Source organism: Ochotona curzoniae, unplaced genomic scaffold, assembly GCF_017591425.1.
Source record: "Ochotona curzoniae isolate NIBS_2020 unplaced genomic scaffold, NIBS_Ocur_1.0 scaffold_4506, whole genome shotgun sequence".
NCBI classification, from domain to species: domain Eukaryota; kingdom Metazoa; phylum Chordata; class Mammalia; order Lagomorpha; family Ochotonidae; genus Ochotona; species Ochotona curzoniae.
Window position 1 is genome coordinate 25,836,378 of NW_024467119.1, and position 455,553 is coordinate 26,291,930.

The following is a 455,553-nucleotide window of genomic DNA, read 5'->3' on the forward strand; positions in this document are numbered from 1 at the left end:
ATACTACATTCCGCCTCCTCCCACTGGGACCAGTGCTAAAGGAATAAGATTTAAAAAAAAAAAAAAAAAAAACACTTAAACATATAGAGTGATATGAAGAGAATGGAAAGGAACATATTCCAATTCTGTCTACCTGGTGCAATATCAGAATTAGAGAAAACCAAAACCAATTCCATCTTCTGAAAAGCGGGGTACAATGTTCCTGCTACTTCTCTCAGACTGACTGCCACAGCAGAGCTAAGCTCCACCAACACCCTACATCTCAACCCTCTCAGCAGTTCAGGCCCTGCTGAACACACAGCCCAGATATTCTGCTTGCTTATTTACCAGCACCCACACTCCTACATGCTCCACTGGTTGCATTACCACTGTTGGCATGATTACATAGCTGAACACTGACTGCTGCCCAGTCTGAACAAGCGCTGTCTCTCCCATATCCTGTCCCTGAGAACTACTTAACCATCAAGCAAAACGCACTGTAAGGTTACACTGCTAAGTTCTGAAGAAAGAACAAGAAATAGCAGGACAGCATGGGCTGTGAAGCTTTACAAGAAAAGCCTCTTGGAGAAGATGACATCTAAGAAAAGCCAAAGTGACCAAAAAATGCAAAGGCCCTGGGGTGGGAAGCTGTCCAGTCAGTCTGAAGAGCAGTGAAGCAGCCAACGCTGTTCTAACAGGTGAGTGCCAACAGCTGTGAGATGAGGTTGATCACGCAGGGCCTAGCAGGTGACCTGGGAGACCTTGCGGGGTGCTGGATAAAGAAGTGACATGAGCTTACGTGAGTTTTAAGAGAATTACTCTGGCTGCTGAAAACATTCTCAGGGAGAGAAATGAAGAAATAGTTCACTCCATATGACACTGTCCTACCAATTATAATTGGATTAAGAAGGAAAAAAATATATAAATTACAATTGTCTAGAGATTTCCCCCAAATAAACGTCAGTTAGCAAAGGCAGGACATATGGGCACCGACAGGAAACATTTTCTTGCTTAAATTCCCATAAGACACAAAATACAGAATGCTCTCCCAAGTCACAGCTTTTGGCAGTAATGGTTATGATAAGGGATGATAAAGCCAAACTTACATAGCAGCTTTTATTTTTCTCTTCAAAAAATAAAAGTTCAGTTTTCTACATTCATTTAGGTGAGATACACATCTATTTTCTTTCTTTCTTTTTTTTTTTTTTTTTAAGATTTATTTATTTTTAGTAGAAAGGCAGAGAGAAGGAGAGACAGAAAGATCTTCTGTCCGCTGGTTTACTCCCTGAGTGGCCGCAACGGCCGGAGCTGAGCCGATCCAAAGCCAGGAGCCAACAGCTTCTTCCAGGTCTCCAACACATGTGCATCTGTTTTCTTCTAAAGTGCTAAAATGCATAACCTGGAACTTTAGTTGAGAATTACACTGGGCAGCAGAAGATACCAACTGAAATACTCAACGTCTGAGAGCCCAAAAAGTCCCCGGTTTCTGTGACACAGGAAGCAGTCTGCTAGCAAACGACTGGGTTCGCAGTGAGGTGACCGAGCTCCTAACTCCATCTTCCGGTTCCTGATTCTTGAAGATAGTTCAGTAGAGTGCTGGTGCAAGTCTCACTGTGGGGCAGCACGACCCAAGAACGTCCTGTAAAAAATCTGCCTTCACATTTTCCAGAGAAGCTTTAGTTGCTAATTTTCTATCCTATCATCTATATTGTTTTTTGTAGCCTGTGTCTTCTTTTCTTTCTGCAAGTTCCCAAGAACAATCCCTAGGAAAAGGATCAGTCCTACTGTCCGGTTGGAGGTAAATTTATCCCAACAGTCCTCAGGTCTGTGGATGTCTAGAGTGTGAATCTGTAAGAGAGGAACACATTGCTGCTTCAGGTCCGGGCGTGGACTTTGGGACATCACAAAGGAGCAGAGTACTACAATGGGGGAAGAAGCATTTTGTTGTACAAGTTTGACCAAGGGGAAACCCCTGATATATACCAAACTGATCTCCAGCCTAGAAACATCTCCCACATCATGATATTCACTAGCAATCACCCAAGCTGTGTCCCTGGGCTCCTTCTCAGCCTATGTACACAGTTCTCTTAATGTGGATGGACCTAACACCCACTTCCCTGCACTCCCCACCCTGCAGCCAGGACTCTCCTCTTCAGAGCAAAGCTCCTTCACTGGCAACAAGTCACATTGGGGCAGAACAACCTTCGGTGTCTGGTGCCCTGGAAGAAACTTCATGCACCTGGCAATGTGACCCCTCCTAGCTCATGAGCAAAATACCTGCAAGCACTGCCGAATCGCTTTCCCTGCCACGTGTACAGAAAGGGAGCCAGGGATCTGGATCTGCTGCTTGTGCCCCAGACTAAACAAACTCCCTTATACACTGTGGGGACATCATGGCCCATCAGGAAAGTCTCCTCCTCCTAGTTTGCATTTCTCTCTGCTCAAGGAGTCATCATTTATTTATGTGGCTATGGACTTAAAATCATCCTGACTTCCTTTCTCTTCCAGTATCAGAAGGCTGTGTCCACTTTAAAATACTGCATTAAGGACCAGACGAAGGAACACAAATGAACTTTAAAGCATAAAGTGGGATCCCAATATTGCTTGTATTTGTGACTGGCCTTAATGTTTGTTTCCTCTGCTGTCTTGATATTAACAGGGGTGGACAACCGGAGCAGCAGGTAAGCCGCTGCTTGGGGTGCCTGCATCCCAAATCAGAGTGCTGGAGTCCCCACTCCAGCTCTGGGTCTAATCTGGGATTCCTGCTAATGACCACTGGCAGGCTGCAGGTGAAGGCTCAGGGGCCCAACCACCCATGTGGCAGATGCAGACAGGTCCTAGCTTTTGGCTGCTGCAGACATTTCGGAAGTAAACTAGTATAAGATCTTCCCCTTTCAAATACATTTTTTAAAAATATCAGCACCTATTCATTCTTCACACCATAGAACAAACTGATGATGACAGCTCTCATGGAGCTGGGTTCCCATCCAATGGGGATTCCAGGAACTTCTAAAGAGGAGCAAAGCCACCAGATCTTGGTTTTTCACCTTCATCCACAAGAAAATAGTGTAGGGGTATGTATCCTGTGGCCCACTCTAGAGAACAGATTTCCCATCCCTCCATGGCTAGGTATTGGCAGGTCCTTCCCATGTTGTGAAGTAATTCGTAATCACAACATAGATCAGATAAATGCAGAATCAGTGACATCTTTTGATGCCATTCAGCAAAAACAACAGTGACATAAAAGTAGGGTCCATTTGTCAGTAATTAATTTGATTCAAATTGGATCGTGTTCATTCATTTCACAAGTCAAAACCGAAGGCTTTTAATGGAGGCTGGTGTGGGCAAGAGGCAGGGTGAGGTGATTTCCTGAAAGAACTGAGTCCCATTGTCTAGGCAGGATTTGGACATTCCACGTCTTAGTTAGCCCTGTTCTCTGTGCCAGTGAGACCCAAGCTGAAGGATGTGTTGTCTGCTAGCCATCACTAGAAACCCAGACTTAAGATAAAAGCTTTACCAATCTGTTTACAGAGTAACTCAACCCACAAGCTGCAGACACTGAACATTTCCCCACACATGTTATCAGAAGCAAATCCATGCAAATTCCAGGGGAGAGCCCAAGTCTGGCTGTCAGAGAGGACAAAGTTGGGCAAAGGGAGGAGGCAATTCCAGGTGGCACAAGCCAAGCAGCTGTTAGTTTTAAGCAGTCCTCTGCCTAACTGGCACAGGGGCATTTTCCTGGAATCATTTTTGTAGGGTGTCCCCAGGAAAATAAGCGGAAAGCAAAAGGTCAAACCTGGTGTGCCAGATGGGCCCCTACGGCGACCACAGCGGCGTAGTAGGGAGCGGTCTGATGGCAGTTCACGCCGGCCAGGCTCAGCGCCCCCAGCATGGCGACTCCGAAGCCACTGAGCCACTGCTTGGTGTTCTCCCGGAAGCGCAGTGCCGTGGACTTCAGGCCAAGCAGAGCATCATCTCGTTTGTCCTAACACCGGAAAACAAGGTTTTTGAGATTTCATTCACGTGGCATAAAACCCACGGGCCGTGTGGAAGCAGCTGCCTGCTGGAGACAGCCAGCTGTGTAACCCTGAGACACAGGGTGGCGCACACCAAGGGGCTGAGCAGATTGCACCCTCCTGCTCTACACTGCACTACACCTGCCAGGACTTTCAATTCTGCTTCTTCTACCTTAGGATGAACACTCAACCCCAGCTCTGCCTTCGGCTCTTCTCTGTCTCACTTCTTGTCCCTTTTAGTTTCAATCTCGCTAAAATCACAGGCACAGACAAATACTCACAGTAAACCTAGCCTAATCCTAACCCCCACTTAACTCCACTTCTAGTCTGATTTAGCTCTTGCCTTGCCCATCACAGTCTCACTTTATACAGAGCTGGACCTTGATGATGCACTACTGCCCAGGCTCCTCCCACCACCTGACTTGTCAACATTTCCGAATCCCATTGTCATGAGTGGATGTGGACATTTGAGGCTGCACACTGAACACCCTACTGACTCCAGATGGACAGCTACCTGCCAGCCAGCCTATCTCTTGGGACTCAAATAAAAACAATGAGTGTGGGATTAGCATCTGTTTTTCCTCTCATATGGCAATCCTTGCATCTCTGCAAACTATCTCTGTTTATGTAAATCACAAAGTGTCAATGGATAATGGCATTTTGCTGAAGAAATTAAACTATGTGGAAGACAGTTATATTAACTCCTGGTTTCAAATCTCACTATGCAAAGGATAAGTATCTCTTCCAAACCAAGTCAAGTTTCACTTTGGCAATTGGATCAGTTACAGTACTGCTTCTCCCTGATACCACAGACATGATTTAAGTGGACAGGTTAGTGGAAGAAAGCAGGTTGTAACTCAGCTGGAAGACATGAGATGTATTCTATTAGCAAATGCTTGGGAATACTAACTGTATTTTGGAAAAAATATTGAGAAAAAATGTTACAATACGCCCCTAAGATTACACAACAAAGCATTACACAACAAAGTGATATTACACAAACGAAAGTGGCAGCTATAATGATGGACGTAGTGATGAGGGTAATCCGGCAATCCTTCACACCGCAGATGTTTATCAAATGGTCACCTTGTGCACTCTGAATACAGAAACACAACTTTTATTTTTGTCAATTATGCTGCCATAAAGTGTGTGTGTAGGGGGGAGGGCACTAATAAATATCAAAGGAAAATTAAGCCCATGACCCAAGAAAAGCAAAACATATCCTAAAATGAAATGTATCAGAAAACACAGTATCAAAAGCTATAAAAATGGTTCACCCTTCAATTACTAGTCCCACTCCCAAAAATGTCCTGGGGAAGTTCATATTCACAAAGTATGCCTAGAAGAGTATTGCTTATTCTTTATAACTGTGAGAACTCTACAATAGCTTACATGGCCAAAACAGACAAATGATGCAATTTTACAAATTATATCAAATCAGTGGATGGCATTATGTAGCCCTAAAATGGTGATGGCAAGGAACTATAAGTGTGGCGAGATGGTCATCACCTCCACCAAGTCAACAAGTGTATGCCACAGTGATGAGAGGCACATGGGAGGACAGAGACGTTCAGTAGATTCTGGAAACTGCCTGGGTCTGTCACCCTCCCACCATGTGACACCAACAGGTCTGTCACCCAACACCATGTGACACCAACACGTCATCACATCTCCAGCACTTCCTCACCTGAGCACGGAAGACAAAAACACACCTTCCTTGTGGGTTGTTTTGGAGACTAAATCAGTATTTTGTTAAGCAGTCCAAAGTGTATAGTAAGTTAGAAATCTGAGTTAAGAAAAAGGGGTCCTTTTCTTACCTGATGGGCATAAATAGTGTCATATATTAAGGTCCACATAACTCCGGAGAAGTACAGAGGCAGGCAGACGGAAGGATCACAGGAGCCCTGCACAGCAGACCAGCCGAGTAGTGCCCCCCAGTTAAAAGTCAGCCCTGAAGTTGGGAAACACAAGAAGGGAGACACTGCAGTGCGACTGAGAGTTCCACAGTGAAGACAGGAGTGCTGGAGTGTGTGAAGGGCCTGCGGTGTTTCAGACTGTTTCTTTAGCGGTTCCAGTCCAGGAAAGAGGGCAGGCTCAGGGAGACTAAGCCACAGCTCAGGCAGCAGGGCTCGCAGGGACAGCCACCAGCACAACACTGGCACCGTGCTGAGTGGCTGCAGGGCAGAATGTAGACCAATGCTCCCAGACCTCGGCTCACCTGTCTGAGCTCCGGCCTGGACATCATGTGCCAGCCAGGCTCAGCGTGCACCAATGCCTCTCCCAGCAATCCTGCTCTCTCCTTTCCTATTTCTACTCTACACCTTGCCATTGTGGTCCTTGGGTACTCATATTTTCCACTGGACAACGACCTCCTGTCATCTCCTTCCCTGTGTTCCTTAAAAGTGGTGGTTGTACATCTGGTATTTTTATTCCCCAAGAATAAAAGTTCAAAGTCAAAGTAGAGTTTCAATAAATATTTGACATAAATACAGCAGTTTCTCATTAGTTTGTAGCTAGGAAATGCTCATGCTTCTTTTCCAAAAATTCCCCAGGTCAGCTGAGGATATATAATCTTCCATCATTTTCCCAATTATGCAAAGAAAGAATATTCAATGAGGGTCTTAGAAGAAAAGCTAAGACTCCACCACAGGTTTCTCACAACAAAGGTTTGTCTATTTACTGGAAAAGTGGTTCAGGGAACTAGAATCAGTCCAGGAATATTCTAGGAACAGACCAGAATAGCTCAGGAGTAGGCAGGCTTGGCAATGGGCTGTGACGTACCCACCTACCCGTTTTCCTCTTTCGCACCTGCACTGCTTCTGGTGGTAAGATACATGCTGAATATCACCTCCACCAAGTGGTGGGATAAAGGGCAAGGACCACCCTTTAGTCATTTACAGCTCCTCATGGGGATGGATGCATGGGAGGCCCACAGTGCTTTGCTGTTGAGTAAGTGCTGCTGAAAGGTGTGCCACCACAGAGCACTCTGGAGGCCCTGTTATGGAGAAGGTGTCTCCTCCCTCAGAGCTGCCTCTGCCATCACACAATTTTAACTCCACTCTGAGACCATCCAGTGCTTCCTACATTACCCCCCAAATCTCCAGGATACCTGTCCCCTTTACCTGACACCTCAATTTTTTTTAACAAGTATGTCAGAAAGTACTGAAGTGTTATGACAATCTTAATAAAAATGCACAATTTCTCAGCTAATAAAAATGGCTCACTGCCCACCTTCAGAAAAGGAAAACACCTGTTCTTGGTTGGAAAACTCTCCTAACTAACTTGACGTCAGCACTTCATCCCTGCCACTGTAATCACACTCCATAAATAAATCTGAGAGTCTCAAAAGGAACACTGAAAAGTTACTTTCAGCTCACCCAAGGCTAACTGAGGCCAGTAGGTAATCCTTTTCATCAGTGGGTAGGTGACGACAAGAAGCAAGGATGCTGCTCCCAGAGCTATACTGCAAACAAGAAAAACCATGAAGATTTAGTCACCATCGGTGAGAAATCGTTCACTACTTTAAGACAGTAACATTTATACTCCTACAGCAATTTAAAAAAATTTATCAACAATGTTTGCTGTGTAAAATTTTCTTCCTAGATGCTCACTTTCTTTATCATGAAGCAGGATTAGAAAAATATTTTGAGTGTTACAGAAAATCAAAGTAACAGCTACCAGCACCACATACAGTACTTCCAGGTTTTAGGCAAATGCCGTGTATTTGCTAACTCACTGTAATCTTTGTAACAGCCCCGAGATGCAGGCAGTTTTATCCTTCTCTCTCTCTTTTTTAAAAATAGATGAGGAAACTGAAGCACCAAGAGATGAAGCAACTTGCCAACAGCCACAGAGTGGATCTGGAGCTGAGTTCCCAACTGAAGGCAATCTGGCTCCAGGATGCCGCCTGTTACTCCCCATCAGCTACAGCCTTCCTAAACTGGGCCAGCAGGAGGGTGTCTGCGGGACTAAGACACCCCAACAGAGAACTCAGAGAGCCCTCCCTACACGGACCCCACGGCGACTAGAAAAGGGAAGCACCTACAAAATGTGACAATCAGAGATATTCTTAAGGTGCCTCTAGGTTCACCTAACTCTAGCCTAGGCGAATGAACCTCCCAAAGGGTTTTCTGCAACTTACTGCTCGGTATCAGGACTAGGCAAGCAAGGACATCTCTAGAAAGTCATACTTATTTGCTGCAGTCCCATCTCTGTTTTCCTCTCCTCACTGAAACATTTTGGGCACACTTATCTGAAGCACAGAGGTTTAATTCTGTCTCAGAGGCACACAGATGAGTCCTCACACTTTTGTCTTTTGCCACTGGACCTGGGGACAGACAGTTTTTCTTGTAAAATGAATAGTCATTTTGACTTTCATCACCTTCAGAGACTACTGTCAACACACACACACACACACACACACACACACACACACACACACACACACACACACAGCCTTGTTCTTCCCCACATGCACATACCTAGGAGACCTCTGCAAGGGCTGTGCCCTGCAGGGAATGCACAAACACTGAAGGTGGCCCTGACTAAGTTAAATGTTAGTGTCTTAATTCCTGTGGCTGAAACCATTTGCCAAGCAGGTTTTACAAGGCATGCTGACTTTCTTACACTTGCTAACTTACAAATGCTCAGCAGTTAGCCATTGAATGATATTGTCATACAGAAATTAGATTTCAATATTTTGCTTTATTTCTACTTTCTCCATTTCGAGGGAGAAATTTTATATACAACACATTTACTATACCTGTAGTAATTTAGACATAGAAGAACACCCAGTGCCAAGCTCAGCTGTCCCCCGAGGAAAACAAAGGACTGGAAAGTTGAAATGTCTCCAGCGGCTATGGGGCGATTTGCTGTTCTTGTAACCTTAACACAGAAAGCAGACACCTTAGCCTCATGGAACAGCTTAATCTTGGTCTCAACATTCAATCAAGGCTGATCCATAGTAGGCATTAAGGCAGAAACACGAATAATGAATAAAATCAACATGTGAAGTACTGCCAAGAATCAAAACTGCATATTTAGAATAGCTTTGAAAAGAACAAAATTTCTACCTCTTAATTCTTTCTTGGAATTTCCCATTGCCCATCATCAAATAAATAAAACAAAACCTTCCTTATCTAGCTTTGTAACAGCTCCGCTTACCAAGCATGTGCTCAACTTTGAAAGTGCAATAATGGGAATTTCCGGAGGGAGGAAATTGCAGTGGTGTTGGGTAGGCACATGAATGCTCTGGGCATGGCCAAGCACTACCATCAGAAACCAGATGTGAGGAGAGAAGGAGGGAGGTTGGAAAGATTCCTTATGGGTGAATCTGTAATATTATATCAGTTGCACACAAATGCAAAGGGCAAATTACTGTAAGAATGAGGATTAAAGAGGCTGTGGATATGATTCTGCTAAATTCAACCACAAATAAGGAACTTAAGCAACACTATCAACACTGCAGGATCTGGGGTAAAAGCCTAGTATTTGAATCTCATTCTGCCACTTAGCGGCTGTGTGAATTTTGGCAAATTACTTAACCTCTCTTGGCTCTAGGTAGTTACCCATTGGAAGATAAACAAGAAGGAGAGGTACTAATAGCACTTATTAAAGGATTAAATGCATGGGCTGAGGCATGCAAGTCTGCAATGTTGGCATTAATTTAATATGTTTCTGTATGATCTATAAGAATTGTTGGTAAGCCATAACCTGTGGGTCAAATCCACAGACTACTGTTTGTTTTTATTTATTACAATATTCTTAATCTAATGCTTATCCCATATCACATGAACAAATTACCTGAATGAATATGTGGTAAGCATTGTAACTTGGCTAAGATTTTAAAATGCATCTTGTAAAAGAAATGAACCTGACACTCTGAAATTCAAGTTAGCAAAACTACTTCATCTGCTTTAAAACATTCATCTAGTGCCTTATTCTGTGTCAGTTAAAAAAAAAAAAAAGGCTCTTCTAATCAGAGAAAAGAGGCGAGGCATGAGAAAGATGCAAGACATTCAAGTACATATTTTTTATCCAAGGGAGGAAAAAAAATCACTGTCTCACTCCCCAAACGGCAGCCATGGCAAAGCTGAGCCAGTATGAAGCCAGGAGCCAGGAGACTTTTTCATGTATCCCACACAGGTGCAAAGGCCCAAGGATTTGAGCCATCCTCTGCTGCTTTCCCAGATCATAAGCAGGGAGCAGCTGGCGCATGAACTAGCACTCAGCATATGGGATGCTGACACCATAGGTGGAGGATTAGCGTACTGTGCCACTGCACCAGCCCTGGATATATTACTTTTTTTTTAATTGAAGTTTTCCCTTTTGAGGATAGTAACACGTTTATATGCAGCTCTAGCATTCCAGACCACAATGGGGTAGGCTTTGTAAGCAAATGAGAGAGAAGCTCCAAGGCTCCAAGCTTCAAGAAATGACAGGGAGAGGGTGACACTGAGTGCCCAGGGCACACTGCATATCCACTAAAAATCCCACTGTCCTAAGTACAGACACAATTATTAAGTGAGAAACAGAACTAATTTTCTGAATGTTGAAGGAAATGGAAATGCTAACTATCCTGTTTTGATAAGCACACAGTGAATACATGTGTTGTATTATCACGCCACATTCCACAAATATGTATGATTAAAACAATCAGTACTGCCTTTCCAATAAAAAATAAACAAATCCTAAAGAAAAAGAAGAAGGTGGCATGATGGCACAGTGGCTAAATCCTCCTCTTGCAGATGTTAAGATCCCATATAGGTGCTGGTTCATGTCACTCTTCCCATCCATTGCTTGTGGCCTGGGAAAGCAGTCAAGGATGGCCCAAAGCCTTGACCCTGCACCCACATGGGAGACCTAGAAAAGGTTCCTGGCTTCAGATCAGCTCAGCTCCTGCTGCTGAGACCACTTGTGGAGTGAACATCGTTGACTGCCACATGCCAGCCAACATAAAAGCTATGGCTTGGGGCCTGTCTGGTAAGGTTAGATCCCAGTACCTGAGTGTCAGAACAGGGGATTGGTCACATTAGGCAGGGTCATGACACTAACCAGCACACGAGAGAATCAGGTCTGGGGATAGATTCTGCAGGGCAATAGGTGGGCACAACCCTATGGAAATACAAGTCACACTGGTTAGCTTAAGAGTTGGGGTGGGGATGGTGTGAGCTAGGGGAAACCATGGAACCCATCAACACTCACAGGTGCTGGGACTGAAAACAGGCTGGACAGATCCAAGCTGCTGCACCCACACGTGCATCCTAAAACAGGGTGTGAAGCAGGCTGGACCGCAATGTCCTCCAGCTCATACAAAAGACAAGATGGAGTGGCAGGCTATGCCGGGCAAGGGCCTAACACCTGCTGGAGCATGTGAGATCTGGGGAGGGGAGTGGGCCAATGGGGGAACCTGGGAAACTCCCCTGTTGGGGTCATAGCTCCCACTGATGATTACGTGTTCCAGGCCTGGGTGTTGGGCAGCCTGGGCAGGGTAACTCCACCTGTTGGCTAATGTGTGGGGTAGTTTTAGAGGGGGCTGACCAGGCAGGGCCTAGCCAAACTTACTTCGCCAGCAAGAGCAGAAACCAGGCTGGAGCACAGGTCAAGCTCAGCTAGGCTGTCACACCTACCAGGTTGCATGAGCCTGGGATGGGAGCAGACAGAGCAGGACCAGGTTCCAGCACCTACCAGCAAGTAGTGGGACTTGGGGTAGGCTGGGTCAGGCCAGGCTACAGCATCCAAAGGCAAGGGTCATGACAGGTGAGGGACTAGGCCAAGCTGGGTCAGAACAACCACTGCCATGTGCAAGATCTATAGCTGGGAACAGACCTGGTTAGAGAGCTAAGGGGATGCCCTGGCTGGGTTGTGGTTCACACTGGTAAGCACGGGCTGGAATGGGAGCTGTGTTCTGATCTGGACATGGCTACAGTGTACCTTTGCACAAGTGTGGACTGGGGCTGAGTGCCCCACACTGGGCTAGACCCCAGCACTTGCTGGTGCTTGTGAGAACCAGGGTAGGCATAAGACGGACTAGGCTAGATTTTTACCCCTGCTGGGTTTGGATCAGGCTAGACTGGGCTATAACACCCAACAATAATAATTAGAATGGGTTGAAGGCCAGTTAGGAAAGGCCATTGTTCATGCTAGGTCAAGAGGTGGACTGAATAGGGCTGGCCCATGGACCCACCAATGTGTGTGAGATCTGGCATTGGGAGAGGTTCTGTTGGAGGAGCCTGGGAAACTTCTCTGTCAGGACACAGACCATGCAGGTAAGTGCAAGAACCATGATAGGGATCAGCCCAGACTAGGCCAGGGAACAGTACCCATCGTATACATATGGCATAGGTTGGGGGCAAACCAGGCTGAACCAGTTCATATCACCCACTGGGGAATCTGAGCAACAGAACAGAGTGTGAGTTGGGCCGGGTTTGGTCACAGCACACACCAGTACACATGAGGGCTTTGACTGGGTGTGGCTGGGCTGAGCTAGGCTGTAGCCCCCACCAACCTGAGCTGGAATTGTGGGTGGGCTGGGTCAGTCTAGGCCACAGCACCCACTAGCAAAAGCTGAGGTGAGGCAGGCCATGCCAGACTGAGCTACGGCACCCTACCAGCACATACAAAACCTGTGGCGGGCGGGGGGGTGGCAGAGCTGGTAGGGGGATGTGGAGTGCTCCCCTGCTGGATCACTACTCCCATTGGAGAACATGAGTTAAATGGGGGCAAACCAGACCCAGCAGAGCTACAACACCTGCTGGCCTCATATGAACTGGACCAGGAAAAACCAGGCTTGGTAGACTGTTCCTACTGATGCAATCATAACTCGGAGTGGGTGAGGGTTGGTTGGGCTCTGCTGCAGCATCAGCTAACAGATGCTGCCATGGGGGCTAATTCTGTCAAGTCGAACTGCAGAACCATTTAGAGAATGCATGATTTGGGAGTAGGAATGGGTCCAAGACTTCAAGGGTTCAGGACAGATTTTCCACTTTCACACCTGTAGGCTCTATGACCTTTGATATTGCACATTCTCACTTCACTTGGTAAAAGAAGTGCAGCCTTTGTACCCCTGTGGCCACTCCTGTGCTGTGAAAGGCAGGACACTGCATGAGCAACACCAGCTGTGCAACCAGCACCAACAACTCCTGCACTAGAATCCCATGAGGATATTCAGCCATCTTATTGCCTGGTATGAGATTAAAAAGTGATGCCCCCATGTATTCTGCAGAGCTGGGAAAAGGTTCTCTGTTCCTTTCCAGGACAAAATTACCTTTTTATCGTAGTCCTGGTCCCACATGTCATTTATGGTACAGCCTGCTCCACGCATCAGAACAGCTCCAGCGCCAAAGAGGGATAATAGGTACCAATCTGGAAAACAACCTGGTTCTGCTGCCAGACCAATGCTCCATGTGCACGGCAGATACAGCAACCAGGTGCCTGAGCAGAAACAGGGAGACCAAAGGAAAGCACAACTGAATTGGTTTACTGTTACCATTTGTCTCAACACCAGAACTCAAAAAAGTAGGCACCAGTATTAGCAGAGTCAAAAACACACGCTAAAACTGAACTATCTTCCTAACATGCAAAGGGATCAATAGTCCAATCACATACACAATAAAAGTTCACAGAAAAAATACCAATGACTCAATACATATGAAGAGACACACTTTGAGAAACACAGTTGAAAATAACACTGATACCGCAGTTTCTTAAGATTTTCCCATAAACTAGATCTGCTAAAAGCAAAGAGATTGGCAGATAAGAACTTAACAAGTAAGTCTACTTTGTAAGGAGTGACCTGAACAGTGACCCTGAGACCAACTCCACCATCCTGGAATCAGTGTCAGGGCTCTTGAATGTCTTGAATACCCGTTTATCCAGAATGATCACAAATCCCCTAGGTCTTGGCCCCCTCAAGGCCCATTTATCTAAGCAAGTTTAGGGACCTTCAGGTTTAAGCTGTGCACACCACCAATGCCTGAGGCATTTATCACTGGTGTCCACTTACAACTGCATCTGCCAATCCTTGACCTTGCATCCCCCATACCCACCTCAAGGCTATTAAGATGTCCCTACCCTTTGTTCTCGCTCTCCTCCTTGTGCTATCTCTCTCTACTTTGCTCTTCTGTCTCTCTCTCTCTCTGCTCCATTGCTACTTCCCCCACTGAAATAAAGACCATCTTGAGTGACTTACTGCGTCTGGCTTTTGGGTTTGTGGCAATAAAAGCAAACATAATTTCCAAAGAAAATTTTCCAACTCATGTTTGGAAATGGTGCTTATTAGAAAAATTCTGGGGTTTCTTTACCATCTAGAGATCAAAGAAAAAAGAGGTTCAGGGCCAAAGAAAGATTATCTTCAACATCAACAAAAGTCACAGACGACTGTGAATAAGCCTCATGAAGTGCAAACTTTATTCACTGCAAGTCTTTATCACAGATTCTGTCAGTTCTGTGCTAACTGGGAATATGCTGCTGACCAATGGACAGACGGAGCTGGCTTCTACCTTCCTGCAGCTTACAAGCAAGACATGCCATTAATGCAGCAATAACCAGGAAGGACCAACTCCCCAATAGGGTAGGCATGCAGTCCTACCAAGGTCTGTTAACTGGAAGAGGGTGAAAGTCATCAAGGCTTTCCAAGGAGGGCTAAGCACATGTCAGAAAAGCAAGAGGCCTGGGGCTTTCATTTTGAGAAATGACCAGTCCCACCCCCAAGTAAGGGTCCTGGACAGACTCCAAGTCAGTGAGTGCCACCTGAAGCCCAACAAGAAGAGTTGACATTGATTTACTGTACACTTAGGGCAGACCAGGCCACGTTCCAAACGCTCTAGGTTAGTGTGCACAAATTCATTAAGACCTGAATAGCATGCTTATAAAGCAGATACTATCAACAATTCTTTCTTATAGATAAAGAGGTTACTTAATACCTATTAGGCTTAACTACTTCCTTGACCCTGGAGCTACCAGTTCCAGCACACAGCGAGGCGATCCTGTCTTTCTAGGCTAGGAAACAAAGATCATGTCTGCATTCTTGTCCTGTGCAATTAGAACTGAAGGTTCCATTAAAAAAAAGAAAGAAATCCCAGTGAGAAAGAGGTGTAACCACAGTGTTTGGCTCAAGTCTGTAAAAGTACTGCTCTTATTTGCTAATAGCTACAGAGCTCCCACACAGATGCAGAGGTCTCCTACACAGCAGATGCTGAAGAACAACCCCAGGCAAAATGGCATGAGGAGAGAGAAGTTGATTCTGGTGCCAAAAATATCAAACATCAAATGCATACACGTAACCTAAGGTTTCTAATGTCTCAATTTCAATCGTAAAGGAGGGAAACCAACACCTATTCCCATTGTTCTGATGGTACTCTCAGTGAGGGCTACGATGATGACACAGCTCCTACTGTGCGCCAGAGGCTTTAATGGGACACTCTGAATTCACACCACAGTCCCATTTGACAAAGATGGAAACTGAAGTACAGAGGCACTAACTTGCCTAAGGCCACACGGCTATAAAGTGGCCAGGGTGGATAACTCTATCCAGGCCCTAAGTCCAGGGTAGCACTTCCTATACCTGAATCTCTATCTCCACCGACGTTCTTTCGCCCCTTCTGATTTCTCATAACATTTCTTTTTCTGACTTCCCTCAGACTGCTTCCTTATGCTTCTTCTAGGTAGAAAGATGAAAAACCATGTGTCTGGCCTCTTGGTAGTGCCTGGGTTCAACTTCCAGCTCTGGTTTCTGATTCCAGCTTCCTGCAAATGTCAAACTTGGGGAGACAGCAATGTTGACTCAAGTATCTGAGGTCACTGCCACCCACGTGGGAGAGCTAGCCTGACGTTCTAGCATCTAAGGAGTGAAAATGTACAATGAGAGCTTTCTTTTCCAAAAAAAAAAAAGCAAACGTATGATGCAGAGGTGGCATGGAGAAGAGAGCCAGGTCAGAGAAAGAAATGAGTATTGTAGAAAAGGAAGAACTCTGGGAAATGAACTAAAATGAGTGAGTTCAGAGAGGTGACAGGCAGAGAAAGAGTTGTGGCAATTGGGTTGTGATTCATTCACCAGCTAGATTACGGTTATGACAATTCAATTGCCCAGGGAGGTAGTCAAAGAATTAGGCTTGCAATTTTGTGGAAAGAGCGCCACCTGCTGCAGTTTCCTGGGTTCAAGGTCGCTGAATGAACCCTCTGAAACAAGCAATGCTTTCTCAAAGAAACCTCCTAACCTTAGTATGAAGGTAACAAGACATAAAGATGAGACAATGAATATAAAACTGTCCCCACAAAAGACTGAAATAAATATCAAATTTTGAATTCTACTGCTGTCAGTTGCTGAATGTGGTAGGGTCCCCAAAATATGTTGAAAGAATTCTAACACACTATTGTTCTCTGAAAAACCCTGCAGTCATCATCTTACACAGGCTGGTATTTTTAACCAACCAAATAGCTTCAGACACAACTTGCTCCAATACCTGCTTCTGAAGTGACACCGGCTAACACTGAGCAATTATTATCCATGGCAAGCATTATTCTAAACACTTCACATGAATGGATTTTCATGACCCCCTTACAAAGGCCTGCTTTAACAGTATTTCCGTTTTACACACCACAAACGAAGGACCAGAGAGGTAAAGTAATTTAACTAAGGGATCTCCTACGAGTGACTCCAGGAACTGACTGCAAGAACCTGCCGCCTTCTGTCGCATGGCGAGATGCCCCTGCAATTGTCGCGGGAAGCTGATGCTTGCTGGATGACTCTTCCCAAAAGGCAGTTCTGCGATGCAAACCCCAAGTATGGAAATTACAGGCGCTGAACCTGCTGCGCCCTCACCAGCCACATCCCTGCAGGTGACACACAAGACCTTGGGACTTAGCATCCCAGCACTCACCGATGGGCTTGTCCAACCGCATGAGGCGCAGGTACGGCTGCAGAGGGCGGGGCGCCAAGTTCACCACCGCCGAGGCCGACAGGCTGAGGGGGCGCCCACCGGCCTCGGGCCGGGCTGCCGGCTGCCGGTCTGTAGCGCGGGGCGCCAGGGCCAGTGGGCGGCCGCAGGAGAAGCCCCGCAGCCATCCCCGCGGCCCGGCCAGCACACCCCGCGCCAGCCCCGCGCCCCGCCAGCCCAGCATGGCGCTCCAGAGGGCGCGGCCCCCACCCGTCACCTTGCGGTGACGTCATCGCCCAGCGTCGCCTTGCGCGCGGGCATGCGCAGTGGCGTCAGTGGCGGGGGTGGGGCCAAACCTAGGTATGGGCAGAATTACTTGTCTAATAATCATTGTTGGCCGCGCTGGGCTCAGGCCCTTTGCCCTTGTAATGCCATCGAACTCCTTCCCCGAGGGAACCCCGGCAAGTCACCAGAACGCGTTTCAGTGTATGTATGTGTTCTGCGACATCTTAATGTCTTCCAAATACTTCCCCAGTTACCTGCCCGGCCGCGTCGGGTGTAAGCAGGCAGAGGGCGCCCTCGTCTGTCCCAAACCTCAAAAGGATGGAGGATCAGTTTGGGCTCAAATCCACCTACTTGACATTGACCGTATTCTACTTTTCCAAATGTTGCCTTCTCACTGTTTCTACAACCCTTGTCCCGGAGGTAGCAGGGGCGTGGAGTGCCAAATTCAGGAGGCTCTTCTATGCCTGGAAGCTATCTATTTCCATGGCCTGTTAGCTTGCCTTAAGTCTCCACCTGTTGGTCTAAAATGCAGGCGGCATTATGAAGCCTTCCACGTTAGAGACAAAGATAATAAAGCTATTTTTTTTAACAAGGCTTGAAGTATACTATATTCAAATGTAGTAATTATATGTTATAAATAAATCCTGTTGGAAGATGTTGGCATTTGTTTTTAGAATCAGTATCGCTCGCAGTTTTTATTTATTTACAGATAAGGACTGTCCATAAATTTGAACACAGACAGGAGCCCAACTGGCATACAAAAGGAGGTATCAACATTTATTGTGCTCATACTTGGGGCGGTTCTCCTTTTGTGCTGAGTAAGTCCATGCTTTCTTAGATAGGTGGCCACTGCCCATTCCAGTCCTAGACAGAGTCTTAGGATCCGGCATATAGTAGTGGTTTTGAGTCTGGCTGGATTTACTTTGTTCGGCACAGCGGCAAAGGGAGAACACTCGTGCATGGCGCATGTCTGGAGAAAACGACATGCCAGCTTCCATGACGCCTGCCTCAGTGGGGTCACACAGGACAGAAGTGAATTCCTCCAGCTACGAGGGCATAATTTCACTAGTAGGGCAGCTCATCAGTGACTCAGGGACCAGATTGGAGCTTTTTGTTTGTTTTGTCTTTGTTTTTATATTTTGAATCAGTTGTTGGCCACATAAACATTCTTTGTGTGGCATATACCACAGTTCCAGGTTCCCGGAAGGAAAGAAGGTGCTCACCATTCACCAAATTGTTTGTAAAAACAGTTTAGGTGGTACACTTAAATAGCAGATGTCAAATTTGCAACAGTTACTAAAGGACTCCACTATTGTAATAATATGGGAGGGGATGGGAGAGAAAGAGGGAGGAAGGGAAGGAGGAGGGAGGAATCCCTACAGTTACAAAACTGCATCATTAAAAATAGTAACTTTTTAAAAAATGAGACAAAAAAGAAAAACAGCTCAGACATGGGAATCTAATTTTATCAGTTCCAGGAATGGTAAGAACTCTATCAAAATGTAAGTACCTGAATGCCAGCCAAGCACCAATTTTGCAAGCAGACTTTCCAAGGACAGCAGCCTCAAGCTTGTTGTGTTCATTCTTTTATGGTAACATTGTACACAAACACAGTGTTACCTACAATGTAACACAGATGCAAAGCACAGTGCAAGTGTTACTGTCCTCCCTTACAGCATCCACTTTACAGATAAATCTTCCTGACCTTTGTCAACTTGAGGCTGTCATGGTCATAGGGGGGTGGTCCTTGACACCCCTCAAAATTAACTCACAATTGCAGAGTAGGACCTAGAAGCATAGCAATTTTAGTCTTAATAGGAACTCTAATGTAAATTGTGTAAATTCTGTTCTCCCATCCTTAAAGTACCAAAAAGATTGACAGATGAACTCGCCTCAATCTAAAGTAGTTCTTGTACTAGCACTCCACAGGTGAGACTAATCATCAGCTTGCTTATTGCAGTTGTTTCTGCAACTCAACTCTGTTAGAAGTTGTAAAGAAATGATCTTATTTTAAGGCCAGATCAACTGGAACTGAAGAATGAAAACTCAGAACCTGCCACTCTTCTGCTGGCAAAAGAGATAAACTTCAGGAGGTGGCTATCTAGCTGTTAAACACCTGCAGCCCAAGTTTGAGTGCATAGGTTTGGCTGCTGGCTTCCAACTCCAGATTTCTGCCAGTGCTGGCTCTGAGAGGCACCAGGGGAGGGCCTAAGTAGTTCAGTTCCTGCCAGTCATATAGAAGGCTTGAATTGGACCAATTCTCACCTTTGGTCCAGGGCCCAGTGTGTGTGTGTGTGTGTGTGTGTGTGTGTGAGAGAGAGAGAGAGAGAGAGAGAGAGAGGTTTAACGTAAGAAAATTCAGATAAAATGCTCCAGTAGATGACTGTCCAGCCTACATCTGGGGGTGAGTGGAGCTCTGAAAGGATCCAGTCCTTGATGACTCCAGACATCTAACAGGTTCTTGTTCAACTAGTTATCAAAATCATAGTATATTCCAGAATGGGACAGGAGTTCCTGCTACCCTGTGTATCTAGCAGCAGTAGGGAAACTTCTGGGGCTGCGCTGCCCTGGGGTGACATGGCTGTTGGGAATCTGGGTCTGATATGGCATTAACAAGTTCTTAGTTAAAGCTGAGGTGCGCTTAAACTCTCCTACCACTGTAAAAGAATTTCTCTCTCTCTCAAGATTTATTTATTTTTATTGGAAAGCCAGATGTACAGAGTGAAGGAGACACAGAAAGATCTTCCATCCACTGGCTCACTTCCCAAGTGGTCACAGTGGTCAGAGCTGAGCTGATCCAAAGTCAGGAACCAGGAGCTTCTTCTGGGTCTCCCATACGGGTGCAAGGTCCCAAGGTTTCGGGCCATCCTCTACTCCTTTCTCAGGCCACGAGCAGGGAGCTGAATGGGAAGTGGGCAGCTGGGACATGACCTGACACCCATATGGGTTCCCAGTGCATGCAAGACAAGAACTTTAGCTACTGGGTTACTGTGCCTGGCCAAAATGCTATCTTTAATAGTCAACTTTATATGCTTGCCTTCCCAGAATGCACCTGTTGGATCAAAGACCAACGCGCATGCTCACACCCTATCCTGGTTGTGTATTTGATGGAGGCTACCATCCCTTTCCTTATATGAAGAGGTAGAAGATGGGAAAGGACTCTCAACCATGAGACCTGCTTGTAAGTATTGCTCCTGAATCCTCTTCTCACTAGCATTACTCCTGTTTTCTCTCCTCCCATCATGGATGGTCTTAGATGGATCTATCCCAGTCTCCCACTCTTTAATGGACCTCATCCACTGTGGTATTGTTTTCAGGGATTTTCTCCCCACTCTTCTTCATGGGTAACTGGTCCACACATGTTGGGCAGGCCATACTGGCATGTGAGTGTGTGTTTATTCCTTCACTGTTAAGTAAATTCTCTTTCTTTTGTACATGATACTAGTCTTTGCTTAGTATTTCTCTGCAGGAGGCAAGAAATTGGATTAAGTATACATATATATTTATATATATAACAGTATATTGCCTTATATATTATCAAATTATGTTTGTATATAACATATTTAATATTTATATATGTGGGCAAGCGACAGAGATTTATCAGGTCTGCATGGGGGTTTAACCAGGAAGTAGCCTTGCTATAGGGACCTCAGTTTATGCAGCCATCCTCTTCTAGTTGTTCAGTGCTACATCCTTCTGGATTCTAGACTGCAGACAGACATTCCCTTGATCTTTGCAACTATGGTCATACATTCTTTCTGTAGCACATTGAGTCTTTAGATTGTCATCAAAGCAGAAAATAATCCACATCATGTGGTTCTGGAAAACTAATCAAGTTTCCACAGAATTTGGAAACCATTTCACCTTTTTTTAAAGTTTGTTGGTGCAGTGAGAATGTTGTCTGTTGTTCACTCTCTCTTTGATGAAAATAACTCAAGGAGACCTAGAGAAGACAGAAACTTCCAGAGTGGCCATCAGCTTTCTGCAGAAGCAACAGTCCCAAACCCAATGCCATGGTCATCACTGATCATGGGAGTCCCCTTATGTGGAGCTAGGTCTCTTCCTGCTTCCTTGGTAGTCACATTTTCTTCAGAGTGATTTTTAGACTTGTAATCAGAGTAGTTTCTGTATTTTGCTAGGGGAGAGAGAGAGCCCCAGGTCCTGGATGCCTCATGGGGCAGACATGAAGGTTGAGTCTCTGTTCGCTGCCTTGACTGTGCTCTCCATAACTGAAGCTGATGTGCCAGACAGTGGACTCCCCCTGCCACGTGCATTTGGAATGAGTCCTAGTTCTTTAACTGTAACAAGTTGCTTTTCTCTCATTGAAATATGAAAAGAATTTTATCTATTTTAAAGACATTATAATTTTATTTATGTAATTTTTGTGCTTACAGTTATTAACATGTCATTTTGATCACAAAACCCTTAAAGTCAGATATGGTAAATAACACACCACATGTTGGAGTCTTACATTGGATTCTTACATTGTTAAAGCACAGGGTGCATCAAGGAGAAAAAATTCTATTCTCAAGAGACACACAGGCCGGAGAAGAAAACATGGCCATTTCCCAGTGGTTCTCAGTTCTCTAACACCACCTGTGTGTCCTACAGTTCCACTTAATTCTGATGCTTAGAAGCCTGGTGTTATCATGGACCCCAGAAATAAGGGAATTGGCCTCAAAACACTGCCTCCATTTCAGGCACCAGCCACAGATGAGGTCACCTTGTGAAGGTCCTCACATGTGCCTTGCTGAGATTTGATAATTGCCTAGGAACTCACAAAAGTCTTAAACTTGGGAGTTTGGTTCATTATACAGGCTCCAAACCAATAACCAAGTGGACAAAGCTCTGAAGGGTCCCACACCCGAGGATTTCTGGCCATTGGAGCTTGAGTGTGCTATCCTCCTGATGCATGCACATGTTCACCTGCCCCCAGTGACTCCCTGGTAAGTTCATTATTCAGAAGAGTTTGGGAACATTATTGCATGGGCATGATTCATGAAATCATTGGCCACTGGTGATTAAACTCAAATTCTGAAAGTTCCAACCTTCTAGTCTCCTCAGTTTGCCAGCACTTCTCTTGAAATGATTTGAAAGCCTACTTTGAGTCACACCTCATGAGCCATTAGTTAACTCAGGGATGATAGCAAAGGACTCCTTATGAATAACAGCCTATCCTCCTATCATTTAGGAAATCCCAAAGATTTCTAGAGCACGGTTCAAAGACCAAATACATGTATTTTCTTGTTGTTGTTATACCACAAGTTCCCAAAGCAGGAAGACTATGGCACTATCTCCACACGGAGTAATATTTCAAGGAGAAATGAAATCTAGAAGTTTGAAGGTCTCTCTAAGGCATAATAGCTACTGACAAATGGGGGTTTTTTGGCCCTGAAGGGATGCTATTTAAGGACCCAGAACACCTTCCCACCAAGTGCAAGGGTTTTTCTCTTTTCTCTTTTTCATGGGGTGTAAGGGAGGCAACTGCCTCTTTCTCCTGTATAAAAAGAGGAAATCTACTTGCCTCCGTTCCTCATTGGTGATAAGATATTGATGTTTGTACAGGATTTGACTTTCGTTGCATTGCCCAGGAGGGGAAGCATGTTATCACTATAATATATGAATGGTAATGAGCTGTTTCTGATCTAAACACCCTGTGAAGATGAATATGAAAAGTCCAGCAGAGAGCAAAAGAGACCTGGCTCATTTTTGGACATACACACATTATTGAAATTGAAAGACAATGTGTTGAGGAACAAGACAAGAGGGTTGCGATTGATGCTCAGAAATGCCACCATGTGAGGACACAAAATATGAACAGAGGAACAGAGACTAAGGAAAGACAGAGAGGAGGGGCAGCCAGGGAAAATGGAAAGCCAGGGGAGATGATGTTATGGAATTTACAAGGTTAGTTCAAGAAGGGAATGTGGTCAACAAGAGAAACTGAAATGTGTCTACTGAAAACATCCTTGATTGAATCTTCACGAAGAGCTGCCTTGGTGATCTTTCTGAAAACCAGAGCTGATATATTTATTAAACTGAAAGGTAGGGAAGATAAGTATCCAAACGGTGACTTGATTGCATCACTAACCACATAGCATGTTCTGTGTTGCAAGGATTTAAATCTTTCTCATGACTGAGTGCAGCCTTTACAAAGTTTTCTTAGCTCCCTTTACCTGGAATGTTAGGAACCTACCCTGTCCTTATACAACATTCCAAAAGTGGTTGTTAGTGACTGCAAAATGGTTTCTTGCTTCAATGTGTCATGATTTTTTTTTTTAGCCATTCTCTTGGCTGACCATTTTCTGACATTTAGACAGTTTTCAATTTTCCTACTATATATAATTTTCCCCTCTATCCTTGTAGATAACTTTTTAGCCATACTATTTCCTTAGGGTAGATTCCTAAAATAACATCATATTTTTACATTCTTATTCGATTGTACAGCAGATTTTCATAAGAGTTGTAAATCACAGTGTCCTGACAGACAAGTTCAGAGATACATGAGAAAGCTGTAGTGGCAGATGCTTTTAAAAATCACTAAGGAGAAGTCAAGAGGTAAATCAGGTATTGGACAGAAGGGGTTCATGTGCTGGGAGGCGATATCGATTAAGCAGCCTTTCCAAGAGCTGCTCAAAGGAAAGCTTTCCTGGCATTCAAGGAGTACATGGGGAAGGCAGAGTTCCCTAAGGAAACTGCCTTCCTGGGAAGTGATTTGCCAGGGGTCTACAGCCAGGATGGTAATCTAGCTGGCTCTGATGTCCTGGAACATCCTCCGCCAGTCAACTGTTTCAGATTTTCTACTCTTGGACCCTCCTTTGGCCCAGATCCTACACTTATAAATTTAGCAGAGAATACAGATGCTGGGCATATGCAGAACCTCAGTGATTTAGTCTTTAAACCAAAGACAGGTTTGATTGATCACACAATTTTTTTAAAAAGTTGCAAAATGCAAATGGGTGCAATTACAGAACTGACAATCCCTGAGCACACAAGTTTTATGCCTGAACTTTAGGGTTCCCATTCTCACAGAAATGAAGTGAATTGCAAAACTAAAGTGTTTGAGGCAGTTTGATATATTGCAGAAAATAAATGCATTTGATCTAATGTCAATAGAAGGATAAGGTCAAAAGATTATCACTGACATGACAGACAAGAGTTTCCCCTAAGAACTGTAAGAAAATGTTAATATTATGGAATTTCATCTTCATTGGCTTTGGGTCCTGATTCCAGCTTCCCATCAGCTCAGACCCCCTCATGGGAGGAGACCTGGGTTAGTTTCCTGGCTTCCACCCCAATCCAGACCCGGCTGTTACAGGCATTTGGGAGAGAGAGCTAAGCCATAAATAGAGCTCTTTTTCTGTCTTCCACCCAAATAAATAAAAATTCTAAAATGTGCTTGTTTCTCGTAAGTTTACAGTCAAGTGGGATAGATATATGAATACAATTAAAAGGTACTATAAATGCCATAGGAAATGGGCTAAGTACTGGGGAAAGAGAAGAAAAATGATGAAAGCTCCCTAAATGACAGAAAAGGCACTGAAGCTGATGTTTGCACTCAGTGTGAGCAAATACGGATGGTCCCATGTAGGGGGGTGTTGGAGTGGCCCAGGTAGTGAGCAGGAGTAACAGGCAAAGAAGCATGGGCTCCCTGGTCCACGTGGAGTGGGAGAACACAGTGTATGGGGAGAGTGACAAGAGCCGAGATCAAAGAAATGGGTGGTTTCCGGGTTATAGAGGAACTTAAAAGACTATAAGCAATAGGGGGGTGGGGGGGCAGTTAGGAACTTTACACAAAGTTGAGTGAAATAGTAAGTGATTATTGTAATAACTTGTGACATTAAATCTTGAATTTAGGAAGTGGTGGAAGGGACAGTAAAAGGAAAACAGACTTGACAGCACATTGATGGACTTGACAGAGGAGGTAGGAAATAGATACTCTTCCTCCAGCTCAAACCTTGAAGTCTTGGGGCAGCTGAACACACAAGTAAAGGAGATACAAAGTGGCATAGGAAGACAAGGCTTCCTGTAGTTTCCACTTTTCTGAAAGGAATCAGGGACAGGCTTTTGGCCCCATGGTTAGGAGGCTGGTTAGGGTGCCATGCGCTATCCTGGAGTGCCTGGGTTCAAGGGCCACTACTGACTCCAGCCACCTGCTGGTGTGACCTCTAGAGAGCAGTGCTGACTCAGGTGCCCACGTGGGTCTCTAGCTCCAGGGGTTAGGCACAAGTGTGGGGACTAGAGTGGGCACAGTGGGAATACATCAGCAGATGGGAGCCCTGTCTGTCTGCCTTGTCTCATCTTATCTCACAAAGTTTAAGAATAATCATTTAGCATTAAGGGCATTAACATCATTTTATTTAAAATGTGAAAATATAACAAATGCATATAAAACTTAAGATTGAAACCTCCAATGTTTAAAGTCTAGCTTTATAAGTGTACATAAATTCCATTGATACAATATTCATAGGTGGCCTAAATATAAATATTATTAATCCTGAAAAAGGATTGCGCTGCAGGCGAATACAATACATTCTGTCACTGCCGGAAAGCACAGGAATCTCATGTTCAGTATTGTCTCTCTGGCACCCACTCTTCTCCCCAGGAGAATGACGTGGGGAAAATTATGGGAATCTCACTGCTGTTTGCACAGTGATTGCGGAAATGGCCGCATAATCTACTCATGATGACCAGCAGGATGTGAGGAGACATCTGCCGGGAGAATCTAAAAATGACTTTAAGTTGAAGGAGACACAGAAATAGCTGTTCAGCTTCTGCCCTGGGTTGCTGTCATGCCTGAATGGGTCTGTGAGACAGCTACACAGCCAGCCTGCTGCCAGCTTGGGAATTAAGCCAACACCAAACAGAGCAGAGCACCAAGAGGGAAAGGACCTTGTGCTTGGGGCCACCTAGCTGCTGGGCTCTCCTTACTTGGACACAAGATGATAAGCTTCCTTCTGACTTAATCCAATGAACCACGGCTTTCTGTTACTTGCAGCCAGTACTTCCCAACTGAGACAAGAACTAAAAGTGGAAGAAAGGTGATAGATGGCTCTTGTGTATTGGATGTTCTCTCTAAATTTCTCCCTCTGATAGATCAATCTTATCAGCAGTCATATTTTAACTTCGTTTCAAACCATCACACCTCATCATCTGTGCTGTCTCATGACTACTGCTGACACAGGCAGGACAGAGCAGAGGAGCAGTAGCTGTGCCTGGCTCTCTGTTTAGGGACAGATTGATAGTTTCAAGATAATGACTCTAAACTTTATCCTGTGGGACACCATAAATACGTCACATGAAGTGAAGAATCTGACATCTTCCAGTGAATTTTTTTTTTTAAATGAAAAACACCTAATCTTTTTTTTAAACTAATAAGAAATCCCTTTACTTACTTGCCTCCTGGCTGTATTGGGTGCACTTGTATATTTTTTATAACCTCAAATAAAAATAGCACATGCAAAGTGCTGAGTGTTATTAGCAGCAGTGTTCTACTTAGAGAGTGTTCTAGATTTAGGGAGCCTAAATCTAGCACTAAGAGTGTCCCAAGGACCCAGAAGCTCCCTCGGGTTGGTTTGTAATCCCTCTGCTCATCTTCCTCTAGCTTGAGTTTTGCTTGCTTTTATCGATGCATTTGACCACATTCAGTCTTAAGGTTGATGTATGCCTTTCATCATCAGATGCAAGCGGCAACCTTGGCATTTCTTATCACAAAAAACCCATATGAGAAAGGTGGCAAGCCCAGTGAACTTCCTGGGCGCAGAGGTTTTTCTATCAAAGTTGGGAAGGTTTGGTCATCCACCATCTTCAGAGTTTGTCCATTGAGTTGGATGGATCTGCAAAGAGGAAAGACAGGAGCAAGTTAGCCAAAACCTGTGAGCCCTGTGACTCCCTACAAAAGTCCAGAAATTAATTTTAGAATCATACTTTTCTTTGTGTGGCCTATATGATGTAACTAGTATTTCAACACCATGCCAGATACATATGGGACTTATGTAATCTTTAAACTATACTCATAGCATGCAGTGATTGGAACAGAAACCACGTGCCCCACAGCACCTGACATAGTCCCAGCCTTTTCAGGGAAAAAAACACAAGTCACCCATCAAAGGTGCCAGGATGGCAGGATTAAAAAGCAGAAGCATAGGCTAATTTCTGGAGCTGTGGTCATTTTATTGACACATAATAAAAAAAATTTTATAAAGTTGGAATTCTGGCGTAACATAACAGTTAAGCCACACCTGCAGTGCTGGTGCCTATTCAAATCTTAGCTGTTCCATTTCTGATCCAGCTTTCTGTTAATGAACCTGGGTAAGCAGCAGAGACCGACTCGCAGTCCTTGGATCCCTGGTGAAGCTCCTAGCTCCTGGTTCAAGCCTTGCCTAACCCTAGCTGTTGCAGCCATTTGGGGAGTGAACCAGCACATGGAAGATCTCTCCTCTCTCTTGGTAACTCTGCTTTTCCAATAAATCAAATAAAGTGTGAAGCAAATAAGATATATGTAGAATGTCACATGAATTTTTGTGGACATTAATCTAACACAAAATGGCAGTCAGTGGGGTTTTTTTTTTCATCTGTAGAAACACCCATAAATCTCTCCCATAGGAGGTATGTTAAGTTATTAAGATATTTTGGTAGAATGCATATTGATGGTGTGAGATAAATATAATTTTGTTTTGCAAAACCACAGAAAAATTTGTTTCCTGCATATTCAACAATTGGAACACAAATTCAAAAGGGAAAAGAAAATGTAAGATAATGTTACCATTTCTTTATATATATATTTGTAAATTTGAGAGACAGAGGGTGAGAGAGATGGAGACAGAGAGAGTGATCATCCACCAGTTCATTCCCCAAACGCTTGCAACAGCCAGGCCTGCACTGGTCGCGACCTGGGAGCTGGTCCTCAGATGTCTGGTGGGATCAATTGTCTAAGTCTTCCTTGCTGCCACCCAGGGTCTACTCTGACAGGATGCTGGAATCTGGAATGGATCTCGGATGTGAGGAGCAGGCATCCTAACCACTAGGTCAAATGCCCACTACTAAGTGTGATTCCTTACATGTATTTATTATCATTTCAGCCAAATCAATGCAAGCTAATGACAGTAAATCCAATATGGGCAAGAGTTCATGGAGAAAAGCTTTCATCCCACTGACAGTTATTTCCATAATTCTAAATAATACTTATATCTTTATGTTTTTCTCAAATGGTTTTTAAAAAGGTTTACATTTTTTATTGCTGAAAACATGGATGCTTAGTATCAGGGCTAAGTGTGTGATATATGACATTTGTATAATATCAGCAGAACACTTGTCCACAACAAGCACTATACAAATATTGTCTGTCATCATCATCATTGTTCAGATAAATTTAAGAAGCATAACCTGTTAAGTGACAATTTTTAGTATTTTGATGTATATCCATTCCTTCATCTCTTTTCTGTGCCTATACACAATTTTTTACTTAAACAAAATAGGTGTGCTACACATATATTTTGAAAAGACCTAATTTATTTATTTGAAGGTGGAGTGACAGAGGGAGAGAAAGAAATCTTCATCTGTTGGTTCATCTGCCCACATGGCCACAGTGGCCAGGGTTGGGCCAGGCAAAAGCCAGTATCTGAGAACTGAAGGTCTCCCATGTGGGCAATGGGTGCCCACGTGTTCTGGCCATCTTCCACCGTTTTCCCAGGCACATTAGCAGGGAAAGCTGGATCAGAAGTGGAGCAGCTAGAACTTAAACAAGTGCCCATATGTGATGTTGGGACTGCAAACAGTGGCTTAACCTGCCCTACCACAGTACTGCCCCCAATATATTTTCTTAAAATCTTATTCTTTATCCCTGAAAACAGCTTCACCATTCCTCACACTATTAAGCATACTCACTACATCATTTTAATGGTAGCACAGGATTTCATAATGTAAGTGTATTAGTTTATTGACCTAATCTTCTAATATATGGTATTTTGTGTCTGTGCAGCATTATTATATGCCTTTCATCCTTAAAGATCTCTTACAGCTGGTCCTCACTACATATCAGGAAGCAGAGAAACTGGTTTCCTTTAGCCTTGGTTAGCTGCTCAGCTTTTGGGTTCCGTAACATAAGACACAAAAATACCACACCCAGAAGCTAACAGGCCTGCATTGTTATTATACTCAGAACCACATATGTCAGCTCTTTTATCACACCAATTTCTAGATGGGGAAGGAGAGGAAATGCCATGGCCATCATTTGGAAACCACAAGCAAAAATAGGTCTTAAGAACATCTAGAAATGACAGTAGGAACAGTTTGTACCATGTGAAACTTAGAACCTTGCAAGAATACACTTAAATGTCCCACATATACTTTTGGAGAATATATTTGCAATCTTAGGAGATATGATCCTTGTAAATCATGGTGGGTGAGATGAGGAACACAGCAGGCTACTACACTATAACTTACATGATTTAATCAGCTATAAATCTAAAAATTGCTCTCAGCATACTGAGTACAAGCTGAAGGCATGCTAATTATTTTGTGCAGTCTTTATTAATATAAGCAAGTGTACAGACTATGTATTCATTGTAATTTTATAGGCTGATACATACACATATATGTATTTGTAGTAAAAACTTTTTCTTTGAGAGACAACAAAAGAGAAAAGAAGTCTGTCTGGTTCACTCCCCCAAGTAACACAATGGCTGGGGCTGGGCCATGAGGAAGCAGGAAGCCAGGAATTCAATCCAGGTCTCCCCCTGGGTGGCAGGGCCCCCATCACTTGAGCCTTCATCTGCTGCCTCCCAGAGCAGGCCTTGGCAGGAAGCTGGAATTGGGAGCTAGCCAGGACTTGAGGCTAGACACTGATATGTGATGTGGGTATTCCAACTGGCATACTAAACTCTAGACCAAATGCCCAACCCCATTTCCCACAAAATTTAAAGAGATGAAAATAAACAATATGTGGTTACCAAAGATAATTCAAAAGAGTAAAGCTTTTCCATAATCAAATTAATATTCCAATTATGAAGTATAAAATGAGAGATAAAACACAGCAGAAAGAGGCATCTTCAAGCATATTTAGGCTAGAGAGAAGACCATCCAAATGCCACTCAAATATGAAGGTTTTGCTGCAGAAAATGAGAGACTCTATTACTCCAGCCTAGTGGTTGCAAACTCAAGTGACCATTACAGTCAAGGAACTTGCAACTGTGTAGCCAGAAAAGCAGCTTCCTTATCAACAGTTAGATACAAATATACTAAAAATCACTCATTTCAAAAAGGTTAAGGGGCCTGGCAGCATGGCCTAGCGGCTAAAGTCCTCACCTTAAACGTGCCAGGATTCCATATGGGTGCCAGTTCTAATCCTGGCAGCTCCACTTCCCATCCAGCTCCCTGCTTGTGGCCTGGGAAAGCAGTCGAGGATGGCCCAAAGCCTTGGGACCCTGCACCCACGTGGGAGACCCAGAAGAGGTTCCTGGTTCCTGGCTTTGGATTGGCGCAGTACCGGCCGTTGCGCTCACTTGGGGAGTGAATCATCGGACGGAAGATCTTCCTTTCTACCTCCTCGTCTCTGTATATCTGACTTTGTAATAAAAATAAATAAATCTTAAAAAAAAAAACACAAGGTTAAGAAGCTAAGAGAAGGCCTGGCGTGGTGGCCTAGTGGCTAAAGTCCTTGCCTTGAACTTGCTGGGATCCCATATGGGCACTGGTTCTAATCCCGGCAGCTCCACTTCCCATCCAGTTTCCTGCTTGTGGCCTGGGAAGACAGTGGAGGACAGCCCAAAGCCTTGGGATCCTGCACCCGCATAGGAGACCCAGAAGAGCTCCTGGCTTCTGGCTCCTGGCTTCGGATTGGCACAGCACCAGCCGTTGTGGTCACTTGAGGAGTGAACCATTGGACGAAAGATCTTCCTCTCTGTCTCTGTCTTTCCTCCTCTTTGCAAATTAACAAAATCTTAAAAAACAAAAAGCTAAGAGAACAGTATTTGTTGCCCAAAGATGCATTATTTACAAGGGGAAAAAAGGAAAATGGTGAAGTACACCATAATGTTTATTAAAAACATACAACCCAGCAACAGTGTCTACAAAGGCTGGTATGGCAAGGTACCTGGGAAGTTTGAGAAACTTCCTTTTCCTATGGTTATGTTACAGTGAAATAAAGCAGAGAAGAGGGGAGTTTAGGAGTGGCGCCCAGTGTTAACAGCTCAGAGGCCAGGCCTGTGGAGCAAATGTGCTTACTGTGTTGTCATCTCAGATTCCCATGCTAATGGACCCTGAGAACATTATCGCTCAGTATTTGCAAAGAGGAGACAGTGAGGATTTGGCAGACTCTTCATTTATCATACTCCAGCGATGTGAGGATGGTAATCAGGCGCTTCCTCCGACACACACTGGACAGGACCCTTACAGTGTTTGTCTCACTCCCCAAGCCCCGGCCACTCTTTAGCTCTCTGCTGAATGAGGACTTTTATAATATTTCTTTAGTTGTTGTTTTTAAAACCAAAATACATTTGAATCAACCTCAAATAATCCACCTAGGAGTATATTTATAGTCATTCCCCCTTTATTCTAACTAATAAAAATTTAATGCTATAGGAGAATTACATTCAGCTCAAATGTTAGAGCATTTTATACCAAGACTAACATCAACACAAATCCCTTAATCACAATTATACCTAAGTATGTTTTTATACATATATTTCTTGAACATTAATAACTGTTAAAACTTGGTATGAAAAACTATACTATAGTAATAATATAGGAGAACTCAGTGAGGGGTTGGGGGAGACTTGAAATCCCAAGACCTATGGAACTGTATTATAAAATATAATAATAATTTAAAAAGTTTTAAAAAGCTCAAAATAACTGATTTTTGTTCTTTATTCCCTACTAAAACTCTATAATAAATAGAAGATCTGAAATGAAGAAGCATCACTCACTTGGAGAGTAATCCACCAGAGCCTGCTGGCTTTAGCAGGTATTTATCCACTTGCTTGTTGAAAAAATGAGACGGTAACTGCAAGCGCTTGGTGACGTTGTGGAGGTTTAATGCATATAGGGTCAGATCTCCCTCCTTATACCTTGGGCTAAAAGAAAACAGGTTAACTCAGGAAAAATCCTTGTCTGATTGAGGCCATTTAGAGTTGTATTGCAAACATCACAATACTTGCCAGGAGGCTCCCTAAAGACAATGGCCTTGTTAGTATCCTCCTCCAGTGTTTACATGAGAGCCCTCCCATGGCCCGAGTGTACTACTAACTACTATCATCATCATCATCATCATCATCATCATCCACTTCCCACTCCCATTGACCGAGGTGTTGCCTGCTTGGCAAGGCTGAGTGGCTCACAGATCAGCTCTACCCTATTTCCAAATATAAGTGAAACGTGATTTGTGTGGATTCATGTGAATTCAAATGGCAAACCATGTAAATAGTCCCTGGACTTACGAAAAAGACTGAAACAAACAAGAAAGGTAAAATCTACTGACACTTTCCAGATGCATCCAAACCATTCTCCTTCTGCTTCCTTGTGGGGTCTCATAGAAAAAGCAGGTGACTTTCAAAGCTAGAATTTATATTTTGCATCATTCTAACAGAAGACGAGCACATCTCTGGGATTTAGGAATATTTTTCCCTATGGACAGTCAGAGGAAGGAGCTGCAGAAGTCTCCATGACCTCTCAACTCAAACGCTGCAGCTTTGGAAAATGAGATTGTTATTGTTCTTCCCTGCTCCTTTTTCTCTTTGTTAAATGTGTAAGGCACAAAGGCAGACGACAAGTTCATAGAAAATGAAATTTTAAAAAAGATACTTTCCATGAACTTTTGGAAGTACCCATATACTCAGAGTTAATCAGTAATTCAAATTACTTTAGAGTCTTTATATTCATTCCCAGTTTAATGAATTAATTATTTATATTTAAATAGCTACCTTTTTATTTGTACTATTCTTATCCTTTTGGACTACAAATACCTATATTTAAGCAAAAAAAGAAGTATTAAAGTCTGGCACCATATCACTAATAATTTTTTTAAAAAGGAAACAGAAAGAACCATGACACACATTGGACGCACAGCATTGAGCGGCACAGTGCTCCAGTACGAAGCTGCAGCTGTCTCACTTAAGATTGTTTGACCTGGAAGGTTATGTCGCCTACTTACTGCTTGACATTTGTGCAGTGAAGGTAAACTCGAAGCTTGCTTCTGTCTGGCCCTTTCACACGTGCTGTGAACACAGTGGAGCCCACCAGCTTCTTATACAGAAGAGAAAGCCAGTAATCCTGGTCAAAAGAGAGGGACAAAAATTTACCTTTATTTAAAATTTATCTTTGGATCTTAGCTTATTTAAAAAGACCAGTGGTGAGCCAATAGTTTTGCTACAATGAATGTGACTGGTAACGTATGGACGGGTATCTAAATAGGATTCACTTTTTAAATTATAATCTAATTAATTTAGCTTTTGGTACATGTAACTACCAAGGATCTGAAGGCAATTGGTGCTTGTTGCTTTTATCACTGGAAGCCATGTTTTTGTAATTCAGAGAACCATTGCCATGAGCAGAATGTAATTCGGGGTCTGGTGCAGTAGCCTAATGACTAAAATCCTCTTCTCGCATGCATTGGAATCTTATATGGTGCCAGTTCATTTCATGGCTGCTCCACTTGCCTTCCAGCTCCCTGCCTGTGGCCTGGGAAAGCAATTGAGGTTGGCTAAAGCCTTAAAAGTCTGCACCTATGTGGGAGACCCAGAAGAGGCTCCTGGCTCCTGGTTTTAGATTGGCTCAGTTCCAGCCATTGCAACCTCTTGGAGAGTGAATCAGCAGATGGAAGATCTTTCTCTCTGTCTCTCCTCTCTGTAAATCTGACTTTCTAATAAAAATAAATAAATCTTTACAAAATGAAACTCATTGCTCAGGGAATTTAAATATTCTTAGTTGACTTTCATTCAAGAATTAAAACTAAGCTTAGAGTGGAACCTTAAAACACATGTACTCACAAAGACCAATTTTTGAAATAAAACTTCTATCTAGAGGATAATTTCCCTCCAGCCTCTGTAACAAAGTGATGTCAGAAGGAGAGACCACCAGACATGTGCTTCCTGATGCCAGCTGGCATTGCCTAGGAAGAACTCTTGTAAAAATGAAACAAAAACCTTGATGTTCAAGCTTCTAAGTATAACCTTCAGTTTATAGGAAACAGAGGGAGAGAAGGCCACGCCAAGTAATTGCACAAGAATACATTTAGCAAATGTAACGATATTGGAAACACTAAAGAAGAAATTACTTTCCTAAATTAATAAGTTGCAAGGGACATAAGCAGAAGGAGGGCAATTTAAAATTGAACAAACACATCAACCAGATGGGATGTATGTGCATTGTCTGGGTTCTGATTTGAATAAACAGACACTTAACAATGTTTTAGACAATAAAGAAGATGCAAAACACTGAGTCAATATTATGTTTCAAACAATTCTCCTATGAATTATTCTTAAATGCAATTTTATAAAATAATAACCAAGATCCTTCTTCTTCCAGCTACATCTATATTATCCCAATTTGTATACGAATATATCTTTCCGACAGATTTTTTGATACAAAGGTTGTATTTCCTGATTTAGCACCAAATGCAGTTGGCAGTAGAGTGAAAGTGAGACATTATTCATAAATATCTTGAAGATTATTAGCAAAGTAATCAATTATCTTAAAACAGATCAGTGCACAATACCGCCTGACTGAGTTGCACTAATGATGATTTCATGCACAAAGTTTTGAAGCCCCACAATCTGATTTATTTTGCAAAACATCCGTTAAACCAAGTTTATTATCTTAATGAATGAATCATAACATTTCAAATCATCCTTTTCCTAAAAAAAAAAAAAAAATGAATGCACACCAGACCCTAAATGGCCCACATTTAAAATGATATTTCTAACTCCTCTTAATTGCTTCTCTTGAGGCACAACAATGTTGGAAGAGATCATTTCCAGGATTTTTTCCAACTTGTCCCCTGGCATAGTGGCTCCTCACTGAGTGGACTATCCCAGGGGACTAACACCAGCCACTCCCCCACCCCCACCCCTGAAGTTCATCACGGAAAGAGGAAATAAACAGCCACTCACGGGCAGAGGTTCAAAGTTCCTGTCCACCAGGTGGTAGTTTCCAGCTCCAAAGAGCACTTGCCGCATCACCACGTCCATGCCCATGCGGGCTGACACACCCAGTTTATCCAGCCACCTGCGACAGGGCAAGAGCCGACAAAAATCCTTCCATTCCAATCACACAATACCTGGGGTTTTTCATCTCTGAGAGAGGGATTAACGGAAAGCAAGAAAATCAGTCTTAATTATAGAGAAGCCAGTCAAGGGCATGGTGAGTGCAAGCAGGTACAGAATCCTTGTCTTTAAGTCCTCCCCATTTGCAACCTGACAACAAAGTCTAGGACACTGCTGATCCCCCAGAGGAGTTCCTTGAGGGTAAGACACCTTCTCCAAGGACAGACATTCCTCACTCTGGAATGCTGGGTAAGGGCTGGGGAAAGTTGCAATCATTACCATTGTGAAATAAGCATAACCACACCTAACCTACTAACCACCTCCTTCCAGACTGACACTACCATGCATCCATAACTGTTAATGGCAAAGCAAACATCACCCTTCCATTCTGTTCCTCCTGCTCCCAGCACCATACAGGGTTTGTGCTTTAGTTGAAGTTTGTAAGTGCAAGGATAGGAGAGGAAGGAGAATCAAATTTTCCATGTGACGATGTAGAACTATAGATTCAGAGTCCTAACAGTTACTGAACCTAAGTCATCAAGTATGTGCTTTGAACACAGGTGAATCAATCTTTTCATCATCCGGAGGTAAATCTTTTGATTCACCGATAGTCCTTATACTGTGACCTCCTGCCATGCACTCTAAGCCTTGCGAGAATGGAAAACAAACCCTGAAAACTAAACCAAAAAGCACTAGCTATCTTCTTTTTTGGGGAAAGGGCATGTTAGCACAGACATCAGCCATCATTGAGGATTGGAGTCCCTCAAACAGTACATTCTTACAATGGCTCATGTGGGACACCTGTAGAAGATGCCATATAGCTTTCAACACTTTCTAGCCCCATCTGACTTCCGGGGCTGAGGGGCACATGCCATCAGTAGTCTGCTCTGGGGGATCCCACTGCTGTCTGGTTCCCGTGCTTAGCACAGTGTCACTCACATAAAGCCAGCTGCAAAGGTGTTGGACAACAAGGGCGCTCCACCCCCGTAGGCAGAGCTGGTTTCTCCCAACCAGATATTCTTGCCGGGTCTGGTCTCCTCCACCACCTGTGCAACACAGCAAAGTTTTCATGGTGATTGCAAACTGAGGTATTGCAGATGACCATGCATCCCCACACCCATCGCTACCACAGAGTTCCAGAACACATTGCAGCCATCTGTGTCTTGGGCCATTTTCTTTTATGGGACAACTGGGATGTGGAAGGAATATAAATAGAGCCATTTTTCAAAGTCTCCAGTAGTTAGCTGTACTAAAAGTATATTGGAGGGGACCTGGCACAATGGCTCAACTGGTTAATTCTCCACCTTCAAGCGTTGGGGTTACATATGGGTGCTGGTTCATGTCCCAGTTGCTCCACTATCCATCCAGCTCCTTGCTTGTGGTCTGCTGAAGGAGTAGAGGATGGCCCAAAGACTTGGAACTCTGCACTTGCATGGGAGACCTGGGTGAAGCTCCTGGCTCCTGGCTTCAGATTGGCTCAGCTCTGGTGATCATGGCTATTTGGGGAATGAACCAGCAGATGGAGTATCTTTCTCTCTATTTCTCCTTCTCTCTGTAAATCTGCCTTTCCAATAAATATAAATAATAATCTTTCAAGAAAGGATATTGGAAGTATCTTCAATTTCTTTTTAAAAAAACTGTGTCTTGTTGTTATTAAACAATATTATACTTATTTTATTTTATTATTTTGTGATACAATTCCATAGGTTCTGGGATTTCCATTCCTCTCTCCCCAAATCCTCTTTCCTCCACACTGATTTCCCCTATATTATTACAAAAGTACAGTCCTTCATAAACAGTCAAAAGTCCATCATGCTGCTATTTAAGTGTATGCTGACATTTTAGGCATGGATAATGGCAGAGAGTTCAGCATCCTATTATCAAGATATCTTTAACAGTTTTATTGGGAGTTCATCTTTGATTTGGAAAAAGAGATGCATGCATACTGCATTATATCTTCACATCTGATATTATAGTCTCTATTACAGTTACTGTTCAATTTTTAATCAACACACATGGGTAAGACCCCATGCCAGGGGGCCACCAAGTAGAACATGGTGCTTGTTCTCTGAAATTGGGAAACATGATATCTGTATACCTAAGGAATTTAGAAGTAGCTAGCATATAAAGTAAGGATGCTGGTATTATAATAAAAATACAAACACCATTCATTACCTGGAGTACTTTCTGCACAGAGGAAATAAAGGTGTCCAACACATCAGGGTTCAAGAAATCTTCTTTCGTAGCAATTCGTCCATTCACATAGTAGCTAAATTATTAAAAAAAGTTTTTTTTGCAGGGGAGAGCCCAACTTAATTCTTTGCTTTTGATTAATTCCTGGCCTTGTTCTTCCAATCCCTCCCATCCCCATGTAATAATAATAATAATAGTAACAACAACAACAATAATAATAATAAACAACTTAAAAGGTAGAAGTTCTACTAAGGAGAGACTAAGAGGGAAGGGGAAAAAGTGGAAGAGTCCACTCCATCCAAATAACTAGAAAACAATGACCCAGTCTGGAGATGACATGGACTCAAGTACGTGTATTGGTGGGTTACCTGTTCCTTGACAAGCAATTCATTTCAGCTATTTTTCCTGTTCCATGGGTTAATGGGCAACTTAATTTTATAGAAATTAGCACATCATCTAAAATAATTTAGAATTTTTGATGTTAAAAAAGAATATATATTCTTATAATATTACATAATGTGTTATTTTTAAAAGAATAATAATATAGTGCCATTTAAGACACTCTTTCTTACCTAACAAAAAATTTGGAAATCAAAGTTTTGATAACTTAGGTAATAAATAAAAGCAGTGTTACTTTCCTTGTATAAAGAATAGGATACATACTTACTGATGCCATGTAACTGAATCAATCACTGCTCCACCAACCTTTAGGAAACTAGAACAAAAATCCTATTATTATCATTCACTCATCATATGCAAAACAGCAGACAATATATGCATAAAAGTTTCATTCCCTAGAAACGACAGGTTACCTAGTTAGAATCAGAGGAACCTAAACATCCCAATTCTCACAGTAAACGGTAGGCTAGGTGTTGTTTGTCCCAGAATCCTTAGCCTTCTGAGTCAATATATGTTCTTTCAGTGACCCACGTAGTCAGACAGTAAACTGTTTAATGGCGTAGGGACTACTGAGGATTTGCCCTGAGAGAACATTCATTTTGAAGCAAAGCGGCTCTGTATCCCCGAGTTCTCACCTGCTCAGCATGTTCACCGTCTTTCCTCGGGGCTGACCCACATCGGGACCATAGAGCTTCGCATTTTTGAAAGTGGACTTCCCGAGAAGTTTATGTAGTTCTATAAAGTCTTTTCCCAACTGCAATCCATCAATGAAAATACCAGCCTTCTTCCGGAAACTATTAGGTTCTGAAAGACAGCCATTCTCAAATGAGTTACTTACCTGGAGATATTTTACTTAAAAGCAAACACAACAAAACATCTTCCAGATTACAAAAGCTTAGACTTCAAAGTCAAATATAAAGAGGATATTGTGGAGAAATGTTAATTATATGAGAGTATTCCACAAACTTTGTGGAAAATGTGATTAAAAGATGAGTTTATTTTAGTGCAAAAATTTTGAAATCCATACATAGTGTTTATAGAATATATATTCCCATGAAATCTTGGATTGTTTTCAGGGTATTAATTAAATCAGGGTATTAATTTTAAATTAAAGCATAATGGTTTGAAGCTAAACCAAGACATAAGTAAAAAGCATCTGTATCCAGTATTTAGTACTTCACTCTTAAAAAATTGAGGAAGACATTTAGTGCTCAGAACAGTGCTTCGTCTATCAGTATGTGCTGATCATATTACCAAACCTCATTTTCCATTCTATACCCAGTTTCCCTAGCTGATACATGGAAAGTCAGTCTAAATATTCTGTGAACAAATGAGGCCAGCCTGAACATTACCATTTTAGTTATAAGGTTCTTACAAGGAGTTCAAAAAAGCCAAAGAGCAGCTTGACTTGGGTGGAATGCTAGACAACTTGAACAATGTCGTGATAGTTGAGATGGGCAGGTTCAGAAACACAGACAGGAAGGGAAGAATAAAGCAAATGGCCTCCACACAGTTGGGCCCAGCACAGTTTGTTAAGCATGAAGGATCTAGGGATCCTGGGAGTTAGGAAGGCTGCTAGCTGCACTAGCTGCCCTCACCTCAAATGTCACATCAAGTGAGATAAGCAGTAAACTCTGGAATATAGACAGGAGTTTTTTGCTCTATCAAGTTCCAAAAAGTGGCACTTGTAAGAATATGCCCAGGCTATACTACTTCTGGCTATACTACTGATAATAAAAGGAACACCACAAATAGAAACAAACAAGAAACCAACAATGCCAATGGGGAATGTCTTTACAAATGAAATGTTCCAGGAGTGCTTACCATTGCCTAGTTCCCAAGAAATGTTGTAACTCTTGGAGGAACAGTAGTCCAAGAGCAGCTGAGCATTCGAGCTGTTCCACTGCAAATCTGCTGTCCTTAGTAAGGCATTCAGACCAAAAATCAAATTGAGTCCGGAGCAATTTGCAAAATCGTACAGCATATCCACCGAGCTCTCTGCAGGGCAAGCATTGCAATTTAATGGTTAAGGAACACAGCCTCCAGCGAACCTTCATAGCGAACCACTGTTTTGGTGGCTGCATCAAAGGAATCCCAGCCCCATGAAATGATTATAAATAAGCTTAACAAGAGAATTAGGTTGGCAATTTGGGGGAAAAAAAATCAGTTTGATGAGTCTGCTTTGACTGTGAGATGTGTATGGAAGGCACCAGAAACTCTAACCCAGCACCCAGGTTTTGTTCAAGTGACTTGGGTGAGTTGGGGAAACCACAGTTTGTGGCTCAGTGGCCAGCATGCAAAGCCAGGCAGCTATGAGTCAGCACAAACCCCACCCTCCATTGTCAAAATATTATGACTCACGAACTCAGTTACAAAATATTTTTTAGTAATTTTAATTACATCTAAAATAATTAAGATTTATGGGTGTGTTTGTGTAATATAATTTTTTTTATTTGTGAGACAGGAGAGCACCTGTGTACTGATTCCCCCTCTATACCTATAGTGGCTAGGACTGTACTGGGGACAGAAACCAGGAGCCAGGAACATGACATGTGTCTTATGTGGGTCGCATGAATCCCATTATGTCAGCCACCACTGATGTCTCCAAGGGTCTACGTTACCGGTTAACTGGAATCAGTAGTCAGAGCTGGGTACTGAATTCAGGCACTTGAGTGTGGAATTGGATGCTTCAACTGCTAAGCCATGCAGTTGCTCCTACATTTGAAACAATTTTTTGAAAAATTCCTACATATGGGGCCCGGCGCGGTGGCGCAAGTGGTTAAAGGTCCTCGCCTTGCACGCCCGGGATCCCATATGGGCGCCGGTTCTAATCCCGGCAGCCCCGCTTCCCTTCCAGCTCCCTGCCTGTGGCCTGGGAAAGCAGTCGAGGACGGCCCAACGCTTTGGGAACCTGCACCCGTGTGGGAGACCCGGAAGAGGCTCCTGGCTTCGGATCGGCATAGTATCGGCCCGTTGCGCTCACTTGGGGAGTGAATCATCGGACGGAAGATCTTCCTCTCTGTCTCTCCTCTCTGTATATCCGCCTTTCCAATGAAAAAATAATAAAAATAAATCTTTAAAGTTGAAGAGTCAGCAACAAAGATGCTAAATGCCACAGAGTTACTGAATGTCAAAACTAGAATTTAAAAAAAAAAAAAAAAAAAAAAAAAAAAAAAGAAAAATTCCTACATATGGCATATGTGCTTAAAGTGAAGAAGACTTTATATTTAAAAATTGGCCTGTTAGAGCATCAATAGGAAACAATACACTGAGGACTGTCTAGACCTCAAATGTCATTCAAGAATTCTTATTTGTTTCCCCGTTACATTTCAAGCATATTCTAATTATAACTCTCTGTATTGTATTTTGATTATCATTTGCTCCCCTAGACTGAACATTCACTTTGTTATTAGAAAGAGAGAAAGAGAAAAAGAAAGGAAAGAAATAAGGAAAAAGGAAGGAAGGAAGGAAGGAAGGAAGAGAGAAAGAGAAAGAGAAGAAAGAAGGAAAGGAAATTGACCAGCACTACAGGTGCTACAGTTTCCCAAACTATGTGCCAAGGCACACTGGAGAGAGCCATAGCAAATTCACCAGTACATTTGTCAGACTATGCCAACAAAAATATAAGACACTTAGTTCAATCGAGCTTTGGGTAAATGAGTAATTTTTAATTTAGTTAAGTATGTTCTATGTAACAGTTAAGAAACACTTAACACCATAAAATATTATTGTGTATTTGAAATTAAAATCTAACCAGGCACATGGAAGTAGTGTGGAATCTTTTGTTTTCAAGGGAGGCACACAATATCTATGGGGGCATGATGAGAACTATTACTATTACTGAACTGTTAAGACCTAGAATAACTTAATAGTCAAAACTCCTAAGTATTTCTTTTGGCCTAGGTACGCTGTGAAATAGTTACTTAGACACTAAGGTGCCATAAGACCACAGCAACTTGTGTGCTCTGCTTTTCTGAACATCACTGGTCTACAATCACGTTTTGAGGCTGGCAACAATACAATTTTTAAGAATTGTCTTTAAAGTAATTATTGGGGTTGGAACCATGGCATAACAGGTAAAGCTGCTGCTTGCCATGCCGGCATACCCATTCATGGGCTGGCTGCTCCACTTCTGATCTAACTGCCTGCTAAAGCACCTAGAAAAGCAATGGAAAAGGCACAAAAGCCTGGGCTGCTGCACCCAAGTGGGAGACTCGGATAATTCTGGCTCCTGGCTTCAGCCTGGCCCAGTTCTGGCTAATAGGTCATTTGGGCAGTGAAACAGCAGATATAAGATCTTTTTCTCCTTCTTTCTCTCTTACCCCTCTCTCTCTGTAAATATGCCTTTCAAATAGTAGAATAAATCTTTGTGTTTTTTTTTAAGTAATAACCATGGAGCAGATCTTTGTATGACTTCTAAAATTTTTATTTATTTGAAAGGGAATGAAAGCAAGAGGAGGAGGAGGAGGAGGAGAAGCAGCAGCAGCAGCAGCAGCAGCAGCCAGGAACTCAGAATTCAATTCATGTTTCCCGTGTGGGTTGAGGGGCCCCAGCATTTGGGCCATGTTTTGCTGATTTCCCAGGTATCTGTTATACTTTGTAGGTACCTCAGCTGGCAGCCTAACCCACTGTGCCACAACACCATCTCCTGATTTCTATTGTTTTAAAATATAAGTTTGTGGGTTGTAGTGGCAGGAGATGTGATGTAGAAGTTAAAGCTGTCACCAGGAATGTCAGCATCTGAAATGGACGCCAGTTCATGTCTCAGCTGCTCCACCTTTGATCCATATCCCTGGGTAAACTTATTTATTTACAGAGAGAGAGAGAGAGAGAGAGAGAGAGAGAGGAGGCGGGGAGTGAGAATCTTCCATTTGCTGGGTCACTCCCCAAATGGCACAAAAGCTCAGGCTGGGCCAGGCTCAAAGCCAGGAGCCAGGAATTACTTGAAGATTTCCCAAGTGGGTGGTGGGGTCCAGGCACTTGAGCCTTCACTGAAGCCCTTCCAGACACATTAGCAGGGAGCTGACTTGCAAGCAAACTTGCCTGATTTTTAATTGAAAGCCTTTCCATGGGTAGTATCACTAGGAACTGGCTGACCTCGCTGCCCTATTTCCTGGAGGGGCAGAGCAAGGCAGGGGCAACCACCGTGTCACCCACAGACTGGTGCTCTGGGACCACAATAGCCTGTGGACACTGCTGCAGCACCTGTTCTCATGCAGTCTGACCATCGTGAGCAATGCCTGCAGCATGCTCCAGAGCCTCCTGTCTGCGTGCAGCAGGTGGGACCAGGAGTTGCTGTGGGACCTGGGTGCCTGGGCATGCTGCGTAACCTGCTGTGCCCCAGGCACAAGATGACCACCATGAGCATTGCTGCCCTGTGCAACCTGCTGGCCTACTAGCCTGCCAAGTACCAGGCTGTCACCCCAGACCTATCCAATGGGCACATCTTAAGTTCAGGGGTCAAGACATTGGGTAAACTGGAATCCTAAGACCTGGGCTTTAGTCCCAATCTCCCCACTTAGAAACTCCAATGTGACAAGGAGTAATGGCTTCACCCACAGGGCCCTCTGCCGTGGTCTATAGTCCTGGAACATGCACCATCATGTGTCTACCCTATACAACCAAGATTGGAATCACACATCTGTAAAACAACTGTAAGCTATTAATTCAAAAATCTTGTGGGAAGATGGAATTTAAAGATAAGTCTGCTAGGGTGCCTAAACATTTTGAAACCTATTTTTTCATAACCCATTTCCCACAGACTCTTTGAAGATCCCTTGCCCACAGCACTGTGATTGCTCAGTGTGGGCAAGGAAAGATTGCAACATTTTCCAAAAGCCTAAAATGTTTGCATTTTAGAGTATCCAACTTGTATTTACTTTGCCTGCATTTCTTCATTCCCCAAAATGTGCCTGAAGTTTAGGTAGCTTTAAATTCTATTACACACTCCCTATAACATCATAAACAGTAACACCTGGAATAAATTTTGCATGTTCCTAAGACCAAATCCACTCTCCACAACACAAGAAAAGGGGCGGGCATTTAGGCCGGCCATTACAACACCTGTGTCCTGCATCAGAACACCTGAATCTGATTCCTGGCTCTTCCAACTCCCGCTTCCTGCCAGTGGAGTCACTGAGAAGCAGCAGATGATGGCTCAACTGAGTCCCTTCCATCCACGCACCGGACCTAGATTTCCTACTGTGTTGCTCCAGCCCCAGCCCAGCCTTGCTCATAACAGTGATGAGTTCTCCCCAACCCCCAAGTTTGGTCTATTTCTGTCTCTCTGCCTCAGAAAAATCATGTCACCTACTTCTTCTCTCAAATAGGAAAAAAATAAAAGTCACAACCAATATTCCACTGCTAATAACTCTCCAAACTTTGAATTCTGACTATAAGACTAGAAAGCCCTCTGGAGGAAGATCATCTAGACAACGCGTTAAAAAGGGACATATTAAAGAACAGTGGCTTGCAGTCCACCAGGTAAATTTAAAACGGTGTTCAGCTTCCAGCATGAGTGCAGGGCAGATGGAAGGAGAGCAGAGAAGTAGCTGAATCAGCATGATCAATTTAATAAGGGAGTTATCCTTTCTGTAGTTATACCCAGAGTCACATCCGTGGCACTGCTTCCTTCTCCTGCCCAAACAGGTTGACAGTGTGAATCTATATTCTGGCAACAAATGTTTTTGCTGTGTTCTACTTCAGTGGAACACATCACCCAAGGGGGCTTGCCTTAGCAAACTTACCTGTCTGTTTTAAGACACCTACTTTAAGGGTTCAGGCCACTAACTGGGCCAGTGACACACCCCGGTCATCACAAGCTTTTTCTATCTCTTCATTGGTAAGGTGCCCCCAAGTCATGACCACGGTCATGGTCAGACATGACCAAACTCAGCCACAGATTGAGAATTACACGTGGGAATGCCTCTCAGCTTCTGTGACATTTGTCATTACAGTGAGTGCTGTGATTCATCCAGAGAGTTCTACGTTTCCATGACATGCAGGTTTAAATGGACAGTTTCAGACCAGAAGCCAAATGTTTGCACATACAGGTTAACGTTTTTTTTAGTGGTTCTTACATAGTTAACCATTGCTAGTGGGCTGACTGGAGTTATAACAACCCAGTATGTATGAAGGTTCCCTGCTATGTGAAGGTCCAAGTCCCAAAAGCAGGAAGAAATGTTAAAAATGTACTGTCTCGGTAGCAGAAAGAACATGGGAGATAGCCAGCTGTTTTCAGAAGCTGAAGATAAACTGCTAGGGAGTTGAATGTGACCAAAACCAAAGGGACACCAGTGACTGCCTAGTTCCGTGGCAGTCTTCTCCTAGCAAGTGTGTATCCTCATGTCTTCTTACAGATGAGACCTGACTGCTGTGGGTCTCTTGCACTTCTGTCATCCCTTTGAAGGGATCTGAGATGGCTGTGCCCAGGCCAACAGTAAACCATGCTGACTAAAGTGTCCAAGCAGTTCAGAGGGCTGCATTAGCTATTAGCATGTGACCTATTTTCTGACTTCTCTTGTATCATGCTTTTCTATACCTTAATTATACATATATGCACATATACCTATATACACATCCATATACATTTATAAAGCTGTCTGATACACTGGAATCCAGGTCGTATGCAATAAGCTTTTACAAACATAACTCATTTATTTTAAATATTGTACTTTAGAAAAATGTTAACTCACATAAAGTTAACTTTAAGATGACTTACTTTCCTAAAGTCAAGAGATGACAGCATGTCATACTTAAATGTATATCATAGTTAAATGCATATCATAGTTAAAAATATTTATCATAGTTAAATAGGGTTGGTTGTTTCATTTGTTATAAAGTTCTGTAGGACAAAGTCATCACATATTGCTAAGACTGAAAGCCACTTCAATGAGTGGAAATAAGCTGGCTAGTTGAGCCGGTCATGCGTTAGCCACAGAAGAAAGGCAAAGTTGTTTGGCGGCCAGGACTGTCTGGGAAATCCCAAGGTCCCTCTGCCTAAAGACATAAACCACACCATCCTCAGGTTACATGCTGGAGTTTTAGATTTTTGAGCCTTTGTGGGTCTATATCTTTACATGACAATCATACATCTTTCTTGATCCCTAGTTCTCACCAAGTGATGAAAGTCATTACTAGTTCATGAATGGTTAATTTTTGTCCCTTTGCTCTGTAGACAAAGTCAGGCAGAAAGAAAAGAAGTTTTGAGGTTGAGATTTCCTGAGATTTCTTAATAGTATTTGAGTAGTGCAGAACTTCAAGTAACTGCTAATAATACTTACTATAGTCAAGCCCAGGTTCAACCTATCTACATACGTTTGGGGCTGGGACACCTACATGGTGCCTTTCGCTCCTTACTTGAATAGGTGATGTTCTTGAACTTCTTCTGATACTGTTCTGTAAGCAGCAGTTGCTCCTGGGAGGGCCATTCAAACTGTAATCTCTCCTCCACATCAGAAGGGATGGGTCCAAACTGGCAAACATCTGCAAGTAGAAGAGGTAACTTAGAGAATTTGTATTCACAGGAAGAAGGTTAACATCCTATACACATATCTAGTTAGTTGTTGACATGGCAAGGTGGGAGAAGTTTCTGGTTTTTACACATGAGATCAGAGAAATATATGAGGGTATTTTTTAAAATCCAAGGAAAACAGTATTGAGAAAAATCATTTGATTTTTGTCTCCCCAAAAGTTTAGAAATCCATGCATAGGAAAGATCTTCAAAATGTTGATGGGAAATATGCATTATTAAAAGCCCATGCTCAGATTTAAGAGTATTTTTGCATCCAAACAAATGTAACTTGAAAAAAAAAGATTTATTTATTTTTATTGGAAAGGTGGATATACAGAGCAAGAGAAACAGAGAGGAAGATCTTCCATCCGATGATTCACTCCCCAAGTGGCCGCAATGGCTGGAGCTGAGCCAATCCAAAGCCAGGAGCCGGGAGCTCTTCCGAGTCTCCCATGTGAATACAGGGTCCCAACGGTTTGGGCCATCCTCAACTGCTTTCCCAGGCCACAAGCAGGGAGCTGCATGGGAACCGGGGCCGCCAGGATTAGACCTGGTGCCCATATGGGATCCCAGTGCGTGCAAGGTGAGGACTTTAACCACTACACTATCATGCCAGGCCCTAAACGTAACTTTCAAATTCCATTTTTTCCACAAACTCTTGGAAGTACTCTCATATATTCCCTTGCACGAATCAAACTGGCAGTCCAGCCAACCACCACAAACACAGGCATCCAGAGAAACAGCGGGTATACATGGGACATACGTGGCATACGTGAAGGCTCCCCAGAAGCAGGAGATAATCTGAGAATGTTCATAAAGAAGTCACCTTCCTATACAAAGAAAGTTGTTCAGCGTGGGCTCTGTCTGTTGTGGGGTCAGCTCCTCTCATCATAATAAAGGAGAGAGAGGGAGTGTTGACTTCTGTCACTTTCCATGTGGTGGTGTAGAATCTTCTGGTGTCAGGATGTGCACCCTTGGGAACTTCCACCCCCATCCTGTCAGGCTGCCTGGCTTGCTTTATCACTTGACAGCAGGTCCCCTGGCACTGGCTGCCACAGCTGACTGACCAGCCACCAACTTCCTTTCTGGGAGGCCACACATTATGACTTACAGGCCTTGGTGCCCCATCCATCTCTTTACTTACAAAGGGATGTTCCAGAGGAACTTAGATAATCCCATTAACCTCCACCCCATCCTATAAGATAAAGAAAACTGATGAGCAAAGGACAGAAACCTTTCAAATACATGCAACCAGGGAGAAAAGGGCAAGTTCAAGCACTAACTCTTCCAGTTTATGACTTAAATAGAACCTTCTTGCCTGCCACCCCCTTCTTCTATTTTCTGTAATTACTACATACTGTCAAATTTTGCCAGTAACCGATGAACCATTCTAAAGACTTTCTAGAGGAAAAGATGTAGCGTATGAAATAATTTGCCATTATTTGCTTATATATGTGTTTATAGAATTCAATGGGACATACATTAGTTTTAGTCATTATTAAGATAATGATTTGACTCCTGTTTGATGCCTGATAGCACAAACACAAGAAAAATCCTCATGCCTCCCCTAGGGCAGCTTTCTGCAGGGTCAGAATCACCAACGTTCCATATCAGAATCACCTGCTGAAATGAGCATCTCAGCTGAGATCCCGGAAATCACAATGTTCAAACTCACTGCAAGTGATTACAGATATTTAGTAAAACCTGAGACCAATTGCCCAGGACACTGCATCTTATGATCCATTCTTCAGAATACATCTCCTTATGCCCTTGTTGTAATTCTCACCCAGATTCTATTCCATCTTGAAAACACTTCAGGTTCTGGCCACATCCTTAGCTAGAAACACACTGTTGGTGGGAGACATCGCTACCCACAGGCTCCCTCCCAGCAGCCCTGTTCTTCACCTGCAGCAGCTGCTGCTCTGTTGCCAACATAACTGGCTCTCAGCTATGCAAGGCACATCAAACATGAGAAGTTTCATGCTCATGAGACTTGCATGAGGAAGAAATCTGCCTACTGCTTCCACCTGTTTAGGTGCATACACAGCTTCACCTTTTACTCACTTTCAGACGTGAGCAATGACACTTTTCTCTAAGTATTCTCATGACCAACTCAAGTTCATGTACATCTACTGTTCATCTAGAAGAAGTTTTACCCTGGTTGACTTGAGATTGCCAGTATCTTCTCTCCTCAAAGGTTGGTTCCTTGTGGGGATCAAAAATGAGAAAGTCTGTCTTGGTACCACCAAACCTCAGATATGCAGGAGACAGGCCTCTGGCCAGGGTACGTAGCTTTGGAGAACTGTAAGGAAAGTACATGAGAAATGATTATTATTTTTTCCAAGACCATTCAGTCAATCATTTTTTCATTTTTTTACCTCCTTCTCTCTTGGTAATCCCCTATTTCTTCTTCTTCTTCTTCTAAATAAAGGCAGATTTTACAGAAAACAAAGTAGAGACAGAGAGAATGAAGTATTCCATCCATTGGTCTGCTCCCCAAATAGCCACCACAGCCAGAGCTGAGCTGATCTGAACTGAATCTAGGAGCCAGGAGTCCAGAGCTTCTTCACAGTATCCCACAAGGATGCAGGGGACCAAGGACTTGAGTCATTCTCCACTACTTTCCCATACCATCAGCAGAGAGCTACAAGTGTAGCAGCTGAGCTTGGAAGTGCAGCAACTGAGAGAGAACTGGTACCGAAATGGGATGCCAGCATGACAGGTGGAAGATTAGTGTGCAATGTCACTGCACCAGCCCCAGTGAGCCTATTTCTTAACTTCTAACTGTGCAGGTCTCGGAGGGAGACGTCACCCCACTATAAAAGGGGAGTCCCCTCCATTTGAATCTTTCTAGTTGAGTTGTCCTTCTAGGCACCTGCAGGCAACCTGAAGGTCCCATTCTAACCAGGGCTTTTGGTTTAACTTCACAAGTATGGCAATAATCAATACATCCAATTTTTTTTCAAAACCCTTTATGATGGGCAGAAGGAGTGGAAACCCACAGGAAGATGACTGTCTCATGTGTAAACAACTTGCCCCAAGTGATGGGGATGGTCCAAAGCTGAGGGGCTGTGAGGGCTTGGTGCGGGGTGGGTGAGATGAAAAGATGGAGCCAAATAGTTCTGAAACATGCAAGGGTCTCCTTCGCCTTTGGAGTGGGGGTAGGAGTGGTCAGAAGGGTTTTCCCGGGGAGATGATTTCACTGTTAGACAGCAAAAGGAATTCAGTTCACCTGTTAGAAAGAGTGGGGTGGGGCTGAAGAAAGTATCCCAGGTAACATGGAAAGCTTTGATAAAGACCAGATGTGGAAGACAGCATAAGACCTTGCAGAGCTGATGGCCACAGCAGGTTCCTGGTGATAAGGGTGTAGAGAAGCTGGGAGAGAACACAGTGGAGAAGCCAATGGGCCATCAGTCAGGCTGCCTGCAAGTCATGATGCCTGAGGAACCTCTCCATGGAGAGCCACAGATGATTTCAGCACCAGGCGTGACTTCACTGGACTTTCCTTTCAGGAAGCCAGCTCAAGCTGCATTATCAGTAACCAAATAGCAGGAAAAAGACTGTGGTCATGTTCGTGTGGACAGAAAGTAATGGATGGAGGTGAGATGACAATGGGAGTAGAGACAGATAAATTCATGACAAATTTTTAAAAACTTTTATTTTCATTTTATTTGAAAGCAGAGAGAGAGAGACAGAAAGGAGAGAGATCTACCATCTACTTCTTCACTCCTCAAATTATAGTATACCAGGCTAGGCCAGGCCAAAATCAGGAGTCTAGAACTCCACATGGGTCTTCCATCTGGGTTGCAGGGACCCACGTACTTGAGCCATCACCACTGCCTCCCAGGGCATACATCAGCAAGAAAGTGGATCAGAATCACAGAGGTTAGGATTCAAACCAGGCACTCAGATATAGGGTTCAGACATCCCAAGTGGCATTTTAGCTCCTGTGCTAAAAGGCTACCCCTTAAGACAAATTAAGAGCGAGAAATGGATTTGGGACTCACTTGGATGCTGAGGAAAGAATTTCTCCTGGAAAGCCCCTAGGAAGATGGTAACATCTTTCACCAAGATGAGCAACAAGTGATAGATCGGAGAGAAGGGAGGAGACTCAGTGCTGTAGAATTTGAAATGCCAGTTCAAATGCCCTAACTCGTCTCTGCTTGAGCTCAATTGGCCATGTGAATGTGAAACTCAGGGAGCTGTTTTGGCAGGGGATATGCACATTAAGGTCCTCAGGATAAAGGCCAGGCTGGTAACCTTGACCCACAGCCCTACAACCGGTCCAAGGCAGTTCTTCAGGGAAGAGTCTCTCCCCACTGACCTGGTTCCATGGCTTACAGCCAGCAGCAGTGATTCTGGCTCTTGCCTTTTGGATTGGTTTTAGTGATAAACGATGAAGCTGGATTTGTAAGCAATTACTAGTACAAGAGAAGCTGGCATTCTTTGGGAAGTGGAGGAAGAAAACGTTCTTGGAAAAGACTACTAACCCTAAGATGACCCAAGTGGGGGACGGGGTTGGTCAGCACGTGGCATGCTATTAGAGTGCTACGTGGGACACCCATGTCACATCCTATAGTACTTCTAATTCCAGCTTCCTGCTAATGCACATGATGAGAACCCACACGTAATGGCTCAGGTAGCTGAGTCATCCCTATAGGAGACACAGTTCCTGGCTCCCAGCTTGGGTCTGGCTTACCCCTTGCTGTTGTAGGTACCTGGAGTGGGCAGGGGGAGGTGTGGTCATAGTAGCAGAAAGGAGATGTGCATGTGTGTGTGTGCGCACTTGTCTGTTTCTCAAGTAAAATAAATAAATAAATAAACATACACATCTTGAAAAGAAAACAGGACCTGGGTCAGATGTTGGAGCACCAGGGCCTGGTCCCCAGGGTTATGGACAGGCCACGTTGGGTCACTCTCCAGCATATTGTCAAGATGTTGTTTCCTTCATAGCACTTGCCACTCTTTAGCATTAACTTCCTCTCATGTTTCCTTGATTTCCTGACTGCCCCAGCCCCAGAGCCTGATATCAGGCAGCCTGATTTATCTGTCTGGTTTATCAGTGTCTCCCCCAGGAAACCAGGACACATAGCTGGCCCTTACTGAATATTTCTTAAGAGATAGAACAAGGGAGGCAACATGATAAAAAGGACAAGTGCAGGCCAAACAGCATTTTCAAAACCAAATTAAGTCAGTGCCATGACTGCTGTCCCTTAAGGAGAATGCTGTATTTGAAACTTTTGGTATAAGCAATATCTTTGCAATGGAACATTTTGTTTTGTTATGTTTTGAGAACACAGTATTGATGCTCTCAGACAAAACCAGCTTTAATACAGCTGCAAAACAGGCCATAAAACAAAACTGATCAAAGGTATAGTATTTTGATCATAGCAGCAAAGAGTGGGGGGGGGGGGCGGGGCAGAGCGGGGAATCCACCACTGGAAAGAACAAAAGAATGCACAAAAGCAGTTGCAGTTATTCTGTTTTCTTAGCTGAAAACAAAAGAGACCTGCACGTGTCTTTATTTTACCTTTTGTGCAAAGCTAATTTCTTTATCTCTGATGCAAAAGCAGAAGTAGCTTATTAATATGCATTAAAACTCATACTTAAGTATTTTTTTCCATTTCCAGATTTGAGGGTTGAACTCCTGTAGACTCCAAAGAGGGAATATATTGATGAACTAAGCTGTGTTTGGGGTTTTAGCCAGAAGAAAAGTGGTGAGGGGGCTTGAGGATATTATTAAAAGGATTCTTGTGAGAAATCAAAAAGCCCCAATGAGATGGGAGAATAGAGAGGAGTGGCAGCAAACTAGCTCTGGAGATAAAGAGCAGAGAGGGAAAGGAATAGTGGTCCATGAATGGGAGGTTTAAATTTAAATTTCAGGCATCGAAAGGTTACAAGTGATGGAAATAATCAAATCCCAGTCCTGGCCATGACACTGCTGGTTAAAATAGACTCAGGCAGCCTTTGTGCCGACACACCTGCTCTTTGCTAAACGATGCTGTTTTTAGTGTTTGCCAATGGCCATGGTATAAATCTCCCCACAGTGTCTGTTTCCCAGGTACCAGCATTAGGTCACCACTCATAGAGCGGAGAAGAAATGCAGACATTTCCAAAAGGTGGTACAGACTGGATCCATGACAACTGAGGATGGATAAGGAAAAACTGTGGGGTGAAGAAATCAACAGAGAACATGTTCAGATGACTCAGAAGTCATCTAGGACAACGAGGGACCTGGAGGAGCACAAGAAGCTGTGGGTTCAGCGCTGGTCTCCAGTCAAGAGGGAGAAGAGGGAGGAAGAGAGTGAAACACCATGGCAGGAGTGCAAGCCAGGTGTGGAACTGGACAGCCTCACAGTGCAAGTCAGGACTGTCATCACAAAGACCACAGTGAGCATTTTTATTTAGGCTGTGAAGATCCTTCCCCTTAGTCTCAAAATAACCCAAAGCTGTGAGTGTCTTTCTTTTACTGAGTTTACTCATACAGAATCTGACAACAAGGAGGTAAAGTAATTGGCCCATGTAAACAGAGGCATTGGATCATAGCAGCTTGGAATGCAAATGAGTGGGTCACTTTTCTTGAAGCCTTGACTTTGATCACAGGGAATTCTATCAGCAACAAACACCTGGTGGTCCGTGTGGCTTTCCAACAGCAGTTAATTAACACCTGCATTTAACATTAGGAAATGCTCCTTGAAATAGGAAAACCAGCTCTGTTAATGAAGATGCGGGAGTCTGTCGAATGGCCAACAGAGATGGATGATGTTTGTTGAAGAACAATGAGCCAATTCCTGGAAAAACCAAACCCAGCTAGCTTAGCCTTATGGCTGATGTGGCTACTCAGTACTGTTTTTGCTTTGAAGGGGTCAGGGTTTCCTAAGTAGACCTGTGTGAATGAGCTATGTGTAAACTGAAACACACAGTAACACTGTATCATATGGTAGCTAGGGTCCTGTGGCTGGCTTGGAAGGGTGCTTAGTCCAAACTGAGGGCTGCCAGATTTCACACACTTGGTTCTAGAAAAATACGGAGTCCACACCAGATTTCACACACTTGGTTAGAGCAAAATATGCACCCATATTTTTATATCGGCCACATGTCATATGAACTTAGCTAGATAAAATTATTACAACTAATTTCAACCATCTTTTGTTCCATTTTAAATATGGCTACTAGAAAAATATTAAATTAAAGCCAAATAATTTTAGCCTTGCAATTAGGCAGCTGGCTAGGATGCCTGCAGCAGAGTACCCAGGTTTGATGCCCAGTTCAGGCTCCTGACTCCTGCTTCCTGTTAATGCAGAGCCTGGGAGGCAGTGGTGATGGCTGAAGCAACTGGGTCCCTGACACCTACATGAGAGATTCAGACTGAGTACTCAGCTTCAGCTTTGGTCCTGGTCATGTGGGCATCTGAGGAGTGAAATCAGTGGACGAGAGCTCCATTTTTCTAGCTCACTTTGCCTCTCAAAAATAATTGTCTGTATGCCTTGCATGCTATTTGCATCGGATGGTACTGACCTGTGCCAGCATCTCTTGTGTGTTCTGCAGAAAGAGGAAGTATTGGGATGGACTTGTTGGTTAATTACCCCTGGGAAGAGGACAGACACACTGTAAAGCTCTCTTTCCCACTTCCATGTTGTTCTAACATTGGCATGTAAGCTGTGTGCACTTTATGTTCTAGGGTTGCCAATGCGAGGGGAAAAAAAAAATTGCCCCTGCAGGCAGCCAGAACCATGCTGTCCGATCAAATTTGCTTAGTCTTCCTCTGAATTGTCTTACCCTGATTCACCTCCTCTCATGTCACTGCTTCTTTGTCTACCAAATCCTCCTGTTTCCTTCCTCCCTTGTATCAGTAGTCTGAGTCCACTTTCAAACTGCTTCTCCATGTGCTTTGTGGCTCCCTGTGGCCCATTTATTTAACCTCCCCAAACCTCAGTGTTTCCATTTCTGAACTAGAAATGCCAATAGTCCTCAATCCCATAGCATTGTAGCAAGGACTAAGTGAGTGAATGCTTGGAAGGTAATTAGAACAGGGTCTGGGAGATGACAAGAGCCAGCGAGCTGCTGCAGTCTAGCCTTCCAGAGGCCTTCAGCTGGCACCTGTGCAGCTCTGGCCATCCTTGTTCCACGCAGCTGCACTTGTGAGGGACTGCAATGAAACAGCACTGCCCATCGCACTCACCTCTGCTGGGGACACCTTATGGTTAGTGTCATTTTGGGAGATGTGGTCCTCTCCCCCCACCCCACCCTGGTGGGCACCCATGTGCTGCTTAGATGAGATGCTCATCCTCAGAACCCGAGTTAGAATCTGGGGAGATATGGATGGGCTCTGGACTCTTCTAGGTTGCAGCGGAGGATGGGGGTGGCATGCTGCTTCTGAGGGACAGAGTACAAGGAAGTATAGCCAAAACCACAGGAAGGCAGCCCTAGGCAGAAGCTCGGGTGGACAGGAGCAAAGGGGGCTTTGTGAACAAACCCCCCAGAAAGCAGTTGTATCTATTGCATGCTCTGTTCTCTTGGTTTCTTATGATCCTCCAAAAGGCGGGGGACAGCATTCTTGCTATGGAAATTTTAAAAATGTGCCGAAGAAGGGGTCAAATTAGCACCTTCACTAGAATACAGAGCAGACGTTTTACATACAGGGATGGACGGCTGTGCTAGATAATCGGGCTGAGCCTGACTGCAGTGCCCAGGCCTAGACCCCAAAGGTCCTATTGTAGGTTTTCCATTTTGGACCAGTTTTTCCCAGGAGTAATCTCTCTCCCACCCCACCTGTCCTTCCCTGGAGGAGATAAGGGGCCTCAGCTAGCTGCAGCAGAAAAAGAGGATATATGGGGCCCGGTGTGGTGGCCTAGCGGCTGAAGTCCTCCCCAGGATCCCATATGGGCGCCGGTTCTTATCCCAGCAGCTCCATTTCCCATTCAGCCTGTGGCCTGGGAAAGCAGTCCAGGATGGCCCAAAGTCCTGGGACCCTGTACCTGCATGGGAGACCCAGAAGAGCTCCTGGCTTCGGATTGGCGCAACACCAGCCATTGTGGTCACTTGGGGAGTGAATCATTGGATGGAAGATCTTCCTCTGTCTCTCCTCTCTGTATATCTGACTTGGCAATGAAAATATATAAATCTAAAAAAATAAGAAAGAAAAAGAGGATGTGGGTCTTCATATTTTAGTACCTCACACCTCATCTTCCCCATCTCATCTGCCACCACCCCAAGATAAACCTGGGGTCCTCATCCTCAGAACCCTGAGGTTCAGCATTCTGCTGCGTGTTCTTCCCATCCCACAAACATCTGCAGCCAGTATCAGCTTTAGTCCCAAGGATATAGACAAGAAGCAGGAGCTCTTCTTCCGACCAGTGAGGACCACAAGGGAAATCATAAGACAGATTGTGATCAAAGGGAATGTACCCAGGCAATGAGTGAATGAGGAGCAAATATCATTTCTTAGAAATTATTAATTATTTCCCACACTGTTTGAGTACTTAACATCTCATCAAATCCTCACTTGTAATCCCAAGTGGTGGGTTTTATTTCGTTATTGAGGTGAGAAGGCTTACTCTGCTGATGTTTCTCATGTTGAATCATCTACTTTTTAAATAATTTATTTCTATTTGAATGGCAGAAAGATAGAAAGCTACCATCTACTGGTTCCCTCCACCAAATGTTTGCAACAGCTGAAGCTGAGCCAGGCAGAAATCAGGAACCCATAATAGTCCAGGATCTCCCCCCTGCGGGCATCAAAGACTCAAGTACTTGTGCCATCACCTGTTGCCCTCCAGGGTGTGCATTCGCAGGAAGCTGGACTCAGAAGGAAAATCCTAAGGAACCCAGGCACTCTGGCCATGACAGACAGGCATCTCAAGCAGTCATAACCTCTGCTGATCCAGAGGCAAGTTTTCAAAATTTCATTCCCCAGATGGTTAGGGACAGCCAAGGACTCATTGTAGGAACAGTGAACACCAAGACCAAATCACAGCATTGCAGAGCTGGGAATCAAGACAAGGTGATGGGATGGCCAGCCTCTTCGCAAAGGCAGCTGAGAGCAGGCACTCTGAGGGGCAGCATTGTGGCTTGGACGGTGGCAGCCAAAAGGCAAGTTGCGATGGGACCACATCTGGAGGTTCCTTGTGGCTTCAATAAGTAGCCTCAGACTGTCCCTGCAGGTCCCCATCCTGAGATGGCACGGATCAGGTGCCATGAAGCTGCAAAAACTCCAAGGAGAAAACCCGTGCAGGCAGTAAGTCAAGGGGGCATCCTGTGTGCTCATTTTAGGGAAACAGCTCTTTATTAGGGCTCTGCAAGTCACTGCCAACACCTCCTGGGTCTCCTTGGTTTAATGAATATATATATATATATATTTTTTTTTTTTCTCTACTTGGTTGCTGGTTGTTTAAACTGTTCCTGGTAACTACAAGGTTGTAACCGGATCCACTGTCTTAATTGTCCTAGACTGCACACCAAGTACTCACAGACCTCGGTTATACTTGCACAAATTCTTGCAGAAACTGGGGTAGAGCAACGGTTTTGTCCCCCCTCCCCCAAATTTCCGTTTATGCTTTGTGTTTTGTGGGTGCTCGGCTCACACTTACTGAGTACAGAAAAGGCCGTTTCAGGTCCGGCTGGAGTGAGGGGGTGGCGGGGAGTTGAAAAGAAAGCGAGAGCGAAACAGCAAGGGAGAGCGAGAATAAAGTTACTTCAGAGCCCAAAACACAAGAAAGTGAGTGGCGAGTGGGCGTGGAGGACCGGGGTGGAGACGGGTCGCTAAAGCTGGCGCTTACCCGAGGAAGGTGAGGAACCGCGGCTCGGTGGCCAGGTTGGCGTCGATGGTGAAGGACAGGAATGCGGGACTCACTCGGTGCTGCGGGCGCTCGGTGGAGAAGACCAGCTCCACGGTGTCCTCCGCCTGCGAGAGCAGACACAGCGGCCCCAAGAGCAGCAGCAGCAGAGGCGGCAGCGGCAGGAGCATCTTGGGCTCACCTGGTGGCCGCCGAGTCCGGGCTGGATCCGGAGCAGTGCGGCGCACTTCCTCGCGCCGGGCGGCAGCTCCCGGCTCTCCCGTCCCGCCCGTCCCGCCCTGGCGCCCGCCTCCTCCCGGGTCCTCCCAGCCCGGCCCGCAACCCTCCCACTCTCCGCGCTTTGCTCCGCGCCCCGCCTCCGCCGCTCGCTCCCACTTCCTTGCACGTTTTGCCCCCTCGGTGGCTGCCACATCCACTAGGCGAAATCACTCACGCTCAATGCCTGGGCGTGGTGGTGGCCGGGATCCAAGGATCATTTCCTCCAGCAGGTACCTGTCCAGGAAGCCTAGGTGCACCTCTGGCCCTCCTCCCAAAGTGTTTATGCATATTTGCTTATCACTGGAGCACGCCCAGATCCTAACAAACTCCCTGAGTTCTTCCGCCTAGGGCGCAGAAAAACACAAAACAAAACAAAACAAAACAAACAAAAAAAACTCACCTGTGTCACTGTTATATTTCTTTCCCAGTAAACGTGTGACCTCCGTCTCGGCCAAACTGCAGCTAGCAAAATGTCAAAGGGACCATATTGTGTTTGACAAACTTGCAGTGTGAGGCGCTCCCAGTCTGTGCTATGTCTGTTGAGTCCCATTCAAGTGCGCCAATCTCCCTTTCCACGTGCTTCTCCCGAGGGGTGGATCAGCTTGCCGTTTCCTTGTATGCTCCGGTGCCTACATGCCCAGAGCAAGCGCCGCGCACCTGGTACTTACTGTGTGCTCTATTTTGCTCTGTCTGTATCTCTCATTTTCACAACCTGTCAGGTGCAGATTTTCCTCATTTTACCCACAAGGACAGAAACTCCGAGATTTGCGAAATTTGACCAAGCACCAACACTGACATATGAATGTTGTTACACAATCTCAGCTGACAGCAGTTTGTCCTCACTGAAATCTAGCTTCCTCAAGGAAGTTTTCTAGAAGTTTCCAGGCATGAAAAGTCCCCCAGGATGGTCTCCGAGAGCATTTTATTCGTTGGAACTCACCGCGTTGCTCAGTACGATGTAGCTCAGCTCACGGAGAGAGGGAGTTTGTCTAGTGAGCCCCACCAGCTTCCGTGCACACGTGGCCCCACAACTATTTGCTGAGCAAGAAACAAAGCTAATTTTATCACTTCCTTTACATCTTCAGTAAAGCAACAAACACTGTTTTGAAAGGTTTGTCCAATTTTTGTAGTTGTTTTGTTTTTGTTTGTTTGTTTTTTGAAGACAGAGCTTCCATCTGCTGGTTCACTTATTGCCCAAATGGCTGCAATGGTCAGAGTGGAGCCAATCTGAAGCCAGGAGCCAGGAGCTTCCTCCAGGTCTCCCAACTTAAGTGCAGGGGTCCAAGGACTTTGGTTCATAAGCAGGGAACTGGATCGGAAATGGAGCAGCTGGGACTGGAACTGATGCCTATTTAGGATGCTGACACTGCAGGGAGAGGATTAGCTTGCTATGTCACTGTGCTAGCCCTTATTCATTTTTAAATATTTATCGATCTATTTGAAAGGAGATGTATATAATATATAGATATTGATACAGACATGGAGAAAGATGAGAGATCTGCTATCTGCTGGTTCACTCTCCCAGATGGCTGCACGGCCATGACTGACCCAGGTAGAGATAGGCGCCAGAGCCAGGAACTCCATTTGGGACTCCACTTGTGTGATAGGAACACAAGCACTTGGACTACCATTCACTGCTCTCCCGTGTGCATTTCCAAGAAACTGGATCAGAAGCAGGGCAGCCAGGACTGGACTGGTATTCTGATATAGGATGCCAATCTCCCAGATAGAGGCTTAACCCATCACACCACACCCTAGCCATAGATTTGCCTATTCTTAAGCTCAATTAGCTAATCCTCCACCTACAAGCACCAGAATTCCATATCGGTGCTGGTTTGTGTCCTGGATGCTGTACTTTCCATTCAGCTCCCTGCCTGTGGCCTAGGAAAAGGAATGGAGGATGACCCAAAGCCTTGGGATCCTTCACCCATGTGGGAGAACTGGAAGAAACTCTTAGTTCCTAGCTTCAGATTGGCTTAGTTTCATCTGTTATGGCAATTTGGGAAGGGAATCAGCGGGTGCAAGATCTTTCTGCATCTCTGCTTCTCTCTGTAAATCTGCCATATCTATCTATACACACACACACTATATGGTGAACTTTACAAACTGAAATTGGTTCATTTTCTACATTTAGAGTATAGGAAGAAAAATTCATAGACAAGAGGAGAATTATCTTTATGTATTTGCACAGGTGTATATCTTCATATAGTCTATCAAGAGAGTATACAGTCTTTCTCTAACAGATGTAGAGACGAACAGTAGTTATACAAACTGGCCGCTGTCTGCTTGGGTTGTGTAGCAACATTGAGGGTTTTCTCCCTTTGCCATGACATCGATCCTACATTCCAACCCCATGTGTCTGCCTCCTGTTATTGTGGAGCCACAGTCACACTAACTTCTTTGGAATGTTTGGATGATATTTAAAAACTGTAAGTTTTCTGTGTTACGAAGCCTCGTGACACCCGGTGGTGTAGGCCAGTACAATCTCTGTGCAGGTTACTAATATTGAAACTGGCAAAACACAAATGAGGAAACAAGGACAAGGAAGCTGCTCACGGGATGAACAGCATGGTGAAGACTGACATCAATCAGGTCAAATCTGGCTCCTGGCTCTAACTTGGTTTAATCTAATGCCTGAGAGAAGAGGACAATGTGTGTACATACGAAGAAGGAATACATGGAAACAGGAATAGAAATAAAGTACCATTTCAGAGACACTTTGTAAGACACCTTTTTAAAAAGACTTTGTTTTTATTTGAAAGCCAGTGTTACAGAGAGGATAGAGAGATAGCTTCCATTTGCTAGTTTACTCCCCAAGTGGCTACAACAGCCATAGCTAGACTGATCTGAAGCCAGGAGCCTGGAGAGTTTTGATCTCGCATGTGGGAACATGGTCCCAGGGTCTTGGGCCATGCTCTGCTGCTTTCCCAGGCCACAAACAGGGAGCTGGATGGGAAGTAGAGCAGCTGGGACATGAACAAATGCACATATGGAATCCCAGTGTGTGGAAGGTGAGAATTTTAGCCACCGAGCCACTAGGTCAGGCCCTTCACAAAAACTTTATCAGAGTAGTTTTAGACTCAGATTTCAGATTCCAGGTGTGGGGTGTTTCCACAATATCACCCAGATTTAGTGACTCATAAATTATATGATAGAACTATTAAGAGACAAAAACATCAGATGAACTAGGGCAGTCCATGTGACTCACTAAATAATTATAATGCAGTAAGTTTCCATGTGGCCTTTGGATTAATTTTTCATAGCAACTTTGAGCTTTTAGGAATTCACACTAGGCTTAAACAGTCAACAACTTTAAGCACGTGGAAGCTCATGGGTTGGTTACAGAGTGTTTGCAGAAAATAAGGATCTTTTCATGTGTCTGTCTAGAAATTGAGATTTTTCTAGCATAGAAATCTCTTACTGAGGACAAACTTTTAGACATTGATGTTTGGGCCCAGTGCCGTGGCCTAGCGGCTAAAGTCCTTGCCTTGAACACACCAGGATCCCATATGGGCGCCAGTTCTAATCCCGGCAGCTCCACTTCCCATCCAGCTCCCTGCTTGTGGCCTGGGAAAGCAGTCCAGGATGACCCAAAGCCTTGGAACCCTGCACCCGCGTGGGAGACCTGGAAGAGGTTCCTGGTTCCTGGCTTCGGATCGGTGCAGAACTGGCTGCTGTGCTCACTTGGGCAATGAATCATCGGATGGAAGATCTTCCTCTCTATCTCTCCTCCTCTCTGTATATCTGACTTTGTAATAAAAATATATAAACCTTGGGCCCGGCGTGGTGGTGCAAGTGGTTAAGATCCTCGCCTTGCACGCCCAGGATCCCATATGGGCGCCGATTCTAGTCCCGGCAGCCCCACTTCCCTTCCAGCTCCCTGCCTGTGGCCTGGGAAAGCAGTCGAGGATGGCCCAAAACTTTGGGACCCTGCACCCGCATGGGAGACCTGGAAGATGCTCCTGGCTTCAGATTGGCATAGCATCGGCCGTTGCGCTCACTTGGGGAGTGAATCATCGGACGGAAGAGCTTCCTCTCTGTCTCTCCTCTCTGTATATCCTCCTTTCCAATAAAAAATAATAAAAAATAAATCTTTAAAAATAAATAAATAAATAAATAAACCTTAAAAAAAAGACATTGATGTTTAGCTCCAAATATATAAACAATCATGTGCTGTGTTGTTTTGGGTCATTAAATTTTGGCTTAATTGCTTGGTGATCAAACTAACTCCAAAACAAGGAGACGCTGAAAGTCTTTGCTAGGTGCTGAAAGGAAGGTAATATCCCTTGAGAGCATAGTCACCAGTTGTTCACATGTTTGTTGAAATCCTGCTGTGAGCCAAGCACTAAGCTAGGCAACAAGTAAGCAGTAAATATGAGTGGTTTCTGAACTCGAAAGTTTTACTGAGGAGAGGCTAATTGTCTTCAATCACAGAAAAGTAAAATTGCAAGTGTAGAAAGAATAGCCAAGATAATCTTGGAGTTTTACAAATGTATGACAAAGAATCTAAACTTGGGATGCAGGGAAGGAGGGCCCAGCTGAGAACTACAGAAAGGCAAGGGGAATTACTCAAGGCCAAGGGGGGGGGTGGCGTGTGCTAATGTCCTGGGGTATAAGGGAACACAGGGTCTTTGAATCAGACAGAGCTGCGGGGACAGTTGGGGACACAGGAACAAAGATGGCAGAGACTTGCAGTCTCCATGGAGCACTAGGAACCCATGAAAACAATATCAAGCCTCTGATGAGACATGTGATATGATCAGACTAATATATTTAGAAATTAAATTGTGAGTGTTTTGTTTCTTCCATGGCATAGATGCGTATGATTAAGATGTGAAAGCATATTCCTCTATAGATCTGGAGTTTCTAACTCTCTTTTACTAAGTTTATGCGCATGTGTGAGAGTTTGTCATAAGTCCATAGAGAATGAAATTAAAAGAAAAAATTTTATGGGGTGGAAAAAAATGAAATCTGTGGATACAAGTAGTCTACAAAAAGTCCATTTAAATACATATGAAAAAATCCCTGCATATGCTTCTCTCCATGAACTTTTTGAAGTATTCATACACATACTGTAGATAGTTGCAGCTATCTGTGTCTGCGGGGAGGTGGGCACCAGGAACTGGATAGCACGCTACAGCATGTCAGAGAAAGCAGGAAGTGTTCTGAGAATAAGAACTCTTAAGTGCCAGCAGCCACAAAATTATTAGACTTGAAGCTGGGGATTATTCAAAAGTCCCCGCAGATGAAGAGTTGACTGCTAAATTCCAAGTCATCTGTTTCTGGAATGATGACGGGCCATGACAATAGTGTTAATGCAAAAAACACAACAAAAACAAAACAAAACAAAAAAACAAGATGAACTGAGTGGGGTATTCCTTCTTGTCATTGTTATGAACATAGAAGGAAGAAGTCGAACAAGTACATTCCTGGAATAAGGAAGTGGTTGGGGTAGGAGGGTTGGGAGCAGGCAAGCTGTGCTGGTGTCATATGGAAGCTGGACTTCCTTCTACATTGCTAACTGCTGGCCATGTACCAGTTAGCTTCGGACTCTCTCAAAAAGTAAATGTTTTGAAGTGAGAAAATGCTGTTTCCTGTGTGGGAGCTCCAATTCTGGAGTTAACAAGGAAGGCCGCCTTGTGTAGGACACGTTCACTGTGGTGGAGCTGGGTGAGTGTGATGAATTACTGTAAGCCTCCAGATTCGGCCACAATGAATGGTGGTGTGATCCATGAACCGAATAAGCAGATGCTTCTTCAGCTTTTGTTGAACAGCTGGTTGAGACAATTATTTGAAAATTCTGGGTTTTTTTTTTTTTTTTTTTTTTGGAAAGGCAGATACATAGAGAGGAGGAGAGACAGAGAGGAAGATCTTCCATCTGCTGTTCACTCCCCAAGCAGCCGCAACGGCTGGAGCTGAGCCAATCTGAAGCCAGGAGCCTCTCCCGAGTTTCCCACATGGGTGCAGGGTCCCAACACCTTGGGCCATCCTCAACTGCTTTCCCAGGCCACAAGCAGGGAGCTGGATGGGAAGTGGAGCCGCTGGGATTAGAACCGGTGCCATATGGGATCTCGGTGTGTTCAAGGCAAGGACTTTAACCACAACACTATCACACCGGGCACTAATTGAAAATTCTATTAGGCTTCTCGTCATTTTATAAAATGAAGAGCAAGTGGGGAAATACTGCCAATAGGAACATGGGTCTCATTAACTTAAGTCATTTGTAATCTTTAGTTGTGCTCATAGACAGAAATCATTTTTAGAGACACTTATGAAAGTGTCGGCAGGTAAACTGATAAGAAGTTCAGGATGTGTTTCACAATAATCTTAGAGAGAGGAGAGACATTGGTGTGAGTGACACAGTTTCAGCAGGAGTGAACAGCTGTGGGGGTTGTATGATGGGTACGTGATGGTAACAGCCGATTTTATTTTCTCGGGATGGGCAGCAATGTTCACCATGCCACATGTTCTTCTGGAAGTTGACCTTTCCATCTGCCACCTAGAAAGGTGGAGACCTGTATCTTTTCCCCTTGCATATTTGGCAGATTACATTGCTTTAATCTACAAAGGACAACACAAAGGACACAATGTGACTTCTAAGTCCAGAAAAGGAAAGGTCATGCAACTCCAACTTGACTTTCTTGGTATTCTTGTTCTTCCAGGGCTCCTCTGGGAATCTGACTGCTGTAGGTGAAGACCCAGTCAGATGCAGAGGTCTTGTATCGAGGCTCCAATCCACAGTTCCCACCATGTCCAGCCCTTGTCTCACCCCAGCACAAGAGCCAGCTGTGCGACTGAAGAGACCTCCGAGCTAGTCTACTCCGGCTCATTCACACCACACTGTCCAGTGCAGTCTTCCCTGTTCGAACTCCAGATGCTGTTGAACAGAAACAAGCCAAACCCATTAGGCACTTTCCAAACACTTGCCCTTTGAACCCATATACTTATCGGCACTAGATGGACATCCAAAGGCTTATCTTGGCCACTCCAGGGAAAGTCTCAAACCTTGCCTTGGCTTGGATATCTAGACCAAAAATCTACCTATAGGCCCCATAAGGTTCAATTTATAATTCTTTAAATTTTATGTATTTTTTGCTTATTATTACTTAAAAATTTATTTGAAAGGCAGAGAAAAGTAAAGATATACATACAGAGAAATCTTCCATTTTCTGGTTCACTCCCCCAAATACCCACAATAGCTTAGACTGGACCAGGCTGAAACCAGGAATTAGAAACTTCTTGTGAGTGGCCCACGTGTATGGCACAGACTCAGACACTTGAGCCACCGTTGGCTGCCTTCTAGGATGTGCAATTGACAGGGTATTGCAATCAGGAGGGGAGGAGCCAAGACCAGGCACTCTGATATGAGATGTGGACATTAAGCTGCTATGCCAATGTCACCTATAATAATCAGCTTTTTTTTTAAATTATTTATTCTTATTGTAAAGTCAGATATATAGAGATGAGGAAAGATAGAGAGAAGATCTTCCGTCCCCAAGTGGCTGCAATGGCCAGAGCTGATCCTAAGCCAGGAGCCAGGAGCCTCCACCAGGACTCCCACGTAGCTGCAGGGTCCCAAGGCATTGGACCGTCCTCAACTGCTTTCCCAGGCCACAAGCAGGGAGCTGGATGGGAAGTGGAGCAGTCAGCATATGAATCAGCACACAGAGAGGATTCCAAGTGTGAAAGACGAGTAGTTTAGCCACTAGGCTACCTTGCTGGGACTCTAATCAGCTTTAAATTGCATACCATTTGAGTACTGTGATCAATTCTTTTCAAATTCCTTATAATCTCTTCTGAAACCATGGGCAGCCAAGCTTATTAGCACAGGGTGGGGAATGTGACAGTATAGAGGAAAGGAGAAAGTTGCACTTCCTTAAGCTTGCACTTAAGCCCACTGAGGTTATTTGAAGCGTGTGAGTTAGCATTGCATCATCATGCAGTTTCCCAACCGTGCATGCATCTCAACACACTGGAATCACAGTACTGAGGGGCTCTGAGAAAGCACATGCTTCACAGGGAATCTGTACACACATGGTGAAACAGGCATGACATTTCTTGTGTTATTTTTTTTTCTTTTTCTTTTTTTTTTATTGTTGCTTACATTGTATTATGTAGTACAGTTTTTTTTTTTATTGTTGCTTACATTGTATTATGTAGTACAGTTTTATAGGCGCTGGGGATTCCCCCCACCCCTCCCATACCCTTCCCCCCATGGTGGATTCCTCCACCTTGTTGCATAACCATAGTTCAAGCTCAGTTGAGATTCATTGCTTGCAAACACATGCCTAGCATAAAGTTCAGCGTCTTATTGTCCAGATAAGTTCAGTGGCCTCTTGGGGAGACCTTCTATGGTCTGAAGATAGGTCTAACAGAGTAAAGATCCAGTCAGTTAAAAGCCCCAACAAGGCCTCAGTATCAATATACAACATTATGGAATTAATTGACATAGTATTGGGTAAACAATATGTTAAAAATAATGCAAGTTCCCTTCTTCGAAACATCTGGGTTGAGACAGTATCAATGACAGGTTCAAAAAATAACAAACAACCAAACAAAAAATTACAGGTTAAATCAAGGCAAACATGTGGTATCTAATCTTTTGGGATTCGCTCATTTCCCTTAGCATTATAGTTTCCAGTTGTGCCCATTTAGCCACAAAGAACTGCATTTTGTTTTTTTTAATAGCTGAGTAGTATTCCATGGAGTAGATGAACCAAAGCTTTCTTATCCAATCTTCTGCTGATGGGCATTTCGGTTGCTTCCATGTTTTTGCAATTACTGATTGTGCTGCAATGAACATAGGGATGCATGTTGGTTTGTCGTAAAACAGGTGTTTTGGATATATTCCTAGGAGTGCTATTGCTGGGTCATATGGTATGCAGATTTTGAGTTGTTTGAGTGTTCTCCAGACTGATTTCCATAAAGGCTGTACCAATTTGCAGCTCCACCAGCAGTGGAGTAGGGTTCCCTTTTCCCCGCATCCTCGCCAGCAAGCGTCGTTGGTGTTCTTGTTTATGTGGGCCAATCTTACTGGTGTTAGGTGGTACCTCATCGATGTTTTAATTTGGATTTCCCTTATTGCTAGGGAGCTGGAACATTTTTTCATATGTTTGTTTGCCATTTGGACTTGTTCCTTTGTGAAATGTTTGCCCATTTCCCGTGCCCATTTCTTGAGTGGTTTGTTTGTTTTGGTTTTTTGGTTGTTTTGAAGTTCTTTGTATATCCTGGAAATTAGCCCCCTATCGCCTATATCGTGTGCAAAGATCTTCTCCCACTCTGTGGGTTGCTTTTTTACTTTGTTGATTGTTTCCCTTGCTGTACAGAAGCTTCTTAGTTTGATGAGGTCCCATTTGTTTATTCTGTTCTCAACTGCTATTGCTTTTGGTGTCCTTCTTAGAAAGTCGGGACCTACTCCTAGGTCTTGCAGGGTATTTCCTACATTTTCTTGCAAGAGTTTGAAGGTTTCTGGATGTAGGTTTAGGTCTTTTATCCATGTAGATTGGATCTTAGTGTATGGTGATAGATGTGGGTCTATCTTTTTGTTTCTACAGGCTATCAGCCAGTTGTCCCAACAACATTTACTAAAGAGGCCTTCCCACTTGCTTGAGCTGTCATTGGTCTTTTTGTCAAAGATTAATTGTAAGAAAGGAATCGCAGAGTGTGTGTTTGTTAAGTGTTTTACTTATGTACAACCCCAACATGTTTCTCTCATTTTTTAAATAAAGGATTTGAGCTTGACTGTGAGAACATAATGCCTTTTTTTTCTGTTTTTTTTCTTTATTTTTGATAATCTTTATATAGTTAATTAGGGTAAAAAGGTTCAAGGGCTACAGGAAAGTGGGTAAGATTATTATTTCCACATTGTTTCCTTCATGTATCTAAGATAAAGGGGAATTATAAGGGAGAAACCCCACCCAGTCTCCCACCCAACCCAAATCCCTGATGTGGAGCATGCTCCGAGGGTCTTGCTCTAGTGGTTTGGTAGTTCAACAGTTATGAATTGCTGCCAATCTCGCCACTCCAAGCACGATGAGGTCACTGAAGAATCCACTGATTGACATAGTCCATCATAGAGTCTCTGTGCAGTTTTTCACTGCCAACATAATAGTTGAGGTGGTTGATTGACTTGTTCTGTCTTCTCTCTTTTCATGGTTAGGGTTCTAAATCCAGCAGTTCGATTGGGGAGATCCCCAAAGAAACTTTGAGGTGTTCCCAGACCAGATTCTTGTGTGTACTTGCAAGTACAGGGCCTGGCAGTCCGTCGCCCCAATCAGCTGGTGGTTGCAATTGCTCGGTCGGTTCTGTTTCTGGCCCTGTCTTCCACTGGAACCAATGGGTGTTGCAGTCCAGCCTGGTTCTGCCCAGCACACACTCAGCTGTCACATAAACAAGTGGGAGCTGCAGCCTGGTTGAAGCGACCCACAATAACCCCCACCAGACCTGTCCCCTGCCCTGGTTCCTGTGCTTACCAGTATGTACAGCAGACTAGTCCGGTCTGTCCCACATCCCATTTAACTATTATACATGTCAATGGGCATTGAAGCCTAGTTTAACCTAACCAGCTCCACTCTTGAGCTCACACACATGCTGTTGGGTGCTTTTCTTTCTAGCCACCCCAGTCTCTGTCCTGGTTTTCATCCCCTCCAGTGGGAGTGGTAACCCAAGAGGGAGGAGCCCACTATTTCCCTTCTAGGCCTCTCCCACTCCTGAATTATGCACTCTCCAGGTGGTTATGTGGTTTAACTTGACAGAACTAGCCCCCTCCAGTGCCAGCTTCTGCCAGCTGATGCTGTAGCTAAGCCCAACCAACCCTCACCCACTCTAATTTTGGTTTGCACCAGTAGGAACAATCAGCCCAGCCTGGCTTTTCCCTGTTCTTAGCTCTCCCTAATCTGTTCTGCCCCCATCCCAGCTCATGCTCTCCAGTGGGAGTAGCTGTCCAGCAAGGGAACCCCTTATTCCCCTGCTGGCTCCGTCCACTCCCTCCCTGGTTCTCACGTGTGCTGGTTGGGTGCCATGGTCACATCCAGTACAGGTCACCTCACTGTGGCATTCCATAATGTGCACTGTTTTTTTGTCGCTACCAAACCTGGCTCAACTCACACTCTATTCTGGTGCTCGGATTTGCCAGTGGGTGATATGAACTGATTCAGCCTGGTCTGCCCCTGACCCATGCCAAATGTATGCCAGTGAGACACTTCCAATGGCCTGTTCTGGGCTCTTTCCTATCATGCTTCTTGTGCTTACAAGCAGGGACTGTGTCCTGCCAGTGGAGTTGCCCAGCTTCTCCATCAGAACCTCTCCCAATGTCCGATTTTGCATATACCAGTGGGTCCATAAGCCATCCCTACTCAGTTCACCTCCTGTCCTAGCAAGAACAGTGGTTTTTCCTGACTGGCCTTCAACCACATCTGGTCCTTGTTGGATATTTCAGTCCAGCCATGGCTTGTCCATACCCACATACAGCTCACACATGGCTCAGTAGGGGCTGAGACATAGCCTAGTCTGTCCCAGAGCACCAGATTCTCCAGAGCACCTGATGGTGTTAGACTCTAGCCTGGCCTGGTGCGTCCAGTCCCAGCCCACTCTTATGCCAAGGGAGATTACAGCCATATACAGATCAGAACGCAGCCCTCATTCCAGCACCTATGCTCCTCAGTGGGAATATCAACCCAGGTAGAGTGTCCCCTTAGCTCCCTAACCAGTCCTGTTCCTAGCCATTGATTGTGTGCATGCCAGTGGTTGCTCTGACTCTGCTTGGCTCAGCCCCTCACCTGTCCTGGCCCCTGCCCTAGAGGCTGTGGCTTAGCGTCCCTGGCTCACACAGACTAGTAGGTGCAAGAGCCTAGCTCAGCATGACCTGTACTCCATCCTGATTTCTAATTTTGCTTGTGGGCTAAGGTTAGCTCAGTTCTGCCTGGTCCACCCTGTTCCATTACCAACCCACACATTGGTCAACCATTGGAGCTACTTTGCCCAGCTTGTCCGACCCCCAGGTCTACACCATGTGTTCACCAGTGGGAACTATGACCCTCCAGGGGAGTTTCCCAAGTTCCTCCACTTAATCCACTCCCAGACCCAGTTCTCATACATGCCAGTGGATTTTAGGCTAGTGCCCGGCACAGTCTGGCCTTCCATTTGGCCTTGTATGAGCTGGTGAACATTGCAGCCAGCCCACCCCACACCCTAATCAGGATGCACATTCGGGTGCTGCTGCTCTGACCAGTCCATACTGTTATCAGTTCCTTTACCCAAGAGTAATGGCAGAATCCTTGGTCACACCTAGCTTAGTCCACCACCACCCCAACTTTTGAGCTAACCAGTGGGGCTAGTATTTCTATAGGGTTTGACCCACACATCCTCCACAGAATCTACCCCAGGATATGGTTCTCTTGTGTGCTAGTTAATGTCATGGCCCTGCCTAATGAGATCCATCTCCTGATCCATCATCATTTCAGATAATGGGATATGATCATGCTAGACAAACCCCGAGCCTTAGCTTTTGCATGGACTGGTATTTGGTGCTCAGCTTTGTTCAGTGATTACAAGTTCTACATAGGATTCATAGGTGGTTGGCATATCAGACTTTTCCATATAGATCATCTGGTCCCTCTCCTCAAACCTACCAGATCTCATTACCCTAGCTTAACTTCAAAGGAAAAGTTACTCTGTTGTTGGGAGTTTTTAGGATTGATTAACATTCCAGAAGTACAGTGGGCTTAACATGGAGCTACCTAAGCAGCAATTCAAAGCCCAAAACCCCAGAGCTGGCTGCTCAGGGACAGGTCACCATGTGTTCACAGTGGCTGGAATCGGGGCTCCGAGCATAGAGATGATCTCGGTCTGTCACCTACCAGCAGCCAACAGGCTGCTGGAAGTTTTAATCCCCATACCCCAAGTTCACCCCCTCCTCAATCCCATCCACCAGGCAATGATGCGGCAGGTGCAGCCCAGGCCTGCCTGGCTCTCCAGATTTCTCCCTTCAGTGTATTCACCATGAAGGGAGCAGCCTCTAGAGTTTGGGCAGGCCTAGGGACAGGTCACCGCGTGTACTCAGAGGCTGGAATTGGTGCTCCGAGCATGGAGACAATCCCGGCCTGGCACCCAGCAGCAGCCAACAGGCTGCTGGAAGTTTTAATCCCCAGATCCCAAGTTTGCCCCCTCGGCAATCCCATATACTGCACAATTGGAACAATCTGGTTCTTATTGTTTGGATTTTCAGCCCAGCCATGGCTTGTCCATACCCACAATGTCTTTTGCCCTGCTCCTACCCCAAAGCAATCACTGCTTTCATTTTATCCATCATAAATTAATTTAGGGGTGTCGCTGTCCTGCAGTAATGAACTTAGTGTACAGAGCCAATAATAACATGCGTGGACTCTGGCTGATGGTCTAAAGCCAAAGTTTATTAGGGGCATCAGACTTTATACACCAAGGGTCATATAGGATAAGGGAGGAGGTATTGAACTTATTGACAAAACCCATCAACTATTTCTATACTTTTGTTTGGAATGCCTTTTTTGTGTGTGTGTACTCCACCAAGTGTTCTCATTCACATATTGTCCCTCAACTGTTCTCATAAATGACCTACAATCAGTTATACTAAAGGTACCCATTTGGTAGTTCTTATACAAATGGATCCAATCAGTCACACAAAAGGCATCCATCCAGTTGTTTTCATATAAATATTATCCTATCAATTGTAATTCTGTGCTCGCTGACCTTCTAGGGTCACAATGTCCTTCTACATAGGGGTAGGCATTTAAATTAGTGGTTGGGGTGCCCACCAAAGCTTTATTTTTTAAAAAGATTTTTTTTTTTTATCGGAAAGGCAGGTACAGGGTTCCAAAGTTTTGGGCCATGCTCCAGTGCTTTCCAATGCCATAAGCAAGGAGCTGGTGGGAAGGTAGCAGCCAGGACATGAACTGGTATCTATGTGAGCTGCCAGCATTGAAGGCGGAGTCTTCACCCGACTATGCCATGTTGCCAGCCCCTAAAGTTTTTAACATTAGTTAGTTATGGCGTGCAGCCAGTGATAGCCAGCACCCATTGACAGTGGACAAATGAAATGTGGCTGTGTCCCCGGCCCTCTGTCCTGAATGTGGATCCTAAAACCAATGGAATGTTAATTCCATCCTCAGTCACTCCCCCCACCACTTAGGTATTCATTCCTTCCCACCTGTGAGGGCTCTCTCTCTCTCTCTTTCCGTCTTTCTCTCTCTTTCTTTTTCTCTCTTTCTGGTCAGGTGCTTCAGTTACTCTGGCACCTCAACTCTTGGCTGACCCAGGACAGGTAATCCCCTGAGCATGGTCCCTGTGTACTGCCTAGATGGGACAATGGATATAGTAATGTTGTCTCTGGTTTGTGTACTATCAGAAGTTCCAGGAGAGGTGAGGCCTAGCAGTAGTGGAATGTGGGCAGAGAAGCCAGGGAAAGGTGAATGTCTGCAGCTTTGTAAGTGTGTTCAGTTTATTCGTTGCATGTCTATTAGGATAGCTTATATTGTTGGGGAAGCTGGGACATGGGTCTTCAGCTTAATGGATGGACTTGAGGGTAATGACTGTTCCTCTTTGGATTATGTTTGATTGGATTATGATTGGTTGGATTGCCATATGGATTTTATTTTGCTATTTCTAGTGTGCTCTATTATCACCAAGCCTGGTTAATAAAGACTCCTTAATCAACCTTAGACATGTCTGGCGTGATCTCACTCGCACCCTATAACAAGTTCAGGCTGTAGTGAATGACAGAGTTCAACCATTCTTTTCTTTTTTTTTTTTTCCTCCTGAGAATGTGGTTTCTATGGTATTACTGACAGTGCAGTAGCTTAATCATCCATTTTATTGTTGGAGATTTGAGGTTTTAACTAATTTTGGCTTATTATAAATAAAGCTGCTAAGAACATTTGCATCTCAGTCCTTGTATGTACATATATTTACATATCTCTGATGTAAATGACCAGTATTGAAACTGTTGGGTCATAAGTTCATATGAAATTGCCAAAACTTTTCCTAAAAGTTTTCTACTATCATGAATAATGCATGAGTTCTGATGGCTGTGACGAGAGTACGCAATTTCCGGCCTGCAGGCTGTGATATCATTTGGCCTAGCCCTGCCAAAGCGATTACAGGTGGGACTTGAAATTCAGTGAATCAATAGCAGACTTATTATTTTTAAGTTAATAATTTTCTTTGGTTCATGAGTGATGTTATAAATATCCAAATGGTCCTTGGCAGAAAAAATGGTTCCCAAGTTTATTGCTTTTAATGTTAGAAATTTTAACTAATTCAGTGTGTGTATAATCACCTTCATGTGATTCAATTTTCTCTTGTCTGAGGACTAACAATGGTTTTGTACACCTCTTTACCTCTTGAATAGATTTCTTTATGATGATTTAAAGTTTTGTAATTGGACAACTCTTTATTCCATGTCAAGGTTGTGTGCCTTTCTAGCTAGTGAAAGCAAAAATAATGCAGAATTCCGTGAATTCAGGTATGAGAATATCTGAAGAGTCAGAGAAATGCAAAATGCATTGGTCTACTGGGACTCAGAATCCTAGTAGTTGATTTGGGAGTTAGCGCTTAAAGTAAATATAGGCTCAGGTGACCAGAAGTACGTGAAAACTTTTTGTGGGCCCCAGGCACTTGTGCCTTTGTAGGTAAAAGTACCCGAAAATGTATTTTATTAATACAATGGTTTCCAGGGGAATGTAATACAAGCTGGATTAGATACAATATACTTATTATTAAATCTTCTGATTTTTAAAAGAAATTGCAGTCAGAAATCATAGCACCTAAAAATATGGCTCTAGGCACTTTATCTCAAGTTCTAGGTAATCCCTGAAAATGACTGTGCTCACTTAAGCAGTCAATGCTATAGGAGTTATCAAAGGAACTAACTGAACCCAGATCAGGGTTGAGAAAAGCTGTCCTGGAGTTAGGCAGCCCAGTGCTAACGCCCTGGTTATTCTGTCACCTCTCAAGTATCTGGGACAGCAATTCCCACAGCAAGTGGAATAATGCAAAATCTTATTCATGGTGTGTGCGTTTCTCTCAATCTCAGAAAAGCCTTACAATTACAAATCAGCATCCATTTACTTTCCATTGCTGTAATGACATACCTAAGTCTGGGTAGTTCATAAAGAGAATGCATTTAGCTCTGCATCTGGAGGTCCCAGCACAGGCTGCCAGCTTCTGCTTAGTTGCTCAGAGAGGACCTCTAAGCAGATGGCATCCGAGTGGTGGGAGCACAATTGTGAGGAGTCACGTGGTCAGACAGGAAGCCAGAAAGTTGGGAGGGTGTTGTGGTCTTGTTCTTTTATGTCCATCCACCCCCTTGGGAACTCACTCCCTGTGAGAGACTGGTGTTAATGCCACCAGAGAACAGTTTACTCAAACCGCCTTCCCACTCGCCTAGTCACCTAGTCATCTTGCACTGAACCTCTCAAAATTCCTCCCATCTGGCAAGATGACCACCTTAGGGACCACCTTCGCAACCCATACCTTTGGAGTGACACACTCAAGCCACACCCAAATGTTTAGGAGAGTCACAACTACACCTGAGTACATTTGTGTAAAAGAAACCATGCATATCTGATATGGAAGCAATTAACAAAATTTGGCCTATTGAAGCAGAATGTTCATCTTATTTGCAGTTAAATGTATAATTGAGCAATTAATTAAATCATGAGTTTAGATTTAAAATTAGGTATTTAAATTATATTTTAAAGATTTATTTTGTTTTATTTGCAAGGTAGAGTTACAGTGAGAGAGGGAGATAATGAACTCTTCCTTCTGCTGCTTCCTGGGCATATAGAATCCTATTTTTATTCTCATTGATATCCTTCCTGCCTCCTTTGATAACTGTTCTCAGAGTAATGACGTCATATTGCTTGGGTAAGGGAATAAAGAAGGCCACTGAGTAAAATTAACCTTATCAAGGTGCTATGTAAGTTGCATAGTCACATGTAAAGAACATCAAGTATCACTTCTAAAAATTCCAGTCTATCTAAATGCAGCCATCATTAACAGTGATGCCAACTTCACACCAAAGTTACAAAGCTCCTGGGATAGTGGCAGCCACATACTGTGGCATGTTTGCCTGCTGTCTATACCTCCCATCCAGCCACAGAAGGCATTCTGGGATGCAATACAGTCAATGTTTCCTGTCCACTTCTGAGTGACTAAGAATGGGAATCTAATTTCAACTTAGTCGCTCTTTTCTGGGGGATTGAGATCTGGGGCCATGTTAGTGGAGCCAGCGCCAGGCCAGGTCACAGGGCTTCTGAAACTGTTCTGGAGGAAGAAGGAAGAAGAGAGGGCAGGGTGGGAACCAATCCACCAATAATCCATAGAGGCCAAGGGGTTCATCTGCAGAGGGGGAAAGCAGAGCAGACCTGCCCAGCCAAGTAAAAGTAGAGAAGGATCTAGAAGCAGGGCAGAGACACAAAGCTGCGGCCCCTGGCATCTGATCCCAGCTCTTGGGAATTGGGCTATTTGTGCTATTCTTGACCTGTGAACCAGCTCCACCTGTTCCCATGTAGCCTCTGGAATTCTCATGAGTTTCTCTCATTTGCAAACCATAGCAAAGAACAAAATTGCACAATTGGAGCCAGCTTTAAAATAATAATAATAATAAACAATTATTTAGAACAAAGATAATGCAATACTTAAAGCCAGAATTATGGCTAGCCATGGTCTGAAGATGGTTCATGCCTGTCCCAACTGCTATTGAGGTTAAATATCCATCATGAGGTACTAAAAACTGGGGCCCAGTGGGTCTTTAAGAGGTGATGAAGGCTCTGCACTCAGGAATGGGTTGATCAATTAAAAATATAGTTGGACTCATGGGCTAATAATAGGTTGTCTCTAAAGTGAGTCTGTTACGAAGCACAGTTTGGGCAGTGGGTGTTTAGTGTTGTTGTCTAGGTACCCTCAGCCCATTTTGGAGTACTGGGTTTTGTTATGGCATAGCTAGGCAGTTAGCTAAAGCTTAGGTAAGCTAGAATTCTTGCAACCCTGCAAACTAGTATTTATGTCTTTAACTGTCAGCCTGATACGCTCACCTTCCCAGGATGCACCTCTCTCATCCAAGAGTGGGACACGTGTTAGGATCCCACTCTGCTTGTATTAAGGTACCACCACAATTCATAGAAACAGGTGGAGAGTGGGAGAAGAGATATCTTTCTGTGCTTAGAGGTAGCACTCGTTTGCTGTCTTTTTCAGAGTAACCGACGCTGTGGCCATTCACGATGGGTATTTCTCTGGGGGAGGCATGAGCAACTTACTCTTATGTGTGAAATGACGTTTAGCCTCTTGCTTCTATCCATACACAGTCTTGGTCTCTGTTCAGAAATGCTAGCTCTGTATGAGGTAAGAATTTGAACTGGAAACATGATTCGCTTATTGCTCACATCCAGTTGAGTCCTGGTTCCTGTTTGCCCTCCAGTTTCCTGCTAAAGCTCATCCTGGGGGGACAGCAATGATGCCCACCCCCCCCCACCAAGTGCTTAACTTCCTGCCACCCATGTGGGAAACTTGGATTGAGTTCTGGGTTCCCAGCCAGCAAGTCCAGTGCTAGCTGATGCAGGCACTTGGGGGATCGGTAAGTGGAAGATGGATGTCTCTTCTCCCTGTCTCTGTGTGTCTTCGTCTCTCTGCACTTCAAATAAAATGAAAATCAAAAAATAAAGGTATTTTAAAAGCCAGTTTGGCTAGGTTTCTCACCAGCTTCCTGCTCTATCTCCATGCAATGCCCAATGCTACTTCTCAACCATCAGTAAGAAGACTCTCACTAGTTACAGGCTCTTGGCCTTGGACCAGAACTATGAGCCAAAACAAACCTCTTGTTTTTCATGGACTCGGTCTGTGCTGTTGTGCTGTCAGCATCAGGAAACAAACCAAAACATGATATAAATAGTTTTATTAGGTTCTATTATGTTAGGGTTTCCAGTTCCAGCTTCAAGCAACTAAGGTGCATCATTAAGTTCAACCTAAAATATCAAACTGCATGTGCCCACAAATAACTATCTTGTCACCTTTCCTTAATGGTCTCAGAAACTTTAATTTTCCAAGAACATTTGTGAATTTCGTAACATCCTCTACTCAAAAGCTCAGCTCAGGGCCTGGCACAGTAGCCTAATGGCTAAAGTCCTCACTTTGCATGTGCCAGGATCCCATATGGGTGCTGGTTCTAGTTCCAGCGGCTCCACTAACCATCCAGCTCCCTGCTTGTGGTCTGGGAAAACCTTGGGACCCTACGTCCATGTAGGAGACCCAGAAGAAGCTCCTGGCTTCGGATTGGCTCAGTTCTGGCCGTTGCAGCCACTTCAAGAGTGAATCAGGGGACGGAAGATCTTCCTCTTTCTCTCCTCCTCTCTATATCTGACTTTCCAATAAAAATGATTTAAAAATTAGAAAAAAAAGGTTTTTTTTAAGTTCAGCTTTAATGAACACTGTATTAGAGTGTGACAATCTGAGGCTATCGAATTATTAAGAATATTCTCTGGCCTTTACTAGGAATGTCTAACATGTGAAAAACACAGGTGGTCAGTAGCGCAGACTAGATGTTTGTGATTCTCTGCAAATTGTGTGTGGAAATCCTAACCCCGAAGAAGCCTGGTGGTAGGAGCTGGAGATGTGGGGATATGGCTAAATTACAGGGTAAAGCCCTCATGAGTGAGCTTTGAACTCCCCGAGAGCTCTCTTCCCTTCCACCAGGTGTGAACACAGCTGAAAGGCTCCATCGATGAACAAGACCTTCCCAGGTCCCGAACCTGCACGGCCATAGAACTTGTACTTAACAATCCCCAGAGTTGTGGGAGAGAACTGTTGCAGGTTTGTAAAGCTGCCCAGGGTGTGGCGCTCTGTTCGAGCAGCCTGAATGGACTAAGACCCTCTATAGATGCTAAATTCCTCTCCTGTTTTCCTGCAGCTGGAGCTCCATGGGGGAAGGGAGTGAACATGGGATCAGGCTTACTTTGCCAGGAGTCTAGACTGCACCTAGACTGAGTCTAGACTGAGAAACACCGAATAGGGGAACAGAAAGACCAGGGTTCCAGGCTGGGCTTTGCTAACACAGACATTGCTCTGCCAAATTCCTGTTTATTTTTACACCTGAAAGCAAGCCTCAAAGCAGCTTGGTAGGGAACTGGTGTGCACACGTCATTAGAGATTCAGTTGAGCGATACAGCTGACACACATTTTAAACATAGAGGACTTTTTTTTTTCATAAAGGTAATTAAGTGCTTGCAAAATGGTGAAAGGATCAGGAGGAGATGGCTGTAGCTTGGGCCTCTGGGGGTTCAGGGGCTGAAGCAGCAATGCTGATGTTTCAAGGCCACACGGTCATAACCTTGGCCCAGGACACTCAGCAAGCAGAAGCAGCTAAGCCCTCTTGTGGAAAAACCCATGGATCCAGGGCAGCCTTGGCAGAGGGAGGCAACAAAGTAGGCAAGGTGACTCTGGTTTCTCTTCTACCTTCAAAACCAGTAACTCTGATTATAATTATAGTAACACTTGAATGATACAATGTGTGAAACAAAGCAATTGATACATTTCACTCACTTTATCTTTTCAAAAATCCTACAAGTTGAAGCCAAAGCTTCCGCCTGCAGCTCTGCATCCCAAGTAGGTGCTGGTTAAAGTCCTGGCTGCTCCACTTCAACCCAGCTACCTGTTAATGCGCCTGGGAAAGCAGCAGAGGATGGGCCACGGGCCTGGGTTCATGAATGCATGTGGGAGACTCAGAAGCAGTTTCTGGTTTCTGGCTTGGACCTGCCCAGCGCAGGCTATTGCGATCATTTGGGAGAGTGAATAAGTGGGTGGAAGAGCCTTTCTTTCTTTCTTTCTTCCTTTCTTTCTTTCTTTCTTTCTTTCTTTCTTTCTTTCTTTCTTTCTTTCTTTCTTTCTTTCTTTCTTTCTTTCTTTCTTTCTTTCTTTCTTTCTTTCCTTCTCTCTCTTTCTCTCCCTCCCTCCCTTTCTCTGTAATTCTGCCTTTCAAAAACAAAGATGTTTTGGAAAAAAATTCTACAAGTAGATGCCCATTTCACAGACAAGGAAACTGAGGCAGAGCTATGCCACCCAGCAATAAGCAGCAGTGGAAAAGTGTTTGTCTACCTTCTTCGTATAATCAAACTTGATTATACAAACTTGTTTCTGGAACCCAGCCATCAGGAAGTCTGCAAAGCCAAGTACCATTCTTGGTTCTCTACAGTTTGTGAGGACTTAAGATAGCAACTGTGTAGCTGTTGGGTCTGTCCCTATGCAACAGCTACTGACCCAGGGTTTGCTACTGCAAAGGTGCATGGCCACCATCAATTGTCACCCCACGTGTCCAGTGGGTTTGTTATTTGTTCTCTAAGATCGCTCACCGCAAAACCCTATCAAGCCAATATAGCTAGGAGATTGTATCTGGCAGATGTCCCATCTGGATAAGCTGAAAAGAGTTGGCTGCATATGATTCTTTGATGATGAACACTTGGCAAATTGACTCATTTTTTTAGGCAATTTGTGAGAGGCTAGGAAAATCAGCACAGCTACTCTGATTAGCGATAGGAAATTCAGTAGATGCCCCCAGACCTCCTTCCTGCCTCAGGACCAGACACAAAGGTCACCTACTTTATAAAGATTTCCTCTCTGGCTTCCAAGCCTTCCATTCATTCATTACAAACTAATTGGTTATGTCTGTATTCCTTCCCTAGAGTATTATAACAAAGTCCCACAGCTTGGGTGCTTGGCTTCAACCATCCTGGAGGCTGGAAAGCCCCCAGCAAGGCCCGGGCCATGTCGATTTCTCCTGAGGCCTCTCTCCTGGGTTTGTGGATTGGCCACCTACTCCCTGCATGTTCACACAGCCATGGCTTTGTGGGTGCCCTAACCAACTCTCCTTCGTAGGGTACAGGCTTACCGCAGGATTTAAGTTCACCCTAAATGACTTTGTTTTAACCATCTCTCACATTCTGGGGTGTTGGAGATTAGGACATTAGCACAGGAATTGAAGGCTGCAGGGCACGGTTTAGCCCCTTCAGTGTGCTTTGCCCACTAAACCCTTGTGCGCTCAGCAGTTCTCGCACCGATTGACATGAGCTATTCTGACAACAATACACGAGTCCTTGAACTGTCACATTCACTATTGAAGGAGGGCAGAGCATGCCACCTCCAAAAAATGCTGCTCTAGCATACTGACTATTTTGAGTGAAAAGTGCTTGCAAAAACAGCAGATGCAAGAAAATCGCTCTGATCTTCCTTCTTTTTCTTAAAAGCAGGAGATGAAATTCCCATGTGAAAGAAGCCTTCCTAATTATACTAGAAGGAAAATGTCCCTCCGTCATCAAAGATGGACAATGGAGGCCAAAGCAAGTTGTGCACATCACCAGTGAATGTCCCTCACACAAGCCCTTTGATGTTCTCATTTCCATAATCTACTACTCATCTAAGGCAGTATAGGAAAATGCTTCTGAAAGTTCATGGAAAATGGAACTAAAAGACAAGCGTGTTTTAGTAAAAATGCCATCACTGTAAAACTATTTGGGTCAGATTGAAACCCAAATGACTGCCTCTTGCTGCAAGTCTTATCAAGTTTGATTTTATAATACTTAGCAGATATATTTAAGACAAATATCTATGACTGATTGCCACTACATCTTTTAAGTCTTTTTAAAATTTTTGTTTTTTAGTATTGTTTACGTAATGGAGAGGGATGCATGCCCATGTGGGTCTCTGATTAGGGTGGGGAGGGTCAGGTATGGAGGAGGGTAGATGGGATATAAGCCTCAATTGGTTTTTTTCTGTTGTGTCCTCAGGAAAGGAAGGGGGCTGACTCCTTACTGTTAAACCACATCAGCACCCAGATTTTAGGGACAGTCATTTGGTGATGCTTAAACACCCTAGTGTGGGGAAGAGTATTCTGACAGTATTACTTGAGTGGCTTTGATAGTTATGAGCAGTTGTTGGTTTCATTACTCCAAGATTGCGAAAATCTTTCCCAGGTCATTCAGCTGATAAAGTCCACCTTAGTGCACCCACAAACCCAAGAATAGATTGCAAAGCTTCACCAAGAGAGTTGTCCAACATTTTCTGCTTTCCATCCTCTGAAGAGGCAGTTGACATCTCCTGCTGGCCTAGCTGAGCTGGCCGTCATGTCCTTCATATGCATCTGGGCATGTTGTCCACTGCACAGGCATCAGCCACTGAAGAAGCCCAGCCCCGATACATGCACTCCAAGGCCAGACCACACATCCTGTGGTATTCCCTGTGGCCCGGGTCTGAGTCCAGTGATCTAGTTGGGGATTCCCCCAAGAAACATCACCTGGGGTAACCTCAACCTTAACGTGCACTAACCAATGCAGGGTCAGGTTCAGTTTGTTACCCATACCAGACAATGCACATACCATTGGATGCAGCTTGATCAGTTCTGTCTCAGCCCCATATCTCATGTGAACTGATAGCTGCTGCAGCCCAGCCCAGTCAGCCAGCCACAAAACTGATTCTCACACATACTAATAGGTGCCACGGCCTAGTCGGGGTGACCCCCAGCAGTCCCCACCAGGCTCACCCCAAGCCCCAGTTTTTGTGCAGACCAGTCTTTGCTGTGGCCTATTCCAGCCCACATCCCATCTTGCTCTTATGCATACCCTGCCCCACCCCTATCCCTGATTCTTGTGCTCACTACAATAGGTACTCCCTAGCGGGGGAGTGCCCATAATTCCCTTGCCAGGCATATTCCTAGCCCCAGATCTTGTGCCTACCAAGGGGTACTGCGGTCAAGCCTGTCATGACCTTGCACCCAGTCCCGGCACTTGCAAGCTGGTGCTGTGGTCTAGTTTGGCTGGCCCACACCCATTATGGCTCTTATGCACCCCAGCGGGTACAGCAGTCTGGCCTGCTCCTAGATCAGCCTACCCCTATTCCCAGCTCTAATGCTCACCAGCAGAAGCATCATCCTGGCATGGGAGTCCCCATAGTTTTCCTACAAGGTCCACTCCCAGCTCCAAGTTTTACGTGTCAGCGGTGCTGCATCCTAGTCTGAGATGACCCACCCCCAGTCTGGGCACTCAGCAGCAGCAGTTACAGCCTGGCTTAGTCCAGTCCACCCCCAGTCCCAGTTCACACAAATGTTGAATGCTGCAGCCTTGCCTTACCTGACCCATCCCCTGCCCCAGCTCTCACGCTCCCCAGAGGGAGCTACTGCCTAATAAGGCAGTTCTTCAAGTTCCCCTATCAGGGTTGGTCCTAGCCCCAGATTTTTCACATGCCAGCAGGGGCAGCAGCCCTGATTGGCACAATCTGTTCTCAGTGCTGGTCCTTGGACGCACTGGCAGGGGCTATAGCCCCGCCCCACCTGGCCTTCTCCCAGCCTCAGCCTGAGTCCCTGTGAGTGTCAGGGAGATTTCTGTTAGGTGAACTCCATGGTCCAGCCTGGCTCAACCTCATCACCACCCCAAGCTCTGTGTAAATCAGCAGGTGCTACAGTCCCAAAGAGGTGACCCACAACTCCTTTACAGAATCTGCCCCCAGATCCAATTGCCTTGAGTTCTAGTGGGTGCTGCAGCTCACACTGATGTAGCACACCCCTTGCTCCAGCACTTACAGGGAGGTACTGCCACCAGCTTTTCCAAGCACCATTAGACAGTAGGTGATGCTATTTAGCCCAGACCAGGTCTCCCCCCCATGGGAGGGTGCCTTGGTCTGACCCAGACATGGCCTCTGGTTTTCCCCCTCTAAACCACTCTAAAAGCTCCCTTGCTTACTTGTGATTACAATGGCCTGGTCTGTGGAAGATCCCAGAAATCATCCCTTTCCTGTCAAACATGCCCTCAGCCACCCAACTCCAAAAAGTCCCCAGACCTCTTCCCTGGGTAATCTGTAGCACCGCCACCTACAGACCAGAGTGGTGTGCCCTGGCCTGGAGTTCTCCACTTTCCCCACTTGGAAAAAAAAAATAATAAAGTAGAAAAAGAATAAGCAACTATGCTAGCACACTGGTATAGTTAACACAAATTTGGTATTAACCAGGCCTGGAATGCCTGCCAACTAATGTCTGGTTTTCTCCCAGCAGTGTAACATGTGCCTAGGTACAAGGCAATCTAGGCAGTTACCTAGAGCTGGGGAACGCTATCACCTTTTAAAGGATCATGATCATACGGTTGTAGCCTTAATACAAGTCTAAATGTGACACATTGAAAACACGAGAGGTGGAAGAGCAATGAGAAACATCACTTTGGAGTTGTCTAGGACTTCCTCTAAGCAGAAAGCATTCACTCATTAAGAGCTGCTTTGAGAACATTGAAGGGTCATTTAGAGCTGGCTTCATGGACCCTGGTTATAAACAAAGGAAGGGGGAAATCCATTATTGCATCAGAATTTCTATCATACATATATAAACATGAAAGTAAGATTAGGCCAATGCCCAGGGAGTTTTATTACCTTCAACTCTAACAAAATACGCTTAATAAATCACTTGCCTGACAATTGTGAGAAGTTAATATTACTATATGATTATAGAAACAAAGTTTTAGGCATCTTTCTTGCACCAGTACCTAGGTGGCCTCGGGGACCTGGGGACTTGTGATGGGGCCAGCAGAGTGCAGTGGATCTAGAAACTTCCAAAAGAAGAGTGGTAAAGAAACTGCTACATCTACTCCATGGAATATTATTCAGTTATTAAGAAAAATGAAATTATGCCATTTACAACTAGCTGGTCTCAACTAGAGACCATTTTACTCAGTGAAATGAGTCAATCACAAAAGAACAAATACCATATGTTCTCTCTAATATAAGGAAACCATCATAGAAAGCGTAACTCCAATAACCCGATCCATACTGTTTGTTTGTTTGTTTGTGGATGCATTCTATGTGTTTTGATGTATTTTATTTCAGTTTCATTTATTCCAAATACTTTCTTTTGTCTTGTCGAATTTATCACTGGTTTATGGATTACACGGTGGCATCATTTTTCCCAAGAGACTTTTGTGTTTCCTTTTTGTATTGGTTACTCAGTAGAGTATTTTTTTCCCATAGTGCTGTAATTTGTTGTTGTTGTTGCTACTGTTTTAATTCATACCAGTTGGTGACCTTGTTTCATGGCTTCTCATTTATGGAAATGTATATTGAGGTAGCACTGGGGTCTACCATATCCAAATGTGGGGGTACAAGGCAACATGCATTCCTGCTTCCAAACAAAAGATGGACTCTCAGTGAACCTGTTGGAAAAGTGTGGACAATGGGATGCCACACTGCCCGACACTGTCTGTATCAGCAATGTCGGGGCACACTCAAATAAGAGACTGATGAAATTATAACCCCTATGAAGGACTATACAATTGTAGCAACGTGGGGAAAACCCGTCAGGGGGTAGGAGCTGGGGGGGGATATCCCAAATAAAATAAAATTAAAATTAAAAAAAAAGAAATAAAGAAAATGAAAAAGAAACCTGGGACCTGCAACCCAACTAATCTGGCGAAGCTTGGCAATCAAATCATGTCTTTCACCTAGAAGTGGAAAACTTCGAATTCTGAGATTGGAGCTAGGCTATCCTCAGAACCTGTCCTCACTTACGATCGCCTGTGTCTAATAAATGCCAAATATTCCCAAGCTTTTTCTTGACGCAGAACACAGGGAAGAACAGTCCATCATGGCACCCGCATAGTTTTAAGTTACCTGGAAGGACACCCACAGACACAGGACTGAGTAGTAACCAAGGAGCGTGGCATTGCTCTCCTAGGCTGTTGATGACAAGAGCTGCTAAGAAGGCACTCACATTCAAGCCCTCAGTTCCACAGCATCGTGAGCCTGCAGCAATGAGGACTACAAGGGTGGCAGTTTCCCTGATGCAATCTATTAATGTCACGTGATAATAGGAATTTGCCCAAATGACATCCTCAAATAACAGATGGTGATTAATAAAGAACCTTTGTATGCCTTTAAGGAAGTGCTCAGCTCTGTATGTAAATGTGGAAGGACAGTGTGGTCAGCAAATGCAGGATTACAGTTGATTGCATAACATTTGTATGAGAACAACTGGATGGATGCCATTTGTGTGACTGATTGGATATCCTTTGCATGAGAACAACCGAATGGATACCTTTTGTATAACTGACTGGATGTCATTCGTATGAGAACAACTGAGTGGGTACCGTTTGTACAGCTAAATGGATATCATTCATATGAGAACAGCTGAGTGGACAGCATGTGAATGAGAACCTTGGTGGAATATACAAAACAAAGAATTCCAAACAAAAGTATAGAAACAATTGATGGGTTCTGTTGATAAACTCAATACCTCCTCCCTTATCCTATATGGCCCTCAAGCTATAAAGTCTGATGCCACTAATAAACTTCGGCTTTCAACCACCAGCTAGAGTTATTATCGGCTCCGGGCACCAAGTTCGTCGCTGCAGGATAGCAACTTGGGAGAATCGTTGTAAGAGCTGTGTGATCTAGTAACATAACTGCTTTCAAGGTCAACTGAAATTCACAGAGGTTGGAAAATTTATTTATGCCAGAACCTTCAGTATATTCAGTGAAGACCACTGAGTGCAGATCATTCAGTCCGGCATGGGATAGAGAAGAATATGTGATTGTCAAGTGGCAATTCAGTAACCTCGAGCAACCTCCATCAGCAAGCTTGATTACTGGTTCAGAGATAAAGTATATGAACCTTAGTTTATTTATACTCTTAAAATATGCCACCTGCTTCTCTAGAAATATCCCCTTAGATTTACCGCTCCCGCCAGGGTTCCCTAAGTCACACCCAGTATTAGCTCTACATCTACAGAGTATAACAAAAGGGAACAAGCAGTGATTTAAATTAAAAAAAAAAAAATCTGGGAACAAAGGTTGCTGTTATGGTGCAGCAAGTTAAGCCACTGTTTGTGATGCTGGCGCCCCATATGAGCACTGGTTCAAGTCTTGTCTGCTTCAGAGCCAGCTCCCTGTTAAATGAGCCTGGGAAAGCACCAGAGGATGGCTCAAGTGCTTGGGCTGCTGCCACCCTCCTGCGGGATCCAGACGGAGTTCCTGGCTCCTGAATTGCAACTACTGTGGTTCTTTGACCAGTGAACCAGTAGAAAGAGCATTCTCTCTCTCACTCTTCTTTCCCTGTAATTCTCCTTTTTAAATAAATAGATCTCTTTAAAAATTGATACTGCTTTGGAAAATTAATAAGAGCAAAAGAAGTGTGATTGAACTTTTAACTAATTTTCCAAGAACAGGTGGCTACACTTTCAAGGTTTTGGCCGATTTCTGAAAGGGAAAGCCCTTCTTGTAACTAGTTGCGTCCAGTCACCCCATATTTCTGTCCTGCAAGGACAAAGGAAAGATAGGAAAGAGACTTTTATGCAGATTTCTTAGCCAAACTGCATTTTCCTTTAAACTCTTGATCATGTGCGGAGAGAAAACATCCAACACACACAGGAACTGGTGGTTCTCTAGCAGATCTCCAGCGCCCTCTGCATATTGTGCACTACCCGCCAAGGACAGCAGAGGGCAACGAGGAAAAGAAAGCAACCCTGCACAGCCGGCCCAGGAGTACCAGATGGCCCTGAGAGCCAGGGTCTACAGCAGCAGAGAACTTCAGACCTCAGACCTACACAGAATAAGAATACCTCACTCTAACTCGAAAAAAAAAAAAAAAAAAAAAACTTCAAAAATGTAATAACAATGTATTGGAAAATAAAAAGTTGAGGGTCCGACGCAATAGCCTAGAGGCTAAATCCTCACCTTTGTGTGTGCCAGGAGCCCATATGGGTGCCAGTTCATGTCCCAACTATCCTACTCCCCACCCAGCTCCCTGCTAATGGTCTGGGAAAGCAGCCAAGGACAGCCCAAAGCCTTGGGACCTTGCACCTATATGGGAGACCTGGTAAAATTCCCTGGCTCCTGGTTTCGGAGAGGCTCAGCTCCAGCCATTGCGGCCACTTGAGTGAATTAGCAGATGGATCTCCCTCTTTATATCTCTGTCTCTCTGCATATCTGCCTTTCCAATAAAAATAAATATTTTTTAAAAAAAGAGCTGAGCCATCATTACTTATGCCATGCTTGCAGAAATGTGCCCATTCAAGAGAAGTCACTTCCCTTTCAGGATTATCTGCACAATTGTGATGGGCAATCTGTGCTCAGATGAATATAGACTCGTGGGCTGTTCTGTCAGTACTCACTAAACAATAGAGCATAGCAACCCCTTCCGTGGATTTCAGACAGTATTATGTCCTATATAGCAATCCAGAGATGATTTCAAGTACATGAAGGATCTGATTAGATTAAAGGCCAAAGCTACACCATTTCCCAGAAGGCATAGCGGCACCCGCAGGATGTAGTATCCATAGACTGAACTCAGAACACATCAAGTGTCTGTGTCTGAGTCTTTCTTCACTGCCGACTCCACGCACCCTTCCCGAGCTCCAAACTCAGCTGGAGCTGGACTCGGGCAAGTGTTAACATTTTTTTTTTTTTTACAATCTTCACTATAATTAGGGTAAAAATGTTTAAACCCTATAGGAAAATGGGTAAGACAATTAGCTCCATATTGTTTCCTTCATATATCTGAGGTAAAGGGGGATTGGATTATAAGGGAGAAACCCCATCCAGTCTCCCACCCACCCCAAATCCCTGATGTGGGGCATGCTCTGAGGGTCTTGCTTTAGTGGTTTTGATAGTTCAACAGTTACAAATTGCTACTAATCTTGCCTCTCCAAGCACGATGAGGTCATTGAAGAATCCACTGATTGACATAGTCCATCTTAGAGTCTCCATTTGCCCAGTTTTTCTCTGCCAACATATGGCTGAGGTGGTTGATTGACTTGTTCTGTCCTCTGTCTTTTCTTGGTTAAGGTTCTGAGTCCGGCAGTTCGATTGGGGAGATCCCCAAAGAAACTTTGTCTGAGGTGTTCCCAGACCAGATTCTTGTATGTACTGAAGATATTTTTTGAAATGAAATATCAAACCTATGCTTTTTTGCTTTTCCACTAGTCCTATCATCTCAAGAGCCAACTGGTAAAGTAAGTTTCACAGACTTTCATGGAATATTTCTTCCCAGGAGAAAGTCAGTTATGTCAAGTTTAGCATGAGTTGCAAAGCTCTGGAAATGAAACCCTTCATGGAAAGTGCAGCTCAACCCTGTGATGATGCAAAGCTGGGATGCAGGCTCAGTCACGCCTCAATGAATTACTCTTCAGTTCTGTGAAACTGTCCCTCTCTTCTGCTTCAACAGGAAAAATATCCACCGGAGCAGCAATTCTCTGTGTGAATAAGGTGTTTTTCAGTGTGGTAGTTTCCTAGGAAAATGTTTTGAAAACACTGTGCCCTGCACATGAAAAATCTTAGACTTGCTGATTTGAGGGGGGAAGGCAATGGTCAACAAACTTCCTACCCAGCTTTGACCAATGACCAATGAGGTTCTTTAACACACCAGATGATCTTCTAAGTAAGACAAAAATGGATTCCTTTCACTTCATTTTAATTGTCTTCAGAAATGCAAGTGAAAAGTGAAAGTGTGAAGCACACCTACACAAGTGCGCTAAATACGTTACAAGAGCAATATGCTGGGCAGACTGCTAAGCGTGACAGTGAGCACGGGGCATTTTCAAACAGCATCTCAGAGCCAGGTGTGCTGCGTGTGCCCAGCGGCGAGGTCCCAGTCATGAGCAACACTGAAGTTCACATTGGAGCCTGGTAGGTGAAGGGAAAGCTGGACCTGCTGAAAATAGAAGTAAGTATGCTGTATAAGGAGGCTTATGTAGCAGGGAATTCTTTTTTGCTTGCCTTTTGTATAGCTGTGCATTGGGGGATGGCTTACTGATCAGTTCTTCCAGCCACAGACAACTATTCAGGTTGGGCTTCTCTACCAGTGCCTCTTGGTACACATGGGGTGCTGTGTGAGGGTGCAGGGAAGGCGGGAGGAAAAGCACTGTTATACGTGAAACAGCGACACCAGGTGGAATACCTGGTGAGCTGCAGGGATCTGCAGCATCCACTGCACGAATTCCTTCTCCTGGCTCCTGACCTTATCCCAATCACAATTCAGGCGTTTTAGACTTCCTCATTCTTATTTCATCGTGTACATTTGCTTCTGATTTTATCTGTAGTGAAAGAGAAATACCCAAAGGGAACGTTCCTAATGCTTTTTTTGAGTGCCAGATTTCCACTGAGACTTCACTCTCAGAATTGACTTGTTTCCCATAGCTTGAGTCTGACTCTCTGCAATCAGAATGAAAGTTCTTATGTCATCTTTTCTTGAACTCTGGCACTACCTGAGAGTCACAGAGTGAAGGTCACTGTGTGTTTACTTGTTGTTGGAAACAACTTTCTAAAGATTCACTTATTTATTTTTATTGAAAAATCACATTTACAGAGAGAAGGAGACAGAATGATCTCCCATTCTCTGGTTCACTCACCAAGTACTGGCAATGACCAGAGCTGAGCTAAGCTGATCTGAAGCCAGGAGCCAGGAGCCAGGAGCTTCTTCCAGGTCTCCCACACGGGTGCAGGGTCCTGAGGCTCTGGGTCATCCTCTATTGCTTTCCCAGGCCATCAGCAGGAAACTGGGAAGTGGAGCAGCCGAGACGTGAATCACTGCCCATATTGAATCCCAGTGCATGCAAGGTGAGGATTTAGCTGCTAGACCATTGTGCCATCCCTTTGAGATGACTTTGGACATACCAGCTGAGTTGGTTGCAGAAATGAAATGTTTAGTCATTCCTGGACGCTAAGGTGTGGCCAGAACAACCTGTTCACTGGGCTTAAACAGTGATGACTTTCAAGACTCGAATCCCACTAATCCATCTGCTCAGAAAGGCAATTTTAAATGTCAGTCATGATTTACGAACAGTCCTCCAAGTGCCAAGGACACTACTGTGCACTTTGGAGAATTACCAAACAAACAGAAGAAACTCATTAAATTGCAGCTCCCCCAAGAATCAGATCCAGCACAAATAGATACCTGCAGATACAACAGGCAAGTTGAAAGGCAGCCTTACTCACCTGCCCTAACTTATGCTCCCTGCTCCTGGTAACATGTGTTACTCCTGTGTCAAGGTACTAGTAACAGATAGCATTGGGCATTTAGAAAAGAATTCTCACTATTTTGTTTTCTCTTTTGCCCTAAAAATGATAATGGTAGTGTCACAGTTCCTAATTAGTACAAGTTGAAACACAGCCATGACTGTAATGTTCTCAAATACCAGAAATAATGCTTGAATTTGCAGAATCATGCTTGAAGTAGTCAGGCCCTACCCCTTGCAATCATTATGCTTTTTGGGAACTTACTAATCAGGAGAGCATGTGAGGCATTCTGCGATTAGACTTTATGATTTCATGGACCCAAACTAGGTTTTTCCACTGAAGACAATTTGTAAAGCACTTATTGAGTGTCATCTATATACCTGACAGTGTTCTAAATGGTGAAGGTTTTTTGTTTTTTGTTTTGTTTTTTGTTTTTCAGTGAGTAAAGGAGTAGTCTGACAATGAGTTCATAGCAGGGGCTTTCATGGGTCAAGGGGAGGTTCCAGTTGGCATGCAAGTAAATAGAAACTATTATGGCATGCATGATGGGGGCTATAAGGACTTATTTTGCATCTCTGGACACTGTGTGGGGAAGTTTGGCAGCTGGACTTGTGCTAACATTTCTGAGGAGACGGACTGTGAAGGATGGTTCTGTTGTTGGGTATGAGTCAGAGAATGAAGGAATGAAATTAGAGTTAAATATTGACTCCTGGAATGCCAACATTCTGGGGCACTGACACTTTCCAACACAATTCCAAGGGGGAAGACAGCAAAACTCACTGTCAGTGCCCGGCCCATCTCTCTGCCACACTACTGTAGTTCAGTACCACAGTGTACTGCCAGCAGCAGGAACATTATCACTGGCATTTTGGGCAGGCTGGAGATGCCAGAGATTCAATGCTGCCTTCCCAGCCCTCCAGTTGCACCAATGATGGTTGGAAATGGGTGTGTAAATAGCCCAGCTCCTTCACTCAGCTCATTAAAATACAAAACAAACAAACAAACAAAAACTCTGAGATTTGACTCACAGAGTTCTACAGAATGTCAAATGCCAGTCACCTACTGTAGTTAACTAGTCTGCAAATGCCTTTAGCAGAGTTCCTTGCCCTGTTTCACTTTCTGATCCCCTCTTTGGGATGTCACCCAAATAGATTGCAACATTCAAGATTTGGTCTCAGGATTTGCTCTGGAGAAATCCAACCTTTGTAAACAGGTGCTCACTGACATCTTGGCTAAAAAACTCACCCAGCTGGTAAGTGTGAGAGTTTTCAAGTGATCTTGGACAGTTAGTGATGACAGTCTTTATCCATCCCCCTCTTCAACCAACCCAAGTTCTTTCCTTTGCTTGACCCAAATGAAATAAAGAACATTCATACGTGAATGTCAGCAGATAAATAGTCATGTATGAGGGCTTGCAACAGACTCCCACTGAGCAAAGTAGACTTTAAACTTGTTGCATATAACTGGTCATGTTCCATATCAGGTCACTGATGATTCCAGTGAGGATGCAATGAAGTAACTTATGGACCATTTTTGCCCTGGCCGTGGTGAGAACAGTGGTGCAAGACCAGTAGTCAATTCAAACACAATAGGAAAATATTCCTCAGTATTCAGATACTCAAAGAACTCCTTTGTCAGTGCTTGTCCAGCCTTCTTTTCACAAGCTAAAGATGTCCAACTCATGGTTTTACTTGCCTAAACAGAAGATGAGTGAAAGAATGAAGCATTTTTCTGCACATCACAAAAACTAAAGCACCTAAAATGTGGCTTCTCTTTTGAGCTCACTGCTCAAGTCCAATGTTTGCCCGCTAGGATGCAATAAGGGTACCAGCTTACCTGCAGGTCAGAAGGAAAGACAAAGCGCATTTTGTTCCCTCCTCACGGTAGCCACCATTTGCCTTTATGTATTACCTAAACATCAAGCATTTCAGGGAGTTAACAGCTAAAGCAACATTCAAGTAGTTAATGAGTGGAAGAATTAAACAAAAACAAAAACCAAAGAACCATCACAAACTGCAAATTAAGGGAACAGCAAAACCCCTGCTGGCTTAAAAATCCCATTGGACTTTGCCAAGACACTAATTAATATAATAAACAACACAATGATCTCTCGCTTAAAATTAAAGGAGCTGGCTGCCCACAGCTTGCTGCCCACTCTCTGAGCTAGCATCTGCTTAGAATGTCACGAATTGTCCTCTTGGGAGGTTAAAGGAAGACAATGAGAATTGCTTTGGCTCAGAGTCCAACACTTAACTATGTCCCCTTTGAAAAGAGAATTCTTTCCCTGTTTTTGATGCCAAGCACATACAATGTCAAATAAGTTGACCTAAATACAAAACATGACAGGGCATGCACATTTTGGGCATTCAATAAAGAGTTGTAATACCAGTTCTCTTTTATGTTAATTTTTGTTTATTTGAAAATCAGACACACATAGAGAGATATCTGGTTTACTCTCCAAATGTCCACAACAGGCACAGCTGGGCCAGGCCCACAGCAGGGGCCCAGAACTCAAGTTTGTTAACACTGGGTGCACAGTAACAGGAAGCTGGAACTGGAACTGGAGGCTGAGCCAGACCTCAAACACAGAAAATCCACCATGGGATTCAGGTGTCCCATGAAGCATCCAAACTCGCCCCAAACACTCAACTTCAAAATTATTCTTGATGTCTAAATTCAGAGGCCAAATATCTTGGTTTGCTTAATTCAATAATGACGTATTATGCCTAACGATGTGCTGGGCACATTGGGGGGAAAAAGCTTCTTTGAACAGTTTGTATTTTGGTCTTCAAGAATTAAAGCATAGATATATGAAGCCAAAATAAATAAGGAGAAATGGAGCTGGCACAGTGGCAGAACAGGCTAATCCTCCACCTTCAAGCCCCTGCATTCCATATGGGCATTGGTTCGGGCCCCAGCTGCCCCATTTCTGATTCAGTTCCCTGCTTGTGGCCTGGGAAAGCAGTAGAGGATGACCCAAAGCCTGGGGACCCTGCACCCACATGGAAAACCCGGAAGAAGAAGCTCTTGGTTCCTGGCTTTGGATCAGCTCAGCTTTGGCCATTGTGACCATTTGAGGAGTGAATCAAAAAAAATGAAGATTTTTCTCACCTTCTCGCTTTCTCTCTGTAAACCAGCCTCTCAAATTATGAGGAATAAATCATATCAAAAAATAAACATAAATAAGAACTGAATAACTGACGACAGTAAACACACTGGTGTTATTGTTTCCTGATGAATAATAAAAGATGCCATTAAAACATCTTCTATGTGCCAGGTACTAGAGTAGGTGGTTCACACACATCATGTATTTTTGTTCTCATGACAATGTTTCAAATTGGGCTGTTGCATCTCTAGTTTTACAGAAAAGAAAACAGGCTCCAAGAGGTGGTCCAGGGCAATGCCAAATAGTAAAGGACAAGAAAAAAAAAATCTGATGTCTGCCTTAAGAAAATATATACTCTTTCAAGGAGCCATCTCTTGCTTACAAATTTTAGCAAGCACATTTGTGCTTCTTCTCAACAGACTGAAATTCTAGAATTGCTGGACATTTTGTGAAGTCTTATGAGACAAAAAGTGGTCTAACAATTTGAAATATGAATCATTTAGGAAAATCTGCATTCTGTTCCTGCTACATGTGTAGAGAATGAAAGATAACCTTAGCAGTTTCTTCACAATGCCAGACCTTTAAATGTACATTTTTCCTTTGGGTCTAACATTTCCCCTAAGTGACCACAGGATATATAGAGGTATTTTTTTTTTAAAGATTTATTTTTATTATTTTTTATTGGAAAGGCAGATATACAGAGAGGAGAGACAGAGAGGAAGATCTTCCGTCCGATGATTCACTCCCCAAGTGAGCGCAACGGGTTGATACTATGCCGATCCGAAGCCAGGAGCCTCTTCCGGGTCTCCCACGCGGGTGCAGGGTCCCAAAGCTTTGGGCCGTCCTCGACTGCTTTCCCGGGCCACAGGCAGGGAGCTGGAAGGGAAGCGGGGCTGCCGGGATTAGAACCGGCGCCCATATGGGATCCCGGGCGTGCAAGGCGAGGACTTAACCACTTGCGCCACCGCGCCGGGCCCTATAGAGGTATTTTTAAATGAATAAAAGAAGGCAGTAAATACTTAAGCCAATGCTTTTAAATGATCATCTATTATATTCTTGATAACAAAAGTGAATGTAAAACAAGTTATAGTCTTAATTCCATTTCTTCTCTGCAGAGAAAGACAGCTGTCATAGAAGGTTAGAGAAATTTAAAAATATGCAACTTAAGGGAGGAGGTTTGTCCTAGAGGTTAGGCCACTGGTTAGGACACTTGTATGCTACATTAGAGTGTCTGGGTTCAAATCCCAACTTCAGCTCCTGATTTTAGCTTCCTGCTAATGCAGTCCCTAGAGGCAGAAGTGACAACTTGGGTACATGGATTCCTGCCACCCTCTTGGGACACCTGAATTGAGGTCCCAGGGCCTGGGTTTGATCTTCCCAGTTGTTGCCAACACTGGGGGGAAGTGAACCAGGGCATGGGAGCATGCTTGCTTTGCCTCCTTCTCTTTCTAAAATAAATAAAATTTTTAAAACACCAAACTTGAATGGGAATAGGACTTTTATATTAAAAATTCAGTCAACATGGAAATATTTAAAATAAATCCTAAATCCAAAGATCTCTTCCCACCTGGTGAACTGATTCTATTTTCCCACTTGGTGTTTTCCAGAAGCAATTACTCAAAGGTTTGTTTGTTGTAGAGTCAAAGACCCAAGGGAGGACAGGCTGAATTTTAAAACTCCCAGGGCTGGGGCCCGGCTCGGTGGCGCAAGTGGTTAAAGGTCCTCACCTTGCACGCCCGGGATCCCATATGGGTGCCGGTTCTAATCCCGGCAGCCCCGCTTCCCTTCCAGCTCCCTGCCTGTGGCCCGGGAAAGCAGCAGAGGACGGCCCAAAGCTTTGGGACCCTGCACCCGCGTGGGAGACCCGGAAGAGGCTCCTGGCTTCGGATGGGCATAGTATCGGCCCGTTGTGCTCACTTGGGGAGTGAATCATCGGACGGAAGATCTTCCTCTCTGTATATCCGCCTTTCCAATGAAAAAATAATACAAATAAATCTTAAAAAAAAAAAAAACAAAAAACTCCCAGGGCTGAACAATGCAACAAGTTTCTCAACCATCTTTAGTAAGTATCTCCTCATAGCCAATCTATTCATTTGCACTTTCCCGCACTCCCCTCTACCCCGTATTCTGGAAGAAAAGGACTTCCTTAAAACATACAATCATTCCTATTACACCTAAAATTTACAATAGTTCTTACTTCAAATGACAAATTTGTGTTACACCATTTGCGTCCTAATTTTCTTGTTGTTTCTTGTTCAATTCAGAAACCAAACAGGATCCGTATATCCCACAGGTGGTTGATAGGTCTCTGGTTTCTTTATACCTACCATTTGTCTCTCCCTCTTTCCTTTCAATTATTTATTGAAGAAATGAGAAGTAGACAGGGTCAGATACGCAACCAAGAGTCCTGTTTTGTAAGACTTCACAATAAAAACATAAGGACCTTGGGGTGTGAGCACCATGGGAAGGCAAGAGGAAAGTAAAATATTGTGATTGCAATTTTCTTTAGCCTCGTGCTTATTGCGGCAACTGTGTAAACCACAAGACAATAGTAGGAAAGAATGGAAGCACGCAGCCATCGCCGTCTGCAGCACACAGGCACTGCACTTAACCTTGTGTCCCTCTGCTACAATTCAACATGAAGCTATTCCTAGTCTCAGGATAGTCAGTATCTGTGCTAGAATTACAGCTTTCCTACTCAACAACCCTTCTGGGGACAAGAAACGGCTTTCTTTTCAGGATTCTAGATCAGGAACACGAGTATGCGTACAGTAAATTAATCCCAGCATGTCAGAAGCGCGTGCTCTGAAGAGCTCCCCTCTGCGCAGGGACAAAATGGACCCCGGCCAGACACAGTGGGAACTGAATCTCACTGTTACCAACAGCTTGCAACCCGAGCTCTCCGAGTCGGCTTCAGTTGGCAGCATTAAAAGAAACTTTGCCCTTGCTAAGCGTCAGAGCCAAGTGCCCCATCTCCTGTTTTCCCAGCTTCCCCTTCAAAATGAAGTGAATATTTCTCACTTCTGAGTGCTGGAAATAGAACTCAAAGCTTTAGTAAAACTCACCTTCTGAAGAAAAGTAATATGGGAGGTTGGGGGCTTGCACACTGTAATGAAAGTCCCACCTAGGGCCTTACTGAACTCAGGATAATCTATTACAAATGGTTTAATTCTCCTGTGGGTGCTTTTTCTTTGTTTCTTTTTCTTTTTCTTTTTAAGGTGTATTTATTTATGTCAAAGGCAGAAAAACAGAGGTGGAAGCACAAAAAGAGATCTTCCATCTGCTGGGACACTTCCCAAATGGCCACAGAAGCCAGGGCTGAGCCAGGCTGAAGTCAAGAACATGGAATTCCATCCTGGACCTCCAAGTAGGTGGCAGGGACCTAAATCCTTGGGTCAATTTGCTCTGCTTTCCTGGGCTTATCAGCAGGGAGCTGGATCAGAAGTGGAGCAGTCAGGACGTGAAGTTGTGCCTACTTTGAGATATCAATGTTGCAAGCAGCAACTTAACTCACTATGTCAGCACCTTTCCTGTTGAAAAAGATCAGAATTTGCAAAATCCCAGTAGAAACCTCAGGAACTTTTGTCACCAAGAATTCTTTTTGAGAAGTGATTTCCTGTTTCTCCTGCCTTTGGCTCTTGTCACCATGAGAAGTCAAATAATGTACTGGCTGAATGTTTTCCTCTTGGATCACTGGGGTTCAAATCCCAACTCTGTTCTTCCCTCACTTTTTGTTAATTTAGGAAAGTTCAGGAAAACTGAGTTCAGGTTTTCTTTTTAAAAAAAAATGAAGACAGAACTAGGACCATGCTATAGACTTATGAAGAGAACTAAATAAGTTAAAATCCATAATAGATTTTGAACACACCCTAGTGCACAGTTAGTGATATAAAAGGTTACATATTTTTATTGATTACTTCCACAGTATCAAAATGTTGGCCAAATTACAATTTTCTCATCTTAGTTTGGTTTGCAGCACATTCACAAATGTGTGTCATCATCACCATTATCTACTTCCACAACATTTTCAGTGTTGAAAACACATTATACACTCTTTCCTGCTCAATACCCACTCTTCTCTCCTTAGCTTCTGGCCCTTAGTAATCACAAATCTACGTTTAGTTTCTTTGTGTTTGCCTGCTCTAGATGTTCAATAAAAATAAATGGAAATTATAAAAAATGAGGCATTTCTGTCAGTCTTCTTCCACTAAGATTAATGTCTTCAAGTCTCATCTATGTTGTAGCATCTATCAACATGTTTTCATTTATTTATTTGTATTTATGTTAAGGACAAAGAGAAATCTGGAGGAGAGAGAGAGAGAAAGAGAGAGAGCAAGAGCTACTCAGGCCCGCAACAGCTGGAGTTAGGCCAGGCTCTGGCAGGAGCCTGGGTCTCCACCAGCATCTCACACTAGGTGGCTGGGATGCACACCTAAATCCACTGCATTAGTAAGCAGGTGAACTGGAAGAGGATGTGCGACTCAAAATCAGCCAGGTATGCCAAACAGAGGCTTAATCACTTTGCCACAACTCCCACCCATTATCCCCTACCCCCACCTTTTTTTTTTTTTTTTTTTAGTCATGATTGTTGGACAGAGTATTCTAGTCCACTACTTTAATGGCTAACCTGAAACATTATGAGGTTTAGTGTCAGCCCCTTTGGAGGAAAATCTTACTCCACCTGTGATGATCACCAGTAGCCCTTCATTTCACCACAAAAAAAGTTTTAGTCTATTGAGGCAGTAAAGTCAAGAGAAACTTATACATTACAGTCAGATACATGCTTTAAAATGGAAACACCCACTCAGTTGAAGCTGCTACCTTTGGTCCTGTTTTTAACCCTCTATTTGTGGTCTAGGGCATTATAAGAGTTTCGGCTCCCTCAAGTGAATAAACTTAGTACAGCATTACAAGCAATCAGGACCTGGATTCTGGGAGTAAGTGGTTTTCCAGCTGAAGGGGAAGAGAGGCTAGGTGCAACGTCTTCTCCAAAGGAGGAAAAGACCCAGCATCACTTGGCCACACCCACCGCAGGGTTTTGGCTTCAACTAAGGGCAAGGAGGCTGCTGCAAATCAAAATCTCCAATTTAAAAAAAATAACTGTAGGCAGAAGACAGAACAGCTTCAGACTGATGACTGAGGTGTCCTCCTCGGAGCTGGCTTCAGAGCGACTGCTGGAGCAAGGAGCCTTTCATGTGCTCCCAGTTGTTATATAGTGCATAGAGACTGGTAAGAGTGAGTCCTGCCACACCATCTCATGCTACCCCTCCAAGACCACCTGTGCATTTGTACACACGCCCGTCATGGTTCCGGCTGCTACCACGTTGAGGTCGTCTTCCGCCCTTCGTGTTTTCTCAATGCCAACACCAAATGCACTATAGGGCAAAGCCAGAGATCCCAGCGTATTAGCCCAAAGTGCTCCTTGCCTTGTCACCATGCTCAGGATCTGTACGTTTCTGGGCTTGGACCAGGCCATGTTCTGGGTTTCTTTCAATCCTAGCCGAAGACCGTTCACTGCCCCAAATGCAGCCCCTGTCATGCAACATCCTCCAATGGTGAAAAGGGTCAGCTCGAATCTGCCCCGGGTCTTACTAGCTCCAGTTGGTAAAATAAACCCGTCGGTATCCTGTAGAAGATACCGTGGATCCACATTTAAATAAGGAGACAGAGGGTTCATACCAGTTAGCGGGACGCTGGCCAAGTCTGTGCGAGTACCCCGGCTCCAAACAGCAGCCCAGGCCCCACTACCTGGCCCCGTACCCCCAGTGTCCTGTTGCCACTTCCTCCGTCGTCCTCCATGGCCATCCACTCCCCGCCGTGGTCTCCAGCAGTCCCTCGTGTTTGTGAACACAGAGGACGGCGCCGCGATCCCACGGCCTCCTTTCCACGCTGACCTTCCGGGCGCCGGCTCCTGCCAAGCCTACCCCCACCTTTTTAAAGTGATGTATTTTTATTGGAAGGGCAGATTTACAGAGACAGAGAGAAGGAGAGGCAGAGAGAAAGGTCTCTGTCTGCTGGTTCACTCCCCAAGTGGCTACAATGGCCGGAACTGAGTCAATCCACAGCCAGGAGCCAAGAGGTCCCAAGACTTCGGGCCATCCTCCATTGCTTTCCCAAGCCATAAGTAGGGAACAAGATGGGAAGCAGAGTAGCCATATGGGATCCCACCGCATGCAAGGTGAGGACCCTAGTCATTAGGCTACCACACCAAGCTCCACCTCCACCCCCCCCCACTCTTCTTTAATGAAGCTTCCATTTGTTGCTTTCTAGTCCTTATTTACCATGCATTTCTTTCTCTTTATATGCATCATAATTTCTTGCTGAAAATTGGAAATTTCCATCAATTTAATGTGGCATTTCTTGAAACCAGATGCTCCATTTCCCTTTACATTAGTTATGGCTTATTTAATTTATGTTACGTGTGACTTATCTGCACTGATTACATACAAGCTGAATGTATTCACATTATCTGTCACAGGCGGTCTTTTGAAATTTGTGCTTAGTTAGCCTATTTGACAGCTAATAATTCAACCAAAAATTAAAAAAAAAACACACAACACACACCACTTCAAATATATATATATAAAAGCCCCAGGCTTGTAGGGGCTTCTGAGAGCACATGGCAGCATGCCTTCAATGCCCGGTAGGTGATTTACAACTCTGCCTAAGCCTTTACCTTTTACCTATGCAGAGATTCAAGGTCAAAGGTGACCTTATGGGATCTTCTTGGTGTGTCCTGCTCAGAATACATCCTGCACCTTGTATGTGTCTGGTTTTCCAACTCCTGGGAATATATCAGACCTTTTACAAGCACCCTTATAGAAAGCTCACCCCGGCGCAGTAGCCTAACGGCTAAAGTCTTCGCCTTGCATTCACCAGGATCCCATATGGATACCGGTTCTAATCCCGGCAGCTCCACTTCCATCCTGCTCCCTGCTTGTGGCCTGGGAAAGCAGTTGAGGACGGCCCAAAGCCTTTGGACCCTGCACCCGCATGGCAGACCTGGAGGAGGCGCTTGGCTCCTGGCTTCAGACTGTCTCAGCTCTGGCTCTTGCAACCTCTTGGGGAGTGAATCAATGGAAGGAAGATTTGATTTTCCTCTGTCTTTCCTCATCTCTGTATATCTGCCTTTCCAAAAAAAATTTTTTTAAAGATTTATTCATTTTTATTACAAAGTCAGATATACAGAGAGGAGGAGAGATAGAGAGAAAGATCTTCCATCCGATGAGTCACTCCCCAAGTGAGCACAACTGCTGATGCTATGGCGATCCGAAGCCAGGATCCAGGAACTTCCTTCCAGGTCTCCCACACGGGTGCAGGGTCCCAAGGCCCTGGGATGTCCTCGACTGCTTTCCTAGGCCACAAGCAGGATGGGAAGTGGGGCCTGAACCGGGAGTAGAACCGGTACCCATATGGGATCCCGGTGCATTCAAGGCAAGGACTTTAGCCGCTAGGCCATGCAGCCAGGCCCAAAAAAAATCTTAAAAAAAAAAAAACTCACCCATTATCTCGCTTTCCTTTTAAATTTTCTCCCAACTCTTAACATCCACCAGGCAGATGTTAACAACAAACAAGTGCTCCGGGGTAAAATTGTTCCCGTGAGGGATCCTTGTCACTCCAGAAAGGATAAGCCCGTGTGCCTAGGTTTTCTAGGAAACTGCCAAACAAGGCAAATGCAGACAACTGTCAGGAGAAGCGGCTGTGTGGAAGTCCATGTCCATTCTGTCCAGCCCCACGAACTGCCTTCCCAGGCCACAGGCAGGGAGCTGGATGGGAAGTGGAGCTGCCGGAATTAGAACTGACACCCATATGGGATCCTGGCACGTTCAAGGTGAGGATTTTAGCCGCTAGGCCACGCCGCTGGGCCCACAACTAGCATTTTGAGAGAAGGTTCTAGAAGCATATTTTAAAAGATTGAATATTTAGAAATATCTTTTATTTTTTGAACAGTCATGATTTATATTTGCCTTACAAAGTAGCTTACTGGCTATTTCACATTAAGAGAGGAAATTGAAGAACAGAGCGAACGAGCAGTAACAGAACTTTGCCCCTGCAAAGTTTGTCTCTTCCCCCAAGCACCTGCCATGCTTTGACTAGGAGAGTGTCCTGAACTCATGTAGATGTTTAACATTTAAACCCAAGAGCCTGTGTGGCTGGCACCGGGCTGGTGGAAACTTTACCCCACGACGGTATCCAGGTAATGGACCAAGTGGGAACTCTTTAGGTCATCCCAGCATACACTTAAAGGCGGTTGTTGCACAAAGATTGAGCCTGAATCCGCTTTCTATTTTTATTATTATTATTATTTTAAGTATTTGTATGAGAGAAACTCCCATGCATTGGTTAACCATTTGAAGAAGGGTTAACCTTCTCCCCAAGCCCTGACTGCAGCCAATCCTATTGCCTCTCTAGGCTAAATCCTAAATACTACCAGGAGCTGAGATAGGTACGGAACTGAGGTCCCCCAAAATAGATAATGGGTGACTTAACCTGCTGTGGAAAATACCTGACCCCTAGCCATTTTCTGTGCTTCTCAGAGCACCACGTGATCATCCCTCTGGACACATTTTTGCCATTGTCATCCTTCAGCAATACCCTGTGAACCTGTTCCATAGTGACTGTGAATCTCCCAAACTGAGCACCAAAATAAACCCCCAGCTTCACAGGTAGCTCGTCCTGCACATAGTCACGGTGAGGAGGGGCTGTTCAATTCAGCGCTCCTTACTTCCCACTTGATAACTCAAAATACATACATATAACATATCAAATTCATAAACATCTACTGAGCACATACTATGTCTCCCAAGAGTTTTGAAGAAATGCAATGGCCTCTTTTAGGAAACTGTTTTTCTCCTCTAAGTGTAACCACTGACACTCTCAATGAAAGTTTCGTGCGTTTCATCAAATACCTAAGGAGCACCTACAACGAGGCAATGGGGCCAGGAATGAACACTCGTAAACATTTTCCACAAAAGGTCATCGGGTTTAAAAGGCTTTCCAAACGAAGTGTCCCAAGGCTGGGGACTTCCCCTCAGAGGGGACAGCAGTGATCAGGAGGACCTCCCGCTCCTACGACTATCCGGAGAGGCTGCGGATACAGGGCCCGAGCCCTCCCTAGGAGCCCTCCTCCACAGCATCCTTCAGCTGCGCTCCCCGGCATCCCGCGAAGCACCTGCCAGCCCTTCTCCTTTGAAGAGATACAGGGAGGAGGCATTCAAGGAGCCACCGGTGAGGCTGACAGAGTCGAAGGCACTAGCCCAGCTGGTGCACCCAGCTGTAACCGGGTGTAGCTGGGCTCGCGAAGGCACTAGCCCAGCTGGTGCACCCAGCTGTAACCGGGTGTAGCTGGGCTCGCTTTGAGCGAAAGCTTCTCACCGAGAAAGAGGACGTGGGAAGACGTCCACTTACCTGACTCCGCGCTCCTCCGCGGCTCCTAGGAGAGCTGCCAAAGCTCAGCTTGCAAAACTCTCTCCCAGCCGACCCCAGTGACCCCGCTGCGGCCCAGTACCAGGGCAGGAGGCAGGGGATGAGTGCGCAGGGCTCCGTGCACAGCTGTCTGTGGGGTGTAGTTTTCGTCCTCTACACTGGGGCTCGCTCCAGGACCGCCAGCGTCCTCCCTGGGGCCTTAGGGGGTAAAGCCAGCAGGATGTGGGCCGACGGGGACCTAAGGACTGGACTCCGTCAGCACTTCTGAACTGATTCATCGTTTCACTTCCTGGTCAAACAAAACTTAGTTTCTTTCTCTATACCCCAAATCCCCGGCTATGCCTTGCGAAACGTTCTTAGGGTTGAATCTTTAAGGCGAAGGGGGCTGGGTTTGCTGCAGCTGTTTCTGAGTGGCTTTCTCCATGTGTCCCACGCCGGATACAGAGAGCTGCTTGGGTTCATAAACAGCACCTTGGGGTTGACAAAAGTACCGGCTGCTGCAAACCCTTGCCAGTCAAAGCGATGCTGCGTCGGGGGAGGAATGTGTGGGTGAGGATGTGGCTCAAGAAAAAGCAAAGAACCCCAACTTTAAAGAAGGATATTCCTCTGTCTTTTCTTAAAGCAACCTCGAGTAATAATCTCAGGACTCTATTTCAGAAAAGATCTAATCATGTCAATGTTAACATTAACACATAAATACATATTGATTTTGCTAGGAAGGTGCATTTACATATGCATCTGTCTGAAGAACCCAAAATGACCATCTGAATTTGAAATTTCATTTCTAGAAAAAAAACTTTTTCTTATATAGAAATAAAATCTTTTTAATTTCAAAATGTTCTGTGCTAGAGCACTGTTATTGTGCAAGTTTAATGTAAACACATTTAAAAGGTATACAATCAAATAAAGTTGGTCTGGAACAGAGTAAAAGACAGTACTTGGGGCCTGGTGCAGTAGCCTAGTGGTTAAAGTCCTCATCTTGCACATATGTGGATCCTGGGTCGTGTGTCCTGGCAGCCCCGCTTCCCATCTAGCTCTCTGTTTGCGGCCTGGGAAAGTAGTTAAGTATAGCCCAAAGCCTCAGGACCCTGAACCTGTGTGGGAGACCCAGAAAAGCTCCTGGCTCCTGGATTCAGATTGGTTTAGCACTGGCCGTTGCATCCACTTGGGGAGTGAATCAGTGGACGGAAAATCTTTCTCTTTGGCTCTCCCCCTCTCTATTTATCTGACTTTCCAATACAAATAAATATTTTAAAAAAGAGAGACAATACTTCTGGACCAGTGTAGTGGCTCAACAGACTAATCCTCCACCTGCAAACTCTGGAATGCCATTTGGGTACCAATTCGTGTCTGTGCTGCTCCACTTTTGATCCGGCTCCCAGCTTGTGGCCTGGGAAAGAAGTGGAGGATGGACAAAAGCCTTGCAATCCTGAATACACACGGGAGACCTGGAAGAAGCTTCTGGCTCCTGACTTCAGATCAACTCAGGTCCAACCATTGTGGACATTTGGGGAGTGAACTAGCAGATAGAAAATTTAAAAAAAAGAGAGAGAGAATCCCTGAATACAGAGCGACCTTAAAATGTTCACATAAAACATGAAATTGGGAGTCAGTGTTGTGATACTGTGAGTCAAGGTTCCACCTGCAAGCACAGAATCCCATGTAAGTACAGACCGGAGTCCTGGCTGCTCCACTCCTCCCTGCTCCCTGTTAATGCATTTGGGAAAGCAGTGGGGGATAGCTTGGGTTCTGTGTTCTCTCCCTACTGTTGAAGTCATTCAGGGAGTGAACCAGTGGATGAAAGACCTCTCAACAGAGGATGGCTCAAGTCCTTGGGCCCCTGCTTCAGTTCCCAGCTCCAGCTCCTACCATGTAGGAGTCCTAGAAAGAGCTCCTGCCTCCTGGCTTCAGATGAGCTCAGCCCCAGCCACTGTGGCCACTTGGGAAATGATTCAGCAGATGGAAGATCTCTCTCTCCTTCTCTCTGCAACTGCTTCAAAAAAAAATTAAAATAAATCTTAAAAAGATTATATCCTAATAGAAAGTTTTGAATTTTACATTCTGAACTTTAAAAAAAAAATTGTCATTTACCAGCATGCAACAATCCTGCAAGAAACAAGACTAGCCTTCCTTTAGGACAGGAATTGAAAGACTTAGAAATGCAAGATTTAAGATTAATCACAGGGACCAAAGGAATGGGTGCACTCTCAGGTGAGTGAGTCGCTCCCAGACACTGGTTTTATTAGGTTTCTTCCAATACATCATTACAAAAATCTGAGGGAGTTGTTAAAACAAAACTCAGAGACACAGTAACATAATCAACAGTCTTATTATCTATCTTAATGATCAAAGCCATCGTGTTGCATGCAAAGGTGGTTGACTTTCCGCTTACCCTCAGATTAGCACTTGATCTACTGCAAAGGTTCTCCTGCCAACCCAGCCTTCCTTACATTTATCATCACCTTCATCAGGCTGTCAGCCAGTCAGAGCCTGGGAGTTCCACGCATCCCGTAAGGTTGCCGAGGGTTCCCCTGTGAGGCAAGAGTGCCCAGCCTTGCGAAGACAAGCAGAAGCCTCACACCTGCTCCCTGCTTGCCACAGCTTGCTTCATTCCTAGACCTAAGCATGCTACACTACAAAGAATCCCCGATAAAAACCATACGTGCGATTCTTTTTAAAAACTGTAGATGTGAGTTTTCCTTTGCTAATGAACGTATATAAATCAAGACTACTTATGATTCGCAAGTCAAGGAAATAGACCTAGTATTTCAGGATATGTTTCGGCCAAAACACAAAAAATCCCAGGCATTTTCTAAATCTGACGAAGTGTATATTCTTAGCTTGGATTCATTTCCTCAGCATCATGCGAGAATGAACAGGAGTAGCCCATAATAACTAAGGGCCTTGGGGACTGCTTGCTGAACCAAACTCCCGAGACACTAACACAGGAAAAAATCTGATCCTATCTGTTGATTCGTGATCCAGTTGAACTTTAGTCAGAATAAATTGCAGTGATTTAACTTCAAAAGACATTTGCATTTAAGTCTGCATCTCTAATCCTGGAATCAAAGGCTGTATAGCCTCCAGAAGGATTTTCAGATGTGGCCTATGTAGGGATTTGGGAAGATTGATGAAAAAGCCAACCTTATTTTCATTAGCTGTGGAGGCACAGTTTGCAGCCAGATGGTCAGTCCCCACACAGCTGCCCAAGGTCTCTGTCTGTCTAGGAAATGTCCTCAAAGCACTTGAATGCCAGCCGGCTCACGGCCTCCCTATCTGGGTCAGAGGACTTGGCTTGTAGTTCTCTTACATGCCGCACTTCCCTCCTGTCTTAGCACCCTTATCCACAGTCAGCCTTTCTTGTGGTGCTTCAATTTCTCTTAACAATCGTTTCCTACCTTCTACCCCAAGACATACTGCAAGGCTCCATTTTCTGGTCTTGTGCCAGTGGCCCATCTAAGCTATTTGACTAAGTGAGCCACAGGTGTGTGATGTCTCTGAAGACTTTCATTAGAACAGGACTCTGGTAGTCTGTTTCCTGATACTACCTTCACATTAGTGCAATAAAACTTTATTTTCGTTTTTGAAAATTCACTTTTTGAATTTTTTCAAATTCAAAGAAATTCAACATAACAGTAATTGTTGCTCATCTTACCTTCAGCCTTAGTAATGAACTCCAGGATTTTGGAATAGACTGGACCAGTCTGCTGCACATACTGGCATGCACAGGAACCAGGGGGTGGGCCTGGTGGGAGTTACTGAGGCCACTCCAATTGGGCTGCAGTTCCCTTTGATGAGCATGAGGGCCAAATGTGCGGTGGGTAGGGTTAGGCTGGGTCGCAGCATCAATTGGTTTGCACAAGAGACGGGACTGAGACAGAACTGACACAGCAACTGTGTCACACACCACCAGTGTGTGTGTAGTCTGATGTTCATGATGGACTAATCTGAACCCCACACTGGCTGGCACACATGGGAGTCAGATCTGAGGTCACCTATGGTGAGGTTTATTTGGGGACCACCCTCCGCAACTGGATCACTGGACTCAGAACTCTAGCCATGGGGAAAAATCACAGGATCTGACCATGGAGTGCACGTGTCAGAACTGGATCTTCTCAGTTGCTGAGGCCTGTGCAGTGGACAGCATTCCCAGATGCTTATGGAGGACATGATAACCAGTTCATTGTGGACTGCAAAAGATGTCTAGTACCATGGAAGGCAGAACAAATTAGACAGCTCACCCAATAAAGCTTTGAAAGTAAGTAACTGGGTGAATGGAGATTCTAAGATGGACTACGTCAGCCAATGGACCTTGGAAGAATTTCCTCAATCTTGCAGCAATGAAATCAATAACATTTCAGAACTATCAGAACTATTGCACTTGAGCAATACCCTTGGAGTGTGCTCCACATCAGGAACCCTGGGATGACATTGGGTAGCCATCTTCCACCCCCAGGTATGGATGCGGTTAGGATGCTGGGTGTGAATCCATAACCCTTATGCAGATGGTACAAACAGAAGCTCAACTCCTCCGACCTTCTGAGTGGTTGCTTTTGGGTAGTTGCAGGCAGACCTCATTGTGGTAGGGTGAAGCTGGATAATGGCACACAAAGATAGCACCAGGTTAAGAGTGTGGCTGAACACAGCTCTCTGTGTCTGTATCTGATTTGCCTAAGTAAATTGATCTGTAATATGCACCATCTGAATTGATTGGAAATCCCTGGCTGCTGCGTGTTAATGAGAGCTTAAAACCCCTTGACTTCAGCCACGAGATGCAGTGATTTCTGAAGTGTAGCAGGAGCTGTAATCGCCCTGCTTGGCAAATACAGGTTCCTCCTAACATTCTACATGTTGTGACTTGCTCTCCACAACATGGCAAAGGGGAACTTGCAATCGCACTTCTTTTGCAAGGAAGAGAACCAGAAGAAAAGTTTCAGCCTGTCACTTGACAGGCAAGAGTGGAGGACTGGAGTAAAACAACCTGACAACCTGTTGTTCTACCGATACATAACCGCTTGGTTGCCCTTTTTTCAACAGCTGAGACTCAATTTATAGAAGCCCAGAGGGCAACTGAACACAAGCCTACACAAAGGTAGAGGCACTACACAGACTATGTTCATAACTGTTGGACAGGAAAAAAAAGATTCACTTATTTATTTGAAAGGCAAAGAAGGGAGAGAGGGAAGGAGGGATAAAGAAAAAGAATCTTTTATTTGCTGCCTCAGTTCCCAAACAGTCGTCAGAGCCTAGCCTGGGTCCATCTGAAACCAGGAGTTAGGAATTCTATCCAGTTCTCCTACACGTGTGTCAAGGGCCATCTCCTGCTGTGCCTCAGCAGGAAGCAGGTTTGAAGCAGAGTAGCGGGGATTCAAACCAGTGCTTCACTAAGGGGTGCCAGTATCTTAATCTGTGGCTTGGCTTGCTATATCACAATGCTGGTTCCGTATTCAGGCAATCCAAAACATTTAAATAAACTGCCAGAAACGGTGGATTCTACGTGCTCCCACTCCCTTGATCGTCCTCCACATCCGTCCTCATCACTCCTGGTCTGTTCAGTTCTCTGTCTCAATGACTAGACCGCAAGTCTCCACAAAGGGCAGGGTCTACTCAGTTTTGTTCATGGTGCTCAACCAATACTTTTAAAAAAGATTTTTACTTATTTTGATTGGAAAGGCAACTATACAGAGAAAACGAGAAACAGAGAGAAAGATCATCCATTCCCTGGTTCACTCCATGAGTGGCCGCATTAGCTAGAGCTGAGCCGATCCAAAGCCAAGAGCCAAGAGCTTCTTCTAGGTCTCCCATGCAGATGCAGGGTCCCAAGGTTTTGAGCCAATCTCTTCTGCTTTCCCAGACCATTACCAGGGAGCTGGACGGGAGGTGGAGCAGCCGAGATACGAACCGGCGCCCATATGGGATCCCTGCCCAGAAAAGACAAGCATGTTAGTCACTAGGCTACTGCACTGGTTCCTCAACCAATATTCTTGAATGAAGAAGTATTATAATGTGGTAACTACATTGAAATGTTACGCATGTATTTATAATTTTAAATATTTTATAAATATTTTGATATGCATTTTTAGTAATTACGAGGAGTCTGTTTTGCACATGTTGACAGAAAAAAAGGACAGCTTTCCTCTTTAGACATTTTTTTAGCAGGCAATGCAAACTGGTTTTAAAAAGTTAAGACTATAAAATGACATTTCTATTAGAATATGCTTCATCAAATACAAAGGGTACTTAAACAATGTGAAAAGTTAGTATTATGAAAAAGCTATGCATGGGTTTCCAGAGCTTTTTACATCCAAGGAAGCTTATTCTTTAACTTCACATTTCTGGAAACTTTTTGAAGTTCCATTTTACATACAAGTACAGCTTTACCTCATGTGCCAAATTTTACTTTTTATGACTAACCCCCTTTTTAAAAAGATGTAGTTATTTTTATTGGAAAGGCAGGTCTGACAGAGAGGGGAGACAAAATGAAAGCTCTCCCATCTGTTGGTGCACTCCCCAAATGGCTGCAACAGTGGGAGCTGAGCTGATCTGAAGCCAGGAGTCAGGAGTTTCTTCCAGGTCTCCCATATGGGTGCAGGAGCCCAAGGCTTTAGGCCATCCTCCACTGCTCTCCCAGGCCATAAGCAGGGAGCTGGATGAGAAGTGGAGCAGCCAGAACATGAACTGGCAGCCTTACAGGTTGCTGGTGCTGGAGGGGGAGGACTAGTCTCGTGAGCCACTGTGGCAGGCTCCGCATTCTTTCTTCAAAGTGTTTTTTGCTCTTCTGTTTTTCTGTCTCTCCTTCTCTCTGTAAATCTGATGTGCCTTTCCAATAAAAGTAAAAAAAAATGTAAAGCTCCCTCTCCCGCCCCTTCTGCCAGCGAGGAAATGGCTCAATGGCTAAATCCTTACCTTGCGTGTGCTGGGTTCCCCTATGGGTGGGTGCTGTTTCAGATCCTGCCTGTGGCCTGGGAAAGCAGTGGAGCCTTGGGACCCTGCACCCAAATGGGAGACCCAGAAGAAGTTTAGTTCAGCTTCCTGCCTTGTGGCTATTTGGAGAATGAACCAGTGGATGGAAGATCTTTCTGTCTCTCTTCTTTTTAAATTTGATCTGCCTTTCCAGTAAAAATAAATCTTTAAAAAAAGTGGTTTTGCAATACATTTTCAAGGATGTTTACAACAGAGCTGAAATATGTTAATGCTTTAGAGAACAGCATTTTGATATATTATGAATCCATTATTTTTATGTAAAAAGGAAAAAATATTTCTTTTTTCTGGAAATAAAATTTCAGATAATCATTTTTGGATTTTTCAATCAGATGCCTATATAAATACTTCCTTCTAGAAAAATCAACACAAACTGAAGTGTTATTGTTAATAAATGTGCTATCATTAAATTGATGACAGAGTCCTAGGATTGTTGACACGAGGCTGCCCTGGCAAGACACTGGTAGCATAGAATGTCCTCCTTTGCTCGCTTGAGCCACATCCCGGCTCACATATTCCTCTCCTGGTTTCCTGCAGCATCACTTTCCCTGGCTAGGGTTGGCAGCAATCAAGACTTAGGCCAACCCAAGGTTTATTCGCTGTGTTTATTTACAAACGCCAGCAGCTCTGTGTATCCGGTGTGGGACACGTGGGGGAAGGGCAGCCAGCTCCGTCCCGCCCGCTTCGTCTTTTAAAGACATTAATAACTGAACACCCAAGACCGCGCGGCAGGGAATCAGCCGACAGCAGCTGAGTTTTTTAAGTACCGGAAGTGTAGCAATGGAAACCTCAGAGGCACTGGCGACGCGAGGGCCTCTCTAAAATTTCGGAGACGTTTGCTAACCTCCGCTTACCCTTACCCACCAAGCGTTACCTTCAGCGCCCGGGGTGGCACCCCAGGGAACCCCAAACGGGGGCGTGGGCGTGGCCTCCGGGCGATGACCGAAAACTACACTTCCCAGGGTGCTGCGCGCGGACCCCTGCGTGCCTCCTCGCCCCGCCCACGCCGTCCCCGGAGGCCGTGGCTCGCCAGGTCTGAGGAGCGAGGACGGCCGGCGCCGGCCCGGGTTCCACGGAACCGCGCACTGGGGGCGCGCGTGCCCGGCTGCTCGTGCCGGGCCGGCTGTGACTTGCAGCGGGGCGGCCGCGAGGCGTCGAGGCCCCGGAGTGGGCGACGCCGCGGGGAGCGAGAGTCCAGGTGAGCGAAGGCTCAGCGCTCCCCACGCCCTCTGCCTCGTCGAGCGGACAGCCGCCCGCGCCCGTCCCGCCCCCGCGCCTCAGCTCCCACTGGAGCGCCGCCGTTGCTTGCTCGCTCCCGAGTGGCCACGCGAACTCCACAGCTGAAAGGCTTTGGGCCCCGGCCGACCTCCCGCCCCGCCCCGCCCCGTTCCGTTTCGCCGCGGCTTCTGGTGCCCGGGTTGGCGGGAGGAACTTGGCCCTGCTCCCCGCGGGGCAGCCCGCGTCTGGTTCTGTCAAGCCTCCGCCGGGTCGCTCCTCGGTCGCCTCTTCGGCAGGTGCATCGCGGGGAGGTGCGGGGCGAGCGCGGTTGCATGGGTTCGGGCCCCAGGGAGTCCTGCCGGGGTCGAGGCTGGGGGGCTCGGAGCCCGCTGGGGCTTGTCCGGCCGGGGGCTCGCCTCCGATCTGGGACTGGCCAGTCCTGGGAGGGTCTTGGAAGAGGGGCTCGGGTGTGACGCCGGGGCCTCGGCGGGAAGCCTCTTCCTAGCCCGCAGCCGCTGCAGGCAGTTTTGGGGGACGTGCCCCTGTTTCCAGATGGCAGCCAATTTGTGTGCAGGTGCAGCCCGCGCCTGGTCCCTATCTGGCCTTGCAGGGGAGTCATCCTAGTGTTGAGTCGCCTGGGTTTGGAAAGCTTTTGAAATCCGATCAGTTTATACATTAAACGTTTATTAGAATTCCTTTTCATCTGCTTTGATTGTGTGCCTGTATTTGGGGGCTCCGATCCCGAAGCTTGTGTTATTGCCTCTCTGGGAGGAGACTTTGGGAGAAAGTTCTTAGAACCTGGATTGATGGGAGTGTTGTGCCAGCCCTGGCACGTTTGGATCTTGCCTGATTTTCCCGGGGCCTGACACAGTTACAAAACGCTGCCAGTACTGGCTCCTGAAAAGCTGCTTGTAGGTGGCTTCTTCATTAGCTGCTACTTTTCCTCCTGTTTCTTTCTAGCACCCGTTGTAGCATTGTAAATTTAAAAGGCAGAGAGGCAGGCATCTAGCGTCTCTGGGTTACGTTCCAAATGTTGGTAGCAGCTGGAGCTGATCCTGGGGGTGGGGAGATGGGGGGAGGTAGCGGTCTGGTACTGGTGTGTCTCCCTCCTGTCCAGCAGGAACCCAAACCTCTGCCCCGCCCTCACCTGCTGTCTTACGGGCTGTGCATGAGGAGAAAACTCGGCCTCGCGATGTGGTCTGTGGTCACTTGAAAACTTAGGGCTCTTTTACCCACTTCCTGGAAGGTGACAACCACGTCAACACAGACAGCTTAGGATTCCTGTATTGCACTTTATGTCGCCATTTTAACATTGAAGTCTGGTCGTTCCTTTAGCATTTGGTGATACTACTGTTTTCTAAGGTGGTGTGTTCTGTAATACTAAGTTTTGTATGCTGACAAACTCAATGCACAGAGTATTTTTTTTAGTAATATTTTTTATCGAGTAAATGGGATACAGTTAGAAATCTCTTGAAGAAATAGACTTTCCTTTATGTTTTTGAGATTTATGCATTTTACTTGAAACACAGAGTTAGGAGAGAGATCCACTTTCCATTGACTGGCTCACTCCCAGATGGCCACAAGAGCCACACCGGGCAGGAGCCTGGAGCTTCATTCTGATCTGCCAGGATGCGAGCTAATGGGCCCAAACACTGGGGCCATCTTATGCTGTTTTCCCAAGTGCATTAATAGGGAGCAGGAAGCCGAGCAACTGGGACACAAGCCAGGACCCATGGTGTGCAGGTGTCCCAGGCAGCAACTTAACCTGTTGCATCACAGCAACAACCCCCAGAAGTAGATTTTCTTTCCAGAGGAGCTTTAAGCTCAGTGAAAAGTATAGGGACTTCCTGTGTGTCTCTTGTCCCCATAGCCTCCTCCCTGACCAAACTTCCTCATTTGGGTTACCATTGATTTTCCTATCTTGACATAGCAGTATCACTTGAAGTGCATAGACTCCATTACAAGTCAGTGATTGTATTGTGCACTCAATAAACTGAATCATTTTGTTTATTAGGTGCTTTTGAGTTGTAGAAAACTGAAGCTTAGTATCATTGAAAAATTATGGAAATATGTTTAACACCTTAATTTCAAATAGCTTCTGTATTTAAAAAATTTGGCACTTAAGTTTAAAAATTGGCACTGTCTTCTGTGATATCAGATGTCAGATATTAGCTATAGAAACTGACACCATTTTACTTTTTAAAAAAATTTTATGTATTTATTTTGAAGGAGAGAGAGCAAAAGCTGCCCTCCACTGACTTACCACACAAATGCCCTAGGGAGACAGGAGGGAAGGCTGAAGCCAGATTCAGGAATGAAATCCAGTCTGCAATGTAGGTTGTTAGAACTCAGTCATTTGCACCCTAGCACCTTAACTTGTAGAGTCTATCTACAGCAAGCTAGAGTCAAGTGCTGGCACCAGTTATCCAACTTGAAAGAGTTATGCAGAGAGGAGTGGGAGAGACCAAGAGAGATCTTGCATCCACTGGTTCACTCCCCCAGATGACCACAACAGCCAAAGTTGGGCCCGTCCAAAGCCAGGAGCCAGGAGTTTCTTCCAGGCCTCCAGCATGGGTGCAGGAGCCCAAGCCCTTGGACCGTCTTCTGCTGGTTTCCCAGGCCGTTAGCAGGGAGCTGGATGAGAAGTGGAACAGCCAGTATTTGAACCAGATTCCATATGGGAGACCAGCACTACAGATAGCAGATTTGTTTGCAATATCACTACACTGGCACCAAGTATTTTATTTGTGTGAAATACACAGCTACAAGGAGAAAGTCATCTTTCTTCCTTTCTGTTTGTTTGCTTATTTACTTATTTATTTTTTGCTACCCAAATTCCTGCAATAACCAGGAGTAAGCCAGGCTGAAGCCAGGAACTGGTACACCATTGAGGTCTCCCAGGGACTCCGGTAAATGAATTTCCTCTTGTTGTCTCTCAGGGTATGTGTTAGCAGGAAGCAGGATTGAATTGGAAGTGGAGTGGGGACTGGAGCTCTTAGATTAGTGTGTGGGTTTTGAAATACTTTAGCTGCTGGGCCAGGTGTCTGATCTGTTGTTAGCTAGATACTGTCTGCTTCTCACAGCTTTGATGGACAGTAGAGTGCGTGGTAGAGAATGGCACTGTATCTTCCAGGATGTCTGAATATCATTTAAAATGCTGAAAGTTGTTATATTGTAAGATTTTGACCTTTTATTCTGGACAAAACACCAAGTGTGAAAGAAAATCAAGTGCTTTTCAAACTAGATCATGTTTACATCATACGTCTGCTTTATCTCCTATCACAGAGTATAAAGTTCTATTAAATTTTTTTTTGTTTTATTAAAGAATTATTTTTATTTGAAAGTCAGATTTACAGAAAGAAGGAAAGACAGAGAGAAAGATCTTGTATCTACTGGTCCACTTCCCAAAACGCTGCCACCCTGAAGCCAGGAGCCAGGAGCTTCCTTGGTCTCCTCCCAGGTCTTTCTCCGGACTCTCTGGTACGTGTCCCAAGGCCAAAGGCCATCCTCTGCTGCTTTCCCAGGCTGCAAGTAAGGAGCTGCATCAGAAGTGGAGCAGCTGGGACACGAACCGGTGCCCATATGGGATGCTGGCACTTGCAAACAGGATAAGCCAGTTGTGCCATCATGTGACCCCTACATTAAATCTCAAGTGATTTTTTTTTACTTTCATTATTACTTGTTAGGAAATAATACAGGTGTGTGTAATTTATTGGAAGTTATTTGCTTATGTAGATTATATTAGAATTTATAATTTAAATTTGAAATAAGTCTCATTTTCATTTTTTAAATTTCAGCACTAGAGTATAGTTCTAAGTTTGAGTTCTATCTCAGGGCTTGGAAGTCAGCTTTATTTTTTTTGTGTGTGGTGATAGGCTGATGGCCGGTCTGATTGTAAAGGTGGCTTCCCTTGCTGGATCTGTGACCAGTAGCATTCACAAGGCCTGGAGAGATGGAGGTGGATCAAACAATGCATGGCAAACTTTGGAATGAATCAGTCTGTTGGATTAATGCTATCTTTGTCCTTGAGTCTCATTTTTCCTTTGATAGTGATTGTTCGAGTTTGTTTTGTTTTGTTTGCCGCTTGAATGCTTTTCAAAGTTCACCATTTTGAACCAGTACTTGGGAATTTGGGTATAAAGGAACATACATATGGTTCCCTAGATTTGGCCTTTTCAGGAATATTCTGAGAAGTCTGGAGATATCAGCCATCAATTAGAGAGGACGGAGTTTGCAGAATACTGTAGATTTAAAATTTAAGTTACTATGGGTGGGCTTTAGGCAAAAACTGTTAAGATGCTGCTTGGGACCCGCTCATTCCCACCCCAGCCGCCATATCCCATATCATGGTGCCTGAGTTAAAGTCCTGGCTAAATTTCTGATTCCAGCTTGTGCTGCTAGGCACCGTTAGAGGCAGCAGATGAAGGTAGAAACTGTTGGGTCCTTGCCACCCGTATGGGAGACCCAGCTGGATTTCCAGGCTCCTGGCTTGAGCCCAGCCCAGCTGTGGCTGTTGCGGGCATTTGGGGTGAACCAGTGCTTCTCTGGTTTCTCTATTTCTGTATTTCAAATAAACTAACAAGTATATTACATCTTGGATTTTGTTTTTTATGCAACAGAATACTTCACTTTAGTAACCGAAGTCTTTTAAATTATGATAGGGGATTTCAGCTAAAATTTTACCCATTGGAATGATATTGCTTTTATGAAGATCCATAATTTTTTTAACAATTGTGTAAGTACAGTATACATACAAAGAAGTATACATAAATGTGCAGATAAATGGATGTTTTGTCCTCTGAGCACACTCATGGCTAACCAAAATTAAGAACAAAACCTCACTTAAATGAGAAGAGTCCTCATTATTTGTCCCTCTCCATTTCTTTTCTTTCTTTTTTAATGTTGGAAAGAGTATAGTGTCACATATATCATAGGAGTTAGTGAAGCAATATTTATATTAAATGCCAACTGATATGACATCCATACAATTTTTATATTTACCCTATGCATTAACTCCCACTGAAAACAGAAAATGTGATATTTATCTTTCTGGGTCTGGTGCACTTCACTTAGCATAATGAATCCAGTTGCATGTATTTTTGTTGCAAATCTTAGGGTTTCAGAGGCCAGCTTTGTGGCTTAGCATGTAAAATTACCATCTGTGATGCCAGCAACCAGTGTGCTAATTTCTGTCCCAGCTGCTCCACTTGCAATCATTCTCCCTGCTCATGGCCTGGGAAAGCCTCAGAAGTTAGCCTGGATGTTTGGACCCCTGCCACCTGTGTGGAAGACATGGAGGAAGCTCCTGCCTTCCACCTAGCCCAGCCCCAGGCTGTTGCAGTCATTTGTGAAGTGACCCTTTGATGGACAATCTCTTTGTCCATCTCATTCTCTCTCCAACTCCCTCTCTTTCCATATTTCTGACATTCAAATAAATAAATCTTAATAAAATTTAGGGTTTCATTCTTTTTTAATACCTGAGTAATATCCCTTTGTATGTATAGGCCATATTTTCTTTATACAGTCAGCAGTTGATAGATATCTTTCCTCTAGGTGAGTCTATATCTTAGCTATTGTAAATTGAGCATCTATAAAATTGGGATTGCAGGTATGTCTTTCATATGCTGATTTCATTTTCAATGGAAATCTTCCCAGGAGTAGGATACCTGGGCCATATGGATTTTAGTCTTAGTTTTCCTGAGGACTCTTCATACTGTTTTCAGAAATGGTTGTACTAGTTTGTATTCCCACCGAAGTGTGTTGGGGAAACTTTTTGCACCATTTTTTTCTGTACAGCCTTGTCAGCATTTGTTATTTTTTTTTAATCTTTTTTTTTTATTTTTGGATAATAGCCATTCTAAGTGGAACAACAATACCTCATTTTGGTTTTTTTATTTCATTTTCCTGATAGCTGGTGAACTTCTTTCAGATATCCCACATGGGTGCCCGAGTCCAACAACTTCGGCTGTCCTCTGCTACTTTCCCAGACCATTAAGAGGGAGATCTCAACACCATTTGTTGAAGAATCTGTCCTTTCTGCAAGTAATGATTTTAAAGATTTATTTATTTTTATTGGAAAGGCAGATATACAGAGAGACAGAGAGAAAGATTTTCCATCCACGGTTCACTCCACAAGTGACCACAATGGCTGGAGCTGAGCCAATCTGAAGCCAGGAGACAGGAGTTTCTTCCACGTTTCCGATGCAGATGTAGGGTAGGGTTCCAAGGCTTTGGGCTGTCCTCAACTGCTTTCTCAGGCCACAAGCAGGGAGCTGGATGGGAAGTGGAGCAGTTGGGATTAGAACCGATGCCCATATGGGATCCCAACCATGCAAGGTGAGGATTTAACCACTAAGCCATAGTTCCAGGCCCCCAAGTATGATTTTACCCCATTTGTCAGTTGATTGTAGATGTGTGGGTTACTTCTTGGGTCTTCCATCAGTTCCATTGATGGACATGTCTGTTCTAATTTCAATACTGTTGTTTTCAATATAACTGTAATGTATCTTGAAATCTGGTATTGTGCTGCCTCTAGCTTTATATTTACTGTATAGAATTGCTTTGGTTGTTCAAGGTCTTTTCTTTCTATATCAGAAAAATATGTTCATATTTTGATTGGGATTGCATTGAATCTAAATTTTGGATAATATAGACATTTTGATGATATTCTAATCATGAACATGGGAGATTTTTCCATTTTTCTCTTCTGTTTCTTTCCTTGATGTTTTGTAATTTGCATTGTAGAGATTTCTCACATTCTTGGTTAAATTTATCCAAGTATTTAGTTTTTTTGTAGCTGTTGTGACTGATGTAACAAGCTCTTTTTCACAATGGCATTGTATATGTGTAGTAAGGCTGTTGATTTTTTGTTGTGTTGAATTTATAGTCTTTAACTTTCCTAAACTCTAACCAGTGCCAGTAATCTTGATGTTTTTTGGTTCCTGTATCTAATGGGTCATATCAAATGCAGTTAGGGATAACTGGACTTGCTCTTTTCCTGTATTATTCCTGTGGTTCCTTTTTCTCGTCTGATGACTTCCTTAGGAGAGGCCTGGTTTGTATATGTGCTGCCTAAGCAAGCGAGAGACCTGGCTTGATTTCCCCGCTTCCCACCTTGGCACTAGCCTTTGTAGCCATTTGGGAAGTAAGCCAGCAGAGGGGAGTGCTGGCCACCTTTCTCTTTGCTCTTTCTTTCTTTCTTTCTTTCTTCCTTTCTTCCTTTCTTTCCTTTCTTTCCTTTCTTTCCTTTCTTCCTTTCTTCTTTTCTCTCTCTCTTTTTTTTAATTATATTTTTTTTACAATTTTTACATGGTTAATTAGGGTAAAAAGGTTCAAGGGCTATAGGAAAGTGGGTAAGACTATTATTTCCATATTGTTTCCTTCATGTTTAAAAGGGGGGTATTAAGGGAGAAGGCCCACCCAGTTTCCCACCCAACCCAGGTCCCGGATGTAGGGTATGCTCCAAGGTTCTTGCTCAAGTGGTTCTGATAGTTCACCAGTTATGAATTGCTGCCAATCTTGCCACTCCAAGCACTATGAAGTCTTTGAAGAATCCACTGATTGACATAGTGCATCATAGAGTCTCCGTTTGCCCCGTATTTTGCTGCCGACATATAGCTGAGATGGTTGATTGACCTGTTCTGTCTTCTCTCTTTTCTTGGTTAGGGTTCTGAGTCCAGCATTTCAATTGGGGAAATCTCCAAAGAAACTTTGTCTGAGGTGTGCTCAGACCAGATTCTTGTATGTACTAGCAAATACAGGGCCCGGCACAGTCCATGGCCCTGATCAGCTGGTGGTTGCAATCGCTGGGTTGGTTCTGTTTTCACTCCCGACTTCCACTGGAACCAATAGGTGTTGCAGTCCAGCCTGGTTCTGCCCAGCACATACTCGGCCCTTGCATAAACCAGTGGGAGCTGCAGCCTAGTTGAAGCGACCCGCAATAACCTCCCACCAGGCCCGTCCCCTACCCTGGTTTGCCAGTATGTGTAGCAGTAGTCCAGTCTGTCCCACACCCCATCCCACCCCAGCCCCTGTCCTGGTTTTCGTGCCCTCCCGTGGGAATGGTAACCCAAGAGGTATGAATCCACTATTTCCCTTCTAGGCCACTCCCACTCCTGGATTATGCACTCTCCAGGTAGTTCTGTGGTTTGACTTGACAGAACTAGTCCCCAGTGCCAGCTTCTTGCAGCTGATGCTGTGACTAAGCCCAAACAACCCTCATCCACTCTAATTTTGTTTGTACCAGTAGGAATAATCAGCTCAGCCTGGCTTTTCCCTGATCTAGTCCACATGAGGCGCACAGGTGTTGTAGGCCTGCTTAGTCTGGTCTGCCCCATCCCAGCTCATGCTCTCCATTGGGAGTAGCTGTCCAGCAAAGGAACCACCCCTTATTCCCCTGCCAATTCTGCCCCCTCCCTTCCTGGTTCTCACGTGTGCTGGATGGGTGCTGTGGTCACATTTGTACAGGCAACCTCACCTTGGCATTCCGTGGCTGGTGTGTGGTTCCAGGCATGAGACGCTCCGTCCTGAGACCCACCAGCAGCCGGGAGGCTGCTGGAAGTTTAAATTCCCAGGCCCAAGGTCGCGTCCCTCCCCAGTCCCATTCACCGCCCAATGAGGGTGGCAGGTGGGCCCCAGACCTGCCCAGTCACGGAGACCTCCCCCCTTGGTGTACTCACCATGAAAGGAGCAGCCCCTAGAGCCCAGGCAGTCCCGGGGACAGCTCATCACGTGCACATGGTGGCTGGCATCTGGGATCCAGGCATGAGACATCCCTTCCTGAGACCCACCAGCAGCTGGGAGGCCTCTTTGCTGTTTCTTTGTGTCTAAAATGAATAAACTAAGAAAAAATACAGAAATATATTATCTCACATTTTCTGTGGGTCAGGATTCTGGGCACAGCGTAGTTGTGTGTTTTGCTTAGGATCTCACAAGGCAGCATTCTGGATGTTGACCGGTTATATTCTTATGTTGCGGTTCAATTATGGGGAAATCTGCTTCCACTTGAATTAGTGGTACAATTTTGTTTCTTTGTAGCTGAATTAAATTACTTGAAAAAGTTCATGAAAAATACATGATGCCAAAATTTTTGCAGCAAAGTAAACTTAAATTTTTAAACTTTATTTTCCACAGATTTTCTAAAGTACCCTTATAGGGCTAAGAGCCCTTGCTTTTTGCTGAGTATAAGGTGGCAGCCTCCTTCAGGTTGTGGGACTCTACGTGTAGTTCTCTTCTCCATGGTAATCTGTGCTTCAAAATCTGCACCTTCAGTCACTTTTTCTGTTGTGTTCATGCAGTGTTGTGCAGAGTCATTACGAGAGTGGTGCTTCATTGCCTTGTGGTGTTCTAGTGGTTAAAAAACAAGTCATAAGCCACTCCTGTGTACAGGGGATTTGAAGATCTGGCTTGTTGGTGTTTAGTGTTGCGTGTTTCTACCACAGAAATTTTAAAGAAGATACTGATAACCATTATATGTAATGTTTTTTAAGATTTTTATTTTTAATGGAAAGTTAAATTTTACAGAGCAGAGACAGACAGAGACAACGATCTTCCATCTCCTGGTTCACTTCCCAAATGGCTGCAACAGCTGGAGTTGAGACAATCTAAAGCCAGGAGCCAGGAGTCCCCTCAGGGTCTCTCCTATGTGGGTAGAGTCCCAAGACTTTGGGCCATGTTTCACTGCTTTCCAAGACCACAAGCAGGGAGCTGATGGGAAGTGGAGCAGCTGAGACAAGAACTGGCACCCATGTGGAGTGCTGAGACCTACAGGTGGAAGAGGAGCCACTGTGCCGCCCCAATTTGTAGTCTTAAATTAACCATTTTGAATCCTATCAAAAGCTGGAAATGGTGGGATTAACCATACAGACCCTAATTCAGTTAGCTTTCTGGCTAAGATATATATAATTTTCTGAAGTTGCTTAATAAGCATAGCATCCTATACTAATGGAAATATTTGCAAAATGACTTGTAATTTCATAAGTACTTACAAATCCATTATTACATTTTATGTAATTCTTTACATAAGATTGATAGGTATTCCTTTTGATAGTTGAAAATATCAGTGAAGCCTTAAAAATATCATATGTGTATAAATGATGGAATAGATGTTTTTATTTAAAATTGTTCCAGTCTAAACTATACGTATGTATATTTCCATACTTATATGCATGCATATATACATGTACACATACATTTAAGTATATATATATATATATACACATATGTATTTTGTTTTTTGCAAAAGATTTATTTGAAAGAGAAATCTTCCATCTACTCATTCATTTCCCAAATGGCTGCAACAACCTGGATCTTCTTTAGGGACTCCAAGCTGGTGACAGGAGCTTAGATCCTTGGGCCATCTTTGCTTTTCTGAGGCCATTGGCAAGGAGCTGGAATGGAACAGCTAGGACAGGAGCCAGGATTTGCATGGAATGCCGGCAAAGGCTTTACCTGGTATGCCGCAGTGCTGGGCTCTTCCAGGTATATTTGTAACACAGAATTGATGATGTAGATGTTCATCAGATACACTTTGAGAATGAAAGTAACTTTGGTTTTGCATGTAAATACTAATAAACTCTGTGAAAATAAAAGTAAAATGAGGTCTTCATACCAGTTGAGCAATTCTATGCCAGGCAGTGTAATTTTTCTCAGTGTAATCCTCAAAATATTCCTGTTAGTGATATCCATTACATGGTTGAGAAAACAGATTTAAGCAGGTTGTCATTTGCTAAGTTCCTAAGTGATGGCACTGTGATGTAACTCTATAATCTAGGATAATGTAATTCAATTAAAATAGCCCTCAGTTTTTGCCTTGCATAGCTGGATAAAGTCTCTAAGCAGGATTTGCGGTTCAGAGCGCTGTTTCCAAAAAAATTAAATATTCTATATCTCAGGTATTGTTGAGTTGTTTTCATAGTAGAATTTAAGACTCCTTTAGTAAGGTACAATAATCAGTTTGGATTATGTGATATTTAGCATGAAAATTTCAGTGTTCAATCATAAGCTTTTATTTAATAAACAATATGGTAATTATGCTTGTAGTCTTTAGTAGTAGGGTTTAATGTTTCTACTGGTTTGTTTTCACGTGTGTTGTGTTCTTTTCAATCTCAGCAAATTGTACAGTGACAGTTACGCATGGTTTTAAAAATGCCTGAAATTTAGTGGCTGCCTTCTCCCCAACTGCTAAGAAATAACCCATGTGATGTCTGAGAGAAGCGCATTTAAAAAGAGTGTTGCAAATGGCTTCAGAATCTGTGAATGCAAAACAAGCGAGGAGTCACTTCACAAAGGGCAAAAGGCAGCAGCACCAGCAAACGAAGAACAGATCCTCACTGAACGATGGCGAGGGAGAAGACTCCTTTATCTTTGAAGCGAATGAAGCTTGGAAAGATTTTCATGGCTCGCTTCTTCGATTTTATGAAAATGGAGAACTCTGTGATGTCACACTAAAGGTTAGACTATGCTTACTTTTCCCCCAGCTTCTGATTACTGTGAACAGTGAGGGTTTCTGTATAATTTTTGGTGATTTATGTGTTTGTTATGGTCACAGTGGTCTTATTCCGAATCCTGTTTTATTGAAGGGAAAGAGGCATACTGAAGATGAAATGAAGAAAGGTTAACTAAGATAAAGTTACTAATTTGATGTTGACATAGTTCCTTATTTAAGAATTCTAGAATTATAGAAACAACTACAGAACAACAAATAGGCATGATTAGTTAACTTATTACCATTAACCAGATAAATTTGTAACTTGTGAGTTAAAGTCTTGATGTATTTCCTTGTCACAGCCTAAAAAATCAGGAATTCCTGGTTGCATACTCACTGGTGTCCCAGTTTTGGTAACTTAGTCTCTAAAATCATCACTATCCTTCCTTCCTCTCTTTTTTAAAGATGTATCTATTTCTTTAGAAAGTGAGGGTTACAGAGAGAGAGAGAGAGAGACAGAGACAGAGACAGAGAACCTTTGATCAGCTGGTTCAATCCGTAGATGGCTGCAATTGCCAGCACTGGGCCAGGGCTGAAGCCAGGAGCCAGAAGTTTCATCCAGGTCTGCCATGTGGCTGCTAGGACCCAACACCCAGACCACTGGACGCTGCTTTTCTCAGGGCATTAGCTAGCAGGGAGCTGGGATGGACACGGAGCATGGACATAAACTGTTATCCATATAGAATGCCAGTATTTACTTGTTTTGTGACAATGCTGGCTCCACTGTCATTTCTTAAGCCAGATTGTTTATATTACCTGATAGGGAGACAGTTTGTTCAGATATGATGAAAAAGTCATTAGTGAACTTTAAGTCTGTGTTCTGTAATATTAAATTGTTCTGCTACAAAAGACAGGTTTGAAGATTAGAAGAGTAATAAAGCATTGTGAAAGAATGTATGTTCCATTGCATGTTTAAAGTACTTTCCTACTCTTCGAACAGTTCTTTCTTGAGATTCATACACATCCATGCAACATTTTCCACATAAGACTTGCCACGTAGAGATCTTAGATTTTGCCATCTATGTCTGATAGCAGTATCTGGGAATACTAAAAAATCCTTAAATGGAAGGAATTTCAGGCCTGGAATGTCTAGTAGTGCAGTATTACATGGTGGATAATCAATCAATAGTTATTTTCCTTGAATTTTAAGTGGCCTTAAATATTTGCTTCCTAAAATATTGACAAAAAAAAATTCTACAAGATTTATCTCTGTGTGAAATTTAGCCACAAGCAGATGTTAATAAAGGAGAACGTGGGGGCTTTTTGATCTGTGTAGTATATTATGTTTACATGCATGCTCTCATTCTGGTTTTCAACCCTTGTGTGAAATTTAGTGTAATAAGTAAAGGTAAATGTAATGTAGGGCCTGGCACAATAGTCTGGTGGTTAAAGGTCTCACCTTGCGTGCACCGGGATCCCATATGAGTGTCGGTTTGTATTGTTGGCTCTGCTTCCCATCCAACTCCCTGCTTGTGGCCTGGAAAAGCAGTTGAGGACAGCCCAAGGCCTTGAAACCCTGCAGCTACGTGGGAGTCCTGGTGGAGGCTCCTGGCTCCTGGCTTAGGATCAGCTCTGGCCATTGCAGCCACTTGGGGAGTAAACCAGCAGATGGAACGTCTTTTCTCTCTGTCTCTCTTTCTCTCTGTGAATCTGATTTTCCAAGAAAAATAAATAAATAAATATTTCCAAATAATGTAATGTAGGTTATTTAAATTTAATTATCAGTTCAGCAAACCACTGACTGCATGGAAGATACTTAAATAAATATTTCTAAATATTTCTAAAATTTTGTAAAGTTTTAAATGGAATTTTAGAGTAATTTTACAAGCTACCAAAAAATTCTGTAGAACTTCTTTAGTGAAAAATAAAGATAAACCCATGACGGTGAAGTAATAAGCAGACTTACAACTGTTTTGGGGTAGTGTCAGCAGTGGGTTGGAATGAACACTGTAGGAGAATCTTTGTGGGAGGATTCAGTTTACCATGTTGTAAGCTGTGTAGGAATGAGATTGTTCCATCGGGGCTAGTTTAAAGAAATTGAGCATGATTTTTATTTTCTGACCTGTGAAATGAAGATGATGGTTGTTTGTGTGAAGGGTAAATGAGATAATGATGTAAAGTGTGATTGACTTAGCACATGTTTAGCATCCACTGCATGGTGTATATTAAATAATAACAGCCACTAATATCATTATATATATTATTCCAAGAGTATCAGATAGCTCTTTGTTAGTCTGTTCCTATTCTTTAGAAAGAATTAATTTATTCCTTTACCATATTTGTGACTATTTGTTTCTTAATTTTTTAAAATTTAAACGAATTTTGTTTTAAGAGAAAATGAGAAATAGAAAGTTTTCATCTTATGCTTCACTTCCCAAATGCCTGCAGTGGTGTGCAGTTGGGACTGAAGTCTGCAGCCAAACCAGAAACTAGACCAGCTGCTGAGCCATCAGCACTGCCTCCCAGTTCACATTCACAGGGAGCTGGAGCCAGGAGCCCCAGTCAGGGTTGAACCCAGAGGCTCTGGGACACAGGTGTGCCAATCAGCGGCTTGAATGTAAGGCTAAATGCTCTGCTGGTTTTTGAATTCTGGTTTAGTGTTTCTTCAACTTTTAGGTTTTTTTTTTAAAGGAACAATTAAATCCTTTTTTTTAAAGATTTGTTTTATTTTATTTATTGGAAAGACAAATATACAGAGAGAAAGAGAGACACAGAGAGATTTTCTTTCTGCTGATTCACTCCCCAAGTGACTGCAGCAGCTGGAGCTGAGCCAATCTGAAGCCAGGAGCCAGGAGTTTTCTTCCAAGCCTCCTGTGTGGATACAGGGTCAAAAGACTTTGAGCCGTCCTCAGTTGCTTTCCCAGGCCACAAGCAGGGATCTGGAAGGGAAGTGGAGCAGCCAGGATATGAATTAGCACCATTGTGCAATCCTGGTGGATGCAAGACAAGAATTTAATCACTGGAAAGACAGAGAATCCCTGTTCAGTGGTCTATTCCCCAAGTGCCTTCAACAGCTTCGGGGGTAAGGCCAAAGCTTGGAGCTGCTCTCAGTCCTAGTCTTCTGTACGGGCGGCAGGAGCCCAGTCACTCAAGCTGTCACAGCTGCATCCCAGAGGCCAGGCTAGCTGGAAGCTGGGCTCAGAGTCAGAAGGAGGTGTCTTATCCAGGTGCTCTGATGAGAGGTGTGGGCATCCTAACCACCATGCCCAACAGCTCTTTAGGTGAGTTCAAAAGATGTTTATCACAAAATTTATTTTACTACTAGTATTATAAGGTGATAAGTCTATTTTTGTTTTCTATTTTTTAAAAGATTTATTTGTTTTTATTCGAAAGGCAGGATTACAGAGAGGGGGGGAAAGACAACGATCTTCCATTTGCTGGATCACTCCCCAGATGCCCCCCAAAGCCAGGAGCTGGAATCTGAGTGTAGGGGTCCAAGCACTTGGGCCGCCCTGTGTTGCTCTGCCAGGCATAGTAGCAAGGAGAGCTGGGCAGAAGTGGAATAGCCAGAACTCCCATATAGGATGCTGATGCCACACTGCACACAGCAGTGTGCCATAGCACCAGCACCAGCCCATTTTTAAATTCTGTAATGAGGTCCTATTGTAGAAATAGCAAACAATTCATTTAGGAATACTCACCAAGGTCTTAGCTAGTACACAAAGAGTACAAATGTAAATAACATAACTGTACTTGCTGTGAGAGACATTGAAGTTTAGCCAGAGATCCGCCCAGACACAGCTAATTGGAACAGAATTTCATGGTTGCTGTTGTTATTTTTTATGGAAGTGCCAAGAAAGGACCTAGTACGTCTGAAAGGTGATTGGAAATGCTTCATATACGAGGATACGTCTTTTTAAATCATGGGAAATATGTATTATGAAAAAGCTGGCCAGATTTCAAAATTCGTTTCCATCAATGTAACCTTATCTCTGAATTCATGAGCTTTGTGACGTGTCCTCACATACTAGCTTGCTGTCATGACAGGGAGAAGCAAAGCTCGTGTATGTACCATTATGCTTGCTAGTGACAGTGTTTTCCAAGCATATCCAGTGGCAGCCCTAAAAACCACATATGGCTTAGCTTCTTAAGGGCAGCAAATTGGAGAGTGGGCAGAGCAAATTTGTCCTGCAGGAATATTATACTCATTGCTTAAGTTTATGTTGTAGATGAATAAAATAAGCGTTTACAAAAATGCTTGTTACTCATGCGTTACGGAGTCTGAGGGGATGTCATTGTTCTCATGAGAGTTCATGGCTAATTTACTTGAGGAAGTGAATAGGGGTTAGAGAGTGAGAAGTGCCTGTACATCTTCTTGATATCACCACTAAGTGCATCTCGTTTACATTATTGGCCTGGCCTGAGTTTTTTGAAACTGCTCCTCTGTTTTTTTGTCTTTTTTTTTTTTTTTCTTAGAGACTTGTTCCCACAGGACAGTGAGGTCCTAATGTGGCAGAAGGGTGAAAAAGGCTTAAGTTCGTTCCCTCTGGCCTTGGTGTAAAGCATGAATCCATTCATGGAGATACATTCAGATTATTTATAGCACAGACAAGAGATATACTTGAGAACTTGAATCTGCATTTAAGACATGAAGGTGTCCTGGGTCCAGGCCTGTGGCACAGTGGTTTAAGCCCCTGCTTGGGAGCCCGTGTCTGACTTCCCAGCTGACTGGTTGGGAGCAGATAATGGCTCTATTCTTGGGTCCCTTGCCAACTGTGTGGGAGACCTTCTCCTGACTTCAGTCTGGCCTATCCCCAAATGTTACAGGGATTTGAGAAGTAGACTATCAGATTAAAGAGCTCTACCCTTCCTCCAACTCTGTGTGTGTGTGTGTGTGTGTGTGTGAGAGAGAGAGAGAGAGAGAGAGAGAGAGAGAGAGAGACTGACTGACTTAGAAGTGAGGAAATGAGATCAAGTATATGTGCTGGGTGACATGCAGTCAGTAAACTCTGCATGGGGACAGGACAGGAGGGGACAGTCAGAAAAAAACATGAGAATCATTTTTCAAATCAGTAGAGCTTAAACAGGCACCCAGCAGTGTAATCAACAAAGTCAGCCTCAGCCAAATGAAGCACTTGTTGTGTCCAGATAGGAACGAGGGCAGCTTTTAGGAAGGGTCAGGACAAGATCATAAGATCGTCCAGGATCAGACATTGTGAGTGTCTCATAGTTTTGTGAGCAGACATGTCTTCTTCAGAATCCTCTGGAATGGCAGTGAGAAGCAGGAGGGGGGTGAGGGGTCAGGGCTTGTGGTTTCCACCAACTCTTTGGGTCCTCTCTTTGGTTGTCGTCAGGATCCAGTGAGCTTTAACCTGGAGAAGTGCATCCAGGAGGGAGAGCCTAACAGCTTGGCACCTAGTGCATGGGCACTAGTTGGAAGGGCCAAATTAAGGTCCACCACAGCTGGGCTGGAGTTAGAGTGGCTTTGGGGTAGACCTTTTACATAGACCCAATCCCCTGGTTAATATGCAATGGGAAGGGGTCCAAGAAGGATATTTTATGGGACTGTGTATGTCACAGTTTAGTTTACTTGAACTGAGAAGGTAAAATAGTTTTAGAGGTACAGAGTTTTATTAAAAGCATGGTGAAACTAACTTGCTAGCCATTAGTTTGTACAGCTTGGATGGAGAAGTCAATATGGAAATTGTAGAGTCCCATTCCATAGTACTGTCATGTGTTAGAGTGTTGGCAAGTTACTTGACTGAGCAAGTTTATAATATACATTTTACAAATACTCATAGAAACTGAATCCTAGTGGTAGACTACGGAAAAGATTTTTGAAAGGACATTTTTAGGCTATGTTCATGATGCTTAATATCAGAATTCAGATCCCATTTTAGGGCTGAAATGAGTTTGAAAAAATGCCAAGCTTTATGCTGTAGTCTACATTATAACTTGAGTCTCAGTAGAATCTAAATCCTGCCTTGTGAGTTCTGCTAAATTTAATATGATGCAACAGACGGAAATGATCATCTGTGCTCGCTGAAGTAAGTGATAGCCGTTCTTCTTCTACATTTGTGAAATACTGTGCGAGAGCCATTTATAAGCAAAGTCATTCATCTCTGTCAAGTTTTCACATTAAAATTCTCTTATTATGTAATCAAATTTTAAAGTAACTGGAAAATTTGATTACTACTATATAAAAAAGAAAATATAAAGCATAAAATTATTAAAGTAGTCAATAAATATGAAAAGTAAATATTTATTGAATCTTGCAATAATTATTTTAAGCAATTTACCTAAGCCAGGAATCAAAGATTAATTACATAAAATTCTGTATGGGGGAAGAAAAACTGTAAAAGAAAAAGGAAATTTGAAGTATGCATGACACATATTTAATATTCTAAATGATTCGGCAGTTCTTACATATAAGCCAGAAAAATCCATAGTACACCAAAGACCTGTACCCCAGATTATACCAAAAAAAAAAAAAAGCAAAAAAAAAAAACCACACAATGAAATAGTTCTACTCATCAAACTGGCAGCTTTTTTAAAAATTTTTATATTTTTTACAATCTTTACATGGTGATTTGGGGTAAAAAGGTTCAAGGGCTATAGGAAAGTGGGTAAGACTATCATTTCCATATTGTTTCCTTCATGTTTAAAAGGGGGGTATTAAGGGAGAAGGCCCACCCAGTTTCCCACCCAACCCAGGTCCTGGATGTAGAGTATTTGGCAAGGTTCTTGCTCAAGTGGTTCTGATAGTTCAACAGTTATGAATTGCTGCCAATCTTGCCACTCCAAACACTATGAAGTCTTTGAAGAATCCACTGATTCACATAGAGTTTGCCCTGTATTTTGCTGCTGACATATAGCTGAGATGGTTGATTGACCTGTTCTGTCTTCTCTCTTTTCTTGGTTAGGGTTCTGAGTCCAGCATTTCAATTGGGGAAATCTCCAAAGAAACTTTGTCTGAGGTGTGCTCAGACCAGATTCTTGTATGTACTAGCAAGTACAGGGCCCGGCGCAGTCCATGGCCCTGATCAGCTGGTGGTTGCAATCGCTGGGTTGGTTCTGTTTTCACTCCCGACTTCCACTGGAACCAATGGGTGTTGCAGTCCAGCCTGGTTCTGCCCAGCACATACTCGGCCCTTGCATAAACCAGTGGGAGCTGCAGCCTAGTTGCAGCGACCCGCAATAAGCCCCACCAGGCCCGTCCCCTACCCTGGTTTGCCAGTATGTGTAACAGTAGTCCAGTCTGTCCCACACCCCATTCCACCCCAGCCCCTGTCCTGGTTTCGTGCCCTCCCATGGAAGTGGTAACCAAGAGGGAGGAGCCCACTATTTCCTTCCCAGGCCTCTCCCACTCACGGATTATGCACTCTCCAGGTAGTTCTGTGGTTTGACTTGACAGAACTAGTCCCCAGTGCCAGCTTCTTGCAGCTGATGCTGTGACTAAGCCCAAACAACCCTCACCCTCTCTAATTTTGTTTGTACCAGTAGGAATAATCAGCTCAGCCTGGCTTTTCCCTGTTCTTGTCCACATGAGGTGCACAGGTGTAGGCCTGCTTAGTCTGGTCTGCCCCATCCCAGCTCATGCTCTCCATTGGGAGTAGCTGTCCAGCAAAGGAACCACCCCTTATTCCCCTGCCGGTTCTGCCCTCTCCCTTCCTGGTTCTCACGTGTGCTGGTTGGGTGCTGTGGTCACATCCGGCACAGGCAACCTCACCTTGGCATTCTATGTTGTGCATTAGTTTTTGTTGCAACCGAACCCGGCTCGACCCACACTGTTCTGATACTTGGATTTGCCAGAGGATGATGTGAACAGATTCAGCCTGGTCTTTCCCCGACCCATGCCATATGTATGCCAGTGGGAAACTTTCCATGGCCTGTTCTGGGCTGTTTCCTATCATGTTTCTTGCGGTTACCTGCTGGGTCTGTGTCCTGCCAGAGGAGTTGCCCAGGCTCCTCCATCAGAACCTCTCCCAGTGCCAGCTTTTGCATATAGCAGTGGGTCCATGAGTCAGTGGCAGCTGTTTCTTAACACTCAGGATCTGACAGAGATACTCTAAGGAAGCTCTGTGAAGATGGGCATTGTAGCACTGTGGGTGGGCTAAGCCTCTGATTGGCAACTCACATCCAGTTTGACTCTCACCTCGATTTCTGATTCCAGCTTTGTGCTAACGTGCACATTGGGAAGTGGCAGGTCATACCTCAGGTGCTTGGATCCATAATGGCTGTGCAGTGGGTCTGAATGGAATTTGGAGTACCTCAGCTGTGGCCTGGCCCAACCGTGCCTGTTGGCATTTGGGAAATCAGTCTCTCCTCCGTCCTCCCTCTCCCCTTAACCCTCTTCTCTTCCTCCGTTTCCCAGCTTTCTCTTTCCCTCTCTCCCTCCCTCTCTTTTTCTGTTCCTTTCCCCTTCCCTCTTTTTCTTCCTTGCTCCCTTTCCACTTCTCTTCTTCCTTTGCTCCCTGTCTTGCTTCTCTCCCAACTTGATAGAAAAAAGTGTTTTTAAAAGTTAATACATGTGTTTAAGTAACTGCAAGAAGGTTTTTAAAAAATAGCCCCCAGCAGGCAGATTGGCAGCCATGTCTGTATTGTGGCTAACCTTGAAGCAGCCTTTATTAGAGAACTTCACTACTACATTGCTTGTAAGGGCACACCATTGGAAACAATTTCAGCTTTCATTAAGGTGGTGAGATTTCAGGATTATTTCTGCATTATTATATAAAATGTATCATTTTTGAAATAAGTAGAAAATGGAAACTTTTGTTAAACTTAGTAAATACTAGATATTAGTTTATTTACGCTGTGCTTCAGTTTTTCAGTTGATCAGTTGCAGGTAGTAATACACCTTGAGCATCCCTAACATGGAAATCCTAAATTTTCCAAATCTTGAAGCTTGAAAAAAAGCTTCTTCTTTTTTTTTTTTTATTAAATCATTTTATTTAAAAGGCAGAAAGCGATAAAAGGAGATCTTCCATCTATTGATCCTTTCCTAAAAATGCCTGGGTCAGACCTAAGCAAGAGTCCAGAACCTCAGTCTGGCTCTGCTACGTGGGTGGCAGGGAGTCAAGCACTTGAGTCATCATGAGCTGTCTCCCACGGTGTGCGTTAGGAGGAAGCTAGAATCGAAAGCAGAGCCAGGACTTGAACCAGACATTCACACATTACCCCAGGTGGCAGCTTAGCTAGTGTGCCAAGTGGCTGACCCCCAGTGTGCCACTTTTGAGCATCATTCCAGTGCTCACAAAGATTTTGTTTCTGACTTAGAGCTTTCAGGTTTAAGGACTTTCAGCCAATAAACTCTGTGCATGTTGTTAAATCTTGGAAACCTCTGGAATCTGAAATAATTCTAGTATCCAGCATTTGAGATAAAGGATATTCAATGTCTAATACCCATTCATTGGGAATATTGGGCTATTAAATGAGTTGGGATGTGGAAATTATTTAAAATAATGCCTGCATACAGTGAGTACAAAAGGATATAGGTTGCTGTTCTCATTAATTCATAAAATACTCCTGAAATATGAGATAGTACAGAAAAATTGCAGTTCCTTGTTCATACAGATGCTTCAAAAAGTCCATGGGAAATGGAGTTAAAAGATAAAGTTCACTTTAGTGTAAAATTTTTTGAAATCCATGTATAGAGGGATCTTTAAGAACATCATAGAAACTGTGTATATAAGACTGCATGAATTTCAAAAATTTTGCATCAGAATTCATTTTTTAATTATATTTTTCCATGAGCTTTGAAATACTCCCATACATTTTAGAAGTAGTTATTTGAAAGGTGGAAATGGCTTGGTTTTGGTAGCTGGCCTGAACTGTCCTATTTTGTTTTTGTTTTTAACAGGTTGGTTCAAAGCTCATCTCTTGTCACAGACTGGTGTTGGCTTGTGTTATTCCCTATTTCAGAGCCATGTTTCTCTCTGAAATGGCTGAAGCCAAGCAGACGGTGATTGAGATCAGAGATTTCGATGGTGATACAATAGAAGACTTGGTAAAGTTTGTCTATTCTTCCCGGCTCACTTTGACTGTTGACAATGTCCAGCCTCTCTTATATGCAGCCTGCATTCTGCAGGTTGAACTGGTGGCCAGGGCTTGTTGTGAGTACATGAAGTTACATTTTCATCCGTCTAATTGCCTAGCAGTCAGAGCCTTTGCAGAAAGTCATAACCGCATGGACTTAATGGACATGGCAGATCAGTATGCCTGTGAACACTTTCCTGAAGTTGTGGAGTGTGAGGACTTTGTAAGTGTGTCACCCCAGCACCTTCAAAAGCTTTTGTCCTCTAGTGACCTGAATATTGAGAATGAAAAGCAGGTTTACAGTGCTGCCATCAAGTGGCTTCTTGCCAATCCTCAGCATCATTCCAAATGGTTGGATGAAACGCTTGCACAGGTATGGGCCGAAATCAAATTGCATGCAGAAATGAAATGATGTGGAAGCAATTTATATGAAAAGTAGAGATCATTCAAAGGAATATGGAAGTCATTGATGTGATACATTTATGAAAATGGCTTTAATTCCTTTCTGTTCTTGTTACACCACGTAGGGGTTAGTCTCAGTTTATCCCATTTGAATTAGTAATTTTGTCTATTTCATAGCCTGGATCTTTGCAGTATTCCTTTGATTGTGGTAGTAATGGGTATTATTCTGACAAAACCTGGCTCCGAGCAACTTTAGATGAATATAGTATTTATCAATTTATGGGGCTTCTAAATTTTAAAAAAGTATGTTGATAAGATAATGAAAGTACAGCTTGCTAATGCATAATGCAAGTAGATTTATTCTAGGAAGAAGTGTAAGACACCACTTTCCATTTATCCCCTCATCAGAGTTTGACTTTTTAAAAAGAAAATCAGAAGTGTTTTTGTATTATTATCTTAATGTTTTTTATTGCCCACAGTGCTTGTTTGATAACTGCATTGTAAATACACACTTTGGAGTCTGTGTCTTTTATTTTCACTTTCCTCTCTCTTCCCCGTCTCACTTTTTTCTTTTTAAGATTTTAAAGTTTATTCGAAAAGCAGAGTTACAGAAAGAGGAAGATGCACACATACACACACACATAAGTTAAAGTGGCCACGGCGGCTGGGGTTGGCCAGGCTAAAGCTAGGAGCCTGGAACTCCATCCAGGTCTCCCACATGAGTGGCAGAGGCCCAAATGCTTGAGCAATCTTCTGTTCACCCAGCCACATTATCCTGGCAGGAAGATCAGAAGTGGATTATTGGGGCTGGCACGATGGCAGGAGCTGAGCTGGCTCAGAGTCAGAAGCTTCTTCCAGATTTCCCATGTGATTGCAGGGGCCCAAGGACTTGGGCCAGCTTCTGCTGCTTTCCCAGGTGTATTAACAGAGAGCTTGATCAGAAGTGAAACGCCTGGGACTCAGACTGCTTTTCTGTATGGGATACCAGGCAGAGGCTTAACCTACCATGCCATGGTGCCTACCCCAGAATGAAATCGTTTTTAATTATCACTCTTTTCTGTCTGGATAGTTGTAGATGAGTGAAGTATGCTTAAGTATGATTTTAATGAGACTAATATTTTTTGGAGCACATATACAATATTTATGCAAAGTTCAGAATACTTTTGGATCTCAGAATTACTTTCAAAGCAAAATTTGTTAACAAGAACATAGTTTCTTTATCTTACAGCTGTATCTTGTATGTTCTTTTTTCCTGTTTTAGGATAGGCAGAATTCATTCAAGGGGATTGTGTGGACAGGTGTGTGGGCCATTGTAGTGGGGGAAAGAGGTTAGACTCAAGCCCTTTTGTGCGTGTGCTTTTAACTCAGAGCAGTACCACCTGGCTCCATCCTTCCTTTAATCCGCCAGGAAACAGTGCGTGTGTAAGAGAAGAAGGGTGAGTGCCTCCACTGCAGGAGGAAATGCATCCTTTAGGTGCTAGAGAGTCTTTAAAAAGTTATTGGAAATGCTATGAAGGAACTATGGATTTTAGAATTGTTTGGACTTGAATTTATCCAGGTAGGCATGTTGTGCCGTGCCACTCAGGGTGTTTGGTCGAGCCCAGCTCCTCTGTTTCCTGTTCAGCTTCTTGCTGACACACATCCTGGAGAAGCAGCAGGAGATGGCTCAGGTACTCGGATGTGTTCCACCTCTCTGAAAGGCTCACCTCCAGTTCCTGCCTCCTGGCTGCGACCTGGCTTAGCCCTACATTTTGTGGGCATCTGGAGAGTGAGCCAGGGGATGAAAGATCTTTATCTCAGTATGCTTCAAATAAAATTAAAATAAATAAAAGTTGAACGAAAAGGAACTTTTACTTCCATTTTCCCATAAACTTTCTGAAGTGCACTTGTAAATGACCATTTAATACCATGGTTTTGTAGGAAACAATGTTTATTTCATATGTGAAATAAACATGTTTTTATGAGAAAAAAAATGTCATTTCCATATGTGCGAACTTAGCTTAAAAAGCCAAAAGATTAAAGTGGAACAATTTTATTTTGGTTGCTGCTTTGCTTTAGCAGCTAAAGGGCTTTGTGATTATGTCAGTTTTGGAAAGTGAGTAATTTGAATAGAGACAATTATTTTATCTACTTAAATCTGTGTGTGTGTGTGTGTGTGTGTGTGTGTGTGTGTGTGGTAGATAGTGCACTTCTGTCTCCTTTTCTGTCTACTGGTCCACTCCATAAATGCCTACAGTAGGGCCAGCGCTGGGATTACACCACAGCTGGGACTGGGGAGCCCGATCCAAGTTTCACACACCAGTGGTAGGAACGCAATTCCTTGAGCCATAACTGAAGCCTCTCCAGGTCTGCACTAGCAGGGAGTCCAAGTCAGGAGCCAGGAGCAGTATCAGATCCTGGCACTCTGATATGAGACACAGATATTGCAACCAGTGATGCAACTGCTGAAAAAATGCCCACCCCAACCTAAAGCTATAGTTAAAGATGGTGAATATGCATAACATTGTCTGATTTAGCATTGACAGATTGAATTTCATTAATGTGTTTAAAAGTCCTTATGAAATAAATGTATCTTAAAAAGAAAAAACACTGCAGTGAAAGTAAAGGAATAAACTGATGTATTACCACTTAGGACTTTGTATCACAACTGTTCATGATCTTAGGTTCGTCTGCCATTATTGCCAGTTGACTTTCTTATGGGTGTTGTGGCAAAAGAACAGATTGTCAAGCAAAATCTAAAATGTAGAGATTTATTGGATGAAGCAAGAAATTACCACCTTCATTTGAGTAGCAGAGCAGTGCCTGACTTTGAATACTCCATTCGGACCACCCCAAGGAAGCATACTGCCGGTAATTAAATTACTCATTGTATCAGTTCTGCTGGAAGGATCTTTGTTGTGTTTGAGTGTTAGTTTCCAAATTTACTTGTAAGAGAATTAGTATCTATTTTTTTTAAGATTTATTTTTATTATTTTTTTATTGGAAAGGCGGATATACAGAGAGGAGAGACAGAGAGGAAGATCTTCCGTCCGATGATTCACTCCACAAGTGAGCGCAATGGCCGATGCTATGCCGATCCGAAGCCAGGAGCCTCTTCTGGGTCTCCCACGTGGGTGCAGGGTCCCAAGGCTTTGGGCCGTCCTCAGCTGCTTTCCTGGGCCACAGGCAGGGAGCTGGAAGGGAAGCGGGGCTGCCGGGATAGAACCGGCGCCCATATGGGATCCTGGGCGTGCAAGGCGAGGACCCTAACCACTTGGACCACCGCGTATATCTATTTTAAAGCAACAGTTGGCAGTGGAGTTTTAGATGATTTTAATGATGAGCCAGAGTTTTAGAATGCCATAACAGATCGCACACATTCTTAAGAGCCTACTAAAACACCTCTTCCTTTGAGGTTTTCCGCAATTCTTATAGACAGGATTAACTTGTTTTATTTATGCTTTTCTAGCAGTTTGTTTGAATTGGTTTTATTTTATTGGGGTTTACTTCCTTGATGTGTCTTAAACAGTTTAAACCCAGGTAGATTTATTATTTAGATTTGGATTTCTGTTAAGTGTTGGGACTTGATACATATTACATGATTAAATATTTTTTTAAAATCTTGTGAATGGACATGAAGGGTTGAAAGAGTATTGTCTTCCACCCACTGGTTCAATCCGTAGATGTCTGCAATAGCCAGGCATGCACCAGAAAACAGGAGCTTGGAAATCATGCCGGACAAATGTCCTTGAGCCTTCACCAGCTGCCTCTCAGTGTGGTGTGTTAGCTTGAAGTAGGCACTCCAGAATGGGACTCAGGTGTTCCAGGAGGCATCTTAAGTGTTAGGTCAAATGCCTGTCCCTACATTTTTACATTTTTCCAAATCAAAAGAACATCCCCCTTGGGTCCCTGCACTTATGTGGGGGATCCAGGTGAAACAGGTGGTTCCTGGTTTTGGACTGGTCCAGCCCTGTCTGTTGTGGCCATTTTGGTGGTGAACCAGCTAGTGGGAGATTCTCTCTGCCTCTTCTTATCCTTCTCTGTAACTCTACCTTGCAAATAAATAAATATTAAAAAAAAATCTAAAACTATTCTGTTTTAGGAGTCTATGGTTTCACTTTTATTTGCCACATTTTTCACTATATTTTCACAAGAAAATTGTGTGTGTGTATGCATACACATACATGATTTTATTTATTTATTTATGAAGCAGAGATAATTCCAGTCTTCTCATTTATGTCCTGAGGCAGGAGCCAGGCTGGAGCCTGGAGTCTGGAGTCTGGAGCCAGGAGCCTGGAGCCTGGAGCCTGAAGCCTGGAGCCAGGAGCCTGGAGCCTGGTGCCTGGAGCCAGGAGCCAGGAGCCAGGAGCCAGGAGCCAGGAATGTGACCCAGGTTTCTCCACATAGAAGGCAGGAGCCCGTGTGATAGGGCTTGAGGCATCTGTCTGACTCCAAGCACCTGCATTGGCCTAAACCAGGGACTGAACGTAGGCACCCAGAGGTGACACACAGGCATCTTAGCTCCTGGCCAACTCCCTTTTCTGTATACAGAGTAATCTGTTTGAGAATTAGAAATTGAGATCCAGAAATTCAGGAAGAGAAACTCGGAATAGAGATTTCCTCTAAATGTATTTACTGCTTCCTGATGTAGAGTTCTCATGTAATGAGTTCTGTAGGCCAGCCTACTCTACCAAGTACAAAAGGCAATAGTTTTGCCCTTGTTGTCAGTGGGTTTTGTATCAGCGAATTTCACACTTGTGGGATTCAGTCAACTGTAGATTGAAAGTATTCTTTGGGGCCTGGCACGGTGGCGCAGTGGTTAAGGTCCTCGCCTTGCACGCCCATGAAAGTATTCTTTGGGGCCTGGCACGGTGGTGCAGTGGTTAAGGTCCTCGCCTTGCACGCCCAGGATCCCATATGGGCGCCGGTTCTATCCCGGCAGCCCCGCTTCCCTTCCAGCTCCCTGCCTGTGGCCCGGGAAGGCAGTCGAGGACGGCCCAAAGCTTTGGGACCCTGCACCCACGTGGGAGACCCAGAAGAGGCTCCTGGCTTCGGATCGGCATAGCATCGGCCATTGCGCTCACTTGTGGAGTGAATCATCGGACGGAAGATCTTCCTCTCTGTCTCTCCTCTCTGTATATCCGCCTTTCCAATAAAAAAATAATAAAAATAAATCTTAAAAAAAATAAATGTATTCTTTGAAAAAAATTGCACATATATGAAATATAAATGATAATAAACACTTTTTTCCTGTCACTACTTTTTAGGATTTATTTATTTTACTTGAAAGTGTTACAGAGAAACAGAGGGAAAGACAGATCTTTCATTGACTGGTTCTCTTTCCCCAAATGGCCACAACAGCCAGAGCCAGGCTGTCTGAAGCAGGATGCCTTCATGTGCTGGCATCCCATGTGGGTGCAGGCTCCTGTCCTGGCTGCTCCGCTTCTAATCCAGCTCCCTGCATGTGGCGTTGGAAAGCAGCAGAAGATGGCCCAAAGCCTTAGGATTCTGCACCTATGTGGGAGACCTGAAGAAAGCTCCTGGCTCCTGGTTTTGGAGTGACTCAGCCCCAGCCATTGCAACCTAGTGGGAAGTGAACCAGAGATAGAAGATCTTTCTATCTCTCTTCTCTGTAAAAGTACACTTCTAATAATAAATAAATCTTTAAAAAGCAGTGGTACAAAAGTGCCTATTCCTTACTTTTTAAATTATTGAGAGGTGGGAGGCTTTATTTTATTATTGTTATTATTTCCTATAAATTTGCTGTAGCTATTTCAGGTTCTATGTCTCTCCATGATAGTTCTCCCACCTCCATCCTGTCAAGGGTAGCAGTGTAGAGCACATTTCTTCATCTCAAGACCACAGAGTATTAATAAACTGTCTAACTGCATGATCTCTAATGTCTCTTTCAACTTTGTTTCTCTCAAAATATTGAATTAATTGGGAGAGATACCTGCAGGTAGTTCTAGTCAATCATTTGTGTGGTCATTTATTATCCGGTTAAAGGAATTCACTGAGGTATTAAGTTTTAATGATTTTTATGTAGCTGGAATCAGAAGGGACATGGTATATCCCAAGCAGCATCTTAACCATTCGTCCAAACATTGTCCCAGCCTTCAGTGAAGTTTTTGAGAACTTCTGTTATAAGTAATGGCTGTTAAAAGAGCTCCTTTAGTTTGTTTACATTGCTGATAATCAAAAAGCAAAAAAGATTTGTAAGCAGTAAGAGAACAGGTTTTTATAGTACTGATGAGGGCTTTTTTTAAGTAGGTAAGAAAGAGAATCTTTGGAACATGTTGAATTTCAGGTAGAAATATGGATTCAAAGGTATGACACTGAAAGAATTTAAAACAAAGGGATGAACTTTTCCTGTTGATGATAAAATATGCAACAAATAGATTAGAACTTGAAAAACATGAAAATTTAGAGACTAAAGGAAATTTGGTCTTGCAGAAATCAAGAAACTAAGGAGTTGGTCAGAAAAACAGTATGTATCCACTGTGTTTGATAGGAAGCTGGCTTAGGAGGTGATTTGTTATGGTGAGTAGTTCTGCAGGGTGAGATTATGCAGTACGATATTGTTTAATGGAATATTACAAGCAGACAAGCAGACATGCTTTTTTTCAGTTTCTCTTTCTTTTTTTCTTTAAGATTTATTTGTATTTGAAAGGGAGATTTCCTGAGAGAGGGAGAGACAGAGAAGGTCTTCTGTCTCCTGGTTCATGCCCCATATGGCTGCAGCAGCAGAGCTGAGCTGTTCAGGAGCCAGGAGCTTTCTCCAGACATCCCACACAGTGGAAGGGTCCCAAGGACTTGGGCCATTCTCTGCTGCTCTCCCAGGCCATAGACAGAGAGCTGGGCTGCAAGTGGAGTAGCCAGGATACAAACTGGCGCCCATATGGGATCCAGGCACTATAGGGTAGAAGATTAGTCCTTTGAGTCATGGCACTGGCTCCCAATGTACCCTGTTCTTGGAAAAGGTCAATTAAGGGGGAGGAGTACTAGATTAAATTCCAGTAATATAACATTGAATACCACCCAATTAACTCATTTTTTCCCATTTCTCAGTATTTTGACTTCTTATTTTTTGTACTAATTTTTTTTTAATTGGCAGTATGGTTTTGATCTCTGTGATTTTCCCTTTAGGTGTGCTGTTTTGTGTAGGAGGTCGAGGTGGATCTGGTGACCCCTTTCGTAGTATTGAGTGCTACTCTATCCACAAAAACAGCTGGTTCTTTGGTCCAGAAATGAATAGCCGAAGACGACATGTTGGTGTAATCTCTGTGGCAGGTAAGTCCCCTGTTGTATAAAAATCACATTGCCTAATAATTGTTCTCATTTTAATTAATTAATGAATAGTATTTGAAGAGCAGATTTACGAAGAGTACAGAGAAAAATATTCCACCCAGTAGTTCACTCCCAAGATGCTGCAATGGAGCTGAGCCAATCCAAAGCCAGGAACCAGGAGACTTTTCTGGGTCTTCTACATGGCTACAAGGTCCAAAGGACTTGAGCCATCCTCTGCTGTTTTCTCCATCTGTAAGCAGAAAGCTGGACCTGAAGTGGAGCAGCCAGCAATAGAATTGGTGCCCATGTAGGATGCCAGTGGTGGCAGATAAAGGATTGACCTATTGAGTCACCATGCCAGCAGCATAGTGATTTTTTTTTAAATATTTGGATTTTGAGAATTTCATTGTTCAAGCAAATTGATGAATTATCATCTTTTTAATATGTCAGTAAAATCTTTGGTCAGTGATTACTTACCTGCATTGGCCACAGATGTTCAGCGTTGCATATACTTACGGGTGCATAAGGTGAAGATGAGTGTTAAAGGAAAGAGATGCAGAGTTAAATTGCCCAGAGTTATAGGAAATATTCCAAAAAAACCTCATGCATGAATGGAATTAAAAGATGCACATTTTTCAGAACTTCTGAAGACCGTTTGTATTTGAAAAACAAAGAAAAATATTCATTGAACTCAAACCGTAAATAATTGTTATTATTGAAATTAGATTTTAAAAAAACTTGTTACTGAAAATGAGTTAATTGTGAAAGTGTGGATAAACTGTTAGAAAATGTTAAAAATGTTAAAACTATTAGAAAATGTTAAAAATTGATTGTAAAGTATAAAGGCATTTTGGAAAATATAAAGACATGCCTTAAAGTTATTTACTTAAAAGGCAGAGAGAGAGAGATGAAAAGAGAAGAAAGAAAGAAAATGATAGATCCATTTTCTATCCCTGGTTCATCAGGGCTGGGCCAGGCCAAAGCCAAGAGCCCAGAATACCACTGTGCTCTCCCATGTGGGTGGCAGGGGGCCAAGCACTTGGAACAACTTCCGCTTCCCTCGGCTTTAGCAGAGACCTGGATTGGAAGCAGAACAGCCAGGATTTGTAAGCTGCTGCTTTGATTTGAGATGTTGGCATCAAAGGCAGACCTTAATCCCCTGTGCCACAACACTAGCCCCATAAAAACATACCTTAAAAAAAAAGTCATCTGTAACCCCAAACACCCAGAAATAATCACAGTGAAAATTCTGGTGTGAAATATTTCCCATGTTCCATTGTATGTATTTTTGTTAGTTCGAGATGGAAGAAGTGTTATCATCGGTGTTAATAATACTTGCACTTTCTTGACATATTAAGAATCCTTTATCATTTTAACTCCTAGTCATCTAATCTAAGTAATTAAAATTAGGAAACCTGAGTGGGGGGTAATATGGGAGCATTTGAATAACTATGTAGAATAGTATGTTGGAAGATTACATTGATTATGACTCTTGAAATAGCATTTATCATTAGCAGTTGTTGGAAGCTAACTTATGATGGCCTCTAAGTTTTGCATTCATATAAAAATAACATTAATACTACCATTTATTTTGAATCAAATGAAAATGTTTTTCTGTTTGACAGGTAAAGTGTATGCAGTAGGCGGACATGATGGAAATGAACATTTAGGTAGCATGGAGATGTTTGATCCTCTCACTAATAAATGGATGATGAAGGCATCAATGAACACAAAGAGGTAGATCCCTTGGAAACCATCTCTTGAACTTGTGACGCGGAAAATAAATGCCTTGTCAAACACATTTTGCTAAAACATCCAAAATGATGATTGGTTATACCTTTCTGTTTTGTTTTTTTGTTTGGTTTTTGTTTTTTTTTTTAGTAATTAAAAATAGGAACTTGTGTTTTCTGGAATGCTATTTTAAGTTACCATAGTAGCAGTCACAGTTCCCCTTACACCTGAGCACTGACTTTTCCCCCCTTTTCTACAACACCAGGCAGTGTCTGGGGAGCTTTTGGTTGTCACACATTGGAGGGGAGAAGCTTGCTGCTACCACGTCGTGGGTAGAGGACAGCACCCCGTAGGGCACTGGGACGGCTGCCCACAACAGAGCAGTTCTTCCAATGACAGCAGTGCCAGGGGTTAGAAACTTTGCTGTATGCCACACACATAGCTTCCCAAAGTGTTAACTGCTAACAGTGCCATGAATCTGTAGACCTTCAGTTTTACCATGTTCTTACACATTCTTGTACTTACTGACTCTTTGATACTGTAATAATGTAATACAATATGCTTTGTCTTGTTCCTAATCATAGTGGAAGTGTCTCTTGTGTTATTAATTAAAATACTGACTTTGGAACTAAGACATGTATATATGTAAGACACAAGGATAGTTCAAAAATTTATGGGAAAAATAGAATTAAAGAATTTTTTGGTGCAAATTTTTTCTTAATTCATACATAAGATCCTTCATGATTTACCATATTTGCCAGATGCCTCTCATTTTCTATTTCCTTTATTATTTTATCATGAGTATTAATATTTGAATTCCCACATGTAATAAATTGAAATATATGTTGGTATTTAAGATTCTCTACCCCTGTAAATACTCCTCTGTTTGTAACTGCCTTTCAAATAAGTAAAAAATAAATTGTAAATTTTTTGAAATGACTTGTTATTAAGCTGAGCAATTTTAAACCCAAATTGTGCATAGCAGTTGTTATAAGATCTGTTTGTTTGAAAGGTCTTTGATTCACTGGCTAGATAGCTGCAATGGCCACCTGGGCCAGGTCAAACCCAGAAGCTTCATCTGGGTCTACCCCTGGGTGGCTGCGGCCCCGATGCTTGGGCTGTCTTCCCAGACTATTAGCATGGAGCTGGATTGGAAGTGTGGCAGCCAGGACACAAACTATCAGTGCCCTTATGCAGTGCCTGCATTCAAGTAGCAGCTTCAGCTGCTGTGCCATAGCACTGACCCCCTATAGTCTTGGTAGACTTCACAATAAGGATTTATTTATTTATTTATTTATTTATTTATTTGAAAGGCAGAATTCAGAAACTGGGTTTGAAGTATAGCAGTCAGGATTTAAACCTTTGGATATGGGATCCTGACATTGCAAGCTGGGGATTTGCCCACAGCACCACAAGTATTTGATGCATCCTAGCTCTACACCCAAAGGAGCTGAAGGAGATTCCTCATAGTTTGCCTAGGAATTCTTTATGGGATATGAAACGATAAACTTGGAGTTGTAATTATAATAAAGGAACTGATTTCTCCCTTGATGTTAATATCTAGTACTTGGACAGCACTAAACATGGGCCAGGCATTTTCAAAGTGCTTTCCCTGTAGAAAGTCGTTAGTATCAGCTGCATTTCAGAAGAAGATGCATTCTGGTAAAGGTTTATAAGCCTATTTCATGGTTCTGAAGTTAGTGATAAAGTAGGTTTTCTTATTTTTTTTTTTTGTTCTTGAATTCTTTAATTAACTTATTTTCATGATACAGTTCCATGGTCTCAGTGGTCTCCCCTTCAAACACCCTAATTTCCCCTATGTTATTACAGCACTGTAGTCCGCCAACAACAGTCACAAGTCTATTTTTCTTCTGTTTAAGTGTATCATGACATACATTTAGCAGTTTCATTGGTAGTCATCCTTTATTAAGAAATAGAGATGCATGGTCAGTGAACCTTCACTTTGGTATGCTATAGTCTCCAGTACACAGTTCCTCTAGATAAATATATGTACATACAAGATTATCTGTGTGTCTGTTGATCTATGATATTTGTTCTTTAGGGATTGGCTTATTTCACTGAGAATAATGGTCTCTAGTAGGGAGTTTTGTTGCAAATGGTAGATTTAATTTTTCTTATGGCTGAGTAGTATTTCAGGGAGTGGACGTACCACAGTTTCTTGATCCATTCCTCTTTTGATGGGCATCTGGATTGTTTCCATGTCTTTGCAGCTGTAGATTGTGCTGCGATAAATATAGGATTACAGGTCACTTTCTGATGTGCAGATTTTATTTCCTTTTGATATATTGCCAGAAGTGGGATAGCTGGGTCATACGGCAGATCAATTTTCAGTTGTCTCAGCACTCTCCATAGTGGTTGTACTAGTCTCCTCTCCCACCAACACCAAACTAGGATACCTTTCTATGCACACCAGCAGGTGTTGGTAGTAGAGTTCTGAATGTTGACTGCTTTTACTGGAGTTAGGTACAACCTCAATGTGGTATTTGTATTTCCCTGATGGTTAGGGAACCTGAGTATTTTCCAATGTCTATTAGCCATTTGAAATTGTTCTTTTGAAAAAAATGTCTTTTGGGACTGGCGTGCTAGCCTAGTGGCTGAAGTCCTCACATTGCACGCACCATATGGGTGCCAGTTCTGATCCTTCCTGGCAGCCCTGCTTTCCATTTAGCAACCTGCTTGTGGCCCGGGAAAGCAGTCAAGGTTGGCCCAAAGCCTTGGGACCCTGCACTCAAACGGGAGACCTAGAAGAGGCTCCTGGCTCCTGACTTCAGGTCTGGTCAGCTCTGACCATTGCGATCATTTGAGGAGTGAATCAATGGACAGAAGATCTTCCTCTGTATCTTTCCTCCTCTCTGTATATCCGAATTTCCAATAAAAATAAATAAATATTAAATGAAAAAGGTCTATTAATTTCCTTCACCTATTTCATCACAGTGTTTGTTTTACTGTCATTGAGTTTCTGAGGCTCTTTGTAAATCCTGGGTATTAGTTCCCTGTCTGTGTAGTGTGCAAAGATTTTCTTCCATTCTGTTGTTTGCTTCTTTACTTTGTTGGTCATTCCTTTGGTTGTACAGAGCTTCTTAATTTGATGTAGTCCAGTTGTTTTGGCTTTGCCTGTGCTTTTGTTGTCTTTTCTAATAAGTCTTTCCCAATTCCATATCTTGGAGAGTGCTTCCTATGTTTTCCTCTAATAATTTGATGGTTTTTGGGTGCAGATTTAGGTCCTTGATCCATTTAGAGCTGATTTTTATATAAGGTGACAGGTGGGGGTTTGCTGCTTACCACTGCAGGTTGCTATCCAGTTGTCCCAACAGCATTTGTTGAAGAGACCAGGCTTTTCCCCTGGATTATTTTAAAACATGCAGTTCAACTTTTAATTGTTGCAATGCTTTCTGTTAAAAAAATTGAAGTAACTTTTTTATATCTGCTATTAGAACAAATTAGCATTGAAGTGAGTCTAAGTCTCTTCACATAACAGAAATGAATGCCCTGCAGAAACAAAGCAATGCAATATAAAGCTTATAATATCAAAATTAAGGTGGCTCTGCTTAGCATAGCAAAACTGTCAGGAAGGCTGTGTAAATCCCTGGGTTCAGAAATGAGATCAGCTTTTGACTTCCACAAATGATTCCCTGCCAACTCATGTACCTTTCAATTATGCAGCTGTGTTGTGCTAACTCATTATGCTCTGAAACTTGGGACTCCTTAAATACTACTTTGTTAAGTTTTACTCTTTAGCCTGTGTAGGCCATGCAACTCCGGACCTCACTATCCTCAAATAATTGCACAATTTGGCAACACTGTTAAGAAACTTTGATAAATATAAAAATGTTAGAATCAAATCATACCATCTTATGGGAAAAATGATAAATGACTTGCATTAGCGTAACTGTTTTTGCTACCTTTTTTCCCCAGAGGCAGACTGAGATGTTGAGCTATATTTTTGTTTTCCCTTTGCAGGCGAGGAATTGCCTTGGCCTCCTTGGGAGGCCCAATTTATGCAATTGGAGGGTTGGATGATAACACCTGCTTCAGCGATGTGGAGAGATATGACATAGAATCGGATCAGTGGAGTGCAGTGGCCCCAATGAACACACCTCGTGGAGGAGTTGGCTCTGTGGCTCTAGTGGTAAAGTTACATGGCAACTTGCCAGGGAATTGCATTGCATTTCATCCATAATCAAATGAAGGGCTGATACATTCATATCACCAGTAAGCAGATACTGTTGTGTAACAGTATTTTGTGAAATACATCTTTTTGTATATAGTGACCTACTGCTTGGGCAATATAAATCCAATCAAAATCTAATGTCATGTGTTTTCTTTGTGTTTCCTTTAGAACCATGTTTATGCAGTAGGTGGCAATGACGGAGTGGCTTCTTTATCTAGTGTAGAGAGGTATGACCCACATCTCGACAAGTGGATAGAAGTTAAAGAAATGGGTCAGCGAAGAGCAGGCAATGGAGTTAGTGAACTTCATGGTTGCTTATATGTTGTTGGTGAGTGGATGATGTTTTTGGATACATGACAAGTGTCACAAAATAACACATGTTAACACACCTTTAACCTTTGCTGGGATCAGTGCTGAGATATAGCTGAGTTGGTTTTAATTTTTTTTACTTTATTTAGACACAGAAAGGAGAGCGAATTGGCTGCCATCCCCTGCATTACTCCTCAGATGCTTACAGTGGCTGGGGTTGAAGCTGGGAACCAGCCAACACAACTGAAAAGGAACCCAGGGTCTTGAGTATCACACTGCCCCCTCCCGGTGTCTGCACCGGCAGAAAGCCTGGGTCAGGAGCCAGAGTTGGCAGTGGGTCTCTTCACCACTAATCTAAGTGCCCTGCCCCTGCCTTTGAATTCTTTTTTGCTTTTGTTTTTATCTTTGGTGTTTAAAGCTTATACTTGACATTTCTCTAGTAGTGACAGATTGCTCCAAAATAGGTATTTATATTTAAATAACAAATGTTTCAAAATATGGAAGTACAAATTATGTTTTGTGAAAGTAAATCCTTTTTTTTTTTTTTTAAGATTTATTTATTTGTATTGGAAAGGTGAATTTACAGAGAGGAGAGACAGAGAGAAGTCTTCCATTTGCTGGTTCTCTCCTCAGGTGACCCAATGGCCCGACCTGGGATGAAGCCAGAAGCCAGCAGCTTTTCTGGCCTTTCCACCTATGTGCAGGGACCCAAGGACTTGGGCCATCTTCTGCTGCTTTCCCAGGCACATTAACAGGGAGCTGGATTGGAAGTGGGGCAGCCAGGACTCGAAATGGTACCTCTGTGGGATGCCAGCACCTACTACACCATGGACTGGACCCATGAAAGTAAATCTTAAAAGATCTAAGACTTGTGTTTCATTTGAACCTCATATCAAAGGAAATTAGGTTGAATATGTAAAGTTGGCTAGTTGTTACTTCAAATAAAGCTGGGTCAGTCTTTATTAATCATATTTATTTCACTGACTTGTGGAGTTAGAAGGAACATCAGAGTGATGCTTCCTGAAACTTCATTACACACCTTCCCCGTAAGGGAGAGGCCCAAGGATGTCACTGCTGTGTCACATCTGCTCGACGCAGCTCCGTAGCAAGGCTTCACAAGACGCAGGGGTTCTAACGCCCGTCCTTCAGAATTGTTTAAGAATTAAAGATGTGAAAATACTGAGGTGGAAAAATAGAATTAGAAGATAACTTTAATTTGATTGCCACAAAACTGAAATTTAGGGTTTTTTTTTTTCCAAAATAAGCATGTTTATTTTATGAGCTTTGAAAAGAACCTTTGTATGTGTTAAGTATCTCCAACTGTGTTTGACACGTTGTAGTTGGCCAGTAAATGTGTAGCTGTATTAGGATTAGCAGTTCCTTCCTTTAGGGGGTTGGGTGTGGGATGGGGACTAGTTAGAGGGTGGCACAGCATCTGCAAGGTTTTCAAAAAGCCCATGGAAATTTTGTATTAGGAAAGAATTATGCATGGATTTGAAAAATTTTCATTCCAAAATAAGCTTCCATTTTCATACATGCTTTGAGGTAATCTTTTTATGTTACATATATTACTTATGCTTATATAACTTATTTAGTTCTTGATAATAAGAGGGAATAAACCTGTGGATGGAAGATCTGTCTTCTCTCTGTAACTCTGCCTTTTGAATTTTTTTATGCCTGATCATAACAGCTGTGTAGGTAGTCAGAGATGCTGCTAGACACATGAGTACATGAGTGACAGTGTTGCATAGGGACCAACACAGGCTCCTGTGTCAACAACACTGTTGTTATGTATTAAAACTGTTTGGCTCTTTATACTTAGGGCAAGCATGGAAAAAATAAGAATGGCTCCAAGTTGAACATTTTAGTGCTCTTGACCACCTCAGTCCTACTTGAGACAGCTACAGCTGATTTAAATAATAAAAATCGAAAGTCATGGGCATGTGTAAAACCTAACTGCTTTGTGTTTCATTTTTTTGTTCTTCTGTTCTGGGTTCTTTATTATTATAATAAATATATGTGGATTATTTAGGAAAATGATAAGAAATCACAGAAGAGGGTGGAAATCTGTAGAAAATATAACTATTAAAATTTAATCTATATTATGAACTGTAATTAAAAACCTTTTGCTGTAATGAAAAGTATTTTAAATCATTTATGTGGTGATGTTACATTGTACATATTTGTCAAATTTTATCAGTTTGTACATAAAATTGGTGTGAATCTTCAGTTAAGTTGAAAAAATTTTAACTTATTAGAGAATTTTTATTTATTTATTATCTGAAACGTAGATTCACAGAGTGAGGGAAGGACTAAGACAGAGAGATCTTCCATCCACTGGCTCACTCCCCAGGTGGCCACAGTGGTCAGGACTGAGCCAAGAGCTCCATCCAGGTCTCCCACATGGGTGCAGGGACCCAAGTAGTTGGGCCATCTTCTGCTGCTTTTCCCAGGCTAATAGCAGGGAGCTTGATTGAAAATGGAGCAGCTGGGACACAAATCAGCAGTCAAAGGGGTGCTAGCTTTGCAGGTGGTGGCATTAATTCCTACACCACAGTGCTTACCCTGCTGACCCTGTCTTTAAATAAATTAATCATAATACAGTACTTCCTATTCTCAGGAAAGTACCCTGAGTCACCCAGGGGAGTTACTGTTTGTGTAGATGTAGAGGAAGCTTAAAAAGAGGCACACTTATTTTTAAAAAGCACTGTTCCATACCTACAATGTTAGGATTCACTTAAACAGCAGAATGATGAATTTATGACTGTTTTTGAAGGATTTTACTATTTTAATAATATAGGGGAAATCAGTGGAGGAGAAGGGACTTGGGGAGACAGGAAGAGAAATCCCAGAGCTTATGGAACTGTATCCTAAAATAATAAAAAATTTAAAAGATCCTATTAAGGGCCCAGTGCAATAGCCTAGCAGCTAAAGTCCTCACCTTACACACACCGGAATCCCATATGGCCGCTGGTTCCGATCCCGGCAGCCCTGCTTCCCATCCAACTTCTTGCCTGTGGCCCGGGAAAGCAGTCAAGGTCGGCCCAAAGCTTTGGTACCCTGCACCTGCATGAGAGACCCAGAAGAGGCTCCTGGCTTCAGATCGGCTTAGCTCCAGGTCATGTGGCCACTTAGGGGGCAAATCAGTGACCAGAAGATCTTCCTCTCTGTCTTTCCTCCTTTCTGTATATCTGGGTTTCTAATAAAAAATAAACAAATCTTAAAAAAAAAAAGACCCTGTTAAAATAATGGTCACTGTATTTGAAATGTACTCGGTACATTCTTGGGATGAGTTATAGAAAAGACTATCATCTTCTCGAGTATGTAAGAGGAAGATGTGGTTTTGGCAAAACTTTGTGAGCATTTGACTGTAGTCCCTTATCTCTGTGGCATGATGTCAGCTGTAATGCTGAGGAAATCAGTTTGCAAACCTCAGCATGTATCTAGAAGGATCATATGATTTAGTATAGCAAATTCCCTTGTGAAGCCTTTTTACTGTTTAAAAATGCAATCCAGGGTGTCGCAGTACCGTCTTGCTTGCCAGCAGGAGGCAAAGCACGACTCACGCACATGCCTTCCGTTTTGTTTTTCTGAATGACGTGCTTAGTTGCAAGGATGAGAGTTCTCACTGCAAGATTTTTAGTCTTACTCTTGCAGTACAATAGCAATTATATTCAGTTGTATACATTTTCTGGAAGTGGTTGATAATGGTGCTTGGATGAAATTTTTTCTCGTTTTTCTCTAAATCATTCTAAAATTTTTAAAAATTGGGTTGTGGAAGTTACTAAAATACAGTAGTTAATTCTGTGACATATTGCTGTTTCAACATCTCTCTTTATGTCTAGGTGGTTTTGATGATAATTCTCCTCTGAGTTCGGTTGAGCGGTATGACCCTCGAAGCAACAAGTGGGACTACGTTGCTGCACTTACCACCCCCAGAGGCGGAGTGGGCATCGCCACGGTGATGGGCAAAATCTTTGCCGTGGGTGGTCATAACGGCAATGCATATTTAAATACAGTCGAAGCATATGATCCAGTGCTGAATAGGTAATTTACATGTTTTCTGTATGCTTTAATGGTATATTCTCATCCCAGGTTACTGCAGACTGTTAACATATAGTGGCCATCCCTTCTCCAGGCGGATACCTTCTCAGACTGTCCAGTGGATGGCTTAAAACCACAGAAAGTATCAACTACTATGAATACACTGTTTGATTCCATACTTACATGCCTATTGTAAAGTTTAATTTATAAATTAGGCACAGTAAGAGATGAACAACAATACTACTAATAAAAGAGAACTTAGAATACTGTGTTGTCATAAATGGGCCAGCATCTCCTCTCTTGTACTTTGGGGCCATCATTCAGTAAAATAAGGATCGCTCGAACACAAGCACTCTGCTGCTTCACTAGATCATCTGGTAACCTAGCCAGCTGCCAGATGATTAGTGCCCGGTACAATACACAATGACGGGCACTCAGCCAAGGGCTGATGGACGTGCATGGCAGGTTGGAGTGGGACAGCCTGAGGTTTCGGCACACTTAGGTGGTAACATTTGTAAACATGATTTCTAGAATTTCCCATTTTGTATTATTAGAGTGTAACTGACTTCCAGTAACTGGAACTTGGCGAGCTGAAGTGCAGCTGAAGGGTGAACTACTGTTTCTGATTTCTGGTTGCAGTTGTTAACATGAGACTTTGGAATATCTTTTCTCCCTCTGAAAGCTTGCTGTCTTTCAAAACAAGTCTCCTGATAGGGAATAGGGAGATTTTGTCTTGGATCAGTACTTTGAATAGATGGAATTCTTTCTCCTCGTTTCAGGTGGGAGCTGGTGGGCTCCGTGGCACACTGCAGAGCTGGAGCAGGCGTCGCTGTGTGTGCGTGCTTAACCAGCCAGATCCGAGACGTGGGCCATGGCTCCAGCAACGTGGTTGACTGTATGTAACTTGAGTCCCGGCATCAGCAATTTAATCATATCTGCTGGTCATGAAAAACGAGCAACAGTTTTGATTTTTCCACCTTTGAGGTTTTAACTACAACTATACAACTAGAGTCTTACTTAAATGTTAACTGTCATATTAAGACAAGTCAGCTTTTAGAATGAGAGCTAAAGAATTATTAGTAATGAATATTTTCTGCTGTAGCAAACAAGGGAAGGAAAACAGTGTAACTCAGAACAAGACCTACTCTAAAAAATGTGTCACGTAGTACCAAACATCTGAGGTTTCTTTTAATTTGAATGATTCATGTTGTGATTTTTTGAGTTTAAATTTTCTTCCTTTTGTTAACCTGAGGTGTTAACCTCGGGCAGAGGATTTTCTCTGGATGCCGATCGGAAGTTGTTCACCAGCACAGGAACACATAAGGAACCGCTCCCATCTCTCCTTGGTGCTGAGGAATTCTGCCTTTTCCCCCCTAGGTGTTGAATTTTCAATTTCTCTGGTGTTTACAGAAATAGGAAAATGTTGTGTCTTTCTAGTGCCACTTGACTGCAGAGGAAGACTGTCCGAGCTGCTGTGTTGCAGTTTGAATTGCTCAGATACCCGGAGACCTAGCTCTGCTCATTCCCTCCACCTGAGTCTGTGGTTTTGTTTTCTCATTTTCTGCTAAGAGGATTTGTTTCCTGATCAGCACAGCATGAGCTAGAGGAAATGTTGGAGAAGGCTCTGAAGCCGAGGTCCTGTGAGGCCCAGCAGAAGGAGTGAGCCAACTGCCTGACTGCCTAGTGGGGGACTCCCAGAGGACCGCTCTGGAAGCTCATCTGGTCAAGTGATTTTGAGCCCAGAATTTGTTATCTTTCTCTTACATGCTTGCCACAATCCCTGGTGTTTCTCACTGTACAGAAACTGGATTTATTTATCAGAAAATAATGCATTTTTAGAAAACCTCTTTATAGACTGCAGTTCATTCAAGTCCATGTTAATTAATAAAACATATCACTGGAGAAAATAAGCATTGGAACTATTATTTTTCTCATCATATCTAATCCCCTGTGGTATACTTACTGAAATGCAGTTGAAACTATTTCTACACATTAACTTGAAGTTGGGATATTAGTCCACCTTCTGATTCAAAAGTTCTTCATGGTTTTAACCAGCACTATAAGTGGCCTATTCTTTATATGTCTGTATTTTTATAAATATTTATTTAAGAATATTAAAATGTCCCATTTTGCATTTCCATTGTAGTTTGGTACTTTTCTTTCAGAGCTTCCTAAATGCTCCTTTACACATCCCTCGGAATTGATGGTGGTTCACTGTTGGTTAGGTCTGATTCCCATGGAAGCCGAAGCAGTGAAAAGTGCTTCGCTCACCATCCAGCCTGGAAGTTGAGGAAAATAGCGCTCATAGTCCTTGTTATGGTAGATGCTGGATTTGTCAATATAGTGTGACAGGAAGCCCAGTACAGAAGGTATTGCCTCTGTGTTAAACTGGGAAAGCAGAAGAGGAAACAATAAGAGAATTGAGTTTGGCAAATTTAGAAGTTCCCAAATTATGCTGCTTTTTATAACCAGCCTGTTGGCATGTTCATAACTTATGACTGCATGTAAACTGATGTTCCCTTGTGTGATGATGGCCACATTTCAGCGAATTGCACAAAATTCATTCCACAGAACTTACTGGACTGGATGTGCAGAGTAAGGTTCAAGCCCCGACACCACCTATCTGTTTCTTGTGCTTGATGGAGTCCTTATATCATGATCCTGACTGTGGTTAGCCGTGGTTACTAATGTATTTATTTGGGAGCAGAACGTCTTATTTCCTAAGATTATTAAAATGTTCCTATCTTTAATGTATTTTATGCCTTTCTTACATGTGCAGGATTTAGGGGGAAGTTACTACATTTCTGAGTTTTTCTATATTGAGATAATCTAACATATTATATTTGTACTGTAGCCACCCATAAGATTTTTTAAAAGATTTAGAATGTTTCTTCTTTTTATGATTATTATCATACTATAATTTTATGATACAGTTCCATAGGGATTTCCCCTATCTCTTCCCCTAGTCTCCCCCCCCCCCATAGACAGTCGTAAGTCCATCAATGCTGGGATGGACAATGGCAGGGAGTTGAACATCCCATTGTCAAGACACATGCAACAGTTTCACTGGGAGTCCATCCTCAATCTGGAAGTGGAGATGCACACTGCACCGTATCCTCACATATGGACGTGTCAGTCTCCTCTGCACAGTCGCCTCCTGCAGGCGACACCTGGTACCACACAGGGGACAGGGGACATAATAAATTGATCAGCTACCCCAGCCATGCGTTGGCAGTGAAAATGAGCAAACGGAGACTATAACGTGGACTGTGTCAGCCAGTGGATTCTGGAGAAATTTCATCATGCGTGGAATGGAGGATTGGCAACAACTCAGAACTGTTGAACTATCGAAACCACTTGAGCAGTGCCCTTGGAGCATGCCCCACACTGCGGACCCTTGGATGGGTGGGAGCCTGGGTGAGGCTTCTCCCTTTATCTCTCCCTTACCCCAGATACAGAAAAAAAAAGTGAATGTGGAAGCAATGGTCTTACCCACTTTGCTGTAGCCCTGACCCTTTGTGCTCTAATCAGCTATGTAAAGATTATCTAGTAATCATAATTTTTTAAAATGAAAAGCCAAGAAACAAAATCAACAGGAAGAAGAAACTTATAATGCCACAAAGGTAAATAACGTGCTTCTGAATGACTAATGTATTGCTGAAGAAATGAAAAAGCAAATCAAGAACCTTCTTGGAGAAAATGATGTTACTTTATGATCTGAGTCATTAAAGAGTTTAATGAGAAAAAACACGTTTTGAAGAAATGAAGCTAAAAGCATCACAATGCATGATATAGTTTCTGTGGATCTTTGCTGGTGAAGTATATCTCCTATAGGCAACAAATAGATGGGCTTTGTGTTCTTATTCCATTCTAATCTATGACATTTGATTGATGAGTTTAAGCCATTTACATTCAGGCTTAATATAAATAGGTGGTAATTTATTCCTGTCATTTACCAATGGGTTGTTCATTGATTTAGTCTTCTGTTATTTTCCTGGAATGTTATTCACATCTGCCTTTGGTTTTGTGGGTGCAATTCCTTTTCTCTGTCAAGAGAACATCTTTAGGTATCATTTGTAGGGCATGTTTGAAAGAGGTATATTCTTTTAACTTTATTGTGGAAGAATTTTGATTTTCAAAAACAAAAGCTTTGCTTGGTATGTTATTCTGGGGTGACAGTTTTTTGCTTTTAGAATCTGGAATATGTCGCTCCATTTTCTTCTGGTCTGTAGAGTTTCCTGTGAGAAATCAGTTGTGAATTTAATTGCCATTCCTCTATTTGCCAATTGACTTTTTTCACATGCACATTTAAGGATCTTTTCCTTATGTTCAATTGAAGAGAGCTTAATTATGTTTTGTGGTGAAAATCGCGTTTGGTCAACCCTCTTAGGAGTTCTGTGCCCCTCCTGGATGTTGTTTCTCAGTTCTTTCTCCAGATTAGGGAAGCTTTCCCTTATTATTTTGTTAAATTTATTTTTAAACCCAGATTCTCTTTTTGTACTTTCTGGAACTCATATTTGGCCGTTTAATAGTGTCTTTCAATTCTTGAATACTTTTTTTTAGCTTGACCAGCTTTGCTTCTAGCTTTTTGTTTTGCCCTGGTGTCAGGAAATATCTTCCAATTCTGAGATTTTTTTTTTCCGCTTCATTAATTCTGTTTTGGAAACTCTTCACTGTACTTTTAATTTGTTCCATTGTATTCTTAATTTCTGATATATCGGCTTTTGTTTGATTCATTCCCTATTTGACATATTCCTTAAATTCCTTGAACTCCTGTATTACGTGCTTCTCAGTTATAAGTTTTATAACAAGTGTTTTGAATTCTGTATCCCTCGTTTTCTCCATGTCTTCCTCAGTGAACTCTGAGGTTGCAAGGGGAGTGTTCAGTACTATTCATTATGCCTGTGTTTCCTCTTTTGCTCTTGGTCATTGTACTTTTGGTTAACAGGTTCTTCTCTTTAGGGCAGGTTTTCAAGCTGTGTCACCCACAGGTCTACAGTTCAGTTTTACTTACTGTGGCTGGTACACGGTTCTTTGTTTGCAGTCACTTGTGCCACTCCCTCCAGCAAGTTTTAGATCTGGGCTCTTATGTTAGACTTCCACCGTGGTCTGCATAGCCCAGGTCCTGGTTCAGCACCCCGTCTGCTGTGATTCTGTGCAATTATAGCACTGTTGTCTGTATGTTTCTCCCAGTTCCAGTTCACAGAGTTCCCAGGATGATAGCACATGCGCAGCTCACTGTTGTCCTTGCAGTCTCAAAGCCTTTGCCACATTGTACAAAATGGCGCATGATGTGCCACTACCAGAGTTCTTTATCTGTTGCTCGTTAGGTCTGGGGGCTACCTGGACCTATTTTGGGTGGAATCCAAAGGATGGCACGTTGTTGGATTCACTGAGGCTGTAATGAATTCACTCCCAGCTTAGTTCATGCGCAGTCCTGTCCCATAGCCATCGCCTCCTTACACAAGATGGCACACAATATGGCTCTAGTGGGGGGTTGGGCTGTGAAATCCCCCCTGTTCCTGCACCACCTGTTTGGGATCTGCTGCTCTGTCTCTGCTCCTGGTCAAATCAAACAAACCAGCAGGACATGCAGTTCTTTGGGTTCACCTCCTGAGTTCCCAGTGAACTCCCCTTCCCACTTGGTTGCTGGTAGAGTGTCAGGCCCCGGTGCAGTTCAAATTGCTACTTGCTGAATGCTGCTCGTGTATTGAGTCACTGCAGCACCACACCTTTGTCTCCACTGCTTTCCTGTGTCCATCAGTCTCCAGGTGCCCCTCTGCCGTCAGTCTGTCCTCTACTATTTCATGGAATATGCCCTCTCTGCTTCATCCTACTGTTTCTTCATCTGTTTAAATGTGTCCCTACCCTATTCCACCATTTTGATTCTCACCACCCATAAGATGTTAAAAGACTCATAAGGGAGATTAAAGAGAAGTAAAGATAAACCGTGGCTGTCTGTTATATCATGTGGGCAGACAACAGCATAGCCCGTACATGGGGAGGGGGGGGCAGTGCTGTGGCATAGCATGTAAAGCTACCACCTGTGGTGCCAGCACACCCTGTGGCCACTGGTTTGAGTCCTGGCTCTCCACTTTGATCCCACTCCTTGTTGGTATGCCTAGGAAAGCAGCAGAGGATGGCCCGAGTGCTTGGGCATGTGCAGCCATGTGAGAGACGCAGTGGAAGCTCCTAGATCCTGGCTCTGGACAGACCCCGCTCTGTAATATATCTGTAACTCCACTTTGCTAATACTTTGCTCTGGGCTGTCACATCTGCTTGTGCATGAGCGTGCTCTGTTATTCATCTTAGAGTGTCCATATTTGTTTTTATAGTTTTACTAGTCTTGTAATGAATTAGAGTTTTCCATCTATGAAGAATTTAACTTAAAAAAATAGTATTTTGCTTGAGCATTTGATATTTGAACAATTTCCATGTGAACAACTGGAAATCTCTGAAACAAAGTTTTCTTTTGAGGGAAAAGTTTTAGTTATCAATTTGGTATTTCTTTGATTTCAAAGAAAGGACTTTTCTTAGGTAAGTTTGTTTTTGCTCTTAAGATTCCTTTCTTTGAGCCAGACTGGGCCGTAGCATTCAGCCAGGACACGTGAGGACCGGAGGGGAGGGGGGGCGTGGAGGCCTCCCCTGCTGGACCAACACTCCCATTGGAGAGCATGAGTTAAGACCAGACCGGGCAGGGCTGCAACACCTGTGAGCCTCATGTGAGCTAGAGCAGGGAAAAGCCGGGCAGGGTTTACTGTTCCCACTGCTGCAATCCTAAGTCAGAGTGGGTGAGGGTTGGTTGGGCTTTGCCGCAGCATCAGCTGTCAGAGGCTGGCACTGGGGGCTAATTCTGTTAAGTTAAACTGCAGAACCACCTGGAGATTGCATGCTCTGGGAGTGGGAGTGGGCCCAGAAGGGAAACAGTGGGCACCTCCCTTCCTGGTTACCACTCACACTGAAGAGCATGAGAACCAGGACTAGGGCTGGCATGGCTGGACAGAATGGCACCCACCAGCATGCGTGTGGGCTGGATAGTGGGGCTGGTTGGGTTGAACTAGGCTTCATTGCCCATTGACATGTATGAGAGCTGAATGGGATGTGGGACAGACTGAACCACTCTGCTGTACATACGGGCAAGCATGGGAACCAGGGCAGGGTTCAGGGCTGGTTATTGTAGGTCACTCTGACTAGGCTGCAGCTCCCACTGGTTTGTGTGAGGATCCAGTGCGAGGTGGGCAGGATTGGGCTGGACTGCAACACCCATTGATTCATGTAGAAGACAGGGCTAGAGGCAGAACTGACCCAGCAATTGCGACCGCCAGCATATACATAAGCTGATTGGAGTGACAGACTGTGCCGGATCCTGTACTGGCAAGCACACACAAGAATCAGGTCTGGGATCACCTCAGACGAAGTTTCTTTGGGGATCCCTTCAACTGAACTACTGATCTCAGAACCCCAGTCATGAAGAGTTGCAGGTTCCACGGTCTGACCATGTGTCAAAGCTGAGCCTCCTCAGTGGCTCAGAGCAGTGGACAGCATATCCAGGTTCACATGGAGGATATGGCAGTCCATTGAAGCCTGCAGAGGACAGCTGTTACCACAACAGAGGATGGAGAACAGAACAAATCGATCACATACCCCAGCCACGCGTTGGCAGTGAAAAATCTGGGCAAACGGAGATGTTAAGGTGGACTGTGTCAGTGGATTCTGGAGAGATTTCATCGTGGTTGGAATGGTGAGATTGGCAGCAATTCAGAACAATTGAACTATCAAAACCACCCGACCAATGTCCTCAGAGCATGCCTCACACTGGGGACCCTGGGATGGGTGGGAGGCTGGGTGGGGCTTCTCCCTTTATATCTCCCCCTACACCAGATACAGAAAAAAAAAAAAAAAGAGAGAGAGAGAGAGAGAGGAAGAGCTAATGTGGAAGCAATGGTCTTCTCCACTTTCCTGTAGCCCTTGACCTTTTGTGCCCTAATCAACTAAAGATAATCAAAATAATTTTTTAATTCTTTCTTTGAGAGGTGACATAATGTGGGAGACATCTCCCATATACTGGGTAACAGCCAGAAAACCCCATTGGGGTCTTCCCCAATGGGTGGTGGGAACCCAGCTATGTGGGCCACAGGTGCAGCTTCCAAAATGCAGCAGAGGAAGCTGAGCATGGAGCGCCCCCTTGAGGACACATGCCGGCATTGCAAGGGGGCTAAGGCCACTGCACCTCAAGGCAGCCTTTCCCTGTGAGATACTTCTAAATCGTAAGTTCGACTCATGAGTTTGGAAGTATATTTTTAAAGTACCAGAACTTAAATGTTCATTTCATTTGGCTGGAGGTATCTGTATTAGTAGATGTCTTGGAAATGTATTGATCATTCTTTTCTAAGTCTTGTGAAATTTTCTTATTTTTGAAAACTCTGGCTTTTTTCTTTTCTTTTTTTCTTTTTTAATTAAGAGGCAGAGTTACAGAAAGAGGAATCTTAGAAATCTTTCACCTTTTGGGTCTCCCGTGTGGGTGCAGGGTCACATAGCTTTGGGCCATTGTCCTCTGATGCTTTCACAGGCCATAAACTAGGAACTGGATCAGAAGTGGAGCAGCTAGGACACTGACCAGTGCCTGTATGGGACCCAGCACCACAGGCAGAGGTTCAGGTACTAAATCTTGGCACATACTCCGTTGTGTAATTTTCATATTTGTATATTATATGAGGCTAGCAAATCGTGTGGTCCAGGTCCATAATTTGCCATCAGAAAGAAATGCTCTGAAATACTGTATTATGATTGGTTTAGTCACATGCATCTGTGTGAAATTGGTACATGGTAATTTGAAAATGTTGAGCATTTTATTTTTAAATATTTCTTTAAAACATTTTTTTTTTAATTGGAAAGGCAGCTATACAGAGAGAAGGAGAGACAGAAAAATCTTCCACCTACTGGCTTAGTCCCCAAATGGCCACAGTGGCTGGAGCTGAGCCGGTCCAAAGCCAGGAGACAAGAGCCAGGAGCTGTTCTGGGTCTCCCATGCAGGTGCAGGGTCCCAGGGTTTTGGCCCATCCTCAACGGCTTTCCCAGGCCACAAGCAGGGAGCTGGATGGGAAGTGGAGCAGCCAGGATGGGAACCAGCTCTTCTGATCGAACTCTTGTTAACGCACCTGAAGACAGTCCAGGTGTTTGGGCCTCTGCCACCCATATGGGAGACTCGGAAAGACTTCTTGAATTTAGCCTGGCCAGCCCTGCTGTTGTGACAGTCGGAGGAGTGAACCAGAAGATGGAATATCTGTCTCTGCCTGCCTAATTCTGACTTTCTAATAAATCTTAGGGGGATAATTCAGAGAATGAAAGATTCGTTGGCATTGAATATGCCTGTCACTTCAAGTGCCTCTTTGCTATGTGTGTGCACATTAATTTAATTTCTGTAAAAGCTAAGTGCTTTCAGTGTGTCAGTGACTCTGGATCTGTCACTCATGCAGCAGTGACTGATGCTTTACAAATCCCTGCCTAACTGTGACTCTGAAGTACTAGTGTAGATTCAGAAAATAATTGCATTTCACTTGAATCTTTACAGTCTTTTTAAAAACAAATATTCCTATTTATGGTAACAAATGTAACAGCCTTTGGCCAAACACCGTAAAACTGTTACCCAATCATAAATCCCCTGGTTTCCCCCCTTTTCCACCTGGAATTCAGAGCTTAGTACTGACTGACACAGTAGCTGTTCGTCATACATCCTAATGCTTGCAGTGCTAATTTTCACTTCATTTCCCAGGACCTACGCAATACTTAATCAGTATGTCTTCAGGGGTATGTTTTATTAAGGTAGACTTTCTATACAATTCACTCTGAGTGATGATGTAATAAACGTATAGGGTTGTGCTGGTATCACTTAATACTCCCCCTGCCCCGCAAATTCTCCTGAGCCCTTTTGCAAATCAGCTCCATCTCTTCTCTCCCCTCACCCCAGTGCTGTCTGCTTTATCTGTAAACTTCCCCTACTTCATGGAAATCAACCATATATGGTCTTACCATCTCTGAGGTTCACCCCATTCATATTGTGTTTTTACTCTTGAATAGTATGTATTTCACTGTATGCATTTCCTGAAGTTTGCTTTTTTCCCATTCACCAGTAATGTCATTTGGATAGCTTCCAGTTAGGGGCTGTTTTTGTAAAATGCCATAAGTGTTCACAGACACATGTTACTGTGAGCATGTGTTTTCATTTATCTTGGATCAGTTCATACAAGTAGAATCGCTGGGTTTTAGGATAACCTGATTTTAACTTAAGAAATTGTGAGCCTGTTCTCCAAAATGGCCGAAATGTTTTCCTATCAGAATATGAAGTTTACAGCTGCCCTTCAGTCTGTACAACACGTGGCAGTGTCTTTCTCTGATAACAACTGTTCCCCTGGGTGTGAAGTGGTGTCATGGTGGATCAATTCCTGTACTTTTTCTAAAGGAGATCGTTGCCCTCTAGTGGCCACATGCACACATTACCTTTCGGAATGGGCGTTGAGAAGCCGGAAGCCAGTCCTTCAGGGTCTGTCACTTAGCGCACCCGAGGAGTGCAATTTGAAATTCCTCATTCCCATCGTGAGTAACCCTCAGTCGCCGGGCTGGTTGGCTATGGCTTTCAATGAACCCTAGGAGGTGCATTATAGCCATAACTTAGATTTTTGCATTTCAGATCTCATCCGGGTAAGGAACAAAGATCTTTGCGTAGATAGGTTGCACTTTCTGTGCCGTGGCTAACTCCTCTGAAGCATGGGGAGAAAAAGGCCAGAGATGATTTTGTTGACTCAAACCAACCATATCCTTTCAAACCAGAGTCAGAACAGTAAATAATTTTTTACTAGTGGAGTGAACGTAGACCCTTTCTAACGAATGGCATGTCTGGCGGCTCCTAGGTATTTTCAGGTAGCACTTTGTAAACGTGTCTGTGGGGAGCTGTAAAACACGAGGACAGTGGGCCTCAGCTGGCCCTTGCCTTCCAGGACTTAGCTGAAAGGAGACCATGCACATAAAACATACCCTGAAGAAACTGAAGTAAATAAAGAACCTAACCTTGAATTTACTGAAGAAAAATGCATTTTTCAAGTAGAAAAGTCAAGGCTTAAGGAAATAGAACAAGACATTTAACAATTTCATGTAAGTCTTTGTTTCAAAGGATGTTACACAAGTGGAAAGAAATAAATTTTCCTGAGCTCTAAAACTTTAGAAACTAAATTATGTAACAATGCAATTTATTGTCCTGGCTTGTAAGTATCAGATCAGGTAGACACATGAGTTTTATGGCCTGTGTGCACACATGAGGTCTGGGGAGCAGTGGCCTCGTGGAGAACCTGTGGTCGCTCCTGACCGTAGTCAAGTGCCGAGGAGAGAGAAAGGGACCCACCCGGGACCCTGTGCAGGCAGTGATTGTATTCCGTGTAAAGTAAAGAGCCCAGAAGGGGTATAAAGGAAATGCATTCAACGTCATGGTAAGCGTTGGCCATGAGGAGGGAAATGGACATATCTGGGGGTTAACCACGTCAGAGCCTGTAAGAGGCTGCAGCAGTGAATACTGCTGTAACACAGTGTGGGGGTTTGGGCTTAGACCATCACTGCCGAAATAACTTAGGTAAATACTGAAATTAAGTACGAATCTTTATCCTTTGGTTTTTGGGAAACTAGCTTTTGGAAGCAAGTGAACTGTTTTTCTCAGGAAAGCTACCACACGTACTCACACCTGTTCATCTGCTGCTGAAGGCTTGTTCTAAAGCATGCTAGCAAATGTGCGGAAACATCTAGTATGCCCGTTTTAAGGGACAGTGTTCCTGTGAGTCCCTGAGCGTGTTTGACAGAGAAATATCTGATAGATTTGAGTTACTGTATTTGGACAATTCTTTTCTTTTCTATGTGTGTATGTAACAGATACCCAGTGAAAGGCAACAGCTTCACATTTTGCATCACAGTGCTGTCCCCACCCATTTAAAATTCTAGTCATTAGTATTGGGTAAAATTGCCAGTTGTGGTGCTGCCACCCTATACGGGTACCTGTTCCACTTTCTGATCCACTCCCTACTAATGACCCTGGGAAGGCAGCAGAGGACGGCCTAGGTGATTGGGCCCCTGCACCCACATGGGAGACTCGGAAGAAGGTCCTGGCTCTTGCCTTCGAACTGGTAGAGCTTCAGTTACTGTGGCCATTTGCAAGTGAACCAGTGGACGGATGATCTGTACCCTGCTCCCTACCCTGCTCTCGGTAACCGTCATTCAGATAATAAGTCTTTATTTAAAAAAAAAATGTAATGAGGACTGTTATAGAAATAGCAAACAATTCATTTAGGAATACTCACCAAGGTCTTAGCTAGTACACAAAGAGTACAGATGTAAATAACATAACTGTACTTGCTGTGAGAGACATTGAAGTTTAGCCAGAGATCCGCCCAGACACAGCTAATTGGAACAGAATTTCATGGTTGCCGTTGTTATTTTTTATGGAAGTGCCAAGAAAGGACCTAGTACGTCTGAAAGGTGATTGGAAATGCTTCATATACGAGGATACGTCTTTTTAAATCATGGGAAATATGTATTATGAAAAAGCTGGCCAGATTTCAAAATTCTTTTCCATCAAGGTAACCTTATCTCTGAATTCATGAGCTTTGTGACGTGTCCTCACATACTAGCTTGCTGTCATGACAGGGAGAAGCAAAGCTCGTGTATGTACCATTATGCTTGCTAGTGACAGTGTTTTCCAAGCATATCCAGTGGCAGCCCTAAAAACCACATATGGCTTAGCTTCTTAAGGGCAGCAAATTGGGGAGTGGGCAGAGCAAATTTGTCCTGCAGGAATATTATACTCATTGCTTAAGTTTATGTTGTAGATGAATAAAATAAGCGTTTACAAAAATGCTTGTTACTCATGCGTTACGGAGTCTGAGGGGATGTCATTGTTCTCATGAGAGTTCATGGCTAATTTACTTGAGGAAGTGAATAGGGGTTAGAGAGTGAGAAGTGCCTGTACATCTTCTTGATATCACCACTAAGTGCATCTCGTTTACGCTGCTTGACTTGGGTGATGCCCCGTTGTGATGGTCACTTGAACAATTTCTGGTAACAGCAAACTCTGAGGATTTCCTTTGTCAAGTACCACCTACATGCCATGTCTACCAAATTCACTTTCTTGTAACTTTTTAAAAAGATTTATTTATTTTTATTGGAAAGATTTCCACAGAGAAGGAAAGACAAAAAGATCTTGGGCCTGGCACAATGGCCTAGCAGCTAAAGTCCTCACCTTGGACGTACCGAGATCCCATATGGGTGCCGGTTCTAATCCTGGCAGTTCCACTTCCCATCCAGCTCCCTGCTTGTGGCCTGGGAAAGCAGTGGAAGACGGCCCAAAACCTTGGGACCCTGTACCTGCGTGGGAGACCTGGAGGAAGTTCCTGGCTCCTGGCTTCGGATCCGCATAGCCACGGTCATTGTGGTACTTGGGGAATGAATCATTGGACGGAAGATCTTTCTCTCTGTCTCTCCTCCTCTCTGTGTATCTGAGTTTGCAATACAAATAGATAGAGAGAGATCTTCCATTTACTGATTCACTCCCCAAGTGGCCACAATGACCAGGGATGATCCGAAGCCAGGAGCCAGGAGCTTCCTCCGGGTCTCCCACGCAGTTGCAGGGTCCCAAGGCTTTGGGACGTCCTTTACTGCTTTCCCAGGCCACAAGCAGGGAGCTGGATGGGACGCATGGCTGCTGGGACATGAACTGGCACCCATATGGGATCCCAGGTGTGCAAATTAAGAATTTAGCAAACAGGCTATCACACCGGGTCCCCAAATCCACTTTTAGTAACCTCAGTGTTCTAGTTCAATCCCGAAATGTTGAAACGCCAACTATTTGGATACTGGCTGCAGATACGAAGCCCTCATTTCCCTTAGTTCATTTTCAGAAGGAAAATCCCCTTAATAACCTGGAGCTACAGAAACCCGTGCTGTAACGTGAACTCTACTTTTTCTCATCCTAGGCCGTAATTTCACCTGTAAGCAGAGTAATGGCTGTGCTGAAAGGTGGTTTCCCTCGTGCTACCAAGAGAACGATCCATCCATCAGGCGGCATTGTCCCCTACCTCAGCTACAGAATTGTCAGTAATGGGTTAGTGACATGCTCTGGACCGATGAACTCAACCTAAGGGTGCAAGTTTGCTTTGGTCACAGTTTCCTATGGAATTTTAAGTTTCAGAAAAAAATAGAAAGCCTTAATGTAGAATTTCATTTATGGTTTAGAATCATCACTGCCTTAATGTTCAAACATCTAAAAGTCCTTCCAGGAAATGGAGAAATGCATGTTTATTTATGGTTTTTTGTAAATAGAAATGCAGTGATCTATTGTTTAAAAATGGTTGTGTTTGCTATTCCAGCCAATCTGCTACATACAGGAAAATAGAGCATGTCTCAGTTGATGGACAGTAACTGAAGTGTCCGGAGATTATTTGTAAAGACAAATTCAGTGATTAAAGAAAAGCTAGAATTCTTAAGAAAAAAAAAAAAAAGCAATTACAGTTTAAATCACAGAAATCCAAGGAATTGTTAGATTTTCCTATAAATGGCGACAAATCTGATAATCTAGAAGAAATGGACAAATTTTTGGACAAACACCTTACTGAGACTGAATCAGGAATAGAATACCTAAGCAGACCAATTGATTTAAAAACTGTATATTTATTTTTATTGTAAAGGCAGATTCACAGAGAAGGAGAAACAGATTTCCATCTGCTGGTCACTCCCAGGTGACTGGGATGGCCGGAGCTGAGCTGATACAAAACGATGAGCCAGGAGCTTCTTCCGGGTCTCCTACGTGGGTGCAAGGGCCCAAGGCTTTGAGCCATCCTCTACTGCTTTCCCAGGTCATAAGCAGGGAGCTGGATGAGATGTGGAACAGCCAGAACCCAAACTGGTGCCCATATGGGATCCTGGCGCTTACAGGTGAGGAATTAGCTGGTTGGGCCACCACTCCAACCCCTACGCAGACCAACAATGACTAAAAAAGATTGAATCAGGGCCCGGCGGCATGGCCTAGTGGCTAAAGTCCTTGCCTGGAATGTGCTAGGATCCCATATGGGTGCCGGTTCTAATCCTGGCAGCCCCACTTCCCATCCAGCTCCCTGCTTGTGGCCTGGGAAAGCAGTCGAGGACGGCCCAAAGCCTTGGGACCCTGCACCCATGTGGGAGACCCGGAAGAAGCTCCTGGCTCCTGGCTTCGGATCTGCATAGCATCAGCCGTTACGGTCACTTGGGGAGTGAATCATCGGACGGATGATCTTCCTCTCTGTCTCTCTTCCTCTCTGTATATCTGACTTTCCAATAAATAAATAAATCTTAAAAAGATTGAATCAGTAATTAATAGTCTTCCACTCATTAAATATAAGTCAAGGGCTAGATGGCTTCACCACTCATTCTGCCAAACGTTTTAAATAACAATTCTAAAATTCTAAAAAACAGGAAAAGAGCAAATTCAGACTCATCCTATGAAGTTAGCATTTTCTTGAAGCCAAATCAACAAGGGCAAGATGGTTATGGGCCAATATTCTTGATGAACATATATGAACAAATTCTCAACATAAATATCAAATTCAAAATTACAGAAAATAGATGATTTGCCATGATTGAGATTCATCCCAGGGATTCAAGAACACACGAATTCAGCATACACAGCTCACTCAGTGTAACATGTCACATAAACAAAATGAAGGAGTATAATCATGATTATCTCAAAGATGCAGAGAAGGCATCTGATGAAAATCCAGCATCCAAATTAGTTACAGAGGATCATATTTAACACAATAAACCATGTAAAACAATCCAGTAGTTAACAGTTAACATACTGATCCCAACATCTGGAATAAGACATTCAGCACTTTTATTTGAGGTAATACTGGATGTCCTAGCTGGAACAAGAACAAGAGAAACAAAGGCATCCAAATTGGACAGGAAGAAGCCAAAATGTCACTTTATGGTATTAAATGAGGAAAACCTCACCATAACACTGTGAGAACTAATGAGTTCTGCAAAGCTTCAGGAGACGAAGACAATGCACAAAAATCAGTTGTGTTCTTCAACATAAAGTATTTGAAAAAAGACCTCAGGAAAGCAGTCTAAAAGCTGGAAAAATAAAATACCTAGGAATAAATTAACCAGAGTAGAAACATCTTCACAATGAAAGAAAAAAACAACAACAACTGTAAAACATTAACACAAGAAATTGCAAAGGAACACAAGCAAATGGAAGACATTCTGTGTTCTAGATGCCATGTGTGTTTATGTTATCCAAAGGGATTTACGCTCACTAGAATCTGTCAAAATACTAATGACATTTTTCACAAAACTAGAATTTCTGAATAAACTGAATAGCCAAACTAACCCTAAGCAAATAGGGGGGAAGGGGGGCACTACACTTTCTTATAAGATACATTACGAAGCTATAATGATTAAAATGGCATGGTGCTGGTATAAAGGGTCACTAAGGTCAGTGGGACAGAATAGAAGCCTAGAAGTAAACTGGTGTCTCTGTAGCACACTGAGCTTTGACAAAAGTGCTAAGAGAACACAATGGGAAAAGAACAATCTTTCGATTATTATTTGTATTTGTTGAAATAGCCTTGAGTCCTCGGATGAATCTCTTAAGAAAACTGGAGAGTATACACAGACCCTTATAGCTCACAGTTTGCAAAGATCAACTGCAAGTGCATTAAGACTTGTAACTACTAGAATAAAACAAACTCTTCAGGACATTAGAATGGACAAGGAGTTTTTGGATATGATCCCAAGAGCACAGGAAAGAAAAGTGGAAACAGACAAGTGGGATTAAAGTGCCTCTGCATGGCAAAAGAAAAACACAACGGAGTGATGAAACAACCTCTAGAATGCAAGAAAATATTTGCAAGTTACACATATAATGGGTTAAAAGTGGGAACTCACTAGAATAATAATCCACCGTCTAAAATGGTGTATGTAAACACACTTCTCAAAGGAAGATACAAATGGCCAACAGGTACATGAAAACATGTGGGGCGTTACCAATCACCAGGGGAATGCAACACAGCCACAGTGAGCTATGCCCACTCCAGGTACGTGGTGGCAGAGATGTGAGACAGTGTCAACTAGGACAGCTGTTGTGTAAAGTACACAAGTTCTTTAAAAACACTAAAAAGAAAACTACCCTATGTCTAGCAGGAGCAGTATTAGACATTCTCCTGGGTAAATGACATCGCTCCCTCAAGGAAACATCACACTCTCACCTTTACTGCCATGCTAGTCACAACAGCCAAGAAATGGAAGAGACCTAAATAGCACTTATTGGTACATATACAGCAAAGCAATATTTAGCCACAAAAAAGGATGTGGTGGCTACCAGAGGCTGGCCAGTGATGGGAGAGGCAAACAGGAACTCAGTTGTAGTTAAAGATAAGTTATGGTGGTCTTTTGCACTATAATAACATTGCTTTTCTTGGAAAGAATGTATTGTTTTAACCATAAATGATCCATTTAAAAAAATATTTAAGTTCATCCACTACTGCTAATAAAGGTAGTTTAGTAAAATAAAAAATGTTTAAACTTAGCTGTACATTGCCCCAAACATTCCCCCTTTTAAGGACTTTATCCTACAGATTCAGAATGCACAAAGATGTATGTGCCAAGATTCGTTTAGTATGGCATTACTTCTTTTTAAAAAGGATTTATCTTATTTTTATTGGAAAGGCAGATATATAGAGAGGAGGAAAGACAGAGTAGAAGATTTCCCATCTGCTGATTCACTCCCCAAGCAGATGCAACAGCTAGAGCTGTGCTGATCTAAAGCCAGGAGCCCAGAGCCTCTTCTGGGTCTTGCACATGGGTGCAGGGTGCAAAGGCTTTGGGGCCTTCCTCGACTGCTTTCGCAGGCCACAGGCAGGGAGCTGGATGGGAAGTGTGGCCACTGGGTTAGAACTGGCACCCATATGGGATACCAGTGTGTGCAAGGTGAGGACTTCAGACACTAGGCTACCGAGCCGGGCCCCAACATGACTTTTAATGACAATACTGGATGAGGGGATCTGTGCCCATAATGCGATAGTATTTAAACGGTAGCATATCTCATGACACAGTACTTTACAACAAAAATGATTGATATAGAGGATAGATCTACAAGTTTAAGGAGATGTATCAGACTTAATGGTTGTTAGATTTGAGAAAGAACAAAGTAGAATTGTTCCCTTTTTTGCCTCAAAGATTTTAGGTTCCCCCTCAAGCCCTAACACACACAATTGTTTCAAAATCAGTTTAAAAACAATTTTTAAAAGTGTAGAGGCTAGCATTGTGGTATAGTATAGAATGTAAAACTGCCACCTAGATAATAACATACTATGCAGGTGCCAGTTCTACTCCCAGCTGCCCCACTTCCCATCCAGCTCCCTGCTGAGGACATGGGAAAGCAGTAGAGCTTGGCCCAAGGGCTTGGACCCCTGGCATCCATGTTGGAGATGTGGGGAAGCTCCTGGATTCAAGCTGACCCCGTGCAGACTGTTGGGCTTTTGGAGGCTTTTTGCTTTCCCTTTTTTCAAAACAAAATTAAAACAGTAACCAAGGTAACTGTTGCAAGTTCATGTGGGCGGGGGGACCTATCAGCTACCTCAGCAGGTCACTTGCTTCTTTGAGGTGAAGTCTTCCGCTATAATGCTAGGTGCCCCATCGGACGAAACAAGGAGCGTCTTCACAGACAAAAAAGTAGCTAGGTGCACAGTCAACTTCAGGCATCTTCCTACAGTCATTTCAGGGGAGGGTCAATTAGCTTTCCACATTCAACAGTAGGAAGACACACACACATGGCCCGAGTTTTTGCCTTTTGCTGGAAGGGGTTTGTAGCTGCCCAGGGGACAGCTGTCAGGAATGTCCAGCAGCTAGGAGATGCAAACCCATGGTTGTTTCTTCCTCCTACACATGAAGTAAGGTGGACGAGATGTGAGGATGGGGCCCGAGGAGCAGAGAAGGGTGATTTAAAGCACTTATCATGAGTAGGCACACAGCCTTTTAAAGCCAAAATAGAATAGTCTGGAAAGTATTTCAAGGCCCTCCTTCCAGTCTGTGAGAGGGGCAAAGGCCTCTATTAGCAGAGTCTTAGTGTCTCACCAAAGTGTTGCTTTCAGCTAAGTGTGGTCTACTGGGAAACCACAGCCACTAGGAGTCCTTTTTCCAAGACAAAACAGGCTAGACAGCCCGATGATCTAATCGGAACAAAAGTGACAGCAGCTAAGCCTCTGGTGATGACCCACTGGGCTTTCAAGTGGATTTGAAGGCTGTAAGCTGCACACAGATGACTTAACTAAAAGTCGTCTGGGTTGTGATGTTTCCCAAGCCCGCTAACGTGGAGAACAAATACCAATTCTGGTACTACAGGCTGACAGACCAGGACGTAGAGAGCACGGAGGCAGACGATGCTTCACCTCGCAGAATCTGGCAAATTGCCCTCACTCACCTGTGATGAACGGAGTGGAAATCCCAAGGGCTTTGGAAGGTGAATGTCTTCCTGTAAAACTAAAACACAATCACAGCCAAGAAGGAAAAGAGAAATACTGGTGACACAATAAATGGCTATTATCTGGAATACAGAAATCTAAAGGGAAGGGAAGCCTTTTGTGGCCCGCCAGGATCACCTGTTCTTCCTCGCTGCTTAGCATCCCCTCCCTCCTCCGTTAACAGCATTCTTCCTAGAGAAGTTGTCCTCCATGATCTAAGCGAACACAAGCTTCCCCTCACCTGCCGAGTCTGGTGCTTGAACTGTCTGGTCTGAAACCTATGCAACTGAAACGGCAACTTAAAATGTGAGAAGAAAGTATTCATTGGATGAGAAGAAATGTAAATAGAAAAGCCACTTCTCTGGATTTCCCCCTCCCCCTTCTTTTTCAGAGCATAATACTTTGAGGCAGACTCTACTCTCATTGCCAAGTTCACAACAAAAGCTTATAAAATACATCCCTTCCATTCCCTGGCTCCCAATGAGTTGGGAACTGCCCGAGTACAGGCAACAAGGGAAAGCCCGCTTATAGTAACGGAGAAATCTGGTGACCGCATCTTAAGCAAAGACTCAAACTGGACCTACCTCCTGACTTACGGCAAATACTTGCTAATGTAGCCAATCTCTCATGGCAGAGACCTGGACGGAGCTCCCAGCCCTTGCCTTTGGCTGAGCTCAGAGCTAGCTGTTGTGGCCCTTTTGGGGAACAAGTTAGTCTGTAGGCATCTACCATTCTTTCACGTAAATGAATCTTTTAAAATAAAAAACGTTGGGGGAAGAATTGCTCCAAATCAATGGATCAAAGTGATGTAACAACCGAGTGTAATGCACAAAACTTGATTTGACTTGAGACAATGAGCAATTTTCTTGGATGTTATAACGGGTAGCTACACTGGAAGTGTCCTGAGACACAGATGCAGAAAACCAGCCAGACACCTGCAACCGCCTACTCAGCACGGTTGCACACATTAGATTAACATGCTGAAGGGTTCACTGTTGACACTAAGTGGCAGATATATATGAAAATATCTTCATCCACTTTGCCCAATATCTTGTTTCAGGAACAGTCATGGAAATCTCCTTAATAGGTGGCTACACAAATTGGTACAAAATCCTACCTGGAAGTCTACCACTGACATTTAAAGTGTTGTGAGATAGCCCATGGAAAGTGTTTAGTAGGAAACATTAAATATTTAGAAGAGATATGATAACCCATCTTTCAAGTCTGATTACAAATTAGTATCTTCCCTATAAATTTTCAATCAGAAGAAATATACTTTTGCCATACTTGCCACTGCACTTCCTGTACAAAAGGTACTGCTAACTTCACTACAAACCTGGTTATTCAACAGGACCAGTCCAAATGGAGCCTGAGCTGACGCAGGAAGGGTGAATGATGCGGGGTGATGAGGCACAGGCCGTGAGTGTTCTCTCCCTGCTCAGGCACAGGGTCAGCAGTCAGGATGTCACAGCGCAGGCAGAGGAGGGGGTACACACAGCCACAGGGGTTGGGTAACTGACCTTTTCCAGGAAGCCAGCGAAGTATCCTCCATGTAGCTCATGTGATCCTCGCTATCCTACTGAGTAGAAAGCCAAGAAGAGCACAGACACCTAAGGAGAGCAAGTGCCGGCTCCCAGGACGAGCACAGTCAACAACTTGCACTCAAATCCAGGAACTCATCTCTCAGCACCTGGGGCCTTTCCGATTTCATGAAACCACCGAGGTACAGGGCTGTTTCAACAACATACACATGTCATGAATAAGAGCACACAATATTCCATGTGAAACATTCCTTGGCAATTTTAAGCACATTTTACTCAGGCATCATGAAAGCACGAATTCAAGACCAATGATTTCTCTAAACTTTTATTATTATTATTTTTTTTACACAGCTCAATCCTTTTATAGAAAGAAAAATTTCAAGATGAACAAGTCCATTTTTTTTTAAACAGCATTTAATCTTCATTACAGAGAACAACAAACAAAAGATCTGTGGCACATTATCTTTGGAAAGATCTTTTGCAAATTTTTCTTCTAAAAAGAAACTATAACTCTCTCACAGATCACCTGTCTCTTTCAAAGGATTATACAAGGCAGCTAAATTTTATTCACAAAAGCCCCAAGTTGAAAATTTCACTGCCGAAGGAGAACATCTGCAGGGAGTTCTCCCTATTAATCCGCCTTGCACAGCTTCCTGTTAAAACCATCACGGCTTTCCTATCCGACATACAAAATCATTGTGTTGACAAGAGCTGGCACATTATTCCACAGTCATTAAAGAAAACTCATTAAAGATACACCAGTGATTTTCATTTATCAACTGGACAATTTATTTCTTTTTTAAAAACAATTTTATTAATATGAAGATTTAACTTTCCTCTAATGTTGTAAGAAAGCAAAAATATATAATATAATATAATATATAATGGTAATAAATAAAAAAAGGTAACCCTGCTCAGGTATCATCCAAAACATCATCACATTCAAGAAAAAAAAAAAAAAAGGAGAAAAAAAATACAAACAAAACAGAAAACCCCAAGATTTGGGAGACACATGTACACATACACGCACAGCCCAACATGAAGAGTGTGCACTTGGTATCCAAGGGCAGATGTGCAGTAATGTTAACAATACATGTAGATGGCCTGAACGAAAGGCAAAGTTAATACTGCCTGTGCTGAGTGTCACTACGAATGAAGCAAAACAAGTTCTCTGGCTTAGGTTGGCCAATGCCCCTGATGGTGCAACGTGGCCAGCCGCGCAGTCAGTGGGAATCTTCCCTTGTCTTCCCAGGCCAATGTCTTGCCAGACTGGCTCAAGTGATCTCTAGGGTTCTTTTCCTGCCCTCCCAGGCTCCCTCTTAGGCAGAGAAAGATAGACACTATTACACCCACACTAGTACTCAGTGCTGTCTGAAGCAGATCAGAACAGAGCATAGCATGGCTTCCCCCAAAACAAGGAGCAACCGATAGTCACCTAAAGGGAAGTGGTAAATGCTATTTGTCAGTCCACCATAAATAAGAACCGGAAAGCATGGCCAGTGTTCACAATTCAGGAGGGGAAAGGATTTCTCAGAGACCAAGAAACTAATCCCAATCGGACTGTGTGCCACAGAAACACCACCTGCCACATTGGCAGGAAAATCCCCAACGCCATCCTGTTCTGCCAGCGTGCCTCCCCCTCTGCAAAGAAAGGCGCAGGAAACCACTTCCTATCCGTTTGTTCTAAATGAGACCAAAAGCAACAACAGGCAACTGCCAGAACAACAAGGACAGAGAACCATTCCTGCACAATGGATGCTGGCCTCCCTCTGCGGCTGCTGTGGGGAATCAGTAACTCTGTGTTCCTAAAAGAAGTCCAGAATGTTCTCTCAAGATTTCAACACTGCTCATCACTGCTCAGAGTATGACGGATGAAGTGGCAAAGTTTTTCTGAGATGTCTTGTAGTGTTTGAGAAAAAAATCATTGAGGAAAAAGGATGGAGGATCTGTAGTAAGAGGCAAGTGGATTTTTAAAAACACATTTTCAGAATGTCCAACCTCAATCCAACTTTTGGTTCAGTCCCTGTAAGATGCACATAAAGAAGACGAGGAGATGCAAGACCAGCATCGTACCAACTGAAGCGATGGAAAAATGCACATGCATTATTTCAAAACTGGGTTTGCTCAATAAAGGCACAAAAAATAAATCCAGTTTAATTTCTAGGAACTGTGTAAGTGTGTGTGTATGTGTGTTTCCTCTTATATATCAGGCATATGTTTTGTTCATTATGGAAGACAAAATGGGGTTTTTTTCCTTCCAAAAGTTACGTAACAAAATCATAATTTTAAACTCCTGACTTTTCTATCATTAATATATAAGGTATCAAAGTAAGGCAAGTTTCTGCCAGAAGGGGGTAGAGGCTGTTGGTGTATAAACATCCTGAGATTTATAATGAAAGAATATGGAACAAGGGAACAACATATGCTCCATCTTGTCTAGGAGAAATAGCTACAAATTGTGGCTAAAACAAATCTATAAGAAAAAAAAATCTACGTGTTTAAAAAAAAAATCAGACGTTTTGCCCAATTGGTAGTCAAATTCTTCTACTACTGTAATTGAGTCCTGCAAACTACTTGCTGGACCCCTTGGCTCTTGACCAACACAATTCCTGGGTTTTTACGATCTTAACCCAGCAACATGTAGTAAATTTCAACAATGTGTTTCATTACTTAGCAGGGATTTTTAAATTCACAATTTCACAAATTTAATAATTATCTTGAGGAAAGACACAAAGTGTCAGCACTTTTAAAAGGCACACACACACACGAACACTCCTATAGTGCGAGTAACAAGACTTACACTATTCACATTCTTTAAGATATTTTGTATTTGTCTGTGAAAGTGTGCACTGTTAATATTGACAAGATTTTCATCTATAACATGGTATAATTTTCTAATCCTTTCAAACTATCTACCTCGGTATATAAAATTTACCTTTGGAAATTTTAAGCCTGAAGTGGAAAGTGCAAATGATTTAAAAAGTCCTTAAGGTTTCTATATATAACTGTAAAACAAACAAACAAACAAAGACTTTTAAACACTGAGGCTTTAGCAGGCACTACCTTTTGCAGACTGTTCGAAAGGCAGACACTAGAAACTCTTTCAGGTACACTGAGTATGGCCATAAGAGTAAGAAATGTCCAATCACAAAACAGTACAGACTGACCTGTCTGAATTGGTTAGTTTTTAAAGGGACAAATGAAATTTTAAAACAGAGCTCAGAAAGAATGAAAAATAAGGCCATGGAAAACATGATTTGTTCTTTTAGAACGAGCTGAGAGATCTACTTGATAATAGCTGTAGTCTGGGAGCACTGTGGTGCCTTGAACACAGGCTTGTGTGCGCGATCTGCATAGATGAAAGCCTGGCTAGGGAACCAACCTAAGTCTTAATGGCCGGCAGGTATCTGTTTTTAGGAGTGGCAACAGCCAAGGAGGAGGGAAGAGCCCCGAGAGGAAGGAGAAAGGAAGATGCTAGAACAATCACACAGCCCTGATTCTGGTGCCTTGCCCCCTACGTGCACAGACGAACACACAATGCTATAAGCACGCCACCTGTCAGGCAATTATTGTTCTTGAAACTAGAGGGTTTTTTTTGTTTTTTTTTTTTTTTTAGGCTAATACATTGAAAAAGAATATTGCTTTGCTTGAGAGCATCAGTAAATGATATGAGGCCATCAGGGTCACATACCAAGGTATTACGCTTAGCTGGAGAAGAGACTGAAGGGCTCCACACAACCAATTCTCACTGTGACAAACATACAGTGCCCCGTCCTCTTTATATCATCATCAAACTATCAAGAATGCTCTTACATTCATTATAGGAACCTCAGATGTCTCCAGCATAAATACAGATGTTCTCCCTTCTTTATAATAAATAAACATCAAAGTGTGAAACATGCTTGGTGGAAAATAACATGGAGAGGGTCACAAGGGGGGGAGGGGGCCGGGAGACACTAACCACTTAGACAATACACACTCCTCATTTTTAATACATGTGCAAATTCTACTCTCTAGAAGGGATAAAAATAACTGGTTGTCAGAAAAAAATGCATTCAAAGTTAACAACCTTCAAAGTTTTGATGAAAAAGAAAATCTGCTGATGGGCACAAGGAAATTCTAATTCTGTTCTTTCATTCCATGTCATTCAGAACGACCTTGGTCTAATAAACATAGTATGGCAACACCTAACGGGAAGGCCATAATTCTTGAACACAATCAAATCTAGTTGACCAAGAACATTCTGGAGTGAAGGCATGTGGTGACAACTTTTTAAAAGTCTAGTTGATCCCCCCAAATCTCCATATCCTCTCAGGGAATTAATTTTCCTAGACAATGAGGGGCTTAGAAGGTCTAGTTTTGCTATAAATATAAAACAAATTATAGCAGAAAAATATAGCCTCTCTAAGAAGTAGACTTTTTTCCTTTGTTCACTACCAAAACACTGAGTTGGTTGGTTAGACACATTAGAGTTACCATGTTAACTGTAGACCACACAGCACCTCAAATTCCAGCATTCCATCCATCTCATCAGATCTAAATGTCGACTGCCTTCTTTGCCAAGGTTGGAAATTTAGAACGTGGCCAATGACAACTGCTTTACTGAAGTCAGGGAGGGAGAAGAGATGTTTCTGCACACCCTGGGAATGGAAGAACCATGTCCTTCATGTCCTGGGTGATCCCGAGATGGTGCCCCTCAAGGTGGCACAGTCAACAAGAAATCAGAGCCAGGGGAATATGCAAGGAAGGCCACCTTCAATGTCATACGACAATACCAGGTATTATCAAAACCACTATTTGTTGGCAGAAAGCGGGACAGAGTGGAGTCCTTTACAACCTTATGCTTTACAGTCGGCAATCAGAATGTATTACACAAATATTCCTCACAAAATGTTTTTTAAAAATCATCCAGAAAACCCTTCACCAAAATTCATTATCTAAAATTTTTTTTTTCTTCTGGGAATGGACTAGTAATGGCTACTGAGATGATGTGAATTTTTCAGAGCTGAAATTGCTGCTTCTCACTTCATTTACAATTTGCATCCTGCTGGTTTTTTTTTTTCTTCTTTTTTTAAAAAAACACACACACAGAAATGTTTCCAGACCATTCGTGTGCCCGATCGGCTGCATTGCACTTCTGTTCCTCAGTCAGGAAAGGCAAGATCATCTCTGCGGCTGACTGCCCTTCTCATCTCTGCTTCTGCATAACCATACGTCCCAGCAATGATCACACAGGTCTTGAGAATTTAAGTGGACAAATGTCCTGGCCATCTCATGGTGCTCAAGTTCGGAGTCCTGAAGAGACAGATGTCCAGACTGGATCGGAGGCTTCCAATGTGCAAAAAAAGGTTCCAAGGCATCGAAACAATTTGGGCCTCCATTAAGGTGTTTTGGTTATTTGTTTGAGCCGCTGAAACCCCTGTCTTGTATAGTGCACCAAATCCACCAAACTGCTGTTGAGGGCCAAGGGGCCCACATTTGTGCTGAGCTGAGTAAAAAAGTCTACAAAGAAAACCAAACCAAAACCATGTCAATAGACTTGTACATACAGGGATAAAAATGGAAACAAAAATCCAGGTTCCAGAAACCGGGTCCCCATAAATCCCCTATTTCAACTATCACAGCCAAAAATAAAGAAAATCCCACATCCCACACACCACTGACACTGCCTGTCAGTTCTTCACATCTCCTGCGTAAACTGGAAAGGTGGGAATCGGGCTTGGAGTTGAATCCATAATGGCAGCACAATGATTAGCACTTAGAAATGCTTCACACATCCTTTTGGACCAATCAATGTGTGAATAAAAAAGTAAAAACATGTAAAAAAAAAAAAAAACAATGCTAGCTTGCTGAGAGACGAAGCTCTGTGAGGTTGTGGGAGATTAGGTGCCTGCAGCCAGTGGCCGGCAGCCTTACTGGCAACAAGGAACAACTACACAGTGGTCAGCTAGGCTGGCATCCACGTGCAACAGCCTTGTGGCCTTGGGCAGTGCCACCGAGCAGTTTCTTGAACTATATGCTCTACTTCTTCTAGAGCTTGGAGCTTCCATGGGACGTTTCCTCAAAACAATTCTCAAGAATATTCACTGTACTGAGTTTCTCACACTGCAGCCAACCATCTCCCTTCACATATACTCAGAAAACAAGCCGAGCAAACTTAGTATTGGTGTTAGGCTATTTCACACTTCAAGTGTGTTGAGCCCATGCACTGGCCCTTTCCTTGTGTTGGCCTTGTCTGTGGCCAGCATTTCAGGCTGAAGTAAGGGCACTTGGCCTTGGGAGGGGCCAGAGGCTCAAGGTGCCTTTCATTTGCTCTTGTTGAGATCAAGGTGCATAATTCCAGCCCCACGCTACAGAGCTCACAGAAAAATCACAATTATGTTATGAGTCAGAAGCTCAAGAACAGACAGCTATGCATCTCTTTTCCTTTAAGAAATAGGACATAAAATACAAACCAATGGTAATATTCCCTCCTGGTCCTCATATCCCAGTGACCACCACCATACACCCCATTTACCTTTATTCCTTCTTGCGAGGGCATCGGCCTGTTCCCAAAGGTCAAAGGCGGTAAGGACGTGGGAGGTGATACTGACATAAGAAGATGTCATGTTCTGGATGGTGACAGGAGTACTGATGGTGGCAGGCATCCCGCTGCTCCCCACACTGCCAGCACTTGACTGGGACCCAAGACAGGTGGCAGGAGAAGGCATTGGGGAGAGAGGGGATGGTGTGCCTGTGCTTCTGGAAGGTGGAAGAGAACTGGTTAATAGCCTAGACACACAGACCACATATTTTGGGTCTCTAGAACCACAGTCCAAGTTAGAAAAGTCTCAGTGTAATCCCCAAATGGCAGACAATGCTGAAGTCATTTCTACAAGCTCACGAGATATCCTAACAGGTTAATTCATACCCATACTGTGCGATGTCATCTGCAGTCAACTACCTCTGCTGGACACTTCCCCCTTACCATACCCCATTCCAACTTACTCCAGTAAAAGTTTACTCCATACTGAAGTTCACGCCCTCATCCACTCACTGTTGACTGGCTGGATACTGACTCAGGCCCTGGCACTCTTGTGGGCACTGTGCATTTATTACAGCTTCCCTCCTACCACCACAAGAACTTAGTTCTTGTATTTATCTTCTAGTCCTCCTTCTGGGTCATAGCCATTGAAGGCAGAGACCATGTCATATTAATCCTGGCACCCCTGGTACTTAGCACCTTAGAAATTCAACATCATCTGTCCTCTAGGCTCAGTATATCACAACATGAGAAAAATATTAGTGTCTCAATGTGGACTGATTAAGAAAGACAAGTGAAGTCACCTAAGTGTTTAAAAAAATGGATTAAAAAAAAAAGTGGACTGGAGATGGAGGGGTGAGCTGGCAGCAGTCAACTGATGTGCCACCCGCTCCAGGCCACATGCCCAGGAGAATACACTGTCAAGACCTAGAGAGAAAAGTGTCACAAGGGCAGTGATTCCTGCTTGCATTGCTTCCTGCCACAGCCCTGGTACCTAGAACAGTGCTGACGGCACAGAGGGGTGCCTGACGTGTGTATGCACTGGCAAAGGAGCTGTCTAAAAATGTGACTAACAGCCTCTCACCTGGCTTTGCATATGATCTGAGAAGCAGGAGCCGGAAAAATGCTCAGAGGTAGAAGGCACTTCTCCACTGGGGGTTTTCCATTTTTGAGAGGCAATATGGGAGTCTCCTCTTTTAAATGTGCAAGAAATGGGACAGTCTTCTAAGTGATATTCTCAAAATAGCAAAATCTATCTGAACTGGTAACTTCAGAGGGAGTATGGCCAAATTAAAGAAAACACAAGGCAGGCACTATAGGGAAGAAAACTCCAGCTTCGTTTTTAAATATGCTTGGATGTGGATTATGTTTTATAACATCTTCCATAATAGCGAGCGAACAACTTTGGTTCACAAAGTGTAGAAAGCATTTTTGCTGGAGACAACTGTATTCATTGTGGTGTGACTGGTATGGTTTCTGGAGGTAGGGGGCAGGCAGTTACGGAAAGTGCTTGTTTACTGAAAGGCCGAGAAGACATGTCATACGGAGAGACAAAGACTGGCCCTGGTGCTGTCGGCTAGGCATCTAGCTGCTTTGTGGGCCGTAAGCATTAACTAAAGATCTCCAAAGCTCTCAAATATAGATTCTTATTCATTGCTTAATATAATCCAATGAGCAAAATCTCCAATTTATAGCCACTTCTCAAAAAAGAAAAACATATACTAAGGATTCAAGTTCAAACAACAAATAAGTACACACATAAATGTAGCAAGTAATTTTTCAAAGTTAAAGTTATATACACAAGGGGTCTTCAGAAAGCTCATGGAAAACGCATATTTCATGACATATTACAGATCCAATGCATGGACTTCTAAATGTCTTTTGCAGCAACGAACCTTTAATACTTTTTATTTTTCTAAAAGGTAAAACTACAGATACTAATCTTCTATCCATTGGAAGATTCATTTCATTTCCTGATGCCCGCAAGAACCAGGGCTAGGCCAGACTGACCTCAGGAGCCAGGATCTCCATCTGGACCCCAAGTCATGGGGCCTTTGGTAGTTATCTCCCAGGCATATTCAGAGGAAACTGGCTAAAACACATGGTGTATCCAGACTTGAACCAGACACTCTTATATGTGATGTGGGCATCTCAAGCAATAGCTGTGCCACAATGCCTAACCCATACTTGTCTTCCAATCCAATTTTCTATGAACTTTTTGAGTGCCCTCATCTATCCTTCATTTATACAAGTGACTGCAAAAGCAAGAAATAAAAAACACACTCGATTTTGGAAATTATCTAGATTTACTTACCTTGCGATGCATGGAGAAGGTGCCTGGGCAACTTTGGAGGAACTGACGCCAAAGTGTTCATTAAGAGTTCGAGAATACTTTATTGCTATGTCTTTTTTACATCGAAACATCGCCATATTCAAAACAGACTGGCATCGTAGGCTATGAGCAAAAACAGAAGTTGAAACAAAGTCCTTATTAGCCACGGTCATCTAACCCTTCGCAGCCTACTGAATACACTGAATTTTCCTCATTTACACAAGGAAGTATATTGCAAGAATCTTGCTGCACTACTCAGACACATAAATGCTAGAGGAAAAACCCAAGTACATAAAGGTTTCATTTAAACCACGAGACCCAGGAACTTTTTTTTTTTTAATTTGGACCCAGGTATTTACTAATCAAATCATCAGTGACATGGCAGGAGAGATGACCTCAGAATCTTTAACTCTCAGCGCCATTAACCCCTTGACCAAGGGGGTGACTTGCCTTTCATAATTTCCACATCACAAAAACACATTTCATCAGAAGACACAAAAATACAAAGACAAATGGAATACTATTTAGGTAAAGGAAAGTTACGCACCATAAAACAGCAAATATTTTCTCCTGGGATGTGGCACTTGAAAAGGATTTTAATGACATTATGAACCTACAGGAAAACATGAAAGTAACATTTGCTTACACATGCATAGTTAGAAAATCCCAGCCACCAATGCACCTTCCTATGTTTGTCTTAGTTCCACAGTGAAACTGCACATGTGAAGATGTGAGATTAAGACAGGGAAGAGCCCGGGCTGCTCGGGAAGGAGGCGAGGGCGGTCCCCTCTGTGGCCTGTGTCCACCTCCTGAGGCACACAGAGCGTGGTCCCTCCCGAGTTCCCTGGGGAAACGGAGGCAAATAACAAGGTGGCTGAAACTGAGCTGTGAGGGCATCTGAGGAGAAAGCCACCTCGGGAAGCCCGGCTTTGCTCAGACACTTGGCAGAAGAACATAACCGGACCTAGTTATTTTGAGTTGGCACCTCTTTGGCAGTATAATTTTAGGGAACAACAACTATGAGTTACTGAACTGTCCTGGGGGGAAAACAGAATATTGCCAGAAAGGCGAGGAGGGAGGCCCTAGAGCCAGGGGAGAGGAACGGATTCGATGCTTACTTAACAAGATCGACTGCTTCCAAGTATACGGAGTAGGCAGACTTGGACGCCGGGCTCTCGGACTCCGTGGCAATCCCACCTTCAATAAAGGACAAGACGGCTTCCAGGTACTTAAAAGCCTTGCCAACCTTGTCCGTCTGCAGGAGAAGAACACAGCAGTGTCAGGCCTCAGTGAGGCTCTTCCAGTTTTTTTCTCCCATATTGTTCACTGTCACCTCCCTAAACGTACTTATTTCAATTATATTGAGAGAGAAGTGTGAGAATTAACTAATGCAAAATGAGAAATACCCAAAGCCGTCAGCTCTGTCCTGATCAAACATTTCTTTCAGCAAGAACTCGGTTGCTAAAAAGAAAAACTCCTGTACTAAGACTACTCTCTCAGAATCTTATGAAGATAAGGCAGTGATTAAACAGACTCTCCTGGTTCCACGAATTCACTCACAATGTAACTTTCTTGAGAAAGAGGTTGTTCTACGCATCTAGAGCAGTTACACTGTGTGAGCATCTTAGATACAAGATCCAACAACCTTCTTCTGAAGGCACTTTAGAGCCCACAGCTTCATCTCCTGTGGTGCCCAGGTTTAGTTAAGGCTATCTCCCCGGGTCAACAGGGATATAATTCCAGTGCAATCAGACACTAGTTTGTCATCCTAAACCTGAATACACATTTCACCACTGACTGCTCCCTCTCTGAAGGCACGCAGCCAGTGCAGAGACAGACCGTAATGTGCGACTCAGTTTTGACATGTGATACTTGTACCACACCAAATAGAGCAACTGATTAACACAGAAACACACAAGCTTGCTCTTCTTGCTGATACTTCATTTGATGTATTCAAAAAGGAGGAAAACAGTGAAGAAGTTAAGTCGAATATAAGCAAATAGTGACAGGCCAGTAAGACATGCTGAGGCTGCCATCTGTCTGGAAAACCGAGGCAAAAAAAAAAAATAAGTCTCTTCCGTCAGGCAAGTGGACTACAATCACGGGCGTTCACTGTGCTTCTGTGTTTCAAGGAAGGGGGTAAGCAGGGCTGATGTACAAACACATATCCATGCGCATGTATTTGAAACACTTTCCAAAAGTTCACAGAAATGTGCTTTATGTGTATTTATAAATATAAAGTACTTCACAATGAAATAAATGGATCTTTTAATACATTTACTCAATCTTATTACTCTAAATTTTTAAGTTTTTAATAACCATTTTAAAAAGTTCTTGCTTTGCTTAAGAGGCCAAGAGACAGAGACAAAGCAAGACCTCCCCCTGGCTGGTTCACTCCCCAATGAGCAGAGCCTGGAAGTGAATCCAGAGCGCACATTAGCAGGCAGACGGGAACGGAGCCAGATCCCAACCCAGGCATTCTGATGCAGGGTACGGCTGGACCACGCAGTATCCCACCTACACTGCCAAACTCCTGCCCTTAAGTAACTTAATTTTTTCCCCTAGAGAACTGAGGCTCAAAAAATTAGTGACAGAAAGAATAAAAATCAAATTAACATGCCTCAATAAGTGGTATAGTGCACAACTGGACTACTTCATTAATGAGAATCTAATTCTAGAAATGTGCTTATCTATAACCATCTCATTTGTCAAAGCTTTTCAAAGTGAACACAGATTGTCAGGCAGAAAACAAAAGAAACTACAATGTAACACAGCAATACGTCAATATACACTTCCTAACGAGAGCTATAACATGGATTTTGTGAAGCTACCAATGATTCCTGTGGTTAACTGAACATCTAATGAAATAGTGTCAAAAGCAGTAGAGTTTTAATGTCTCTAACTCCACAATAAACATAATCTAAAATGCATTCTTGTATTCTTGGTAGTGTACATCTGAAACCCAAAGTGGACAGCCTCTGGAAACATTATACAATGAAGGAGAATATTATGAAAATAAAACAAAGTTCCCTGGAATCTAATCTTTTTTTTTTTAAATTAAATAATGAGGGTCTCTAGTGCTTAAAGTCCAATGTCAAAATCTTTGACAACTGATGGTGCTACATGTGTACTCTTTCCCAAAGAGCAAAGACTCGGAGATACAGCAACATCTTGCACACTCACCATGGAGGTAGGTGGTGGGTAAGTGTGCCCTGGCTTGCGGTACAGGGTAGCTTTAAGGGGCAGCCTAGAACAGCTGATGTTTGAATTCCTTTTAGTGTCCAGCCTGGTAAGCTCCAATAAGCCGTTTGTGCAATGAATGGGGACCTGAGGAATCTCAGTTGTCCCCTCCCTAGCCTGTGTGAAAACAGATGCAATCACTGCAGAGCGGCCAGGATCTCCACATAGCACTTCTGGAAGGATAAAGGCTACTGCGACCTTTCTCCTGTGGGACCAAAGTTCAACACGGCTTTCCAGGGAGTATGGTGCATCTGCAGGGGCATGATGTGGGGAATATACTCAGTAAATAACAGTCCCAGCATCTTGAATGCCTGACTATGACAAAGGGTGAACGTTATCTCACACTACAGGAGAGATGTAAACGCATTATTTATGTCTGCAATCAGTAAGAAAAATCCCATCATCTTCCAGAAAGTCCAAAAACTGACAGGCAGAGAGGCTGTGTTCTAAAAGCATGTTTACCAACAAGTACAAACATCAGCTTCAATGAACAAAAGCCTTTACACGTAAGTCTCTCAAAGTCTTTGATAATTTTGGAATGCAAACAGGTTTCCTTCATTTGTGAAATGTTTCAGGTCAAAGACAAATTGCCTCAATGAGAAGGACTCACTGCCACATCCAAAAAATGCAATGACACAAAATGTACGCATATATAAAATCACCACCATGTGGATTACCTTTCACATGTGTAGATAAAAAAGTTATGTCCAGGCTTGACAGATTTACCCGTGGCCAGAAAACCAATGGGACCTAAGAAAGTAACCCCACTGGGCCTGGCACGATAGCTTAGCAGCTAAATCTTTGCCTTGCATGTGCTCATATGTTGGGATCCCACATGGGTACCAGTTCTAATCCTGGCTGCTCCACTTCTCATCCAGCTCTCTGGCCTGTGGCCTGGGAAAGCAGTGGAGGATGGACCCAAAGCCTTGGGACCCTGCACCTGTGTGGGAGACCCAGAAGAAGCTCCTGGCTTCACATCAGCTCAGCTATGTTGTAGTCATTTGGGGAGTGAACCAGCAGATGGAAGATCTTTCTATATCTCTGACTCTCTGAATTTCTGCCTTTCCAATGAAAATAAATTTAAAAAAAAAGAAAGAAAGAAAGAAAGTAACTCCAAAAAGACCTCATGTTTGCTCTACAGACAATCATTAATCTCCTGACTGTCCAGTTCATTAAACTGTAGTCCCCAAATTTCAATCAGAAAACATTCTACCAGCAGGAGAAGGAGCCAAGACTGACCATTGTCTCTGCTTTGTCCTTCAACTTTTTGGCCTCCTTCAAGTGAAAATCAGCTGCTTGCCTGAAAAAGAAGGAAAAATGAAGGATGGGACTGAAATTACTTAGACCCAGGCAAGTCATGCAAAGAAGACTTAAGGGGTGGGAGGGCAGAGAGGCTCAATGAAAAGGGAAGCGAAAGAGATTGTGCGGGGAGGGGCAGTGGCAGGAGACGAGCTCATGCAGCGAAAGGAGAAAATGAAGTGGCTGCAGCCGTACCTGCTACGCTTCACTTGAAGTTTCCCTGGTTTAGAGTTACCATTTGGCAAAGAAGGCACGGGGAAAGGATTTGCAGCATCCCCAGAAGTTCCCTGTGAAAAACCATTCCTCAGATTACAGTCTGACCTATGAGATCACCATTCTGAAAGTACCATCCCTGGGAGCCCAACACAGGAGTCCAACAAGCAGTGGACCAGGCATTGCGGTATAGCTCAGTGAAACACTTTCCCAGCCAAACCAGATGCAGCTCCACTCTCATTGTATTGGGGACTCAGAAAGACAGGATGTCAAGAATGTCCCATAGAGAAGGGAATGCCCACAGGCATGGAACATTCTCTCAGGCAGTACCCCGGTCTCTCAGCCCCAATTAACAGAGAGAGGAATTTCTTCTATTTGAGAAACTGGTTTGTTTCCATTATAACTGATATGAAAAATGTTGAGAAAATCAAGTACCAGGGTAACCATTTCTTATTGCACAACATATGAGAGATGAGAACAAAAATCTATCCCAACTTATTACCTCTAAATCATTTTAAGAAATGATCTCAATTTTTTAAGCAATAGGAACTCTAACTTTTCCTCCAAAAAATTAGAACTTTTGAACACAAACAATTCATTCCTGCCTCATTCAAAGGGATGAAGAGTCCGCTGGTATCATTAGGAGCCCATCTTACTTGAGTGCTTACAGTTCAAACCAACCAACGCTCAGCCAGACCTAAGCACACAGGCCAAGGGATGCCTGGGCAGGGCAGTCGCTGCTTACTCTGTGCTCAGCAGAGCCTCCACAACCCTTCCCCGGGACTTTTCTGTGCTTGAGGACGGAAGAGTCTTTATGGTTGCTCTTGCTACTACTACTGGCACTTTTGGGAGGGTCCAGGCCACAGACGTCTGCTTCCTGACGGGACCTCTTGTGTGCAGGCTTTGTTGGCTTCTGGGAGGAGGAGGAAGTGGAGGAGGACACAGGTGGAGGAGGAGGCATCTCCTTTCTTGAAGACTCTGAAGAGGGTGAGGGCCGGGGTAACCTGGAGTAAAACATTACATAAAGCTAAGGTGAGACAGAATACAAATCTCACAGCTGGCAGGGGGCAGTGTCTAGTTACAAAAGGACAATACGACTGCTGGCACAAAAAGCTGTTGAGGCCACACAGCACAAAACTGTGCTGCTACAAGCCCCAATTTCAGGGACGTCTAATACCTTATACAAATGTAGCCCTGCTTGTCAGCAACCAACAATGCTGCCGGACCCACACTGAGCCTGCAGGGTCCACCACTGGCCGTCAGCGTCCTCAACGCTTGCCTCTGCTGCCCCCAAGCACGCTGTCCTCTAACAAGCATGCAGGCTGAGCCGACAGCTCTACCCCTGACAGTTCATCTCTCTCTCTCCCTCATCGCCGTTGGCTCCCACATGGTAACATTATGCTTTTGTTTTTGCCAAAACATCTTGTGAAGTAATTTTCCAAACAAACATGGCCAGTAAGTGACAGCCACCCCTCGGCCCAGCAGCACCGAGTACTTGTCAAGCCTCATTCGTCCCTTGAAACAGCAAGTGCTGACCCAGGCTCCTGTGGGGGCTGATGACTCCAGCACTCAGCAAGGCCCCGTGACCTTGGACAAGACATTTTCTCTCTGTACCTCTATTTCCTCCAAGTCTTCAAAGCAGGCCACACACCGCCTTTAATTTCTTTTAGGAGAAAATAATCCCAGATGCTAACAAATGTTTCATAGTGCAAATGCTTCTAAGAAATCTAAATGCTATGCTGAATGAATTTCCATGAGGTCCTCATGAATGAAAACAACATGAAATGCACTTAACCACAAGACAGGCCAGCACTAATTTACCAAGCTACAGACTTCGCTGCAGCAGAACATTCCCGTGCTGAGACCCGAGATGACCAGGGCCTTTCAGGACGACTCTGCACTGTGATACTCACTTTGTTTTAGAAGACTCTTTCTGGGAGGATGAGGATGAAGAGGACTGGGATTTGACTTCTTTCTCCAGTCTGATTCTCTTGTTATCATAGTCTTTTTCTGCTTCACCCTATTATTGTCATATTGCAAGAAAAGAGTGTTAAAAACGTAATAGAAAATAACTGAAAAGGTAAAGAGAGTGACCCGGCTTCTGGAGGTGTCCGTGCACACGCAGCAGCCTTATTACTAGTGCCACACCGCCCCCTCGCCCTGGGGGCCGAGGGGGGCAGGGGACAGATGGTCTGCACGGGAAGACTTGCCTGTGCCCAGCACAGGAGCCATCTAAAGTTACAGCCAGCAAGAGGATGCAGGTTCTGAAAGACAGCACTGACGGTCTTCTACATGCAAAGCAACCAATAACACAGAGATTCTTTTCAAGTAACTTGAGGGTGACAGCATGAGGTCACCCTTTGCTTCTTTCAAACAGCCATGCAATTCCACCTACTAATTTGTTTGAATCATATTCATAGCACACAACTTACGGCTTATTTTTATTAGAAGTAAGAATATTCCTGGCAAAGAAAAAGGCCCTCAAATCCTCTGAGCATCTTAGAGAAAAGTCTGCAAAATCACAGAAGATGAAAATAGATGCTCAGGGACTTCCCCTTTCCTCCCAGTTACGGTCTTCATGTGTCTCTCCACGTATACAGAATCACTTAACTTTACCTTTCAAACTACCGCATAACCAATGAAAGGACTGGAAATGTGATTTTAGTAGGAAATCTGCAACAACAGGACTTAGCACCTCAAAAGCATCTAGTTATTTCAATTCCAGTCCTAAATAAATGCATTTAATAATTAAAAGAACAAAGAATTTTCTTCAAGGCAAAAGTCTTTTGCATGTTTACCACACTGCAACACTATAAGAAACAGACCTGTTTCTAAGGTCTGGGTCCTGGAAGAAGGAGCCCCCGTTCTCGGGCAGAGAGCAAGGGGGTAGGGGGGCAGGCCTTCAATGAGCTTTCCCACACATTTAGAACAGGAGCGCAGTCTGAGAGTTCACCACGTTAGAAATCTGGGACACCGCCAAGAAATCTAGGACAATCCCTGACAAATCGGAAAGCCTCATGTAATCTGTAAAAGCAAAACTCAGTCTTCAAACTTACGGATGGTGGAAAGTCCCAGATTTCACTGCGTCCTCCTCTCCCCCTGCATTTCTGCAAGGAAACAAACTAAATGAAGGTGTGAAGGGTTGGGCCTGGGCTGCAGTGCAGCAACTGCATCGCAAACCAGCATGCCTGGACAGCAGCCCGCCTGGATTCCAGCCTCTGCTGGAACACACAGCTCAAGTGCTGGGGCCCCTGCTCCCCAGGTGGCAGGGCTGGGAGGAGCCCGACACCGCCCTGGCTGTTGCCTGGCTGTTGCCTGGCTGTTGCAGATCGACACAGCCGATCATCTCTCCTCCTCACACTCTTTTATGGAAATAAATAAAACAGCACTCAGCTACTGGCTCACCCTCACAATAGTTGGGATTGGGTCACAATCAGTAGCCAGAAACTTAGTCTCCCAAGTGGATGACAGGAACCTAATTACCTGAGCCACTACCTGCTGTTGTCCAGGGTCTGCAAAGCAGGAAACTGAACTCATTTTTTTTTAAACACATTTTTATTGCAAAGTCAGATATTCAGAGAGAAGAGACAGAGAGGAAGATCTTCAATATGCTGAATTACTTCTCGAGCGGCTGCAACGGCTGGAGCTGAGCCAATCTGAAGCCAGCTCTCCCATGTGGGTGTAGGGTCCCAAGGCTTTGGGCCATCCTGGACTGCTTTCCCAGGCTACAAGCAGGGAGCTGGATGGGAAGCAGGGCTGCCGGGATTCCAGTGCCCATATGGGATCCTAGCATGTTCAAGGCAAGGGCGTTAGCTGCTAGGCTACCGCATCAGGCCCAGGAAGCTGAATTCTTATTCACTTAGGTTAAATGCCCAAATTTAATATTCTGACTAAATGCTGAAGTGAAACAGATATAAGAAGAGACAGACTGAGACAAATACAGATCTTCTGCCATTCTCCAATGCCAACTCTAGTTGGGTCTGGACCATGTAGAGGGTAGGAACCAGGAACTCAACCTTGGCCCCCATGTGAATGGCAAGGACCCAAGTACTTGAATTGCCTCTTAGGAGGTATTTTAGCAGGAAGCTGGAATCTATTCATTGAAACCAAAGACTCTGATTGAAGATATTTTAGATATTAAATAAAACTGCTTCTAAAAATAATTATCATTAAGTTATTCTTTCCCTATAACATTCACAATTATTTTAGCAGCTCACATTGTATTCCTATCAAAGTCTGTCCTCCGCACTTTAGAATGATCTACCAATTAAACTCTGAAATTCCACTTACCCAATGCAAAAATGGAATACATAAGTGGATAAGAAAAAAACAATCCAGCTATTCACAAATGGAGCCTCTCATAGGAAACAAAATATAACAGGAAATTACAAACAGCAGTTTCTATGAGACCCTAATCCAGAAGTGAAAGGTGTGGGGACATGCTGGGAGTTGCCTGCAGGAGGCGCTCTGCCCTGCACGCAACCTTCTGCTGCTGGTCTAACACGGAGGTCAATGGTGAGGGACAGAAAACGCATCAATTAAAAATGACAGGATTCCACAAGAATCCTACTTCTGCCATGGTAAACCCCTTGCAAATTAAGTACCTAACTGTGCTGGGCTAGCTTGTCACTCCAGTGCTCAGAAATTTCTCTGAAGTTTTTGATAAAAAACTGGCAAACAATGCTAGAGGATGGAACATTTGTCTTTCAGGAAAATCACAATCTGCCATATAAATATGAACTTGTACACAAGGTAGTTAGCAAAATAAGATTTTCAACAGGTAGTTTGCAGGTAGTTCATGAGATCAAGTGGGCCTCAAGGCAAAACCGAGGAGAGATCACCTGTGTGTCCACTTTGTCTGGAAAGCAGCAGAGTTCACAGGCAGAATGAGAGTTCATTTCTGTTTCTGCGGTTCATGTTGCTTAGGATATGCTCATAAATCCAAGTGGCCGACCTTGTAGACCACACATGCAAAGAGGATTCCCAATGAGTCAGTCCTCGCAAACTGGTTATGACTGGCTTGTGCCAATCAGCGAGGGAACAGCCAACAAACAGAAACCACCAGACATTAACTTCTACCCCAGCTTTTAACAACGGGATTGGCCCTTGGCAGAAGCAACATGCTTTTTGCTGACACTTAATCACTTAGGGCAGATGATATTCTATAAGCTAGTAAAAAGGAAACGATGAAACTCAATACAGCAAACATGCCCTTCTGTTGATGACTCGTCACTGTGGGGTCAGGCCTTGTGGGCCGGAGGGCAGGACGCTTTCTGCACACTGTGCATTTGGAACCCTGTCATTGTCTGGAACAATCACCGAGGCTTCCCCAGGGCAGGCCCTCTGGCTCTGTCCGTTGGCACAGAAATTAATCTTAGCACTTGAGGGCCCAAGATGGCCTTAGGACACAGCCATAAAAGCGAAAGTCACATAGTACTGAGAGACAGGAAAGGCAGATTTGAACTCCAGGAACCTGGCTCCTGAAAACACGGAGGAACAGTGATTGGCAAGCCATGGGAAAATCCCGTGAGAGCCATACACCTTTTCCTTGTGAGGTTTTGTGGTTACCCCCAGATCACTCCCATCTCAAGGACTCGAGCCTGAAACCTGGGCGTTAGCAATCCTTTTTCCATAAGGATAAACTTCAGTGGTACCTGCATCGACCACAAATGAGGCTGCTGGCTGAGGATCTGGGTGTAACCAACTTGTTTGCTTTTCTTAACCTGTTGGGTCAAGCAGCTACAGACCATCTGCCAAACGCTGCTTCACCTACACAGCCCAGACGGCAGGAACAAAGACCATAAAAGGAAGAGAGGGACCTGCACTAGGCCTAGTTGCTCTTGCAGGGACAGACTGGGACCCGCCCCAGCTCACCACGTAGCTGCTTGTAGACAGTAGGGGAAAATGAAGGTGGCTTCTTCCACAACTGAAACTTATTTTAGGAGAGAGTTTCTAACTGACAGAAAGGTATCCTCACCCAGGATCTCCATGATGCAGGCAGCAGGGTGGCCGAGGGCAGAGGGAGTTGGTAGAGATATCAGGATAGCACTGTCGGAGGTGGGGGGAGGTGTGGGGACTGACCAGGAAGGACACTGCAACTGCCAGTCAAAACACTGATCTTGAACTCTGATCTTCTGTCTTGCTTGAGTACCCAGTAGGTGCTTGTATGAGAAGAGCATGTGCAAATATTCAGAAACCAAGTGATATCAGTGCCCTTCTGGATCTCGTCTATAAAAGGCAGTGTCTGGGCCTGGTGTGATAACCTAGTGGCTAAAGTCCTCACCTTGCATGTGCTGGGATCTCATATGGGCGCCGATTCTAATCCCGGCTGCTCTACTTCCCATCCAGCTCCCTGCTTGTGGCCTGAGAAAGCAGTTAAGTACAGTCCAAAGCCTTGGGACTCTGCACCCATTTGGGAGTCACAGAAGAAGCTCCTGACTCCTGGCTTTGGATTGGTTCAGCTCCAGCCATTGCAACCACTTGGGAAATGAACGATTGGATGGAAGATCTTTCTCTTTGTATCTCCTTCTCTCTGTAAATCTGACTTTCCAATTAAAAAAAACCTATAAATACATAAAAGGCAATGGCTGAACCTCCAATGCCTGAGACTCTTTTAACATAGCTTGAGGCTCTTTTTCTTTAAATTGTTTTTTTAATAGTTTAGTTGGTGCTAGGGCCTCCCTTCCCGCTCCCCCAAGTTTGCTCCGCTCCTCTCTGTTCTCCCCTTCAGTCTTACAATGAGTGTCTTTACTGTTTTTTCATAAAGAGAAAGCAATGAGTTTGGTCACACCTGCAGCACAGGAAAACTGAGGAAGCAGCCTTCTGAGAAAGTCAAGTACATCCCTGCGCTATGCCAGGTAAGAAGCTTAATGAGAACCAGACACGCGGGATTCCCAGTCCAAGCTCACACTGGGAGCAGGGACAGGCACTCCTAGGAAGACAGGATGTGTTCAAAGGGACAATGACTCTGTGTTAATCCTCCTGGGTGAGGGAACGCTCAGGAATCAACCTAGCCACAGCGAGTACATAGCTACGATGCCCTTCCTCCAGAACCAACAGGCCTAGTAAATCATAAGGAACTTGTGATAGGATAACTGGGGCTTTTGCTCTGCTGAAACCAACCCAGAAGAAGAAGAAGAAAGTTTGTGGGGTCATGGATGTTAAGGGAAAGATGGAAGCCAGCACCCCTCGGCAGGAAAGAATATTTTTCTAGGCTGCCGATGACTTTCCTTCTCACTTCTTACACACATAGAAGCAAGGGCACTGAAATTCTTTAAAAACATTCAAGTGTCTCGGTCAGTAACCTGGAAAACCAAAAGATTGGAATGTACCTTCTTGTTTGGTTATTCATCCAAATGGCTTTCATTTATTTGAAATGTAATGTATAAGAAGGATGATTAAATGAGGTATTAAGTTCAATGGTGTCTAGAAGGCTATAGCGCAGCTGGGGCTTATCAAGGGTGTTTTTAGAATGCTTTCAAGTGGCACCAGTCTGAGTACTACATTGTGATCCTCAATTTCAATGTTTCAAATTTGGAAATAGTAACAGTAAGGATTATTTAAAGACAACATACATAAAGTGGGAGTTTTAAATTCCAATCAGATGATGCAATCCAGTGACTGGAACACTACATGAGTTCAAGACTACTCATCGCAGCAGTTTTTAGTATACACTTTTTAAGTACAAAATGACTCCAAGGACTTGTAAATCATCTGTAAATACTTGCTAAGTTTTGTACCACAAGAGGGACAAGGCTATAAGGCCTAAGTGAAAACGCTAAAATTCGATTAATATAAAGGAGCAAGCACATCCTTCAAGGTCTCCAACTGAGAGAACTCTGTCCACACTCAGAATGAAGGGAAAGAATCTTCACTATTAACATCTTAGGGAAAGCACTGAAGGTTCGAGAAGATCATAGTCCTGCCTGTGCCATGCCTGGATCCATCATACCTGTCACGGGGCTGGAGTGCGAAGCCCTGAATAAGCAACAAGGCACACAACCTGCTCCCCACACAGGGAAGGGCTTGCAATCAAGGCTCCTTGCTTCTTACTTGGAATCCAGCAGGAAGTGGGGGTGGGGCACGGCAGGAATACATGAATCTCTGCTCTTGGAACTAGCATGTAATTGACGGGTCTTTGTATTTATTTGGAAGTTTCTAAGGAAAAGTGTTAATTAAAGGTGTGATTCGGAAGAGGAATTGGTAGCAGCCTAGATGCATGGTGTCTGAATACAGCACACATGAGGAATTTCTGGATTATCCCCACCCCAGAACTAGCCTTGCACAATCCCACCCTGTGGTGAGGTTCTTCTCCAGTGGTCCCCAGTGATCCCCAGCCCTGCCACACTTTACATGATCACCTAAGGAATTTTAAAACTACCACGGTGGGGTGACTGGGTGTGGCACAAGTATATCCTGCCATTAGTGTTAAAGCTCCCCAGGTAACCATAACACAGTAAAGATTTGGAACCTAAAGCCATACCCCAATCCCATCAGCACCACTTCAGCAGACTGCCACCTGGGCCAGACAGCCCAGCTGTTTACTAGAACTTTGACAAAATCATACACTCTACTAAGGGGAGGGGAGCACTATTTCTCAGTGCTATCAACAGAAACAGCTGCCCAGGGAGAGCTCAAAACTTGAGAATGGCTTTTAGAGGATTCGGTTCTGAGAGTCAACAGGGAGAGAGCAAAAAGTCTTAGCACTCTAGAGCCACAATCAATGTTTGGATGCTTGTACAGGGGTAGGGATGGGGTTTTGAACTCTCCAGAGCTTCTGTTTCTGAAAGATTCTATGTGGTGAGTTAGTATGTCAGAAGCAAGCCCTTTCCAGCGACTGCAGGAGGCTAGCCCTGGAGGTCCCCTAAGACTGGCAGCTAGGAGACAGCAGATTTCCAGGAGGTGGCAGTGAGTGTGTGTGTCAGCCTGACATTTCCTCAGATGTTAGATGCAGGCGACTGTTTCCTAATCAGATCTATCACAGTTTTATCCATAAAGTTTTGTTCTCTATACACACACACACACACACACACACACACACATTCATATACATTCTAAGAATTTTCTGGGATGAAAATATACTTTCTCCTTTCTCACTTAATAACACCATCCCTCAGCTTGCCTGCTGCAGAAGTGTGCCAATATGCACCTTCCTGCAACAAGGCTCTGGAGAGAGTGGTCACCTTCAGTCTTGGTAAAGCTACATTATACCTCAGACTTGACAGAATTCAGGATCGTTTTTCCTTTGGTATTTTGAGTTTAACTTTCACAGCTGCATAAGAAGCTTTTCATACACTCAGTGTTAAAAAACGTATTCCTTCTTAGTAGCAGAGAATTAGCTATGTGTGTTGTCTTTGAATCACGGGCATGCTGGATTGGAAACGCCATTGAGGAAAAACTCACTAATCCTTCATCTTCACGAAGAAGCAAAAAACAGATCAACAAACAGCTCCATGTTTCAGAATAAAGGTAGGAAAAAACTGTTCAAAGACATCCAAGTCTCAATAATACATTTTTTTCTTCCTTACTGTAGTGAAACTTCCAAAAAAAATTGTAATGACAGAAGTTCAACACATGCAATGGATTATCCCACTCTGTATCATTTACAAACTATGCCAGCATACTTTTTGTAGCTCTAGTGATGTGCTACATGGCCATAAAATAAAATATGGAACCAACAGTACTACTGGAAAGATGATACTATGGGAGTGAAACTTGCATAGAGCAGTTTATTCACTAAATCAGATTAGCACTTCAATCAATGCAAGACTTTTAGGGAAACATCCTACAGGATAAGTAGTTAATATTAATGTTATCAGTATCCATAAAACTGTACCCAAGGGGCAGTCATGGTGGTATAATAAGCCAATCTTCCACCCGCAGCACCAGCACCTCATATAGGTATCAGTTCAAGTCTTGACTGCTCCTGGACTGCTCTACTTTCCATCTAGCCTCCTGTTAATGGTCTGGAAAAGCAAGAGATGGCCTAAGAGACCTGGAAGAAGCTCCTGGCTCCCAGTTCAGGTCTGCTCAGCTCCAGGTCTTTAGGCTACTTGGGGGAGTGAGCCCGCAGAGGAAAGATCCTCTATGTTACCACCACCCTCTCTCTCTGCAACTCTTGCAAACTAAAGTAAGTAAAATGAATCTTAAAAACAAAAACAATAACCCTAGTTGTAGGCAACTCTCTAGGTTGCCTTATACCTAAGCAAGAACACATTGCTGGGAGAAAAGCAGCTAATACTTGACAGGCATCCTGGGCACAGTTGACGCCAAATCTGTGTTAACTATACAAGCGTGTTAGCATAGTTGCCTATTTTTTTTTTTAAGATATATGGGGGTGACTGCATGCCAGCAGCCAGGGTCTGGGGACCTGTGCACGAGCATACGTAAGCCCTAGGTAGGCAGGCAGGGCCCCAGGCTGGCAAAGCACACCAGTAGAGAACCAGTTTGGGGGATCTGTGTGCCAGTGGGCATGGGGGGCTCTGGACTGCTCAGGGAAACAGGTCTGGATATGTGTGGGAAGGGAGAACAGGACAGGTGAGGAGTGACTTCTGGGCACTTCCACCGATTGGGTTATTGCACCTGTAAGTAAACAATGGGGCTGAGGCTGGATAATTTAAAGGAGGAGAACCAGAGGACACTCTGAGGCCAAACCAATACACCCACCCACATGGGAGACCTGAACTGGGCTAGTTAGCTATCAACCACTGCCTACTAGCACACACAAAAACTATAGCAGGGGCAGGGGGCGCCTGCCTGGTAGGGCTCGATCACAGTACCCACCAGTGAATGTCAGGGTAGAGTGGGCCATGTTAGGCTGAGACATGACACTAAGCAGCTCCCAAGCGAACTGGGTCTGAGAGCAGACTCTAGGGGGGATTGTGGGCTCACCCCTGTGGGATTGCCATACCGGGGATGACATTAGGCAGCCATCCCCTATTCCCGGGTACTGATGTGGCTGAGCTACTAGCAAGGGTTCTCTCACCTTCTCTCCCTACTCTCCCCAGATACAGGAAGGAAAAAGGAGATTGGATGGATGCAGCTGTCTCATCCACCTTCCCCCATTCCTCAACCCTCCCCACCCTAATTGCACATGGGCATGCATCCCTCTCAACTATGCAAACATCATCAAAACAAAATGAATTTTACTTAAAAAAAAACCAAAACAATAAAAACTAAAGAAAAACTACTCTATCAGTGACACTATCCCTGGAGCAGTTCCTCTTTCCAAAGACTGTGTCAAGTTGCCCAGATGGCAGACAGAAGAGGGACCCGGAGCTCTGCAATCCTCCATCTGCAGAATGGGGGGCATCCAGCTCTACACAGTCACTAGAGGAGGAGGAGCAACCACATCCCAGTCAAGCAGAGATTCCCAGCCTCTGAGAGGGCTTTGAGCCAAGGACCAAGCACGGACAGTGTGAAGCCCAAGTGGCAGCCCTCTGGCCTGGCAGCAGGAGGCCAGTCTCCCCACACTCACCTTCCTCTTTTTGGCCAACTTGGAGGAGGAGTCTGAGCTTCTCTTTTCGGAATCCTGCTTCCTCCCAGAGGACAGCTGTTTGTCCTTGGGTTTTTTCTGGCAGCTGCTTTTGCCTGGTGGGTGGGGTATACGAGTGAGGAGGTCGAGGGTGATCTTTACCACTAAGCTTTTGGGGGCAGGAGGGTCCCTGAGTGGCGAGAGCAACTTGGTGTCTTTCACAGGCACCGGGAGTCGGTCTCTGCGGCTGTCTTCCTGGACGAGCACGGCCTGCCGGCAGCCACTAGTCCTAACGCCACCACTGGAGGGTGCACCCTGGCTCTGTGCCAGGGGAACAAGCGCCAAGGGTTCAGAGCTCTGGGTCTCCACGGGCTCTTTTGTGGGCTCCCGGCTGGCGGGCACCTTGCAGGGGGCCCGTGGGGGGCTCTTGTGTTTCCTCCGTTCACTGGGTGCAGGCACTGTGGACTTGGGCTCTCGGCCCATCCCTGCCCCAGCACGAGGCCTTCCTTTCGTCTTCACCTTAGGCTTGTCTTTGGAAGTCTGGTCTCCTGAGCCCTTGGCCAGTCCTGGCTCACTTTCCACCTTCAGGCCAGTTTGTGAGGGGGCCTGGGTAGTGACCTTGGCAGGCTTTTTGGGCTGTTTGGTTCCCACGGTTTGCCGGGCTGGGGGTTCCTGGGGAGCAGGCGACTTCTGGCAGCTTCTCTTTCCAGGGTGGGGGACTTCGGGAGGGATTCGGGGGGATTTGCTGGAGTTCTTGGGGGTAGGCTCTTTGGGGTCAGCATGCTCCTGCCCTGTGGTGTCACTGTCATTGCTGCCCTTGCCTTCCTGTCGCCGCTGAGCAGGCTCCGAGCTCCCCAGGCCTTCGGGGAGCACCGCTGGCTGGCTGACTTTGGTTAGCCAGTTGTCCAGCTGCCATTTGTTGGTTGTTGGAGGCTCTGGCTAAAAAAACGAAAATGGAAACATTAACTCAACAATAATGAGAAATTATTTTTTTTAGTGATTCAGTTATACAGAATTGTCTTAAATAGAAAATAATTGTTTCAAACCCAGTAATTCCGCTTCCAGGGCCAGCTTTGTGGCCAGCTTGTAAGCTACTGCCTGAAACAAGGACAGGGATATCCCTTTCAGCACCGATTAAAGTCCTGGCTGCTCCTCAATTAATTCAACTCTGCTAATGCACCAGGGAAACCAGAACATCACCCAAGTACTTGAGCCCATGCCACCCACAAGGAAGACTGGAATGGGGTTCCTGGCCTTCCGGATGGTCTAGCCTCCATCTCTTGCCCAAATGGCAAGTGAACCAGAGGGTGTGAGCACATGCTCTCTATTTTGTAACAATCCACTCTGAATACACTCCTCCTTGTTATGTATATATACTGACTTTCAAATTTTACCACTTAATTAAAAAAGAGAGAGAGAGGTGTCAAGTGAGGACACATTAATCAACCACATTTCGAATCTTTGAAAGTCAGACATTAAGTGTCTTGTTGTGGACAACCTGGCCTGAAACCACTTGTGTTTCTATGACACAAAGAGCCCTTCCAGAACAGCTGATGACCACAATGCGATTACACTGACTACCTGTACAAAGAGTTCCACAAGTAAACAGAAGTTCCTAACTTCTCCTCTTAACTGTTATTTAAGATCCACTGTTGAGTCTTGCTCACAGTGGCATACAAGACATCTGAGCATCCCTGTGGGTATACTGCTATCTCCATGAATGTGATCTCAGAGAAAAATATCAGTGTCCAATACTGTAAATAATAACTATGCTTTTAAGTGCTACATATCACTGATTGCTTACTGCTTAAGTTCCATTCTGACAGGTGGTTTATATGAATGACTAAACATATCTACACTGCACTAGGAAGTTTACTGAAAGAAACTCCATATGGGACATAACTGATTACAGGCAAAGAAATCACTTAAGTAGTTATGGACTTTCAAGGGGAGAATGGCTAAGAAGTTTTCCAAGTAATATATCCCAGCAATTCTTATGAGCACATGCAATACTAACAATGTAAAATAAGTGACTAGGATATAAAGGCTTTTTTTGGTCAGAAAAACAATGGGTAATAAAATGATAAAATAGGTTGTATGGGCATAGTGTGACGGTCACACAATGCGGTTAGGAAGAACCTTAAGAAACTAGGTAGAAACATAACTTTGGACAAAAAGGTAGCTACAGGATTCCTTTATCTTATGACAATGTATCCATGCTAGCTTCCTAAATGTTCCCAACTATACATCCAAGCTCTTACACACCTTCAGAGCAGAAGAGAGGGAAGAAAACCACTATTATATGCTGGGCATTTTGTCATATGTGCTCTGAAATCTGTATTCAATACTCCAAACAGGATAAGGGCAGAGAAAAGATGAGCAAATAATACATACTTGCCAAATAGGATTTCCTGCCAAGACACAAAACTGTGGTGTACTAGTGATATGATGATGGAACAAGGCAATAAGATGGATCACCAGCCAACAGTGTTAGGGACTCAATCTCACAGTCTTTCTACAAGAAAGGTTAGGCTGCACCCAATCTCTATAATGTTCTTTAAAAATGTATTTCTGGGTGAACCAAAATGGGAAGTCACTCCTGGTATCAGTAACCCACACAAGCAGGGCACTATTGAGAGATACATTTAGTAATCCCTAAAGAAATGTCCTGGTTACAGAAATAAAAGATTGACTTCTGTGGTCCTAATAATGTCCAGAACAGAGGTCCATGGCCCAATTTCAGGATAAAGCTGAGATAGTGAGCTCAATGAGGCAGAAAAGGCATGGCAATATTTTTGTGAATCCAACTAAGGTTGTAAAATGGTCAAGATTCCTTGAAGGTCAGACACAATTCAGGTAGTACTTGTAAAACCAGTTAAATAGATTTTGTACACTTGGGTTAAACAGATTTTTAAAATAGATTTATTTATTTTTATTAGTAAGACAGATTTACAGAGAGGAGGAGAAACAGGGAGAAAGATCTTCAGTCTGCTGGTTCACTCCCTAAGTGGTCACAATGGCCGGAGCCGAGCTGACCCGAAGCCAGGAGCCAGGAACCTCTTCCAGGTCTCCAGCATGAGTACAATGTCCCAAGATCGTGCGCCAACCTCCATTGTTTTCTCAGGCCACAAGCAGGGGCTGGATGGGAAGTGGGTTAGCCGGGACATGAACCAGCATATATATGGTATCCCAGTATATGCAACGCAAGGATTTAGCCACCAAACCATCACATCGATCCTAGTGTTCATTAGATTTTAAAATTATTTTAAGTAGATATGTACCATATTAAATTTAGGCACGGGATGTTTCTGACTTTTTTCATTCCCCCTATACTGCCATAGGGGCAGCTTGATGTAATTCAAGTGCTTAGGACAACTGTATCTCATATTTAAAAAAAAATTTTTTTTGGAATAGTCAGATATACATAATGGTATTTGAAGGCTGGACTCAAATGAACACTAAGTTCATTTATGCTTCATGTTGCACATGAACCTCACAAACAAAATGAAAAGTAACTTTATAAAATGATTATACAGTGCCTATATATATATTTATATTTTTTTAATAGGGAGAGCGCACCATTTGTAAATGAACCGCAATACCAGGTTGATGCAGAGTGGAAATAACAAGCTGTTACTCCAACTCAAAGCTCCAAAAGCGCATTTAATATATTATCCTTGGAATAGAGGACGTATCAGATATTAAACTGATAAGAACAGATACTATTATCATCTCAGCCAAAAGGCCAGAGTGTGACAATGCCTTTGTTTTGAGTATTATCTATCACAGCAGGCGTCATGTAGGTGTTCAAAAAAGTTTGACATATGAACATTTCAGGCTTTGGGATGAGGGCTTCTCAAGCATTATTAAAAATTTAAAGTAGAAAAAAATTCATAAGTACTTTAATACATGTTTATCCTTATGTCCCTCTATTTCTCCAGTTCTATAAAACCAGCAGAAGTTAGTGTATTTTAGAATGAAGTATGGCCATGAATAAGAACTTGTGAGTTATAGGCATCATACAGCTGTGTTTTTTTTTTTTTTTAAAAAGCTTTATGGTTAGTTGTAGGGAGTGATTGTAAAAAACTTGTTAAAAAGATTTATTTATTATTTTAATTGCAAGGCAGATATACACAGTGGAAGAGAGACATTCCGTCCGATGATTTACCCCCTACTGGCTGCAACGGACGGAGCTGAGCCAATCCAAAGCCAGGAACAAGGAACTTCTTCCGGGCCTCCTCCACGGATGCAGGGTCCCAAGGCTTGGGGCTATCCTCCATCGCTTTCCCAGGCCACAAATAGGGAGCTGGATGGGAAGCAGGGTCGTCAGCATTAGAACTGGCACCTATAGGGCATCCCAGCATATGGGCACGTGCAAGGAGAGGACCTTAGCCATGAGGCTACCATGCCAGGCACCCCCCCCCCTTTTTTTTAAAGAAAGCAGGGGCTGGTGATGGGACTCCGTGGGCAAAGCCATTGTTCTTAACTCTGACAGCACACACAACTGTCAGCTGGAGTCCTGGGTCTTTGCCACCATGTAGGAGACGCAGGTGGAGTTCCAGGTTCCCAGGTTTGGCCTGGGTGTTTAGGAAGTAACCCAGTAGAGTGAAATACTTTCTTACTCTATAACTTTGCCCTTCAACGAAATAACTCTGGGAGACCCTGAAGAAGCTCCTGGCTCTCAGCTTCAGATCACCTCAGTTCTGGTAATGCAGCCATTTGGGAAGTAAACCAGTAGATGGAAGACATTCTCTATCCTTCTCTCTCTCTGCAAATCTGCCTTTCAAATAAACATTTTTTAAATCTTATTTATTTATTTATTTATTTATTTATTATTAATGTAGGGATGACCAGTAGTTGGGAAGAGTGTAGCTAGAGAACAATAACAACATAATACAACTGCCAGATGTAAATGGTTAAAAGTTTCAATTTAAGGGTCTGGCATTGTGGAGCAAGTTGAGTTGCAAGCCTGTAGCACTAGTGTCCCATACGGGCACCAGCTCAAGTCCTGGCTGTTCCATGATGCTGGAAAAGCGGCAGAAGATGCCTAAATCCCTAGTTCTTACATCCTTCTAGGAGAACCAGAAGAAACTCCTGGTTCTTGGCTTTAGCCTGGTTCAGTCCCAGTCCTTACAAACATGTGGAGAGTGGACTGGTAAATGGAAAATCTCTTGCTCTGTCCATCCTCTTTCTAACTCTGCGTTTTAAATAGATAAATGAATAAATAAATTAATTAATTTTAAGTGGTACTGCTACTTCTTTAATGTCAAAATAAAGTTATCAATTGTGTACAGTTGGTGGGAGATAAATAAAATAACTTACAAAAGAGTTCTATGAACAGTTATGCAATCAATATAAGCCAGTTTGGTATCAAAGGATTAGGCAATAAAAAGATTAGAAAACTAAGCAGATTTTTAAATAACCAAGAATAGAATAATGCTTTTCAAGTTATACTTTAGCAGCAAAAAGCTGTGTATCCTACATATTCTGAAAATCTGAAACTTACACTTTTATTCATATCATAAAATAAACAATGAAGTGGAATTCATGGCAACTGGTTTCTTATTGACTAATGTCAAATGAAAAGTAGAGGTCTTGGTAACAGGGAACATCACACTATTTGTGCACATAGCAAACTGCCCCCTCACCTTCCCAAGGCATGGTAAAATGTTTTCATTTGCAGGTAGTACCATGAAGCACGGAGCCCAGGGAACAGAGTGGTTTCTAAAATGCAGAAGGCACTTTGCATTTAACATGCAGCCATTCTGATTCATTCCAAAAACTATCAGGCACTTATATGTGCCAAATATAGAGATACATCTAACGAGAAATGACACCCACTTGTTTTCTCAGTCTGTCGTGCATTCAAGGTCCTTATAACTCCCCACATGACTCTCCAGATACAGTCAGTTAAGGCTCTACTAGAACTGCCTTGTTTTCTCAGCAGCAGAGACAGACTTTTCTCTGAGGCTTTTAATATCAGAAAGCCTCAAATTCCTGGCATTCCAAAACATGCAGGATAATGTCCTTTATGCAACCTGATCTCGCTTACAAAAAAAAGAATGCCTTTTCTTGTGGCCAGTATATCAGGCTAATTCTCTGCGCATGGTGCCAGTATGCCATATAGGCGCTGGTTGAAGTCCTGGCTGCTCCATTTCTGATCCAGTTCCGTGTTGATGTCCTGGGAAAGCAGTGGAAGATGGCCCAAGCCCTTGAGCCTCTGCATCCATGCAGGAGACCCTGAAGAAGCTCCTGGAGCCTGGCTTTAGCCTGGCCCAGCCTTGGGATCTCTGAGCATCTGGGAGTGAACCAGCAGATGGTAGACACTTTCTCCTCACTATCCCCCACCCCAACTCTGACTTAGAAGTAAAATAGCTAAATCTTAAAAAAAAAAAAAAAAAAGGAAAAAGAAAAAGAAAGAAAACCCTTTCCTGTTTAGTCATTTTCTTACCCTGTATAATTTTTACACTGATATCACAAATTTTGAGTCTATTTGGTAACCCTGCTAGTAATTACTAACAATGCCTTGTTCTTGATAATTCATTAAATAGTGTTAAATTCTGTAGATAAAATTTAGGGCATGAGATGTTCAGTCTCAAGGGTTTGTTCCTATTCACAGAATGGAAACACAGGTATCCCTGTTCCATATAGGGCAAGAAGATTCAGAGCCCTGGCAAAAAATCACTTTGCCTTCGATATAAAGCATGGCTTTTACTGACTCAAAAATAGAACTCTGATGACTGATTTTGAGTTTGTGTTCCTGACCTTTGCTAAATCAGGTGTGCTTCCCTTTTACTTTAATTCATGCACTCCTGAGTATCAACCCCCCCATCTCATTAATATTCAAACACCAGACTGCTGAACACAGGTTTTTTTTTTCTCAAAAGATAGGAAGAAAAAATGATGTGCAGACAGTCTCAAGATGCTGCTCTTCCAAAGGGAGTAGAATCTATCATTTCAAATGGTGGAGTTACCTCTCCTGAACCTCCACGGCCAAGGCCAAGGATCTGGTAAGTAGAGACATGTGCCTCTGCCCAACAAAGGGGCAGGGAGTCCTGCTGCATGGTCAGACTCAGGTCAGGATGCTGTGGATCCTGGCCCACAGCAGAGACACTAGCCCCGAAGACAGAATGCTGCCGCCCTTGGACAGCCTTCCCAAGGCAGACACAGTACCTCTGGAGCCCGGGTTTCTAGGGGCTCGTTATCATCACTGTCACTTGAACTGCTCTCGCTCTCCGAGTCTGAGGAGCTGTCTGAGTCACTGGTGCTCTCTGACTCGGCACTGCTGGAATGTGCTGATGCCACTGGTTGTGGAAGCGACTGGGGTGCACTGCAAAGCAACCAAGAGATCAAATCAGACACTCTGCAAAGTGGACCTCTGCCCTTTTTAGTCCCTGCCTATTTTCTTGCTATTTGGAAGAGCAGGGCAAGTATTATCTAACATAAATTGTATCAGCCGCATGAGAGAGGCCTACAGTATTTTACGAAAACATGTATAACATACAACACTTTTTAAAACGGGTAACTGCATAAGAGAAGCTGTGCAATCTCACTGTGAAGGACAATCCAAGTTCTGTGCAAAGTATAAATGTAAGTAGATGCTGAGTGCTTTATGTTCTAGGCTGGTAAAACGTGGGGGCGGGGGAACTGTTTTTCTAAATAGCTTCATTAGAACACATCTATTCTCACACGTACTGTGTCTGCTTTTATTAACTGTAAAGCAGAATAAGGAAGTTGCAACTTGGATGGATCAAAAGGTGCAAGATATTTACAACTTAGTGTTTTTATGTTTGTTGATCCTTGCTATTCATGACCTATAAAAATTGATTTATAAAAGGAAAACCATCAAAATAAAACCTCCTTAGAGCCTCTACATTAGATTTAGTTGTACAATATCCAAAGACCACTAACTATTAATAGTACTCCTTCTGTGAACTCCAAAGTGACTCATCCACATCTTTTGGGCAGAATTACAAAATAGGTCATTCTTCATGAGTGGCTTAAGGATCGTCCTACAATACCAACCAAAATAGAGATAACCACTCCAAGCTTTAAGAATAGGGCAAGGGTCCAGCATAGTGGCCTAGTAGCTAAAGCCCTCATCTGGCATGTACCAGAATCTCAAATGGGTGCCAGTTCATGTTCTGATGGCCCCATTCCCATCAAGCTCCCTGCTGGGAGCCTGGGAAAGTAGCCAAGGATGGTCCAAAGCCTTGGGACCCTGCACCCACATGGGAAACCCAGAAGAGGCTCCTGGCTTTGGATCGGCTCAGCTATGGCTGTTGTAGCCACTAAAGAGAGTTAATCAGCAGATGAAAGATCTTTCTCTCTCTGTATATCTGACTTTCCAATAAAAATAAATAAATAAAATACACATTGTTAACACTTCTGGACATACATGGAATTTCAAAACATACATGATTAAAATCTTGCCCCAAACAGTATTAACTAAAGCAGTAAATCATTAACCATAGCACTGAAAGCACCCAAATCTACCAACAATATTGCCAAAATAAATTCAATAACACAATAGTGTAATATTAGAATAAAATTAAATAGTAATCAGAAGTTGAAGTAATTTTAAAACAAGCACACTAAAACCATTGCATAATTTCCTCAGGAAAAAAATGCCTGTTCAAGTTTGTGAGCTTGTCCCTGCTGTGACTGAGTCAAAGCCAGAGAGGATCCGCATGGGACATGTTTTCAATGCTACTCCTGCCTTGATTTACCTTGACCTTGTGTTTTCCTTTGTTTTTTAAATATTTTATCAATAGTCATGACCCACCAGAAATTCCTAAAAAAAGTCATTAAAATTTACAAGCCAATCTTCTGAGTCCATAAGCTTTTCATTATGTCAGAGGATCCTTTCAAGTTAACCAGAACACTTTTGATATAAAATCTCCAGGTTTTTACTGTTGATACTGTCTCTGAAGAAATGAGCACGCATTAAGCGAACAAAATAGTTTAGCCATGCTTATGACAGGCAGGTATTTAGGATACTAAACAATTAAATTCAGCAGGAAAATAATAGCTCAAACCTTTCTCACTTCCTAACACTGCAGCATCACATTTCCTAAAGGACGCTGGCTTGTTTACAAAGAAAAACCTGCCATTTTCCATCACAGGCTGCTGGGTCAAAAAGCAGTTGAAATAATTTTAAATTTTCTGTAACTCTTAAAAAAACAAACTGTAATATAAAAACAAGTTTTAGAAACAATTTAGCTCAATGTTTAAAATCAGGTTGGTGAGCCCTGGCTATGTAGCTATTTGGGGAATGAACCAGCAGAAGAAAGATTTCTCTCTTCCTCCCTAACTCTTGCAAATAAGTCTTAAAACAGCAAATTGCCCAGATCTGACAGCAGAATCTGGGGAGTGAATCAGAGAATGGAAGATTCCTCTCTCTATTTTGCTTACTCTGCCCTTTCAAATAAATAAATCTTAAAACACAACATAGACACAGAATAACTCTGTCAACTTGATTAAAACTGTTCAAATACTGGTCACATTGCATGGATAACAAAACAAAGTTTTAAGCTCACTTTTTAACTCTTAAAATGGAACACCCAAACTAGCAAAGCAGGTGCGTATGGACAATGACAGTTTTACAGAGTTTTAACAAGTTCTCTCCAGTTGACTTATCAAACTGGTACTCTCCTTTAACTGTGATCCTCTAGGTACTGTCCCATGAAGAAACTATGAGAGTACCAAGGCATTTTTTTACATCTGGTTGTTAAAACAATGCAAATATTCTATACAGATCAAAGGAAACCAGCCCACATTACCTTGGAGGTGCAGCTGAAGAAGGTGGCTTCTCTGGGGTCTAGATGTTCACAGTAAGTGGGAGGAGGACAAAGGAAAGAACAAAGCATACGTTAGGATAAACAGCTCAGATACACCAGATGGATTGAAACAGATTCCTGGGAAAGATGCGGTACACAAAGCTTACTTGTTCATCATTGTCACTGTCCTCACTGTCACTGAGCTGAAGGTCGTCCTCAAGCATGCTGAAATGGACAGGGACAGATACAACGTAAGGCCTGGAATAATTTCTATTAGCTTTTAAAAGCATTAAAATGGGATATGTTCAATGATTCAAAAAGAAGCACAGGGTATGTGAAAGCTTCAGATTTGCATCAAGTGTTTTACTTTTCTGCAAATACAAATTTTACAGTTATAAAACAAGAACTATTTCAGTCCAAATCCTTTACCAGTTCAAAACTCAATCTTTCACACGGTATGAATAACGAAGCAAAACTATTATTGAACAGACAACTGATTCCACACAAGACCAGTTTCCATCTACTAACCAGTGAAGACAGCATCACTCTCACACACACACGGCATCGTGCTGTGCCCAAAACATAGCTGTTTTTAAGTAGCTATATTTACAGAGTAGCCAACACTTTTGAATTTATTTAGAAACTTATCAAAGATTTGTTTTAGTATGTTTGTTGGTAAAAGTAGTTCAGTAGTTCCTTGGCAAATTACAGAGAGAAAAGAATAGAGAATGTCTTCTACCCACTGGTTTACTTCCCAAATGGCTGCATTACCAGAGCTGAGGTGATCTGAAGCTGAGAGCCAGGAGCTTCTTCAGGGTCTCCCAGAGTTATTTCGTTGAAGGGCAAAGTTATAGAGTAAGAAAGTATTTCACTCTACTGGGTTACTTCCTAAACACCCAGGCCAAACCTGGGAACCTGGAACTCCACCTGCGTCTCCTACATGGTGGCAGAGGCCCCAGGACTCCAGCTGACAGTTGCGTGTGCTGTCAGAGCTAAGAACAATGGCTTTGCCCACGGAGTCCCATTACCAGCCCCTGCTTTCTTTAAAAAAAAAAAAGGGGGGGTGCCTGGCATGGTAGCCTAATGGCTAAGGTCCTCTCCTTGCACGTGCCCATATGCTGGGATGCCCTATAGGTGCCAGTTCTAATGCTGGCGACCCTGCTTCCCATCCAGCTCCCTATTTGTGGCCTGGGAAAGCGATGGAGGATAGCCCCAAGCCTTGGGACCCTGCATCTGTGGAGGAGGCCCGGAAGAAGTTCCTTGTTCCTGGCTTTGGATTGGCTCAGCTCCATCCGTTGCGGCCACTAGGGAAGTGAATCATCGGACAGAATGATCTTCCTCTGTCCCTCCTCCTCTCTCCATACCTGATTTTGCAATAAAAATAAAATAAATCTTTAAAAAAATGTACTGGAATTTAACACAGTCACCAGTGTTTTCTGACTAGGGGAAGGATAACAGAACCTTCCAGAAACCTGGGTTTTTGACATTACCAGGTATGACGTAATATAAGGCAACACGGTATTGGTGCAAGAGGAGGTATTTTTCTTAACTTTTTTCATAAAAAGTATTACATCTACAATGCTTTATAAAAGTTATTTAAAATCCATAATCAAGTTTTGCTAATACTGAAAATTAGTCATGAATGTGATTAACTTTTTAAAAATTCTACCTATGATTGAGGAAAATGTAGCTTGATGGCATCTGAGGGATTGTGAGAGCTAAGAAAATGCATTTAAGAAATCAGCTGTTGGTGAGCACAGGGACTTGGCTTCTGGCCCTCTGCACTCATGGCCTGGAGCCTGCTGACAACTCGCTCAGAACTGTTCAGATACAACAGGCGCAGGGGTCAGCGACTAATGAGAAAAAAACCAGGTGTATTTTCAATGATATTGCTAATCCTTGAATTCTGTTCTATAGTAAACAAAATGTTACCAAAGCCATAAGCCTTCCAGCTGGTCCTGTGCGCACATACAATATGGAACTACACCAGAACTAGAGTATGAGGAGAACTGATTAGGCCAGCGTGGTGGTGGAACAGGCTAATCTTCCTAGGAAAGCAGCGGAGGATAGCTCAAGTCCCTGGGTCCCTGCACCCACGTGGGAGACCCAGAAGGAAGCCCCAGGCTCCTGGCGTGGGATTGGCTCAGCTCCAGCCATTGTGGCCTTTTGGGAAGTAAATCGACAGATAGAGGATCTCTCTGTCTCTTATTTCTGCAAATCTGACTTAAAACTATAAGAAATAAATCTATAAAGGAAAAAAAAAAGTGGGGGAGACTGATACATAAAACAAGTTCTATCTTCTTAAGTGCCCAATAAAAACCATCCTGTCCACAAAATTACAGTAGCTGTTATATAAGAAAATAATGATGGAGATATTTCTCTAATAAAATTATGATTCAAGCGGGGACAGGGGAAGCTCCAGAAATTTCTAGTTAGTATTGTACATTTTTAAAAATCATTTTTTTTAGCACTTATTTATTTTTATTGGAAAGTCAGATACACAGAGAGGATGAGAGACAGGGAAAAGAGCGTCTGTCTGCTGCTTCACTTCCCAAGTGGTTGCTATGGCCACAGCTGAGCCAATCCAAAGCCAGGAGACAGAAGCCTCCTCTGGGTCTCCCACACAGGCGCAGGGTCCCAAGGCTTGGGGCTTCCTCGACTGCTTTCCCAGGCCACAAGCAGGGAGCTGGACAGGAGGCCGGCCACTGGGATAAGAACCTGTGCCATAGGAGCTCACGGCATGTGCAAGGTGAGGACTTTAGCCACTAGGCTACTGTACTGGGCCCAGTATTATACATTTCTAAGAGTGAAGGCACACCGACAGAAAAAAAAAATGTAGCAAAATACAAGCAAACAAGAACAAGTAAAGTAACTCCCAATCTGCTCTCAAAATGAAGTTTGCAAATGTCAGATTCATCTCTGCAAATATCAATAGTATCCACATTTAGCCAGTGTAACTGACAGAAATTTCTGATCCAAGTCATGGATTCCATGAAGAAAAAAATAAAATGGGAAAAAAAAATCATGAAAATCAAGTTTTAAAAAATAAATATAACAATAATGTATTTAGCATGCCACATGAATGACTTTCACGAAAACAGGGAAAAGGCCATGCATCTAATTTTTAAGCTCTTAGGCTTCGAGGTTCCTTCAGTTGGTTTGGTGAGGCAGATGTTCAGGTTTCAAGCCTCTTCTGGGACAAATTCTGGTGGTTGGGAACTTCTGAAGTTATCTTCATGTTCTGGTAGGGGCCTGGATGGTTCACATCCCCACTTCCTTCTCTGGACACTGCCCTTACCCCTCTGATTCTGCTGAAAAGCATGTCTTCCTTCTTTGTACATGTTTTACGTGACACAATAATTTGAGGCCAGAATATGTATGACAGAACCAAGAGAATTATGAGACATTGACTTGAGAAAGTAATTACTGTGATTCGGTTCCGGGGAAAAAGGCAGTGGTTACTTCTGCAAATTTGCCAGGAGAAGGAGAAAACTGCTAGCATGCGTTAAGGCTAAGGGTATGAGAGACCTGTGTGGTAAAGGTTAGATAGACCAGCTTTATTCTGACAGTGCCATTCTGCTTGAGCATATCAACCAGCTAGGCGTTAAAGAGCACTAAATTTTGGACTTAGACAACCTCACAGTGTCACGTAGACCAGAAATCCTATTATCTTTACCCAGGAAACAAAACATTTAATGGAGAGATCCAAAGTAAATGTGCAAATGGATGAGAATTCCAAAACAAGCAAACAAGCAAAAAGCCAAAGCCCCATCTTCACCCTCCATTTTGTTGAGTTTTGATGAAGGAACAGAGATGTAGAGATCCCAGAGTCCTTAAATGGTGCCAAAGCCAACCAGCAACCAGAACAATAGGAACCAACCAGTGTATTTCCCAATATGCATCTTCTTTTGGGTTGCTGATGAGATTAACATGGGGAATGCCAGATTCTCCGCTTGAAACTGAAGCCTTCTGGTGTGTTTGTTCAGGGTGCAGATGTTTAAGATCATCAAGGAGCCAGAATGCAAAATTTGTTCCATGTTATAGGAGATGTCTTTGCTCTAGCCAATATGAGTCACAACAGTGAGAATATTTAACTGATAGAATTACATCCAAGTCCCAGAACTCAGCAAGAGCAAGACCTGGATTTAAAATAAAACAATAACCATACTACTGGAAACAAACAAAAACACCCACAAATATCCTGGGATTTTTTTGTTCGTTTGTTTTTTTGTTTTGTTTTGTCTTTTTTTTTTCACTTTATGAAAATAAACCTACTTTAAATCTTACTTTACGTGGTCAGGCAACTAATTTTATTTCAAAACTCCAAAGCAAAATAGTTATTTCAAAGCATATGACCACCTTTGGCACTGTTCAAAGGAAGCTAAATTGCTTCTTTGAACCATGATGTAGGTTTAACCACATGTTACATTATTGGTTAGGTAAACTTTTTACCTAAAGGTTAAACAATCTGCCAATCCTTTGTACCAGTGCATTCTTTAAGCAGCTGGGGTAGTACAGCTCAGAGAGCCAAGTACAGGTTCCAGCAGGTATTTCTCAGTGAGTCAGTGCAACTGTTACTGTGTGAAGACAGCAAGGCAAGTCTTCACTTCTTTTCACATCTAAGTACGGAACTTTTCACATCTAAGTACGGGACTTTTCACATCTAAGTACTGGACTTTTCACATCTAAGTACGGGACTTGACCAAAGCTTTCAGTGTCAATATTCTGCAACACCTCAATCCAAGACCCTCAAATAATTACAAAACAAAAACAACAACAACAACAAAATGTGCTTTTTGCATAACATTTTAATGTAATCATTTTGAAAACAAGCAAGCAAAGGCGAGACCACAGTAGTTATTTGCAATTGATAACCACTACCATGGAATTAGGTGTGTTTAAAATGTTAAGAAAGGCAATCCATTTCAGAAATCTTTACCAAACCTGTAAAACACAATGTTCCCAACTTGGAAACTAACTTAGGAATGGGATGGGTGATAAAGTGCAGGGGGGTGGGCATCAGATTAGCCATTCTATCAAGTGTCTTTTTTGACACATGGCACAATAAGGAGTAAAATGCTACATAAGAGATGATAGGAGCTTCCAGATCATGAATGAGGCTCTCTATACAATAAAGAAAAGTGAAGACATATCTGTTAAGTAACATAAGGGCAATTCTTCAAATCCTCTGTCGTCAAATTAATGGAGAGACTGTCTATGGGAGATATAGCTAACAACACAGAGGAAACTGACTCACTAACATGATTTACCTTAGTTAAATAAGTTAATGGGTGATAGGGTAAATGAGAACAACCATACAGGTATACATGAGGGATAACCCAAAGTTAAATAAATAAAATTGATCAGGACGGCAAATAAGATATAGTGCAAAGGTGACACTTCTTGAAACAGAAATAAAGTCCAGAAAACTTATTACATAAAATCACATCTATAAATAGAGCCTGTAGGTGTTCCATCCAGTCTGTAGGTGTTCAATCAAGTCTTCCACATTTATTCTGTGAACTTACCATGCGCATGCACTGTTGTAGACTGCCTGGGAATCAAGCTGAAGCAGAAAACTAAAAATCCCAGCCTGTGATGCTTTCTATTACAAAGGCAGGGAATAAACTCCAATAACTTCCTCAACAATGCACAAGCCCAGGCTCAGGTAAAAGGATGGAGAGTGGAGGGTTGTGTGTTACACAAATGTTATGGGGAGTGATCAGGGTATGGAGATCAGGAGAGAGACCAAAGTGACCACAAAGGAAGGGATGAAAAAGGAACGGTAGGGGAAAAGAGTTATTGTAAGGAGACTGACCCCACAGTCCTGGACTCAATACCACCTAGGATGCCTGCTAACCCAGTGCTGCCTCAAACAGGTCTCTGTTCTCTTGAATACTTGGTTACCCAGTACTAGTAACCTCCAAGTTCTTATCCCCTTAAATCCCACTTAGCTAATCAAGCTTAGTGACTTTCAGGTTTGAATTGCGCACTCCACCAGTCCCTTGAGGCATGTACTCTGGTGTCCACCTTACAGCCTACAGCCGCATCTGCCAATCCCCACTCCCACATTCCTTATATCCCTACCCCGAGGCCATTAAAGATGACCTTCCCTTTTGTTCTCTCTTCTTTCTCTCCTTGTACTGTCTCTGCTCTTCTCCTTGTCCTCTGCTTTGCTCTGTCTCTCTTTGTTTGCTCTGTTCTCACCTTCTCCCTACCCAACGCTACCACCATCACTGAAATAAAGACCTTTTGTGTGGACACTTGCTGTATCCAGTGTCTTGGGTTTGTGGGGGGAAAAAAAGGTCCTAGGGGTCCTGGTGGGGTGGGGGCAGGAGGGGTGGTACAGGAGTATGAATATTGTAAGCAGACCACACCTTGCTAGTTTAATAATCCAACATCCCAGGATGGACAAAATGTATAATCTGCCCTTAGGGCAAACGGATTCTTGGTGAATTAAACCATCCTATTCAGTCATTAAATTAGTCTTGAATCACTTAACTGTAGTAAACTAGCAGCTCCAAGCTTTAAAATGAGGCTTAAAAGGATTCCTAGGAGAACCACTAACACCAGGTTTTACATATGCAAATGAACTCCTTCAAGGCAGCTGACTCACAGGAATGACTCCTGGTGGTTTTCCAATGCCTGAACTCAAGAGTCTGCTGCACACTTCTAGAAGCTGTAAGGGTAACAAGGAACCCATGCCTTCCCAGTATTCAGGTTCCATGTCAAATGCTGAGAACTTTCCTAGCTGCACGCCCCAAAACTCCAACCCCAACCCTATCACTATCACAACTTATTCTATACCCCAGGCAACCTGCACTTAGGTCCAAATCGTGGAAGGCAAGCACATATCCTTGTTGATAACTGCTTCCCTAAGTACCTAAAACACCACCAAGTCCCCAGTGCATCTTCCATAGTTAGACTTGAAAAGGAGGCGTGCAGGCAACTCTCTGTGATTGCACCAAACTCCTAGAACCAAAACCAGAGATTACGTCTATAATTTGGGTTGTATGTGTGTTAAAGAGCATTGAGGATAATTTTTCTTTGGCAAAACATGCGTTGAAATGTATTTCCCTTCAAAGAAGTTCCAGTATGAACTTATATAAAATGCAAGGACAAAGACTGCCCTGTAAGAGATTGTTGGATATTATGTACTAAAGGCAGAGTAGGTACTAACATCATAGTTAAACTGTCTAATCAAAAAGATTATAATTCTACTCAAAAATTCACATTTCTCCTTAGCATAGCTAACATAAACTAATTTTTAAAAAAGAAAAAACAAGTTCTATTCCTTCATTTTATCTCTGCTTGCTTCATGAAAATACAGTTTTTCCAATATCTATATTATTAAAATAATGATACACAACTATAACCCTGGATTCCTAACACCGAAATTGAATACACTGATGGGGGGGGGGGACATCTCCTTTTCCGACAGTGCCAGGCTTTCAGCACTGAGAATGTTCTAGGGTGTAGATCTGCATATATGTGTGTCTTGTTTTCAAGGTAACTGTGAACAAGGATGGCGTAAGATGTTAATGACAATTTGTGGTACGTATGCAGGTGATTTCCTCCACAATATTTATCAACAAATAGTACCTCAAGTTAATAATGCATTGAAAAAAAATCCAGATAAAACACATCCAAATAGATTAAACTAATATTTTAAAATGAGCGGCAGCTTTCGTTAGGCAAAATATGATCAATTGTCATGAGTAAATCATTTCTTCAGTCATAACTGCAGGACAATTTAACCAATACATATGGCCTGATGTGATGACAAAAATGGTCCTCTTTGGTTCTTTACCAAAGTATTTAAAAATTAATAATGATTCAAGACAAAGTTGAAAACTTAGATTCATCAAACGTATGAGATATTCCCTCCTTTAACCTTTATTAACATTGTATCATTTCTTCTCACCCACCTCCAGACAATTCTTATTCCAATCTTCACATCCAGATACTCCACACATTTCAAAACAAACCAAAGTCTGGTACTCTGACACAGTGGGTGAGGCCCCTACGAGTAACAGCATCCCAAGTGGGCACTGGTTTGAGGCCTGTTGTTCAATTGCCAATCCAGTTCCCTGTTAATGTGCCTGGGAAAACAGCAGAAGATGGTCCAACCTCTCACGCTCCTGTCCCCGATGTGTGGGACGTCAGGACTGAATTCCTGGATCCCAACCTCAACCTGGCCCAATCCAGCCATTGCTGCCATCTGGGGAGTGAACCAGTGACTGGAAGAAATGTCTCTCTCTCGCCTTTCAAATCAGTAAATAAAGAAATCTTAACAGCAACTACAAAAAGGAGCCCTTAATCGTAACTAATAATAATTTCAAATTTGCTATATAATAATTTCTATCTTTTATTCTAAGCATGTGCTAATGATTCCAGAGACAAAAAATAAATATGGAAGGGACCTTTATCTAACAACTTAATTTTGGGATGGGGAATGAAGAAGCTGGCATGCTAGTAAAACTAAAGTGCATAACTGAGCACAAAATACTAACACATCTTCCCTTTTGACGGGCTAAAAAAATGCACTGATACCAATAAACAGAATTAGAACAGAAAGAATTCTCCAAAACTATATAAAGGACACAATAACTGCATAGCAAAAGAAAATCCTCTGTACTTTGCCCTAAGAACACCAGACACAGACCTTAGAAAAGAGAACTCCAAAGCAGAAGTCCTGAAATAACACATCCTCCCTAAAATTAAGGGTACAACAATAACTTCCTGGTTAATTAGTTACCTGCCAGACTATTGAAGAAGGAACTCATATGACATATAACCAGAGTTTAAATGGCAAAGATAAAAAGCAATGAGTACTGCATGCATTTATTTCACTGCTACATTCTTCTTCCTTAGCTGGCTCCTCAACCCGTCTCTGACGGATGTGAGAAACAACACTGCTCACAAACAGACTCCTTACTGCTGGACCCTTCTTTTAACCTTGCACACGTTCTATTTCACTTATACAAGAACCCGAAGCACTAGCAACTCTGAGAGAAACCGTATTAAGACCTAGATTGATTTTTTTCAAACCAAAGTATAAATGACCCTGTAATTAACAATTTGCTCTGACATTCAAAGTGCATTAGACTATCTCGCTGGCACTGCATGCACCGCTCAAATAGCTTAACTACATGTCAAAGAACGCCAAGGCTGACATTAGATCAAATTAGCCTATGAACACTAAGAACTCTGTCATACTAAATCTGAAATAAAGACTGCACTTCACAAATTAATTGGTACATCACTTTCTTCCAATCTCCATTAAAAGTAAGTTCATGAAAGTGATTTCCTTTTCCCAGACGTCCATTTCATTTTGGCACTTACACTAGTTCCATCCTCACACAACTGCTAAATCCATCCACCAGCTTCAGTATTATTTTCCATCCTGCCACGCTTCTCCTCCTGACCTCCACCCCACCCTCACCCATTGGTTAAATGTTTTATCAGTGCAAATACTCTTTCCTAGATAAATTTATACAAACTGCATTAAAAGTTATTATAAAGAAAACACTACAAAATAAAAAGAGGGCCTTGATAAGTTCATGAAAACATGGATTTGGCATTTTTCATGAACTTTTTTTTTCCAAAGAGAAAACCTGAACGAGAGCTGTGTGTCTTTTTTATATTTTCCTTTTAAAGAGTTATTTGGTTTATTTGAAAGGCAGAATTTCAGGGGCTAATATCATGGCATAGCATGCTAATCCTCCACTTGTGGTGCTAGCCACCTGCCCCACCTCTGATCTAGCTCCCTGCCCATGGCCTGGGAAAGCAGTAGAGGATGGTTCAAGGCCTTGGGCCCCTGCATGCATGTGGGAGACCCAGAAGAGGCTCCTGGCTCTAGATCAGTTGAGTTCTAGCTGTGGCAGGCATTTGAGGAGTGAACCAGCAAATGGAAGACTGCTCTCTTCTTCCGTCTATAATTCTGCCTTTCAAGTAAGTAAGAGAAAAGGAAGGAAGGAAGGGAAGCAGAAAGGGGGAGGGAGAGGGAAGGGGAGAGAAACAGAGAGAGAGCGAGAGAGAGAGAAAGAAAGAAAGGAAGAAAGAAAGAAAGAAGAGAGAGGGAGGAAGGGAGGGTGAGGAGGGAGGACAGGAGAGGAGAAAGAAAAGAAAAAAGAAAAAGGAAGGAAGAAGGAAGAGAGAAAGAAAAAGAAAGGAAAAGAAAAGAGGAGGAAGGAAGGAAAGAAAGAGAAGAAAGACAGTTATAGAGAAGGAAACAGATCTTTTAACCTGACTCACTTTCCAAATGGACACAATGGCCAGGGCTGGACCATAACAAAGCCAAGATCCAGGAGCTTCATCTGTTTGCCCGTGTGGATGGTAGGGGTCCAAGCATCTGGGTCACCTTCTACTACTTTTCACAGACCACTTACCAGAGACCTGCATTGGAAGTGAAGCATCCGGGACATGAACCATGGCCCTTGTGGGGTGGTGACAGCATAGATACTTGCTTTACACAGCATGCCACAATGCCAGCCATTCCATATATCGTTTGAGTCACTCTTCATACACTTAACTTCCGATTTTGGTGATTCTACTCACTTGTTCAGGGGAACATCCATTTCACTGAGTAGCAAAGTCATGGCTGAGTCCCCACTGAAGCAAACATTAAAGCCAGATGAAAGGCTAGTGAAGGCCTGACTTTGGCCTTCTCAGTGTGGAGCTGCTTCTGGAACTTTGAGCAGACCCAGTCACTTCCTTCCCTTACTTCAGCTGCTCCATTTACTCTGTTCCTGAACAGAAAGCTCTCTGCCTCTACTCTGACAGCCAAATGGAATGCTACTACCTCCGTTTCACCTTTGTGCGTGCCCCAAGGACAACTTCCAGGACGTCTTATGTCCTCAGGACCTGCTTGTCGATCTTTACAAAGACGTACCAAATATAATATCTTGGGGAAGGGCCCGGCATGATAGCGTAGTGGTTAAAGTCCTCTCCTTGAACAAGCCAGGATCCCATATGGGAGCTGGTTCTAATCCCGGTGGCCCCGCTTCCCTTCCAGCTCCCTGCCTGTGGCCCGGGAAAGCAGTCGAGGATGGCCCAAATCTTTGGGACCCTGCACCTGCATGGGAGACCTGGAAGAGGCTCCTGGCTTTGAATCAGCGCAGCAGCAGTCGTTGCAATCACTGGGGGAGTGAACCATCAGATGGAAGATCTTCTTCTCTGTATATCTGACTTTCCAAAAAAAATAAATAAATCTTCAAAAAAAAAAAAAATCTTGGGGAAATCTTAGAGGTTACACAGAATTCCTAAAGGTATGATCCAGGGATCCACAGAAAACTTCTGGTACTTCAATGTAATCTAAGCCACTATATCCTGGGCTCTTAGAATTTAAGGGCCAGTGAAAGGAGAAAAAGCAAAGGGCTGACATTGTGCCATGGTAGGTAAAGCCACTATCTGTGACGTCAGCATCCCACATGAGGGACAGTTTGAGTCCCAGTAACTGCTCCATTTAAGATTCAGCTCCCTGTTAACGACTTGGGAAAAGGAGCTCACATGTTTTTGTCTCTGCCACTCGGGTGAGATTCAGAGGAAGCTCCTGCTGGCTGCTGTGGTCTTTTGGAAAATGAACCTGCAGATCGGAGATTGATTTCTCTCTGTCTCTCTCTGCCAATCCCCAGCCCCTATCAACTGTGATTTTCAAATGAATAAAGTAAGTCTTTAAAGAGATAGGTAAAAAAAAAAAAAAAAAAAAAGAGGGAAACTGATATACGTTTACATGCTTTTTTCTAGTTAAAAAAAAAAAGTTAAAAGCCGAAACTCCTCATCTACCAGTATACATTAGTATCTCAAAAAAGCCATTCTTAAATTCATCTTTAGAAAAATTCACTATATTATGCTTTCCCTCATTTTGCTATTCAGGGTGGAGGGAGTGCGGTGATGATGACAGCAAACTGTATCAGGAGCTAGCCTCAGAGAACAATGCCTTTTTTTTTATTACGTTTCATTTTATGACACCGTTTCATGGGCTCTGGGGTTCCCCCAACCCCTCCCTGTACCCTCCCCCCATGGTAGATTCCTCCACCTTATTGCAGTATTACAGTTCAAATCCAGTCATGATTCTTTCATTGCAAGCATGTACCATGCATAGAGTCCAGCATCTTATTGTCCAGTTCAATTCAACAGTTTCTTGGGGAGACCATCTCTGGTCTGAAAGCAGAGCTGGCAGAATATCGTCCCCACCAAGTAAAAGCCACAACATAACATCAACAGCAGTTTACAACATTATGGAGTTAACTGACATGGTATTGAGTGACTGATATGTTAGAAAATGCAAGTTCTTAACCACGTCCTGTGACTACCTATTTGACATTTCTATAAGCCAACCACCTCTTCAGCCACTGTAAGAAGGTAACTAACTTCTTCAGACCAGCTATACGGTTTTCACACAAGCCACGCAGTCCACGAACACTGTGCCTGAAAGGAGAGGCAGGCTAGAACGAGGACTCTGGAAGCCCAAGAACAGCACCTGGCAGCGCTGCCCAGTGACCAGATGCTGCCGGAGGGCACAACTTCCTAACTCTGCCCTCCAACCACCACATCCACTTGTAGAAAAGGATAGAAACAGTCATTCAATACCATCAAGAAATGACAAACTGGGCCAAAGTGCTATTTTGAAGGCCTTTAACATGCAGTCTAAAGTTTTGCAATAACCAGAAATGTATCTAGACTTCCTTGGCTTTAATAAAGAATATCTAGAGCAACAGGCCTTGCTCTTTTTTCATAGAACAAGAAAAAAAAAATTTGTGTACATTCCCCCAAACTTGTTTAACACTAAGGCTATTTAGGACTAAACATTTAAAAGGCAAAGAAAGCCTTCTGTTTCCCACAATTATTATAGAAACAATGACTCAAAAACTTTTCTTTTCACAAAACACTTAACAAATTGGAGTGCATAAGCCTTCAATCCGAGAACTTAGTCTGGATATGTATAAATGTAGGTCGATTCCTCCATTTATACTGCAGCAGCAGTTGCAGAATGTCAACTTGAAAGCAGAAAACCTAACTGTGAACAACACATTTACATACAGAAATTGCATTTCCAATGTCATGTTAGAAACTCGGAACAAACAGAATCATTTTACTTACGATGTCCCCTGCTGAGAAGTAAGGTGGGTTTTGGAAGATGTCTCATACTGCTCTGTGGAGGAGAGAAACACGATCAGAGCTGCACAATGACAGCTATCTAGGAAACTGGCATTCAAGTTCTCTTTGTATCTTTCCACTTTACATAAACACTTGGTGTGAAGCTTGTTGACCACAGTGCTGTCAATCAGGCCAGAATACTACCCCTGGGGCAGTCTTTCCACGGCAGACAAAACTTTCACTCCTTCTATGAAGGCTTTGGCAGAATTAAACAAACAAAAAACCTCTTAATAAAGGCTTCAAAAATACCTTGAAAAACAGTGCTTGCAGTATGCCTGAGAGACTTGACTGTCGATGACAACTGATAGGGGCTCCCAGCTCAGAGCTGGAAGGACTGCTAGCATCTAGGAGTGGTTTGATGTCACTCCTCTGTCCCTGGCTGAGCCTGGTTTCCTTTCTAGTGGCAGTTTCATTAGACAATCCTTTTCATGCACCCTCAACTCATTCACATCATACCTATTAACAGACTCTCTTTGTATATGCCAATAAGTGAAAGTCCTTCGGCTCTGTCTTCAGTGAAGCGACAGTTGACTGACGAACATGAAAGATTTGTACCAAGTGTCTACTGCTTTGGGCAGTGTGATTTAAGTACACAAGTCAATTCCATAAACTCATTCTACTGGGAGGGGGGTCAAAAGGTCACTTAATGAGTTGGTAATGACCAAAAGATGACAAATTAGAAAAAGAATAAAGCTGTCACTAAAGATGGATAAAATTCTGACAGGTGCCTGCAGGAAAATGGGTAAGGCCTACATTAGGAAGGAGATAAAGCATGACCAAAAGTAAAGTCGGAAGAATTCAACTGTAGATCTGGGAAGGGTAATGCCCAGCGCAAAACTGTGGTGGAGAAGACTGTAAGGCAGGCAGAACACAGACTGCAGAGAGCTCTGAATGCCAGGATAGGAAGCTGGGGCTTCTTGTTGGGCTCTGGAATTCTCAGTGCTCTAACAAGACATGATACAGTGGTTCCTCAGGAAAATTCATCCAGGGGTACTTCCTGATCTACTTAGAGTAGGCAATGGTAACTATGGAGGCAATAGTTGACAATCCAGTCTGAAGGTGGCTCTAGTTGTCTAGACATGAGGTAATGAGGACCAAAACAGAACTGGAAATGAGAAGGAAAATAGAGGGGTGCCTTTTAGCCAAGGATGACTGCTTTGGCTCATGAAGAGCCAATGGAGATTGTTACATATTTGCAATGAATTGTTTGAACCTCACGGTGGCAGCAGTTCTTACAGATAACTTCAAATTCCATTTCCCTCACATTAAAAAGTGGGGAACAGAGATACAAATTAGCGGAGTCAAGTCACTTTTTTGACCATGCACAGGCCTCCCACATTGTCATCTTGCTAGGTTCTAAAGTCCACAGGTTCTGGGTAAGTCTAGGAACACATGTTTTGCAAATGTGGGCATAAATAGAGAGGCATACAAGTAAAATCTCTACCACTTCCCTCTCAAATTTTCAAAATAATGTGCACCATAGGACCAGAGCTCTATCGATCCACACCCCAAACACAGTTATACCTCTTGCAATCAGATCCCAAAGATCATAGTCTCACAAAGATAAACAATCAACCAGAATACCATAAACCAGAAAACCAACAAAATGGCAGCAAGCACAAAAGATCCCAAGATGGGGTGCTGTTGAGCCAACACAAACAGGGGACCGGCCACTGTCAGAATTCTCATCACAAAAATGAGGAATCAGCTTGCAATCACACAAGGCATCAAGAATCTGACAGAAGGCATATAATCTGTATGACTGGCAGGCCCTAGCAGAGGCAGGAAGAGGGAAAGCATGAGGCAAAGGGACACACACACAGCAACTCTGTTCTCAGGCCAGTTAGCGTCTCCTTCCAACCTGTGCCACTTAACCGGCCATCTGTCCTTGGGTTAGCTGCCAAGATGTTGAGTAAAACGATTTCCCAATCTCTAAACTGCCATCAATTTCAGTTCATTTCACCTTGCTATTTACATAATACTGAAGCAATGTAGCCAGGGTTATTTCTCTCCGTTGGGGAAAATTTAGCTAGGAGTGCTCTGCACGACCTTACTCAGGATCTCAACAGGAGCAAACCCGCTAAACTTTTCTACAGAGGTCAGAGAGCAAATATCTCATGTTTTGTGTGCTACACTTTGTTCAGAAAATGGGCAAGCTGCGATCCCAATACAATGTTATTTACAAAACCTTGAGTTGCAGCGCAGGTGCCACCCTCAGGCTCTCACTCATCTCCATTCCTTGTTCTATAGAACAGGTGCTTTATTTTTTTTTCTTTTCCTAATCTTTTTCTTCTCATACCCTTCAATTCAAACAATGAAGTAATCAAAGGGGGAAAAGTGAGAGAGGAAGAGGAGATGGGGAAGATGCAAAAAAAAGTCACCTCTAGGTGAATATCTGCACATCCTTTACGACATGCACATTCATGCCATACATTTCACTTAGCCAGCTGGCCCTCAGCACAGCTAGCTTCATGTATGCAAGTGGCTTATTCCTGCTGCTGTATTTTGATGAACTGAATGAATATAAATATCCTAGGCATTTTCTAAGGCTTGACACATTATCTCATGGTGAAGTCACATAGAATTTATTGATTTAAAGGGTTATTATTGCAAAGAAAAGCTGGATTCTGTTAACTCTTTGTATCTCCCCTTGAATTTTCAGGTATACACAATTCATAAAGAGAGATAAGAAATAATCGCTAGGCAAACGTAAATAAAAATATAGCTGCACAAGATGTGTGCTGAGTTTCTTACAGAAATGTGTAATTTTAAGAAATTTTAAGGAAAAAAATACAAGAACCACACAAAACACTTCAAACCAATATTGTATATAATTCTACAGTTACAACAGTATCAGTCAGGTAATGACAAACTGATTTGCTACAATACCTTCTAAATAGGAAAACATATGCCTGGTGTTTCAGATAATTACTTACTTTGGTTTTGGGTTGCAGAAGTGATGTGTTGAGAATCCTAGAGAGAAAAATGTCATAAACACATTATGGTACATAAATGTAAGGAAAAACCGTAGATGCTTCAATACTGAAATTTCATAAAACTTTCACATGTATATTAAATATGCAGAGACTATTCCCTTTATACTACCTGCCACACAGATTTTATAATTCACACTTCCCTATGTACTCCTTATCACTTTTTGATGCACAGGCTGCAACACTGATTCAGTCCAACTTTACATGAATGGTTTTATTATCACTGTTCTTACCCAGACTTTATTTTTTCCCTTGGGGGTAAGCAAAAATAATTTAAGAGAGTTTGATGCTTTAGTTAGAAACCAATAGCAATGAATCATCCTAAAAAAGCGCAACAGCTTTCATTGGGAAATAGGTAAAATATCTACCTTATATCAAATTTGGGCTTTATGTGGATAAAACATTTTCTACAGCAGTAACAGGGATAGGAATATTTATAAATATGCACATGGTACATACCTACATATATGTATTTTTGTATACAAAACCACGTACATGCATACCAGCCTGGACAGAGCACAAGATCTGAAGGGGTTATTTCTACATTCTCAAGGCTAAATAAAAGTAAAAACCAACAATAGGGAAAATGGCAGAGTTCTAACACATTGTTCACAATATTTTAAGAGAAACAAAAAGGTTGGCAGTCTCTTGGATTGTTATATAACCCAGCTCTAATGCAGTTGGTAATATTAAACCAACTGCATTAAGTGTAAGGAGTGAGTGTATATATCTGACTCAGTGTACTTCACGTATTTCCATTTTCTGTCTCGAAAGTAGAAATTATCAAATGAGAAACGTACAGGAAGGTTTTTATTTTGAATGCTTTTACAAGTTACGAAGCCCTCAACAAATCTAAGATAAGATAGTCTTATTCACAAAGGTTGGAGAGTAAAGAGCTTAAAGCACCATGAAGTACAGCAGAGACTAAATTAATCATAATTTTAACCTTCGCTCCAATGATTTTAACAAGTAATACTTCATCCATCTGGCTCACAGCAATATCTCAGACTGTGGGGGATGCAGTGCCTGCAAGTCTTGTAAGGAATTACCTTTGTGGGGAAAGGAAATTTGGAAGGCTCAGCTGTACTAGGCGTATGTATTGCTGTCAAAGGAGGAGGCCATGAATGGGTCATTTCCTGGAAAGAAATTTGGAAAGGGAAGAAAAAAAATAAATTATATCAAACATCAACAGCTACTTAAGTTAACTTTTTAAACTTAATGTAGAATGGAGTGACAGTAAACGAAAAACGTAGCCTGCTTTAGAAGTTGAACGCCTGTTTTAATGGGCTGTGTTCAAAAACTGAAGATTTCCAACATTCAAAACGGGAAAGGATTAGGCTGAAGAAACAATGCATGTACGGATTTCACACTGTGAACATAGCAGAGGACATAAACCGTAGTCAGAATTGCTAGAGCTTATGTAACCATGAAGACTTAAATGACATGTTGTGCTGGAAAAGCAATCTCAACTCAATGAAGTCTTTCTCCCTCAGCTTCTTTATTGCATTTCCTGGAATTATTTAAGTTCAAAGGAAGAAGACCTTTCCTGTTTGACTTAAGCAAACAAGTAATTCAGGTCACTTGTTGCACTTGGAAGAGTTTTAATGGATTTGACCCTTCTCTGATATACACTACTGGCACAGGAGAAGGGCCTTTAAAAATTACTTTTCTGTTCATCAAGAAAAGTTTAATTTTGTTGTTTTTTCTTTTTTTTTTCTGGTTGAGAGTACTATTTCTAAAACTTACATTTTAACATACAAGTATTTATGTTAACTGAGTTTTCTCAAACCCATTCATGAAATTTATTTTGCCTTGCAGAATAGTTGTAGAAAATGGATTATATCTGAGGGAGTGAGGGTAGGGTGGGGAGTCTTATCATGCTTCTAAACCCGTATCTATTAAATGCAAGAAACTGTTCCCTTTAAATAAAATTTTAAAATACATTGTCAGCTAATAATCATAAATACATGCATGTTGTATACTCCCTTTTTAAAGGGGCTAAAATGGCATTGAGATCATTTGCTCCAAATGCAATATTTTACAGATAAGAAAAATGAAATCCCAAATAATGGTGCTAAGGCCAAAGTTTGATAAGAGCACAGTTTAGAAGCTCCTTGACCCTGTGGATCTAAGAAAAAAGCTGCTTCCCACACATGTCAGACCTTGCTGGCAAGGCAGTATAATGACTAATAGGCAACTTCTCCTAGTGAGTAAGTGATTCCAGAGCATGTGGTATCATCTCACTCGGCAAGGTTCTGGCTAGCATATTTCCATAAGAGTATCATCAGCTGTTACAATAGCTGGAGATGGACTTACCACTTCCTTTGCCTTCCCTACTGCTATTCTGCAGGTTAGAGTCCTGGCACAGGCAAAAGTGATCCTGCACAGTGACAAGCAACCTGATACTGCTAAAGAGTAAAATTAGGGGCAGGTATTTGAATGAATGGCTAAGATACCTTCATCCCATATGGAATGCCTAGTTTGAGTCCCAGAACCTCTGCCAGTGCACAGCCAAGCAAAGAGTAGATGATGGCTTGAAAGCTTGGGTCTCTGATGCCCATTAGAGATGTAGACTGAGTTCTGGGATCCTAGCTACAGTTGGCACAGACCTAAATGCTACAGGCATTTGGGAAACTAGTAGATGAAAAATCAACCTTTCACACATGTGCATTCTCTCTCCTCTTCCTCTCAGAAATCATCTGAAACTAATGAAAGTAACTGAGCTTTTTCATTTTTACCTTTTAAGATTTATCTTAAAAAGTGCCACAGAGTTGTGGCACTTAGTTTGAATGGGAGAGTGATGGGGAAGGACAGCACAGAGAAAGACATCTTTCATGTGGCAGTTCACCCCCAAGAGGTCACAGTGGTTCAGGCCAGTCACCAATTTAAAATTTTAGCTAAGGGTCCAGCACGGTGGCCTAGCGACTAAAATTCTCACTTTGCATGCACTGGGATCCCATGTGGTCATGGGTTCTAATCCCACAACCCCGCTTCCCATTCAGCTCCCTGCTTATGTCCTGGGAAAGCAATCGAGGATGGCTCAAAGCATTGGGATCTTGCATCCGCATGGGAGACCTAGAAGTTCCTGATTCCTGGCTTCAGATCGGCACAGCTCTGGCCATTGTGGTCACTTGGGCAGTGAATCACCGGACAGAAGATCTTCCTCTCTATCTCTTCTCCTCTCTGCATACCTGACTTTGCAATAAAAATAAAATAAATCTTAAAAAAAAAAAAAAAAAAACTTAAGCTAAGTCTCCTACAGGGATGGCAGGGGCTCAAGTACTTGGGTCATTTTCCACTGCTTTCCCAAGGCACATTATCAGGTTGCTGGATTTGGAGTGGAGCAGCTAGAACTTGAACTATAATATGGATGGTATATCCCACATGGTTGTTTCACCTGCCCCAATGCTGGCCACAATTACGGAATTTTTACAAAAGTGAAATCATTGCCTCATCCATTAACAAGTCACCTATTTGTTTGGGATAGAATGGGAATTGTGCACTAAAATGTACTAGAAAGAGTAATAATCCTAAAGTCAGAGACACTGACTGGAGTGCTAACTCTGGCCTGAAGCAGCAGTTTCAGCCAAATAAATTGGCTGAACTTTGAGTTTCAATTCTGAGAAGTGGACAATGGGATTAGGATGCCTGTGCTCCATGTCAGAGAGGCTGGGTTCAACTCTGGCTCTGGCTTCCGACTTCAGCTTTCTGCACTGGCCTTGATCTGTTGAGTTCCAGTCATCATGGTCATTTGGAAAGTGAACCAGCATGAGAGCCTCCTTCCTTCATCTGTCTGTCTCTCTGAATCTCAAATATTTTTTTTAAAAAGAGGAGACTGGGACCACTTATATTTCAGAGGTATTTTATGTAGCGATTTAGACACATGGTACACAGGAAATCCGTTTAATAAAAGTGCTATATCTCTTAGTTAAAATTCTAATTTTAAAAACATTTCAAAATCACACCAAAGAAAGCTTCCTGCTGTTTGTCAATGCTTTAAGGTATGCAACCATCATAATGCAACAACATAAAAATAACAGCTCATTGAGAATGCCCTTGAAAGCATCACCTATGGTTTTCAAGAATTTTTTAGATTTCCAATGTTCTCAATGGACTTTTTAGTCACTAATTATTCTCAAGCAATATCCATTGTGTTCTCAGTATGTAAGGCTGTCCCAGTTATTAAATTGGGCAGTTGGAAAGTGCATAAAGTCTTTCAGTTCTTAAGTGGCTCACTAGTAGGCTGAAAGAATTTATACACTTCCTTAAATGCCTAATTTGCCTGAGAAATTTAGGCTTTGGGAAATTGGGGTCATTACTATTGAGAAAAGGCTGCCCAGAGTCCTCAAGCTATGGTTTTGCACTGTCTTAACAATGACTTACCATGTGGTTGGAGACAAAGCATTTGACATCTGCCTTGGCAAAGCCATTCTAGGTCCCACTGCAGCTGTCTTCTTTTTGATCACAATATCAAGTTCTAGAAGGTTCTTTTATAAAACTAATTTATTCCATCCTTGAAGCACTGTTCATTGCCATGCTTCATGATTCACAGCGCCATACCAATATCCAAACATTATAATGTGTAGTTATTCTTCCCACCCTAATCTTTGTGACAAGGAATCTAACTTATATTCTTCACCATAGCATCATAGGTCCTAGAAAAGTATCTGGAGACTTAACAAATATTTTCTGGATCAGTGATTGAAAGGAAAAAAAAAAAAAAAGCTGAATGTTTCCACTCACTGTACCAGCATCTCTGGGATGCTGCAAAGGCAATGCCACCTAGAATCATTTTGGTTCCTCAGGTAGCTATCAAGGCCACAGCAATAATAAGCAGAATATCGAACAATTTCCACATGCCCTCTGAGGCACACTGTCTTCTTTGGCTCCTCATGCATGACCCTTCCCAGGATACTAGCAGTGCCTGTCTGCTATCATCATTCCCCATCAGCCAGTAGGAGTTACAAGCTACCACTTCCTTTCTTGAGTGCTTTCAGCCTAAATACTGCCCCTAGAGAACCAATATCTGCTATGTATTGCCTCTATCACCATCAGAAAGAATCCTGTTTCTATTCCTGGCAAGCTTCCGAACTGCTGGTAGATGACAAGAAAGGGAACCACAATGCAGGAGCAAATATCAGGACAAACACCAGATGGAACAACCTGGCATGGGCTCTAATGATCAGCTACAGCCCAGAACCTTCAGCTAATCATGAGAAAACCAAGATCCAAGTAGAACAGATGCCCTAGCAGTGGTCACAGAGGAAAGAAGGAGATAGACATTCAATTTCTATGAAGAAAAGTAATAGACTCTTCAGTCCCAAATAGCCTTCTTTCTGTTTATTTTCCCAATAATGTGTGACTTTCAAGTGAAAACACATTCCTTGCTTACTTTTTCTCAAGTGTTTGCAAGTAAGCAAAAATTAATTATCGAGACATTATATATGAAGAACAGGACTAGAGAGATGGGTTCACTGAATTAAAACAATGTTCATCTGGAACAGTTAGCCTAGCTGTTAATGCCCTAGTTCAGGTATACATGCCCCACTTTGGAGTAAAATTCTTTTTCAGTACCTCAAGCCATGATTCCTTAGAGGGCTCTTTCAGAAAATTCTAACTATAAAAAATATCACATGTGAGAAGATAATCAATATAATGGACAAGATAACTCGGCACTACCATCAACTGATACTTCAAATAAAAACTGAAAGAAAATGAATCTATGTATATTTTGAAGGAAAAAAGCAACAGAAGAAATTCCAGTTGATACACACGTGTCATCTCTCTTACTGTATTCAAGGGGAAAAAATGAAAACAAATTAGAAGCCTTATAAAAAACACAATAGGACCAGAGTTGTGGCTCAATGAATTAAACTGCCACATGCAATAAATAATGTCCCATATGAGCAACGGGTTGTGTCCCCATTGCTCCATTTCTGATCCAGCTCCCTGATGGTCCACATGGGAGACTTGGAAGAAGTTCCCTGCTCCTGGCTTTAGCCTGGTTCAGCACTGGCCATTGCAGCCATCTGGAGAGCAAAACAAGAAACGGAAGAGTCTAACTCTTTCAATTAATAAATAAACTAAGTTGACATGGAAGCAAATTAAAATCATACAGAAAGAATACAAAACAAATACACAAAATCCTCAATTATTACAATGATTGTGTGTGCGCATTAAAAGGAAGTTTGATCTCCTAGGAATTAAAACCAAAATAAGAAACACATAGTTTATCTAATCCTTTTCTGATAAAAGGAAAAGCCAAATCAAGAGAGTTTATACACTGCCCCAAGCACCAAGATGAATTCTAGAAGGAATCTGTCATCCTTGTGCAAGAAACGCTGAACAAATTGGTAACATACTCAACGACATATCTGAAGGAGCACAAATGCTCATGACACAGTCTTAATACTCAGAAACAAATAAACCCTCTAAAGATGTCCATTTACTTCCCACTATTTTTATACCTTTAAGTTTCATGGCTTCATTGGCCACCCAGACAAGGCATCATCTATAAAACAGCATGATATATCAATCAAGTGTGATTTAATAGCTTGTGTTTTCCCTGCCACATCAATGCAGGGGTTGCCTCTCTGGGAAGCAAGCAACTTTCCAGTGTCTGTGGACAGCCAGAAAAAGTTGGGATGTCATAAAATCCTGATCCAAGAGGCTGACAGTCTGTACAATCCACTTTAATCAATACAATCTGTTAGAAAACTGAATAATGCTTCAAGTCTCCATTTGCTATTATTTGTTTTATTTTGCTCCTGGAAGTTTATATGTGCGTATGAGGAGTGACGGGGGCGGGAGGGGGGGGGGGCGAGGCAGGCTGAGGGGAATTTAAACGTGGTGGAAATGGCAGAATGAGTGTAAATGGACATAGGCCTGTCTCACTAAAAACTATTTCAAATGAAAAATAGTTAACAATGAACTCACCTTCAGAATTTCTTCAACACAATGGGCTTCATTGGAATAAGTCTGCTGAAAATGAAAAGCAAAAAAATATTAGTACAGAACAACAGGTCAAAGATGGCACAACATTCTCATAGGTGGGCTCACCTCTGGGTCTAACTTTACCAGCTAAGTGTTAGAATGTTCCATTATAGATAAATAGGAGCAAAGGGATCAGCCTGACAATATTGGAAGGAAATAGCAATGCTGCCAACAGTGGCAGATTGTGTTCTTCAAACAGAAAATTTTCAAAGTACATATGTCACAGAATATTGGGTGTGGATGCTTGGCACAGTGGCTAAGATACCACTTAGCAGGCCTGCATTCCACATTGGAGTGCTAGATCTAAGTCCCAGCTCTGCTTATAGTTTCAGCTTCCTGTTAACATACAAACTGGAAGACAGTAGTGATGGCTCATGTGCTTGGGTCCCTGCCGCCCATGCGGGAGACCAGTACTGAGTTCCTAGCCATTGTCTTCATTCGGTCCAGCTCCAGCAACAGTAGGCTCTCTGTGCAGTGATCCAGCAACTGGGAAATTTCTCTCTATAAGATTTATTTATCTATTTATTTGAAAGGTAGAATTATAGAGAGGGAAGAGTTTTCTCATCTGTCAGTTTATTCCTCAAATCACTGCAACAGCCATGGTTGGGAAAAGCTGAAGACAGGAGTTTCTTCAGTCTCCAAGTGGGTGGCAAGAGCCTAACCAGTTGGTCCATTTTTTTGCTGCTTTCTCAGGCCACTATCAGGAAACTGGATTAGAAGTGGGGTGGCTGGGACATGAACGGGCATTCATATAGGAGGTGGGCACTGCAGGTGGCAGCTTAACTCACTATGATCACAAAGCTGGACCCATTTCTCTGTCACTTTTTATCTTTCAAATAAATAAAAGTTAGGGGCCCCTATTAATAAGCTAAACCTTCACCTGCAGCACCAACATCCTATATGGGCACTGGTTTTCGTCTTGGCTGCTCCACTTCTGATTCAGCTCCCTGTAAATAGCTGAGGAAAGTAGTGGACAATAACCCAAGTGCTTGGGTCTCTGCACCCACAAGGGAGACCCAGCAGCTGTTTATGATCCCTGGCTTTGGACTGGCCCAGCTCTGGTTGTTGCAGCCCTTTGGGGTAGTGAGCCAGAGGATGGAAGATCAATCTCTCTGTAACTCAGCCTTTCAAAATAATTTTTTTAATAGCAATTTTTTTAAAAATGAGAAAATCAGCAAATGTAAGGAAACAATATGTAGCAACAACAGAACAAAGCAGAGATTAAAATATGTGTTACAGTCAGCTACCTCAAAGCCACAATGTCTGAGTAATGAGCCAACTGAAATGAACAGTGAGGCAAAGTCATCATCAAACACTTCAAAGGGTCCACTATCAGGTCAAAGTTCAATCAGGGATAACCTTCTGTTTTTCAAATAGTCTAACCTCTCCAAATTCATTTTACAGATGTCTATAAGTCTATCTTCAGTCAACTGTATTACACGTGTATGCAAAATCTTCCATGAGCAAGACTCTCAGGGACAGCAATCTAATTATTTCATGTCTTGGAGGAAAAAAAGAAAAAACACTCTCTTTTTTTATCCTCGCAAGCAAGTAAAGTTGCTGTTGGTTTTATCACTAGTATCAGGGCCTAGTGACTGTCATTTCTTAGTCTATGTACCTTGGAGCTCAAACCAATAAACAAACAAACAAAACCAGTAAAGTTAAACACACTAAAATACCTTTCCTGGACTATATGCATGACTTTGTGGTTTTCAATGGAAAAGTAATGCTTGTTGTTGTGTCAATGCATGAGCCAGGGGCCTGAAAATAGCACAGCAAGCACTGTACAACCTTCCACATTGTTGCCACAGCCAGCCAAAAGCACTCCTCTTCCTTGCACTTGAATAGAGCCTACCTCGCAGCTAGAATAGATGAAATAGGAGTCTTTGCCCAGCTAACTTAAGAGCAACATTTGATACAGCATTGGCTGCTATTTCATGGCTGGGGTTTATAAACCTAGCCTGTCTCTCATCCCAGTACACTTTTAGGAAGAAGGAAAGTAACAAGCATATGACAGTCACACCACCCACCCTGTAACTCGATCTAAAGGATATGGCAAAATTCAAATGTGATTTTAACTTCCTAGACCTATCTGTTAAACAGGTAAAACGTCCTGGAAATGGTTTCATTGAAATATTTGCAGTTTGTTTTTGCTGAGCTGGGACCAGCATTTTTGGAAGTATAACTGAAGAAAATCCAGGATATCCCTCATATCTGCTGGGCCCACTGGAGTCCAAACTTAAATTACGCATGTAAACAACCAGACCTAATTTTAACTTCTTCAAATTGTTAAAGAATGTTTAAAATCCAGACCAAAGATTAATACCCTATTTTATTACAAACGTCAGACCCAGAAATGACTTGCCATTTTTATGTAAAAGAAAAATTTTATTTATTACACATTTCATTAGAAAAAAAATAAAATTTGGAGACAAATCAAAACTACCCAAATGTTCCTTTTGTCCTATCTGTTGTTAGAAAACAAATGAGAATCCAGTGAAAATATGCAAAATGAATAGTGAAACATATCTGAGGCAAAAAGGATCAGCTTGCTATTTCCAACAGAATGAGGTCAGAGAGCTCTGCCTTCGAGACACTTTAAGATCCTTAATCACGCAAGCAGCCGACACTGCAGCAGATGTTTCATGCTACCAAAACATTCACTGCCTTACAACAGTTTTATTACATGGGATGAACCAAAGACTAACTGAAGACATTTTTTGAAGGCTTATTATCAGTTAGTAACTACTAAACAGCCATATGTAAGCCATTTCGATAAGGTCCTAGTTTCTTAGTTTATTGAGATTTTTTTTCCTACAAGGTCCATTATGGAAATGTGGTTGTTTCAACAGGGAACAAGAATTCCATTTCCAAATCATGAAGACTGGACCCGGCGCGATTGGCCTAGTGGCTAAGGTCCTTGCCTTGCACGCCCGGGATCCCATATGGGTGCCGGTTCTAATCCCGGCAGCCCCGCTTCCTATCCAGCTCCCTGCCTGTGGCCCGGGAAAGCAGTCCAGGATGGCCCAAAGCTTTGGGACCCTGCACCCGTGTGGGAGACCCAGAAGAGGTTCCTGGCTTCAGACCGGCATAGCATCAGCCATTGCGCTCACTTGGGGAGTGAATCATCAGACGGAAGATCTTCCTCTCTGTCTCTCTTCTCTGTATATCTGCCTTTCCAATAAAAGAAATAAATAAATAAAAATAAAAATAAAATAATAAAATCTAAAAAAAAAAAAAAACCCCAAATCATGAAGATATGGTGGGAATTATCAGATACCCAGCAACGGAAGTCTAGTTAAATACCTTTACAGTTTATCTGTACAACAGTATGTTATTCAGAATTAATAAATATGATAGAAATTTTTAAACAATCTGTGGGAAAACGTAATTAAAAGGGTTGCTTGTGCACAAAAATGTTAAGTTCATAAATATTTATTTTATAATACACATTTTGTCACTCTTGAAGATCTTTCATAGGGATATGTGACAAATTAAACTTCTCATTCTATTTTCTATATTCTTGTGCTTGCATGCAAAGATTTAACCCTTTCTTCAGAAAGAACTTTAAACTTACACATATCCAAAAAAGAAAACCCAAACCCTGTAAACATAGTAAAAAGAATGCTCATAAACCTTTCACCCAAATTTCCCAAATGTCAGCATTTCCCATATTTGCTTTCCATGTTCCTTTTCCACACATATCTACCACATACACTTTGAACTCTGAGCATAAGCTAGAAAGAGTTAACACCTCTTTATGTTTAAGTGCCACTGTGTATACCAAGTCACAATCACATACCTACATTTTCAAAAGAGGAACATAGTGCAAGACAGTGTGATCTTATTGTATTTTCTACTTCACTGAGATTCCTGTCTCCAATGTTAGACAAGTTGGACAGCCTAGAGGTCTTTACAGAGAAAGATCTGTAAGGACAAGCTGACTTGTTTTGTAAAGCATAACTTGGCACCTTCAAGTCTGTCCCTGGAAGGAAACTTTCCAAAAGGGGAGTGGTAGCTGAAGAATCCATCCCAGTCCTAATCCCTTCCTTTAAATTTAACACTCCCCACAGGGATCCTGCTGAGTACAGCTACTGCTACTGAATACAGACAGGGTCCTTCTTGAACAAACAGTCCTGGCCAAGCCTCTGAAACCAGCTGAGATAAATAAGATTTCTCTTAAAGAACAAGGGATTAAGTTATACTGAATGGGGCCGCCTTCAAGCCCAGCAGGCACAGGGCTCATGGTGGGGCTGTGCATTGCCCAGGCCGGGGAGTCTGTGCATATATAGGAATGGGGACCCCAGGGACTTGTTTGACATGTATTTACTGGGTGTTTTTACTGGGGGTTTCCATGGACCCAAGCTACTGCACTGGCAAGCAATCTGGAGGATATGGCATCAGGTAGATTGATTGGATGGGGCAAATCAGGAGGCTTCTCTGGATCAGACCAAGGTACACAGAGCCAGGGCTGAGAGCAGACACTCACTAGTGCACACATAAAAGCAAGGAGAGGGGCACACAGATCAGGTCATATTGGGATAGGCTGCAGGACCCACTGGCAAGAGCCAGACTGAAGGTGAGACAGGTTGAACTAGGTCACAGACCTACCAGCATACACAAAACTGGGGCTGGAGGTAGGCCATGCCTGGCTGAACCATAGCACCTGCCACAATGTTCAAGAACTGGGATTGGGGGTGGGCCTGGTAGGGGTTATTTGGAATTGCCCATACTAGGCCACAGCATCAACTGGTCTGCTGGAGAACTGAGGGATGGGATGGGATGGGATGGCCTAGGCTGCAACATCTGTCAGCTATAACTGGGACAGAGGACAACCCACACTGGGCTAGGCTGTAGCATCCACCAGTGCACATGAGAACTGGGAAAATGGTTGGGAAGTGCTATGCCAGGCTACAATACCCACTGGCTCAGATGAAAGCCGAGCTTGGAGGCAGTCTGATCTGGGTTAGGTTGCAGTTCCTGCCGACCAAGTGGAAGAACCACAAATGGGGGTAGGCTAAGTAGGGAGACTTTGGGGAGACCCATGCTAGGCTGCAGTACCTACGGGCACACGAGACACCCAACACTGGGGGTTAGCTGAGCTAGGCTACAACACCTGTTGACAGATGTAGACCTGCCAGTTTCCATGAGAGTCGGAGCTGTGAGGTGGGACTGGCCACCCAGCTGCACCCACTGGATATGTGCATTGACTGGCACAGGAGTAGGCTGAGCTTGACCCTGCACCAGCTGGTGCATTTGAGAACCAGATCTGAGAATTTCCCAGGCGAGGGTTCTTGGGGGCTCCCCAACAACTATACTGCTGTGGTCAATCCCTGATCTCAGGGAATCAGATACATAGGTCTGATCCTGTAGTACATGTTGCAGGACTGGACCACCTCAATTACTGATGTGTGTGCAATGGAGAACATACCCACAGCAGACAAAATACAAAACAGTCAGCTCAACTAAGCCAATAGAAGGCCTCAAGTACTTTCTCAAGGATGAAAAGAAGGATGGGTTGAACAACACTCCAGGGGAGGTTTTACAGCATCTACCTGGGTCTGTGGACACACAGGGCATCCACCTGATCCTGAAAAGAATCTTGTACCTCTGGTTGAACCAAGCCTAAGACTTTTCAGAACAATCAAGGCCACTCAGAGACACCCTCAGAACATTCCTTCTTCTCATTGTGTTCTCTAAAGTGACATCAAATGACCATCTCTGTATCCAGGAGCTGACACAGACTTAGAGCATGGAGTGGTGCACCTCCCTTCCTCCCCACTGCCCCCACCTGCAGACATAAGAAGGAAAACTGAAACACTGAACTCATCCCCCAACTTGTTCCCTCCCCCGCCCCACACCAACCCTCTCAATTGTAATCCGAGGCTCACACTGGTCTGCAACCTGCTCACTTTTGTAACAATTATTGAAATTTTAAAAAGAAGGACGCTGGACTCTATGCCTGGTATATGGTTGCAATGAAAGAATCTTCACTGAATTTGAACCATAATACTGCAACAAGGTGGAGGAATCCACCATGGGGGGAGGGTACGGAGAGGGGTGCGGGAAATCCCAGAGCCTATGTAACGGCGTCACATAATGCAATGTAATTAATATAACATAAATAAATTTTTAAAAAAGAAGAGATAATTTAAAAAATAATCTATGACAGTTGCAAAAATTGATACCTACTCTCCAAGTCCTTCCCAGTCCAGTTCTCCCTCAGTCAGGCAGACACTCATGACCACGGATCTCAACTTGTCTCCCAACTTCATCAGCTGGGTTCCCAGAGATCAGTACCTCCCTCCCACCTATATGCAGACACTTCAGACACTTGGTTTTCTATATTTAGAGGAATACCCCAGCAAAGATCTCACTTGCGCACAGGGGTTTGCCCTTAACAGAAGAATCTAATTCAACTAAATTAAAATAAATGAGAGCAGCTACTAACTGAATGCATGCCATACTTGACATTGCATTGAATTCCTCACCTATTATTGTTCCCTCAATTTGATTTCATTGATTGCAATATCAGTCATCAGCTTGAGGGTTGAGGTGGAAGTTACACTAAGTATATGTATCAACTATAAGATACATCCCTATTAAAACAAACATAGAATTGAAATCAAACTGCCTAAAAGAATTATGCAGTATGATATACTTAATTCTCATATTAAGATCGGTAGATATCATCCTTCTTTACAAAAAGAGAAACCTACAGAAATTAAGCTCCATGCTCAAGGTCACAGTAAGCATTATCAGTGGCTGAGACACCTTAGCAAAACTGTCATACTGACATTCCAAAAACTTCAAAATTTATACAAGGACAAATATATTTCAGGAAATAATGTGATTCTAGTTGCTATGGATATGACCAAAGTCATGTTCTAAAGAACAGTATTTCCTTTTTGTTTTTATAGAGAAACATTTTGGGATTCAGATTTAAATGCCTTTTTCTACTACATGTGGTTCAGACCAGAAAAGGCAGCAGCGCTGGCCTCAGACTGATTTCTCACTTGTCTAGAATGACGTTGTGTAATCATAAGGAAATGCACTGAAATCGAAATAAAATGCTAGTAAATGTCTTCTAGGCATGAAACAGTTTGTTTTAATAAGCTGAGAAGAGTTGGATGAAGGAAATATAACCTCCCCTCCCCTGAGACAGGGAGGCTCTTGAAATTATGTTTTTTGTCTCTCATGTTTCAACAGAGCAGCATTTTTATAACAATGCTTGGCTTCTAAAATGCTTAGTTATCACTAGCCAGGAAATCCAGGAGCACAAATGCAGCTTAAGGAGGATCTCAGGGCTGGGTCCTGCTTAAGACCACTTCTATAATCTTGGAAAAGAGTCAACCTTATTGTAACAGGAGATAATATTAACAAAGCTATCCTTTTCACTGGGGTGGTACAAAGGTCAAATGTGAAAACATGGGATTTTAAAAACTGTCAAAAGACAGTGATAAAGACACACACAATGGTAACATTACCAAAGTATTCTTAAATAGTGAGATAGCATTCAAAGACATTCCAGTAGGTTCTCCATTTAAAGTTGCATTAGTACAAGAAATATTACAGTACGCTTTCTCAAACACATTACTTTGTGGCACTACTACAGTCTTCGGTGCATACTTACTATTCATTTACTCCTGCGAGTGAGAGCAATCACACTTTTCTTGACACTCCCTGGAACCCTTTCCCCTCTCTCTCACCTGCGTTAGAACATCAGCTATTTAGCCAACATGAGCCAGTGTGCGGTACAGCATCTACCTACTAACTTGCTGACAAAGTAGTACAAGTGGTCCAAGTGCTTGGACTCCTACACCTACAAGGGAGATCCAGAAGAAGCTCCTGGCTTTGGCTTGGCCCAGCCTTGGCTACTGTGGCTTTTGGGGAATGAACCAATTGGTGCAATATTTTTCTGTTTATTCTTCTTTCAAATAAAAATTTTTTTTAACTGCTGGGGCTGGCACAGTGGTGTGGCCATCCAATCGCCCAGGTGCAGTGATGGAACCCCATGGGCTTCTAGTTCCAGCTACTCCACTTCAATACATCCACCTGTTAATGGCCTGAGAAGTAGCAGTGGATGGCCCAAGGTTTTGGGCCGCTGCAACCATGCAGGAAACCTTGAACAGCCTCCTGGCTTCCAAGCTCCAGATCAGCCCAGTTCCTTTGCTACCATTTGAGGGGTGAAATGTTATTACGTAGGGGGGAAAAAGTATTTATGTCAGTGTTTGTATGGAGAAGTCCCAATGAGAAAAGCACATGTATGTAGAATTACTTATATTGTGCCTAAAATACCATTGGATAAATGGTAAAAAACAAAACAAAACAAACAAACAAAAAAAACCCCATCAATTCCAGGGAGGAAAACTAAGCAGCAAGGGAATAAAGAATAGGCAAGATTTTTATTTTTAAAATTCTCTTCTTACTTCTTGTATTTGAAACAAAATTATCTAATTTTAAAGTTAGAATTATAGAGGGGAAGAAAGACAAAAGGAGAGGCAAAGTGGTAATTATACACACCTCATACAAATATGCAAGCCAATAACAAAAGTGTTGCTTCATTGATTTTATTATTACTAAATATCTTAAGATCATATATGGCTTTGTAATTTTTAGTATGTTTTCAAGGTTTCCATATATAAAGCAATACCTATTAAAACAAATTTAACACACTATGTGCAGTAACGTTTTCAGTATAAATTATTTGGGTTTTTAAAAACGATTTTATTTTTATTGGAAAGTTAGATACACAGAGAGGAGGAGAGACAGAGAGGAAGATCTTTCATCAGATGGTTCACTCCCCAAGTAGCCACAATGGCCAGAGCTGAGCTGATCTGAAGCCAGGAGCCAGGAGCTTCTACTGAGTCTCCTGCACAGGTGCAGGGTCCCAAGGCTTTGTGTTGTCCTTGACTGCTTTCCCAGGCAACAAGCAGGGAGCTGGATGGGAAGTGGGGCTGCCAGGATTCAAATTGGCACCCACATGGGATCCCGGTGTGTGCAAGCTGAGGACTTTAGCCACTAGCCTATTGCACCGGGCTCTATATTGTTTTTGATAATATGTTAAATACATCCTCAGGGCAAATATGTTAAGCCCAACTGGAATGGACTTAAACATCACTTAAAAACAAAGTATCTAGCTGAATGCTAAAAAACTTAATATTTGACAGTAAGTATATCTAATCTGTTATTCACCACCTTCCTAACTGCTGGCTGTGATCCATTACCATTCAACAGAAAGTCCTCAATGGCCTCAATTTTAAAAAAATTCTAAAAAACTGTGCCTTTAAGAAGACTGCATGAGACCTCATCAAACTCACTGTGGGCAGAATGGTTATGAATGCTTTAGCAGGAATGGCCTTTCAAAAGTTCAAAATAAAAATATAACAAAGAAAAAAAGAATGGCTTAAAAGGTACTACTTAAAAAACTGCACCATTTAAAAAAAAAAAAAGTTATCTAGATGCTGGTTCCATTACAGTGATAATAAACTGACAAGTTCTTTCAAGTCTCAAGTCTTCCATAACTAATTCTAGTTATCAAAACATACATTTTTTGAGGAAATCAAACTTTTCTTTTCTGAGCGGGCACCTCAATTTGCATAGCAGGAGCAGCCTTTCAACTAGAATATATCAATGCAGGAGAGGTGCGAAACTACAGTGTGGCAATGCTGTCACTACACATTTCAATCACCTTCCTGCTCCCCATCCCACACACACACACACACACACGATCTCAAATTTCATATGAAGGAATGATTAAGAAAGTAAACAAGCTTTAAACTGCCTTGTCTACCAGGACAGGATTTCAGACCTGCCTTGCTGCTCCCTAAGAAAACACATCTATCAGACATCAGTGGCACTAACGCTCAAGAACTATGCAGTCTCCTTCCATGTGTCTCAGAATGTCTACACATTTTAATGGTTGAGCATAAGCTAACAGAGGCATTAGGACCAAAAATCAATCAATCAATAAAAATCTTTCCACCAGTTATTGGATGAAGTTGAAAAAAACTAAAAATCATAGGAATAAGGTAAACCATTTAATCCATGCTTTTTCTGAAAAGTAATAAAGATTTTTTTTTCCCTGGATTTATTCCAGCAGTAATCTCAACAGTATCCTCTGGGCTAGGTCTTAGTTGACTGTCTCTGGCACTGATTATTAAAAAACACAAACTAGGGGCAAGAAAGGGAGGAGAAGGGCATGGAAAAGAAAAAAAGGACTCCGAGGAAGCTACCCCAGGGATTTATGATACTGGAAAAAAACACTAAACAGAGAAGGCAAACATATATGAGCCTGCCCTTCACATTCTTATTCTGAAAAGCAAGTCCCTCTTTTTTTCTCTCCCAGTCACATTATTGCTAAGTAACAGCCAAACAGAAATAAACCAACCTGGAATTGTACAATTCATCTATCATCAGGACACTATGAATGACTGTAAATATTTAATACTATCACATAACACTAAAATTTAAGACACTATTTTGCTTCTCAAAACTTATCAAAATGCAGATTGAGTCATAATGTAGGGGTAAAAAAATAAGACTAGCAATCCCATCAAATCTCAGGTAATCATCATCTTGTACTGCATTATTTTTCGATATAACTTTGGCCTGAAATATACCCAAATGACATTAAACTTCAGCAAAATTCATTCAATAAACTGATTTACTGGGGCAGGCTTTGTAGTGTAACAATCTAAGCTACTGTCTACAATGCCAGGATCCTGTATTGGAGCATCAGTTCGAGTCCAGGCTGCTTTGCTTCAAATCCAGCTTACTAGAATGTGCTGAGTAAAGCAGTGAAAGACAGTTCCAAGTCCTTGGGCCCTGCTCCCATTCAAAAGAGCCAGAGGAGTTCTGGGCTCTGGGCTTTAAGCTGGACTATTCCCAGCCTTTCAACCTTCCAAGTGTTTAAGGTACAATGTAACCCAACCACACTCATCACAAACCTCAATCTTCTCGCAGACCTTTCTGCTTTCTTCCTTCCTACACTTTTCCAAACACTGACTTTATGTGCCAGAGAAGGGGGAATACAAGAAGGCCACAATTCTAACAACAAAGGCAAATCCTTGGAAAATTGTCCTTATGATACAGGAGGGGCAAAGCAGAAGCATAAGATATCTCAGTTGTACAATAATCCAACTGTGGCCCTCCTATTACGTACACCTGGCAAACAGCCCGTGGGAAAAGGCTCCTGGAGCCCATTCGTGCTCCTTCCTTAATAGCACAATCACATTGCCAGCTTGGGGGACAGGTAGCGAACAGGTGCCGGCAACAAACGAAAAAAAAACAAAAACTGTTAAGGTCCCTTCAACTTGATTGGTATATAACAACATCCTCCAATAAAAAGGCAATATTATTATAAAGTCACAATAATGCTGCCTACCATGTGCACTGGTATGAATAAATGAACCTGTAAAGATTTAGATAGGATCCTGAGAAAGTAAGCCTGGTCTATAACTTCTTACGTAAACCCAGGAGAGGCATCTTAATGTCAAACAGTGTTCTCAGCAATAATCTCTGAAAATCTCTTTGTAGAGTACAACAACATTAGTGCTTTTCTGGACTTAAGTAGGATCTGATCTTCAGGGGAAAAAAGTACTTGTTTATTTTTGTTGTTGTTGTTTATTTAAAAAGTACTTGTTGCATTCAAAGTCTAGGGATACACAGATCCTCTTACTCATTTCCTGACATAATTCCTAGGAAAAGAAGCCAAAAAGTTACTAACTGTAGGCAAATAAATTAAGGAAGCATTTGAACTATTTAACAACTTGGAGGTGTTCTCTCTCCTTGCTTTTGGCCAATTTCTAAGCTGTCTTGTGGTTGACAGAAGAGGGTTCAGCTGAAAAGTAAGGAAATTCTATCCTTAGAGGGGAAAAAATGCCATCTTCTCTTAAACTGGGTTATCATCATATAAATTTACACTCTAGACTTATACAAGCTAGGTGATTACAAATTATGCTGAATAAATTAATGAGAAACATAAAGCTATATGTGCACTGACATTCTCTATTACAAGCTGCCTTACTGAAAGTAAGATTACTTCAAAAATTTCCTAAGCTAGCAAAAATCAATATTTGTATGTTAAAACATGGGTAGCAGCATCCCTATTTTTAAAAATTGGACTAAAATTAAGTAGCTCTGCCATAAACCAAGACAAAATTACTTTGATACAAGTACATGTGCACTGATACATGTTGCATATGCTGGAGTATTCATTCATGTTTCTCTCTCTGGCTTTTAAAATGTAAATATGTTTCATTTGCAACTTCAAGGCAGAAAAATAAAAGCAGCCATCAACATTTTCAGAGTGATTAAGAAATTTATGACCAAAGACTGAAAGATGAAAGCACAGGTCTTGAGTTGTAACGAGTCGTTTATTTAACGTTTATGTTGTTAATGTCTTCAAAATATTTTGTCAAAAATATATTATGGAAAAGAAATACATCATCATCTTCCATATGCACAAAATGGTGACATAATAATTTCATTACTGTTACTCCCACTATTTCAAGAAAGAGGGAAAGGATTCAGGATTCAACCAATCAGAAAAACCTCAAGAAGCATTCTAAGTCTCTAGTGGTAGCCCAAGAAAAAAGCCACACTACATCACACCTGTCTGTTGCCTACCAAGTGTATACAAGGGGAGGGGACAAGGAAGGAGCTGAATACCTGTGGCTGCAAGGCTTATTTACGTTGTTTATAAGGTCAGGCACGCAGCAACACTAAACCTCTCCTCTGTGATGTTGAACCCTAAAGGGGGGGTGGAGGGAAAAGGAGACCTTGCACTCTAGCCTAGTTCCCCTTCCCTGCATCATCCACACCTGAACCTCAGGCTCAGTACTCACTGCGGGATGGCTGTGCACTGTGGGGCATTTAGTTCCATGAACATGGCTTACTACTTTTCCGCATGGCAAAAAAAGCTTTCCTGTGTTCGCACATCCCCTTGCCAGCCTCACCTGTGGCACTAGGTAACTGTGTTTTGTGCTGGTGGCTGGAATGGCAGCCCTGACAGGAAAGAACTTTGATTCTCTTCCCTCTGAGCCTAAAGCAGGAGTGCTTATAGGAACAACTCCCCTGGCTCTGCTCCTAAAAAGGCTCTCTCAAGTACACCGTTGCTTAGCAATATTTCCCTTCCCCCTGTACATTTCAAATTGGCAACATCTGTCCCTTTGGCAGTTTTGACTTGTGCAAAGTACCGTATGCAAGGTTTAAAAACATATGGCAATATAAAATGGGCAATCCGTCCACTCCTCCCACCTCCTCACAAAACCAGGGGTGTGAAGATCTCAAAATGGCTTCATCTTACCTTTCAAGGCAAGAAGAAAAATCTATAGGATATAAGGCAACTAACTGCATGCAAGAAAATATCTAAGTAGTACTTTAACTGTTAAGTAGTCTGTCTATACAATTATACTTCAGTATAACCTTGAAATAAAACTCTGATTCAGCTACCTATGTCCTTCAGAAGGAATTCCATCGCAGAGCATGTTTAATACATATATAAAAAATATCTTTATCTTATCATACTGATATATATGTGTACATCAGAATTATGTATATGAAATATAAGCACACATATAATTAGCATTATGCATCACAGATAACTCATGGAGAAATGCAGTAATTTTCATACTCTTATTATACAGCCCAGCCTCGGGAACAAAAATACACACACACACACCAGTGGAAAAAAGAATTTTAGAATCTAAAAAAAGAACAATCAGGTAAGAATTTCTAGTATGGATGGAAATAGATAATCCTAAATTTCCTAAAATTACTGGCTATATATATCCTCATATGTCATCATAGTATTATATTGAGGTTACTGATTAGCATTTAAGTAGCCGATAATTCTATAATGTTACACATAAGGAAAAATATGAAAGAATAAAACTATGTGCAGCATTCTAGTTCTGCAAATCATATTTCCTTTTATCTGTACATTGATAGAGAAACAAAAATCAGAGTAATAAAGAAGTTAAAAGTGTACTAAGAACTGAATCATGTTCTATGCATTCTGTCACACAAACTTTTAAACAAATCAGGCTATAGTTTTTTTAGTGTAAGTCAAATCAATTTTAACATATTACAAACATATGTCTTTAAACAAATTTTAACAGGAACTCAGTACCAGCTACAATAGGTAGGCTGACCTTTTTCCTCTCATCAAGTCTCTGCCTCAATAGAAAAGGCAGTATCATCTATTTACTGCCATTACAAATACATTCAGTCAGTCTCAGATTCTGTGCTTAATAACACCCAGTAAACTCTGTAACATGTGTGAATTTCTGGACTTACTCAGCTACCTGGAAAATTCAACATGCCAGAATCCACTTTTTATTCAAATTCACCACTTAATACTTGCCATACACAGTGATTCTTATGAAATTACGTTTTCTTACAGTAGAAGGGAGAAACTTGGGTAAATTTTGCAAACGGGGAAAATCTCAAAATTATTTGAGCTCAGCCAAAGTGGTTCTGAACACATAGGACAGTGTTCTTGAGCAAGAATCTGTATCAGACATACAAGGTCCAATCTATGGCTATATCAGGTGTCAATTAGTAGGCTCACTGCATGGAAACAGTTTAACTACAGTGTCTATAAACACAGCACATTTTAATACAAAACATAAGACTTGTATCACTATAATATCTTATCATGCCACAAAATCCTCAGTTTGCCTTTTCTTTAATCCATTCTACTGGTCCCACTTTTTAACACTAACCTCCCATGGCAAATTTAAACAGTTCCAGTCTTTTGGGCTATTAAAAAAAAGTCATCAGCTACATGACAGCTGTGCATGCATTATGTCTACAAGAAATTCTGTATTAATGAATATGGACACACAATAGAAACTGGGATCCTGGGCTATAGGGAAAGGGGTATAAAAGGAATAGGGAAGAGTAGTGGCGCTGTCCACTAGGAAAGTGCTGATAACCCTTGAGGACTGGGTTCAGAACACTTGCAAGACAACTCACAAGTTAAACTATTTACTTCACAAAGAAAAACAAGGGGACAAAAGCTTCTTCTATGAAAAGTATCAGTGCTAGGGACAGGGGTAAAGTAAGGACAATGATACTCCACCAGAAAATCAAACACTATGGTTTCCTAACCAATGCACTGGGGCACTGAAACCTATTCCATTCTAAGGCTTTTGACACAATAATTATTCTTCAGGATGAATAGCATGCTCTTATCCAATAATGTCAATCAGTACCAAAATTTCAGAGTCTAAGGGAAAGAAGTCAATGGTTTACACTTAAACATTTAGACAATTTAAAATAATTCTGACAAGTCTGATGCAGATCCAATAGCCATATGCCATCCATACATTATCTAAAGTTTCCACATACATTTTCTTACTCAAATAAGATTACTATTTCTATTTTACAGACACAGAACGGATTAACAAGTTAAGTAATTTAAGATACATGAGGGCCCGGTGTGGAAGTCTAGCTGCTAAAGTCCTCGCCTTGAACACACCAGGATCCCACACGGGTGCCATTTCTAATCCCACCCTGCTTCCCATCCAGCTCCCTGCTTGTGGCCTGGGAAAGCAGTTGAGGATGGCCCAAAGCCTTGGGACCCAGCACATGCATGTGAGACTCTGAAGAAGCTCCAGGCTCCTGGTTCCAGACTGGCTCAGCTCCAGCTGTTATGGCCGCTTGGGGAATGAATCATCAAACAGAAGACCTTCCTCTTTGTCTTTCCTCCTCTCTGTATATCTGATTTTGCAATAAAAAAAAAAATCTTTTTTAAAAAGATATTTGAAAACATTCAAGGAAAAATGAAATCAGAAGATTGTTTTGATGCAAAAGAATTCTGGAATTGATATTCTTTTATACTATGCCCTTTTAAAAGATTTTAAAAAGATTCATTGATTTTTATTTGAAAGTCAGAATTACAGAGAGAAAGAGACAGAGATCTGCCATCCACAGGTTAATTTCCCAAATGGCTGCCATGGCCAAAGCTGAGCCAGTCCAAAATCACAAGCCGGGAGCTTCTTCAAGTCTCTCATGCGGGAGCAGAGGCCTAAGGATTTGAGCCATTCTCTGCTGCTTTCCCAGGTCATTATCATGGCTCCGAAGTGGAGCAGCTGGGACTTGAACCAGAGCCGATACGGGATGTCAGTGCCACAGGTGGATGATAAGCTTGCTACGATACCAAGCCAGCACCTGCACTATGCACTTTCTGTGTACCTCACACACTGCAACATAAACCCCAAGGTGATGATACAGCACCCATTTTCTCATTACACATGCAAGAAGCAGAATTCCACTTTGCGAATAAGACTCCATGTTATACAGCTTTCATTTGTAAAACAGGCTGACATTGTCACTATTTTTACATTTTTTTTCTTTAATTAAAATATGAGTAACCACCTGATTCATATACATGATAGCTTGTAAGAAAATAATTTTTGCAGTTTGACACAGGGTCAAAAGCAGCAAAGTAGGTTGGTGCCATATAATTTCAAAAATTTTAAAATTAATCATACTTTTTTAGATAACATTTCATTACTAGACTTTCCAAAAATGTGTTCATTTAATGTCAGTTCTCATACCTTGGGTCTACCTAAGGGGAGAACCAATCACATGAACTATTTTTATTCACTGGTGAAACCACCATTATTTCTAAGGAACAACCAAGCAGTAAGAGGGCCAGTTGAGAACCAGGGCCTTAATAAGTGTGACCTGTCCTAATCCAACTGTTGTTTTACAAGACTGTTATGCCTCTTTTTTATTAATGAGAGAAGAGAAACAAAACAGATTTTAATATCAAGTCTGAAAAATGGATTTGCAAAAAGGTTCATGGAAAATGCATAGTTTTTTCTCTCTCTGTCATTCCACATTTCAATCAAATAAATAAATCTAACAATTTCACTTGTATCAAAATAACCTTGTATTCCCTTTCCCCATAAACTGTACTAGTTCTCTAGTACTAATTTTTAGAGCTTGGTAACTCTGTATATCGCTCAAGATGGTGCCCTCTGTGGGTGACACCATTCCAAGACTGCTGTTAAAGCTTCTTACCCTCACAAAAGGCAGAATGGAAAAACAACAGATTGGGAAATGCACTCATTTTTAAAATAATCTCTTTGTATTCTAAACATAGCAGCAGCTTTATATAACACACACATTAGAGACAGCTTCAGTTCCCTCACAGAGATTCCCAACACGCCCTCTGGAGAGGTTTGGAGGGGAGACACAGTTTATGAAGTGACTTTGTCACTTCCTTGTCAAGGTGTCCTATCTGCTGCACAAATTTCTGCCAGAGCCTGTGTCAGTAGATTAGCATATTCAGCCTGATGGAACACAACAAACATGAACCAAACAGGCAACACAACCCACAATCTAGTTATTTTATATGACTTGCGTGAAACAAATCTATGAACACAGGTGGTTTATATGTAATAAAAGACTCAACTCTGTCTACAACACACCAGTGTTTTCCCTTACACTAGAATCTATAGCAGAGACAAAGGACCCAATGCTTTGTTTTAACTTCCACTGCAAGATCGTTAATTTTATGAGAAAATTAAGCTCAGTTTGCTAGGCAGGAATTTTCAGGGTCAGTAATTCTTAAGTTACCAGGATACCAGTTAACGATATGCTTGTAGTCCAAAAGAGTAAATGACCCATTCAACTTGGTTGGCTCACACCCAAAAAAGGATTAATTCGATGGCAAAATACCTAAGAACCCTTTTTAAGATGACCAGAAATTTTAACACATGTATCATGTTAAAAAAAAATACACGAAAGGGAACCTAGTATTTTATTCAATGCAGAGAACCGAAATTTATAAACAGATACATAAAAATTATTCCTTTCCAAGTTTTATGGTGCATGAAATCATTTGATTAATCTCTAAACTCAATACTAAAAAATCTAGCAATTACAAAGATGGAATTCAACTAAGAATTCCTTGTGAATAAATTAAGCTGCTTATTTTTTTTAATCCACATGTAAGAAAGCCTAAAACGAATTACGAAACACTGAGTGGTTCAAACTGGTAAAACAATTTCCCTTAAAAAATGTTGAATATGCAGTGTGTTTGCCAGCCAAGTGTCCTAAATAGGAAATTAATTCCATATCTTTTTTTTTTTTTTGCTTAGCCAGACACTCAGATTATCTTTCAGACTCCAAATCAAAAAACACAGACTCAATCTTAGCATAATATGACAATTCTGCCCGAGTCTCATTCTCTATTTGTGCTAAACACAAAGAACAAACAAATGAGACACAAGTGGTTTATACCCTCAAAATGTTTACTGCCTAGAGGAAGAAAGACACTACGATACTGGGAGAAGTGTGAAGACTACAGTCCAGAGTGACAGGAGTAACAAGGAAAAAAATGATCCCAAAAAGGCCAGTGGGAAAAGAGGGCACTGTCAGCAGAATGGCTGCAAAGCAGCAGTCAGATATGCTGGTTGGTATCCTGAAAGTTCTTAATGGATAATGATTTGATCACATTTTCACTGGGTAAATCAAAGAAAATCTTTGTCTCTGTCTCTCTTTCTCTCTGTAAGTCTTTCTAATGAAGAATAAATAAATCAAGTAATAATAATAATAATAAGGCAGCTGAGGACAGAGCCCAATAAAGAGGCAGGAAAGGCAGCTTCCACAGGAGGCTAAGACAGGACCAAAGAGGAGAAATCCCAGGTAATCAACGAGGAGAGAGTTGAAGGTGAAAGTGAACAACATAAACAGTCATTATCACAGATAAAAGGCAGTATGAGGTCTCAAGAGCATTCCTTGAATTCATCCATTAGGTGTGAGGACTGTGGGCGTCTTTTGGAGACAGAGGAGGCAATGGTTTGGGCAGGAGAAAGGCAGGGAGTAATTTACCTACTTCTGTTTCCAAAGATGTGACTAGGAAGGGAAAAAGAAAGTAGTCACGAGAGTTAAGACTACTCTAATGAAAAAAATGGTATTCTGGTGGTTAGGCTGGGAAATGCCATAATTTTAAGTCTAAATTATTAGGAAATAGGTGAATGATGAGAGCAAATGTAATAAAAAAAAAAAAAAGTAGGGGTGGGCATTCAAAGTGCAGAGCAAAGAAACAGATCTCCGAGATTGAAGGCAAAGAGGGCAATGATGGCAGTCAATTGACTGGTACAGGGAACCATTATAGACAACAAGAACTGAAGAACTCTCATCTGCTGGCTTTCTCTCTGAAGAGAAGCAAAAATGTATGGGCTCAGAGCAAGCTACCTTCCATCCAGATCAAACCTGATTTACCCTCCCTCTGGTCTGAAACAAATGTTATACCTCACACCGGATGACCAGGTGCCAACATGAAGATCACACTATAGAAAAAGTCAGAGAATCAATCCATTAAATAAAAGTGTAAGACAATTGTCCTTAATTCCACAGAAATCATATTCTGTAGTAGAGAGCACTGGCACTCAGAGCAGCAACTTCTGTAAGACTTAGTTCCATGGCACATTCAGTGGGGACTCATGATAATTGCCTAATCTAATTCACAATATTTCTGTGACAGTTGTAAATGAAACAAATAAGTAACTATGCTAAAAATTAAAGGGACATGGCACTAAAATATTTCAAATCATTTACCTTTTTACACACTGAAACCCCAAGGACAGGCAGGCAAAGCCACCAGAAGGCTGCTGTTTGGGAGCAAGCCTGTCTAGCTCCCCAAAGCCAGCAGGCCAGGTGGGAAGGACCTTGGCTCACACAAAATTAATATTTTGATAATCCCTAAGCAAATGTTATCCTTCCTTGCCTAGGCTCTCCATTGCTTATTTTTGTTACTTTAAACTCAAAACAAGGGGGGAGGAGGGTGAGTTTTTTTAGTTTATTTCATTATTTTTTGAAAGTTTAATGTGAGGGTACGTTCTGGCATTTCAATAACCACAATCTATAACCACAAACACACATCTCTGCTTTGTATAAGCCTAGAGCATCATCACTGCAATTCTGGGGTCTCCCTCATCTAAATGTACCTTACATTTCTACCAGATACACCAACATATGGTTTAGCAATATACTCATCAGGAACACTGCCCACATTCTGTCTCCCTTCTATAATCCACTTTAAATTTCAACTTTACTCCCACTACTGCCATCTACCTCACTCTTAACATGCACAAGTTACAGCTCTTGGTACCTCACAGGGATAACTCAGTCTAACAAACCCATCTGACTGAGGAATAAACTGGCAACATGCCAAGGTATAAAATCCTTCCTAAGGTTTTTCAGAGTTACAATGCTGTACTGTCTGCCATGAAACAAACATCATCTTCTAAGTTAGTCAATTAGTAAAGAACTTCAGAAATTGACAGTTAATGCTAGGCTGCCTGCTGATGATCATGAGAGCCAAGGCTGGTCAAGGCAACAGAACACATCAGCCTATGTGTGAACCACATTGGGGAGTTGGGAGGTAGGGACCGTAAGCAGCAACACCCATGGGTGTGCACAAGAACCAGATGGGATGCAGGGCACATCAAGCTAGACCACAGCACATGCCAAAACCAGGCCTGGGAGTGGACTTAGTAAAGATTATTGGGAGTTGCCCCAACCAGATTGTGGTACCCACTGCTGTGCATGAAGACTGGGCCTGTGGCCGGTTAGGCTGGGCTAGGCCTCAGCACCCATCACTTCATATGAGAGATGGGGAGAGGGGCTAAAATGATCAGGTAGCTGCATCCACCAGTATGGGCACTGACCAGTGCAGGTGTAGGACAGAACCTGACCATACACTAATTGGTGCACACAGGAGTGAAATCTGAGGTCACACCAGATGAGGTTTCTTCGCAGACTCCTCTACTAGATCGCTGGACTCAAACCTCAGCCACAGGGAAAATTATAACATATGTGGTCTGACCTTAAAGTACATGTAATGGGACTGGGCCTTCTCAGCTGCTGATGCCTGTGCAGTGCAGAGTGTGTCCAGATGCACACAGGGGACACGACAGCCAGCTCAGCTAGGCCAGCAGAGGACATCAACTGCCTCTTCAGAGGACAGAAGGCAGAACAATTGAGGGATCACTCTCCTGGCTAAGCTTTGCAACATGTTCCTGTGGATGCACTAACATGGACTTGGTCAGCCAACAGACCTTGGGAGAGTTTTTCTTAATCCTGGAGCAATGAAGTTGATAATGTCTAGAACTATCAAAACCATTCAAGGTAACACCCTCAGAACACTCTTCCTCACTTCAGGGTCTGTCAGGCATCATCAAAGGTCTGTCCCCTATCCCCAGGTGCTGATGCAATTTGGCAGCAAGGGGCAGCCCCCTCTTTTTCCTTTCCCCACTGCATAGGAAAAAAATTGAAACATCTGTCCCACCCTCCTTCCTCCTTGAACCTCCCCACTGGAGATACACATGGGTGTGTAGCCCTCTCAACAATGCAAACAGTCTTTTTAAAAAACGGACCAATCTCACCATGATGATTCATATCCCTGCTCTGAACCCAACCTCCTGGTACTGAAGGTCAAGATGTACCTCCTGGACTCTTCACCAGATCTTATTCAAAATGTCTTCCTTTGCCGAAGCATACATGCTGAAATGTACTTTCACAAAGACCCAAAGTGCTTCACAAGTCAACTCTAACCAAATGTAAAATTCTTTCTTTCAAGGACAACCAAACATACTTGCAACAGCTAATGAGTCCTTGGGTCTGGATTACAGAACTAGCACTTAAGGCACTGAAAAAAGCTTGTGCAAATGGATCCCTGAATGCTCTGTCAGACTTCTAGTAAACTAGAAGACAATAATTCCCACAGGGTGGGATCACTCTGGAGATTTATGAGTTAGTACTTAAAGCACATGTAAAAGTGCCCATTATAAAGCAAACAAAAGAACAGTGCCAGCATTATAGTAATAAGAGTTCCAAATTACCCTTTCCATATTGATGATACTTGGCATTTCATGCTATATTCTAATATACATCTGTATTTCCCTTCATTCCATCTAGTGTGTGTTAAAACTACTGATTGAAATTAGAATGGAAAAATTGGTGTGATTCTATGATGAAATTGTTGCTGAAAAAAACTTAAAAAGATCTGCAACCTAGTGTTGTGGTCTAACTGCTAAAGTCCTTGCCTTGAACGCACTGGGATCCCATATGGGTACTGGTTCTAACCCCAACAGCCCCACCTCTCATTCAGCTTCCTGCACCCATGTGGGACACCTGGAAGAAGCTCCTGGCTCCTGGTTTCAGATTGGCTCAGCTCTGGCTGATGCAGTCACTTGGGGAGTGAGTCATCAGACAGAAGATCTTCCTCTCTGTCTCTTCTCCTCTCTGTATATCTGACTTTCCAATAAAATAAAATAAATCTTTTTAAAAAACTAAAGATTTTGGTAAGAATAGCTAAAATATTTGCTAATAGAAAAAAAATCTTACACAATTCACATGTTATGAAGAATGAGAAAGTATATACCACAGGATTCTATAAGCTGTAACAGCAAATCATTTGCTTTGGAGTATTTCAAAAATTAAGCCAGAAGAATGACTGGAAAAAATATGACACAGAATCCATTCCTAATTCATGTAAGTTAACTTAAAGCTCCAAATTCTTACCTAATATGAATTTGTAGAATGGAGTAAAAAGCCAAAGATGATTTATCTAAAGGCAGGATATAGAAATAGGACCTCTAATTACTTAATATTGAAGCCCCTAGATTAAGACATTAAACTACAAAATCCTTCAACCACAGGATTAAGGAGCTTAGAATGGACTTGACAAATTACCACAGGGTTAGGGGCGAAAATACAAACACAAAGTAGGGCAAGCTTCAATAGAAAATGAAATGAAGTGCAAGAGAAAACTAATAGTATGGCCTCTGAAACTCTGTGCAGGAATATATCAGTCCATGCTTAAGCTTAGTCAAAATGCAAAGAAGCAATAGGAACATTGTCAATCTAGACATTTTAATAAGTAAAGAACCTAAATAGCTACATACAGAGTTCCTGGAATATGTGAGCATGCAACAATGTTAACCCTGGAAATTAATGACACTTTCTAAATATTTATTTTATTACATTTGAAAGGCAGATTTACAGACAGAAGGCAAGACAGAGAGCGAAAGAGGGCATCTGTCCACTGATTTACTCCTCAAATGGCCAAAACAGCGAGCTGAGGCAATCAAAAGCCATGAACCAGGAGTTTCTTCTAGATCTTCCAGGTGGGTGCAGGGTCCTGGATCCGAAGTGAATCAGCCAGGACTAGAACTGGTGCTCATGTTAAATGCTGGCACTGCTGCCAGAGGATTATCTTGCTAAGCTAATTCGTTGGTCCTAGAAATTAGTAACTTTCAAATAGCTTTTGGCAACGAGGAATACTAAGGTCAAAAACTACGTCTGTTATGCTAACATGACTCAGTATCCTCTTGTGGGAGGAATTCTGCATAAGCATCCCATGAGTTTTGGTTATCCTAGCAACACAGTAAAAACTGAAACCACTAGCTCACTCATCAACAGGGCTCTCCTTAGAAATCTGGGGGTTTTTTTGTACCTGAAGACTATCATAGAGCATGAAATAAAAACAAAACTAATCTAGAGTTTAAAATGATTCAGGGTGGCTCTTTGAAAGCCTTGGAGAATACAAAGTCTGAGAAGACTCGAGAAGAATGCCATGTCTACAGCTTGGCATAATCCCAACTGCACAGACTCCAGAGGGGATCCAGTAACCAGCCACAAACATCTCAAGTGTGGAAACAACAATCAGGAGCAGAGATTTCTTATACTGGTACCAAATGTACTTCTGGCACTGTAAGAAGGAATAGAAAAGAAGATGCACAACAAAAAGATTTCCAACTAATCCCACTCACAATGATTTTGCACTTTGAATTTTGTTTCCCTCTCAGGCTACTACCAGAAATCATCTTCTTTGCATTAACTCATTTCTAAAAATTTTAGAGCTTTCAAAAAATATTCTGTCTACATTATTTCAATTGTTTCCTCTAGAGCTTGAAGTATTTTTTTGTGAGGAATTTCTAGGTTCTATAAATAAAAGGTGGTAGCAGCTTCAGATAAAGCTGAAAATCTTATTTTTTTAAACCTGAATTTACAGTTGATACTGTGTCCAAAAAAAAAAAAAAAAAGTACATGAAACAAAATATCCTGCAGGTCCAATCCAGCCTTTGAGCTGCTAGTGGCTTCTGTCCTAAAAGATCTATCAGTCACTGGCTACTATTTTTAATGTTCTATATTTAGCTATTTTCAGGTCTAAAAGCCACTCTCTAAACAAATACAGGTTACTTACCCTTCATTCTGTCCTGCACAAGCTTTGGCAAGCAGCAGCATCATGGAATTCTGCATGATAACCCTCTTGTTTTGCTATTCATCAGTTTTCTAACACAAAGAGTTGAGGTCATATAGGTCTGTCCACGTTAAACAAGCTCAAGCTCATCAAATCAAATCTACATTTGCTATGCAAGTTGAATATAAAGTGCTTAGGGCCAGCAGTGCTTTGGAATTTGGGCTATTTGCACATATTATGTAATGAAATATCTTAGGGCTGGAACCTTAGAGTAAACACTGAACTCATTTGTTTCACACAAATCTTATAAACATAGCTTGAAGGTAATTTTAAAGTATTATTTAAGAGGTAGAGACAGAAGTCAAGTCTGCTGGTTTACACTCCAGATGTCTACAATGACTGGGAAAAAAGCCAAGAGCCAGGAATTCAATCTAGAAGTTCCATGTGGGTACCAAGGGTCCATCAAACGACCACAGCCATCATTACTGCCTCCAAGGGTGCCCCCAGAAGACAGGCATCAAACCCATGTACTTCAGTTTAGCATGTAAGCACACTGATTGGAAGTTTTTTCTATGGTATCTTTTTGTGTACCTGCATTTTGATTCTAAACCATCAAACGCAGTCAGACACGGAACTTCCTTCTCGTCATATATCTGTGTTTGGAATGTTTAGGATTTGGGATTTGTTATTTGGGGATGCTCAACCTGTAATAGAGTTGCTATAACAAAAATATTTTTATAGAGGCCTGCATTGTGGTAAATGGGATTAAGTCACTACCTGAGATGCCTGCATCACATTAGCACCAATAGTAGTCCTGGCTGCTCCACTTTTGGTCCGGCTCCCTGCTAATGTCCATGCTAAAGTGTCCGGTGAAGATAGCCAAGTGCTTGTGTCCTTGCAACCTACATATACTTCCAGGTTACTAGCTTCAGCCCGGCTGTCGTACATTTCAAAGTGAACCAGGTGATGGAATTGCATACCCCACTTCCACCCCTAACCAAAACTCTGCTTTTCAAATAAATGAACAAATCCTTTTTAAAAAGTAAGAAAAATAAGTCATTTTGAGAAATGATCTGAAAGGCTATATTAAGATTGTATTAGAATATTCAAAAATTTAAAAATACTGGGGTCATGTGGCAGGTCCTAGAAGTTAAGTAGCAGTTGGGATGCCTGTCCCATGTAAGAATGCCTGTATCTGGAGGTCAGCACTGTGGCACCAGTCCAAGTGCCTGCTAATGCGTCTGAGAAAACAGCAGAGGACGGCTCAAGTATAGGAGACACGGGAAGAAGCTCCTGGTTTTAGACTGCCTCAGCATCTGCTGTTGCAGTCAGTTGGGCAGTGAGCCAGCCTCTCTCTCTGAAAATCTGCCTTTAAAAAATAAGCACATCTTTTTTAAAAGAAGGAAGCGAAAAAAGAAGAAAGAAGAAAAAAAAAGGAGTGCCTAGATTTGATTCCCAGCTCTGCTCTAGACTTGCTGGGCTACATGACTGGGTTTCCTTCTAATCACATGGGACCTGGATTTATTTCCTGGCTCCTAGTGTCTGTCAGGGCTCAACACAATCCACTGGAAGGGAGAAAGTATGAGAGAGGAAGGATGTTGCATCCCTTTAGTTTACCCCCCAAAATGGCTGCGTAAGCCAGGACAAGGACAGGCCAACACCAGGAGCCAGAAATTCCATCCTGATCTCCCAAACAGGAGACTGGGAGCCAAGCATTTAGGTCATCATCTACCTGACTTTCCAAGGCATATTACCAAAGAATTAAATGGGAAGCAATGTAGCTGGTACTCAAATTCACACTCTGATATGGAATATGGGTGTCCAGGCAGCATGCCTAACCGACATACAGCATCACAACACCCACTCAGGAACCGTCTTCATTTCAAAGTTATGGCACAAACTCCATGTTGCCACCACTGCTGTCACACACACACACACACTGGGGGCAGAAAATCAGGAATTCAGGCTCAAGCAGCTCTGACACTAGCTTTTACTTAAATGAAACTTTAGTCCCTTAGAACTCTTAGAATTTGCTTGCAAAATGAAGGGGGTGTGTTTACTTTAAAATTCTGGTTATCTACCTTTAGTACATAATTTGATACATTTTCCACATTCCACAAGGCTTATTGTTGTCATCATCTCCAGGCAAAACAGAATAGAAAGAAGTCTCAACTTTCTAACTGGCAAGTCTCTGATGTGGCAACCCGAACTGTAATATCTAATCTCTAAGTGAGGTCACCAAGGCCAGGCCCTCCCCTTTCAGTCCTTCCATACCACTAGCCATCTCCCATTTGAACAAATAAATTAATAAAATAAAAATAAAAATCTGATACTTCCAGGGAAAACAGGTCTCAGCACTTTAAGGTAGATGGGTAGTGGGTTAAGCAGCTACCTGACAACTCACACAGGTGACCAGATAGAGATTTGGCTGCTCCACTTCTGATCCAGCTTCCTACTCTGCTAATGCATCTGGGAAAGCAATGACAGTGGCCAATAGCTTGGGACCTTGCACTCATAAGGGAGACCTGGGAGAAGCTTCTAGATCCTGGTTTCAGCCTAGCCCATCTCAACTGTTGTAGCCATTTGGGTGTGAACCAGGGAATGGACAATATCTTTCTGTTTCTCCCTCTAATTCTACCTCTCATATAAATACATATTTATTTTAAAATAAATATTTGAAAAACAAGTACACTGATCTTTTGGTAATTCTTTTTCCTTAAGGCTCATAGGAAGCACTAAATTTTAGCTGAGAATATCTTATCTCTCCAAAAAAAAGGATAAGTTTTTAGGAACACAAATATAAAGACAAGTATTTCCCATGAGAACTGACAGACAGGACTTTGACAAATTCTCATTTATCCAATTTAAGAATAAAAAAAATTCCAAAAAGACAAGAAGATCAGCCTACCGGGGTTGATTGTTTTACAAATGCCATTGCATGGAAGCAGTGAGGAGGTCACAGGGAGTTAACGAAACAAACCATGAAACCCAACCATCATCAACTTGGCAGCCAGGAAGAGGAAATCTCCAACTTGCCTAGGACCAATTAAGCAAATCAAGGAAAACCACTAACTACCTCCATCCCCCTTCTCTCAGTTCCACCAACAGCCAACTTCCTCTTCTTCCCCAAGGCCAAGAATAACCCAGGATATGGCTTAGATTCTAGTTCTGCAATTAAACTCACACTCAGTGGACGATTCCCTGGCTTTTCTGGTTCCTCATCTATACTGTCATTCAATTCACCAGAATAATAAGATTGGAGGTTTTCAATTCAATCTTGATTTATTTTTAAAAATAATAAATAAATAAATAAATAAATAAATAAATAAATAAATAAACAAACAAACAACACGAGTCTTGTTGAGTGTAAAGCTTCAGAAAATGCTGTCACATTAAAGGAACTATCTCAAACCCCAAACTTAGACGCACAGCACTAATACCCCAGCTTCTCAGACACACAACCCCATCCCTACAAGTTTCTGACTACTAACTCCCACTCATGTGCCACCCAGAACCCTCCGTCTGTCCCAGCCCTGCAGCTTCAGAGTGCCCTGGCAACTGGAACCACACATACCACTGACATGAGGACTCTGGCAGAGACTGGAGGGACGCATCATATTAAAAGGAATGCTGACTGCAGACAGAGGCCACAGATGAAAAGTGGACAGCTACTCCACTGATGACAGCACACATATCTGTGCCAAGAAAACATCATTCTCCAAAAACCAAAGTTATGGAAGATTTTATTCATTTCAAATGTTTTGACTCCTTTGAAAAACAAACACGCACAGGCCACCTAAAAGAGTCTCAGGAAGGCATTTAAAAATACGTGGAAAATGTTTATATTAATGCAAAACAACATTCAAAATCCATGCCCTGTTCTTCACAATACATGCATTTTCCATGAACTCTGAAAATCTCACCTATGGACTTTAGACCTGGAAGATATCTCCATTCAACGTTTTCTTCCTTCACTCTTTAGAAAGCAGTAAATCAAGTTGTTCATGAAAAATCTGCTGGGAAACCCACTGGCTAAATTCATCTGGGGGTGAATTCAGAGTATATGAAGGGGACTTCCTGCCGTAGGAGCTGAAAGTTGAAACTTTCTCAAGCAGCTTACATGAGATATTTGTACTCAGTTCTTTGTTCCCTAGTAGACTGAGGTTTCTTGTAGGGCAGACACCAATACTGCATTGGCATTCTCTACCCCTGCATTTCAGCATATAGGAGAGTATTTGGTAGTCAAGACAAAGACTGGATAGTTTGTCTTTAAACAGTTCTATGGCAATTTTTCAGTTGTTTACTACTCTTAAGAATAAAATCATGGTCTTTCTAAACTGACAATACTATGAGAAATAAAGCAAAGATGAAAAATAAAATTAAGTTATTTACTGTCTAAATTATAAGGTAGGCCGAGTAACCATTTGAGCGAGCATCTTGCTTTATTCTGCCTTTTACACCTCCTGGAAAGCATAAAAGGCTCAATGTCTCATTGTGTTGAACTTCAAAAGCAGAGATACATTCTGGCCACCTTGGTCATTTCTAGCCATTCGTTTTACTTTCCCTTTCTCAGCTCCCAAATCAGTCACATTGTGAAATCACAGTGATATGATAGTCAACAGAATGTATGGCTTGCAACCTAAAAGGTGATTCCTAGCACAAAGGAGTAGATTTTCACCCTGGAAGCTTTGCTCCCTCTCTAGGTAGAGCTGCTCCCCAATCATCTTCTTTTTAAACCTGAAGGAATTTTACTTTCTGCCTTTATGTGAGAAAGTAAAGATTGCTCAAATGTCTGAGCGATGGATATGTAAATTAGAGTCATTATATAATAGAAGTGCGGAAACCACAGACTTTATATTAATAGATAAGCTTTAAAATTAACTTCAAACATTTCACCCTGTTTGATTAGTCTTAATTTGGAGTCACTGGCATTATAAACTCTAGTGCCACAGCATGAGCTCTGATTCTCCTTGTTTCAACAAAATGCTGCCATTTTTCAAAGGAGCAGAAAAGGGAATTTCTAGACGTAAAAAATATTATTGTTACTTTCAAAATCTCATAGTTGAATAACATTCTGTATGATAGCTGTAACTCATTCTCAAATGAGATGTCACCATACACCCACACTTCTTTTTTGGGTGGTAAATAAAAACCACTGGAACAGACTTTTGGTTTCAAAATTCCTTATAATTTACATTGAACAGATCCTTTAAAGTAACAAAAATAAAAGGCTTTGCTTTAAAATTTGTTTTGTGTCTACTTTTTCATGATTTACCTTTCAGGAAAGTCCTGACTGGGTGTGAGAGCGTATTAGTTTAAAAAAAAATTTGCTTCACTTTGTTAACGAACAAGACAGCTCAAAACATGCCTGACACTTTCCGCTAACAGAAATGCTCTCTCCCTTGACCAGGTTGTATGACATGCAGGCAAACACATTTTTAAAAGCAAAAATCCAGGTGTGAGCCTTTGGTACAGTGGTCAAGACATCTATGTTCCATATGAGAATGCTGGTGCCACTAAGGATTTACATTTCGTATTAACATTCACCATGGGAGATAGCAAGTAATGACTCAGACAGCTAGAACCAACAAAGCCCACAAAGCTGACCTAGACTGAGTTCTTGCCTCCTGGCTTTGGCCTTACCAACTCCAGTTGTAGCATGCAACTGGGGAGTATACTAACAGATGGGAGCTCTCCATCTCTTTCACAGAAAGGGAACAAAATAAAACACATATGGATGGGGTGCTGTGGTCTAGCTGTTAAGCCACTCCCTGAAATAACAGCATTCAATATGAATGCTAGTTTCAGACCCAAGTGCTCCACTTCCAATCCAGCTCCCTCCTAACATGCTTGGGAAAGCAGCAGAAGATGGCTCAAGTCCTTGGAACCCTGCACCATGGGAGAGACCTGGCTCCTGGCTTTGGCTTGATCTAACAGATGGAAGACCTCTGTCTCTCTTCCTCATTACATCTCTGCTCTTCAATGGAAAGTCAGATATACAGAGAGGAGGAGAGACAGAGAGCAAGATCTTCCATCTGCTGATTCACTCCCCAGGCAGTCACAATGGTTGGAACTGAGCCAATCTGAAGCCAGGAGCCAGGAACTTTCTCCAGATCTTCTACATGGGTACAGGGTCCCAAAGCTTTGGGCCATCCTTGACTGCTTTCCTAGGCCACAAGCAGGGAGCCAGATGGGAAGCAGGTCCACTGGGACACGAACCAGTACCCATACCAGTATCCTGGTATGTGCAAGGTGAGGGCTTTAGCTGTTAGGCTACCATACTGGGTCCAACAAATAAATGTTTTTAAAAATTAAAATAAATATTATAAATAAGAAACCATAAACTGTATTCTTATAATCTCTGATTCTTATAGTATTGTAAATCATGGTTCAATTAAAATGGTATTATCAACATCTCTACAAAATACATTTCAGTATCATCATACTCACACTCAAAGCTAGGTTTTGCATGGGTTAGCAAGATCCTAAAATCACAAAGAAATCTCTATGCCCAAAGGTCAGGGACTGACATATGCATTTCCACCCTCCAGAAACCTGCATTTCCAATTAGGTCTCAAACTGTCTTTGCCCAGGTGAGAAATTTCACTCACCTCAGCTGATTGAAGAGGCATCTTCAGCTTTGTGAGTTTGACTTTGGCAGGCACTTTTAAGTCCGTTTTTTCAAAGGTCTGCTGTCGGTAGTCTTCCGGTGGTGGTTTCAGTTCAGGAGACTCACTAGGAGCCTGATCTTGACCATCCATCGGCCGGACATAAGCTGTGGGCTTCTGTTGCATGGCAAAGGTTTTTGAGGGGAGGGAAGTGGGTGGAAATGTCTGAGAAGGTGGTTGGGGAGGGGCTGCCCCAATGCTGGCAACTGTCACCAAGCTGTCTTGAGGGGTCTCTTTTTCATGGACTTTCACCACTGGGTCCTTGGGAGATTTGTCCAGGCAGTAGCCTTTACTGTTGTTACTACTATGAACCTTGCTACTTCCTTGTGTCCTGAGAAGACTCTGCTGGTTGGAATGTAGAGGTGACAAAGGGGGTATTGGGGAAGGCAAAGAGATTAAAGGAGAAAGCTCCCTCCCTGCAGCCGAGGCCATCATCAAAGTACAATGTTCTCCAGCAACCCTATGGTCCCCTTTTTTGTAATGACTGGAGCTATACCCTTCCTGACCAGGGTGATCCCGGATCAGGTGCTGATTTTCCAGCAGGCAAAAACTTCTGTCATGGACGCTTGGCATTGGTTCCGTTCTTGGCTGTGCCATCTTTGGGTTGTGACTGCTGTTACCAACAGGAAGTGGTCCAGAGGCGGAAGTGTGACTGGGCTGGTGGTGAACAATACTGTGGAAGGAGTTAGATGGAACGCTGCTCCCCTTGTCAAGAAATAAAGGATGTTTCAACTTTTCAAACCTATTCTGAGAAGCATCCAAGTGCTGAGAATGGGACTTACTACTAAGGAATTCCTGCATTTCTTCATAGTCTCCTAACATGTTCTGTATTCGACTAGAAAGCTCATCACCTTTTGCTGTCTGCAAAGAAAAGAAAGGACAGCAGAGTTAGACACTGGAAAAAAGAATCTAAGGACAGCAATCATTGTAAAAACTATTTTACATGAACCATTAAAGAAAAAGCTCTAGGGGTCAGCACTGTAGGGTAGCATGTTAAGCTACTGCCTTTGGTGCAAGCATTCAATATGAGTGCCATCTAAAGTTCTGGCAGCTCCACTTTCAATCCAGTTCCCTGCTAATGTGTCTGAAAAAGCAGGTGAGCAAAGCCCTAGAACTTGGGCTGCTGCACCCATGTGAAAACCCAACAAAGCTGCTGGCTTCGGATTGGCCCAATTATGGCCATCGTGGCTGTCTGGGGATGGAATAACCCTGCCTCTCCCCTTGTATCTCTCTTTTTCAAATAAGTAAATCTTTAAGAAAAACACACTTCTGTTTTAATTGAGTTCCCCTCCTGAGAAGCCTTTGGTGGACACACATTACTGATTAGACAAGGAAAATGTTGCAAAAGAAAGCCACAACGTTTGGCAATTCTACAAGAGTCAAGAATTTTCATATTTTGTTTTCAAAAACACTCTTTAAGTTATTTTCACAACTAGGACCCTCATTCCAACAAAGTTAAACAGTTTCATCATATACAGGGTTCAATTCTGTGATAAATCGGACTTTCACCTTCTAGCCTACAGTAAATACCTTATAGGGCTCTCCAAAAAGGGGAATCTTTTCCGGAAGTGCCTCTTTATCTTGGTGAACTTCCTGATTGCGCCTCTCCTTTTCTCTAATTCGAAGCAGGTTTCTGTCTTCATTGTACAAGCTGTTTCAGATGCCACAAAAGAACAAAAATGATAAACCTTATCAGAATCCACATTCCACAGCATACAGAAGCACGAGCGGGTCTGGACAGAAGAGATGGCAAAGGAAGCACAAGTCCCTTAACTGCCCCTGGCCTGAGGCTGTGGTCCATGGGCTAAGACTTCCCAAATCCAAGTTCTGGCACTGGAATCATTCACACTGGGCTACAATTTCCATCTTGGCTGAGGACTGACTCCAAATGGAACAGTCTTTCATACGCAGCAGTGGAACAGAGACAGAGATAATCATATTTTAACATTCAGCTTGAAAAATACGGGGCATAGGTAGAAGCTTTTCATCTGGAGGACTCAGCAGGATGTGAACTTTAAAGAGGCCGTTTTCCTGGATCAGCATTATACATTATTAAAGATCAAAATCAAAAGGTTTATTTCATAATTAAAAGATTACCAGGCACCCAAAACAGTATTTACTTTATTCTGTGCCTACACTATGAGTGTTTTGGCATGTAAACCCAAAAAGATGATTTCTTCATCATTTCACATCTCAGCATTGGATAAATCCAATTTTCAATGTCAGTTCTACTTACTGAAAATGTCTGATTGCCCTGCTAACAAAACCTTATAAAAATTTATCCCAAATTACCAGCCTTGGCACCAAATGGGTTAAAATGCATACACTGAGAAACAACTCACAGACAATGAAGCCTGACAGAGGTACAGTTAAAGCTGGACTCAAACCACAAGAGAGCTGACTTCACTATCAGCCAGAGACAGGCCATGCCTAGTGAACCTCACGGAAAAGTACAGCAAACAACAAAAATGCTCCTAGGCAATTACCAATTCTACTTTCCCAATGCCCTCTGAACAAGTGAGAACAGATACTGTCTAGCGAAGTCTCAAAGAAGGCATCTTCTCCAACCCTTTTTCCTGACTATTTTTTCTCATAACTTTTCATTTCCTCTGACAAGAGCCTACTGCTATCCCAGCCTTTCCATCTCTGAGCTCTTTAATTTACAAACCTGATTTAAGGCCCTGGGCTTTAGGTCACTATCCATATTTTAAAATAACAAGCATTTCATGGCATTTTACTATTGCAGAATAAAATCAAATTCCTTGCTTTAGCATTGAAAGTTCCCATTATCTCGTACAGATCTGAACTGGAAATCATGGTTCTGGCCATCTATAGAACTTCCGTGTGCATTCTATTCAGTTCTGCACGTTTCCTCAAGCACACTATGGGAAGGGAAGGCCTCTTGTGCTAACATTCACCATTTAGATCATGCGGTCAGTAACTGTTCACAAATGGTGGATAAGGCAGTAACTGATTTTAAGAGAACACTTATAAAAATGAAATCAAAATGCATGCTCATGAACATGGTGAAAACAAAAAGACACTAAACCAGAAACTGCCTGTGGTGCCTTCTCTGATACAGTATGACTCTGCATCAACCGTTCTTCCAGGCATGGTAGGACCATAGGTTCAATGGCCACTCAGGAATTCCTTTCAGTTCTTTTATGGTATAGTCAATCCCCTCTTGTCGATATCAAAAAAACACCATTAGAGGGCAAGTAAGGATTCATCAAGAAGCAACTTTTTGTTGCCCTCCAACTGATTTTACACCCATTTTGCAACAGGTTTGCATGGAAAGATGGGCATAGGGATATCCACACCCTAAGGTGAGCTTCAAACATTCTTTGCCTAGAAACTACATGGCATGTACATGCCTTCAGGAGTAGATGGAGTTTGCCCAAGGCAGTTTAGCTGGGGACCCCTGCTTTATGATGCTATCAGTTAACAACACTAAGTTCTGCACCTTCACTGCTCACCTCTGGCTCCACTTGACAAGGCAGAATTCTCCCAGTTGTGAATAAACTGCTACCCACGACTAGGGAAAAGCGAACCCCAAAAGCCAAGTTTCTCAGTCCAAGACAGAAAAAGGGGGCTTCCCCTCAGTATCAGACTACCCAGTGGCCACTCTTCAATTTCCCAACAAATCCTCACAACTAATTATCCTTCACTTCACACTGGTCTAAAATTACGACAATATTACTGAATCAATCAGCTCAGCATTTTATCAAACTAACCTTAGCATCAGTTTAATATCATTCAAAACCAGTGAAAACTGCTATAGAACTAACCATTAGTTATTATGTCATTCTTTCCTAAATTCTCAGCACTGACTTATTACACACCCATTCTAAAATCATAGTATCTCTCAGAGAAGAGAAAACTCTATTAAGGACTTTGGGTAACTAAGGTTTTTGCCGCATTAGCTTCAAAAAATTAACTGCAGGTATAACTAATACTGTCCCAAGTTGAGGACAACCCATGAATGTTTACTATTCTGTTCATCACCACTTTTCCAGCAAAATGAAAGTAGTGAGCTTCCATGAGAAATCACAAATATCACTAAAAGAGCTGTTGAGAGACTCCACACTTGGTATGGGACAACTCTCTTGGACATCCAGGACCAAGGCTCTAAGCCGGCAGAAGAAGGTGAAAGGGACAGGAAGTTAGCAGAAATGCACAGGGTGGGCCATGAACTTATGCTTCAGGTTATCACTCTTCCTCCTTGCAGCTAACAGGTTGACTTAGCCTTTATTTCCACTTCGCAATGGCTTAGAGAGTGGTCTGGTAAAGGTTCCCAGACAAAATCTGTTAGCAATACTTTTTCTTGGGCTATTTTGAATGCAGAAGAAATGAACATTTAAAAATTAAAAATACAATTCATAACATGAGTAATCGTTTGTTTAGACTATGCATGTCACTGTTTTCAAACCAAGGTATAAGCAAGGAGTCTGGGTGGAAGAACTTTTAAATGAAGGGGTTTTAGGAAATGGTAAAAGTCCTCTCTGATTTACAGACTTTGTAATTATTTTTGAATAATTATAAGTTAACTATCACTTTAAAGGTGACCATTTTTTGCACAAATGTATAAGAAAACTCCATCCCAAAATATAAGCATGGTCAGATGTTCTTATTGGTCCATGCAGAATTTTTTTCCAGGTAGTGAGGTGCAGTTCATTAAAAAAAATTCCTGATAAATGCGCATTGTGGAAAAAGCTATGCAAATATTTCAATTTCTTTGGTTATACATGTTTTAACTCTATTATTCCACAGACTCTTTGCAGTTCCTTCCTATAAGCACTCCTAAGTTCATTCTTATATGACACTCTGCACTAGGCCAGACGCTGCCTAACTTGAATAGGCCTCAAAACCTCCTGGATAACAACATAAAACACACCACAGTCAGGCTAGAGAGCCTGATTTTCAAAGCAGCTCAAAAGGTTTACCAGCCATGGACAGGCCCCACTTGGTACTGATTCCTCAGCACACATTTAGGCACGTGATCAGATTTGTCTACTGCCTCAAATTATTATGAAATTTTATGTATTTATTTGGAAGATTTACACAGAGAGAAAAAAATATCCTCCATTCACCGATTTGCTCCTCTAATGACCACAACTGGGGCAGGCCAAAGCCAGGAGCCAGGAGCCAGGAGCTTTTTCCAGGTGTCCCACGTGGGTGACAGGGGCCTAAGCACTCAAGCCATCTTTCTCCAGTTTCTCAGGCACGTTATTGGGAAGCTGGATTGAAATTAGAACAGCAAAGACTCCAACAGAAGATGGCAACAACTTAACGAGCTGTACAATGCCGGCCTCTGCTAATTTTCTCAACTACCTGTGAGAGTGGGATTATCAGCCCCATTTTTCTAATAATAACAGTAAGCCTCTGAGAAGGACTTGCTATTCAGTGATAGATGTGAAAATTCAAATGTCTGGAAATACTGCTTGTTTTCAATCCTGTGTTCAACAGGAATATGTTGACAAAGATGATGTACTAACTAAAGTGTACTAACACTTTTTTTTTAATGGTCACTCATAATTTCTCAGTCTAAAAAAAAGGTACATGTTGTCACTTCAGGTATTTTATTCCTGCTACAAGAGCAATCTCCAAATCACAAAATATGTTGGGTTAAATCTATCATCACAGACTTGTCCTTTAATAACCCTCTGAGAAAGGGATGGCAAAGAGTACAAAGTTACTCTTTAAGGAATAAGAACTATGCTACAATTTCTATTTTAGAGTCTTTTAAAATGTATTCAGCCAAGGCCATTTGTCCCACAATAACATCTGGATTCAAAAGCCACTTCTAACCTGCTAAGGAACTCTTTCATGTGAATGTCTTTCAAGCACAAGCTGTAAGTAAACTTTCATCAAAGAACCCATAATACCCACAAACTCAGGTTCTACTCCCACAAACTTGTAGCAGCTGATGTTCCTACAGCATTTCTGCTCAGCCCAGCAGTCACTACTTGGGAGGCAACAGTATCAAGTCCCTCTCTGGAAGCAACTGACAATACAAAACAAGTCCACATACTGAAATACCTTTGAAAAACAAAACATAAAATCTTACCGCCCTACAGAAAATCTAAGTCTGAAAAAATATTTTCTGGGGAAAAAAATTTCCAGTAGTCATGCTCTCACTTTCAAATACTACTATGTGACACCTTCCAGGCTCAACACGTGGTTTTTTTGTTTGTTGTTTTCAGTTAACTGAACAACTAGAAAGACCAAAGGAAGAAGTCACATGCTTCAATTTCCTGGTGAGAGAGCAGTCACATGTGAAATCTTAACCAGGCAGCACAGAAACACACAAGCCAACTGAGCTGGGCTGAGCAGCAGATGTTTCAAAGGACAGAGTTCTCTGAGTGAAGCTTTGGAACTCTGCCCTGTGCAAGGATAAGGATGCCCCCACTTTCACATAGCTGGTGGAAAAAAAAAAAAACCTGAGGAATTCAGAGCTACTTCCTCTTCACCAGAATAGCCATTTAGTCTACCCCATGGTGGTGCCTGTCAGGGCACATTTACTCAAACGTTTCTTCTTACAGGTATGGAACATGTCATGGATGTGTTAAAATATAAATCTATAAAGATAAGTAACAGTGACTCCTTTTCCTCTCTTGCTCCCACTGAAAAAGTAAATAGCACATGTGAATGACAGAAAGAGAGTAGCAGACAGATCTAAGCTGGGCTAAAGATTACGGGCAGCCAGCTGGCTCTGGGATCATCTGGCCTAAGCACCTTCTTCTAGGCTGGAGCCCACTGGCCCTGCTGCTGCTAAACTAGGTTAGTCCATGCAGAGGCTCCAAGTGTCATTCAATGTTTCCATGGCAACTCCTGGCCCACAGGGCTGACTGAACACAGCTGACTGCCCATTTATCACCCTTGACTAGTCATTTCACTGGGCCTTCCCTCAGAGATGTCACCAACTCTCCAGAATTCACAAGTGAAATGTACTTATCCTTGGAGGGATACAGCATAGGAGATAGTGTAGTTTCTCTGCTATGTCCATCACCACAGGGCAGAGACAGCTGGAAAGAAGAAAGGGAAAAATCCTAGACTCAGTAGCACACCTTTGTCCCAGTGGTGAGGGCTGTATAGATGAGGAAGCAGGTCTTCTCATTTTTTTAGAATCAGTATTCCATTGTGATTTGGATGCACAAAAGGTAGAGAAATATAATATTATGATATTTACATGATATTTACAGAAGTTGTACAACTCAGGATTAGAGAATAATGATGTGTGTCCCTACGAAGCAGAGGCGAACACGGCAGGCTGTCTGGGTGCTTACTGGCTGCACGACAAGTTTCTGGAAGCCTGCTCGCTGTTTAAGTCTGCTGTCTGGCTCTTTGCTTCCCCGTCTCTCTACTTCTACCATGTGACATGCAGGAAATGCTTTTCACAACTTGCCTTTATCAAAACAAAACATTAAAAACTATTCTGCTTCAAAACTGTACAACTCCCAAGTATAACTGAAACATAAGAAATCAATGTAACTCCCAATCTGAAAGCAGAATAAATGCTGCTTCAGAGAAGAGAATTTCTTCTGAATGTGAAAGGGGAGAGAGAAAAATAGACTTTTTCAAAATTTAAAAAAAAAAAAAACAGGAAATCACTCAACTAAATCTAAGGTTTCATTATCAATATCTCCCTCCCCACAGCTCCTAATCTAACAGGCACAATAAACATAAAATCAAGAATCCAATGCTTCCAATCCAGTTTTTCTTTTTATCAAAAACATCAGCAATTACAGTAATAAAAGAGCATTACATCACTTGTTTTCCTGGAGGGGCTCCCAAAGGATAAGCTCAATGTATTGGGCTCTCTGCTACTTACCCCTGCTTAACACAGAAGGCTCATCCTCATTTAATCGTAACAGCTCAGTAACTAGCTACATATGACACCATTCTGTAAAATTTCAACAATCTGGATAACATCGCCTTTGGCCAAGATCACTTCTGGTCAACACAGTCTCTGAGAGGGTAATTCACAATAGTAAAATTCATTCTTCTTACCCATCATTTACTCTCACGAAACCCTTGAGATACTTCACATATCTTGAAAGTATTCTCTAAGTTCTCAATCTAGATGACTCTACCTGAGCTAACTTGAATAAAATAAACCAGACTGTTATATGAAACATCATAGTCACTTACGTATCAAGGTGAATCTGTGAGCTACTTCTGCACACACATTAAAGGGCAGCAAAGGTCTGAAAGAACGCATACTACTTACCGCCTCCCAGGGTGCATTATTAAAGAGCTGAAGTAGAAGCATGCATCAGCAGCCTGGCACAGTAGCCTAGTGGCTGAAGTCCTTGCCTTGCATGTGCCGGGATCCCATATAGGTGCCAGTTTGTGTACCAGTGGTCCTACTTCCCATCCAGCTCCATGCTTGTGGCCTGGGAAAGCAGTCAAGGACGCCCCAAAGCCCCGGGACCCTGCACCCACATAGGAGAGGGAGAGCTGGAGGAAGCTTCAGGCTCCTGGCTTCGGATTGACTTAGCTCTGGCCATTGCAGCCATTGGGGAGTGAATCAGAGAACGGAAGATCTTCCTCTGTCTCTCCTCCACTCTGTATATCTGACTTTCCAATAAAAATAAATAAATCTTACAAAGAAGCAGCAGCAGCAGCATACATTAGGCAGAATTCAAACACATATACCAGGAAGGGAGGGCAGTGAAAAAAAGCTACAGCTTCATCTACTGCACTACAACTCCAGTGGACATCTTCATTGAGCATCAATGTAACTAATCAGTTTAGTTTTTTTAAGATATATTTATTTTTATTGGAAAGGCAGATTTACAGAGAGAAGAAGAGACAGAAAGAAAGATTCTCCATCCACTAGTCCACTCCCAAAGTGGCCACAATGGAAGTTAGGAATGAGCAACTGAGTCTCCCAAGCAGGTGCAGGGTCCTAAGCCTTTGTTTGGGCCATCCTCTACTGTTTTCTCAGGCCACAAGCATAGAGCTGGATGGGAAGCGGGGCTGCCAAGATTGAACCAGAGCTCATATGGGATCCCGGCAGATGCAAGGCAAAGATTTAGCCACTATGCCATAGCGCCAGGCCTGCCAATTTACTTTTAAAATGCATTTTTAAAAAATCCTATGGCTGAAATAATACAAACACTTGTCTTTCTCACTGACCTGTTTTAAAGAGGGTATGGAGGACACTGAGGGTGAAACAGACAACTCCAGCAGAAAAGCAGGATAAGGAGCAAGGAGCCAGATGAGATAATGCAGCATCACACAATGCATCAAGTTTTTTCCTTCCGCACATTTTAAAAATAAAAACTACTTCTGAAATCAAGGTCATCATGCAAGCAGAACACTTACACAATATACGCTAGTGAAAAAAAGTCAACAAACTACTGCTGGTGGTTAGTAAAATGCACATCTGATGTTACATGCCTTGTGAATACACTAACACCAACACCAAGTTTCAAAAAATTCAATCTATAGCCAACTGCAAATTAACACAAATCACCCCCTATGATGGCAACAGACTCACTTGAGAGAAAACCTGTCACCTGGCCATTTATTCTCCACTACCTAAGTGCAAGGTCTCTGGTGGGGAGAGCCACCTCTGCCTACCTTCCTGCCTTAGTAGAAGGCTGCTCTTTTGACACCAGTCAGCATGGTATGCAGAAACTGCTGCACCTTCCCTGAAAGTCTGGGCTGTGCTTGGACTAAGCAGGGCACTGGCCTCACCGTCAACGCCATGCCTCTCATTCATTTAACACACGTGCAACTATGAAGTGCCATATCATATACCTACAAAATAGCAAGGCTATACAGTTTGATTACAGTAACAAATTTAAAACTTCTAGATTAAAAAAATAATAAAACAAACAAGCTGTTTATTTTTTAAAAAAATGGTTTATGAGCCCAGTGCGTGTCCTAGCTACTCTACTTCCCTCTCATACAGCTGCCTGCTTATGGACTGGGAAACTAGTGGAAGATGGCCCAAAGCCTTGGGACCCTGCAGCCCTGTGGGAGACCCAGAGGAAGAAGCTCCAGCTTTGGCCACCATGGGCTACTTTACAGAAGATCTTTCTCTGCATCTCTCATTTTCTCTCTAAATCTGCCTTTTTAACAAAAATAAACAAATCTTGGGGAAAAAAAAAAGTTTACGTCTTTTAATCCACCCCTGAAACTTTTTGTTATTATTTATCCATTTTTATTAAAGAAAGAGAACAGTCTTCCGTCTGCTGGTTCACTCTTCAAATGATCTTAATAGCTGGGGCTGGGGTTGGGCCAGGCCCAAGCTAGCAACCAGGAACTCCATCTGGGTCTCCCACATGGATTTTAGGTACTGAGCCATCACGTACTGTTTCCCAGGATATGCAGTAACAGAAACCTGGATGGGAAGCAGAAGAGCTAGGATTTGAACTACACACTCTGATATGGGATGCCAGCATCCCAAGCAGTAACTCAACCACTGTGTCAAATGTTCACCACAACACCCTAAATTTAAAAAGATGATCTGAGCACTATTAAACACTTGCATGGACTTCTCTGTGTGTCACTTGGAGCAGAACATCAATAGGCCTGTCCTCCGGGTCATTTATCTGCCCACAGCTACCTCCATGGCCTTTCTAAAAATCAGGAATCTGATCTTGTTACTCCCCTTCTAAAAACTCTTGAGCCCCCAGATATATATGTGGGTATTTAGGATTATGGCTCCACAGTGGGTACCCTAAGCGTGACCCTTCCTCATCTGGCTTGTGCTAGCCTCTCAGGCTGCCGGCTAGGATCACTCTGAGTACTGCCTCACCTACTGATCGCCTGAGTGCCAGGAAATGGGAGTCTCTGAAAAGCACAGAGATTTTTAACATCAACCCCCTTGCCAAATCCTCACTTGTCTTGTGAAGGTCTCCCTCAAATCATGGCCTCTGTCTGCAGGACTCATGGACTATTCACAGAATGAACAAAAACCACATGCCTTTCTATGTGTCCCCCCATGTTGTTTTGCTAAAGCTCAGCCCTTAGCAAAAAGTGATACTTAAAACACATTTTTCACTGAAATGATTATATTGAACAAGATTCTAAGGGATCTGGTTTGCTGCCAGATTTTAGCAGTTAACTTACTACTTGATGGCCAAATGTGATTCACTGATACCCAAAACTAATGCAGCCAGATTCTTTACAAATCAAATGACTCAAACCTAGAACCAAACTGTTACCACCCTTTCCTAGGGCAGCAGGGAAAGCAGCCTCGGTTAATTCTACATGTTTACTGGTTAACGTTGAAGGCTTTATTCTGTAGTTTACTATCCTTACTGGTAATAAAATATGAAATGCACTGCATCGCACACATGAACAAGAAACAATGTTGTAACATTTATAGCAAATACACATCTAATTTCAAATCAATCTATCCAGAAAAAAAAATTTGACAAGAATCTCATGAAGAGACGATCCTTCTCTATCTTGTTTTAAATGCATCACGAGAAAGAAAGAAAAGGGGAAAAATCAGATTCAGGGAAATTACTTTAAAATGCACATGAAGATAAGTGGTTCTTTCCAATGGTGCAAGTCCTCCAAAGGCCTCCCACAGTATTCGGAAGTAAACTCTGGAAGGTTATCTTACAAGGCCTAAGGGGAAATCTGCTAGCTTAACTGCCACCTCCCAGATGCCTCATCCTTCCCCTACTTTCTCTCATCTTGAATGGTCAAGCCAAGCATTGCTAGCCTCTGCCTGGACACTCTGTGCCTGGAGAGCAGAGGACAATAGGTGCCCTCTGGCCACGAATATCTCAGAGCCTGAGCCCAGATCTGTCTCTGTGGGAAGTTTACCCTGGCAGCAGGTGCTCTTCAGCATTCCTCTGTCACTATCTAAAGTTAGCTGTCTGCTCATTACCTGTTTAATTACCGTCTGGCTCTCCCACCCAAATCCACAGGAAAATCCCAAGCTGTTAAAGGTCAGGCTCAGTGCCCCCCTTGCTATTTACCCAGCACAGACCCATTAGGTTCCACAAGGCTGGCTGGATGCATGGAATTTTGCATGTAGATGATGAACTCCCAGTGACAGTTTCTTCAATATTTTTTAAAGCCACAAAAACAGTTTCTGAAGTTCAGTATTTTCTTAAAATGATCATTTTGTGCTACATGGTTATGAACGGCACTAAGTAACCAATAAATGCATCAACAGAATTTAAAGTATCACATAGAAAGCAAGAAAAAAACATATCCCAGATTCATCTAGTGTCTCTTAAGATTACTGCAATGTCCCACAAAAAGGGCCTGGCATGATAGCCTAGTGGCTAAATCCTCACTTTGCTTTTGCCGGGATCCCACATGAGCACCAGTTCTAATCCCAGCTGCTCCAGTCCCCATCCAGCTCCCTGCTGATGACCTGGGGGAAGCAGTAGAGGACAATCCAAAGCCCTGGGACCCTGCACCCATGAAGGAGTCTTGGAAAAAGCTCCTGGGCTCCTGCTTTAGATAGACTCAGCTCAAACCACTGTGTAAACTTGGGGAGTGAATCAGCAGATGGGAGATCTTTCTCTTGGTCTCCTTCTCTGTGTATCTGCCTTTCCAAGAAAAATAAACAAACAAACAAAAAAATCGACTACATGTGATTAAATCAAAACGAAACGAAAAGTAAACCTTCATTCAAATAATTATTCAGGAGCAAGGTTTTGCTTTTAAGGAAAAATAACTGATTCCATATCCATGAGATATTTTTCTAGCAGTTGCAGCACTTAAGTCAACAGGGTGCAGTCTACAGAAAAACAGCTTAGAAATGGCACAGGAATGATCATTCCAAAAGGAAAAGTCCCTCCCAGTGACTGAACTTCTAACACACACATTCCAGAGCGCCAACTGCACTACATACAATGAGGAGAACCGTTTGAAATGTACCAATGCACCCTGTACAGTTTCCGCCAGAACAAATGCTCAGTATTTAGACTAGCTAACCAACGGCAAAAGCAACAGGAAAAGGCCTACACTTGGAAAATGGAAGGAAAAGCAATGTCTGTGTATTGATAAGAGCAGTGAGGGAACAATGGGATAAGAAAGAAACCGGTAAGATGCAATGTATTTCCCTAAAGGATAAAACTGTATCATTCATTCTTTAAATGAATTCACACAAACTCATCAACATAATTTTCAATTATGGAATAATCCAACAGACTAGCAGAGTTGTTACTGTCTCCACTTAATGGTCAATCCTGCATCATGGGAGAGCCCAAGACTAAATTCAAGGCTCCTCCAGCCACCGATCAACACACAGGTCTTCACAGCAGAAGCCACTTAGGACTGTATATTCAAACTAGTTAAACAGACAGCTGGGGATACACTCAGACAAAGAAACTTTCTAGGAGTTTTTTCCAGGCTCCTAGCAAACACACAGCTGTAACACAAAGCAGATACTTAACCTTATTTGCATAGTACATAAAACAGATGACAAAGATGGGAGAATAAATTGTCTACATAAATGTCTTTAATCAGCATTTATTTTCTTTACATTGTGACTTATATTTATCTTCCCTTTGGTTATTTAATTACACATGCCACACTTGTTTCCACAGAGAGAAAGCTTAATGTCATAAAAACGAGAAGCAGTTTCTATTCCATTTCATTACACAAACATTTCAAGTAGGAAGAACAGGGAGATTATTATAAGAGGAAAAAAAAAAAAGCTGCAAACATGTATTGGTATTTTATATGGCAACAAGCAACAATTACATGTTTTTAAGTATCCTCATTTTCATCATAACCCAGGCTTACCTCCTACTCTCTGCTATAATTGGCATCTCCTTAAAGCTAAACAGTAAGTTATTGTTGTTCTGAAGAAGTCTCCCTTCATTTGACCTCTGCTAAGCGGTGTTGTGAGTCTTACAATGCTTGTCAGGATTCTTTGGGCTGGATTTTAGCCCAGGCATCAACATTTATATGCAGAATGTATCATCTTTTCCTCATGACTACCAACAGGCAATTCAACTGCATAAAACAAAGGGTATTTATCACACTTAATACACCCTTCCTCTACCTTCTTCAATGTTAGAAAATCATAATTTGAGACTTCAATTAACTATAAAAGGGATAGAAGTAAAGATCGTTTTTAGAGCTTAAGTCTAAATGTTTCACTCTTTGTGAAAATCAAAGGTTAATAAATCTGTTGTAAGCAAGCAGACATTCAAACTTGCCAAATCCATTGTGACAAATTTGTAAGACAGGCATTACAAAATGATTTCTTCAATCTGAATCATATTTTGAATGTGTCAATTAAATTAACAGCCCAAATGCACTTTTCTATGGTTTTCTGTAGCCTAACTCAAAAGAATTGAGCTTCACAAATGAGGAAAGATGATCCAATTCTTTTCAGTAAATACTGATTCCTTACGCTAAATGTTGGGGTAAGAGATTCCGCAATCCAGAGAGGAAACACACAAACAGCACTATGTGTGATGGTAGAGGTTGGTTACAGTGTTCAAGTACTAAAGAGAAAAACAGGAACTCTAAACATAAAAGTCCTGGGTGACTTAATTACTTGCATGACATCTGGGCCGTCTTGAGGGTGAGCAGAATTTTCTAAGAGGGGAGGGGGCCTCCATGCCTTCCCTTAAGTTGAGCAGGAGTGATAACCCACCATGGCATGTTTGCACCCACTTCACCAATTCCTCATCCAAATTTCTCAGAGAATGGGCGCAAGGCACGCCCTGGTAATCTGCAGAGATGATAGCTTCCTACAGACAAGCTGCAGTGGCTCAGGATCTTACAGAGCAGCAATCCCCCCCAGATCCCCTACAATGGCCTGTGGGCTTTTTTTATCCTGAAATAATGATCTCAAATTAATGTACAGGATAAACCTTTGCCGGAGTGGTGCACATCCTACAACAGAACACTGTCCATGTCCTTGCTATTTCCTTCCCATGCAGGTTCCTGCTACTGCACCTGGGAGACAGTAGATGATGCCCCCTCACCACCAAGCATTTGTGTCCTTGCCATGCACACAGTAAACCAAAATGGAGCTAATGGCTCCAGGCTTCATCATAGCCCAGCCCCAGATGTTATGGGCATTTGAATTAGCAAATGGAAACCTGATCTCTGCCGTAATGTCCCTTCATATACATTTTTTTAAAGATTTATTTGAAAGACAAAGAGAGAGGGACAGATAGGTTTTCCATTTGCTGGTTCGTTCTCCTAATCACCACAATGGCCACAGCTGGGCTGGCCTGCTGCCAGAAGCTTCTCCCAGGTCTCTCACATGGAGGCAGGGCGGCAGGGCTGCAAGCACAGTTTTCCACTGCTTTCCCAGGCAATTAGAAGTGAGCTGAATTGGAAGCGGAGCAGTCACAATGCTGGCCCCAATAAATCTTTTAAAACTGTTTTTTTTTTCTTTAATTACTGTGCATTTGCAAAACCATGGACTGTAGGAAATGGGAGTGTGGACGTCAGAGCAGAAACGCAATGGATCTGATGGAGGTCCCTAACAACACCTACAACTGATTACTATTCCCTGGCTCTTTGGCACATGTTCCAAAGAGACTATGTCACCAGTGAGCGTCAGAGAGAAATGGAACATCTCTTACCCAGGCTGGCTACAAAGTCTGACCTGATATCCTAACTCAAATGATTTCATGATCTCCATGTACTATTTTGTTCGCTCAACTAGCATTTACAATTCCATAACCCAAGTCTCCTACAAGGTATAGGTTAGCAATACCCTAAGTCAACACCTCTGTCTTGCCAGGGTCTGCATTAGCAGGAAACAGGAATCAGGAGCAGGCACAGAACTCAAGCTTTCCAGTGGGACGGATACAACTATGTTAACCAGTAGGGCAGAGAGCCATTCCCAGAGTACTTTACACGAACATTTAACTAAATATTTCCATCCCCAAACAGTACCTTAGTTTTCTGACTGGTTCAGACTAGAACCTTCTGATTTTTGAGTAAAATTAGTTACTGGGGAAAAAGACTACTAGTGGCAAAGGGATGAAAATTTTTACAAACATTTGTATTTAATATTTATCAACACTTAAATTCCAAAATGTACATTACAAAAAAAATCAAGAAGAAATGAAGACTAGACCAGGGCTTGGCAAATATAACCCAGGTGTTTTTTTTTTTTTTTTAATAAAGATTTACTGAAATGCAGACCTGCCCGTTTGCTTATATTTTGCTTATGACTGCTTTGGTCCTGCCACAGGAGAGCCGAGCAACTGCACACAGACTTCACAGGGTGCAAGGTAGAAAATAATCACTACTTTGGGAATTAATAGACTGCCTGACTCCTGTTCTTGGTCCTAAGTTATTAACAAAAAAAAAAAGGGGGGGGGGAGTGGTTTCTTCACAGGTTCATATTGAGGAGACAGACTGCTCTGCAGGTAATTTCTCTGGGAATATATAGTCCTTCAACAACACCAATTTCCCCTTATCACGCTTTCCTGACCTGAGAAAGACAAAGCTCTCCTTTCTTATCTCTAATTGCCCCAATTAAATGGCATACCTTCTTATCCCAAAAGATGAGCACAGTGTGATGCCAAGAATGTCAAGCTGGTGGCCATTTACTGCTCCACTTACTCCTGCACAACTTCACCTGGCCTGATAACCCCAGGTTCCATGCAGGAGTGAGGAGTGTGGCAACAGAAGTGGGGGACATATCCAAAGTATTTTATTATTCCAGTTGCTGATTCTGGCTGTACCTTAAATGGAATAATGTACTTTACACTAAAAGTCATTGAAATTTTTCCATGAAACAAATGGAAGAGACAGGATATGGCACAACAGAAGAAAGCGCTAGAAGCAGCTCTGGGATTAAAAAAATCTCCCAAGCCACAGTAAGTCCATCCAACTTCTTCTAGCACATGGGTGGGGTCTTCAGAAAATGGGCAAAATTAAACCAATCACTATTATTTTAATTCAGAACTCACTGTTCTTCAAATGTGCTGATTTTTAAGTCTGATGAGAGACCACACCGCAGATTTGAATGTTTCTATTTAAAGAGAAGGGCATCTATCAGTTGATGGTCTAAGGAGGAAACAGGCTGACAGCCTTCAAACGGAAACGAACCCTCTCACATATTCCCCCACTCCTTTTTTCTTTTATGTTATTAGCTTGTGAGACGCAGAAAACACTCCCCATCTCAAGATGTATACTTCAAACGTGCACAACAGTTAGGATCAGGCCGCATTAGAGTAGAGGAAGGAGCCTGAATACGATCCCAGAGTCCCAAGCCTGTGTGCGAGGCAGGGAGGGGCCCTTTTGAACCATCATCACTACCATGAAGGTCTGCACTGGTTCGGAGCTGGAGTCAGGAATCTTAGCCAGGAACACTCAACTGGAGAAGCAGGTGTCTTAACCTCTGCCAGACCCTCTATATCTTCGTTGCCAATTCTTTTAGATTTAAAACCTCCTTGGATTCTCACATTCACAAAGAATGCTGACCCCTACCTTACAGGGACCCTACTTCTCTTCCAGGAGCCCAACCTCAGACTCGCAAATATCCCCTTCCACTACAAGTAGCTAACTTAGTCAACTATTCATACTAGATTAAAAAACAAAACAAACACAAAAAAAAACTTTCTTTGAGCAACTCCCTGTTTTCATTTTTTTTTAAAGATTTATTTATTGTTATTAGAAAGTCAGAAATACAGAGGGGAGGAGAGACAGAGAGGAAGATCTTCATCTGCTGATTCACTCCCCAAATAGCTGCAATGGTCAGAGCTGAGCCAATCCCAAGTCAGGAATCAAGGAGGATCCTTCCAGGTCTCCCACACAGGAGCAGAGTGCCAAGGCTTTGGGCCGCACTCTACGGCTCTCCCAAGCCACAAGCAGGGACATGGATGGGAAACAGGTCAGCCAGGATACAAACTGGTGCCCATATGGGATCCTGGGGGTATGTAAAGCACAGACTTTAGCCACAAGGTTATCGCGCCAGGCCCTCATACTAGACTTTATCAAAACCTGGATGATAACACACAACAGACTTCAACTTGCTGAACACTTGACAATGCAGGCAGAGGCCAGTGGTCAATGGGTCTGCTACCAGGTTGCCTGGGAAGACATTCAGTAGCCCCACATTGCACTTATTCTGGCCCAGAACACTGGCCAGAATACGTGGAGTGAGTAATGCCAACCAAGGCCACCTCCTTGAGGAGAAACAACTTCAACAGCACTGGGAACAAAACACTCCAATTACCCTGGCTTTTCTCCAATGCACTCTGGAAGTGGCAGAAGGTAGTTTCATTACATTCTGTCACATGCATTTCCCTGTGACTTAATTATGAAGAGATCAGAAAGAACAGGCAGAGGTCCCTATCCTCCCAGACAAAATATCTTCTTCAAGATGGGATGCTAACTTCTAAAAATTTATCTTAGTTAGTAATTAATAAGTCTGATGCAGACAATGCTTACTTTATAGAAAATAGTCCTAACATCAACCCCCAAAATCATAGAAACTTAAGAAGTCTTAGGTTATGAAATTAAGGGAAGCCATCATGTTTCAAGACTGTTTTAAGCTATCTTTGGAAAGTCAAGAATCATACAAACTCAAAATAGTTGGTAAGTCTCAGCAACAGACAACCTAGATAAAGAAAAATGCATCTTAATCAACTAAAAATTATTTATAAAGTGTTATCAAACACAAGATTAATCTGCCAGTTTTTAAAAAACGGAAGTGACATCTTGAAAGAAAACTGGAACAGATGTGTATATGTTTACTCATCTTGTAATCATCCCTATGTATTTTTCTTAAATATGTATTTTTAAAAATTGGTCTCCTACATATATTTTTTAAATGCCCTTGGGCCTTTGTCGTGGCACAACAACTTAAGCTGTGGCTTGCAAAGCAGGCATCCCTTAGAAGTGCTGGTTTGAGCCTCAGCTGCAGCACTTCCTATCCAACTCCCCAGTAAAGCACATGGGAAAGCAGTAGGTGATGGCTCCAGCATAGCAATCCATGATAATTTGGGAATATGACTTTTCCTTCTGAAATTTATTCAACTTTTATTACATGCTTGAAAGTGTTCATAATATAATGCCAGGAAAATAACCACCAGGATGAAGTATTATATTTAATCAGGGCTCCGCTGTAGGATCCATGAGGCTACCCAACTTGGTGTACTGTGTATTTCCATCAGACATTCTTCTGTGATACAGACGGGGAGCTTTGGTTACATTTCGAGAAGTTATCTGGAAGTACAAACTAATTTATCAAACAGAATAGACCACCTTTAAAAGAAAAAGAAATAATAGCCAGGGTTTGAGCTGTGGACAGTGTCACCACTTGTCAGTCCACTTGAAACGGTCTGATGCGCAAGACAGGTGAACTCAGAGCCCTAACCTGGCACGCTCACAAGCACACAAAGCTTCAGCTTTGGGCTGTCTGGGAAACCGTGTAACGATCCAGTAGAGACACACTTGCAGAAGTATCTCAAATTCCACCAGGAAAGCTCTCCTGGCAACCTCAGCAGTCATTGTGAAGACTTAACTCACCTTCCCAATTTCCCCCTCTGTCTGTTCTCTGAAGAATCATTATTTTTCCCTTCTTGGGAATTGGGTTGCTTGTGGGGTTTCAGAAAACTAATCTGGTCTAGTTTTTGTCTTATGTATTTCTTTTTGCACTGACATATTCCTAAAAAGGAATCACTAGAACCCCATTTCTTTCTTTATGTTTCAATGTACTTCCCCCACCAAGTACTTCCCCACACAATGACCACAGCTGAAAGCCCTGGACTTTAAAGTGGGATAGATTCCACGCTTCCATTTTATCTGGTTGGAGTTATATCTGATATATAAAACACAAACATTCCAATTTTCAATAAGCATTTACACGAGCATAGGTTGTGTGGTGAACTTACATAGAACAAATAAACTTTTCTGGAGCATCACTTCTCCCTTGAGCCCATTCAGAGTGTGGCTGCTGCCAGTGTCTTCACTGTGGACTTACTGAGGCATCTGACCCCGCCCGCAGTTGACTTTGTTTCTCAGCTCAAACCCTGCTTCTGCATCACTTGGCTCCTGAGCAGCTTAATGCTCACTATGGCCTTAGTGGATAAGTGGGAATCAACAGAGGAGGTACAGCAGTACAGCACAGCACAAGACATGGCCTTTGGGCTCTGCCACTGCCTGGCTGTGGTTCTCTGTGCAAATCATTTACACCAGCCATGAATAGGGAGGGGGCAGGCACAGTAACAGCAGCCACTCCATAAGTTGAACATCAGAACTAAGTGGCCTACAGTCTTCCTTGAAACCCTCCCCCACCCTGTGCTGAGGCAAAATGTTTCCATCTTCAATGTATTTAATAAATGTTTCTTTGTACACTGAAAAAACAAACAAAAAACCTACGTGGCTGATGACTACAAAAGGAATTACACACACACATTAACTGTCCTGGAAAAAAAAAAAACACTGAAAACTATGGGCTCTGAAGCACGCAGATCCCAGGAGGGTGTCACTATTCCCAAATTAGAGTATGTAGCTCCATCTATTCCCCTCAACCTCCAGGCAAGGCATAGCCACCCCACATCTCTTGCTTAAAAGAGTCCTTTCCTGCTTGCATTTTTCTGAACATCTGTTGAGAAGTCTGACCACTTCTTCCCCTTCCGTAGGGCTGTAACCCCCATGGCACCCAGCAGCATCTCGCAAACACCGTGTACTAAATAAAGGCAGTCTCAGTGTCACCTGCACCTGCATGACGGAGGGTTTAATGCTGATGCATGGTAGTTTCTGAAGCACAAATGTCCCCACACACATGCAGGAAGGGAGGCAAGTGTTCTCAACCACAGCACTGCTGACATCTGTGGCCAGATGACCTTTCTGTGGTAGGGCTGTGCTGGGCATTGTGGAGTGTTGGCAGTAGCTCAGGCCTCTCTCTCTCTCTCTCTCTCTCTCTCTCTCTCTCTCTCTCTCTTCATTTCCAGTTGTATAACAGCCAAAAATATTTCAAGACGTAGCAAAATATCTTTAAAGCAGGGGGGTGGTGATAAAATTTCTCTACTGAGACCTACTGCTGAACAGAATAAGAAATAGTCCCAAAGTCACTGAGCTACTTTCCCACTGGGACAATGGCTCCACAACAGTGCAGGAAGAACAGAAAGGACATGGGAAGTCTGTCCCTGGAGCTGCATTTGCAAAAGGCACTTTGGTGAGTCAGTCACTAACAGAGAAAAACAAACAAAACAAATCATACTCTCTAAGCCTCAGTTTCCTCTTCTTTAAAAGAAGGTGATAATTATGCTTAAAGGTTTAGGGCCAATATTAAGAATTAACTTCACTGGGCCCGGTGAGATAACATGGCGGTTAAAGTCCTCGCCTTGACTGCCCGGGATCCCATATGGGTGCCAGTTCTAATCCCGATGGCTCTGGTTCCCACCAGCTCCCTGCCTGTGGCCTGGGAAAGCAATTGAGGACAGCCCGAAGCCTTGGGACCCTGCACCCGCGTGGGAGACCTGGAAGAGGTTCCTGCCTCCTAGCGTCAGATTAGCTCAGCTGCAGCCATTGTGGCCACTTAGGGTGTGAATCAGCAGATGGAAGATCTTCCTCTCTCTCTCTCTCTCTCTCTCTCTCTCTCTCTCTCTCTCTCTCTCTCTCTCTCTCTCTCTCTCTCCCCCCTCTCTGTATATCTGACTTTGCAATAAAAAAAAAAAAAGAATTAAAGTCACCAATATAAACACAGTGATAAGCCTGAGTTGTTAATAAACATGCACAGCTGACCTGCAAGTACTAGGCAGAGGCACAAGCTTGGGTCTCCCTTGCTCCTTTCTTTCTATGCTACTCTCAAGTACTTCATGTTTACAAAGAAAGTAAGGACAACTCCACAGTAAACACAACACTCCTAGGGCAGACAACTTATAGAGAATAAGGGAAATGTAAGAAAAGAAGAAGCCAAGGATATGTGAAACAGGGGGGTCTAACATCAGAGAAAAGGGATACAAACACTACAGGTGAAGGAGGAGAAGGATATCTGCTTCATTCTAAAATCTACTATTTCAATAGAAGAGGATTTGGAGGGAAAATGAGGCAAGAATTCCACATGTCCCACACACTATATATACTCCTTTGAGAATATAACTGAAGTTCCCCGAGTTACCCTACAACTACAAATAGATGCATCACCTCTCTCCAAATTTCCCCAAGAGTTCCTATGAAATGGAGAAGACACCAGTGGACAGCATCAGAAATCACTGACTTCACATTTCTTTACCCCAAAAGAACTGAACACACACCCTGCTACCCCAATCTCATCTCTCTTTCCTATTCCACATTCACAACTGAGTTCCCAGGAATACAAATCCCTGTTCAAATCAATATTCCATTCCCTGTCTTTTCTTTGCTGCACTAGTAAACCACAGGACACTGGCCACGGACGGAACCAGATGTTTACATGGAAGTCTATGGAGCAGTAATGGCTGTGCATCAGCTGTTTGACGTTGGCCAAGTCAAGGAATCATCCCAAACCTCAGCTTCTTAACCTGCATGATCTCTGCCTTGTAGATGAAATGCAGTTCAGTCTGTGCATGCAAAGCTCCAAGCTCGCTGCTGAGAGCAAAACACAACGCCCAATAAAAGACTAGTGTTGCCATCTTTCACAATTACATTAAAAACTTCACAAAGTATACAAGTTCACAAACAGAAACATTCCTCCCCAAGAATCCACATTATCCTCCAATTAAACTTAAAAGACCACTCAAGCCACCCTCCCTCCTCCATCAACCAGAAAACCACTAACAAGTGGAGAATGAACCTTCTTGCTGAAGCAAGATTTTGTGTGCTTTGTTTCATCAACTGCACCATGTTCCATTTTGTTCCAAATGTTGGACATTTTGGCACAAGTTGAGAAACATTCTGCTCCAGCCCAGGGCCTAGCCTTCATCACATGATTTTCACTGCTGCTTCTGCAAAATATTTTCTGTGCCCCAGAAAGTTCTGTTTTGTTTTGTTTAGTTTTTTTTTTTTTTCTTGGAAGAAAAAGCAGTTAGCAGTGCACTGGGAACCATCCACATTTTTTTTTTCTTTTTACATTTCCCAACACTTATAGAAGTAACTGACCTTTGACTACTTTACCTATAAAAACATGGTGAAAGAAAACTTTTTTGTTAAAACAAAAGTGCAATTAAAAATGCTGACATTCTACATAATATGATCCTCAGCCATTCCATCAAGGCACTATTTGGGTTTCACATTAGCATATGAATGTACACATACCTGCATGTGTGACTAAGAAAGTAAGAGGATCCTCATTTGTGGGGTTTTGGTGGACTTGATCTGTAGTTCTTCAACTATAATTATAATCAACTATATTATTAATAACTGAATAAATCAAGCTCATAAACACTGTCCAGTGTAGCTTTCAGCACCAGTTTAACAAGCACCAGGGTGCAGACACCTCCAAACCACCTGAGCTCTCAACACAGTGTGTAAAATGACATCTTTTTTTCAGTCACTGTTAACTGGGTTATTTTGTCTCTTAAAATAGTATTTTTAGTATGACACTCCTAACAATTACAGATCTGACTTATCTTTTCCTCTTCAAAGACAAAATGACAATCCCCTTAATCGCAACAGTCTGAAATAATCCCAACTTCTCTCTTTCTCTCTCTCTAAAACTGTGTGTGTGTGTGTGAGTGTGTAACTCACTTATCCAAACATGCATAAAGAATGATTCACCAACGTGAAAGGACTGAATATTCAAACACAAAGCTAAACATGAAACAAAATTGTCTGAATGAGTTTTATCAGATTAAGATGCTTCAGTTCCATTTCTTGTTTGTTTTACTGCACACCAGGAGTCCAAAGCACCTAAATTACGTCTATTGCTGTCAGGGCAGAATGCTGGAATAACAAAGTCAGCCAGGAAAGGAAACATCTTCAACAACAATGTGACTGAGAAAATCCTCTCCGGCAAACCCCAAGTGTAAAATCACTCACAAAAAAACAATTCCACTTTTAGAGAGCTGTTATAATAATACGTTCACTTGTGACAAGAGCTAATGACAATTTTTACTTCTTTCTGGAGAAACCGGCAAACAGGATTTCCGAAATGTCTCCAAGACAGATGAGTGGTGTCTGGCTAGTGATTCAGGAATCCCTGGCACTCTAACTTAGTCTTTTCCATTCCACAACAATCTACAAAGAACATAGTAATCCTGTTTAAAACTTTAATATTCTGAAAAACAGGATGAGGTTTTATAACTTTGTTAGCAAGACAACCTAGTAAAATGTTTCAGAGAAAACACTAAAGTTCACCTAGAAAAATATACATTAAAAAAAAATCCGGACCTGGCAGGATGGGTCACCAGGCTGATCATTTCCTTGCAGGCACCAGGATCCCATATAGGGTCCAGTTCATGTCCTGGCTGCTCCACTTCCCATCCATCTCCCTACTTGTGGCCTGGGAAAGCAGTCAAGGGTGGTCCAAAGAAAGTCTTGGGACCCTCCATCCATGTGAAAAACCCAGAAGAGGTTCCTGGCTCCTGACTTCAGATCATTTCAGCTATCATCTTTGCAGCCATTTGAGGAGTCAATTAGTGAATGGAACATCTTTCTCTCTTCTCCCTGTGAGTGTGCCTTTCCAATAAAAATAAATCTTTTTTTTTTTTAATCCATGAATGGTCCAAAATTTTAGTTCAGAAGAATAAGATCGGATTTACCATATATTAAATGCACATAAAAATAAGAGTATTCAATGATAGCTCTTGAGAGAACAGAATGGCTAGTTTGGGGACGGGATGAGCGTGGCAATTAAAATAAGTGTTCTAAAATTTTCCCTACTTAAAATAGTTATACAGGGCTCGGCGTAATAGCATAGCCTAGTGGCTAAAGTCCCCACCTTGAATGTGCCAGGGTCCCATATGGGTGGCTCTGCTTCCCACCCAGCTCCCTGCCTGTGGCCTGGGAGAACAGTTGAGGATGGCCCAAAGACTTGGGACCCTGTACTCACATGGGATACATGGAAGAAGTTCTCGAAGCCTGGCTTCGGATTGGCTCAGCCCCAGATGTTGCGGCCCCTTGGAGAGTGAACCATTGGACGGAAGATCTTCCTATCTGTCTCTCCTCCTCTCTGTATATCTGCCTTTCCAATAAAAATAACAATAATCTTTTTAAAAATTTTAAATATAATAATAGTCATACAGATGAAGAATTTTAATGACACATATTTCTACAAAAACAAAAAGCACCCCATATGAAAGCATTATCTTAAAACTAACACCCAGGGGCAGGCTTTCGGTCAGCAGCCAGCTGGAATGCCAATGGCAACATCAGCCAGTTAGGGTTTTGACTTCAGGCTCTGGTTCTAGATTCCAGTTTACTTATTACGCACATCCTGGAAGGTAGCAAATGATGACTCAAGTACTTCAGTCACTGACCCTCATGTGTAAGATCAGAACTAAGTTCTAAAATCTCCTGGCGTCAGGTGAAGCAGGCATTTGGGGAAGTGAATCAACAGGTGGAAGATCTCTCTTTCTCTGTTACTCACTTTGCCTTTCACAATAAAATTAAAACAAAAACTAAAAACATAACAATTATGGATATGTGTTCACCGAAAGTACAGCACCAACATTTGCAAAGCTGAAAAAAAATGACCGGAAACAGAGCCCACTGACTTTCATTTACCTCTCATCCAGAGTTCAAATGGACAGAAAGAAATGAGAGAGACAGGTCTAAATCCACCCTAAACTCAGGGCCATGAAAATAAAGAAGACATTTCATTTTCATTTGTTGATGAAGCATTCATAAAAATGGTCATGTTATATCAAAAAAGAAAAACCACAATTAAATTCATTTACTTGAAAATAACTGCAAAGCAGAGGATTAAAGGAGCGAAGATAATGAGGGCTGTGACGTTCCCACAGGATGAGGACTGGCAGTTCTGACAGAATTTTGTTAACAATCACATGTTTTTCAAGAAGCCACAAAATCCCTTGAGAAAAAGGTGCTTTAACCATCTGCTCCTTCCTGAAATATCCAAGGTAGAAAGGTCTCTCTTTTCTATTTCTAAACACACAAGTCTTCAAAAAACACTTCCACATTTTTATTCTAAAGAGAAATTTGGTCCTCGGCTTTGTCTTAACTTATCTTACGCAAGTTATCTCTTCAAGATCTGTTCTTGGCAGAAATACAGGAGTCCTTCACCAGGATTCCCATAACAGTCCTTTACAAACACAAAAGGTTATTTTGTAAATTACCCTTTCTCTTTAATAGCTTGACTAAGTGTCCTTCTGCGCAGTCTACATTTTCACTTCCTTAAGATTACAGAGTTGGAACTTCTATTCTACCACATCCCCGATGGCTCACAAACTTACAATGTCCCTGCTCATTTCTATGTTTATATTTAGGGACAAATTCAAGCTGACTTTTGAAATCTAAAGTCTCTGTTTCTAAAATTCATGTGCTGTCGTTATGGTGCACATTTGGCCTTTGTTTAAACAAACAAACAAACAAAAAAAAGGAACTGCCACTTATTTCCTGACACTACATGCCGTTTAAATGGCCATGCCATCCTTCCTACTATATTTATGCATTTCCAGGTAGTTTCTGAAAGGGCAATAATCTTTTTTTTTTTAATTTATTTTTTAAGAAGCAAAGGTTTTAAGGGAAAAAATTCTTTTAAGATTTTTTTAAATTAGCATTACAGAGGGGAGGAAAAAGAGAGATCTTTCATTTACTGGTCCACTTTCAGACGACAACAACAGGCCAACACTAGGTCAGGTCAAAGACACAACCCAGGACCTTATTCCAAATGTTCAACACAGCCATTAGGGGCCCAAGCACTTGGGCCATCTCCTGCTACTTTCCTGAGGCAGTTAGCAAGGAGCTGGGCTGGAAATGGAGCAGCCAGGACACAAATCAGAGCCATGTATGGAGTGCTGATGTCCAAGGACGCAGCTTTGTCAGCTGTCATAAAGCCAGCCTGGACAACAGGAATGAGCCCATCTTCCTTTCTTCCTCCTCCTCCTCCTCCTCAACTCTCCCTCCTCAGAGATTCTCCTGGCTTGGTACCATGCTCAATCCCCAAATCTGATGTTCTCTGCCACAGGACTTAGCCCAGTTTATATTTTGTTTTGTCAATTTGCTTGCCTGTTTTTTGTTGGTCTTTCTGACTAAACTCTAGGTCTCTTACCCAGCTTTGAGGCCTACACATTGTACACACACAGCTGGCTCTTAGTGGCTCCTAAGACTTGCAATCAAGATAAATACAAAGTACTGATAATGTATTCAAACTGGCCTCATGAAAGCTGTTAAAGCTAATATCCTGAAAGCAGGTACATTAGTATTCAGAAGCAGTAAGCTTCAATAACATATCATAGTGCAGTGAGACACTTAAAAGTCAAAACACAGGAACAGTTTCACAAAGAGACCCCAAACCACACAGCATCACAGTATTTCTTGTTTGCTTTTCACACAATAACTGAGATGCTCTAGCAAGATGATTTGCTTTCACTATCACCACACAAGCACTGAGAAGATACTTTCAGAGCACTGGATGAAATACTTTTGTTGTGAAGCAGATCTCTTTCTGAAGGTCCCGAGGCAAGACCCAAGTTTTAGCAATAATTTCCAGAAGCTTCACTTAAATAGCATATCTCTCTAATGAATGAGAACTGCTCATTTTTCAAAAAAAAGTCTAAACTCACCTTGTAATTATAAAACTTATATTTAATATTACATTAAAAGTCTATTTAAGATGCTTAAGAGTTGTGAATTAAAAGTTTCCTTTGTTATTCTGAAACCAGCTAGCATGCATTGTTAAACATTATTTTGTTTGCTTTAGCATTCCTTGATTTGTGTTTCTGAATTACAAAGTCCAACCTGAATGGGGTTTAGCAGTTAAGAAACCCACACCAAATACTAGTGACATTACTGCCTCTGGCTCCTGGACTGCAGCACCTGCTAAAGCCGACCCAGGGAGGCAGTAGTGAAGACTGCCACGCACTAGGCAGACCTACAGTTCATCGTTCAGGGTGGGTACTTGGTCAAGAACGCACTACTTGATTCACACAAGAGCACCTAGCTCAATCTCTGATTCCAGTTTCCTTCTAACACATACCCTAGAAGGTAGCAGATGATGCTTCATATACTTGGATTCTTGCCATGCATATGACAAAATAGGATTGAGTCTGGCTTCCTGGCTTGGCACTGGTCTAGTCATGGCTATTGTGGGCATTTTGCTTAAAAGATCCAACTTCGTCTCTTTGCCTTTCAAATGAAATTAAAATTAGGGCCAAGTCAACTTAGAGATTACTATGAAGAATTTGTAGGCCCGCTGCAGTAGCCTAGCACCAAAGTCCTTACCTTGCACACACCAGGATCCCATATGGGTACCGGTTCGTATCCCAGCAGTCCCACTTCTCATCCAGCTCCCTGCTTGTGGCCTGGGAAAGCAGTCAAGGATGGCCACAAGCCTAGGGATCCTGCACCCGCATGGGAGACACAAAAGAGGCTCCAGGTTCCTGGCTTCAGATTGGCTCAGCTCCAGCTGTTGTGGCCATTTGGGGAGTGAATCAACAGAGGGAAGATTTCCTCTGTCTCTTCTCTATACATCTGACTTTCCAATAAAAATTAAAAATTTTTTTAACCATTGTGTTTTTAATTCATAAATAAATTTAATATACTGTCTTCCAATAATCAAATGCAAAACTAATCAGACCTCTAAATCTCACAGTTCCAGAAGCTGTAGAGATAGCAAGAAACAGGCTAAATTGTATCAATTCAAATGTGGGCCAAGTGGGCATACAGTTTGACAAGAAGTTAAACACCAATCACAAGATCCAGAAACTGCAGCTACATGTATCTAACAAAAAAGAGCATGTTCAAGCAAGCCTTGCAGGCAAGACATTCACAGCACCATTGTTCCTCACACACAACGGCCTCACCCCAAAGGGAAAGTAATTTGTCCATTACCTCTACAAGATAGAACACTACTCAACAATTAAAAGGACAGAACCTCTGACATATAATACACCAAAGAATATTTTAAAAAATTATTTGAGTGAAGAAAGTCAGACTCCACCTATGATTCCACACATGTAAAATACCCAGAAAAGGCAAGTTTACAGACAAAGTAGGGTGATGATTTCATGGGGCTGGGAGCAGGGATTAACTGTCTATGGGATCTCATTGGAGGAGATGCAATCTTCTGAACCAGATTTACATTTTATGGTTGTAACACTCAGTCATGTAACTAAAAACCACTGAGTTGTACTCTCGAAATTTGTGGCATTTGCATGAAAAGATTTCTTAATTAACATTTTCTTTAAAAAAAATTAGCAATCACTTGTAGAGTAAGCAGTAACATGAGAGCTCAAAGCTCTGGGTAACACTGGCTGTGCCTTGATTAGACACACTCTTTTCCTCCCTTTCAGGCATTTAGCTTGCTTCTATTTCACTCTTAACACAATTTTTTTTTTTTTTTAATTTAAAAGGCACAGAGAGAAAGATCTTCCATTTCATGGTCGATCCACAACAATAGCCAGGTCTGGGTCAGGTGGAAGACAGAAGCCAGGGACCCACTCTGGATATGACAAGCGAGAGGCTGGGATCCAAGCATTTGCACCCAACATCACCTGCTGCTTCCCAGGGTGTGCATCAGCAGGAAGCGTGAATCCTAACCAGAGCAGAGACTTGAACACAGGTACTCGAAGTAGGGTGCAGGTGTTCTAAGCAGAGGCTTAACGAGCCTAACCACAATTACCACCCCAGAATTTTAACTTTATATTAACACATTACACAATGTTTTGTTTTATCATTTACTATTCTAATGTTAGTCATTACAACCTAGGTGGTACAAAGTTTGTATTTATGCAGTTTTTATAAAAATGGAGTTTGTGTGCTTTAAATTTATAAGTGCTTAAAGTGGAAGGAGAGCCATACAGGAAGTAACAGGAAAACTTAATTCCTGCAAGTACAACTGTATTAAAAACATAAAATAACAGAGCCTCAGTAAACTTTTTAGTATACACGTATACATTTTTTAAAAATATTTATTTATTTTTATTGGAAAGGCAGGTATACAGAGAGGAGAAGAGACAGAGAGGAAGATCTTCCATCCAATGGTTCACTCCCCAAGCAACTGCAATGGCCAGAGCTGAGCTAATCCAAAGTCAGGAGCCAGGAGCTTCTTCCGGGTATCCCACACAGGTGCAGGGTCCCAAAGCTTTGGGCCATCCTCAACTGCTTTCCCAGGCCACAAGCAGGAAGCTGGATGGGAAGTGGAGCTGCTGGGATACGAACTGGCGCCCATATGGGATCCTGGCACATTCAAGGCGAGGACTTTAACCACTACGCTATCGCACCAGTTCCTAGTACATATATTTTTTAAATTAATTTCAAGAAAGCTATTTAAAACTCAGAATATATTAACACAGTGACATGAACTGTTTAACAGAAAAACTTCAAAATGACAACACTGACCTCAATTTCTTATCAGTACTTTGGTAGCTCAAAACTACTAACTTGCTAGATAGGTCATATTATCTAGAAACTTCTAACATAAACAGTTAATGCAAAAATAAGCTGACAGAGAAACACAAATATACAATCTCTACCAATCTGGGTATCAACAGGTTTCTTAGTTTTTATAGCTTTTTCCATAAATTCCCCTCCAGGGTCAATTAGTTACACCTGTATTTGTTTTGTTTTGTTTTAAAGCCAGGAGAAAGGGGCAGGGGTGAGGGGCAGTGTGAGGGGAGAGAAAATCTTAACAAGTTATCCAGACACACATCACCCAGAGTGAGTCATGTGGGAATCTCAGGTATGTCTTGACCACAAAACCATATGTACGAAATCAAAATTTAATTACACTGAACTACACAACTTGACTTATGCTCCGTATCTGACTGCTTTGCTTTGGACAGGGCAGTTTCCTGAAGGAAAGTTACAAGAATTGAAAAAAGTTACAACACCCACATACCAGAGTGTTTCCTGAATTTTGTTACAGGAAGTGACATCTGCTATAATTTTAACATTGACTTCCTAGCAGGAGTTACATTTAAAATTTCTTGTTGAACATTATTTGTTCAACAACAGTGCACCTAACTCTTACTGCTTTTGTTAGGAAACAGGAAATCAGACCCACTAAGGTGGCATAGCGGCTGAAGTCCTCGTCTTGTATGCACCGGGAACCCATATGGGCGCTGGTTCTAATCCCAGCGATCCTGTTTGCCATCCAGCTCCCTGCTTGTGGCCTGCGAAAGCAGTTGAGAACAGCACAGCCCAAAGCCTTGGGATCCTGCACCCTTGTGGGAGACCCGGAAGAGGCTCCAGGCTCCAGGCTCCTGGCTTTGGACTGGCTCAGCTCCAGCTGCTAAGGCCATTTGGGGGATCAGTGGACAGAGATCTTTCTCTCTGTTTCTCCTCTCTGTAAATCTGACTTCCTAATAAAAGTAAATAAGGCTTAAAAAAATAGAGCCAACTAAGTAACTAAGAATCACAACCCTAGGAGATTTAGGCTCATCTACATGTCTCCAAGCAGTCATCACAGGACACTTAATGGAGGAAAGCAATTTTTTTTAAAAGATTTATTTATTTTTATTACAAAGTCAGATATACAGAGAGGAGGAGAGACAGAGAGGAAGATCTTCCATCTGATGATTCACTCCCCAAGTGACCACAACAGTCACTGCTGCACCAATCTGAAGCCAGCATCCAGGAATTTCTTCCAAGTCTCCCACGTGGGTGCAGGGTCCCAAGGCTTTGGGCCATCCTCGACTGCTTTCCCAGACCACAAGCAGGGAGCTGGATAGAAGTAGAGCTGCTGGGGCATTAGAACCGGCATCCATAGGGGATCCTGGCATGTTCAAGGTGAGGACTTTACTGCAAGGCCACGGCACCAAGCCCAGGAAAGCAATTCTTGACTTAGGGCCAGCCCTGTGTTGCAGTGGGCTAAGCTGCTGACTGCAATGCTGCACTGTGGGCATAATGGTTGCTCCAGTTCCTATCTAACTCAATGCTAATACAGTTGGGAATGAAGTATCAGACGTCCTCAGTACTAGGGCTCCCTAAAACCCAGAGATCCAATGGAGTTTCAGGAGACCAGCTATGGCCCGGACCAGCAGATGGAAGACCTCTTTGTGTATCTCTTTGAATCTGTCTTCAGGTAAATGAAATACTAACAAGAAAAAAGAACAAGAAGAGGAAAAAGACAAAGATGCAGAAAATAGTTAAAAAGGAGAGAAAGAAGAAAATAAATAAGGAGTCTGGCACAGTGGCCTAGCAGCTAAAATGCTCGCCTTGAATGCATCAGGATCCCATATGAGCACGAGTTCTAATCCCAGCAGCCAGCTTCCCATCCAGCTCTTTGCTTGTGACCTAGGAAAACAGTCAAGGATGGTCCAAAGCCTCGGGACCCTGCACCTGTGTGGGAGACCAGGAAGAAGCTCCTGGCTCTTGGTTTTTGATCGGCGCAGTTCTGGCCATTGCGGCCACTTGGGGAGTGATTCATCATACAGAAGATCTTCCTCTCTGTCTTTCCTCCTCTCTGTATATCTGACTTTGCAATAAAAATAAATAAATATTTTAAATAAACAAGACAATGACAACACTGAAATTTCCTTTTAATTCATTCAGCTGGACACCGAGTGACTCCCTTAAATATTAAATAAATGCCCTGCATCATGGCTCAGTGGCTAAATCCTTGCCTTGCACATGCCAGAATTCCATCAGATAGGCACTGACTTGTATCAAGGCTGCTCCACTTCTCATCCAACTCCCTGCTTGCAGCCCAGGAAAGCAGTGAAGAATGGCCCAAAGCCTTGGGACCCTGCACCCATGTGGGAGACCTGGAAGAAGCTCCTGGCTCCTAGCTCCAGATCAGCTCAACCCTGGCCATTGTAAATACTTGGGGAGTGAACCAGAGGACTTGAAGAATTTTTGTCTTTCCCTCTTTCTAGAAATCTGCCTTTCCAATATAAATAAATATTTGTTAAGAATTTAATAAGGAGGGAAAGCAATATCTATGTTTTTATAATTGTATCTATAAATTACATTGAATCTCTTTAAAAAGAAACTAATTATAAAATTCAAATGAGTATAGCTGATGAGTTTAATCTGGTTAAATTTAGAGCATGAACAGGGGTGGACACTTAGAACTCCTGCATCCCATATTGGAGCTTCTGTGTTGGAATCTTGATTTAGCATCCAACTCCAGCTTTCTGCTAATGGGCACACTGAAAGCCAGCAAGCAACAGCTTAAGTGCTTAGGTTTCTGCTTCCCATGTGGAAGACCCAGATTAGGGACCAGGCTTCTGGTTTCAGCCTGACTCATTCCTATGTGTGGTGGCCATTTGAGGGGGGAAAAAAAACCAAAACAGAAGACAGCAGATTTTGATTTCTTTGTCTTTCTGCCTTTCAAATAAAATAAACAAGTATAAGAAAAATTTAAAAGATCCAATAAACCAAAGCTAGAAAACAAGAAAACTTGAGCAGAGCAAGGCAGCCACTTTGGTGGCCATCAGGTTAGGCATTAACTCACTGGTGGACAGACAGGAAAAGGGAGGGGCTTACATAAGGAAGGACACCCAACCCTACACAGGAAAGGCAGCACCTGAATGCTTTGCAAGTTAATCTTTACTTTTGGTTCCCTAGGGCAGTAGCCTCCAAGTCTATGTATCTTTTTCTCCTAAGCTGTAATTCTAAACTTCACGTGGCATATGAAGACCTCACTGTACATTCTACTTGTTATATTCTAGGCAAATGAATGTGTTATATTCACAATAAAATGAATTAATGACTCAAGGAACGTAGAACACCATCCTGCTCTCCTTCAAATGTTTCTCATTTCAGTATACACGTAGAAGAGAAAAAAATAGATAAGCACTTAACCTGGGAAAAACTTACACACTCACCATATCAGCAGAATGTAACTTGAACCAGAACAGAGACAATGGCCAAGCCCGCTTCCCTATAGATGCAAACTACATTTCCACTCCGTCTGGCATACAGAAGTAGAATGTTTGTCTAAATTAGAAAAGAAAGGATGTGGGGGTTTCCCAACAGAAAGGTACATTTACATAATTAGAAGCAATCCAGTTTTATGTCACACCTGAAAGATCTAGTGAAGGTAATCTGCCTTATAATTCCTGTTTTATAGCTATTAGGTAATATGCACATAGACCTGGTTGCTTAAAACAAGTAAATGACAGGATCAAGATGATGCACTTTTTCTCTACCATGTACAATTAAGACAGCATTTTTTTCATTGCTGAATATATTGAAATTCAACATTTTTAAATACAATCTTAATTAAATTCCTTTTTTCATAAAGTATAGGTCTAACTGTTGAATACCTTCTTAGGATAATGGTATAGAATCTCTGGAGAGATAATTCGCATGAATTTTGCCAAACAACAACATTCCCCATAAACCAGATGACTCAAAAAGAAAACTATGACTCATGGCTCCTCTGTCTCTATCATGGAAGGAGCTGCAGACTGTGAGTCAGGAGGCTCAGCTGGGCTCTCAGGAAAGAGGAGGAAGAAATCGCTTAGGAGATCTGTTTGTGTTCCTCTTCTGTCAAGGACACTGTTTACAGAGGTGTCATAAAGGAAAAAATGAGGACAGTCATTGGTCAAAACACTGCATTAAATTATTTTCCTCTCCAAATCTCTTCCTTGAGCTGCTCTTTACAAGCTGCAGCTTTCTTCTTTCATGTTGGCTCATATTTAATCTGCACTGCTTAGTATTCAAGAATTTTCTTCCAAGGTCAATCAGTAGCTCATAAATCAGAGGTGGGGGCACAGGGTGGGGTAAAGTTGGTTCTGTATCAGTTTAAGAGCACCACCTTCAGTAATGGAAAACTTTGCATTGCAGGGCCACAGAGCCACCAAAAACCAGTTCCATATTAATCTTGGGAACAATCTGACTCTGCTTCTCTATTGATCTTTTTTTAAGCTTCACTGACATTGCAATTAATGAAAATACAAAGTCAAAACTGTAGGAGAGTACACTAAGGATAATTTCCCTTTTCAGGTTGTATTTTTTGGGGGGCAGTGGCGTGGAGACCATAGGAGCTCTGTCACCAGAGAACACTCTACCAGAAAGCAAGTTCAACTTCCCACAGTCCTACCAACACCCTGCCTCCACTGAGGCTGAGATGAGCCACATCTTCCCAGGCAGCACAAGGTGCTTTCTAAAAATGGGTTAATCCCTGGTGGTAGCTGGAGGTATGCATGTATTTATTTCTAAGACTTCACTGAGGAGGCTGGCGGAGAAGGGGACTCAAACAAAGCACTCCTTTTTAATCTATCCATCAGTATCACTCCTCGGCATAAAGCAAGCTGGTCTGAATAAAAGGACAGCTGACTAATTCTCAAAAAAAAAGAAAGAAAGAAAGAAAAAAAAGAACGCCCTAAAGAAACACGGAGTGGGGGAGAAATCTCACCCTTATGGGATGCCAGAATGACAGGCTAAGCTTAGCCAACTGAGCCACAACACCATGCCCCAGGAATGTCTGGGTTTGATTTATTTACTTATTTTATACAGTTTTGCAGGAATAGGATTGTTTTTATTTCTGTAAAAAAAAAAAAAAAGCAAAAACAGCCTTGCTGCCCATTAGCCTAGAATCCTGAAAAGTCATGAAATGAACTGTAACCATTTCACGATAAAGGAAGCAAGTCTGTTACAATTCTGACAAGGAAGCAGAGTCAATGTATCAACTACATTCACAAGTTCAAAAAAAAAAAAAAAAAAAAAGCACACACTTGTCCCTCTCAAAGCCAAGCCATGGCACAGTCGTGCAGTAACCAATGCTGCATTTCTAAGTGACTCTGTATCTTTTTCAACAGCCATAAAAAAATAACATTGTTCTCAAAATACTGGCCCTCTTTGAAAAGATGGGACAATTCACATTTTTAAAATCAACTATAAAAACAAATCTAATTTCCTACTTGGAAGTCCTGAAATTAAGTACAGGAACAAATAATCTCAATTTACAAAAGAAATGCTTAGCTAATCCCTCTGTCATTCAAACTGCTTCTGACTTATGTAGGAAATACTTAAAAAGAGGGACAGAATTATAGCCTCATGGAGCTGATGAGAGAATGGCAGAGTCTACCCTTGTGTATTCACATGGAAAAGTACTTATACACCATCAAGCAATACCAATCAAGAATGACCTGCCATCACAGTGCCAAGTGATGAAACCAAGTGCCGCTGGTTGCCCTCACACTCCATGACTCGATTTCATAAGTCAGAATCTACTGTGATTAAACACTAAGCTATGAAACTGTAAGGCCAATGAGTCCAATAATCTAAATTAACTGTCTGAGGAAAACTGTGTGTGGAAAATGGTCAAGCTGTTACATACAACACAAGGCAGTACTTCTGTTTCTCTAAGCGCTTCTCAGAACAATGTGGCCCAAGTTTAGGGTGTCCCTGAAATCCAAAATTTCTTGACACCTCTCCACATACGATCTCAGAGATCATCAACCTGAGGGTAAAGCACAAGTTTTGGAGAAGCATGAACACATCCTTGCATAACTGAACAAAATGGATATTTACTACATGTGAGCAATATTCCCTCCCAATATGCAGCCTAAGAAACAAGACACAACAGCCTGATGGCTCTCTGTGCCTAGGTTGGGGGATGTCTGAGGCAAAGCAGGGGATCAGCAATAAATACAGTATAGCCCTCCAATTTTTTTTTTAAATCATTGCCTTTCATAATATTTTTAAATTTACAAAACTTGTGAGATAGTACATTGTCATTTAACTGTTGGCAAACTGGACCACCACAATGATTAACTCAGACCAGCACATCTTGGTGCAAAGCAATTCAGCAGAAATTGCTATGCAGCCCTTTTAACTTCTCAGCTCAGCATTAAAGAGGTCGCATGCATGTGAGGAAGTGCTGCAAAACAGCCTTCTGAAGTCAGGCCCTGCTCCACCTGTGAGAACTCTGGGGCGGGCCTCACAGTTTCCTTCACTACCGAATGTGAATGATCCAACGTCTACCTTTGTGGATGACACACAGCACGAAACCTGCCTAGCACTGTGCCTGGCATCAGCAGTCCAATTAGCTTTTATCTCACTGTAATTTTAACAACTGCTTAAGGGCCCTGACTTCGGAATCAGTCACACCTCGGTTCAAATTTCAGTACCGCATCTGGATTACTGAACCATCAGAGAGCAATTGTTTAATTTTTTTTTTTAGTTCAAGTTATCTTAATCTAAGGCTTTGGCCATAGATCCATATGACAATTTGCTGAATAATGTTTTAAATACAGAATGTTTGTAACATTGCAGGAAACACTGTAAAACACATAAGGTAAAATACACAAAGGAAAAACTACAAAGTAACATACATCTGAAAGATTGAGGAGACAGTATTTTTTGTTATCAAATTAAATAAGATACAACAGCACCTTCATTTCAGAGGTGGTAAGTGTAAAAGACATGTTAAAAGGATGTACAAGCATTGTAATAACATGAGGAAAATCTGTGGCTTGTGTTTCTGGCAACACCACGTACACTGGTACTTTAGTTTTTGTCTACATTTGTACTGCAACAAAAGCTAAATTTCAGTGGACAGAAAAAATTAGGCTGCTTCTTGATGAGTCCTACTTATCCCGGGTTTAACAGCCCCTTCCCTAGGGCAATAAAATCTATGAGCAGCACAATCCTCCCAGCTGAGAGGATTAAGCTAAGAAGCCAGGTATCACACAGCAGTAAGTTCTTGCTACAAAGTCCTTTCTTGGAGAAATTTCTCAACATCTCAGGGGTCCAGCTTCAACACTGATGCATTTATCGGCTCTCCATGTTCTCAGTTTCCTGATATTGCATCTGACATCCCCAAATCACCTGCCTACATCCAGTTATCAGTTCGAGGAATCCTATTATTTTAAATTCCCGAGTGCCAACTACTCTCTAGCACAACCGAAAGTTTCCAAAGAACGAGCCTACCAACCGCAATCCTAACACCGGTACAACGGCACTGGGCGGCTGGCGCTCGGGGCCGCCGCGTTGCGGCCTCCAAGCCCGCTGCAGGAGCAGGAGGGCCGGCGGGGCAGCGAGCCTCTCCCCGCAGCGCTCCTCCGACAGCCACTGCAGCCGCTCGCCCTCGACTCCGCGCATTCCCGGGCTGCGCCTACTCAGCAAATTGACACCAGCCGTGCCGTTTTCTGTGGAAGCAGGCACCTCCTGACCCACCCTCTCGGGTGGCCAACTGTATCTTTTCACATCAAGGACCAATTTCGAAAACTCCCCCCTCAAGACACCAGTCGGGCACCCCGCCGATCCCAGGAACCCCGAGGGTGGATGCACTAACAGCCCAAAGGAAAAATGCAAACGGAGGCGGACAAGTGAAATCAACTTCATTTCCCGTAAAATCAGTTACTTTTGCCAGAGGGAGGCTACTTCACTTTCGCCCTAACCGGAGCCCGATCCCGCCTCTCTCCGCGCAGCAACCTTCTAGCGCGTCCTCCGGTTTTCCATCTGACACTCGGTCACGAGCCACAGCATCGGGAACGCAGAGCGCGCGATGACAAAGCTGCTTCCTGCCCTCCCCCGCAACCTTCAAATCCCCTAGCCACCGAGACGCGCACAAAGTTTCCCTGGGTGCCTGCCTTACCTGGACTGGGCTGCCATCATTCGGTCCGCAGAGCCCAGGGTCCGCTGCCCATGAGCGCCTTCACCCCGCGGGCCGAGCTGCCAGCGCCGCGCTCACCATTGGCCGGGCGGGGCCGGGCCCCCCGGCGCGGCGCCCCGAGGTGGCGGGACTACCTGCTCCCCGAGCCCGGGGCGTCCTGCTCAGCCTCCCTCGGGCGCTGACCGTATTGGCTCGCGCTAATCCTGATGGACATCCGGGCACTGGGGCCTCCGCAGGCGAACTCCACTCCAGACAAGCCCGGGGAACGCGGGGTCCGGAGTGCGGGACGGCAGGAGCCCCGGGGAGGGGGGGGGGACGATTTCCCAGAAGGGTCGGCGGACGATCCCACGCCCGGCGGCGGCGGACACTCGGCGCCGGTCGAGCGGCGGCTCGACTCTGGCAGGCGACTGGAGAACCAGGAAATCGCCTCTAGGCTCTCTCCAAGTTGTCCGAGGTTTGCGCGATACCCCCCTGTCAAGAAAGTTCTGGTGGTACGGCCCGCCTCCTTAAAAGGGCAGAGCGCTCGGCCGGAGCCCGAGGCGCCGAGAGGACCGGGCGGGGCGCCGGGCTGGAGCGCACTCGCAGCCCCGCGCGTCCCGGGCCCAGCCCCGCCTGCAGGCTCCGGGCGGACGCTCTGCCAGCTTTTCACCCTGTTCACACACAGCCAGAACAGACCGTCCTGGCCCAGCTCGGAACTCCAGCCCCGACGTGATTATCTGTTGACGCTGGGAGCCCAAGAGGCTGCAGGCAACAAAACCGCACAAGTAAACAGAAAACCACGTTCGCTACTTAGGATCCTTCCGAGGCTTGCACTCAGGAAACGGGCAACCGACGCACATTTCTTATACTCTGCTTTCAGTTTTGACTTCATTACATTATGACAACTATTTACAAAACGCCCCCTCCACTCCACCTCCCCTTTTCTAAACACATAGATTCCAAAGAAAGCAATAACTCATTTTGAGGTCTTTAAGTAATTATGGGATTGACATAAGAGAGAGAAAGAACGCAATCCAGCAATGCAGTAGTAAGCATTGTGAGAAGTACAAACGAAATGGCACCCCAGCCGGGACTAGGGAAGGCACTTGAGGCATTCTCTAAGTGGAACGGACATGGAGGCAGGCTGTAGGAGCCGCAGTCTCCAAAAGAATGCTAGAAGGAGGCCCATCTAGAGGACTGCTTCTGCTAACAAGGCCCCTGCTCATCTCACTCCACATGACCAACAAGTCAGGGAATACAGAAACGCTAACTTCTGCTCTTAACATCCACAGTGCCATGAAGGTGACCAGGGGTAGGTCTACCAGGGGTTCACCAAATGCTGTTCTCAGGGAGTTCCCAACTCCTTCTTCGAGGTTCCAACTATTTTTAGCATAACAGGAAGGCATGATTCGTCTTTTGACTGTGCTGACAGGAGCACTTTTGGTACAAAAGCAAGTGTGGGGAAACTGCTGGCGCCTCCGAGTTCATCAAAGCAGTGGCAGCAAATGAAAGCAGTGGGCACTACCACACAAGTGCAACTTACAAACCGAGAAAGACAGCTTCTTTCCTGTACAGTGTCCCTTTAATGAAGCCACGAGTCAGAATTGTGACTTTCTTTACATTTTGAGACTTTAGCCCTGCTCTTTTCAATATTTATGCTAGGAAAGGGGCAGTCCACATGAAGCACCCTGCTGTATCCCAGAGCACAAGGACTGTCGGGAAGACAAGCACTGGGGCAACTGTTGCAAGCTGGACTGGCTGGGTTTCACAGTTTTGTTTTGTTTTGTTTTTTCCTCCCATGGACAAACATTTTTACTTGAAAGAATGATTCACAAACTTTTTCTGCCTTGCATTTTTGGCAGTCATTTTTCCAAAAATGAACAAAGTGAATGCTTCTTCAAGAAAACAAGTGACAGCATTTGTTGCCAAAGACCAACCAAATCTGGGCTTTCAAACATGTTGGAAAATTCACCCTCATCGCTGGGAAGCTAAGAGCTAAGTGCTCAGAGGTGAAAATGAGGAGTGTCACTTCCTAACCTTCAGTGTCCAGCGGACCAGTGTACGATGGCACAAAATTGTGCATAGGAGGGAAAAAAAAGATATAAAAGTACAAGACAGATGAGTGGATTTTAAGGCATCAAAATCTTAAAACTAGGATAATTCACTTCAGAGTCTACAGTGCAAATAACCTTCCTAAAATTACAATTTGTGGAGTTTGGGTATTTAATATTAAAGACATTCAATACTCTGAATAGAGCAGGTGCTTTACCACAATGGCTGAGTCCCTCCCCACCCCGCCCCCATTACCCTATCTGGCTTTGACACTGGCCTCCCCATAATGCAGGCCTGAGAAGCACAGGGCTGGCTCCTCCCACCAGTGGCAACTCTGGATTTCAGTTTGGTCCCGCCCTGGCTGTAGTGAGCATTTAGGGAATGCACTAGAAAATTGGAGTTTGCTGACTCTATCTAATCAATATTAAAAAAAAAGTTCTCCCCGTTCTGTGTGAATTCTTTTTTTTTTCAAATAAAAGTGTCCATGGGGAGCAGGAAGCTAACCATAGATTTAAAAAATGTAAAATAATGCCACCCATATCACTAGTCTTAAATTTGGAAAATGCCTTTAAAATAGATGCTACTGATGTTAACATACATTGAACTTTTTTTTTTTTTTAAGTTTGAAAGCAAGATTTATTAGAAAAGCTGAGAAAAGGAGTGACAGGGGGCGGGGAGGAGACAGAAAAGACCCATACTTCCTGCCACAGTGGCAGGAGGTGGAAAGAAATACCCCCATACATATTGAACTCTTTAAAATAATCATGTATACAGAGCCTGGCGCAATACCGTAGTGGTTAAATTCCTCATCTTGCACGCACTGGGATCCCATGTGGGCACCAGTTCTAATTCCAGCGGCCCCATTTCCCATCCAGCTCTTTTCTTGTGGCCTTGGAAAGCAGTTGAGGACAGCCCAAAGCCTTGGGACCCTGCACCTGCATGGGAGACCCGGAAGAGGCTCCTGGCTCCTGGCTTCGGATTGGCTCAGCTCCAACTGTTGTGGCCGCTTGGGGAGTGAACCATCAGACGGAAGATTTTCCTCTCTCTCTCTCCTCCTTTCTGTATATCTGACTTTCCAAAAAAAAAATAAATCTTTAAAATAATAATCATATATACATATATATGCACACACATATATATATGTTAAATACAATCAGCTCTCCAAAACCATAAGTTAATCACTGGCTTCAACCACACTAAGAATCAAAGGACTGAAAAAAAATGTTTTATCTATAGTTAACAGACTTTTCTTGTCATTGTTCTCTTAACAATGCAACAATTTACATATTAATTTCCAATTAATTACAAGTCTTCTAAGAGATGATTTCCTAGGATGGCTGGCTCACTGGCCCAACTGTCCCACAATAAGCAGGCCTGTGACAGACAGAGGCCCGGGCATGTGGCCCATCTTGTGATGCTTTCTTAGAAGGCACATTAGCAGGGAGCTGGATTGGAAGTGGAACATCTGGGATTCATATAGGATATGGGCACTGCAGAAGGCAGCTTTAACCCCATGCACCACAATGCAGTTCCCTATAAAGGATTATTCTAGATAATGCCATATAACCATGGAACACTGTAGGAGGACATTGTGACCCTAGAGGGTCAGCAAGCACAGGATTACAGTTGATTGGATAATATTTGCATGAGAACAACCGAATGGCTACCTTTTGTATAACTGACTGGATATCATTTGGATGAGAACAGTAGAGTGGACTGCAAGTGAATGAGAACCCTTGGTAGAATATACAAGACAAAAGGAGTTCCAAACAAAAGTATGGAAACAGTTGATGGGTTTTGTTGCTAAGCTCAATACCTCCTCTCTTAACCACTATAACCCTCAGTGTATAAAGTCTGATGGCACTAATAAACTTCGGCTTTGACCCTCAGTCAGGGTCCACGCGTGCTGTTATTGGCTCCTTGCACCAAGTCGACTCATCGCTGCAGGACAGCGACAGAACACCTGTATCATTCTAGCAAGAAATGGGCAGATCACTGGGGGCAGGTGTCAAAACAGATTCCAGAAGCACTAAGTCAGAATCTTTGTATAGTAAGGTTCCAGGCAAGTGCCTCTCAACTGATTCTCCAGGTAATACTTGTGGTCTACTTGTATTGGAGAACCACTTATCTAAAGCATGCACATTTAGAAAATAATGTCAAGAGCTTTTTGATCTCACTTTGGTTTATGATCCCTGAATCATTTTAAAGACTATAATTGGGTAGCTTTTATTTTCTTTCACGTATCAGATAATAAAATATCATTATATTTATATATATATGTATATATATATTCTACTATAGTATAGTGCTAGACCTTCCAAGAAGAAAGTTTAGTGCTAGTCCTTCCAAGAAATCACACCTTCAGAGGCCAGCATCATGGCCCAGTGCGTTAAGCTGCTACCTTTAACACCAGTATCCCAACAGTACTGGTTGGAGTCCCAACTACTCCACTTCAGATCCAACTCCCTGATTACACGCCAAGGAAAGACTCAGAAGATGTACCAAGTACTTGGATCCCTGCCAACCACATTTGAGACCTGGATAAGAGTTCCGGTTCCTGGCTTCCACAAGGTCCAGTCTCAACTGCCTCAGCCATTGGGGTGTGAACCAGTGGGTGGAACATCTCTCCCTGTAACTCTGCTCCCCACCTCCCACCCCCCAAAATCTGGAACTTTCAAAACGGTAATTATCCATGCTTTAAAAGCTTTTTACTGCATGGTCCCCATTTGTTTATCACACCTGTAATCTTGTACGCTGTAAAACAACAGAAAAGATTTTGTAATACAGAAACACTCCAAAAAATTTCTCAGTGTAACAGTTCATTTTGATTATTTTAAAAAAAAGGCTTTTGAAATCCAGACATGTTTTCATAATTTGAATTTTTCTCACTATGATGTACTCAAATCATTTGCTCATAAAATATCTTTTTCACCGCAGGTCGATAATATGTAATACTGTAACATGTGATATTAAAACACTGCCCTAGAACTGTGCAAATTCTTCTGACATCATTTAAACATGAGGAAATGAAAAAATATAGTAAATATTTACCCAAAGAGAGACTTGGAATAAACACCAGATTAGAATAACACCTGAGATTCCCAGAGCTCTCAAATGTGGATTGTAATGTTAATTAAGGAGGGTTATTTGAAACAGATGTGGATTTACACTAGCTTTATAATAAATCTAAAAATACTATGGGGAAGCACAAAAAAATGGTTCTTGAACAGGATACTGTACATAGATGAAGAAGTACTGCGAGTGCTGTTTCCCAAGTGTTTGTGGAAACACCCTAGTGCCTGACCCACAGCTTTGTTCAGTAATGATACTGGAGGGAGAAAAAAACAGGTCAACTAGTGTAGGGAGAATATTCCAACAGATTCTACAATTCCTAAATTGATTAATCCAATGATGGCTAAGTGTGCTAAAATCAAAAAATGGCAACTTGGCAAACAGTAACTTTATAAAGTGAGTGGGTGAGATTACTATCTGAAGTGGGTTCTTGAGTCACAGGAGTGCCTTTTTATTACCATTAATGACCTTTGTAAATGAAACTTGCACACACGTAAAAGCAACAAGCTATATGTAACACACCTTAAATAAAATCACAAACATGCACCAAACCATGCTTATCCAAGAGAAAAATAAAATAACCAATTATTCACTTATTTGGGAATACATAGACACACCTAATACATGAGCATAGTTTCAAATTTTACTTTAGGGGACACTGATTCAAGTCCTGGCAGCTCCACTTCCTATCCAGGTCCTATTAATGAACCTAGGAAAGTAGCAGAAGATGGCTCAAATGCTCGAGGCCCTTGTATCCACAAGGGAGACTCAGAGTAAGCTCCAGGCTAATGGTTTTCACTTAAACAAGCCCTGGCTGTAGTGAAAGTTTGAGGTTTGAGCCCTCAGAGCAATCTCTCTGCCTCCCACCTCTCACTGTAAGTCAGCCTTTCAAATGCACAAACCTTAAAAAAAAAAAAAAAACTTTAAAATTAGCAAAATCTAACATATTTTCATTTAAATGTGCCTGTGCACTGAGAACTCAAAGAGCTCCGTCATACATTTGCAGGATATTTGTCATTCAAAGATGCCACTTGTTTATGCTATTTTTGGTCTGAAAGTTACACAGACAAGTCCCGTGTCTGGAGAACTGCTATGTCATTTCAGTGTAATGTCCTTTATTGAGGACACCGCTAAAATCACTTTGCCAAAAGAAGGGATGCTCAAGATTGCCATTGAAAGGTCTCAAATCACCAGATGCAAGAAAGGGGAGGAGAGACAAAAGCAGAGGAAAAAGGCCATCCCCAGGGGGCTGAGGCAGAAGGGAAAACACCTTATCAGCACCACTTGACGTGAATAGGCTCTCCCCGCAGCTGAGGTCTCTACAAAAGCAGCCAGCTTTTCCTTAGCCCCCGCCCCCACCAAAGCTTTAGTCCACACCTCTTAGGCCTCCCTCCACCTTGGTCTCCAAACCAGAGTGACCTGGAGATTGCTAAAATGTTCAGTGGCAAAGAAGGTGGTAAGTGACACAATATCCAGATCCTTTTCACATTCCCCCTTTCCCAACAACCAGGATTAACCCTCCCGGTACTCACTTGCCTTTTCCCTATGAGACAGAATGGTACAATGCCAGACAGCTAAGTACTTTTCAAAGCCCCAAGCGAACAGTTCTCTACACAGTGAGAGCCCCCTGAGTTCAAGCAAAAACAAAACAAAGGCTAAGGCCTGACACAGTAGCCTAGCAGCTGAAGTCCTCACATTGAAAGTGCCAGGGTACCATATGGGCACCGATTCTAAACTTGGTGGCCCCACTTCCCATCCAGCTCCCTGACGGTGGCCTGAGAAAGCAGTAGAAGATGGCCCAAAGCCTTGGGACCCTGCACCCACGTGGGAGACACAAAAAAGCTCCTGGCTCCTGGCTTCAGATCAGTTCACCTCTGGCCATTGCAGCCACTTGGGGAGTGAATCAGTGGAGGGAAGATCTTCCTCTCTGTCTCTCCTCCTCTCTGTATATCTGCCTTTCCAATAAAAATGAATAAATCTTAAAACAAAAAATAAACCTAATTGGTGTAACCTCATTGAACACCTCCAAATATTAAGGCCTTCCGCCTTACTTACTGGTAAGTAAATCTCATATCACTACTGCTTTGAGGACTAGTTGCAGGTTTTTAGCATTCTTGTGGGAATGTCAAAGCAAAATGTCAGCTTTTTCATACATGTTCCTTATCTTTTCCTATTCCCTTCTATTCACATGCTGATGACAGCAACATTCAGCTGCCCCAATAATTCTGCCCACTGAGACAAATACCTTATTTTTAGCCTACAAACAAGTTCAATTTTCTCCCATTCCTTCCAAAAGTTTTTGTATTATACAATAACATTTTTAGTTTAGGATACTTTATTTTCAGAACAGTTGCAAAGGATTCCCAACTGAACACCTGGGCTGGTTCCTTCCTTGTTTACTTTTTACATCACCAGTTGTTAGAACTGCAACAGTAACACGGGCATACATCTGTGATTTCAAATTCCAAAGTGTAAGGACTTATTCCAATATCCCACCCTGGACCCTGCGCCATTCCTTCTTCCTCACAGCTCACAGAATTCGCGCCAGTCCAGCCATCCACCAATCAGATGTAACCTGGCATTCCACCTGAGAATCCCACCCCCAATCTCCCAGCCCCTTCCCCAACCCCGCCCACTCACCAATCATCCCCAGGCATTCACCTGCAGGCACCAATCCCCTGGGGCCTTGACCTCAATCTCTCCGAATCCCCACCCCCCACACCTGGCAGACAAAAGGCCCCCAGGTGCGGTTCTCTCTCTCTTGCTCTTGCTCTCCTTGGTTCCTCTCCCCTGCTCTTCCTCTCTCTATCCTTCTTACCTCCCTTCCCTCCCCTTCCCTGTTCCCGCCCCACTGGGTTCTCTCTCTCTCTCTCTTTCTCTCTCTCTTCTTCCTTGCTCCCCCCGCTTCCCCTTCCCCTTCCCCTATTCCTGCCCCGCTGGAATAAACTTCCTAAGATATGTCGTTGCGTCTGGTGTTTTCAGCTCACGGTAAAGAACCAGGTTGCGAGAATTAGCTGCGTGTAAAGTATCGTCATATCGTATGACCTAGAACTCTTCCATTGTTTTAAATAACTAACACAAAGTGCATTTTGATTTCACCAGTTGTCCATTAATGGGCTTTTTCTGTTCCAAGAGCCAACCCAGGGTGACATACATTGCACCGTACCTGTGAGAGTTCCTCAATCTATTTATCATGCCATTGACAGGCCAAAAGAATTCTGCCTAGATATTCTGAAGAATGTTTCCCTCTAGGCCCAGTGCAATGAATGGCTCCACTGGCTAATTCTCACCTTGCATGCACCAGGATCCCATATAGGCACCAGTTTGTGTCAAGGCTGCTACTCTTCCCTTCCAACTCCCTGCTTGTGGCCTGGAAAAGCATTGGCAGATGGCTCAAAGCCTTGGTCCTTGCACCTGCATGGGAGACCTAGAATAAGCTCTTGGCTTTGGATCAACTCAGCTCTGATCCTTGTGGCCATTTGAGGAGTGAACCAGCAGATGGAAGAACTTTCTGCATCACTTTCTCTCTCTAAATCTGCCTTCTCAATAAAAATAAGTAAATTCTTAAAAAACAATGTTTCCCTCTATGGGTTTGGGTTTGTCTGATATGATTTTTTCCCTTGAAAGCAAGGAAGAGAATTAATGCAGCACCTCTCCCTTACAGAGTGATAAAGTCCACCTACCCATTTTTATATTCTTTTGGGGAAGGGAAGATTTGCTTCTTCTTCCATTTGTTTACTGATTTAATCATTTATTTATTTCAAAATGGCCACATGAGTGTTTATTTTGAATTTCTGGTTACAATCCAATACCACATGATTAATTTCATTGTCCAACTACTCTACTCTTGGTTACTGGAGCTCTTTCAGGCTGCTTCCTCATGCTTTGAGAACCCCATCCTTCTGTGTCTTGAGCACATCTCAATTTGCTTGACCCCAGTCCTGGAACCAGCCATTCCTCCTGACACACTGGTTCTTCTTCAAAGCTTTCTCCCACGAACACAGCCAACATTCCTGGATCAACAGAAGTTTGACTTCTTTGTGATACCAGTGCCTCCCTTCTCTCGTGGAATTTTAGAGACATCAATCTGTTTGTCTGGACAATTCAGCTACCTGTACAATCTTTTTTTTTCCTGCATATATACCCAAGATCTGAGGAAAAAACTCATCCAGCCTCAGCTACTACTTGGGGCTGCACATGGCATTTTTTTCCATAGGGCTTGTAGATAATGTCTCTCTCTCTTAAGGAAGGGATCAGCAAGACCTAGGGAAGTTATTACCAATCAGACTTGTTATTGGGAATACATGTAGAAGGCAGAATCCAAAGGGTGCTTACTAATCTAGTTGGTCAAGATGGGTTCTATGTCTTAGGTCATTTTTCAATATCAATGATCAGCAATAAACCCCCTTAAAATGGCCTTCCAAACTGTTTGCATAGCAAAAGTCAACCTGTGTATGCATAGTAAAAACATGAGGGTAGAATGTAAGAAGACAAACAATGGGGGTTACATCATGGAACATGGAATTAAGCCGCCACCTCCAACAGCAGCACTGCATATACTGGAGTATTAATTTGGGACTCAGCTTCTCTATTTCTGATCTGGGTCTTTTCCTGGCACAGCAGCAAATACTGGCCCAATGTGCCCCTGTCACCAATGTGGAGGACTTGGTTCCTAGCTTTTTTCTGGCTCGCACACACAGCTGCAGAACCATTAGGAAGTGAAAATGGAAGACGTACATGTATGTGTTTCCCTGCATCTCAAATTAATAAATTTTTTTTTTCTTAAGATGTATTTACTCAAAAAAGCTAAGTCGCAGAAAGACAAAGAAGGAGCAAGAGCGACTGATCTTCCATCTGCTGGTTCACTCTTCAAATGCCTGCAATGGTCAGGACTGTGCCAGGCTGAAGCCAGGAGCAAGAAATTCAGAATCAGGAGCTTCTTCTCGGTCCCCCACAAGGGTACAGAGGTCCCAGGACTTGGGCGACCACCTTCTGCTTTCCCAGGCACATTAGCAGGGAACTACGTTAGATAAGGAGCATCCAGTCTCAAACTGGCATCAATATGGGTATGCCAGCCCCAGTGAATAAATCTTTCAAAACAACAAATCTCACAATAAAATGAAGATCATGAAATTTCATTTTAAACAACTAGGCAAAGGATGAAGACAAAGGATGGAAACAAAGGGTCAACCTGAGAAATGGGCCAAGGCCAGCCACTGACCCCTAATTATTGTGAGGTCAGCAGAAGCACAACCATTCCCATCGGTACTAACTCCAACTCATCCTTCCTCCAGATCCTTTACTGATCATCATTCATCTATCATACACACTAAAAAGGTCACTTATCCGTGGCTTATCCTTCATATGTAATGGCTGCTAATACTACACAGATTTCTTGAGAAACAAAGCATGGAATTAGATAGTCCTCTATTGTTTGGAATTCTTCTTCTTTTTTTTTTTTTAAGTTTTAAAGCAAGATTTATTAGAAAAGCTGAGAAAGATTATTGTTTGGAATTCTTACAACAGATTCCTAAATTCCTAAATCCTACTTTACAAGACCAGCTTTACATATCAAGCTAAGACTCTGCCTGGGGCAACTGGCAGCCTACATAGCAGCTGGTTCAACTCTGGATTGCTCTACTTCCATTTCAGCCCCACCATTCACCCACCCACTGAGGGCCCAGAAAAGCAGGGGAAGGGGACTTAAGCCCTTGAACCCTGCACTCACGTGGGGGAGCTGGAGAAAGGTCCTGGTTCTTAGTGTTGACCCTGCCCAGCCCTGACCATTCCGACCATCTTGGGAGATGGAAGGTATCGCTTTTCCTCTCCTTCTCTTTCTCTGTAATGTTGCTTTTCAAATAAAATAAGTCTCTAAATACACACACATTTTAAAAATTCTGCTTTAGGGACCGGCAGCATGGCCTAGCGGCTAAAGTCCTCACCTTGAACGTGCCAGGATCCCATATAGATCCCGGTTCCAATTCCCCCAGCAGCTCCGCTTCCCATCCAGCTCTCTGCTTGTGGCCTGGGAAAGCAGTCGAGGACAGCCCAAAGCTTTGGGACCCTGCACCCGTGTGGGATACCTGGAAGAGGTACCTGGATCCAGGCTTCAGATTGGCGCAGTACCAGCCATTGCACTCACTTGGGGAGTGAATCATCAGATGGAAGATCTTCATCTCTGTATATCTGACTTTGTAATGAAAATAAATAAATCTTTAAAAAAATATTCTGCTTTATTAAAGAAAATACAAAAACAAAAACTTGGGTCCTGTGCGATATCCTAGTGGCTGAAGTCCTCGCCTTGCACATGTTGGCATCCCATATGGGCACTGGTTGGTAACCTGGCTGCTCCACTTCCCTTCCAGCTCCCTGCTTGTGGCCTGGAAAAGCATTGGCAGATGGCTCAAAGCCTTGGGTCTTTGCACCTGCATGGGAGTCCCAGAATAAGCTCTTGGCTTTGGATCAACTCAGCTCTGATCCTTGTGGCCATTTGAGGAGTGAACCAGCAGATGGAAGAACTTTCTCCCTGTCTCCCCTTCTCTCTGTAAATCTACCTTCCCAATTAAAAAAATAATAATATATCTTTAAAAAAAAACAAACACCTTATTGACAAGTAAAAAAAAATCATAATTGAAAGGCTTTTAAGAAATTAGATGACACAGTATCTGTTAGGACCCTGCTTTACCAAAATTGAATTAAATAATTGAATTAAGAAGTTGACTACAGGATAGGCCCCCATATAACAGTGCAGGGGCCCACTCTGGTTCCGGCTTCCTGTTCCCAGCAGTATTGATCTAGAGGAAATCTCTCCCCTCCCATCTCCAACAAAATACATTTAAAATTTTATATATAAAAAATTGACTATGGCCGACTTAAACTGATGCTTATGACCCAGACATCCAAAGGGTGCAATAGTTCAAGGTCTAGCTGCTTCATTGACAATCCAGGTCCCTACTAATGAACCTAGGAAAGTGACAGAAAATAACCCAAGTGACTGAACCCTGAATCACGTGGGAGATCTGGAAGAAGCTTCTGGCTGCTGGCTTTGGCCTGGCTCAGACTCAGGCATTGTGTACAACTGAAGAGTGAACCAGCAGATGGAAGGCCCTTCTGTCTCTCCCTCTCTTTCTGTAATTCTGCTTTTCAAATATATAAATCCTTTAAAACTAAAAAGAGCTGCCTGAGCCACTACAGCAAAATGTTATGTCAGACTCTGTATGGAGAATCAGATGACTTTTTCTTCTGGTTCTTTAAAATTTTCTAAATATTTTCAAATGAATATATGACTGCTTTTGTAATCGTAAAAAGAAAACCACAACTATTGTAAAAACAAAACAACTACAATCAAATTTTTAAAATTCAGGAAGGAGACAAGGGTCATCTAATCCAATTCTCCATGCAAGAATGCTCTTTTTCAATGAGACTACCTTGTTTGCATATCTCCAGAGACATCTGCTGTCATTAGAAGGTGGGGCCCCCAGTCCTCTAAAAGGCTGAAGTTGGCTTCCCAGGAACCCTGTTCCACTGCTTCAACTTTGTGTTTGCCATACTAATATAGCTGTCCACTCCATGGTCTCATGCTTACTGTTTCAGAGTGTGTCTTGTGCTATTATTCTCCCCATATATATGTATATATGTGTGCATATGTGTGTGATACATACAAATATATACATACTTTAAAAGATCTATCATGAGCAGATTGCTGGAGAAAAATCTGTTGGTCTCTGCCTTTTCAATGAAATGGTTTAATTATGGCTGTAGTTTAGCGTCAGTTCTACCAACTGGCATTCCCTTTCATGTATCTGTATCTTTAAAGCTCCTTTCCAGCATTTTTTTTTTGCAAATTTTAAGGCTCCACCGAAGCCTGCAGAATCAGAAACTCCGTAGGTGAGTCTAAAGATGAGCTTCACTAAATGCTCCAGGCGATGTGGACATCCACTTAAGCCTAGAAACCACTGAGGGTTCACCATCTGCATTCTTACTGAATTCTCTGTCCAGTCAGCATTATTCCCCTTCAGAGCTGACACTTTCAACTCCTTTTGAAATTGAAAACAGACAGAAAATCTTCCAATACCTCCAGACCCCCTAAAACTCATTAGATTCTTCTTCATATATCACCTAGGCTTTTTTTTAAAAAAAGATTTATTTTTATTATTATTTTTTTTTATTGGAAAGGCGGATATACAGACAGGAGAGACAGAGAGGAAGATCTTCCATCCGATGATTCACTCCCCAAGTGAGCGCAACGGGCCGATACTATGCCGATCCGAAGCCAGGAGCCTCTTCCGGGTCTCCCACGCAGGAGCAGGGTCCCAAAGTTTTGGGCCATCCTCGACTGCTTTCCCGGGCCACAGGCAGGGAGCTGGAAGGGAAGCGGAGCTGCCGGGATTAGAACCGGCGCCCATATGGGATCCCGGGCGTGCAAGGCGAGGACTTTAACCACTTGCACCACCGCGCCGGGCCCCCACCTAGGCTTTTTAACACTTTATTGAGGTTTGGCCTGCTTCTTGTGCCAACTTCTCCCCACTCAATCGTCAACATTTCTGCCAGAATATACACTATACATTTCCTAAAATATCATCAAATGTTACTTCCTTATCAGAAATAAAGGAAAAAAAAAAAAAGAAAATGATGCATTCTCTGCTGTCTACAGGACAGAGGAAAACTTACAGGGTATTCCAACCCCAACCCCCTTCCTTCCAAAACTGGCCCAATTTCTGCAACCTTATCATCCTCTGCCCTCCCTCCTGCCCCTCCCTGACACAGCAACAGCAACGCCCTGCAGCCCAACACTTCTCTCCTGCTGTGAACCTTGCCAGAGAATATTTTTTCCTTGTTGACCGCCCTTTTCCCTCCTCTGTGGCTCAAGACCCCTTATACCATTATTCAAATCTCAACAAATGCAGCTCTTCTCAGAAGTCTTTGCTGATATCTTAACCTTCACTCTTTACCTACCACAAACTCCTAGCTTTCGTGCCTATCAAGTCATGAGGCTGGAGAGGATTAAGAGGAATGTTTGCTTGTTTGAGCAGAAAGGCAGCCAAAAGATAATTACTGAAACAGAGAACTATGAAGAACTCAGCCATGGTTGCAGCTGGCAAGACTTCCTCTTACATCTGCCAATGAGAGCTATCCCCAAACTTTGCACCATCTGACGGGTTCTCTCCTTATTGTTGATGAGTGGACTTTTACTGAGTCCACAAAGATACGTTCACTAGTTAACATTTCAAAAAGTCCAAAGGAAACCACATATTTGCTCATGGGAAGTGCGTGAAGGACTACTCTGCTTTGGGCCTTTCTGGAGCTTATGCCAATTCACAGTGCTAACACTAGTTAGCACATGCTGATCAGGAAGTCTAGCAGTGTTTGATTAGTTTAAGAATAAGAAAACAAGTTCTTGTTTAACTGTGGTCTGTTTAGAAAAGGAACTGTTTCAAAAACACAGAGTCCAAAAGAGAAGGGGAAAACAAAATAATAATCTAAGACACACACAGGCAACCTCACAGTGAAATCAAGGACTTCCCCGGGTGCTCCCTTAGACTGAGCCAACGGTAAACTCTTGCAAAGACTGAGCTACACAGAATGAACTGAGGAGATTATAAACTCCCTAAGGCTCCAAGTCACAGCCCAGGTGGCTTAGTCACAGCCAAGTTTGAGACCTCTGCTTCAGCACTTTGATGCTCACACTAAGGGTTCCAGAGCAGCAGCTGCCCTGAACACAAGCTGCATTGTAGAATGCACTTGGCTGCGCCACCCAGAGCTACTGAATCTAAGAATTCCTTGGTGACTCATGGTTTCACTACAGGCTGAGAAGCACTGCATTATAAATGCATGACATTTTGGAATTCCACAAACACTCCAAGATAAGTGAACAACATTATTCTCCATATTTGTCTAAAACATTGATCTCTCCACCAATATTTTGTTGTGGTCTTCTATAAGTATGGAATTTTCCCATTCTTTCAAATCATCTCCAAATTTTCCTAAATACACAAAAGGAGTGGGGAAATAATTCTCATTCTCTGCAAGAATTTCTTTTCTTTTTGTGGAAAAAATTACATATGCAAATAAGCCATAATGATCAGTAAATTACAGCTCGCTCTTACACTAGGACCTGGTCTCCCCACACATAAAAGACGTTATGTCAACTGTTAGCATTTTCCGTGATGTCTGGCCTGTCCTAAGTGTGCTGTTGCTTCTCCTCTCAAATTTTGGACCCAAATAATTAAAAAATGAATATAGGGTATAATGTTAAATTCCATTTGAGTACAGAGGCTGTCTTCCAAAAAGTCCCTTAAGTTTCGCTTCAGATTACTTGTCATGGGCTTTGCTTCCTACCTAAATCACATGCAAAACAGGAAGATTAAAACTAAATCAGAAGCGGGTATTGTGCCTAGAGGTTAAGGTGTCCCTGTTGCAAATGGTAGTACTTAGGTTTGATTCCCATTCTCAACTCTGGTTCTCAATTTCATCTTCTGGTCAACGCAGACCCTAACAGGGAGTGGTAATGGCTCAAGTAATTGCTTTTCTATCTCATGGAAGTCCTACATTGAGTTACTAGTTCTTGCTTCTGGCCCTGGGCTACTTGCAGACATTTAAGGAATGAACCAACAAACTGAAGTTCTTAATGTGTGATTCCAGGAAAGAACTAAGTAAAGCTAACATACACTCAACATATATTACGTCTAAAATACCTATGGAACTTTGGAGAGAAAATTGTTTTTTTTTTTTCCATTTTTTATTTTCTAAGAACTTACTTAATCAGAGAAAGGGCCACTGTATTTTTCAATTGTAAATATCCTGAAAATGTACCAGATCTGGGGCCAGCATTGTGGCACAGTGAGTAAAGCCACTGCCTGTAATGCCTGAATCCCATATGGGCACTGACTGCTCTACATTTGCTCCAGCTTCCTACTAATGGATTGGGAAAGCAGTAGAAGATGGTCAAAGTGCTTGGTACCCTGACATCCACATGTGAGACCCTGATGAAGCTCCTGGTGTCAGCCTGGCTCAACCTTAACCATTGTAGTCATCTCGGGAATGAACTGTAGGTAGAAGATTTCTATCTTTGTCCCTTTCTCTGTAACTGTCGCAAATAGACAAGTAATCTCTAAACAAGCACAAAATGTTGAGGCTGGCATTGTGACATAGTTGACAAATCCACTGTCAGTGACACTAGCATGCAGTTGGGTGCTGGTTTGAGTCCCAGCTGCTGGGCTTATTACCCAGCTTCCTGCTAATGGCCTGGGAAAAGCGGTGAAAGATGCTGGAAGGCCTCTGCTACTCTACTGGGAGACCTAGATGAAGCTCTTGGTGACAGCTTCACCGTGGCCCTGTGGTAGATGGCTGTGGTAGACATCTGGGGAGAGAATCAACAGATGGACAATCTCTTTCTGTCTTTCCTTCCTCCAACTCTGACCTCTTTTTAAAATCTGATTAATAACCGGTTACACACTGCCATGATCAAGATCTATACATTACTGAACTGATAAAACCCCTTCCAGGCATTACGGTTAAGGATTAATTTAAGGAAAATACATACAGATGTTATGACAATAGTGGCCTATTTTTTTACTTGGTTAATTTTTTGCTTGTTTGTTTTAAAGATTTATATGCAGCAACAGCCAATGCTGGCCCAGGCCCAAGCCCAGAACAACATTCAGGTCTCCAACATGGGTGGCAGAGGTCCCACCAAGCCATCTTCCATTGGTTTCCCAGGAAAATTAGCAGGGAGTTACACCAAATGTGGAGCAGCTGGGGCTCAGACCAGTGCCCACAAAGGATGCCAACATTGCGGATGTTACCTTATTCTGAGGTGCCACAATGCCAACTCTGTAATACAGTTTTTGAGGTTCATGCTATTTCTTAAGTTTTCAGAAAGAAGGAAGTTTTCCTTGCTAATTCAATTAGAATTTGCTTAAGCAAGAACTGACAGCTGGAAGCAGAGTTCTCAGCTGCCAGATGTAGGCACCAGCACCTGGCAAAGCTGTCTAGCCTCAGGCCTTCTAATGCCTAACAACTTAATGTGTCCCTTCACTTTGACTTGGAAATTCACATAGAGATGATTGTCTCCCACTTATTATTTGTTCACTAAGTACACTTGAGACATTTATGCTTAAGACATTTAGTAACAGTCTTAGATACCAAAATTTAAGCACAATGACAGAAAAGGAGTGTAATTTTGTGAGTAATATGAATTTACTGAACACTCACAATACACCTGAACCCGTCCGAAGTGCTTCACCCATATTAAACAAACCCCCATCACAAGTCTGAAGCCAAGAACAGTATTACCATCCTTGCATTACAGATAAGAAAAATGAAGCCCTGAGAAGATGGATAATTTTCTCAAAGTCATGCAGCTGGTAAGTGGTAGAACTGAGATATGATGCTGACACTCTGGCCCCAGAGTCCATCATGTTAACCACTCTGCTATGCACCATGTCTGGAGAAGCTATGGGTATTTTCTAACAGAAGCAGTTTTGGAATCCTGGCTTTATGGTCTTTCTGGAAAATATTTTTTTTTTCTGATACCTAGATAGGTCTCACTTTTGCACTTGCAAATTTAACATCACTCATAAGCTTAGGTAGCAAGCTTTTGGCAAATGCAAGTAGTGATATATTGGTATAGTTAGCTGTTTTGGTTTTCTCTAGAGATATTTGAGATTTGAAAGAAAGTTAACATCTAGGATGAGAGCAGGTACAATAGTCTAGTAACTAGAGATAAGGATGTTGTGGCCAGCATTGTGGCACAAATTAAACCGTTTCCCTTGAAGCCAGCCTCTGTATTGAGTGCCTATTTAAATGCTGCCTGTTCCATTTCTCATCTGGCTCCCTGCTAGTGCATCTTGGACGATGGCAGAAGGCAGCACAAGTACTTGGAACCCTGTCACCCATGTGGGAGACTCAAATGGAGTTACTCCTGGCTTTGACCTGACCTAACCCTGGCCATTGCTGCCATTTCAGAGAGTGATTCTACAGATCCAACATATCACTCCCTCTCTCCCTGAAATCTGCCTTTCATATACATAAATAAACCTTTTCAAAAGCCTTAATTATAAAAATTTACAGAAGCGCCAGCACTAAGGCATAATGTGTTAAACCCTAGCCTACAGAGCCAGCATTTCATATTAATGCCAGTTCAAGTGCCACATGTTCCGCTTCTGACCTAGCTCCCTGCACAAGATGGCACCTGCCACCCTAGATGGAGGACCTGCCTCCTGACTGGGCCAAGATACAGAAGATGAGGAGAAAAGATCCAGTGGAGACCAGTGGATAGGAGATCTCTCTCCTTCTCTCCCTCTCTCTAAATCTGCCTCTCAAATAAACAACTTTCTCAAAAAATCATGGAAAGTAATCCCAAACAAATTTTTAAGGTGGAAAACAACCTTTTGCAATCAATGCATAGTTTTTGTCATAATACACATTTTTCCATAAACTCTTTTGAAGACCTATAGATTGGTCCCCAAGCAGTTTACCTATTTTTGTCGGTATCAAATAACTGACTCACAAGATAAAGTAATACCCAGTTTTCTCAACACTCACGCATTTATTTTCAGAGTTCTATCACATTCCTGGGAAATAGACGATCTGGACAGCCTCACACTGCCTACATGCAATATGGAAGCCCTAGACTTTCCTGATTAAAGGTTGACGACAGTAGAAACTAGTTACCCACCACTTACTGCCAAGAGACTCCTTTCTCCTTTTCACTCATTGCTGGTGGTTGGCAGTGTTGCTCATGTGTAGCACTCTTTCTGTTGGACACTCTAAATTGTCCCTAGGGAACCCTTGGGGTTGAAGAAATCATGTTCCCCCTGGTTCTATAGCTCTCCCAGATGAATCCCATTGCCTTGAGTCTTCTTCCTGTTTTCTTTGATGTCAAGCAGCTCACCAAAGCTTTTTGGATATGGCCAAAGGAGAGGTACCCAGTGGTTCTCCAGAGGGTCTTGCTGTCTCTCACAAGTTATACAGAAAGGACTGGCTAGATCATTACTACTCGATGGCGATGGGGTTACTGCCTCTGGAGGCCACGTGTAATCAGTTTTCACCTCTTAAAGAATGTTAACTTCCACAGAGGGTGGTCAGCCCGTGGCTGACCCCTGATTCAAGGCTCATAACTGTTGTGTTCAGATTCTGAACAGAAGGCGGCAAAAGGCCAGGAAAAGCACACAGAGCAGTTTCCTAGATTCAGGGAAGTCTTTAACCTAAGCCCTTGCAGTTTCTGTCTCTACAGATATAGATATCAAGTGAAGCCTTATCCATAAGCAACACCACTGCAGTGGTGCAGAAACACTGGCTTAGTATTAAGGCTAGCAGTATTGTGACTTTTTTTTTATCTCCAACTCTTTAAAACTGGAAAACCCAGTCCTTTCTTTTCTTACCTGAGAGGATTAAATGTCTTTCCTGCTAGCTCTTCATTCTGTTATGTAATATCCAACCCTTCACATTTTTTTTTACTTATTTTTTCCCCCTCGGAATCTTAGTATATTAGACAATCTACAGTCCAATGAATCAACATAGTTATGTCTCTCCTTTAAAAAAAAAAAATCTTATAAAATAATGGACTCAGGTACTATCAGTCTTTCTAGCATTATATTATAAAGTCTCTCACTAGTTTTTCAGCTAATGGTACTTAACAGGTTAAGTACACCTTTTCCAAAATGCTTGAGCCATAAGTGAAATTTCAGGATATTTGCATATATACAATGAGAGGTCTTGGAGATTGGAAACCAAGGCTAAACACAGAATTCATTGATGTTTCCTACACACTTTATGCACATAGCCTGAAGGTAATTTTATATCAGATATTTCAGGCACCAGTGTTTTGACTGGGACTTGTCACATGAGTCAGGTGTGGAATTTTCCACTTGGTGCATCACGTTCATGTTCTGAATGTTTCAGATCTTGGAGCACTTCAGATTTTTGAATTAGAGATGCTCTCTGTGAGGCAGCTATTGATAGTCATTATTCAGATAGAAAATGCAAAATTATAATATTCCAATGTTATTACTAGATACTAATTTTTCTTTCAAAATCTTGTCCTTGTCAACTGTTCGGTATCCTAAGTTATAGTATGTTAAGAAAACTAGCATAAATGCTTGATTCTATCCTTTATTATTTTATTTAAAAATAAATATGAGTTCATTCCCTGCCATTCATCAAAGGTATCACTGGGTTTTGTTGTGGTTGTACTACCATTTTAAATTCATGGCCTACACACATTTGATGTAGTTTAATCCACTGCAGTTATCATTTTTTATGCCCCCCTGAACTCTGCCTTAATGAAAACCCTCAAAGTTATTCTGTCCTTCTGGTATCATTCCAATGCTCTTCTTCAGAGGTCCTGCCATCCTAAACATGAAAAATTTTAAATTTATCTCATGTACTTCCAGACCAAGAACCAGCCACTATTCCACAAAGAGGTATGGTTCCTTTAGGGAGAAATGATACATATAACCCTTATGACTGCATCTAGGAGTATACCCAAGATGGACTGGCCACCTTAAGAGCAAGAGAAGAAAATACCATTTTGAGAAAGACAATACAGTACAGGGCAAGTTTCCAGTAACAATTTCAATTGACAAAGTGAATGATTTTTTTATATTTTAGCAAAGGGTCTTTGTGAACACAGGGTTAACTTTGCTCTTTCATTGTGACAAAATATCTCCGACAGTTTCTTTCATATGAAATGTCTTTGAGGTACTACTTAACTGGGATATCTTTATCCTTTTCCCACAACCACTCCTGTCCTGCAAATCAATAAGCTCATCTTGATTAAATCCCTTCTGCTCCAGTCTCCCAAAGTCCTTTTTTTTTTTCTGTGACTTCATTAGTGCTGTTAAAATTTCATTTCCAGTGTTGTACCTTTTCATCTTTTTCCTATTTCCTTCCTGTTGACTCATTTTTATGTAATGGGTCACATGGTATTATCTACCACAAAGAAACAACACAAGTTGCTGCTTTGTATAAACTGAACAGCAAATACTGAGGAAACAGTCACCAATAGGTTCTCAGAGAGGTTATATGACTGGCCACTAATCATGAAGTACACGTGCTATTTATACAGTACTGCGGTACAACTGTGAACATTGAGTTTATGTTTTATCAAATTTATTGCACTGAAAACATTGTGATGGGCCCAGCAATGGTAGCCTAATGGTTAAAGTCCTTGCATGGCACACAGCGGCATCTCATATGAGATCTGCTTTTCCAATAAAAATAAGTACAATTTATTAAAAAAACAAAAAAAAAGCATTGTGCTAACTGAAATGTGAGCCATTGTGTTGGGAGATCATGCTATTCAAACCATAAAACAGAAATGTATGCATATCCTAATTGTACAAAACAAGTTTTGCTGATAATTTCTCTTGGTAAAGATAAATCACCAATAACTATTGGAACCACTTGATCGAGTATCTCAGAGCATGCCCCACATCTGGGACTTAGGGTGGGCGGGAAACTGGGTGGGGCTTCTTCCTCTATATCCCCCTTTAGGCCTTGAACCTTTTTTACCCCCAATTAAATTTGTAAGGATTGTCAAAATTAAATTTAAAAAAAAAATGTAAAAAAAAAAAAAAAAGATAAATCACCAAATTTAAACACTGTGGCTTTCAAATTTCAAGGTATTTCTATCCTCAGTTATAATTTTATAATGTTGGGCCCAGTGGCGTGGCCTAGTTGCTAAAGTCCTCGCCTTGAATGCGCCAGGGCGTCGGTTCATGTCCCAGCAGCTCCACTTTCCATCCAGCTCCCTGCTTGTGGCCTAGGACAGCAGTCAAGGATGGCTCAATGCCTTGGGACCCTGCACCCGTGTGGGAGACCTAGAGGAAGTTCCTGGTTCCTGGCTTCAGATTGGCTCATCTCCAGCTGTTGTCACTTGGGGAGTGACCCATTGGACGGAAGATCTTCCTCTCTGTCTCTCCTTCTCTCTGTACATCTGACTTTGCAATACAAATAAATAAATATTAAAAGAAAATTATAATGTTGCACCATACTTAATAGTTCCAAAGCCAGACCTAATACAAGGGATGTTCATGATAGTCTAGTTTTGGTTCATCCTCCTATTAACTACTTTTCTTTCAATACAAATACATATATGAGGGTATTTCAAAATAAGCTGTGACAAAATGAAATTAAAACACAAGCTTATTTGGGTGCAAACAATCTTTTTATATAAAGGCATACTGGGTCAGCATGACAGCCTAGTGGCTAAAGTCTTCCCCTTACACATGCCAGGATGGCATATGGATACCAGCTCATATCCCAGCTGCTCCACTTCCCATCCAGCTCCCTACCTGTGACCTGGGAAAGCCATAGAGGATGGCCCAAAGCCTTGGGACCCTGCACCCATGTGGGAGACCTGAAGGAGGCTCCTGGCTTCAGATCAGCTCAGCTCCAGCCACTGTAGCTGCTTGGAGAGTGAAACAGCAGATGGAACATCTTTCTCTTTCTAAATCCTTGACTTCTCAATAAAAATATTTTAAAACAAAATTTAAGCATGTTATTTTCATATTTTCTTTAATGAACTAAAGATAATAGGGCCATATGTACTAGAAACAAGGTTGATTGCCTCTTGTAAGTATGTAACATTACACTGTGATGAAATACCATACTTGTTTTTGTTTTTTTTTTTTAGGATGTATTTATTTTTATTGCAAAGTTAGATATACAGAGAGGAGGAGAGACAGAGAGAAAGATCTTCTGTCCAATGGGTCACTCCCCAAGTGACAGCAGCTGGAGATAAGCCAATCTGAAGCCAGGAGCCAGGAACTTCCTCCAGGTCTCCCCCATGGGTACAGGGTCCCAAGGATTTGGGTTGTCCTTAACTACTGTCCCAGGTCACAAGCAGGGAGCTGGATGGGTAGCAGGGCCACCGGATTAGAACTGGTGACCATATGGGATCCCGGCACATGCAGGGCAAGGACTTTAACCACTACGGTATCGTGCCAGGTCCCAAACTTGTTTTAAAATTACAAATTTCTCCGGAACCTGGGGAGGGTGGGAAATTGGGTGGGCCTTCTCCCTTAATACCCCCCTTTAAACATGAAGGAAACAATATGGAAAAAATACTAGTCTTACCCACTTTCCTGCAGCCCTTGAAACTTTTTACCCTAATTAACTGTGTAAAGATTGTCAAAATATAATTTTAAAAAATGAAAAAAAATTATATATTTCACTTGAAAGGCAGAGGAAGGAAGTGAGAAAGATACTGTTCATCTGCTGGTTCACTTCCCAAAATGCTTGCAATAGTAGGGGTTGTGCTAGGCAGAAACCAGGGGTCGGGTCTCTTACGTGGGCAGCAGAGAGCCTAGTACTTGAGCCATGGCTTACTGCCTCACAAGGTGCACATTAGCATGGCGATCAGAATATGGAGGAGCTGGAACTGTCTCCTAATCACTGTGCCAAATGCCAACATCTAGACTTTAACACACACAAAAGACCCAAAAACTCCACTCTGTTTTTTCTGTATTGATGCTTTGACTTTCTCTACTCTTTTGCAATTATGCGTGGCCTATAACATATAGTCTTGTGGACAGCTTTTCCTTATTTCTGCCAATGTATCTGGGAGATTAATTCCTACAAGTGAGTTTGCTAGGTAACAGGTTAAGTGCCAAGTGAGCTTGCTATGCACTGTTGCTTCCTCTCATGAGGCAGCACCACTTCGTTCACACTAGCTTATGTTCAGGAAAACAGGACTTTTCCCCCTGTTGTCTTATCAATGAACCACGCCATCAGCCTTTTGATTTTCACCACTCTGACAAGATGGAATTGTTAAATGCAGTCTGTGTGTGTTTGCATATTAAAGGAGCACTTCAATACCATGTAACTGTTCTGATAGATTTGATATTTTAGAATCGGAGTTTTTTTTTTAAAATGTCCACAGGTAAAAAGAACTTTAAACATATTCTTAAAATCAGAGTGATAAAAAATCCTCCGACTCTACAGACTTCACTCCTCAGAGTTAGAGTTGATTTAATTAACCTGTATTTGTGTGAGGGGCTTTGGTGTACCAGGATCAGCTTCCATGTACTAACAGAGGCTCAGGCACCAAAGTATGTCAGAGTCCCAGACAAGTATTCGTGGTCTCTGGAGTGCAAAGACCCCTGGAGTTCACAGGGCCTTAGTCAAGCTTCAAACAGAGAACATTCCATTAGGTAAAAATGTGTTCCAGTGTTTCGAAATGGTCTGAGTAAAGAGTTATATATAAGTGGTTACAGCAGAACAAATCTGCTACCTTTTAAATGAATGAGCAAGTTAATTAACTAATGAAGGAGGAGGTGTTATATGGAGTACGCTACAGGTGCCAGAGAATTACGATGAGAAAAGCAGAGGCAGATTGACCAAAAGCTTGAGAACGTAGCTGTAATAAAACCTGTGACCAGGCACCCCTCGTCAAACATAATATCAAGCACTGCCTATGGAGGTAATCCAACAGAAAGCAACCAGAGTCCAAGAAGGCATTTCGGCCAGGGACAGGTGCATATCCCTTTCTCACAAAGGTGGAATCATTCCTGCCAGGGATTAAAATCTGAGACACAATCAGGCTTGTTATGCAACTGTACACTGTGTAAATGACTAGCCAATTCAGTGAACAGAATAACGAAAATCCAGCTGCCAGCCAAAGGGATATTGTTTTACTTTAATTATGAGGTTCTTTGATCAAAGTAATTGCACATCACACACACAAAAAAATCCAATACAACTAAACCACTTCACAGCCTATTTCATTAAACCTATCAACAACCATTTACACTTGCCCTTCCACCTACAATTCAGACTACCTGCGTCAACACAACCAGGGCAGAGTACACACCTGACTCAACTTTCTTGCCCACAGCTCCATGTACAGTAGGCACTCAATAAATACGTGCTGCATGAAAGAATGAAAACACCCACCTGTTGCAACATGCCAAGACATTTCTATGGAAAGACTTTTCTCCTGAATTCTAAGTTAAGGCAACTCCCTTGTAAACCCATCAAACTCAACCAACATGTCAGGGGTGCCCAGAGCAGGCTGGTGATTGGCACTATGCTTGCCACTGGGGAGTAAAGGTGAGTAACAATCCTGAATGGCCCCAGGGAGCTCCTCCGGGACAGCCGAAGAAATGCAATGTGGAGATAAAGAGCTGTGGGAACGCAGGTGAAGAACAAGCAATTATGCAGGGACAGGGTAAAGTGAGGTCAGAAATTAACAGAAAAGCAGTTCCAGCCCATTTCATCTTCACAGGAATGGCATTTCCTGTAAACGTAAGTTTGAAAGGCAGAAGGACCAGACTCTGTGCCACTGTCCATGCTCGCAATGACAGACATATAACTGTTTACAAAGAACTATGCTACAGTAATTATATAGGGGAGCTCAGTGGGGGAAGATGAGGGCTTGTGGAGGGGGAAAGGGAAATCTCAGGGCCTATGGAACTGTATCATAAAATGATAATAATAATAATAATAATAATAATAATAATAATAATAATAAAACCCAGAAAGGCAGAAGGATCAAATTAGTCTGCCACAAATAAGCCTCCATGGGTACAAAATCAGCCAAAGCTGATTTCCAAGAAAGACAAGACCCTCAAGCCCACATCACCTGCATTTATTGGGCCCTTCCTGCAGGCCAAACATTGTTGCAAGGATTTTATAAGCATTAACCCATTTATGTCATTTTTAATATTTATTTTTATTGGGAAGGCAGACTTACAGAGAGAAGAGACAAAGAGAAAGAAAGATCTTCCAATCACTGGTTCAGTTCCCAAAAAATGGCTGTAATCACTACAGCTTAATTAATCCAAATCCAGGAACCAGAACCTTCTTCAGGATCTCCCAGGCAGGGGCCCAAGGCTTTAGACCATCCTCCACTGCTTTCTCAGGTTATAAGCAGGAAGCTGTATAGGAAGTGGAGCAGCCAGAACATGAACTGGAACCCGTATGGGATGCTGACACTGACAGGTGGGAGATTAGCCTGTTAATCCCCTGTGCCATCTCTCATCTCATTCATGTCTTTACAATCTCTCATGATAGCATTACCTCACCAGTTTCTGGTAAGCAAACCTAGGTACACCAAGATATTAGTTTTTTTTTTTTTTTAATGTTTTCAAACTTTGTTCTAGATATCAGGCATGGGCTTGTCAGAGGCTGAGATATTTGCCCAGTTTTGGCTGCAGCGTTCTCTTCTGAATCACTCAGCTCTGGGCCTCATTTCCTCCCATTGGGCTCCTTGCAGCAGAAAACACCAACAAAACCGAACACCACTACGTTCAGGGAACCTCAGCCTCTGAGTTTCTGCACCAAAAGCCCTGCAGGCAGTCCCTCCAAGCCTTCCCCATCACATGGCAACAAAAGCTTTCCTTGTACCTCCTCCCACCACCAACAGTCCCTCCTTGGTCATACCCTACGAGCAGCGAATCTGGCATATGGCACCATAACTGTATTCACACTGCTTCTCAGCAGTCCTATTTTTGCCATATGATAAATAAGCCTTATTATACCTTATTCTAACTGCTTGTGAAAATCTTTTCTCTTTTAAGATTTATTTATTTATTTCAAAGGCAGAATCACAGTGAGAGTAACAGAGGCAGAGAGCAGTCTTCCATCGGCAGGGTCACTCCCCAAAAGGCCAAATGAGCCAGGACAGGGCCAGGCTAAAGCTGGGAGGCAGGAGCTTTTTCTGGGTTTCCCTTTTGGGTACTGGGGCGCCAAAACACTTGGGCCACCCTCTGCTATGTACCCAGGAGTGTCAGCAGGGAGCTGAACAGGAAGTAAAGCAGCAGGGATTTGAACCAGTGCCCATACGGAATGCCAGTGCTGCAGGTGGAGCAACTCACTTGGGGAAAAAAAAGAAAAAAATTTAGTATTACCCTAGAGGCCAGCATGGCAGCATGGTGGGTTAAGCTGCTGATTGTATGATGTCAAGCATGTTATAACAGGAGGCCAGTTCAAATCCTAGATGTAACACTTCCGATCCAGCTCCTTACTAATGTACCTAGAGAGCAGTACAATAACATCTGCCACCCATGCTGGAGACCTCAGCTCTTGGTTTTGGTTGGGCCAAGACGCACAAGTTGAAGTCATTTGAGAAGTGAATCAGGGGATGGAAGATCTTTCTCTCTCTCTGTAAATCTGATTTTCCAATAAAAATAAATAAATATTTGAAAACAATTACCTCAGAGACCTCAACCCTAATTCTTCCAAGGCGTGCATAAGCAGGCAGGCAGAATCAAGAGGACAACCAGCATGTGAACATAAATACTATGCTAAGGAATGCATGTGACCCAACACCTGGCCCTCTCCGGTGAACTTTCAGCTGTGCCCTTGTATGTGGTAAAACTTCAATCAACATTCACTGAGAAGAAAAAATACAAGATGATTTTAATATGATTTCCCCCAGAAAATGAAGTTAGTGCTAGAAAGGACCGACGTGTTCAGAATCATGGAAGCATGAGTAAGAGATGACCTTTGCAGGAAAACAACAAAAACCAGAACTGTACTGCATGTTGCACAAGACAAGGAAAACATAAAGAAGGAAGTGTACACCAGGTTGCAAAGAAACTTACACTAGTTTTTATTGAGACTGCAATGATCAGAAAGATTTTTTAAACAGCATGGTTTTATAAAGGTCATTCAGGCAGACACAGGGATGTCAGAGGCAACAAACAGGTGATTGAGAACAGGATCTGGACAGCCCAGTCAACCACTCACACGGGATGAGGAGGCCGAGATCCAAAGGCTTACACCACAGCCTAAATTCTTTTCTGTGTTTTGATCCTATTTTTTTATTTTTTTTTTTTAAGATTTATTTCTTTTTGTTGAAAAGGTAGATACACAGAGACAGAGAGGAAGATCTTAGGTCCCATGATTCATTGACCACAATGGCTGGAAGTAAGCCGATCTGAAGCTAGAAGCCAAGAGCTTCCTCCAGGTCTCCCACGCAGGTGCAGGATCCCAAGGCTTTGGGGCCGTCTTCGACAGCTTCCTCAGGCCACGAGCAGGAAGCTGGAAGGGAAGCAAGGCTGCCGGGATTAGAACCGGCACTCATATAGGGAACCAGTGCATTTATGGGATCCTAGCGTGTGCAAAGAGAGGACTTTAGCCACTAGGTCCTGGTCCATTTTTTAAAATTATTATTAACTAGTTACCAAGGTTCTTTATGTGAGTTTGATTCACATGACCAAATAATCATAGTCTACCTCAGAAAGCTTTTAAAAACAAAAAAAAGTGGGTCCCATGCAGTGGCCTAGCAGCTAAAGTCCTTGCCTTGAACGCACCAGGATCCCATATGGATGCCGGTTCTAGTCCCGGCAGCTCCACTTCCCATCCAGCTCCCTGCCGGTGGCCAGGGAAACCAATCAAGGACAGTCCAAAGCCTTGGGACCCTGCACCTGCGCAGGAGAACTGGAGGAAGTTCCTGGATCCTGGCTTTGGATTAGCACAGCACCGGCCATTGCGGTTACTTAGGGAGTGAATCTTTGGACAGAGGATCTTCCTCTCTGTCTCTCCTCCTCTCTGTATATGACTTTCTAATAAAAATAAATCTTAAAAAAAAAAATCATTTTATTTGAAAGGCAGAAACAAGAGACAAAGATCTTTACAGGTCGATTTCCAAAGAACTTGCAACAGCCCAGACTGAACTTAACCAGGGTCAAGAACCCAGAGCTCCCAGGAAGCCAAAGTGGATAGCAGAGACCCAACTACTTAAGTTACCATCACCCGGGGCCTCTCAGGTTTACACCAGCAGGAAACTGGAATTAGAAGCAGACACGTGACTCAAACCCAGATATTCTGATATGAGATGCAGGTGCCCTGAGCTGTGGTTTTACCACATGCCACACGCCTGACCCAGAAAGCTCTTATGCGTGAGCCTTCACAGCCATCGAGGATCCTACAACACATTATTTACTCTTTGGTTACAATACTCATCACAGTTTCATAAACTGTGTGCCTGTCTTTCTTATTAAGCAGATCAGGGACTCACATCTTGATCATGTCTGATACTTTAGATTTTAACGCATTATTTGACACAAGATGTTCAATCATTATTTGTTACAGGTGAGCATGTGGCTCAGCGGTTAAATTGCTACTTAGCAGTCTGTCATCCAGTATCAGAACGCAGTATTGCAGTACTAGCTCCTATACTTCCGATATAGCTGGTTTAAATACTTGGCCCCCGACCGTCACCTGGAAGACCAAGCCTGGGGAGACCTTGGTTCTTGTCTTTGTCTTGGCCCAGCCTTGTTTATTACAGGAATTTGAGTGTAGGCGGAAATCAGAAGATGGAAGAACTATCTTTATCGTTATCTGCTTTTCAGATAAAAAATGAAAAGAAGTAAGTTTTTTAAAAATATCTGCTGGGTGAACGGGACAACAGAGGCTAGCATATTGGGAAGAAACTGCAGAATGTGTCTAACCCCTCCCACTGCTTTATGCGAGGGCCAAGTATGTGCTGGGCAGAACCAGGCTGGACTGCAACACCCATTGGTTCCAGTGGAAGTCGGGAGTGAAAACAGAACCAATCCAGCAATTGCAACCACCAGCTGATCGGGCCAATGGACTGTGCCGGGCCCTGTACTGGCTAGTGCATACAAGAATCTGGTTTCTTTGGAGATCTCCCCAATCAAAATGCTGGACTCAGAACCCTAACCAAGAAAAGAGAGAAGACAGAACAGGTCAACCAACCATCTCAGCTATGATGGACTATGTCAATCAGTGGATTCTTCAAGGACCTCATAGTGCTTGGAGTGGCAAGATTGGCAGCGATTCATAACTGTTGAAATATCAAAACTACTTGAGCAAGAACCTCAGAGCGTACCCTACATCCGGGAGGGTGGGAAATTGGGTGGGCCTTCTCCCTTAATACCCCCCTTTAAACATGAAGGAAACAATATGGAAAAAATACTAGTCTTACCCACTTTCCTGTACCCCTTGAACCTTTTTAAATAATAATAATAAAAAAAAGATCAGTCATTAAAAAAAAATGTGTCTACCCCCGAATAAAAGTAGAACTCCCAATGAAACATTTAAATATGCCTTAACAGTATGACACTAAATTTTCTACCTTTGCCTATACCGACCATGCTATGATACATTTAAATAGCAGAAAGTTAAACTTATAACTGTTACTAAGGGACTGTACTACTGTGATAATACAAAGCAAAATGACTAGAGGGGAAAGAGTGGAGGGAGAAAGGAGGGGAGGACAATGAATCCCTATACCTACAAAACTATAGAGTAGAAAACAATTAAAAGGTGTGATTAAAAAAAAAAAAAAAGTATCTACTACTGGGGCCTGCACGTGGAGCTGCAGATTATGTTGCTGCCTATGAATGGCTGGTTTGAGTCCCAGCAGCTCTATTTCCAATCTAGCTCCCTGTTAATGTGCCTGAAAAAGCAGCAGAAGGTGACCTCAAGACTTAAGCCTCTATACCGTGTGGGAGACCCAGCTGAAGCTACTGGCTTTGGGCTCTTGGCTTCAGCCTGGTTCAGCCCTAGCTGTTGCAGACATTTGGGGAGTGAATCAACAGATGGAAGCTCGCTCTCTCTCTCTTTCTTTCTCCGTAAGTCTGCCTTGCAAATATATTTTTTAGAGTATGTGCTAAATAAACAAAAAGTAAAACTATTAAGTAAGACCCTCCAAAAACTAGCCATTGTGATTCTAGGAGATAAGTCTGAGAGAAACACTTCTTTTCCCTTTACCGAATCGATCTGCTTCCCAAAATAACCAAGAAAAAAAAAAAAAAAGATACACTGCTATACCAGCCTAACATATTAAATACTTTTTAACACATCATAATTTGAATACTTTCTTTTCTCCATAAAATAAAGAGTGTGGGAGTAAGGATGGAGAATTGCAGACTGAATGAGCCAAAATTAGGAGGCCCAATGTCAAAGCAAATCTGCAGGTCATTTCATAGTGCACCACCTGAAGCTCTAATCTCACCATGCTCCCCTGCCAGAGACTGCACCAGCTGTGATGGGCATGCGGCCCAACCCAACAGGTCTCCCCACCTCCAGCCTCTGTCAGAGCTAATCCACTCCACTGTTTACTGCCAAATTAACCTACCCACAATAGAGCCTGTGATCATCAGGCCCCAAATGAAATCATCCTTGTCCTCCACCCTTTAACGCCTCCGTGCAACACTCTGCTCCCTCCAGTTGATTGCAACATCAAGGTCGGAAGCCTCAGGTGTCTCTGGCCCCTCCCACAGCAATCTGTGTAAGTACCAGTGCTTCTACCCTCCCAGGTTTCTTCCCCTCCCTGCCCCACACCTTGCCTTCACTCCCTCGGGGCCATATTCCCTTCTATTATCAGCCAGGACCAATGAAAATATATGGAAACTATTTAGGTTGAAATCTGCAAGTAGCTGATTTAAAAAGGTAAAAAAAAAAATGTGCCTAGTGATGTGGCCTAGCCGCTAAAGTCCTCACCTTGAACGCACCGGGATCCCATAAGAGTGCCAGTTCTAATCCTGGCAGCCCCACTTCCCATTCAGCTCCCTGCCTGTGGCTTGGGAAAGCAGTCAAGAACGGCCCAAAACCTTAGGACCCTGCACCCGTGTGGGAGACCCAGAAATTCCTGGTTCCTAGCTACGGATCAGTTCAGCTCTGGCCATTGCAGTCACTTGGGTAGTGAATCATTAGACGAAAAATCTTCCTCTCTGTCTCTCCTCCTCTCTGTATAACTGATTTTACAATAAAGAAAAAAAAAAAGTAAATCTTTTTTTAAAAAAAAAGGTAAAAAAGAAACCAGCAAAATGCGTGTTTAGTCATAATCCAGCTACCCCAGCTGTGTCTTTAACTTGTAATTAACTAAAAGTTACTGCAGGAAAACTTTATATGGTTCCCAGACCACATCTTTGAAATACGTGTATGCCATACCCGCAGGACAACTCATCTGAGCAGCCACATTTCAAGTACCAGTTCCCACATGTGGTCAGGGACAGCAATGCTAGACAGTTCAGGTTTAAAAGGAAGGGGCCTGAAACCCATTCCTTCCCTCTCTCCACTGCATCCTCCGCCTCCTCTGTTCAAACAGTTTAATCCTAGCTTTACTCTGTCCTTGTCACAAAAGGAAACACTGATCACCTCCCACATCCTTGCTGAAGCTCTCCCTCCAGCATGAAATGCCCCTTCTCTCTAAACTTAATATCCAGCTCAAGTGCAACCCCACTCAACAAACCATACTCCCTTCTCTGTACTTTCCTATCATCTTGCAACTCTATAACAACTGTATTTTTTTTTAATCTTGTGCCCACAGATTGCAAAGTCCTTAAAAGACACAGAATTGGCTCTCAAGAAATACAGCACAGTGTTTAGTAACCAGCAGGCCCTTGATAAGCCTCTGAAAAAAATGAGTTTCAAATTACCAGTCTTACAATAGGCAAGTGTACATTTAACAGGAGGGCATACCTAAGGAGCAGCTGGTTCCAAAGTAAGCAAAGCTACTGCTTAATTAATACCTACCAGCAACACAAGAATAGAACATGTGGGAGCATCCCCACCCTGTCATGCAGTGACACTAACTCACACTCCATCCAGAATTCTAGAAAATACCACAGATCAGAAACATAATTTTTATGCACGAAGACTGAAGCTTGGACCCCTGGGCATTCTAAACAGTTCCATGAGCAATATTCCTAATAAACAATGTGCAGTTTAACTATTGAAAGTAACCTGTTCTGATGACATGCTGGAAATGGAAATTCCCAGATGAAATGCCTTTCTCAGAATAAGAAAACACTTAAGTATAAACCAGGAAACTCACAGTCCTGTCTTGTCATGTCTTATGCTCCTATACCAAACATCTGACCGTCTCTATTTGTAAAATGAGAGCAAAGATAATATCTATTTACTACAGCAATACTTTTTCCTGTGCTGTCTGCCTTTCCCATGCTTGCCACAGCATACCCTCTACAAAGCTTTGTGAGTGATCCTTTAACAAGGCATTTGGCTTATGCTACTTCTCTGGGGCAAGTCACTAATGGCATCTGCCACCCACAACTTCCCTATGGCTTAGAAAACCCTCCACAATCTGGCCTCCTGCTACCTCCGGGACTCATCCCAACCCCTCTGCCCTCATTACTGAACACATCGCTTTTTCTGAAACAAGTAAAAAGCACAGACTGCCTCAGGGCCTTTGTCTGTGCTCCCTATGCCTGCTAAATTCCCCTCCCCATCCTATCCAGCCCTCCATAGTCTGCTTAATCTGTTTAATCTGCTTAATTACCAGCCTACGAAGTGGACATAACTTCACACACCTTCCTTCACATAGAAGACACTCTACTGACCCTGCAAGGACTCATTTTCATTCTTAGCAGTACAGAAAGAAGGACCCAGATCGCACAATGGCTGCAATGGCCAAGCTGGGCCAATTCAAAATCAGGAACCAAAAGTTTCCTCAGGCCTCCTAAGTGGGTACAGGGGCCTAAGGACTTCAGCCACCCTCTGCTGCTGCCTTCCCAGGCAATAAACAGGGAGCTTGACAGGGGAAATGGAGCAACTAGGACATGAGCCTGTACTCACTGGCACCACAGAGAATTCATCTTAACTACCAGGGACACAGGCCAGCAAAGCAGGATCTGCTCTGTTTTGTTTGCTGTTGTATCCTCACTGCATAGAACAATGTGTGAAATATCAAAGACACTTAAATATTTACTGACCAAGTAAGTGGGTGAGTATTAGTTTTGTATTTTCAAGGAAGTAGTTGAAGGGGACTCAACCCTTCACTTTTTCAAACATTTTAGAATATCTTCTCTTGGACCTGCTGTGTCATCTCTTCTTCTGGCCTTGTTTCCCCCTTGAAAAATGGCTTATCACAACAGGAATGGTGGGGCACATGGCAGAGTGGTTAAAATGCTGCTTGGGACACCCACACCCCTTCTTGGAGTCTCTGGATTCAAATCCTGGCTCTGTTCCCAATGCCAGCTTCCTGCTAATTCAGACCCTAGGAGGCAGCAGAGGCTCAGGTTGGTTTTTGTTTTTACTTTTATTTTTGAGACTTAATTTTTTTAATGTATTTGAAAAGTAGAGTCACTGAGAAAGAGGAAGAAGCACAAACAGATTTTCCATCTATTGGTTCACTCCCCAAATGACCACAACAACTGGGGCTGGGTCAGACTGAAGCCAGGAGCTTCACCTAAGTTTCCCACATGGGCGGCAGCGGCCCAAGCATTTGGGGGCATCTTCTGCAGGTACCAGGCCCATTAACAGGGAACTGGACTGAAAGTAGAACAGCCAGGACTGGAACTGGTGACCGTGTGAAACGCTGGCACCTGCAGGCAATGGCTTAACTTGCTGTGCCACAACTCTAGACACAAGGCTTAAGTTTTTTAAGAGGAATAAACTGGACAGGAAATACAGGAAACTTCCTAGTATAATAAAGCTCTTCCTATTGAGAAGCAGAAGAAAAGAAATGATGAAACTTTTACAAAAGGAACATAATGAGAGATAAAAGAAAAAAAAAATAAACCCCTATTGATTTTCCTCCAGTGTATTATGAAAAGGATATGGTGTAAGGGGTCCCCCTGCAAGACCCCCTTACCTCAGACTTTATTTCCTGAACTGCCTTGGTAATTTATGTAGCAGTTTCTCCCCCTCTTCCGTCCTCAGCAGTGATTCCAGAACAGGATGTGGCTCATAAATCCCCTTCGGGTTCCTACCACCTACTGACCGGCGTATTTTTACAACAGCTGCTATTTCCCAAACTCCCTTAGTGTAGCCACATCTGTAAGGTCAGAAGGGTTTTCTGCCCGAGATCTCCAACCATCCTAAGCACTACACATGGGCAAGAAGTCTGACTTCTGCCATCTTGGGTACAGAGGGTGTATCACCACCCTAAAAAAGACATCTGAAATCTACAGAAACAAGGATTAAGCAAACCACTAGGATAACACTGCCATTCCTAGATGGCAGAGGCCAATTTTCATTCTTTGTAAAATTTATACTATCTATTTTGGGCCCAGCGCAGTCGCCTAGTGGCTAAAGTCCTTGCCTTGCATGCACCAGGATCCCATATGGGCGCTGGTTCTAATCCCGGCAGCTCCACTTCCCATCCAGCTCCCTGCCGGTGGCCAGGGAAACCAGTCAAGGACAGTCCAAAGCCTTGGGACCCTGCACCTGTGCGGGAGACCTGGAGGAAGTTCCTGGATCCTGGTTTTGGATTGGCTCAGCCCCAACTGTTGCGGTCACTTGGGGAGTGAATCACTGGACAGAAGATCTTCCTCTCTGTCTCTCCTCCTCTTTGTATATCTAACTTTGCAATAAAAATAAATCTTTAAAAATTTTTTATATTATTTATTGATTATCCATTATATCTAGGTAGAATGCCAGCACTTGGAGACACAAACATAGCAGAATCTTGCAAGGCAGCCAGACAAAAAATTATAAAAGTACACTCTGTAATAAAAGGTTGCATGTTTTGTGCCCAGTGTGGTTTCATGCTGAATCAATGTGTATCTCGCACCAGGAGCTGTCCCCCAATAAACTCCAGCTTACATGACTAGTTGTGCCCTTGCTGTTACCATGTGTCAGGACTTTCATGGGCATCTCAAACCTCAGGAACCCAAAAAAGAATTCTCGGCAACAAATACAAATGATTATGAACTGTTCTTCACTGTTCTCTTTTATATATAAGACCCTTCAACAAATCCTTCTCTTTCTTACTTGTCTAACATGACCTACATCCCATCCAGTTCTGTCCTACTTCCCATAGATTAGTTAATATGTCCCTGGCTGCTCTGTTTCCACTTTATTCCACCACGCATCATTCTCTGTTCGACAAGTGACTATTTAAAATCATCAGGGAACAACCACTGTAGCACAGTGGGTTAAGCTGCTACCTGGATATCCATATCTTATATCAAGGCATCTGGCTCAAGTCATAGATCCTATGATTCCAATACAGCTTCCTGCTAATGCATCCTGGGAGCAGTGGATGAGGGCCCAACCACCTGAGCCTCTGTCACCCACAAGAGACCCAGAGTTCCCAACTCCTAGATTCCACCTGGCCAAATCCTGTCTGTTGCAGGCAACGGGGGATTGCACCAGCTGATGAAAAATGTCTGTTTCTCTCTGCCTTTCAAACAGCAAAAAGTAGATGTTTAAATAAAAAATCAAATCATATCAAACCACTAAACTGACTCAACTCATTGATGGCTTCCCATTTTTCCTGAATATGAAGCCCATTTTCTTACTGGGGACCACCAGACTACTTCCTAATTCTGTACTACACTGAATTTCATTCAGTTCCTCAGAAGAGCTCTGTGTTTGGGGGTTTTGGTTTTTTTTTGGGTCCAACTTTTCACCAGTATGATTACTTTTTTCTGGAACACATCTCTTTCTCCCATCCCATTTCTAAACATGTCTCAATTTTCTACCTAGCTACCTCTTCCTCCAATAGTCTTCTGTGCATTACTTGAGAAAATATTTTCAAGCCACTTATTCGACAAAGGATTATGCAACTCAAGCAACTCTAGAGCCAAAAACAAAACAAATCTCTACAATCTTAATGGGGACAACAATCCTATATACATTTTCCCAAAAAGGACACAAATGACTGACACATACGTTAAAAATGCCCAATATCACTAGTCTATAGGGAAATGTACACCAAAACCACAATGGGATATCATCTCAACCCAATTAAAATGGGTAATGTCAACAAGACAAAAAAATAACAAGTGCTGCCAAGGATAGAATAAAATGGAAACTCTAAAACACAGCCATTATTGAAAGTTCCTCTAAAACTAAAGACAGCACTACCATAGGATCCTGTAATCCCATTACTGGATATATATTTAAGGAAATTAAATCAGATTCCTGCATTCTCATGTTTACTGCAATGCATTCCACTGCAGGCATGGTACAGAATTAAGGCGTCTACAATGAATGTAACAGATTTAAAAAAAAAATGAGATACACACATCAGAATTTTATTCAGCCATGAAAGAAGAGAAGTGCTATCATTTGTAGCAAAGCACATGAACTGGACATGATATTAAGTAGAATAACCTGGGCTCAGAAAGACAAACATCAAATGTTTGTAGCAGCTAAAAAGTTGATCTCTCAAAAGAAAAGGCCAATGGTCACTGGAGGCAGGTACATGAACAGGGATAGAGGATACAGAGAGATTAGAAAAAACAAAACAGATGAAGAATTATATATAGTGTTCTGTACTATAGCACACACAGTACCTAACTGCCATAAGCAATTTATTAAAGAAAAATAGAAGAGGACAGGAAACACAGTCAAGGAGATATTAGTACTAATTACCTTGATTTAACCATTACGTGTTGTATACATTATTGCATTCAGTTGTATCAAATTATTATAATATATACACATCATTAATACAAGCAGTTGCACAGACTTTGTGAAGAAACAGACGTTTGGCACAGTAGTTGACACCAACTGGGACATCTCACAACCCAGTTCAAGCCAGGGCTTCACTTTCAAATCCAGCTTCCTGTAAAGGTGCACTCTAGATGGCAGCAGATGATGGATCCCTACAACCTACAAGGAAACCTGCATTGAGTTCTGCGTTCCTAGCTTCGGTCTGACTCAGCCCCGGATTTTGAGGAGTGCAGAGTGAACCAGAAATAGAAGAAACAAAGATAATTTTTCCCTCCTTTCCAAAAAAGAAAAAGTTTATGGAAAAACAAAATTAAAAGATAGTTATTTTCCATGAACCTGTGAAACTTCTTGTATTTACATTATTATGTGTCATTTAAATTATTTTAAATATGTTCTTGATTTTCATTATATTTAAAAGGCAAAGAAACAGAGACTAACTAATCTAGGCTTATTCCCCAGATGCCTTCAACAGCCAAAGCTGGGAAAAGCTGAAGTCAGGAGCTTAGAGTTCAATATGTCCCCAGTTACAGGTACCCAAGGACTTGATCCACAACCTGCTGCCTCCCAGACTGCACATCAGCAGAAAGCTAGAATTTGAAACAGATTTGTGACTCAAATCCAAGGATTTGATATGGGATGGGAGCATCCTAAGCAGTCTTAACTGCTGTGCCAAGTGTCTACCTGTGAACATGAACATGTTTAAAGCCCATTAGCCTAACGATAATTACCAACATCTCCTTTCTAAAGGGGCAGTTAGCCTGGCAGTTAAGTATCTCATGTCACATTTCAAAGCACCTGGGTGCAATCCTTAGATCTGGTTCAAATCTCCAGCCTCCTGCTAATACAGGACCTAGGATGCAGTGGTGATAGCGCATGTAATTGAACTTCTCTTTTTTATTTCAAATATTGATTCGACAGGTGTAACACAGAGAGACAGAGTTCCCATCTGCTACTTCACTTCACAAACGCATGCAATAGCCAGGGATGAGATAGGCCAAAGCCAGGGACCTGAACTCAGTCCAGCACTCCTACATGGTTGGCAAAGACTCCAGCATATGAGCCATCACTGCTGCCTCTCAGGAACTGCATTAGCAGGAAGTTGCAATCAGTGAACAAAGGCAGGCACCAAACCCAAGTGATGTGGGATGCGGGCCGGCATCTTGGCTGCAATGCCAAAATGCCTGCTCCAAGCAACTGGGTTCCCACAACCCACAGAGAAGATCTGGATTGCATTCTCAGCGCCCACTTTAGCCCCTGGCCCAAGACCACACTTTGTGGGCTTCTGGGGAGTAAACCAACACATAAATATTCCCATCTCTCTGTTGCTCAAGTAAGTAAAATTGTAACAAAACATATTTCCTTTTATGTGCACCACCATGGAGCAATTGTCTTCAAAGCGTAGATATTATTCCCATTTTTTAAGTTACACTGCTTCTTTACAAGCTTCAAATGTCACATAAGGGGGAAAACTGTCCCCCTGGGCTTTCCTCTTCTTTGCTTCTGGATTAGTAAGAGAAAAAATTTAGCAAGTGTGTGTATAAACTGTACCCTACCCCAGGCCAAATACTCTGGTTAAAGCAGACAAATATGACCCAGTGAGACGACACTGATGAACACCCTGAAGAGTAAAATTCAGGTAGTGTTTAGGTTCCACTGGCAAATCGCATCTTAGCCTTTTGGCTAGATTCAAGTGTAGGCTCCACTGGCTAGCAGTCCTGCCTAAACATTAGAGCGATTTGTTTTTTTAAAATTCAGTTAAGGAGTCTGGCACAATACCTAGCAGCTAAAGTCCTCTCCTTGCATGCACAGGCATCCCATATGGGCGTCAGTTCTAATCCCAGCAGCCCTGCTTGCCATCCAGCTCCCTGCCTGTGGCCTAGGAAAGCAATGAAGGACGGCCCTGAGCCTTAGAGCCCTGTGCCTGTGTGGGAAATCCTGAGGAGGCTCCTGGCTTCAGATCGGTGCAGCTCCAGCCACTGCAGCCACTTGGGGGGGTAAATCGGCAGACAGATGATCTTCCTCTCTCTCCTCCTCCTATCAGATTTTCCAATAAAAATGAATAAATTTTTTTAAGTCAAAGTTAACTGGATCAGAAGCAGAAGTGAAACTCAAACCAGGCCAGTTTTGATACGGGATGCAACTGTCCTAAGCAGAAGCTTAATCTGCTATAGCACAACACTGATCCCAGTTACCTAACACTTTACAGTACCACTTGTTAATAATGTACGATGCACAGCAATAACAAAGGCCAACCTTGGAGCAGGAGGTAAGGAGTGAACCAGTGTTTAGAAACTTTCTTGTCTGTCTGCACGTCCCCCATCATTGCTGCCTTGCAAATAAATATCTTAAAAAAAAAACAAAAAACCCTCTCATAATCACCTGAGCCAACAGTTGGCAGAGGTCATGCGATTGAGCAATTTGCAGGCATTGCCAGATCCTGGATGCTTCAGAAGGATCTCCCTGGACAAAAACTCTCCCTAACCAGTACTGACAAATGGAGTCCAGATTTGCACGTTGCTCCAGTGTTTTAAGAACATCACAAAGTTCAAAGTCTCTAGACCCTAACTAAATAGAACAGCAATGAAATTAATATTAAACACCAACTCCATGCTGCACATTCTTCAGGCTTTTAAAAATAAATACATGTAATCCTCATCATTATTATTTTACAGTTTGAGAGGACAAAAGTTTGGAGATATTAATAAATTGGGTGGCATTTACAGATCCAATGGTGCTACAGTTCAAATTCTGGTCTAATTTTTGAAGCAAACTCTCTTGCCCTTGAACTTGGTTAGCCTGCCTCTACAGGTGAAAATTAAGCTGTGGGTTCCAGTACAACTGTTCTCATTAGTCACTTCTCCAGGTGAGGACAGAAAAAAAGAAAAATAACCACTACATCAAGAACTGTTCTGGGCCCGGCACGGAGGCCTAGCAGCTAAAGTCCTTGCCTTGCATGTGCCAGGATTCCATATGGGTGCCAGTTCTGGTCCCGGCAGCTCCACTTCCCATCCAGCTCCCTGCTTGTGGCCTGGGAAAGCAGTTGAGGATGACCCAAAGCCTTGGGACCCTGCACCCATGTGGGAGACCTAGAGGAAGTTCCTGGCTCCTGGCTTCAGATTGGCATAGCACCGGCTGTTGCAGTCACTTGAGGAGTAAATCCCTGGACAGAAGATCTTTCTCTCCATTTCTCCTCCTCTCTATGTATCTGCCTTTCCAACAAAAATAAATAATAAATCTTTAAAAAAAAAAAAAACTGGGGCCCGGCGCGGTGGCGCAAGTGGTTAAGGTCCTCGCCTTGCACGCCCGGGATCCCATATGGGCGCTGGTTCTAATCCCGGCAGCCCCGCTTCCCTTCCAGCTCCCTGCCTGTGGCCTGGGAAAGCAGTCGAGGACAGCCCAAAGCTTTGGGAACCTGCACCCGCGTGGGAGACCCGGAAGAGGCTCCTGGCTTCGGATTGGCATAGTATCGGCCCGTTGCGCTCACTTGGGGAGTGAATCATCGGACGGAAGATCTTCCTCTCTGTCTCTCCTCTCTGTATATCCACCTTTCCAATGAAAAAATAATAAAAATAAATCTTTAAAAAAAAATAAATTAATTAAAAAAAAAAAACTGTTCCAAAGATGCTCCCATCTTCACATACTCCCTCTTTGGCAGTATCCTTCGAAAGCTATTGAGGAACACATCCTTTTAAATACATTGTTTAGATAAGTATGATACTTGTATATTCACCACTCTCATCTCTGAAATACTCCCTCTTACTTGAAAGTCAGCACTTCCACTTTCAGATGAACGGCAATTTCATATCTCAGTCATCAAGTGCTCACTAGGGGAAAGTCAGTCTCTGCCGGATGTTGAAAGATAATCTAAAATGAGAACTGCTACAACCCCTAACCGTCGAGAGGCTGATTTACTAACAGAGCCGTCACCTGACATCTGTGCAGTGCCGTGCAGACCACAAAGTGCTCGCTAAGACAGCACACATCATCTCTCCACCAGCGTAAAAACCACTGCAGAATGGAGTCAACACAGGCAGCTGCAGACAGGCATTGCTTAAGTTTTAAATGAATTCATCTTATCTTTTTCCTGCCATATGGCTTACTGGTCAGTCTTATCTGACTTGATCCCCTGCTGAAATCTTCTGGCAGGACTCACAGCAGAGAAGACCACTTAACCACAGACATCTGGTTAGGCTTCAGTTTCAAACCGGAGACACCCAGAGTTCCCCCACCTCCAGCCTCCAAGTTGAAGACCTGAGGTTCGAGGATGCGAAAAAAAAAAAAAAATTAATTTGTCTTCCCCAATTCCTTCATGAACTTTCATTTTCCTTTTTCTGTGAAATGTCAATTCATCAGGAGTTGTGAAAAAGCCAAGAAAGTAAGGTTTCCAAACACTGCACACCAAGGCTGGCTACAGTGCTCTAGAAATATCAGTAGCTTTATTTCTGAGGCACCTGAACTCAAACAAGCTGCCAGCCAGCATCTCCCACAGCCTCACCATTCGGATGCCAAAGGAGAGAGGCTGGAACATTCTCTTATCTGTAGTACAAAACATCTCAGCCATACGATGTCTTCTCCCCATCCACTATCCAGGGACTTGAATCTCTTTGCCAGCTGTGACCTCTGCTCCCACCTCTTAGAACTTAAATCTTAATCTTAAAACTTCTGTGGGAGATAGACTCAGACAGTGATTACCAAACATTGGGAAAGTCAGTAAACACATTAGAATTCTTGGGTGCCCAGCACCTTGCAAACTGCACTCAGGTTTCAAAGGGCAGTCTCTGACCTCCAGTTTTTTTTAAATCTGGTTGGGCTTGGACCAGCTGTAAGGAGGAGCCAAATGAAAAAACAGCCAGAGATAAGTTGAGTACACAAGAGAGAGGAGTTTACTCAAGGTGGACCTTCAACTGCAGGGTACAATTTAGGTGGCAGTTTCCAAGTCTCAGTTCCACAAAACAGTAAATGATCTTTATGTTAATACCATACTTGAACACTCTAGTGTTGGTCCCAGTTTTGTTGAGCTGCAAAGCCTTTAACTACACAAAATAAAGTCCACTACTAACAACTGTCTTTGGATTTCTTAGTTTTTTTTTTTTTTAATTGTTTCATTTTATGACAGTTTCATAGGCTCTGGGATTCCCCTAATCCCTCCTCCCATACTGAATTCCTCCATATTGTTACAGTAGTACAGTTCATAACCATTCATGATTCCTTCATTGCGGGCATGGACCATGCAGAGTCTAATATCTTATCATCCAGATAAATTCAATAATTTCATTGGGAGACCATCCTTCCTCTAAAAATAGAGCTGGCAGAATATCATCCCCTCCAATGAAAAGCCACTACACAACTTCAACAACAGGAAGAAACATGGAAATTTACAACATCATGAAGTTAACTGATATGGTATTGAGTGACCAATATGTTAGAAAATACAAGTTCTTAGCCACATCCTGTAACTACTTCATTGACATCTCAATTTTAGTTTTTATACAACCGGATGCTATAAACCCTAAAATGGTTACAGGGTACTATTCAGCTGTCTCGTGTCTATTTTCATTTTTATATTTAACAGCTTTTAGTATTCAAGCGTGATTTTTACTGAACTTCACAAATTTTAAGACAGTCCAAACATAAGCAGTCCGTCTCTCATTGATTATCGGTTCATTGGCTACATCACAGTATCTTATTGCGTGTGATACAGGCTGTTTGACGGTGTAATGATGTTACAATTTACAGGTACTATTTTTAGGATTGACATCATTTCATCTTAAATTAAGGCAATCATGTGGTATCTAACTGGATTTCTTAGTTTTATAGAATGCTAAGATTCTGCCTTAAAACTGATCTGTCAAGGTGTTTTCAGCACAGTGGGCATCGTCCATCATATCATAATGGAGTCCTAGATACTCTGCTTTCAATGCAGCTTCCTCCTAATAAACATCTTGAGAGGCAGCAGAGAGCCTGCCACCCACATGGGAAACCCAGATGAAGTTATTGGCCTAGTTTTAGCAATTGCCGGCATTTGGGTGGTGAACCAACAGATGGAAGATCTTTCTATCTCTACCTCTCTCTTCAAAAAAAAAAAAAAATAATAACAATAAACATTTAAAAACTCATCCCTCCCTACACTGCACGAAGAAGAAGTTTTTCTTACTTACAACATGGAATGGGAAAAGGAGAAGGGCCCGAGTCCTGTGAAAGAGGGCATATTTCTGCCTTTGATAATTCAAACATAACTAGGAGGCAGACATTTGGCACAGTGCTTAAGACCAGGCTCAGGATGCCTGCATTCCACAGTAGAGTGCCTGGGCTTGAATTCCCTGGCTCCAAGCCCCACTCCAGCTTTCTGCTAACGTGCACCCTAGGAGGCGTGGTGATGACACAAGTGGCAGTGTTCCTGCCACCCACATGTGAAACCGGGAGCGCATGCCTGGCTGCGTCCTAGGGGGTGGGGGAGTGAACTAATAGACAGCAGATCTCTCTACCTATTTCTGTCAGGTTTCTTAAAATAAATAAATAAATAATTATTTAAGTTGACAATTCAATGCTAAGAATTTTTTTCTTTAGCAGATTTTTTTTTAAATTTAGGTGAACCCACTGCACTTCAATTCTCAATACAGTGGGCCCACTCTAGGATAGCAGATTTTTCTCAGTATTCGAGAATTGGGACTCTTCCTGGGTAAGCAAGGGTATCTGCTGCTAACCTGTAGCCTTAACAAAGATCTGCTCCAGTGTGAGCAGTCAAAATTCAAACACACTGCATCCCCCTGCTCACCACTACTAAACCCTGTTTTCTTTTAATTAAAAAAAAAAAAATGTAGAGGTCATCCCTCAGCTTTGTTTACAAGTAATGAGTCCAGCAGCCCCCATTTATCACCCCTGGAGATCCTTTTACACTTTGATGTGAAAAGAGTCAGGGCCCATTGTGATTTCAACCACTCCGACAGCAGTCCTTTTATTTGCAAACGAAGCTGTGGCTCCCAGTATGAAACAGCTGTCAGAAAGAAAAAAATTCATTGCCTTTTCTTCCAATCATTTATCGGAGACAGTAGAAGTAGGCTGGAGAAGTTGGCAGAGAAAACTTTCCCAGCACACCCTTAAATAGCATCCCTACCTTTTCTAGTCAGACAGCCCTTTCCCAAACCTTACTACGTATGCAAGGAAAATGGCTTCTTTGAAACCATCCCGTGTGGAGTCAGTTTCTCCCAAGGGACCTAACACTATTGATTGCTTACATTTTCCTATCCTAAGACAGCTCTACAGTTTCCTTCAGAGCTAGAAACACCGCAGCATCCTGACTTGCCTACAACACACCCCGCCATCCCAACAATGAGGTCAGAAGGAACTCCCTCCTCCCCCTTTCAGTATCTCACATGAAAAAGAACTAATATTGCAGAAGTTAAGAATTTTCTGAGGTAGTGGTCAAAAGGAGGAAGCATGCAGCGCAACTGAGGGGATTTTTTATTTAAATAAGCATTTAAATTAGAATTTACATATACATATTTTTAAAATGCACAGCTCACATAATGACTTTCCACAAAGTCAATGGGCCATTGTACCACCAGTCATATCAAGACACAGACACCAGCAAACCAGAACTATGAAGCTAATTTAAGCAAAAACATCTATATTGACTCTAGCAAGTTTCAAGAGTTAAATTTCATTCCTCAGAACACGTGCAATGAAACCAGTCTTTCAACCTCAACGCATCTGAATTTGAACTTGAAGGCAAAAAATCCTGACTTAGAGAAGGATGTCCTGGGCACTGCACATGTGTAGCACAGTGTCCCTGGCTCTAGCCACTACACTGTGACAACCAGAAATCTCTCCAGCATTGCCAAATGTCCCCGAAGTGGCAGGAAGGGAACCATACCCAGCTGAGAACCACTGGTACATAGGAACAAATTAAACACACCAATGACAACCACACAAGGCAGAGTACACATTCCAGCGTGCCTCTCACCCTGTCATTATCCTCACCTCACAAATAAGTAGGTTGAATGCTGCAGATTTGAGACTGAAAACACAAAGCTTCATATACTGGATGAACTTTGGTCAGCCCATAGCAGTCCAAAAGCAACTTTATAGATGTCTTAAAACAATCTGGCAAGTGTGGATAATGGTTAGGTTTCATATGGGTCCAAAATGTTAATCTTGTTAAATAAAAAAATGCTCATTTTCTAAAAGATGCACATAAAGCACCCAGCAGTGACAAAATAGTTTCTATAATTCGCTTTAAAATAATTCCACAAAGGAGGAGGACAGATTTTTAAATTGTAATAGTATCTTGAAAGATGCTGTGTCTGAGAAAAGTGAATTTAAAAAATAAGTTAAACATCTTTTCTACTTCTATTAGTCTGAATATTTCCGTGGTAAAATTTTTACAGTAAAGAAGGAAGGAGCAAAGAGAACTGATGTCAGTTCTACACCAAAATTTAGGTTATTAGAGCAAATGAGTAGCAAGATAAATTCTTTACTGCTGCAATGTATGAGTATTTCTCTTTCTTACATTTAGACTCACTGTTCTTTCTCAAAAAGAGCTACTTGAGGAGAAGGCATTTTGGCCAAGTGATGAAGACACCTTAGATGATCTGGGTTCAACCTACGGCTCCACTGCCGTTTCCAGGTTCCTGTGTAAGCAGACCTGGAGACACAGTGGGGATGGCTCAAGTAGTTAAGTTCCTTCACAAATACAGGGAAACCTGGATTATATCATAAATCCTGAGGCCGACCTAGTCCTGCATGTTGTGGGTTTCTGGGGGCAAAGTGAACAAGAGGAAGATCTTTCTCTCCAATTCCTGCCCCCAATAATATTTTTTAAAAGGAAATCTTGAACCATGTCATGCTTTCAATACCTTTAGGAAGATTTCTTCATTTCACTGTGTCTATCAACTTTTTTTTAAAGATTTACTTATTTTTATTGCAAAGTCAGATATGCAGAGAGGAGGAGAAACAGAAAGATCTTCCATCTTCCATCTGATGATTCACTCCCCAAGTGACCACAATGGTCAGAACTACACTGATCTAAAGCCAGGAGCCTCCTTGGGATTTCCCACATGGGTACAGGATCCCAAGGCTTTGGGCTGTCCTTGACTGCTTTCCCAGGCTACAAGCAGAAAGCTGGATGGGAAGCGGGACCACTGGGACTAGAACCAGAGCTCATATGGGATCCCAGTGCACCCACGGCGATGACCTTAGCCGCTAGGCAACCATGCCAGGCCCAACTGTATCTATTAACATCTCAACTAGGTAAATGTATACTATCTACTCATGTTTTCAATTCTTCAAGGTACCAGAAACAGTGTCACTGCACTGCAGGCTGGGAAGAAGGTATCACGTGATAAAGACATCAGGACTTGCTGGTCAAAAGCAGAAATGAGGACCCGGCGCAACAGTGTAGTGGTTAAAGTCCTCGACTTGAACACGCCAGGATCCCACATGGGAGCTGGTTCGTGTCCGAGCAGCCCTGTTTCCCATCCAGCTCCCTGCCTGTGGCCTGGGAAAGCAGTCAAGGATGGCCCAAGGCCTTGGGTTCCTGCATCCATGTGGGAAACCCAGAAGAAGCTCCTGGCTTCTGGCTTCGGACTGGCTCAACTCCAGCTGTTGTGGTCACTTGGGGAGTGAATCATCAGATGGAGGATCTTCCTCTCTCTCTCTCCTCCTCTCTATATATCTGCTTTCCAACCAAAATAAATAAATCACTTAAAAAAAAAAAAAAAAAGCAGAAATAACCTGCTTAGTGCCTTCTGTGTAGAAAACTGACCAAAATCAATCTACCTGCCCTAGCAAAACCTATCTTCTGGTAACATATTCAGAGACAAATTTCACTCCAACCCCATTTCCTCCACTAAAATGAGGCTGCTTTGCAAACAAAAACAGCTGTTCCTTAGTTGGAGTTTAAAAAAAAAGAAAAAGTGGGTACCTGGCACAATGACCCAGTGGCTAAATCCTCACCTTGCATGTGCCAGGATGCCATACGAGCACCTGTTCAAGTCCTGACTGCTCTACTTCCCATCCAGCTACCTGCTTGTGACCTGGAAAAGCAGTAGAGGATGGTCAAAAGCCTTGGAATCCTGCACACATAGTGGAAACTTGCAAGAAGTTCTGGACTCCCAGCTTCAGATCAGCTCAGCTCCAGCCATTATGGCCACTTGGGGACTGAACCAGTGGAAAGAAGATCTTTCTCTCCATGTCTCCTTTTCTCTGTAAATATGACTTTACAATAAAAATAAATAAATCTTTATAAAAAATTTAGTAGCCCTTTAGGGCTGATGTAACCCCGAGCAATTTTAGTTACTACCAATCTTAACTTGGACTAATTACCTAAAACAAAAAATGTCAACTCTCTGGACTAGAATCCAGTACGCAAAAGACACAGAATAAGTATGATTTCATTCTCATCCAATTCTCAGCATTAGAACAGTTTGGGGCTGGAGGCAAAGAGAAACACCACACAGAAATGAATCGGGAGCCAACCGAGGCTGCCTGTGTCCCATATTGGCGCACCTGGTTGAAGTCTAGGCAACTGCAGGCTTGATTCAGCTTCCTATTAATACGCCTGGAAAGTTGCAGAAGACGACACACACCGTTTCCTGTCATCCACATGGAAGACTCAGATGCAGCTCCTGGAGTCCAGCTCCGACTGGCCCTACCCTAGCAATTGTGTGCATTTGGGGAGAATCTTCCTCTGTCTCTTCCTCTTGGTCACTCTGCCCCTCAAATAAATAAAGCTTCCAGAAAAAAAATATTCTAAAGATGACTTAAGTAATAGTATGGTCTAGGAGCGAGCAGTCTTCTCTTAATCATCTACCTAAAAGAAAATGCACACATGTGACATTATTCATAACATGAAAACAGTGTACATAACCTAAATGTACATTCACTGTTAAATGGTAAGCAAAGATGGTTTATCCAGAGAGGGCAATATTTGCTGATAAGAATGAACAAACCACACATACATGTAACAACATAAATAAACCTTAAGTGAATGAAACGAGTCACAAAACCAACCACACATTAGGTAATTGCATTTATATAAAATGTCCAAAAGATCGACAAGAGTATTAAGGAGACTGTCACTTGGGGCTCAGGAATGAAAGTGGGATGAGCTGAATACAATTTAATCTACCAGAGAACCAAACCACTCTGAAATTGGATTGCAGTGACAGTGCAAAATTTAGTAAGTTTTCTAAAACAACTAAATTGCATACTTGAGAAATTATAGAAATTATACAATAAAGCTGCTGTTGTTTTAAAAGTTGACAATGTCAGGCCAGTTTTGTGGCGTATCACGTAAGGGTGCCATCTGCAATGAATGCCAGCAGCCGATATGGGTGTCAGTCGGAATTCTGGTTGCTCCACTTAGGATCCAGCTCCTTGAAAATACACTGGCAAAGTGGCAAAGCATGTCCCAAGTGCTTGGGCACCTGTACCCATGTGGGAGGCTCAAAAAAGCTCCTGGCTTCAGTCTAGTTCATCCTTGGCCATTGTAGCCATTTGAGAACTGAACCAGTAGATGGAAGATCTATCTCCACCTCTCTCTCTCCGTAACTGTGCCTTTGAAATAAATCTTTAAGAATTAGGAGAAGAAGAACATAATTCACTTGAAGAATAAGCATCATGCAGCAGCAGTTTTTTCCTTTTTTCTTTTTCTCATGTGAGTTAAGATAATTCCACAGAAAATATAATTAAGTGTAAAACAGATCACGGTAAAACCTCTACACTTTGCATCACAGTTTTATTTTGAAATAAATACTTTTGGGAAACCCAGCAGTAGCCTAATGACTAAAGTCCTCGCCTTGCACATACGCCAGGATCCCATATGGGTGCTAGTTCATACCCCGGCTGCTCCACTTCCCATCCAGCACCCTACTTGTGGCCTGGGAAAGCAGTCAAGGCTGGCCCAAAGCCCTGGGACCCTGTACCCATGTGAGAGACAGGATGACGCTTCTGGCTCCTGGTTTCAGATTGGCTCACCTCTGGCCATTGTGGCCACTTGGGAAACAAACCATTGGATGGAAGATCTTTCTCCCTGTAAATGTGACTTTCCAATAAAAATAAACAAATCTTAGAAAAAAAAAAAAAACAAACAGCTTCTAAAGTTAATCGATCTGCCCAAACAGCCAAGGTCAAAGAACAAGATCTCAACACAAGCTATCTGGCCCCATTGTCCCACACTTAACCAGGCTCTATCACAACATGCCATCCCAGTCAAATGGATGTCGCAGGAAATCTACTCAGCATTTTATAGTTATTTTTTCCACACAACTACACCCCCCAAAAAAACCTGAATTATCCCTTACACCTGGGACAAGTCTGAGAGTAAACTCACTTAGTAAGCTCAACAAAATGAGTGAGTCATCCTTAGTTACACAGAACTACCACACACACACACCAGTCAGCAGCCGTTTTTCAACTAAAGAATAACTAGGTGTTCTGTATAAGAAACATTATTGTGCTTGTAAATCAGGCCTGAAACGACTTCACTTGGAAAATACAGGAAACCTTAATTCCCCATTTCACAATTCCAGGTGCGGATTATTTACAACGCCCAAGCCAATCACTATTTCAGGAAAACGTGGCCTAGAGCCATTAATCTCTCTGGTAAGCATCTGGAAGTTTGGCCCTTGATTTACTAAGGGAAGGGAAACTCTGTCCATATAATAGGTGCTAATCTGCTCAACACCTTGTAGCTTCCTCACTAATTGAAGACTCTTTTCTCAATTAAGAAAGTGAAACATTCTTCCAGACTCTCCTGAGGGAGGAATGCTTCCTAGGCTGCAATGTAATAATAGATTCTAGCAATAAAGGTTAAATACCTCAAACCTTCTCCTCCGTTGTAAGGATAATCAGCAGGCCTTCTAAAATATTCCTAGGAAGTACTCAAGCCTTAATGGCAGAAGGCAATCAATAACATTAAGTCCCACCAATTGGGGAGAACCTGAATTTAAAATTCCTATTATTTCCACATTTATCTTAGCATGTTTGCTTCCAATTACAATGTATGCCAGCTTTACTGTCTTGCTTCAATTACCTGGGCCCAATTTCACAATTATTGCAGCCTTGGAAAACTCTTTATAAAAGCTAATCTTAATTTTAGGACTTCACTTCCAGAAGAAAATGAGAGATTTCAAGCAAATTAATATGGAATGTAAACAGGGTAACATTTAGGGAAATATTTTAGACAAATTCTCTTTCAACAAAAACAAAAAAAAGTAATTGGCAATGCCAGGAAAAACATAAGCATTATTCAAAGATAAAGCAATTTAAAGTAGGGTGTGAATCTGAACTGCTCACTGAGCTAAAGATGAAAATTCATTTGTCCTTATCAACATGAACCTCCTCTTTCAAGTGATGCATGGGTTGGCTTTGATCTCACAGTGAAGACAACATTGTTTCTTGATAAAAAAATGTAAACAATGCTTATTAATTTTTAAAATAATGTATCATCAGTTAAAAGGCAAGTCTTGCACAAGCTACTATAAAATAAAAAATGCTATCATTCCAGACAATTTTCCACAGTTGAAGGTAGAAAACAGTGACCAGGTGGAAGAGTAAAGACAATAGTATCACGTCAGACTATGACAAGTTGGTGGGAAAAGAACATTAATTGGTTATACAGTGGATAAGAAACACGTTAATATAAGAATACTCGATTTTATTATATAAGGGAAGAATATCAAACTTCAAAACCGGAAGCACAAAATACACATGATAGCATTATTTCTGAGTAAATTTCAGAAGCGGACAAGATAAATGCGTGGTGTTAAGACACTATCTTTGAGGGACAGTAGGAAGGGAATGGGAAGGAGCGTCTGAGGGCTGGCACTGATGTCTCTTGACCTGTCACACTAGTGTGTTACTTTGTGAAAAAGCACTGAACTGCACAAACAACGTCTGACCTTTTCTGTCCAATAACAGTTTTTAGAAAGAACAAAAGAGAGGATAGATGGTAGCAGAAATACAAGTGAGCTCAGAACCAATGGTATCTCATGCTAATAAATTTGCAAATCAGTAAATATGACAAATAAGACAAAAAAAAAAACCCTGCACATTACATTAATATTCTGCTCACATTTAGGACTTTTGACAGCCCTGAGCAAAGTAAGGGTACACATTCAGACTTCTATTTAGTTTGAGCAAGTAGAGCTGCATATTCAACACACATCTGTTTCCTTTGCAAATATCAGTTTCACATGAATCCGATGTTTTTTCAGGACTACTACAAGATTCAATATCTATCATGATTAAACATTTACGTAAGGAGCTATTGGTGCATATTAAAAATAGAACTGTTTAGGATTTCCCTGAATGTACCTCTGGTATTAAGCATCAAAACTGAAAGGAGCAGGGAGATGAGAGGCTGTAAAAACAAATTCAACAACAAAAGCATCTCTTGCTGCTGCAATGCCACTGCAAAGGACAGTTAACCCAGTCACATTAAATAATTAGCAAAAACAGAAAACACTTGCAATAAGAATGCATGCTGTCTTTGAATTCTTGCACCAATGACACTCTGACCAATGATTTACTATAACAAATTCTTCTGCAAGAAATTACACTCTACGTAAAGTCAGAAACTGCAAATTTTTGAAAAACCAGACATCTAATTGATTTGGAAATTTCTTCATTTACCTAAATTTTCATCAATCTGATATCTAAACTGTTTTGTACGAAGACTCAGCATTCTACAGAAGTCAATTCTCCTAACTGATGACCTCAATCAAAATACCAATAATAATTTTTCTAGCAAATGATTAACGACTGACTGCAGAGTACACATGGAAATATAATCAGACATGGATAGCTATAAAAATACCAGAAACAAAAAGCAATGATAAATAATCTGTCTGAATGCTAAGACATGCAACATACAGTAAAATGGTAAGCCACTCTTGCAAGAAAATACAATCAACAGACAAAAGAGAGTTCAACAATACACCCAAGAATGCGCTGGAATTCAGACACAGCATTCAAATCAGTGGCAAAAAGATAGATGACTTAATAAATTGTGACCAATCATCTAGCTTTCTTTGGGGGGGGGAGCTCCCTAACACTCCATATTTTATTTTTCTCATTAGCATGAAGATTTACAACATATACTTTAATTACAATTGGATCTAAATACTAAGAAGTCAATGATATAAAATGAGCTGCAAGCAAAGAGGGCCAAGCAGCAACTAAATATGTGAATCTGGCTGTGTAGGAATTGCAACGAACTGGAAAACATTAGTCCCTGCTTTTTCAGTCAGCTTAAAAAAAAAAAAAAAGATCAAATCTCTGTGAAGCAAATGCATAAAACAGATGTCTGCAGCAGAAAATCAAGTGGGAGTTCTGGTTGACCTTTAGGCCGAGGGGACCTGACATTGTGGCACACCTGAAAAGCATACCACTAGCAAGTTCCACATTAGGTAGTTTACATCCAAAAAATATTCAAAACTATCTGAACACTGCTAGACGGCAATGTGAACCCACTGTTGCTAATCTTAAAAATTCCAAGAGCTTTGTTATGTAACAAATGTTGGCAAATAATCTCTCTTTCAGAAAGCTGTGAGGAAGCCAACCAAACCCCATATGTTGACCAGACCTGTCCCATGGGCCACCAGCTTACAAGCTCTGATTTAAATGCAAAAAAGTGCTAGCAAAAAGCACATGCCACCATTTTCACAATATTGGCACAGGAAGGACCTGTATAAGCAAACCAAAAACTAGAACCTATAAAGGATAAGACCTTTAATACACAAAAATTTAAAACTTAGGTGTATTGTAAAGAAACCTCAAGACAAATGAGAACTCCTTCCTTTTATCTCTGGTCTCTAGTTCCATGTGGAGAGCTGCAACCTGGGGTACCCGTCTTCCTGTGGTGGGGGAGGAGAGGGTCCCCCAGGGCGACAGAGTGGAGGAATTTTCTAAATGAACTGGAGAGGGCAGAGGAAGCGGCAAAGCCTCAAGGACTGTCTTTAGAGGTACCATCATTCATTGTTACTTAGTAAATACTACACGTTTCAATCAACATTTTCTTATACTTTAATATAATTTGGAACAGCATTTGATCACTGATATTCTTGCTCGATATTCAATGAGTTCATCTTCATGAAACTGATTTTGGAATACATTCCCTGCCATCACCCCTGGTCCCTTAGTTTGTGTATGTAATAAGGCATTGAAGAGTGTGTGCACAGTCCAGGGAAGACATATGAAGGTAATAAAATGTAACTATGACAGAATCCCCTCCATCCAGGCTCTCTTAAAGGAATGGATTGACCATATCTGCTTCAGCATGCACTAAATACAAATATATTTCCCCCGAAAAAACTACAATATGGACTTGTGTCTGAAATGCAGAATTAAGATGCTGATCTAATCTAATGTCCACATTTTAAAGACACGAGTTAAGAGATTCAGAGATTGCTAGATTTATAGAAAAAATGTAGCTAGTCTAGCAGGTTTGACTTTAGGGAGAAAAAATTCAAAATTTCTAACATTTCCTACTCCAGAATTCACACACACACATACAAAAATAACAAATTTACTTTTTGAAAAGCTAATTCTAAAACTGAGCCTCAGCTGGTCTGGGGACATGGATCGCATGCTTACCTGTTGCTGCTGCCGCCGGTGACTCTATCAGGGAATGCCATTGCTGCAGTCAGTGCCAAGCGGCAAGTCCATTCATCTGCAAAAAAAAAAAAAAAAAAGGAGTGAACTCATGACTTATTTGAAGACAAAGTTCTCATTTGAATTAGATGATGGGATGATTTTTCACCAACTCCCAGTTTGAATAGGTGAACATACATCAAAGACCAAATACATCCTTAATTTGCATATTTCTACACATCTCAGCAAACACACACACACTATCATGGGGAAATGAAATCTCAATCTCCTTTTAACTTATTTTTTAGCACTATGTTAAGCTCGTCACATAAATATTACAATAAACTTGCAAAGTAAATAAAAGATGTGAATATCCAATTTTATAGATAAGACAGACTCAGATGTAAAAAATTTGCCAGAGATTACAAGTTCTATCAGCATACTCAAAAAAAAAAACCCACTATCCAGTAGGAAAGGGGAGGAAATCAACAAGTGATCTTCAATGCTTGAATGTAACCAGAAATGGGCCCCAGCAAAAGCCAATATTAAGATTTTACTTTTACTCATAAACGGTACTTAATCCTTTAGACAAATTTCTTGAAGCAGAAATGCAGTGTAGGAAATTTATTCAATCTGAGCAGCAGCCTTGGATATCTTGTGTATGTCTAGAAACAAGCCCTCTCAGGTTAACACTATCAACAGCTGTTTCCTTTTCCCACTCTTGTATATATTTGTAAAGTGTACTATCCCGACTTGCTTTAAATAGCACCTATTTTTTTTTCAAACATCCTTAAGGCAAAGGTACCTTACTAAATTATCATAGTACAGATATAACAAACTACTTGATGCAAATGGAAACACTACATTAAATATGTAATCATTTTAACAGGCCTAGTAGGATGAAGAGGCAAAAAACGTTACAATGTGAGCTAAAGCTGGAACACTAAACAAGGTCCCTCATAGCTCTATTCTGACTACTGATAAGGTCTGTTATCTCCCTCTCCAAGAAATTTAGATTGTTGACTTGCTAACTACAATGTTTCCACCCTAGCAGATATGATCACTTTATCTCCTTTTTCAAAAAATTGCAACATGCTGTTGCATTTATTCTAGTTAAACTGGCACTGGCAGGGCTTAAATTTTGCAGTGTCAAACATGTTTTGAAGTCATTAACTCCAACCGGCCACAGTGGTCCTAGAAAGTTTCACAAATCTTGCTCTCTCCCCTCTCCTTTCCTCCCCTCCCCCACCACTTTCTCTTTTGCTATTTTCCCTTCCCTCTTTGCCCCAATCCTTTAAGTATATTCTGTCTCCTAAGTATATTCTGAGAGCACCTTTGCTGGGTGCTCTCATTTTCTGGCACACAGTAAGTAATCAATGAAACGGTGTTGTTTGTAAATTAGCATCATTCTTCATAATATTTCCTTAACAGCATCAGGAAACTCAAAGTCCCGCTGTCATCCCCCCACTATCAATGAAATATGTTCAACGCTCCTGCAACTCAACAGCACCCATCCACAGAGCCTTAGCAGGACAACAGCTAGGCAGGGGAAAGGTTAGGCTCTTGCTAGCCACCAATCTGTAGATGTGTCTATTCATCTACTCAATGAAGTAGAAAACACTTTTTGAGCATCAGCTCTGAGCATGGGTACTGAGAAAAATGAGCGAAGAAAATAGACTACTGCCACCCCTGAGCTTACATACTGCAGAAAACAAAGATGTATTAATAAAAAACATACAGATGTTAGGGCCTGGCACTGTGGCCTAGCAGCTAAAGTCCTCGCCTTGAACACCCCAGGATCCCATATGGGCACCTGTTCTAATCCAGGCAGCTCTACTTCCCTTCCAGCTCCCTGCTTGTGGCCTGGGAAAGCAGTCAAGGACTGCTCAAAGCCTTGGGACCCTGCACCCACGTGGGAGACCCGGAGGAGGTTCCTGGCTCCTGGCTTTGGATTGGCTCAGCACCAGCCATTGTGGTCAATTGGGGAGTGAATCTGGGGAGTGAATCTTTGGATGGAAGATCCTCCTCTCTTTCTCTCCTCCTCTCTGTATATCAGACTTTGCACTAAAAATAAATAAATCTTTAAAAAAAATTGTCAAAAAATATATATACGATGTTAGACATTTAAAAGTATTATAGAGCAATCAGTACTATAGAATGCCAGAGAAGAAATAGAGTGGTGCTGCAATTTTATACAGGGTATTGTTTTAGAGAATCTAACACTTGCACAAAGACTTTAGGGGGTGGTCACAGCCATGCATGTCTTGAACAGAAAGTAATCCTGGAGACTGATAGAAAGACAGAGATGAGTGAACCCGGGGGTGTGGCCACTCGAGAGCCTCAACATTCTGGCTGAGTGGGTGGGTGGGATACAAAGTGAGGGAGACCCATACCAATGGCACAGCAGGGGTCCTGCCTGCACAAAATCCCTAATTTGGCTGCAAGGCAGGATTCTCCCCACAGTGGCAAGGGTAGGCAGACTACATCACTAGACTGACTCGTGTCTTAGTCATGCTTCAAAAGAAGCACCAGACTCAGCCTGCAAAAGGCAGTTTAGAGTGCTGACGTATGAGCTGCGCAACTGCTACCGCCACGCACGCAACTCGGACCTAAGGGCTGGTTGGCCGATTGCAGGCAGGAAATCATTGTGCTAAGCCATGGCCAAGAAAAGAATTTAGCATATGTTTCAGTTTAGCAATTCTCCTCCAAGAAATCATTCTCAAAAATATAGTTACAGTGTAAAAGGAAATTCTGCAACAAATACTGTTTATCGTATTTTTTTTATAAAGTGGCAACAACATCACACATACCAACACATAAATAGCCAAATCAATTATGGCCTACAATAATGAGATGTAATGTAGCATCAAAAATAATGAGATAGGTTTATCTAAACAACATCCAAATAAAATGTACAACACGAGCCAATTAGTTTAAAAAGAAAATGCTTTGTTTTCAAGGAAATGCATAACACACAGTGTTTAGAAAAACATACACCAAATGCCTAACAGTAGCTTTTCTGGAATGGGAAGAGAATTGGATGAAGAGTAGCGAGATCCAAAGGGAGAGATACATATTTTATTTTTTTTTTTAAGATTTATTTTTTTATTGGAAAGGCAGATTTAGAGAGAGAAGAGAAAGAAACATCTTCCATCTGCTAATTCATTCTCCAAGTGGCCACAATGGCCAGAGCTGAGCTGATCTGAAATCAGGAGCCAGGAGCTCTGTCTGGGTCTCCCACACAGGTACACGGTCCCAAGACTTTGGGTCATCCTTCACTGATTTCCCATGCCACAAGCAGGGAGCTGGATGGGAAGTGGAGCAACCAGGATATGAACTCACGATCATTTGGCGGGCCACATTCCAAGTGAAGATCTAGCCACTAAGCCATCTCGCTGAACCCCGTATTTTATTCTTATGCTGTGGATCTTTTGAACAATATTTCATGGTTCTGTTAACTTACAAAATTAAAATGAAAAAATATTGGGACCAACATGGTGGCATAGCCCGCTAAGCCTCCTCCTACAGCATCAGCAACCCATACTGGTGGCTGTTCATGTACTGGCTGCTCCACTTGCTATCCAGTTTCCTGACTGTGGCCTGAGAAAGAAGTAGAGAATGGCTCAGGTACTTGTGCCCCTGAACCCACATGGGAAACCTGGAAGAGGATCCTGGCTTTGGATCAGCTCAGCTCCAGCCACTTGTGGCCATTTGGAGCAGTGAAATCAGAGGATGGAAGATTTCTCTCTCTCTCTCTTTCCCTCTCTCACTCTTTCCCTGTGTAACTCTGACTTTAAGATAAGCAATAAAATAAGCATTCAAAAAAATTACTAGGATTGACATTGTGGTACAACAAGGAAAGCTGTGTGATGGTAGCATGCAATATATGATAGTGCTTGTATAAATCTTGGCTATTCCACTTCCAATTCAACTTCCTAGTAATGCACCTGGGAAAGCAACAGGATGGCCTGGAGTACGTGGGCCCCTGTCGCCCACAAGGGAGAGCCAAATGGATTTCCCTGGTTCCTGCCTTTAGGTTGGCCTTGACTTGGCTGTTGCAGCCACTTGGGAAGTAAACCAGCAGACTGAAGAACCTTTTCTCTGTCTCTCCCTCTCTTCACCTCTCTTTCAAATAAACCCAGCTTTAAAAATATTATACATATTAAAACTATTTATTTAGATACAGGACTAAGGAGAAGAAAAATATACTGGCCTACAAAAACTGAAATCGGAAGGGCTTTTCTGAAGTTGTAACATATTTTTACATCGATTTCACCAAACTATACATAAAAGTAGAATAACAGGAGAGGACAGTTAAAAAAAATTTCCCACTTGAGTAGGTGTTGTGGTATAGCACATTAAGCCCACTTTCATGCAGGAGTACTGGTTTGAATTCTGGCACCAATATTTTGAATCCATCTCCTTGCTAATGCATCGCAGGAGGAAGCAGATGAATGACTCAATTACTTGGACTCCTGTCCTGGCCTCAACCTGGCCTATTTGTTGTGGGGCATCTGGGGACAGAATCAATCAACTCTCCATCTCAATCTCTCTCTCTCTCTCTCTCTGTGTCTCTCTCTCTCTCTCTGTGTGCTCCTCAAGTAAATAAAAAAAAAATAAAATAAACATTTTTTTAAAGTCCTCCCATTAAGAAAATACAAGAGTGGGCATTTAGCATAGCAGTATCAACCAGACCTTTGTTACAGAGTAGTGCTATACAGCAGAAAGATGGATGGCTCAAGTGAGCAGCACATTCACCTGAAAAATAATCTCTTTATCAGTCTCAGTGTTTCTGTTTCCAGAAGTGAGACAATAGCCCCTATGTTACAATCACTGAGAAGAAGTAGCATCACTTGGCTAAAACGCCTAGCATACCGATAATCTACAGGCACCCAATACATAACAGCTGCCATTATTAAAGTCAGCAATATCCACATTCAATTCTACTTAAGTGATGCAGATTGTTTCATCTGGGAACGCATCAGGTCTGCTTAGGGAGTCATAAAAAGAGGTCTTCAAAAAGTTCATGGAAAAGGAATACGTGGGAACAGAACTTCACAAGGACTTCAAAACTTTCTGCACCAAAATAAACTTACTTTATTCTGCCCATTGTGAATACCCTCCTGATATTTTTTAATGTTCTCTTCTGGATTATTAAGTAGTTTACAAAGACAGCACATCCTGGGGAACCTTCTCTCAGGAGTTTTAGGACACAACATACTTATTAAAGGTCCACCTGCAACTACCATTCTTCTCTAGGGCCTTATCTTTCTCATTAGTTATTAATGGGACTTCACAGGGCTGCTGTAGGATTACACAAAATATTTGTAAATTTCTGGCACAATGTTTGGCTTATAGAAAGCACTCCATAAAGGGATGCAGTTGTTGTTCTGGTTCATTTTTTGTCTAGTCAGTAATACATGGGATTCCTACAGGGCATGCCTAAGTCAGAGTGAGTGGGGGTTGGTTGGGCTTTGCCTCAACATCAGCTGACAGATGCTGGCACTGGGGGCTAATTCTGTCAAATTAAACTGCAGAACTACCTGAAGAGTGCAAGATCCAGGAGTGTGAGTGAGCCCAGTAAGGAAACACTGGGCAGGCATCTCCCTCTTGGGTTGCCACTCTGACTGACTGGTAAGTATGAAAGACAGGACTGGGGCAGGCATGTCTAGACAGATAGTGGCACCCACTGGCACATGTGTGGGCTGGACAGTGGGGCTGGTTGGGTTAAACTAACCTTAAATGCTCACTGACATGTATGAAAACAGAATGGGATGTGGGACAGACTAGACCAGTCTGCTGTACATATGGGCGAGCATGGGAACCAGGGCGGGGGGTGAGCCCGGTGGGGGTTAATGCGGATTGCTCTGACCAGGCTGCAGCTCCCAACGGTTTGTGTGAGGGCAAAGTATGTGAGAAGCAGGATCAGGCTGACTGCAACACCCATTGGTTTGTGTAGAAGACAGGGCTGGAAACAGAACTGACCCAGCAATTGCAACTACCAGCATATGCATAAGCTGATTAGGGTGACGAACTGTGCCAAACCCTGTATTGGCAAGCACACACAAGAATCAGGTCTGGGACCACCTCAGATGAAGTTTCTTTGGGGATCCCCACAACTGAACTGCTGGATTTAGAGCCCCAACCATGGAGAGAATTGCAGGTTCTATGGTCTGACTATGAAGTACATGTGTCAAAGCTGAGCCTCCTCAGTGGTTCCAATAGAGCAGTGAACAGTATATCCATGTGCACATGGAGGATATGACAGTACATTGGAGTCTGCAGAGGACAGTTCGTACCACTACAGAGGACAAAAGACAAAACAAATTGATCAACTACCCCAGCCAAGAGTTGGCAGTGAGTAGCTAGTCAGAGACTCTAAGATGGACTATGTCAACCAGTGGATTCTGGAGAGATTTCATTGTGATTGGAGTGGCAAGATAGGCAGTAATTCAGAACTGCTGAATTACTGAAACCTTGTAAGCAGAATCCTCAGAGCATGCCCCATATCAGGGACCCTAAGGTGTCCTCCATCCCAGGGTGCAGAGGCGTGTAGGAGGTTGGGTGTGGCTTCACTCCTTGTCTACCTCCTTCCCCCAGATACAGCAAGGACAAAAAGAGAATGTGAATATGGTGATCTCACCCCCCTTCCTGTAGCTCTTGACCCTTATCACCCTAATCAACTATGTAAAAGTCATCACAAATAAAAATAATAATTTAAAAAGTAATAATACACGGGAGGCTCCACATTGAAGGGGAGCTGTCAAATGCACAGAGCTCAGGAGGTCTGAGTTCTGTGACCATGACCTAGTTTCCAAAGCAGAATGAGGAAAATTACTCTTGCCCAGAGGCCTGTGGACTCTTGGAGTGGTCACTTCCTGGTCCCATCTACTTCCCCTTTACCCATATGAACCTTCCAGGAATAACAGTCTTCTGGTGACAAGCAATGTGTCAGGACTGAGTCATGGGTCACACACACGACTGTAACCTGCTTCTCCAGAACCACATCCCAGACTCCAAACCAATGCATCCACCTACAATGGATCTCAAGAAACTGCAGGTCTCTCTCACAATCAGAGTCATTAGTAGTATTTCTTAATTTTAAATAAAATAATAATGTATCTTATTGTGATGAGAGTCACATATCCAAAGTCATGAGACACCTTAAGTCTCTAATCGTGACGTGGAGAAATTCAAGCTGAAGCCACATAAATACTTTAAGGACACTGACACGTCAGTTCCCCAGGTCAGAATCGGTTGCATGATTTTGTTTAATCATAAAGTGACAGAGAAACATAGGTGAGCATACAAATATTGTTAAGAGATGTCTCTGTCTCATTCCCCAGTAACTGGCAAAACATCACATAATGCAATAGTCCCATTGTAGAATTTGGGCCCATTAAAGTAGTTTCTTGGAACAAACTCAAATTCTGAAATATACTCAAATATTTCTTCTTACAGGGCATTATTTACTACTGGAAAATGAGAGAGAACAGAACACAATCTCTTTCAAGAGTAACACAAGCAAGTATTTATAAAACATTTTATTCTACTCTAATATCTGACAAACCTTGGTACCTTTAACATGGTCAACTGCTTATTCAGTAAGAGATACTACTATATTGTCTATCCCACTGCAAAAGACAGACAACAGAATAAAAAAAGTGCTGTGGGACAGTTTTCTCATAGATCTGTAGCATTTCTGCAGGTCTTAGATGCAGAGGAACTAACTGCTTGTGGTCTCAATTATCTTTAAGAACATTTGTACAGTGAATGATTCTGGAACACAGAGCTGTCTCCTGGAGCAAAGGACAACACATAGGCAAAATAATGCGTCCTTCTGAAGTCAGGGTCAGACATGCTGCCAATTACAAAAGATTAGGATTCCCTAAACTCAAGATGCCTTTCTTATTATGCAACTTATAGAGCCTGCAGGTGTCAACTGGCTCTCTCCACGTCACTCTGGCATTGAGGCTTAGGACACCAGTGTGAAAATGCTACTATGTGGGTTCCAGCTATTACGATGAGTGATAATCATTCCTTTCTCATCCCAAAGTACATGAAACTGTGACAGACAACTTTGCTAACTTTAAAGTAGGGTAAAATCTTAGCTTTCAGAGTTCTTGACAAGAAGTTAGGTAATCTGCCTAAGGTCTGACAGGTAGTAGGTGGCATATCCAACAAGACTCAAGCCCACACTGTCCAGCTCAGAAACACTGCTTTTAAACTCTGCTACACTGCAGTAGTGCTCAAAGTGTGGTTCCAAAAATAGCAGCATCAATAGCACCTGCAAACATGCCACAAATGCAAATTCTTGATAACTACCTCAGATCTACTGAATGGGAAACTCTGGGGGCAGAGGGCACATCTGTGTTTTAACAAATCTGCCTTCCAGGGGATTCTGACATATAAGTCTAAGAATTGCAACTATAATGAAAAAATAGTATGAGCAGACCATGATATGCTCTCAAAAGTCTATAAACTTAGCTTTTGTAAGTTGAACAATACTTTTCAAGCACTATAGACATAATCACTTCTCAAGGCCTTTTATCCATTTTCAGGAAGGTAAAGATGTTCAGTGCAAATATCAGGTATCTTTAAATAGTTCTGTATAATATCTTCCTTTGGAGACAAACATATACATCCAGAATGTTAAATGAAAACTGTATCTCTAAAATGACCAGAAAGAATTACTCAGCCAAACAGAAACACTACTAATATTTTAAAGTCAAGCTGTAATTCTTGAAAAACAGGAAACCACATATCAACAGAGCCAACACAGCGTACCAATAGTAGAACGGGTACCAGGCTTCAAGTTAGAGTCCAGTCACTTTAGCTCAATTTCCTGATTTTAAAACGGAAAACAACATTCAGCTCCAGGGTTGCAATTAAGCTCATGTCACAGGGAAGCCAGTGGTAAACAGTGGAAGCTGTTGTGAGTGGAAGCTCCACCTGCACAAGCCCTTTCTCTTTCCCAATCACAATGTTACCATGATTTCTCCAAAGCGCACCACTGTCTGGTACACAGAAGAGGCTCGCACTGAGCAGGTAACAGGAACCAAAGTGAGGTAGTAACAATTTGTTTCCTTCAGCCGCCACCTGAGGCAAAAATCTCAGGCTTTTCCAGGGAAAAGTCACCCTAACAAGAAATCCTGAGTCATGTGTAAAGTGGGCCAGATAATTTAAGAAAATCAGCTGATTTTTTTTTCCCTCTTGAGAGTACTGCTGAAGGAGTTTTATCCTCAGCACAAGACAGGAACTCTGGCTGGCAAGCTCCTGGTCTCAGAGTTTCAGAGTGTCACAGAACATACAAACTGTTACACATGTAAACAGTTAACAAGGAGCAAAAGGTCTGTACCTACAAAGAATTATGTTTATAATTTTACTTAACAGATTACAGTGTTATCTAATCTACTCTAGTAAATCTAGAATTCGAGGCAAGCTCCTACCAATACGAAATAAGCTCCTACCAAATGTTTAAAACGTGGCCTTTTGGGTGCAGCCAAGACTCCCACTTGAGATGGCCACAACCCATAACAGAGCGAGTTCAAGTCGCGGATCTGCTTCCAATTCCAATTTCCTGCTAATGTTGTACTCTGGGAGGCAGCAGGTGGTTGTTCAAGTACTTGAGTCCCTGCCACCCACATGGGAAACTCAGATGGAGTTCCAGGCCACTGGCTTTGGCCTAACCCAGCTCATACTGTTGCAGGCATTTGGCATTTGGAAGAGCTTTCTCTCTCTTTCCTTTCATCCTTTCTTTTTTCCTCTCTTCATTTTTCAGATATAAGTAAAAAATTCAGGAAAGCCACAATGAGATCAGCCTTGTAGTTCAGTGGATTAAGTTGCCGCCTACAACACTTGTTTCCCTTGTGGGCACCAGTGAATCTTCGCTACTCCATTTCTGATCCAGCTCACTATTAACAAGCTTGGGAAAGCAGCTGGAGACAGGCAGAACAGCTGGGCACCTGCCACTCACAAGACAGACTGGGATAAAGACTTTGGCTTTAGCCTGGTCAAGCCTTGGCCACTGCAGTCATTTTAAGCAGTGAACCAACCAACAGACTCTCTTTCTGTAACTGCATCTCAAATTTAAAAATAATCTTTTTTAAAATAACAAAAAACACCATTGTCATTCAAATGTCATTCGAGAACAGAAATTGCTGAATTTAATGAGGAAAATATAATTTAATTACAAAAGTTTGCGTATTCATAATAAATGCAGGTCCACTCATTGTACTCTCCCCAAAATTCTGCCTGGGCCTTCAAACAGGTGCACTGGGGCTTCTAGCTTCAATAGACCCACCTAATTAGCAAATGCATTCAAGTTCAAGAACAGATTTCACTGAGAACTGTAGGTTCTTAATAGCAAAAAATCTAGCTGTTATCATCTTCCTTTAAAACAAGATATCTGTGGGGGCTATATCATGGCATAGTAGCCTAAGGCTCCACATTGGCATCAACATCCCATATGAATGCTCACTGAGTTCCAGCTGCTCCACTTTTCATCCAGCTCCCCGCTGATAGGCTAGGAAAGCAGCAGACTATGCAGCAAGTCCTTGGGTCCCTGCGCCCATGTGGGAAGCCTGGAAGAAGCTCCAGGCTACTAGCTAGACCTGGCCTAGCTGCAGCCATTGCAGCCATTTGGAGAGTGAACCAGAGGATGGATAATCTCTCTCTGTATATCTGCCTTTCAAATAAAAATAAAACAACACTTAAAAAAAAAAGATATCTTCAAGGTATACTGTCCTTTGTGTGTGTTTTATAATGATGCAAATATTTACATGTAAAGTTGCTTTACCTTTTAAAATGTGAAAGAATAAAGCAATTTCAAAATCTTGGATTTTAAAATTTAGCCAACTTCCTATGGGGTTATGCAAATATTTGATGAAAGAGTACAAATTACAAGAGTTATACCTGAAACTCCTTTACTTGACTTTCAAAAATAATAAAGTTTGCTTTTTTTTTAAGCTTAATTGTTTTCGTCTACCTTGTTACATTTCAAGGCAATGTGCAACACGTAACTTCCACTGAGCAATTACAGGGCTAAAGTGGATCTGCAGAGATGCCTTTTAATGATACAATCCATGATTATTATAATTGAATATTCTCTTCCAAATTTAACTTTAAAATCCAATTAACAAGTATCTTAGTCAGTAAAAGAATAACCTTTAGTTCAACAGGCCTTTTGCAAAATTCAGTTAAACCAGATAGGACAAAGGACAGCTCTGAAATACTCTTTCTACCCCATAGAGAAACAGTGACTTCTGGTGGCAAAAGCAATACATGCATCTTGAGGAGAAAGCACTGTTTAAATTAACCTGGACTTTATTTTACTATAAATTCTTTCTTTGGGTGACCTCTGTACTCTAAGTGAACACTTTACGATTCTTCAAAATTGCATTTCTCCTAGGTTGAAGAGTTAAGCACATGATAAATGACTAATCACCAGAAATTCAATTGCTACAGATTAAAAGCAAAGAACTTACCACAACAAAGCTGCTAGGCCCACAGCCCCAGCCTCAACATCCCTCCACATTCTAGAGGAAAACTGAAGTCTCCAAACTCTCGTCCTCCACAGTGCCCCCTCTCCAACCCTCCCCATCTCAGTTGACCAAATCCTTCCTTGAAAATGGCAGAAGTCCTGGTAAAGCGTCTGCCTCCATGACACAGGGGGGCATTCCTTACCCAGGCTCCAACAAGCTCCTGACCCCTGCTCCTGCTAATGCAGACCTGGGAAGCAGAGACGATGGCTCAAGGAATTGGATAAGTGCCACCCATGTGGGTCCCTGGCAAAGCCCACACTTGGGAGAGTCAATCAACAGCCAGGAGACCTCTTGATTTCTTCTCCCCATCCCACTTCCCCTGACCACCACCTGTTAAACAAAATCCAAAGGCTATAAGCTGAATTCAAATAAGAACTTATCTCAGCTTTCTCTCCTAGGGTCCTACAATCATTACCCCATCACCACCCCTTACCCCTCCAGTTCTCTCCATTTCTTTTCTGCCTAGTTCTTTAACCACCACTGGCAAGGAGACAACCCCTTTACAATAAAGCAGGCGAACCCTCTAGAATGTTCAAGTCTCCTGTGACTCTCTTTCCAGAATATCCACTCAAGGAATCCTTACCACTAAAGATGAAAGGCAAGCTGAGGAAATACATTAGACAGAGGAAGTAAACATTGAAACGGGGCCATGCCTAGGTATACTAAAACAAGCAGACCGACTGGAGAGTCCAAAGCTCTCACTCTTTTCTCACACCTTCTATTCCCTCCAGGTGGGACACCACGCAGGTGCGAAAGGGGACCCAGCACCCGGACCCCCACCGACCTCCAGAGTGCTTTTGGGCGCTCTTAAAGAATCGTGCACCAGCCAAGCCCTGCACCCTTCTCTGCTGCTCCTCCTGTCTGCCGCGCCTTCACTCTGCAAACGTCCAAGGAGCCCTGAGTCTTCGCCCTAGCACTGAAGGTTTCAAACCGACCAGATGCCTCAAGGGTAGATCCCATGCAACGTGCACCGACAGGATTAAAATGACCCCACCCAACCCTTAAACCAAATCACATCCAGTCACAGGGCTGCAAGTCCTCACCCCCTCCTCCCCAGCCATCCACACATCTCCACCTCCACAGCTGGGGGAGGGGCCCGAAGAGAAAGGGGGCTTCCCTGAATGATTTGCATAACAAGGAGACGTGGGGGGTGGCAGCGAAATTCACAAAGATTCCTCGCACTTTCCCTGTCAAGGTCAAGGCCGGGCGGCCCAATTCCTCCCTTCGAACTCGCCGACCCCACGCCCGCACCATCAGGGCGCTCGCCCTGCGCCAAGCCGCAGGGGGACACCCGGGGCCCACCGAAACACCAGCACCCAGTGAAAAAAGATGGGGACCGCGCCGTCTATCGGGCGCCGGGCTCCTAAAGGTGGAGGGCGGCCCTTCCCCGCCGGGACCCCCACTTCCAAACTTGGCCCTTGCCCGGGCTCTGGAGGCTGCCGATCGCCTTGGCTCGGTTCCCTCGCCCCGAGCGAGGCGGCGACGAGGAGACAGCTTGGAGCCCCGCTCGGAGCCCTCCAGAAACTTCTGGGACTCTCCGTTTACGCAACTCCTGGTCCCGAGGACCAGCTTCCACTCCGGGACCGCGCTCCTCCGCCAAGCCGCGGGGGCGCCCGGGCTGCGGGGTGCGGAGAGAGGGGCTCCGGGGGTGCCCGATGCGCTACCTGCCAAGGAAGGCGCTCCTCGTCCGGGCAGGTTGGGGTGCACTCCCGCGCCCCCGGGCCCCTTCCTCCTCAGGTTCCCACCGGGGAAAAAAAAAAAAAAAAAAAAAAAAGCGGCCGCGCCAGGAGATTTGAGTCAGCGGTGCGGGAAGTCGGCGAGCCGGAGGCACTGCCCGGCCTTCCGAGACCAGACAGCCCGACCGACCGTCCACAGCCGAGGGCGCGCAAAGCGTCCTTTACCTTCCAGACCGTCGAGTCCCGGGCCGCGTCGCCCTCGTCAGCTCGGCTCTCCCTCACGCACACAGCCGCCTTGACCTGTTGCGGCGGGCAAGTGGCACGCGTGCGGGGGCGAGTCTACCCGGGGACTCCAGCAGCCGCTCGCGCGGTGGGCAGCAGCGAGGGCAGCGGGGCTCCCGCAGCGCCTGAGGCGAGGACGCCGCTCCGGCCGCTACGCGCGCACAGGCGGCGGCCGCCCAGTGCGCAAGGACCGCGCCGCTCGCTCGGCCGCAGGATCGGCGCGCCGGCAGCCCTGGGACGCCGGGCGTCGGCCACGCCCCCGCGGGAGAACACGCCCTCCCGCCGCCTCGCCACGCCCCCCCGCGAGCGGGCACGCCCTCGGGACACAGGCCCGGGGAGACCTCGCTTCCGAGCCCCGCCCCTGCGGGAGGACACGCCCTCCCGGCGCCTCGTCACTCCCCCCCGCGAGCGGGCACGCCCTCCGGACACACTCAGGCCCGGGGCCGACCTCGCCTCCGAGCCCCGCCCCCGAGGGAGGACACGCCCCGGACCACGCCCCCGTCCTGGACCACGCCCTCACGCCGGAGGCCCCGCCCCGGCTCGCCTGGCCTGCTGCGCCCGGCCGAGACACCGGTGGCTCCGGATGGAGGAGGCGGTGACGGCACCCGCCGCCTGGGTGACCCTGCCCCAGGCTGCTGCGGTGGGGCGCCAGAGAAGACAATTTGGCCCGTGCGGCCACATGAAGCTCAGGGTCAAGTTCCGACTCCCAGGTGTCAAGGAGCGCTTTTGGGGGGAGGTGGGGTGGGGAAAAGGGATTACGGGGCGGAGGCTGAGGGAGATCTCATCAACGACTGAAACAAGATTTTGTGCCCTTTAAAGGACATAATAGCTAACATCTGGGGCCTCGGATTACGGTTTAGAAAGGACTTTCACACGCAGGCGGGTTTCGTTGTTACCACATTGTTCCCTACTCCCAAAGACTGAGGGCGAAGGAGCCACCCCAGTGGCCTGGATCATGCTCCCTGGCCGCGGCCTGCCGGCTCCTGCTGACCACCTGCTCCCCTCGCCTCTCGCGGTGTCTGATGGCCGTGGGGGCTTGGGCAGGCAGGCTGAGGAAAAGGGAAATGTCCACTTCCCTCGCGGCCTGGCTCCTCCCGTGCACACACAAGCTGTGCTCCCTGCCTCTCCAGCAGAGGAAGCGATCTCAGATCGCCTGCATGGTGTGTGTGTGTGTGTTGTGCCTAATGTCCCCGTGATTCAAAATGGGTGACATCCTTTGCAAGCAAAAAAAAAAAAAAAACACCTCATTCCAGTGCAATGCATAAAGTCCATACATGTCGGAAAATACTCCTTCCTCATCTCTGTGTTCTTTCCTCTTTTTTTTCTTTAGGAGGAGGAGGTGACTACAGCTTTCTCTTTGCTAATGACTACTTTGACCACAGAACTGAACATCTAATGGAGAGACATTTGTTTCCATTCCCAAAGGAAGCCCTTGACTACCTGATCTAAATTCCCTTGGATGGGTTTCTAGAACTCTCCCAGCTGCCTGCGTCTCCCCACACTGGGACCGCCTTGGTTTACCTTCACAGCTGAAGAAGTGCTGGTGAGATCCACATGCAGTCTGAATGGCTCTCCTTGAAAACTTAGAAGGTTGGCCTTGACCAGGCTGAGTTCCCCTCCCCCCTGCGGTGTTCCTAGACTGACACTTTAATCAGTGACAAGTATATTACCGTTGTTATTGATAGGTAATACATTTACATAGATGATACATTTGATTGTGATAACACCAGTGGTCTTCACATTCATAAAAATGCATGCTATCTTCAAATCCATTTTTTGGTGAACTCTTTAACAAGATCTCTCTGTCACTCTGCCTTTCAAATAAACGAATAAAACATTTAAAGTGGTTTCAATGTATCTAAATGCTTTATGACTTGAGCAAAAAGAAATCCTGACCTAGAGCTACACATATTTAGCTTCCTTTGCTACAGTTTGCGCAATCCCTCAATCCCTTCAATCCCACTCAGTGGGATTCTGGCAACTTCTTAATCTTAGCCACCTGCTCACATACATTTATAATTATGGTTCTGTTATGGTGAAGCACATCTCAGCAGTGATATTTGCTAAAGAGAACGGGGGGTGGAATCTCTTTTTAATAAAAGGATGATACTTTTTAAATTTTCCTTTGTAAATTGTTTACATAGTTGAGTCTCTGATTAGGATGAGGAAGGTCAAGGTATGAAGGAGGTGGGTAGGACAAATGTTTCAGTATTTCTTCCTCCTGTGTTTACGTGGGCAGGGGGGGCACTCCTTGCTGTAAAACTACATCGGCACCCAAGGATGGGGGCAATATTTTGATGACGCCTTAGAGACCCTGACATGGGGAAGAGTAATCCCAGGATATTACTTAAGTAGTTTTGATAATTCTGATAGTCCACCTTAGTGCATCCACAGACCCAGGAACATGTTGCAAGGCTTGGCCAGCAGAGAGGTCTAACATGGAAAATAGAAGAATTTCCATGCTCGATGTTCTCTGCTCTGCTGGCCTAAATGAGTTGGCTGTCACATCCCCCGGGTACATCTGGGCATGCTGTCCACTATAGGGGCATTAGCAATATAGGCGGCCCCGTCCTGACAGACACTCCAAGGTCAGACAGCAAATCCTGTGACTTTCCCCGCCCCCCCCCCCACTGTGGCCAGGGTTGAGGATGACACTTTTTAACAGCTTCCTTAGACAAGGCTCCTGGGATGTTACCTGGTAAGTTTCACGGATGAGTCTTCTCAAAATTTAGAAATAAACAAGGGAAACTCCTGGGATTCATAGACGCCTCTCAGCTGCGTTCTCAGAGTACCTGAACAGCCCAACAGTCCTACGGGAGAAGACAACGCTGAAACAGACAGGCTGGGGAGGTGCCTGCCACTGAGGTTAGCCGACTGCTGGCTGGGTCCACCTGAAGCCGACTAAAACTCTGCAGTTGGCAAGATCCAAGCAATCTAAATTATGTTGCTCTAAAATGACTCCTCTACCCAAGGACTTAAAAAAAGAAAGATTTATTTTTATTGGAAAGGCAGAGATAGAGAAGGGGATATAGAGAGAAAGCTCTTCTGTCCACTGGTTCACTCCGCAAGAAGCCACAATGGTCAGAGTTGAGCCGATCTGAAGCCAGGAGCCAGGAGCTTCTTACAGGTCTCCCACAGGGGTGCAGGATACCAAGGCTTTGGGTCATCCTTGACTGCTTTTCCAGGCCACAAGCAGGGAGCTGGAGGGGAAGTGGAGCAGCCGGGATTAGAACTGATACTCGTAGGGGATCCCGGCTCATACAAGGCGAGGACTTTAGCCAGTAGGCTACTACAACGGGCCCATGAGCAGAAATTTTTTTTTAAAGATTATTTTACTTGGATGCAAAAATAATTGAAACCCATAAATAAGTTTTCCATCACATGTATTTCCTCCCCCCGCCCCCCAGACATTCTATAGACCCTCTGAATGCACAGATCCACAGTCTGGATCTGTGGATGACAGAGGCCCAAGCCCTTGAGCCATCACCTGCTTCTTTCCAGGTGCGCATCGGCAGGAAACTGGCTTGGCCTCTGAGCAGGGAACCTAAACCCAAGCACTGACAGGGGAGGGGAGCTTCCCAAGTGATGCTTTACCGGTTGGGTTGCGTAGAACGCTGGCCCCAAGGTTGTGTTTTAGCAAGCTAGCTGTGACTGCCATGTGAAAAATACACTTGGAGACAGGGTCAGGGTTCAGTCATAATCCCTCAGGCTACGGCAGCAAACATAGGAGGCATAGATGGTGGGAAGATAAAGAAATTCCTTGTTATACCTCGTTATGCATCTCTACCTGGGAGGCAGATATGCAAATGTGAACCTGCAGTAAGAAATACCAGGTGCACAATTATTATAATTAAAGTAACTGTCTTTATTTTGTCATGAACAATCTGCAGAAAACAGGCGCTCTTAATGACCTGACATGACTTTCCCTAACAAGTACCATAGGAGTTTGATATTGTGTGTAAGCTCCTATGGCTTGCTACATGCAACTCTCAGATCCCAGTGGCCTCATCGCCCTTTGCTCTTCAGTCCTCCCCAGTGCTCCCAGGTGAGTCCTCCCTAAGCGTCTCCGAGGTCCCATGAGGTATCTGGCAATTGCAAGGAGAATTAAGTATCATCTCCTCACTCTAGACTTAAGACATTCCAGGCTATTAAATCTATCTTTTCATCTTTATGTTATTATTAGCCATTTTATTCTAATGAACAGCTACCTGTGACTTTCAAATTCTTGGCCTTATCTCATACTATTCTGTTCCTATTAGCTAGAATGCTCTATTTCCCTCCTCCTTTAAAATAATACCTCCTGTAAAGCTTATTAATTTATTAACAAGCAATCCTTGGTCAGGGATATTCAAAGCCCATAGGATAGAAATCAGAGCAAGATCATTCCTTCCTGTGGGATAGCTGCTGTCAAACTTTGCAGAAGATAATAAATACTTTAAGCTTTGAGGACCACACAGTTTGTGTAGCAACTGCTTAGCACTGCCATTAAATAACGCAAGTAGCATAGACAGTATGTGAGAAATGACTATAGGGTCCAGAGTGGTGGCCTAGCAGCTAAAGTCCTCACCTTGCAAGCTCCGCTGGGATTCCATATGGGTGCTGGTTCATGTCCTGGCTGCTCTACTTCCATTCCAAATCCCTGCTTGTGGCCTGCGAAAGCAGTAGAGGACAGGCCAAAGCCCTGAGACCCTGCACCCACTTTGGAGACCCAGAAGAAGCTCCTGGCTCTTGGCTTTGGACTGGCTCAGCTCCGGCCACTGCAGCCACTTAGGGAGTAAACTAGCAGACGGAAGATCTTTGTCTCTTCTCTCTGTAAATCTGACTTTCCAATAAAAATAAAAATAAATCTTTTTTAAAAAAATTGAAAAAAAAAATGACTGTAGACATTCCAGCAGAGTTCATACGAGGTAGTAGCTTCATGTAGTTGATCCCTGTCCAAAAAACTCACAGCTAAACAGATAGAAGAGTCAACAGGAAATAATAAGGGATAAGATGTAGCAAGAGATATGTAGGATTCATTTCAGATGAGCCTAGAAAGATGAAATTGATAAGAAAAATAGGGTTAAATCAATGGCATAACAGCTAAGATGCCACTTGGGGTGCTTGTTTTAGAGAAGTCACAAGCTTATATAGGTTAGGGAACAGGGCAGGCAGAAGGCGGTCCCAATAGTACTTCCACCCAACAACAACATTGAGACTGGTTAACAGATATGTCTATCTGTCTCTGAACCCTCCAATGAAGTTAAAGGGCAGGAAACACAGGAAGCTGTGTCTCAGGGCAGACTCCTTACCTGCTGAAAAGAAGGATGAATGTAACATTTGACTTCCTAGAATTGTTTGCAAAGGAAGTCCTAGCACGGTTCATTCAAGAACAGAGAAGAGAGACCGCAGTGGAACCCATTGCTCTTGCTGCAAGCTAAGTGAACGGACCATGTTAGGGTCTCACTTAGACAAGGGCACAGTGTGCCATGTACCTATGGCCTCCCATATAGACCAGGCAGGTGGAGATCCAGGGGAGAGCTCACACATATTGGAGTGCATGGCTTGAAGTCTTGATGTAACTCCAGATTCCAGCTTCCTGGTAAGGCGGCAGAGGAGATGATGGCTCAGGTACTTGGGTCCCTGTCACCTGTGACTGGACTGCTTGGATGGAGTTCCCGGCCCTTGGCCTCAATCTGACATGGTCCTGGCTATTGCGAGCATTTGAGGACTGGGTGGGAAATCGGTCTTGCTTGTTCCCTCTCGCTCTAATCTCTCTCTTTCTGACAACTAAAGATAAATAATTTCATATTGAAAGGGTTCATTGCCCAGTAAGCAGGCTGCAGGGAGCTCCCCTGCTAGGCCACTAGTCCCACTGGTGAGCATGAGAGCAGAGACTGGGGGCAGACCAGGCCGGGCCAGGCTACAACACCTGTTGGCCTGAATGTAAGCAGGATCGAAGACAAGCCAGGCTGGGTGGACTGTACCTACTGCTACATGCATAAGCCAGAAGGGGTGTGGGTTGGTTGGACTTTGCCACAGGGGAAAAGCTCTGTTGAGCTAAACTACAGTACTACCTGGAGAGTGCAAGATCCGGGAGTGTGAGTGGGCCCAAAAGGGAAAGAATGGACACCTCCCTCTTGGGTTGCCATTCCGACTCGTGAGCATGAGAACCAGGACTGAGGCAGGCATGACTAGACAGAGTGGCACCTGCCAGCACATATGTGAGCTGGATAATGGGGCTGGTTGGATTGAACTAGGCTTTAATGCCCATTGACATGTATAAGAACTGAATGGGATGTGGGACAGACTAGACCAGTCTGCTGTGTATCCTGGCAAGCACAGGAACCAGGGCAGGAGGCAGGCCTGGTGGGGGTTATTGCGGGCTGCTCTGATTAGACTGCAGCTCCCAGTGGTTTGCGTGGGGGCTGAGTGTGTGGCAGGCAGAATCAGGCTTGGCTGCAACACCCATTAGTTTGTGTAGAAGACACAAGACTGGAGACAAGTGACCCAGCAATAGCAACTAACAGTGTGCATGTAGGCCAGTTTGGATGACAGACTCTGCTGGACCCTTTATTGGCAAGCACACACAAGAATCAGGTCTGGGATCACCTCAGACCAAATTTCTTTGGGGATCTCCCCCTCCCCCCCACTGAATCGCAGGACTCACAACCCCAACCATGAAGAGAATTGCAGGTCTGACTGTGGAATGCATGTGTCAGATCTGGGCCTCCTCAGTGGCGTAGAGCAGTGGACAGCATATCCAGGTGCACGTGGAGGATATGGCAGCACACTGGAGCCTGCAGAGGATACCTGGTACCATGACAGAGGACAGAACAAACTGACCATCTACCCTAGCCAAGAGTTGGCAGCGAGTAGCTGGTCAAACGGAAATTCTAAGATGGACTATGTCAACCAGTGGATTCTGGAGAGATTTCATCATGCTTGGAGTGGCAAGATTGGCAGTAATTCAGAAGTGTTGAATTATCGAAACCACTTGAGCAGGACCCTATGAGCATGCCCCACATCGGGTACCCTGGGATGGTTGGGAGGCTGAGTGTGGCTTCTCACCTTATTCTCTCCTCCCCGCAGATTCAGGAAAGGAAAAAAGAGGCTGTGGAAACAATGGTCTCACCCATTTTCCTCTAGCCCTTGACGCTTCACACCCTAATCAAATATGTAAAAATTATCAAAAATGAAATTTATACAATTAAAAAATAATTTTAAAAAGGGTTTATTGAATGCCAAAGAGAAAATATATGGAAGAACCACTCCCTAGATATTTTATAATGAAACTTAGAGAAAATTCTGAAAACTTCTAGAGAGAGCGAGCATGGGAGCAGCAATGAAGATTATAGTTCTCAACAGCTACAAGGAGACAAAGGAAATTGTGGGGAAGAGGGTAAGGAAAAAGTCTTTGCTGATAAATGAGTTGCAATCAGAATGATGGCTTGTTGGGAATCCGTGTCTCTGCCCCCAGCAGCTCTGGGATGTTGAGGCCTTGGAAGGTAACCCCAGCCTTCTTGGGGGGCTCTGGCTTCCTATCCAGGGATATAGGCACTGTGTGGGTGGGTGCCTTGGCTTTGGGCCCCTCCCCAATGCCCTGGGCAGCTGAAAAATAAACCCCAAACCTAGAATGCTACATTTAAATTAATGTTGAATCCATGTTATGTTTACACATTCTAAATAATGTGCCCATTTGTACTTGTTGCCATTGCCATTTGTTAAACTAAAAAGGCTTATCAAGGCTGATATTAAGCCTCAGATTTGCTGAAAATTTCTCAAACAAGGATCCACAGTGGAAATAATTTTGAGGAAGTACTCAAACGAGAAGAGAAATAAACATTCAAGTGTGCTTGAAGGGCACACCAGAATTAAGGGCACCGATTACCTGAGTAGAGTTTGTTTTAGCCTTTGAAAAATTTAAAGAGGAACTAGGACAAAAGAGAAACACACACACACACACACATATATTTATAATATTCATTATAGTTCAGAACTAAAATCCCAGAAATGATTTTTTCATGAATGTTTTGGGTAAGTTCAGTGATTTGAGAGGTGGTAACACACAGCGCTCTTCATTTGCTGATTTATGTCTCAAATATACACAACAGCCAGAGCTCATTCAGCTAATCCCAGAAGCCTAGAACTTGTCTCGGTCTCCGGTGACAGGGACCCAAATCCTTGTGCTATCCTCTGCTGCCCTTCCAGGAGGAACTAATTAGCCGGGAGCTGGCTGGAAACACAGATGGGCTTGATCCCAGGGTCTCTGTTATGGAATGTGGACCTCTTAAATAGGTTTAACCCATTGAACAACACACGGGTCTCTCCCCTAGAAAATATTAACATATTGCACACTATACAAAGAATTAAAAGGACACGATAGCATGTCAGTATCTCTATTTTGTTAGAATAACATGAGTTGGACAAGTTTAGGAAATGGGGAGAAAATGAGTTTATGGTTCTGTCAGTCCGGGAACAGAGAGCATGCCAATGATTTCTCAGGGAAAATGTAACGAAAAGGTTACAAACTGATAAAATGTTGTTAACTATTAAGAGAGGTCATTGTGGGGGCTGGCATTGTGGAGGAGTGGGTTAAGCATGCTCAAGCAATGCTGGCATCCAAACAGGTGGCTGTTTGCCTCCTGGCTACTGCATTTCCCATCCAGCTTCCTGCTTATGACTTGGGAAAGCCGCAGACGAGGGCCCAAGTCCTTGAGAGCTTGCACCCATATGGGAGACCCAGAAGAAACTCCTAGCTCCTGGCTTCTGATTGTCTCAGCTCCCACCATTGCTGCTATTTAGGGAGTGAACAAGCATATGGAAGATCTCACTCTGTCTCTCCTTTGCTCTGCCTTTCAAATAAAAATTAAAAATACGAGGAAGATCATTGCAGTGTAATGGCATAAAGGTTGAGCTATGATGTACCATGCCAATATCCTATCTGTGCCGCACTTCAATTCCCTGGTGCTCCACTTCCAATCTGACGCCCTGCTAATACACCTGGGAAAATAGTGGATGATGTCCCAAATGCTTGGGTCTCTGCCAGTCAAGTTGGAGACTTGGGTTAAACTTCTGGCTCCTGGCTTCACCCTGGCCCATCCTTGGTCATCTGACCATTTGTAGAGTGAACCAGCAGATGAAAGATCTCTTCTCTGTCTTTCTCTCTAACTGTGCATTTCAAATAAATGAATAATAACACCAATAATGATTATTATTAAAAATAGAGGTGAAAGGTGGAGGTCAAAGGCAACAAATGAAAGCAATACTGTCATCTCTGAATTCAGGAACAACAAACTTAGAAGAGACCTACCTACTTGGAGAGGGTGAGGCTGCAGTCTGTAAATAGCAGGAAATTTACTGGATTCCTGCAATCCCGAGACAGAGGACAGCCCCAGGCAGGGAATGATGAGCTGGAAGGTCGATCACTAGGGTGGGGTAGCAAGCTGCTGGGCACTTGTCTCAACACTCTGATACTGGAAGGGCGATGGGGTGGGAGGCCGGGGAAGCGCACGGCCCTGCTCTGTGTAGCCGTGTCCCTCCAGCGCCCTCTGCTGGCAAGGCCCAGTATTGCATCAGCGGGCAAATAAACGCTCCATCCAGTTTAAGAGATGAGTAGCTCCAAGAGAAGAATTTTTGAAGTGGAGGAGCAATAAAATGATATCCGGTACAGGTTTTCCCACATATTTTTCCACTCAATGCTATATTGATTGTCAGTGTCCATCTATGTTCTATGATATGGCTATTGGTTTTTCTGCCTCAAACACATTTTGTTTTTTTCCCCTCTTTTGTTAGTTTAGGGCCATTTTGTAGCACTAAATGTTGTAGCAATAATTAAAACGGTTTTACCTCAGAGCAATGGAAATTTTTTTGACAATCTTTACATGGTTAATTAGGGCAAAAAGGTTCAAGGGCTATAGGAAAGTGGGTAAGACTATTATTTCCACATTTTTTTTCCTGTATCTGGGGTAAAGGGAGAGATAAAGGGAGAAGCTCCACCCAGTCTCCCACCCACCCCAGGTCCCTGATGTAGGCATAGAGTAAAGGAAATTTAACTGTGACCAGTTGAATACGGTTGATTATTTCCCTGTAGTTAGACCACTGAGCTGTTTTTAAAAGTTTATTTTCTCATTCCTTATTGCCTAAATAGTTGCTGCAATGATCTTTTTAAAATTTTTGATTTATTTACTTTAAGTCTATTTGAGTGAGGGAGAGTTTGACAGATGAGAAAAATAGAGATCTCTCTGTGCTTCACTCCCCAGGTGCCTGAAGTGGCCGGGTCTGGGCCAGGCTGAAGGCAGGAGGCTGGGAGCTAGTACAGGTATTCTGCGTGAATGACTGAGACCCAAGGGCTTGCTTGAATCATCAGTTGCTGCTTTCCAGGAGCCATCTTAGCAGAAAACTGGATTAGAACCAGAGTAGCAAAAACTTGAACAAGGCACTCTAAAATGGGATGTGGGAGTCCCAAGACGCACGCCACCCCTGAATTCTCTTTTGATCTAAGATCTAACATCTTACTTATTTCCTCATTGATGAGAGAGGCAAATAAAATCTTTGACATAGGTTCATTTTATACTTGTGTGAGAGCTAGGCTTTTACCTCTTTGAACAATTATACCTTATCTGGGGTTTTTGGCACAACAATCCAAACAGGCTATGCCTGCCTCCCACACCAGGGAGCTTTAGTATGAGATCTTTCTATTTTTTAAATTAAGATCAATCTATTATCTATCTATCTATCTATCTATCTATCTATCTATCTATCTAGTTTTATTGGAAGGGCAGATATACAGAGAGGAGGAGAGACAGAGAATAAAATCTTCCACCTGCTAATTCATTCCCCAAATGGCCGCAACGGCCGTAGCTGCACTGGTCCAAAGGCAGGAGCCAGGAACTTCCTTCGGGTCTCCCACATGGATGCAGGGTCCCAAAGCTTTGGGCCATCTTCTACTGCTTTCCCAGGCCACAAGCATAGAGTTGCAGGGGAAGTGGAGCAGCTGAGACACGAACCAGCGCCCATACGAAATCCCAGAGAAGCTTGCAAGGGGGAGGATTAGCCAACTGAATCATCACCCTGTCCAAGATTTATCTAGTTTTATTTGAAAGGCAGAATTACACAGAGAGGATAGAGATCTTCCATTTATTGGTTTACTCCCCAAATGACTGCAATGGTGGAACTGGACCTATCAGGAGCCAAGAGTCCCTGGTGGGTATGGAGGCTCAAGGGCTTGGGCCATCCTCCACTTCTTTCCTAGGTCATTACCAGGGGTCTTGGTTGGAAGTGGTGCAGCCAGGACTCAAACCATCATGCATATGGGCTGCTGGTGCCACAGGCAGAGGCTTAATCCACTATGCCAGGGTACACTCCTTTCCTGGGGTTGCCATAACAAATTACTTGAAGCACAATGGCTTAGAACCACAGAAAGTTGTTGACTCACAGTTCTGGAGACTAAAATTCTGGAATCTGTCAGCAGGCCAATTATCTCCCACAACCCTGTGCAGGGCCTTGCCTCTTAGCAGCTTTAAGCACAGTAGCCATTGCTACTGGGAAGATTCCCTTTTACCCTGTCAGTATCATTCCTAAGGAGAGTTTTGTTTAGTCATTTCATAAAGAAATTAAAAATTAATCATAAGAGGATAGATACATTTTCACATATTTTAAGATTAAGTTATATATTACTAAATAACCTTATGCTAAAAAGCAAAATGTAAAAATAAATTGATACTTAGAAATAATTGATGAAGGCTGGTGCTATGGCTCAACACGCTAATCCTCTGCTTGTCAGTGTCAGCATCCTGTATGGGTGCTGGTTTTAATCCTGGCTGCTCCACTTCCGATCCAGCACTCTGTTTATTTTCTGGGAAAGTAATGGAGGATAGCTCAAATGCTTGGGACCCTGCATCGACGTGGTGGACTGAAAGAAACTCCTGGATCCTGGTTTAGATTGGCTCAGCTCTGATCATTGTGGCCATTTATCAACACATAGAATCTCTCTCTCTCTCTCTCTCTCTCTCTCTCTCTGTGTGTCTCACTGTCTTTCTTTCTCTCTGTAAGTCTACCTTTTGGGCCAGGCACATTGACTCCATTGGCTAATTCTCCACCTCCAAAGGCCCAGCTGAGCTGATCCAAAGCCAGGAACCAGGAGCCAGGAGCATCTTCTGGGTCTTCCACGTGGGTGCAGGGTCCCAAGGCTTTGGGCTGTCCTTCACTGCTTCTCTAGGCCGCAGGCAGGGAGCTGGATGGGAAGTGGAGTAAATGGGACATGAACTGGGACCCTTATGGGATCCTGGTGCATGCAAGGTGAGGACATTAGCCACTAGGCTACTGCACTGGGAACAAAATAAATGCTAAAAAAGAAATAAATGACAATACTATTTGTAAAAATGTGCAGCTTATAGCTAAAAGTTCTTAGAAAATAATTTACATACATTTATTAAGAAATAAGATAAATTCTTGAATAGGCACAGTGATCCTGATTAAGAAAAATCAAATTGGATAATTAGAAAGAAAAAAGAAAGGAAGGGAGGATGGAAGGAAGGAAGGAAGGAAGAAGGAAGGAAAATCAAGCTGTAACCATCACAATACCTGACTTCAGAGCATACTACAAAGCTTCAGTCATTAAAACTGGCATGAAAACCCATATGTGGATCAATGGAGCAGAATAGACAGTCCAGAGATTAATCCACACGTATACAGCTGGCTGACTGTGGACAAAAGTACTCAGATCACACGTGAAGGAGTAAGAATAATCTCTTCCACAAATGGTGCTGGTATAAAGACGGAGAAGAATGAAATTAAATCCCCACATCTCATTTATGCAAAAATCAACTCAGGAGGAATCAGAGACCTACATTTAAGGCCTGAGACTACGAAGCCGCTGGAAGAAAGCAGAAAGAAAACACATGGAAACACTGGGATGGGGGACAGCTTCTTGGGCAAGACCCAAGGAACAAGCAGCAAAAGCAAACGAAATGAATGGGAACATATTAAACTCATGACATTGGGACAGCAAAGGAAATGAAAGAGACACCTAACAGAATGGGGAGAGATATTTACAAACTATCTCTCTGACAGAGGATGAACATTCTGAATATGTTGGCAAAAACATTCAACAACACAAAACAAACAGTGGGGTGGGAGTGGAGATTGGTGCTGTGGTGTAGGGGTATACTTCTTACCTGCACTGGCATCCTATGTGGGTATTGGTTCAAGTCCCAGCTCTTCTACTTCCTAAAGTGCCTGGGAAAGCAGCACTGGATTCCTGCAGCCACATGGGAGGCGCAGAAGCAGCTCTGGCTCCTGACTCCGGCATTGCAGCCATTTGGAGAAAGAACCAGTGGAGAGAGAGAAAGAGAAAGAGAGAGAATGAATGAGGGAAATGAAAAGAGAAAAGGCGCTGGCATTGTGGTGCAGTGGCTAAGCCCAGCGCGTGTGGCTAGTCATCTCATCTATGCCCTGGTTTGAGTCCCAGGTGCTTCACATCTGATCTGCCTCCCTGCTAATGCTCCTAGGAAAGCTGCAGAGAATGGCCTGCCTGGGAGACTTGGATGAGTTCCAGGTTCCTGGCTTTGACTCAGCCATTGTAGTGATTTGGGGAGCAAACCACTCGATTAAAGATCTCTTTCATTCTCTCTTTCTCTTCTCTGTGACTGACCTTCAAATAATTACAAAATGTTTTTTAGAAAACAGGATAGGAACTTAATCCAAATGCAGTGTATGGACTTGGGAAGTGTTAAGAGTGGGTTAGGTGAATAGGCTGCGGTTGCTATAACTTTATCCCTGTGGCTTTATAAGGAGAACTTACACAGTTATCGGCGAGTGTGCTTCTTGTCTCTCTACTCTCTGGTTCGTTCTGTCATTCTTCCTTCACCATCCTCCAGCTCACAGGCAAGCACACCAATGGATTTCCTGGTCTTAGAACTCCGCACAATAAGCCCAGCTAAACTTCCTGCTTTCATAAGTGTCAGGCATTTGATACAGTAACAAAAAGATGACTAATACCACTGACATTAAAACTTGGTGGCACACAGGAAAACAAGTGGAGGAATCTTCGGTATCATCTCTTTTTTCCCTTAACTTTTATATATTTATTTCCATTTTATTTGAAAGACAAAGAGAAGGGAGCTAAAGATCTCCTGTGACTGGGCCAAGCTGAAGCCAGGAACCTGGAAACTGGTGTGGGTCTCCCACATCAAAGGCAGAGCTCCCAGCACCTGTCTCCAGGTTGTGCCTTAACGCGAAGCCAGAGTCAGAAGTGGCAGTTTTTTTTAAAAATCCAGTCCTGAGCTGTTGCAGGCATTTGGGAGTGACAGAAGAGAGACAGACAGAGAGAGAGAGAGAGAGAGAGAGAGAGAGAGAGAGAGAGCGCTTCTACCTGTTGGTTCGTTTCTCAAATGCCTGAAACAGCCAGGGTGAAACCAATCGGAAGCCAGAAAGCTGTAATTCTATCTGGGTCTCCCATGTGAGGGGCAGAAACTTAAGAAACTGGACCATCACCTGCTGCCTCCGAGGTACATCAGCAGAAAGACAACTGCTTAGAGCAAGAATACAAGGCCTCCCATGACTCAGGAACCAAACTTAGCGTTCAGAGAGGACTGGCTCCCTGCTAAGCCATTCAACAGCTACAGCTTTCTTCACGTTTCTCAGCCTCGACTCTTCCTTTGTAAACCAGATACGATAGGGACAAAAGGCCATGTCTGTAAAATAGGTGAGTGTCCACTCCTCACTGGGAGCACAAGCAAAGCATGCTACCAGGGGGACAACTCCATTCGGCAAGTAAACACAACCCCAAACTCTGTGAAAACTTTCCAGAATCTTTGTACACAGAAGGCCTGGCACTTGGTGGTATTCCAGGGGCTTTCCAAGTCTCACATGGAATTAATGTGCAGTAATGAAGCCTATTAGTACAATTGGGAGGGAGAGATCATATCTGTATGTTGGATATTCCCAAGAGTGGGGGTAGAGGGTGGGGGTGTGAATGATGCCGAGCAGGTTTTATTTTGTGAGATTCACGAGATGGGAACATTTCTGCGATGAGGCACCGTGTTCTTACTGTTCCTCATCCCAGTCTTCCGGGGCTCCCCGACCACTGCTCACAGTCACCAAGACGCCCTCCTCCAGCTGCTCTGTCCACACCCCTCCCAGGCCCCATGCCCTCGGCCTTGGCTCTGACTCAGCTAAGACACAGAACTTGTACCTGGTGCTCTCCCCTCCTAGTGTTCTCCCCACTTCCGTGGAGTTCTCTCCTTTTCTCTGCGAAAAGTTTTCTCTCTCCCCGAAAACTACAGCTTTCATTCTTTTTCTAAGAAATGTTTATTTATCTAAATGTTTATTTATTTCCCTGCATCATTCCCCAATAACCACAAAAACCAGAACTGGGCTGGCCCTAAGCCGGGAGTCAGGGGCTCTTCTGGGTCTCATGTACGTGTAGGGGCCAAACACTTGGGCCATCATCCATTGCCTTCCCAGGCCGTTACCAGCGAGCTGAATTTGAGCCGGAGCAGCCAGGGCTGAGGCTTGCTGTCTCTAAGAGGTACGTTTTCTAGTAACTTCCTTGAAAGCATTCGGTGTAGGTAGGTTTTCTGTATGTGTGTAACTATTCTACTTTTTCACTTGAATGATAATTTGGCCTGGAAGGAAATTCTAGAACAGAATTTCTTTTCTTTATGATTTTGCCAGCTTCCAGAGTTATTGTTGGAAAGCCAGATTCCTGATTTATTAAATGGGATCAGAATTTTCTTTTTAGCTTTATTTCCCACCATATCCCTGGATTTACTTGCAATGCCTGAACAGTAAGTACATGAAACTAAATTCAAAAAGTAAGAAATTTTACCTTAGATAAATTCTGGGGAGAGAGAAACTGCAGTGGGCTGGGTCAACAGAGCACTTTTCTCATGAGGAATTTTTGGGAAGTTTATCTTTGTATTGTTTGCCTTGATTGTTCAAGATGAACGGCTAGATGTTTTTTGGGGAAAAAAAATCATTCCAAAAGAAAAAGGAAGATACATAAAATGCAAGTGGGATATAGCTCCAAGACAGTTAATTCATCGACCAACAACTTTATTATACAAATGTTGGATTTTCTATGTTCCAGTCTTCCCTCTTTTCTCCTTAGGCTAGTTTTTAAAGATTTCTTCTTCTTCTTCTTCTTATTTTGTTGGAAAATCAAGTGCACAGAGAAGAGGAGAGACAGAGAGAAAGATCTTCTATCTGTGCCTCTGCAATGGCTGAAGCTGAGCCAATCTGAAGCCAAGAGCCAGGAGCTTCTTCCGGGTCTCCCACGTGGGTGCAGGGTCCCAAGGCTTTGGGCCATCCTTGACTGGTTTCCCAGGCCACAAGCAGGGAGCTGGATGGGAAGTGGGGCTGTGGGATTAGAACTGGCGCCCATACGGGATCCCTGGTGCGTGCGAGGCAAGGACTTTAGCCGTTAGGTTATTGTGTGGGGCCCTCCTTAGGCTAATGCTCCTCATGCTTGCAAGGTGGAAATAGCAGCTCTTTGTGTATCCAATATCTAGAATGAATGGATAGAAAAAGGAAAGAAAACCTCTACAATGATCTTTCCTGAAAGTCTTCTAGTTAGAGTGCTGCTGCTGGTTAAATCGCCAGCTACTGGTGTCCCTTATGGAAACACCAGTTAGAGTGCCCTGGCCCAGAGCTCAGAGCTCAGAGCTTTCCACTCCTGCTGCCTAAAGGTTGCCTGCATTCCTGAGGTTGGGGCCAAGGAGATAAGCTAGGATCATTATAAATTGCCTTGGGGTTCAAACTAGTTCCCTGGAGGCACTGGGTCCCTGTAAGACCCAGACACCTTAGTTTAAGGAATTGTGGTCAATCCTTTGGGAACCACAATTACGAAACTTCACTTAGGGACTTTCTCCTGTGCCTCAGGGCCTCTTCCTCTCTCTCTTATCACCAAGTTTCACTCTTTGTGAACCTTGTGCGGAATCAGAGCAATAAGGGCTGGAAGAACAGCCAGGGCTAGTAGAAGCGGGCGTGTTAGGGTCCTGCAGAAACCAGTAGGCTGCCTCCCTTCCATGTGGCATCTTCATAAATATTTGGGCAGGTGAACATTCCGTCCCTAGCCTGCACCTGATAACACATTAAGATGGTGATCACTGTGGTGTTTGTATTGTATACGTACTTCAATGTGACACGGTGGGTTAGGCTGCTGCTTGGGATTCCTGCATCCTATCCTGGAGAATGAGTTCTAGTCCCAGCTCCTCCACTTCCAGTGCAGCTTCCTGCTAATGTTCCTCGAGAGGGAGGAGGTAATGGCTTACGTGGTTGTGTCCCTGCTACCCATGTGGGAGACCTGGTTCCTGGCTCCAGGCTTTGGCCTGCCTAGTCCTGGCTGATGCAGGCATTTGGTGAATGAAGATCTTTGTCTCTCTGTTGCTCTACCTTTCCTTTCAAGTACGATGAACGTGACCAGACATTTAAAAAGAACAAAGGAATGGTTTGCAAAAAAGGAAACGCAAGATTGCTTAAAAAAAAAAAAAGATTTATTTGTTTTTATTGGAAAGTCAGATTTACAGAGAGAAGGAGAGGCAGAGAGAAAGATTTTCCGGTCACTGGTTCACTCCCCAAGAGGATACAATGGCCAGAGTTGAGCTCCAATCTGAAGCTGGGGGTCCAGGTTCCTTACAAGGGCCATCCTCAGCTGCTTTTCCAGGCCACAAACAAGGAGCTGGAAGGGAAGTGGAGCAGCTGGGACACAAACTGGCGCTCATGTAGGATCCCAGTGGATGGAAGGTGAGGATTTAGCCACTAGGCTTCTGCATTGGGTCCAAGATTACTTTTTAAGTGGCCATCCTTAATTGTGGCATCTGTAGTCGTTATGCTGGAGTGTCAGCCTGATGTTTCTTCATCAGCTGACTTTCACCTTCATGCAGCCAGGTCAATGCTTGTAGAATCTGAGGCCTGAAAAAGCACTAGTGTTCAGAAACTGCATTCATTTTGCCATCCTCAGACTTGTGGAGATTGCCTGGAAATTCTATCATTATGTCTTAAAATTTTTTTTTTAATCATTTCTTTCTTTATGTTTCATTGCTTTGGGATGGTGGAGAGGTCTTATGTCTGCTAGTTTATTCCCCAGAGCTTGTACTAGCCAGTGCTGGACCAGGTGGAAGGCAGGAACTTGAAACTCAACCTAGGTCTCCCATAGGGATGGCAGGGTCTCAAGCCCCTGAACCACACCCTCTTCCTGGAGTGTGTGTGAGCAAATGAAAAGCTGGACTGGAAGAGAAGCATCTGGTACTCAAAACAGGCACTCCGATAGGGAATGAGGCCATCTCCCAAGTGGTGGCTTCAGTGCTGCAACCAAGTGCCCACTTTAAGTTGCATCACTTCTTGACTCAACTCCTCAGTTCAGTCAAGTGACAGCTACCATTCCCAGGGTCATCTTTCTGATGTGATTTGTATTAGGACTGGCCGCTGTGCATGAGACATGATGGATAAATTAAACTGATGCTTTGTTGTGGGGGCAAGACACAGAGAGGTTGGAAGGTGCCAGTCACCACTTGCGAGCAAACAGACGAAAACAACAACGGTGAGGCTTCACTAGGCCCTTATTTCCTAAGCGCCCTTGCTTTCCTCCTCTGTTTACTCAGCACTCTTCCCAAGCCAGGGGTAGGCCCTGCTGACCCCTGGCTGCAGGGTTCCTTCCTCTCTGACCACTGGAACAGCCTGTCTCCCTTGCCTGGACCTTATCCACCTGTACTTTAGGTGACTGATTCATGACCTTGCTTGATACTTCAATGTCTGTTTTGGGCTCTGATTGCTCCAGTTCCTGCAACAACAGTGGGTAGCACCTATATCTCTTTGCTATCCCACGAGTCACCCCAGCTTCTGGCATACAATGACTCCTCAAAAAACATTCATAAAAGTAGAGATCTTTAGTTTATAGAAAGAGAAGTGCAGGGAAAGAAAGCAAGGAAAGAAAAATAAAGAACCAACTTCCTTTCCTGAGCTGGCCCAGATGGTGGAAATTTTTTTCTGCACACTTTTGGCCAAAGAGGAAAAGGTGCTTTCCAATTTCTTATTATTTCTTAAAATAATTCCACAAGGCATATTCTTTTTTTTTTTTTAAAGTTATAGTTGAAATGGAGAAATGAAAGTTTGCTCAAGATCCTCAGGCAAGAGAGGAAGTGAACCCAAATTAGAACATGTAATCATGTTTTCCGCAACTACACCCTAAGCCTACTCAGAAACTCACTGACATTAATCTCCTTTCTCTTATCAAACTCTTTTTCCTTTGCCACAACCTCTTCTGCCTCTGCCCATATATATACATGTCTTTGTCCACACACCACCAATTTAAATGCTTATTTATTTATGTTAATCTACTTGACAGGCAGAAAAGGAAGGGGAGGAAGGAGGAAGGCAGAAAGAGAGAGTCCATCTGGTGGTTAAGTCCACAATTCCTAGAGTTGGATCAGGTGGGAGCTGGGAGCCAAGAACTCCATCTGGGTCTCCTACATGGGTGGAAGGGATCCCAATACTCTAGTCATCATCCATTATCTTCCAGGATGTACTGACGGGATGATTGATCTGAAGCAGAGAAGTCAAGATTTGAACTGACAGTCTGGTATCAAACACAGGCAACTTAAGTGGTGGCTTAATATGCTCACATCCCATGTGAGCACTGCTTATAGGCCCAGCTGCTCCACTTCCCATCTGGCCTTCCTGTTGATGCACTTGGGAAAGCAGTGGAAAGTGGCCTGAGTTCTTGGGCCCCTGCCACCCATACAGGAGATGCTGACAAAGTTTCAGGCTTCTGGCTTTGGTTTGGCCCAGCTCTAGTTTTTGTAGTTATTTGGGGGAGTGAATTAGTAGATGTAAGATCTCTCTCTCTCCTTCTCTTTCTGTAACTATGCGTTTCAAATAAATAGATTTTATTTTACTTATTTGAAACAGTTATGAGCACAAGCATACACACACAAGAGACAGGGAGAGACAAAAGAGAGGGAGATCTTCCATTCATGGATTTTATTCCACACATGGCTTCAATGGCCACAACTGAGTTGATCTGAAGTAGGAGCCGGGTGCCAGGAGTTTTGTTTTAATCTTCCCTATGAGTTTAGGAGCCAGGAACTTAGACCATTTTCTGTTGCATCCCCAGGCACATTAATTACCAAGCAGCTATATTGAAAGTGGAATAGGGAGCTTCCAGCAGTGAAGCATCTGCTGGGGGTGTCTGAGCCAGGTTGGACTCAATGCTTGGGGCCCTAGCCCCAGCCACTGCTGCCAAACAGTGAGTGAGTCCCAGGCCTGTCTGGGTCCGAGAGGTTTCTCTCTTCATGGTAAGTACACTGTGAAGGGATTTCTCAGGAGCTAGGTTCAATCCCTCCCTGGCTCTGTTCACCATCACCATCTTGTGGTGAGAGGAGCCTAGGGGAGTTCTACCTTGGGCTTGGGTGTGGGAGCTTCCAGCAGCGTGGTGGCTGTTGGGGTGCCTGAGCCAGGTAAAACTCAATGCTTGGGGCCCTAGCCACAGCCACCACTGCCAAGCAGTGAGTGAGTCCTGCGCTCTTGGGTGGCTAGCGCTCCAACTGGCGTCGGGTTCCACCCGCTGGCTGCCCAGTGGCAAGAGCTGGGTCTTGATGTGGAATTACTGCCTGGGGACATCCATGAATAAGACCACTGTGCATGTAGGTGAGGAATGAATCCTGAGGGACTTCCAACAACAGAGTCACTGTACTTGCAGTTAAGCAAGGGGGCTGAGACCTGGTGGTTTGGAGGGGAGAGACCAGAAGATCTGTTTTGGTCAGACTGATACATCAGCCCACATGGGACTCCTGAGTAGGGCTTGTTAGCATGGAACATTGCTGACCACCACATGCCAGTCCAGGCGAAAGCTAGGGTTGGGGACCTGTTTAGCAGGGCTAGATCCCAAGTACCTGACTGGATGTTGAAACAGGGGATGGATCACATTAGGCAGGGCATGACACTAACCAGCATGTGAGAGAACCAGGTCTGGGGATAGAGTCTGTGAGGGATATGTGGGCCTAACCCTGTGGAAATATAAGTCCTGCTGGTTAGCTCAAGAGTTGGGTTGGGGATGGGCTTAGCTAGGTGTGACCATGAAACCTGCCATCACTCATGGATACAGGGACCGATCATAGTCTGGGAGATCCAGGCTGCAGCACCTGCATGTGTATCCTAACACAAGGTGTGGGGGTGGACCTGGCCACAACATTCACCAAATTCATCGGTTCATACAAGGCCAAGATGAAGGGGCAGGCTATGCTGGGCAAGGGCCTAACACTTGCTGGCATACATGAGGTCTGGGTCTGGGAATGGGCCAAGTGGGGAAATGTGGGAAACTTCCCTAATGGGTCATAGTTCCTGCTGGTGATCACATGGTCCAGGCCTGGGGGTTGGGCAAGCTGGGCAAGGCAGCTCTAATAATTGGCTAATGTGTGGGTTGGTTTTGGAGGGGGGCTGACTGGGCAGGGCCGAGCAAATCTTAGTTCACTTGCAAGTGCAGAAACCAGGCTGGTGCACAGGTCATGCCGGGCTAGGCTGTCACACCTACTGGTTTGCATGAGCCAGGGATGGGTGCATACTGAGCAGGGCCAGATTCCAGCACCCACCAGCAAGAGTCAGGACTGGGGACAGACCAGATCAGGCCAAGCTACTGCATCTAAAGGTAAATGTCAGGAGAGTTGAGGTATTAGGCCAAGCTGGGTCAGAGCCATCACTGTCACATGCAAGATCTATGGCTGGGAACAGGCCTGGTTGGGGAGCTAAGGGGACACCCTGGCTGGGTTGTGGTTTCCACTGCTAAGTGCTGTGGCCGGAATGGGAGCTGCATTCTGGTCTGGATATGACTCCAGTATCCCTTGGCACAAGTGTGGACTAGGGCTGGGAGCAATGGACTGGGCTAGACTCCAGCACCAACTGGTGCTCATGAGGACTAGGGTTAGGTGTAGGATGGACTAGGCTAAGTTTTTGCCTCTGCTGAGCCAGGTATAAGCTGTTGTCTGCATGTGGACCAGGCTTGGCTGGGCTGTAACACCCAACAATAAAAACAGAAATGGGTTGAATGGTGGTCAGAAAAGGCCACTGTTCATTCTAGGTCATGAGATGGACTGAGTAGGGCTGACCCATGGACCCACTGGTGTATGTGAGATCTGGCATTAGGAGAGGTTCTGATGGGGGAGCTTGGGAAACTTCTCTGTCAGGATTAAGTCCCTGCAGGTAAGCACAAGAATCATGATAGGGAGCAGCCCAGACCAGAATAGGGAATGGTACCAGAGGTATACATTTAGTGCAGGTCAGTTCACATCACCCACTGGCAAATCTGAACACCAACATGGAGTGTGGGAGGCTGGGTTTGGTCACAACACATGCCAGTACACATGAGGGCTGGGACTTAGTGCCAGCTGGGCTGGGCTAGGCTGTAGTCCCCACCAGAGTGAGCTGGAATTGGGGGTGGGCTTGGCCGGGCCAGGCTACAGCACCCAATGGCAAATGAAGAGGTGAGGAAGGCCATGCCAGACTGGGTGGGCCGCAGCACTCATTCAGCACACATGAGAAACAGGGGAGGGGACAAAGCCAGTAGGGGGCACTGCATGGGAGTCCCCTGCTGGACCACTACTCCCACTGGAGAGCGTGAGTTAAGATGGTGGCAGACCAGGCTGGGCAGGGTTACAATACCTGTTGGCCTGGATCACAGAAAAGCCAGGCTGGGTTGACTATTCCTAATGGTGCAAGCAAGAGTCACAGTGAGTGTGGGTTGGCTGGGCTCTGCTGCAACATCAGCTGGCAGATGCTGGTCCTGGGGGCTAATTCCTAATTCTGTCAAGTTAAACTGTAGAACCACTTGGAGAGTGCAAGATCCAGGAGTGTGAGTGGTCCCAGTAAGGAAACAGTGGGCACTTCCCTCCTGGGTTGCCACTCTGACTGATGAGCATGAAAACCAGGACTAGAGGCAGACGTGGCTAGACAGAGAGTGGTATCCCCCAACATGTATGTGTGGACTGGAGATGGCCGTGTTTCCAAGGTCAGTCACTCTCTCACCCTCTGAAGGGCTCAGGACTGCAGAAGGGCTGTCCATGGCAGACCAGTCCATCCAACAGGGGCTAGAACCTCAGATGCCCAAGCGATGTGCAAACTGTCTTCCTGGAAAATGGGCACTGTGGTCTCTCTAGGGCCAAGTTCAGGTCAATTGTGTGCTTCCCTCCACCCCCACCCCAAAGCCATGCCTAACATTTCATACCAGATGCCAATTTTGTTAAAAAAAAAACAAACCAAAAACCAAAAAACCAAAAAGATTGTCTTTCACATCACTTGAAGGGCATGATGCATGATCCTACCAAGAATGTGGGTTTGAGTCTAGGACTTGCTCCTGACAACACCCGAGTTTGGACCAGGGCAAGTCCAGAGAGTCCACACTGCCACCGAGTGGCAGTTGTGTGAGGTCAGGAGATGCAGCTGAAGGGCTTTGTCTAGATTCCACACTTCCTTTAAGCTCAGTGCTTCCTCTTTGCTCACCCTGCCTGTTCTCAACACCTGTAAGATTTGTAAATTAGGAAGATCTTCTCCAGTTCCCCCTGCTTTTCCTTTCTGGAGGTCTCATGATAAACGTTGTGCTTATGTGATAAACGCTGTCCCACCAACTGGAGGAGCCACGGTGGCCTTACACAGGAGCCTACCTCTCACTGCAATTCCATTACCTTCCTGCAACAGCTCTCCTCTCCTTGGAGATGGACTTTCCAAATGCCTGTGAGAAATAGTGTTGATGGCTTTTGGGTAGGTGACGAAGCACAGCTATGCTGACTTGTCGTGGCAGAAGCAGGAGCAATGGCCAGGGTCTTCGTTTGTTTCTTGTCCTCTGCACTGCTTTCCATGGTGTGCCTTGTAGTCTCCAAGACCACAGTGCATCTCTGCCAGTGGACTCCACAGCATCTTGGCTCAGGTTCTGCTCACTGACCACGGCCAACTGGACACCAAGAGGGCAAGTTCACGGACTTCTTCCTAGGGTTGGGGGAGGTCATGAAAGAAAGTGGAAAAGGTTCTTAAATCACCACATCTCCATGCTGTTTCTCTTTCAGATATTTTTGAGGATGAGAAAGACGAAGGAGAAGAAGGTGTGAAGGAATGGAAACCAAAAGGAGTCCTGGACTTATATGTAGTCTGCTGGAGCTGCTGTAACAAAACACCGCAGACTGGGAACGTGCCCAACTGAAACTCCTTTCCCCATAGGGCGAGAGGCAGAGCGGTTTTTGGCAGGCCTCTCTCCTTGCCCTGCAGATGGCTGCTTTTCTCACTATTCCCATAGATAACCTTATGCCTGATGCCTCTTCCTCTTGTTACAAGGACACCAGTCCTATGGAGTCTATGAGTTCTGGATGTCATTTGGCTTTAACTATTCCCTTAAAGAGTCAGGTTCTATCTCTAAATGTAATCCAGTTGGAGGTTAAGGTTCCCACAGATAGGTTTAGGGGACACAGTTTGGACTCTAACAGTAGTCGGTTGTGGTTTTTGGCTTAAGATCGTATTTTAGGCTTTGGTATTGTGGTATAACAGGTTAAGCTGCTAACTAGATACAAGATCCAACATTGGGGTGCTGGTTTTGAGTCCTAGTATCCTCCTTCTGATTCAGTTTCTGGCTGATGTGTGGGGAGGTAGCCGATAATGGCCCAAGTGCTTGGACCCTGCCATTCATTTGGAAGACTTGGATGCGGTTTTTTGACTTGGTCCAGCCCAGGCTATTGTAGGCATTTGGGAAGTGAAACTGAGGATGGAAAAAATCTTTGTCACTGTGCTTTTCAAATAGGTCAAAATAAACACAACATTTAAAAAATATGTATTTTAACAGATGTATTTATTTATTTTAAGGCAGAGTTACGCAGAAAGAGCGGGAGGGAAGGAGAAAGAGAAAAAGAGGGAGAGAGAGAGGAAGAAAGAGAGAGGTTGTTTTCTGTATACTAGTTCACTCCCCAAATGGTAACAATTGTTGGAGATAAGCCAGTCTAATGCCAGGAGTTTCTTATGGGTCTCCCATGTGGGTTCAGCGGTCCATGTACTTGGGCCATCCTGTGGTGGCACAGCAGCAGGGAGCTGAATCACAAGTGGGACAGCCAGGGCTTGAACTAGCATCCATATAGGATGCTGGTGCCAGAAGTAGTATCTGTACTCACTACACACAGTTCCAGCCCTAACACATTTCTTATAAACAATATTTTAAAGCAATGACCTCATTTTCCTTGGCATCCATATGGGATGCTGGTGATACAGGTGGTGGCTTTACATACAATGCCACAATACCAACTCCCAGTGTTTTATTTCTTGGCCTGGTTAGCAGTTTAAGAGGTGATTACTTGGGCCCGGCGGCGTGGCCTAGCAGCTAAAGCCTTTACCTTGAACTCGCTGGGATCCCATATGGGAGCCAGTTTTAATCCTGGAAGCTCTACTTCCCCATCTAGCTCTCTGCTTGTGACCTGGGAAAGCAGTGGAGGACAGCCCAAAGCCTTGGGACTCTGCACCCGCGTGAGAGATCTGGAAGAGGTTCCTGGCTCCTGGTTTCGGATTGGCGCAGCACTGGCCATTGTGGTCACTTTGGGAGTGAATCATCGGACGGAAAATCTTCCTCTGTCTCTCCTCCTCTCTGTATATCTGACTTTGCAATAAAAAATAAAAAAATAATAAATCTTTAAAAAAAGAGGTGATTACTCTTTTATAGTTTAACTTGAGATTTATTGCTGTTTTTCAAAATATGATGGTTTAAAAATTACTTGTGGCCATTTGGGGAATAAACTAGCAGATAGGAGATCCTTTCTTCTCTGTGACTTTCAGAAAAAAAAAAAGAGAAAAGAAAGTTCACCGTAAATCAGAACGCTTTATGTGTGTTGCTCAAATCAGCCCTTCCTCTGAAGGGGGCCACTGTCTTGTGTGGCATGGCATTCACTCCACGATGTCACTATCCCTTGTCTGTGGCTACATCCCTAGCAAGTACTCAGGGTCCTCAGAATATGGCAGGGAAAGATTTGAAAACTTCCTGCCCTTTCAAGGTTCCCATTGTAGTTATAAGTGATCACACAGATGACGTCAAACACAGGAGAAGCTATGCATGCTGCTAAGGGCCACTAATGGGCCAGGAACCCCAGCCGCAATGGTGGGCTTTGTGCAGCTATGGACAGGCCGGAGAAGGACCACTGAGGGCTCTATGAGGTGTATAAAACGGTTAGGAAGGACTTCCACAGAACAGGTACTGCAACTGTATTTGAGAGAGCTGAGACAGATGATGAATTGGATGCAGTCTCCCAAGTCTGTGTTGCTACACCTACCAGCACACAGGAGACTAGGTCTGGGGGCAAGCTAGGCATGGGTACTTGGAGAATCTCCTGGGCCTGGCTATGGTACCCACTGGCACACATGGGATCTGGGGATGCAGGTGGGCTATGCCAGGCTGCAGCACCTGCTAGTGAATGAGTGTGCCAAGTCAGGGGGCTAGCCTGGTAGGGGTTCTGGAAGGTTGCTCTGACTAGGCCAAGGTACCTCCCTGAGAGTGCAAGAGCTGGGTTTGCGGGCAGATTGGGCCAAGCCATTGCAACAGTTGAAGAGCAGGGCAGGGAGTGGGGGCCAGGGGGCAGGGCTGTGCGACCACTGCAACTGCCACTGAACATGAGAGCTAAATCTGAGGACTGGCTTGGTAGGGGTCACCCCTTTCTACCCCTCCACCCTCATTCCACTGCCAACTAGGCAACTGCATCCACTGGTACATGCAAGAGTCAGGGGTTGGGGAAGGCCAGATGAGACCATAGCACCCATCAGAATCCATGGGAGACAGGTCTGGGGTATGGCCTAATAACAGCACTAGGGGTTCCCAACTGGGCTGTAGTACTTGCTGGTGCATGCAAGGGCCAGGTCTGGAGACCAGCCTGGTTGGGGTCCTAGAGGGTCACTTTGACCAGGCCAAGGCATCCACTGGTGAGTGTTAGAGTTGGGTCTGGGAAATAGCTTGGAAGTTCAAGGAGGCTGCCCAACCAGGTCACTGTACTCACTGGAACAGGTGAGAACAGGTGTTAGATGGGCTGCTGGAGCAGCTGGGATTCTCCCATAGGGGAGCCCAGTACTATAGATGGTAGCTTGATCTGCCAGCCCCAATCCAATTTGCATTTTGAATGGATTGCCTTGGCTGATACATTGAGAAAAATTGTGATGTTCACCATTTACAGATCGGATGTCAGGTTCCAGAACAGTTGCCTCACACACAGCTCACCGGGGCACAGCACAGACTCAAATCTGAGCAACAGGCTGCCCTCCACGTTGCCTGCTACAGAGCACCTCCTGGTTTCCACACCCAATATTAGCTCAGACGCTAGTGGCAGAAAGGTTTCTTTGCTTTCCCTATTTGTCTGAATCATCTGTTTCAGATTCCGGAGCCCAAGGAGGGAGTCCAGACCATGTTAGGAGTCTGGCCTGACCCACGGGGCCAGAGAAAGAGGGGTCTGGCTCTTGAATGGTGCCGGACAAGTTCTGGTCTCCCTCAAAACTCCCAGAGGCATGCTCTCCAACAGAGGAAGGAGATTGCATCTTAGTTAACTAAAAGAACGAAACAGAACATTCTCCACTTTGATTCTGAATGGACAGCGTGGTACTTGAAAAAGCAATAAGAAATTTCAATCTAAAATTCCAAGAGGAACTTGTTAAGAAACTATGGGAGGGCCCAGTGCTGTGGCCTAGCAGCTAAAGTCCTCGCCTTGAAAGCGCCAGGGATCCCATATGAGTGCCGGTTCTAATCCCGGCAACCTTGCATCACTTCCAGCTCCCTGCTTGTGACCTGGGAAAGCAGTGGAGGACGGCCCAAAGCCTTGGGACCCTGCACCCGTGTGGGAGATCTGGAAGAAGTTTCTGGCTCCTGGCTTTGGATCGGTTCTGGTTGTTGTGGTCATCAGATGGAAGGTATTTCTGTCTCTTCTCTCTATATACATCTGACTGTGCAATGAAAAAAAAAAAAAAGACACAATGGGAAAAAAAAATCACCCTGGGCTCTGGACCTTCTCTAAGATGTTAACAGTAGTGATAGACTTGACTTTTGGATTTGCAGCCACATTAATATGATGGATTTTTTTTAAAAAAAATCTTATTTATTTTTATGGGAAAATCAGATATACAGAGAAGGAGAGACACAGAGGAAGATCTTCCATCTAATGGTTCACTCACCAAGTGGCTGCAATGGTCGGAGATGAGCTGATCCAAAACTAGGAGCCAGGAGCTTCTTCTGGGTCCCCCATGTGGGTTCAAGGTTTTGAACCATCCTTTATTGCTTTCCCAGGCCATAAGTGGGGAGCTGGATGGGAAGCGGAGCGGCTGGGATTAAGAACTGGCATCCATATGGGAACTTGGCACATATAAGGTGATAACTTCAACGACTAGGCTACTGCACTGAGCCCATGATGAATGTATTTATTTATTTAGTTAGTGCTGAAAATCAATACCACAAACTTGAGTAGTGGAAAATAGCAGCCCACCCTTTTCTGGAAGGTCAGGTCTCCATAAAGCTGAAATGAATGTATCAGCTGGGCTGTGTTCTCATCTGGAACCCAGGTCTTCTTCTAAGCTCCCTGCAGCTGTTGGTGGAATTCAGTCCCTTCTAGATGAAGTTCTCATTCTCTTGGGGCTGTCAGCAGGGGTTCTAAACTCCCACGGGGATGATGCATCCCACAAGAAGATGAGTTGTTTGATAGAACAGAGTTTGAGAGACCCTAATATAATCCCTGAGATGTCCTTGCCACAGAAAAATATCCAGTCAAGCAAATGACTGTCTTATTAACAGCCACAGGCTCGCCCACTCAAGAGGAGATGGTGCAGGGTTTGTGCCTTGGGCATGGGAACCAAGAGGGCTCTATTAGGTCACTAGGGCTGCCATAATAAAGTGCCACAGGTTTGGGGACTTAAACAAAAGACATTCATTCCCTGAGCAGCCTGGAATCTACAAGGTCAACATCAAGGTTTTGTCAGGGTTGGTTTCATCCTGCAGCCAGTATCCTTGGCCTGCCAGTGGGATGGCCTTATATGTTTCCTTTTATGCGTGTCTAATTTTTTCTTTTTGTAAGGGCACCAGTCATATTGGATTAGGCTTTACCCGTGTGATCTCATTTTACTTTAAAAATCTTAACAGCTCTATCTTCAAACATACTAGCAGACTTCCACACATGCATTTTGAGAGAAACCATTTAAGCTATAACAGGAATCATCTTGCAGTTATGTCTATCATGCATTCATCTTAGCTACTTACAAGGTTACGGGGAATTCCTTTGGAAGGAAGTAGAAAGGCACTAATTAAGTCACTTCAAGTCTCATTCTGCTTGTGCAGTTTCAGGTCTTCTTTTAAAGACGCACAACTTGTAAAACATAAAGCATAAAGCCCTGGAGTAGAAAATATTTCATGAACACTTCCACAGGGTGTGGGCTTAAATCCTGGCTACTCTGTTTCTGATTCAGCTTCCTGTTAGTGTACTTGGAAAGGCAGTGGAGGTACTTGGGCCTCTGCCATCCATATGGCAGACCAGAATGGAGTTTCCGGCTCTTGATTTTTGCATGGCACAGACCTAACTTTGGAAGCTGTGTGGATGGTGAATGAGGCATGCAAGATGTTTCTCTTGCTGTGCGTGTTCCTCTGTTATTCTATTGTTCAAAGAAAAAGATCAACAAAGTTATATCTAAAATCTAAAACTTTCCTTGAATTATAATCCTTGGAGAATATGTAGTGTCATTTGTCGTTGAGAGCATAAAATTGGAATCAAGTAATGTTAGGTTCAAATTCTGTGACCTTAGAAAAGTTATGGTGGAGATAATTAAGATGGCGGAATAGGGTAAGGACACGTTTAAACAGACGGAGAAAAATCAGCCAGAGTGAAGCAGAGAGGCACGTTCTAGGAAACAGGATAGGACAGAACGACAGCAGAGGGGCACTTGGAGACTGACAGACACAGGAAAACAGCAGAGATCATTGTCTGCTGTTGCAGTGACCAGATACCCCAGTGGTATTTAGCAAGTGGCGATCTGAACTCCACTGGTGGCCAGAACTCCACCAGCAACCAGGTGGGAGGGGGAGTTCACCAGAAGCTCAGGAGGTGAACCCAGACAAAGAACTGCTTGTCCTGCTGGTTTGTTTGATTTGACCAGGAGCAGAGCCAGAGTAGCAGATTCCAAATAGGTGGTGCGGGAATAGGGAGACTGAACGGGAACTGAACTGGAACCATTTTGTGCAGGGAGGCAAAGGCTATGGGACACTGCACATGCACTAAGCTGGGAGCAAACTCATTTCCAGTTCAGTGGATTGCAACAATGTGGTATCCTACAGGTTCTACTCAACATAGGTCTGGGCAGCCCCAGAGCTAACGGCCAGCAGATCCACAACTCCATGAATCGTACATTAGGTGCCATTTTGTACAGTGTGGCAAAGGCTTTGAGGCTGTGGGGACAACAGTGAGTTGTGCATGCACTGAGCTGGGGGCAAATTCACTGAGGGAAAATAAGATTTTGGCATCTTATGGGTCAAAATAGATCCACGTGGCCCACAGACCTAACAGCCAGCAGATTCTGGCAATATCAGCACCACCAGCAACCTAGCTAATTCAGGACACCTGGTGTCTCCCTAATCCTGGGAACTGCTCAAACCAGAAAGAAGAGAAACATTGTACAGACAAAGATGCAATAACAGCATGGGATCACAGGAGGTGGAGAGTGGTGAGCCACTTGCTGGGGTTGTGCAGACCATGGTGGAAATCTAATACAAGAACATAGACCTGAAACTCGCAGGAGGGAGTGGCACAAATAACTGCAAACAAAGAACTGGGTACCTACTGCAATAAGTAAAATCAAATTGTAGACCTACGGGTTACTATAGGTTTCTGTGAGCTTAGAAACCTGCCCTAAGGAGAAGAATCTGCTAACCAGAAGTACAATGACCAAGAGTAAAAGAAGAGACAGAGGCACAATCAATACTACTGAAGACTCCCCTGCAAAGGAGCAAAAGCCTCTGCCAACCTCAGAGACAACAGAGGAATGCACAGAGAAAATGGGGGCTATAGAATTCAGAAAACTCATTACCAAGCTTCTCACAACAATGAGAAGCATGTATCGGATTCAAGGAATTGAAGGAGTATGTCACATAGGAAATAGCAACATAAACAAAATCAAGTTGAATTACAGGAAATGAAGGACGCAACAGAGTAAATTAGAAATTCAGTGGAAAGTCTCAATAACAGAATGATGGAGGCAGAACAGAGAATCTTAGAATTGGAAGATATTTCTTGTCACAATGGGGAAACAATAAAAAATCTGCAAGCAGAGCTGGGTCAAGCTAACAAAAGTATTAAAGAAATAAGAGACACTACTAAAAGGTCAAATATAAGTTATGTGTCTTAGTACTGTAGCCTAGTGGCTAAAGTCCAGGAACCCATATGGGCACCAGTTCCAAGGCAAGTTGTCCTCTTCCCTTCCAGCTCCATGACTGTGGCCTGGGAAAGCAGCTGAGGACTGCATAAAGCCTTGGGACTCTGCACCCACGTGGGAGACCTGGAAGAAGCTCCTGGCTCCTGGCTGTGGATTGGTTCAGCTCAAGCCATTGGAGCCTCTTGGGGAGGGAACCAGCAGATGGAAGATCCTCCTCTCTGTCTTTCCTTTGTATCTGACTTTCCAATAAAAAAAAAAAATAAAAAAAATTTTAAAAGGTTCTTGATTTTGTTTTTCATTTTTTCAAACACACATTAATCATTCAGTAACATGTTATTTAGTTTCATTGCATTGTTAATTTCTGTTTTTCTCCCTGTTACTGATTTTGTATTGTGGCTTTTCATTTAAGGGGATGTCTAGTAACTGTGTAATGGAGACTATCATATCCAGAAGTGAGGACATAATGCAGTACGCATCTCTACTTCCAGATCAAAGATGGAGTCCCAATGAAACTGTGAAATATATCTTGACAATAGGATTGACTCTCTGCCATTGTCTTATGTCCACAATGATGGACTTATGACTATTTATGAAGAATTATAACAGGAGAACTCTGAGGGGGAAGAAGATTTGGGGAGGAGGTAAGGGAAATCCCAAGGCCTAAGGAATTGTATTATAAAATTACAATTATGATAAGAAATGAAGAAAAAAAGTTATGCTGGCCAATGTGGTGGTGTAGCATGGTAATTTTGCCTGTTGTGGCTGTAACTTTGGTTTTCAAGTACAAATAAATTTTAACAGAAAGTTAATTATGATTATGGTGCATCACATTTTTCTTATCTAATACCCTCAAAATCCATTACTAAGTTCCTTGCTTGTGGCCTGGGAAAGCAGTGGAGGACAGCCCAAAGATTTGGGACTCTGAACCCACGTGAGAGATCTGGAAGAGGATCCCGGCTCCTGGCTTTAGAGTGATGCAGCACTGGCTGTTGTGGTCACTTTGGGAGTGAATCATTGGACGGAAGATCTTCCTCTCTGTCTCTCCTCCTTTCTGTGTATCTGACTTTGCAATAAAAATAAATCTTTAAAAAATAAATAGTAACATCTATTGTATGATATAAAAGGAGACAGTGCATAATAAGCATACGGAACAATGTTCAAAGTCATGATTCTTTCCTTGGTCTCCCTTTTGTTTCATTTTAACACTAGGTGGCAGTAATGATCTCTTGTCCAATTAAAATGCCAACTGAAGTTTTGGTAACGGTGAGATGAGTGAAAGTTTTACCCAGCAAGATGTGTATAGGGCGCCTGCAAAGCGGGAAGAGGGATTGAGATAGGGAGTCATGGAAACCAAGAGGGAGAGAAAAATTTTTAGAAAAGGATTTTATATTTCAAAAATACTGAAACAGTTATTATGGAGGAAAATCAGATTTTTATTGGACAATCTCCAACCTTTTAGGAAACTCTATATCACTTCATGTTTTTAAATACATGCTATTCTAGCATGTATTACCATCGTGACACTGGCATTCCATGCCAAGGTGCCAGTTTGAGAGCCAGCTGCTCTTCTAATGCATTTTCTTGCTAATGGACCCGGGAAGCAGCAGCAGACAGCTCAAACACTTGGGTCCTTAACATCCATGTGCTACATACTGGGATGGATTTCCTGCTTCTTGGCTTTGGTCTGATGCAGACCCAGCTGTGTGGGCCATCTGGGGGAGGAACCAGCAAACGGAAGATCTCTGTTCTTCTCTCTTGCTTACTGTCTTCAAATAGTGTAAAAGTACATCTGGTAAAAGTATACACACACACACACACACACACACACACACACAAAAATACAGAGGTATATTTGTGTTGGCAATATTAAGGATTTTAGGTGGTCCTGCATGACATTTAGCAAAATCAGCAACATAGTAAATGTCTACAAAGCATGTGTTTGTTCATTGACATCTCAGTATATCTCCATAAGAAAACTTTGGCCATTTTCTTCCATGGAAAACATTTTTTCTCAGTATTATCTGTTGCTGTGTGACTATGACCCCAAAGTTGGTGTTTCCCAGTGACAACCATTTTTTTCCCCCGAGTGCGAGGTGGTGGTTCTGCTCATGGTCTCTCATGTGGCTTCAACCAAGACAAGCTGGGGATGTAGGTGTCCAGGGGTCAGACCAAGCTTTGGAGGCTCTGCGTCCAAGATGGCTCACTCCCAAGGCACGTCCATTTGTCCATAAGACAGTGTGAGGGCCTTCCCCAGCGTGGCAGCTGGTTTTCCCAGTGTGAGTGATCTGGGAGAGGGGCAAGTCACAATACCTTTTATGACCTCATCTCCAAAGTCTGGCATTGAACTTCCATTGTATTTGTTCACAGTGAGTCACAGGAAAGAACACAATCGCTAGGGATTTTATACTTACGCAGGAAATGGAGTTTCTCACGCGGGGAAATCACGGGCTGTGGGATATCCTTCACTGTGGCTCTGAAGCCATCGCCTGCTGTCCCTGGACCCTGACTGTTTTAAGAACAGCCACAGGCGGATGAGGTGCCTCAGGCTAAGGTGATTTGCCTCTACCCTATCTGGTGCAACCTCAGGTGACTTTTTTTTTTTTCATTTCTAAAAGGAAATGATCTAAGACAGTAGTTTTCAAACTTTTTACAGTGTATTTAGCACTTAAACATCCACATATGCATGTATATCTGTATCCATATAGAACAGAAATCAAAGTTCCACAGAACTTACATTGATTTATGTGCTATAACTCATTATTTCCTATTTGATGTTAGTTAATTAAAATAATTTAAAAAATAATGTAAAAACCAACTATACTAGTCTAAACCATCCAATAAGCGTTTCATCTTTATGTGAAAAACCAAACCTGGACCTTATTTCTGGGTGATTTTCCACTGGGACTACAAAGAGAAGTGTTAGCAAGAGTGAGCAAGACTTCAACTTCCAACTACTCATTGTAATATGAGAGGGGAAATCAGTGGTGAGGGGAAGGGACTTGGGGAGGGAAATCCCAGAGCCTATGGAACTGTATCATAAAATATACTTGGTCTTAGCCAAAAGGCTGAGAAGTGATGCATTATAAAATAATAATAATAATAATAGACTTTACCTTCCAGTTTGTGGCACGGAGAAAAGCATCTTGTAAAGATGGGTCAACCTTGGGCCTGGAGTGGCAGCCTAGTGGCTAAAGTCCTTGCCTTGCATGAGCCAGGATCCGATATGAGAGCTGGTTTGTATCCTGGCTGCTCCACTTCCCCTTCCAGCTCCCTATCGTAGCCTGGGAAAGCAGAAGACGATGGCTCAAAGCCTGGGGACCCTGCACCTGTGTGGAAGACCCAGAAGAAGCTCCTGGTTTCAGATTGATTCAGCTCTGGCCATTGCAGCCACTTGGGGAGTGACCCAGCAGATGGAAGGTTTTTCTGTCTCTCCTCCTTTCTGTAAATCTGACTTACCAATAAAAATAAATAAACTTAAAAAAAAAAGTGGGTCAAGCTGGGAGGCTATTCTGGGAGCTGGCTTAAGTGGACAGTGTATGGTGTTTAGCCTTAAAAATTGGTTCTGCTTCTCACCATGTGACTTTGGCTAGGCCAAAGCAGAATCCCCAAGGCCAATGTCATAGAGTTGTGTCCAGGCTCACAATTAGGTAATTGGGTACTCCCTGTGTGACAGAGAAGTGAAATACTTGCTCTTTGATGCTCACAATCAACCAGGAGAGAGATTATCTTTGTTTTATAGGCGAAGACAGATGGACATAAGTGATAGAAGCAAGATTTTCAAGTTAGCTGGTGGCAGAGCTAGAATCCAAAAACGTGTCCCGACGGCAAACCTTGACGCCACAGGTAACAGCCAGCCATTTCCTGTGACCTCAACTGGTGCCATCAGATACATAGATATGACTCATCCGGGAGTCGCCACAATGGAGTGACTTTAGAAACTGGTCTACCAGGTCACATTTCCTGACTCAAATATGAGCTGTTAAGATGAACACATTAAACATCACCCGTGGGCCCCCGTGATCCACCAGTACTGACCACCACCAACAGTAGAGTACGGTATCCACTCTCCAGGGTCGCTAGAGACCCAACATCCAGCACAGCCCTCTGGGCACATTTCTTTAAAAAAAAAAAAAAAGAAAACCAGGGAGAGAGCGCTCAAACACTCGCAACAGCAGGGGCTGGGTCAGGCCCAAACCACGAGCCAGAACTCCTGTCGGGTCTTCCTAAGGTGACAGGGACTCAAGTACAGGTTTGCAGTTTCCCAGGGTGGACAGGGGAGCTCCCTGCCTGACTGGCCTCTTCCCAAATGTCTTCCACACACTGCCGCGGACACTGAGCGAAGGGCCCTGCGTTGGTCCTGCTGCACCTCAACCTTTCCTCTGCTCGGGCCAGAAACCCAAGCCTCAGGCGGAGCCGGCACCACAAAGCCCTTTATTGAGCGCCCCCTGAGTGACGCGGGGGAGCGCCCGCAGTTCCGGCCGCCAGCAGGAAAGAGGTGAGGTCCCCGCCGCGCGGGCTCGCGGCGTGCGCGCGGCCCTGTGCGCCTCGGCCGGCGCGCGCTCACCTTTGCCCGGCGCGCGCTCGACCTGCGTCCCTCCTCAAGCTCAGGTACTGGGGTCGCCGGCATCGGCGCTCACCCCGACCACCCCTCAAGCTCAGGTACCGGGGGTCGCTGGCCTTAAGCTAAGGCACGGAGGCCATCGGTTCGCATTCAGCCCTCGGCCGGCGCGCGCTCTGCTCGCGTACCTCACCCCAGGATCCTGAGGTCGCCCGCCCACTCGCCCGGGACTTGGGGCCCCGCGTTCCCGCCGCGTGGGAGGATGGGCGCGGCCCGGGCCAGCCTCAGCGTCCCCCTTGGCCTCGGGCTCTGCCTGCCCCTCCCTGGAACCGGTTTCTGCAGCCAGCTGCACGCCTCGTCCCACGTCGACGTGCCAGGGCAAGGACGCGGCGGCGGCGGGGCTGAGGGCTGACGCTCCCGTCTCCCCTCCGTTTTAGTGGAGCCTCGGGAAAGCGGGAGAACCTGGGGAAGGACTGCCTCGTGGGTAGGGCCCAGGTGGGCCTCCTGCTGGTGGCTGCTCTGGCCCCTGCAGCTAACACGAACCTTGCTTCAGGATGGCAGCTCTCGCGTTTGCCCTCTGTAGGATGGCAGGACATGAACAGTTTTGTTCGTGGAAAATGAAGAACGCAGTTGTAGGGTCAGGGGTCAGGGCCGGTCAGCCACTTCTTAGGGACTCTTTCCGTTCAGAACTGCCTTGGGGGCATCTTTTTTTATTATTTGGTTATGCAGATATTCAGGTGAAAACTGTTAATGAGGTACATTGAAATCATTTCAGGCAAAGTGAACCAAGTATCTGTGACATCTCTCAGGCTCCCGAGGCATTTGGGTAGCAGTCCGCCATGGCTTATGGCTTGCCAAGAAAGAACACAGTGAAAACCATTTTGAGGGGCAGTTGTTATAATGTGTAAGTATTTTTTTTTTTTAATCTAGGTAAGCAGTGAGAGTTGGGGATGGGGATTATTTTGGCTAAGAATAACAGTATGGGACTGTATGAGAGGAACTGTGATCCAGCCAGGTATCGGGATCCTAGGCTTTTTTTTTAAATCTGTGGTTTGCTCTATAGATACAGGTGCACTGGTGGATAATTATGAGTTTTATTATTATTATTCTTTAAATTACTTGAAAGGCAGAGTTACTGTGAGACATTGATTTTCCACCCGCTCGTTCACTCCCCAGATGGAAGCAATGACTGGAGCTGAGCCAATCTGAAATCAGGAGCCAGGAGTGTCCTTAGGGCCTTCCAGGCAGTTGTAGAGTTCCAAGGCTTTGGGCCATCCTCTGCTGCTTTCCCAGGGTATAAGCAGGGAGCTGGAAGGGATGTGGAGCAGTTCTGAGACAGGAACTGGCACCCACATGGGATGCTGGCACTTGCAGGCAGAAGTTTAGCCAATTAAACCACTGTGCTAGACTCCAGGACAACTGCTGTTGTAAGGATACACAAATGATCTGACTTGGTCTTTACAACAAAGCAATACTCTGAAAAGACGGAAGTCTGAAGGGCAAGTTCAGTCAATGTCAGCCATGTAATGAGGTCCAGGCTAGAGTGTCTGAACTGTATTTTCTGCTGCTGTGCCCCCCATTATCTTAGGATAGTCCAAATCTACCTTTAAAACGCTCTGGTGGTATACAGAACCAGTTGTGTACATTTCGATATAGGCAATTCATAGTCATTACTTTGCGATAATTTTATTTTTCAAAAAAAGATTTATTTGAGCAGAAAGAGTGAGTGGGAGAAAGAGGAGACCTTCTGTTTTCTAGTACTTTCTCCATATGATCAGATCTTAGGCTGAAGCTAGAAGCCAGGAAACTTCTCCCAGGTTTTCCCTGTGGGTGACGGGCACCCGTGCATTCTCATCTTCTGTTGCCTTCTCAGGCAGGGGAGTTGGGAGGTGGATCAGAAGAGAAGCAGCCAAGCCTTGAAATGATGCTATGATATGGGGTGATATTGTAGCCGTAAGCTTGACCTGCTATACCACAGCAAGTACTGGCCCCAACCGTTTTTCTCCAGCTGGGCTTCAAGCCTAGCCTTGCCCTTGGGTCTCTGTGTTTGACTTCCTCCTTTGTACAGTGGGCACATTAGCCATGTGTAGATGAAAAGGAAGTCATTCGTGTGATGCGGTCACATTGCCTGGAATATTGTGAACAGGCAGTGAACATGTGTTGCTGCCACACAGGGCGTTTGCCCTGTAGTACTGTCCTACTACCTTTTGTGAGGTTGGATTCCTGTTCAGAACCAGAACTCCACGCACAGTGGAGTGTAGCTTAAAACAAGCTTTTCTGGGAGCACTCCTGGACGAGGGTCACTGGTCTGGCACGGACAGTGAGCCAGGCAAGTTGTGCCCAAGGGGACGTGAGGTGCTGTTTTCATCAGGGGGCTCTAGGGGTGGGGGTTGCAGGACAAAGCAATGTGCCTTTTAGAGTGTCCGAGGCTCCCTTTGACCTTGGTGGATCTGTGTGGCACTGCTGGGGTGCTGCCTGCCTTCTGGTACGGCCTTCTCAGCCACCCACCCTCCTCAGCCTCCTCCTAGGCTGCCCCATGCCCACCCCAGCAGGGCCTTACACCTTTCACTTTTTAAAATGTTTGCACTTGCTTTATGTGATACTGTTTACTGCCTCTTTATACCATTTACAGGTCAGTTGAATTTGCCTTTTTAACAATAGTCTAAGAAGCAGGTAGGTTCCTACAGAATTATAAAACGAGATATTGGAATAACCAAGAAACCCTTCATCATTTGCGTTTTTGTTTAATTTTGTCTGTTTGGTTAGCCCTTGAGCCATAGGCAATTGTTATGGTAGACAGTTTTTATATAAAGCGATTTCTATTTCTGGAGAATGATTTTTTAAAAGATTTATTTATTTATTGGAAAGTCAGATATACAGAGAGGAGGAGAGAAAGTGAGAGTGATCTTCCGTCCGATGATTCACTTCCCAAGTGAGCGCAACGGCCGATGCTATGCCGATCCGAAGCCAGGATCCAGGAACTTCTTCTGGGCATCCTACACGGGTGCAGGGTCCCAAAGCTTTGGGCCGTCCTCGACTGCTTTCCCAGGCCACAAGCAGGGAGCTGGATGGGAAGTGGAGCTGCCTGGATTAGAACTGGCGCCCATATGGGATCCTGGTGTGTCCAAGGCGAGGACTTTAGCTGTTAGGCCATGTCGCCGGGCCCTGGAGAATGATTTTATAAAGTTATTAAAATCTGTTTATTTTAAAGGCAGGGAGATAGAGATCTACTTGATTCATTTGCCAAATACTTGGAAAAGCTGGGGCTTTGCCAGGCCCAAACCAGGAGCCTGAATCATTAGGGTCTCCCATGTGGATGACAGCAGTCCAAGTGTTTGGGCCGTCACTTGCTGCTTCTCTCAGAGTATGCCGTAACCAGAAGCTGGAATTGGAAATGGAGCTGACCTTGACTCCAGGCACCCTGATATGGATATGGAGATCCCAAGAAACATCCTAACTACTGTGTTAAACCCTCCCATTCCCCCCCCCCCTTTTTTTTTTTAAGATTTTGAGAGTTACAGAAAGAGAGGTTAAATACACAGAGAGTCGGAGATCTTCCACCTGCTGGTTCACACTCCAGATGGCTGTAACAGCCAGCGCTGGGCCAAGCCGAAGCCAGGAGCCAAAAGTTTCATCTGATTCTGCCCTGCGGTAGAGCACATACCCCATGCACCATCTTCTGCCTTTCTCAGGCCATAAACAGCTGGGTCAGCAGTGGAAGAGCCGGGACAGGAACCCGTGCCATATGGGGTAGTAGTTGCTTGTGTGTCCCTAGTAGAGTTAGAGCAGTTACTGCCTGACATGGTAGGTGCTATAATCAACGTTACCTTATCAACAAAGCAGGATTAAGTTTCCTAACATGCATGTTCTAAAGTGTGTTTAGTGAGGCTCTTGGTAGACAGTAAAGTGATTTCTGTATTTGTTTTTGAACAACTTAAACTTACAGGTACATTTTTGTGACTAACTCAAGTCCATCTGTAATAATTACAGACCTGAGTCACTTCCTAAAGTAAGACGGAAAATTATCAAAAAAAACTGGAATAGACGAAGGGGTGGCCTGTGTGACACTGTCCCTTCCTTACTTGAACCGAGGCAGACTCTTCTTTTGTGTTATGTGGGTGAGGACGAACTTGTATTGGCTGCAGATGAGAGGCAGCTGGCTGATATTCTAAGTAGGATTAGGCTAAATAAAACATTTGCTTTGGGCCCAGTACGGTAGCCTAGTGGCTAAAGTCCTTGCCTTGCACGTGCTGGGTTCCCATATGGGTGCCAGTTCATGTCCTAGCTGCTCCACTTCCCATCTAGCTCCCTGCTAGTGGACTGGGAAAGCAGTGGAGGATGGCCCAAAGCCTTGGAACCCTGCACCTGTGTGGGAGACCCAGAAGAATCTCCTGGCTCTTGGCTCTGGATCAGCTCAGCTTTGGCTATTGCAGCCACTTGGGGAGTGAACCAGTGGGCGAAAGATCTTCCTCTCTGTCTCTCCTCCTCTCTGTATATATGCTTTCCAATAAAAATAAATTAATCTTAAAAAAAATTGCTTAATGGGCCTGGCGCGATGGCGCAGTGGTTAAGGTCCTCGCTTTGCATGCCCGGGATCCCATATGGGTGCCGGTTCTAATCCTGGCAGCCCTGCTTCCCATCCAGCTCCCTGCCTGTGGCCCGGGAGGGCAGTCGAGGACGGCCCAAGGCTTTGGGACCCTGCACCCACGTGGGAGACTCAGAAGAGGCTCCTGGCTTCGGATTGGCATAGCATCGGCTGTTGTGCTCACTTGGGGAGTAAATCATCGGACGGAAGATCTTCCTCTCTGTCTCTCCTCTCTGTATATCTGCCTTTCCAATAAAAATAAAATAAATCTTTAAAAAAAATTGCTTAAGGTTTGTAGTGGTTGTTTTGTTTTAATATTCAAGTTATTTATCATTTGAAAGGCAGACAGCTGGAGAGAGAGAGAGACAGAAACATATAGATAGAAAATGCTCTGGTTCATTTGCCAAATGTGTATCAGAGCCAAGTTGGGCTGAGTTGAAGCTAGGAGCTGGGATTGCAATTCGTGTATTTCCCGTGGACAGCGGAGTCACATTGAGGCATCACTGCTTTCTTCCAGGGTCTGCATGAGTGGGGGCTGGAGACAGAGGAGACTGAACTGGGGGTTGTACCTAGGACTGTGATGTAGCCTTAGCCATGGGCAGTAGCCTTAGCCATGGGCAGTAGCCTTAGCCATGGGCAGTAGCCTTAGCCATGGGCAAAGGACACATCCCCTGGTGATTATTTCCCATGTTGCAACTTCACCCCCATCCCTGTAATCCGCACTGGAAGTCCAAAGGTTTGCCATGTTTTTAATCAGCTGTGGAAGGCGTGGTGGCTCACAGTTCATATCCACATCCCATTACCTGGAAAGAGTCTGCTGCCTCCACGGGGGCATCACTGTGAACCCAAGTTCCTGGCATTATCATTTCTGGTTATTTCCACCCCCCCATTTCATCTCTGTATTAGTTACTTTGAGATCTGTCTCTGCTCAGAGTGGCAACTTCCCCAAACCTGTCTCCCTATACACCAGAATGTCCAGTAGCAAGAGATCTGAGAATGAGTATGCTGTCTAGAAAGCACAGTGTAGATGCCGAGTAAACACGTTTGCTGTTGGATGAATGGATGAATTTTTGCTTCAGACAGGAACCTTGGGATCTCGCATTACTTACCAAGACGTGGTACATCAATCTAGCCAACTTCAAGTTGCCTTTCTTGGAAGAAATTAAATATGGCGGTCCTATCAAGCTCATGAAGTGTAAAATTGCCAAGGATGATCTACTCCCTTCAGCGAATTGTACGTTCCTTAAGATCTGTTTTCATAAACCACGCGTGGCACGTGCCATTTGCTTGTCTTCAGAGAAACATGTAAATGTACTTCTGCATAAGCCCCGCCCTCCCGCTTACCTTTTGTAGTCTTAGCTCGTTCATCATTCAAAGATGTGAACTCTGGCTGTGTGACACTGTTGGGACTAGATTACACCTGATGAGAATGTCAAATTGCTTCATGTATTTTTCTTTTCCAGCCATCAAAACTGAAAGGGAATATGAAATGAAGCGCCTGACTAATCTTCAACGTCAAGAAAACACATCCGAGGAGGTCCGGGGGTCCCTAAGAGGAAGGAAAGCTGGCTTGAGAAGGCCTCTTCCGCCCAAGTCTCAAGCCCCTGCCAGTGGAGTCTGTCCTGTCCCCTGTGTCAGAGCAGATGGAGGTCCTGAGACTTTGGCTGTGACCAACTCAGTGCAGAGCTATGATTACGTCCTGATCTGATGGGTGAGCAGGTGCCACACGCACGGGCAGGTGGAGGTTCCGACAGGGCCGCCGCCCGCTGACGGCACTCCGCTGCCGGCACTGTGAGTGGATGAACACGCCTCCGAGGCAACTCACTTAAGCCGTGCAGTTTTAATGTTCGTAGACCTGCATTAGGTGAAAAGAAAAACTCCTTGTGAGAGGCATTATTTTGAAGCAACATTTTGAGTTTGTATCTTTGAGAATCCCAAGAAGGGACTGAAGGAAAGCAAGGGAGAAATCCCCTTGAAAATGCTAAGTGCTGGACATTTTCATTTGGCTGAAAAATAGCAGATTCCATTTTAAACAGTTCTCCAGTTTCTGTTTTTCCTTTTGAAGTGATACACCACTTTCATACTTTCAAGTGGTGTGTTAAACTTACCCCGTTTTTTTCGTTCTGCCTGATTTCCTGTATCTGTTTGCGTGAGCTAGGGCCACGTGGAACACGTATTTATGTATGTGAAAGAAAGACATGGAAATACAAAGGAAGGCTTATTATGAGAAAGACAGATATGTATAGACTGGGGGAGAATGGGGAAACTGACTGACTGGGATGAACTGATTTTTCTAGAACTTGAATGCAATAAAGCATACCTGTAAATTAAGGTCATATTTTAGGATAGTTTGTTCTCTTAATTAAAAAGAAAATTGTTTCACTTATTTCAAAGGCACAGAGAGGGAGCAGGGGATAGATAAATTTTGCATCTGCTGGTGCACTCCCCAGATGGCCGCCACGGCCGAACCAGGAGCTTTTGCTGGATCTCGCACATGGGTGCAGGGACTCAAGTACTCAGTCCATCTTCTGTTGCTTTCACAGGCACATTAGCAGGGAGCTGAATAGGAAGTGGAACAACTGGGACTTGAACCAGCACTCGTGTGGGATGCCAGTGTTGCAGGCCATGGCTTACCCCACTGAGCCACAGCACTGGCCCTTAGCATGGTTTAGTGTGATTCAGTAGCCATTTTAGGATCTTCTGATAATCTTGCCCTCAATGTGAAAGACACTGTGGCCTAGTGTTTAAGCAAGCAGACCTCAGACCTTGTTCCTTCCCTTTAAATCCCAGGTTGATTGCTTATAACAGTGTGACCTTAGGGTAAGTTACTTTGTTTCTGAGTTTACATTTTCTTCTGTATAAAATCAGAATCGTACTAGTACTGACTTCATGGGGTTGTCATGAGGATAAAGTAAAAGCCACTAGGCCGACAAAAAGCAAATTAGCCTAACGTTAGCTATTGCTGTGAGCAGCACAACATGGTACCACTGTGGTCTAGGTATAATACTGGGCTGTGCATTAGTCAGATTTTGTCACTGTAATGAAATTTAAAAAAGGAAATGTTTTTATCTCACAGTTTCTGAGGACTAAGGGTGTGGTGCCTGCGCTGATTCACTCCTCATGAGAGCTCCTCCCTTGGCGACATCACATCATGACACATGACAAAGAGGAGAGTGTTGGTGTGACTTTAGGTCCCTGGAGTAGGCAGGCAGGCTGGGCCCGCTCCTTCTAGAGCAGCTGTCTTACGAGAACTGTTGTCAAGAGGTAGCATGAGAACCACTTACCTTCTCAGCAATCTAAGAACCTCCCACAAGACCATATCTGTTAAAGCTTCCACCAGTTCCCAGTAGCACCTCTGGGTACCAAGCTTTCGTCATGGACCTTGGGGGATACCCCGACCATATTCACATCCTAGCAGGCTGACCCTCATACCTTCATGGTAATAAGCAGTCTTGAATTTTCTAAAATGTATTTTGTTCTCAATATATAGTACTTGCAAGATCATTTACTTGGGGTTCTAATTTAAAATATGCCTACTGTGTCTGTGGCAGATGCTGATCATAGATGTTTCAAAAACATAGTTCCCAATGGTCAGCTTGTTACTGATGTCTGTGCCTTAAATGTAGACTTGGGGCGGGGGGACCATTGTGGCGCAGCGAGTTAAGCTGCTGCCTATAATACGAGCATCCCGTTTTTGAGCACCACTTTTTCTTGAGTTTGAGTTTTTGTTTGAGTCCCAGCTGCTCCGTTTCTAACCCAGCTCCCTGTCTGTGCCCTTAGCATAGCAGCAGAAGGTAGTGTCAGTACTTGAACTCCTGGCTGCTACTCGCATGGGAGACCCAGATGAAGCTCCTGGCTTGGCCCAGACATGGCTGTTTTGCCCATTTTGGGAAATGAATGTATGGGTGGAAGGTTTATCTTTGTCTTTCTCTAACTCTGACTTTCAACTAACTAACTAACTAACTAACTAACTAAATAAATAAATAAATCGATCTGGGGGAAAAAAGCAGAATGGAGAATTGGTATGCAAAAATACCACATCTCAGTGTCACTACGGTGTGAGCCAGCAGCACTGTAAGGCTTTGTGGTCTGCCCTCAGGGGCCCTCACGAAGCCCTAAGCATTGCACACCTCCCCTCATACTGGGTTTGCTTCAGTTCTCCTTCAGAGTGGTTGTGAAGATGAATGGAAGATATGGGTCTGTTTGTAAGAGTGGTTTTATATAAACATTCCAAATATTCCTTCGAGGAAAGGTGAGGTCTGAGAAAGCTTTAGATTCTCAGCATTGGCTTAAAAGAAAAATACCTTCTTGCAACTTTAAGATTCTCCTAACTGTACTTTAGGCAGAGATGCCAAGTCACTTAACTCCACATTACTGAAATAAAATTGTGTTGCAAATGGATTTGAGTAATAATGTGCTTTTGTCTGTCTCTCTTGAAATGCTATAAAATCGGGAGTGGTTTCTTAGGTTATTAGTTGGATGACTAACATGCAGGCACTATGCATTATTTATTTGTTTTATTGATTATTTGAAAGAGTGAGAGAATGTGTGTGTAAGAGAGAGAGAGATGTTACAACTGCTGATTCACTTCCCAAATGGCCACAGTGGCTGGGGCTGCACTGGGCTGAAGTCAGGAATTGGGAACAGTCTGGAACTGCTTTGAGGATACAGAGGCCCAGAGACTTGGACCACATTCTGCTGCTTTTCCAGGCAGCTTGGCATGGAGCTAGGGCAGAAGTGGAGCAGCTGGGGCTTGAACTGGTGTCCGTTATGGGATACCGGGACCTCAGAAATGCCTTAGCCAGCTGTACCGCAGTGTCAGTGCCAGCGTGCCTGTACTGACAGACCACAGGGACAGAGGTCTGGGCAAAGACTGCTTGTCCTTTGATACTTCTTGTGATGATTCCAGGATAGGATTAAATATCTGCTCCGACAGTTCAAGGCCAGTATCAATGCAAAAATACAATATATTACATAAGATACTTTAAATTACTACAATTGAATTAAAACTGGAGACTTCAGCAGGGGGTTGCATTCTATCTCCGCCTTCCTCCTTTTTGCTACTGATGCCACACATTGCTTATTTTATATTGTCTCTCCCATTTGCTAGAGATTTGTAGTTTTTTTTAAAGTGACTTGTTTGGACTCAATGAAACATAAAAGCTGTTTCCATTCCGTATCACAGGATAGCAGATTTCTGCGTTTTGTCTGTTTATCATCACTAGGGGGCTTTATGTTTTTAAATTGTTCTAACATTTTGTTTGAAAGACGGGGGAGTGAGGCAAGTGAGGCAGAGAGCACTTGAGTTGACTTGTTCACTCTTCAAGTGCTGACAGTGGCTGGGGGCAGGACAGGGGCCAAAGCTGGAGCAGTTGGAGATGCACTTCAGGTCCTCCGCACGAGCGGCAGAAGCCACACTCATCCAAGCCGTCACCACAGCTTCCCGGGATCTGTGCTAGCAGGAAGCTGGAGTCCGGAGGCGGAGCCACAGACAGCCCAGGTGCACCTGCGTCAGCTGTGGAAGTCTGGAAGTCTTTGCTGCCAGCTCGAACACTTGCCCCGCCCCCCCAACCTTATACTTTTATTGTAGTTTTTCGTTTTTGCCTCGTGTTGCTCGGTTTCAGTGTGAAAGATCCTCTGGCATTTTTTACAGAATAGGTCTGGCAGTAGTGAACTCCCTCAGCTTTTTGTGTATCTGGGAAAGTTTTAAGAGAAAAGTGTTCGTTTATTGTCTTGGTTTCAGAGGGAGGATTTCACAGGTCTCCCGTGTGAATGCAGGGACCCAGCTGCTTCAGCCATTGTCTGGGGTTCCCATCTCCCTCAATTGTGATTGAAAGTTTTTATTTCCTATTGGTGCTTTGAATATATTGCCCTCTTCTCTTCTGGGCTGCATTTTTTTTTTTTTTCTGGAGAATTCTGCTGATGACCTTTTAAGTATTTTCTTATGTGTAGGAGTCAGATTTGCTGCTTTAAGAATTTCCTGTGATTTTTTTTAATGACTTATTTTTATTTGAAAGGTGGAGTTACAGAGAGAGGAGAGACAGAACTTCCATCCACTGGTCCACTCCCCAAATGGCCACAACAACCAGAGCTGGGACCACCGAAAGCTAGGAGCTGGGAGCTTCACCCAGGGGTCTCCTGTGAGTGCAGGGCCCAGATAGTTTGGCCATCCTCAGCTGCCTTCCTATGTGTTTAGCTGGATAAGAAGTGGAGCAGCTGGGACTTGAACTGGCACCCATTTGTGCTGTATTCAGAGGCTTAGCCTGGCGTGGGGCTACTACTCCTTTATATGGCTTTTAGAAAGTTGTTTTTTTTTTTGAAAGGCAGACTTACAGAGAGAAAAAGAAAATAGAGGGAGAAAAGTCTTTCATCGTATCACTTGCTTCCCAAATTGCCACAGTGGTCACTCTAATACTTTCCCCTTGTGACTTTTGACAGAGTGTTACACGTTTCGGTGTAGGTAACTTTTAGTTTGTGTTTATTAGAGTTCTTTGAGATTTGTGGGTTTGTATGTCCATTTTTTCCTCCAGTGTAGAAAGTTTTTGGCTGGGACTGGCGCGATGGCGCAGTGGTTAAGGTCCTCGCTTTGCATGCCTGGGATCCCATATGGGTGCCGGTTCTAATCCCGGCAGCCCTGCTTCCCATCCAGCTCCCTGCCTGTGGCCTGGGAAAGCAGTCAAGGACAGCCCAAAGCTTTGGGACCCTGTACCCGCGTGGGAGACCCAGAAGAGGCTCCTGGCTTCGGATCGGCATAGCATCGGCTGTTGCGCTCACTTGGGGAGTGAATCATCGAACGGAAGATCTTCCTCTCTGTCTTTCCTCTCTGTATATCTGCCTTTCCAATAAAAATAAAATAAATCTTAAAAAAAAAGTTTTTGGCCATTATTTTTTCAGGTAGGCTTGCTGTTTTATCAAAGGTCTGTGTTGCTTTGGACTCCCATCGTGCACCTGTCGGTGTGTTTGATAGACCAGGAAAGAGAGGGGCACAGAGAGCAGCCTCCAGTTCACTCTCCAGGTGGCTCTCTTCAGGATCCGAAGCATGTGCCCCATTGCCATTTGCCTTCCAAGGTGTATTAATGGCTGGAACCTGGGTCAGAAGTGAAGGGGGCCAGTGTCGTGGCTCTGTAGGTTAACATGCATCTGCAAGGCTGGCAGCCCGTTTGGGTGCCTGTTGTGTCCCAGTTTCTTCACTTCCAAATTAGCTCCATGCTAATGCACTTGGGAAAGCAGCAAATGATCCATCTACTTGGGCCCCTGAATGTATATGGGAGACTTGAGTGGAGTTCCAGGTTCCTGGCTGTGGCCTGGCTCAGTCCTGACTGTTGCAGCCATTTAGGGAGTGAACCAGTGGATGGAAGATCTATACATTTCTGCCTCTTTAACCTGCCTTTTAAGTCAATAAACAAATCTTTCAAAGTAAAACTGATGTTGATGTTGGGATGCTGATGTTATGAATGATGTCTTGATCCATGGTGGTACAACGCCAACCCCTCCATGGTTATTTTACATTTTCTGTCATGTAATAAGTAGATTTTCATTTTGGAGATCATTTTGGTGCTTTCATTAGGTCATTTTTTTTTTTTTTTAAAGCTCTCTGGTTTTCTACAGAGCTACATTTTTTTTCAAGTTTATTTTTATTGGAAAGTCAGCTATGAGAGGAGGAGAGACAGAGAGGAAGATTTTCCATCTGCTGATTCACTCTCCAAGTGGCCGCAATGGCTGGAGCTAATCCGAAGCCAGGAGCCAGGAGCCACGAGCATCTTCCAGGTCTCCACATGGGTGCAGGGTCCCAAGGCTTTGGGCTATGCTCGACTGCTTTCCCAGGCCACAAGCAGGGAGCTGGATGGGAAGTGGAGTAGCAGGGATATGAACCAGTGCCAATATAGGTTCCTGGCATGTGCAGGAGTGGAATTTAGTTACTAAGCTACTGCATTCGGCCCCATGTTTTCTTATTTCTTTATGTATGCTTTATGCTTTTTGTTGAGATTTGGACATTGGAGAAAACAGCTACTTCTCCAAGCTCTAGAAGCTGGCTGTGTACCGGAGGAGACCAGCATTAGACAGTTTATGGAGACCTTCTGGGCGTTGTAGGAATCATCTTTACTGGAGGGTGGGTTATTTCCCAGATTTGCAGACTTCTTTACTAGAACCTGGGATTTCTTGCTCCCCCTTGTGTCTATTGCTGGTAAGACAGTTTCTTTGGCACTGTAATAAAGTTGGGGGTACTCACCTTTGTTTTCAGTGACCCCCTCAAGTTGGCATTTAAATTGCCATTCTAGTCATCATTCAAAGCCAGAAACGATGCAGTTCACTTCCTTCAGCAGTGACATGAATGTTGTGAACATTTAGTTATATGTCTGTTCTTCTATTTCCCCCTAAGAAAGAAGCCAGACAGTGTGCCCCTTTGTGGAGACTTTACTCTGTCTAGTCAAGTGTCATGAATTTTCCCACCCTCTGTAATGCATGTCTTCCTGGCTTTGCAGTTGCTTGGGATGCTGCACTATCCGATCTGGTTTCTAGAGTTCTCACAGAAGAAGTCTGTGCTGTGTTAAGTTGCTGTCTATCTTTGTGATATCATGCTCCTATCACTCCACAATATACACTTTTTGATGCATTGATATCTCTGTGGAATTTTAGGGTTTGAGGTTGCAAACCCACATACGCATGCTGGTATCAAGTATGTAGCAGAAATGTGCCAAAGAGGGTCAAGGAGACCATTTGGGAAGTGTACAAAGGCTGGGAAATAGAGAGCACGCATTTTCTCTAAAGGGCCAGTGGATCCTCAGGTCTAGTCTGTAGATGGTGTGATAGGCCGGGCTGTGGAGGAAAGTTTCAAATCTGGCTTTCCCCAAGCGGGGAGGAAGTCTTCCCAGCCCCTCTTCGCGTGCCCTCCTACAGTGGGAGGGGCTGGCTATGTCTCCGAGCTGTCTTACAGTGGCACTGATAGCAGAGTCGTGAGGCCCTCACCGCTTCCACAAGGGCTCCTCTTCTTAACAACACCACTGTGGCCGTTAGGATCTTGATGTATGGATTTAGGAGGACATAGTCATTCATGAACACATGTCAGGACTGAGTCATATAATCACATAGGATTAGTTTCCCTGTCTTGCTTGCATCCTTTTTTCTTTTCAGGATTTAGTAATTACGTTTAATAATTCCTTAATTTTTAGTGTATTCACGATAAGATTACTATGTTTAAGAAAAATATTTATTTTTGTTGGAAAGGCAGCTATACAGAGAGGAGGAGAGACAGGAAGCTCTTCTGTCTGCTGATTCACTCCCCGGGTTGCTTTGGGTCATCCTCCACTGCTTTCCCAGGCCACAAGCAGGGAGCTGGAGGGGAAACAGGGCTGCCAGGACACGAACTGACACCCATATGGGATCCCGGCAGAGGCAAAGCAAGGGCTTTAGCTGTTGGGCTACCGTGCTGGGCCCAATTGCTGCATTTATTAACTCCAAGCGCTTTGCTAGTTGTGTCTGCTCAAAATACCACTGTGTGTTCTCTCATTTCATTTTTCCAAGAAGTGCCCTGAGGAGTGCTGTCCTGCTCCAACCTGGACAGTTTTGACAAGCAGCGTGAGCTCTTGTTCTGGCATTTCTAGCTCAGGATCACCAGGGGTTTCTGTGTGCCCCTTCCTTCCTTGTCACTCCACTCCAGCAGCAACTCTTGAAGACTGTACCTCTAGAGTGTATGCCAGATGTGTCAGTTTCTTTCTCCATCTGGGCTGCCCTTGTCCAAGCCTCCATCGTCGCTGTTTGCACGTGCAAAAAGCCTGTTGAGTTTCCTGCAGCACATCGCCCAAAGTCACAGAGATCTTGAAATTGTCCCTGGCACAAAGAGCCTGTCCTTGTTTGAGAAGTTCTCTCTCCCTGTCCTATAAGACCCTGTGCTGTGTGACACTGGCCTTGTGTTCTGACCTCATTCCTCCCACTCACCCTCCGGCCCACTGGCACACTGACTTGCTCTGTTCTGTTGTATATTGAGTTGTTGCTCTCTGGAGCATTTGTACATGCTGCTGTTGACTTTTCCCATGAGTCTCTGCTCTCCGGTTTTCCTAGGGCTGCCTCCTCCTTACTGAGGACTTAGCTCAGACAACACTGGAGGGTCTTCGGTGATGGCCCGTGACGAATGTGGCCTCTCCGTTTGCCCTTTTGCTTTCAGGGACCGCACTCTGTTTTTTCTCCTCTGCAGCAGTCCTATCACTTTGTGTAGTGCTGTATTTGCCTGCTTGTGTATTTGCCTGTGCTGACTCTTTGTGGTACAACAGTACCTGCCCATGGCAGCCCTCTACAAGTATTTGTTGACTGCTGGTATTACCTTAAAGCAAGGATAACTTGAGATCTGCATTGTGGCCTAAGCCAGTAAAGCCATCACTTGAGATGCCAGCTGGCCCTGGTGCTTGGCCTACCTGCCTTACTCCTGATCTAGCTCCCTGTTCATGATCTAGGAAAAGCAGTGGAAGATGGCTAAATATTTGAGCTCCTGCTAAGCACATGGGAGCCTGGGAAACAGTTCCTGGATCCTGGTTTTGGTCTAGCCTAGCCTTGGCTGATGTGGCCAGATGGGGAGTGAACCAGAGGATGGAAGGTTCTCTCTCCCCATGTAATTCTTGACTTTCGAATAAATAAATCTTTAAAAATACATATTGCTTTAAGCACTTGTTTAAAAAGTTGTCACTTGTGGAGATTCAGCTCAAGGTATTCATTTCCTATTGTTTCCTTCTTACATGCTCTTTGATACATATTTTTTTCAGCTTTATTGAGGTACAGCTGGCTGTTGCATAAACTACAGCTGTTTGAGATGTACAGTGTGCTGCCTTTTGACATGTGTCTAGATCTCCACAGTCACACTAATGAGAGTGCCTGTTTGCTCCAAGAATTTTCTTGTGTCCCTTGTCATCCATCACTTCTCGCTGCTCCCCTTCGGATCCTGGCCTTCGGATACCACTGTTCGCTCTGCTTCCTGATGCTGTGTGTTAGCTTGCATTTCTGAGAATTTCCTATAAGTACAATCTTGACTGTGTAATATTTTCTGGGTCAGGCATCTTTTTTTGAAGGTATTATTACTATTATTATTTTGCCATTTATTTATTTGCTTGTTGTTATTGGAAAGGTAGATCAGATTTACAGAGAGAAGGAGAGAAAGATCTTCCATCAACTGGTTCTCTCCCCAAGGGATTGCAGCAGCTGCAGCTGAGCTGATCTGAAGCCAGGAAAGCCAGATCAGATTTACAGAGACAAGGAGAGAGAGAGAAAGATCTTCCATCAACTGGTTCTCTCCCCAAGGGATTGCACTGCAGCAGCTGGAGCTGAGCTGATCTGAAGCCAGGAGTTTCTTCTGGATCTCCAAGGTGGGTACAGGGTCCCAAGGCTTTGGGCTATTCTCTGTTTCTTTTCAAGGCCATAAGCAGAGAGCTGGATGGGAAGTGGAGCACCCAGGATATGAACTGACACCCATATGGGATCTTGGTGCTACAGGCAGAGGCTTAGCCTGTGAAACCACAGCACTAGTCTCTATTGTTCTGAGATTCATCTTTGTTGTTTTGTGCATGTTCTCTTTTGTTGCTGAGGAGTATTCCATTGTGTGGATATACCTCATGGTATTTATCTGTGAGCTTATTGATAGGCATTGGGATTGTTTCAAGTTCTGTGTGGTTGTAAATAAAACGCTGTGAGCTTTATGTGGGCGTATCCTTTCATTCCTTTACGTACTTACTGCTGGGAGAAACACGAGGGCTGCATCTGAGTTACAGGTGCAGATTTTACTTGGTACATTTTGAAATCTCTTTTTTTAGTCCTGAAGAAACTTCTAGGGCTACCTTAAGGATTTGTAATTTTGGATGATACAGCTTTTTGAAGAATGGAACTAAAATGCAGTTCTGGTTCCCCGTGATTTCCAAGTCTACCCTGTCGCAGCAGCCTGTGCTGTTCAGCCACCTGCTTCTTGCATCTTTGACCCGGTGACCTGTAGGTTCTGTTACATCACTGAGAGCTCGCAGAGACTGTGGGTTCTGGCTAAAGCTCTTGGGCTCTTGCTGATGCCCGCCTGTGCTCCTTCCCAGGGCTGGAGAGTGATGCCTGCCTGGTACTGATGCAGTCAATGCGTACTAAGTTCACTCTGAGCCAGCATTCTGCTAAGTAAGGTTCTTGCTGTTCCTGACCTCTGTTTAATAACTGGATTTTATTTCAAGTGTATGAGGCCCATGCACCATTTGCTTTTAGCCCAGTACGTGCAAATGTGTGGATATAGTTTGTCTCCTAAAGGTCCATGTGCTGAAAACTTGGTCCAGTGTGTGGCTGAGGTGGTGGAGCCTTTAATTAGCAAGGATGGCTTCATCTTCATAAATCAGTGCTGCCTCACAGGAGTGGGTATGGTCTCCCGTGATCAGTCAGTCCTCGTGAAAGTAGGTTGTTATAAAGTAAGGCTGCTGTGTGTCATGCCACTTTTGTGTCACCTGTTCTCCTTTCTGCTTATCTGCCATGTTGTGGCACAGCCAGAGAAGTCCTTGCCAAGCATTGTACTTTAGTTTTGCTTTTCAGACATCAGAATTGTGCGCCAAATAGACGACCTGTTTTGTTCTTTAAAACATGTTTTAGTTAAAAGAGTGACAGAGAGAAAGGAGAGATAGAAATAAAGCAGTGTTTCATCTGCAGATTCAGTCTCCAAATGCTTGCAACAGCCCGCCTGAAGCCAGGAGGTTGGAACTCCTTCTAGATTTCCTACTTGGGAGGAAGGACCCCAGTCACTTGGAATACCGTCTGCTTCTTCCCAGGTACGTTAACAGGAAGTTGAATTGGAAGCAGTCAGAACTCCATCCCAAGCAGTCTGATATGGGATCTGGACATCCAGATGACAGTTTAACTTGCTGTGCTGCAATTCCTTCCATAACTTTTTTTTTTTCTTTACGTGTTACCCAGCAACAGTATTCTAGTAAGCATAATATGAACTAAGAGGTCTAGTTGGGTGTAGGCTCTTGCCTTTATTATTTTAAAATTTGTTTGTTTACTTGAGAGGTGGAGACAAAGAGGGAGAGAGCCAGAGATAAAGGAAGGAAACTGGAACAGAAAGAGTGAGAGAGAGACAGAGAGAGAGAGCGAGAGAGAGAGAGCGAGAGAGCTCCTATCCGGTGGCTCATTCCCTAAATGCTTGCAGTGGGTAGAACTGGGCTGGGCTGAATCTGAAAGCTAGAACTCTGTTCAAGCCTTCCACCTGCAGTGGCAGGAGCCTAACCAGTCGAACCATCACTACTGATGGCTAGGGTTTAGATTAGGAAGCTGGAGTTAGGAGACGGGGCAGATTTTGAATTCCTACTCCAGTGTGGGACTTGGGTGTCTCAACATGTACCCTAACTGCCACAACACTGGCCCCTATCTTAAAATTTTTGAAATCAAGGTGCCCTTCCTATCTTTTTTTTTTTTTTTTAAAGATGTAACCATTTGCCCCCAGGCCTAGCTGGGACCATTTTAAAGATTTATTTTTATTGGAAAGGCGGATATACAGAGAGGAGAGACAGAGAGGAAGATCTTCCATCCGATGATTCACTCCCCAAGTGAGCGCAACGGGCCGATACTATGCCGATCCGAAGCCAGGAGCCTCTTCCGGGTCTCCCACAGGGTGCAGTTTCCCAAGGCTTTTGGGCCGTCCTCGACTGCTTTCCCAGGCCACAGGCAGGGAGCTGGAAGGGAAGCGGGGCTGCCGGGATTAGAACCGGCGCCCATATGGGATCCCGGGTGTGCAAGGCGAGGACCTTTAACCACTTGCGCCACGGCGCTGGGCCCCCTTCCTATCTCTTGAATTCAAGGAATAAAGCTATAAAGGCATAAAGCCATACACCCTGCCCCACCAAAATCCTTGTTATTTTGACACCCCCTGCCTCTGCAATTCCACTCTAATGATCAGTATTTCCAGGCAGTAGGACTAGAGTGTTGAGAGATGTTGAAGAAGTGAAACACCTGTTTTCTCATCTAGGATCTGAATTAAATGTGAGATAAAGCAAAATAATAAGCAGACTGGAAAGGAAGGCATCTGCTTTGTTATTGAGAAAGTGAATGTGGGAGATAATGGGCAAGGAGGCGCCGTGTTAAAATTTGGAGGAAGGTCAATTTTGCTATATAATTCCTTGTGGCCATGGGTCACAGTGGGCCCCCTGGGGGGCAGGGCCATTTCCAGCAAGTACATGGAGGACTCTGAACCTGGTAGCCTTGGCTTACTTGCTTTGTCATAGTGGGTGTATTAGTCATTGTTGATCCTAAAGAAGGAAAGAGTAGTAAAATCCACTCTGCTGGGAGCCTTAAACTGGTCTAGCCTTCCACCTACGTACGAGCTGGCGAGTGTCACTCCCTGCTTCAGACTGTCAGTCATCCACTTCCACTCTCAAGCCTTGCCTTCCATTTTGAAGCTTTCATAGCTTTGGAATGTTGGGGTGTAGTTTTACCTGCAGGTGACACATCACATCATTTCTCTATCAAATGAAAAAGCCCTCAAAGCAACTTATTTCAAGTGCTAGAAACAAACTCCCTCTCTCTTATTATTAGCGATTGTTCATCCTATTGCTATTTCCTGTTGAAACAATAGCTTCCTGCCCTTTGCCAACTGTGTAGAGCAGGAAAGACAAGCATTTTCTGATCCCAACAAATGAGCAAACATTTCCTGGCCTGGGTTACCTGCACCACCTTCTTTAGGTTTTTGTTCTGTCAAAACTTGGTGTCCCCAGCATAGGGAGTGCTAACATTCTAGCACTGCATGAAATTAACCAATTTTGATGTTAACTTTATGCTAATAATGGATATAACTGACATATTTTCTTCAAAATAAAAGGAATGCAATTTCCTAATGGTGGTCTCCTCTCATCACAGGATCACATAAGTACCTGTATTTATTTTTTGTTTTCTTGTGACTCTCAGCATTTGAAATAAATGTCTATGTTTTATTTAAGAAGCCTTGAAAAAACGATTCAGAAAATTGGAAGCAGAAACAAAGGCGATTTTAAAAAAAAAATTCAAATATTGTTATTTTTCTAGGTTACACGCACCAGATGTTAGTAATAACAAAAGCCACCACAATAGCTAATATTTATTGAGCTCTTAAAATACCCCAGGCATCCTGGTCAGAAATGATCAGATCAGAAGGCTGCCAGTTTATACCAGATGTCTGGGAGTGATCCCTGGCTTTCCTGCGAAATGCTGGAGCCCAGCAACACGCTTCCTTCAGGCTGGTTTTGGCTGAAATATGAGATGCAGGTCCTCTAGCCTAACAGTCAAAGATGGAGAAAAAAAAAACACTTCTGATCTTTTCTAGCTATGGCTTTAGGGTTTAACTTCCGGCAGGAAATATACAAGGAAAAGATGAATAGCTGCTTGTGTTTTTTTTCCTTTATAATTTATTTGAATAAAAAGAAGCAGGGCAGGGGGCATATATCACCCATTTGCTGGTTTACCCTCCTAATGCCTGCAACAGTTAGGTCTAGCCAAATTCAGGAGCCCAGAGCTTCATTTGGATCTCCCATGTACTTGAGCCAGCACCTGCTCACTCCTGTTATGTGCAGCAAGAGGGCAGGCAGAACTCCACAACTCCATACCAGGCACTCTAAAATGAGATGCCAGTGGCCCAAGTAGTGTCTTCACTGCTGTGCCACACCCCTGTTTGAATGATCTCTTGGCATTGTATGTATTGTAAAGTGTCTGCCTTTCTCTGATTCCATTTCCATTTCGGGAGGGTAATTGGTTGAGGTGGTCAAGGAACTGTTTTGCTTATGTTTTTATTTATTTGAAAGGTCGAGTTTCAGAGATAAAAGGAAACATAGAGACGGAGAGCGATTTTCTGTCTGCCATTCATTCCACAAATGGCTGTAAGATCCTGATCTGGGCCGGGCTGAAGCTAGGAGCCAGGAATTCTGTCTGGATTTCCCATATGGATAGCAGGGACCCAAGAATTCAGTTCCCCTCCCATTGCTTTCTCAGGAACGTTAACAGGCAGCTCTGTCAGAGGTGGAAGAGCTGGGACTTGAACTGGCACCCATATGGTAGGGCAACATTGCAGGCAGCCATGCCACAGTGCTGGCCTTGCTTATGTATTCTTTTAAGGAAGCCACTATACAGTAATTCAGAAGCTGTGATCAATGTCCTAGGAACTATTCTTTGTGATGGTTTAGAAGAAGAAATTATTTCAAAATAAAAGTTATTTAGGCATGCAAATTAGGGTGTTATCCTTTTCCATATGGATACTGTTGTTTCAGAATGTCAGTTAACATATTTACTGTGTAGTGTGTTGAGTACCTTGTAAAGTATAGGAGATAAAGTTTTAATGAGTTGAGTGTTAGTAATCAGGCTGCGACAAATAAGTTTGAGGAGCAAGAACAGAGTTTTATTTTAGTAAAATTGATTTAATGAGATTTTATTTATTTTTTTTTGTACATATTTAGTTTGAGAATCAAATTCCATCATGTTGGCCTGTCATTTTCTAGATTATTGTATGGCTAGTGGTTTCTCTCAAAAGGCCTGTCTTCACTCATGATAAATGAGATAACGATGCCACCTGCTTGGTAGGGACTGAATGAAATATGTAAAAGATCTAGCACAGGGCCTGCTGCACAGTGAAGACTCAGTAAGTGGCCCTTGTTAGTAGAGAAAAAAAGTGGTTTACCATAATGGCTGATAGACCCCATTCATCTTACTTATTACAACTGGTAATGCATCTTTTTATCATAATTCTAGGGGTTAAACAGGCCGTGAGAAATTATGTTTGCAACTTTCATAATATCAGATCTGGTGAGCTGAGGCCAGAAAGCGTTCTTGGGCAAAGGACCACAAAGACTCTTATGAATAGCACTGCTGGGTGAACAGGTCTTTCCAGCTGCCTTTGTTGACAAGGTGCTTTATTTTCCCTTGTGGAGCAGGTGCTATTTCAGGCAGGCCACTTTGTAGTCACACCCACCATGCTCTCTTGGCTGGTAAGCAGTTCTTCGCATGCCTTTCCATCCCACTTTTTCTTAGGCTCCCTTATGAAAACCCAAAACCCAGACAACAATTGAAATGATTTCAACAGTCTGGGTCCTCCTGACTCCGAGACATAAAGTAGGTCTCAACTTTTAAAGAGCCACTTGATATAACCACTACTTCCATGCAATTGTTAGTTGACAGTCATTTCAAAGATAATAGAGTAAAAAATTATAAAGACAAAACATTGCCCATAATCTTTCATACAGAAACAATTGCTTCAAACATTTTGGAGATTTTCCACTTATTTACTTTCTTTTTTAAAATTTTATTTTTGGTGTTTGCATGGTTGATTAAAGTGGGAAGAGTCAAGAATTAGGGGAAAGTGGTGAGATCATTGTTTCCACATTTTTTTTCTTCTTCCTGTATCTGGGTGAAGTGGGGGAGACAAAGAGAGAAGTCAAACCAGCCTTGCAACCACAACAGTACACGGGGATGGGGAACGGCCACCCAGTGACATCCCAGGGTCCTGGTGTGGGGCATGCTCTAAGGGTTCTGCTCAAGCGGTTCAATGGTTCAATGGTTCAGAAATGCTATTTATCTTGCCAATCCAGTGATAAGGAAATCCTGCCAAGGTCCACTGGCTGAATAGTCCACCTTAGATTCTTCATCCATCCAGATATTTGCTGCCAGCACTTGGCTGGGTTAGTTGACCGACTAGTTCTGCCCTTCTTTCTCTGTTATGGTACCAGATACTCTCTGCAGGCTCCAATGGACTGCCATATCCTCCATGAGCATCTGGGTATGCTGTCCACTGCTCCATACATGCCACTGAGGAGTCCCAGCTCTGACACATGCACTCCACGGTCAGACCACACATCCTGTGGTTCTCCCCATCATTGGAGTTCTGAATCCAGAGGTTCGATTGGAGGGATCCCAAAAGAAATCTCATCTGAAATGATCCCAGGCCTGATCCCAAACCTTGTGTGTGTGCTTACAAGTAAGGGGTATGGCTCTGTTTGTTACATTGGCCTATGCACACACTATTCGTTGCAATTGCTGGATCGGTTTTGTCTCTAGCCCCATTTCTTATGCAAACCAATGAATGCAGTAGCCCAGCCCAACCCAGCCTACCACACAGTTGGCCCTCATGTACACTAATGAGAACTGCAGCCTAGTTGGAGTGACCTGCAAGAACCCCCACTAGGTCCACCCCAGCCCCGGTTCCTGTGCTTGTTAGTTTTGGCAGCAGACTGATCGAGTCTGTACCACTTTCAATACAGGTCTCATGCACGTCAATGGGCATTGAAGCCTAGTTCAACCTAGCTGGCCTCCGCTATCAAGCCCACACTGATGCCGGCACCACCTGTCTGGCCAGGCCCACTCTCAGCCCTGGTTCTTATGCTCACGAGTGGGAGTTGTAGCTATCAGAAGAGATGCCTACAGTTTCCCTACTGGGCCATTCCCAATCCCGGATCTTACACTCTCCACACATTATGCGTTCTAGCCTGGCAGGGCTTGCTCCCAGTCCCAGTACTTGCCAGCTGATGCTACAGCAAAGCCCAACCAGCCTGCACTTACTTTGGCCCATGTATGCACCAGTGAATACAGTCGCTTAGCCCAGCCTGGCTGTCCCACTAATCCAGTTCACATGCAGGCCATCAGGTGTTATAGCCCTACCTTGCCTGGTTTGCCCCTGGCCCCAGTTCTCACTCACGCTCACTAGTGGGAACAGTGGCCCAGCAGGGTAGCCTCCTGCAGCCCCCTACTGGTATTGCACCCTCCCTGTCTCATGTGTGCTGGTAGGTGCTGTGGCCCAGTCTGTCATGGCCTGCTTCATCCTGGCATTTGCCAGTGGGTGCTGGTTGGGCTCAGTTTCAACTCATGCTGGTGGGTGCCACAGCCTAGCCCAGCCTAACTATCCCCCAGTCCTGATCCTAATGTGAACTGGCTGGTGTTGCAGTCTGACCTGTTCTGTCCTGCACCCTGTCTTGGTTCTTAGATCTGCTAATGAATGTTATAAACTGGCACAGCCTGTCTGTCCCCAGACCTGACCCCCACATATGCTGGGGTGTACCATAAACTGGCCTGGTCTGTACTGCTCCCCACCTTGGTTCTTGCACTTACCTGCAGGGACTGCATCTTGAAAAGGAGTTCTCCAAGATCCTCTATCAGGTCTCTTCCCAGGGGCAGATCTTACGCACACCAGTGGATCCTTGGACCAGACTGACTTAATCTACCTCACTGGCATTATCCCTTTAACCCCCTTTGAGCCCAAACTCCCAGACACCCATGAGCCATGTGGGAATAATGATCCATTTGTTTGCTTTTTTGTGCTTATTATTGTAGCATGGCTGGAATCATTCTGTTTATACTGTTTTTTTTTTTTACAGGAAAATGGGTAAGACTATTATTTCCATATTGTTTCCTTCATGTATCTGAAGTAAAGGGTAATTTTAAGGGAGAAGCCCCACCCAGTCTCCCACCCACCCCAGATCCCAGATGTGGGGCATGCGCCGAGATACTTGCTCAAGTGGTTTTGATAGTTCAACAGTTATGAATTGCTGCCAATCTCATCATTCCAAGCACGATGAGGTTGTTGAAGAATCTACTGATTGACATAGTCCATCATAGTCTCTGTTTGCCCAGTTTTTCACTGCCAACATATGGCTGGGTGGTTGATTGACTTGTTCTGTCCTCTCTCTTTTCATGGTTAGGGTTCTGAGTCTGGCAGTTCGATTGGGGGGGATCCCCAAAGAAACTTTGAGGTGTTCCCAGACCAGATTCTTGTGTGTACTAGCAAGTACAGGGCTCAGCACAGTCTATCATCCTGATCAGCTGGTGGTTACAATTGTTGGGCTGGTTTTGTTTCCAGCCCTGTCTTCCACTGGAACCAATGGGTGTTGCAGTCCAGCCTGGTTCTGCCCAGCACACACACAGCCCTCACATAAACCAGTGGGAGCTGCAGCCTAGTCAGAGCGACCCGCAATTAACCCCCACCAGGCCCATCCCCTACCCTGGTTTGCCAGTATGTGTAGCAGACTAGTCCAGTCTATCCCACATCCCATTTGCCTTTCGTACATGTCAATGGTTATTAAATCTTAGTTCCATCTAACCAGCTCAACTATCCAACCCTCACGGATGTTGTTGGGTGTTTCTGTCTAGCCACCCCAGTCCCTGTCCTGGTTTTCTTGCCCTCCCGTGCGAGTGGTAACCCAAGAGGGAGGAGCCCACTCTTTCCCTCCCAAGCCACTCCCACTCCTGGATTATGCACTCTCCAGATGGTTCTGTGGTTTAACTTGACAGAATTAGCCCCCAGTGCCAGCTTCTGCCAGCTGATGCTGTGACTAAGCCCAAGCAACCCTCACCCACTCTAATTTTTGTTTGCACCAGTAAGAATAATCAGCCCAGCCTGGCTTTTGCCTGATCTAGTCCACATGAGGTGCTCAGGTGTTGTAGCCCTGCCTAGTCTGGTGTACCCCCAACTCAGTTCACACTCTTCAGTGGGAGTAGCTGTCCAGCAAGGGAACCACCCCTTATTCCCCCTGCTGGCTCCACCCCCTCCCTTCCTGGTTCTCATGTGTGCTGTTGGGCGGTCACATCCAGTACAGGGAACCTTACCTTGGCACTAAATTTATTTAGCTCTTCATCACGAACATGTCTTCTTCACATGTTGTTTAGATTGTTATTTTTTTTTAAAAATTTGTGGGATGGAGGGGAGAGGAGAGAAACAGACAAAGAGATCCCCCATTTGCTGCTTCACTCTGGAAATGCCCTCAAAAGCCAGGTGCTAGGAATTCAACCTAGATCATGTATGTGTGTGGCAGGGACCCAGCTGCTTGAGCTGTCGCTGCTGGATCCCAGGGGCTACATTAGCAGGAATTTGGAGTCGGGAGCTGAAATGGGCAGTCAGCCCAGGTACTCTGATATGCCATCTTACCCTTGAGACCAAATGCCTACCCTGATGTTGACATTTGAAATCACTCGGTCATATCTCACTTTATGATTGTCTCTGAATTAGGTAGACCCTCTCTGGACATTTGCTTTTGATTGTTATTATGTTTTAGTTTTTGTTTTTATGAATGTAATTGCTGGGCCTGGTAGAGTAGCCTAGCAGCTAAATCCTCACCTTGCACATGCCAGGATTCATATAAGTGCAGGTTCATGTCCCGGCAGCCATGCTTCTCATCCAGCTCCCTGTTTGTGGCTTGGGAAAGCAGTTGAGGATGGCCCAAAGACTTGGGACCCTTGTACCTGCATGGGAGACCTGGAAGAGGGTTTGGGCTCCTGGCTTTGGATTGGCTTAGTTCCAGCCGTTGTTGCCACTTGGGGAGTGAATCAGTGGATGGAAGATCTTCCTCTCTGTCTGTCTGTCCTCTCTGTATATTTGAGTTTCCAGTAAAAATAAATAAATATTTGAAAAAAGTATAATTGCTATTACAAATAAGAATGTAACAATATATATAAAAACTATAATGTAAAATACAAGTAACAATGCTATTTTAAATATCTTTCCACTCCCCAATATATTGTTGACAGCATTGAAGCTTATTTATTAAGATAATTTCTTGGGTTATTTGCTTTTTAAAACTTATTAATTATATTTATTTTTGATAGTTGATTAGGCTGATAAGGGTCAAGGGCTACAGGAAGGTTGGTGAGATCACCATTTCCACATTTTCTTTTTTTCCTTCCTGTATCTGGGAGAAGGGGAGAGACAAGCAAAGAAGCCACATCCAGCCTCCCAAATGCCTCTGCACCCTGGGATGGAGGACAGCCATCCCAGCACCACCACAGGGTCCCCAATGTGGGACATGTTCTGAGGGTCCTGCTCAAGAGGTTTCAATAGATCAACTGTTCTGAATTACTGCCAGTCTCCACTCCAAGCACAATGAAATCGCTCCAGAATCCACTTGTTGACATAGTCCACCCTAGAGCCTCCGTTTGTTCTTGGGCTATTTGTACATAATGCTAAACTTTTCCCAGAAAGACAATTATGGTCCTACCTGATGTATATCAAAATCTCTCTCTCAACCCTTAAAGTAGGGTGTGTTTGTTTTGAGTTTTTTCCCCTTATTCAGATATTCTACTTAAATGTACTTTTACAAAACTCTCAGTGATGTTGATCATTTTAGTATGTTTCTTAACTGTTTTGACATGCTATTTTTCACTTTCCATGATTTTTCAAGTGTTTTGCCATTCTTCGCTAAATGATGTTTTTATATTTTTGAGGTTTTTTTTTTTTCACATACTGAAGTAGGCTTTTTACCCTGTGTTCTGCCAAGTCTGTTCTTCCTGTTATTGATAATTTCATTTGGGATCTATCACTGATGAATTTAAACTCCTTTTGAACTTACAGCATTTTTAAGTTGTTCAGGCTTCTAGAGGTTTCCCCTGGCATTAATTTTCATAGTTTGACAGTTCCACAGCCCTGTAGAATGACTTTTCCTTTTGGGACTTTCTTCCTTTTTCCTTTTCTCCCATTCCCAGCCTGGAGAGCCCAGGCTCCTATGTTGGTTTTCCGGAGGAACCTCTCTCCCCTCCTGTATGCAGGGACTAGAAATACATAGACATGTCCTGTGATTTAAAAAGTTAAGACACATGCATATTGAACATGTTTGGGCACCTTTTAAATGTAGTGTAGAAGAGGGACCAGTGAGTTTCTCTCCCAGTTAAGGCCACTTGGGTGTTTTTGTCACTGTGCTTGTAGCTGTTGACTGCCATTCATTGTTACTACTTCTTTGTGCTCTAGGAAGGCTAGAGAGGGATAGAAAACCCTGTGGTCCAGCCTCAAATACCAACCGAGAGAGCAATTCTCCAAAGGAAGTAAGTTATTTGAGAATGAATGGGTAGGCATGCTGTGTAGATGCAGAGTCTGAGAGAACTGAAGCAGAGGGAGTTTTGAGAGTAGACAGAAGTCCCAACGGCGTGCTTTGAAACAAGCTTGGTTGATGCACTGAGGAGATTATGGTTCACAGTAACCCAGAACATGTTTTCTGAGCAAACAGAAGAGAGGAACGCAGGGCTCCAATTGCAAAGTAATGACAAGAGCAGGCAGTGTTAACAACCCTGATTTGATCAGTGCACGCTGTACACATTGATTGCAATGTCATGCTGAATCCCATAAATATGCACAAGTATTATTAACCTCAAGGACTTTATAGTGTTTAAGCAGTGGAAATGCTAACTCAATTTGATCTTGATTCATTGAATGCGTGGGCTAACTTATCACAATATACCCCAGAAATATCTACAATTAAATAATTTTTTAAAAATCACACTTACTTGGGAAAGAAGCTCATTGGCTCATTGAAAGGAGAGGGTCTTCACAGATGGGGCCAACTGCAGTGGCCAGTTAAGTGAGGCTGCTTGCTAGGTTGTGGTGAAGACTAGCCATCACCAGAAACGTGTCCCATGGAAGTGGACTTGTATGCTGTGGCTTTTGCAAAGTCTTTTTGTCAGAGTTCTTGTTATTGGGCAAATATGCATGAGGACCCTTCGTTTGTGGCCTCCTAATTTCATTTTATTAGGTTTTGACATAGTGTACTCCATTTTGATTTGACTACTTTCTTATACTTCCTTTGCTTGGTAACCTTGGACCAATCACTTAGCTCCATTAGGTCTTTTACCCTTTACCCATTAAGTAGGGAGTAATAGTATTTACTATTTAGAATGGAAGTGAAGCTTAAATGGGGGCTCATGACATGCCTTGTTAATATGGTGTGCCAATTTGGTCATGCCTTTAAAAATTATGGTTAGAATTTGAATCCCTGCATACCAGTAAGGCAAGAATGCTAGGATCCTTTATCAGTCAGCTTTTTAAAATACCCAAGGCAGACTAATGTTTTCAAACAAAGAGGTTGTTTTGGCTTATGGGTCTGGAGGGTCACAGTCCACGGGTGGCTGGGCACACAGGTTCAGTATCTGGTAATGGTGTTCTTGCTGGCAGAGTCCGTGGTGGCAGAAAGCATCATGTGGCAAGAGATGGGAGTGTGGACATCTTACTCAGATGTTGGGAGCTAAATCTCGGAGTTTGGGAAGAAAGTCATGTTCCTATCCCTTGTGTGACATCTTCCTTGCAAATCAGCCAAGACCTCATGGGTGAAACTGTTTTCTAATCCTGGATGGAGAGAAACTCAGAAAAATCTGCCCACTGATGGGCTCTGGTCTCTGCTGCTGCTGTTTTAAGGGCTCATGTCCCTTCCAGCTCACTTCTTAAACACAACTTAGTGATGGACAATATTGGGCTTTCAGCATGACAGCTTCCAAGCTGCTTCCACGTAGTCCCTGCGTCCTGCATCCCCACAACCCTAGTGGCATCCATAACTGGGTCTAGAAACATTGCCATCACTTCGGACAACACTTTCAGTGGCAAATAGGACCTTGGTATTTTTTTTCTGCCAGCAACCTCAGTTGGAACTATTCTGATTTCATTTGGGGGAATTTTTGATGTGAAGTGGCCATGGTCACCCTCCTCCTGCCCGTGGGCTCCTCTGTCAATCGAGCCAGTTGTCAACATTTACTTTTGAGCTCTTTACAAAAGTCCTACTGCACTGTCTTCATCAGGAAAGGGGTGCATGCTAAATTTACATTTGGGTAACCAAAATTGGCTATTCCAGTAACTCTTTTGGAGATAAAATCAAAAAGGGGAATTTTTTTTTTTGGTCCCTGTTAAGAAAGAAGCATCTGACAGCCTTTCTTAATAAGTATAAAAAAGGAAGTTCTGCTTTACTTGACACAGCCCCCACACAACCCAGCCACGCAGAAGTGCTGAGGAAACCCTGCAGTCCTTCTCAGCCCAGCCACACCTCTGCATCTTTCAGGCGGGGGACACTTCACTCTGCATAGCCCTAACCCAGTCCCAGAGAGTGCCCCCTTGCCATAGCTATGCCCTTCAGCCGACCTCTAGTGGCCTCTAGGATGGTTCTGCTTACAGAGCTGTTTTCAGGGTATATTTCCCAGAGGCAATTTATCCTTTCTTCAAATAGAATTTATTCTCCATTTGTATTTAATTTGTATTTTCATGCAGCCAACATACCCTAAGCATTTTGTCATGGAAAAGAATTTGCCAGTCCAAGAATAAACAATGCATAGCTAGCTAGTATCCCTGTGAGACAGGTAGAGGCGTTGATACAATGTGCCTTGTTACTGCACATAAACTTTCTGCTCTGTGTGGGAAAGGGAGTGGCACTTGCTTTTTTTGAAGTTTAGTTTCACCTACCTGTGTTGTCCTAGTGTAGTTTCCCCCTTGGTGCTTGCTTGGGATACGGTATTGTGAGCAGGGACTTGTCCCCAGTTTGTCTTCCGATTCCAGAACGAGCTCTCTAACTTTTCCTTGTCAGATTCCCAGACTTCACCAGGGAGGCCCTTGGTGGTGAATTTCCAAAACAAAGTGATAGCTCTCATGAATGGAAGCAACGAGTTTCCACATGTTTCCTGAGAAATAATCAGGTATTTAATGGCATCTTTTTATAGGTGTTTTATGGCTGGTTATGGACATACATTCTCATAGAAATAGAACAACTGAAGCTAATTCCAAAGTTCTTTTGAAAATTTTCTTAGTCCCTCAGCAGGTTTATATTAGCTGCATTTTTTTTTCACTCACAGAAATACTTTGCTAATGCTATGAGACATGGCTTTTTTTTTTTTTTTTCCTGAGGGTTAGCCTTTCTCTACATAAATTTGCAAGCCAGTCTGAAATCCCTACTGAATTTGGAGGAATTATGGCTTGGCACCCAACCTACTTTCCTGGAACATAATGTGATGCTGACGACACAGCCCCATCACACACTTGACAATAAGTCTGCTTGTTTCATTCTACTTGACTCTCCGGTGGTAAGAAGTGGAAAGCCTTGCTTGCCTCATTGTATCATTGGTTTTATGCCCGTGGTGATGACCTTTTATAAAGCTGCTTGTGAATACATTGATCAGATGTATCACCTGACTGGCCAACAGCTATTGGAATGATTCTCCACGTGTGCGTGACTCTGTTGCATTATTGCAAAACGTGGCAGGATAGACCTGCCTAGCCATTGTCGCTGATGCTCATTTGTAATGCTGCCTTGAGGAGATGAGAGCAAATTGTTCGAGCAGCTCAGTGCACCCTGCCAACAGTTCAGAGGAGGAGCTGCCAGCAGGGCTGCAGGCACACGGGGACTTGGGGCTTGTTTTCACAGTGGCGTCAGCCGTGATGATGGGCCTGCTCATGTTCTCCTTGGGATGCTCCGTGGACATCCGGAAGCTCTGGTCACATATCCAGAGACCCTGGGGCATTGCCGTGGGCCTACTCTGCCAGTTTGGGCTCATGCCACTTACAGCCTACCTCCTGGCTGTCAGCTTTTCTCTGAAGCCAGTCCAGGCCATTGCTGTCCTCATCATGGGGTGCTGCCCTGGGGGAACCATCTCTAACATTTTCACCTTCTGGGTTGATGGAGACATGGATCTCAGGTAAGTTACAGCTGGGGAGTTCAGCGGGTTTCTTTCTCTGGATCCCAACGGGGTAAGCGGGTTGGGCTGGGGCTGGGAGGGCAGGCAGGATAACTGACACGTATTGTGTTGAAAACTCTTCCCATCTTTTGGTAGGGGTCCCAGTGGGAGACACTGCAGGCTTGTGGAGCCATGGGAGGATTTGCTGTAGCCATCCTCTGCTTGACTGGCAACTGTGGCTTGGAGATGTGGACTCTGGTTTGGATGTAGTAGTGGAGGTGGGTTTCCACATCACCCAATGGCTTTCCCAAAGCCCAAAATCCTGCTGACCCACACTGTCATCTTTAATATCAGTCAGCTGGGACAGAAGTGGGGCATCCCAAGTGGCTACTGAGAGTGTCTGTTAGCAATCATGTTGGTGGTGGTGGCTGTGCCCTAATAGAGAGGGCGTTCACATCTCTTATCAGTAAGTATTGCCCGAGCATCTCCACTGTGAGCTAAGTGTAAAGGGGCTGGTTCTACCTGGTAGACATATCCTACTTTAAATGTTCATAGAGGTCTGTTGGCATGACATAGGGAGCAATGTGAAGGTGATTTCCATGACTCAAGCTATGCTTTCTTATTGCTTCGCATAAGCTTGACATTCAGCCCTAGATGCATTCCCGTGACCTTATTCCTTAGTTTGGTGTCACTGTGTAGCCCCAGGAGGTGTTAAACTTTATCTTTATTTATGCTTTAATGAGGAAAGAATGAATCATGCATCTTCTGGAATAAAGGTTTTGATGGAGGAGAAGAAAGAACATTTGGGAAGAGTCAGCATTGGGAAAAAAGAAGGGTATAAAATGTGGTCCTTCTGGGCTCTTTGCTTACATATGGAAACGAGGCTGTACCTCCTGCCCTTGGGAAGGATTGCTTGGAAACTGTCGTTTCTGTGCCATGTGGACGCCATTGAGTTGAGGTTAACTTTAGGGAAACTGAATGAACCACAGGTGATGGTTTCTGTGACATCAGTGAGTCAGCTGCTGGTCTGGGTTTCTAGTTTTCTGCATGTTCTGAGTGGTTAGCATGTGAAACATATTGTACCTGTAAATTTTAATGAGTTCCTACCATTCAGACCAGTCATTAGCCTTCACATGGCAATGACTTTTAGTTACCCACTTATGAGAGATTTTAAAAATAAAACCACTTGGTGGACTTAATATATAGTGTCAGTAAGTCACTAATGTACATTATTAATTTGCATTCAATGAAGTTAATCATTCACATAACTGTGAAATTATTTTCTTCCTATGAAACTCATATGAAAGGGATCAATTACAGGACCTGGAAGTTTTCTGGAAAAAGGCAGCCAATTTTTATTAAGTACATGGATAGGTATGGAATGAATGCTTTAGTACCTGCTTTCTTCTTTCTCATATAACAGCCTTGGGAGTGACCTTTCATTATTCTGAATTTTACAGCTGAGAAAATTGTGATTCAGGGTGGTTACCTAGCTTGCCACAGGCTGCAAATGGGTATGGGCAGGACTAAGATTTGAATTCACATCTGTTTTACATCAACCTGCAATTTAGGTACTTTTTCACATGACTTTTGCAGCACAACTGGATCTTCTGTTTTGAGTGGAAACATAAATCCTGAACCAGTGTTCTCAAACACTTGTGTGCCGGGAAAGGGAACAGTTATTACCCCCAGCTGTTATTAGTCAGCATTGTAATAAAAACAGCAATGAAAGCAAAGTCTGTGAAAGATGAAGAGTTCACTTGTCCTCCCTTTGCCCACCCTATGCTTAGTTAATGAGCTGTTAATGTTGGTCAGATTATTTAGCTTGTCTAAGCCTCATCTTACTGGTAAGATGGGGTTAAAATGATCTGTTCCTAAAAAGAGTGTATCTTAAAGGAGAAAAAAATATATGTATACCCATGCACACACAGGATGGCAAGCACATGAGATTCAGTAAATATTAGCTACTTTTTCTTGTAACTTTGAGTCCTACAAACAAAACAAAGTAAGCAAAAAAAAAAAAAGTAAATGAAAATCATTTTAAAGCATTTATTTGTTTATCTTGAAAGAGATCCAGAGAGGGGGGAGAGACAGAGAGCTTGTGTCTGCTGGTCCACTCTCCAGGTGGTTGCAATGGCCCTGGTTGAGCCAGAGCAAAGCCAGGAGCTTCGCCTGGGTCTCCCACATGTGTTTCTTGGGGAGTTGGGTTCTCTGCTGACAGTTGGGTTCTCTGCTGGCAGGAAGCTGGATCAAAGTGGGGCAGTGGGATCTGAACTGGCACCCGTATGCGATGTAGGCATTGTAGGCAGCAGCTTTACCTGCCATGTCACAACACCAGCTCCATGAAATGAAATTTTAAAGTAGGGTTGAAAAATTTTCTAAAGCTACAAGACTAACACAATCTTAATTATCAGTAAAAATAGGAGAACATGCAATGTTATTGAGTAAAATGATATCCAAGTTTATTACATCTTTCAAGAGTAATTACCAACAAAAATGACTTTGAAGCAAAACTCAGTGTGGAAAGTCCTTGATAAAAATTCTTTTTTAAAAAAAGATTTATTTATTTATTTGAAAAGCAGAACTAGAAAGAGAGAGAGAGATCTTTCATTGCTGGGTCATTCCTCCAATGGCTGCAATGGCTGGAGCTGAGCTAATCCAAAGCCAGGAGCCAGGAGCTTCCTCTGGGTCTTCCATGTGTGTGCAGGGGTTTAAGGCTTTGGGCTATCCTCCATTGCCTTCCCTTGCCATCGGCAGGGAGCTGGATCTGAAGTGAAGTAGCTAGAACAGAAACTGGTACATCTATGGGACACCAGGATTAGCCTGTTGAACCACTGTGATGGCCTTCATCCTCTGTTGTTTTTGCAGGTGCATTGGCAGGGAGCTTGTTTGGAAGTGGAACAACCAGGATTCAAATAGGCTCCCACATGGGATGCTGGAGCCGCACATGGAGGCTTTACCCACTATGCCACAGTGCTCTCTTATTCTGTTTTTAAATGCTAGATATGATCCAATGACATTTAAAGCAACCTTTTCATTTTACAAATGAGAGAATTGAGACTTATTGTCTGCAATTAGCAGACCCCAAACCTGTTTCTCATGCCTTCATTCCTACTGGCAGGTCTCCATGTGTCCATCCCAAATAGGCATTTCAGAACCTACAGGTTTGAGGTGAACATTTAGCATAGTGGTTAAGAAAGTGCTAGGAATACCTGCATCCCATGTGAGAGTGCACGGGTTCAAGTCCCACCTCTGCTTCTGATACAGCTTCCTGCTTATAAGGCAGCATGTGATGACTTCACGTGAGAGAACTGAGTTCCTGGCTTTCCTGGCACAACTGCTGGCTGTTGCAGGCATTTGAGTAAAGCAACAAATGGAAAACTCTCTCCCCCTGCCCCTGCCGTATTAGCTTTGTAGTCACTCCCCGCTTTTTCTTACCTTGCTCTGTAATCCATCCTGCCATCTCTCCTTTTGCTGTGCTGCTCACAGCTCTTGTTTCTTATCTGTCTCACAATTCTATTCTTGGCTAATTGTATCTTCATAGCCATTCTCCATTCCTGCAATGTCTCCATCTGTGGTTTGGTAGTAAATGGGTAAGGCAGGCAGTGTGGCCAGATTGGTGTTATTCAGTACTCCACTGTGGGCTTCTTTCTGTAACTAGAAGTCGTAACTTTTCCCTCATGGTACTATGGGGAGAAAATGAACACATTCTCTAAATGAAAGTTTCTCAACACCTGTGAAATCAGGTAGAAACTGCCAGGCCAGTCCACCCTTGCTTCTCATCTGTATTTCCCATTATATCCCCCTCAGTACAACTGGCCCACAGTCAAAACAGACCACTCCTTGTTCTACAAACGTAACTTCCATTTTTTTTTTTTGCTGTGTTGTTCTCATAGCCCAGAATGCTGTCTGGCTTCATTCCATTCTCTCTAGTCATTACTGGTCCCTTTCTTCTCACTGATCTCCAAAGCAATGGTCTGATTTGTATGAAGATCTTTGCAGAGTGTCCTGTCCCTGCACTGAGTGTGGGTGGTCCAGGCTGGGTTTTCCTGCATGTCTAGGAATTGTTTTAAGTATGTATAGACCTCATCTGGGACAACAAAGCAGTTCTCCATGTGGTCCCTTACTTCCCGTTGGGCTAGCCTGGGCCTATTCACATGGCTGTGGCAGGGCTCCAAGCAAGGGAAGCATGCAAGGTTTCTTGGGGTCTGTACTTGAAGCCAGGTCATCATCACTTTTACCACATTCCCACTGAACAAAGCTGAGTTCAAGATCAGCATGGGTTCTGGAGGTGGGGGTGTGATGGCATGAAGTGTGAAGCCACTTTGTGGATAGGGAGTGTGGATAAGGAGAAGTGAGGGAGTTTGGGATTTTTTTTTTGCCATAGATTGTGATGATGGGGATGGACAGAATTCCAGAATTGAGGGAGAGACATGAAAACCAAGATCTAGAGGCATGGAAACAGGAAGTAGGTCTATCCAACCATGGAAAGAGTTGTCTTGGCAGACTATCAGTTCTCGATGCTTCCATTTCCTCCTGTCTGAAATGAGAAGAAGCACATTCATCTCAAGGATTGTTGTGAGGACTGAGACACTTTAGGCGAAGTGCTTGGAGCCTCTGCAGACACACATCGTTGCTTGAACAGTTAGTACTCTGTGATTTGGCTTCTGTTTGAGGAGCTGTGTGATTCAATTTCAATTGCCTTCGAGCAATTGAATTTACTTCTCTGGACCTCATTTCATTATCTAGAAGTCTTGAAATCCTTTTTTGTATTTATAGCATACCATGTACTATTTAACCATGAGTAGAAGTGCGCTTCAGTGATGTGGTGCTAAAGTAACTGGCATCTACATCTGGAACCTTCTCATCTTCTCAAATGGAAACTCTGATTTTATGAAAGATAACAGAGGCTTGGCAACTAGCAGCCACTGTCCTGCACTCTGTATGTATGGATGTAAAATCATTCTTTTTAGACTCCAAGGTCACCTGTGTTGTAGTGTCCTGTCGCAAATTTCCTTCTTTTTAAAGCTAAATAATGCTCCTTTGTGTGAGTATAATATGTTTGATCTTACCCATTAGTGGACACTTGGCTTGTTTCCAATTCTTTGGCTATTGGGAATAGTGCTACTATGAATTTGGGTGTACAAATATTTGAGTCTCTGATTTCAGTTCTCTTGGGTGTATAGTTAGGAGTGGACCTAAGGTTTTTTTTTTTTTCCCCAAAAATATATTTCGAGATGCAGAAAGACATATATATATACACACACTACATATATATTATAGAGAGAGAGAGAGAAAGAAAGAAGGAGAGACACAGAGAGAGAGACAGAAAGAGCTCCTATTTGCTAGTTTGTTCCCCAGATTCTTGCAGGAGTTAAGACAGGGCAGGGTCAAAGCTGGGAGCCAGGAATCCACTCAGGTTTTCCCTGTGGGTGGCAAGGATCCAACCCCTTGAGCCGGTGCTGCTGCCTCCCAGGGTTTGCACTGGCAGCCATCTGAAGCCAGGAGCTGGATATGGACACTGCAGTGTGTCAATTGCTAGGCCAAATGCTGCCGCTGAGGTTCTGCTAGGCACGGGGTGCTTTGTGACTACAGGAAAAAGGAAAAAAATGTGCAATACAGATGTCCTTCCTACCCAACCCCAGTTAATGTTTCTTGTAATGCTGTTTTACAGAGATACCTTTCTTGTCTGTTCCCATAGTATCAAACATGTAAATCTTTTTTTGATGTCTGTTGGACAGTGTACCAATAGCTTGGTAATTATTTATTCGCCTCACCGTCTAGATCTGTGAGCTTACCTGAGAGCTTATGCAGTTTTTCACAGTCAGTGCTAACCTGGTAGTGGTAGGCACCTGATATACCTGCGTGAATGACTGGAAGTGTTTCTGATTGCCTGTATGTGTTATAGAAACCACCCCGAAAAGGCAATGCAGTCCAGCACAGGGACCATTGTCTTTGGTGCACTGATTTTGGTTGGCTCAGGGTTCACCAAGCCTGTAGTGGTGTCCTTAGCCACAGAGAACATGTTCTGACCACAGGTAGTGGTGGGGCCTGTGGAGGACAATGGCCAGCTTTGATCACAGAAGTTCCTCTGGACTTTCAAGAATGCATTGGTCCTTATGAAGGCTGTGAGAATGGGACTGCAGATTTTTCAGGTCTGACTGACACAGCCTGGTGGGGAGCTGGAGGCCCTATGGGCTTAGGGCTTTGGAAACACAACTGAGATGGAATCCATGTGACTTTGCAAAAGCTCTTGTAACTTTGGGTCTTATTTTCTTTGCTGTTAAAAGTTGAATATCTACACTAAGGTGTTATTGTAAATGAAAAGACAAACTATATACAAAAGCACGAGGCACAGCACTTCACAAGCAGTGCTCCAAAAGAAACTGTTACCAGCACTGTGGGGGCAGCAGACAAAGTCATACTTACATTTGGGAATGGAAAATGGAGCCATGAACTCTTTCCAAGGGTCCAGTCTATGGATGTGATCTTACAACACCTTCCTTTTTCAGCTCCTTCACCAGATTTTTAAAAATAACTATTTCTTGTGTTTTAAGATTTATTTACATATTTTTGAAAGGCACATTTGCAGAGAGAGAAGGAGAGACGGAGAGAGAGAAAGAGAGAGAGAGAAAGTAGAGTGGAGGGAGATCTTCTATCTGCTGGGTCCCTCCCCAAGTGGCTACAGCAACTGGAACTGAGCTGATCTGGAGTCAGAAACCAGGAACTTCTTCTGGGTCTGCCAGTCCCAGGCAGATCAATAGGCAGCTGAATCAAAGGTGCAACAGCCAGGATTTGGACCAGCACTCATATGGGATGCCAGCACTGCAGGTGGGGGCCATGGCTCCATCCCGTCACTTCCCCCACTCTCAATTATTTCAGTAGAAAAGCAAGGGTATGTGTATTTAGTTCTGAGAATTAGAACTCCTGAATCTGTTGTTTTGAAATCAAACGACTTCAGTAATTTAAACCCCAGTTGCAAACTGTTTTTGCCACTGTATTTTACTAACTGTATTTCCTTTGCCCCCCTTTTTTTCCATTCCAGGCAGGTGGACTGTGCCTGGGTGTTTGCTCTGCTTTAAGAGAGGTTCAGGGTTTCCCTGCTTGTCTGGATTTGTTGAATCTGTCTCTATTCGTTGTGCTAGTCTGGAGATGATGTCACGAATCTTCTTAATGCAAGTGGAATCTTGTTCAGTTGCTGGCAGGATTGCTAACAGTTTCTCTCCATGAGCACAGCTGGCAGATCCAGTTAGCTACATGCTCTGTTTACGCTACATTGGAATTTTGTGAAAGTAAAAAAAAAGGCCTTTTGGCATCACCCACGCTCATTGGGTGCTTTTCCTGCTTTCTTGGTATTTATGACTTGGCAGAGTTTTCTGCTTCTATCCCTTGACTGTTCACCTGAACATTGTGGCTTTGGACAGTGATGTGAAGGCTGGTAACAACAACCCATGGCATTGAGGATCTGAGATCTGCCCCAGAGGAACTGCACACAGGGCTTCCCATGATCAAGAAAACCTGTTTATCTTCTGAGCCAAAACACCTACAGGCTGTACATGCAGTGCTAGTTTTCCAGAAGTTCAAGATTGGAGTGATGTAATGTGTAGTTCCTTTCAGGATTTGGTAATATGGCAGTGCAAGGAATGCAGCACTGTCATCAGCTGAGAATTCTGAAAAGCTTCCCAGACCATGTATACAGGGCCTGGAGAGTGGTGGCCAAGTGCTTGCCTTCCTTGAACCTACCCTCTAGCCGGACAGTGCAGCCAGGGCTTGTACCAGACACTCCAGTGTGGAGTGTGGGTGTCCCAAGTGTCATTTTAATGCCACACTAGATAAAACGATTACAGATTTCATATGGAATATAATATATACGAGAATTGCTAAGAAAACTTTGAAAAGGAAAACTTTAATGGGGATAATTTCCCTGTATATATGAAAACATGCTATGAAAATATGAAGTCTGCTATTTGCTTAAGAAAAATAGGGAGTTGTTTATCTGTGGGCTAGAATAGCATTTCCAGAAAATATTTTGAATAAGTTCAGATACTTCATATATTGATAAAGTTGGTACTTCAGCTTAGGGGTAAATGGTTTATGTAGTAAAATAGTGGCACATTTGCCTCTCAGTATAGAAGGAAAATGCCCAGTCTGAAGCCTTACATCATATACAATATAAAGTTCAAATGAGCTGGAAATATAAACTATAAACCTAAAAAGAAAGAGTGTTGTGGAAGTAGTTGAATACTTTCTGTTGGTAGACAGCTTTAACAAGACAAGAAACTTAATGTTAGACAAGCAACTTAGAAGATAAACAGTACTAGGGCCAGTGCCATGGCATAGCACGTTAAGTTTATACCTGTAGTGCTGCAGTGCATTCCATTTAGGTGCCTGTTGATGTCTCGGCTGCTCCACTTCCAATCCAGCTGCCTGCTAATGTGCCTGGGCATGCAATGGACGAAGACTCCAGTTCTTCCCTCCCTGCACACATGAGCAGCTCTGGCTCTTGTAGCTGTTTGAGAAGTGAACCAATGGGAGATTTCTCTCTCTGTAAATCTGCCTTGTCATAAAAAAATAAAGCTTTTCAAAAACTTTAAGAAGGAAACAATATTGACTATATAAATGTTCATCATACAAGAGGTCATAAAGTTCAGGTTACATAGTAAGCTTGGCATAAAATGTGCAGCATTGGAAGGTGATCCTTGCTCTGAATTTTAAAGAGCTTCAATGAGTTGAAAATGGAAAAGTCAAACAAATAAACTGTTTAAAGGGGAGCAAAAAGCCATGTGTGATGCCAGATGCCAAAAGTGCCAGTTAATACACTTAGGAACGTTACGCTGCTGACTGCGCTTGGTACTGGCAGACCCCTCTAGGAGTGTATTGTCACTAGCAACGAATGGGAGTGCAGAAGGAGTATTTATTTTCAATATCCTTGAAGGGGAATGCATTGTCTGGCAAGAGCATACATATTTTTGGTTTGTTTTTTGCCAGAAACCATTAATGTAACCATCAATTGTTTTATGGTCAGCATTGGAATATATAAAGCCATGACACAAAACCGAGTTTATCTATTTCAGCATCAGGCTCAGAAAGTCTGGGAGAGGGGGATAGGCAGGGGATTTTCTTAATAGTTGTCGTGTAAAGCCCTCAGACCAAACTGCCTTGCCCATGGTTATGTGGTTAGTCTGTGTTGCTGGAACAAATGACTGACAGGTATATGAACTTCCTGACCCAAGGGAAGAGAGAGCCTTCAGACGTCCAAGGCCTGAACTTAGATAGTGAGGGGTCTGTAGTGCCTTGTAGGGCTGATGTGTCATTTGTTGTCCTTCACGACATGAGCTGCCTGTCTCCTGGCCCTGTATCTACTCTGCTCTGTTGGCTAGCCTGCTCTGTCCAATGGGAATCTTACGGATGTTTGAGTGACTTCCTCCTGGCTTGCTGGTTAACAGTTCACCTGGGGAGGGTGCTTAGTTTTGCAGCATTTTCATTTGCTCTAGTTCAAACTCCATAGTCCTAAAGGAGGACAAAGCCATCAGAAGAAAGCTACAGATGAGTAATGAGCTTTAGTGAATATATGGGCAAGAATCTCAACAAAATATGAGCTGACTCAATAGAACAACATACAGAGATGATTACACACCGCAACTAAGTAGGATTTAGTCCCAGCGGCAAAGTTATCTCAGTAAAGACACACGCGAAAGTCAATGCAATATGCCATATTCATAAAGGACAAGCATTTGTAAGAAATAAATAAGATCTTATAGGCCACAAATACAGCCATCATGCATTCAATGTGAGAAGGGAACAAGCTTCAGAACATGTCTCTTGGTTGTTGATTTTGATAAAGACTAAATTTTTCATTTCCAATTCTGCCTCCTAAGTATGCTTTGCCTTTTGCTTTCAGCATCAGCATGACGACCTGTTCCACCGTGGCTGCCCTGGGAATGATGCCACTCTGCCTCTACCTCTACACTTGGTCCTGGAATCTCGCACAGACTGTCACAATTCCGTACCAGAACATAGGTCTGTACAGGGCTCGTGTTGTGGAACAGTAGCAATTGTTATAGCTATTGTATTTGTTATAGCTATTGTATTTGTTATAGCTATTGCAAATGATGTCCTTGTATCTCTTTATAGTATAAAAAGTTAGGACGCGGCATGGTGGCTCAGTGGCTAAATTCTCACTTACATATGCCGGGATCTGGTGCCAGTTCATATCCCAGCTGCTCCTCTTCCCATACAGCTCCCTGCTTGTGGTCTGGGAAAGCAGTCAAGGATGGCACAAAGCCTTGGGACCCTGCACCCACATGGGAGACCCAGAAGAAGCTCCTGGGTCCTGGCTTCAGATCAGATCAGCTCTAGCCATTTGGGGAGTAAGCCAGTTGATGGAAGATCTTTCTGCCTTTCCAATAAAAGCAAATATAATATTTTTAAAATGTTAATTTAATTCCTTAAACAACTCTACAGTATAGATCCTGTTCCTAATTCAATTTCATAGGTTTTTAGGCTTAGAGAAATAACTTTACCAAGATCATGTAAATGATAAATGTAGAATTAAAATTCCGAGATATCTGACTGCAGAATTTCAGCTCTTAACCTGGATAAGAGTTCATTTTTGAAAATAAGATCGGGCCCGGTGCAGTGGTGCAAGTGGTTAAGGTCCTCACCTTGCACGCCCAGGATCCCATATGGGCGCCGGTTCTATCCCGGCAGCCCCGCTTCCCTTCCAGTTCCCTGCCTGTGGCCCGGGAAAGCAGTTGAGGACGGCCCAAAGCTTTGGGACCCTGTACCCACGTGGGAAACCCGGAAGAGGCTCCTGGCTTCGGATCGGCATAGCATTGGCCGTTGTGCTCACTTGGGGAGTGAATCATCGGACAGAAGATCTTCCTCTCTGTCTCTCCTCTCTGTATATCTGCCTTCCAATAATAATAATAATAATAATAATAATAATAATAATAATAATAAATCTTTAAAAAAAGAAAGTAAGATCAGCGAAGTTGCTTAATAAGCAAGCAAAAACCAAAACACAAAACAAAACAAAAAAAAAACCCAAAACCAACCAAACCTTACAATTAAAACACAAAGAAATTGAATCTTTTAAAATTACTTACAATTTTATCTATTTGAAAGGCGGAGAAGACAGTGTCACATAGTGCATTCATATTTTCTGCTTTACTCTGTGAATGGCTGCGACGGTTGGAACCAGTCCAGGCTAAAACCAGGAACCTGGAACTCCATCCAGACCTGCCACATGGCTGGCAGGGTCGAAGTACTTGAGCTATCAACTGCTGCCTTTCAGGGTGTATGTTAGCAGGAAGCTGAAATCAGTAGTAGAGCTGGGGCCTAGATGAATGTACCTCATCCAACTGTGCAGTCATTATGTCAGGCATTTGGTCAGATTGAAAAGTAACACTAGAACATGTTGGCGTACAGATCCTGTTGGCAGGTGGACAATTGCTTCCCAATATTTTTGTTCTTTGGTGCTAACTTGGGAGGTGTTTCCTGGCCAGCCTTAGGGTACCTACACTTGGAGAGTCTGAGAAACTATTGTGGTGGTATGGCACAAGTTGTTGGAATGCTGATTACCGGGGTTTACCCTGCAAACTCCATGACCCATTTGACCCCAAAGAAAGACATAATGGCTACGGTTGGAGCAGGGCGACACCTGTACACACCAGCCCGAGAGGTTCATGGGCTCAAAGTGGCCATCCTGTCTTCTCATTGTTCTAATTCTAGTTGTCTCTGAAGTTGTGTGTGAGTGTCAGTTTAAGAGAGGGAAATGCTGGCCCAGCAGTGAGGACAATCAAGTCACACACTCTTCCAAGACTTTCAGAGCTTTGTTTCTTTTTTGAGGTGGATGCAGACATAAAACGTAGTTTTAATTACTGTTGTTACTCATTGGAAGTTGCCAAGGAAGACTTGGTGGTTAGGGAAAGAGTGGGTCCCATCTGATGGCTTTTTCTCCTCACTAGGAATTACTCTTGTGTGCCTGACAATCCCTGTGGCCTTCGGAGTCTTTGTGAATTACAGGTGGCCCAAGCAATCCAAAATCATCCTCAAGGTGAGTGATGTCATGCCATAGCACATCCTTGGACTCGCCTTGAGGGACGGAAGCTGGTCCAGTGCAGCCGTCCTCCACCCCAAGCATTTACCTCAGGGGCCTGTGGGTTGGAGCAAGCCCTCACCTCCTGTCCCCTTCTCCATGCCTTGCCCGGGTGACACTGCACTCAGGTCCATGCTGAGCTTGATGAAGTCACCCTGGAAAACACACGGCTCCTCCTCTAATTTGGTGACAGAAAAGCTGAGGCCTGTGTGTGGGCAGCAAGTCAGGGCCGTCCACTCTGAGAGCTTCCATGGGTGCTTTCCAGGAAAAGGCTGCTTGAGTGTGGGGGGAATGCGGCCCCAGAGAGGAGCAGCATGGCTGGGTTCCTGGCAAAGGAGCATACATGTGCCCATAACGCAGCTCCCTTTCCTGGCTTGGTACTGCCTCCCTAGGAGATTTGCTAACAGCAGAGTCTGTTATGATTTTGTATACAAGAGGAGAGAAGATGGTTGTGGAAACTTGCGCCTTTTCCAGGATTCTATGTTCAGGGACTTCAAAGGGCATTCAACAACGATGACAATGAATCTGGATTTCCTGTGGCCACTGCCCCACTGAAGCTAGATATGTTCTCCCTGTGTCAGGTTTATTATCTGTAAGGAGCAGACTTCCTGCAACAGGCACAAGCATTGCAGACTGCCTCAGAAAGCCTAGACGGATGCCATCAGTGCGTCAGCTTCAGGGGCTGTCCTCGATCCTCTTTTGCTTTGAGAGCTGACATGTTTTCAGAACAAACTTCAGTTTTCCTCATTCTTCTCCTGGTGATATTTTTAGAAATTTATTTTGATTTGGAAGGCAGAATTACAGAGAGGTGAAAGGGGCAGAGAGAGAGAGAGAGAGAGAGCTTCCATCTGCTGGTTTACTCCCCAAATAGCCACTTTGGCTGGAGCTGAGCCAATCAGGAGCCAGGATCCAGGAGCTTCTTGCTGGGTGCAGGGGCCCAAAAGGCTTTGGGCCATTCTCTGCTGCTTTTGCAGGCACATTAGCAGGGGAGAGTTGAATCAGAAGTGGAGCAGGGCCCGGCGCGGTGGCACAAGTGGTTAAAGGTCCTCACCTTGCACGCCCGGGATCCCATATGGGCGCCGGTTCTAATCCCAGCAGCCCCGCTTCCCTTCCAGCTCCCTGCCTGTGGCCTGGGAAAGCAGTTGAGGACGGCCCAAAGCTTTGGGAACCTGCACCCGCGTGGGAGACCCGGAAGAGGCTCCTGGCTCCTGGCTTCGGATCGGCATAGTATCGGCCCGTTGCGCTCACTTGGGGAGTGAATCATCGGACGGAAGCTCTTCCTCTCTGTCTCTCCTCTCTGTATATCCGCCTTTCCAATGAAAAAATAATAAAAATAAATCTTTAAAAAAAAAAAAAAAAAAAAAAGAAGTGGAGCAGTTAGGACCCAAGCTGGCACCCATAGTGAATGCCAGTGCCACAGATTAACCTTGTGATATCACCGTGTTGGCCCCAGCTCTTGGTAAATGTAAACCTGAAAAGAAAGGGAAGGCTTTTTGGTATGTTCCAGCGTCTTCCCATTAGTCAGGGTACAGGCTGTCCCTGTTTTGAAACAGTTAAAGGTTATCTGTTTGCTTTCTTTGGGTTCCCACTGCCTCCTGTTCGCAACACCCTTAGTCCGGTCTGACTCCATCACTTGGGGCATCATTTGCTGTCTAGATGGTATGCATGGGAGCTTGCCAAGAGCCTGACTGTCCCAGAATATGCTGAACCAGGATTTCTTCCTGTTTGATGTGAAACATCAGCTGCTGGAATGTTGTGGTAGACTCTCTGTTTCTGCTTTTGGTGGAGTAAGATGTGACATGCTGTTGGGAGTGGATAAAGATCTAGGTCAGCGTGTCCCTTCTTATCACTTGAAGAGCAGGTCCATTTCACTGGAGGAAGGGCAGAGCAGACTCAAAGCAGGAGGGAGCTGCTGGTGGCAGGAGGACTTGTGGGAGGAGATGAGGAGGGTGAAGTAGGGCTGACCCCAGGCTGCAGGCAACTTGCTAGGTGGGCTTACCCAGGTGTAGGGCTGTTGAGTGCTTACTGTCAGGTTGTCCATTCTTCCCAGTTTTCCACTATCCATAAAAAAACTCTACCCACCAGTCCTTGCCCAGTACACTACTTGAAGTAATAAATTTGTCCATTGGAGAGGGGACTTTGGACTTGTGTCAAGTCCCACTGAGCTCTAGCTTAGCCACACTGATTGTTACAGAACGCAGCTTTCTCCTCCCCTCCATAAAACGGTTCAATTCTACCAAGTCCCGGGTTAGCATTACAATTTGTAGGTTCCAAGCATTGCAGAGCCTCTGTGGTTTTTTGCATCCTAAAGGCCAACAGCCTGCGATGTTTACACGCTTCTTTCGTTGCTATAGATCGGGGCCATTGTTGGCACAGTGCTCCTTCTGGTGGTCACGGTCGCTGGTGTGGTGCTGGCCCACGGCTCTTGGAATGCAGATACCACTCTTCTGACCGTCAGCTTCATCTTTCCGCTCATTGGCCACATTTCTGGCTTTCTGCTGGCTCTACTTACACGCCAGTCTTGGCAAAGGTACAGTGACATGATGCATTGACTTGTTTGAGGAAGGGGAAGGAAATACATGGCCACTGGCAGGCATTGCTGCTCGCTCGGGTCAGGAGACCTGAAGTGTCCACTGACAGATGTTGGACAGGACATGGCCACATAGGTGGGGAGGGGAGGGATCATGGCCATTCCTTGTGCTACACTAAGCCAAACACTGGCCTGATGGGAAGGTGTAATTTGTGATTTTGTCATTGGGGCATTAATATCATTTGTTCAGATTTATTTGAATTAATCATTTAACCAATTATTTATTTTAATTTGATTTTAATATTTAATTTCATGATCTCACTTTGTTGTGACACAAAGGGAGAGACAGACAGATCTTCCACATCTTGGTTCACTCTTCAAATGGCTATAACAGTCAGGTCTCCATAGTTGTGAATTATATGCCATTATCTATAATGACAACACCTCAGACAAATCCCTATCATGTTTTCAAGGTTCTCTCCCTTCTCTTGTTGCCTATTCTAATTAGCAATTTGCAAAATATTGACATTGTGAAAAATAATAGGTTCAGGACTTAACTTTCTTAAAACTTGTGCATGCCTTAGAATGTTCCCTGATTTAGTGATAGTTTTATTTCATCTCATTTAAGGTATTGGAGTAAGAAGAGAACTGTAGACAGATCTCACCTGAATTCCAAAAATGAAGGTTGGGCAATTTTTAATTGGCTTTATGGTACTTGAAGTCTGCTTTGGGAAGTTTTAGGATTGTACTAAGCACAGGATAACTCCCCCCAGTTGCATGTCATTTTCATGTCGTTATAATCCTCAGAGAGTCCACGATTGTGCAAACCCTCCAGAGAAAACTTAACATTTGGTCAAGTTTGTAGAGCTAGAATATGGTGGAGTTGGGATTTGCACCTGTGTTTGTTTCCCAAGGCAATAATCAGGAAGACAGGCAGATGGATGAGGGGCTGAAATGGAGTTGGATCCGGAGAGAATGACACTCTTCAGGCAGGTGTTGTCATCAGTCTCATCTTTTTCATGCCCGAACACTGGACAAACATCAAGAATGAGATGCTGCACTTGCCAACTTCCAACTTTGCTGCTTTACCATATCATGATCTCGATGAGGGTTTGGAAGAAGGGAGAATAGTTTGAGGAAAGGGGTAGCAACAATCAGGAAAGTGGAAATAAAGCATGAGCCACCGAGTCCATTCTGTCCCACTGACATTTCCACTGCCACATCACACACAGTCATTACCTCCATGTTCCAACCCAGCTTACATGTCCAAAATCTCAGCTGCATGTATGAAAACGTGCAGATTCCCTCGACACGTCGGTGTCAGGTGGATGCGCCTACCCCGACCCCTCACGTACTGCCTTGGCTCACCTCCCCTCCCTCTTTTTCTCTGACATGTATTTCATTTTCTGCAAGTAGTGAGTCAATAAATTATCGAAAAGTAGAAAATAATGATTATTAAGTCATTTCATCAAAGATAATCATGTTAGACATTTGGTTTTCATTTAGGCTTTGTGCATGTGTCTTTTCAAATATGGTTTAATTTATGCAGTTTCATATTTCTAACTCAACTTTCCATCTCCTCTAATACTTCCTCTATGCTAATTAGTTTATGATAGAGGCTAAATTTATTTTGATGCCAAGAAATTTAAAATCCACTCTTTTATTTCTAAATTTTATTTTTGACATTGTTTACATAGTTGAGAAGAATGCATGCCCATGTGGGTCTTCAATTAGGGTGGAGAGGGTTAGGTACAGAGGAAGGTGGGTGATTCAAATGTTTCAATTTTTTTTCTCCAAGGAACCTCATCTGGGGTGACCTCTGGCTTGATCCTTGTGTTTGCCAGCCAGTGTAGGGTCAGTTTGTCACCTGTACCAGCCAACACCATACTGTAGATACAGCTGCTTGGTCAGTTTGGCCCCTGGCTTTATCTCTCATGTGAACTGATAGGTGCTGAGGCATCACTGGGAAGACCTCCAGTAACCTCCACCAGATCTGTCCCTACCACTGGTTTTTGCGTGTGTTGTCATGTGCTGCAGCCTAGCCCAGTTTGTCTCTTATGCTTTTTGGCTCTAATGTAGACCCATGGGTGCTGCAGCTTGGCTCAGCCCACCTCCAGACCCAGCCCACATGCATGTGTTTGGATGCTGCCACTTTGAACAACACAATCTGCCACCAGCTTTGGCTCTTGTGCTCACCAGCGGGAGATACAGACGAGCAGAAGAGTGCTCATTCCTCACTAGTCCCTGATCTTGCTCTTGCCAGGAGTACTGTGGTCTAACCTGACATATCTTGTACCCAGTCCTGCATTTGCTAGCAGGTGCTGCAGCCTAGCCCAGCCGGCCCACACTCATTCTCTTATGCACACCAATGGGTGGGCAGCTTAGCCCAGTCTGGTTTACCCCTGAACTTAGCCCATAGACATGCTGACAAGTGCTACAACTTTGCCCAACCTATTTGCCCCATCCCTAACTTTTGAATTCGTCAGTGGGAGCTGCAGCCTAGCAGGGAGTCCCCAGAGTTCTCCTACTAGGCCCATTCCCCACCCTGTATCTTGTGCATGCTGGTGGGTGCTTCAACCCAGCCTGGCCTGCCTCACCTACAGTCTCAGCTCTTGTTGGTAGATGTTTCAGCACAGCCCAGCTGGGCACAGCGCATACCTTGTCCTGATTCTTATGTGTACCAATGGGTACTGTGGCCTGGCCCAGGCCTGGCCTACACAAATGCTGACAGGTGCTGCAGCCTTGCCTGGCCTGGCCTGGCCTGACCCCAGCCCCAGCTGTTGTGCTTTCTAGCAGGAGCTGTGGCCTATTAAGGTAGTTGCTTGGAAAGCTGAGGATCTCTCATGTGTAGGCTGGTGGCACAGCCCTGCATGGCATGGTTTGCTCAGTCCTGGCCTTTGTATGTGCCAGTGGGTGCTCCAGCTTAGCTATTCCTGGCCTCTTCCCAGCCCCAGCTCCCATGAGTGCCAAGTGGGTTCCTGTCAGATGAATTTTACAACCCAGCTTGGCTTAGCCTGTCACCACCCCCAGTTCTCCATGCAAGCCAGTGGCTGCTTCAGTTCCACAGAGGCAAGCCTACACATTTGTTATAGAATCTGTCCCCAGATCTGATTCTCTTGTGTTCTGGTGGGTACTGTGGCCCACCTGTTGGTCCAACACTCTCAGGCAGGTACTGCAGTTTAGCTTAGCCTGGTGTGCCCCCAGCCTCAGTTTTTGCATGTACCGCTGGGTAATAGGTGATGCTTTTTGACCCAGGCCAGGTCTCCTACATGGGCGAGTGCCATGTCTGGCCTGATCCAGACATGCCCTTTGGTTTTCCCCCTTTAAACAATTCTGTCTCAACTCCCTCATTTACCTGTGAATGCAGTGGCCTGTTCCGTGGAAGACCCCAGAAATCATTCTTCCCCTATCAACATGCCCTCAACTAATTCCATTCCAGTACATTTTCAGAATCCCTTTCCTGGACAATCTACAGCCCCTTTGCCTGGGGGCCAGTGTGCTTGTCCAGTGTGGCCAGTATTCCCCACTTTCCCCACATATCTTTAAAAAAAGGAAAACTAGAATAGGCAACTATGCTGGCATATCGGTACATGTAACACAAATTTGGCATTAACCAGGTCCAGAATGCCTACCAGCCTTGGTTACTTTTCTCCAAGCAGTTAACACTTAGCTACTAGGTACAAAGTAACCTAGGCAGTTGCCTGCAGTTGGGGCAGTATTTTGTCTTTAACAATACACATTTTAGAAAAGGTTTATCTATCTGAAAGGCAGCTTGACAAGAGAAGGACAGACGGAGGAGACTGATCTTCCATCGGCTGGTTCGCTCCCCAGATGGACACAACAGCTGCGGCTGGGCCAGGTTGAAGTTAGGAGTCAGGAACTCCATCTGAGTTTCTCTTGTGTGTGCTCAAGTACTTGAGCTATTTTCTGCTGCTTTTCAGGTGTGTTAATAGGAAGCTAGATCGTTACTAGAGTAGCCAGAGCTTAAACAAGGGCATCTTGTGTTGCAGTGTAGCTTGCTACATCATGGTATCTGGCCCCAGACATTAAAAAAACCCTATGTAAATTCAGTATTTCCTATGTGAACCTCACATCAGTGCCCAGAACTGTCATTTCTCCCCACATTAAATGCCCTGGCCACTCTTTCCATTTGTAACCCTCTCCTCTGCCAAGCTAAGGGCTGCCACCATGGTTCTGGATCCCTACAGCATCTCCCTGCCCTGGTCATCCTTTGTCGTGTTCCTGAGCTTTTTTTTGTGTGTACAGATTATCTCTCACTGAGCTTCCTTATTTGGACAGGGCTTGCAAGACTGTACTCCACAGTTCCTCTCTGATGGTTATTCTAGAAAGAAGGTACTCAGCAAGAAATGAGTAATGACACACGTTTTTAGTGGCCTGTGCTCATAACATAGGGCAATCGTTGCATGTAACAGACATTAAAAACATAATCCTGTTGCTCGTATGTAACTCTCAAACACCTTTTCATTGGTAGGTGCAGGACGATTTCCTTAGAAACGGGAGCTCAAAACATCCAGATGTGCATCACCATGCTCCAGCTGTCTTTCACTGCTGAGTACCTGGTCCAGATGTTTAACTTCCCACTGGCCTATGGACTCTTTCAGCTGGTGAATGGACTTCTCATTGTGGCCGGTGAGTGAATACCTACTGGTTAAGAAATTGATGGACCCGGCTTAGTGACTCCTTGTTCAATCCGAAGTTGTGGGTGCTTCTTCTGTGACACACGTTCCACCTGAAATTTCTGGAGACAAAAAAAAGCACAGAAACAGGGTGTTTAGATGCGGATGGGAATTTCACAGAAATTGCAACAGGCTAGGACAGGCACTGGGCGCAGTGGTTTGGGTGCCTCTTGGACGCCCACATCTTGTATCAGTGTCTCTGGGCTCTGCTTCTGAGCTCAGCTTCCTGCTGCTGCACAGCTGGGGAGGCAGTAGCCAGCGTCCCTCCCAGATACACAGGAGGCCTGGTTGAGTTGCAGGCTCCCAGCTGTGGCCTGCTCCACACTTGGTTGTTGTGGTCATGTAGGGAGTAAGCCAGCAGAATGATGATCTCAATTGCTCAGCCTTTCAAATAAAAGGCAATTCAGATAAAAAATGACAAAATGTAAAAGAAACATCTGGAGGTAAGCTTCTTAGTATAAATAAATATGCCTTACAAAGACTAATGCATGGCCGGAACTTAGATTCATAGATTTGTTAAGAATTGTCTAGCTTAGAAATGACATTTACCAGATGTAGGTATTTACATATTAAGTCTCATGAACACCCTTGAGGTGTTTCATTTACTTATCTATTTAATTATGTGTACATTATTTTACATTAATCATATGTAGGTTCACAAAAGGTAAATGAAAATGTGTATTTGCATATCCCTCCCAGTGTACACACACACACACACACACACACACACACACACACACACACACACACACATCCATATAAATCTTGGCCACTGTAAGTAGATCGATCACTTGCAATGGATTCTGCATGGATGATTAATTGAGCTGTCCTGACCACTAACATAGCAATCAATAAAAACAATGCTTACACTAGTTGGAATTTAGTTATCCCATGAGATCAAGGAAATCCTATCATGAAAACTCCTGGTCTTTCATCCAACTTGGAATTTCTTCTCCTGGTGAGCCTGACGGGGAAGCTTGGCGTCCCCCTGGGCCAGGAGGGTGCTGGCTGGCTGGCTGGCGACTGACGGGTGAGGCTCCAGGCACCGTCCTAAACGGTCCCTTCCTGACAGGAAGTCACTCTGACAGATGGGTTCATTCTGTTCCCTCATTTTCTTGCCCCACTTCCTGTTTTCCTGGGCGTTTATGCATATGTGGTATAAAATGAGGCAAACCCCAGTATATGGAGAAGTAAACCATGTTACCACACCGTGAGAAACGTGACCCGGCCCCAGCTAAGTGACTGTGCCTTGCGTGTGTTTTACCGGCAGCTTATCAGACATATAAGAGGAGGCTGGAGAACAAGCAGAGAAGAAAGAACCCGGAGCGCGCACAAGTCCGCATCCAGCTGAAACCCATGTCGGCTGCAGAGGCCAGGGCCTTCCTGGAGGTGAACGAAGAAGCCATTGTGGCTCCTGCAGGGCCGCCTGGGTCCTTGGACTGCGCCAGGGCCCTGGACCTCCAGGGCCAGGTGGCTGCCCCGGAACCAGGTGCACCTGCTGCTCGCTTCTCTCCTGCAGCGGCCAGTGAAGGCGGGACCGGATTGATGCGGGAGTCTCACGCGTAGCACCTGCCAGCCACGTCTGTGTGCCTTTTTTTTTCTCCCGTAGATTGGGCGTTGTGACGGGATCCTCTGGAACCGGCTCACGGGGCTCCCACACATTGGAGGGCCTGTCTCCCAACGCAGCGGCAGCACCTGGCACCTGAATTTGAATCCAATAGTTAAAACTCTAAAGGAGCAAGCCGACCTCGTGTTGCAGCAGGGCCAGGCAGAGGGCAGGGCACTTGGCTGCTGGGCCCTGGCGGGGCCTTGGCAGCACGGGGGAGGAAACACAGCCTGTAGACAGTGAGACCTTTCTTGCAAACGATTGCTGTTTTTTTTTTTTTAAAGGGTTTCAAAAACTTTTTGGGTTACAGGTGTGTAGCACAAGCTGGGAGGAGCTGGGGGGCGGCGTGGAGGGAAAGAGTGGAAAGTGCAGTCTCACTTCCTAGAGACAGACACCTGCCATTTCAAGCGCGCCAGTTCCGTGAATAGCCTCCCTCAGTCTCCTGGTGACCTGCTGTGTAGAGAGGGGCTGCAGGCATCACGATCGCATTGACCTGCCTCATTCTTTAGGACAGGGGCTGCAAGGCATGCGAACACTGTCTCTTACTCACCGAGCCTGTAACCATGGCATTTCCCACCGCTTTCACGTCACTTGGGGCACCCTGCAGCAGAGCCCACCGCTTTCTTTCCTGGCTCTTGTGTTCACTTCTTGTCTCCCCGTGGCAGTCAAACAGCCTGCTTCATCCTGCCATCACTAAAACATGCCTTCCTACAACATCCGTGGACTGCATTTACATGTTTATCCCACTGTTTATTTATTTTTTCTAACATGTTAGAATTAAAATGTTTTCTGGCTAAGTATTCTCAATGTCATGTGTGGACTCACCCATCCTCCACTGTTGTGGAATGCCACCAGATCACGCAACTTCCTACAGGGAATGTGTTTGCTGGGACCCTGGGTCTATTTTGTATCTGTTCTTAGATCTGGGAAGTGTGTGAGGAAAGTCTGGTCTTTGGGACTGAGCCTGCCAGGGGCCAGCATGGTTGCGTTTTCCCAGCAATGCAGAAAGTCCTCGAGATGGTGGGACTTGGAGGCACAAGCCATCTTCACATTCTCGACAGCTGCTGACCCGCTGAGGGCTCCCAGTGCCCCCCTGGACAGATGTGTAAGGGCTAAGAAGCCGGTCTGCGAATCACACAGGCACGGGGGACACACAGCACCCATTGGGCAGTACAGGTTCCTGCCCTCACGGAGCCATGGCTAGCTACCAGCAGCTCTGCTAAAGCTAGACGCGGGCCCATGCACAGGGCATGCTAATAACACGAGCAGAGGTTCCTGGGAAGCAGGACTGCTGGGATTAGAACCGGTGCCCATATAGGATCCTGGCGCTTTCACGGCGAGGACTTTAGCTGCTGTGCCACTGCACCGGGCCCAGTTGTTGACATTCTTGAGGTGCAGAGGCAAGCATAGCTACTACCCACTTCTGTCCTTGTTTTCCTAAGGCAGGAAAATAAACATTTAATTTGTATGACCCTGCTTGCCACTTTTTTTTGGTTGTTGTTGCTTTTAATCAAATACAATCCTAGATGAATACATTAAAACTTAGAGTGGTTTTAAAATACCCAGGCCATCTGGCATTGTGCATAAAGCTGCCTAGGATGTTGGCATCCAGTCTGGGTGCCAGTTCAAGTCCTGGCTATTCCACTTCTGATCCAGCTGATGTGCCTGGGGAAGCAGCACAAGACAGACAAAATGCTCCAGCCCCTCCGTCTGGGAGGCCTGAAGAAGCTTCTGCTCCTGGCTTCAGCCTGCCTCAGCGCTGGTCACTGCACCTATTTGGGAATGAACTGGTGGATGGAAACATCTCTCTCTTTGTAATTCTTTTAATAAATTGAAATATCATCCAGGCTGTCCTCCAGTTTGTGAATCTCCACATTAATAAGATGAAATTGAAACTTTTCAAAGAAAGTGCAAGGACACATTTTTGCACGACTGAGGAGTCTGTGACAGGAAGCCAGGGCAGGCTGTGCCTGTAACTTCTGGGACT

The 455,553-nt window shown here is 43.4% G+C and overlaps 6 protein-coding genes, 1 long non-coding RNA gene, 1 other non-coding gene and 1 pseudogene across 16 annotated transcripts; 3 read left to right on the forward strand and 6 right to left on the reverse strand.

The window, feature by feature from the left end:
- Positions 1-853: 853 nt before the first annotated feature.
- COQ2 (coenzyme Q2, polyprenyltransferase) lies at positions 854-17,114 on the reverse strand. Its single transcript, XM_040967155.1, has 7 exons — positions 16,874-17,114; positions 13,261-13,427; positions 8,758-8,879; positions 7,373-7,458; positions 5,813-5,946; positions 3,776-3,964; positions 854-1,827 (listed from the first exon to the last, which is right to left on the reverse strand). Exons 1-7 carry the CDS (start codon positions 17,112-17,114, stop codon positions 1,663-1,665), a joined length of 1,104 nt encoding a protein of 367 aa, XP_040823089.1. The 3' UTR covers positions 854-1,662.
- An 8,377-nt stretch (positions 17,115-25,491) lies between these two features.
- Positions 25,492-59,903, reverse strand: HPSE (heparanase). The gene is made up of 14 exons (XM_040967156.1): positions 59,812-59,903; positions 57,971-58,032; positions 57,295-57,727; positions 48,673-48,818; positions 46,363-46,488; positions 39,829-40,002; positions 38,640-38,808; positions 38,273-38,320; positions 37,588-37,681; positions 36,352-36,458; positions 35,260-35,374; positions 33,303-33,421; positions 32,080-32,226; positions 25,492-26,991 (listed from the first exon to the last, which is right to left on the reverse strand). The coding sequence occupies exons 1-14, from the start codon at positions 59,901-59,903 to the stop codon at positions 26,832-26,834; spliced, it is 1,992 nt and encodes a 663-aa protein (XP_040823090.1). The 3' UTR covers positions 25,492-26,831.
- Positions 59,904-97,808: 37,905 nt separating this feature from the next.
- On the reverse strand, positions 97,809-101,837 carry LOC121147337 (annotated as a pseudogene).
- Positions 101,838-110,197: 8,360 nt separating this feature from the next.
- Positions 110,198-151,613, forward strand: KLHL8 (kelch like family member 8). Of its 4 annotated transcripts, XM_040966840.1 has the most exons (10): positions 110,198-110,282; positions 121,412-121,752; positions 131,587-132,135; positions 134,828-135,014; positions 139,290-139,433; positions 141,056-141,167; positions 145,143-145,311; positions 145,522-145,681; positions 149,508-149,709; positions 150,486-151,613. In XM_040966840.1, exons 2-10 carry the CDS (start codon positions 121,540-121,542, stop codon positions 150,607-150,609), a joined length of 1,860 nt encoding a protein of 619 aa, XP_040822774.1. In that variant the 5' UTR covers positions 110,198-110,282; positions 121,412-121,539; the 3' UTR covers positions 150,610-151,613. The 4 variants fall into 4 exon arrangements, with proteins under 4 accessions (XP_040822774.1, XP_040822776.1, XP_040822775.1 ...); XM_040966841.1 differs by lacking the exon at positions 110,198-110,282 and having other exon boundaries at positions 120,540-121,752; positions 131,815-132,135; XM_040966839.1 differs by lacking the exon at positions 110,198-110,282 and having other exon boundaries at positions 120,541-121,752.
- Positions 151,614-168,668: 17,055 nt separating this feature from the next.
- On the reverse strand, positions 168,669-365,895 carry AFF1 (AF4/FMR2 family member 1). Of its 5 annotated transcripts, none has more exons than XM_040967300.1 (22): positions 365,690-365,895; positions 352,249-352,324; positions 261,213-261,333; positions 259,626-260,543; positions 228,729-228,770; positions 222,842-222,928; positions 221,736-221,772; positions 218,743-218,794; positions 205,806-205,863; positions 205,642-205,679; positions 203,033-203,189; positions 195,863-196,798; positions 187,443-187,493; positions 186,300-186,406; positions 185,132-185,390; positions 184,369-184,460; positions 184,114-184,174; positions 180,753-180,889; positions 180,182-180,247; positions 179,617-179,757; positions 177,297-177,520; positions 168,669-176,281 (listed from the first exon to the last, which is right to left on the reverse strand). In XM_040967300.1, the coding sequence occupies exons 2-22, from the start codon at positions 352,287-352,289 to the stop codon at positions 176,160-176,162; spliced, it is 3,747 nt and encodes a 1,248-aa protein (XP_040823234.1). In that variant the 5' UTR covers positions 352,290-352,324; positions 365,690-365,895; the 3' UTR covers positions 168,669-176,159. The 5 variants fall into 5 exon arrangements, with proteins under 5 accessions (XP_040823234.1, XP_040823233.1, XP_040823236.1 ...); XM_040967299.1 differs by having other exon boundaries at positions 228,729-228,773; positions 365,690-365,894; XM_040967302.1 differs by lacking the exons at positions 352,249-352,324; positions 365,690-365,895 and adding an exon at positions 298,192-299,077 and having other exon boundaries at positions 228,729-228,773.
- On the reverse strand, positions 199,428-199,616 carry LOC121147644. The gene has a single exon (XR_005882458.1). It is a non-coding gene; the product is annotated as a U2 spliceosomal RNA (small nuclear RNA).
- On the reverse strand, positions 334,628-351,403 carry LOC121147444. Its single transcript, XR_005882386.1, has 3 exons — positions 349,617-351,403; positions 346,239-346,244; positions 334,628-334,639 (listed from the first exon to the last, which is right to left on the reverse strand). It is a non-coding gene; the product is annotated as an uncharacterized LOC121147444 (long non-coding RNA).
- Positions 365,896-402,385: 36,490 nt separating the features above from the next.
- On the forward strand, positions 402,386-444,676 carry CUNH4orf36 (chromosome unknown C4orf36 homolog). 2 transcript variants are annotated; one of them, XM_040967241.1, is made up of 4 exons: positions 402,386-402,591; positions 407,352-407,506; positions 407,736-407,983; positions 444,603-444,676. In XM_040967241.1, exons 1-3 carry the CDS (start codon positions 402,527-402,529, stop codon positions 407,978-407,980), a joined length of 465 nt encoding a protein of 154 aa, XP_040823175.1. In that variant the 5' UTR covers positions 402,386-402,526; the 3' UTR covers positions 407,981-407,983; positions 444,603-444,676. The 2 variants fall into 2 exon arrangements, with proteins under 2 accessions (XP_040823175.1, XP_040823174.1); XM_040967240.1 differs by lacking the exon at positions 444,603-444,676 and having other exon boundaries at positions 407,736-408,610.
- SLC10A6 (solute carrier family 10 member 6) lies at positions 432,138-453,835 on the forward strand. Its single transcript, XM_040967239.1, has 6 exons — positions 432,138-432,654; positions 442,535-442,653; positions 444,603-444,691; positions 447,088-447,263; positions 451,756-451,913; positions 453,231-453,835. Exons 1-6 carry the CDS (start codon positions 432,278-432,280, stop codon positions 453,524-453,526), a joined length of 1,215 nt encoding a protein of 404 aa, XP_040823173.1. The 5' UTR covers positions 432,138-432,277; the 3' UTR covers positions 453,527-453,835.
- The last annotated feature ends 1,718 nt before the right edge of the window (positions 453,836-455,553 follow it).

What these genes read in the sequence shown, in the direction of transcription:
- COQ2 (XM_040967155.1), bottom strand. Translation starts at nt 17,114, where the DNA reads ATGCTGGGCTGGCGGGGCGCGGGGCTGGCGCGGGGTGTGCTGGCCGGG. An exon ending in GCGGTTGGACAAGCCCATCG is followed by an intron (nt 13,428 to 16,873) that starts GTGAGTGCTGGG and finishes GTTTCTGCTCAG; the next exon opens with GCACCTGGTTGCTGTATCTG. An exon ending in ACACTATTTATGCCCATCAG is followed by an intron (nt 3,965 to 5,812) that starts GTAAGAAAAGGA and finishes TTCCGGTGTTAG; the next exon opens with GACAAACGAGATGATGCTCT.
- HPSE (XM_040967156.1), bottom strand. Translation starts at nt 59,903, where the DNA reads ATGTCATGGCAAAGGGAGAAAACCCTCAATGTTGCTACACAACCCAAG. An exon ending in ACCTTTGCAGCTGGCTTTAT is followed by an intron (nt 35,375 to 36,351) that starts GTGAGTGACACT and finishes GCCCTGTCGCAG; the next exon opens with GTGGCTGGATAAACTGGGTG. An exon ending in TCTGGTGGATTACTCTCCAA is followed by an intron (nt 26,992 to 32,079) that starts GTGAGTGATGCT and finishes TCCTCTTTGCAG; the next exon opens with ATCCATCCAACTCAATGGAC.
- KLHL8 (XM_040966840.1), top strand. Translation starts at nt 121,540, where the DNA reads ATGGCTTCAGAATCTGTGAATGCAAAACAAGCGAGGAGTCACTTCACA. An exon ending in TGGATGAAACGCTTGCACAG is followed by an intron (nt 132,136 to 134,827) that starts GTATGGGCCGAA and finishes TCATGATCTTAG; the next exon opens with GTTCGTCTGCCATTATTGCC. An exon ending in TGGTTGCTTATATGTTGTTG is followed by an intron (nt 145,682 to 149,507) that starts GTGAGTGGATGA and finishes CTTTATGTCTAG; the next exon opens with GTGGTTTTGATGATAATTCT.
- AFF1 (XM_040967299.1), bottom strand. Translation starts at nt 352,289, where the DNA reads ATGGCATTCCCTGATAGAGTCACCGGCGGCAGCAGCAACAG. An exon ending in AATTTCCTTTCCCCACAAAG is followed by an intron (nt 221,773 to 222,841) that starts GTAATTCCTTAC and finishes TTTTCTCTCTAG; the next exon opens with GATTCTCAACACATCACTTC. An exon ending in GAAGCAGTCGATCTTGTTAA is followed by an intron (nt 180,248 to 180,752) that starts GTAAGCATCGAA and finishes GTTTTCCTGTAG; the next exon opens with GTTCATAATGTCATTAAAAT.
- CUNH4orf36 (XM_040967241.1), top strand. Translation starts at nt 402,527, where the DNA reads ATGGCTTATGGCTTGCCAAGAAAGAACACAGTGAAAACCATTTTGAGG. An exon ending in AGGGGCAGTTGTTATAATGT is followed by an intron (nt 402,592 to 407,351) that starts GTAAGTATTTTT and finishes TTTTTGCTTCAG; the next exon opens with ACAGGAACCTTGGGATCTCG. An exon ending in TCTACTCCCTTCAGCGAATT is followed by an intron (nt 407,507 to 407,735) that starts GTACGTTCCTTA and finishes TTTCTTTTCCAG; the next exon opens with CCATCAAAACTGAAAGGGAA.
- SLC10A6 (XM_040967239.1), top strand. Translation starts at nt 432,278, where the DNA reads ATGAGAGCAAATTGTTCGAGCAGCTCAGTGCACCCTGCCAACAGTTCA. An exon ending in GATGGAGACATGGATCTCAG is followed by an intron (nt 432,655 to 442,534) that starts GTAAGTTACAGC and finishes TTTTGCTTTCAG; the next exon opens with CATCAGCATGACGACCTGTT. An exon ending in ACACGCCAGTCTTGGCAAAG is followed by an intron (nt 447,264 to 451,755) that starts GTACAGTGACAT and finishes TTTCATTGGTAG; the next exon opens with GTGCAGGACGATTTCCTTAG.